Genomic DNA, 432,717 nt, shown 5'->3' with positions numbered 1-432,717 from the left:
TTTGAAGTTGTATCAGTTTAATACGTTTGGCTCCAGATGCCCTCAGAGAAGCTGCATAGAGTCATTATTACTAATATGCTCCTGCAGAAAGACTCTTCCATGCTATCTTGGGATAGGGAACCTGGTTTGATTTAGCTTTGCTTGTCTGGAAGGACACAGGAATTACTGTAGGTCTTGCTTAATTTCTCTGGATATTCTGAAAACACAGTTTAAGAGTATTATTCTTTGGGACATTTCCCTGGAGGGCAAAGCAAAAGTTTCAGCATAACACTTAGATAAGTGCTGGAGAGAAACTGGTTTAAAAGACACACTGTTATATATCTTGTGGTCTTGTCTGAAATTAGCTCGGTACTAGTCTTCGGTTGTCTTCTAAAATAATAGCTGGACACTTCATCCACTTCTTACCACAGAATGATATTTTGGGCCTACCACGATATAGGTAAGATACCTAAGGACAGCAAAACTTTGTCAAGAACTCCTGGGTCTTTCCTTATAAACCCTATTCACAAAGAACAAGCTTAGCATGAACTCCTCTCAGGAGTAAGTTTGAAAGATGTGGTGGATACCAGAATCATATAAATTATTCATTAACAGACTGCATCTATATATAATCTGAGCTGTGGCATCTTATTATAGACATCTTTAAGGAAAATAATTTAGAACAGGTAATTCTTTGTATTAGTGCCTCTGCAATAGTATGCTTATAGGGAAACTGGTAGGCAATATAGAAAGAGATTTCAATCCCTCCCTCTAAATAACAAGAAGAGCAAATCACCGCATTTTGTTTTCAAAACTTCTTACGTAGAATTAAAAAAATCAAATGGGAAGCTGCTGTCATGACAGTCTGATGTAGATTAGGACTCAGAAGCCTATATTCTGACCCCCAACCTGTCTCTCACAGGATAAAAAAAATAGTCACTGATTTCCATGCTAATAAGGTTCATGAATTGTGCATGATTGCATGCGATGGACAGGTGACTTTCAAAATAGTTGTTAGATAAGTCTCTTATGTAAACTGATGTAAACAGTAGTCACCTATTAAGAGAACCAAGAATGTATTTTACTGAAGGATAGCTCAGTGCTTTGAGCATTTGCCTGCTAAACTCAGGGTTGTGAGTTCAGTTCCTGAGGGGGCCACTTAGGGATCTGGGGCAAAATCAGGACTTGGTCCTGTTAGTGAAGGCAGGGGGCTGGACTCGATGACCTTTCCGGATCCCTTCCAGCTCTATGAGATAGGTATATCTCCATATATTTTTTATTTACATTACAATAGCTTTGACAGCTGCTTGTCTTTTTCGTGCTTTCACACAAAAACTACATTGCCTGGCTCCCAAAGTACATGATGGGAGGAAAGTTGTTCATATAGATAAGCCACAGGACTGAGAGTAAGATGATCTCGGTTCTAGTCCTGATTCTGCTACAGATTTCCCGTGTGACCTTAAGCATGTCACTAACATGTACCTCTGTGCCTCAGTTTATCCATCTCTAAAATGGGGATATTATCTCTACAGATGCTCCCCAAGTTACGTAAACCCAACGTACACAAATCCGAATTTACGGAAAAAGTTCCATAAGCTAGAAATAGGAGTTTTTGTTGTTGTTGTTTTGCGTAATGGTTGGAGATATGTTTCCAACTTACGCAAAATTCGAGTTATGCAAGGCGTTCCGGAATGGAATGATTGCGTAAGTCGGGGAGCGTCTGTACTTCACAGGGATATTGTGAGGCTAAATTCATTAATGCTTTGAAATGGTGCCACAGAACTGCTAAGCGTTAGTATCATTGTCAAACTAGGCCTTCTGTTGAGAAGTATCAGTATAATGGCAGGTCCCACTGAGAGAGACTTCAGCACCTGTCATAGACCTGGAGATACAGAAACTGTGATGAACACTGGTTAACTACATACATACCACATAGCATGCTTCTTAACAAGATAATCTTCTTTAGTAAAAATATAACTTTCTGTGCCATTGTAACTGATCAGTGAAGTTGTCCTTCAGAGGACAAAACCTTTCCACCTGAATCTTGGTTGATGTAAATCTGAAATCAATGGGGCAATCCTGATTTTCAGCGGCTGAGAATCCCACTTGTATTATGTTCATGCTTTGTGACTTGATTTTGGCTGTGTACATTTCCATTCTAAATACATTTTTGGTCACTTCTCACTTACCAATCAAAAGAAAAACTCATTTGGGGCTGATACCAGGAATAGAAATTCCAGACCTAAATGATGTTTTCTTGGTTGAGAAAGTGAGAAGTAACTGAGAATGGGTTTAGAATGGAAATTCCATCTCTAGAGCTTTGCTGTAATGCTGTTCTGCAGTGAAGGAACATGACTTTCTGGCCCGAACCTTCTCAGCCACTAGTTTTCAAACCATCTTCATGCGGTAGCCCTGATATGAACAGAGGGGCTCTGTGACTACAGAGAGGGTTCAGGATTGTTGCTAAATGCTCTGCACAGTCTGTGCCATGACCCTCATGGTACGCTAGCTGCATCACAGAATTCCAGCCTGAGTGATCTCACAGGGCTCAGCTGGACCAAGGGAGTTAGTGGAGATACATAGTGAACAAAACTGTCATAGCAAATCTAAGAGGGATGTTTATTCCATGGACCTTTCAGCATTTTGAAGACAAAGAATTTGTATGCCATCCCCTTCTTCCCCCACACGTTTGTGCCAAGACGGGCGTCTCACATCAGGGAGATGAATAGCAGGTCTGTTTCAGCAGCTGTGCTCTCTTACCCAGAGAAAGCATTATAGAGTCCCTGGGACTGCAGAGTCCCAAGCTACTGTGCAGTCTGCAGAAGGCTGAGGAAGAGACCTAAGGGCAAAAGGATGGCATCAGGAGGGGAAATCATCAACCTTCAAGTGAGTCCATCTTGGGGAATTACCAAGAGGGAAGTGGGAGGGTAGAGGGAGGCAGTAACAATTCCTGTCATTTACTCCTCTGTTTTGGTACTGTTTTGAAACTTCTTTGCTGAAATTTTCAGCCCCCTTTGGAGAGAAGCTGATTGCAGGTTCATCTCAACACTCTGCTAATGAAAGGGCTTATTAGCTCCTTATTGTGAAGGAGACAGGATGAGAGAAGAGCTGCAGGATCTTACTAGAAAGAACTATTTTTGTGGCGAGAGTGAAACACCAGAGGCCGTTAGCGTCCAGGTCTGAGAGGGAGGCAGTGCGAATTTTACTAGCTGTAAGAGTTTGAGCTGTTCCCCTCCTCACAAAGCCCTTCTGTGTTTGGCAGAAAGTGCTCCCAGTCTAGAGAAAAGGAAAAGAAATACATATAGCAAATGCTGAGAGAGAGCACAAGCCAGGCTTTCCTATGTGGGGTTGACTGAGAAACAAAACGTACTGGTAAAGCTCCTTCAGTCCTTGTGGGTTTCCTTTTGCAGGTGTTTGTTTTTTAAGGAGGGTGTTTCTTTGGACTCAGTATGTCTTTTAGGAAAGGGCAACTCTCCGAGGGGTTGGAAAGAAGTTATTAGGATTGAAATCAAGCCCCCTGATCAGAAACATTTGCCAAATTTGGGAAAGTTCAGATTCAGATCTGCACCTGGCAGCTGGCCCCTTCTCTAGAACTACTCCAAACATAGTCCTAGACTCAACTCCCAGATTTGGGGAAGTTTGAACCAGTATCCAAACTTTGCAGTTGGCCTCCATTTTTAGAGTGGCCTAAGCCAAATTCTTAGAACTGAACAGAGCAAAACCTTAGGGAAGTTCAGATCTAGGTCAAAATCTCTAGAGACTATAATGCAAAGAATTGGGCCTGTTGTTATGGAAGTCATCAAAGCAGTACTGAAGAGGACTCATTCCCACAATCCCAAAATTTTGTAACAGGGAATGGCAGAACAAAGAGAGTGACTGACTGGGGCAAGGGCCTGATGCAGGCAGATTCATAAGGTCACTTCAGCAGAGGAATGAGATGCAGTGAAAGCTCTTAAAGGGCTGGAATGGGTGTCCTCAGATACAATAGGAGAAAAAAAGAGCAGTATTCAAAGGTAGCTTTGCCAAGTGGTGAAGCTGGAAATTGCTACGGATGCTTCTGTTTGACCAGGAAAGAGAGAGGGCTGAGCTTTCCCAAAACAAGGTAGAAAGGGTGAAGGCAGAGAGCTATACAAACCAGAACAAGTGTAAAGGGAAACAGGTCAAGAAATAGAAACTAAAGACAAGCCAAAACCCCTGCATATGAATCTACCACACTTGGGAAAAATTCAGATTTGTATCTGAGTTTTGTGCATGAACCCAGCCTCCTAACAGGACAAAACAACCCCCTGGATCCAGATACTCCTGACATTCAGAAAAGTTTGGCTCTGCATTCCAATTTGAACCTTGCAGCTTGAGTCCATCTCTAGTGTGACTGAAGAGCTGTTAAGGATCACTTCAGTCAAGGGAGATAGTATGTGAGCAACTGAGAAGAGAGAGATGGTTTGAATTTCAAAACTAAAATTAACGTGTTTGTTTCTGAACCAGGCAAGGGCAGGATATCATCCACGTCTCTGCAAAATCCCACAAGACAGAATGTTTGCCTGAGATTCTCCTAATGGCACCTCATGGGGATTTTGCTAAACCAGACTTTACAAAACTTAGGCAAATATTCATAGGTTCCTGCATACTTGTCACCAGGAAACCTCCTGGATGATACTGGCAAAGGAAAGAGAGCATTATGGATCATGTAGGTGAGGAAGTAGAAGGGTCCTTGGAGGGCCAGTGTGTAAAATAGCCTTTAAGGCAGAGCAAAGGAAGCAGGAGATGAAAGAGAAAAAAAAGAAGAGTGAGGGAAAGATAGTGTATACACTCTTTAATTAAAGGCACTTTTGACAGTACCCTTTGGTTCTTTGTTCTGACTAATGATATGCAGGTGTCCACTCTGAAGTCCATCAGCTACAGCCCTGGAGGCCCCTGCAGGTATAAGGACTGCACACTCTGGGGCAATCCCACAGCTGCTGCATGAATCTTTATCTGAAAGAACTACTGTATGCTATTACAGTGATAGCCAAGAATTCTAACGTACATGTATATTGTTTTCATTTGGTTTTATTTTGTAGGCATTCTGTGCCCAAATGGCTGCTCACTGCCAACTAGAATTTTTATAGTGCATCACATTTAGACGCTTTCCATTTGAGAAAAGAATTCAAAACTTACGATCCTTTAGCCTGCAATGGAGGAGGTATTTAAGATTATGAAGGCTCTAGTGAGAACTGATTAGTCTCCTCTTTTTTTAGCCTGTCCCATAACACGAGAACAAGAGCTCACTAGATGAAGTTAACAGAATAAAAATAAATACTTCTTCTCTCAGCATGTAGTCAGCCTGTGGAATTCACTTAGTCCTGGAGCAGGTCAGAGAGTTAAATATTGTAGCTGGCACTAAATAGGGGATAGGATAATTTTATGACCAATAACAACATTTGGAGTTATGCAAGCTACATGAGGCACTTTCAAATCTCCTACTTCAGCTAATGGTGTATGGGCATCAGGAAGATTAGCCCTTCTGCCTCCAAACAACGCTATATAATTGCTCAGGTACATTGAAAAAGATACCTGCCAACTGTCCCAGTGTAGGACCCACAGCTGCTTTCCTAACAGCAAAGTAGCTAGCATTTCCCACTCTCTCCCTCCCCAAAACTCTCCAAGTCCAGAGCACTTCTATAGAGTTTATTTTTCAACTCCCACTTCTAGGCACACCTACAAAATATCAAACTGCACACAGGTCCTAAAAATAGGACATTGTCAACATGAAAAATGCTCTATATCAAGCTAGAATTAAACCCCTCCCATCCAGCAAAAACCTGAGTAAACAGATAAAACTATAACCCGAATTCAAAGGTGTATCTGTATTTTTCACCCCAAACATCTCTAGTTATGGCTTTCAGATTTTGCCAGCAATGGCAGCTTCATTTTGCTCTATAAAGTATTTGGTATTGGCTGTTGACAGGAAGTCAGACTAGGTGGACCAGTTTTCTGATCTGTTATGGCAAATTCCAAGCTGAGATAACTGGGAGCTGAAACAGCATTTGGGATATCGACATAAACAAAACAAAACCCATCACCAGGCAGCCCATCCTGCCTCAGCGTTGGTGTTTGATACCATGGTGATGAGTCCATTAGAAATTAAGAGATTGGTGAAATGAATTAGATTAGAGTTAAAAGAACAGGAGTACTTGTGGCACCTTAGAAACTAACAAATTTATTAGAGCATAAGCTTTCGTGGGCTACAGCCCACTTCTTTGGATGCATATAGAATGGAACATATATTGAGGAGATATATATACACACATACAGAGAGCATGAACAGGTGGGAGTTGTCTTACCAACTCTGAGAGGCCAATTAAGTAAGAGAAAAAAAACTTTTGAAGTGATAATCAAGCTAGCCCAGTACAGACAGTTTGATAAGAAGTGTGAGAATACTTACAAGGGGAGATAGATTCAATGTTTGTAATTGCTCAGCCATTCCCAGTCCTTATTCAGTCCTAAATTGATTGTATCTAGTTTGCATATCAATTCCAGCTCAGAAGTCTCTCGTTGGAGTCTGTTTTTGAAGTTTTTCTCTTGTAAGATAGCCACCCGCAGGTCTGTCATTGAATGACCAGACAGGTTAAAGTGTTCTCCCACTGGTTTTTGAGTATTATGATTCCTGATGTCAGATTTGTGTCCATTAATTCTTTTGCGTAGAGACTGTCCGGTTTGGCCAATGTACATGGCAGAGGGGCATTGCTGGCACATGATGGCATATATCACATTGGTAGATGTGCAGGTGAATGAGCCCCTGATGGTATGGCTGATGTGATTAGGTCCTATGATGATGTCACTTGAATAGATATGTAGACAGAGTTGGCATCGGGCTTTGTTACAAGGATAGGTTCCTGGGTCAGTGTTTTTGTTCAGTGATGTGTGGTTGCTGGTGAGTATTTGCTTTAGGTTGGGGGGTTGTCTATAAGCGAGGACAGGTCTGTCCCCCAAGATCTGTGAGAGTGAGGGATCATCTTTCAGGATAGGTTGTAGATCTTTGATGATGCACTGGAGAGGTTTTAGCTGGGGGCTGAAGGTGACAGCTAGTGGTGTTCTGTTATTTTCTTTGTTGGGCCTGTCTTGTAGGAGATGACTTCTGGGTACTCGTCTGGCTCTGTCAATCTGTTAGTTGAATACCACAAGATAATATCAGTGAATATATGCTCCAATTCTGATTGGCCATTCAGTGAGATCATAGTTGCCACCTTATTATTTGCTATCCATATATATCTGTGTGAATGGGTTTGGGTTCAAAGGGATGCTCACAGAATGAATGTTGTTCATATTCCTATGTGAACAGTGATATTTGAAGATGAGTGTCCTCTGTTCACTTTTGTCAGTTTTTTAGATCGCTGTTCTTCTTAAAAAGTTCCAGTCATCCAATGCATGGGGCAGAAATGATACCTTGCAATCTAAGTGATGGATCACACAGTATAAATAAGAAAGAACGAACACATGAAGTGAGCAGTTTGAGAACACCCATAGGCTGAAATTTGCTTGCATAAACTGTTTAGTGATTACTTGTGAATATCAAGTACATTTCCAGAAATCAGGATGGATTTATAAACAATTTGTAACCAGGAAAAAAAAGAGTTAAATTAATTACATAATTTACTCCCAACTGGTAGTTTGACCAGATCTAGCTTAAATAGATTTTAGATAGGCAGATTAATAGAATTTGCATGACTTTAATGAGTGGCAGCTGGGACTTTTCTAAAACATTCACAAAATGAATGGAAAGTCCCACATAAATCATAAATTCTCTCTCCCACATCTCACTTTCACATTGTGCCTGATGACGGAATGTAGTGGGTTTGTTCACAACTAGATGAGACTTCTGTTTATTCTTGTTTTTGTGGCTTCAAGTTTTGACCTCAGGCAGCGTCGTGGTTACAAGTTCTCTGTCTGGGTACATAGCTGTCTGCTTCTTCTGCAGGAATAGCCAATTTGTGCTTTCTAGTGCTGCAGAGACTTTTACCCTCATTCAGCAATATCCAAGAAATATGACAATGTGATGTTATAGTCCAAGCAGTGTTCCTGTCCCAGAGGGCTTCAGTAATGTCATTTGGGCACCGGGCAGAATTATAATTCTGTATTTTAATAATAATACTCTGCGTTCATACAGATCCTTTCATGTGAAGATTCCAAGTGCTTTACAAACAGTAAGTAAGCCTCATAATATCCTTGGAAGGTAGGGAAGGATTATCCCTATTTTTCAGATGGAGAAACTCAGCCACATAAGTGACTTACCTAACTGTGTGCGGTAGTGATTCAATGGCAGGGGCAGGAATAGAGCCCAAGAGATCTCCCGTGCCCCCAGCCTCTAACTATTAAATATCATTAACTCAAACTGTGAAATTTAGGAATAAGAACAGATTGTGTATAACGAAAAGTCTAGGGTGGGATGGGAGGAGTGGAGAGGGCTAGGGAGAAAATTCACTGTGAAAACAAAGCTCTTCTAATGTAGTCAGCAAAATAAGAGATGTGAAATCTGATATCAGACTGGGGAAAGAGAAAAGTCTTGTGTCTGTTCCCCAAGTCACGGGGACTGTGATTCTGCACAGCACTATCCAAGCTCTTCTCCAGGCTGCCTGTCACACTAATGCTAGAAGGCTTGGAGATGTGGTGCTAGCACATCACCGTGGAGAATGGAATTTTTTTACAGCAGTACTAATTTGATCTTTGTTCTTGAATAACATTGTGATATTTCTCCTCACTCCTACAAATTCCTCCTGCTCCCCCTCTATTCCTCTCCCTGGGTGTGGACAGCAACTTTACTTAGAATGGGAGGGGCACAATGGAAATTTTTCAAGCACAGTATTTTTTTGGGGGGGAGGAGGGGTCTTGAAGAAATTGGATCAGTGCTAAAGGAGATCTAGAAACTGAGAGCACTGTGGAGTGTGATGTGTTCATACACACACACAGATTAGGGGCCAGATTCATCCCTGGTGTAACTCCACTAAAACTAGAGGCCTTCCACAGGCATTAATTTGGTCCCAGATGCTCCACCTCAGGGAGGTTTGGTGAGAGAAAGGTATCAACATTTTAATGAATGTTATTGAGGAGTCTTATCCATGCTACTCATTCAGAAGCATAGGGCCACAATAGGGTTACAAATGTGAAAATATATATGGGAGTGGAAGATATTAATGAGTATTCTCCGATTATATGCAGAACACACTAAAGAGTGAATTAATCCTGCTGACTGTCTGTAACTCTCCCTGAAACAATGTGCATGAAGAGGGATCACTGGATACCTGATCTTCCCCCAAATGCTACATTCAGACCATGTTCCCCCTCCTTCTAACCAAATGCTCTCCTTCATTCCCCCTGTTAGATGTATTTCACTATACACACTGTGCACATGGGCTCCCTCACTGAGAGGATCGCTGTGCAGCAGAGAATCTGGCCCTCTATGTCCTGACATTGCATGGAAATTGACAGTGCTGCATTACCCCAATACATCTTTTGCTAGGTATCAATGCAGCAACATTCTCTTCTTGTTGTGTCACCTCCCACATGCTAAGTGGAGGTGTTCTGGCATTGTAATGTGATGGGAGATCCTCGAGGAGACTTAACTGCAGAAGGGAGTGGTGTTTAATGTTACAGTAGGTGGGACTTCTGATCATTTGTGTGCATCATAGAATCCATAGCATTCTTTGGAAGATATATTGGGCCAGACCCTCAGCTGGTGTAAATTAGCATAGCCCTACTCAAATCAATGGAGTTTTGTGAATGTACATGACTTGAGGATCTGGCCCTGCTGTTCTGGCCAAAGTGCAACAGGGGTAATTATGTTCTCCTACCTAAACTGCCTCCGCAGTTTCTGCTGGAAACAGACTCTTGACTTCCGGTCCTTAACTGTTGTATAAGGCTACTGTGTGCGGTTAAACAGCCAGTCCACTTAACCCTAGGGATGGATGGAGTGAATCCTGTGTCAAGTTTGAAGATTAGTTTATAAAGTACTTTGTGATGAGAGTGCCACTGTACATGAATACAAGATGTTATGTTTACTCTGTGCTGCCAAGCAACTGCTTGAATAATCCATGGCCTCACTCCTGGGTAAGATTAGCATAATTCCCGCTACTACCAGGACCAGTATTAGAGGAGGAAAAAGTCAATGACTCAACACAAATGGTACAGTGAACTTTCCCTCAGGTACAGTGAACTTTCCTCCAGTGCCTGTAAAAGTCACTTGCCATGCTGTAAATTACTCAAGTGAGAGGAAACAGATCCTGAAGAATCTTAAACTTAAGCCATTCTGGTAATGAATTCTGACCCTTGGCCTGCCTGAGTGGAGGACTGAGGAGGTGTAACTGTTGCATAAGCAGTGCAATGGAAAGGGCTAGTGATGAGCAAGCCTCACAGGGTTTGGATGAAGATCCAAACATTGTATCTATGCAGGTTTCTAAAAGGTAACCTACTTCTCAGAGTGCCTTCAGGTGCCAAATCCGTCCTTAGGGTAACTCTACTGAAGTCAATGGAGTTACTTCAAGGATAAATTTAATCCCTTAAATCTGAAATTCATGCGACAACAGGCTCTCTCGGGAGATTGTGGATGCCTTCTTAGAACACCCTTCTTTATGGTTATTAAATATATATATTGCAGTACTGCCTAGAGACTTCAGCCAGGTCAGGGCCTGATCATGCAAGGCACTGTACAAACATATAATATATGCACCAAAGAGTTTTTGTGAACCCTTTGCACAACGACCGGTGCAAGATCCCTTGTCAACTCTAACCAATATGGAGCACAAGATGACAAACTAGAGCAGAAGTTTAGTCTGTCCCTGTTCTGCAGTATCAGACCCATGAGCCCAATCCTGCTCCCACTATGTTTGTACAGCTCTGAGCACTCAGCCAGAGCTCATTATATAAAAATACTATCATCTGCTTCCATAGAATAGGCTTTTTCACTGCCTCACAAGTCCTCCTACCCCAGCCAGAATCCTGAAGTGAACAAAACCTTTTCTGAACATTACAGAACAACCAAAAAAAAGTTAGTTCAACTCTGGAACTAGAAATAGGCGAAGGTTCTGGGAGTTTATTGTATAATAATCTGGAGTAATTCACCCACCCCTAAAGAGGACAAAGGTGCGGCTGAGTCATCACAATGCCTTGAGCCCGGGGGATTCCAGCAACAGATCATATCCAATGCTCCAACATTCCCCAGGGTGAGCAAAAGCAGTGCTTGCGGATGTTGTGGCATAGGGTGTTGATACTAAAATCAGCCAATAGGATGAATGAGATGGAAGCACATGATTCTTTGTCAGCAGTGCTTCCTGTGGACAGGGGGACCCTGAAATGTTTGGAAGCATGCAGGGTGAGACACAAAGAGTTTGGGGAATGAAAGCATTTTAAGAATAACATATAAGTGTTTTTCTTTGTCTGTTGTTAAAACTCACAAGAGTGGAGGGGGATGAAAAGCTTGGGAGAACCACAAAAACAGCAGGTGCATGGAAAGAGAGATGAGACACTCTGTGGCTGAAGAGGCAAGACAAACCCATGTGGTTCTCGGGGAGAGGAATGGGGATGCCGAGGGCCTTTGCATTGAGTGGTACCATTTTCACACAGAAAGAGGCAGCAAGTCTGCACAGCTGCACCATGACCATGAACGAGGGGCGGCTTAGAAAAACAAGGTCAGCTGACAGGCGGAGTAAATATGCATGGGGACAAAAACATCCCCTCTTCCCTGTGCTCTTCCCTCCAGCCCATCCTGGTTTGTTTGGCAGCTTTTGTAGGTCAGTGGCCTTTGGTATTTTATTGTTTAGTTTTAGAGACTCCGCCTCAGCACACGGTAAGTGGGAGGCAGTCCAAAGCCACCTGGGAGCTCCCTTCCCTCAGAAGGGGCAAAGGAGAACACATGGCCTGTGAACTCCCCCACCTGCTCACAGGAAGGAACATTACAAGGCTGACAGTCCAAATGCCAAACAGCGAATGAGCCCTTGATTTCTGCTTAACATCATGGGGACAGTTGCATGCCTCTGAACTAAGGGCTAGCCTGTGGTAAAGTCCCCTTCAGGGAAGGGGTGCCCAACCTGAGCCTGAGAAGGAGCCAGAATCTACCAATGTACATTGCCACAAAGCCACAGTAATACGTCAGCAGCCCCCCATCAGCTCCCACCCTCCAGCAGCCCCGCCGATCAGTGCCTCTTGCCTGCTGCAATCAACTGTTTTGCACGCGCAGGAGGCTCTTTGGGGGAGGGGGAGGAGTGAGGGCATGGAAGGCTCAGGGGAAGGGGTGGAGGGCAGGGCCTGGGGCAGAGCAGGGGGTTGAGCAGTGAGCACCCCCCAGCACATTGGAAAGTTAGCATCTGTAGCTCCAGCCCCGGAGTCAGCGCCTATGCAAAAAGCCGCATATTAACCTCTGAAGAGCCACATGCAGCTCCGGAGCCACAGGTTGGCCACCCCCGCCTTTAGGGGGTCTCACCCTCAGCACCAGCATGGAGTGTAGCCGTCTCTGTTTTTTTCCAGATGGAAAAGCAGCTCTCCTCAGTCTCCTCCATCCTCAGTGTATCCCTTAAGAGCTCCTCTCCTGCTAGCCCACCACGCAGCCCCTGCCTCCATATACAGAGACCTATGGTGCAACCCCACTGGGCTCCTCATTATTCAGTGCCAGTTGGTATGAGTAGAAGAATAGGTTTTGTTCAGTGTATAATCATAAGCATAAGCATGGCTATGGTGATTTCCTGATCATCCAGCTAAGATGACGAATTGTGATCTCAGAATAAAATAAAACAAATCTTTCCCAGAGTTGATGGTTTTTGCGAGTAAATGTGTCCTTTGTAACTTACAATCCAAAGCAGATTAGCCAGGATGGGTAAGGAATGGTGTCCCTAGCCTCTGTCTGTCAGAGAGTGGAGATGGATGGCAGGAGAGAGATCACTTGATCATTGCCTGTTAGGTCCACTCCCTCTAGGGTACCTGGCATTGGCCACTGTCAGCAGACAGGATACTGGGCTGGATGGACCTTTGGTCTGACCCAGTATGGACATTCTTATGAATGACAGTCCATGTTGGTTTCCATGTCTTTCCCCAATGAGAACTGGACTTTATTGTCTACATCAGTCTGGACCTCTCCTCAGTTTCCACGTTCTCCCAGTTCCTAAGAATTGAGATGCTGTACCCATTCATCTTCTCAACTAAGGATCTATATGCTATGGTAATACAAATAATATATAATAATTATCACCTACCCTGCCATCCCAACAATTTAAACAAGAATTTAACTATCTTCATGTCCTTCTTCTGTGAGCCAAACTCTTATGCCCGAACTGCCCCTGCATAGTCCTTTTACTAGAGCCTGAGTCTCAATTACACCAAGACCCCTTTTATAGTAGGTGTCATTTACATCCACTTTAATATCTCTTTACACTGTTAGAATGGTGTAAAGTCACCTTAGTGCAACTGAGAATCAGGCTAATTTTCGGAGCGAGTCTCTGTGTTAGCTCCTGTCCTCTACCCTTAGTCGGATCTCAGGTGCCTAGACAGTATGCTGATGGGTGCTCTAGAAATACATATTTAGATGGACAGCAAGTCTCTAAGTCCCTTCCCTCAGTACCAGCTTTTGTGCTTCTTGCTTCCTTCCCTGCTGGAGCTCGGCCCATCCAGTTTTCACAGCTTCTGAAAGAGTGGCTAAATCTGCTGCAGTAGCCACTAGATCTAGGGGATGTAAGACAATCTCTCCGAAGATTGGTGACGTCTCTCAGAAGTTGTGGTTTCTATACCTGCCTCTTCAAGAGAGGTGCTGGCTCTCATTCTCCATGACCTAAATGCATACCTGTGCAAAGTGGATGTCATGAGCTATCGCTCTGATTCTGTAGCATTTTATCCCCACTTTGCACAAGTGTTAATGACGGCAGAAAGGGCAAGGCAAGAAAAAACCCAGACCCATTGTGTTAATTTCAGCAAACAATCTGGACCAGAATTTTCAAATTTTGCCCCACAGCAAGGCCCAAAGATTGCTATTTAGGCACCTAAATAAAGGAAGTAGAGGGAGCTGAACACCAAACCTGCAACTCTCATGGTCTCCAGTAAGAGCGAAGAGGGTGCTCAGAAACTCTGAAAAATCAGGCCACTTGTTTGGGTGCTTGATTATGGATGTAGGGGCATAACTTGAAGCCAACATTTTCAAACTTGTCTGCTTAAACTGGTCAAGGCTTGCTTTCCTGTCTGTAAAATGGTGATAACATCACTTACCCGCCTCACAGGGAAGTGAAGAGCCTGAGAGTTCATATTTGTAAAGCATGTTGAGAGCCTTAGCTAAAAAGCACTACCAAAGGGCTAACTATTATTATACAAAGTGCCTGCAAAAATCTGCCTGTGTGTATACCATCACATACAGATGGAGATATGTCCACAAGTGCAGGATTTGTGCTGGTACAAAGGGTGCAGGGGTGTTTTTAGTGGCATATCCATTGGGTCCACATCTGAAAATATGGCTTGTGAGTCAAATGTGTATAAAAACATCTCTGGAAGGATGGGATGTTCCTGAATCATCTGTACCTCATAGCACTCACCAGCACTATCATTTTGGATACCCCCCCCCCCCAGGCTGGGACTATGTAATAAGGAGTGCGGGAACTATGGCTACAGAAATCTGCCACTAGTTTCTTTTTGCCTGGGAGAAGGATACACTCATGGACGCTGCAAGAGATTTGCGTGTTAATGGCTACAGTTATAACTCATTGCAGCTTGTACACTGGGCAAGTCATAATTCCCTGTAATGTTACATAATGAAGTTGTGTGATGTTATAATTATGGTTGTAAAAGCATTTCTATCCTAAGCTCTTATATTCATGCACTTATAAAGTTTCCCCAAAAATAACCCTTTGGGCTGAAATTTCTCATGCTTATTCTCAGCTCAAAGGTAAACTGATTCTGGAAAGTTTTGTGAAAGCCCATCAGCTGTTTTTGAGTGATCATGAAAAGAGTTATTGGTTTTTGATTTCACCATTTAAAGATATTTTCAGGTTTTTTACTTTGCCGCAAATACAGCATTTTTTTTTAAAGAGCCCAAACTCACCACAAACTTTATTCTTCTGAAAGACTAGTTTTTCTTCAATAGAAATGAAAGTGAAAGTACTCACCCTCAGTATACTGTGTCTTTGTGTTGAAAGGATGCCTATTCACAGGCAATAACACAGTGATGCTTTACTGTTCCATAGCACTTTCTATTCCAAGATCTCAAAGCTCTTTGAAAACATCAATGAATTCAGCCTCACAATTCCCTTATGAAGTAGGAAGTCTTTTTATCCCCATTTTATTGATGGATAAACTGAGCACAGATGGATTAAATGACTTGCCCAAGATCACACAGAAAGTCAGTGGCAGAACCAGAAATGGAAGACTGGTCTCCTCTCACCTAGTCATGAGTTTTAAACACCGTATAGTGTGATAGATTTTCTTAAATAAAGCAGTAGCACCAAGTAGGCAATCTGCTTTGAGCTTTGGCACATGGCTCAGATTGATTAATACTTGGTGGTCCTGGTGACACCATCAGTTTTTGAAAAAAATATATATTTTTTTATCCATCACCATGGTATCTGGGCACCTCACAAAACTTAAAGTGAAATATTAATTGAAGATCTCAATGAGAGGCTGAACATAGCACTCTTCTGCTACATGTAGCTTTACCAGTCAGCTCGGAAGCAAACGTAGGGCTTGTCTACAGATAAAGCTCTGCAGCAATGCAGCTGCACCACTGCAACACATCTGGTCGGCATAATAAAAACACCTCCATGAGAGGCAGTAGCTATGTGGCGGGAGAAGCTCTCTCGCCGGCATAAGCACCAGTGTGGACAGCACTATGTCTGTGTAACTTATGTCACTCAGGGGGGCGGTTTATTCACACCTCTGAGCGACATAAGTTATGCCAACATAAGCTGTAGTGTAGACATAGCCTTAGTAAATTGGAAAGGCACAGAGATGTGTCTTGCACCTTTTTTGGGGCCAGATTCATGCTTAACCATGTTTCTGCAGGGAGCAATTCCAAAGCCTTCGTGTAACTGAGAATCAGGCCTCAAGTTGGGAAGGAAGGAAACCTTCCAAAGAATAACCAGTACCCTCCCGTCTTCCCAAGTCTGCAGACAGATGAAATTATAGCTATTTTAAAAGGCGTGGAATGCCCCCATCCATCTCATTACAACATAATGATGATTATTGAATTGACCACATTTATTTCACTGTTGATCATTTTACCATCTGGCTCCCTTGGGATGTTGGGTAGAGGCTCTGTGCTGATTTGGCTGTTTGCTCCAACCTTCCTCCTTTGCCCCCTTCTCTCTCCCTCTCCCTCACAGTCTCTTCACCTCAGCTTCACTCCACACTAGTGACCGGCCCCTCTTGCCCATTCCTCCCCTTCCCTGTCTCTCTCACCCTCCTTCACTTTCTATATAGCTGATCCCCTCCTAGGTAAACACAGCCAAAAAAGATTAATAATCGTGGCACTAACATGACATTTGCCACATTGTTCACTCTGCTTGTGTGTTTTATCCCTTCCTTCACCCTGTGTCTCTCTTGCTGTGATGGGGCAGATAGGCCCCACATGGGCAACAAGGCGGGTAATGAAGCAGCTAGGTTCACTCTGGCAACCAGAGGATTAAGGAGAGTCTGTTGGCCCAACTTTGCTACATCTGTAATACACGTCAGGCATGGAGAGGGGCATTAAAAGGAGGAGACCTAGCTCAGCTCAGGGCTGAACAGGAATAGGGTGACCAGACAGCAAATGTGAAAAATCAGGACGGGGGTGGGGGGTAATAGGAGCCTGTATAAGAAAAAGACCCCAAAATCAGGACTGTCCCTATAAAATCAGGACATCTGGTCACCCTAGAACAGGAAGGAGTGCACAGCTCTGCTTTGTCCTTGATGAAGGAAGCCTGTTTCCAGCCAAGATCCTGAGACACTTTGCTACCTGGACAAGCCTCCCACTGGATGGGACAACTAGGCTCAGGAAGACTGATAAGAAAAGGACTAACTGAGACAAGCTCTGTGCAGAAGGGTGAGGTCTGCCAATGAATCCCAAGACTAGCCTGATTTTGAATTCACTGGTTTTCCTTTCATGTTGGACCCTAATACCCCAGAAGAGGTCTTTAAATCAAGATCTGAGGACTTCAGTCACTCAGCCTGAGATTATGGGCCCATTGCAAGCGTGGGTGGGTGAGGTTCTCTGGCCTGCCATGTACAGGAAGTCAAACTAGATGATCAGGATGGTCCCTTCTGGCCTTAAAATTGATGAGTTTAGATAAGAGATAGGACTCAAGTGTGCCATAGATAGAGGGCTAAAGCACCATAGCAATGGACCTGCGAGGAGCGATACTTAACTGTTGGGGACCTGCAGCTGGGTGAGCTGCCCCATGATGGGCCATGGGAGGATACTGCTTAGGCAGCCTGGTTACACTTGTTTATTTAGATGATATTGCCTAATTGTTTCCTTGTACTCTCCCATCTACGGTCTCTTCCCATATACATTAGACTGTAAACCCTCTGGGGCAGGAACTGTCTGTTCTGTTTGCACTTAGCACAATGGGGTCCTGGTCTGCGACTGGGGCTTGGAGGTGCTATGATAATACAGATTTCAATAAAGTGCCACTTGTGATACATGGAATCTATGGCCCTTCTTAAACAGGAGGCATTTAATAAAGAAAAAGATAGAAATACAGGCACAAAGAAAGGGATTTCCACACATGAACTCCGGATTTTTCTGGTTTGTTGACCAGGGACCACACCCTGTCTGGAACTCTGTACAGCACAGAGAAACACCTAGTGACTGAATAGTGTACTGCAAGTAAACAGAAAACACCACCACCTTTTTTTTTCTCTTAATCAGACTAGCTTTGACCTCTGTCTTGATCTTCATGTGCTAGATTCTTGGCAGCTGGTGCGGGGCTGATTCCTTAGGCAGACCCCAGTTTTGGCCTGTAATCATGAAAAAGTTGCTTGAGGAATATACACCATTTCATTCTCACTGGTGAGCTTTGTCAAAAGGCTCTTGCTTTGACATGGTGGCTCCACATATATTTCTAAGGAATTTGGAGCTCTCACAAACTGTGGTTCTCCCTCTGGTGTTTGCTGTTCAGCTGCTTAGCAGCTTAACCTTTAAAAACCATTGTGAAGAGGATCCTGTGGGCTGGAGCACCCACAGGAAAAGCAGAGTGGGTGCTCAGCACTCACTGGTAGCCCCACTGATTAGCTCCTACCCTTCCCCCCCCCCACCCAAGTGCTTCCCATCCACTGGCAGGTCCCGCCAATCAGTGCCTCCCTCTCCCTCCCAGCGCCTCCTGCCCACCGAGAACCAATCAGCTGTTCAGCAGCGTTCAGGAGGCACTGGGAGGGGAGGAGGAGTGGGAGCAAGAAGAGGCAGTGGAGGGAGCAGAATGCGGCAGGGTGGGAAGAGGCAGGGTGAGGATGGGGATTTGGGGGAAGGAATGGAGTGGGGCCTGGAATGGAGCGGGGGGTCGAGCACCCTCCGGGAACTGCGGAAGTCAGTGCCTCTGAAATGGATTGATTACTTGTGAAAACTGTCAGCCTATTTAAATCCTAGGAATCGTGGACAAAGCCCATCAGAACAACAGAAACCCCCTTCACAAATGAGGGCAGGGCCTCAGAACTTAACTGAATACAGAGACAAAGAATGAAAAACCAGGGCTAGGGTGCAATCTGTCTGTCTTCTGGGAAAGGCGGGTGTGAGCCTACAAGAACAAAAGGCCCACCTCTCTTGGAGGAGGCATGGGCCGCAGGATGAGGAAACTACTAAATATAGGGGGCAACAAATGACAAAACAGGGACATGGAGTGAGGGTCGGGCAGACCTGGAGATTGAAATTCTCTGTCCCACAGAAAAGGGACAGCACAGACTTCCCCATGATACCCTGCCTATCGGCCACTAGCCTGAGCTGGAGGGACTCTATCAAGAGTGGGAGGTTAATTTAATCTGAGTCTGCTGCAACAAAGGGTACAGTTAGCACCAACTGTGCTGTGGATGATGTTACAGAAGTGCTCTATGTCTGTATCTTTACACGGAGCTCCTAATAATCACTAGGGGCTGGACTCATTTCACAAAGGCCACTGAAGAACAGATAGCAACAGCTCTTGGTGACTACCCACTTGAATCCGTTTTCAGCTGGTGATGCAGAGTTAAATGGCTCAGCAACCCATTACCAGCCCGCTGAGCTATCTCTGGCAATGAACCTACAAGCACACTTCAGAGCTGCTGAGCTCAGTCAGCGTTATAAGATTCACTCTCCGGGCAAGTTGAGTGGCAAAACAGTGATTAGCTGGGAACTAGTAGTGGGGGAACAGTTTCAGAACTCTGGGAGTGGGACCACTGTGTTGGTGAGTTCAGGTGTTTACAGCTTGGGTGGGGCAATGTTGATTTTAATGGTTCATTTAAAATCATTTCCTGTTGGCTCATTCCCACAATGTATAAACTGCCACATTATCTCTCCTATGGGAGAAGCTGACTCAGCCACTTGGCTGGCTGCAGAGAAAGGTGTTTGTCTAGCAGACTAATACACCCATGACAACCAATGGCAAAAAGCGGAGAAGAGATGCACCACCACTTGGGCATATATGAGAGAAATCTACCCCTCTTTACTGTTATCTGAGCGTAATTCACTTTCTTGTCTGGTTCACCCCCTCTATTTTCTCCCTGTCTGATGAGAATTGGTTTCTCACTGGACTAAGAGTAAGCAATATCCAGTCTATCTATTACTAATGCGCCCAACATCATTGTACCTGCACCCTAAAGTGGCTTCTGCTTTTGTTTACTATATTAAATGCCACAGACATACTACAAAGGGAAATGCACATGCTCAACTCAGACTGGTTAAAATGGTTTTGGATGTTATCTTGGAGTTAAAACATAAAGTGGGAGCAATGAGCCCTAAGTTCTACTCCATCCTCTGCCATTGATCATGTCGCTTAATTTTTGTGTGTCTCAATTTACTGCGTGCATGTTTGGGTACGTCTACATTATAATCAGAGGACAGATTGCAACTTGGGTAGACATGCTTAAAGATAGCTTGAATAGCTAGCACAAATACCAATAACAGGGGGAAGATGCAGTGGCACAGACATTGGCATGGGCTAGCAACACCAATAGGTACCCTGGATTATGGACAGGTCTGCCACTATTTTCAGAAGTACTAGCTAGATTAAAGCTAGCTCAGGTATGTCTACATGAACTGCAAACCACACCTCCGATTCCAGGGTAGACATACCCTAAGTGCGTGTGCATGTACTTAGAAAGAATTTTGTGATCTTCAAATGAAAGGCACTACACATGTCAAAAGTGTCAGTCTGCTAGAGAAGCACAGTACGCTGTGTTCCACTTCAACTGTTTTCAGACTCTGTTCCCTGCATACGCTTTGCTGGGATAACCAGACTAAGGCCTGGTCCACACTAACCCCCCACTTCGAACTAAGATACGCAACTTCAGCTACGTGAATAACGTAGCTGAAGTCGAAGTACCTTAGTTCGAACTTACCGCGGGTCCAGACGCGGTAGGCAGGCTCCCCCGTCGACTCCGCGTACTCCTCCCACGGAGCAGGAGTACCGGCGTCGTCGGCGAGCACTTCCGGGATCGATCCCAGAAGTTCGATTGCTTACCGCCAGACCCGGAGGTAAGTATAGACGTACCCTTATTAGTTTCTTATTACCTGTCCAATCCTTACACCTTCTAAAGCAGATTCACTGATACTACTTGAGGAAGGATGCCTATGGGAGGGAAGTCCTCCTTAAGACAGGGAAAATACAAAGACTGAAAGGATACTGGGATTTACTGATCACAGCTTTCTTCTGGGAAGATTTGTGTTACTCCTGGAGAGATTCTGCGGGACTCCCTGCAGGAAACACACACACCCCCGCAGATTTCCTGTGTTTCCCTGCAGAAAATGGCAGGGAAGCAAAGGGAAGCCACGCTGGCGGAGGTGGTGACCATGGGGACAGTTTTTTGGGGGGATTGCCCCCTCCAAACAGAGGTGAGGCAAACAGGGTTACATGCCACTGCCCCCCCCCCTCATTCTGCAAGCGCAGACCTGCCCAGCTGAAGCAGGCTGTCTGTGTCTCAGCTCCGCTGACTCTGCAGTTGCATGCTGCCTTCTGGGTCCTAGTGCCAGTCGAGCTCCCCTTCTGTGTGCTGCGAGCCTTCCTCTTTTCTATTCTGTGCAACAGTGAGTGGGGCTGGGTAAGGGGGCGTGAGGAGAAGAGACAGTGAGGAAGAAAGGGCATGGAATGGGGCAGGGGAAGGGGAATGTGGGAGTGAGAGGAGGGGGATGGAGAAGAAAAGGGAATAGGTGACAAGGCCGGTTCTAGGATTTTTGCCACCCTAAGCAAAACCAATTTTGGCCGCTCCCTTTTTTTTTCTTACCCCACCCCCGGCCCCGCCTCAACTCCGCCCCTTCCCCAAATCCCCAGCCCTGCCTCCTCCCCCCAGGCTCTCAAGCTTAGGAAGGAGGGAGGGAAGGAGGGAGGGGGGGGAGAGGAGAAGCAGCGCACGCGCCGCGGCCGCTCGGGATCTCCCCCTCCCTCCCAGGTTTGAGAGCCTGGGAGGGAGGACGAGCAGCGGCGCACGAGCAGCAGCAGCGGAGGTGAGCTAGGGCGGCCGGGGCACATTTTTAGGGGTGGCATGGCCGGCGCCAGAATGCCGCCCCTAGAAATGTGCCGCCCCAAGCACCAGCTTGTTTTGCTGGTGCCTAGAGCTGGCCCTGATAGGGGAATAGCAGGGGGAAGTGGGAGCCCGGCAGGCAGTGTTCCCTCGGCAGCAGCTGGGGCTCCCCTATTAAGCAGGCCCATAGAACCCTCACCCTGACAAACCCTATCCCCCTACACCTGGACCCCTACAGTGAGTCCCTCCCCCACACCCAGACCCCCTCCCCCCCACTGATCCCCAACCCGCTGCACCTGGATCCCCACCCCATCAAGCCCCACTCCCCCAGCACCTGGACCCCCCCAGACCCGCTGCTGAGCCCCATCTCCCCAAACCCATCCCCCTCTCCTGAGCCCCAACCACCGTCACCTGGATCCTCTGCAGCGTCTCCCATTGCTCCTGCACCCGGAACCTCCCAATGAACTTCTACATCCAGATTTCCCCACACAGAAACCGCTCACCCTACACATGTATCCCCCCCACACTAAGTCCCTCCACACTTGGACCCTGCTGGGCTGAGCCTCCATACCCACACCTGGTGCACCTGGGGCAGAGGGGCGGGGCCTCAGGGTGTTTCTGGGGCAGGCCCAGCCCATGCACTGTGTCAGGGTCGGGTGCATCCTCACTGCCGAGTCTCTGTACCGGAGATAGGGGCTTCAGGGTGATCTCCCACCTCAATGCAGCCAGTGGCCTGTGCTCCCCACTGCCATGCTGGAGACACATTTATTTATTGACAAATAACATTTGCAGAATTTTTCAGAATTTTAAAATATTGTGTGCATAATTTTTAATTTTTGGCACATAATTTTTAGGTGCAGAGTTCCTCAGGAGTATAATGTGTATACCATGGGGCCTATTCTCCTCTCAATACACTGGGGAGGGAGAATATACCTTTGTGACTTCTGTAGATAGTCTCTCTGGACAAAAAGCTCTGGGACTATTAGATTAGTTACTGAGCAGCCTCTGGTCTGATTATCACCTGGGGTACCTCTTGCACTTCTAGTCAGCACTAATATACTGTAGTCTGGGAACAGAGAGAGGGCCATGTTAGGTGAATGGGGGCTGCTATTTCTCAGGGGTGAAGGTATTAGGAAGGTTGATACATACTAATTTTGCAAAGCTGTAAATAGGGAGATATATAGGAAGAAGAATGGGGCAAACCTTTTAATAACAGCTAAATACACAGGGTTGGCACAGTTAAGAGCCTCAATAAGGCTTTGGAAGGAATTATTTAGAATTTTTTTTTCAGAATAGGCTTGACTTCTTCAGAAGGATCAACAAATACATTAATATTTGGTGCCAGATTCAAGGACAGAGGAGAACAAGGGTGAAAATTCTACTAAACAAATATCTTCCCAAGCAGGGGTGTCCAGCATCTATGGAAGAATGTAGATTTAGGAAGATGGATTATTGGAAATTATATTCTAATTTATTGAGGGAAGGGAACTTCTTCCCACACCCTCTTCTCTGATGGAGTATCATCCCCACTGCAGAAGTGTTCCTATATTTAGGAATGCCCATAGACAACATGATGGAAGGACGCCTATGGTAACAGCAACAAGAAACAAAACTGCATGCCTTTTTAGCTTGGGAGGGTGACTGGCGGGAGGTGGGGGAGGACAGAAGGGCAGCACAAAGCAGCTTCATGAGACCCTGTGCAACTTATGGGAAGTAAAGCTTATGGGACATGCAACACTGTGAGATGTAGAGAATTACTGCAAAACAGCAAACTGTTGTGGAATTACTGCCACCTTTGCCCCCCCATGCCTTTGTGGCTGTACTTGTGTATCTAACTAGATGTACTACTGAGCAATAGAAGGGCAGGAGTACGGACTTCTTTGAGGATCTCGAGATAGCCCTAAGGCAAAATGTCTGCTCCAGCTTCAGACTTCCTATCGCCTCCCTTCCCACCCACCCACGCACCCAAACCCCTACTCACAAAAAATTCAAGAAGTTGTTTGGATCCAAAGTTTTGTTCAACCCATTCTAATAACTAGCTTTTGCTGCAAAATTTGGGTTCTGGTTCTGAAACTCACGAGAGATCACAGGCATTTGTTTTGCATTGACATGCTCCCCTCCAACTGTCCCCCTTGTACAGACTCAATAGAGGATGGATATCAGATATATTAACAAATGCGTACCGGTTTCTGAGTGTTCCTGTTTGCTTCCTTTGTCCTGCCTTGGTGACTGAAATTTAAGTGCTTTCTAGACTTCAAGGAATTGCATATTATGTAATGCTAATGTTCTAGTTGATAGGCATTCCCTTCGACACCCCACCTCAAAGGAACTTGCTCCCTTAACTCAGACTTTCCCCCTGCCTTGCACTAGGTTCTCATTTGCTATACTCACTCAGGCAGCCAGGGCTGGCCCACAACATTTTGGCACCTGAGGCGGGGAGCTCAAATGATGCCCACATGCCCCCTCGCTTGGGCCAAAACTTTGAAAGGTCTCAATTCTGCCTTCTTCCTGTTCTACACCTCTCATGGTACTGCTCTGCTACCTACCCCAATAAAGGAGAACTAACAACTTAAAATGCCTTGTTCAAAAATGTTAAGTAACACTTAACTTTCAAATGCCTGAACAGCAAATGTAACTTTTCTTGTCTGCATATAGGGTGACCAGACAGCAAGTGTGAAAAATTGGGACGGGGGTGGGGAGTAATAGGAGCCCATATAAGAAAAAGACCCAAAAATCGGGACTGTCCCTATAAAATCAGGACATCTGGTCACCCTATGTGCATAGTAAACACTGGCATTTTTATCTGTTTGAATAATCAAAGTGGTGCTTTCTGTGCCTTCTTGGTTGCAAAGATTGGAACTGCTTCCTGCTGAAGGTCCACAGTCTGGGCCAGCTCATGCTCTATTGAGATGGTTGCAAGGCCGACCAGCCTCTCCTGTGTCATTGTGGAGCGTAGATGTGTTTTTATTAACTTCAGCTTGGAGAAGCTGCGTTCTCCACTGACAACTGTTACAGGAAGTGTTAGAAGTATGCGCAGAGCAGCAAAAGCATTTGGAAAGAGGGTAGTCATGTTATTTGTGCACATATATTCCAAAACAGTCTTTGGAGTTGATCCTGCTGAAATGTATCTTGAAAGGGCTTTCAGTTCATCACCTAAATCACTCGCATCAATATCATGCATGTCATCATGTGTCAAAACTGTCTCTAGTGCCCTGCATTGCTGGTGTAGGTCTTCTTCAGGTATAGTGAGGAGTTTTGGAATATCATACAACATCCCAAATATACTGCTGTGTTACTTGAGCTGCATGAAACGTTCTTCAGCTGACTGTATTGAACAATCTAGCACTGGTTAAAGAATTCAACTTTGAATTGTTGTTTGGGGTCTCTTATGGGATTAACCTGTGCCTTGTAAATCAAAATGTCATCTTCTTTAGTGACTCTTGTATTCTTGAATGGGGGGGGGGGGAAATAGATTCAGTGTGAAGTTCTTCTGCCAACTTCTGTGCACTCTTCAGAACATTTTGAAATCCCTCATCTGACCAGTAAGACTGTAGGTATGACTTTGCTTCGTCCAGTTGTTCCATTGCTCCAGATATATCAAGGTCAACACCTTGGAGTCTCTTGCTTAGAACATTTATTTCAAACAGTATGTCATGCCACAACACTAAGCCACACAGAAATTTGAAGTTATCTATGTTTCTGGTGATTCCATTTCCCGCTGCCACTGTTCTCCCACGAACAATTCCTGTTATAGCATTATCCTTCATAATGGCAACTGTGGCATCATCGATCTTCCCAATTTGGTGTTTGATAGACTTTATCGTCTCCACTCGATTTTCCCATCATGTGGCACTCAGTGGTTTCAGTGTCAGAGAGGATGTTCCCAGATGTTGCTTCAAAATTTGCCATTGATGAGTTGATGCAGAGAAAAATACATAGATGCTTTCAGCAGCCTCATTAGAAGCTGATACTGCATCACTGACCACCAAGTTCAATGAATGAGAACTACATGGGACAAAAAAAAGCTCGAGGGTTTAACTCTCGGATCCGTGTCTGCACTCCTCTGTTCTTTCCTCTCATGTTGGCACCATTATTGTAGCCCTGACCTGTCATGTCAGCTATTGCAATTCCCGTATCTTCCAGCTTTTTAAGAAGCACATTTGTCATACCAGCTCCCGTAGTATCATCAATGTCAATAAATTCTAGAAAATGCTCTCTGACAGTCACCATTGCAGGGACATTTTCACTAGGTTCTGTTGTTCTTACAAAACGCACCTTTAAAGTCATTTGTTCCGTATGGCTGATGTCAGGGGTGCAGTCCAGAATAACAGAGTAATATCTTGCTGACTTCAGATCTGCCACAATCTTCTGATTGACTTTTGTTGCCAGTAACTGTATGATCTCATTTTGAATTGTTTTTCCAAGGTAGTGGTGTGTGTACATTTCTTGGGTGCTGACTCTTCTTAGATGCTCCTGGAGTACAGCATCAAACTCAGCCATCAGCTCAACAATTTTAAGGAAGTTTCCATTGTTTGGCACATACAACTGATCTGAAGTGCCACGCAGTGCTAGGTTTTGGGTAGCAAGCATTCTCACAATGGCAATGAGCCTTTTCAGAACATTTTGCCAGTAAAAAGACTCTGATGCAATCTTCTCTTGATGCTGATCATCTATGGTGGCCTTTTAACCTTAGTCTCATCTCAAGCTCTTTCCACCTATGGAATGGTCTCTGGTGATTTGCTGCCTTCTCATGGCATGCCATATATCTAGCTAGATTTTTCCAGTCCTTTGTTCCTGTAGAACCCAATGTGGCTGGAACATTAGACTGGAAGAGTTTGCAACAAAAACAGTATGCAGCATTCTGGGTTTTTGAGTTCATAAGCCATGGCCTCTCCACTTTGTCACCATTGGGGATTTCATGCCAGTAATGTGTTGGATGGAAACTTCTATTTTCATTGTTTTGGGGGAACATGAAGTTTTTCACTTGCTGGAGTACAAGGAAGTCCCTCAGGCTACTGCTCAAGTTGGTCCACAGTCCTGGATCATTTAGACTTAAGGAATTAAACTCAGCAGCAGCTGTTTCTTGTGTCTCCACCACACTCTCTTCTCTAACTTACGCTTTTCTTCAGGAATGTGCATGGTTACATCCATTTGAGATGGAGATATGGATGCTGCAGTAGCTGCCAGGTCACTTGCACTCTGACTAACTGGAAGATCAGGCATCTCCTCACCACTCACATCCTCATTAGGGCTGGAAGACTCACTGTGAACATTTGTGTCTATGTATCTCAGGAGAGCTCCTTCCTGCTTAGATAAAAAAGCTTCTTTTGCTTGCTTTCTTTTTCTGAATGCTGCCCCAGAGGGGCGTTTTCTTCTTTCATTCTTGACTGCTGTTCTGTGCCAGCTATAGTGGCTCTCAACACTCAGTAGAAGGGGACAAATAAGCCGGCTGGTAGCAGGGCCTGAGGGAAGGAAGATATCAGCGCCTTAAGGGCCTAACTGGCTCCTACTACTTCAGTTGACTGCCTGTTCTCCTCAAGTGGGGTCAGGGAAACAGCAGGAAACAGGAAGCTCCCTGAGAAGCTGGTGTTAATCAGTCCAGGCTCCTGGGTGTGCTAGAGAGGTACCTAAGAGGCTCCTCCTCCTCCTCTCTCTCTCTCTCTCCCTCCCTACAGCTCCTGCTGCTTTCTGTTATTCCCTCTCACCTTTTCTCCTGCCTGACTGTTATGTCTCTTGTGCCCTCCTTCCTCCAGCACAGCACTCCTCCATCTCTGTGCATCTAGAGCAGAGAGAATACATATGCACCAGCAGCAGACACAATTTTCTACACTCTGGGTCCTAGTGGCCCCCCTGCCCCCCCACAGTCTGGCACCTGAGGCAGCCGCTTTAGTTCTCCTCATGGTAAGGCCAGCCCTGCAGGCAGCATGGCCCAAAAGATCCCTGAAAGTTATATCAACAAAAGTGACCTCTGCAAAACAAAGTCCTCACTGAGAGAGCAGGGGGATCTCACTGATTTCCGGGTGTATTGTGCCACAGCTTCCATCACACACCTATCAGCCTCCCAAGGTCAGTTCTTTAGTGTTCAACCTCTCCGCAGCATTTAGAGTTCACTGTAAAATCATGGGCCTGATTCTCCACCAGTTTGCCCTTTCACACTTGTGCAAAATTGGATGTAAAATGCTACCAAATCAGAATTTTCCACTCATTTACATCAGTGTTAGCATTTTAAACCCAGTTGGCACAGGTATTTATTTTAAAAAAAAACCTAGTAGCAAGATAGTGGCGGGGGGAAAACAGGCTAAACTCTAAATGTGGCGCCTGAACTACAAAAGGAAGGGGGCTGACATTGATCTAATTTGAGAGGTCAATTTAAGGACACATGAGAAACCAGTAAATTTATAGAGGATACCTAGCAATAGTTGTTGAAAGATTCAGAGGGTGTTCCTTTTGGCAGGACATCAGGTTCAAACAACAAGCACTGAGCTAACAATAACAATAATACTTTCTACACATAGGTAGTGCCTTTCATTTTACAAACAATAATTAATAACAAGTTCTGGAAGAAAGGGGAATAGAGACTGTTGATAATTTGGTAGATGCCACAGATTCACTGATGTTGAAAGGTGGACTTTTACGTACGCCTGGTGATAGAGGAGACGGGGTCCCCATGTTAGTATTTGTGTGGAGGCCTTGTGAGCATTCTTTGTAGTAGACTTGGGTCAACTTAATAGGCCAATATTTTATTTTTTTAATAACCCAGATGCCTAAGTGGTTACATGCAAAAATGTGTGTGCATGTGTGTAATCAGGTAACCATGCAAGCAAAAGATTAAATTGTCTGTACTAGAGAGGCATTTGGTGCTTGCATGTATTACTACCTGGTTTTGAATGTGCATTTTCATATACTGTGCTTACAGTTGCCTGCATGCAGATTTATGTATGTTTTCTGGGATGAATTCAGTGACTTGTTTTTGAAAAATATCCATATGAACATATAAAAGGAGAGAGAGGCCCAAAGTGAAACCCTATCTCTAAGTACTCCCAGACTTTGAATCCAGACCCAAACTTTTCAGTTTAGGACTATCTCTACTAGAAAGCAGCTCTAGCCTGTGCTACTTGCCTTTTCATAAGAACAAAGAAACAGGGCCATCCTTAACACACCTCCTCTAGGGTTACCATATTTTGTGCCTCCGCCCCCAGCCCCGGGCCCCAACTCCACCCCTTCCCCAAAGTCTCCGCCCCCTCCCCTGCTTCCCGTGAACATTTGATTCGCGGGAAGCCTGAAGCAGGTAAGGGGGAGTGTGGGGGGAGGAGACGCGGCCCAGGCTGGCCCCCCCGGCGTTTGCAGCCTGGGTCGGCTCGGGCCCTGGGGTGCCGGCCCCGGCCGAGCACCCCCGGCCCGCCCAGCACTGCCGGCCCCCGGACCCCCGGCCGGAGCACCCCCGGCCCGCCCAGCACCCCCGGTCCCCGGCCCGCCCAGCACCGCCGGCCCCCGGCCCGCCCAGCACTGCCGGCGCACCCCCCGGCGGCCCGGCGCACCACCCGGCACTGCCGGTCCCCGGCGGCCCGGCGCCCCCCCCGGCCGCCCGGCACTGCCGGCCCGGCGCACCCCCGGCGGCCCAGCACCACCGGCCCCCGGTGGCCCGGCGCACCCCCCGGCACCGCCGGCCCCCGGCAGCTCGGCGCACCCCCCGGCCGCCCAGCACCGGCGGCCCGGCGCACCCCCCGGCCATCCAGCACGGCCGGCCCCGGGCCAGCCCCCGGCCCAGCGGCGCCGGATTTTCCTGGACATGTTCGGCTTTTTGGGATTTCCCTCCGGACGGGGATTTGAGTCCCAAAAAGCCGGACATGTCCGGGAAAATCCTGACGTATGGTAACCCTACCTCCTCTGGCTTCTTGTCCCTTTCAAGATGCAATTCAAAATGTCCTTCTGTTTTTAAAAACTTCCAAGGACTTGCTCCATCCTACCTCAGTCACGTTGGGCCAAATACACATGGGAATCTAAGGCAGTCTATGATAGTGTACAGTTACACCTTCTTTCAGGCCACTAGGCACAAATTACACCATGCGGCTTGTCTACATAGCACTTTATTACAAGCCAGAGTGTGAAGCTACAGTGTACCAGCTTGCCACACAGTAACGTCCCATGCAGACACTGCAATAGCACACTGAATATCCTGAAGTGTGGCTTAAGCCTTTAGACTACCCTCTGATTTTGGCACCTTATCTCTTGCTTTCTCTCCTCATTCACCACGGTCCTTATTTCTGTCTCTTAACATAGTCTCACCATATTTTACAAAGCAAGAGCTGATGATAAAGTGCCAGAGCCGTGTGACTTGTGCCCCTAAATCACTTAGCCACTTTTGAAATCCCCACCCAGAGTCTGCATAAAAGAAGTTGCACAATGTGAGATATTTCTCTGTATTGCATTATGGTAAGATGCTCCCCGTGCTACACAAGACCCGACTTACGCAAATTCACACTTACGGAAAAAGTTCCATAAACCAGAAATAGGATTTTCGAGTTGCAGAAACTTTTGCGTAACGTACGGGTATACGTTTCTGACTTACTCAAAATTCAAGTTATGCAAGGCTTTCTGGAACGGAACAATTGTGTAAGTTGGGAGACATCTGTAACTCTGAAGACTGGCACGGTAATCAGTCTGAGGCACGAGTAATAGAGAATGAAAATCAGAGCTGTGCCGATGTCACAAAACTATTCACTTTGTTTATGGTTTAATTGCTTTTATGTGGATGATTAAACCCTTTTTTCTCTTGGTATTTGGAGTAACAGTCAGGGCTGTTACCAGGCCAAGTGGGGCAGCCACCCAAGGCACAAAAATGTCATGTGTCCCTCCCCCACCCCCAAGATTTCTGCCTGTCTTGTAGCACAGAGATTTTCAAACTGTGGGGCATAGGCCCCACAGTTTGAAAAGCGTCACCTCCTGCCAGGAGCTGGTGGATTGGGAGCTGCCTGGCCCACTCAGGCTCCCGGCTGTATGTGCTATGGGAGCTGGGGTGCTGGCTGGCTGCCCAGCAGTCCTCCCTGCCCTGCTTCCTGAGTCTGGCTGCCTCTGCACGGCCAGGCACTCCCCAGGCAGGGTGGATGGCACAGCTCCGAGCTGCTCCTCAATGTGCTCTTGCCTCTCCCCCAAAGGAGCCTAGCGCTGATCGGCAATGCCGACTGGAACTGGCCCCTGCCTGCCAAACCCGGCTGCCATGAGATGCTCCCTGAGGTACTCGCTTGCTGCTGCCCTGGTGCTCCAGGTTCTGCTGCTGCTCCTCAGCCCAGAGGTGATGCATGGGGCAGTCATGTGGCTTATTCACACCCCTGAGCGACACACGTTATACCGACATACATGGCAGTGTAGACATAGCCAGAGACTGGAAGTGAATTAGCAAATAACTGCTTTAGTGAGAAGCTAAATTCAACTACTAGAGCAGGAGAAAGAAAAGACGGTCACCACTGTCTGTGTCATTCACTAGAGAAGCTTCTGCCGCCTCCTGTCTTAGAATCTTAAGGAAGATTTTATGCTCAGGTATCTATATTTTCTACTATACAGGTGTTCATGGAATCTCATTACTCCAGACATTATAGCTAAGGCCTCTTTATTTGAGTACAAATCCTTTCAGATCTTATCCATCTGTGTGATTCATACTCACTGGGCTTCTCTCTGTCATCGGGCACTCTGTGAGCAATCACAGCTTCTACTTCAACTGGGGAGACACCCCAAGCCAAGATTACAGGTACAGTGTGTGCCCGAAGGTATTGACACCTGTGCAAGTGGCTAAGCCTGCTTATCTGCACCAAATAGCTTTTGCAGTTTGTGACTCCACAGAAAGCACGCAGCATCTCACTTGCAGGATTGGACCCTGATCAACAGCACATTCAGACAATGACATACAGCATTTTGGGGGGTGGGAGGGGGACACTGTCCCATGATTATTTTCCCCATGCTGTATAAAACATCTGCCCAAATGCTTACCAGTTAGATACACACAAAATGAATTTTTCCATGGTGGTTTGCAAAAACCGCTCTGCTCAGTAACACTGGTCAGCACAATATTGATGCTAACTTTATTGTAATTATTTGTATTACCATAGCTCCTCGGAGCCCCAGGTGCAAGCCAGGTCCCTAGTGTAGCAGGTGCTGAATGAACACAGAACAAAGGCAGTACCTGTCCCAAACAATTTACAAACTGAAAAGGGTGAATTCCTTCAGCATCAACTGTGTCCTAAATTATAGTTATTCCCTTTACTCTGAACCTGTAAACTTGTAGTCCACTTAATACCACATCCAAGGAACACAAGTGCAGGTCTTTATTTCTTCCATAATTAGTTATTTAGATAAAAGATGGGCCTGTACCAAGCCTAGTTCCTCAAGCTTCATGCTCTGACCTTCCTTTTTTGGGGAAGACTATCAAGAAAGTTGTGATGAAGCAACTTCAATATCATTTGGAGTCCTCTGATTTTCTTGGCCCCTTTCAGCCTGGGATAGGATTGATAGCTGCCCAGCACCTCTGAGCGATCAACAAGGTCAGGTGTTGAGTTCAGTCCTTTTGGCTGAATCAGCAGGCTTGGATACTATTCACATTGACGTTTTGTTGACTCCCTTGTAGCTCACAATAGCAGAGAAGTATTACTCTTTAGTAATGGTTCTGTTCTTTCCTCCTGCACAGAGCACCCAGTGACCCAGAAGGTAGTTATTAATTATACTGATGTATTATTTACTACAGCACCACAGCTGTATTCATCTCCAAAGCACTCTATGTGCAAGAAGACAAGTCTCCTGCCCCCAAGACTTTACGATTTAAGGGCTCAGTTGTGCAAGGTGATGAACACCCTACATTCTTAATTGCTTCAATGGGAACGAAGGATGCTCAGTACCTTGCAGGACTGATCCCTAAATTAGACAAAGAGAATTGATGTAACAAGTTATTTTAATATGCATTGTTGAAGTTTGGCAGTTATCGTGTAGCTCCACAATTTCTTTCTGAAAATACTGGGTGCTACAAAAATGTGAGCTTTTAGGAGGGATTTGAAGGAGGCACGCAAGGTGGCTTGTAGCAGGGCCACCCGGGGTGGGGGGGGGGGCAAGTGGGGCAATTTGCCCCAAGCCCCACAGGGGCCCCCATGAGAATATAGTATTCTATAGTATTGCAACTTTTTTTTTAATGGAAGGGGCCCCCAAAATTGTTTTGCCTTAGGCCCCCTGAAGCCTCTGGGCAGCCCTGGCTTGTAGTGGATCAGGGAGGCTATTACAGGAATAATGGGCAGCAGGAAACAATTGTGAAGATTGTTGCATTTGCAAAGAGCGAAGCTGCATGGAGGTTAATTTGAACAAATGGAACTTTATTAAGCCCGTAGACTTCTCTGTTCACATGGCTGAGTTGTTTCCAATCTAACTCCCCACATTCCTTATTTCCTGGGTGTCTCCTCAGTAACAGTCCATGGGCTGTCTGACTCCAGTTCTGCTGAACATGACACAGAGATGTGAGTAAGAGGAGAGTAATGGTTTGGTGTGGCCAAAGGCATTGATATAATATAGTGCATGAGCAGGGGTGTAGTATGAGTGAGGGCAAGTGGGTAGGTGGAAATTAGACAAATTAAACAGCTGCCTGAAAAGCCCCATCTATCACCTCTCCTGTTGAACTTCCATGTCAGGACACTGGAGATCAGGTGGTTTGGGCTGAAATGCCTTCAGCATCTGGTGGATACACAGACTGACACCCCCTTATTTTTTAAAATCAGACCTTGATGGTGCAGTCTCTTTTGTTGGTTTTCTCTTATCAAAGCTCCTATTGCCATTCAGTGCTGAAGAAGCAAAACTTTGTGTCAGGGAAAAAAGAAACCTGTTGGTGGTAGGCAGGGAGAAGGATTAGGAGAGGAAGATGGGTGTGGTATCTACTCCTGTTATAAAGGGGCATGTCTATCCTCTTACGAAGAGATCTGCAAGCCAGGGGTATTGTATTACATTGTATTATGATAATGGGAATGTACTGAAGACTTTTGTGTAGTGTCAGCAATATGACGCATGTATAATGGAGAATATGAAGTTGGTTGTGTTATACTATAATATTAGCTTTGTTTATGGTTTCATTCCTTTATATCCAAGTGATCCTGAATTTCCAGGTAGAATTGGTGGCCAGAAATGCCTTTTTTCCATCTGCAATGGGCGAGGTAGTTGCACTCCATTTCTCTCTGATGCAGACCCCAATTCTACAGTGCAGTAATCAAACAGATTAGTGCAACATGCTCTACAAAGGGGTATGTCCTGACAAATTTCTTAGGCGCTTCAGAGAGCACAGAAAGGGACTACTGGCTTACTTACCCATGTCAGCCACAGCATGCATACAAGAGCTACTTTCTAATAGCTTCCCCGGTTTTCCAATTCATTTCTAGATGTAATTTCAAGTGGTTGACTGTGATCTTTAAAGTTCCATATAAATTTATGTCCTCTCTGTAGGAGAGGCTACCTCTCACCCTGTGTATGTAGCCACAATAATTCAGATCAGCTGGGTGAATCTGCTAACATTCCATAGATTGGAATGTCTTGGGGATAGCAGCAGAGCTGTTTTGATAGAGGCCCTTGTTCTGTAATGTGCAACTAGTCCATTGGAGCCCAAATGGTTTAGTATCTCACACTGTGAAAATTAATCACTTGAGCTCTTACCTCAGGGAGTGTTGATTGTTGGGCAGTTATCAAGGTTTTTTTAATATAGGGGAGTCCATTTTGTATATTAACAACCAGTTGTGTGGATTTGGAATTTTTTGTGTATATGTCCCGATGTTGTATGAATGGGTAGAGCCCTGCACAGATACAAAGTTTGTATCCACATCTGATCCACAAACATGGTCTTCAGATCTCCACCTTTGCATCCATAGATACAGATATCCACAGATTTGCAGGGCTCTAGGGATGGATACAGTTGAGGCCCAAAAAACCCAAACAATTTCTCCTCGTGTTTCACACTGCCGCACTACATGTTTTCTATATCACATCACTGAATAGCAGCCTCAGCTTTAAGATACTTCTGTAAAGTTATTTACAGACAACAAATAATTATCCCCCCTATCTTTTTCCATTCAGCTCTCTACATCACTACAAGTCAGCATTATCAGATGCAGTATTACATATTCACACTCTGTGTTCATTTACATAAAGGCCCAGTTGTTTCATTATCTGACCATGTTTTCAAAAACAAAAACAGACATTGTTATAGCAACATGTTTTAGGGTGGCAAAATACTTCTACAAAAGACAATTGTTCACATTTTTAAATGTGTGCTGTTGTCACTACTGCCAGTTTCTGCCTCAACAGTAACAGATGCTTATTTCTTGAGGAGGAGGGTTTTTTCCAGGAGTTTAGAGTGTTGTTGTGAACAAGTTTTTCATGAAAAGTTGAACAAGTCTTGTTACCTGTCACTTGGAGAAAAAGAACAACTGGTGAGTGTGTATTATAGATCTTCCTCTGTGCTCAATCCACAGAAGATGCAAGTCTGTTACTACTTTTTTCAGCTTGAGAGCCTGGTTCTTAAACTCAAGCTGTAGAGACTTATGCTTTCACCTCTGGAGATACCCAGTTGAATCCCCGGAGTCAGCTCAGATGGCAGGTGTCACACAATAGTATCCTATACTAGAGCTGTGCAGGAATTGGAATTTCTGTTCTGGGGAAGTTCAAAGTTTGTTTTGTTCTCACTTGGAAAGAAGACAAATAATTCTGAAATTTCCCATGAAATGAAATTTCAGAAAAAGGTGGTGTGTGTCAATCAAAACATTTCAATAAAATCAAAACTTTGTTTCAGTTTCAATGCTTTAAAAAAATTATATTAGAAGAAGAAATTTTAGAAATGAAAAGTAGTTTTGAAATGAAAAATCAAGATTTCAAAAGTGTCAAAATGGAAAATCTTGGGTTTATTTAAATATTTGTTTTAATTTTTTGCCCCTGAAATAAAATTTTGTTGAGATCTACATGTACACACAGGAAGCTGTTTTTTGTCAAAACCAAAACATTTTCTGATGGAAAAATAAAGCTCTAATCTATCCTCATGGGATTTTCAGTTCCAGAACTGTTAATCACACTGAGAACTTGTTCCACTAGGCCTGTTGTTTCTGGTAAGCACAAACCAAATTCTACTTTGTGTAGCAATATGTACTGAACTAATATTTTTTAGTTAAAATACAATTAAAATGTTTTGATTCAATGACAATAGGAAATTTCAGGTTTTCTGAAAGGGCATTGGGTAGAAAACTGGGATTCTCCCAGTATAAACAGAACATATTTCCCTTTGTCTGCAGTTCTTTTTCCGAGATCTTTTGAAGATGCAAGACTAGCAGAAAGCACTCAACCATCTAGTACTTGCTTGTTGCTATATTATACACACACACACACACACACACACACACACACACACACACACAAACCCTTTGTTAGCATTCCTGGGGTGCTAGGACAGAGAATGAGGTCTTGGTCATGCGGATGCATTTTCCATCTTCTCCCAGCCCCCTTGCCTGACCCAAGGACCAGCCTACCAGCTCCCTCCAATTCACCTACTCAGCTGAGCTTTTTGGGCTTGCTGGCCTTCATAAGGACCAGATGCTCTTCAGGCTATCCCCTGGCCCCAAGCCTCAGCTGGAAGGCAGCTGGTTAGTCTCCCCTTAGAAGGGCCAGTCACCCTGTGACATATCTTGACCCAGGAGCCTTGCCGGGTCCCAGGATAAGTTCTACTCTCGATACTCTCACCCAGAGTTCAGTCTCTACCTTTTAAAGCAGCCAACTCAACTTCCAGGGTCTCCAATGTCTCATCCTTTTCTGCCAGCCTCTGGCTCTGCAGGAGGATTTCAATGCCCAGCTTCATCAGCTCCTCCTCCTGAAGCAAGCATTGGTGCTGCTCACTGTTCTCTTCTTCTACTCCAAGGCAAACCAGCTCCTGCTCTCTTTATGGCTTGCATCCAAACCTTATCCCTGGAGGAGCATGTTTCTTCCAGCTCCTGCAAGCACTCTGCCATCTGAGTCGGTTGGCTGCTAAGTTGTGCAAAGACTTCAGCCCTATTCTTATCAGCCACAGAAACCCTCTTCCCCCGATTTCTCATCTACTTCTAGATTGGTTTGCTCAGTAGCTGTCCGGACTGCTGCCATCACTGTCATGTCTGGAAATATTTTTAAGTCATTTGCCTTCTGTGATGGGATGTTTGCCTCACACCTGCCCTGAAAGGGTTAAGGAAGCTGAGAAAAGGCCACTTAGTGAGATAGACCACACAAGGGGCTTAGGCTGGAGAACAAACCCCTGACTGAAAGATGAAGCTCAGTTGAGCAGATGTGGGCTAGGCAAGTATGAAGCCAGGAAGCTGGAAACATAAGTGGCTGTTGTGAGAGAGTCTGTAGTTACCCTCTGTGCATTGGAGAGGGAAGGAGGGAACCCAGGAAAAGAATAGGACCCTGGCCTGAGGGACAGGCATACCCAGAGAGAGAAGGGTGAATAAAAAGCCTGTGAGAGGTGGGTAGACAACCCAGAGAAAGAGCAGCAAGGTTAGAGACTGAGCAGACCATGGCTGTGTGTTGTAGGGTCCCTGGGCTGGAATCCATAATAATGGGTGGCCCAGGTTCCCCTACCAGCCACTGATGTAGTAACATAGCCTGGACAGCAGATCCACTAAGACTCCACACCCTGGAAAGGGGATGCCACTTAGAGAAGTGGCTGGAAGGCCAAATCATGAAGAGGGAGGGGCCGCGGAGAGAGATCACAAGGAGAGGCGCTGCACCTGGAAAAAAAGATAATCCAGGTGGAGGTACCACCTGCGGTGAGCGAGTACCCTGTGACATCCTGACTAGGGGACCAGATAAGAATAGTTAAGACATTGCTCTTAAGAAGGTTGAGGAGCATTTCATTAAAAAAAGGACACGATACATTAACCGGCATGCTTTTACCAATGAGTGCAGAGGCCCAGGGAAAGCGCGAGAGCCTTTCTGAGGGTCCTGTATCTGCAAGTAGTACATTGTAACTTCGGCTTCAGTGAGAAAGAACCTGTGAGCAATTGCCCAATAGTAGAGGTTTTAAAACCAGGAACTTTAAGGAAAATTACACTTAATGTTGGAGTGCCCTCTGGGTGCCAGTGGCATGGACACCTGAGCTAGTGAAAATGCAAGTCATCCAGTGAGAGAGAGAGAGAGAGAGAGAGTGAGTGAGTGTAGTGGGTGGCAGTATCGTCCAAGAAATAAATTCCCCTTGGGGAAAAGAAGTACCATTAAAAAAAAACCTATGGCTCTTAAAAGGACTAAATTCCATGGGCAGAAATGTAGCAGGGAAGCATACAGAGAAGATACACATGATAAATGTTAGTCACATTGTTCAGTGCCCTAATAGAAGGTGCTCAGATACTATAGGGATAAGCATAGTATAAAAACCTACATAATATTAGAATAGATTGGGCAGACTGCATCTGTCCTGCCAGGTGGACTTGCATGAAGGAAATGTAAGAGAAATAGCCAGGAAGGGCAAGTCTGTCACACAAAGGAATGAGGGAAGATAGGCAACATGGACCCTTGCTCTGATCTATTTCCTGCAACCTGTGTCCAAAAATGGCATTCATGAAACAGGCTTGGACTCTTCATCTCAAGGTTGGCAATACTATCATATTTAAAATTGATCCAGGGGGCGAAGTAACTGATTTATAAAGCGACAAGCCCAACCCCTAACTTGTAGTGCTCAATAGACCAGTGGAACAGATAAGTTGCCTGGGACAGTTCCTAAAGTGAAAAGACAAGGAGTGTGTATTTCACACCTTGGTCACTGCATCACAAGTAACAGCCAAGACTGAACCTCAGCCATTGAGATGGGCCTCTCAAAATGCACATAGGAAGTTGGGACAGCATTAAATGAAAATAGTCTCCTTAAAGAAAAACTAGTACTGTACAGGTTCAACTGAGAGTCGGGTCTGTGTCCTATTGCTCAGCTCATCCCAGAAGATGCTAACTCTGCTGCTTCCAAGGAATAGAGATCATCACTGGGCTGACAGCATTCTGTCCCCCTACAATGACTGTTATGAAAGAAAAACAGACACATCTATATCTGCCTAGAACTAAAGAGGTTCAGTGAAGCAGGAAGGAGGGAAAGGTATGTTCTTCCTGCCATGGAAGATAAGAATTACTGTTGTACCTAGTATGTAGGAGTTTATCACTAGGTGCAGTTAGTGGATTCTGGCAAATTCTGGTCCACCTTGACAGTGCCAAGCTGACAACTTTTCTAAAGCTATTTTGAAGATACAGCTTTTGATGCCTCTCACTGAGCATCAAACACACCAGGACTCTTCCAAAGTAACATGACTGAAATTTTGCAAGACCCCTGGGGAGTTTACATGCATGACACTTTAAACATATGGCAAGTCAGAGGAAGAGTGTAACATAAGGCTAACGCAAGGTCTGAAGGTAACGGAAGTTGCTGGACTAAAATTAAAGAAAAGTTTACACTGCACAATCAAGTATCATTGTTAGAGCATGTGACTGATAAAAAAGGGGGTACAAACAGATCCATGATAAAAGTCAAAGTGATAATTGGAAATCCACCACCTAAAAAATGTTTAGAACTGATGCATAGTTATTTGGTATGACTCAAACCAAATCCATTTTTAACCTGTCTTCAAAAGGCCAAGCTCTTTATGAATTGCTTAGAACAGACTCTGTGTGGACCTGGCATAAAGGCCAGGAGTGTACTGCTAAGGATTTAATCAATCTATTGACCATAACCTCAGTGCTGGCATGTTATGGTGTTTCCAAGTCTACAGATGTGGCAGCAGTGGTTGGACTGATCAAGGTAATCAGTACAGAAAAAAACCAGGAAGCTTTCTGCTGTTTCCAAACCCAGCTGGACTACTGTGTGATGCTAGTAGCAATGGTACTGCACAACCCAGCTGTTGAGAAGGGATGACAATCTGAGAAGAGTTTTGCTAAATCCTATTGAACACGACTCTCCATCTTTTGAAATTTGATAATCTAGGTGAATCAATAAAGCAATCCTCAGTGCCAGAAGATAAACAGATCTGGATGAGCGGTCAAGACAGTGACTCATGAAGATTTATGTTATTAAATATTAAGTGTTGTTAGATTGCTTACACAGGAAAAGTAAAAGGGGTATGCATGCGAGGGAGGGTGTGGCGGAGATCTGAGGATCTTTAACTCAATTGCAGGAGTGGGGATGGGGAAGGTTTGCGGCAGAAGCTCTATCACCACACAGCAGAGAGAGAGAAGCTTTAGGGAGAATACTGTTTCCCTTATACTAATAAAACTCCTTGTTCAGCATAGGAAGAAAAGTGACTTTGTTTCTTCAACCTTGTCACATGACAGTCCTATCTATGAACACATTTGATGCTGTAATCTCTTATTCCTACATCTCTGCCATTAATGTTGAGCTCCCAGATAGTAAAAACAAAACCTGATATACCTACTGGATTAGTTGGTAAGATAAAAAAAAACCACCCTAATAAGCCTACACCATGCCTATAATATTAGATGGATAGCTTTATCCGCCACTGAAATGTGGCATCTTTAGGGTGGAAGACAACACTGTTTTAACAGTGCCCACCTACACCTTTCAAGAGTTTAGAAGAGAAAGTGAAGAGTCATAGATTTTTGTTGTTGTTGTTAAAAAGGCCAGAAGGGATCATTATATCATGTAGTCTGACAATATCTAGTGGGCAATAGAATTCCATCCAGTTACTCCTATATTGAGCCCAATAACTTGGGTTTGGCTAAAGCATATCTTCCAGAAAGCCATCCAGTCTTGATATGAAGACATCAAGAGATGGAAAATCTACCACTTCCCTTGGTAGCTTGTTCCAATGGTTAATCACCCTCACTGTTAACATTTCGCTGAATTTGTCTGGTTTTAAGTTCTAGCCCTTGGGTCCCATTAGGCCTGTCTCCACTAGATTTAAAAGAGCCCTTTAATACCTGATGTTTTCTTCTTGTGATGGTACTTCTATACCATAACAAAATCAGCTCTTGATTATCTTTTTTATAAGCTAAACAGATTGATCTCCTTAAGGCTCTCAATGCGAGGGTCAATTTTTCCCAGTTCTTTAATCATTTTGAGGCTCTTCTCTGCATTCTTTCCAATTGTTCAACATCCTTCTTAAAATGTTGATACTAGAATTATATCCAGTGTCCATCTCACCAATGCCGCATAGAGGTAAAAATTACCTCCATACTTCTATGCACCAGTCCCATGTTTATACAGCTAAAGATCATATTAGCTCTTTATGCTATAGCAGCGGTTCTCAACCAGGGGTACATGTACCCCTTGAGGTACACAGAGATCTTCCAGGCGGTACATCAACTCACTTAGATATTTGTCTAGTTTTACCACAGGCTACATAAGAAGCACTAGTGAAGTCAGTACAAACCAAAATGTCATATGATGACTTGATTATACTGCTCTATATACTATACGCTGAAATGTAAGTACAGTATTTATATTCCAATTGATTTATTTTATAATTATATGGTAAAAATGAGAAAGTAAGCAATTTTTCAGTAATAGTGAGCAGTGACACCTTTGTATTTTTATATCTGATTTTGTAAGCAAGTAGTTTTTAAGTGAGGTGAAATTTGGGGGTACGCAAGACAAATCAGACTCCTGAAAGGGGTCCTGTAGTCCGGAAAGGTTGAGAGCCACTCAGGGCCGCCCAGGGGTGGGGGCAAGTGGGGCAATTTGCCCCAGGCCTCGCAGGGGCCCCACGAGCCCTGGCCGAGAATCCCGTTCCTGGCTAGAGGCGCCTTTTTACTTACCCGGCGGCGGTCCAGGTCTTCGGCGGCTTTTTGGCGGTGGGGGGCCCTTCAGTCGCTCCGGGTCTTCGGCGGCGGGTCCTTCAGTGCTGCCGAAGACACAGAGTGACTGAAGCACCCGCCGCCTTGGAGCGCCGCCCGGTGACTATGTCCGCTCCCCTGCTTTGCCCCAGGCCCCCGAATCCTCTGGGCGGCCCTGGAGCCACTGTGCTATAGCACTGCACTGGGAGCTCATGCTGAGCTATATATCCATTTTGACCCCTAAATTCTTTTCAGAGAGTCACTACTTTCCTGGATACAGTCCCCTATTTTATAGATATGGCCTACATTCTTTGTTCCTAGATGTATGACCTCATATTTTATTTTAATGAGCCCAACTTACTAAGTGATCCAAATTGTACTGTCTGATTGCCCATTCTCGTCATTATTTACCATTGCCAATCTTTGTGCTATCCACAAACTTTATGAGCAGTGATTTTATATCTATTTCCAGCTCATTGATAAAAATATTGAATAGCATTGGGCCTAGAACTGATCCCTGTAGCATCCCACTAAAAACACTCCTATTTGATGCCTATTCCCCTTTGATGGTTAATATCTGAGATCTGTCAGTTAAGCAGTTCTTTATTCGTTTAACATGCTTTATTTATATTGAATTTTTTACTTCATGTATCATGTACTAAGTCAAACACCTTACAAAAGTCTAAGTATGTTGGTCACTGCATAGATGTATAAATCAAATTTATAATCTCATCAAAAAATAAAATCAGGTTTGGTTGACAAGCCCTATTTTCCATAAAACCATGTTGATTAGCATTAATTATATTCCCATCCTTTAATTATTTATTGATTGAATCTCACAACAGATTTCCCCTTATTTTGCCCAGGATTGAGGTCAGGCTAACCCTCTTATAAATGACACAAGTTATTCCATTTGCCTCCCACTCTTCTTTCATATTCAAAGAAAGATGTTATTATGTTATTAAAAATTAACATCAGAGAGCCAAGTCTTTTAGGACTCTTGGGTGCAGGTTATCTGCTAATTAAAGTAGATGCTTTCTAACATCCTTCTTAATTACTAATGGACTAGAATATACTTCATCATCCTGATGGCGTATGAGTCTATTAACCTGCTTCTTTCCAAATACAGAACAGAAATATTTATTTAACACTTCACAATCTTACCATCTTCCTCTTGAAATGGGTCTACAAATTTGTTAGGATTTCTTTTGTTCCTGCTGTACTTAAAAACTCTTCCTTACTGTCCTTAGGGAAAAATCCATGGCTGTTGAGGCTCTCTTTCCTTTTCAGTTTTCCCACCTTTCCCCCCCCCCCCTTTTTTTCCATTCGTTATATATATTTGTTTGGAAGTGTTATTTTTCACTTCCCTGCTTAACCAGGGTGGGGTAGCTACTTTCACAACTGTGGAATTGTAGCTTTTGGGCCATCTTAAAATAACTCCCAGTGTTCATTCACATTTTTCTATCTAGATTTTTTTTATCAAATCAATTTCACTTAATGTGTTTAGTTTTTGGGAAACCAACCCTTTTGAAGCACTAAGAGCATTCTAGTGAAATTTCAGATATAACTGAGGCAGAAAGTAAATAGTATACCTGAGCGAAAACTGGCCAGGGCCCTGTGGTTAACATGCCAACTCTTACAAAAATTGCACTGGAATAATGAGCACAGGAAATTAGGACCTTGCTTTAACTATTCAGCAAAAATACAGCGCTTCTAGCGCTATGCTGGGACATAGGTTCAGTACTGGCTCAAAGGTGTCACAAACTGAATCAATCATTAATACCATTCCCTGGTTGCCTCCCATCCACATATTAATCAAGAGGAACTCTGCTTAGTTATGAGATCATATAAACATTTGTTATTCCCTGTGATACAGTTGCTAGAACAAAGGTGAGGATAGAGAGAAGAGACCCGAAAGGCTCAGAAAAGCATCCAAATTTTCAGTGCTTACCCATCACACCTTCTGGAGGTCTTCCAGTTATTAATGGCAATGACTGACCAGGTGTTGCTTCTCATGAGCTATGGGTGAATTAGAATTTTACCAGAAAAAGTTCTGGCTATGGGTTGATACAGCAAGATCATCTATAATGAAATTTGGAACATCTTGTTCATTGACGCAAGCAGCACAGAACATTAAAAAAAAAAAAAAATGGATGAGGTCACTGTTTTGTTGCTTTGCTACTGAATGCTGGCCCTGATTGAATGCAGTAAGCAGGGGCAAAACCCAGAATTTTTCTAAAGAGAGGACCTAGATTACCTGCACGGCTACCCCAGATTTGAGTGGTGTTGCAATGTTGTGCACAGGGTCACAATGCCACTCAAATTTGGCTCAGCCACCCCTCTGTCATGCCATCAGAGAAGGGATTCCACTGTTTCACCACCCAGCTATGGCCTTGGATGAATGCAGTGAAGCAGCAACTGGGTGTCTTTGGCACGGTGGTAGAAGGCTATTGAATTTCAGCAGGGCGCACAGAGCGGCCAATGACGAAGAGACTAAAGCCCTGATCCTTCAAGATATTTAGGCTCCTAACTTCCAGGATCTGGGCCTAAATGGCTGTTTTGTTTTGTCTAAGCACTGTTGCTCATGAGAAAAATAGCTACACTGGGAAATGGCTGCTGTTCTACCCGTGGAGAAGAGAGTAGGTAGGAAAGCTAAAGATGAGAGAGACTATGTGTGGAACGGTTTGGCTAATAGTGACATGCACAGGTGAGACAGCTGGTCAGAAAGGAAAGAACAATCCTGAGTTTCAACAACTGGCTGATTCATCCCAGAAATATTTTATATTACTACTGCAGGCAGTATAATGACTGTTGGGGTGTGTACTTATGCATAGTATTATAGTGTAGTAATAGCAAAACCATAGTTAGATTTGTCCTCACTGAAAAAAAAAAATTCACATCAAGATAGCTATTTCATCTTTGCTAACTCAATGTAAAATCTCATCCGAGACAAGACACTATAGTTTTTACCCTGACATAGCTAGTTGAAGTCAAGCCTATACCCTTCACTGCAGATTGATCTCAACTAGCTATGTCAGGGTAAAAGAGCTACAGTGCCTTATTCCCACTCAGATTTTACATAGCTATTTCATCTTAGCTAGCAATCTTGATGTGAACCTTTTTTTTTTTTTTTTTTTTTTTTTTTGGCAGTGAAGACAAAGCCTGTAAGATTGTGCCAGATAATAGTGTTTAACATGGGGGGAAACTGATACCTGCTAAATATTTTATTAGAGGAAAAAAGCTGAAATAGACTATAAGAGGGCTTTTATTTTTCTGTGCAGTTGGAATTTGTAGAGAAGTATTTTGGAAATAAGAAAAGATGGCTTTTAATATTGGGTCCTTAGCAGCTCACTTTTTTTGGAAACCTTTTGCAAATTATACACATGAAGACTCCACATTAAACTTCTGGTCTAGTTTGTGTGACCTTTACAGTAGATACCACATTTATATTGTTTCCATTTTAGAATTTGAGAACAATGATTTTTATTTAATAATAGATTTGCACCAATTTGAAATTGCCATATTAACAATAATGTTGCTTCATAGGCCGCACCTGTGCAGATACATAGCAGCAGATTCATCAAATTCCAGTGGCCCTATTTACTTTAGTGTCAACATTAACTTTAGTGTTACCAGTTTGAAAAACACTGCTTTAACTAATGGTGACATTCTTTAGAGTCCATCTCTTTTACACACGACAGCAGATTCAGTTCACATGGCCACATTTCATCTCATGTTGATATTTCTCCATAGTCGAATTTGCACGGCAGCTGCCATGTTCATTCACCACATTGTCGCTTACAAAGAACGACGACAGTTTGCTTTTTATATTCCTTCCCCCGCCCCCATCACCAAGTTACAGTTTCTTTAAAAATTAGGAAAAAAGTCTCAAGAAAAATGTTGTTTAAGGTAAGTTATGGGTGCTCTGGGATACTTCAATAACATTTCCCTCAAACACTGACAAGCTAGGAAATACAGAGTTATGATCAAGAACTACACTTCTGTCTACCTACCCCAATATAAAACTTATCAGTTCTTTCCTATTACTATCCTCCTTCTATAGCACACTTAACACACTCAAGGCTTCATAAACTACCCACGCAGCCTTAACTCAGATATACATGCATGTTGAAAGTAACTTATTTTAAGATACAATTCTCTTTTTGAATTTCTTGCCGGGTGGGGGGCAGGGAGGGAAATACGTGCTTTTCTTTTATGTAGGTTTCTGCTAGGTACAAGTAGTTTCTCCAGTACTGCCACTAAAGGAAGGTTATTGGTTTCCATAATGGGAATGGTTATGTATTTCTTGTTTTGGTCTGCCTCATAACTGGGAAGGTGATGCAGTATGTTGTGTGGTGCTTTTGTTGAGAGCAGTGCGGTGGCTTTGCAAGTGGTGATGTTCATAGAGACGCTAAGTTCTAGTGGGGATGATGAGAACAGTGAAAATGCTGGTTAAAAGGTCGTGTTGGAGGCAGTTGTGGTTGGCACGGATGCTCACTGTGGTATTAAAATATGCATGTTGTTTCTTAGTGAGTGGAGGATCTTTCTTCCAAAAGGCTGTCTGGTGAAACCAGAAGCAATTTTCATCATTCCCCTAGATGGGGAGTGTGCTGCTTTCTACATGTGAAATAATTATGAGCTGAATGTGAAGTGAAGGATCACTTCCTCCTGACCTACTTCTTAGGCAATAAAGCAGAACTCAGTGCCCTCCTGTTTGGAAAGATAAAGTTATCTCCACATTCCTCAGGCTCCACATAATCCTCCATTGTTTGGTGCCAACTGCCCAGCTAATTACTGCACCTGAGATGCAATTTCCTTTAACAATTTCCTTCCATCTCCTGTCACCACATGGGCTGACTAACCAGACTGGTTTTTTAGGCAGCTGTGCCCTGTTTACACCTGTAAATAAATGTCTGTCATTTTAAATGTTTACCTTTACAGAGTCCACATTGAAAATGACAATGCAGGTTTGGCTTGGGAAAGAGGCAGATCAATGTGAAACACTAGTGGACTGTGTGTGTCTGAATTGTGGTGATAGCACACTTGCTAGTAGAGTCTATTGTACTCAAGAGGCTGGGGGATGCGTCTTCTTACTTGATCCCTGATCTATGAACCCAACCATCCTTTCCATTGACTCCTAGGGTGTTAGATTAGGTCCAGAGTCTGAGTGTACAAATGCTGGTACTATTTCTCTGGAGTGAAAATCTCATTGCACAATTATGGAAGTAGAGGCATTGTGTGTCACTTCTACTGCACTAGTGGAGCATGGATCCCACTGCATGCAATAATTTATAGACCTGTCTGCCTCATCAAGATAATGATGGGAATGCCAAATGGGCATTGTTTCATCTCCCCAAGAGCTTGTCCTATGGTCCAATAGCCATAGTGTGGGCTGACATTCTACGCACAGATGAGGGTTTGGGGTTGGTATAAATAAACAGAGAAGTGATGCTATGCAATGCAGTCTACATTCTTACTGGAGGCTGAAGAATTATTCCTGAATTTTTTAGTTACATGGTTTCTTCACAGACGAGTGAATCTGGTGGGACAGTTGGATGCAGAAGAGATTCCCACTAGTGAAATGTAACAAATTATCTGTTTGTTAAACACAAGGCTGATTTCAGATCTCATTTCCAACAATGCAAATCAGGAGTGACTCCATTGAAATCAATGGAGTTACAGTGGCATAAAAGCCATGTGAGAAGAATCAGACCCAGTAACTCTTTTTCTGACTGCTTTGCTTAAGGCAAGGCCCTGAAAACACACCTTTTCCTGAGAGCCTCCTGCAGGATATATCCTAAATGACATCCAGCCTTTCGGATCCAGTGTATCTGAATCACCTGCCAGACCCTGGAGTGTGTGAGTGAGAAGAGTAGAGAGATTGAGGTACAGTTGAATTGCAGCATCTCTAATTAGAGTGGAGACTATACTTAAAATGCAGAAGAACAAACCGGTGAAGATGACATGCCATTCTAACTACTTTTTTTTCCCTCCCACATTTTCCAAGTCTAAAGATTACTTTTCTAACTTCCAGTGCTGCAAACCACCAGGAATCTGAACATCCAGCTAGGTTCTTTTAGCGTCGGTGCTTTCCAATCCATAGTTGCTATGAAAAGCCCACACATTGTAATGAAGAGTTTGGCTAGCAACCATAAATTATAATGTGACCATATTAGAGTCCATATTTGTCTGATCTCAGCCTGTTTCCCTCCAGAGCTGCACAATGCACTGACAAACCTCTTTCCACAGAGAATATATTTCTGCTGTCATAGGACCAGTTATCAGAAATCTCCTTAATGAGATTTAAGTGTTAGAATAATTTTAAAATAATTATGCCAAATCCCAGCTTAGTCTAAGCACATACAACTTTCCTGCCTTCAATGAAGTTGTGTTTTCTTCCATACAAGTGTTGAATTTGTCCTCATTTTCTTAATTTATTCCTCTGACCTAATTAGAATGCCTGGCATTTTAAGACTGGCAAATATCTGGAAAAATAAGGAGAGTTACACAAGAACCAAGAAATTTATACAATGCTATTGATACCCCACATTGTTATATGCTTTTGAAACTTGGCAAACGCTAGTAACCCGCAACAATTAACTTAATGCATCCCATCAGAGATGCTTGTAAAGAATACTTGGTATTTGCTGGTGGGATAAAGTACCCAAGGCTGATGTGTTACAAAGGACTGGACAGCAAACTGTAAAGACAGTGATTGCAGAAAGAAGGCTGAAGTGGTTTGGACATGTTGCATGGATGTCAAAAAATTATATTCCTACCTCTTGATTGGGAAGGTGAAAAGCCCTGGTGGAAAGACAGAAAGGAGGAGGACAACAGGTGACATAAGAAAACCATTGAGAAAGATGCTGCTGTCATGGGAACAGGTTATAACAGAGCAAGAAACATGGCATCAGACTGGTGAAGGTGGAACAACTGGGTTGCCTCATACGTCACAAGGCACAAGAGCATCTAGAAAATTAAAATGTGTATGTTTTGTTAGAAGATGTCTCCATTTATACAAATATGGTCTGATTCACAGAAGCACCAGTATTCACAAATCCCACTGAAGTCACCAGGATATGCAGGGGCTCACCACTACTGTCCATTAAATGCCTGATCCTGTTCCCCCTCTGAAGTCAATGGAACTTTTCCCTAGCTTTCAGTGGGTCAAGCATTGAGTCAGGTCAATGTCCAACAGGATCTTTGATTTAGTGTTGCGGGAACTGACTCATCGTTCAAAACAAATTTGCTTAAATACTGCCTGGGCTAGCCTGACGCAAAGTGTCTCCCTTTGAACTTCAGATACACCGGCAGAGTGAATCTCATCGCACATTTCCAATCTCAGCCTCATTCTAAGGGACTAGGTAATTGAAAGTTGTACACCAGCTCCAGTTTAACCTCTGCTGTATTGCTAAAGAGAACAGTTTGTGGTTCAGAGAGGAACAACAATTCTTCTCTTACAAAATTAAAAATAAGTACTATGGATAAATCAACTAATGTTCCTTGCACCAAGGACTCTACACTGCTAGCTCATTTCTCATGGGTCTCATTTACCACTGTCCCATGAATTTCAGGATGGGTGGCATGACAACAGGGGTGGCTCTCTTACACGCCCTGCTGGAGTGATCAGAGAGAGGCCTCTGCAAAGTCCTGGAACTCCTGCAGTGCCAGCCAGGAAGTCAATATGTACCTTCCTCTCAACACATGCCTGATGTTTGTACAGTGCTGTAATGGACTGGATTTTAGCCATGTGAGTGTCTTCAATAGCCTGCCAATGTCAGTCAGGATGCTGGATTAATTAACTCCTTTCTCTTCAGGTTTCCACAGAGCACCTGCCATACTAAAAATACCAAAACCTAGACAGGCCCCATTTTTCTGAGATTCTAATGAGTCTGTTTGACAGCCTATTCCCTTCCCTTGTTCCCCCCATCCACAAGCTCCAAAAGTATGTTCTGGGTTACTGGCAAATGCTGTGTCTCCCTTCTTCCATTAGACTCTGGTCAGGAGTAGATTTGCCTTTGAATAATTGGATTGGAGTATTCAGGGCAGGATGAATAGCTTCCAAAACTGAGACAGCCGAACAAAATTCTGCCATTGCTTCTACCCTGTTCATCATCATTAAGTTAAGGTCAAGGGTGAGTTGGGTCCTAAGACACTACAAAGAATCTGATAATTAATATTACTCTAATAGAACTGCACTGGTGGGAGAGACTATGCCTGAGGCACAATCCCTCCCCCAGCTCCTAGTGCAGCCTTCTTATCTGGTACACCACTGCGGAGGGGATGGCACAGCCATGACCCCCACATTTCCCCCATTTTGGGGTGATTTGCACTCCTGGGTGCTCCAGGAGGAAGCTGCTATTATGGACCTTTCAGAGGTGGGGGTGAGAAGGGAAAAGGCTCCTGTACACCCAAGCTGTGACTAGGTACAATATAGCCCTAAAACTGACAGGAACTAGGTTTGGAAGCAAGAAGTATAGCCCATGAGGCTTGTCAGGTAGAGATCAGACAAGCCTATGAGACTCAGAGGACTTGACTTGAAGACAGAAGGGGAAGTCTTTACCGGAATAGTGTTTGAAAGGATAGTATAAAAGGCCACAGAGCATTTAGAAAAACCACCACAAATTATGAAACTCTAATTTAACCTACATGATCAAGAGATGTCCCAGCAGGACAATCACTGAGTGACACCTTCATCCAATGAAACAAACTGGAATTTATTACATCATTAGAATGCTTTGGCTTTCCTGGAATTGTTACCAAGGTTTAATATTCTAGTTACAATTTACTCCAGGATTCTAGGTTTCATTTTATTCTCTGCATAATTTTTTCCATAGATCACTGATATCAGGAAAGTTCATGCAGTGTTAGCTCATAGATGTTATATTTTCAACTGTTTTAAACCCTACAGCATCAATTCTGAATCCTAAATAAGGTACATAACATATGTTGAAATAAAAACTAACATTTGCCTTCTGAACTCTTCACCCATAGACTTCACCCCCTAATCATGTAGGCTGCTCAGTGCAGCTTCCAAATTAGACAAGTGCACTTGTGGTTTCTCCCAGAACTAGGATATTATCCAGATAGAATGACTAAAAGGGGTCGTATGTTATCTAAATCCATAATGCACTGAAAAACTGCTGGTACATTAGCCACAGCTCAGGGTAACTGATTATGTTGCAAAATAATCCTTTCAAATGCATTCATGAGTGTATTGTTTAGATTTACTACCCAGCACCACCTGCTGGTTAGCTGGTGTCAAATCTAATTTGGTAACCCCCAACCCCATAAACATTGGGACAAATATTGATTTTTAGGAGTGGGATATTTATCTATATAGGATTGGGCATTTGACCAGTTCAAACTAATTGGTCAATTAACAAGTCAAATATTTTAAAACACTAATTTATTAGAACATTAACAAAAAATGAAAAACCACCACAAGGCTATGGTCTCTAATAGGTTTAACCTTAGATAGATATTTATGCCTAATTATAAGAGACAGGTCACTTAACTGAGTTATTTTAACTCAAATACAAAACAATGAAATTAAGTTATAAAAAAAGTAAAATAAAAAGAATTATAGAAATGTAGGGCTGGAAAGGACCTCAAGAGGTTATCTAATCCATCCCCCTGTGCTGCAGCCTGACAGGTGTTTGTGTAACCTGTTCTTAAAAAAACCTCCAATGATGGAAACCTCCATCCTCCCCTGGAAGCCTTTCCAGAGCTTAACTATCCTTGTAGTCAGAAAGTTTTTCCTAATACCTAACTTAAATCTCCCTTACTGCAGGTTACTTGTCCTACCTGCAGTTGATGTGGAGAATAATTGAAGATTGTTATAAAGGGGATGGTTATCAAATATGTTAAGGGCTGTCCCGAGGTTCCCCTTCAGTCTTTTCTCAAGACTTAAAAAACATACCTAGTGTGTGTTCTGTTTTTAAAAAGCCTTTCTTCATAGGTCAGAGGATAGCAACAAAAATGATAAAAGGTATAGGAAACCTGGACTCACTCTAGTTTGTCCACATTTTGCTTAAAGTGTGGTACCCACAACTGGATACAGTACTCCAGCTGAGGCCTCACCAATGCCAAATTGTGGGACAATTACCTCCCATGTCTGACATATGGCATGTCTGTTAATACACCCCAGAATGATATTAGCTTATTTCACAACCACTCCATGATGCAATCAAAAAAGTAGGCAGCTCCCTACATCAAGGCATTCTTGCTGAATATTTGACCGTGGTCAATAGGTGGCCAACTCACTGGTCAGTAGACATTCTTTGACCCTTCAATTGACCAGCTTGCCAAGTCTAGATCCATAAAGGATCAAATGTTTTAACTGATCCTGCTTGATCTGACAGTGAAGTTTGTACCTGGGACCTACCCAGGAACTTCTATCACTTGAGAAAAAGACTAAGCTGGAAAAAATACACAAACCTCATGTGAGCCAGCCTCTAGACAGGGACAAATACCCATCCTCTTCTAGAAAGTGTTACGATTGTCACCAAATGTTCCTCACAAAATTTTCATTCCACCCTGTTTTAGATACATACACAATAGATGAAGCCCACTAATCAGGAAAAAAATTCAGAAGCTATTCCTTTCTTTTCTAGCTAGTACTTTTAGTTGCTGATTCCCAGCATCACTCAGTGAGTAAGGCACTGGCCTAGTTTGCAGAAATTTTAACTGACTTTCCTTGAAAAACAATTTAGTACCACGTCCTTTAACCATCATTGATTTGAACATAAGTCATATTTAGTACCCACTTCCTCTGTGTTTCAATGATTTGGTTAACTCTTGGCCAGTCTAAATTTAATTTTTTAATCTAATTTTGACTAAAAGAACACAAATGTTGTTTATCAATGTAACATTAGATCATCTGATCCTGAGAACTTACTTGTGCTGGCATTTTGCTCACTATTCTAGCCATTGCACAGTCAATATGGTCAGAACTACATTGATGGGTTACTATTTAAGATGTCTGAATTTAGGTTACGATAGTCAAAGCCAGCCAAGTGATTTAGCCACGCAACTTCCATTATTTCAATAGGAGTTGTGTGGCTAAATCACCTAGCCTGCTTTGCCTGTATCAGTCTTAGTCTTGCATAATTTTTCAGAAATAAGACATTCCTGCTCAGTAGCCATTTCCATTCTGATGCAGACACCGCTTCAGTTCATCATGTATGTAAACTATCCTTGATCATAGTGTTCATTATATAGAGTCTCATATTAGTTCCCTCAGTTTTCTACATTTGGCTTCCACATTGTCATCAGGGCGGGGTGGAGACTGGAAGCAGACGTGCTCTGTGTGCCATATTCTAAACACCAGCTACTCTACAACCCACACAAGAAATCCACCAGCAAAACCAGAGAAGACCAAACTTGACATTTCTAATGTCAAGGAAAAACAAGCAGAACACCCCTACCCCCACCCCCACACCTTAAAAAAAACCCACTTTCCTGGCCTTCACTATTCATCATAAAGAAGTGTACAATCCCAACTTAAAATATAAGTATTCACAGGTGACCATTGAACACTGGAATAAAATATTTCCAACTTAAATGCCTGAAGTTTAAAACCCACATAGAAGAAGCCTGATATTCAGTTGTGCTCAGCTCAAGTTTTCCCCATGGACAAGCAGATGGATAGAAGTTAAGAAACTCCAATGAAATATTCTGTTATTGGTGACAAGCGAAGGGCTCACGGTGTGAACAGGTAAATTGTGTTGCTAGGTTTCTGTGCCCTGCTGCCCTCTTGTGGAACAGTAAGAACCTGCTTGAGTGTAATAATTCTCTGTGGATGGAAGCGTTCACTCTCTGGGAAGGAGAGCTAAGCTAGGGCAGCTGCAGAACTTTGATCCAAGGCCCCTGGGTGCTATTATTTAGGTTCTCTGTCTGGGTGGGAAGGAAAATATTTCAACATGAAAAATCATTTCTCTCCCCATCCTGTTCAACAGGGCTAACCTCCTGATAGATTGTTAGAACCTACAGGGCTGGAACCATGGGGGTTCAGGGCCACCGATGCCTCTGCCTTGCCAAAAGAGGGTTAGGCTAGGCTCCAGTGGGAGCACCCTTTGTAACTGGGTGCTACAGGAAGTACTGCCCAGCAGGATCAGAGTGGCGGCCTCAGACACCTCCCTGATTGGCTGATACCAGTATATATACAGGGAAGCCATAAAGGGGAGCTGTCAGAGTAGCAACACAGACTTCCTGCCTGTGTCTGTTCCAGACCCTGCTCATGGGAGACCCTAAAGTCTGGCTTCTGACTCTGCCTCAGTTTGGCCTACCCTGGACTCCCAGTACCCGACTCCTGCTCTGACCACTAGGGATGACCGTCCACATCCTGGTTATGACAGGTGTCTGCTGCTTGAGCAGTCTAATCTAGGAACCAGCATGAGTGTATCCTGGTAATCCTGCTCCAGCGATCTTGCATTGCAATTCAGGGTGAGAGTTCAGAGAAGGGGGATGGTATTACCTGGATTTTCCAGTTGGTTCAGAAATGTAAGTTCTCTGAACAGCTGAATTCCAGGGCAAACCTCAGCATTTCATCGGGGATCTCTCATCCCTAGTACAATATCTCTGCCCAGAAGACCCTGTGTCATGGAGGATTAAGCATGCAGAGAAAAGGGAAAGCTGGAGAGAAAGGGCTGAAGGAACTGGACTAGGACTCAGGATGATGATTAAAGGAAGTGAGGCAAAGCTGTATGTTTCAGAGAAAGCTGGTTCAGATTCTGTAGAGCTGGGAACTGAATACCATTGACACTTCCCATGTGACCTCGGGCAAGTCTGTGCCTCAGATCCACATCTGAGGATTGAGAATATAATCCTTTCCCCATGTCTTCGTTGGTCTTGTGTATTTAGACTCCGAGCACTTCAAGGCAGGGACTCTCTCTTACAGGGTGTTTGTACAGGGTCTAGCACAGTGGTATTCAACCTGTGGTCTGCAGACCCCAGGGGGCCCACAGAATATGTGTAAGATTTCAAAAGGGGTCCGCACCACCATTTGACTTTTTTTAGGGGTCTGCAATTGGGGGGGGGGGGGGGTTGAAAACCACTGGTCTAGCACAATGGGGTCCCAATCTCAGTGGTTTTCTCTAGGCATTATATGAGTAAAGATAGCAACTACAACCTCAACCCTGCCCAGCCCTGGCCCTCCTTGCCACCTAGCTGTGCCACCTCAGTTCCAACCTCAATCACCCCCTCACAGTTTGTCCAGAATGTGACCAACCTGAGAGCCAATCCTGCACCCACTGACCTCAATTACAAAACTCCCATTGACTTCAGGGGACCAGGATTGCACCCAAGATACCTGTAACTGGATGTAAATCTCACCAAAACCTTGCCCAATGGAATAATATCTTCCCATCCTTGGTTTCAAATACTCTATTTGATACAACCTTGTCGTCAACTGACCTGCTTTGCAGCACCTAAACAATATGCTTCCAAACAATTGCTTGGTCCACTAGCACAAAAAAGAGAAATGGAATTTAAATGAATGACTCTCTATTCAGTGAAAAAGCTTAGGGACAGACCTTAAAGTATCCATGTCCTAAGTGTAGCTGATAAATGTCTGATCTCCTAAATTGTGTATTAGTAGAGCTCAGCTATGTTAATGAAAAAATAAAAATCGTACTTACTTTTCATTGCTGGGGGCCATCTCACATCTTATTGCTGGGCAAGTTGCTTTCTCCAAGGGTGGTAACAGTGCTGATAGCCAAGGACTGGGAGGCAGGAGACTGGGGTTCTACTCCCAGTTGCCATAATCTGTCACCGTACCTCTCTGCTCCTTTGTTTCCTCATCTGCAGAAGAGGGGATAATGGTCACATGGGAAAGGCTTTGAGCTCCTTGGATGATGAGTGCTGAGTGTGGGTAAAGTAGTAATCCTTATTAACAGGAAAGGAAAACTTTTAGAAGCCTATTCCTCCAATCTCATCTGCACCTTATTATCTAAGGCTACAACTGAGACCAGGCCCCTGCTCTGCAAGATGTCTCCTACTTTATGTATGTACAGCATTCCCTGCCCTGAAAAAGCTCTTGATTTAGATGGACAAGATAAACAAAAGTAATATTATCCCCTTTTACAGATGAGGGGCTGAGGTGCAGAGTTGAAGTGACTTGCCCAATGTCGTGCAGGAATTGTATGATAGTTCACAATATATCCCAGATTTCTCCAGTCTCAGTCCAATGCCTTAACCTCAAGGCCAACCTTCCACTCATACAAAAACAAACACACACACACAAACAACCCACTAAAAATGTAATTAATAAATGGGCAGCTTGCCAAAATAAATCCCAGAATAGGTGCAGTACCCTAGCTCAGACAATAAACAGAACGTACCCATAAGTGCAATAAGCTGACCCCACAAAAAGCAACATAAACTCAGCAATGTAAGGACAAAACCAAGCAAAGTCTTGAGCCTTGCTCAGAAGGATGTTTCAGATGTACTCTGGGGTAGCTGGAGGTATTCACGTGGACACACTGGAGAATTGTGCCTCCTGCTAAGCATGGTGTTTCTTGTCCTTTCCAGACTACCTTCTGGAGAGATCAGCAGTTCCAGTCTTGACAAGACAGTTTCAATAACTATTGCTACAGCAGAACATCTAGAAACAGAGACAGCCCCTCAAACAGGCGGGTTTAATGGAAGGCTTTAATACTAACTTAGTTGAAAAGTCATTGCTATGCAGCCCTGTGCATTTTCTCACATAAATGTGGTAGACATTTGCTAGACCACTCCCCTAATGTGTTTAAATCTCTCTTCCCAAAAACAATCCATTCTGTTGTTTAAGCTAATAACATTTCCATTTTTTTCTGCCACTCTGCAGGCACAACTTATTAAATACCACACTGAAAAGAAGCAGACCACTGTGGGCTTCCCTATACTACCACTCATTGATAATTATAATTACCTGCCCATTTAACCAGTTTGCTGTCTTTATTCAATATCTAACAAAAAGCCCAAAACAATCCCACCCCCACACCAGCCATTTGTATATTGTTCAAGGGTTTATTAAAGTCTAGATGGGCAACAGCACCTGTTTTTTGCTTTTAAATGACACAGGGCCAGCTCCTCAGCTGGTGTAAGTTGATATAGCTCCACTGAAGTGAGTAGATCTGGCCTTTTAGATCCAAAGATCCTTTTATCCATAGGACTAAATCAATCACCTGTGTAACTTCCCTGACTTCAATGCACTTAAGTCAGAGATTGTTTGGTCCATTATGTAGTACATGGAAGTAATACTTGGCACTTCTTAGCCATACATTTCACAGGTCTTCACAAAAGGTGAGTCATTCCCATTAACTTCATTTGACAGGTAGGGAAACCGAGGCACAGAGCAGTAAATTGACATGTCCAAGGTCCCACAGCAAGTAAGTGACAGAGACAAGAATAAACTCAGACCTCTTGACTTGAAGCCCAGTACCCTATCCAGCATGTTGTCTCAATATAGCGTAGCAAACTAATGAAGTAGCCACCAGAAGCTCAGTGTTCTCTCAATATCAGAAATTGATCTGACCCCAAGCAGCAGTCACCTTCTTTCAGATTTGGGGAACCAAACTTCAGATAGACAGACAATAGCCAGTGGGTGTAACTAAAATGATGGGCATGAACACACTTTACCTTTGATTCTGTCTTCAATCTATGCAGTCCAGGCCCAGCTTTTCTGAATATTTCAGAACATAAGCTATTCAGGCCTGGGGATTTATTCATCTTTACATTTTGAGCTTCGTAAGCACAATGCAATAGTTACTGTTGTGCCTCCCGGCTGCTCTTCATTGTTGTATAGGCTTATTTTCTCCGCTAACCTACTTTTAAATTTCTCATGCAAAGCTGGATGGCTGGTTTTAGTTTCAACTTGCTTTCTCAAGCACTAGGATCAATCTACCTCGGGTGCTAAACAGGAGTTACTGGAGTGTCTAGCCAGTACATCCTGGCTTTAATAGTTGTTCCAGCTTCTAGCTAATCCTTTTCAGTGCACTCCCAGTGTTCCGCATATTAAAAGGGGTTCCTCCTCCATGCAACTACTTCTGTTCATCAACCAGCCCCCCCTCCCCCATCAGCAAGTGGTGATTGCTGGGGCCATGCTGGTCTTGGATTTCAAGTTCATTAATTCCTCTGAATTATGGAAATAGGCTCCCCCACCAACACCCCCCTCAAAGCATCCTGACAACCTAGGAAGGAACATTATCGTTCTTCTAATAGCAGCTCAATCCCGCTGCCTGCCAGTTGATTCCTGGACATCTTCAATTCAGTATCGTAAATACACTTAACTAGGAGGATGGATATATGGATATTTATTTATTTATTTGATAGGACAGTTATTTAAGTGATACATTATTTATGTTGCTCTGTAGCACAGAAAGCCATAATGGCAGCTGAGATTTGAACGGATCTGAGAACATCCTAACACAGCAGTGCAGAGTGCCATTATGTGTGAGGAAGAAAGAAGGAGCACCTATGGACACAAGGCAGGGGAAAAAAAACGGGGGATGGATCTGCACAAGAGAAAGGCAGAACTCAATGGAAGGAGAGGTGAAAGAGAAAAGGGGGAGTGAGGAAGCAAGCAAAGGAAGGTGATGCTAGATCAAGGAGAGAAAGGGAAGCTGATGGGGCAAGCCAGATACTGAGACAAAAAGACAAGAGGAGTTGGGAGAGAGGCAGAGCACACATTTGATCCAACAAGCAGGTCTCTGCAGGCTGTGAGCACCCAGCCAGACAGCTGGGAAGTGGAATCCTGTTGCAGTGTCAGCCGGAGGGCAAGGGCAAGAGGAGGAGTGTGAGTCTACGTGCAGCTATGTTACTTCATTACTCACCCAGGCCGCTCTTCTGAGTTCCAACTAGTCAGAGGTCCCTTCTGTGAGCCACAGCCAGGAGACAGCCTGGGTTTAAATATTCCTTTCCAGACATTACCCTGAAGATTTTAAAGGCTAAATTCCTTATCTTTGTGTGGTGTTAGGTTTCCATTTTAATCTTCTGTTCCTGGATATCTTCAGTACAGTAAGAGATAATCAGATGAGCTATTGGGCAGACTCTCAGCTGGTATAAATCAAGGAGGCTCCATCGATTTCACCCGGCTGGCACACTGGCTGAGAAGTTGACCCATTTTTAAATATTACAGTAGTACTTAGGAACTCCAATCAAGGAGGAGGGCCTATTGTGCTAGGTGCGGAACAGAGAGGAAGACGGCATTCCCTGTCCCAGAGAGTTTACAGTCTAAGTGCCAGACAGGACATAACAGGTGAATAAGACAAATTTAAGGGGTTTGAGCATGAGACAAACTGAACAGGGTTTAGTAGAAAAATAGGCATCTCAGCTGGCCACTTGCCTGACCTTCCATTCCAGAAGAGGAGCTGGCTCTAACCCCTCAGGCTGCTATCAGCTTGCTGGAAAGTTCCTTTCTGGTTTCAGAATTCTCTTTTGAGCGTCTGATTACTAAGACCACTCCTTCACATTTAGGTGCTGCTCTGACTCCAGGACGGCTGCACCTCTTGTCATCACTGGGATGCATGAACTCTCTGAGAGGGGGTTCGTGATTAAGACCCTCCAAGGGCTTTACATACCAAAAAGGTATCTCTGTTCTGATTCCTGGGCCTGATCCAATGCCCACTGAAGTCAATGGGAGTGTTTCCATTGACGTCAATGGGCTTTGGATCAGACCCCTAGTGAGCAGAACAGGTGGTCATATTACAAAAACCAACCACTACAATTGACCTCCTTGCTGGAAGCCTCAGCAGAGAGGCAAAGGAGGGAATGGGCCCTGAAGACTCAATTCACCTTTTGCTCGTAGCCTGCATTGCAGGGTTTATTATTACTTTTATCTGCTGAACACTGCCAATGTTTGTTTTGTGCCTATCTCTGGGTTTTGTACAATCCCTACCTAAAGGGAATTATAATCTACACATTTTAATCATTGTCCATATTGCTCTGTATGTACATGCCCTTGTATATGCCTAATAATCCAGGACCATGCATGTCACTCTTTCTACATATCGGTCCTTGTCCCAGCACAAGTATGCTGGCATATATTTCTTTGATGAGGGGGCTGTCACAGAGCATGTTCACCTCCAGAGCATCTGTTTGTATCAGGTCATGGCATGGTAGTGGTTACTTTAGCACCACTTTGTCCATGCTCCTGTTCTGCAACAGTGGAGCTTCCATAGCCTAGCCCTCCAGCCCTGTCACCTCACTGTCCCATCCCTTTCTAGTTAACAGGAAAGTCCAAAATAGGAAAACTCAGAGTCTAGAGGCCTGCATGCCAGGTCCTTGGTCCCCAGCTAGGACTCATCATTCTTGGCCTTTGTCTTGTACTTCCTTTTCCTCTTGGTCTGGAGGAGAGGTAGGGGGAACCAGGCCCGACTGCCCGCCCACTCCTCTGGGTTCCAAAGGCAGCCAAGGGCTGATCCTTCAATCCCTCATCACTTCTCTCCACTGCTCCTACCTTTTTCCTGTTTGTCAGTATCTTCGACAGGTCTAGTAACTCCCCTATTCCCAACCTGGTATTTGTGGCTCATCGGCACTTTTCCCCCAACCAGTTACTCAGGAGCTTCCTCAAAGCAGTTCCCAGCAGTGCTGTGTCCTCTCTGGCAACAGCTGGGCAGTATTTCAAACAGTCCTTCTGATATCCCTCATTAAGACAGGAGTCCCCCATCAACTCTCCTCCTGCAGCTGGAGTTGTAATTCAGCCAACCCCTCTGTTTCTCCCTAAGGCAAAAGTCCACCAGCTTTCTTTCCTGGAGCTGAAGTTGTAAATTAAGCCAGCTGTAGGGCCTTACCTAGCTTCTCCTTCAGCTGGCCTCTCTTTTCCAATTAGTCCTCAGGCTCAGAGGGTTTACCAGGCAGACCTCTTTCTGTTACGAGGGAAGAGGCAGCATATATGCAGCGCCCTTTCCCAAGGCTCATCCCAACTGGCTGAGAGAGAAGGGAACCTTGCCCAGCTCACTTCTGCAAGGCTTCTGGTCCCCAGCCCTTAAAGAAACAGTAATGGGATTTCCTTCCAAACACTATTTATTCCCACGACTGCTTCCTCTCTACCAATAACTATTTTTGTCTTTTTCCATTTTTCTGTACCTGAACAAGAGCTCTGTGTAGCTCGAAAGCTTGTCTCATCTGCCAGCAGAAGTTGATCCAATAAAGATATTACCTCTATCTTGTCTATTTGATATCTCCTAGGTCCTTTTATATATCAGACTCCACAAAATCTTAAAGGGCCACACCACAGGACAGGGTGAGCTAACTGCTATGCCCCACTATCCTTAAGGAGACAGACTATCCCATCACAGAGAGGAACATGGTGTAGTGGTTAGAAAATGGATGAGGGGGGAGCATAGTCTACTGGCTAGAGTAGGGGGGGGAATCAGGTGTATCCAGATTTTGTTCCCAATACTATCACAGACCCTGTGCGTATTTAGGCATGTTATTCAGGTCAACATTTTTTAAAGTGGCTTCTTATTTTCAGTAACCAAACTTGACTCACTTTGGAGTCGATATTCACTGAATAGTACACCCCCAACACCAGATGAAATGGTCTGGAGCTGCAGGTGCTAAGCATCTCTGAAAATCAGGTCATAAGTGTCTAAAATAGGGCACCTAAAAATAGAGGGGGTATTTGAAAATGTGGCCTTTAATCCCTGCATCAATTTCTTCATTTTTGTAAAATGGAGATAAGGATACTTTCATATGTTTCAAGGTTATTATTATTTTTTAGCTTGGTCAATAAGTGTTTACAAAATACTTTTAAATTGTCAGCAGCAAAATGCTATGGAAGTGCCAAATATTTGTGTGTGTGGTGTTCTCTATGAATGTTTTCATATGTTTGCTGATATGTGTTCATCTGAATTTAGATGTTTATCTGCCAGGATCTATGAGTGAAATGCATGTCTCTACTCCTTTCCCTGTGTGTGCATTACCTCTCTCTCTCTTTCTCTCTGTGTGGTTTATTTGGCATTCCACAGCAGCTCCTTTGGAACTGATGCTCAATAATATAGTGTCTCCCTAGACACTCTCTCTGCCGGCAAACTCTCGTGAAGATTATCATTCACATCTTTCTTTTTCTGTCTCATGCTGTTCCAGTGTCTCTTTTAGTCTCTCCTCACGCGTGTAATAAAAAACAGACTTGCAATAATAGCTGGTCCGAAAAAAGTGTTCCTTCTCATGGAAATTTTCAACAAAGAAAACTTTTGCTTCTGCTGAAATGTTCTATGTACATTTTCAAGTTTTTGGCTGAAAACCAGGAAGTTTTTGGCCAAAATATTTTGACAAAAAAATTAAGCCTTCATGAAAAGCAGATACTTTTTACAAAAAAAATTTGTTTAATCAAAACCCTCATTTTCCTTTGAAAAACAGTTTCAATAGACATTTTTCTACTAGCCTTTCTTGCAGTGGAGTTGGCCTATGTGACTCAGTACAGTAGTAAGCAGAGGCAGTTTGGTGCACCCTCTTGTGGCCATATTGAGAATATACTGTCACTGCAACTTCATAGTTTGCTACAGTACACACACGCTCAACTAAAAAAATCATAACTTAAACCCACCCACCCCCATTTCCCTACTCTCATTTCTAACACCATCAATAAAAAGACGTTAATCAAACCTACATTTTAAAATGCATTTGTTTTAAAAGAAAGAATGAGGTTTTGTAAAACCTTTTTTTTTACACAAAACCTAAACATTGGACCCAAGCAACCCAAGTCTATCACTTTAATAAATAATATCATTGTATCATATTTACAAGAAAGGGAAAATAAAGGGAATTTGTCCAAGATCACAGCGAGTTTTACACTAAGGATAGTAGTGTCACGGGCAAGAGGTTTGCTTAATATTCAACAAATAGAACTGGGACTCAGGGGACCTGGGTTCTCTCTCCAGCTCAACTTGTTCTATGAGGTTTGGCAAGTCTCTGGTGGCCTGTGATATACAGGAAGTCAGACTACATGATCTGGTGTTCCCCTCTACCATTAAACTCTACAACTTTACTTCTCTGTGGCTCAGTTTCCCTGTCTGTAAAAGAAGGATAATTATACTTGTCCATCTTTGTGATGCATTTTCAGTTAAGGTTTGCCTCAGACTGGTCATTGCTATACATTATTACATACAGCCCAGCTTCAGGACAATGCCTGGTGTCTGATTGCACTATAGTGAATTCTCTTCCCTGACAACATGGAAGGAGAAAAGTGGAGTTCCCTACGCTACAGGAGAGTGAATAATTTCAAGATGGGACAAGGGCTCAGTTCTTTCCAGTCAACATCTAAAATACATCAATGAACCCTCTTGTGTGTTCATCCGCTTTGCTTTATCTCAGGGGGCTGCTGGCTCTGATAAGGCTCATATTGTCAGCAATCCCAGAGTAAAGGGACAACCTTGAAGTCACTCCAGGGCTGTCTTTATCCTGGGAGCAAATGTAACCTTGCTTCCAAATGTTTCTAGGGAAGTTTGGTATTACTGTTGTAATGGGAAGAATCCTCTATAAAGGCCAAAATCTGAATGCACTGAATTTCTGCAACTCAGCTGAAGTCAATGGGAGCTCGAGGTGCTCAGCACCTCTGAACAATCAGGTCATTTATTTAGTTGCCTGAAGATAGCTAACAGTGCCTAACTTTTGGCATGCAAGTGTGAACATTTTGGTTACACTGCAGTGACAAGAGCTAAGCAAGGGCTAAAAGAACCTCAGTAAACAATGCCACAGACCCAGAAGAGGAAGCACTGATTGGACAAGCCAGACTTTTGGCACTGAGTGAGTGTGTGCACCCATCAGAGATGTAGCCCTGTCTTTGGTCCCAGTGAGACAGAAAAAAGTTGCTTGTTTGTATTTTATGCCCATTCCAAACACATACAGCTCATCACCTTTTCATACTGCACCATGTTAATCACATCCATTTAAAAAGGGGGATGAAAGAGGACCCAGGGAACTATAGACCCATCAGCCTAACTTCAATACCTGGAAAGATACTGGAACAAATTATTAAACAATCAATTTGGAAGCACCTAAAAGATAATAGGGTTATAACGAATAGCCAACATGGATGTATCAAGAACATATTTCAAACCAACCTAATTTCCTTCTTTGGTAGAGTTACTGGCCTAGTGGATAGGGGAACAGTAGCCGTTAAATATCTTTATTTTAGAAAGGCTTTTGGCACAGTCCCACATAACAGTCTCATAAGCAAACTAGGGAAATGTGTCTAGATGAAATTACTGGGAGGGTGGAAAATTGGTTGAAAGACCATATTCAAAGAGTAATGGTCCACTGTCAAACTGGACATTATCTAGTGAGGTCCTGTGGGGGTCTGTCCTGGGTCTGGTACCAAGCATTATTTTAATTAACGATTTGGATAATGGAGTGGAGAGTATGCTTATAAAGTTTGTGAATGACACCAAGTTGGGAGGGGTTGCAAGCACTTTGGAAGATAGGATTAGAATTTAAGTGGCATTGTGTGACGTTATCTATAAAATATGACCATGTAGATCATTGTTTCAACCATTGTTATATATTTGCAACAAATCTTGTACAAAGGTTGTAAAGTAAGGTGTCTATGGAAATGGTATGATTTGCTGAATATGATTATGCTATTTGTATGCATGTATCATTTTTGTACTTGAAGCTATGAGTATTGGCTCTATACCTGGATTTCAAATGTTTGTTCCTGCAGTAACACCCACAAGGTAGTTAGTGAACCCATCTTGAAGGGACTATTCAAATTAAGTGGCTCATCAAGGGACACTTAACTCATAATTGACCATGGGAGATGCCCATCTACACTAAATGGACTTTCCTGTGGACGTTCCATCTGAAGTATAGGTTATGGCTTCCTGCTATGACTAAGCAAAATTGTGCATGGACATGTGACTTGCCCATATGACTCCAAACACCATCTTGTCTCCTGTGATTTTTCACTAGCTGTGCTGAGGGCTTTGTTTGAAACAATGGGTTTCCCTCTACATGGCAAAAGCTATAAAGGACATGGAAACACCACCGTTTTGCCTCTTTCCTGCTCAAACCTCTGGACTATCGACTTATACTAATAGGAGCATTCTACCCACGGGATTGAGGACCTTCCAATGATTTGGAAGCAACCAGAGACTTGACTTAAGCCTGCAGTTTATTCCATCACTGCTACAAACCTGATCCAAGAACTTTGCAATTATTGTATGTATTTGATTCCTTTAACCAACTTTAACTCTCACCTTTCTTTTTTCTTTTTATAAATAAACCTTTAGATATTAAAGGATTGGCAACAGTGTGATTTTTGGGTAAGATCTGAGATATATAGTGACCTCGGCGTGTGGCTGGTCCTTTGGGATCAGAAGAACCTTTTGTTTGATGAGACTGGTTTTAAAGAACCACTCATCTTTAAATCCAATGTTTTTGGTGGTGATACAAGGACTGGAATGCCTAAGGAAACTGGTTTTCTGACTTTTTATTAGCCAGTGTGGTGAAATAGAAGTTTACTTTTGTTGCTGGCATGGTATATCTCATGGGTGAATAATCTCCAGTTTTGGGGTGTATCTGCCCTATTTTGTCCTGAATTTGGAATTCTCAGTTGTGAAACCCCAAAGGCACGGTTACACCTTGACAAATTGGAGGACTGGTCTGAAATAAACAAGATGCAATTCAATACAGACAAGTGCAACATGGAACATTTAGGAAGAAAAAAAATCAAATGCACAAATACAAAATGGGGCATAAGTGTCTACACTGTAGTGCTGTTAAAAAGGATCTGGGGGTTATGGTGAATCACAAATTGAATATGAGTCAATAATGCGATGCCATTGCAAAAAAGGTTAAAATCATTCTCGGACGTATTAATAGGAGTGTCGTATGTAAGACCCAGGAAGTAATTGTCTGCTCTACTCGGCACTGGTGGGTCTCAACTGGAGTACTGTGTCCAGTTCTGGATGCCACACTTTAAGAAAGATGTGGACAAACTGGAGAAAGTCTAGAGGAGAGCAACAAAAACAATAAATTTAGAAAACCTGACTTACAAGGAAAAGTTACAAAAACTGGCCATGTTTAGTCTTGGGGAAAAGAGTAAAGAAAAATGTGATAACAGTCTTCAAATATGTTAAGGGCTGTTATAAAGAGGACAGTGATCAATTGTTCTCCTTGTCCATTGAAGGTAGAACAAGAAGTAACTGGCTTAATCTGTAGTCAGGGTGTTTTAGGTAAGATATTAAAAAACTTTCTAACTGTAAGGATAGTTAGGCACTGGAATCCAAGGGAGGTTGTGGAATCCCTGTCATCTGAGATTTTTAAGAACTGGTTAGACAAGAACCTGTCAGGGATGGTCTTCTAGGTTTACTTGGTCATGCGTAAGCACAGGGGGCTGGTCTTGAGGTCCCTTCCAGCCTTACATTTCTATGATTTCTCACTCAAGCTAAAGGGCTCAGCACCAGATTAAAAAAGGAAATGTTTTAATTTGAAGAAAAAAAAATCCCCAACCAATTTGCTTTATTTGTCTCTGGGTAAGTGACTGAGAACAGATGTCTAAGCCTACTTGTGCCAGTCACTTGTTTGACAGAAGCACTGTCTTGTTTGCTTAGCTTCATTGTTCTCACATCCTTCACTCATCATTACACAAAGAAGCTATCAATGCCTAGTGTTATCCCACTGGGATGATGTGCTGCCTCCTTGAGAATGGGGAAAAAAAACACAGGAGAAAACCATATAAATGGAACAAAATACAGTTGCTTTACTCTGGCTCAGTACCCCACTGTATGGCCACCAATTTGTTGTGAGTGGACCCACTCGCTGGGTCCCACATGATTCCAGCTCAACTAGGTACAGGTATCAAGTATCAGAGGGGTAGCCGTGTTAGTCTGGTTCTGTAAAAAGCAACAGAGGGTCCTGTGGCACCTTTAAGACTAACAGATGTACTGGAGCATAAGCTTTCATGGGTGAATGCCCACTTCATCAGATGTGGGCATTCTGACAAAGTGGTTACATGCGTCTGACGAAGTGGGCATTCACCCACAAAAGCTTATGCTCCAATACATCTGTTAGTCTTAAAGGTGCCACAGGACTCTCTGTTGCTAGATACAGGTAGAGTCTAGTCACTCTTTATAGCTCTGGGACTCCAGGGCGTCCCCACCCCTGGCTCCAACCGCTTGTCAGACACCTTTCCTTGGACGTGGGATGCCACTGTCTAGCTGCCTTAGACCTTGAAAGCAGTGTCTCTCCTGAGCTCCCCTTTCACTTACACATGCTCCCACAAAGCTCCCCTAGGCTGTGGGCTCTCTGGGCTTCTAGTGTAACCCCTCTGGAAACAAAGTGGCATGAAATCAAGGAACACAGGCTTAGCAAACGAATTTCTTAACGACAGTCTTTAATCTTAAAGCACTTGAGAGTTACAGAACATTAGACATAATAAGAGTTCTCAGATGCACCCTCCACTAGTCTGAGCTCACCCCTTCTTTTGAGTCCAAGGGTCAGCAGTGTTTCAGCATGCACGGAGTCCCTCCTGCCCAATGTCTCCTGCCAGTACTTCAATATGGCCCCCCCTGCCTGCACAGAGCAGAAGACCCCTGCTCTTAAATAGAGCCTCTGTCTCTGAGCCATGTGGACAGATGGTGTAGATACGGATCCAGCAGTCAGGTCTGTGTCCCCACCCCACGTGGGCTCATGTAGAAAAACCATTGCTTCCTGGGAGTGGGTCAATAATTGAGAGACAAACAAAATCAGTGACCCTAGCTTGCTGTGTGATGGCTCTTAGTATAGTTCTTCAATGAGGTGTTAAACAATTCTCCTGAGCTGGGCCGCTGGCTGGAACACAATACGATAAGTTGCCCTTAGACAAGGTTAGCCTAGCTGTCAACATCTCTACAAAAAGAGCTCATAATTTGATACAGACATATCCTATTGTGTCACAAGAGTACTCTCCTGCCAGGAGAGAGGGATCAACAGCCTACAGCTCAGGGAACTAAATGATCACCTTCAGGCTGCAGCTGGTTCTCTCCCATAGACTTAATGGGCCAGCTAATGGGAGAGCCTACGAGGAAAAGCTCAGATAAGGTGGTAAACTCAAAACGGGGAGTTCAGTAAAGGCCATGTAGTCAGAAAATCATGAGGTGGCTGATTTTCCAGCTTTCTAAAGGCTCTGGTGGATATGGGTGAGAAACAGCCTGTGTTTTCCAGAACTGCAGTCCAGCATGCTACAGATTTCAACTAGTTATCTCTTTCCTTTACTCTGCTATGGTGTTCTGCTGATATATTCCAATCCGTCAAGATCTTGGCTCTTTCCTTCAATTGAGATTTGCTACCATGTCACCATGCTCCCAGTGAATATTTAATTAAAGATCATCATCTTCTTCTCCGCCCCTGCTTGTCTCTCATACTCTCCCGGGCCAATGGCCATTTGAGTCAGGGCAATGAGTCTAAACAAGCTGCAGAACTCAGAATTCAGTCAGGATGGCTGACAAAGGCAAGGGAGAGGAAGGCGCTGATTGGGTGTAGTAGTAGCTGGCTCTTCTCCTTTGTGCTCTTTATTAAGTTGGGGTAGCCAAAGGTGCAATCTGCAGGCCGAATGTGGCCCAGAAAGCCCTAAAATGCATCATCCCACAGCTGCCTTCATGTCCACTACAAAGCTGCAGCTCACAGACCGCAAGTCCCAGTTTCTCTGACAGCTTGGCTAGTATCTGGTATATTTACAAGTGTACCCATCACTCCGTGCCTCTTCTGCTCCCTGCAGAGGCTGACATACATCTACAGACCTTGTGTGTCTGTGTTTTAAAACTGCTGACAGTTCGGATGAGTGGAGTGTAATTGTTTCAAGAGTAGGAACATAGGAATTGCCAGACTGGATCAGACCCATAGTCCATCAAGTCTGGTATCCTGTCTCTGACAGCAGCCAGCACCAGATGCTTCAGAGGAAGGTGTGTAAGAACCCTGCTGTAGGAAGACATGGAGTACCTTGTCCATGGGGGAATATTGTTCCCTAATCCCCCATTAATGTAAGGTTGCTTTGTGCCTTGAAGAATGAGGGTTAAATATCCCTTCTTTCATAACTCCTGGGTTTTGTTAAGCCATATGACTAACACTGGCTATTCTTATTAATCATACAAATGTCCAATTCTTTTTTTAATCTTGCTAAATTTGTGGTCTCCACAATTATCTTGTGGCAATGAGATCCACAGGCCAATTGTGGTGGTGGGGGAGGCTGGAAGAAGGGTTTCCTTTAACAGTTTTAAATTTTCTGCCTTTCAGGTTCATGGAATGTGCCTTCTGAAAGCTTTCTAGATTTACCCCCTTGGTGGGGCTAACACTCAAGCCAGAATGGACTGGCCAGTCTGCTTAGGAATCTTACTCTCACTCTCCCTTCTACCCAGGCGGGGAATCCTGGCTCAAGGAGGGACAATCCAATCAACATCAACCACTATGCAACTAAGAAGAGTGTGGCAGAAAGCATGCTGGATGTGGCGCTGTTCATGGCCAATGTCACACAACTCAAAGCGGTGCTGGAGCAGGAGGTTTCATTCCAGTATTATGCCACCCTGATATCGCTCATCAGCATCTCTCTCTTCTTCCAGGTGGTGATTGGAATTCTTCTTATCATCATTGGTAAGATATCTTCTGAGCTTCTGTTTGCCTCCACTGTCAGCAGCATTCGGGGTCATGAAAGGAGGAATGGGGTGGCTGGTGCAAAGACCCACATTATTTCTCCTTCAAATTAGAGAATCTACCAGCAAATGCATTTCTTCCTTCTCCATCTTAGCCTCGAGCTTTACCACTCCTTCACTCCTCTGCTTTCCCATCACTGCACCCCTGTACTAGGGATGGGGAATTGTTTCTGCCATCTCCCCACACTGCACCCCTTCATGTTGCACTTCCCCAGAGTGACCTGCACCACATCTTTGCACTCTGCCCTCCTCCATACTGTCCCTGGCTTGTGGCCTAACAGAATGATTCAGCCTGCGGTTCTATCCAACCCTCATTTAATTGATCCCAAATCTGTCCTTGTGATGTGTGTACAATAGCTAACTGGGGTCCCTAGTGTTTCAGCTGGTCCTAGACGTGTGCCCAGAGGCCCCTTGCTATTGTGGTTTGTAGTGGTTCTGTGGTCCTCCTCCCTGTCAGACTCAGAGGGAGGCTACCCTGCCTCACAACATCAAACAGCAAGCAGTCAATTAGCAGACTAGGGCTCTGGCCCTCTGGTCAGGGCAGAGTAACAGGGACTCTTTAGTCCAAGAGACAATTTACACAGTCTGTAGATCTGGCCATCTAGGCAGGGCAGAGCAATGAGCAGTCTTTAGCCAAAGCCTCCTGGCTTGGGTAGACAGCAATTAACATAGGGTTACCATATTTCCTCATTAAAAAAAGAGGACACTCCACTGGGCCCTGGGCCCGCCCCTTCTCCGCCCACAACTCCGCCCCTTCCCCAAAGTCCCCGCCCCAACTCCGCCCCCTCCCCTGAGCGCCCGGCATTCCCCCTGCTCCCTCCCAGCCGCAAAACAGCTGTCCGAGCGCTACTGGCTTCACGGTTTGCCAGGCAGCCCCCAGACCTCTAGACCCTGCACCCCCGGCTGGGCACTTCCCCTCCCGGGCTCCGGCTGCGCTGGGGAAGTGCCCGGCAGGGTCTGGAGGTCTGGGGGCTGCCCGGCAAACTATGAAGCCGGTAGTGCTCGGGCAGCTCCACTCTTCAGCTGAACAGCTAAGGTGTCTGGGGGGAGCTGCAGGCGGATTCCCCCGCGGCGGCGGCTGCTGCTGCTCCCTCCAGACACCTCAGCTCTGTGCAGCTGAAGAGCGGAGCTGCCCGAGCGCTACCGGCTTCACGGTTTGCTGGGCAGCCCCAGACCTCCAGACCCTGCCCCCGGCCGGGCGCTTCCCCAGCGCAGCCGGAGCCTGGGAGCCTAACTGGCCCCCTAGGGCCCTATTCCCTACCTGTCCCCTGACTGCCTCCTCCTGAGACCCTCCCCCCATCCTAACTGGCCCCCTAGGATCCTACCCCCTACCTGTCCCCTGACTGCCCCAACCCTTATCCATACCCGCATCCCCAGACAGACACCAGGGACTCCCACGCCCCATCCAACCACTCCCCACCCCCTGACAGTCCCCCCTCCCAGAACTCCTGACCCATCTAAACCCCCACTGCTCCCTGTCCCCTGACTGCTCCCTCCTGGGACCCCTGCTCCTAACTGCCCTCCAGAACCCCACCCCCTACCTAAGCTTCCCGGTTCCTTGTCCCCTAACTGCCCCCTCCTGAGACCCCCCCACCCTAATTGCCCCCCTAGGACCCTACCCTCTACCTGTACCCTGACTGCCCAAAACCTTACACCCCCAACCCCCAGACAGCCCCCCCCGAACTCCCAACCCATCCAACCCTCCCCCTGCTCCCTGTCTCTTGACTGCCCCCTCCAGAACGTCCCTGCTCCTTCTCCGACACCCTGGCCCCGTTACTGTGCTGCTCAAAACGCGCAGCCCAACACACTGCCGCGCTCCCCCACGGAGCGCATAGCCCGGTTCCCGCCCTCACAGAGTGCTGCGGAGCAGCGCGCTGGGCAAGGGGAGGAGCTCCAGACTGCCGGAGGCCCGAATGTCCGGCGATCTGCGAATGCAGTGAGTGAGTGATCTCAGCTGCAGGGGAGAGGAGGGGGAAGCGGAGGAAGGGGCTCTCTCTGGCTGCCGGAGCCCAGTGCAAGTGGCACCATCCGGCTGGCTGCCCTGTCAGCCGCGCACGCTCTACATGAGGGGAAGTCCGGACATTTACAAATTCCCCCCGGACGCTATTTTTAACTGAGAAAAGCTGAACATGTCCGGGGGAATCCGGACGAATGGTAACCCTAATTAACACCTGGGGCTCAGGCTTTAGCTTTAGCTTCAGACTTCAGGCTGGAGCAGACAGCAGTCACAGTCTAGGGCAGAGGTCCCCAAACTGTGGGGCACACTCCCCTAGGTGGGTGCAGAGGAACGTTCGGAGAGCATAGCGGGCCCGGGCCAGCCCCCCTGGGGGGCAGGGAAGGAGCACCACCCAGCCCCTCCCCACCACCAGCTCTGCTCCAACCCTGCCCCAAGCTATGGCCCAACTCCTGTCCCTGTGCCTGGCCCCATCTCCAGCCTCAGCCCCGGCCGCAGCTCCGCACCCGGCCACAGGCCCAGCTGCCAGTCCCCACTGCAGGCTGGCTGTGGCTCTGCTCCTGCCCCTAGCCTTGGCCCCTGGCCACATCCCTGCTCTCAAACCCACCCCCAGTTGCAGCTGCAGCCTTCTTACCCAGTCCATGCCCCACCCCCCAAAGCTGCAGGCCCTGCTCCCAGCCTGGGGGGTTGCGAACAGGGGCAAGAGGGGCTGACTCATTTCCCGGCAACACAACCGGACTAATGTCTGGTTCCCCGTGGCTACTTCCTACCGCCCATCCTTGGCGTAGCTCCATAGTCCATGGGTCCTCAGGCTCCTCAGGGTAAATGGAGGATGGCAATCCCAGCAACTCCTCTCCACAATCAGTCTCCTCCAGGGGCAGGGCACTGCACAGCTCGGTCCCTGGTCCAGAGTTCAGCGGCAAGGTACAGCAACTGAGCTGACGGCCCGTCTTGTCCCGCCCCCTGCTTCCAGCACAGAGGGCAGGGCTGTCTTGACTTTGCTCACCAGGGGCATGGGGCAGTTCCGCCCCCTCAGGCTCAGAGGGAGGCCACTCTGCCTCACTACAGGGTGCCTGCTCTGTCAGCACACCCATCTCCAGGGCCTCCCACACCTGCTCTGGCCCCCTTCTCCACACACCCACTTTGAAGGAGGAGCTCGAGGAGCCAGCTCTCCCTAAGCACCTTTCCCCTCCTACTGCCACCTCATTCAGTGCCCTCACCACTTGTGGAAACCTTTCCTGACCCTCATTGACAAGCACACCAGTGCCTCTATCATGTGTCTAAAAGCCTCCCATTGCCTCCTCCCAGGATGCCAAGAGCCCTTCCTTGCACCGCCGGGCTGGGCCATGTAGAAAGTTAGGTTGACCCAGCTAGGTCACTCAGGGGTGTGAAAAATTTGCAGATTTACCATAGCAACAGGAGACCCCCCCTTCCGTCACTGTAATAAGAGTCTACACTACAGCGCTGCAGCAGCACAGCGGCAGCTATGCCGCTCTAGTGTTTCTAGCGTAGACATGGTCTTACTTGGCAAAAGTCTCCACAGACCCCATCAGGCCTGGAGCCTCCCTTCAGCTGATAAACAAAGGCCTGTCATTCTCAGCACTTGTGTGCGCTCCTGTTTGGCGCTGTGAGGAATGACAATGGAGCATGAGCCTGGACTATAGACAGCAGTAACTCCCTTGTTATTTATGTAGGGCCTGATTGTCAGATTGACATCATTGGGAGCTGTGGGTGTGCTTCAGAAAACTAGGCCCCTCTTGGTTAACTTACACTGTTCTGCTCCCTCACTCCCCACCCCCACTCACAAACCCTGTACTGTAGTATTAATAAAATCATCCTCCCACCTCCAATCCCTGGGACAACTTGATGCCACTACCTCACGTGTGTTCAGCAGTCTGCCCAGGACATGGTTCCTTTAGGCCATGAGGCTTTGAGCCAGTTTTCAATTCTCCCTTTGTTTTGTGCTGTGTCTCAGCTCGGCTGAACCTGAATGATGTGTCAAAGCAGCACCGCCTGAACGTGCTCAATAATGTTGCCACGGCTCTGATCTTCATCACCGTCATCCTCAACATCTTCATCACCGGCTTTGGTGTGCAGAAGACTGGTCTCTAGGCCTGGAGAGCAAGGGAATCAGGTAATGAAGGGATGAGGGTCCACTACCACCCACAACTGCTTCGGCAGTCAAAGGGTCTCAGAAATCATCAATGCTGTAGTGGAAGGGAAGGTGGGGGACAGCCCTACACATACACACATGGCCCCTTTGTGAATAGTGTTGTCCCATGGGAAGCCTGGGCTGTGTGACAGGATCTCTCAGGAAAAGGAATTTCCTTGCTCCGTCTCTAAAGCAAGGATGTCATGAGTCCACATTTATGGGATTCATCAGATATCTGGTAGCAGCAGTTGGTGTCCAGCAGATAGCAAATCCCAACCTGGATCATGATAGGTACTATGGGAGGGGAGTCAGACAGTGGAAAGGAAGGTGTGGCATGTATGTGGGAAAGGACCTGGTTCCCAAGAGCTATTCAGGCAGTGGGAAAGATCAGAAGAGGGACCAATGCTGGCAAGGGTGGTGGAAGGAAAGAGAGGCAGTAGGGAGGGAGCTTTTCAAAATGGCCATTGCTATTTGGTGATGGTGGTGGCCATTTTAAGAATCTGATTTTTGACCCTTATTCCTCTTGCCTTAATGGTTCCCACCAATAGGGTGACCATATTTGCCTATACTGAATATGGGACACCTGGTAAAATTACTTGTATTCAAGCAAGTTCAGTGGCAATCAATTGTACAAACATTCAAATTAACATCAAGTTGCCTGAGCCTCTGTTAAAAAGAAATACTGTTTAGTTGGATTCTTTTTATTTACCGTCTTATCTTTAAGGCTTTAGGGTTCACATGGGGAGGGGTGACACACACACTTCCCTCCCCGTCCCCTTCCCCCCCGCCACACACACACGGGGAGAGGTCTCACACACACACACACACCTCTCTCATACTGTGTGTGTGTGTCTGTGTGTGTGTGTGTGTGTGACCGACCCGACCCAACCCTCCCTGCCTGGCGCTCTCTGCCCTCCATGCCTGGCTGAGCCCCTGGGACAGACCCGCCTCTCCTGGTACCTGGCACTCTGTCTTTCCAAGGCAACACATGGGCAGAGGGCATGTAGGGTCACATACCCTCCCTCCCCAGATTCCTACCAGGGTTCACACCAGAATGTGGCCAGCAGCAGCCTTTCAGCACTGTGCAGGACAGAAGGGACAGGAGCTGCTTCCAGCTGCCAGGGAGGAGGAGGAGGGATGACTTGGTCCGTGTCTTTGCAGAGCTTCTCTTCCCTCCACCCCCACATGTGTGGCTGGAAGCAGCTTGTCCATTCCTGCCTGCACAGTGTTGAAAGGCAGCTAACACCACCAGGCTGGCCACCGTTCTAACCCAGCTGCCTCTGGTCCCCAAACTACAGTGCAGGCAGGAAGGGGTTAAGCCCAAAGGATGCATTGTGCACCAGGGCCTAGGAAACCTGACTGCAGGGGCTTCAGTGAACCAGGCCAGAGAGGTGGCTCAACAGGGGAGGGTGCCTAGGGAATGGAGCAGTCCCACACTCCCTGGAGGCAGGAACCAGGGCTGGGGTGAGGGGTGGGTTTGAAGAGGGTGCTAAGCCCCTTCCCCAGTGGCTGCTGTGGAGCCTGCAGGTTCGGGGTGTAAACAGGCTGAAAATCATTCCCGTGCCGCTCCAGAGTTAGCTGAGGGGTGGAGAGGCTTCCCTGTGCCTGCGCTGTGCATGGCTTTGGCACATGCAGGGCTTGTCTCCTCCTGGCCAGCGCCCCAGGCTCGAGGGTCTTGGGCTTTCCCAGGATGCCAGCCCAGCCAGAGGCAGTTGGGGAAGGAAGGAGCCTGCTTGCCAGGCTGCGTGAGCTGAGTGCTCCGACCTGGGGCTGGTTCTCCACACAGTGCTGGGGGCAGGATGTGCCAGGGGCTGGGATATGGAGGAGCTGCAGGCCTTGGGGGGGAGGTGAAGGGGCAAAGCAGGGAGAGGACAGCGAGAGGGGGAGAACGTAAAGGGCCGATGGGTGGACAGCAGAGGCAACACGTAACCAGCCCTTGCCTGGTGGCTGCCCACACTCACCAGCCACCACAGCTTGCAGCACGCAGACAGTGCCAGCCGGGAATGGGATGGGGGGGTGGCCCTGCTGGCTGAGAGCTGGCACGCAGCAGGGGCTGAGCTGATGGACCAGCGGCAGGGAGAGTGGCCGGTGCCACGCACTGCATCTTCGCTCCGCCACCAGCCTTGCACACCCACCCCCATCATCAGCCACTGGACCCCCCACTCACCGCTGGTGGGTGAGTGGCTGGCGAGCCGGGATCTGGCCAGCAGCAGGATCTGCCAGTACTGATGGGGGAGAGGAGGGCAGGAGAGACAGAAAATATGGGACAATTTGCCCATTTTTAAGAAAAAGTTGGGACACCTGCAGGAGGGCTTAAATATGGGATTGTCCCTTTAAAAATCGGACATCTGGTCACCCAACCCCCAAGGATGCTGGGGCAATGGCCAGCAGGAGAGTCTCACGGAAATTTGGATTGGAGAGGGAGGTGGGATCCTGGATTCAGTGCAGAGGCACAAGGCTTCCATGAAGATGGCACTGGCTTTGGATTTTGCGAGATCTGTGGGATTTAGGGGCTGAATGCCATATTTATTGCGGCGGCAATTACCTTCCCCTTTGAGTGTGATAGAGAGCAACCCCTACAGATTAATACACAGGGAACCATGCAACATTTTTAACTCCCCTCTCTGGGTTTTACTTCCATAGGAATCAGTCAGGACTGGTTCATAGAATGCTTTGAGATTCTTCAGCTTGAAAAGCACGAAATAGCATTGTAAGGCCTCTAAATGCTACCATAAGCCCTGATCCTGCAAACACTTATGCGCATGTTAACTACAAGCACAGAAGTCATCCTACTGGACTAGAATGATGCCGTGCTAGAAGAGATGGGGATAGGGTGATCACCTTTGCTGGCTGGAAATAAGGGAAAACTACATGAAAACTAAGGAACAATGCTTTATTTTAAGGGACATTTTAGGGAAACCGCCATTTCCCTTAGCATAACATGTATTTTCTCTCAAGTGTATGTTTCTACTGCCTTCAAGTTTACAATGTAATTATCATAAGCTTCAATGTTTAAAATGGTCAAGGGACATCCCTTAAAATAAGGGACAGGCAGTCACCCTAGCTTGAGATCCAGTATGAATTAAGGAAACTTGGGGCAAATAGAATGAAAAAATGTTACAATGGTGGCATGTTTTCTTGGAATGGCCCTGTAGATGGGGTGTGTTTTTGTGTGTGAGGAGGGGGGGAATGGATTGCAATAGGTAACACAGGCAGAGGGTAGAGGGAAAGCTCTCCTGGGATCCTGCTTATGAAACTTCTATGAAATACTTGCTGACCTGAGGAACCTAGTGGATTCTTATCTTGCATCTTTTGTTTTTCTTGCAGGTTGTGTGTGTGGCACCAGCTTTAGGGTCCCTTCCTTCAATTTTTTACTGACCTCAGCAGAATCCTACCAGCTGAGTGGAGACACAGAATGCCTGAATTACTCTTTAAAAATTGTTTGTAAAATATTTTATGCAGGTTGTTTGTATAAAGCATGTGTAGCTTTGCAGGAATGAAATTTCCATTGATTTTTCAACGCTAGTGCAAGTTGTGCAGTGATTTCTAGAGAGCTTCACAAAAAGTTGCAAAAAAGCATTTTCCAAACATGCTCCTGTGCATAGGTAACAACAACTTTTCTTTAATTTTAATTCTCTGCTTCTCATATTCAATATTAACTAATTTTCTACAGGGGGTTGAGTTCTAGACTGAGTTATATTTATTTGGTAAGCAAAAGTAACCATACCGTGTCCAGATATTTTGTAACGGCAACATTTAAAGTAACACTATCAAACAGCTTATGTCTCAAATATAGGTTGGTTGGTTGATTGTTTTTGTGGGAGGAAAGGAGCGGGTGTGTGTGTGTTATGACTACTAATAGGAATAAAAATGTTTTCTTCAAGGTTGCTTAAAAAAATCAAATGAGATGCTTTTTTGAAAACCATTAAATATTCCTCTGCAGTGCAGGAAACCTAAACCCCACAGCAAATAGATACTATGCTTAGATACCACCACAAGGACCTTGTTAGAAATCCTCTATGGATAACATGGCGGTACTGTAGGAGAAATAGGAAATGAAGCTCACTAAACACAGAAAGTGAAACAGACCAGTCTAGCTTCACTTGTCTACATTAACTGAGGTGCAAAAAGTAAACAAACAGCATATACATGTTCAAGAGTAAACTGGGTTTAAATCTTTTTTGGTGTTATAATTAAAGGTATTATCAGTAAGAGGTATGCTATTAAATACATGATTTTTATCCTGCTAGTCCTGTGAGAATTCTAATGTGTTGGAAAGTGGTTTTACATTTTTTTTTTAATTACTGCTTTGAGGTTGTGCATCTTCAGATCATTCTGAATTAGCAGATTCTTTCTGGCAGCCTGATTTTTGGATTATTGGTGTCACACTCAAAAATTGGATATTTTTGACTTGTCAGTTATTTGCATACTTGAGTACTATGTTTTCCTCTTTATTAAATGATTTTTCACTCAAAGACAGAGTCAGATTTCAATATGGGTGAAATCCTATGTATCCAATAAACCGATAGAAAATTCCTAAGGTTGACATCGTGTACATTCCCATCACAGTTGGATAGGAAAGGCAAGGCAACGGCAATTGCATGATGATATTCACATATTCTCCTCAGAAGAGCTTCTAAGAGATACTGGATACTGCTAATATGGCTGTTGCTGACATGACTTTGGCTGGTGTCACTGTTTACCTCCCACAAGCTGAGCCGACCTCCTGTGTGTTTGACTTTTCAGATCTCCTTCCAGAAATCTACTCTGTTGCATTTCAATTTAAATCAGAGGTGTTAGCTTCATCCTGGAGACAGGGCCAAATGACATTTCTATAGCATGTTCCACCCACAAATTAGCTGACTGTAGAAATGCAGGGGCATCATTACATTCCTAACTCTCCAGTAATTTGCCTTATAGGATTTTGCCTATTGATCCTTCTGAGTGTTCTTCTATAGGCAAAAGTCTTATGTAGGTATTTCTTAGTAGTAGCCATGATAGACTGTTTAGATTTTCTTGCTTCAGATTATACACACAATAATATTAATGATTACTTTGTTGTCATCCATCTTTGTTTATTTTGCCCGGGGTCACTAAAGCTGCCTCATCTACGTGCTAGAGGCACCATCTCTAAAAGTTAGAGGATTGTTTGCTCTCTGTGCTTATTTCACACCTTGGCCTCTCTATGGAGCCAGCCAAGAAGCTGCTAGCAGCAGTGAGGATTTATGAGGTGGATATTTCCCCACTAGCAGCTAGAGTGAGGCTATTTCACACAGGCCACCAAGGAACTATCAGGTTATGTCTTTCAACCACTACTGACCTGACTGGGTTTAGGCAAAGGTGACAAGCTTTATATCCTTTTCTCAGGTGCCAATCCACCCACTCCCTCATGGCCACAGTCTGCTTCACAAAGTCAGGGGCAGAGCAGTAATGGCTGAATGTCAGACAAATGACTCAGCAGAGGAGGAAGAGGTGAGGGACTCTCCATCATCAAAAGTTAACTTGGATGTCCTTCTCTCTCACAGAGATGCCAAGCCATATAGTGCTGCATGTGAGGCATATTTGTGTGGGGACTGCTTCCCATTACTGAACATGACACCGCAGGAGACCAGCACACAGTGCTGCCCTTTATCACCTCTCGATCATGGAGTCAGGAGCATTGGCACTCCTGGCTGCCTTCTCACTTCTATGTATCAGACCTCAGCTCTGTTCTGACCTGCTTGCACTCCCATAGGCAGCAAGGAGGTTGTTTATTTAAAAAAAACCAACCTTTTAAATAAACAATGTCTAGGAAAGAACTTATCTAATATTTGTCCATTGTCTCTCTCAGAGAATGGGCTAAGCTCTGTGTTCCCTCCTGCACCTTACTCCATGAGATGGCCCCTGCCGGCTGAGGCAGAGATTGGTCTATCATTATAGTGCTCCTTGCTGCTTGAGGTGGAAATCTAGCCTGTATCAATGTTCTGTTCCATTTCCTGTGATGCAGCCCTGATTAATAGGAGAGAAACTCCTCTATGTCCTCCTGTCCCATTCCCTGCAGCCCCCATTGCTTGAGTGGGGGAAAAAACAGATCATGATCTGACCCCTGAATCCCCCCCCCCTTTGTGTTGGTCTCTGCAGCACCCCTGCTGGGGTACAGAGTGATCTATATCCCATGGATTAACATTGTCTTTTGCTGGGTGAGACAAAGAGAGGAACATTTGACCTTTAATCACTGAAGAGTGTTGTTGGCAAATGTCTGAGGAACATACAGACAGAAGTGAGCTTTTGTAGGAAGAAACTGTATTTATAAACCCCTTGCGGTGCCAGCCTACCCCCCCTCCTAACAGAGGGGAGGCCTGGGAATCATCTTAAAGACACAAAGCCACTTTAAGGTGTGGAATTCAGAGGTACAGTACAGAATTAAAACACCAGGCGTCGGTGTCTGGATAACATTTCAGACATTTACAAGCAATGAGAGAAGGCAAGACATTCATATGAGGGAAACATTAAAGACAATGACAAAACAGTCACATCATGTTCACACAACAGATTCTTTCATGATAAAACCCATTCTCTCCCAAGCCCTTTGTTGGATTGCAAAACAATTTCCATCATGGAGTTCACAAGGCAGTGGAAAGGGCCGGATGCCTTCAAATAATGCCAGTGGAAAAGAGATTGAGTTTATGGAGAAGCCCACTTCCCCACTTTGGTAAAGCCAGGCTCCCCGTAGCCCTTTTGTGATGTCTGGGGAGCTGCCATTCCTGAGACATGTCTCCTTTCTGATAGAGGAGAACCCCATGACCCACCCCAATCCCATCATTGCGTAAACCAGAGTGACGTAAGCCAGAATCTATGAGCCTCAGCTTCCACTCTGTTCTTGATTTTGATTGGGGCGGGTGGGGGAGAAGAAGCATCCTTGGGGTTAAACCCTTGACTTTTTCGTATGCATTTCATGCTGGCCTGACAGCCCTGGAGCAGGTACTCCTTTCTTTCCCCACAACCAGTGGCAATCTCAACCTGGACCTCTACTGACTACTTCAAGGGCTGACAGGCAGGTTCAGTCTCCATGGAGAATTCCCTCTGAGGATTCTCTGCTGAGGCTGCCAACTAGTGCCAATTGTGATGGTGGCTTTTGTGGTATGCATAATTGTCCTCTAGGAATAGGACTGAGACTCTACACCTATTTCACATAGACAACCAAAGAGCCCTTAAGGAAGTGAACAGTTTTGATCATTACCAATCTCGCTGAAAGGCACAAAGGAAGGAGCATAGCTGAGTGAGCACCAGAAGACCCCGGGTGAAATCCTAATCCCACTGAAGTCAATGAGAGTTTTGCCATTGATATTAATGGAGCAAGGATTGTATCCCTTCTGATATGCCCAGCTCTATTACTGTGAGCCCTAGGGGCAGTCTCCGACCCTTCATGCTTCACTTTCCCCATTGGTAAAATGATACTCTTCTTCAAAAGTGCTAAGTACTACTTCTAATTCATTGGATCCCACTGCTTATCTTCTAGGCCAGCCAGTCCCCATTCCACATGAATTTCTTTACAGAGCCAGTTCAGACATGCTATGAGACTTGCCGTCCCAAGGAATCCAGAGTTTGGAGAGAGGGTCTGCAAGTACTAGAGATTTGTTATGCCCTGCAAGTATGTGCACAAGCCCCTGAATAAAGCAGCACGATAGGACATGCACTAAAGGTGCGTATCAACTATTCCAGTCAGAAACAATCAACTGCCAAATCATTAAACTTCTAAAAACAGAGTTTTCATCTATCACCTCTTTTCCCCTCCAAAAATTGTTTTTGTGTTATTTCTCAGTCTCTAAATATGAAAAGTACCTTCCCTAGTTACAAAGACTGCTGTGATTTGCAGAGGGTTTGATACTGCATCTTCTTAGATCCCAGATGGCTACAGTCCTACAAATATTTAATGGATTAAAAGACTCAGTAGCCCCTTGTACATTTTTCACCATTGCTCCACTCTGCATAGCATGCCCTGCCCAACCCTGGAGGTTGATGGTTGGTGGAGCACTGACTTAGCCCATACCAGCCAAGCGGTGGATCTCTGCAGTCCTTGAATTATGACTTTGGTGGGGACAAGATTCCACCCTAGGTTTGGGCAGAGTTTGAACAAGGTCCCCTCCATATTCCTTTCACCAAAGCAAGCTCCTTTCATCAGTGCAGTCACCAAACTTCCATGGTCCTGTCACCAGTGCAAGCCCCAGATCCTAAGTCCATCTCACCAAGGCTCATCTGGTCCTTCCATAAGTGCAACATTGTGAACTGCTCCTGTTCTTCCACTATGCAAACAAATAGTTCTTCACACACGTAGAATCTATCATGGAAAACAACTGTGAAATCATAACTTATTAAATTAACCCCCAGATGCTGTGTTATAGACCAGGTCTGAGGAGCAGAAAAGTTCTCCTTCTCACTGACAAAGATACAATATTTCAGACAATTAGATATTCCATTTCCATCTATTATGAGTTCCCAGCTATTGCTGGGACACACCCTTGTCTGACTGGGCTACAGCTGTCGATATGGCTTCCCAGTGCCTACTGAGATGGCCTCACCTGTCCTCTCCAAGTACCCAGCATGAGCCTCAGGCAGGAAACAACTAACCAAAGTGGGTTCTTAACATTAGCCCCAGCCAGCTGCAGGCAAATGGGGTCTCTCATGAGGGAAAAGTGTTTGAGTCTCCAGATACAGCCCATGGTTTGTTGAACAGGAGTGTAGATTTTCCCAGTGATTTAGATGAAAGGGTGGCAAATAGGGCTAAGCACTGGCAGCCTAGAGTGCCTAACAGCTCCTCAGACTTTTCTGGGCTGGGCTGGTACATGGGGATGAGGACACAACACAGTTCAGAGAAGTTCCTTTGGTCCCCTGTCCAAAGACATGGGTGTCAGAGATTTTCAAGTATCAAAAGAAGCAGCAGCTTTATTGTAAATAATCCATTCTGGTTGTAACTGGGATTTGTTCCTTTTCTTAAATTAGCACCATGCAAGACACTCCAGACAGCTTGCCACCACTTCTATCGTACCATCTGTCAGGGGCTCTAGGTGCATCAGTGTCAGGGGTAACCAGTCCTTCGCTTGTCTAAGGCTCCCCCAAATACAGAGCGAGTCACTGATCCCCATGTCCGGGACCCAATGGCTCACGAGTGCCAAAGATAAGTTCCCACTCCTATACACTGATCATCCCTTTTCACAAGCACCTGTAAGTCTGATCTCCTAGGATGACTCTGGAGAGAAGAGGAGTGTGTACTCTCGGCTGCATGCCTAGGCGAGGTGCATGCGCTGATAAAACGGTGGCTGGCTCTGCCGGGCAGCTTTGTGGCCGAACATTACGGTGTCCTCAGCTGATGTCGGTTCCACATGCCCCGCTTGGAGTGAAATCGGTGAAAGAAGTTCCTCAGGGACAGTCGTTCCACTTCCAGGCCAGCCTGCATGATCCTGTGGGGGAAGGAAGAGGAGAAAATTCAAGAGGAGATTAGTTCAATAAGACACTCCAAGGAAGGGTTGGCAGTAAGGGTGGCTAGGGCTGTGTGAAAGTCTCCTCCGTACAGTGTCATATACCAAACCATTGCACTAATAGAATGGCCCAAAAGATTGCTAAGGCCTACAACCAAGGGCTGATGAGGTCTAGGACTTGTCCAGCATTCAAAAGAGCTATCTGGCACGAAGGGGTGAGGAAAAGGGATACCTCATATCACAAACTTTTCAAAAAATGTAACTGCACCCCATGGCCCCGGATGACCTTACTCCAAATAGCTGCCCTGTTGGGCTTTTATTATGTGTGTTATTATAGAGCCTACAGGCCTCAGCTGAGATCAGGGTCCCATAGTACTAAGCACTGCTCAAAGACCAGGAAGGGGTCGAAAATATGCACTGGGAGCATCTGTATGTGTCTGATCTATCCAATGCCTGCCAAGGGTGTGGCAGGAAGGTACCAGGATTCTGGAGATAGCTCTCTCCTATGTCAGTGGCTATGATAAGGCATTTGGTTACAGTAGCCCCCTGAGCTCTGACAACCAATGCGTTGCTTAAGAGGACATGCTCAGGGGGTCGCCCACTGATGGGGAATGCACACTGTGACCTTTGTCACCTTCATTTCTTACTGCTCAACTTCAGCAGGAATCCCAGCTCACTTCTCTCTCTGTCCCTGCCTCCTCAGAATCAAGGGGGACTGTTCTACTGGACCGCAGCATGGGCAGAGCTGGTGGAACGTCTCCACTCACCTGTCCACGAGTTCCCAGTCCTCTCCTCCCCAGCGATCCCGGAACTCTTGGGTATTCATCCCTCCAATCTGATCCAGGTCAGACTTGTATATGCCTAGGAGACCAAATCCATTCACCTCCCAGTAGCCTGCAGACAAAACCAAAAGTCATCAACCATGCTTGCATCCTAAACCACTATTGAATGAAGCAGGAGATTCCCAGCCCTGGTGATTCCACAGAGTCAAACAATCACACTTCCCTGGGACAATAACTGATTCAAAGAAATGGGAGGGACACACAAACTAATCCCAGCACTTCTAGTCACAACAAATCTAACACCCAGCACCAAGGTACAAGGTGTTAACGTTAGGGCACCCCAAGAACCGGTTCTGAAAGTGGCTAGAGAACACATGCTCCTTTTAGCTCTGACAGATGCCCTCACCTCTCACGTAAAAGCAACATCCTTTCTAATTCACCTGTATTATCCCAACATTGAGGGTCTGTCCCTGTCCCCTGGGTATTAATACTGAAACTGGAATTTTGCCCTGATTTTGAATCACAGGAAGTCCCGCACTCCCTTCTTGGATGGCCACCTGTACCTAACAGCAGTGCTGCACTGTGCGCACCTGTACAGCTGTGCTGCCCCCTGACCCATGGCCTGCTGTCTCTCAGCTCTTCTCAGCAGGGATGATCTATGCCCACTGAAAACAGATGAATGAGCTCAAACCAAAGCGAGACGCTCTAAGGCAGTGGCTCTGGTGGCCCTTGCATCAATCCTCTTTGGGTCAGTCGTGGGCCCAGTGGAGATGAGCCTGGGAACAGTTATGGCCACAGCAGAAAGCAAAGAAGAGAGCAGACGAAGGAGCTGGAGTGAGGGGAGAGAAGCTGAGAGAGAGGAGGGATTTTCTTGAGGAAGCCAAGTGTATAAAAAGACCCTAAATGGTGTCCAGCATAATCTTCACGCATCCTGCATCAATACACCACTCAGATGCCTTATATGGCTCTGCTTGCTTAACACTCCGCTACAATGCACAGTAACAATCCCCTTGGCACCTGGCATTGAGATTTCAGCTCAGTTAAACCCAATCCTACATCTAGTCACTCTCTTAGCGGCCCTGGTAATACCCACAAGGTCCAGATTTTGGAGGACCCCGACAATAGTGAAGGAACATATCCTGAGGGTATTTCAGACTACAAGCACCTTCCTCCCAGGTCTGAGCCATAAAGCCCTGGCCTCTTACCCTCAGGCCATTGTGGAGATGCGCCGCACTGCAACCTCATAACCATGGGTGCAAAGGCCATCTTGCCCTCTACGCAGTGCTTCCGAATCGAGTCGATGACCCCAGCCGGGAAGTGGATGTGGAGATCACACAGGAAGATGATGCTGTGTGGATCCTGGAACCAATCACACAGATATCAGTCATAGGGAGATTTCATCCACTGCCACTGACCTGGCACCATAGTTTATCCATGGTTGGTGTGCGGGCACCATCGCGCTGACACTACTATCAGCCACAGTATCCTACACTCACTTTCGACAATCTGGACTATGCAGCTTTTACCTACTGTAAACACTGTTGAACTAGGGCAATTTTCCAACCCAGTCCTGCTGAATGATCCTAGTTATACCCAAAGACTACAATGCCCACCTCTCTCACAGCCCAGGTAGGCAAAAGCCAACCACCAACCAGCAATTGTTGCCCCATAGCTGTCCAAGATCCACAGGGTCTCATCCTCTTTCACAGTAGGGTCCTGTGACAGCGTACCCCATAAGGCTTTATGGGGGGATGTTTATAAATGTATGTATGATATAACTGGCTGTATGCTTGCTTGATTTCTAAGTAAGCTCTGTGAGGCATTTGGTCAGCTTCTTTAGGAAGGAATTCACCAGGTTAAGTACCTGATCAGGAAACACTTGGGGAACAATGCATCTTGGAATGCTCCAATCCACATGAGAAGTCTTCCTGGAGACATGCAAGATGCCATGTGGACAATGGCGTCGGCCTGCAAAGACTGAGTCATGCAGGGGCATGTGACTTGCCCAGGTGACTCCAAAACTCCATCTTGGAGCTGGACTTTGCAGAGGAGGGAGGAGGGGGGTCTCCACCCACAAGAGAGAGTCTATTTAAACCCAGGGGAGACCCCTCCATTTTGTCTTCAGCTAGCTAAAGAAGGAGCCTCTCCACCCCCCCCCAGGATACTTGAAGGAGACTGAAACAAAGGACAGTAACTGCAGGGGGTGTGAGTGATTGCTGGACCCAGGCTAAAAGGAGATTAGCCTGTAAAAGGGAGCACTCTGGAACTGGTGAGGAAATTATCTGTATTCAGTTTGATTAGGCATAGATTTGCGCATTTTATTTTATTTTGCTTGGTGACTTACTTTGTTCTGTCTGTTACTACTTTGAACCACTTAAATCCTACTGTCTGTATTTAATAAAATCACTTTCTATTTAGTAATTCACTCAGAGTATGTATTAATACCTGGGGGAGCAAACAACTGTGCATCTCTCTCTATCAGTGTTATAGAGGGCGAACAATTTATGAGTTTGCCCTGCATAAGCTTTATACAGGGCAAAACGGATTTATCTGGGTTTAGACCCCATTGGGAGTTGGGCATCTGAGTGCTAAAGACAAGCGCACTACTGCGAGCTGTTTTCAGGTAAACTTGCAGCTTTGGGACAGGAGATTCAGACCCTGGATCTGTGTGTGGAGCCAAACAGGAGTGTCTGGCTCAGCAAGACAGGGTGCTGGAGTCCTGAGCTGGCAGGGAAAACAGAAGCAGGGGTAGTCTTTGCACATCGGGTGGCAGCTCCCAAGGGGGTTTCTGTGATCCAACCCGTCACAGTGGCGTAGTCGAGCAGGATCTGTGCATAGTTGATTGCTTTGAGATACTGGTAGTGATTTTAAGTGTGGTGGCTGGAGAACAGACAAAGTGGTTACTGGTTTGTTATTTTCTGTTTGCTTATTTCGGGCAAGGGAAGTAGGGACAGAAAAGGAAACTCTCTATTAACTAAGAATCCCCTGAGCTGAGTGCATCTCAGTTTCAGTGAACTGCAGAGGGGTTGTGGCCCAGCACAAGAAAGCAAGACAATGAGTACCAGTGATCTCAATTCCAGTGAACTGCAGAGTGGTTGTAGCCCAGCACGAGAAAGCAGGACAATGAGTACCAGTGACGCTGCTATTAAACTAAAGCTGACCAGGTTGGAAGCAAAAGAGAGAGAAAGTGAACATAAGAGACGGCTGGAACTAAGACAATTAGAAATTAGTGCCATGGAGGCAGAACATGCAAGGGAAGAGGCTGCCCACAAGAGAGCTATGGAGGTCGAGGCAGCGAGAGTGGAGGCAGAGGCAGCTGCCCACGAGAGGGCTATGGAGGCCCAGAGGGAGGCCCGGAAGCATGAACTGGCTGTTATGGAGTCAAAGAGACGAAACCCTCCCCCTGCTGGCTCCACTTCCCCGAAAATCCATAAATGGGAGCGGCTATGTCCACAGTATGATGAGTCCAGCGATATTGCCGAATATTTCATCACCTTTGAGAGACTGTGCACCCTCCATGCCATCCCTGAAGATCAGAAGATGACCACATTGATAGCAAAATTGACTGGCAGAGCTCTGGACATATTCAATAAGATGCCTATTGATGATGCTTCAAACTATGGTAAATTTAAAGAACTGGTTTTGAAACAGTTTCAGGTTACACCTGAAACCTACAGGGTTAAATTCAGGAGCCTTAAGAGGGGATCTGGATTAAGTAATGTGGCTTATGCCAATGAAATGAGAGATTTGGTAGATAAATGGGTGCGGGGGAGAGGCATTACCAGCTTTGAAGGGATGTGTGATCTGGTTACTCAGGAACACTTCCTGAATATGTGCAGTGATGAGGTTAAACAGTATTTGTGGGACAAAAAGGTAAATGCGGTGGGTGAATTAGCTGAGTATGCTGACTCTTATGAACAGGCCCAAGCCGCGATCAAACATAAACCACTGGCAGAGGGGTATAAGGTTGGGGGAAAGCAGAATCACCGTTTTACTCCGGGGTCTGGGACAAAGGAGCCTGGGCAGTCACCCCCCCATTCTCCTGTTACTCGTCCCAAATTTCCTACACAAGCCGGGGATCCCAGAAGGTGCTTTCACTGCAATTCCCCAGGGCACCTGAGGAGTAGCTGTCCCAAATTGAAGGAGAGTAAGCCTCCCTTGTCCCATGTTAGCTCGGTTGCCTTCAGCCCTGAGGGCCCAGAGGGCACCCCCACCTAGGGTGACCAGACGTCCCGATAAAATCGGGACCGTCCCGATATTTAGGCATTTGTCCCGCGTCCCGATTGATCTTCGGTCGGGACGCTGCACTCCGCTTTTTTTTTTTTTTTTTCTCTGCCGGGCTGCCGGCAGCACTCAGCTGTTCTCGGCTTTTTTTTTTCTTCTCGTCTGACTGCCGGCAGCACTCAGCTGTTTTCTGTTGGTTTCTCTCCCCCCCCCCCCTCCTAAAAACCAGAGGCTGAAGGTATGCATACCTAAGGAAGGGTGCATAATCTCCTTTGACTGCCCGCAGCCCTGGGCTGTTCTCAGCTCCCGCCCCCGACTGCCAGCAGCACTGGGTCACAGTAGGGAATTGGGAGAGGGAGCTGTTTGTGTCCTTACACCAGCACTCGGTTTTTTGGTTTTTTTTGCTCCGCCAGTGACCCCCCCCCTCCCCCCCCCCTTGTGTCCCGATATTTTCTTCCTGTCATCTGGTCACCCTACCCCCACCTCTTATCACACCAGCTTGGTGGACATGGGGCCTGGTGAAGCGGACAGGGAACACATCAAGGTCGTCAAGATTGATGGCATGGAGTGTCTGGGATGGAGGGATACGGGGGCTCAGTTCTCTCTGGTTCGACCGAGTGTGGTCCCAGACGCTAGTGTCCTGACTGGGCAGACGACCCACATTAAGGGGGTGGGGCCACAGAGGTTCCCTGTGCCCCTGGCTAAGGTTCATGTGGAATGGGAAGGTAGGGAAAGGGATTTACTGGTGGGGATGCTCGAGGACATCCCCGCGGACATGTTGCTGGGAAATGATTTTTTCAGCAGAACTAGGACTGTTAGTGTGGTAACTCGCAGCATGAAGAAAGGCTGTGAGGGGGAGGCTGTTCCGGCTGATGACTGTAGGTCTGATGCAGCTGAACAGCCAACCCCTCCTGCCCCAGGGAACATGGTAGTGGGTGACTCAGAGGGAGCCCCCAGGGATGGGGCGGGGACCTTGGAACCCATAGGGGAGTTGGGGGAAGGTCTCAGTGACAGGACAGTGCAGGGGGGCGGGGTACTTCCAAATATGGGAGAGACAGAGCCAGGCCTCTGTCTGGCTGAGGACAACAGGCTCCCAGGGGTGGGGGCAGGGGAGATGCAGTCAGTGCTCAGGGACGGGGACGCTATCTCAAGGGTTGTCTGTCAGGAATTTGCAGCTAGACAAAGGGCGGACCCCTCCCTTGAAAGTATAAGACAGTGTATCTCGGAGGGAACTCCAGGAAGGGAGGGGGGGGAGAAGTTTTTTGAAGAAGACGGGAAACTGTACAGGCAGGCCCCTGTAGGTAAAAACCAGGGTCCCGGTCAACCCTATAAGCAGTTGGTTGTACCCAGCCAACACCGGGGGGAATTAGTGCTGGTAGCGCATGACAGTCCCTTTGCTGGTCACTTGGGGGTACAGAGGACATATGACAGGCTGAGGAGGAATTTCTACTGGCCAGGGATACAGAACGATGTGAGGGATTATTGTAGGACTTGTGCGGTGTGTCAGGAGAGGAAGAAGCCGGGGGGACCCCAGAAGGCTCCGCTGCGTCCCTTGCCCATCATCCAGGAGGCATTCCAAAGAGTGGCAATAGACATAGTGGGTCCTATGCCACGCCCCACTCGGAGAGGGAACAAGTATATCTTGGTGGTAGTAGACTTCGCCACTCGGTACCCTGAGGCAATTGCACTGTCTAACATAGAAGCCGAGACTGTGGCAAGAGCTCTGCTCACCATATTCAGCAGAGTGGGCTTCCCTAAAGAGATTTTGTCTGATCGGGGGGCAAACTTTATGTCGCAGTTGTTCAATGAGCTATGGAAGGTGTGTGGAGTGAAACAGCTTAAGACGGCCCCCTACCACCCCCAGGCCAATGGGCTGGTGGAAAGATTCAATGGGACCCTAAAATCCATGCTGGGGATGTATGCCAAAAAGAGGGGCCAAAGTTGGGATGAACTATTACCGTTCCTGCTGTATGCCTACAGGGAGGTACCCCAAGAGTCCACAGGCTTTTCCCCATTTGACCTTCTGTATGGGAGGAAAGTGAGAGGACCCCTCGATCTCATCAGGGATACCTGGGAAGGATGCAACACGGTAAGGGAGGAACCTGTAACTGAGTATGTCCAGAGGTTCAGGAGGGAGTTGAAAGACATGATGGAGATTGTACAAAACAACCTCCAGAGCAGTCAGGCCAAGCAAAAGGCGTGGTATGATAAAAATACTTGTAAACGCACTTTTGATGTAGGAGATTTGGTCATGGTACTCGGCCCTGCCAAAAAGTTCAAGATGCAAAACTCCTGGAAGGGGCCCTTTGAAGTGGTTGAAGTGGCGAATGAGGACACTTACAAAGTTAAAAAGCCCCTGGATGATGCGGTACCCCAGTTGGTACATGTAAACAGACTCAAGGCCTATCACAGCAGAGTGGCTGAGGTAAACATGATCTGTTGTGTCGAAGGGGAAACTGAGGCACACCCACTCACTGATCTGATGGCTGAATGCCAAGACGGGTCGTCCCTTGAAAGTATAGAAATCTGTAGTGAGCTGACACCACTCGAAAGGAGGGAAGCGTTGTCAACACTGCAGAAGTACAGTGAGGTGTTTTCCAACAAACCAGGGAGGACGCACTTGCTGTCCCATAGGATCCTCACGAAAGGGGCTCAACCTCCTCCTTCCAGGCCTTATAGGGCCACCGGCAAGGTGAAGGAGCAAATTCAGGCTGAGATACAAAGCATGTTGGACTTGGGGGTAATTAAGGATTCCGACAGTGCATGGGCTTCCCCTGTGGTCTTGGTCCCCAAAAGAGATGGCACCGTTAGATTTTGTGTAGACTATAGAAAACTCAATGCTGTCACTGTAACAGATGCATACCCCATGCCAAGAATTGATGACATGCTGGATGTGCTGAGCCAAGCCAAGTACCTTAGTACCTTTGATCTGACCAAAGGTTACTGGCAGATCCCTCTGGAGGGAGAGGCACAACAAAAATCAGCTTTTATCACGGACATAGGGCTCTATGAATTCACAGTGTTACCTTTTGGTCTGGTAAATGCGGGTGCCACCTTCCAGAGATTGGTCAACAGAGTGTTAAATGGCTTACAGCATTATGCTAGGGCGTATATAGATGACATTGCTGTATTCAGCAACACCTGGGGTGACCACAAAGAGCACCTGGAAGTCGTGCTATCAAAGCTCAAAGAGGCTGGGCTAACTGTGAAGCCCTCCAAGTGCAAGATAGGGGCAGCCAAAGTCCCTTATCTGGGGCACTGGGTAGGGGGGGGTAAAATATCCCCCGACCCTCTTAAGGTGGAAGCCATCGTAAAATGGCCTGTACCCCAGACTAAAAGGCAAGTCCAATCCTTCATAGGCTTGGCAAACTATTACAGGAGGTTTGTGGTGGGGTTCAGTGACGTTGTGTCCCCAATCACGGACTTATGTAAAAAGCATCAACCTAATAAGGTCATTTGGTCAGAGGCATGCCAAAAGGGCTTCAACAAGGTGAAAGCACTCCTGTCTGCGAAGCCTGTGCTGGCCAGCCCTGACTTCGAAAAGCCTTTTGAGTTGTGCACTGACGCGTCAGACACAGGGTTGGGTGCTGTGCTGATGCAGACAGGGGAAGACAGTAAGAAGCATCCCATTGCCTTCCTGAGCAAAAAACTGTCCCCGGCCGAACAGAATTACTCTGTCATAGAGAAGGAATGCTATGCCATTGTGTGGGCCGTCAAACAATTGAGACCTTACATTTTTAATAGGAGGTTCAGAATTCTAACTGACCATTCACCTTTGGTATGGCTCCACCGAACTAAGGGCACCAACTCCAAACTGCTACGCTGGAGCCTGGTCCTACAGGAGTTTGACATGGAGATTACTCATATTAAAGGAAAGGAGAACTGGGTAGCAGATGCCCTGTCCAGAAAAGAGGAACTTTAGGTATACTGCCTCCGCCATGGACAGTGTCCAAGTCTCTGGCAGTAAGTTCAGGGGGAGGGTGTGACAGCGTACCCCATAAGGCTTTATGGGGGGATGTTTATAAATGTATGTATGATATAACTGGCTGTATGCTTGCTTGATTTCTAAGTAAGCTCTGTGAGGCATTTGGTCAGCTTCTTTAGGAAGGAATTCACCAGGTTAAGTACCTGATCAGGAAACACTTGGGGAACAATGCATCTTGGAATGCTCCAATCCACATGAGAAGTCTTCCTGGAGACATGCAAGATGCCATGTGGACAATGGCGTCGGCCTGCAAAGACTGAGTCATGCAGGGGCATGTGACTTGCCCAGGTGACTCCAAAACTCCATCTTGGAGCTGGACTTTGCAGAGGAGGGAGGAGGGGGGTCTCCACCCACAAGAGAGAGTCTATTTAAACCCAGGGGAGACCCCTCCATTTTGTCTTCAGCTAGCTAAAGAAGGAGCCTCTCCACCCCCCCCCAGGATACTTGAAGGAGACTGAAACAAAGGACAGTAACTGCAGGGGGTGTGAGTGATTGCTGGACCCAGGCTAAAAGGAGATTAGCCTGTAAAAGGGAGCACTCTGGAACTGGTGAGGAAATTATCTGTATTCAGTTTGATTAGGCATAGATTTGCGCATTTTATTTTATTTTGCTTGGTGACTTACTTTGTTCTGTCTGTTACTACTTTGAACCACTTAAATCCTACTGTCTGTATTTAATAAAATCACTTTCTATTTAGTAATTCACTCAGAGTATGTATTAATACCTGGGGGAGCAAACAACTGTGCATATCTCTCTATCAGTGTTATAGAGGGCGAACAATTTATGAGTTTGCCCTGCATAAGCTTTATACAGGGCAAAACGGATTTATCTGGGTTTAGACCCCATTGGGAGTTGGGCATCTGAGTGCTAAAGACAAGCGCACTACTGCGAGCTGTTTTCAGGTAAACTTGCAGCTTTGGGACAGGAGATTCAGACCCTGGATCTGTGTGTGGAGCCAAACAGGAGTGTCTGGCTCAGCAAGACAGGGTGCTGGAGTCCTGAGCTGGCAGGGAAAACAGGAGCAGGGGTAGTCTTTGCACATCGGGTGGCAGCTCCCAAGGGGGTTTCTGTGATCCAACCCGTCACAGGTCCCTTCACACTGCTCTGACATATAACGTACACCCACTTTAAGGCCCCTCTATACTGGCAGAGCTGTGTAAAGGGGCCCTTGTATAAATAAGAATCAAGCCCCTAGTCTCTGCCCCACCATCACCACCTTGGGCCCAGAGATCCTGCCTAACTTGGGGCCATGGCTCCCATGCCACAAACACCACACCCTCAGCTCACGCAAGGTCCAAAAGCCTCCTCTCAGATCTTAAGACTCTACTGTGGCAGCAAAATCAAACATGCTTCGATGTGATCTGTTCCCGCATCTCACTCAGAGCCTCACTGGGGAGTCTGCCTGGGGGATGGTGCTTCCTCATTTGGAAAATACAGACTGGATTAAAACAGGCCTCTCTAGGGTGACCAAGTGGTGGGGGGTTGGGAATGAATTAAAACAGCCTTTCACCTCTAGGTCACAAATCCAGGTTCAGGTTGGTAAAGTTGTTGCCATACAATGGCTGTTCAGTGACTTGTGTGAAATATGTTGTTGCCACAGTCTAATTCCTTGCAGGCAGTGTTCACATCACAAAAGGAAGTCACTACAATGAGTGTAGTCACAGGGAGGTTAAGAACTGAATGGGCCACAGAAACTGATCTCCTCAATGTGGCCCCTCCAGGTCATGATTGAGGCACACTGTCAAGGCAGCATGAACAGGACACTTGCACTGACCCTGGCCATGCTGGTTTCAGTATGACAGGTGGTGCCTGAGTACACGGTGTCTATGCTGTATAGAGACTACAAATCTTTCTGCAGATCAGGCTCCACAGCAGCCAGCCACTCACCTTCACTAGGTCTATCCCAGCCTGCAGCCCTGCAGAGCGCTCAAAATTCCCCGTCAGCTTCAAGTACTGGTAACTGTTGGCAAGACAGACAGGAATTGGGTTAAGTTCCTTAGCCTCACAACAACTCCTTCTAGTGAGGGATAGTGGGAGAGGAGGAGAAAGGTCCTTGGTTCACTGCTCACTTACAACTCTTGGGAACGTTCAATTTTACGTGTGGATGTTATTGTATTGCACATTCACCCTTACCTTCAATCCCTATGCAGCACAATGAACACCTTCCAGGGCCCAACAGGTGCCTGATATAATCAGGGCCTGGACAACCGAGATGTGTGCTTAACTGAGACCTGCATTCCAGAACAGATGTCTCGGAAGTGCTTTGAGACCCACACACAAGTGCTTTGTCAGCACAAAGCACTATTAGTTGTATGATTTGGCACATATCTGAGATCTCATTCTGTGGAACTGCTCCTAGCTGGTTCCAAAGCAACCAAAGGGCAGCTCCATGACATGGTTACTAAGAAGGGAAAAACACATTTGTAACTTTAATCAAACGCTTTGTTAGTTCGCATCCCAGTCTTGTGTAATGAGGCTATATGGTGCCTTATTTCTTTTTATTTACAGGATAGGGTCTCTTGTGAGGGCAGTCGTCAGTAGCCTGTTCAGCACCATTTGGCATTCCAGAGGCGTGGACTAGATTGCTAATGGGATGTGCTATAGAACAGGGGTTCTCAAACTTTTTTTGCTAGGCCCATCTTTGAAAATATTTCAGGCTGTGATGACTCCCCCTCACCCCCTCCAGGGTTACCATATTTCAAGTTCTCAAATAGAGGACACTGCCAGGAGAAGTTGGAGAGGAAACAGGGGTACAGCCCTCTGGCTGCCCAGCTCTGAAGGCAGAGCTGCCACCAGCAGCAGTGCAGAATAGTGGCATGGTATGGCATTGCCATCCTTACTTCTGTGCTGCTGCTGGCAGTGACACTGCCTTCAGAATTGGGTGCCTGGCCAGCAGCCGCTGCTCTCGCGACCACTCTACAATAGCCTTTTACCCCCTTTTGCGTCGGAACCCCCAGTTTGAGAAAGGCTGCTCTAGAACACAGAGGGAAGGTGTGACACTCTCTACCTCGTGGGAACACCCTACACTCCCATGTTCATCCTTATAAAATGACTGTGTGGTATCCAATACAAAGTTTGTCATGTTGGGTGTCTCTGGAAGACTCATGATGCACTGAGTATTGTTGTTATAGTAATTGTTGTTATAGTAATGTTATAGTTTGTAATTTCATGTATATAGTTATGAGGCTGAAAATGTGTCTTCATGGCTTAAAACAGGCCCAGGCAAAACTCTCCAAGAGCAGAGGGGCAGTTCACACCTCATCAGGGCATGTATAGGACAAACCCAGCCCAACCTCACAGGAACAAAGGACACTGGCCTAGGCAGCAACAAAGGATCTTTTGGACTCTCAAGTGAGTCACCCTCACTTCCTTTGGTCAGTAGGGACCACAATGAGGTAATGGTCACCTGACTCTGAAGGGGGGGGAGGGGGCAAAGCCGAGAGGGAAGAAAGTACATGATAAAAGGGAGAAATGGTTTGCCATGCTCTTCCTCTCTCTTCCACCTCCATCTACAGACATCACCACCAAGCAATTGAAGTGCTGATCAAAGGGGAGAGCCTGGCTGAAGGGCAACCAGCCAGCCTGTGGTGAGAAGCACCTAAGTTTGTAAGGGCACTGAAAGTGTTCAGATCAGCTTAGAATGCATTTAGCTTTTCTTTCATTTGACCAAATCTGACTTATTATGCTTGGACTTATAATCACTTAAAATCTATCTTTGTAGTTAATAAATTTGTTTGGTTTGAAGCGTGTCAGAGATTCCCCTTGGGATAACAAGCCTGGTGCATATCAATTTCTTTGTTAAACTGATGAACTCATATAAGCTTGCAGCATCCAGCGGGCATAACTGGTTCCTAGGGTTGTGTCTGGGACCAGAGATATTGGCTAGTGTCATTCGATTGCACAATTCAAGGAGCAGCTTACATGCCAGAGGCTGTTCGTGAACAGCCCAGGAGTGGAGGTTCTAACAGCAGAGCAGGGTAAGGCTGGCTCCCAGAGTCAAGGATTGGAGTGACCTAGCAGATCACCTATCCAGATAACACCAGGGGAACACCAGGGTCATCTGCAGCACAGAAGGTCCTGATGGTACTGTGCTGCAGATGACCACTTTAGATAATTGCTAAAGTGAGACACACAAGTTGGCTGAACATGCAGCTTTCTAAATTCTCCCCCCTTCTCTCAGTCCCATTTGTCACTGATTTGTCACCTTCTTGGTCTTTCCCCTTTCTCCATCACTAGGAGACTTGCCTTTGACCTTTTACTACAAACCTGAACAGGAGGTACAAAAAGGGAGATGCATCTGGATGGATGGACTGTGCAATAGGCCTATGCGTGAAGTCAGATGGTGACACTGTACGTGGTATACAGGTGCAAGAGTGTGTGTGTGTGGCTTGTGGCTGTAGGGTGCATGTGTTTGGCTTTCTATATGCAGATGGATGAGGATGGCCTGTATGCAGAGATTAATGTGTGTGCCGTGTTTATAGAGGTGTGCCTGTATGTAGTTCATGTGAATAGGTGGTATTCTCACCTGCGCAAGCTGGACCTTTTCAGAGCCTTCTCTACATCCATGTCATCACTGCTGTAGTCTGTGATGATGACATTGAAGTATGGGTCCTTGGTGACTCTAGACAATTCCTCCATGTCAGAAATGAACTGCAGTACCCAGCGTGCCTGGTTTTTCACTAATCATGGTGGGGACAGGGTAGGGAAGGAACAAAATCAAAGCAAAATTGATTTCATGCCTTGAAATGATTGCAGACCGCCAAGATTTTCAGCCTCCTGCCAGATCCAACTGAGACAGACAGGGGTGTCTGGGAGCAATCTAGGCACAGGCCCAAACTAAGCTTTGGGGCCATCTGGATCCAGATCTTAACACTGCAGGGCGAACCCATTCCTAGTGTATTTTGGGAGTCAGATTTCAGAGAGTTCAAACCACTCGGGGGGTTGGGCCAGTTATATTTCTGATGCAGTTTCATTTGCAGGGAAAAGGAAGTTGAGAGTGACATGAGCAAGGTGGTGGAGACTGGCACAGACATGGTGTTCAGAGCTGTCTCAGAACCAATCCCTAGCAGCTTCTCACTCAGAGGCTGGCTCAGGACCAGGCCCCACAACCTCCCCACTCATATTTTATTTTGGAAGTGCCTGGATTTCCTGCCCCATTACAAGGCCCTTACCTGGCACTATGAAGTGGACAACAGCACGATGGTTCCAGGAGAAGCCCAGTGGCCAGCACAGGTCTGGCTCCTTTGCAACTTCCATCAGTTGGCGCCGGCGGCCCCACGCCAGGTTCTTCATGTTCATCTCCTCCTGCTCGTCGCCGCTGATGCCCTGCCAGCCCCGCGCAAAGACATACTCTGAAAAGCGCACGAGCTGCCCTCCCCTCTCCAGCAGCTCCAGCTCCAGCAGGTAGCGGCTCCCGCGCAGGCGGTCTTGGCGCTTCTCCACATTCACTACGCGCTGCAGGTGGAATCTCCTGCAGGGACGCAACAGGGTTATATATGTTCCCCACACCAGCGCCCGGTAGCCACTCCTCCCCAGTTCATCTCAGCGAGTCCCTCATCCAGGAATGTGATTAACCCTTTCACTCCCAGTCCACAGCTTTACTGCACCACCCCAGAACCCATGTCAGAGGGTTTAGATTTTTGATTATCACCTGGCCTCAGGACTATTCACTTGGGATTAGATCTGGAATCCCAACAAAGATAAAATAGCGGATGAAGGAAGGGAAACAAAGATCATGCCAAAAATAACTGTTTAAAAGTGAATTTAAGTTATGTTGGTGCTAGTGAGAGGTGCTGTATGCACAGCCCTGGAGACTACAGGCTTCTTAGGCACAGCATGGGTGACAGTAGCCTCCTTATACCCTTTCAGTGTATCTGAACCCTCAACTGGCAGGGAGAAGTTAGCTCAGTTCCTACGTCCATTCAATGCTTGGCAGTTCTGAGGAGACAGCCAACAGAGGGGCTAATGATGATGCTGATTTACACATTCTGGGAACATGCTTACTGGGAACTGGACTGAAACCTCCACTCATTTCCCACCAGCCACCACCCAGCTGTCAAAGACCTTTCAGCCACTACTGACCTGGGTTACTGACCTCTCAGTGAGCTACAGTGAAGGTGTTTTCTCCCATTCTCATTCCACTCACGTGTTTAGTGCCCCTTCCACCTTCACAGTTCATTTCCTAGGGCTGTATTTTCCACCTTTGGAGTTTGCTCCCTAACTTCTACTGGTTCCTTACACTGTCCTGTTGTTCCTATGCAGCGTGGTATGGAGACCATAGGAGAGGACCACGGGCTGCGAGAGACAGTTTGCCTTACCCTTTGTTTCTCTGGTTGAGTTTCTTCAGGAAGACGCGTGTGACCTCCAGGGCTTCCCTCTCTTTCAACAGCAGGTTCCCCGATGTGTTGCACTTCAGGTCGATCCAGTCTGTCCGCAGCGTGTGGAAGTCCAAGTTGCTTGCGCTGAAGGTCTGGTCCCAGTTCACTACCTGGTCAAATGGCATGTACTCAAATCCCTCCTTCTCCCACTCTGCTTCCCCTTCCGCCTCTTCGTCCTCCTCTTCCACTGCCGGCTCAGCAGGCTCAAGCTGAGATTCCACCTGCCCCCTTTCCACATCTACCTCAATGCCGTCAGCTGCCTTCTGCTCGGCAATGTACGACTCCACCTGGTTTAGCCACTGTGCCTGGTAAAGGGTCTGCTTGCTGAGGCTGGCAGCACTCACAGCTCTGCTACTTATTTTGCCAGAGACTGGACTTTGGGTCCTTGCTTGCATGTTGCCTGCTGGCTGGTCCTTGGTGCTGGTTGCATTGAGGTCTGTCTGAAGAGGCCCCACCTCCCTTGGAATCCTGTCAGAGGAGTTCCTGGAATTGCTGGGTATATGTTCCCAGGGCTCGTGAGGTCTTGTGCTAGAAGGAGGGTCCTGGCCTCCCACTCCCCGTTTGGGCAGTGACTTCCTATGGATGCCCCTAACATGACGAGGAGGGTTTCTGGAACTGTCCTTGACCTTGATTTTTAGATGGGGCTTCCTCACTGGCAGGTTTCTTTCTAGACCAGTTTGATTGATGCTCTGGTTGGCTGAAGTCTTGTGAGCTGGCTTGATGAGGAGCCTTTTTTCCCCTTTCTTCTGCAGCACCTCTCCCACCTTACCATCTAAGAGTGAGAGGAGCTTCCGATGCCCCGGGAGGGAATAGTCATTGTAAATGTCATCATAGCCTGCTATCATGGTGGGGTGTGCCTCGACTCCCACCGGCTCTGCTCCCCACTTGCTGGGATTCCTTGGGGGATTGGTGCTTTCTGCATCCTGGTCTGCGTACTGAAACTCATCAGGATTCCCATCCTCAGAGCCTGCAACGTCGATCCTAGTTACATCTCTCATACCCGCTCCACTGCCCCCACCGTCTTGACCCACACCCAGAAGAAGAAGGGAGTTAACCCATCTGCTCATCCCCCTTTATGCATCCACCACTGAGGGAGCTGCCTTTCTTGTTCTCATTCACTGTCGTAGTGTGGATCGTGAATATTCCCTCTTCCAATGCCCTGGGGGTGCTCTGGGGAGGGGAAGTGGCGCTAATTCTTGTACTAGTCTCCTTGGCATGTGTGGGCCAGTCTCACCAATGGCCATGGGTCTCTGGCATATGTAAACTTGCCCCTCCCACCCAGCTATGGCCCTCTTTCACATGTGGACCAGGATGGCCAAATGTGCACATTCGGCACTCCTCTCATGCCAGCCTGCAGCTCAAGTGGAATCTTATGTATGAAATTTTGAGCAGGAAACGCAGTTCCTACTGAGGCCATTAGAGCCCACTGTGGTGCCTGACAGGTGCCCATCCAGCATGGAGCCTGCCCTGAGGAAGAGGCAGGGTGACAGCAGGGATCAAGGGGAACAGTGAATGAAGGGCACTAAGATTGTGGAGGGGATTGAATGTTGAAACTGGGTGGGTTCTAAGGTGGGGGAGGGGACTGAGGTTTAGGGAGCAGATGGGGGAGAGAATAGGGCAGGGTCTGAAAAGGGCATGGGGAGGCTGCCCCAGCCTGAGCTCTCCATGATACCTTTAACCAGCAATAAATCCACATTTTTTTTAAGATGACGTTTAAGGCTTTATGCAAAATTATTAGTAAATAGGCAAGTCATATAATTAAATAATTTGCATGATGTGTCACATGTGCAGCCTCACAAAACTTAGCAGGTCTGGTGGCCCTGCCCCCTCCTCCTGGCCACGGCTCTCTGGCATACGAGGGCCATGCTTTTCACTGCACGTGAAGTCAGCTGCATCTTCCATCCATTCCAGGGAAAGGGAGACAGAAAAAAAATTTTTTTTGACAGACGGGAGAATCCTCCTGTCTCTCACATTAGGGTCTCTACCTGGCTGCTTGGTTTTCTCCCCAGACTCCAGATTTCTCCTCTCTGGATGGTCGATTTTCATATACTTATAGAATCCAAACCTTCAGGAGTAAGGAGGCAATGTAAGCACAGCTGTATGTTACAGAGGAGTGTTTCTCTGCTGTATCACACCATGATAAATGCCATCTTACCATCCCTTAAATCCAAAATACGGCTGCAAAGACCATGTCTCATCACTCTGACTTTCCCGACCCCATTCTTGGAATCCCCTGATCCCCTCTTTTCCTCTGCATCAAACACAAACAACTTGTCTTCATGCTTATACTCATCTCTAACAGTTTTGAGTTATCAACCCCTCCTTTATTGTCCATCATTTCAATGTCCCCTCAAACACCTTCCTTCCTTCTCCCATGCTGCCCCATATGAATGGGAAGAGCTCTCATTCATATGGAGCAGCAAGTGCTGGGTGGTTACCTCTCTGCACCTCAAAGATAAACCCTGTAGGGGGAAGAGAAGCCTTCATAGATTCCATTTGCAAGGTCCAAAGGGACCATTGTGATCATCTAGTACAGTGGTTCTCAACTTATTTACCATTGTGGGCCACATATGCAGCTGTCTGTGTTTTATGTGGATTGCATCCACACAATACATCTCTACCTCGATATAACACTGTCCCCGGGAGCCAAAAAATCTTACTGCGTTATAGGTGAAACCGCGTTATATCGAACTGGCTTTGATCCACCGGAGTGCGCAGCCCCGCCCCCCGGAGCGCTGCTTTATCGCGTTATATCCGAATTCGTGTTATATCGGGTCGCGTTATATCGGGGTAGAGGTGTATATATGTTACCTGTATGGCCTTGAGGATATCTCATGGGCCACAGCTGTGTGCTGATTGGGCCGCAAGCGGCCTTGCGGGTTGAGAACCACTGAAGACTGACCTCCTGTTTAGCACAAGCCATAGAACTTCCCCAAAAGGATTCCTAGAGCTGATCTTTTAGAAAAACATCGAATCTTGATTTAAAAATCGTGAGTGATGGAGAATCCACCATGACACTTGCTAAATTGTTCCAATGGTTAATTATTCTCACTGTTAACAATGTAAGCCTTATTTCCTAGCTTCAACTTCCAGACATTGTGATTGTGTTATACCGTTCTCTGCTAGACTGAAGAGCCCATCATTAAATATTTATTCCCCATGTACACACTTAACATACTGTAATTAAGTCATCCCTTAGCTTAACAAAGGGAAGGTAAAATAGATTGAGCTCTTTGAGTCTATCAGTATGAAAGGCATGTTTTCTAATCCTTTAATCATTCTCATGTCTTTTCTCTTACAGAAAGTCTGTATGTCAATACTATTACCTTTATCAATCAAATTTGCAATCTCATCAAAATGAGGTATCAGTTAGTTTGACAGCATGTATTTTCCATAAACCCATGTTGATTTCCATTCATTACATTACCCTCTGGGGGGCAGTTTTCTTTTAGGAGTTAAAAACATTTTCATTTAAAAAAAAGTACATTGGCTATCTGCAGGATTTAAGCTCCAAGCTCCCATGCTCAATTCCCATTAACTTCAGTGGAGACTCTGGGTGTTTAATAAGAGAATTCTACAAAATTGCACGTAAAGTTCTATCCCAGTCCAAACCCTCGTACTTCTCTGCTCCCCCTCCAGTGGTTAAATCCTAGAGCAGGGGTCGGCAACCTTTCAGAAGCGATGTGCCGAGTCTTCATTTATTCACTCTAATTTAAGGTTTTGTGTGCCAGTAATATATTTTAATGTTTTTAAAAGGTCTCTTTCTATAAGTCTATAATATATAACTAAACTATTGTTGTATGTAAAGTAAATAAGGTTTTTAAAATGTTTAAGAAGCTTCATTTAAAATTAAATTAAAATGCAGAGCCCTCTGGACTAGTGGCCAGGACCCGGGCAGTCTGAGCGCCACTGAAAATCAGCTCACGTGTGCCATAGGTTGCCTACCCCTGTCCTAGAGCCTCAGCTACATGCCAAGGCAGTTGTCTCACCAACCAGTCCTGGACTGTGATTCGGGAGGATTGTTTTACCTCTCCAAGTAATAGTGGCTCTCCTGGTAGAAACATTTGTTGTCTGTCTCCATGTGGCTCAAGCGGCTGTAATCATTTGGGTAAACAAAGGACAAATGAACCTGGGAAAGAGGGAAAAAAATTCATGCACAAAAAAATATTGTATAGATGGGCATGAGCATCAGTGTTCAAATCCAGACGTGAGCTGTCAGAGCATGCAGATCTGGGGTTGGCCCATTACAGAAATCCAATCTGTCCTAGGGATGTTTGGATCTAGAGTTTTGATTTGGGCCATGTATGAAGACAGGGGTAAGCTGCACAGTTCAGAAATTCATCCAGAGTTTTGCAGTGTTTGGCACTGTCTGGACTTTGGGTTTGAGCCTAGTTCTGTTTATTGTACAGCTTCAGAACTGATATTGGGGGATATGTTCTTCAAACCCCCTATTTGCATCTTGCTGTGTGTATCCAGCTGAGTAACAGCTCCCGTTGAATAAGGAAATAGGGAAGCTGACGTTGGATTGTTCTACAGACAACGGAAGCAACACCCAAACCTCAGCAGGTATCAACTCTTGGGCTGCTCCACACATTATGAAAAGAACACCCTCCCTGCAAGCAGGCATTGGTCCCAGCTACGTTCCATTTTTCTACAGGACGTACACTTTTTCCCACCGCAGTGATGAGCAGGGCAAACATCTCTGTTTAAGGAATGAGACTTACGAACTGGAGTCCCTGATAGCGCTGCAGTGGGAATCCATTCACTAAGTAACTGGGCTTGTAAGGGCAGTCTGGTAGGGTCCTGCGCAGACGTGACTTACTAATCAAAGGTACTGAGAGGTAGAGACACACACACAAAAAAAGAACAGTTACATGGGCAATGCACCAAACCAAATCTACCCTAAACAGACACAACAGGACAGCTATCACCATGGCCATTCCCTATTAACATGTACCAATTTGTCACCACAGTGATGTCAGCTGCGTTAAACACGCGATCCCACTGGGGTCATCCCACTACACTAACCTCTTACATTTATAATTTATCCTTCATATGCTACAGCTCTCTTGGGTGTCCTGAAATGACAGGCCAGAGTGTGTAGCAGCTATTTCCTTATCCCAGTTTGGGGGAAACAGCTTATGAAAAACCACTTTACTCAGTTGCCCCAGTTCATGTGATGTGATAAGCTGCAACTGTCTGTCTGATGGTGTCTTACCTTTATAAATAGTGTCTCGAGGGTCGGGCTTCAGCATGTCAGCTGGGTGTACCATGTTGCCCAGATTGGCTATAGGTGGGCTTGCATGGGTGGCCAATGTCTGTGGGATATGACCAACCTCATCCATCTTGAAGAAAGTCTCATCTAGAAACCAGAGACAGAATGAGAGAGGGAGGAAGGAACAATCCATCATTTCATCCATGCTAGTATTGTTCCACTCTTTGTGGGCTCACTCTCCAAACTTTAGTCCTTCTAAAATTTGGCATCTCATCCCCAGAAATGGTTAAATTATTATTTATATTATGGCAATGTCCAAAAGCCCCCAGACAGGGTCAGGTCCTCATTGTGCCAAGGACTGTACAGACACTTCCCTGGAAAGCTCAACATCTAGAAGACACCAGAACAGATGAAGGGTGGGGATGGGGAGATCACACTCAAGCAATGAATGTAGTGACAACTGACACCACTCTGATAATTTCCTGATTTGTTATTTGAAAAGGGGGCAGTGGCAGGGTGAAGGGGAATGGGGGAATTAGTAAGAAGCAGGGAGCAAGGAAAGGAAGGGGTCTGTCACAACTCATCATCTGCCTAGTTATGGTCACCTGGCAGGTTCTGAAGATATCACAGCAGAGGTGGTTTTCAAAGAGCGATTTGAAGAAAGAAAAGGTAGTGGTTGTACGGATTATATCAGGGAGTCTCCCCTATGCATAAAGCGTGGCCTGGGAGAAAGACCAGGCGTGTTTGAGAGTGAAGCTGACAGTGATGTAAAGGCTGGGAACACTGGCAGAATGAAGGTGGGGTTGATACTAGAGACACTAGGTAGGGCCAGGCTAAACTGTGAAGGGCCATAAATGTAAAGACAAAAAACTTGTATTTGATGTTATGGAGAAAGGAGAGCCAGTGGAGGGACTTAAAGGGAGAGGGTGACAGGGTCAGAGGAACAAGCCAGGAAGATCTCAGCAGCAGCATTTTGAATGGATTTGAGGGGGTCAAAGCTGTAGTTGCATCCTCAGATATCTTCGGTGGCTTCCCTTTCATTCAGTATCCAGCTCGAGAACTTCCCTCTAGCTTTAAAAAATCCTTCACAGATCCATCCCCCTCATCTCGCTGTCCTCATTCCTGTCCATCTGCCAGCACATTCCCTTGGCTCTCATATTCCAGGCTCCATTCTGCTCCCCCGGGTTCCTGCACAACAGGCAATAGATCTTTCTCCTGTATTACCAACACCATCTGGAACAGTTTCTCTGTTCCTTGCAGACTCCCTCACGCTCTTCAGATCCCATCTCTTCCCCCTTGTAATGGACTCCAAATCTCTCTACACAACATTGAGATCCCACTCCATGAACCTCCCAATTTCCCCATGCTTAATAATGTGCCCCAAAACTTGTCCAGAGCACATCTTCTGACCCAGACCCTGTTAAACCTCCAGCTGCTCCGTGTAACATGTTGCATACACTGCACATTATTTCCATGTGCCTGGATAGGCTGCAATCAGCTGTGAAGCATCTGTGATGCTTTGGCATGAACAATGAGATACATAGACAAATCTGTGAGGCATCAGGCCTGTGGAGGAGACACTTACTAGCGAAAAGGGAGAGGAACTGGGAATCTATGACTGTGAACTTAGTTTCTGGGTCACTCAGTCTCCACTGGAATAGAAAAAGAGATTAGTATGAAGTGTTTATTGAATTATTTCATCCAGCAGGAAAGGAAGAGAGCACATCTGTCCATAACCATATGGGACCTCTGAGAAGCCGCCTTCCCCAAATCAGTACAGAACATCTACCAGGGAAGGGAAGGGAATGGGAGCAAGTCTAAAATTCCCCAGGACTCAGTCTAATGGCAGGAAAGGGAAAGGATGGAGAGTGGGGGAAAGACGGAAGAGGTCAGGGACTAAGTGGGGCTGTCCCAGGCAGAATGAGATAAGGGGCCAGGATGGAAATAGGGCTGTCCCTCACTGAACAATGTAAAGGCTCAGGATGGGATGTCCCAAGCAAAGCAGGGAATTGGGAGGGGAGCGAAGTTGTCACCTAATCTCACTCTCAAACTCCATCAGTGCACATGTGGAACCTGGCTGCACAGGTGCACTTACTGCCACTTCCACATGGTCTGTTCCTCTGTCATCCTGTTTGTGAAGCACTTCAAAGTAGTACCTGCCTGAAGCCGACAATCTGTGAAAGAGAGAAACTCAGGTCTACCATTGGAAACATTCAGTGGCATTTGCTTGCTTCATTGCTCTCACACAGGGACCATGGAGCAACCATACCACACACACCTTGGCTTGCAACCTACCCTGCTCTCAAACTAAGCAAGGTTGGGCCTGGTCAGTTGTGGGATGTGAGACCTCCAGAGGAAGCCCAGATGCTGCAGGCAGGGCGTGCTAATGATTCTGCATGTGGCACTCTTCCCTGGAAGGCCATACTCAACCAGTGCTCCCAGCCAGTCCTCTCCATGCCCTCAAAGGCTGCAAGGTTAGCCTCTACTTCCAGCTAATGATTCTGAATACCGGAATTTTAGTCCCCCTGTTGGGTTTCTTGGCCTTTAGGAAACCTGGCCAGTTGCTAGGTGGAACACTCTGGGCAATGTTGAATACAATCTCTCTTTTTTTTTTCCTAGAGGAGATTGTTGGATTCTTTTATTTTACTTTGTGTTTGTTTCTTCTTCTCTCCTCAACATCACAGTTCCCCACGGAATTCTGGTAGGCAACCACCAGGGGGAACACTATCACCATTTTAATGTACTCTGGATGCATCTGACAGGGATTCAAGCAGTTTTATAATCTAGCAGTTTCCCCACTTTTAGGTCTCTTTCCCAATTTTGCCATCCTAAAACATTAAAAAATCATGACATTAAAAATATATACTCTTTTTATTTCCCTTCTGGTTTCTGAGCCCTTAGGATAGATGGATTCACTCAAATCACATTTTCAAGCTTTTCTCCACAGTAATCAAGGCTAGAAACTTACTTTTTATTTAAGGAAAGTTAGGAGTCTCATGTGGTCACTTAGCTCCAGAAGCTGAGGTTATCAGTAAAATATCAAATACCACAGAACTTGCAATAACATTGCAAGAACTGACAACACTGTTTTCTCGCATGGTGGATTCTATGCAATTTGTCATCTGCCGGTGTCATGGATGCCCACAGCGAAGAGATCTTGGGGCACATCAGGGTTTACCAGACCTGGAATTATTGGCCTTGGCCTTTTGGTAGGCCATCATAAGCCCCTTGGTCTCTCAGCGCTGTGGCCCAGTGTGGTGGATACCCATCTCAGCCAGTGTAGAGCTTTGCATTTCAATTCTTGCTTTCAAAGCAGGGAGTCTTGCATCAAAATTCCACGAATGCCTCAGAGATAGCCTCTGGCCAGCTAGTGGCACACTCAGGGCATGTCTACACTTACCTCCAGAGCGATGGATCCAGTGGGGGTCGATTTATCGCGTCTAGTGAAAACGCGATAAATCGACTGCCAAGTGCTCTCCCGTTGACTCTGGTACGCCACCGGAGCGAGAAGCATAGGTGGAGTCTTTGGGGGAGCGTTAGCAGTCAACCTACCGTGGTGAAGACACCGTGGTAAGTAGCTCTAAGTACGTCGACGTCAGCTACGCTATTTTCATAGCTGAAGTTGCGTAACTTAGACCGACTTAACTCCCGCCCCAGTGTAGACCAGGCCTCAGACAATGCACTCAGTGGGCATTGTAGAAGCTCTATACCAGAGATGATTGAAGTTGCTTGCGTTGGAAGTCACACGTGACTAGGAACCAGGACACTGAGCAGTCTTATATACAGTGGTCAATGACTTCTAGCCAGAGAACAGAGAATAAATAGATGGCAGGATAGGCCACTGAATGTGGAACCTGGGGGATTGTCGAAAGGCCTGGGAGGACCACCAGCCATCGGCTACTGTGTCATGGCACTAACTTGAATTCACACTAGAGAAAGGGAGGGAAGGAGGCTCATTCAAAGTCTGCCTTATACCCAACCATGTCACCTACCCTGAGTAATGTCACCAGCAACACATGACTGGGGGGTTGTGTTTGGATAGGAAACAAGTTAAAGGGAGCAGTCAAGCAATAACTTCAATTCAATTGCTAGTGAAGACAAGCCCTTACAGATAAGAATGAATCACACCACTGGATCCCAGCCCTATGGTAGTAGGGAATTAAAGAAAGAAAAAAGGCCCATTTTGAAAATAAAATTTTCAGTTTTGACCCCCCCCCCCATGTGATTAAGCTGACCAATCAGAACGGGGGGCGGGAGGGGACGACAAACAGAAAACAGTAAATGAAAACCAAAACCGGTAAATGAAAAACTGAAAATGGTAAATGAAAATCTTTGTAATTAGAGACACCAATAAAGCCAAACCGTAGGAAGTGGGTAAGTTTGGGACTAAATCCAACATGTGTAGATAGTGCTCTGAGCACTGGGGGAATTGCAGCAACCCTTCCCGATCACTTACCTCACAGGTTTTGATTGCTGGCTCCGGAATTTCCCAAATTCCCCTGGTGCTGTCCACTCCTTGCCAGTCTGAGAAAGACAGAAAATTCCCAGGTTACAATGCACTTCTTCACCCAGGTTCCCTGGTTACTGTCCAGGTGTGGGGATTGCGCCCATCCTCCTGGGAAATCTGACCATGAGCTCCAGTAGCTGGAAACAGAGCCAGGTCTATTGATTACAGCCCAGGACTCCAGCAGCTCGGGAATAAGCCAAGCTGCCCCAGATATGCCATGTGGTGTAAGTCCTCCATTTGCGGGGGCCTTTCACAGTTTGATCAGGAGGATAGCTTGGCTATTCCAGCCACCCTTTCTTCCTCCTGAAATACAATGTAAACCGTCCCTGCCCAGACATATTAGAACCTTGACTAAAACAGCCATGCAGCATGCACTGTACCTTGCCTACACTGGCCAGCAGCTGGAGACCAGAGGTCTTTTCATCTGGACTCAACCAGAACTCAGCATTGTCATCTGCAGCAATAGCAAACTCAAAGTCCCCTGCCAAGAGATTTCTGGGATTAAGTGGTGCTCTCCATTAACAGGATCTATACATAGACAGAAAAAGAGCTTCCACTCCTAGAGAGGGGTAGCCTGATCCCCTCTGACACAGCACTTTCCCTGTGCCCAGCTACCCCTTCCCCTCTCTCTTTCAGAATTGTAAAACACTGCCGATGCTTTTAAATCTCATCTTCCTGTTGCAACAAAATGCAGCTTGTCTTCTTGCGCTCTAGTTAGTGCAACTGGTTAATTCCCCGTGCTGTGCAGTTTGGCTGAAATCTAACGGAGAGGGAAGCTGAGAAGTCCACACAGATTCTCCTCAGCTCCTCCTTTGCTTACTGAGTGTGTGTCTGGGAATGTGCCCACGGAAGCATAAAGGCAGGCACAGATGTGTGGGCTTAGGTGTGCATGAGGCTTTGGAGTGCTGACCAGGATGTATGGGTGGAGGAGTTCATAGGGGCTCAAGGGTGGTGTGTGCAGGTGCACATGGGTGGGGGTGGGTGCTTGCAAGGAGGCTGTGCATAGACAGAAGCATGTGGATGGGTGGATAGGGATGGGGTGGCTGGAAGGGGCATGGGTTGCGTGGATGCAGATAGAGACAGTGTGTGTGTGTGTGTGTGCGCGCGCCTGTGAGGGTAAATGTGTCTGCACATGCAGGAGAATGTGGGCATGCATACATGTGTGTGCAAATGCTGGTATGTTGTGTGCATATGCATGTGTGGACAGCTATGTGCTCATGGGGAGCGTGCCTGAGTGTGCGTTTGTGTATGTGAACAGATGTTGTTTATGCAGGAGTATCTGGTTTGCTTGCTCAGAAATTACATATCTTTTTTCTTCTGTGTTCTCCCAGCCCACCCCCCAGTGAAGAGCATGCACATATTATCCATGCCAACCAGACTCTGTTGGAGTCAGAGCCGGACAGTATCCCTGACTCCTGGCCGGAGAGCCATCAAGCTAGGATTGCCTGCATGAGAGCGTTTCTGTTTGGTCTCAAGCAGGGGAAGGGAGGGCTGGGGCAGCATGACAACCCTGATCTGCCATGGACCTCCTCACCATCAGTGAAAGGATGCAGATAACCGAAGAGACGGAGCCCATAGTTTGTCCATTTTGGTGACGCTGCCAGTTTCTTCAATGTGGTTCGTGTCTAAAGGTGGAAGAAAGAAAGAACAGAAGTAATGAAATGGGATGGGATTGGGAGGTATCAGTATTGGAGGGGAGAGGACTGACAAAAGGAGAGAAGGTGAGGAGGGGCCGATGAAGGGAATAGGATGGAGGGAGGGGCAGGTGGAACTGGATGGGATGGATGGGAACAGCAGGAGAGGGTGCAGTATGGGCAAGGGAGAAGCAAAAGGGAATGAAGGGCCCGGGAGCGATGTCAGGAAGATGGGAAGGGGAGGAAGAGTGAAAGGTAGGCTGCGAAAGGGAGAGGAAAGGGAAGGAGGAGGGGCAGTGAGGGTACAGTTAAGGGAAAGAAGAGGAAAGGAGTGGCAGTCTGGAGTAAAGATGCTGAGTTGTGCAGGGAAGGAGATAGGGAATTGGCGTACACTCACATGGGGGTACAGTGGGAAGTGGAGGTTTCTTCTGAACTGATCGATGGAGCTGCCACACCAGTCCTCAAACACATGGAGATTGACTTGACCCTGGAACTGCAGGAACATAGAAGCACAAGGAGAGATTCCCATTAATGGCTGCATCCCTCCTGGCTCCCCATAACTCTGCAGCAGAGCATGTCATTTGAGGACCCTGTACCTATAATGGGAGAGGGTGGGTGACACTTGACATTACTCTGGGAGTCTGTCTTACGGCAGCTGGGCACTTAAAGGGTGATGGGTTCAGCTCCTCCCCTGTGACCAACCAGCTGTCTCCCAGCTGAGTCTGTGGGGCCAGACGACAGGGGATAGTCTGAAGAGCACTTGGTCCTTCTGGAGGCCAGCAATTGCTCAAGTGAATAGGTGACCCGGGAACAGCTGTCCATGTTGGACTGAGGAACCACTTCAGATATTTTGCCCAAGTTTTTATTTAACCAATACATTGCATCCTGAGGCAAGGGCCTGAATCAGAGTCCAGTGTGGCATCAATCTTTCCTGGGCTGGTGTGAGAGCGCATCAGCTTACACTCGTTGAAGAAAGAAGGCATGTGGATTGGCCCCTAGAGTTGAGACAAAACTGAGGCAGTTACAGAAAAGACGGGGAAAAAAAAAAAAGATATAGTTGGTGAGGTTTCTCTGGTGGACCCTGCTTCCTTCACCTTTCTTTGAAAGCAGCAGGAGGCAAAAATACTAGCAACAGGAGCGACTTCTGAAACAACTAGAGAAATAGGTTCCTGGAAGTCTTGCTGGTCCTGGCGAAGGTAGCACAGGCAGGCCGGGCCGTGGGTGAGTGATGTTGGGGTCAGAAGATAAATGGGAATGGGAAGCCAGAGCTGCCAGCTGGGAGGAGTCAACTTGGGTGGCCAGAGTGGTACCATTTCTGAAGGGAGAGACTAGGCAGTGTGCCGAACCTTGAGCAATGAGCAGTCTGGCTCTTATCCTTAGGTAAAAGCTGCCATTTTAGACAAATTGGGACCGACTCCATAGGCATATCGTCACCAGTTCCACGTTGAACTGTTTCCACTGGGACCACACCTGAATGTAGCGGCACAACAGTTGCAGGACCTCCCTACCTGTTGGTTGTGTCCAGAGATGAGTTCCATTGACAGAATCGGGAACCTGGCGTGCTTGCAACAATTTTGGCAGGTCCTGTGCGACCGGGCTTCTGAGTCAGGAGCTGACTCAACAGCCTGTCACGCAAATCCCCACCAGTATAGGTTAACTGGGATCTAAGTGGAAGACCAATTAACAAGTACGGCCACAGCTAAAGGGCTAATGAAAGGGAGAAGCAATCCCTGCAGCTGGGAGCTGATCAATAAAGAGGAAAGAAGCCCTGGGAAGGGGTGGTGCAGAGCCTGAAGGAAGGCAGAGCTGGTTGCTGCTAGTGCTGCTCCCTGTTCCCCTAGAAGAGAGGAGATGACTGGGACTTGTATATATGTAAATAGTACTACAGGCAGTGGCCTGACAGAACACTATAATAAACAGTGTGGTGATGAAAGTGGCCTGAGCATGGTTTGTATCTAAGGCAAGAGAGATTCCCAGGGGACCACCCTGTAACATCCTGCCTGTGGGAAACTCAAAGTTGGGCAAGGTGTTTCTGACCATCATTCATGGGTGAGGCAGTGGACAGAGGGTGGAGATGAAGGGAGCTGAGCAGCATGCCAGACCTGGAGTGTCCCACTTGGGAAGGCAAGAAGAGGTGATGCCTTGACCTGGGGAGACCTCTGAAGGGGAGAATGTCCTAGTTAACTCTAGCCATAGAGTTCTGGATGAGCAACCGGCCTCCAATCATTCGCAAAACCTGGGATAGCAGGGAAACCAGTAGTATATTTTTCATGAGGGAAAGCAGGGCACATAAAAAAAGAGTGCTCACTAATGGGGTGCTATTTCACCCAAGTGGGTAGGCTGGGATCCCCTATCAACAGCTTGTCCCCTAGGCTGTAAGCAAGGTGTATCGAGTCACAAAAGTGGAAGGGTCACCCCAAGATCTACTTTGGATGTGTGAAGATATGACATGTAGTGAAGGCATTGCCTTTTGAAGACTGGGACCTCAGAAGTGGGTGATGGCCCTGAGAAAAACAGGGTCTGTGAACCAAGAGAAACAGTCCTCAGGCCTGAGAGTAAAAAGGGGAGAACCGTGCAGGTTTTTAACTGAACCATGACAACCCCAGGCACTTGAAGTGAAGCAGGAGGAGACAGGGATCCTATCCCAGACTGGGGATGTAGAGGACTGCATCTATAGGCCAGCACAAAGTTGGAGGTGGTGTGTGGGGCAGACATGACAGTGATGGCAGCGGTCCGGGCAGCTACTGAGCAAACCAATATAGGAGTAGATAAGAAATCAGGGGAAGAGGGTTTCTGTGGCTGATAAGAATAGGGCTGAAGTCTTTGCACAACTTAGCAGCCAACCGACTCAGATGGCAGCTCCTCCAGGGATAAGGTTTGGATGCAAGGCATAAAGAGAGCAGGAGCTGGTTTGCCTTGGAGTAAAAGAAGAGAACAGTGAGCAGCACCAATGCTTGCTTCAGGAAGAGGAGCTGATGAAGCTGGGCACTGAAATCCTCCTGCAGAGCCAGAGGCTGGCAGAAAAGGATGAGACATTAGAGACCCTGGAAGCTGAGTTGGCTGCTTTAAAAGGTAGAGACTGAACTCTGGGTGAGAGTATCGAGAGTAGAACTTATCCTGGGACCCGGCAAGGCTCCTGGGTCAAGATATGTCACAGGGTGACTGGCCCTTCTAAGGGGAGACTAACCAGCTGCCTTCCAGCTGAGGCTTGGGGCCAGGGGATAGCCTGAAGAGCCTCTGGTCCTTATGAAGGCCAGCAAAAGCTCAGCTGAGTAGGTGAATTGGAGGGAGCTGGTAGGGTGGTCCTTGGGTCAGGCAAGGGGGCTGGGAGAAGTGTGGGAAAAGCCCCTGGGAGCTGTAGCCCATATTGGGCGGAGGCACTACTTTATTTTGATGTTTTGCCCAAGTTTCTGTTTAACCAATAAAATTGTACCCTGTGGCAATGGCCTGAAACGGACTGGCTTGGCATCAATCGTTCCTGAGCTGGTGAGAAAGCCCACCAGCTTACAGTTAGTGCTCCCACTACCACTCCTTGTGAACTGTGGTCTTGCACATAAAAATAATCTCTACGCACAAGAATACACACACTTTATTCACATCCGCTGCTCCTCCTACCTGGTTTCTCATCAGCGCTCCATCCTCTCTAGCTGAGCAAGAAATGCTCCTGTGATGAGCACTCCACTTAGGGTTACCAGACAGCAAATGTGAAAAAATCGGGACGGGGGTGGAGGGTAATAGGAGTCTATATAAGAAAAAGACCCAAAAATCAGGACTGTCCCTATAAAATTGGGACATCTGGTCACCCTAGCTTCACTAGCTCTGCCTGGGTTCAGGGTTTGCTTTAGAACCAGTTGTACTTCAGCCATGAGCCCATTGTCTCCTCCTTTCCTCCTCTGCTGCCTTCCCACAATGAACTCAGTACTGCCGATCAGAGGCAAGGCTACAGAAAGAAGTTTAATTCTCTAAGGTGATGCTAACTGAGCTGTTCAGAATTACAGAGAGGAACAATAAAGAGGGTCCAGGGCAATGAGTTTCCTCTGGTGAAGGATTCAAAATCCTTGGAAGGATCTCACTGTTGGGTACTTAGGAATAAGCAGAGCACTAGAACAGAAAGAATCTACTATAAGGTAGCAAAGATGGAATAGATCTCTGGCTGAGGCGATCAGACAATGATACCGTGCAGTTATACACAGATTTGGGCCCAACGAAGCTCTTTCTCAAGGCAGGTAAGTATTGTTATCCCATTTTACAGACAAGGAAGCTGAGGCCCAGAGAGTTTAAGTGACTTGCCCATGGTCCCACAGCAAGTCAGTGGCAGAGTCTGGAATAGAACTCCGGTCTTCTGACAACGGGTGCCACTTTAATTACTAAGTAACGTTGTCTTCTCCTTTACTCGCTGGGGAGGGAATCACACACATATCTCTGCACTGTGTGCAGCAAGCACACTGCAGTATAAAATGCCTCTTGCAGAAGAGCACCCAGAGGCTGTGGAGAGACTGGGCTGTTCCTTTACTGCTCCACAGACCCGTACTTCATGGGTAATAACGCAGCTCTGTAGGCTCTTCTCTGGATCCAAGACCTCAAAGGGGCCATAACTGTGGCAGCTGAGACACCAGAGCAGGACTTAAGTATGGAGAGCTCACAAGACAGTGACTAGACTTGTTCAGGTTATTGTAGATGAGACACAAAGCAGGCCAGTCATGGTACAATTCACTTCTGAAGGAAGTCAGATACTGGATTTAAAGAGGCTGAAGGACCAATAGCCCCATTTTAACTACCTTCTAAGTTAAGGGCACTCAGATTTCATGCTCCAGGACATAACTGATCACTGCTGGAATTGCCTCACCCCCACCTACACCACTGAACAATTAAGTGCATCTTTCAGGGTGAGGTTGACCTTTACCTTCCTTCAAAGCATCAGACATCAGCCACTTCCAGAGAGACACCATAGCTGAATCAACAGTCTGTTCCATTGCAGCATTGTCATTATTAGGACTGTAGCAATGCCTAGAGACACCAGTCAAGGATCAGAACCCCTGTACACACAGTAAGACAGTCTCTGCCCTAAATCTAGGTTATTTTAAGAAGCAACAGGTGGAGGAGAAGGACAGATGGGGGTGGAGGAGAAGAGGTCACAATAAAGTAAGTGAGTTAATCAGGATATCTGATTAGACAGAGCAGTTGTTTGATCAGGACTGCAGGAGGGAGCATGAGAGACTAAGACCAGTGGCCTGATACGGCACAGCAAATACTATAGGACATATTCTTAGTAACACTGGGACCCCTTCATACCACTTTGGCAGTGTAAAGGGCCCTTAATATAAATGAGAATCTGGCCCTAAGTCACTATGATCAAAGGCAGCAGAGCAGGGCTTTACAAGGTGACCTGAGGGCAGCCTCTGGTAGGCCCAGCTGTCAGGAGCTGATGGGCTGGCCTCCCTTTGCTGGGCTCCTGGCCACGAGAAGACATGATGGTAAATAATAGTAATTCCTAGCACAGCAGTGCACAGGTTCAAAGTGGCATTTCCAAAGCAGCCGAGTTCAGTGGTACCAGAACTGGAGCAATCCGGTTTTACCTATGGGGAACAACAGGAGCTGCACAGACCATGTTCCTCCTAGATGGGGAGCAGAGGAACGTTATCAAATAGACAAGTGCCGGCTGCTGAAGGCGCTGCTGCAGGAGGGAAATCTGGAATTGGGCTTTAATTTTAGGTCCCTAAGAATCATCAGCACAGCAGCTGCAGACGGACACCCTATAGCCCTTGTTTTCTCTCTGCCTCTCCAGCTCAGGTCACCACTCCCTCTAGGAAGTGGGTGAGAAATTACTTTGGCTGCCATTGCGGACAGTAGAATAAAGGAATCATCGTTGGCGCTTGTCACTGCATATCACAAAGGCAGGCAAGTATCACAGTCATTCCCGTTTTACATATGGGGACACTGAGGCAGAGAGAGGCCGACAGGCATATTTTAAGACGTGGCTTCTGATTTTGGGTTCTGAGTTGAGGCATCTCAGGCCTGGTTGTCAGCGATGCTGAGCAGCCTCCATTTCCACTGACTCCAGTGAGGCTGTGGGTAACTCAGTGCTTCGGAGAATCAGGCCGTAGGTGTAACTTGTTGAGAACCCAAAAAAGTGGAAGCTCTCACCATCAGTGGCAACTTTGAAAATGGCAAAATTTGCCATCAGTGGCAAAATTTGAAAAAGTGATTTCCTAAAGGCCACACAGCAAGTCATTGACAGAGCTAGGCGTAGGACCCAGGAGTCCTGACTTCCAGTCCCGTTCCCCAGCCACTGGACCATGCCCCTGCCCAGATGTACTACCAGCCTGTTCTCACCTTTAGAAAATCCCCATACTGCTGAGGATTATTTCCCACATACCCCTGAGTCTCCTACCCAGTAGAGGACCCCCTCTTGATGTGAAGGGTGGAAACACTCCCTGAAGCTGCATCTTCTCTGGGCCACAATGAGGAGAGGTTGTCATACCAAGATCTTCTGTGATTCCCAGTTAAGAGAGGCTCCATTTGTCTCACAGGATCTCTCCCCACCACCTTCCTGTCTCACTGCCTCTACCCTTCCTCCTTTTTACCACATCCTATGGAGGTGCTTACTCTAAACATCCCCCCCCACCCCTGAATCAAAATGGCTGTAGGGGGTATGGACGGATCATTTTCACAGTGCACAGGAGGGCGGGCGCAGCAGTTGCCTGCAATAGTACTAGCAGAATTGGCACCAGGGGTAAAAGGGAATTGTTCAGCGAGGATGGTTTATCGCAGGCCAGTACCACCCTAAACTAGATGTCAGGCTGAAAGCAAGGGGCTCTAACTATGGAGGAGAGAGGATCCAGGCAATATATGATCACTATAAAGTAGCATTTGCAGGGAAGGTGGGGAGCAGACACTCCCAGTTTCACGTGTTGAAATAGCGCTGGCACGTTTGAATCCCTGGTTTTATATTAATAGGCTTAAGTATTTCCACTTATTCCAGCAAGGCATTTCAGGTTATCAGCATCCAGCCCCACCTGAAAAAACTACCTCAAGGAAGAGGCGAGTTCAGACACAGCAACAATTCCTCTGTTCTGAAAGCACTACCTGTCTTCCTCTGTTCTGAAAGCACCTCTGTGACGTTATGAATATAATATAATATTTCATTGGAAGGTGACAGGGCCAGAAAGAGTTAATTAACTCAGACTGACCTGACTCATGGGTGAACCTTAAAGACTGGTAAGGAAGATATGTAAATGAATAGAGCTTTGAAATGCAAGGCTGCATTGTTAGAGATCTCAAGGGCAGATGTTTGCTCAGGTCTTGTGATGTAAGCAAACACGTCTTGTCTATTGCTATAACTTTAATTTGAAGATCAAAAAGGAATATTAACATTTATGATGATACTTGAGTGAAATAGTATTATTGTCTATATGTCTCTTTGAAGGTTGTGGTAACCTTGGGGTGTTTAACAGTATCTGAACTGTTTAATGGATAAATTATCCTATGCTAATTGCCAGGATGTTTGGAAGGAGCATTAAGCCTATTGTTTTCTCAGGCCGAAAGGCTGCTGGAAATGTAGAAGAACCCTGGGACACGATCCTGCTGCATCTCAGATCTGCTTTGGCTTTCAAGAGGGGATTTCAAGCCACAAGGATTGAGATCCCCAGTCACTGACTGGAGTCACTCTGAATATGGACATTGGACTATAACCTATGGACTATTTCTAAAAGGACTTTTGGCAACTACAAGCTCACCTCTGCTATGTATCTGAACCTCAAGAATTTAATTCAAGTCTGTATGTATATTGATCTTTTAACCAACATACTCTCTCTTTTCTTTTTTAATAAATTTTAGTTTAGTTAATAAGAATTGGCTATAAGCGTGTATTTTGGGTAAGATCTAAGTTATAATTGTTTGGATGTTTGGAAGGAGCATTAAGCCTATTGTTTTCTCAGGCCGAAAGGCTGCTGGAAATGTAGAAGAACCCTGGGACACGATCCTGCTGCATCTCAGATCTGCTTTGGCTTTCAAGAGGGGATTTCAAGCCACAAGGATTGAGATCCCCAGTTACTGACTGGAGTCACTCTGAATATGGACATTGGACTATAACCTATGGACTATTTCTAAAAGGACTTTTGGCAACTACAAGCTCACCTCTGCTATGTATCTGAACCTCAAAAATTTAATTCAAGTCTGTATGTATATTGATCTTTTAACCAACATACTCTCTCTCTTCTTTTTTAATAAATTTTAGTTTAGTTAATAAGAATTGGCTATAAGCGTGTATTTTGGGTAAGATCTAAGTTATAATTGAACCTGGGTATGTGGCTGATCCTTTGGGATTGGAAGAATCTTTTCTTTTATATGAGGAGATAAGATTTTCAGTAATCATCATCATATCTGACAGGTGTGTCTGGACGGAGGCCCAAGGCTGGGTACTTTAGGGGAACTGCGTTGTTTGGACTTCTGAGTAACCAGTGAGGTACTATAGAAGCTGTTTTGTGCTGGCTTGGTAAATCTAAGTATTGGAATAACCACCAGCATTTGGGGTTTGTCTGCCCGGTTTTGTTTGCAGTTCACCCTAACTGAGTGACCTCAGCTGGCTCCCACGGGCAGCACCGTCACAACCACACTAGGGGCTCACCACAAAATAACACTTCCGTCTAGAGTGACAATGCCTGGAGAAGAAAGGCTAAAAGGGAGCAGAGATGAGAGACCCACATAAAGCACTGCTACATACACACACACACACACACACACAAGCAATGTGAAGGGACACAGAGGCAGGGTTACAACCCTGGAGAGGTGACTCCCTAGATTGTAACTGGAGCAGGAGGGAAGGAAAGGCCTTGCCTAATTTAATCTTCGATGGCTTGGTGTTTCAGGGGCAAATCAGCTGCTTACAATCCAAAGAATGCACAGCCCTGGGGAAGATAAACTGGACAAAAAGAGGGTCTGAGCCAGGGAAGAATGGAGACATTGTGCTGCCAATTAGAAATTCTGTAAGACGAGTTTATAAGACTCTTCTGTCTCCTCACAGCAACCCTGGCCCCTCCCCTCGCCTCCATGAGCTCCCTTGACTGGGTGACATTCAGGAGCGAGCAGCTGGATATTGCTGCAGTGTCTTCTGAAATGCAAGGGGGGGGGGAATCCCTCCCCCTCTGCACTGCACTGCTGCAAAGTCACTCAAACCCCTTTAATTATTCAAGTTTGTCAGCAATATACATCACCTGTTCAAACAAAGCCTGGCTTCATGACCTGTAGGAACTGTCCCTTCCTCCCCCGCAGTACAGGAATCAGGCTGCAATTATGTTCTTATAGATGTCGTAGAGGGGACACAATAGGATCATAGATCCCATGTAATTAATTTGTGCAGAGTTAAGCCTCTAAAACTGTCAACAGGTGATTAACAGGAAAGCAAGCAGCTCTCTAGTCCTATCTGTTCCCTCAGTGGCTGTGTTATACCAGGCACAGAGTAAACAGTAACACTGGACTGACTCAGATGACTTCAGTGACACATTTACACAGGTGTAACGAGTAGCTAGATTTGACCCTTTGAGTACAGGGACTGTGCCATGACCAACACGGGGGCAGAAAATATAGACAAGGACTGGGAATTGGTGAAAGAGGCAGAAGCTTCACGGGGGGCTGGGGTGGGAGCAGAACAGGAGGAACCTTATGGGTGTGGGGGAGGAAAATTGAACTGCCCAACCTCCAATTTGATTATTGTATCCACCAGTTTTCTCTTGTCAGATACCTAGAGACTGAAAGCCCTTTGGGACAGGGACTGTCTTTGATAGGTGCATGTACAGTGCCTACACTATGGATTGGGCCCTCTAGGAACTACTACAATAATATTAATATTAAGAACAATAATCCTGTCCCTCCCTAACCAAACCTTGCTCTTCCTCTACAGCTCTATCAGAGAAGCCTTGCTACACAGCAGAGCATGGTGTTTACAGAGATCCGTACAGAGAATGACACAGGATGTCCTGGTTCCAGGCCCTCACCAGCCATTGGTGAGATGCTGCCCTTAATCCAGGCTGAGGCTCTCTCCCTTTGCTTTGCATGGTGCAGCATCACTTGGGGATCTCTACTTGTTTCCTATTTGGCAGCGCTGCAGGAGGAGAAGATTTATGCCCTTGCTCTGTGCTTTGCCTGGCACAGCACTGCACAGGGGCGTGAAACTGTCTCATGTCTGGCATGGTGAGGGTTGGCACTTGCCCTGCTTGTGGTGTCCTGCCTCTCCAGAGTACAAAGCCCATGCCACAGTCACACTTCTGTTACTGCAAACATGCCGAGCAATGGGTCTTCCTAAGACAAATCACATGGGCACCAAAGCTGTCACCAGAGACAAGCATGCTTCACATTGTTCTAAGCGATCGCTGGGAATTAGAGTCAACGAGCAAAGTCCTATGCAGGCCAGGGAGGCACAAATGCCCGTCACTAACACTGTGGGAGAGGAGAGAAGTTAGACATACCATGCGCATAGCAGCAATACCAACTGTGACATCCTGATGCTCTTCTGACAGTAGCTGCTCATCAGAGACGCAGCCCTGAGGCAGGGCAAAGTGCCAGGCACACAGCCTGCCACTGGGACAACGCCATGCAGGGGAAGGACTACATCAGACTCAAGCTGTTACCATAGCAGTTGCCACAGCAGAACACAGTAATGATCCATCTTCTAGACTGGTTTTCTGTACCAGACAGTGGCCACTACTGGATGCTTCAAGGAAAGCTTTAACTCCCTCATCATGCCCCAAGCTGTCCAATGCTATAGCCAGTGGGGAAATTCCTTCTTGCCTCCAGCTGGTGATCAGCTTATGTCTTGAAGCATCAGGCCTGTAGTTTGTTTCCTAGCTAGAGCAATTGCAGAGGCCATTCTAATCTGTGTGTGTGTGTCCAGTCAGCTTTTGGAACTTACTAAGTTAGCAAAACACCCAGTGGTTGGTGCTTCTCTCATTATCAACATGCTGCATTGCTCCATTATCTGAGGAGAAGTAGTACGATAAGGGGACACTGGAGGGAAGAGTAAATGAGGCATAAAGAAAACAAAGGAAATATTTACTCAGGTTCTCAAGGGTCACCTGAGAAGGTCTCTGCTCACCAGAAGTGTCAGTGAAGTGACGAGACCTCTATGCACAAGATACAGGGATTGGATAACAGGCAAATACCAGAACAATAGCACAGTGTGAGGCACTTACATGCCACAGTCATGTATTTGCCTGTTGAATTCTTTGTACTATTTCTCAGCTCTGAATAAACATCACCTTTATGGGGGAAGCAATTTGGCTACTTTCCAGAGGCTGAAGGTGGATTCCTGGTGCATTGGTGGCTGGGTCAGAAGCCAAATCTCCAGGAATCTGGGGATTCCTGTCTTTCCAGATTTTTTCTTTGGTCTGCAGAACTAAAGCTTTCATTAAACAGGGATGGGGGTGGGAGACACTGGACTCCCAGAGAAGCAGAGGCCTCTAGTTACAATCCTGTAATAGGAAATGGTTCCAGAAAACACCAACCTCCGGGATCCAAGGGACGGAGATTTCCCCGGCTGGATAAACAGACCTATTCCTTGCACCTCTTTGCTGCTCTTGGTTCTAAGAGACATGGAGATAAAAGAAAAATAAATAATCTTATAAGTGACTGATCACATACACACAAGGCTGAAAAGCTTTCACAAGTCCATGTGAGCATGTGTACTGGAACTGGGGGGCCAGGAGGTGCTGACACATGCTCTGGCTTGAGTGGTTTCTATCATGTACAGGGTTTACAGTTTGGTTCAATGGCTCTCAGCACCCCCACTATACAAATTGTTCCAGGACCCCTGCATGTGAGCAGACAGCAAGTACTCAGCAGCTTCTAAAAGCCCACAAGTAGTACAGGGTGGGAAAACCCAGCCCAGGAAATTTTTTGAGACTCTGATAATTTTTCCAATCCTGAATCAGGATGAAAAGTCGAAATTGCAAATGTGCACAAACCAACAACCATGGGGAGGGGAAGGGTATATTGGTGTGGGTCAGTTGAACTTTTCATTTTGATTTTGACCTTTTAAACTTTGTTTCAGTTTGTTTTTACTATAATTAGCTTAAATTTCTAAAGTCATTTTGAAACACACACACACACACACACACACACACACACCCTGCCAAAAAAGGGAATTTCTCATTTAGACAATGTTGAAATGAGATTTTTTTTTTTTTACAATATTGCATTTTTTCCTCCCAAAATTTGTCAAAAGTGAGAAATCCATCAAAACTGATCTTTCCCCCATGAAACAGTTTTGGTTTTGACAAATCAGCATTTTCCCAATGGAAAAAACATTGTTAAAAAATTCCTGACCGGTCACAGGTGTAGCGAAACATAAGCACTCTGCCTTTGGGACTGATGACTAAGGTTTTGTCTACACTACAGAGTTTTGTCAGCAAAAGTTTTGTTGATGATCAAAAAGCGCTATAAGAAAATCGGTACTGCATGTTCACACTTCACTCCCTCTGTCTGCAGCATGTGCCCACACTTGGGGCACTAACATCGACATTGAGAGCTGTGCACTATCGATAGCTATCCCACAAGTTCAGCTTGACACCTTCTACTGCTAGGTCTTGTGGAAAGGTGAAGTGGATTGCAGCACATCATGGGTCCGGGCTCAACGTTCCATGATGCATTGCTTTCCTTCCAAGAATTCCATGTGCTTCTGTCTTTGGTTCGTGGCATTTTTCAATGGCCCTTATTTGCTGTTCGTCCCACCATCTCTGTGTGAACGGATGGATCCTGCACTGCTCTCCAATGCTCTTCTGTCATTAACACATCACGGATGGAAGTACAGTTTATTGTGAAGTTCCTAACTCAACAGGATTCACAGTTGAGTTGCCGGACGTGCTGTTTGACATGGATAGGAGCAACATTAGATTACTTTTGGCATTCACCAAACAGTTGCACATGGTGGACTGTCGCTTTTGGACTGAGTGGTGGGATCGCATCGTCATGCAGATCTGGGATGACAAGCAGTGGGTACCCTCCTGGAACCGTGTGCAGAGCTCACCCCAGCTCTGCAGCGCAAGGACACCAAAATGAGAGCTGCCCTCTCAGTGGAGAAGCACGTGGCGATCACATGTGGAAGCTGGTGACTCCAGACTGCTACCAGTTGGTCACAAATCGGTTTGGAGTCGAGAAGTCGATCATTGGGGATGAGTTGAAGCAAGTGTGCAGGTCTATTAATCGCATCCTGCTACGAAGGACTGTGACTCTTGGCAATGTGTGTGAAATAGTGGATGGCTTTTCAGAAATGGGTTTCCCTAACTACGGAGGGGCGACAGATGGAACACATATTCCAATTTTGGCACCGGACCACTTTGCAACGGAGTACATCAATAGGAAGGGGTACTTCTCCATGGTGTTGCAGGCACTTGTGGATCACCACAGGCGTTTCACTGACATCAAGGGTGGTGTGGGTCCGGAAAGGTGCATGATGCACATATCTTCAGGAACACTGGTCTGTACAGAAAGCTGCAAGCAGGGACTTTCTTTCCAGACCAGAAGATTAAAGTGGGGGATGCTGAAATGCTAATAGTGATCCTGGAAGACCCGGCACACCTATTAATGCCATGGCTCATGAAACCTTACATGGGAAACCTAGATAGCAGTAAGGAGCGATTCACCAATAGGCTGAGTAGGTGCAGGATGACCATGGAATGTGCATTTGGCAGATTAAAGACGGACTGGTGATGCCTTTATGGCAGGTTCGATCTCAGTAAGGATAATATTCCCATGTGTCATAGCCATGTGCTGTATGTTGCACAATATTTGTGAAGGTAAGGGTGAAAAGTTTTCTCGGGGTGAACTGCTGAGGCAGACTGCCTGGCTGCTGAATTTGAGCAGCCACATACCAGGGCTATTAGAGGGGCACAAGGGGGGACAATTTGAATCAGGGAGGCTTTGAGGCAACACTCTGAAAATGAGAACCAGTAATGTATATTATTATGCTCGGGACTGCAATGCTTAATGAAATTGAGTTTTCCTAGGAAGTACTTGTGATTTTTGTGGCCTAGGATTCCAGTAAGCAAATGATTAAACTGCTTGGGTATGTCTTGCTGCTGCCTGCTATCACATTTTTCAGGAAACAAATAAAGATTACTTATCATTCAATAACTTTGCTTTTATTGCACAGAAAACACCACCACCACACACATGTTTGTTGGGAAAGGAGCTACCAAAGAAGGGCTGACTTTCAGAGCTGTGCATAAGTCCAGCTATCATTTGAAAAGGTGTCCATGGGGTGGAATGAATGGGAAAGCGAGAAGTCCAGAAAAGCAGAAAGGAATGCTCAGGTGGAGTTTGGGGAGGGCATGGGAAGGAGTTCTAAATCATAGAATATCAGGGTTGGAAGGGACTTCAGGAGGTCATCTAGTCCAACCCCCTGCTCAAAGCAGGACCAATTCCCAACTAAATCATCCCAGCCAGGGCTTTGTCAAGCCTGACCTTAAAAACCTCTCCACTTCTAAGGAAGGAGATTCTACCACCTCCCTAGGTAACCCATTGCAGTGCTTCACCACCCTCCTAGTGAAAAAGTTTTTCCTAATATCCAACCTAAACCTCCTGCACTGCAACTTGAGACCATTACTCCTTGTTCTGTCATCAGGTACCACTGAGAACAGTCTAGATCCATCCTCTTTGGAACCCCCTTTCAGGTAGTTGAAAGCAGCTATCAAAATCCCCCCTCATTCTTCTCTTCTGCAGACTAAACAACCCCAGTTCCCTCAGCCTTTCCTCATAAGTCATTTGCTCCAGCCCCCTAATCATTTTTGTTGCCCTCCGCTGGACTCTTTCCAATTTTTCCTTCTTGTAGTGTGGGGCCCAAAACTGGACACAGTACTCCAGATGCGGCCTCACCAATGTCGAATAGAGGGGAATGATCACGTCCCTCGATCTGCTGGCAATGCCCCTACTTATTCAGCCCAAAATGCCGTTAGCCTTGTTGGCAATAAGGGCACACTGTTGATTCATATCCAGCTTCTCGTCCACTGTAACCCGTAGGTCCTTTTCTGCAGAACTGCTTCCTAGCCATTCGGTCCCTAGTCTGTAACAGTGAATGGGATTCTTCCGTCCTAAGTGCAGGACTCTGCACTTGTCCTTGTTGAACCTCATCAGGTTTCTTTCGGCCCAATCCTCTAATTTGTCTAGGTCCCTCTGTATCCTATCCCGACCCCCAGAGTATCTATCACTCCTCCCAGTTTAGTGTCATCTGCAAACTTGCTGAGAGTGCAGTCCACGCCATCCTCCAGATCATTAATGAAGATATTGAACAAAACCAGCCCCAGGACCGACCCTTGGGGCACTCCGCTTGAAACTGGCTGCCAACTAGACATGGAGCCATTGATCACTACCCATTGAGCCCGACGATCTAGCCAGCTTTCTATCCACCTTATAGTCCATTCATCCAGCCCATACTTCTTTAACATGCTCGCAAGAATACTGTGGGAGACCGTATCAAAAGCTTTGCTAAAGTCAAGGAATAACACATCTACTGCTTTCCCCTCATCCACAGAGCCAGTTATCTCCTCACAGAAGGCAATTAGGTTAGTCAGGCATGACTTGCCCTTGGTGAATCCATGCTGACTGTTCCTGATCACTTTCCTCTCCTCTAAGTGCTTCAGAATTGATTCCTTGAGGACCTGCTCCATGATTTTTCCAGGGACTGAGGTGAGGCTGACTGGCCTGTAGTTCCCCGGATCCTCCTTCTTCCCTTTTTTAAAGATGGACACTACATTAGCCTTTTTCCAGTCATCCGGGACCTCCCCCGATCGCCATGAGTTTTCAAAGATAATGGCCAATGGCTCTGCAATTACATCCGCCAACTCCTTTAGCACCCTCGGATGCAGTGCATCCGGCCCCATGGACTTATGCTCGTCCAGTTTTTCTAAATAGTCCCGAACCACTTCTTTCTCCACAGAGGGCTGGTCACCTTCTCCCCATACTGTGCTGCCCAGTGCAGCAGTCTGGGAGCTGACCTTGTTCGTGAAGACAGAGGCAAAAAAATCATTGAGTACATTAGCTTTTTCCACATCCTCTGTCACTAGGTTGCCTCCCTCATTCAGTAAGGGGCCCACACTTTCCTTGACTTTCTTCTTGTTGCTAACGTACCTGAAGAAACCCTTCTTGTTACTCTTAACATCTCTTGCTAGCTGCAACTCCAAGTGTGATTTGGCCTTCCTGATTTCACTCCTGCATGTCTGAGCAATAATTTTATACTCCTCCCTGGTCATTTGTCCAATCTTCCACTTCTTGTAAGCTTCTTTTTTGCGTTTAAGATCAGCAAGGATTTCACTGTTAAGCCAAGCTGGTCGCCTGCCATATTTACTTTTCTTTCTACACATCGGGATGGTTTGTTCCTGCAACTTCAATAAGAATTCTTTAAAATACAGCCAGCTCTCCTGGACTCCTTTCCCCCTCATGTTATTCTCCCAGGGGATCCTGCCCATCAGTTCCCTAAGGGAGTCAAAGTCTGCTTTTCTGAAGTCTAGGGTCCGTATTCTGCTGCTCTCCTTTCTTCTTTGTGTCAGGATCCTGAACTTGACCATCTCATGGTCACTGCCTCCCAGGTTCCCATCCACTTTTGCTTCCCCTACTAATTCTTCACGGTTTGTGAGCAGCAAGTCTAGAAGAGCTCTGCCCCTAGTTGATTCCTCCAGCACTTGCACCAGGAAATTGTCCCCTCCACTTTCCCAAAACTTCCTGGATTGTCTGTGCACCGCTGTATTGCTCTCCCAGCAGATATCAGGGTGATTAAAATCTCCCACGAGAACCAGGGCCTGCGATCTAGTAACTTCTGCTAGTTGCCGGAAGAAAGCCTCGTCCATCTCATGCGCTGAAGGGGAGGGTAGGCATGCATCTGCTCAATCTATAGTGTTATGAGGGACTTCAGCATCTTAGTTTGCTCCTCCATAACTTTAATCATCCTCTTAGTAGTGTCCTTAACAAGGCCTAATTTTCTTTTCTGTCCTGCCTTTTGATTTCCCTCCACTCCATGTGTTCCCTCTTTTCTGCATCTGAGTATTGCAGCAGCTCCCAGAACATGTCCTCCTTGCTCCATCTTGGGCATTTACTTATCTGGTGGAGGCGCTCTGCTGGTGTGTAGGGGATGCCTCTGAAGGCCACATCTGCAGAAGCACAAGGAACAATACACAGAAGCATGATGGTTAAGTACATGCACAGCATGGAAACAGTACAGTAAAATACACCTCTAATAACATACCAATCACTTTCTCACTGACCCTTGACACACACATGTCAGCGAACACCCCAAGCTTGGTGAGTTTACCCTGGGACAGAGGGCATTCTACATGGGGAGAAAAGCAGTATGAAAGGGTTGATGGGCAGGTGCCTAGGGACAATATTCTAAATTTTCCCACCCTTTTCCACAGGCAGGGGTCATTGTACCAGATATCTCACTCCTGAGGGTATGCAAGGAAGCAAGGGTGCATCTAGTGCACAGTTGTGGCTGCTGACCCAGTCCCTATTCTGCTCATCTGTGCGCCGCCTTGGTCCCTGTGCAAGTGATTGCAGAATGGCACGGCAAAGTTTCCTTCAATGGGGGAAGGAACAAAGCAGCTCTGCCAAGGAACCATTGGCAGAGGATTGCCGGGTACCTCCAGGAAACTTTCCTAGAGATCTCTCTGGAGGATTCCCGTGAAATCTCGGTGTGCATCAACACCCTGTTCCGCTGTACTTCTTAGCTGCTCAAGGAAATGTCCAGCACACAGAAAAACAGCCAGCCTTGTACATGTCTATGCCCTCAACCCACCTCCGCACTTCACAAAGCAAAGCCACTTACCAGGTGTCTCCTCTCCTGCTTCTTGCTCACTGGAGTGTGACTGCCGAGACTGGATAGACACCTCCAGAGTGGAGAACAGCTCCTGACTGGACACACCACCAGGCAAGCCTGCAGTGGGCTCATCATTTTCTAATTCCGCCTCTTCTTCAATGACTTCATCCTTTGGGTTAGGTCCACTTTCTGCCAGTTCCAAGATCGGTGAAGTATCCACGGGGCTCTTGGCACTGGAGGTGGGGGGCCACCGAGGATAGCACCCAGCTCCTTATAGAAACGGCAGGTCTTTGACGCAGCACTGGAGTGACAGTTTGCCTCCCTTGCCTTCTGGGGCCTGCCTCAGCTCCTTGGTCTTTGCTCTGCACTGCACCTTGTCATGATCATAGACTTTTTCGCACAGCCCTTGAGAAATCTGCCCGTAAGTATTGAAATTCCTATGGCTGGAATGCAGCTGGGACTGCACCGCCTCCTCTCCCCATATACTGATCAGATCCAGCAGCTCCGCAGTGGTCCAAGCGGGAGTGTGCCTGCTGTGTGGAGCCGTCATGGTCAGCTGGGAAGGTGCGATGTGAGCTCTCCACATCGAGCAAACAAAGCAAAATTCCCGGGGCTTTGAAGGGCAAGGGGCAGATGGTTGTTTACTTGGCTGCAGGGCAGTGGAATTGGAACTGCTGACCAGAGTGGCCAAGATGGGCATTGTGGGACACCTTCTGGAGGCCAATTAAAGCAATAAAATCACTGGCACTTTGTCAACAAAACTTTTGCACAAAAAGTCTTATGTCCCTCGTTGAGGTGGTTTTATTTTGTTGCCAAAACTAAAGAATTTTGTTGTCAAAAGTGGCATTGCAGTGTGTTCACCTTCACTGTTTTGCCACCAAAAGCTGCCTTTTGCCAACAAAACTGTGTAGTGTAGACAAGGCATAAGCTAATTAAATCCATTTATTCATGTCTCAATATCAGTGACATCATAACAGATTTTGAAAAGCCTTCACGATCCATCACTAACTTCGAGCACTCAGCAGCTGATCTTACAGTGATCTGCTGCACATCATCCATCTCCTTGCTGATCATGCCGTACTACGATGACCCTCCACCATTCCTTCCATAATAACTTTCTCAAGGTTATTTCCATCTCTATGCCTAATGTGACCAAAACATAGAAGTTTGACTTTGTTGATTTCCAACATCATGGTTTGTTGTTTCTCTCCAATAATATTTCTACCTAACTAGCCTGCACTAATCTAGTCTCTACTCTCATTCATGTCAGCTGAAGGACCCAAGTCACCCTAATAACTCCTTTATCTCCGTCACAAACTTTGTAGTGAGGTGGTCCCCCGCTCCTGCCCAGAAGGGCTTAAACCAGCCCTGGCAGAGGGCTGGGGCAGGAGAAAAGCTGGGCTGATTGGGGAAGTGGCCGCAGCTGGGCCACGCCCCAATCAGGCCACAGCTGGCCTGAATAAAAAGGCTGTGGGCCGGAGACCCAAGAGAAGTCTCTCTCTTCCTCCTGGCTGGGAGAGAGCGGGACCTGGCTGCTTGCAGGAAGGATACTGGGAGTGAGGCATGGCTGGGGAGAACCAGCAGAGCCGGGGAGCTCCAGGCTGGCAACTCCCCAGGCTGCAGGGCCTGGTTCAAGGCCCATAGAGGTACTGGGAGGCAGAGGAAGGCAGCAGATCCGAACCCCCTTGCCTATGATGAGTGGCTTTTACACTGCAGTCTGCCCCAGGGAGTGGGGGCTTAGTGATGACTGGCAGTAGCCCAGACTGAGGCAAGGTGGGGATTAGAGGGTTGGGGTTTCCCAGAGAGGGGAGACCCATAGAGACTGGTGGAGGTGTTGCCAGGGGGCAGCCCCCTGGTAAAGGGGCATCGGGGTCCGGGAGGGACACGGGACCAGCGACAAGCGGGACACCGGCCTGCAGAGGGTGCTCCGGGGGCTGAAAGAGCTAATTCCCTGAGACGACCAGCAGAAGGCGCTGCAGCAGTGAGTCCCGCACCTCTACAGAGCTATACATTAATTGTTAACATCTGTTCATTCTCCAGTGCTTTGACCAATCTCTAACTCTTCCTTTGGAAGATTATTCCTTAGTGCAAGGGTCGGCAACGTTTGGCACGCGGCTCGCCAGGGTAAGCACCCTGGCAGGCTGGGCCAGTTTTATTTATCTGCTGACGTGGCAGGTTCGGCCGATCGCGGCCCCCACTGGCCGCGGTTTGCCGTCCCGGGCCAATGGGGGCAGCGAGAAGCCGCGGCCAGCACATCGCTCGCCCGCGCTGCTTACCCTGGCGAGCCGCGTGCCAAACGTTGCCAACCCCTGCCTTAGTGTGATACATCTCACCATTCATTAAGAGCTTTTCTCTAGCAGTGATGGGGTGTACCAACTCTGCAGTGCCTGACCAATCACTGTGGGCACAGGAGACCACACCCTATCGCCCCTGTTGTGCATGCTCCAGGTGGAAGGGACAGATAAACGGAGGCAGGCCAGCTCAGTCTGGGCTGGCTGAGGAGGAGGAAGGACGTGTGCTGCAGGCTCCTGTGACTTTCCAAGCGGTAGGAACCATGGACCCGGACTATGCTGAGGATGACCAGCGGACCGCAGAGACTGACTGGGATGCTGAGCCACTGCCAACCGTGGAGATGCCCGAAATGCACCTTGCGGAGGAAGTGACCCAGGGAATGTAATAGAACCTGATGCTTAAACCCTTAACGGGGAATTTCCCAACTTCATAGGGCCCTGGGTCAGAACCCGGTGGAGTAGGGTAGGCCAAGGTTCCCTTACCTCCCACTCACAAACCTGCCACTAGGCATGGTTAGTGTTTGCTGGCTCTGCCCCACCCAGGGGCTGCAGACTGATTGTTTATTCTGCCCTGCCCAAGGGTCAGAACCACAACTGCTATTGCCTGCCCCAGCCAGGAGGCCCAGGGGCCACAGACTCTTTGCTTTGCTCTGCCCATCCCAGGGGCTGCGGACTGATTGTTTGCTCAGCCCCACCAGGGGTCCTGAGCCCTCCCTACTGGAATTGCCTGATCTCACAGGGAGACCTGACACTTGTGTGATGGGGTGTACCAACCCGGCACTGGGCCAATGGGGGAGGCCCCGTTCAACACGCAGGACCCCACGTGACACTAGCTTTTAGCCTAAGTTCTCCTTTTCTTAATTTCATTTCATCATTCTTAGTTATCCCTCCATTGTACTGATGTAAATCCAACATAACTCCATTGACTGCAGTGGAGTTGTTCTGTATTTACATTGGTGTAACTGAGATCAGAATTTGGTCCATGGCCTGCTCTCATTCTGTGCATGAAGGGAGAGATGACTATAGGCGCTGGGATCTGCCATGCAGATCTAGAAAGAGAATTTTCCCCTGAATGTTTTAAGAAGACCCCTGAGCCTCCTTACCTGGTGTACTGGCTTCTGAGGATAGTAAAACTGAAGGTTTGGGTCCACAGCAGGGATGTTCCTGTTTGCCAGGGCTTTAGCCAGTTCCCTCCAGCTCCCATATCCTGCAAAGAGGAGGGGAAAAGAGATGTCAAAACCCACCTCAAAGAAAAAGAAGAAACAACAGTGATAACTTCAGGTTGCACCCTCTCCTTCTGGGGTTTTACAGTAATGGGAGCCTAAGCCTCCCTCTTCCCCCAGAAATATTCAGCTTGGCCAGTCAGTGACACAACTCCTGCTTTGTTATTGTCCAGCACCTTTCATTCAAGGTGCTCAAAGTGCTGCACAAAAAGTTAACAAATCAAGTCTATCAGGACCCTGCTATTGAAGCCAGGCCTTCCAGCTCCTTGGTGGCTTCCTTAGCCGCTGAACCATCGTGATACATTGAACCGGTGCCCCTAACCAGCAGCCTTAGTGCTCAAGGCTTACAGGTCCACAGCAGCCATTCCATAGGCCCCTGATTGGATGGTCAGGCTGCACTCTCAGTAGATACCTCGGCTATATAAAGGCCCCAACAGCAAGAGGAAGCTGTCTGAGCAACAGACCATTGCCTGCTGGTTGTTCCCTAGACCCCCTTGCCCTGCTGCGTCACCTGACCCTACCTTGCTGCCTTGCCTGACCTCGCCTCCCCAATCCAATGTACCGGCCCCTTGGATTGGATCTTCCGGTGAAAACTCTGACCATTGCCCCAGATTGCTTCTGATATGAATTGACCTGCTGGCTACCTGACCATTGGCACATACTTGAGTACTGCTCCAGACTGCTGCCAATCCTGCCTCAGCCACCAGGCATTACAGTTTGCTCAGACCACTTCCGTTTCCTCCTAGACTCATCTTACCTGAAAGGGGTATGGAAACTCACAGGTATGGCCAGGGGTGCTGGAACAATGTGTATAGTGCGGGTGCTGAGAGCCATTGAACCAAACTGTAAACCTTCTATATGATGGAAACCACTTCAAGCCAGGGGGTGCAGCAGCAATCCACCATCTCTAGTTCCAGCATCTATGGGTATTGTGCAACAGAGGCCATTGAACCTCCAGGAGCAGACTGCTCACCTAGAGGTGGAAAACCAAGCCTTACACGTCGCAATGGACCAGCTTCAGGCAGGAAAATGCACCCTGCAAGAACAGATCATAGGGCCACAGGTGGGAACATCTCCTGCAGCCCCATGGTGCGGTCAGGACCTGAACCCACAGTACTGTTACCAGAGCTCTACAATGGGACCCGTAGCAAATTTGGGGGCTCCATTTCCTGCCATGGCCCAATGCCTACCAGATGGACCAGGCAAAAGTGGGACTAGTCATGATTTTCTAACAGGTGAGGGTCTGGACAGGGTAACTGCTCTGCTAGAGCACCTATGCCTACCCCTACCCCTCTGCTAGAGGCCTACACCTTCCTGAGGGCCATTATGACAATCTTCAATGACCCACACCAAGCTCGCACTGCAGAGGCAGCCCTACAGAGACTCCATCAGGCCTTGGGGTCAGCTGCAACATATGCTGCTTGCTTCTGATTCCTGGCGATGGATAGGGCTTGGAATAAGGTGGCCCAGCTACACCAATTCTGTCTTGCTCTCAGCGAAGAAATAAAAGATGAGCTTGCCTGCGTGGAGCCTCCCGCTAATCTAGATTCATTTATTAAGCTGGGCCTCCAAATCGACACCAGACTTAGGAAATGGCATCTCGAAAGAAAAGGCCCCCCACCCAAGCCCACATAGGTGGACATGGCATGGACCTGGCTGGACCAATGGTGAGAGTACTTGTGTTTTTACTGTCATGGCAATGGCCCCCTGGTGTCTGTCTGTCTTGCTATGTCCCTGAACCATGTGGTTCCAGGAAACAACCATGCCCAGCCTTGGTAAGGGGGTCAAGTCTGAGCAACATTGAGAAAACTCCTCTAAGCTCCCTCCAGCAATCCATTCTGGCTGCCTGGCCCAACATATTGAAAATGTACCTGCACCTACAACTCCAGTTACGACTCTGGCTTTGGGACTCCGGACAGATACTTCGGCCCCAGTGTCAGTCAGGGCCGTCTGAGGGGTGATAACTTAATGGACACTACCTTGGCTCAAGTACTCAGCCTATCCAAACAACCTAAGATAGCCCCTGATTTAGTTGAGACAGTTGATGGATCCTCACCTCCAGCCTCATCAGTCAGAAAACTATAGTTTTGGAGGTGATGGTTGGGAAGCACTATGAGCTTCTCCAATTTAGCCTGATCTGGTCCCCACGGTTCCCTTTGATATTCAGAATCCCCTAACTAGAGAAATGTGACCCGTACATCTCCTGGTGTCAGCAAACCATTACATTTAATTCTAAGTTTTTTGCCAGGACATCTGCCTCCTGATTTCCAAGCTCGAGACTCCAGAACCTCAAACTGGATGCCTTGCCTGAGCTTCAGCAACACGGAGAGATGTTCGGGCAACACAGCAGGCCGACTTGCTATTAGGGTCAACCATCACTCGCCGCAAAATACCAAGTTTTCAGACATATTCGAAAAACAAAATGGAGACACTACTTTCTCACAGGGAATACATCTGCCTGATTTATTTAGAGCCTGGAGCCAATATTCTGTTCAGTTGAATGCATTCCATGTTGGAGCACGAATTAGCTGCCCTTAAGGATTACAGAATCTGAGAATCTGGAGAAAAGTTTCCTCGAGCAGTCCACATCCCAGGCTGGGGCCCCTGTCCTCTTTATGAAAAGGAATCCTAGAATCATAGACTTTAAGGTTAGAAGGGACCATTATGATCATCTAGTCTGACCTCCTGTACAACACAGGCCACAGAATCTCACCCACTCCTGTATCAAACCCCTAACCTATGTCTGAGCTACTGAAATCCTCAAATCGTGGTTTAAAGACTTCAAGGTGCAGAGAATCCTCCAGCAAGTGACCCATGCCCCATGCTGCAGAGGAAGGCGAAAAACCCCCAGGGCCTCTGCCAATCTGCCCTGGAGGAAAATTCCTTCCTGGCCCCAAATATGGCAATCAGCAAAACCCTGAGCATGTGGGCAAGACTCACCAGCCAGACACCCAGGAAAGAATTCTCTGTAGTAACTCAGATCCCACCCCATCTAACATCCCATCACAGGCCATTGGGCATATTTACTGCTAATAGTCAAAGATCAATTATTTGCCAAAATTAGGCTATCCCATCATTCCATCCCTTCATAAACTTAGCAAGCTTAGTCTTGAAGCAAGATGTGTCTTTTGCCCCCACTGCTCCCCTTGGAAGGCTATTCCAGAACTTCACTCCTCTGATGGTTAGAAACCTTCGTCTAATTTCAAGTCTAAACTTCCTGATGGCCAATTTATATCCATTTGTTCTTGTGTCCATATTGGTACTGAGTTTAAATAATTCCTCTCCCTCCCTGGTATTTATTCCTCTAATATATTTATAGAGAGCAATCATATCTCCCCTCAGCCTTCTTTTGGTTAGGCTAAACAAGTCAAGCTCTTTGAGTCTCCTTTCATAAGACAGGTTTTCCATTCCTCGGATCATCCTAGTAGCCCTTCTCTGTATCTGTTCCAGTTTGAATTCATCCTTCTTAAACATGGGAGACCAGAACTAGACATTAGATGAGGTCTCACCAGTGCTTTGTATAACGGTACTAACACCTCCTTATCTCTACTGGAAATACCTCGCCTGATGCATCCCAAGACCGCATTAGCTTTTTTTCACGGCCATATCACATTGGCGGCTCAGGGTCATCCTGTGATCAACCAATACACCAAGGTCCTTCTCCTCCTCTGTTATTTCCAATTGATGCGTCCCCAGTTTATAACCAAAATTCTTGTTATTAATCCCTAAATGCATGACCTTGCACTTTTCACTATTAAATTTCATCCTCTTACTATCACTCCAGTTTACAAGGTCATCCAGATCTTCCTGTAGGATATCCCAGTCCTTCTCTGTATTGGTAATACCTCCCAGCTTTGTGTCATCCGCAAACTTTATTAGCACATTCCCACTTTTTGTGCCAAGGTCAGTAATAAAAAGATTAAATAAGATTGGTCCCAAAACCGATCACTGAGGAACTCCACTAGTAACCTCCCTCCAGCCTGACAGTTCACCTTTCAGTACGACTGGTTGTCATCTCCCCTTTAACCAGTTCCTTATCCACCTTTCAATTTTCATATTGATCCCCATCTTTTCCAATTTAGCTAATAATTCCCCAGGTGGAACTGTATCAAATACCTTACTGAAATCAAGGTAAATTAGATCCACTGTGTTTCCTTTGTCTAAAAAATCTGTTACCTTCTCAAAGAAGATCAGGCTGGTTTGGCACGATCTACCTTTTGTAAAACCATGTTGTATTTTGTCCCAATTACCATTGACCTCACTGTCCTTAACTACTTTCTCCTTCAAAAATGTTTCCAAGACCTTGCATACTACAGATGTCAAACTAACAGGCCTGTAGTTACCCGGATCACTTTTTTCCCCCTTTCTTAAAAACAGGAACTACGTTAGTAATTCTCCAGTCATACGGTACAACCCCTGAGTTTACAGATTCATTAAAGATTCTTGCTATTGGGCTTGCAATTTCATGTGCCAGTTCCTTTAATATTCTTGGATGAAGATTATCTGGGCCCCCCGATTTAGTCCCATTAAACTGTTCGAGTTTGGCTTCTACCTCGGATGTGGTAATATCTACCTCCATATCCTCATTCCCATTTGTCATCCTACCATTATCCCTAAGCTCCTCATTAAAGACTGAGGCAAAGTATTTGTTTAGATATTGGGCCATGCCTAGATTATCCTTAACCTCCACTCCATCCTCAGTGTTTAGCGGTCCCACTTCTTTCTTTGTTTTCTTCTTATTTATATGACTATAGAACCTTTTACTATTGGTTTTAATTCCCTTTGCAAGGTCCAACTCTACATGGCTTTTGGCCTTTCTCACTTTATCCCTACATGTTCTGACCTCAATAACATAGCTTTCCTTGCTGATCCCTTCCATCTTCCACTCCTTGTAAGCTTTCTGCTTTTTCTTAATCACCTCTCTGAGATGCTGGCTCAACCAGCTTGGCCTACAATTCCTGCCTATGAATTTTTTCCCCTTTTTTGGGATGCAGGCTTCTGATAGATTTTACAACTTTGACTTGAAGTAATTCTAGGCCTCCTCCGCCTTTAGAGCCACAAGTTCTTCAGTCCAATGCACTTCCCTAACTAATTTCCTTAACTTTTTAAAAGTTAGCCCTTTTGAAATCAAAAACCCTAGTCACAGATCTATTTTTGTCTATCCTTCCATTTAGTTTAAACTGAATTAGCTCATGATCGCTCGAACTAAGGTTGTCCCCTACAACCATTTCTTCTATGAGGTCCTCACTACTCACCAAAATCAAATCTAAAATGCCATCCCCTCTTGTTGGTTCAGCAAGTACTTGGTGAAGGAATCCATCAGCTACTGCATCCAGAAAATCTGAGCCCTACTATTATTATTACTAGCACTTGTCCTCCAGTCTATATCTGGGAAGCTAAAGTCTCCCATGATCACACAATTCCCAGCTCCTTAAGACTCCTTGTTGATTACTATACTCTAAATAAAATTGCAGCGCAGAATTGATACCTACTACCCAGAGCTCCCGGACTGGGTAAGAGCAGCCCAGGTATTCACCAAGTTAGACCTCAGAGGAACATACAACCTAGTCAGAATCCAGTCAGGGGATGAATGGAAAACCATTTTTCACACTCAGTATGGCCACTTTGAATATCTGGTGGTGCCTTTTGGACTTACTAACCTTTCAGCATCTAATTAATGATGTCTTATGAGAGATTCTGAACTGCTATGTGGTCACCTACTTAGATGACATCCTAATTTACTCTGATGATCAGCCTATGCCCAACCAGCATGAGTGCAAGGTCCTGGAAAGATTCTGCCAACATGGGCTCTGTGCTAAGCTGAAGAAATGTCTTCAATCAGTTTACCATGGAATTCTTAAACTACATTCTGTCTGCTGAGAGAGGCCGCATGGATCCCCAGAAAGTGGAAGTGGTTTGCGACTGGGCAAGACCACGAAGCAGTCAAGAAATTCAGCACTTCACTGGGTTTGTGAATTTCTATAGATGCTTTACATGGGACTGCTCCCGAATCCTGGCCCTTGTAACATCTCTGCTGCAAAAACCCACCAAGTTCGCTTGGATGCCAGAAGCCCAAGAGGGCTTCAATCATCTGAAGCTGGCGTTCACCTTCATGCCCATCCTCACACATCCTGACCCAAATCAGCCATTCACACTGGAAACTGATGCTGCCATTGTGGCTGTGCTGTCTCAGAAACAGGGCCTTGACAAAGAAGTTCATCCCTGTACATATTATTCCTGCCAGCTCACTCCTGCCCAACACAATTATGAAATTTTAGACAAGGATATACTTGCTATCAAAGAGGCTTTCAAAACTCAGAGGCATTATCTAGAAGACACCAGACACCCAATTCAGATGTTCACTGATCACATAAATCTAGAATACCTGTGCATGGCTAAAGCCCTAACTCAGTGACACCTACGCTGGGCTCTTTTTTTTTTTTTCTAGGTCTGATTTTACTATCACCTACTATCCTGGCTTCTGCAATGGTAAAGCAGATGCTCTGTCCTGCAAAGAAGAATATTCTAAGGAACCCGAAGGAGAGCCTCCTGCATCCTGAAATCACATCACTTCCTTGGCAGAGAATCATTATCCAATTTGTTCATGACCATATGTTCCTCCCTACCAAATGAGCTCTTTACCCAGACTCTCCAAACTTCCAAACTGAATCACAGGGTAAATTCACACAGAAGGATGGACTTTTCCTAGTTCACAGGTGAACCTATGTCCCTGAGGGACAACCCCATTTGAAGGCCTTATGCATTTGCCCTGATATCCCTTGGCTGGCCAGTTCGGCCAAGCAAAGACCACTTGCATGGCATGTTTGTCAGTCTGGTGGCCAAACGTGTAGTCCAATCCTCAGGCCTTCATCAGGCCTTGTGACACCTGCGGCCATACCAAAGTTCCCCAAACTAAACCCTTTGGGATGTCAGTACCTTCTGAGACCTCTTCAAGGCCTTGGGCTAACTTTACAGTGCACTTCATTGTTGAATTACCAGAATCTGAAGGATGCCGTACCATACCGACAGTAGTGGATCAACTGACAAAGATGGCGCACTTCATTCCCTGAGCACATCTTCCCACCGCTGAGGCTACTGCTCATCTCCTCATCACACATGTTGTCCGCCTCCATGGCCTCCCAGATCACATCACCTCAGACTGGGGTTCACAGTTCATGTCTCAGTTTTAGCGGGAGGTGTTCTGTCTCCCAGAGGTGTGTCTCCATGCATTGACTGCCTACCATCCACAAACCAATAGCCAGTCAGAAAGAGTGAACTAGGTATGCTTCACCAACTACCACCAAAATGACTGGGCCTTACTGTTTACATAGGCAGACTTTGCCTACAGCAACGCAGGCCACACCTCAACCAAGATGAGCACTCCCCCCTCCTTTTTTACAAATTATGGCTTCTATCTCCATTTTCACTACATACTACCCATAGTTCACACAAACTCAGGCCTGGTTTGTCAAATCCATCAGACACAGGAAAGGTTGAAACAAAACCTAGATGCAGCCAAGAAGGCATACAAACCCCATGCTGAACATCATCGGCAGGAGGCTCCTATATTTGCAGTAGGACCAAAGGTATGGCTAACGGCAAAGCATCTCAAGACAGGCAGATGTGTATGTAAACTAGACCACCAAGTACGTAGGACCCTACCAGATCTTCAGGCAAATCAACCCAGTAACCTTTGAACTTCAACCTCCCCGTTCCTTCAAGGCGCACCCTCTATTCCATGACTCCCTCCTTAAACCCTTCTCTGACAATCCCTTTCCTGAAAAAAAAACAACCTCCCACTCCGCCAGTCCAAGGCCAAGAAGAGTACCTTGTCCATGAGATCCTAGATTCCAAGATATGAAGAGGGAATACATGATACCTCATCAACTGGGAAGGGTCTGAGCCATGTGAGGGTCCTGGGAACCAGCCCATTTTGTGCACGCTCCCAAAGAAGCAGGGGCGGCTCTAGGCACCACCAAAGCAAGCACGTACTTGGGGCAGCCCATTTGCAGGGGCAGCAGCCGGGGGATCCAGCCTGGGAGCTGAGAACCAACAGGGGGCCCTGGGAGCTGTAGTTCCTTGGTTAGCTCCCTGCCTATAGAGCCAGCCCTGGAGCAGGGAAAGAACTACATTTCCCAGCATTCCCTTGGCCACTACCAACAGGAAAGAGGGGGAGGGAGTGAGGAAGCTGAGACCTCATGCTGCAGCTTGCTTTGAATGGAGAGCTGCACTGTGAGTAGGGATCCCATATTTTAACATTCAAAAAATAGGACACTCCACAGGGAGGGAGGGTAGCCCCACCCTGCCACCATCCACCCCCTCCGACTGCCCCCCACAGAAACCCCAACCCATCTAACCCCTCCTGCTCCCTGTCCCCTGATCACCCCCTCCTGGGACCTCTGCCCCAACTGCCCCCCAGGATCCCACCCCTATCTAAGCCTCCCTTCTCCTTGTCCTCAACTGCCCGCTCCTGAGACCCCCCCCCCAAGACTCCCACCCCCTACCTGTCCCCTGACAAACTCCCGGGACTCCCATGCCTATCCAACTGCTGTCTGTCCCCTGACTGCCCCCCAGAACCCCATACCCATCCAACCCCCCCTGCTCCATGTCCCTTGACTGCCCCCCCCGGAACCCCTACCCCTTCTCCAACCCCCCAGCCCCCTTACCGTGCCACTCAGACCAGTGTGTCTGGCTTCGTGCAGCGCCAGACACGCTGCTGCATACATGCTGCTGTGCGACCCTGCGGAGCCACAGTTCCCCCTGCCCCTCCTCCCCAGCACCTGCCTTCCAGATTTGAACACCGCAAAATTCAGGAATACTCAAGCTCAGTTTGGGCAGCTGTTACTTCATTTCTCCCAAATCAAATATACTGATCCACTGTAACTTGCTGTAGAAAAAGTAGGATAAAATTGAGCAAGAAATGCTTCCCAGTGGTTATTAGGACTGGAATTGCTATTTTCAACAGCCATTGCCTTTTTGTTTGTTTGTTTAAAAGGAAGACAGTGATATTGCATTGGCAAATTCCCCATAGAAAGAAAGAGAGGAACAAAAGAATAATAAAGGCACCTCAACTTTTCCTCATTTATGTAGGGCAGTCTTATAATATGCATCCAGATATCCTCCAATCACACAAGCTGAAAATTGTTCCACTTTACTGCAGTTCTGTAACCATATGGGAACCAATCCTGTCTGTGTTCTGTGCACATCTGAAATTCCTGCTGAATGACCGGCCCTGGGAGCGAGTTACCAGTGACCCAGGGCTGCGGCGGAAGGAGGGTGCAGGTGGGGGGGGGGAGGGAGAGCCCAGGGCTGGGGCGGCAGGAGGTGTGTGTGTGGGACAATGGGGGGGGAGGGGTGGAGGGAGCCCAGAGCTGGGGCGGCAGGGTGTGTTTGGGGGGGGGGGAGGGGAGAGCCCAGGGCTGGGGCAGCAGGGGGTGCGGCAAGGAGCCCAGGGCTGGAACGGGGGGCAGACAAAATTGTTTTTGCTTGGGGCGGCAAAAAACCTAGAGCCGGCCCTGCAAAGAAGTCAGAGCCTTCCACAGAGCCCATCCCGACAAGCCCAGTCCTTTGGTGCCCCAAGGTTGTCCCAAGGAAGGGGGATGATGTCAGGATCCCAGTACTGAACCCAGGCCTGCCAGGTCCTTCGGTGCTCTCCTTAGTGGCTGTACCACAGTGGTTAACAAAACTGCTGACCCTGACAACAGCCTTAGTGCTAAAGGTCCACATGCCCATAGCAGCCATGCCCCAGGCCTGACAGGATGGACAGGCAGCACTCATTGTGTACCTGGACTATATAAAGGTCCAAACAGCAAGAGGAAGCTATCTGAGCAACAGACCACTGCCTGCTGGTTGCTCTTGAATAGGGTGACCAGACAGCAAGTGTGAAAAATCGGGACAGGGGGTGGGGGGCAATAGGAGTCTATATAAAAAAAAAAAAGACCCCAAAATTGGAACTGTCCCTATAAAATCGGGACATCTGGTCACCCTACTCTTGAAACTGCCTTGTCCTGCCGCCTTGCCTGACCTCGCCTCCCCAACTCACTGACTGAGCCCCTTGGATCTTCTGGCTACTGATACCTGAGAGAACTCTGACCATTGCCCCAGACTGCCTCTGATATGGATTGACCGGCCAGCTATCAGATCACTGGAGCACACTTGACTACTACTCTGGGTTGCCCCCAATCCCACCACAGCCAGCAGGCATTACAGTCTCACAAGTCCCTCCTAAATTGGGTAGTGCTATCTGCATTTTGTAGGTGGGGAAAGTGAGGCATGGAGAGATTATATCACACAGCAAGTCAGAGGCAAAACTGGGAATAAAACTCTTGGGCCTTATTCCTCTGCCTCAGGATCTGAGCAACTTCCATAGAAACCAACAGGGCTCCAGTTATCTTGACTCCCAGATGAGGCCCGAGGGTTGCCACTGTGACCCTTGGTGTTACAAAGTCTATTTCTCTTTCTCAACAATTCTTTGGGGTGCCAGTCTGGAAAATACCACTGTTCGCAAAACACAAGGAGTGACCTTCAAAATCAAAAACTATTAGGCCAAAGATGCCGCTATTTGCAAATTAATAACTCAGTCTTTTTCCTGTGGGAAGTCCTAAATGACTGTGATGACAGTCCCTGATGGGGACGTTCAGCTGTAATGACTGAATTATTAGCAGTGAAATGGTTAACAATGTCAGGATTTAAGTGGCCAATTTTCAGTTTCAAATTTAACTGCATTAGATTCAGGGAAGAGACCCACCCCTGTCATCCCACACACACCAGTTATCCTGCCACGAGCCTCAGTGAAACCTCAGGCCCAGATCTGATCTGCACCACTACAACCTCCTAATGTCATTGGGATAACCCCTGATCTACACTGGGTTAAATGAGAGCAGATCCAGGCCCTCTGCGTAACCAATCTGAGCACACTATTCAGCACAACCCACACCTCCTTTCCAGAAACCTGCCTATGCTCAGCTATTCGTATTCCAGGATGCCAGCTCTGAAGTCCATTTGAGCCAGTCACCAGCTTTGTTAGCAGTGCCAAAACCAGCATGTGAACTGGTGCCCCTCAGAAATAATTGTTCTGATGAGGATGCTGTGGAAGAGCACTATTTCATGGTCTTGGGTAACATGCTCATACTAGGTGGTTTTCAGGTCTGATAAATGCCTTGTCCTTGCTTTAGAGAGACAAGGTGGGTGAGGCAGCGGCGGCTCCAGGCACCAGCATTCCAAGCGCGTGCCTGGGGCGGCATGCCATGGGGGGCGGCATGCCGGTTGCTGTGGGGGCGGCACTCAGGCTGCCTGAGGCAACCTGCCTGCGGGAGGTCCACCAGTCCTGTGGATTTGGCGGCAATTCGGCGGTGGGTACGCCGAAGCCGCGGGACCGGCGGACCTCCCGCAGGCATGCCGCCAAATCCGTGGGACCAGGGACCTCCCGCAGGCATGCCGCTGAAGGCAGCCTGCCTGCCGTGCTTGGGGTGGCAAAAAAGATAGAGCCGCTCCTGGGGTGAGGGAATATCTTTGACTGGGCCAACTTCTGTTGGTGAGAAAGACAAGGCTTTTGAGTTTCACAGAGCTCTTCTTCAGGTCTGGGGAAGATGGTTGTCTTTGCTTTGGCAGTTAACTGGCCTGGCAGGAACTTAAAGCCTTGTGTACTGTTTGAAACAACACATTATAGCTTAATTAAAATGAAGGGAGAAAGCTCAAACACCTCTTGCTGCAGCTGTTTCAGTCTGTCTGTCTGCAGCCCAACGAAGTATCTGGGTTCAGGTTAACTTATCAGGGCTTTTTGTGCCAGAGGCCCCTTTTTCTTTAAGAGAGAGTTTAGGTGGTAGAGAATACACCAAATCTGTAGGAAGACTTTACATTCTCTGAGCTCACCCACGCCCCTGGATTTCTGTTGCCCCAATATGAAATGAGAAAACAAACCCACTAAGGCAGATGAGAGAGCCAGATGAGAGAGTTGTCTTTATATAGGTACCACGTTCTCTCAGGATTCAGACAAGTTACACAACATCCGAAGAAGTGGGCTGTAGTCCACGAAAGCTTATGCTCTAATAAATTTGTTAGTCTCTAAGGTGCCACAAGTACTCCTGTTCTTTTTACAACTGGTATGGGCTCGGCTCTGGCTCTTATGTATAGCTCTTACAGCGCAAAGTGAACTAAAAAATGCCCTAAGTGGATAGCAGAGGATTCCCTTGACAATGAGGAATCATGTACTGGCATAGCCATCTCTATGCCACCATCCTCCCCTGACCCTGCTGCATATGCTCCAGCAGTTCCCATGGGGGGTCATGACAAGATAGCATTCTCTTGAGCACTCCCTGAAGCTTCTTTCAACTGCTGAGGACAGTGCCAGTTGAAAACTAGCCCCAGGAATTGGATGCCACAAATGGCTCCCTTTCAGCAGCCCTTTCAGCTGTGCCCAGCCCTTTATCCATGGATTAGATCTACAGACAAGATTAGGGAGCTCTGTCAACACTTGCTCCTGAATCTGAATACTGTGGCTCAGGACCACTGGCTTGCATATGAGCAGACTTCAAAGCGAGGATGATTTAGCCTGGAATGAAGGCAGAGGGAGGAGGGGCCTGATTGAGGTGTTATAATTGCAGAGGATATAGAGAAGTCTCCTCGCTTCCTCTTCTTTACCCTGCCCCCTAACCTGTGAGAACAAGAGGGTCACTCAGCAAAATTAAAAGGCAGGAAATTATGAATAAGAGGAAGGAAATAATCAGAGAAACCCAAGAAACCAAAATTCAGATTCAGTTTGGGATTTCACACTCTGCAAAGTTTAGGGGCGACTGGATCTGAAGTCCAAGTTCAATTCAATAGAATTCAGCTATAAAATTGAAATCCAGGTTTGGACTCCAAATCTTATCCTACACCCCCCAAAATTCTGATCTGAAGTTTTGGTCCATGCTTAGAAATAATACTTCACACTGTGTATTGTTAACCTGTGGAACTCGCTATTGCAGGAGGTCATCAAGTTGGCTAATCTAATGACAGTGAAAAACCTTTCCAAATATGCAGCCTAATATCTAATAAAATGTCATGCTTCAAGGCACTAACTGACTACTACAGAAGTCAGGAAGGAATTATCTGCTCCCCACATAAAGCAATGCACAATTGGCTAGTTTCATCATTATGGGTATTTTCACTTTACTCTGAAGGACTAGTCATTGGCTACTCATTCTGAAATATCTCTAGATGAACCAATGGTCTGGTCTGTAATTGTGGCTTGAATGAGTGTTATGGCTCACAGTATGAATACAGTGCTGATTAGCTTCATGATTTGTTTTACCAATTTGGCTGCATCTTCCATAGGAGAGAGTGAAAAGAACGGAACTGTTAAGATTAGAGAGGAGACAGATAAGATGCAGGTATATAAAATGATGAATGGTATTGAGATGGTAAACTGGGCACTCCTAATTCACCCTTCCTGATAATAAAAGAACAAGGGGACATTTGATTAAGGTGAAGTGTCATTTATCACTGATAAAAGGGAAGCATATTTTTACACACCTCAGAATTAAACTTAAAGGTTTAACGAGTCTTGAAAAGTGCTCAGATGCCATGGTGATGAAGTGTCTGGAATCAGCCCTTACTGGAAACAGAATACAGGACTTGGTGAACCACTGGTCTGATCCAGTATGGCAATTAAAAAAAAGAAAAAGTTCCTGAGCACAATTGGCATCAAACCCATTCCTGTAACAAATACAGACGCCTGGCTTGAAATGAATGCCAGCTGCCAATATCTTGCTGGCATCAGCAGATAGCCTCAGAGATGACGAAGGAAGAGGTGGGGCCAATTCTTAGCACTGTACAAATATTTGCCTAACACACCAGTCACACTAGGAAACAGACACAAAGGAATTATAAGTTACTTGAGTCAGCAGTTTCCTTGCTATGTAATTTGTATTTCTATGGCTCACTAAGACCCCAGGCAGTGGGAAATGCCTGGGAAGTGACTGAGAAAATAATGAGATCAAAATCCCTACCCTCTCCTCCCTTGGAGAAAGCTCTAGGTCTTCCCTTGGATTTCCCAGTTTCACCTAAAAAGGGCCAGCCTTTCCCTTGGGATTTCACACCTTAGAGAAGAAACTGACTTTTCCCCTGGAGTTCTTGTTGCCTCTTGGAGAAATGGGAAGCATGGAGGGTGAGATTGGAAGGTGTAAAACAGATGGGCGAAGGGGAAAGACCGGGCAGACAGAGTGGTACATTGATTGTAACCCCCAACCAGATTTGCAAAGTCCAGCTGATGGCATAGAATATCTACCCTATTCTCATGGGTGGTGCATGAACCCCCCATTCAAGGAGGCTAGCCCCCCTGCCCCACCCCTTCCACCTGCTGGGGCCAGAGGAGCCCTGAGCCCCACACTGTGGCCGGAGCCACCCCAAGCCCCAGCTGCCTGGAGGAGTTCTGAGCCAAAGAGGAAGCAATTCAGGGCTCTGCTCTCCCACTGGATCATTTGAGTATCACCCACTGATGGGTGGAAGCTCCATGCCCACTGTGCTTGAAGGACCAAGCCCTCAGTGTTTCAAATTGCTTCTGGCTCATGCAGGAAGATGCACTGGGTGGACACTTAAGGGAAGTAACTGAGCCATTGGCACTATTGTTAGTGCAGGCCTCAGCTGGAAACAAGTATTCCAATGTCAGACCAGCCATCTAAATAACAGCGGTACCTGCGGCTTCCAGCATTTGAGTCCCTTCATCCTCCATACTGAGGTGTGACATGGTGCAGGACCAATGATGCAACATGAGGATGCAGCAAAGAGAAGGCAAAGGGAGGTGAGGAAGGGCGAAACGGACACACACAGGAGAAAGCAAGTGAGGAGAAGATGGTCACTTGTGTTCTGGAGTATTTAGCAGTAGGGCAGGTACTTCTGTTGGACATGCCAGTGTAGGTGCACATGTGGGCAAACCAGTATTGCAGGGCCAGCTTTATGATTAGTGAAGACCCCAGAAAGAACCCAGGGGCGGAACTGGGCCTTGTGCATCACCGCTTCTCCAGTCTGGCTGCTGGAGGATGACTGTGTGGTGAGTGAATACCTCTGTCATTGGTGTGACGGGGGAGCTGAAACATGAATTGCTGATGTTACTTGAGTCTGTGTGCTTAAGACCAGCTCTGGACTAGTAACAACTAATTGCACCTAGTGAGACCCCACTTCCAAGCCAGTAGCCACTATTCACAAACTGATCTGCATCCCTACTCTGCACCCGTAGACACAGGGGCCAAATAAAGCAGGGGGTGCAAATAGTAGGTTTAGACATTGGATGTGAGGCCATCAGAAAATGGACGTAGCCTACAAACCAAGGGACTAGAAAGAGAGGTAAGGAATATAAAGAACACCCTGCTGTTAGTTATGGTAAGAGAAAGAAGGATGCCCCTCTCCTTATACTAGGTCTGGTTAGGGCCCAGGCTCTCTCCCTCTGAACGATGGCTGTTATTGCAGTCCCGATAAGCCAGTCTCTCGGAAGTGGTAAGGTCAGCAAACACAAGACAGACAAAGAGAGAGAGAAAGAGAAGGTCTCTCATGTCTCATTCAACAGCAGGTGCGCCAGCTGAACAATTCAGCTTAAGCCCTCCTACAGAGCTAACAGTCCAAGAGCCAGAAATAATGACATACTAGAAGCTATCAGGCTTCAGGTTAGGAACATGATAGGAGCTGCCATATCTATTCAAACATTAGGTCCATCAAGTCCATTGTCCTGCCTGTGGCCCCAGGCAGCACTGATGTTTCAATTAGCCACGTAATGCACCTGGCCAATTGTGCAGGGGACAATCCTAGAGCCTGTCCCCGACTCCCTCAGATGATCAGTTTACACTCAAAAGGATGAGAATTGACTCCCCTTGTGTCATTACTGTCGCTTGCTTAGCCACAAATGCTATTAATGCCAATAAATTATCCAGTCCTCATGATTAAGGCTGCGAGTTTGTCACGGATTCCGGGACCTCCGTGACTTCTGCAGAGGCTGGTGCAGCTGGCCTGGGGGCTGCCTGAGAAGCTCAGGCGGCCCCCCAAGCCAGCCACACCGGCCTCTGCTGGGATAGTATCGGGCCACGGCACTCCCCTTTCTCCCCCTGCAGCAGCAGGAGTTTGGGTGTGGGATGGGGCTCAGGCGCGAGAGAGGGTGAGGGCTCTGGGCGGCGCTTAACTTGGAGGGGCTCCCCGGAAGCAGTGACATCCCTCAGCTCCTAAATGGAGGTGTGGCCAGGCAGCTCTGTGCACTGCCTCCACTTGCAGGCACCGTCCCCGCAACTCCCATTGGCTGTGGTTCCCAGCCAATGGGAGCTGCGGAGCCGGCGCTCGGGGCGGAGGCATCACACACAGCTGCCTGGCCATGCCTCTGCCTAGGAGCTGTGGGAGGGGGATGTCGCCGCTTCCAGGCAGGCGCAGAGCCAGGTAGGGAGCCTGCCAGCCCTGCCAACTGCCTCCCCAGCACCAGCGAGGGTCACGGGCTGAGCACTGCCCCCCGCCCTCCCCAACACCAGCGGGGGGTCCCAGGCCGCCCCTCCCAGCACCGATGGTGCCCCCTAGGCACCCCTCCTTTCCGCCAAGATTTAGTTAGAAGTATATAGTACAAGTCATGGACAGGTCACGGGCCGTGAATTTTTGTTTACTGACCATGACCTGTCCATGACTTTTACTAAAAATACCCATGCCCAAAACGTAGCCTTAATCATGATAAATTATTTGATTTAACAGCTTCCTGCGGCAGTGAAGTCCATAGGCTGGTTTCACAGGAGGTATACAATCATAGAAGTGAAGTGCTAGATCGGACCTTGAGAGATCATCTAGTTCATCGCCCTGCTCTGAGGCAGGATTAAGCATACGTAGGCCATCCTTAGACCATGTGGAAGCATTTCCTTTTGATTTTAGTGTCCCACACTGTTCTCATGTTATAGGGACCAGGTTAGAAAAAAAAAAAAAAAGAAGGGCAGACAAGGCTGATGAAAGGAGAAGACTACTGCACCAGCAGTTTTATCCTCAGACAGTCTGCAAGCGAGGGCCAAAGCTTGCAGGCACTTAACACATATTGAATGCTTTCGCTGGAAGGACTGCTTAGTTCTAGGGTAAAAGGGGGCTTCTGTCTTCAGAACCATCCACTGAACATGGGCTTCCCAACATTGCTGCACCAAGGACTTTAACTCTGTCCTTGATGGACTTACCCCATAACGATTCTGACCTTCTCCACGCTGGTCCAGCAATAAGACACTAAACACACCTCCCAATGAGTGTCATACAGAATGAGGAAAGGTATCAAGAAGAGAATATACCGGGGCCTTGTGTACATTGCAGTTACAAACATATTAGGCTCTGTCCTAATCTTGTTACAACAAGGCTGGGTTTCTATGTGTTGACCTGAACAAACTGTGTTATAGCCAAGTTAACCTTGAGGGTTATAGCACAGTGCCCTTCATATAGCTATAACATGATGTGATCTGACCTACACAGACAAAAATCAAAGCAAAACTGGTGTAACTAGGTTCCCAAACCTGGTTGTAATCGTAGCATAGACAAGGCCAGAGAGGGAAAGAATACAAGGAGCATGAGATATGGATGGAGAAGGATTACAGAGAGAATGTGTTCCAGCTTGTCACTCTTGCCGGGTGCTTAGCCCTTGCAGGTATCTATGATGGATCCTTGTGGTCCTCACTTGTTGCAGTGTCTATCACACACCCTGAGGCACAGGTCCCATTTAGCTTTGCATCAAGTACGTAAACTCTAAATGAAGGGCTCCCATACTGAATACCCTCCTGCCATTAAAAAAACATCTACACCAATGCTGAAACCTGCTAAATGTTGTGATTCAATTGCATTCCACTTCTAACAACACTCCTGTCTGAGCAGCCAAGCCAGTACCATATACTTTCCAAGTATCATTAAAGGGTGCACGAGAGAAATAGGCCTGAGAAGCCTGCATGGTTGTTTGGAACAGTGCTGGGCAGAACGTGACATAGGTGCTCAGTTCACTGGAGGAAGGAACTATTTTCAGTGTTTCACATACACACACCACGCCTTGATTGGTTACAGATGTTAACTGAAAAACATTCCCCTAGCAAATGTACTGACCCAACCTCACATCACACCACGCATGCAGTGGGCAGGAGAACATGCACTAACTTACTTCTACAGCACTCACCGACTAATCCAGACTGACCTATGTCATTACACAAAAGGAACGCAGATCTTAAATTACAGTAATCTTCCTAAAGACACACAGATGTGGTGGAATGATCAGGAAAAATGAAATGGCATTCAGTGATTTCTGGCTATACACCACGGGTGAAGTTTAAGTTAGGTGACGGAGAAGAGGGAGGAGTTGTTTTATACATAAATGAGACCATAGATACTGTGATAAATGGGGCGTGGGGGGAGTTCCCTTTTATGGACACCCAGCCAGCCAGTAGCTATAAAATCCCTCTTAGTAGCTGTTCTCCAATTGCTCTAACCGTAAAGGGTTAAAAAGTCTCACTGCTATGCATAGGTAAAAGGAAGTGAGTGGACACCTGGCCAAAAGAGCCAATGGGAAGGCTAGAACTTTAAAATGGCGAAAAGAGTCTCCTTTTGTCTGTCTCTGTTTGTTCTCCCGGGGAGAGGCAGACAGGGCAACAGCTATGCTATAAGAAGCTTGGGCGAGGCATGAAAAATCATCGGTATCATACCTAGAAACTACTCATTTAAAACCCCAGATATGTAAGTAGATCAGGAAATGTCTAGGAAGATGCAATTAGGTTTATCCCTTTTATTTCTTTATGGCTTGTGGATTCCTCTGTGCTAACCCCGGGTGCTTTTGTTTTGCTTGTAACCTTTAAACTGGACCTCAAGAAAGCTATTCTTGGTGCTTAATCCTTGTAGTTGCTCTTTTAAAATCTAGCAGTAACCTGAGTTCCCACATGTATTTTCTTTCCTTTTTTTGTTTAATAAAATTTACCTTTAAGAACAAAATTGGATTTTTGTGTCGTAAGAGGTTTGTGCATGTTGTTTAATTAGCTGGTGGCAACAGCTGATTTCCTCCCCCCCCTTTCTCAGCTCTTCCCTGAAGGGGGGGTGAACGGGTTTGAGGGTACCCTACAGGAAGGAATTCCCAAAGGCGTCTTCCTGGGCTCTCAAAGGGGTTCTACACTTGGGTGGTGGCAGCATATACCAATCCAAGGTCAGAGAAAAGTTGTAACCTTGGAAATAATACAAGCCTAGAGTGGCAAGTATTAATTTTTAAGAGTCCTTGCGGGCCCTCACCTTCTGCACTCTAAGGCCTTGTCTACACTACGAGAGTAGTTCGATTTTACTTGCATCGAATTTTTGTAATCGATATTGCAAAGTCGAACGTGTGTGTCCACGCTAAGGACAGTAATTCGACTTTGTGCGTCCACACTAACGGTGAAAGCGTCGACATTCGAAGCGGTGCACTGTGGTCAGCTATCCCACAGTTCCCGCAGTCCCCTCTGCCCATTGGAATTCTGGGTGTAGCCGGCAATGCCTTCTGGGTAACAAAATGAGTCGAGGGTGCTTTTGGGAAACTGTCGTCATCCGTCCATCACTCCCGCCCTCCCTCCCTGAAAGCGCCGGCGGGAAATCAGTTCGCGCGCTTTTCCAGTCATTGACAGCGCGGACGCCACTGTACTCCGAGCATGGAGCCCGCTGCGACCATCGCTGCAGTTGTGGCCGCTCTCAACGCCTCGCAGCTTATCATAAAGGTTTCCCTGAGGCAGATGCAGAAAAGTCAGGCGAGGAGGCTACGGCACCGCGGTGATGTCCTGAAGTCTGAGAGTAGCACAGACCTGTCAGAAAGCAGGGGACCCAGCGCCGAGGACATCACAGTGGCAATGGGTCATGTTGATGCCGTGGAACGGCGATTCTGGGCACGGGAAACAAGCACTGAGTGGTGGGACCGCATAGTGCTGCAGGTCTGGGATGAATCCCAGTGGCTGCGAAACTTTCGCATGCGGAAGGGAACTTTCCTGGAACTTTGTGAGTTGCTGTCCCCTGCCCTGAAGCGCAGTGACACCCGGTTGCGAGCTGCACTGAGTGTACAGAAGCGAGTGGCCATAGCCCTCTGGAAGCTTGCAACGCCAGACAGCTACCGGTCAGTCGCAAACCAGTTTGGGGTGGGCAAATCTACCGTGGGGGTTGTTGTGATGCAAGTAGCGAAGGCAATCGTTGATGTACTGCTGCCAAAGGTAGTGACCCTGGGAAACGTGGAGGCGATCATAGATGGCTTCGCAGCGATGGGATTCCCAAACTGCGGTGGGGCCATAGATGGAACTCACATCCCTATCCTGGCACCGGACCACCAGGCCACCCAGTACATTAACCGAAAGGGCTACTTTTCCATGGTGCTGCAAGCACTGGTGGACCACAGGGGACGTTTTACCAACATCTACGTGGGATGGCCGGGCAAGGTTCATGACGCTCGTGTTTTCAGGAACTCTGGTCTGTTTAGACGGCTGCAGCAAGGTATTTACTTCCCGGACCACAAAATAACTGTTGGGGATGTGGAGATGCCTATAGTCATCCTCGGGGACCCAGCCTACCCGCTAATGCCCTGGCTCATGAAGCCCTATACTGGCGCCCTGGACGCTGAAAAAGAACTCTTCAACTACCGGCTGAGCAAGTGCAGAATGGTGGTGGAGTGTGCTTTTGGCCGTCTCAAGGGGAGATGGAGAAGCTTACTGACTCGCTGTGATCTCAGCGAAACCAATATCCCCATTGTTATAGCAGCTTGCTGTGTGCTCCACAATCTCTGAGAGAGCAAGGGGGAGACCTTTATGGCGGGGTGGGAGGTTGAGGAAAATAGCCTGGCTGCTGATTACGCACAGCCAGACAGCCGGGCGATTAGAAGAGACCAGCGGGAAGCGCTGTGCATCCGGGAGGCTTTGAAAGCAAAGTTCCTGAGTGAGCAGGGTAACCTGTGACTTTATAGTTTGTGTACTGAGAAGCTAAACCTGCCCCCGTTTCTTTACCCAGTTAATGTTGACTATCCTATCCAGTTACATACCCCCTTCACCCCCCCTCCAACACACGTGTCGAAATAAAAATAGTTCTACTTTGTTAAAGCACACCGTTTTCTTTAATACTGTTTTCGCGGGAATTTTTTAAAACTGGGATGCAGACTGTGGTGTGGAGCGGGTGTAGTGTTGTGACGCAAATGCAGCTTCTAAACTCAAGGATTGACAGGCTCCGCTGCGGTGGGATGCTTGTTTCAACGGAGCCTGTCACCCCTCCTGATCGGGACTGTGTGTATGGGGGGTCTATGTGACTTTGTGGCAGGGGGAGGACGGTTACAGATCCCATGCTGTGTGGCTCTGTGATCCTGCCTAAGGACCGGCGCTTAAGATCTGTAACTGCCCTCCCCCGCCACAAAGTCACAGAGCAACCCACCCCCCCCCCAACATTACATCAAAACAACCTCCCAGACTAACCGGGGTAACTAGTCACTGCATCACTGCACTGTGTATGTGCCCTGCTGCTGTGCCTGCCCCCGACTATGTACCCTGCCAAAGGAGACTGTCCTGTCCAATTACCAACCCCCTTTCCCCTCCTCCTCCAAAAGAACATGATTGAAACAGTAGTTAACAGAAACGAATTTTTTATTATCAACTACACATGGCATTGGGAGGTCAAACTTGGACGTGGGCTTGTGTCAGGCGGGAAGGAAAGAACTTTTCAAATTTTGGGAAATGAGAGCCTTCTGCTACTAGAGCTCTCTGCAGGGGTGGAGTGAGACTTAGCAGGGACTCTGCCGCCTCTCCTTCTTTGCACTTTGGGTGAGGTGGGTATGGGACTTGGTGGCGGGGGAGGGCGGTTAGAGATGGACTGCAGCGGGGCTCTGTCCTCCTGCAGAACATCCACAAGGCGCCGGAGCGTGTCCGTTTGCTCCCTCAGTAGTCCAAGCAGCGTTTGAGTCGCCTGCTGGTCTTCCTGCCGCCACCTCTCCTCCCGATCCATGTTGGCTTGGTGCATTCGGGTCAAGTTCTCCCGCCACTGGGTCTGCTGTGCTGCCTGGGCTTGGGAACAGGCCATAAGCTCAGAGAACATGTCCTCCCGTGTCCTCTTCTTCCTACGCCTAATCCGCGCTAGCCTCTGGGAGTGTGATTCCAGGCTAGGTTGTGAGACCGTCGCAGATGTGGCTGTGGGAATGGGAAAAAGGGAGTGAATTCCTCAGAAAGATAAATGTAGTTGTGAACAAAGAACATAGTCTTTCTCTGTGAACAAGACCATGCACAGCACCTTTCACATGCGCACTCAGCACAAGGTCGAATTCTCGGCCTTCGCATTCAGTGCCTGGGGTCTTGAACAGCACATTTGAGAAGCGAGGCAGCACAACGGAATTTCTGTTGCAGGCAGACATGGTAAGCCGTACACTTGTGGCAGTTTAAAACTTTTATATTACCACTGGCCTCATTTCACATTTAAAGCAATGTCAGTCCCTGCTGCCAGCAATCCGGCAAGCGGGAACTCTGCCCCTGTCCCACCCCCTCGCGGCTGTCCCCGGGAACGATCCCTTTCGGCTGCCCCTCTCCCGCCTCCACCGCGTGGCTGCAAACCAGCGGTTACAGTTCTGTAAAGGAACGGGAAAGCAGTACCAACACTAACATTCCCCTACCTAATTAACAGCAGGTCACCATGGCCGACATCACCCTGATGAGGATCTCCGAGAGCGACAAAGAGAGAATGCTCCGGGAAAGCCTCCAAAGACCAGGGCCGTATGCCGCCCTGCTGTGCAGAGCAATGATCCCCGAGTACTTGATAATCTCGTGGCGCGGCAACGTGTCGTACTTCGGAGGACCCAATAAGGCCGCTCTCCCCAAGAACCTCATGCAACGGCTTTCAAATTACCTCCAGGAGAGCTTCATCGAGATGTCCCAGGAGGATTACTGCTCTATCCCCGGACATATAGACCGCATTTTACTGTAGCTGCAGTAGCAGGGAATAAACAGTAGAGCGGCTTGTGCAGGACAATCACTGAAAACCGGACATTGCTAGATTTCTTTTCAAAACTTGCACTGCCCATTAGTAAACCGTTAAGCGCCTAGGGCACACTAATCATGAACAACCCATTCTTTTAATTGTTAATATTCCTGTTTTGTTAAAAATAAATGTTTAGATGTTTACAACACTTACTGGCTGATCCTTCACCAGATTCTGTGTCCGGGGTAACGGCTGGGGACGCTTCGTAGGGGATCTCTGTAAGGGTGATGAAGAGATCCTGGCTGTCGGGGAAATCAGCGTTGTGAGAGCTGCCGACTGCCTCGCCCTCCTCATCTCCTTCCTCATCTTCCCCGTCCCCTAACATGTCTGAGGAACCGGCCGTGGACAGTATCCCATCCTCAGAGTCCACGGTCACTGGTGGGGTAGTGGTGGCGGCCGCACCGAGGATGGAATGCAGTGCCTCGTAGAAACGGGATGTCTGGGGATGGGATCCGGAGCGTCCGTTTGCCTCTTTGGTCTTCTGGTAGCCTTGTCTCAGCTCCTTGATTTTCACGCGGCACTGCGTTGCATCCCGGCTGTATCCTCTCTCTGCCATGTCTTTAGAGATCTTCTCGTAGATCTTTGCATTCCTTCTTTTGGATCGCAGCTCGGAAAGCACGGACTCATCGCCCCACACAGCGATGAGATCCAAGACTTCACGATCAGTCCATGCTGGGGCTCTCTTTCTATTCACAGACTGCACGGCCATCACTGCTGGAGAGCTCTGCATCGTTGCCAGTGCTGCTGTGCTCGCCACGATGTCCAGACAGGAAATGAGATTCAAACTGGCCAGACAGGAAAAGGAATTCAAATTCAAATTTTCCCGGGGCTTTTCCTGTGTGGCTGGTCAGAGCATCCGAGCTCGCACTGCTGTCCAGAGCGTCAACAGAGTGGTGCACTGTGGGATAGCTCCCGGAGCTATTAGCATCGATTTCCATCCACACCTAGCCTAATTCGACATGGCCATGTCGAATTTAGCGCTACTCCCCTCGTCGGGGAGGAGTACAGAAGTCGAATTAAAGAGACCTCTATGTCAAACTAAATAGCATCGCAGTGTGGACGGGTGCAGGGTTAATTCGATGTAACGGCGCTAACTTCGACATAAACGCCTAGTGTAGACTAAGCCTAAGTGCCAGAGTGGGGAATTAGCCTTAACAGATACGATCAAAAAATCACTCCAGGGTGGAGATGGCTGTGATATGGATTCTATGTGATTACAAATTCCAGTTAATAAAATCTACAGGCACAAAGGAGTGAACCCATGCCCCCAGATCAGAATCAGAGTGACAGTCATGTTTACAGAGATTCAAGAAGTTGCAAAATCTGCTTAGACTACAAGGAAATCAGCGAAAACCCTCCCATTTCTGCTGTGCACAGGATTCTGCAAACCCCCTTGTTGGTCTTGCTCATGCAAAGATCGCAAGTTGTAAACAGTTTGCGTTTGTGCAAACACAAATCTCTCCATTCGACTAAGCTCAAACACCTGCATTCATGGGTCTGGTTTATTTCTTGCAAGTTTGCAGGATCCCCATGCCTGTGAATTTGAGAGAGTCTGTAGGATACTTCCATTGTTAATGCATAACCAAACTATTACTAAAAGCAGACTAGGGTACTGCATGTAGGAATAAAGGTGATTAAAAAAAAAACGAGCTTTAAACAAACAATATACACAGGCAGCATCAGTTCCAGAGTTACACTCCAGTCTACTCCCCAGGTGGGAGCTCACTGTTGTTATTATGTAGCAATAGAGAACACATAAGTGTAGAAAAGAGACCAAAGATGGCCCAGTGGGTAGAGCCCTAGTTTGGGCTGTAGAAAACCTAGATTCAATTCCTGAGCTATCAAAAAAATTCCTTAGTGTTTGTGTGTGTCAGTTCTCAAGCTATAAAATGGGGATAACAGCATCTACCATATAGGGGTACTGTGAGGTTAAAGATTCTGAGACATGAGGATGATGGAGTCTGACCTCAATGTATGAGGATTCAGGAAATGTTATAGCAAACATATATTTGCAAGGTCAGACCAATGCAAGAACTGCACACACAGTTACACATGGGACAGACAAGATTGTCCATGACCATCACAGGCTGTTGGGTTCTTACTTCGTGCTGTTCACCTTTTTCACATAAGGTGTTAATGTGCCTTGCTTCAAAACAGTTAATAGCAATGTGACAAACCTACTCTGTCATGGGCTGTTGCTTCCTAATTGCTGGGGTCAACCTGATATGCTTTCAGGTTTGACTTCAGTGTGCCTTTATATCGTTTGTACTGGCTACCAGGAGACCTGGTGCCCACCTGACCAAAAACATGACCTTGGGTATCCTCAAATCAGCCATATGAACGAGATGCTCAGACCAATGTAGCTGAGCTTTTACGAGCATGCTTTGAATGCCAGACATCTGACAATGATTAAGGATTATGATATTGGGAATCCTGCCCCCACTGTGTAACCCTGCAAACAGACCAAAGCCAGCACATATGGAACTGATCAAGTTTCTTAATGTGGTGCCACACGAGGCACTCAGGTACTACGGTGATGGGGGGCTTTACAAGATAGAGACAGAGCATCCAAGCTGAGCACTGCTGTCAATCACAGCTCCACTGGGTTACAGTGATCATTGCATAGGAAGGATAATAGCATTCCTATTAGGGGCCTCTCCAGCAAGAGGGAACTATACAAGTTCATGGAGGATAGGTCCATCAGTGGCTATTAGCCAAGATGGGCAGGGATGATGTCCCTAGCCTCTGTTTGCCAGCAGCTGGGAATGGGCAATGGGATGGTTCAGTTGATGATTACCTGTTCTGTTCATTGCCTCTGGGGCACCTGGCATCAGCCACTGTCGGAAGACAGGATACTGGGCTAGATGGACCTTTGGTTTGACCCAGTATGGCCATTCTTATGTAACGTTAGGGGTGAAATTCATCCCTATTCAAAAGGACTTCTGAACCAGTTAAGTCTCCAAACCAGCAGCGCCTCTGCACATGGGTGAATTTCACATTGAAGGAGTAGAATCCAAAACTAGGAAGAAATACTCAATGGGAGATTGAAGGGCGAAGTAGAGTCTATAAATGTAAAACCCACTGAACATTTAAGAACCTCACACTATTTTCATTATTATTGGCATTCAATTTGAATTAGAAGTGCAAATGGTTTAAGTAGCTCTGAGCACAAACAAACAAACAAAAACATACCACACCAAAAAGAGGAAGTAAAATCTGCCTGGAGAAATATAGGAATTTGTTTGTTTTTGTATAGAAATTCATAAAAAAGTGGAAATCCTGTCAAACACCATGAACATAATTGAAACCCAGATTGTGTAAAATCAGGATGGAAATGAAATGTAAAAAGAGAAAAGGTGACAAATTAAGAAATAACCCAAGATATTTAGGCTGGCATTTTAAAAAGGTGTTAGGCAGCTAACTCATGGTATAAGAACTTCTAAAGAACAGAATAATCCTTTAAGACTGCAATAAACTGACCTTTTCCCCAGTTCACAGAGGACTCACTGCCACACCCTGAGTCTTTTTCCAGGTGGTTTAAATGTCACAACATAGACATAATTAACAAAACCAGTTCCACAGCTTATCATGGGCTACAGCTGTCAGGGGATTTTCCCCTTTACCTCTCATCCTTCTTGCTTCAGAGTTTCCTGCAGGAATCTTCCATGCTTTGTTCACTGAGAACTACCACCTAGGGCTTTCTCCATGGAAGCCTTTTTTCCCTTGCAGGTTCCCACTGCCTCCCATCCTTGGGGACTCTGGCAGCCTCTCCCAGGGAACTTCCACCTATTGCTATTCTTGTAGCTCTCTATGGGTATGTCTACACTATGAAATTAGATCAATTTTATAGAAGTAGATTTTTAGAAATCGATTTTATACAGTCGATTGTGTATGTCCACACTAAGTGCATTAAGTCGGCGGAGTGTGTCCTCACTACCATGGCTAGCATCGACTTATGAAGTGGTGCACTGTGGGTAGCTATCCCACAGTTCCCACAGTCTCCACCACCCATTGGAATTCTGGGTTAAGCTCCCAATGCCTGATGGGACAAAAACATTGTTACGGGTGGTTTCGGGTACATGTCGTCATTTGCCCCTCCCTCCGTGAAAGCAACGTCAATCGTTTCGCGCCTTTTTTCCGTGCAGACACCATACCATGGCAAGCGTGCAGCCTGCTCAGCTCAGCTCACCGACACCGCCGCTGTTGTGTTCTGGGTGCTGCTGTCAGCAGATGGTGCAGTAGGACTGCTAACCATCATCATACACTGCTTCCGCTGCAACTCTGCTTTGCTGCTCTTGTCTCAATAGAGAATTTCTCCATGTTGTCTGTCACGTACTCCTGGGTACATGTGTTCTTCCTCGGGAAATGTGTGTGGTGCTAACCGTCGTCCTCCACCACTTCTGCTGCAACTCTGCTCTCCTGATGCCATGACTCCACCTCGCAGGTCCTCTCGTCCTGTATAAATATCTATTCTCGTGGCATCCGTCATCATCCACCGCTTCCGCTGCAACTCTGCTCTCCTGCAGGCGCCATACCACGACAAGCATGGAACCCGCTCAGATCACCGTCACCACTGCTGTTGTGAGCATTGTAAACACCTCACATATTATCCTGCAGTATGTGCAGAACCTGCAAAAGCAGGCGAGGAGGTGACGACAGTGCGATCACGATAGTGAGGAGGACACGGGCACAGACTTATCTCAAAGCACGGGCCCTGGTAATTTGGACATCATGGTGGTAATGGGGCAGGTTCCTGCCGTGGAACACCAATTCTGGACCTGGGAAACAAGCACAGACTGGTGGGACTGCACAGTGTTGCAGGTCTGGGATGATTCCCAGTGCTATGAAACTTTCGCATGTGTAAGGGCACTTTCATGGAACATTGTGACTTGCTTTCCCCTGCCCTGAAGCGCAAGAATACCAAGATGAGAGCAGCCCTCACCGTTGAGAAGTGAGTGGCGATAGCCCTCTGGAAGCTTGTAACGCCAGACAGCTACCGATCAGTCGGGAATCAATTTGGAGTGGGTAAATCTACCATGGGGGCTGCTGTGATCCAAGTAGCCAAAGCAATCACTGAGCTGCTGCTATCAAGGGTAGTGACTGTGGGAAATGTGCAGGTCATAGTGGAGGCTTTGCTGCAATGGAGTTCCCTAAATGTAGTGGGGCAATAGATGGAACGCATATCCCTATCTTGGGACCGGACCACCTTGGCAGCCAGTACATAAACCAGGGGTCGGCAACGTTCAGCATGCGGCTCGCCAGGGTAAGCACCCTGGCGGGCCGGGCCAGTTTTATTTACCCGCTGACGCGGCAGGTTCGGCCGATCGCGGCCCCCACTGGCCGCGGTTCGCCGTCCCGGGCCAATGGGGGCGGCGAGAAGCTGCAGCCAGCACATCGCTCGCCTGCGCCGCTTCTCGCCGCCCCCATTGGCCCAGGACGGCGAACCGCGGACAGTGGGGGCCACGATCGGCTGAACCTGCTAAGTCAGCAGGTAAATAAAACTGGCCCGGCCCGCCAGGGTGCTTACCCTGGCGATCTGCGTGCCGAACGTTGCTGACCCCTGACAAACTATAAGGGGTACTTTTCAATGGTGCTGCAAGCATTGGTGGATCACAAGGGACGTTTCACCGACATCAACGTGGGATGGCCGGGAAAGGTGCATGACGCTCGCATCTTCAGGAACTCTGGTCTGTTTGAACAGCTGCAGGAAGGAACTTACTTCTCAGACCAGAAAATTACCGTTGGGGATGTTGAAATGCCTATAGTTATCCTTGGGGACCCAACCTACCCCTTAATGCCATGGCTCATGAAGCCATACACAGGCACCCTGGACAGTAGTAAGGAACAGTTCAACTACAGGCTGAGCAAGTGCAGAATGGTGGTAGAATGTGCATTTGGATGTTTAAAAGCTCGCTGGCGCAGTTTACCGACTCGGTTAGAGCTCAGCAAAACCAATATTCCCATTGTTATTGCTGCTTGCTGTGTGTGCTACAATATCTGTGAGAGTAAGGGGGAGACGTTATGGTGGGGTGGGAGGTTGAGGCAAACTGCCTGGCGGCCGATTACTCACAGCCAGACACCAGGGTGATTAGAAGAGCACAGCAGGGCACCCTGCGCATCAGAGAAGCTTTGAAAACCAGTTTCATGACTGGCCAGGCTACAGTGTGACAGTTCTCTTTGTTTCTCCTTGATGAAAACCCACCACCTTGGTTGACTCTACTTCCCTGTAAGCCAACCGACGTCCCCACTTCAATCACCGCTTTCAGAGGCAATAAAGTCATTACTGTTTCAAAATCATGCATTCTTTATTAATTCATCACACAAATAGGGCAAAAAGCCCAGGAGCGGTGGGTGAGGAGGGGAGCACCGGGTAGGGTGCTGGATGAAGGGAGGAGGGAAGGACAAGGCCACACTACAGTTCAAAACTTATTGAATGCCAGCCTTCTGTTGCTTGGGCAATCCTCTGCGGTGGAGTGGCTGGGTGCCGTAGCCTTCCTCCCCCCCCTCCCCCCCGAGCGTTCTTGGACGTCTTGGTGAGGAGGATATGGAACTTGGGGAGGAGGGCAGGTGGTTATACAGGGGCTGCAGCAGCAGTCTGTGCTCCTGCTGCCTTTCCTGCAGCTCCACCAGATGCCTGAGCATGTCAGTTTGCTCCCCCATTAGCCTCAGCATTGCACCTTGCCTCCTCTCATCGTGTTCCTCCCTCCTCTCATTGCGTTCATTTAACGCTTTCCTGGACTCTGCCATTGTTTCCCTCCACACATTCTGCTGAGTCCTTTCAGTGCGGAAAGACTGCATGAGCTCTGAGAACATGTCGTCGCAAGTGCATTTTTTTCACCTTCTAATCTGCGCTACCCTCTGGGACGGAGAGGATAGGAGGAGCATAGAAACATTTGTAGCTGCGGGAGGGAAAAAAAGGGAGAGTAGTATTTAAAAAGATACATTTTAGAGAACAAATGGAAGACTATTTCACACTGAATCAAGGGATTCACATTACATAGCACATGTGCTTTTGGTACAAGTTCACATTTTGCTTTTTATATTGAGTGCCTGCCGGTTTGGTGTGAGATATCACACATGCTTGGCTGGGCAACAGAATTCGGCTTGCAGGCATCCATGGTAAGGCAAAAGGTTTCGGCTTCTTCAACCTTCATAACATGTGGGAATGGTTTCAAACAGCAGCACCCTTCTTTCCCATACCAAGCAAAGCCCCTTGGGTTGGCCATTTAAAAGGAGGGGCTGCGGTTTTAGGGTGAATGTGCAGCACAACCAAACCCCCTGCCCCCAATTCTCTGGGATGATCGCTTCATCTCCCCGCCCCCGCTACCACACTGCTAGTATCAGGGAAGATCCCTGTCAGCCAAACGCGAACAGCTCAGCATGAACGGGCCTCCCCTCACCGCGTGGCTAACAGTGGGGATGATTTATTTTCAGCCAAAGACCAACAGCCCAGGAGGAACGGGCACCTCTGAATGTCCCCTTAAACAAATTTTCCGTATTTCAACTAGGTGACCATGAATGATATCACTCTCCTGAGGCTAACACAGAGAGATAAAGAACGGATGTTGCTTGAACGCCACCAAAGCCTGGGCCCATTCGCTGCAACACTTTGTTCTGCAATGATTCCAGACTACTTGCTACTGGCTTGGCGTGGTAAACTGTCCTACCATGAAGGATGGAATAAGGGAGCCCTCCCCAGAAACCTTCTGCAAAGGCTTTTAGAGTAGCTCCAGGAGAGCTTCATGGAGATGTCCCTGGAGGATTTCAGCTCCATTCCCAGACACATTAACAGACTTTTCCAGTAGCTATACTGTCCGCAAATTCATCCTAAGTCTTCAGGGCAAATTAATCATTAAACACGCTTACTTTTAAACCCTGCATTATATTTACAAAGGTACACTCACCAGAAGTGCTTCTCCGGCTTCATAGTCCGGGAGCCTGCCTTGGGAGGGTATTGGCTCCAGGGTGATGAACAGTTCCTGGCTGCCGAGGAGAAGGGATTCTCCTCTTGCCTGCTGTGCGCTATCCTCAACCTCCTCATCTTCCTCATCCATAAAATCCTCATCCCTGTTGCGTGAGACTCCCCCCTTGCAGGTGTCCACGGATAGTGGTGGGGTAGTGGTAGGGGCCACCCCTAGAATTGCATGCAACTCATCATAGAAGTGACATGTATTGGGCTCTGACCCGGAGCAACCGTTTGCCTCCTTTGTTTTTTCGATAGGCCTGACCTCCTTAATTTTCACACGGCACTGCTGTGTGTCCCTTTTGTAGCCTCTGTCCATCATGCCCTTGGAGATTTTGGCAAATATATTGGCATTTCGTCTTTTGGAACGGAGTTCTGCCTGCACGGATTCTTCTCCCCATACAACGATCAGATCTAGTACCTCCCGTTCGGTCCATGCTGGAGCTCTTTTGCGATTCTGGGACTGCATGGTCACCCTGCTGATTAGCTCTGCATGGTCACCCGTGCTGATTAGATCACCACGCTGGCCAAACAGGAAATGAAATTCAAAAGTTCCCGGGGGTTTTCCTGTCTACCTGGCCAGTGCATCTGTGTTGAGAATGCTGTCAGTGTCCAGAGCGGTCACAATGGAGCACTCTGGGATAGCTCCCGGAGGCCAATACCATCAAATTGCATCCACACTACCCCAAATTCGACCCAGCGAATTTTAGCGCTAAACCCCTCGCCGTGGAGGAGTACAGAAATCGATTTTAAGAGCCCTTTACATCAACAAAACAGGCTTGGTCATGTGGACAGGTGCAGGGTTAAATCAACCTAACGCTGTTAAATTCGACCTAAACTCGTAGTGTAGACCAGGGCTAACTCACCACATCTCCATCTCACTAGATTTCTCCCCCTCTAGCCCCTGGTGCCCTTTTTTAAACCTGAGGTCAGCTGACCCATCACAGGTGCGCTAGCCCTGCTCCATCTTGAAGGAGTCAGTCACCCAGCCTAAAAGAATTAAAGAATCATAGAAATGTAGGGCTGAAAGGAAACTTGAGAAGTCATCAAGTCCAGTCCCTTGTGCTGAGACAGGACCAAATAAACGTAGACCATCCCTGACAGGGGTTTGTCCAACCGGTTATTAAAAACCTCTAATGATTGGAGGTTCCACAACCTCCCTTGGAAGCTTATTCCAGAGCTTTAACTATCCTTATAGTTAGAAAGTTTTTCCTAATATGTAACCTACATCTCCCTTGGAGATTTATCCCATTACTTCTTGTCCTACTTTCAGTGGACATGAAAAACAATTTATCACAGTACTCTTTATAACAGCCCTTAGCATATTTGAAGACTGTAGTCAGGTCCCCCCTCAGCCTTTTCCCCCCTCAAGACTAAACATGTCCAGTTGTTGTTTTTTAACCTTCCTTTGTAGGTCAGATTTTTCCAACCTTTTTCATTTGTGTTGCTCTCCACTTTGTCCACATCTTTCCTAAGACGGGGTGCCCAGAATTGGACACTGTACACACCAGTTCAAGAGAAACACATCTAGGATGATCTGTGTATCAGTAAAGGGCAAGGAGAGAGCAGTCACTAGTGTGGGCTTTTCTGTGACACTGACAAGATCAAGATCTGAGAACAGGGACACATACCTGGAACACATGATCACTCTGAATAGGTGAGAAGGCTCTATGTGGCGTGGCATGGCTTTATGAGGCTGAGGGGCAAAGAGGGAAATTAATGAGGGTAAGGAGTTTGTTAGGGGTTAAATACATTATTTTTAGGCTTTCCACAATTATGGCACAATTAGATTTTTACTTTTTTTATAATTTTGATAGATAATATCAGTTTATTTTAAGCATTTTTCAATTTTTATCTATTTAAAATTTCACAGTTGAGGGAAATTGGGGGGGGGGGCAGAGAGTGCTTATTTAATGACAGTAGAAGTTGAAATTCAAAAATTTAAAGCTTTATAAATGTAAAGCTTTGTTAAAACACAAATTCTAACATCATATGTCAAAATATATGAAGTAAATATCCTTAAATCAAACTCTAATAACTTCTCAAACAACATTTTTCTTGCTTTGCCTATCAGTAAACTTTGATTATCATCAATGGAAATATTGTTTCATGGGTTTGTATGTGTATGGTGTAATGGATGTTTACCGACCTTTACAGATTAAAAATCTATTCCTTTCAAGCCTAAATTATTTTCCTCATTCAATATTATTTGAGACGATGGAGAAACTCCTCTTCTGAGGACACTTCGTATGGGAAACCAAGAATGCTACCCTGACATAGACTGAAGTCTTGAAGAAGGAAGTTAAGAAGAAACTTGAGACTCTCAAGATGTAGGACCAGATGATTCTTATCTGAGAGTTCTCAGGGAGATCAAATGTGAAATAGCAGTGATACCAAGGAGGAAATGCAATATTAAGCAGTAACTGTTCCCAAAGGCAGGAAAGACAAATGAGTATAACCCTCAGAGAAGTAGAACCTGATAGAGTAAAAGCAGAACAGCTTATGTGGGGAGAAATTGTGCCTCTCTAACCTGTGGTGATGCTTTGGAAAAGTTAGTAGAGAATGCTGACCCAGTGGACACAGTTTACTCGGATTTGCACAAAGCTTTTAATAAAGACCCTCATATAAGCCTGTTATTAAAGAAAATAAATATCCAAGGATACAATGGGAAATATTGTCAGAGGTTAAAAACTGGCTAAATCACATGCAAAAAAACCTTTGTTAACATGGAGTTAAGGTTGTTGGCACCCAGCAGTGCCCTGTGCTCCTCATTCCCTTCCAGAATGAGAATGTTTGATTCCCAAAACTCAAACACTGACAAACATTGTCAGGAAATGTGGAGTTAAGATCCCCTTGCAAGACAATTACTGGTACAAGAAAAAACAAAACATCAAAATACCAGGAAGGGTGGGGTTAAGGTAACTATTCACACACTACACTGCATGGTGACACCCCATTACAGAAATCAGATGATTTCAAAGAACAGTAGCTTCTCACAGTGGGGAGAAGTTAATAGTGGGGTATAGGGTTGCCAACTTTTTAATTGCAGAAAACCGAATGCCCTTGCCCTGCCCCCACCACACCCCTTCCTCGAGGCCCCACGCTGCATGCCCTTTTTCTGAGGCCCTCCCTCCATTGCTCACTCCATTCCCCCCTCCCTCCATTGCTCACTCTCTCCCACCCTCGCTCACTTACTTATTTTCACTGGGCTGGGGCAGGGGCTTGGGATGCAGGGGGGTGAGGGCTCCGGCTGGGGGTGTGGGCTCTGGGGTGGGGTCAGGGATGAGGGGTTTGGGGTGCAGGAGGGAGCTCTGGGCTGGGGCCAAGGGATTTGGAATGTGGGAGGGGGATCAGGACTGGGGGATGGGGCACAGGAGGGGATTCAGGATGCTGGCTCTGGGTGGTGTTGACCTCAGGCGGCCCCAGTATTTCCCGGGGATGGAGGAAGTCTGTGCAGCTCCTGGGAAGCAGTGGCATGTCCTTCCAGCTCCTAGGTGGAGGGGTGGCCAGGGGGATCTGCATGCTGCCCCTGCCCACAGGCGCTGGCCCCGCAGCTCCAACTGGCCGTAGTTCCCAGCCAATGGGAGCTGCAGAGCCGGTGCTCGGAGTGGATCCTGTAGGTGGGGGCAGTGCGCGGAGTCCCCCGGCCACCCCTCTGCCTAGGAGCTGTAGGGACATGCCGGCCACTTCCCAGAAGCAGTACAGAGCCTGCTGGCCCCACTGCAGCCAACCAGACTTTTAGCGGCCCAGTCAGCTGTGCTGACCGGAGCCACCAGGGTCCCTTTTCAAATGGGTATTCCAGTCGAAAACTGTGCACCTGGCAATTCTAGGGGGTATCCTGGTGCACTGTTTCAGTTTCAGTATTATTTTATGTGTGTATTAATTAGAGATGGATTAACAGGTTGGATTCAAAGTCCATTGAAGCCAATGAGAATCTTTCCATTAATTTTAGATGGCTTTGGATCAGGCTCTAAAACTGATACCTCCCTTGAATTCAAACTCCTGGATCCAAACTCACCTCTATGGTTTAGGTTCCAAATTCAAATCAGAAGAAGACTGTTTTCTGGTTTCGGTTTGAATGTGGCCAAACTCTCCCAGAATATTTTAGCATAAAAGAGGGAATCTTATGTCGTCAGTTGTGAGTGCCTGAAGTTGTATCGAAATACCTCCTGAGATTTTGACCCCACCAATTGTGAACCGAAAGTGCCAACCTAAATCTAATCTGGATCCACCTATAAACTCCACCTCTTTAGAAGGAATTATTATCCCAGTCATCAGCATGTAAAACATTGCCTCAAATAGCACCTAGCTATTTGTGCATTTTCATCTCCCTATGAAGCATAAGGTATTAGCCACTGGCAGAGGCAGGTAACCATGCAAGCTGGTTCAGTGGTTTGATCTGCTATAGGAAATCCTATGTTCCTTTGCACTAGCCCTCTTAAAAACATAATAGACCTCTCACACAGCAAGGGAGTCAAGAGCTCTTCCAAACTCATAGACAGATGGCACAGAATCAGAATTCTCACACACAAATTAGGCCGCTCACCCTCCCCATTCCAACACCCTGCCTCAGAGGGAACATACATTCCATAATGGAAAGGACCACACCGTAGACATTGAGTTCTGGGATCCCTTTACCAGGTTTATTTATATAGCCCTGCGTTGCCATGGAGGAGAACATTATTATGTAAAGGAAACTCTCTTCGTAAAGCTCTTACTCAATGGCAACAGAATGCCAAAACATGAACTTTTTTCATATTGTTATTCCTCCTCCTGCTGTGCTAACTTCCACCTAGCATCCTGCTCGAGGGCTCAAGCCTGCCTGTAAGACACTTACGGCAAAGTTCTTCCTAGGGATGAAACTAATTAGATTCCACAGAAATTACCCTAAAACCTATAGCATTCACTAGATAACTGTCTCCTTTTGATAGGTGTTTTATCCATTCCATAGAAGTGATATAATTCTCTATTAAACTCCATAGGGTGGTTCAAAAAAACCATAATAAAGTTATCACTTTCAATTAAATTCTATGGAATTTTCCATCTGAAGAGGAAGAGGGTCTCTTATTGTGTGATTCCAGGCCAGTAGGTGCCTAACAGATTCACAGGGCCAGAAGAGACCATTATGATCATCTTCCTATTGACTGTATATCACAGGCCAGAGAATGTCACACACTGCCTCCTACATCAACCCAGTACAAAGAGTATTAGGATTAAAACCTTGCAGTGGCACTGCCAGCCTCACTTACTGGCTCTGACAGAGGACATTTACAGCCTCACCTGAGACTTCATCCAAAAGCTGCTTCTGACCTTTATGGAAAAGTCCAATAGATTTTACCAAGAGCATGATCAACTGTCTATAGCAGTGGTTCCCAAACCTGTTCCGCTGCTTATGCAGGGAAAGCCCCTGGCAGGCCGGGCCAGTTTGTTTACCTGCCGCGTCTGCAGGTTCGGCCGATCACAGCTCCCAGTGGCTGCAGTTCGCTGCTCCAGGCCAATGGGAGCTGCTGGAAGTGGCGCGGGCTGAGGGACGTACTGGAGGCTGCTTCCAGCAGCTCCCATTACCCTGGAGCAGTGAACCACGGCCACTGGGAGCCACAATCGGCCGAACCTGCAGACGCGGCAGGTAAACAAACCGGCCCGGCCTGCCAGGGGCTTTCCCTGCACAAGCAGCGGAACAAGTTTGGGAACCATTGGTCTATACAATTCTAGAGCAGAGACATAATTCCCTAAAACATTCTACAGGTCGGTTCTAGAAAGTCTATAGAAAGGAGTCATTCTCTTTTAAATTCTATGGGTTCTTAGAGTAATTTCTAATGAACCCTTTTGATTCTATCCCTGTTCAATTCCACATGACTTTTCCATAAGGGGAAGTTTATAAACCCTTATACAAATTAACCACCCTGTCAATATATCAATTTGTAATTACTTCTGCACAGGCTGAATGAGCAAGAAGGCAGCTAGCCTGTTTACTATCTTTTTCATGTGAACCTCATGGGACAAGTTGTTAACCATCTTTCCCCAAGTGCCAATCAGGTACGCACTCATGAAGCTCCAGGTACATTTAACTGGAAACGACAGAGCTTCAGACCTCAGTGCTGACTGCCCATAAATGCATGATGTAACTGACATGTTACATATTGTTATATAAAGCAATGAATTCTTATGCTACAACTCTTTCTAGGATGAAGGGTGACTTCATAACTTTCTAATATCCACAAATAGTCCATTGCAGTTTACACAATGATTGCTTGCTAAATCCATGCATGTTCAGCGCACTGACACTCCTAAGTTACTTTGCAGATCCATTCACCACTGAAGGACAAACAGCATTTGTGGGAGTAAACTGTCTCACTCATGTCAATGGGTTGGTAACTCTGAAACCCAACATTTACAATTAAAGAGTGGAAAACTGCCTAAGTGACTTAGGAGCACAAATCCCATTGGAAAGCACTGGGACTTGTGCTCTGAAGTCCCACAGGAGCTTTTGAAAAATCCCACCCTAAAATGGCAACATTGTGCTGATTGGTTTACCAGAAGCATCCAGCTACAGTAGCTCTCCCAAAATCCTAAACTACCTGCCAGATCTTTTCAGGTTCCAGGTATCTCAATTGCTCCCTGCCCAGCTGTCAAAATATCCAGCTTCACCCCTGACAACTTTCAGACAGTTATCAGTACAAGAATCTGCAGCATATTAAACACTGAAAATGTGGGGACAGTGTTAAATAAATTTCATTTACTATCAAAATTAATTTCACAAGGGTTACTGGGCTAAGTGTATTATTCTTGTTCTTAATTTATTCATGAAAACCTTTTATTTTTCATTTAATAGAATATGAGGGCTGGAAGAGACCTCAGGAGGTCATCTAGTCTAACCCCCTGCTCAAAGCAGGACCAATCCCCAGACAGATTTTTGCCCCAGACCCCTAAATGGCCCCCTCAAGGATTAAACTCACAGCCATGGGTTTAGCAGGCCAATGCTCAAACCCCTGAGGCTAGTTCTACACTACCCGCCTGAATCGGCGGGTAGAAATCGACTTCTCGGGGATCGATCCCCGAATCGGCGCTCTTACTCCACCAGCGGAGGTGGGAGTAAGCGCCGCCGACAGAAAGCCGCAGAAGTCGATTTTGCCGCCGTCCTCACAGCGGGGTAAGTCGGCTGCGATACGTTGAATTCAGCTACGCTATTCACGTAGCTGAATTTGCGTATCTTAAATCGACTCCCCCCTGTAGTGTAGATGTACCCTGAGCTATCTCTCCCCCTTCTGCTGCCACAGAATTTTCAGAGTGCCAAGGGACCCAGGAATCTTGTTGTAGAATTTGGGGCCAGCTGGCTGTGGAGTACACAGGGTCTTGCCTATTATATTGTGCAATATATACAGACTACATTACTAAAGCCTACATACAATACCCAAAATGGTAAAATTATACTATCCCATTACCTGTGAACTTACCCACTCAAAAAAAGTTCAAAATGTGGGTGCAATCCACTACTGTGTGCTAGAAAGTTAAGACAAAATTGTCTGCTTATGTCAGCCCAGATGCATTGCTGGTGTAAACTGGTGTAAGCTCCTTGACTTCAATGGAACTATGCCAATTTAAACCAGCTCAAGATCTGGCCCATATTATGAAATGCATTCGCCACTGCTTCAAGGATTATTCAATGAGTCTCCCTTAGAAATAGATGGTAATTAGAGGTGTACACTACACATCTTATTTCCTGATTTCCCAGATCAGATGTGCTGGTTGATAGAGCTGTATCAGATATTTTCTAAAAATCAGTTTATTTCACAATTGTGACATAAGCCATTATTGATTTCAACAGTATCTCCATTTTGGTGATGAATGGTGCTCCCAGCGCTGCACTATGTGAAAAAAGGTCTGTATAAAATAACCTAATATTCAGACAGCCTAAATGCAGCACAGGTCACGCGCACTACATACATCATGGGCTAAATTCAGAGCTGGTGCGAACTGGTGCTACTCTGTAGAGAGCAGTGGAGATGCACTGGTTCACCACTCCATTAGTTTAGCTGGTGACATTTAGCATATTGATTTTCCAATAGCACACAAATTGTTGCTTCAATGAAGATGTTGAGTCTGAACTTCTGATGAGCTTAAACTTAACCCAGACTTGATGTCTCTGTCTGAACTTTTAATCAAAGCTCTGACCTGCGAACTACTCATGACACCCCCCTCCCCTTAAGTAGCCATCTCCCCTTTTCTCTTTCTGAATTTACATTTTAACCTGTTTTATCCTGTAGAATCTTGATTGATTATACATGACCATTATGATCTGTTAATCACTTTGTTTACTTCTGTGTATAAATATTGATGCTCACCCCTAATAAACTTGCCACACTTACTCTGAAGCCTTTCAAGCTAAGGATAGTGTGAGCCCGTTGATCAACGAATTGGTGTCTGGTCTCTGACAGATTGTGAGCCCCATACCAACTCCGCACGAACTCGGGTGCTGGAGAAGTGCCCCTAATATTCTAAGGCAACTCCCCCTAGCTGCAGCATAGATATAATTTGTAGATTGTATTAGCACACCCATGCTAGCATTCATCTAGCTAGCACAGCTAAATATAACTGTGGGAATGCGGTTGTGCAGGAGTCAGTGTGGGCTGCACACCTGGCCTCCCAGGTATGCATTCGCATTGTTAGCTGTGCTGAAGCCTGAACCCCATTGCTATTTTTAGTGTGCTAGCTAGGTTAAAGCTAGCATGCGTAGGGCTGCACGAGCTGCAAATTACCTCTGGTTTTAATGTAGCTATAGCCCAAGTTTGATACAAAAGGATACTGGTTTGATGATACTGCTTTCACAGCAGTGAATGCAGTGTCAGTCACTTCAAAGCCAAAGAGATGGGCCTGGTATAAAAATCCATATAGAATAGAAAAGAAATAGAAACTCATTGTGGAATTTAAAAGGTGCTCTGTATCCAGCCATCTAATATACATTCATATACCGGATCTCCTGCACTGGTCAAAATGAAGTGACAAAGTGCGCACAACAGTATCATGTTGCTAGATAGAGGTGTACTACAGAGGTCTGAGCACAGGTGTAAGAGCCAGGTAGTTTCAAGTTCCAATCCTAGCTCTGATACAGACTCCCACTTTGCCCCCTTCTACATACAGTTTCCCTTGTGTTAGGAATCTAGTTTTGAATGCAGGTTTTAGAAACATTTTCGGCAATGTGATTATGCTGAAGAGGTGCATAATATTTCAAAACTGATCAGTACCTAGTCCTGAATGCTTTATAAAAGGTTTCGCCTTTACAAAAAAACAAACAAACAAAAAGCTTTGTCTTGTTCACACCTGCCAACATAACAGCATTTGCAGAAAAAACAGATTCCTAGTTAGGACCTTAACCTCCTTGCCTCTTTCACCATTTACACAATGGTGAGAGTAAAATTTAATTACCTCCCTCCCTTCCAGGAGTGTTGAGGCTTAATTAACTCATGTTTGTAAAACACTAAAGATGAAAAGCACTAAGGCCTTGGCTACACTTGCAGCTGTACAGCGCTGTGAGGTAAACCTGTCTTCGTGCAGCCGAGTAGGGAAAAGCGCTGCAGTCTGTCCACACTGACAGCTGCCAGCGCAGTGGTGTGGCCACACTTGTAACATTTGCAGCTGTGTTGGGAGCGGTGCAGCTATCCCAGCATTCATGTGGCTGCAACGTGCTTTTCAAAACGGGGGGTGGGAGGGGAAGGTGGATTGTGACAGGGAGTGTGGGGGGAGAGAGTGCTTTTTGGAGCATGTCACCTCTCTATTTTGCAAGTTCCGAACTCCCGGCCCCCTGCTCATTCATTCACTCACTCAAAGCAAGCTGCAATCTGTTTGCTTTTCTCTGTGGTACGAGCTTTGAAACTGGCACTTCCGCATTCCTGCAGCTGGTCACAACAATGGAGAGGATTGGCCACTTGACAAGGTGATTAGTACCACGCTGCAAGCCCACTCCGCTGCAGCTGTTATTCCTCTCCCAGATGTGGAGTACCTGCAGCGGTGTACCCAGGGAGATACAGCACTGTAAGTGCCCTGCCAGTGTGGACGGGGAGTGAGTTACAGCGCTGGGGAGGCTTTACAGCGCTGTAACTTGCAAGTGTAGCCAAGGCCTAAGAGCCTGATTTACAGTAGGTGCTGAGCATTCAAGGTTTCCACTGACTTTATTTGCAATTGTAAGTGGTCATCACTTTTGAAAAATCGGGCCCCAGGTTTTGTGATTCTCATTAATAAAAAGAATCAGAGCTTTTCAATGAAATAAACGATGAACTGCAACAAAAATCGTGAACAGAAACTGGACAAAAAAAGAGTTTTCTCATCCTGGGACGTTTGCATTTCCTATCCATTGCAAGCACTAAAACTTGTAAATGAATCCGCACTGAATGTTATTTCAGTCTTTAACACTGCAGCATGGTCAGAGATGGCAGCTTTCCAGGTCTATGAATCTCAGCACAGCATCAAGGAAATGATGGTCACAGAGCTTTGGTGTGAAGTTAATGTACAGGGTCTGATCATATAGCTACTGTACAATGACCTTATAGAAAGATCCTATACAATTTAATACATATTAATAACTTTTTTATTGTCTTTTTGGACCATCCTATAGAATTTCATAGAGAATTATATCCCCATTATAGAAATGTTAAAGGATAGTTTTAAAAGGCTGTAGCAAGGATCTAATTCTCTATTATATTCTATAGATTTTCAGAGTAATTTCTATAGAACCCTTTTACATTTCTATAGAGCTCAACTGATTCTTTATTAAATTATATAGGACTTTTTTTAAGGGCAGGGTCTGTGATAATGATGCAGAAGGAGAAGTTTCTAAGTACAGATAAGTGCTCACTAACCAATGCCACAGAATGAAAGGAGAGACTCTCTAGGTACCACATAATCACAAAGTTATTAGCAAACTATATGGAGATCATAGAAGTGCAAAAAAATATGTGGGTTTTCTCCTGTCTTCAGCACAGTACACTGGCTGGCTAGCCTCTCCCATCCCCTCCAGCACCCTCTCTCTGCTGGCTTCTCTTTATAGTTCTCTTTAACCTCCCTTCTTTCCCCAGTTATTCCACAGCATTCTCTGACTTTTGCATTCTCCCCAGTTCTCAGTAGCCCCATTTGCCTGCCCGGCTCCCTGTGACCTCTCCTCTCTATTCCCAGCTCTGTGACTCCCACCGTGACTGCAAGGTCTCTGTAAAGCCCCCTCCCTCTCTGAGTCTCTCCTTAAGCATCGCTATGAGCTCAGTCTCCTTTTTCTCCATCTCGCCATAAGTTCTGCGCGAGTCTTCCAGAGACAAAAAGAAACTCAACACTACAGTATTAATAAGTGATAGCCAGTCCCCTTGTTTCCCTTTCCTCTGCTCTTCTCAGGTAAGCAAGTGATCTGCCTCTGGCAGGGATAACAACAGAAAGCCAGGCCTCCAAACCCAGCCATTACACTTTCACTCACCCCCAGCAGACCATTCTGCTATGCACGGCCACGCCAAAACCTGGGGCATACTGCAGACTGAAAAACAGTCTTCCAGACAAGTTAGCACCTGAACAGGTGGATAAGTGTACTAGGACTCATTGGCTGCTTCACAGCTCACACCAGCATCTCAGCTGACCAAAAACTGACAACAGGGGTCTGTTTTGTGGTCTAGATACTACATTATCTCCTCTTAATGGCTGTGACTTGCCGGGAAAACACAATCAGTCTTTTTTGCCCCAACCCTGGCAAGAACACAGGGCATCCTGGACTACCTGTTGTAAAGTGCATCCCTAACATGTGGGGAAGGAAGTGGGACTAGAGGTGCAGCTAGGGTTAAATAGAGCCCTCAGGACCCTACAGGTACTTGTACTCCCCTGTCTTTCTGCATCCATCTGTTGTCTCTTGTCTTGTACTTAGATTGTAAGCCTCTTGGGACAGGGACCATCTTTGTGTTCTGTGGTTGTACAGCACCTAATGCAAGGGGGCCTGGCCCATGAATAAGGGGTGCTACAGCTATAGACAGACAGACAGATTACTTGTGGCAGGGGCTCTGGTGAACTTGGAGGTTAGTTGTAGTTACCCTCCCCAATGGACAGCTCCCCCTTCAACCAATATTGTGCAAACCCCAGGACTCCTCTCCCCCCAGCAGAGCATCCAGCCTGCTCACCCACCTCTGACCAAGTGCCTGTTCAATGCCACCACCCATAAGTGCCTCGTCGGTGCCCTTACTCAAAGCACCCTCATCCAACTGAGCACCCAAACCCTAACCCAAAAGAAGGGTCTCACTCAAATAGTGCCGGGCCAGCATCCTCACTAAAAGGAGTGCCTACATAGCACTCTCACCCAACGAAGCCACCCAACTCACTGCCAGCTCAATTTAACCATGGCAGTTCCATGGAAACGATGAGCCAACTGGTCTACTTTTCAAAGCCCCTCAGAGAGCTCAGCAGATGCTCCCTTGTCCCTTCCCTCTCTGTGCCCAGCTCTCTTGCTTATTAAACCAATTAGACTAAATGATGCATATTGCACCCTTGGGCAAGAAGCTGAGAAAACAGCTAATGAAAGGACAGAGCGAAGGGTGAATGAGTTTCGTGTAAGTGCGATTTATAACCTCCCCCCTTTCCCTGGTCTCCCAGGCCTTTCCCGTCCAAAAATAAAAAGCAACAATTAAACCTCTCTGTAAGATTCTGAAAGCTGTTGCTATGGCTGAATGTGACGGCAATTTAAAGGCTGCACTGATTCCTTATTGATACCTTGGAAAAACCCTCTCAAAGTCAATACTAATATGATGTGGGTTATTTATAATCTGGGATTTGACTTACTAGGGACAAAGAAGTCCTCCTCCCCCCATCTGACAAGAGGTGACATTAAGGTCTGATCAACCAGTCAGAGCAGTGCTCAGTAAGATATGGGCTCTGCAGACCTCAGTTTGACTCCCCGAAGACATCCATGCAGCATCAACACTGATGAACAGATGAGGAGCTGCAGTTGAGAACATCCGGCCAGGAGGCCAATATGTTCACTTTAATCATGCCCTGAGAGACATTAAAATGCACACATAAAATTGACACTACAAAAACATCAAGACTAACCCAGTTAGTCTCTCTCAACTGCTTCTTCATCCATTTTGCTCAGTTTCAAAGTCAAAAGAGGTTGTTTTTTTTAATTGCCAATGTCACAAACTGCAACCTGGAATCTGAAAATCAAGCCAGGTGCCTCTGGCACCCGTGGTCAATTACCTTACAAACTGCACAGCTGCCTACTTATATTTAACCAGTTGTACAGCTATTAGTGCTCACTGAATACTTCAAAAATAATCACAAATATTAATTCAAATTTGAAAATGAATTTGCTTGGGTCCTGTCGATGCTCCTGTTGTGTTTGCTTGCCAAAAGTGTTTGTGATTGACTTATACTAACACAAACAACTGAAAAGAGTATAGTTTAAGGCAGAGGTTCTCAAACAACCCCCTTCGGGCAACAAAAATTACTACAAAAAGAACAGGAGTACTTGTGGCACCTTAGAGACTAACAAATTTATTAGAGCATAAGCTTTCGTGGACTACAGCCCACTTCTTTGGATGCATATACCGAAGTGGGCTGTAGTCCACGAAAGCTTATGCTCTAATAAATTTGTTAGTCTCTAAGGTGCCACAAGTACTCCTGTTCTTTTTGCGGATACAGACTAACACGGCTGCTACTCTGAAACCAAAAATTACTACATGACCCCAGGACAGGGGACTGAAGCCTGAGCCCACCTGAGCCCCTCCACCCCGGGTGGGTGGGGTCCAAAGCCCAAGGGTTTCAGCCCCAGGAAGGGGGCCTGTAACCTGATCCCCACTCCCCAGGGCTGAAGCCATCAGGCTTCTGCTTTGGTCCTGGGCAGTGGAGCTGGGGCTTCGGCCATGGGCCCCAGCAAACCTAAGTCAGCCCTGGTGACCCCATTAAAATGGGGTCGTGACTCACTTTGGGGTCCTGACCCACAGATTGAGAGCCACTAGTTTAAGGTCAGATTTTTGATTTCTCGAAGAAAACAAAATTTCAATTCACTTTCTACAGGCATTTATATCAGAAACTTGATTCTTATTCAGTCAGGAGACAGAAACAATATCATGTACCAATCACAACTAAACAACACAGATACTATTTGGTCAAACATTAAATGCATTTGAGAAGATTGTGCTCTGGTCATAAATGTTCCCGAAGCAAAACCCAGGTGAAATGTATTAAATAAATTATTTTTTGAAAATTATGTACTCAGCACTATTAGTTCAACAGTTGTTGAACTAAACACAACTCACAAAGATCTGTCTGGGGCTATCAGCTTGCAGATGCTGTTCAAGCTCACCCAAGTTTTGCTCATTTCAATTAGAGATCAATATTGGCACTTTAACTCCATGTAACGAAGAGTTCTCTCTGAACAGGCATTGCCCACTCTACACCCTATGCCCATACATAATCATAGAATATCAGGGTTGGAAAGGACCTCAGGAGGTCATCTAGTCCAAGCCCCTGCTCAAAGCAGAGCTAATCCCCAGACAGATTTTTGCCCCAGATCCCAGAACTCTCAATCCTGGGTTTAGCAGGCCAATGCTCAAACCACTGAGCTAGCAATGCAAACCCCATGCAGGAATCTAGTGTTTATTATCCTGGCTCAGACCATTGGTCCAGCCCATCAGATATCCTGGCTTTGGCAGTGGCCAGTTCCAGATGCTTTGGAGGCAGGACAAAAGAACCCTCAAGCACCTGCAGTAGTATTGCTTTACCTGAAGGAAAAATGTCCTCCTGACCTCACACAGGCAATCAGTTTATGCCCTTAAGCACAAGAGCTAATTAGCTCTTATCTTAGTATGCATAGTAAATGTTATTAGTCATAAAATTATCCAGCCTTCTAAAAAATTCAGCCACAGTATTTGTCTCATTGACCTCCTGTGGCACTGAATTAATGATGTTGACAATAGCCTACCCACTGCAGCATTGATTTGATTGTAAATTTACGGCTCTTTAAATGGAGTGACTCCTTGTTCTTGTGTGATGGGTCAGGGTAAAATGGAGGAAACGGATCAATTTTCAGTGTAGCCTGCATAATTTAAATACCACTTGCAGGCCTGCTCTTAACTCTTCTCATTTCTTGGCTAAATATTCTTGTGAATATCTTCAGCCCTTAACTATCTTTGTTGGCCTTCTCTGGTCCTTTTCAAACTTCATTCTGTCTTTCTGAATGTTGAAGTGTCCAGAATTAGTCATGGTGCTCCAAAGGGCGACGTATCCTTGCCCAACTAGAATGTCAGAGTGCAATGAAATCAACAGGGATCCTTCCACTCATTTCAGCTGGCTTTGGATCAGGCCCTAAGCCTCCATCCTACTTGTTTTTTTAATCTGCTACTGTAAACTGAACTGATTCCCAACATTCTGTTCGCTTTTTTGACTGCCGCTGCACATTGAGTGGATGTTTTCAGAGAATTATTCACAACTCCAAGACCTCTCTCTTGAGTGGTAACAGCTAATTTAGACCCCATCATTTTATATGGATAGTTGGGATGATGTTTTCCAATGTGCATTACTTTGCATTTATCAACATTGAATTTCATCTGCCATTTTGTTGCCCAGTCACCCAGTTTTGTGAGATCCTTTTGTAGCTCTTCGCAGTCTGCTTGGGACTTGTATTTGTATCATCTGCAAATTTTGGCGCCTCACTGTTTACCCCTTTTTCGAGATCATTTATGAATATGTTGAGTAGGACTGATCTCAGTACAGACCTCTGGGGACCTCTATATATCACTCTCCATTCTGAAAACTGACCATTTATTCCTACCCTTTGTTTCCTATCTTTTAACCAGTTACCAATCCATGAGAGCACCTTCCCACTTATCCCATGATGGCTTACTTTGCTTAAGGACCTTTGGTGAGGGATCTTGTCAAAGGCTTTCTGAAAATCTAAGTATACTATATCCACTGGATCCCCCTTGTCCACCTGCTTGCTGACCCCCTCAAAGAATTCTAGTAGGTTGTTAAGGCATGATTTCCCTTTACAAAAACCATGTTGACTCTTCCTCCACAAATTAAGTTCATCTATGGGTCTGACAATTTTGTTCTTTACTATAGTTTCAACCAGTTTGCCCGGTACTGAAGTCAGGTTCACCGGCCTGTAATTGCCAGGATCACCTCTGGAGTCCTTTTAAAAAATTGACGTCACATTAGCTATCCTTCAGTCATTTGGTACAGAAGCTGATTTAATTGATAGGTTACAAACTACCGTTAGTAGTTCTACAATTTCACATTTGAATTCCTTCAGAACTCTTGGGTGAATACCATCTGGTCCTGGTGACTTATAGGGCCGGTGCAAGGATATTTTGCGCCCTAGGTGAAACTTCCACCTTGCGCCCCCCTGTAACATCGGTTCATTGAGGGGCAAATCCCAACGAGCCTTTATAGACCCTAGGGGCCAGCCGTGCCCAGGGGCTGCTCCCCAGACCAGGTACCCCACTCCCTGCCCCCTGAACTCCCCTGGAGGGTGCACAGTCCCCCCGCGAGCCCTCCCCTCCCCACCCCACCCCGGCGGCGGCCCCTGCCCAAGTCCACTCACTGGCTTTGCCGGGCTTGGGCAGCTGCAGCAGCTTAGTAAGGAGGAGCCGCCTTCTGGGGGCTCCTGCAGCAGATGCATGCAGGCAGCGACCCCCGTGCACCCCCCCGGCTCCCCCCGCTTGGGCTCTGTGGCTCCCAGGAGTGTGAGCCGCCACTGCCCCTCCTGGAGCAGGCTCAGGGCCCCGCGCCCCAGCAGCGGCTCACATGCCCAGGAGCCACAGAGCCCGAGTGTGGCAAGGGGGGAGCACTGGGGCCTCTGCCTGCATGCATCTGCTGCAGCCTGCAGGAGCCCCGCGGGGGGCGCCAGCCCGCAGCTTGGGCAGGAGGGGTGGGGGGCGTGGTTGTTCCCCGCTAGAGGCTCCTGCCCCCCTGCACTACACCGGCTCCTCCATGACTAGGGCTCGCCACCGCTGCAAGCAGGATGCTCTGGCTCTCCGGCGCCTCCGGAAGGCAGCTCCTCCCTGCCGAGCCAGGGCACCGCTTTTTGGTGCCCCCAGGGCTGTCCTTAGGATTTATGGGGCCCTATACAGTATTATTAAACTGGTGCCCATATGCCCAATGGCAGCCTGAGCTTGCAGCCCGGCAGGGGCGGAGGGACCAAGCAGAAAGAATAACAAGATGCCTGGCCCGCCTCACAGTGGCGGAGAGTCACAGTTCCCCGCAGAGACCCCTGTACACTCTTCCTCATGCAGAATGGACATGCAGAAGGTACCTAATTAAAAGCACTAAACTTGGGAATAAAAAATGTCAGTCACAGGTTTTTTGATATGCGCTGAAGTTTGTCAGACATTTATTTGCAAAAACTTTGTAGTAAGGGTGAGTCAGCTGTCTTGCTGAATACAACATTAAATATTATGGAATACATGATGCAGCTCTTCTCTGTTTTACGTTTTCTTAATCAGTATTTCAAAGCTGATTTTATATTTTAAATGTACTCTTAAGTCTTCATAAAGTAATCATTCCAGATTACTACATATTTAACTCACTGAAACAGACATTATTTTAAATTAATCAGTCACAGAGGTTTAGTGTGTTCATAACAATGTTCATTGCTTTTAGAAAAAGGGAACACTCATTTACTGTGTGTATCTCCATAACAATACACATTTATGAAATTTCACCAACTTTAAAAAATACGTTTCCAAAGATTTTAGGCATAACAAAGGATTTTATATCTTACTAAGGTACTGATTTTGCTTAAAACTAGTTCATCTGATAGTCAGAAGTAAAGAAAGGGAAACTCTTTGTCCAGCTATCTGGAAGCAAAGGGCTGTTGCTTCCTTTAATGGGGGAGGGGGGGACGGAGGGGAGAGGAGGTGAAGGGAGAAATGGATGGACGAAAGGACAGGAAGACTTTGGAAGTAAGTTTTTTTTACTATAGTGATTAAAATGTGTATTTTAGATAAGGGTGTTCTTTTGAAGAATGTATTTAAAAAACCATATGTCTGAAGATCCACGCATTTAAGGCTAAAGATGATTGTGCATCTAAAAATCTATGCAAGGATTTTTTAGAGATGTGATTTTATAATCTTCACCAACTCACTAATGAAATACTTTTAAAGCAAATTTTAAACTAAGGTCCTGTAGACTGACATGTCCTGAGTAAACTTAGATAATTTTTTCACATCTTATCTTATTGCGCTGAGGAGCAGTGCACAACTGTTTTTGTCAGTACATTCAGAAACTGACAGTAGATACCTGGGGTTTGGCAAATGCCTGTTAAATGTCTTCATTACCCCTTGAATGGCTCTTTAACAGTTTCAGTGTTGTGCTAATAGGTCGGGCAGGGTGGAGACTTTTTTTCTTTTAACTACTAGATCCCCTTCCCAGGAAGACTCGGAGCCTGCAGGAAGGGTCAGAACAGGGATAGAAAAGTTAGAGGGTGGACACTAAGACCCAGTGGTGCCCCAAATTTTCAGGTGCCCTACCCAGCTGCCTATGGCTGAGGACGGCCCTGGGTGTCCCCAACCACTTCCCGCCGTAAGTGACTGCCTAGTTTGCCTAGTGGTTGCACCGGCCCTGCTTATTACTGTTTAGTTTATCAATTTGTTCCAAAATCTAGACACCTCAATCTGCAATAATTCCTCAGATTTGTCACCTAAAAAGAATGGCTCAAGTTTGGGAATCACCCTCACATTCTCAGCGGTGAAGAACAATGCAAAGAATTCATTTAGTTTCTCTGCAATGGCCTTATAGTCCTTGAGTGCTCCTTTAGCATCTCGATAGTCCAGTGGCCCCACTGGTTGTTTAGCAGGCTTCCTGCTTCTGATGTACTTAAAAAAAAATTTGCTATTATTTTTTGAGTCTTTGACTAACAGTACTTCAAATTCTTTGTTGGCCTTCCTGATTATATTTTTACACTTCATTTACCAGAGTTTATGCTCCTTTCTATTTTCCTCACTTGGATTTAACTTCCACCTTTTAAAGGATGCTTTTTTGCCTCTCACTGCTTCTTTTACTTTGTTGTTTAGCCACGGTGGCACTTTTTTGGTTCTCTTATTATGTTTTTTAATTTGGGGTCAACATTTAAGTTGAGCCTCTATTATGGTGTCTTTAAAAAGTTTCCATGCAGCTTATAAGGATTTCACTTTTAGCACTGTACATTTTAATTTCTGTTTAACTAACTTCCTCATTTCTGTGTAGTCTCCCTTTCTGAAATTAAATACTACCATGTTGGGCTGCTGTGGTGTTTTCCCCACGACAGTGATGTTAAATTTAATTATATTATAGTCATTATTATGAAGCTATATTCACCTCTTGGACCAGATCCTGTGCTGCACTTAGGACTAAATCAAGAATTGCCTCTCTTCTTGTGGGTTCCAGGACTAGCTGCTCCAAGCAGTGTTTTAAGGTGTTCTGCATCCCGTCCTGAGGTGACATGTAGCCACTCAATATGAGGATAGTTGAAATCCCCCATTGTTATTATTGAGTTTTTTATTTTTATAGCCTCTCTAATCTCCCTGAACATTTCAGAGTCACTATCACCCTCCTGGTCAGGTGGTTGGTAATATATCCCCGCAGCCCAAGCCCTGCAATCTTGAGTCAGCTGATCCAGCCATGGATCTTTTACTGCTGTTTAGGCGTACCTTTGGAGTCCAGACACAGGGCTCTACAGCAGGGATCCTGGAAGCCATCAGAGCCCCAGCTTGTGCTAGGTTTCTCAGGGCCATAAGGCTCCCTAACATGGAGCTGGGAGCTTGGAACCCTTTGCTCTACCCAGGGCTTGGCTCCTAAGTCCACAGCAGGGAGCCTAGAAGCCGAGCTCCAAATGGGGCTCTCAGGTGTTCCAGGCTCCCTGCCAGAAGAATGAACACACACACACACGTGCACACACACACACCCCTACCTTATGTCTACAATGAATTGCTCACAATTAGGCTTCTTGGCTGAGGTCAAGAGTGGACATGATTGGATAGGAAGGGAGTTACTAGCAGGAAGAGACACTCTCCATAGCATCATCTCCTTGGAAACCTATATGGACTTTCCCAAGTTCATGCTGACCTGCCAGCAGTAATTTACATTAACTCCCACTACTAGATGCCTTCAAATCTACCCCCCCCCCCGGCCCCCCGATGGAAAGCTTTTGAGCCAGGCACTGTTGGATAGGTCATGACAGCAGGTGACAGAGCACTCAATGAGTAGTATCACAGAGGTCTGAGATGCCATGTAGACACTCTGACTCTCTGCATGATCTCCCTATAGATCTGCGATATCCATAGGTAAGGAGGGCCGTACCCCTGCTAACTTTGTGGATGGCAGTATAGGCGCAGAATTTCTAATGTGCCAGGGGGTGCTCTGCCCCAGGCCCCACCCTATTCCACTCCTTCTCCCAAGGACCCAGCCCCACCCTGCCTCTTCCCTGCCCCCTCTCCCAAGTGTGGCCAGCCCTCGCTCCTTCCCCCCAGCGCCTCCTGCACACCACGGAACAGCTGATTGCGGCAAGTGGGAGGCACTGGGAGAGAGTGGGAGGCACTGATGGGAGGCTGCCAGTGGGTGCTGAGAACCCACCCTTTTTTCCCCCATGGGCACTCCAGGCCTGGAGCACTCACAGAGCCGGTTCCTATGGGCCTTCTGGTAGCCTAGATTGTGAGCGCTCTGGGACATGTACTGCCTTTGTGCTATTTGTTTGTACAGTGTCTTGCACCATGGAGCAGTATGGTGCTCCTGCGACAGAACAAGTAACCAGTAATAATGTGTGTTATGTTGGCTACGTGCAGGATGTGAGGATAGGGATGAGGCTGTTTTCAAAGTGTCAAAACTTAATTATGGCTTCTCAGACTTGTAGTCACTTGTTTTTTTAACTACAACATTCTTTTGATGCTTAAGTGACTTATAGTAACAACCTTAGCTCTGTTAGCAAAGACTTCACCTAGAACTGTGAAGGTGCCCAAAAGCCTGCCAGCATCTGAAAGGTACAGACTGAGACATTTGGGATGACAGACAGGCAGACAACTTGTAACTTCAGCGAAAAAGATTAGACAGAAGGCATGTTTACACTGAAGTTAGAAGTAAATTGCAGCATGTGTATACATACCCCAGGCAGCTTTAATCTAGCTAGTTCGGGTGCAAATAGCTGGGAAGCTGTGGCAGCACGGGCTCGCCACCTGAATAAGTGCCCATGCTTCCGGATGGGCTTGTACAGCCCATGCGACTGCATCTTAACTGCTATTGGTATCAGAGCTTGCCAGATTAATGCTAGCTTGGGTATATCTACGTGTGCTGCAAACACAACTTCAGCTGCAGTGTTGACATACCCTAAGAGACTCTTTGAGAGGGTAGACTGGGGAAATGAGGAACATTATGCTAAAAATAGTGGGGATGGTCTCCCCTAAATTGGGATTCTGGGAATGGATGGCAATAGGCATCAACAAAACATCATCATTATGGTTACAGCCCTGTGCCTGGGGAGGTATGAACGTTTCATTCAATTATATCATTATCTGGAGCCCCACTTACACTCTTGAATAAGGAGAGGCCCAGAGTTGGGATAGCAAAGGCCGTGGCTGGTCAGGGCTGAGGTGCATTTGGAGGGCTATGTGGGAGCTCAGATCTGACTTATCAGAGTGCTGAAGAACAGGAGTGAGACTTGCTGGCAGAGCAGTGGGAGGGCCAAGACTACAGCGCTGTAAATTGGGGCCCTATCTCGATGCACCACCAGGATGCATTTTTCAATCCCATGAGCTCAATCAAGTTAGCCTAACATGATTGAAAAGCCCCACTCAGATGCAGCCTAACATATCTGAAGCCATGTTAGCAGGCTGAGTTGTAGTCGTGGGGAGGGGGGGAGGCGGGTGCTTGCGTATGAGGGAAAGGGGCAGGGCAGGACTGAAATAACGTGGGGTGCTGCAGGTCAGGAGTGAGGTGCTTTGGCAGAGCTCTGAAGAGTCCCAGGGCTGGAATCGCTGGAGGTGACAGCAATTCAGGATTGAAGTGCACTGGGAAAGCTGTGTGAGAAGCCAGGGAGGGTGGGTGCTGGAGGTATGCACTGAGGTGCACAGTCAGAAATACGTAAGGGAAATTTGCAAATTCCATACTCACATCTTAATTTAGCTAATGTCCTTCATTTCCATTAGCATTACTCACCCTCCAAAGAAACCAGGAAGGGAAAAATATTGTAACAGAAAATGAGTTGTATAACGTGCATTACCTGGCAGAACTGAGCAGTGTCTGTCATGTGCATGTCTTTCAGGGGCAGGGGCAAGGGCAAGGGCATGTGCAGGGGAGCAGCATGCATGTGTGGGAATTTGTGGATCCAGTAATGTGTAGGTAGGTACATGCATGTATGAGGAGGGGTATGCATGTGGTGCCTGTCTGAGTGAATGGCAGGAAATGTATAGGGAGATAGTGTAGTAGGGAGCGTATCTGTGTTCTGGGAAAGAATGTGGAGGAGTACGTGGCAGTATGTAGGTAGAAATATGGTATGTATTCAATAGTAAAGGCAGGAATGTAGTGTGCAGAAGGGAGGAGGGGCAGTCTGTATGTGGGAGAGGTGGAATTGCTCTGTGTATTGGCATTGGGTGTGTTTCTGTATGTGTTAATGTGAATGTTTATAGGGGCTTATGGGTGGGTGATTGTGGTTGTATATGGGAAGGGGTGCACTGTGTGGGCAGTGTGTGTATACCACAGAGTGTGGGGATAGCGTGTGTGTGGTGCATGGATGTGAGTACAGGAATGTGTAGGGAAACAGTAGCAGACACATCGATAGTGTGTGCACACACAATTCCCTAGGACCCCATGGCTGGGCCACAGCAGCACCAGCAGGGACTCTTACAAGCCACTTCTTGTTTTGAATTAACTCTTTCACCTCTGATGCCCTCACTGATCAGTAGCTCCCACAACAGGATCTCTTGGCACCACAACTATGGTAGGGAGGGGAAGAGGCAGCAAGTGAGGTCCTATTATAAACACTCTTTAGTGTTGGTTTTTCCTCTCTTATCCCAATGACAGAACCATGATGAAAACCAGTCCCTCCCCCAACAGGAGAATGCAGCCTCCTTCCCTCGCTCCTAGTGATGTAATACAGTTTCTAAGTCTGCTATCAAAAAATCATAGGCTGTGATTTAATATTAACCCTGGGAAGTCTTGCGGCGTATAATTACAGGACACGGTGCACAGCCGCTCCACAGAGAAAACATCATTGACTACAGGCACATTAGGGAGGAGTGACATCCAGTCAAGCACACAGGTAACACTTGGCCCCTGACTCTGGCACAATGCACCAGACAGTGCTAGGAGGTGGCTTACACATAACAGTGCCTCTGACAAACTGCCAGATCCCTCACCCCCACTCCACACCAAGGGGATTCTGTCCTCAGTGGAGTGAAGGAAGATCATGCTGATCTAAACAAGATGTTCATTGCTAGCCATCTCCAAAGACCTTCTGTGCATAGGCCCGGCCTGTGTAACACCTTTCCTCCTCCCTCAGTGATGTGCTACATGAGGAAACGCAGACCAAAACTGTGACGTCACAGCCACTGGGAAAGATAATAGTGGCCTGTAAGGTGTGTGTTCCACAGCTCCTCCACTGGGAATGCCGGGTGCTTGGGCTTACTTTCAGACAGGCATTGGTTACAATTGCTTTGGAAGCGTTACGAACGTGGGCATATTGGAACAGAAGACCGGTACAAAGATCATGTAGATAGGACCCTCTTCGTCCCCCCGAACACAATGCAAAGCTGTGGTGCAGCATTTTCCTTTTAAGGTTTCTTTATTTTATTTTTGAGATATTCACCAGCTGCTTCTTGGTGTCATTTCTGGTCTGAACAGCCATACACACACACCTGAATGCTCACACAGACATGACACACAAGTGCAGAGACACCAACACAAAGTCATCCACAGGGAAACAGCTACAGAACAATATGTGCACACATGTTTATTCACAATCATGCAAACACACAGACAGACATGCGCACATATGGAAAAAAACATGTATCTAACTTCCTTGCTAACCTCTTCCTGATTTCATTCCCCCCCCTCCTCTTTTCTTGTTCAAACACATCCAGCCTGACGCTCTCCACGAAGCACTGCCAAGTTCAAAGACAACTCTGGTAATACTCATGTCTGCTATCCTCACCAGCAGGCTTCATAGCTAGAGTGATGCAAGCAGCCCCATGCACCCTTTGCACAAGAGAGTCCCCTATTACCTCTTAACCAGTACCAAAGACTCTGTAAGCTACTTTTGCACTGATCTATGTCACTCAACAATAAACAAACACATGTGGACCCAATCCTAGCGATAGCTACAGGTTCTAGGAAGTGGCAGCTCTGGGTCAACCTGATAATGAAATGCTCTGAGAAAGCTGCGGCACGTTAGCAGGTTTAAACCACACCTCGCCTGTCTGGGTTGATCTGAGGATAGTGAGCAATCTTAACATCTACAGATCCAAAGGAAGAGATCTCAGTGGAAAATTCAGGAGCTTGGCCTAGAGGGTGGGATCACCTTTGAGAATTCAAATGCCTGGCTGGAGAGAGAGGGAAGCAGGATACTGTTACAGTGGGATTTAACAGACTGGTTTAATGCATTAGTTCAGTTGTGTCCAAGCTTATTACACAGGAAGGCCACATAAAGCTCAGCACAACCTTGTGTGGGCCAAACAGATTCTACATATTTTAGTAAGATATAAAGTCACCTATATGGATTTATATTTTAAGTTCAGATTGTTTCAGATGTATTTAGATAGGCTGTTTCTATGTAGGGTATTGTGTATTTACACACTTATGTAAACTAAAATGATGTAAGCATGGTGACAAAACACTAATGAATCAGCCATTAGTATATTGTGATGAAACAGGCTGCGGGCCTTATAAAATTCTCCAGCAGGCTGTACACAGCCCATGGGCTGTAGGTTGGGCATCCCTACCTTAGTTGATAGGGTCCAGCTAAATGTATTTGTCCAGCAGGCCCTGCTAGTCTTGATTTTCTTCCAAGTGAAGCCTCGGGGCAGTTCAGTCCCAGCCTGAGGGTACCAGCATATCTGAGTGCAGCAGGTAACCTGAGTTTCCAGCTCATGATAGTTACCTATCAAACTTTGCCATCCAGCTCTTTAAACTTCCCATCAATTCTGACAACAGGAATGCAAATGAAATCTCAAGCATCAGCTAATGGACTGCAGAGTGAGGAAGTGATTCCCAACAGCCCCCAACCATCTACCTACAGCCTTCTTCACTTGGCCAAATTCATTATCAGGATTTGGGGGGGGGGGGGGGGGGGGAGCTTCCTCTGAAACATCAGGCACTGGTCACTGTCAAGTGGCAGGACACCGACTTCATAGAACTATGCTCTCCTCCACTGTGGCTGATCCTAATGCATGTTCCCATGTACTGTGGTTTGGACCCATTCCTAATAAAAAAGCAAGGCTAATGGATCTACACTGGGGTGGTGTTGCTTTGATCAGGGTCCCTTCCCCCAGCGGCTGAGCACAAATAGTCTCTCTTTTTTCATGTTAAAAATACCCTGATGGCCCCAAAGCAGCCACTTCTTCTTTGGCCTCTGGCAAAGAAAAGGAAAGGGAAGCCAGAGACCCACTTGAAAGTTTGATTTTCTTATTTAACTGGAATGAAAATTACAGAGCGGCGCTGCTGGGAGGGAGGTGTCCTTGTTCAGAGCAGTTGTGCACATAGTTGACATGACAGCAAGGGGGGGGAAGCTGTCGCTCCCTTAGTTCCTTCTTCTCTTGGAACCCTCTCTCCCCACAGAAAATGGTCAGCTTTAGTCCCCAGCTCATTTTATTGTAACATCTAATGAAAAGGAGACCAAACAAGGGGCTCCCGAGGGTGACCAGATAGCAAGTATGGAAAATCGGGACAAGGGGTGGGGGGGTAATAGGGGCCTTTATAAAACAAAGCCTTGAAAATCGAGACATCTGGTCACCCTAGGGCTCCCACACATCTGTGTATGTTCTACCAGGGGGATTAAGGTGGCTATATCACAGCTAGGAGGCCAGATGCCCAGACCCTCCAACTTCATCCATCCCATCTGCCCTGGTTTCTCAGTTGATAATAGGGAAAGTGGGATTTTGCCTCCATTTCAGTGCAAGTTGTTGTCTGGCAACCACTCCCAGGCTTGAGATCAGGCCTTTCTTTGTTTTTACTGCCCTTCTGATTGTAGTCCTTCCCTTTCTGGGGCTCAGATTCCTTCATGCTGGGCCTTTGTGCCCTGCCTGTTGGCATCCCTGTTAAACTATCTGTATCCAAAGGAGTATGGACATTCTATATCTGTTAGCTACCGTAGCCTATGGCCTCAACTCTCTGCTGCTGAACGGCCTCACTACCTCCTCCCCATAACATGGTTCCACCTCCCTACTCTCCCTAGTTTATGAAGCCCCAGCTCTCACACCCTGACACCCGTTGGACTCAGCTCCACACCACTCCAACCTCTTGCTGAATATCTTAACTTTGGCCTTTAATACATTATTTTGGACTTCGTTAAAACACAGGATTGCCAAACTGGATCAGACCCAGTGTCCATCAAGTCCAGCATCCTGTCTCCGACAGTGGCCAGCACCAGGTGCCTCAGGTGCATGAAACCCTGCTGAAGGCAGTTGGGGGCTAATCTTCCCCCCATTAGATCTCATCCTGATCTCTAATAGCTAGAGAGTGGCTTAAGCCGTAAAAGTAGGAGATCTTAATATCCTTTCAAAAATGTGTTAGACTTATTTATAACAACTCTGCATCATCCTGTTAACCATAGATTCATAGATTATAGGACTGGAAGGGACCTCGAGAGGTCATCAAGTCCAGTCCCCTGCCCTCATGGCAGGACCAAATACTGGCTAAATGTAAATGTGCCACCCCTTTTTGAATCTAACTAAGTTCTTGGTCACATCATCATCTTGTGGCAAAGAGCTCTACACTTAATTACACATTGTTGTGAAAAAGTATTTCCTTTTATCCGTTGTGTACTTGCCATTTTTTAATTTCATTGACCGTCCCCTTGTTGTGGTGTTATGCAACAGACGTTCTCCATCTACCTTCTCTGTACCATTCATTGTTTGATACACTTTTATCACATTACCTCGGAAAGGAGTCAAATAAGAGGGTAACTATCCCAGTCTTTTCAATCTCTCTTCATCTGAGTGTTTTCAGGCCCTTCAACATTACTGTTGCCCCTCTCTGAGCCACCTCTAATTCTGCAATATCCTCTTTGAGATGGGGTGACCAGTGCTGTACACGGCATTCCAAGAGATTGCATCACTGATTTCTACAAAGGCATTATATTATTCTCTGTATTGATCTCCATCCAACCTATAGGCATCCTAACATCTGGTTTGCTTTTTTGATCACAGCTGAATGTTGAACCAAGGTCTTCATTGAGCCATCCTGAATGACACCCACATCCTCCTTTCCGAGGTAAACTATCCCAGTCTTTTCAATCTCTCTTCATCTGAGTGTTTTCAGGCCCTTCAACATTACTGTTGCCCCTCTCTGAGCCACCTCTAATTCTGCAATATCCTCTTTGAGATGGGGTGACCAGTGCTGTACACGGCATTCCAAGAGATTGCATCACTGATTTCTACAAAGGCATTATATTATTCTCTGTATTGATCTCCATCCAACCTATAGGCATCCTAACATCTGGTTTGCTTTTTTGATCACAGCTGAATGTTGAACCAAGGTCTTCATTGAGCCATCCTGAATGACACCCACATCCTTTTCCTGAGCTCATATAGTTAATTTAGACCATTCTAAGGTGTAGGAGTAGTTTAATTTTTCTCTGCAATGTGCACTACTGTGCATTTATCGACAACAAACTTCATTTGCCATCAGGCTGCCCATTCCCCTGGCTTGACTGGGTCCCTCAGAAGTTCACAGTCCATTCCAAAACTGTACAGATAGAGGACAAAGATGAGACACTGATCAGCTCTTTACAGGGTTGAATTCCTCTCCTCCACCCTCTCTTCTCATCTGGAGGCTACAATCCAGGCAAGTTTCATGAGTGGGACGCTATGAGACATTCGAGTGTGACCCGCGGCTGCCTCATTGGGTTTTGTTGTAGTAATGCACACATCAACAGAGCAGGTTGCGTAATAAAGGCAGAACAGGTGAGTGCCTAGACTAGCAGTGGCATGAAGGCAGGGTCTAGCATAAAAGACAGCAACAATACAGCCTGCTCCAAAACTCCTACTGAAGCCCATATAAGGCTTCACATCTATACATATTAAAGCACTTCCCAAGGATGAGTAAAGCAGCAGCAGCAATTTTACAAACTCGGTTAACTAAGGCACAGACAGAACAAGTGACCATTTAGGCAGCTAAATATTAGCGGCAGTAAAATCTTTGGTAGCTGGTTATCACAGGCCTGGGAGGGGGCGTGGATAGATGCCCATTTTCCTAAGGCAAAAAAACCCCAGCTCTGCCCATCAGTGAACCTCTCCTTAAATATGGGGAGATGCCTGCTCCAAAGAGCGATACCGAGACTGAAGGAAGAGTAGGTCTGAGAAGCAGGGTTTCCTAAGAAGCCCTACGACTGCACCTGCACTGCCCCATCCTAGCTGGGACTCCCAAGGTTTTCCTCTGAGGCACCTCATATCCCTGAGTGTCACACTTCTGCTTCTCATCTCAATGGGATTTTTGAAAAGCAAGGGACGCTGGGCTCTCTGCAGGGAGATTTAATACCATTCTCCTCTCTGACCCAGCCAAGCCTGGAAAGACAGACACAGCTCTTGGCGAGAAACATCCTATCTAAATTTAGCCTCCAGCTCTCCACCCGGCAGCTCAAATGCTTTGGAAGGCTGGGCAATGGTGAGGTAATGACCGGGAGATTCTTTCTTTAGGCATCCCACATGGCCACATACTGCCAGCTAAATATAAACCTTGTGAACAGAAGAACTTGTGTTGGTTCTGGATGAAGCAGCTCCCATTGAGCGTCTCACAAGGAGGGAGAAAGACCAATTTCAGCTTCCAGGGAACCTAGGGTGTCCAGATGTCCCGATTTTATTGGGACAGTCCCGATATTTGAGGCTTTGTTTCCTATGGGTGCCTATTACTCCCTACTCCCTGTCCTGATTTTTCACACTTGCTCTCTGGTCACCCGAAGGGAACCAGGGTTTTGGACGCAGGGAGACATCACTAGTAATACTCAGTCCCCATCAGAACACAGGTCTGCTTTGGACTTTCAGGCCTCTTTCACGAGCATATGTGGTCTAAATCTTTATAGAAAGATCAAGGCCCAGCACACAATTCAAAGCAAATTTAGTCACTGGAACATCACATAGCTCATAAGGCATGAGTGAGAACTGGCCTCATTCCCCATCCCTTTCCACAGTGCTACATCTGGTGGGAAAGGCACAGCTGATGAAAAGCTAAAGCATACAGCATTCTACCAGGATGCAGCTTTTCTTGCACCACTCCTGCCTCACAACTGCCTGAGTTTGCACATGCAACATAGTAGGATACTAATGCTACTGGTTTCAGAGTGGTAGCTGTGTTAGTCTTGTGGCAAAGTACCTTCTTCTCCTCAGCAGGCTCAATCCTTTTTGCCTTGGAGACACAGGCTTGGGCAAGGCAGGTCCTTACCGGTAGCACAGGGTCCAGCTATTCCTTTCCCCAGTCAGTCCCTTGTGCTAGTTTTCCTTCCTTTCTGAGGACGGAGCACAGCCTTCCTTCCGGGAAGGGTTCGGTGTCTTGCTGCACCTAGTCTACTAGCAGCTTCCCTCATCCACTCCACCCCCTCCTCCCTTCCATGCAGGGGAGGATTTAAAAAGGTCTCAAGCAGTTGGAGCCAGCTGAACCTAATTAGTTCCCTAGTAACCTCTTTTCCAGCTGAAACTTGTTTCCCCGTGGTTATCTCCCCTCAGTGGATTAGGTGAGGCCTTTTAACCCCCTGGGACTAATTACTACCCCGCCCCCCTTGTAGCTGTTTGTCCTGGGTTTACCACAGTCTGTATCAGCAAAAAGAATGAGGAGTACTTGTGGCACCTTAGAGACTAACACATTTATTTGGGCATAAGTTTTCGTGGGCTAAAACCCACTTCATCGGATGCATGCAGTGGAAAATACAGTAGGAAGATATATATACACAGAGAACATGAAAAAAATGGGTGTTGCCATACCAACTGTAACAAGACTAATCAATTAAGGTGGGATATTATCAGCAGGAGAAAAAAAAACTTTTGTAGTGATAATCAGGATGGCCCATTTCCAACAGTTGACAAGAAGGTGTGAGTAACAGTAGGGGGAAAAATTAGCATGGGGAAATAGTTTTACTTTGTGTAATGACCCATCTACTCCCAGTCTTTATTCAAGCCTAATTTAATGGTGCCCAGTTTGCAAATTAATTCCAATTCAGCAGTTTCTTGTTGGAGTCTGTTTTTGAAGACAGGCCAGTCCTCGCTTACAGACAGCCACCCAACCTGAAGCAAATACTCACTAGCAACCACACAACAAAAACACTAACCCAGGAACCCTAATTTGCTACTGTTACATGTGGTTCAATGCAAACTCCATGCCCAGATAAACTCTCAAAAGACATTAGCATTCACCTGACACAGAAAGAAGGAATCAGGCTGCTGCAGCACCAGGGCACAGGTGCAATGTGCCACTGAGTAATCACAGCCCAACCTGACTCACCAAGGCAGGAGGAAGTGGCCTGGGAACATGTACTGTGCAGAAGTCTTGGCATTTCTGCACATGCCAGTCATACACGTCATGGGTAAACAAATGGGGCTTTACAATAGTCCCTTTGTAATAATCCTATATAAAATTTGTACTGCACCTTCACCCCAGAGGGATTCCCAAACCCTTTACAAATTATGGGCCTCAACCCAAGAATGCTAAGCTCTTGCACCTCACATTGACTGCAGTGGGAGGCACAGACTCTCAGGATCAGACCCTGTATATACACAGGAATCACATCACAACTGAAGTGAAGTGCAAGGGAAACAGCCAGGCAAACATATAACTTGCAGCATCCCACAGAGCAGTGGTGAGGAGGTATTTTGGCCACGACAGATAATCATAGGCAGTGTTAGTCCAACATCCCCCACATGGCCCTGCCAACATGCCTCATGACTGACCTGAAGGGATCATCTGCAGGAACAAGAGAGAAGATCACTCTTGGTGGCCTTAGCTTCTCTGCTGTATGAGTATGCCAATAAAGAAACCAATTATAATGGTGGTTCTTGTGATGGGGACAGACGTCCATTAGGGTCTGGACTGAGATTCCATCAACACCACCCAGGCCATTAAGCCACCGACAGATGGTAATGACTTCTGCTCATTCCCATCCTCACCTGGAGTTAAATGGATGATGTAGAAGAGGAAGTCTCCATATCCCATTAGCAATATCCAGCGGCATCTAGTGCCTCCTTCCTCCTCCCTTTAGTTTATTAGATGGCAATCCATCCTGTGTTCTAGGGAACTAGAATCCTGGAAAAGTGTGTGATTGAGGCTATGTGGAAGAACATCTCCTAGGGCCTTCAAAAGCATAGGAACATCACAGGCAGACCTGGAAGTGAGGGCATTTTTCTGCTGCTAGCACCTTCCAGGAGGCAATCATTTTGAAGGTGTTACCTTTTAGTTTGCTGTCTTTTCCCTTTGGCTTATAGTTTATACTCAATGCGTACAAGAAAAGTATGTGCAGCCACAAACCAGCGAGTCTCTGCCCATGAGCATTGCATCACCCTGGATGCAAATAATCATGCACAATACTGCAAATGTATGTGTAATGTGTGTGCCCATGAACCTCTGTATGTAAATCTACTCGGAAAGATCCCTCTGTGTTTCTGAACACACTTGTTTCTTGGTGTGCTTGGGCACAGCAGCTAGAGAGAGAGGATGACACACTTGAACAAACCGGGGTTGGTTTCAAGGAAGTAGCTTGCTGCTTCCCTTGTACACAAATGCACACACACCTGCCACTACTACATCCAGATTCTGAGCAATTCACAGTGCTACATCATACCCTGGAGGCAGAAGAGCCCACCCCCAGGAAAAAGAAAAGGGCCTGCTCTGGGGAGGCATGGAGGGAAGGGAGCCAGGAGTTGCATGCTGGGAGAAGGAAAGAAGGTCCTGCCAAAAGAGGCCCAGGGCCCTTTAAAAGGGGTATTATTAGCTCATTTGTCTGGTTTCTTCTGAGCCCTCCTCATTTTCCACCTCAGACACTAGGACTATGCACTGTTGTGTTAGGAGAGCTGCTGCACTAGACTCTGGAAACCAGACAGAACCATTTGTTGCTCAGTCCGTCACAAAAAGACAGAAAGACAGTACACTCCCAGCATCATTTATACATAACGGCCTGGTCTACACTACGAGTTTAGGTCGAATATAGCAGCATTAAATCGAATTAAGCCTGGACACGTCCACACGACGAAGCCCTTTTTTTCGACTTAAAGGTCCCATTAAACCGGTTTCTTTACTCCACCTCCGACGAGGGGATTAGCGCTGAAATCAGCCTTTCCGAGTCAGATTTGGGGTAGTGTGGACGGAATTCGACGGTATTGGCCTCCGGGAGCTATCCCAGAGTGCTTCATTGTGACAGCTCTGGACAGCACTCTCAACTCAGATGCACTGACCAGGTAGACAGGAAAAGCCCTGCAAACTTTTGAATTTCATTTCCTGTTTGCCCAGTCTGGAGAGCACAGGTGACCACGCAGAGCTCATCAGCACAGGTAACCATGATGGAGTCCCAGGATCGCAAAAGAGCTCCAGCATGGACCGAACGGGAGGTACGGGATCTGCTCACCATATGAGGAGACGAATCAGTGCTAGCTGAACTCCATTGCAGTAAACGAAATGGCAAAATATTAGAAAAAGTCTCAAAGGCCATAGGCCATAACAGGGACGCACAGCAGTGCCGCGTGAAAATTAAGGAGCTAAGGCAAGCCTACCACAAAGCCAGAGAGGCAAACGGAAGGTCCAGGGCAGAGCTGCAGACATGCCGCTTCTACACGGAGCTGCATGCCATGCTAGGGGGTACAGCCACCACTACCCCAACTGTGTGCTATGACTCCAACAATGGAGAAGCACGCAACAGGGAAGCGGGTTTGGGGTACGAGGAAGATGATGATGAAGACAATGAAGCTCACAGCAGCAAGGAAGCAGAGAAACTGGTTTCCCCAACAGCCAGGATCTGTTTATCACCCTGGACCTGGAACCAGTAACCCCCGAACTCACCCAAGGCGTGCTCCCAGACCCTGAGGGCGCACAAGGGACCTCTGGTGAGTGTACCTTTGTAAATATTACACATGGTTTAAAAGCAAGCGTCTTTAATGATTAATTTGCCCTGGCAATCGCGCCCAGTACAGCTACTGGAAAAGTCTGTTAACGTGCATGGGGATGGAGCGGAAATCCTCCAGGGATATCTCCAGAAAGCTCTCCTTCATGTACTCCCAAAGCTTTTGCAAAAGGTTTCTGGGGAGGGCTGCCTTATTCCGTCCGCCATGGTAGGACACTTTACCACGCCAGGCCAGTAGCACGTAGTCTGGAATCATTGCATAACAAAGCATGGCAGCGTATGGTCCCGGTGTTTGCTGGCATGCAGACAACATCCATTCCTTATCTCTCTTTGTTATCCTCAGGAGAGTGATATCATTCACGGTCACCTGGTTGAAATGGGGTAATATTATTAAGGGGACATTCAGAGATGCCCGTTCCTGCTCGGCTGAACAGAAATATTCCCCGCTGTTAGCCACGCGGTGAGGGGGAGGGGTGAAGTGATCATCCCAGAGAATTGGGTGTGGGGACAGGGAGGGGGGTTAGTTGGGTTTGTGCTGCATGTTAACCCGGAAACCGCAGCCCCTCCTTTTACATTGCAAACCCATTTTAAATGGCCAACCCAACGGGTGCTTGGTATGGGAAATGAGGGCGCTGCTGTTTGAAACCATTCCCACATGTTATGAAGATTAAAAAAGCCAAAAGACTGTGGCTTACCATGGCTGCCTGCAAGCCGAATTCTGTTGCCTGGCACTGCGTGAGTGATCTCTCACACCAAACCGGCAGGCCCTCAATATAAGAGGAAAAATGCGACCTTGTAACGAAAGCACATGTGCTGTGTAATGTGAACAGCAAAATTTAACGTGAAAGAGTGTACCCATTGTTCTCTAAAATGTGTCTTTTTTAACCACCTCTCCCTTCTCCTCCACCAGCTGCAAATGTTTCTCCTTCACAGAGGCTAGTGAAGATTAGAAGGAGAAAACGGCGGACTCGGGATGATATGTTCTCAGAGCTCCAGATGTCCTCCCACGCTGACAGAGCACAGCAGAATGCGTGGAAGCAGTCAACGTCAGAGTGCAAAAAAGCACAATATGAACGAGAGGAGAGGTGGCGGGCTGAATCACGGGCTGAAGAGAGCAAGTGGTGGGCCGAAGAGGATAGGTGGCGTCAGATTGCTGACAAAAGGCAAAAGTCGATGCTCCAGCTGCTGGAGCATCAAACTGATATGCTCCAGCGTATGGCTGAGCTGCAGGAAAGGCAGCAGGAGGAAAGGCAGCAGGAGCAGAGACCGCCGCTACAGCCCCAGTATAACCAACAGCCCTCCTCCCCAAGTTCCATAGCCTCCTCACTCAGACGCCCAAGAATGCGGTGGGTGGGCCTCCGGCCACCCAGCCACTCCACCCCAGATGATTGCCCAAGCATCAGAAGGCTGGCCTTCAATAAGAGTTAAAGTTTTAAAGCTTTAAACTGCAGTGTGTCCTTGTACTTCCCTCCTTTCCCCCACCACCCGGCGCTTCCCTCCTCCCCACCCCTCCCGGGCTACCTTGGCAGTTATCCCCCTATTTGTGTGATGAATTAATAAAGAATGCATGAATGTGAAGTAACAATGACTTTATTGCCTCTGCAAGCAGTACTTCAAGGCGGGAGGGGAGGGTGGTTAGCTTACAGGGAAGTAGAGTGAACCGGGGTGGGGGTCGGGGTGTTCATCAAGGAGATGTTTCACACCGTAGCCTGGCCAGTCACAAAACTGGTTTTCAAAGCTTCGCTGATGCGCACCATGCCCTGCTGTACTCTTCTAACCGCCCTGATCTCTGGCTGCGCGTAAACAGCGGCCAGGCGATTTGCCTCAACCTCCCACCCCGCCATAAATGTCTCCCCCTTACTCTCACAGATATTGTGGAGCGCACGGCAAGCAGCAATAACAATTGGAATATTGGTTTCGCTGAGGTCTATCCGAGTCAGTAAACTGTGCCAGCGCGCTTTTAAACGTCCAAATGCACATTCTACCACCATTCCGCACTTGCTCAGCCTATATAGGCTATATAGTTGAACAGGTCCTGACTACTGTCCAGGCTGCCTGTGTACGGCTTCATGAGCCATGGCATTAAGGGGTAGGCTGGGTCCCCAAGGATAACGATAGGCATTTCAACATTCGCAACGGTTATTTTCTGGTCCAGGAAGAAAGTCCCTTCCTCCAGCTTTTGAAACAGACTAGAGTTCCTGAAGACGCAAGCATCATGTACCTTTCCCGGCCATCCCACGTTGATGTTAGTGAAATGTCCCTTGTGATCCACCAGGGATTGCAGCAGCATTGAAAAGTACCCTTTTCGGTTTATGTACTCGGTGGCTTGATGCTCCGGTGACAAGATAGGGATATGGGTTCTGTCTATCGCCCCACCACAGTTAGGGAATCCCATTGCAGCAAAGCCATCCGCTATGACCTGCACGTTTCCCAGAGTCACTACCCTTGATATCACCAGGTCTTTGATTGCGTTGGCTACTTGGATCACAGCAGCCCCCACAGTAGATTTGCCCACTCCAAATTGATTTCCGACTGACCGGTAGCTGTCTGGCGTTGCAAGATTCCACAGGGCTATCGTCACTCGCTTCTCAACAGTGAGGGCTGCTCTCATCCTGGTATTCTGGTGCTTCAGGGCAGGGGAAAGCAAGTCACAAAGTTCCATGAAAGTGCCCTTACTCATGCGAAAGTTTCGCAGCCACTGGGAATTGTCCCACACCTGCAATACGATGCGGTCCCACCAGTCTGTGCTTGTTTCCCGGGCCCAGAATTGGCGTTCCACGTCATGAACCTGCCCCAGTAACACCATGATTTGCACATTGCTGGGGCCCGTACTTAGTGAGAGGTCTATGTCCATGTCAATTTCTTCATCACTCTCGTCGCTGCGCTGCAATTGCCTCCTTGCCTGGTTTTGTTTTGGCATGTTCTGGCTCTGCATATACTCCAGGACAATGCGCGTGTCCATAGTGCTCATAATTGCCGCGGTGATCTGAGCGGGCTCCATGATCCCAGTGCTATGGTGTCTGGGCTGAAAAAAGGCGTGAAACTATTGTTTGACGGAGGGAGGAAGGGAGGGGTGAGTGACAACATGGCTTACAGGGAATTAAAATCAACAAAGGTGGCTGTGCATCAGGGAGAAACACAAACAACTGTCACACAGAATGGCCCCCCCCAAAGATTGAACTCAAAACCCTGGGTTTAGCAGGCCGTTGATTTCACGGAGGGAGGGGGAAGCAAATGAATACAGAACAAATCTGGTCCATTTACTGTTTGGATCCACTCCATCTATCTTTTACATCTTAGGCTGGCAGCAGACGGTGCAGCATGACTGATAGCCATCGGCATCTTCTGGGTGCTTGGCAGAAGATGCTGCATTACGATTGCTAGCCATCATCGTCAAGACGGTTCAATAGGACTGCCGGCAGGACTGAGTCTCCAAGAGACAAAACATGTCTGCCCAGGCACCTCTGACCGAACTCACTGAGGAGTACGACGACGACGGATACCAGTCGTAATACAGCATCTGCTGCCAAAAGGCAAGGAGCTGCTGCTGTATAGCAATGCAGTCCCACGTCTGCCAGCACCCAGATAGCCGATGATGGCTACCAGTCATATTGCACCGTCTACTGCCAAAAGGCAATTAGCTGCTGTTGTGTAGCAATGCAGTACCACGTCTGCCGGCACCCAGATGACATATGGTGACGGTGAGCTGAGCGGGCTCCATGCTTGCCATGGTATGTCGTCTGCACAGGTAACCCAGGAAAAAAGGCGCGAAACGATTGTCTGCCGTTGCTTTCACTGGGGGAGGGGGGGCGGAGGGAGCTGACGACATGTACCCAGAATCCCTAGCAGCACTGTTTTTGCCCCATCAGGCATTGGGATCTCAACCCAGAATTCCAATGGGCGGCGGAGACTGCGGGAACTGTGGGATAGCTACCCACAGTGCAACGCTCCGGAAGTCGACGCTAGCCTCGGTACTGTGGACGCAGTCCGCCGACTTAATGCACTTAGAGCATATAAAAACGATTTCTAAACAACCGACTTCTACAAATTCGACCTAATTTCGTAGTGTAGACATACCCAAAGACAGGGCCGGCTCCAGGCACCAGCGCAACAAGCAGGTGCTTGGGGCGACCAACGGAAAGGGGCAGCACGTCCGTCTCTTTGGCGGCAATTCGGCGGTGGGTCCCTCAGTCCCTCTTGGAGGGAAGGACCTGCCGCCGAATTGCCGCCGAAGAATGAAGCAGCGGGGTAGAGCTGCCGCCGAAGTGCCACTGATCGCGGCTTTTTCCCCCCCCCGCCGCTTGAGGCAGCAAAACACTGGAGCCGGCCCTGCATAAAGAAATGAGGAGGAACAGAGAAGGGTGGGAGGGACAGGTTTAGGAATGGCCTCTGGTTACCTTGTTCCAACCAGTGACACCCTCCAAGCAATCTAATCCAATCCTTCACACAGAGGTCTTGATTACTCAATGTGTCATTCACACCTGCAAGAAGGAAATTCAATGCTTATTGGGACTGTTTGTACTTTTTATAGCTTCATGAGACACCTCTGCCTCTGCTGCAGAATGTAGCACAGTCTATGCAAGAACAGCTGATATTTTCAAAATCCCTAACCTCTGAATTTCATGGGGTTCAAAGATTGCTTTTCACTTTGTTCACTATCTCTTAGGTGTTAACGTAAGGGACAGCACCGGGTAGCGCAGCTCTCATTCCTCTTCTAAAAGCAGAGGAAAAGCTCCCCTGATGCTTCTGGCTTGGACTCTGCTCCCTTGACATTTCCCCTCCACCTTAGATGGTGACATGAAGATTCGCCAGGCAAGGGAATGTGAAATGAAAGCAGCAGGAGCTGGTGTCTGACTGGGCAGTTCCTACAGTTTCCAGGCTTTCCACCAGGGGATGGTACAGAAACAGCATCTGATGGGACAAGATGTGGTGGCCCAGCCAGAAGCCCTCTATCCACCTCTGTGCTATGAAGTCAGTGGTGTTGTGTGTGAGCATAATTCAGAGCAGATAATTTGGCTTCCAGTGTTCTATTGAGGGAGGGCTTCAATTTCCAGAACAGTCAGTTCAGCACCTTTCCTGAACAATACATTCCATTTAGTAAAAACAAAGCTACTCCATCTCCAGCACTCAAGCTGGAGGAGGCACCTGACTGCAAAGCTTTTCCACTAACAGCCCCACACCAAAGAGTTTAGCTCCTGTCAACGGTGGGGGTAAACAAACTGTCTATGACTCCTCAGATTACGTCCCAGAGGGTCAATTTACTGCCTGCGGCAGCTTGTTTCAAATGATGACAGACGTACCCTGGGTGAGAAGAGCTGCCCATCACTGACCCACTGCTTTGCTTTCCCTATGTTGTTTGCAGCTCATGCCAGTTTCCTTGTTTTTCCTCACTTGATTGTCAACATGTTCATTTAACAATCCTAAAAATCCCAATCAGACAAACAAGTTATTTTACTACTGCCAATGAGATGTCACATTCCTATCAGTCAGACTTGCAGGCAATAAGCAATAGCTTGGAAAATGAAATGTGATCAGAAACTAACATCTTAATTGAACTGAAATCTGGGGGGTGTGTGTGTGCAGTGATTGCTGATTTGAGCATCTCTCTCAAAGCAGTGGACTCAGTCCTTCAAGGATGATGGTCCATGCTCTAATTTGCTACTTTGCTGCATTCCCTTCTGTAGCAGGGTGGCCACCCTGCTCCTGTAAAACAGCCCTGGAGAGGGCTACAGCTGGGAAAAGAAAGGCTGATTGGGGGAAGCAGCCACAGCTGGGGTCACGTCCCAGTCAGGCCAAGGCTGGCCCTATAAGAGGGCTGAGGGCCAGAGACTGGGACAGCCCTACACCTTCATTGAGAGAGAAGGAGCTGGCTGCCTGGGAAGCTGAGAAGGGTCTCTAGGGTGGTGCAGTGCTGGGGAGCTCCTGCCTAGCAAAGCTGCAGGCCAAGCTAAGGGCCCACAAAAGGGTACTAGGGCTGCAGAGGGGCAGCCCAGATATAGGCAGAGGCAGCTGGTCCACCCCCGCTTGCCAATGATGAGTGGTTTATACAATGCCCCAGCGAGCGGGTGCTAGATGATGACTGGCAGTAGCCACTGAAGCAAGGGGAGAATAGAGGGTTGGGGGCTCCCTTGGGTGGGGAGACCCAGAGACTGTGGGGGTACTGCAGAGGGCAGAACCCTGAGAGAAAGGGCACCAGGGTCGGGGAGGGACATGGGGGCAGTGATACCAGACACCTCTGTATTCTTGGGAAATCAGGGTGCAGTATCCAGCCTGACTCATGAAAGACACATCCCCTCCCCCGCCAGCCTCTGCTTAAACCAAAACCCATCAGAGGAAAAAACTTGCAGAGAGCAGGGAAGGGTGACACACCTAGACCGCTACTGACAAGGGTGACAAGATTAAGACATATCCATTAGCATACAGAATGGAGAGCAGAGACAACTCCCCTAGCCTCATCTGCATGAAAGATGGGACAGGAAGACATCTCAATTTACATACAGAATGGAGAAAAGAGAACCACACTGAACTCTGGGACCAGAAAAAGCAGGGAAGCACTGCATCATGGGAATCTCTGCTCCAGATGCTAATGAACCTATGTCTGCACACACCCAGCTCAGCAATTATCAGACCAATTCTAGTAATGAATCCTTAATTGATATCCAAATACTGAAGCAGCCTAGTTGCATTGTGAGCTCCCTGGAAGAAAACACCACCCATAGCCAAGAGTGATCAGTTCCTATTGGCTAGCCTAAAGAAAACCCTTGAGTCATCAGCTTACCTATAAACAAATCTAGTGTTCTCCCTTGAACAATTGTAATTTCTCTACAAAAATCCCTACTCACCCTCCAGTCAGGGTTCTGATGCTTAGATCCAAACTATGCATCAGTTCCACTGGAACTCCATCTTCTCCTGACTGATCGTGCTGGGGGCTCTGCCTGTCTCCGGCATTCAGGACCCTCAGCTACCACCATCATCTGGGAACCCTGACCAGTTCAAGCCTCATGGAGTGGGTGAGATCCCCCTCTTTCTCTCTCTCTGTTTTCCTTTCTACCTTAGGTATTAACCTTTAATAATGTATGTTATGTTGGTTTAGCTCTCCTTGTGTAATTATCACTATTATTCAATAAATAACTTTTATGGTTAACTTGGTCGCTTCTCTTTCTCTTGCTGAACTTTACTCTTTTGTGTTTTTAGCTTCCCCCATTCACTCTACAGCAACACTTTTACCTAAGGTAAAGATCCCTGCAGTGCCCAAAATACTGTGGGGTTTGCTCATCAAGTAGGTTACTGCCAGTACAATTGTGATGTGAGAGTGGGGATAGGGACGTGCTGAATCTGGGACGCATAAGGGTAACAGCTTGAAAGTGCTGCTTGACCCAGTCCATGGAGCCCAGGGGCATATAAGGAAAGGCAGCTTGAAAGTGCTGCTTCATCCAGCCCAGTGAGTCCAGAGACATATCAAGGGTCAGCTTGACAGTGCTGATTGACCCGGTCTGCTCAGACTTGCTCTGTTAATGTATATGTGGGTGTGTGTTCATCCAGTTCTGGGGCTGGAGTAACCCAGCCCTAGGGAACCTAGGTCCTGCAGGATAGCTCCATTGGGAGGGGACTTGCAGAAGGGAGAAGTAGAGCTCGATATGAAAACACAGGTGACACAAGCAGTACATTGATAGGATTACAGAATCCCCTTCCCCAGAAGGGTAACCCAAATAAATGAGCATACCCCAAAGTAATGGGCACATCTGGTAACAGCAGCGGCAGGCGAGCTACTGGCCTGCAGAGGGTGCTCTGGGCTGGAAAGAGCTAATTCCCAGGACCACCAGCAGGAGGCGCTGTGCCAGTTAGTCATCACCCACCACATCTTCATTCACAGAAAGTCTCCCCACTTCACTAGAAAATAGCCCAAACCAACCACCTCAGTCCAAACATCTGATCCAGACTGCGTGTTCTGAATTGAAACTCTGTGACTCAAGCTCATCTCTCAGGGCATGTCTACATTACATGCTGGATTGACGGGCAGCGATCGATCCCGTGGGGATCGATTTATCATGTCTAGTCTAGACGTGATAAATCGACCACCGATTGCTCTCCTGTCGACTCCGGTACTCCACCAGGGTGAGAGACGCAGGCGGAGTCAACAGGGGAGCATCAGCCTTTGACTTACCGCAGTGAAGACACTGTGGTAAGTCGATCTAAGTACGTTATTCATGTAGCTGAAGTTGCGTAACTTAGATCAATTTCTCCCTCCCCCTGCCCGCAGTGTAGACCAGGCCCTAGTCTCCAACCCTTCTCTCTAAGTTTACACTCAAATGGACATTTGGAACCTGATCCTCAGCAGGTGTAAACCAATGTAGATCCATTGAAGTCAATGGACACTGATTTACACCAGCTGAGGATTGACCTTTTCAGTGTATATTTTTAGGACCTAATTCTCATCTCACTAAGACTCATTTACACTTGTTTAAGTCCATTGAGTTTGGCGGAGTTACTTATGTGAGAGGAGGATCAGGCCTTAGTTTCTATACTTCTACTTGTAGGGCCCATACCATTGTGAGGCCATTTGACAACTTCTCCCCTCACACTACAAAAATGTTGTGGGGAAACAAAGCTTGGAAGGAACTGGGATGACTTCAGCCTCGCTCTGCAAAATGGATTCTGATGGCTGGAGCAGCAGTGCAGCACTACAGCATGCTCATAACTTGAGCTCTGCTCTGTGAGTAGTGGAAATGGGGGATGGGAGTGTTTCTGGTGACTCCAGATTGGCCTGGGGGGTGAGCTCACTTCTTTGGAAAGTATTCCATGGTCATAAAGGAAGTATCAGCTGGGCTTCAACACATAGGCTATTCCATAAGCACCATCTAGAGACAGTTGAGAGAACTCAGTCACAAACCTAGGAATGGAAATGCTGATCTACAGTAGGCCCCCTTCCAACCCTAACAGTTCTAGGATTCTCTGCCACTGAAGGAGAGAGTCTAAGCTCTCTTGCCTGGAAAATTACTGAAAATGAATTGCCCGTGGGTTTTAAAACAAACACGGAGGCTGTTGCATCAGAAAAGTTGCTAATATAAATGCTGACTGCTAATATAAATTGCCCGTGGGTTTTAAAACAAACGTGGAGCCTGTTGCATCAGAAAAGTTGCTAATATAAATGCTGACTGGTATCCTGTTGTGCCTTGCAGCAGGTCTTTCCACCTGGGAGACTGGGAAGGAAGGGGATCCAAAAACAAAAAAGAAGACTGAATAGCTCTGAAAACCTCCATTCTCCTTCAGCTCTCAGGGGTCTCAGAAAAGACCACCACAATGGAGTCAAAACCAAAGCTGCCTCTGCCCCAACAGGTGGAATGTTTACTGAGCTGTACTAGCCCAAGGGAAACAAACGCTATTTGTTTTTCATTCCTACCTTTGATTTCTTTTCAAACAAAACAGGTCTTTGTAGGTAATGAGGTAGGAGGGAGAGTCACAGATGAACTTCTGTTACTGTTGGCAGTTAGCATGGTCCTCCCCACCATGCCAGGAAAATAGGACTCTAGATTACTAAGGTGTTGAGGGAGACTGAGCTCTCCGAGCACTCCTTGTATATGCACATTTGCTCTGCCCCGCTGCACTGCAGCCTAGTGCCATCTATCTGTGTATTCATTCTAGCGTTTTAAAAGTAGTATCTGATCACCGGTCCACATAAAACCAAGAGCAAGGTCCCTAGCAGGCTTCATGGAGTCTACAGCGGGTCTCTCTTTTTAGGGACAAAACGCTGTTTGAAGTAACCTGTTTTGTGTTTTTTAGAGATGTTATTAGATTTCCTTATTTGGGGGGGGGGAGGCTGGTAGGGGTGACAGTGTTGTGAGTGCCTTTCTTCATATGAAAAGGCTTTCACCCAGCACAAGGACTTTTCCCATGTGCTAGTGCAATTCATACCTCCAGGAGCAGAGGAGGAAACAACACAAATCACAATAAGGTTTACTTGCTCATTGTCCTTGTCTCTTTACTTTCTTGCTCTTGCCGCTTGTGCCTTCCCACCATCTCCTCACTGTTAGTATGAAAGTTTTTCTTTGGTGGCTCATGACATCTGAAACAACCTCTGCCTTATGACTCTCTTTTGAAATACCTCAAAATATCCCATTTTGAACTCTTTGTCCAGGTCTCATCATTCCACCATTCCTCTGTCATTTAGAAGTTTGCATTCAAGGGATACAGTTTTAGACACTTGATGGATAGATTGTATAGAAGATATTATACAAAGTAAAATTGTATTGCACTCTATTTCCATTTTCTGCAGCAAACCCCAATGAATGCCCCTAGTTGTAAAAGCTGTCCATAGCTGAAGGTCAGTTTAAATCAACAGGATTGATTATGGAGCTATCATAGCTAGGAGGATTAAACCTCTATCATTGTTAAAAGCAGCAGTTCAACAAAAAAAAAAATATTATTTTACCCAAGAGAACAGAGTTGACATACAACAGGTGGGCCCAGTGTAAAGCCCAACTCCTGCAATGAACTCTGTGAAGGTGGACACCTGTGCCGTCATGGAGCTCATTGTTGGCTCAGGTTTTGATTTTCAGAATTTAGGCCCCAATCCCCTTGTCTCTTAAAACTAAGAATCAAACGATTTAAGACGTGTGGGAAATGGGATGCTTAAAAGCATTAATAGTTAAATGGGCCAAAGTGGGGTTTGAAGAGGGACAGCTCAGATTTGTCCCAAAATGTAGATTTGTGTAAAACCCGAACAAACAGGCCATCAAAATGTTCCTATAATTAAAAAAAAATCCACTCATGGAAATAGTTGTTTTCAAATAAACACCTGCAATAACAGCATTTCCCAAACTTTTGAAAGCTCAGTCCTCTTCAGACAAGTGAAACCAATTGTACCTGCTTACAACCCAGCTGGGTTGTTAAGGGCCTCCCCAAAACGAGCAATGACTCAGATGTAAATCTTCGAAATATACTTCATCTCCATTTTAACAGGCTTTGATGAACAGTGACATAGCTAACATGACTGACATTTAAAGTACCATGGCATCTGAGTTAGCACCCACCAAAATGAAGGAACAGGACAACTCACACCACAGAGTTATTGTTCCAGGCTCTTTGCAAACTCAGGTAAACATCGCTGCATGGGTTACACTTTGAAAGTTTTGTTTGCATCAGAACAGCTAGAGGCTTACAGTTTTTAAAAACGAAAGCTAAGACTCTGGAGACCATTGCAAAGCTTGTCTGCAACCAAGGCTAAACCTTTATGCATATGCCCCACTGTGGGAAACACCATTGGATTAGGAGCCAATGCTTTTGCAGACTGGAGAACCTGAAAATAAAATAGACTAAAAACAAATGGGAAACCAACTTCTTTGATTTTCGTGGCCAAATGGGGAAGAAATGCAAATACGAAAGAAATAAGGATCAGAAAACAGTGACTGTAAAAGGGATCGTTACCATCCTCCAGTGTTCTAATCTGTGTTACCAATACAGTGAAGGGGATGTGTTTGTTTAGAAGACAGATTAGTCTGATAGTGTCCCGCGTTTATGATAAGTGGGTGGGTCCTCGCTCTGTTTGCAGGTGTTCTCCAGAGGGCAGCAATACCGGGCGGAGGGAAGGAAGGCCCAGGTGGCAGGAAACACATAGGATTCCCCATCCACGTCAAAAAGCAGACAAAAATGCTGCACCCCGTCACCTTTCCCTCTCCCTCCCCAGACAGCACGCGTTTCCCCCACCCATCCATCCCCCCCGCCCCAGCCCCAGCCTCCGGCGGGCAGAGTCCGAGCTAGACAGGGAAGAGCGATTCCTGCTTTCTGTGGGCAGCGATACCACTCGCCGACGCTGGGAGGTAGCAGCCCGCCGTGCCCCCGTCCCGATGAGCGCAGGGCTCTGCCCCGCAGCTGGCGGCCGCGGCGCGGGGACCGCAGCTCCGCCCTCGTCCCATTCCACTGGACGAAGCTGTGCAGCGAGCTGCGGTGGGGCCACATGGCAGAGAGGGAGGAGGGGCAGGATCAGGGCTCCCCTCCTGGGCCGGGAAGGCTCCGCACCCCGGCAAGTCCCGCGGTCCCAGCCCTGCCCGCCTCGCCCCTGGGGAGACTCACTGTGGTTCAGGGGGTGCCCGCTGGTCTCCGCCGACGCCACCAGCTCCAGGTAGGCGGCCCAGAGCCCCACGGTCAGCACCCCGACGGCCAGCAGCAGCCAGAACCGCCTCCGCAGCACCTTCCCCAGCGGGCGGCTCCTCATCCCGCTGCTCAGGTCGCCCAGTGCCAGCCTCCCGAGGGGCTCCGGGACATGCTGTGCCCCGGGGGGGGGGGATCCCCGCCTCAGCCTTCACCTGCTCACCCCACAATCTCTAGGCTCGGGCTCCCCCTCCCGGCTCTGCTCGCCCCCTGGCTCTTTCCTGCCCCTTTCCCTCTCAGGCGCTGGTGCCCGACTCCCACCCTGTCCTTCTCTGCAAGCGCGGCCGCTGAGCCCGGCTTCCCAGTCTCCTCGAGCTCTGCAGCCCCAGGCACACCCCTCTCCAGGGGCGGGATCTCGAAGGGACTCCAGCCTCCTTCTCTTGTTACAGCGGCTCTTCTCCCCTGTCTCTCTCGCGCCGCGCTTGGCCCTGCTGGTGGCTCAGGCGGGGGAGTCCTGGGCTGGGCGTCAGCTGCCCCGCGCGAACCACATTCGCCCTCCTCCTGCCAGCCACCCCCGGCGGGCTTTCCCTGGGGCCTGGCAACCTGAGTGCGGAGGGAGAGGATCCCGCTATGTGTCTTGCGCTGCACGGGGGGGGAAGGACAAGGGGCCTGCCCCAGTCACCGGAGAAGGCTATAAAAGCCTGGGGCTGGGGGATCCTCTCCCCGAGAAGGTTTTGGCTAATCCTTGCCCTTAGTGCAATCTGGTGCTTTCTCCGAGAGGGGGGAGGGAGAAGATGTTCTTGGGGACAGCCAAGCCACAGAGGGGAATGTGCTCCCACAAGGCATTCTCTACTCCCCCTCAGATCAGCAATGGAGGTTCCTTAGTGCATGCAGGGGGGCATCTCCCACTCTTTGGAGTCCTATGTGGCCTGATTTTTCAGAGGTCCTAACCACCCACACAGCTCCTGTTATTGAATTCAGGGAGCTACAGGTGCCCAGCACCTATACAATTTTGCAAATCAGGCCCGTGCAGACTGCTCTTTACCCAGTGTTGTTGATTGGCAGCAGTGGCACATTTAAGCTTCAGTTTTGCCTAGGGTGACCAGACAGCAAATATGAAAAATCGGGACGGGGGTAGGGGGTAATAGGAGCCTATATAAGAAAAAAAACCCAAAATTGGGATTGTCCCTATAAAATTGGGACATCTGGTCACCCTAGTTTTGCCTACCCAATTTCAAATGTGACTTTTGGCCACTCTGTTCAAAAGGAAGAGTCTAGCTAAGATCCCAGGGTCCTGGCAGTTTATTTCATGGCTGGAATCCCCAGCACCAGCCACTTACCCATAAGGTGCTGTGGACAGTCCCATGTGGTCAGTGAAGCTTATTGAGGTGTGAGGATCTCTGAGAGAGCTGCTTTTGTCAACTATGGGAAACTTGTGACAGTCTGTACCTTGGGGGAACACCCTGCACCCCCATGTTCATCCTTATAATATGATTGTGTGGTATCCAATGCAAAGTTTGTCACGGTGGGTGTCCTCGGAAGGCTTCTGATGCACTGAGCATTGTGGTTTTAGTAATGTTATTGGTTGTAATTTCTTGTATATAGTTATGAGGCTGAAAAATATATCCTCATGGCTTAAAACAAGGAACAAAGGACGCTGATTGGCCTAGGTAGCAACAGAGGATCTGTTGGACTCTCGAGTGAGTCACCTCCCTTCCCTTGGTTAGATTGGGACTACCTTGAGGTAATGCTCACCGCACTTTGAAGTGTGGGGGAGGGGAGGGGGAAGGGACAAAACATGATAAAAGGGAGAGAGATTTGCCATGCTTGTTCTCTCTTCCACCTCTATGTACAGACACCACCACTAAGTGACTGATGTGCTGATCAAAGGGGAGAGCCTGGCTGAAGGGCAACAAGCCAGCCTGTGGTGAGAAGCATCTAAGTTTGTAAGGGCATCGAAAGTGTTAAGAGCAGCTTAGAATGCATTTTGCTTTTATTTCATTTGACCAAATCTGACTTCTTGTGCTTTGACTTATAATCACTTAAAATCTCTTTTGTAGTTAATAAATCTCTTTGTTTGTTCTGCCTGAAGCAGTGCATTTGGTGTGAAGAGTGTCAGAGACTCCCCTTGGGATAACAAGCCTGGTACATATCAATTTTTGTTAAATTGATGAACTCCTAAGCTTGCAGCATCCAATGGGAATAACTGGACACTGCGAGATGGAGGTTCCTAGGGTTGTGTCTGGGACCGGAGATATTGGCTAGTGTCATTCGCTTGCACAATCCAAGCAGCGGCTGGCCAAGAGTGCTCACTAACGTAGCTGGGAGCAGCTTACATTCTAGAGGCTGTGCATGAACAGCCCAGGAGTGGGGGTTCTCACAGCAGAGCAGGGTAAGGCTGGCTCCCAGAATCAAGGATTGGAGTGACCTAGCGGCTCACCAGTCCAAATAACACCCCATCATCACAAACCCTTATAATTATTTTTAGAACCAGTAGAAAAATGTTTGTAGATTTCCCTGGTGTAGACATGGGCTGAGTGTGAAGAATCAAGCTGGCTACACAACAGTCATATTAGCTGAATCCATTTTTATAGTGGTTTCAGTCTAACGTGGGTTTAAGATGCTCTTCAGGAGGGATGAGGCTATTGGCATGTAACCATGTTTCAAATGCTGTTATCTAAAATGGACTGCACCTCATTTTACCTGGCCCATGCCAATCAGAGAAGTGTCCTTTGTATTGCATTCACGCCTACAGACCCCAGCCAGGGATTGGAGCCCCAACCGGACAGTCTCTCCGCAAAAGAATTAATGGACACAAATCTGACATCAGGAATCATAATACTCAGAAACCAGTCGGAGAACACTTTAACCTGTCTGGTCATTCAATGACAGACCTACAGGTGGCTATATTACAACAGAAAAACTTCAAAAACAGACTCCAATGAGAGACTGCTGAGCTGGAATTGATATGCAACCTAGACACAATCAACTCAGGATTGAATAAGGACTGGGAATGGCTGAGCCATTACAAACATTGAATCTATCTCCCCTTGTAAGTATTCTCACATTTCTTATCAAACTGTCTGTACTGGGCTTTCTTTCTCTTACTTAATTGGTCTCTCAGACTTGGTAAGACACCTCCCACCTGTTTATGCTCTCTGTATGTATGTATATATATATCTCCTCAATATTTATTCCACTCTGTATGCATCCGAAGAAGTGGGCTGTAGTCCACGAAAGCTTATGCTCTAATAAATTTGTTAGTCTCTAAGGTGCCACAAGTCCTCCTGTTCTTTTTGTGGATACAGACTAACACGGCTGCTACTCTGAAATCTCTCTTTGTTCTAGGCACAGTACATACATAATGAACCTGTGTTAGATTGAAACTCATTTTAAAAATGGGCTCAGCTAATGTGGACATTGGAGGGCACAGGAGGCCTCTAACTTTTGTGTTGTGTTCTGCCTGAGTGGGAGGACAGGAGAGATGAAACTTGCTTTATGTTTAGCTACAAGAAAAGTGCTTTGGCCCTGCAGGGAGCATGATGGGGCATGCAAATTAAATGGCTAAAAGTCACATTGAAAAAAGAAATGTCCTTTTTAAAAATCATTGTAGTGCCCCAAAGCCATTCCTTTACAGCAGCTTAGTGAAACAAGAGGTGGCTTCACACCCTAGCGTTGCTTGCTGCTACGGCAGAAAGAATAAGAGGGGGGAAGGATTATCTGATCAGATTATTTTGAGATTGATTTGCCCTAAATTATGATTGCATTTAAGTAATAATATGATGCTGGAGGCCCTCTGTCTATTATTAGTTATTTAGCACAGATGATGTACTTGGTGCAGGACAGTACACAAAAATAAAGACAGCTGCTGCCCCCAAAGAGCTCGGAATTTAAAAGGCAGACATAGAAGACAGGATGCACTGGAAAATCGAGACGGGGCTGGGGGAAGGAAGATTAATTTAATTATAAACCCACTTCTTATGAACAACAGGTCTGAGAGTTTCTCATGACGTTGTAAAAGAAGTTTCTCTCTCTCTGTCCTTATCCAGAGGGCTTTTATTGTGGGAAATTTACAACAAGCAGAGAGATTTATATTTTGTTCTGGAGGTGGAGAGAATTGAGGTAGTTCGGATCTCATTTGGAAGGGAATTCTACGGGCTGACAAAATAGCTTTGTCACCCGTGCCTCCAAATCTCACCCTTGGGGATGGCTCTTCCAATCTTCCTATGGAATGTGGCTGTCATGGGAAGTCACTGCTGCAAATGCAAAGTGACTGCTCATGCAATGTGGGGTCAATTCAATGGAGGTCTGTCATAGGTTTCACCCCCACTCTGGACTTTCACCTGCATGTGAACCTCTAAACTGAATTGCCAACTTAGATCTGGTTTTGCTGCCACCACTCCCAAGTTCTAACTTCTTTCCCTGGGTAGCCTTGAGAGACTTTCACCAATTTCCTGGTGAACACCGATCCAAACCCTTGGATCTTAACACAAGGAGAATTTAACCATCCCCCCTCCTTTCCCCCACCAATTCCTGGTGAGCCCAGATCCAACCACCTTGGATCTTAAAACAAGGAAAAAACAAAACAAAAACAAAAAAACCCAATCAGGTCCTTAAAAAGAAGGCTTTTAAGGAAAGAAAAGAAAGGTAAAAGAAAACCCTCCGGGAGAGATTAGCATACCAGCTACTCTCACAGACAACATATTTAAAACACAGAAGATGTTCCCCTGGGCAAAAACTTAGTTACACAAAAAATACCCAATTTGATTATTCCCTAATGCCCAAGACAAGTTACAAAGAAGATAAACATAAACCTATTTATTTCCTTTACTAATACTCACTACTTGATAAGAGGCTGAATTCTGGAGCTTTCCCACTCTGGTCAAATCTTAAACTGAAACTAAACAAAGGGAACTTCCCTCCTTCCTTTTGAGCCAACTTGTCCCCCCATTGGTTCCTCTGGTCAGGTGTCAGGTGAACTTCTTAACCCTTTACAGGTAAGAGAGGCATTAACCCTTAACTATCTTTTTATGACAAGGTCTTTGAACAAAAGGACTGACTCTTTAAACAATATCACCCATGATTTACTGGTGAGCTAATGTAGTGAGCGAAGTACAGGGTGATGTGCTCTAGGTGGCCTGTGTTACTAAGCCAGCAGGCTGCTGCATTCTCAACTACCTGAAAATGGTTCACCCTGAAAAGCTTCATTCCTAGGTACAAGTATCAGGGGGTAGCCGTGTTAGTCTGTATCTACAAAAAAACAAGGAGTCTGGTGGCACCTTAAAGACTAACAGATTTATTTGGGCATAAGCTTTCGTGAGTAAAAACCTCACTTCTTCGGATGCATAGAGTGAAAGTTACAGATGCAGGCATTATATACTGACACATGGAGAGCAGGGAGTTACTTCGCAAGTGGAGAACCAGTGTTGACAGGGCCAATTCAATCAGGGTGGATGTAGTCCACTCCCAATAATAGATGAGGAGGTGTCAATTCCAGGAGAGGAAAAGCTGCTTCTGTAGTGAGCCAGCCACTCCCAGTCCCTATTCAAGCCCAGATTAATGGTGTTGAATTTGCAAATGAATTTTAGTTCTGCTGTTTCTCTTTGAAGTCTGTTTCTGAAGTTTTTTTGTTCAATGATCGTGACTTTTAAATCTGTAATAGAATGACCAGGGAGATTGAAGTGTTCACTTACTGGCTTATGTATGTACCTATTCCTAGGTACAATAGCTATATTGGAAGTCACAAATGTGAAGTCACAACGATCAAAGTCTGAATCTGCCACTGTGGGGTGCAGCCTCCTAGTCAGCTGTTGGTGGAATTTTAGCAGACCTGGCTGTCTGGATATCCAGTAGCCATGAGTAGACCTAAGAAAACTTGAGCCTGTGAGCCATCTTGACGATCTGAAAGGTGGACACCGGGGATGATATAGTGGTGATGGTGAGTTCTTTGTAGTATTTCCCTCTCTCCATTAGCATTAACTCCATCTTGTTTGGATTTATCTTCAGCCAGGTGCTCCTCATTCAGGCACTGATCTCTCTCAGGAGAGGCTTTTGTCCACCAGCACCAACAGTAATAATTCTGTGTGGTGGTATGAATCCCATGTGGGAAAAAAGCCTTTTATGAGCAGTGGATAGGTGAAGTTGAAATAGGCTCTTTGCTAGGTTCTCTATTAGCTTGTTCAGAAAGGGGAGGTTAGACACTGGGGCTGGTGTTGGCATAGTTGATTTCCTTGAGCAATGGTTTCTTCAGTACTACTCAAAAATACTGTATGTTTTAGCGGGGTGGGAGGCATAGTTCCCTCTTCAAAGGAAGTGTTAATAATCTGTCAGTTGAACCAGCTAGAATTTTTTGGTTAATTTCTTGATCATAAATGCAGCCTTTGAATTGAGGGCCTACTCTGTAGCTATACTATACAGGCATTATGATGGGTTGGATCACAGAAACCCCCTTGGGACTGCCAACTGATGTGCTGAGACTACTTCTAACCTGTTTTCCCTGCCAGCTTGGGACTCCAGAACCTTGCCTTTTTGAGCCAGACACGCTAGCCTGCTACAAACCCAGACCCAGGTCTAAACATCCTGCAAAAGCTGCAGGTTTAACTGAAAACAGCTTAAGAAGTGTTCCTGTCTCCATCACCCAGATGCCCAGTTCCCAATGGGGCCAAACCCCAAATAAACCCGTTTTACCCCATATAAAGCTTATATATAAGCTTTATACAGGGTAAACTCATAAATTGTTCACCCTCTATAACACTGATAGAGAGATATGCGCAGCTGTTTGCCCCCCCAGGTATTAATACATATTCTGGGTTAATTAATAAGTAAAAAATGATTTTATTAAATACAAAAAGTAGGATTTAAGTGGCTCCAAATAGTAACAGACAGAACAAAGTGAATTACCAAGCAAAATAAAATACGCAAGTCTAAACCTAATACAGTAAGAAAACTGATTACAAATAAAATCTCACCCTCAGATGTTTCAATAAGTTTCTATCACAGACTGGACGCCTTCCTAGTCTGGGCACAATCCTTTCCCCTGGTACAGCCCTTGTTTCAGCTCAGGTGGTAGCTAGGGAATTTCTCATTATTGCAGCCCCCTTTGTTCTGTTCCACCCCCTTATATAGCTTTGGCACAAGGTGGGAATCTTGCCTTTATGGGTCACCACCCCTCCTTCTAAATGGAAAAGGACCAGGCTTAAGATGGATTTTAGTACTAGGTGACATGCTCACATGTCCTGTGAGACCCCAAGCCTTCATTCCTCCCAGCCTGACTTACAGGAAGGCCTGCAAGCAAACAGAGCCATACACAGTCAATTGTCGTGGTTGTTGGGAGCCATCAAGATTCCAAACCACCATTAATGGCCCACACTTTGCATAATTACAATAGGTCCTCAGAATTATATTTCATATTTCTAGTTTCAGATACAAGAATGATACCTACATAAAAATAGGATGACCACACTCAGTAGATTATAAGCTTTGTAATGATACCTTACAAGAGACCTTTTGCATGAAGCATATTCCAGTTACATTATATTCACACTCATTAGCATATTTTCATAAAATCATATAGAGTGCAACATCACAGGCATCTTTGCTTCCCTTTCATCATGGTTTTGCTTCTAGTTACCAAATCACTGTTTCTACAAATGGCTTTTAGCTCTGTGCCAAGACCCCTCCTCTGCGGAGTTGCAAAAGTTTCAATTCTCTGCCTTTTTTCCTTTCTGTGTACCGCTCCCATTTCCGTCATATTTTCACTAATTACCAGCTATATACTGATGATACCCAACTATACATAACTTTCAGCAGCTCTACTGACTCTTTTTTGCCCCTCCATTCTGTATGATGGTCTCAATCACATTATGTCTCAACCACATAAACTTGGGGCTTCATCTCAGCTTCCTTAATCAAAATGCCTCAAAGGCAGAAGTGTTTCTCTTAGGCAAAAGCAGCATCTTAAAACACAACTCCTTACCTCCCTTCTTGACTCAGACTTCCTATTTGTTTCCACCATCTATACCACAGTTCACCTGCTCCTTATACAACTCCTGTATCTGTAATATCCGTTCATTGCCACTGTAGTAGTCTCGGCCGAGGTTCGGCCCTCAGCGGGGCTGTGGGGTATCCCACCGCCTCGCTCTGGTCTGCTGTCAGTCCTGGTCCAGCAGTAGTGTGGGACAGCAAACACACAGTTAGGGGCTCAGGCCCTTAAGCAGGGGCTGAGCCAATAGGTCAGCAAAAGCCCCAGGCCCTCAATCCGGGCGGTGCAGCAACCATGCAATCTGGAACCCAGGCCCTCAAGCAGGGACTTAGTCACTGTTTGTAGCAAAAGGCCCCAGCTTCTCTAGGCCAGGAGTAAGGGGGAGTCTGCCACCCAAGGAGTGGGTGGCAGGGGGGACGCAGGCCCTCCCACTCCACTGCGTCCCAGCCCGGGACCCTAGCAGTGGCAGAAACTCACTGCTGTCACTGGGAATCCTGGCCGCAACACACTGACATAGGCTCTGGCAGTGCTGCAGCCAGACTGGGATCGGCTGCCCCCGGGCTACTTCCACACTCCCCCTCATATGGTACCTGGGCCGTAGTAGTGTCCTCGGTGCTCTCCACCAGCATCGGTTCCTCCGGGTAGGTAGCGAGGGGTAGGTTCGGCTCCTCCTCGGGGTAGCTGGTGAGTCAGTAGGCCAGTCGCGGCCTGCTGCTGTCTCCCAAGCGGGAGCTCGGCCACAGACGTCTGCTCTCTCCACCAGCTTGTTCTCCAGTGAGCCTGGCAGGCGGGCTTTTATACTTCCGGGTCTGCGCCGTGACCTCTGAGGGGCGGGTGCTGGACCCGGTGGCTCCGCCCACGTTGGTATTAGGGGACGTTTGGCCCTCAGCGGGGCTGTGGGGTATCCCACCGCCTCACTACAGCCACCTATTACCTCCTAGGCTTGTGTATACTTGAAAGTTACATCAGCATAACTACATCTGTCAGGGGTGTGAAAAAACACACCTTGTTCTGACATAGCTGTGCCGACATTACCCCCAGTGTAGATGCAGCTGTGTTGACAAAAGAATGCTTCTGTCGATGTAGCTGATGTTGTTCGGGGTGTCATAACTATAAAGGGAAGAGTAACAGCCCTCCTGTGTACAATACTATAAAATCCCTCCTGACCAGAGACTCCAAAATCCTTTTACCTGTAAAGGGTTAAGAAGCTCAGGTAACCTGGCTGACATCTGACCCAAAGGACCAATAAGGGGACAAGATACTTTCAAATCTTGGTGGGGGAAAGGCTTTTGTTTGTGCTCTTTGTTTTGGGGGTTGTTCGCTCTTGGGACTAAGAGGGACCAGACATCAATCCATGCTCTCCAAATCTTCTGAACAAGTCTCTCATATGTCAAACTTGTAAGTAACAGCCAGGCAAGGCGGGTTAGGTTTATCTTTGTTTTCTCAACTTGTAAATGTACCTTTTGCTAGAGGGTTTACCTCTGTTTGCTGTAACTTTGAACCTAAGGCTAGAGGGGGTTCCTCTGGGCTCTTTGAATTTGATTACCCTGTAAAGTTATTTTCCATCCTGATTTTACAGAGATGATTTTTTCCTTTCTTTCTTTAATTAAAAGCCTTCTTTTTAAGAACCTGATTGATTTTTCCTTGTTTTAAGATCCAAGGGGATTTGATCTGGACTCATCAGGAATTGGTGGGAGGAAAGGAAGTGGGGGAATGATTAATTCCTCCTTGTTTTAAGAGCCAAGGGGTTTTGGATCAGTGTTCACCCGGGAATTGGTGGAGGAGTCTCTCAAGGCTACCCAGGGAAGGGAGTTAGCACTTGGGAGCGGTGGCAGCAAAACCAGATCTAAGCTGGTAGTTAAGCTTAGAAGTTTTCATGCAGGTCCCCACATCTGTACCCTAAAGTTCAGAGTGGGGAAGGAACCTTGACAGGGGAGGTGGTGTTCCATTACTGGCAGAAAAACCCCTTTTGTCAGTGTAGACTATGTCTATGCTATTGGGCTACGCTGGCATAGCTATGTTGGTATAGTCTCCGTAGTATAGGCATACTCCTTCACACCACTGCGTCAGCACTCCCCACTCCCTGCCCCATTTGCTGAAAGCTTCATTCATGCTTTTATCTCCTCAGGCCTTGACTATGGAACTCCCCACATCCCAGCTGTAGAGACTCCAGAATTAGTGTTGCCAGGTTTTCGACCAGAACGCCCTGTCGAAAAGGGACCCCGATGGCTCCGGTCAGCACTGCTGACCGGGCTGTTAAAAGTCTGGTCGGCAGTGCTAAGGCAGGCTAGTCCCTACCTGTCCTGTCACCGTGCTGCGCCCTGGAAGTGGCCAGCTGGTCCAGCTCCTAGGCGGGGAGCCGAGGCTCCGCGCGCTGTCTCCGCCCCAAGCACTGGCTCCACACTCCCATTGTCTGGGAACCACAGCCAATGGGATCTGGGGGGGCAGTGCCTGTGGGGGAGAGCAGTGTGTGGAGCTTCCTAGCCCCCCCGCCTTGGAGCCGGACCTGCTGGCTGCTTCTGGGGCGCAGCACGGAGCCAGGACAAGCAGGGAAACTGCCTTAGCCCCACTGCACCGCTGACCGGGAGCCGCCAGAGATAAGCTTACACCGCAAGCCCCTGCCGCAGCCCTAAGCCCTCCCCCCAAACCCGGAGCCCCCTCCTGCACTCAAAACCCCTCATCCTCAGGCCCACCCCAGAGCACGCACCCCTAGCCAGAGCCCTCACCCCCCCTGCACTCCAACCCCCTGCCCTAGCCAAGAGCCCCCTCTCACACTCTGAACCCCTCAGCTCTGACCCCACCCCAGAGCTCATACCCCCTCCTGCACCCAACCCCCTGCCTCAACCCGCAGACCCATCCCACACTTCAAGTCCCTCAGCCCCACCTCCAAGCCTGGAGCCCCCACCTGCACCCCAAACCCCTCATCCCCAGCTCCACCCCAGAGCCCCCATCCCCAGCCCAGAGCCTGTATCCCCCCCACCACCGCAACCCCCTGCCTCAACCCGCAGCCCCTTCCCATATTCCAAATCCCTTGGCCCCACCCCCCAGCCTGAAGGCCCCTCCTGCACCCCAAATCCGTCATCCCCAGCCCCACCCCAGAGCCCACACCCCCAACCAGAGCAGCAGGGCCGGCTCCAGGCACCAGCCGACCAAGCACGTGCTTGGGACGGCACCTTGGAAGGGGCGGCCAATCTTGGGGTGGGGTGGGGGGGGCGCTTGGGTTTTTTTGTTTTTCTGGGTTTTTTTGGTTTGGTGGGGCGGCGCTCGAGGTTTTTTGTTTGTTTGTTTTTGTATGAGCGGCACACGGCACTGGGGGGGGCGGGGGCTTTGGCGGCGCGGCGCTGGGGGTGGCGGCGGTATGGGCGGCCCGGTGCGGTGATTGGGAGGCGGGGCAGGGGTTTGGGCGGCACGGCACTCGGGCGGGGGCGGGGGTTTCGGCAGCGTGGCGCTGGGGGGGCAGGGGTTTTGGCGGCGTGGCGCTTGGGGGGGCAGGGGAGTCGGCGGCGCAGTGCTCAGGGGGGGTGTTACGGTGGGGCGGCGCTCTTTTTTTTTTGCATGGGCAGCAAAAAAGTTAGAGCTGGCCCTGCAGAGCCCTCACCGCCTCACATCTCACCCCCTGCCCCAGCCAGTGAAAGTGAGGGAGGGAGGGGGAATGTAGTGAGCAGGGGGTGGAGCCACAGGGAAGGGGCAGGGCTAGGGTGTCTGGTTTTGTGCGATTAGAACAGGGGTTCTCAAACTTCATTGCACTGCAACCCCCTTCTGACAACAAAAATTACTACATGAGACCAGGAGGGGGGAAATGAAGCCTTAGCCTACCCAAGCCCCCAATTAGGGCGGTGGGGGGCCAAAGCCAAAGGACTTCAGACCTTGGCGGGGGGGCCTGTACCGTGAGCCCTGCCGTCCAGGAATGAAGACGAAGCCTGAGCCCCACAGGTTTCAGCTTTGGCCCTGGGCAGTGGGGCTCAGGCTGTGGCTCCGGGCAATGGGGCTCAGGCTTTGGCCCCAGGTGGTGGGGCCTGGACTTTGGCTTCAGCCCCAGGCCCCAGCAAACCTAATGCCAGCCCTGGCAACCCCATGATAGGGTGATCAGATGATCCGATTTTATAGGGATAGTACTGATTTTTGGGTCTTTTTCTTATATAGGCTCCTATTACCCCCCACCCCCGTCCCGATTTTTCACATTTGCTGTCTGGTCACCCTACCCCATGAAAATAGGGTCGTGACCCACTTTGGGTTCCCGACCCACAGTTTGAGAACCGCTGGATTAGAAAGTTGGCAACCCTATCCAGAATGTGTGGCATGAAGCTCCGTACCCTTTTTAGATGTACTGACAATAGTTTTAATATCAGCGCCTTCTCCAAACATCTCCACTGGCTCATTCATTTCAAGATCCAGGTGAAAACTACCATCCTGGACTGCAAGGCACTTTATGCTCTTTTTCTATTCAGGACCTCAAAATTGCCTCTCTTTGCATATCTAGAGCCTATCTTCTCTTCATCTCTTCCCACAGTTTGCATTTTCAGTTCCTGCATCTCTCCACCTCATGGATTCTCCAGCTGAGATTTTTCAAAGCAGTCTAGGGGCTTTATAAACACTTTTCATTAATTGTAATGGAAGGCATATGTCTGAATCCCCTGAAAATCTCAACTTCCCTCTCTTTTTTTTTTTGTGTGTGTGGAAATCTCATATTTAGTTCCTTGCATACATTTCCTCCTTTCTCTCTTTCTTATTTGCCTTATAACTAAATGCTTTACATTTTAAATTACAAAATGTGTTCACATGCAATATGTTTTCTGTAACTTATATACTATCCAGTTTAATTCTGTAAAGCATGTTGCAGTCATGGGCGGCAGGTATCAGAGGCAAGGGGAGGCTTTGCCTCCCCAAACAGCCTAGCGTGGCCCCGCCCCCAGGCCAGAGTGCCTCCTGCAGCGACTCGGGGCCGCCAGGGCAGCTGGTGCTGGGCTGCCTGAGCACCGCGACTGGGGGCGCGGCGACCACATTGGCCCGCCGCCCAGAGCTGCAGGTGCTGTGGCCACACTGCCCAGAGGTAGTGGGCGCTGAGGCTGTGGCACACCAGGGCTGGGGCCTCGCGCCCCCCTCCCCCGCCCCCAGCTGTCCGGCGCTGCGGCCACAGTGGGGGTGCTTTGGGCTCCTGCGGGGGAGGGGGAGGCAGAAGGGAAAGGAGGGCCAGGGCACAAGGGGAGGGCCCGGGGGTTAGCCTTCCAAGGAGGCTGATCACCAGCCACCCATGGTTGCAGTAGTTTTCATGAAAGATGGTACACAAAATAAAACTCTGTAGTATTGTCTCTGTGAATATGCTGAGCAAGTTGCAACTTGCATATCTACAACTTAAAAATGATGATGTACTGGACAGCATGTCAGAACCTTGGTACTGTGTGTTATAACCACATCCTAAGATAGATGTTTACAGTAAAAGCAACAGCATCAGATCTCTAAATCAATATAGCGGAGTTCAGAGAGTCCTGGATAAGTAGAGTTGGTGAAATCCAAGCTTGTTCTTTATAACACACTCATTTCAATCAATGCAGCCCTTGTTGTCTGTGTAGTGAGACACCCACTTGCATTGGTATTGAAGCTCTGTTGTGTAACACAGCACCCACTTGGATTTCCTTAGTAAAACAATAAACTATTATTATTAATAACTTGTAATGTGTTCCCTGCACCCAACGCAATAGAGTTTACAGGACATGGTGTTTACTCAGTTTAAGTGGACATCCAATCCCTGTCTAGAGGCCCTGAGTATGCAGTCTGACTGCTAGTATGGGGGGTTCAAAGCATGCAGTTGTACAACTGGGGCAGCTGTTCAGACACTTCAGCAAAGAGGTCCTTTCTTCAGATAGTTCACTAGTCACTGGAGGGATTAACAAAAAGCAACAACAACAAAATTTTTTTTAAATAATCTGCCTAATACTCCTTTGCCCTCTCACTTGCTCAGCATTTAGTCACTTGTGATGGCACAGTTTCACTAGTTCTTCATTCATCAAGGAGCCTTCCAGAGCAGAGAAGGCCTGCACTAATGGGAAACACAAATAGGGAAAAATCACCTTTCCTTTTTTGGCTCAGGCCTTACACTAAAAAAGGGGCACAAGTGAAAGCCTCACTTGTTTTTATTTTGCAGGTCACTATCATCTCCAACCCCATGTCCCTGCCACCCTTGCTGTAAACTAAATATGCGGTGCAGAATCCCAGCTCGTAGGACATCTTAAAGCTGTGTACCGTGGCAACTTGCCCCACATGCTTGGGAATGGCTGTTTAGGCTGTGCCATTTTCCAAGGGGAAAACAGGGGTAGAATTACAATTCAGAGTGATTTATGAATATTAGTACAAAATAGTGTCAAACTTTTCGAAGCCATCTTTCAGACAATTTTTCATGTTAAAAAAAAAAAGGCCCTTTGTCAATTAAAAATAAATCAACTGAAAAATTTCAACTAACTCTAGTGATTGTGCAGTTTTGAATGTGGGAGAACCTGACCTGCGTACTGGCCAGGATCCTGATTGAGCAGATCTACTTTGCTGTAACAGACAGTATTAAATGCATCTGTTTGTTATAATAAGAAATTATCTGAACCTACTACACTGTTTCATAATATGCAAAAATCTAACTGTACAGGAAAGTGAGACGTTCAGGAGGCGATCTTGGTCCCAGTCAATTAACGGCTTTAAAAGTTAAAACTGAGCTCAGTCTCATATCCTGTTGAAGTGCCTGCCTGCATTATCATAGAGTTGTTTAGGATTACTGGGTTGGTACATTCCAGCTCCTGAATGCTGGACTGCATGCACAAGGTCCATCTACACTAGCAACATTTGTAAGTGCTTTTCCAAAGCAGTGTTACTAATGGTGTAAGCAGTTGTATAGACTGGACACAAGTGTTTTTACCTCCGAGTTGTGTAAACTTGCTCTGAGCAGGTTAGCTGAGGTAATGGCTCTATAGTATGTTGTTGATAGAGGTGCAACTGCATGATTGCTGAAAAAAATCTTACACTTATAGAAAATTCACAGTTTAAAGCCAGATGAGACCATTAGATCATCTAGTCTGACCTCCTGTGTATCACAGGCCATTACATTCCACCTACTTACCCCTGTATGGAGACCAATAACTTGTTTGCCTAAAGCATATCTTCCAGAAAGGCATCCAATCTTGATATGAAGATATCAAGAGCGAGAGAGAATCCCCCATTTCCCTTGATAGTTTGTTTCAATGGTTAATCACTCTCTCTGATCAAGATTTGCATCTTATTTAAATTTGTCTGGTTTCAGTTTTCAGGCACTGGTTTCTGTTATACCTTTATCTGCTAAAGAGCCTTTTAGTATTTGGTATTGTCTCCCTATTAAGGTACTTACACACTGTCATCAAGTCACTTCTCAATCTTCTTTTGAGAAGCTAAACAGATGAAGATCTTTAGGTCTGTCTGCAAGGCATTTGCTTGACTATAGCCATAAAAATTAGTCATTCTCCAATGTTTTAACATCCCTTTTAAAATATGGATACCAAAATTGTATGCAGTATTCTGGGATCGGTCTCACCACTGCTGTATACTTCTCTACTTCTATTAACTACTCCCTTCAATATACATTCAAGGATCACATTAGCTACAGTTACCATACGTCCGGTTTTTCCCGGACATGTCTGGCTTTTCGGCAATCAAACCCCCGTCCGGGCACTTCCCCTCCCGCGACTGCTCTGCTCCTCCCCTGACTCTTCGGCTCTAAGAGCCGAGCTGCCCGAGCGCTATGGGCTTCAGGCAGCCCCCTTGCCTCCGGACCCCAGCCGCCGGCCAGGCACTTCCCCTCCCAGGCTCCGGCGGCGCAGGGTCCGGAGGCACGGGGGCTGCCCGAAGCCGGTAGCGCTGGGGCAGCGAAGAGTCAGGGGAGGAGCAGAGCTTCCGGCCGCGGCGGCTCTGCTCCTCCCCGACTCTGTTTAAGAGCCGAGCGCTACAGCTTTGGGCAGCCCCCATACCTCCGGACCCTGCGCCGCCGGAGCCCGGGAGGGGTAGTGCCCGGCCGGGGGCTGCCCGAAGCATAAGCGCTACTGGCTTCACGGTTTGCCGGGCAACCGCCAGACCTTGCGCCCCCGGCTGGGCGCTTCCCCTCCCGGGCTCCAGCTGTGCTGGGGAAGCGCCGGCCGGGGGCGCAGGGTCTGGGGGCTGCCCGGCAAACCGTGACGCCGGTAGCGCTCGGGCAGCCCTTTCCGCGTGGCCGGGAGTGGGAGGGAGCGGAGTTAGGGCAGGGTTGGGGCAGAGCTGGGGCTGGGAAATGGGCGGGGCCAGGACCCCGTGGAGGGTCCTCTTATTTTTATTTGTTAAGTATGGTAACCCTACATTAGCTCTTTTTGCCACAGGATTGCACTGGGAGCTCATGTTGAGTTCCTTGTGCTTATCTATTATGACCCCTAAATCCTTTTCAAAGTCCCTGCTCTCCAGGATACAATTCCCCTATTCTGTAGGTATGGCCTGCATTCCTTGTTCCTAGACGTATGTTAATACAGCCAAATGCAAACTTATACATTTTACTCGAATGGGTCTATATGACGGCCTTCTTCTTATTATGTACCACTCCACCAGTCTTTGTGGCATCTGCAAATTTTACCAGCAGTGATTTTATATTTGCTTTCAGACCATTGATTAATACGTTGAATAGCATTGGGCCTAGTACCTTTCCCCATGGAACCCCACCAGAAACACCCCCATTTGATAATGATTCCCCATTAGCTATTACTTTTTGAGATCTGTCAGTGGCACAGTGATCGGTTATTTAGAGTCACCTTTGGGCCCCTGGCATTGGTTTGTTTTGGAAACGGACATTGGAAGCAATGCTTTTAAATATACATCACATGGATTTATCAGACATAAGAAAAACAAAAGTAACACTGTGCCTTCTGACCTTGGAGGTGACCTATGACAAGTTTCCAAAATAAAGAAAGGGATTTACAGAGTCAACAGTAGTATAATTTTTGCAGTGGGGAGGGGTTCACGTCCTAGGGACACACTGAAAATAAAACGGCTTGGGCAGCACTTGGGTTTTGCTGGATAGATGCCTTGACAGGCACAACAGGAGTACCGTGATGTTTGCTTTGCAATAAGCACAGGGCCATTGCCATGCTGCTGGGTTTTGCCTTTCACATGACACTCAGTACTGGAAATAGGGAGCTGTGAAGAGAGAAACATTTATTTAAATAACCCGGGATTAAACAACCTGCACCTACTGGCTGTCATGTAAGGAAATGCAAATATCTAACTCAATGAGCAATTCCTTAGCTCGGAGGAGCTGAAAAATTGACAGAGTTCAGGAAGCCAAGTGGTGGCTTCTTATGAGCAAAAACTTAAGGTAGGTGGAAGCTGCAGCACAAGCAGCTAATATTTCAATACATAATGTGATTCAGTAAGGCCATCAGGAGCCAGATTTTTATATCCTAACTCACAGTGAGAGCATATGAGAACTCCCATTGACTTAAGGGAGCTCTTGTGTAGTAAAGTGAGACTATTGGGACCTCTGTTCACATATACCCCCATCCACCTGGCTAATTTGCAGGGATTGTCAGAGACAGCAAGTCTGTTACAAAGAGAATGCACTAGTGCAAGAGGACCCTTTGCCTCACTTTTCTCTCACACACAGTATGAGCCAGGATCCACTTTGGCTACCACCCACCAGCCTGACTGAGGTTGGCTATACTTATCCCTCTTGTGGGACTTTCAGCAAGAAGCGCTAGCAGTAGATCTGATTGGAACGGGGAGCGGGCACCTGTGTTAGCCACACCCTTCAAAGAGAGAAGAAAGGGAACCACTTGACAAGGAAACTTCCAACTTCATTTTTAATTTTAAAAGTCTGGATTACAAACATTAAAAAAAAAATTAAAAATAATTAAAAAAAAAAATCACAAAAATTGATTCTTTGTCCAGTAAAAAAATAAAATTAATTAAAAAAAATCAGGAGCCCTGGTGGAATATGCCAGAGATCCCAGAAAGGGATCAGCTTTCTGACATCACATTTGGCAAGAATGGTATAGGGTTACAGCAAGAAACTCCATCAAGGCACTGAGACATCTTTATAAACACGGTAAGTCTTCTTCCCATAGTTTGTGCGTAGGAGGTAAGGTGGGGAGTTCAAGTTGCAATATGCTGCATTACAAGTAAAGTACTATTTACCCTGCAAATACAACTAGGCTTTAGACTAGTTACAAACCACTGCCAAGGTCTAGCCTATCCTCCAAACTGAAATCATCTTGTTACCTGGTTTGGGGGCAAGGGTAATGCAACCAGGGTTGTATTTATAGTATAGACAAGCTCTTTGGCCTCATCTGCTCTAGCCTTTATGCTCCTTCAAAAGTTTTCCACCATTGTTACTGCCCATTTATATCCAGCAGCAGTCAGAGGTGCCAGTGGCTGCTAGTAGTTTAACTATCGTGTTGTTCAGAGCTGTAGGGTTAGACAACATTGGCAGTTAAAAAGGCAATGGCTGGTCTATATCAGGACTTCCGCCACTGGTGGAGATGAACTGATGGTGCCTTCAGTGGGACCTTTTAGTGAAAAAAGTGTTAGAGGGAACACAGCTTTGGAGTGAGGGGTAAGAGAAGGTTGTGGAGGTTTGAGATGAAAATCTCACAAAAGAAGGAGCTTTATAATGTGACTGTTTCCCTTTTTGGCCTGTCCAGGGTGACAGAGAATCATGCGAACAGAAGCAATTTGAAAATACGCTTATGCTGTCCAGGATATATAGGATTTCAGAGTGTTTAGGCAGAATTAAATAGACACTTTCTAGATGAAGTAGGGATCTAATTTAGAAAATGCAAATTATGTCCTGGGTGCATTAAACATTATGATGTTTAGTCTTTGTTTAAAAACAGCTTCTCTTAATACAGTTCTCATGACTGTAGAACAGGGCCTTATACAGTCCCTCGCTTCTTGAACAGCATCAGGAGAGAATATTTGAGTCCTGGAGGATTAGTTCCTCTCCATGATTATCAGTTACACATGTAGCTTTTGTTGTGTTCGGCTGCATTCTGGACAGCAATACATTTTGCCCTGTGCTAACAGTAGGTGAAGGTGCCTAGAGGCTGTAAACATGTCCTATGGAAACACTATAGAAGTTACAATATGACTTCAATATAGTCTACAAATGATCTCATCTACTAGGAAAGAGCAGTAGAGCAAGGCATGCTAAGATGAAAGGAAGTTCCCCCCCCACACACACACAACCTAGCATTAATTTCCACAAACTATCCAAGCCCCACAGCACACTGATATACCCTTGATTCACAGCAGGTTACGTGTTCTTAAGTTTCTGTCACAGGATGCCGGAAAGCAGATTTATGAAAGTTTTTCTTGAAAATGTGACCTTCCTAGCCTAGCACTGGTCATGTTCCGTGCACCATTGTGCTGGGTGATGCATCTGTGTCAGCAAATCCGTAGCTCGTTTTCCAAGCCGTAGATTTTTGCCTTCAGGTTTCTTAGCTCCCCTTGAATTTTCCGGGTTCGTCTGTTCCCTTGACGGACCTCATGCAGAATTGCGAGGTCCTGGTCTGGTCCAATGTTCATGGTCACCTAGAGAGAGAGAGAGAGAGAGAGAGAGAGAGAGAAATAAAACCAGAAAGACTTGGCCTATGGTGTATGATCTGGAGAAAGTTATGAAGAGAGCCATCCTGTCCAAGGAGATTCATTGTGCCTAGCAAGGGGAAACTACAACCACATGAGCTGCCCTGACATCATACATGGAAAGGAGCCCCAGGATGGAGTGTAGCTAATGTAGGTGTCTTGTTAGTATCATGTGGGTGTCCTGCAAGTGCAATGGAAGAGGGATTTCTAAAGTGTAATTGGAAATGTATCAGTAAATGGTCAGTTGTTTAACAAATCATTTCCAGTATGATTTAAAAGGACTCATTAAAATGTGACAAATTATATATTTCTTATTACCCAGCTTTTTTGTACTTAAGTTTCAACTGTAGTCCCAGGAGACATCCTCTACAGGTGGTACTGAGAAGCATATCTTGCCTTGGCAGAAGACTGCATTTGGTTATCGAATAGTTCTTTTTGATCTAAAATAACCAGAATGATTTAGGATCATGGTTGTTATGTCTAGCTTGTATGTTGTATTTTACTCATGCACCCCCTTGTGGTCAAGTATGTAATAAGAACAGGACAATACAATTAGGCTGAAATAATTGACATGGATTTGATTAACCATTTCCTTTTCTTTTCTTAATTTCTGCAAGTTAACCATTCCTTGTGGTATCATGTGAATAACCCTTCCTATGCAGGATATTCCAGAAGTCATTATATTCTATACACGACCACCTGAACTTACTTCTGCACTTTGAGCCCTAATTCTTTGCGCCAAGTACTCAGGTCTGCTCACACTGAAGTTGATAACAAAGCTCTCATTGACTTCACTGAGAGCAGAATCAATATCTAGAACCTTCAGGAGAAAAGCCAAACAGGTCTGCAACACTCCATACAGAATATACTTCTGCAGTTAATACTTGCTTCACAGTGGCGTTGGGAGAATTAGGTTAAAAGCATTAAAGAAGTAGCATAACTCAGTGCCCTAACTACATCCACTGTATAATCACACCAATCCCTAGTAATTTGGATGCCTATTCAATTAACAGCTATGAATATTTCTCTCTTCACAATATACATATAACCTGTAACTTTCCATAACACTGAAAGGTATCATATGTTACAAGTATCTAAAAGCCCAAGTGAGGAAACACAGGAATTTCCAATAACATAGGCTCCAAGGATCCAAAAATTCAACCCTCCCCTCACCCGCCCACAGGCCAATTCCATCTCAGCCCTTCCCCCAAAGATGATCAATTATTACCTTGAAGAGCTGTTTCTCTATGTCCTTCAACCTCTGCCGAAGTTGCTTGATGTCATTCTTGAAGCCCTCCACCTCCATGCTACGCCGTTTCTCCAGGGCCTCATATCGTTGGGTCATTAGCTGCAAACGCTTCCCCATCTTTTCTGAGCGCTCCTGGGGATAGGAAAGCACAATAGAATTTGTAGGGAAGGGCACCATCGACAACACAAATATGGAGAAGGGGAAATCAGACAACTCCAAGAGGCTGCAAACCCATCCTGCAGCAGCAGACAGAGGATTTACCTTGAAAAGCTCTTGGCCAACATCTCCTTCTTCACGAATTCTAGCCAACTCACCCTCCAGAGCAACACACTGTTCTCGGTACATATCTGCCAATCGGTGCGCCTGTGTTAGCTGCTCCTGTAAGGACTGGAGCCCAAGAGAAAGAATTAGGATTAATAGATGCTGGAGGTAGGTAGCCAGTACACACAGCATCTCCCTCCCTAAAGAGCAAAGGTGGGACGCAGGGCAACTGTCACAACTCTGTGAGTGCTCTTTGGTGGAGATATCATGACAGAAAATAACCAAATGAGTAGGCCTAGAAATTGGAGTTGGCGCAGGTAGCCAGACAAGAAAGATTAGAGATCTAAGAATGCAAAAACTCCTTCAAATTACAAGACCAACTCTGTTCAGATGAGACATTAGAATACAAAACAAGCCTGGTTCTATCCACCATGTAGTCATTAGAACCCACAACACTTTTTTTTTTTTTTTTAAATAGCAAGAGTTGGTCCCACTGTCCTCAGTCAAAAATTCCTCATCTCACATTCCTCTCTCCATCTCAGGGATGGCTGCATTTCAATGGTGGATAAAGCAATTCCTTTAGGTATATACTGTGGTTAATAAACTGTTATGGGTACATGTAATATGAAGGCAGTACAAGTTCCCATGGTTCTCCCTGCAAGTACATTAATTTGCTGAAGAAAAAAAAACATGCTGCTGGATGGGAGCAGCAGAACTGTGAGCGACGTTATTCCCAAAAAAGCAGTGTTTTCACAAGACCAGGCAAAACACAGAGTGTGTTCTCCCTACCCGTAGTCAACAGAATTTATTCCAAAGGATGGTTGCCCATTTCATGCTTGGAAATACCTAGTCCTAATAAAGAGCCTGAGAGCTGTGCAACGATAGGTCACTTGGCAGGTGGAACAAGCTGAGGAGCTACATGCTTGTTTTGGATGTGGAAGGAGTGGGGGATATTAGTCTTGTGAGACAAAACCCCGTGGAGCGCTATTATAAACTAATAAGAGTTCTAGCTACATAGCATTTTATCTTTAAAGTCAATAAGCAACAACATCCCCTGTAAAGTGAATCTTTCTATGCCTCAGACAGCATAACAAATGTATCCCGGTATGGAGAATTCCCGCTCTAAAACAGGGAACACCAGTTTCTCAGTAAAGCACCATGGTGAGATCCAATCCTAGACTCTCTCAAACCTCCATCCATAAACAGGTGGATTTCTTTTTAAAGGGAACAGCAATTACCTTGAGTTCTCCACTCTGTGCTTTCCAAATTTCACTTTCTGCTTGAGAAATTGGCTTGATGTCTCTCTCCTTCTTCTTCTCTCTCTCTGGCTCCCTGCTGATAAGCTGATCCCTGCTTACATCAAGCTTCCTCAGCAGACAGTCCTTCTCTGCCATCCATGATTTCTCATTGGCTCGTGCATCGAACTTCAGCTGAAGGAAGTCACGCGTACTCTCATACAGCAGGTTTTGAGTCTGATGGAGCCTGAAGACAGGGGTTGCACTAGAGTAATAATATCACTGCCTTCCCCAATTCCCTTCATCTTTCACCTATATTCTCACTGGGAGTTTGGGTGGGCATGGGATGAGAGGGGCCAGGAGCTTCCCTCACATATTTTCAAGGGCCAAGCTCTCCTGGGATGAAAAAGGATTTTTAATTAGTAATTTATTCAATCAATCAATCTCCAATTACATCCCAAGCAACTGACCAAATACTCTGCTTTTCTGCCTATTAGGTTGTAAACCTGTAGGTGATTTTTATATTCTGGGTTTCCTGCCATGATTAACCAGAACCATTCTCTTGCACTCACTTATCTGTTAGGGTTTTGATCCTGTCCTGGTCCCTCTGATGCTGGACCTGCACTTCCTCTATGTGAATCCGCCTGTCCTCTAGCAGTGCATCAAGCTGCTCTTTGGATAACCGGGTCTGCTCTTCCATCTGAGCCTGCAGGGCCTCCACCTGGATTGGCACACAGGGAAGGCATAGAGTGAGATCCTGCACCAGGCATGCTGCCTTGCTTGAGAGCAGGGCCGGCTTTAGGGCGATTCAGCCAATTTCCCGGAATTGGGCCCCGCGCCCCTAAGAGGGCCCCGCAATGTCCCAAAGGAGCTGCCGCCGAAGTCCCGCCACTGTCTTCGGCGGCAGCTCAATCGTTGCCGCTGTCTTCGGTGGCATTTCGGCGGAGGGTCCTTCCTTCGCAACAGCGATTGAGCTGCCGCCGAAGACAGCGGTGGGACTTCGGCAGCAGTTCCTTCGAATTGAGCCCCGCAGTGCCTAAAGCCGGCCCTGCTTGAGAGTCCTGTTTAAATTCCAGGTTAGGCACAGACAGTGAGAAAACACCCCCTGCCCTATAATGCTTTATTATATACGTCTAATTTCTCTGCAGGCCTTGAAGTTAGGAGCAATCTGCTTTGGCGCTCTAGAAGTTTCCTGTAACAGATTTCCCTACCTGGTGTGAGAGAGACACTTTACAAAAGGTGGGTCAGATTCTTCATTCATTTCCTGCATTGGGCACAGGAAGGAAAGTGGAAGGGCAAAGGTGAATTTAAGTCCCTTTTGTGCATCACTAATTCTGGCCACTGTTGCAATTTAGAGCAGCCCTAGGGCTCTCATCATCCAAATGCTTTTCTTGTTTCATGCCAACCTTACCCCCCTTGTAAGTCCACCGCAGAGAGAGCTAAATAAATTGGGAGTAAGTGGGAGGCACTGCCAGGATAGCATAGAGTAGAGATGGGCAAGCCCAATGTAGGGATAGAGGGGATAGGCAAGCAGCATGTTTGGCTGTCATATAAACCCGTGTGACACTGTATGGAATATGTGGAACACCATATGTGGGCACCAATATTATAAAATTGCAAGGAATCTGATCAGATATGTTGTGTGAGGTATCTGCAAAAATGTTACAATTTGCCAAGTATGATAATCTGGTTTATGTTTGTATCACCTTTGTATTAGGAGTTATAGATATGTACGGTATATCTGTATTTCAAACTGGTGCTATGCATCTGGGTGACACCCCCAGACAGATTGGCATCAGCACCACCTAGCCTACTTGATGGCCCACCAAGGGACATCAGCTGTACAATAAACCAATTAAAAGATCAGGGACCACACCTGATGAGTCAGCAAGTCACGTATGGGCATGCCTATGGACAGAGAACTCTAAGGTTTTTCCCATGTGCTGTGAAGCTTGTGTTTGGAATACAGGAAGTGTAAGCCTTATGGCAAAATAATATAAAAGGCAGCTGCATCCTCTCCATTTTGCCTTCAATCCTGCTTCCTACCTCTAGAATAACTTTTCTATAACTGACGCTCTGAACAAAGGACTGAATGACCCATCCAAGCTGTGGATGTGTTCCAGAGTGATTTTCAAGCCAGCCAACTCACCAACACTGCTAAGAACCTGATACATCAGACTACAAAGTCCATGTTGTATGTACCAAAATTGCTTTACCATTTAACAACTCATTTTGTTCTTTTTATAATAAATCTTTAGTTTTAGACACTAAAGGATTTGCTGGCAGTAATACTGACCTAGTAAGGTGACAGGTTTCAGTGGTAGCCGTGTTAGTCTGTATCAGCAAAAAACAAACAAAAAACAAACAAACAAACAAAAAAAAAAAACACACCACCAAGGAGTCCTTGTGGTGTCTCTAACGTGCCACAAGGATGCCTCGTGGTTTTTTTTGACCTAGTAAGGTGGCTGTCTCTTTGGGTCAGAAGAACATTTTGTATATGTGAGCAGAGTTTTGAAATAACTCCTCATTGTACTGGACCGAGGTGCTGATTGGGAGCCAGAGAACTGGAATGCAGTAAGAGGGCTGTGTGATTCCTTCCTCCCCCCCCACCCCTCCCCCGATAACTAATGTGGGGGATCAATCAGAAGCACAGTTTGTGACGGATTGGTGAGTGGTATCCACCAGTCTTTGGGAGAATCTGCTCTCCCTTTTGCAGCGTGCCCTGACCTTGCCATTTCCAGTGAAGGCACCCCTATGTCACCACAGGTCACACCATGCACAGGCAGAAGTTGCATCTGTTGATCAGTAAATGCTCTTTTACCTGCAGTAAGAGTGTTTGATTGTCTCTGTGATATCTCTCAGGACTTTCTGGTTTCTCTCCTTTTGCTGCTGGCTTTGATGTGCTTCTTTTAGTGCCGGCTGCAGAGAACAAGATTAATTGAGATAACTACTCTACTCCTTTCTCCTAGCCTACGTGTGAGACTTTGCCCAGCAGGGAATATTGTAGGTGTGCTGGCTGGCCTGAAGGAAAAGGAAAGGAAGAGCTTGCAGCTACTGCACCACAGCATCTTCCAGCAGGAGTCACTGCAGAAAACATTCTAGCACTGGCTTTGGGGAGCTCATGGTGACTGCACCCTTTTTACACATCCAGCACTATCATGATATTTAGCCACCCTCCAGGTACTTGTCTTCTTGGCTGGTATGGAAAGTCACTTTTGGGGTACCTGTTCTGGAAGTGTAAGTATCGCTCCGTTCATGTGGATCCCTGGATTTGACTGGTTTTTGAGGAACGGTGACCTAGAGGAGCAAAAACAGATCTGTTACCTGAACGTCCTGCATTTGGTTCTCTGAGCCCAGTCATCAAGAATGAACGCTAGAGTGTGTGGAAAAAGACTTAAAAGAGCAGCATGCCCATCGGTGCAGCAGGAGCAAGGTAAAGACATTTGCAAAAGAAATACCAGCATTGAGAGCAGATGTCCGCTACGATGGGGCTGCTTGAACGTTACATTTTCCACCTCTTACACCATTGTATAGTTCTCAATGATTGGGAATTGGTGACTTCAATGGGAACAGGATTAGGCCTTTAGCATAAGACCGAGCATTCAGATGTGTGAGGGAAAGGAGAAGCAACAGTGTGCTTTCTTCTCCACTTACCCTCTTGCCAGCTGGCGCACTGAGAAACATATGTACAACAAATCTACATATACCCATCCACTTAAACCCAGGAAAAAAATCAAAGGCAAGAACTAACTGCTTGGTACAGCTATGGATCCTGATCTAACTTGTGTGCGGAGATCCACTCAATGCAAGAAAAAGCAGCCATTAGGGAGCTGACACAGTTCCCTCATTCTCATGGCACTTCTGCAATGGCTCCAGCTTCAGTGTTTACACCAGCTGGCCACAATCCCCAAGACACAGTATGCCAGTAAGGAATTAGCTCTGGACATGTCCTTTCCCCACTCCCTCTGCCAGGGAGTTCAACTATCCGAACCAACCGAGAGCTCCCGCACACCAAAGAAAATTCAGGGCTGCTTTCAAGGGCTTTTGCACAACCTGAGCAGGGCAGATGGCAGCAAGCAACCTTTAAAAGCTTTTTTTTGTTTGTTTTTTTTAAAGCAGATTACGCAACTGGGAGCCAATCACGCTCTCCGGCGGAAAAACAAAACAAAAAACAAACAAACAAAAAAAAGCAGAAGCCCAGCCCCCATGGGCAAGCCCCAAAACAAGCAACACAACACACTACTTAAAGAAATGAATAGGCAATTACATACACAAAAGAAGCCTATATAGGCTTGATGGGCACCACTTGGCAGCCTGCAGGAGGGACTAGACAACAGCAGAGAATGTGGCCCATTATTTCAAGTCTCACTCTGCACCCTCACATCACAGGATGCCCTGGTTTTGCCCCCCCTTCATGCCCTGAATCACAGTCGTGACCTTTCTGGTCAAACAGGACTTGTGTATGGGACTTCAGATCCATATATGACAGGTTTCAGAGTAGCAGCCGTGTTAGTCTGTATCCGCAAAAAGAAGAACAGGAGTACTTGTGGCACCTTAGAGACTAACAAATTTATTAGAGCATAAGCTTTCGTGGACTACAGCCCACTTCTTCGGATGCATAAATTTGTTAGTCTCTAAGGTGCCACAAGTACTCCTGTTCTTCTTTTTGCAGATCCATATACACACTGCTGCAGAGAGTCACCACTCTTGAAACCTGTCACACTTACTCTCCTGGAGGACAACATACTTCCTTTGCAGCTCTCCTGTGCAGCAAATGAAACCCGAATTTCTCAGCAGTAACTACCAAGACAGAGGGAAGGCCTCACTCTTTGTCTTGACTCCCAGCACTAGTTTATTACAGCACATATCAGACCAACACAGAGCCAGCTGAATTTCAAACATCCACGTTTTCTGGCAACACTCTCCATAGTTCTGTTTTGTCTCTTTGGCTCCTCAGTGGCAACTCACTGTGTGGAGCTTCTAGGGGCTGAACCCAAAGCAAAATCTGCCAGAGAAGTGGCAAACAGGCTATTCCCAATGAATGGTCTTACCTTGTGTGGAGGCTCCTTATGAAAATAGGTAATTTCTCCTGTGTCTGTTCCCACCAAAGCCAAGAGATGCTGAATCTTTTTTCTGTCTTCTAGCTCCCTGGAATTCATGGAGAAGCATCAGCACATTTCTATTCCAAAATGCATCAAGCCTGTACTCTCTCTAGAGGTTGTTACTGTAGTTAAAGGAGCAGCTCTAACCTGTTTTTCAGATTGTCACAGCCCATGAAACAATGTTGTCCTTAAGCCAGACTGCTAGAGACCCAGTTAACACTGAAGATGCATGGGAGGAGTTTCCAGTTCTGCTGGTGCAGTGAGGAATTCCCCTTTTAGTACAGCCTGATAGTGGTACATGGGCTTATATAGGGATGGCAGATGCTGAAAGGACAGGGTCTGTGAATTTATTAATAAAAAGCTCATAGTCCAGGGGGAATATGACCTAGTTAGGAAGATTCAGAAGACTGAGAACCTCCTTTGCCTTAGAAGCCCATGTATTCCACCACAATCTGGAACTTGATGGATATACAAGATTTTAGGCACCCCTTTGAGGGTGCACAAGAACACTACCCACCACACATAAAAGGAGACCCCATCAAGCCAACAAAAAACTGCGGAGATTAATTCCCAGCCAGAGTTCAGAAGCATTTTAGGGAGGCATGTGCTTCTGAGAGCTAATTTGGTGCAGTTGAATCTATTCAGGCTCATTACCTTAAGAAAGACAAACAGGGGGTGTCGACCAGAAGATAAAACAGGTAGCTCTAGGGAAAACAGAGGTCTGTGTTTTCTATGCGTTTCCTGCTTCTAAAACTGCAGAGAGGAAATGCAGCTAAAGAATTATGCCAAGCTCATGTTAAGTTGAGTTAAACCAGAACCTCCAAGCTGAAGTAGGTAATTTGTGATCGAACCTGACCCTTTGGTAAACTTTTGCTCTTTGTTATACCCCAGCCCTGTTTTGTGGGCCTATATTCTGCAGCAAGATCCTTGGATCCTCGGTTTCTCTGGTACAGCAGACTAGGAGTCCTGCAGCAGAGTCATTTCACTTTTTTTAAAAAAGGAAGTTTGTAATAATTGGATAATAGTCAGTACAGTAGATCCCCATAGAAGGGAGAAGCAACAGCAGCATTTCTTTTGTCCAGTTCAGCATTTGGGAAGATTTTATAGGGCCTGATCCTCAGAAGTGTGGCACACCTGCAATTTCCACTGACTTTAGACCCATAGTGATAGACCCATAATAACAACTTGTATTATAGTGCCTAGGCGCTCCAGTTACAGAGCAGGACACTGGAATGTGCTGTACAGACACAGAACAAAAAGCTTTCAAGATGGCTCTACTAATTCATGTGGCTTCCAGAAACACTACCTGCCCATGAGAAACAGCTAAGAAAACTCTTCCCCCCACCATCTCCATCCCTATCCCCTCCCAGCTCCGCACCTGATTTTCAGCCGGTCATTCTCAGCATAGAGGCGCAGCACATGTTCCCTCTCCTGGAAGAGGTAAACTTGCATGTCACTCAAAGCCTTCTGTAACTCTGCAATCTCCTGTTCCCGTTGACGCATTTCCCACTGTAGTTTGTGCTATGGAGAGAAAACAGGGCATGTGAAATGATACTAAGCATCTGACAACAGAGACAAAGAGCAGCTTTTGCCTCAGATGACACTAGCCTGCATCTAAAACTAGCAGCTGTTTGTGTCAAATGACTAGGATTGGCAGAATTTGCTGTTTTTGTTTTTTATAATTGATTAATACCCCTGAATTTTATTTTTATCAATTTAAGTTTTCACGGTTGAGCAAAATTATGTTTTAAAGCATTTTTTTCAATTTTTATCACTTACATTTTCACAGTTGCGGGAGCTTATGGGGATGGGGCAGGTCAGACAATAATTTGAGGACAGTAGACATTGAGATTCAAAACATTCAAGCTTTATAACCATTAAAACATCAATGATCATCATATGTCAAAACATACAAAGTAAACAGCCTTAAATCAAACTAACAAGTTCTCAAGTGGCATTTTTCTTACTTTGCCTATCTGTAAATTTTGATCATTGATGGAAATATTTTTTTCATCGGTTTGCGTGTGTACCCTGAAATAGATTTATCAATATTTACTGATAAAACCCCAATTCTTCCAAGTTCACAAATGCCTGACTTAAATTGGACCACCAAACTTTAACCAGCAGAGGGCAGTATTGGCAGCTTGTCTGGAGAAGACTTTTCAACAGTGAGCAACTCCCATCATGCAATGCTCTGCCTTGATGCTTGATGGAGCAACCTATCCTAGATGTTATTCTCAAAAACCTCCCCTGGGTTAAGGTTGGGGTACTGCAGGGTTTAATAATAAGCATTCTGACCAATTACAAAATTGGTTCAGCGATCATGGTTTTCATGGGGGAGAAGTAACTAACTCATCAGAAGAGCATTCCTGTAGGAGAGGGACCTGGGAGACCTGCAATGTTTGGCGCCTTTCCCCGCTTTGACCCAGATGTGCAGCTGAGATATTTCCTACATCTCCTGAGGGTTCTCAGTCTGTTTCAGAGATGGCTGATTCACGAGCAGCTCAGTGTATAATGTTTTAAAAGGTGGTCACTCCTCTCCCAGCTACCTCCTCAGTAGAAAAAGTGCCAATTTTACAGGACACAGCAACACAACCACCCTGTGACTGATGTAATGAAGCATTAGGAGATCATCCTGCTTGTTAGAAGAGGCTCCATTTTGTAGTATAGTTTTTACTTATAAGCTCTTTCGGCCAGGAACCACTTTTATTTTGTTTTTACAGCACCTAGCACAATGAGGTCATGGTCCATGACTGGGGCTTCCAGGTGCTACTGCAATATAAATAAAGTCTGTCCCAATAAAATGCTCATTAATTTTGGCCAAATGACCATTCACTCTTCACAGGTCCACTGTGGAGTGCAGGGCAAAGGAAAAGGGTAGTGCAACAGACCAGGTGAACATCTAACCCAGTGTTCAAAGGTTAAGAAAACTCCAAACAGCATAAAGGCTTCCCAAAAGTAGAGCCCAATAAACTAAAACAAAAGGACTTCTCTCAATAAGCATTTCTCCTCCACTGGCTCTTAAATTGGGAAACCAGATGGCAAGAATTCACCCACTTCTAGTGGTTCAAGACATAGTGATTCCCCTTCAGCTCAGTCCTGCCACATTCCCCAGCAATTCCCTTCATGAATTATGTCAGCGATGTTAAAGCTTCAACTAAAGGAGAGTATTAACCCTTTCTCTGCCAACCAACGGTGTATATTTATAGTCCATCACCAGTAAGCTATTTACCTGCTCATCATATGTTCCTTTGTATCTCTCTAGCCTTCTCAAAAGGTCCTCATGTTCTTCATCAAACTCAGCGATCTTCTTGCGATAGTATTCCAGCAGCTCCCGGGAGGGACGGAGGAAGGCCAGGCGCTCACTGATGGAAGGGAGAGGAGTAGAATCCCCCTGACTTGGAGTTGGAGAATTGGTATATCTGGATGAGACACGGGGGGCTGCCAATCTGGACAGAATGGTGGAACACACACACACACACACACAAAAATAGGTTTCAGAGTGGTAGCAGTATTAGACTTTATCAGCAAAAACAACAAGGAGTCCTTGTGGCACCTTAGAGACTAGGGTTTTAGCCCACGAAAGCTTATGCCCGAATACATTTGTTAGTCTCTAAGGTGCCACAAGGACACACAAAAATGTTGCTAAAATAATGAAGATGAAGGAACCAATGGCCATTCATTCATACAAGCTCACAGTACCTTACAATGGTGACTGTTCTTGCGGCAGAACTACTTTCTCAGACAAAGTTTGAGCTCCACACAATAACTGCACTAGAATAATGTTAAAAATTTGATTTCAAGGAAATAAACTTTTTTTTTTTTTAAAAAAGGAAACAAAACTGTATTTAGCTTTAGTACTACAATACATTTAGTTCACATCTTCTCTGCCTCCAACGGTCTGAGCTCAACATTACTAAAACAGGATGTGTGGCATTTTGGAGATATAAAAGCTTATGCCCAAATAAATCTGTTAGTCTTTAAGATGCCACCAGACTCCTTGTTGATTTTGTGAATTCAGACTAACATGGCTACCCCCGATACTTAATGTGGAACTATGCAGTGTTGTTGTAGCAGTGTTGGATATTAGAGACAAAGGTGTGTGAGGTAATATTTTTTATTGGACCAATTTCTGTTGGTGAGAGAGACATGCTTTCGAGCTCCATAGAACTCTTCCTCAGGTGGGGGAAAGGTACTCAGGATTTATGGTTTATTACAATAATCTGTAAACCACTAACCCCCCTTTCTGTGTTATGGCTACAGGGATGTTAACAGGCTGCTTCACCTTGAATGGTCCCTTAGAATATGTGCTAACTTCTTATGCTAAATTATCAGTTTGATCTTGTATTTAGTTGTGAAGCTCTTAGTACCTTTCCCAGACATGAAAAAAAGAGCTCGGTGTAGCTCAAAAGCTTGTCTCTCTCACCAACAGAAGTTGGTCCAAAAAAAGATATTACCTCACCTACCTTGTCTCTTTAGTGTGGAACTGTTTGCCCACCCAAGTGTGGTGGGAAGGGTGGTGCCTATTGGAGGAAAAGGGTGGGTGGTGTTTTTTTGTGAGAGAAGGGTCAAGGGGAATGGGACAAGGTTGCTGGGGAGGGGTATCTGAGAAAAAGCAGGGGCAGAGAAAGAATAAGGGTTACCGGGGGTAGTAAACAAGTCTGCTTCTAGACAGAAACACAAAAAAACAGACACTGGATAGAGAATAAACACACAGAGGAAAAAGATGTGAGGTTCCAGTAAGCCATGTCAGTCTGTAGGGAAAGATGTCAGAGGTGACAGTATCAGAGCACTGAAGTGAAGGAGGAGGGAGAGAAGAAAACTCCATTCAATCAGAAAAGATGTCTGACTGCTGAGTCTAATGTACATTCTCAGGGTCCTACTAGATTATCACTGCTCCTTGACACAACAGCAGCTAGAAATGGCTTTACAAGTTCCGGTTCAACAGGACTCATAGACTTTAAGGTCAGAAGGGATCATTATGATCATCTGGTCTGACCTCCCGCAAGACTGCATCCTTTCTTTTAAGCTGCACAGAAATAAAACTCTCACACACTGACAGCGTGGGAAAGAGAGAAAGTTTTAAATGTGTGTATTTGGCACCTAAATAGGATATTTAGGGATACACTAACATCACACACATATGTCAGCATGCAAAATCCACCTGCAATTGTGATTCTAAATTTTGGCACAAAAAAACTGAGCTTTGTGAATCATTAATTTGTAAATTTGGAATGTGTTTGAGCAAGTGCAAGTGTAGATGTGCATCTATACACAAACCTCAGGCTTCGCTCTGAAAACTTGGCCCTTAGTAGCCATGTTGAGTAGACTGCCTTGGTTTTCAGATGTCAACTTAAAAGGACTAAGAATAAGAAAGCAGCTTAACTAAGTAATTATTTGCTAAACAAATCCATTGCCAGAACCTGGCTGGATGCTTAGACCTCAAGAGCCAGCCAGATGCATCATGAATGCATGAGACCAAAGTGATGGTGACACTAATGGGAACATCTAGAGACCTGTTATCACTACTGCTGCTCACAACAGATTTTTGATATATTAGAAACCTGAGGAATTCAAGACCTTTAATCGCCAGACATCGTAGGTGAGTGCTGAAGATACATTAATACAACCATTTTGTATAGCAGCTTTCACACCAACTGTATATGAAATTGCTTTAGAGTTAAATAATAGTTATAGACAAACAATAGCAAAGGGAGAAAATAAATATAATTATGGGTAAAAAAAATGGTTTTAAATTATTTGAATTAGAGTACTGTTGAGGAGTTGCAGAGGAGAAGACTCTCATAGCAACAGTGATAACACTATGGGATAGCAGAGATTGGACGCTGGCCTTAGACCAGTGTAACGAGTGGAAAAGGAAGATTGGAGCTATGCAATACGACGGAGGTTAGAGCTAGTCCCAGGAGAGCAATTTAGAAGCTAAATGAAGGGGAGGCAGTGGAGCTGTTTGAGAATAGCAGCAGTCATACTCACCTTTTGGAGGTGGGGGACATTCCTGGAGAGGAATCCATGGTGCTCACTCCACCACCTACAGAAGTGACAACAATGTACATTTTAGGAGCAGAGAGCATATGGCCAGCTAGGCCGGAAAAACATATCAACACCTCTCTAGTGACCTGTATGGAATCGGGGTCCCTGGTAGAACAATGACTAAGACTGTGCCAAACATGCCCATTGATGTTTAAAAACCACTGACTGGGCAGGATTTTTGCAGTTCCTTCTCAATTGCATGAAACTGGTCCCTAGATTCCTGGGGGGGAGGGAGAAACCCAAACACCTGTGAAACATTTAGGATTTGCACTCAAAAAAAAAAAATCCCTATAGCTATTGAGAGCAAACACCTTGCACTTTCTAGAGTTCTGAATTTTCCTATATTTCAAATTGCCCTGTCCTGCCCTGCCAGCTGGTCCCTACCCCGCACGCCCAGCAAGCCAGTCTGTGCCCCGCATCCCCAGCAGCGCCCTGCCAGCTGGTCCCTACCCCGCGCCCCCAATAGCGCCCTGACAGCTGGTCCCTACCCCGCTCGCCCAGCAAGCCAGTCGGTGCCCCGCGCCCCCAGCGGCGCCCTGCCAGCCGGTCCCTGCCCCACCCCGCACGCCCAGCCAGGCAGTCCCTACTCCGCGCCCCCAGCAGCGCCCTGCCAGCCAGTCTGTGCCCCGCGCCCCCAACAGCGTCCCCCACAGCTCCACCAGCCGGGACGGGTCTACAGGAACCAGACCCCCGCTCCCCCCACCCACGATCCCAGAGCGGCGCCCTCGCCCACCGAAGCGCGAACCCAAGCGCCAGCTGCTGCTCAACGGAAAAGAGCCCAACCAAACAGCGCGGCAGCGGCAGCGCCAGCCAACCACAAGCTGCTGCCGCGTTTGGGTCCGCTCCGGCCCGCTCGCCGCGTGGCGGGGCCAGCTCTGCGCAAGGCTCTCTGGGAAGCGTAGTTCTCAGAGCACTCCCTGGGTGCGTGTGGGAGACCGGTCCTCACAAGGCAGAACTGGGCGCTGTGTGTGTACTTAGGAATCGTATGTTAGGGCTGCGTGCGGACCTTATCTCTAGTTGCTACTTGAATGCGTTGGAACAGACAGGAAACGGTGGAAATGAAAAAACACTGAAGGTGAACAGAAAAAGAAAACTGGAATTTCTGTTCCCATTAGTGTGTAGAAATTTTGAACTTTTCCAAATTTCCTGATCAGCTCTAATTTATGTTAAAATGTTACCATGTACTGGTCTATGCAAGCTGCGGTGTGATGATGATCTCTCTTGCCTTTGCATGCACTCACTTTATTTCTTGACCAGGGATAGTTCCAGTTTTAGAACTAGTTACTAGCCAGCCTTGCACAACATACATCCTAACTTTAATATATATTGATTCAGTGTCATCTACACTATACTCTTAAGTACATTATTATTAATACCATATGTGAGTAGTGTTGTCTCTATAAATATTAGGGATTAGGATAAGACCTTCATGAAGAATAGATTATCCCACCTCTACATATTGGGGGCTTTTTAAAAATACTTTTCTCTTTCCTTTTATACTTTCAGGGGTCTGATCCAGTATGGCAATTCCTAGGTTCCTAACAAAGCCATCAGTTAAATAATAGAAAATATTACTTGTGTACATGAGTAGGATAAATCAGTGTACACTTACTGTAGCATAATGTATCTCACCTACTATTTCTTTCAAAGTGACCAGATGTTAATTATTAAGGCTGCAGAATTGGATTATTGCTGTCTCTTGACAGAAAAAGCTGAGCAGTTGCATGGGCCCTAGAACAATTTGTATAGTGAGGATGCTAGAAGCCCATGTACCAAACTGTAATCCCTGCATATGATGGAAACCTTTTCAAGCCAGGAGGTGCAGCAGCACTCCTAGTTCCAGCACCTGTGGTCAGTTGGTAAAAGAGAAAAGAAGATTGTAATATCCTGGCAACATTTGTCTAAATGATGCATCTCTGTATGCACTAGCAAAACCCAATGTATTTTAAACTTTGTGTATTAGAGGCCCCAGCCGCTGGAGATTTTGGAAGCTTCTTCTGAAAGCCCCCCAAATATTCTACATGTAGTTTTCTTTAAAAAAAAAGAAAACACACACCAATCTTGTTGTCAGTTGGAGGCCCTGGTCCATTTTGCTAGGAGGGAATCCAAGGTGCTGGATGCTCCTATGATGGAGTAGGAACTTAGGATAGAGACTGACAGGGGAAGAGTTAACTTCGCCTTCTGGGTAGAGGCAGGACCAGTGGACTGTCATGAGCAAAGGGTTTTACATGGTAGCAAAGCTCAGCCTTGTGAGGGGAATTAATGAATACAAGAACCCTGATGGAAAATCCTCACCTAATCACTAGCAAACAAATTATATGGTTTAAATTCAACTCAAAGAGGAAAGGCTCATGCTTTAATGGTCAGAGATCCCAAGTTCAAATGTCATAGTTTATGGATTGTTTAGGTCATTAGTTCTCAACTTTTGTACTGGTGATCCTTTTCACATAGGAAGGCTCTGAGTGCAATCCTCCTTAAATATATAAAAAAGGGTTTTTAATTTATTACCTCCAGCATTTATAATGGTGTTAAGTGGGGTTTGGGGTGGAGACTGACAGCTTGTGACACCCCATATAATACCCTCACAACACCCTGAGGGGTCCTGACCCCCAGTTTGAGAACTCCTGATTGAGGTGTTACTTTTGCACCCCTCAACCAGTGCTTTGTTATTTTCACAGTCTGAGGCTCACTTCTCATAAAATATTTAACCTTCTAATGTAAGTATGCATGAAAAATTGCAAGTTTCCAAACCAGCTTTGTTTCTTAACCCCTTTCTTAAATATTACAATAAAAACTTTCTTAATGTACTTACAAAACTGAGTTTTGTCAGATCACTCTCCCTCCCCCCCACAAAACCCAGACTGACAAACAAAACGACAGGAAAGTGGAAGAGGAAGAAAGAACAGATGCTTTTTTTAAACGGTTGACTATTAGCTGGCTAGTGATCCTTGCCAGCTGCAGGCTGGAGTTGTGGCTGTCTCTCTGATATGCAGAGTTCTCTAGGTCATCTGAGGTCAGGTCGGAAAGGCTAGATCAGAGATGAAATCCTACAGCCTGACAGTTTCCTCTTCTCTCCCAGGGGAAGGAGACAATGCAGGTAGCCTCACATGAGCAAAAAAAAAACAAAACCCACAAACAAGTCCACAAATGTATCACTGGCTTGTGTGCATTGATATTTGATCAACACCATGGCCTAAGGTTCAATAAGTTAAACACTAAATTGGAGGAGAAAGTTAGGGGAAGCAAAATTAAAAGAGAGAGACAAGGCAAACTGCCCTTTCCAAGTTATTCTGGGGTTCATATATCTCAGTCCATCAATTTAGAACTGCTATGCTGCTCACAGTAGTCTTTTCCAGAGAGCTCCACTAGTCTTTTAACCCAAACATTTTAAATCAAAACCAAAACAACCTTGAGCAGTCTCAAAACATATCCACTAACAACCAGCTCTCAAAACAAGATAATCACACATATTGGGTCCTATCTAGCATGATTTTTAGTTCAGTGATTTTAGACTTTTCCCAAGTGTCCAAGGGCCTTTCATCTATTATATTCTCTCTGTGAGGTCAGCTATGTTGGTTGGTCCGTTGACACAACAGACTCCGGGGGGAGTAGAGAATGATTCATCTATACACCCACCTCCCAAGAAAGCATCTAGTATAGCTCCTGAGGAACAGCTAAGAAGCTCAACAGAAGCACCTGCACCCCCCTCCCCATGGAACGGTTTACTGGGGTGGGATGGGGTTGTTTCTCTCTTGAGAGAGACACAGCTGATGGTGGGTATCATATACACAGCCAAACTCATCAGAAATTGGGGCAGCCTTGTGAATGGGGTGGAGGGAGAGAGGGGGGAAAAACAACCCTCTGCAAAATTATAGGTAGGTAGCAATGCCAGTAGTTAAGATTGCCTAACATTTTCTATTATAAGATCTTTATCAAGTTTAACTGTTTGGACTTAAATTTTCTGTCAGGTGTCTGCTTCAGGCTGAAAGTTTAGGGAAAGTTTCAGTATAAAGGATTAAATGGTTCAGACTAGGAGAAAAATATATTGTTTTGCCCATTTTAAATTTTCTTACAACTGTTGTTGAGAAGTACTAGTGTCTCCATACACTGGAATTGAAATTGGCAGGGGTGACCTTTGTGTCAGGAATGTGTTTTTTGCTGTCCCTGTGAAAACACACCTATACCACAATATAATACAACCCGATATAACATGAATTCGGATATAACACAGTAAAGCAGTGTTCAGGGGTGTGGGGCGGTGTGTGCTGCGGACTGGTGGATCAAAGTAATTTTGATATAACGTGGTTTCACCTATAATGTGGTAAGATTTTTTGGCTCCCGAGGACAGTGTTGTATCGGGTTAGAGATGTATAGGTGTTTTTTCCACAGGGATAGCAAAAAAAAAAAAAAAAAAAAAAAAAAAAACACACAAACACACACTCCTGGTATAAGCCTTTCAAGGTATAAGCCTTTAAAAAAAAAAAGTCTCCATATGGACATATTCAGTAGAGACCTGTTAGAATTTAGCTGCCAAATTCTGTGAAGATTCCATCTCAGAATTCCATCTGTACTGAGCATGCTCCAGCCCAGGATGTAGGAGGCTGAGTAGGACTATGTCTTAAATTGCTGTTCCTGGCTGCAAGGTGACTGGGACCCAGTGTGGGGAGACAGATTGGATGAGGAGTTGGAATAGTCTTGTGGGGGAGACTGGGACTGGCTAGGTGAGGATCCCTGTCTTATTCAGTGCATAGGATGGATGGTACTCCGGGTAGGCATCAGGACTGTGTAGTGAAGAAAGTTGTCTATAGGACCCTGCCTCCTGTGTTGCAGAAGTTGGTAAGTATATAGTCAGGGTTGGCTTTAGGCTGATTCGCCCGATATCCCAGAATTGGGCCCCCACGCCTTAGGTGCCTTTTAAATTTAATTTATTTTTTAAACTCACCCCAGTGGCGGTCCGCTCTGGAGTCTTCGGTGGCCCCACTCCCCTGGCCAGAGCGCCGGCCGAAGCGCGGCAAGCCCTGTGGCCCTGCTCTCCCAGCTGGAGCTCCGGCCAGAGCGCAGCAGCCCTGTGGCCCCGCGACCCTGCCTGAAGCACGGCTGTCCCACGGCCCCGGCTGAAACGCTGCAAACCCTGCGGCTCTGCTCTCCCGGCTGGAGCGCGGCGGCTCCACAACCCCGGCCGGAGCTCAGCAAGCCCGGTGACCACCCCCCCCTCCCCCAGCTGGCAATCTGAAGTGCTGCTGAAGACTGGGAGCGCTGCCCGGTGAGTACAAGCCCCAGGAATCAGGCCCTGCACTTGCTAAAGCAGTCTTTGTATATAGTGGGTCTGGGGCAATATGTTGAAGTACGAGAATAAAATACTGAACTGCTCATTCAATGGGCACTCTCAGTCCTGTGCTCTAAATGAAGCAGGGAACTGACTGGTGGAAAAAAATAGTATGTGATCATGCAATTAAAAGACTTTATCCTGCATATGCATAAGGGAGCCAAATTAAAGTTGCAAAGGCAATCTTAATTCTGGCACATCCTAGCTTTTGAACAATTGATAGAATCCCATGAAATTTGTTATTTTAAAACTATTCAGTCATTTATTTTTGAATTTCATATTATTTTGTTTTACCCTGCCCATAGGGGGCCAGGTGGTAGGGTGACCAGATAGCAAGTGTGAAAAATCAGCAGATGGCGTGGGGATAACAGGTACCTAATACAAGTGCCAGCAAGTTAAAGAGTATGGATTGGATGAATGGACTATAAGGTGGATAGAAAGTTGGCTAGATTGTCAGGCTCAACGGATAGTGATCAACAGCTCGATGTCTAGTTGGCAGCTAGTATCAAGCAGAGTGTCCCAGGGGTCAGTCCTGGGGCTGGTTTTGTTCAACATCTTTATTAATGATCTGGATGGTGGGATTATTTGCACCCTCAGCAAGTTTTCAGATGACACTAAGCTGGGAGGAGAGGTAGATACAATGGAGGGTACGGATAGGGTCCAGAGTGACCTAGACAAATTGGAGGACTGGGCCAAAAGAAATCTGATGAAGTTCAGCAAGAACAAGTGCAGAGTTCTGCACTTAGGAAGAATCCCATGCACTGCTACAGGCTGGGGACCGACTGGCTAAACAGCAGTTCTGCAGAAAAGGACTTGAGGATTACAGTGGACGAGAAGCTGCATATGAGTCAGCAGTGTGCCCTTGTTGCAAAAAAGGCTAATGGCATAGTGGGCTGTATTAGTAGGAGCATTGCCAGCTGATCGAGGGAAGTGATTATTCCCCTCTATTCAGCACTGGTGAGGGCACACCTGGAGTATTGCATCCAGTTTTGGTCCCACTACAGAAGGGATGTGAACCAGTTGGAGAGAGTCCAGCAGAGGGCAACAAAAATGGTTAGACAGCTGGGACGCATAACTTATGAAGCGAGGCTGAGGGAACTGGGGTTATTTAGTCTGCAGAAGTGAAGAGTGAGGGGGGATTCGATAGCCTTCAATTACATGATGGGGGGTTCCAAAGAGGATGAAGCTAGGCTGTTCTCAGTGGTGCAGATGACAGAAAAGAAGCAATATCTCAAGTTGCAGTGGGGGAGGTCTAGGTTGGATTTTAGGAAACACTACTTCACTAGGAGGGTGGTGAAGCATGGGAATGGGTTACTTGGGGAGGTGGTGGAATCTCCATCCTTAAAGGTTTTTAAGGCCCAGCCTAACAAAGCCCTGGCTGGGATGATTTAGTTGGTGTTGGTCCTTGTGACAGGGTTGGGACTCACCACCATGGCACCTCCTGCTGGTCATCTTCAGGAATTAGCTCAGTCCAGTGGAGCACCCCTTGCTGGTGGTGTCCTATCCAACATCTGTTCTTCGCTGGTATTTGGACCTGTGTTGCTCCCCACTCAGTAGCATCCTCTTCAGGCCACTGCCCTCTGGCAGTGCCCCCTATAGTCCAGCCTCACCCCCTTCTTGGGCAGGGGGGGGTGTTTGTTCAGCAGTCCTTGCACTGGCCTCAGTGGCCAACCACAACCTCCAAAGTCTAGCCCCTTGTCTCAAGGGCTGGTTGCAGTTTGTCTCAGCCACCCTACTGCATGGCCAGGTGCAGTACGGGGGGGGGGGGGGGGGGGAGAAGGGAGAGAAGAGAAGAGACCCAGGCCCACCAACTACTCTGGGTCCCAACCCAGGGACCCTCTAGTGGCAGCCTCCCTGCCCTCCTTTTCTCCGCTTGTCCAGCTGTCCCTAGGCCACTTCCCCTCTGGCCCCTTACACCCTCTAGGCCCTTTCTCTCCAGGCCCACAGTCTGGCAGGTTTTGGGCCAGAGCCCTACTATGTTCCCCCTTAGCCTGCCTAACACTGCTCCGTCCAAAGTGCTAATCTCCTGCTCTGGAGACAGACCTTCCCCCATGAAGGTCTGGGACAGACTACCTACTGCTTGTCTGGGCAGCCTTTATATAGGGCCTAGCCTAGCCCTGATTGGCTGGCTCTAAGTTCGGCCCTGATTGGCTCTCAGTAAGCCCTTTCCAGATTGGCTGCCAGCCTGCGCAGCCACTCTGGCCTACTCTAGCCCCCTCTCACATGGGGTTGGGGCACTTGCCCTGCCACAGTCCTCCTGAGGTCTCTTCCAACCCTAATATTCTATGATTCTAAAACAAAGCCCCGAATATTGGGACTGTTCCTATACAACTGGGACATCTGGTCACCCTAGTGGGAGGCCTGGGAGCCCTGTGGGACAGGAGCGGTAGGAGCCACAATTGTACGATGAGTTTTTCATTTTATGAGTTCTCTTTCATTTTATGTCACGTTTGCAAAAAACATGATGCACTAGTGATTGATTTAGCAACCTTACCATTCTCTAATGTAGCTTTTTGTGTTTAATGGGATAGAGGACAAGGGACTATGTGTGACATGCTGCAGGTGAGCTCAGATGGTTAGTCATCTACTAGAACTCTTGAGGTCTCTACTTGCTTGTTGGATTGAGAGCTACTAGCAGTCCTACTTTGCTCCCCACTTGGCATCCTTTGATCTACACTGAAGGGAAGGAGAGAGGAGATGGGGCCTATGAGTGTCCCCTTATCCGCCAGGACCTCTCTCTCTTCTAGGCTGATCTTACTCTGGGAGAGGACTTGGGGGTGGGAATACTCAAAGGATTTGTCCCTTCTACTCTTAAGATCAAAGGGCAACCAGAAGGGGAGTGCAGCGGGGCTGTGGTGGCTCAGGCCTGGTCCCCACTAAGTCCCCACTTCGGACTAAGGTACGCAAATTCAGCTACGTTAATAACGTAGCTGAATTCGAAGTACCTTAGTCCGAACTTACCGCGGGTCCAGACGCGGCAGGAAGGCTCCCCCGTCGATACCGCGTACTCCTCTCGGTGAGCTGGAGTACCGGCGTCGACGGCGAGCACTTCCGGGATCGATCCCAGAACATCGATTGCCTGCCGCCGGACCCTCGGGTAAGTGAAGACGTAGCCTCAGACAGGAAGTAGTGGGAAGGGCAGGGAGCTCAGCATTCAAGGCCAAGGTTGGTATAGCTGCCAATGGACCTGGCATATTGACTGAAACATCAGTTACCTGATACAGGTTTTAAAAATCCAAGACTATGCTGGCCAAAGCAGGGCAGTTGGCAGCTATGGACACAGACAACCGCTGTTCTTTGGCATCAGAAAGATCCTCTGGGTATTGCAAATGTGGAATAATTGTCCATTGGGATGTGCAGGCAGTGGGCATAGCCTAGAGGAATAAGTTGGAGTTGCAGACCCAGTCTATGTCTACACTACCACTTATGTCAGTATAAGTTATATCGCTCAGGGGTGTGAATAAGCCACCTCCCTGAGCAACGTAAGTTACACCGACCTAAGTGCTGGTGTGAACAATGCTATGTTGGGGGTGGATTAATGAAATCAAGGGGAGAGCTCTCTCCCATCGGCTTAGAGCAGCTGCATGAGAGAGTTTACAGCAGCGCAGCTGCATCAGTTCATCTGTGATGCTGTAAGCTCTCTATTGTAGCCATAGCCCCAGGAAATCCTGATTCTATTCCTTGCTCTGCTATGAACTTGTGTGGCCTTGGCAAGTCATTTAACATCTCTGCGCCTTTGTTTCCTCATCTGTATAATGGGAGTAATTTTTCCTTATCTCGCAGTACTGCTGTGACATTTAGTAAATATTTGTACAGCACTTTGAATATATAAAACACAAGTTCCTTAATATGGATGCATGTACTTGGGACTGGTGGCCTGGGTTGGGTAGGCAGTGGCACCTGATGGCTGATGTCCTGAATTCCAGACAGAAAAGAGTGAGGCTATGGTTACACTAGAGAGTTTACAGCGGTGCTGCTGCACCAATGCAGCTATGCTGCAGATAGCTCTCTAATGTAGCCGCTCTAAGACAACAGGAGAGAGCTCCCCATTGGCTTAACTACTCCAGGCCACGTGAGCGAAGCGCTGCCCACACCAATGCTTATGTCGGTGTAACTTATGTAGCTGAGGGGGGTGGTTTATTCACACCCCTGAGCAACATAAGTCACGCCAACATAAGCTGTAGTGTACATATGCACTTAATAGCCTATAAGCACCCTTACAACCTAGCGAATATCTTAGAAGAGGCGCAGGAAGTATAAAACAGGAAAATAGATTAAGAATATGTAGAGAAGAGAAGGAATACTAGTTGTTATAAAGGCCTAGGCATACTGTTGCTGGTGTAGTATTTGGGGATAGAGTGAAAATTAGAAACAGGTGTGTTTATACATATTTTAAAGAGATGCACAGAGTTTCAGATCAGTTTTTGTCACTTGCGAGGACTGCAGAGTTAGTGTTAGTTGATAATAATCTCTTCACCAGTTTTTGAATTTTCTGAGTTGCACACATTTACGTTTTCAGCTTTAAAAATAACGTAAGGCTTGTCTGTGCATGGCAAACTCGAATACCTGAACTTTAAAAACTGAAACTTTCTCTGTGGTTACTCACTGCTGAAGACTAGTTTCCTGACATTTTTAATGGAAATATGGACTAAATTAAAAAAAAATTATAAACTACTGAAAAATTTCTTCTGCTGTGTGCAGTATAGAACTTCTAATTTAAGGGATATTTTATTATTTAAATAACTGACATACTGTAATAGAATACTGGCCTTTTAAGGCCAGAGGAGATAGTTATCCTGTTCCATGTGTCCAGGGAGGCCTTGAAGTCATCATCTGGAGAGAGGAAGTTGGTTCTGGGGAAGTCACTTTCTGAGAGAGGGAAGGTATAGGAAAAAAGTCCAGATTACCGTTCCTTTAACAGTCTTTGGACCAGGAGTCTTGTAGAGTGGGCAAGACAAGGCTTCTCTTTCTTCCAATTGGCACAGGTGTTTGGGGTAACCTGGGAAGGGTCAAGGAGTGGTCAGGTGATTGGGGATGCAGGTGACTCAAAAAAGAGCGTCCAAGCCCAGTCAGGGAAAGAGCCATTGAAGCTAGTTGCTAAGGAAAAAGCTCAGCCTTAGTGCCCAGCCTGAAGGAGAACTGCAGAAGGGAAGGCTAGGGTTGAAAGCAAAACACCCAGCACCAGGAAGAGGGGGAGGCTGTGAAAGCCCCTGAACTTAAGGGGACGAGTTGGAAGCTAGGGAGGCCAGGACTTAAAGGACACAGTCCCTTGAGGGAGGGCTGTGAAATCCTGGACTTTGACAGGGGCGAAAAGCGGCTCTTTAGAGAAGTGGATGGTGCTTTTTGCTGGAAACTGGGAATTAGCAACAGGAATGGATCCCTTGATGATTATCTGTTCTGTTCATTCCCTCTGGGGCACCTGGCATTAGCCACGGCCAGAAGACAGGATACTGACCCAGTATGGCCATTCCTATGTTCTTCTTAATACATTAGACCCTGGGATAATGGGCATATTACCCTAAATACTTCTTGCTACGAGTAAATTATTTCTGGGGACCACAGAGGGAAACTGAGGCAGTGGCTCTGCAACACCACCCCAGGCCACGAATGGGCACCTGGGAATGACACCCATTTATATATACAACCACTACAATAGGATTGTTGGATAATGACATATATGCAGTTGTTGATGTTTTACTGCCTAATTTAATAGCTGCATGTGCTTAATGTACTTTTTGAAAGCATATGAGAAATCAGTAGAGAGAGAGAAGTAATTGTTGCCTTTTGTTTTTCTTAAGTATCTACAAACTTAGGTAACTAAAGTCACTAAAAGGTTATGAAATGAAAAAGTTCTTCTAGGAATTTAAGCTTGTTCAGATTACACTTATACGGCCAAATTGCAGCTTGGTGCAGGCAGATGTAGCTCCTATTGTCTTCAGTGGGAGATGCCGCTGCTGATGGTGGTGCTGAATGGTCAGTTGCTTGTTTCCAGTTAGTCTGTTAATTACATCTTGCTGTTTATAAAGGTTTCTAACTTTTGTTTTTCTTTGACTACTAGCTACCTTTGCAACTTTACTTTTTTTGTTGAATTGGTTTATACCCATTTTATAGCTGGGTACACTGAGCTACAGGGAGGGTGACCTGCTACTAGCTCCCTGTCACCCTGGGCTAAACTGGAACTAGAATCCAGCATTCATGACTCCCCTCCCCCTAGCGAATACTCTTTAATTTATAGCTAAGAATGAAGTATGAGTGGGAGCTACTTGGATACCTTTGGTAAGAGGCACAGTATAAGACACTCTAGAGTCAAGCAGCACCAAGTGGACCTCACTCCCCACCTTGCAAAACTAAAGGGTGCCTAGAACACCACTAAAAGAAGAACAGGAGTACTTGTGGTACCTTAGAGACTAACAAATTTATTAGAGCATAAGCTTTCGTGGACTACAGCCCACTTCTTCGGATGCATAGAACACCACTGAGACTTCAGGCCCCATTTTGGATCAGTATAATCATTATGGGATAATCCCAAGGAGCAAGAGGAGGTAAAAATCTGAGCAGAGAAATTACTCTCGGGGGCAGGAGACAACTACAGTTGCCAATTTTGGTTGGACGTTTTCCTGAAGATTCCATCACATGATATACTCTTTAATTAATAAGTATTCTTTAATTCCTGGAAACTCCAGGACAATCCTGGAGCGTTGGCAACCCTGGAGGCAACTCTGTTTTCAACCAGCCTGGATGACGCTGGCCCCCTCTCAGCCCTACCAGTCACACTCTGCCGGGAGCGAGGAGAAGGGGATCTGGTCGGGTGGGAGGGTTGGGTCGAATTTGGGGCGGGGCTGCGCGCGGTACTAGAGGGGAGGGGCTCTATGGGGGAGGGGAGAGGTCATTCGCTCCCTTGCATTCGTCCAGACAAAGGGGGAAATGGAATGTCGCCACCGGAAGTGAACCCTTCCAGCCTCTTCACACATTCCTCCGCGCCGGAAGTGGATGCGGCTGCCGCCGTGGCCGGTCTCAAGGGCAGGGAGCAGACTCTAGAGCGGATTTGTCCGTATCTCTGCGCCCCGGAAAGGGTGTGAGGTGTAAGGTTCCGAGCGTCCTGCTGGGGTCAGGGACTCTTTTCCGGGTTGGAGGCGGAGGGGTACCGTGTCCTTCGCTTCCGGCGGAGGGATTTTCTCGGTACACGTAACTTCCGGCCGAGCCAGAGTCAGAGAGGAGGAGGGGAAAAAAAAACCCGAAGGGGAAACAAAAACAAACGGGAGGAGCCGCCGCGGCGGGCACCTGAGACCCGGTCTGGCCAGCGAGACCGGCCCCCTGCCCAGCTTCCTGCCCGGCTGCAGCCGGGGCCCGTAGGATGCGCCTCAGCCCCCGGCCCGGCCGGCCCTGGCTGTGACCCGTCCCCGGTGGCGGAGGAGAAGGAGCCCGTAGCCCCGTCCCCGGCTGTTCCTGCGGAGCCGGTGCCCACCGCCCCCCCCCCCGCGCCGCCATGTCGGGGGGCGGCGGGTCGCGCTACGCGGCGGAGTTCGTGCCCCCGCCCGAGTGCCCCGTGTTCGAGCCCAGCTGGGAGGAGTTCAGCGACCCGCTCGGCTTCATCGGCCGGATCCGCGGCCTGGCCGAGAAAACCGGCATCTGCAAGATCCGGCCCCCCAAGGTACCGTGCGGAGGGGGGACTGGTCACGCCCACGAGCAGAAGGGGCTTGAGGTGACTCAGGGGGGAGCCGGGCGCCCAGGGGTCCCGTTTCCTATGATCTCCCCCAGTGGGTGTGATAGGCCCCGAGAGCACTTCCCCGTCGCCGCGGGGCTTTGCTCAGCCTCTGGAGGCGGCTCCCGGTTCTCCGGCTTCGTGAGGCCGGGAGCAGCCACGGACACTCCGGCATTTACACTGCGGCCGGGGCGAAGCTGGCCTTTGGGTGCCTGACAACCCCGCAGGTGATACTTGGGAGAGCCTTTCGCCGCTGTGTGCGATGTAAAATGCAGTTGAAGTAATATGCCTGATAATGATGGGAAACTGTTTCCCCCCCTCCCCCCCGGAAAAAAACATGGCTGGGATTTAAAGCCCTTCCGCTTGTGTTGCCTTTCGGGTAACAGATCAGTAAACCATGGTGTCTGTGTCAGGGACACGCAGTTTCTATGGTTTTTTTGAGCCTCAGAAACAGGGTTGTGATAAGCCCGTGGACGCATTAATACTGGTGAATAATTGTACTCACTGCTGATGTCTGATACTTCATTGATCTGTTACTCTTCAAAACATAATTTGTTTGGCTCTTAAACTTGTGAAGGTGGCTCACATGAAAACTATAGTTTATTCTTTAGGGGGAAGAAGGTTTTTCCATTCTAACATACTACTGTGTGTAAACATATTTCTGTAATTATCATGAGAACTGTCAGTGATCTGTTTTCAAACAGGAAAATTGGTATTTGTGAATTGTAGTTTAAAATAAAAGCCTAAAAACTAGGTCAGAGTAGCCAGATTATGTCTGCAGCATTATTTTATGACCACTTGCTCTGCAGAGGCTTCTGGTAAATGCAGCCGCTTCTCAGTAGAATGCACTTGGAACAATTTCACATTACAACACAATTCCTAGGTGCAGAAAGAATAAATCAACTTTAAAATAGAGTAGCAAAAATAAAAAGATTAAAATGGTTGAGGGAGGAAGGAGAGGAGAACCCACAGAGCTGGTGTAGCGGTGAAGGTAATAGTGGCAGAAGCTATTGCTTACATTTTGTGTTCCTCGGGTTTTTTCCTTCTGTTCTCTCTGATTTGCTCGAATCTGCTTAGTTGGCTTTGTGACATGGTGAAAGCTAGACTTCCAAGGAGTTACCCTTTCTAAACTAAGCAGAATCCTTTGGCTTGATTATGGAATCCAGGAGATCTGAAGAAACCATTCAAGATTCTGTCCAGTAAAACAGCCTGTGATTTTTTTATTTATTTATTTTTTTTTGGTAGCTGAACTCTTGGTTTTGGCTTTGTATGATTGATTAGCAGGTTCCATTGCAGTGATCTTCAAGTTGAACAGTTAGGTTCGGTTTAAAATCTGCAGTAATGATTAGATGAAACACTTTACACTAATCTTACTTATTCATTATTCCTCTCTGTTATTTGAAGTTGCACATATTTTATAGCCCTGATCAGGGCCTTTAAGTGCTACTGTACTACAAATAATGAACAATTTTTAGTTTGTCAGCTGGAATATCTTATTCTCATTTTATTGTAGATATGCTGTATAATTTCTTAAATGTTTCTTAAAGTACTAGAAAACATATTTTGTTTCCTTGGAAGTTAACACCAAATTTGAGTAACAAAGTTGGGCTGTATTGATTTTTTTTTTTTCTGCCTGTTTGACTTTTTTGGCCTGTGATGCTCTAAGATCCCATTTATGAGGGTTAAAATTCTCATCTTTATTACGTGTCTAGCTCCCTTCATGTCCATATGTGCCAACATCCCTGCCTCAAGCGCTGTAGTTTATTTGAAGTTAGTTGCTTTTATTAGTTAGACTTTAAAATATCCAGGGTTTACAGACCTTTTTTAAAAGTCCTACAAAGTGGTAGCCCTACCATATGGTTCTGTCCTTGAAAGCCTCCCTTATGTTCTAACTCAGTCTAAGGCAGTGGTTCCCAAACTGGGGTTTGTGAGCCCCTGGGGGTTCACGAAATGTTACAGGGGTTTCTTGGGGGGGAAAAAATCCGTAATGGTGGATAGAGCTGTCTCTAGGAACCCCAGGCAGCATGGGGCCAGCAGCCCGGAGCCCCTGGACTTCCAAGAGCTAAGAAGATCAAAGCAAGCATATCTATCACACTGAGGAGATTTAAACTTCAAGACTCCTTATAAGAATTGGAAAGGGAGGTGGATATTTTTTGCTGTTTTTAAAATTAAATAGGCAGCTAATAGTGTTTTTAAAATTGTTTTGAAGAACAAGTTTAAGCTTTTGTTGTAATGTGTGTTGTTTGCCTGAACTGCTCAAGACCTGAATGTTTGTGTAGGAGGAACTCTTTGAGTTGGCTTCTTAAATACCTTCATGCTGTTTCACATTTGATACTCCTTGATGAAACATAGGATCCTTGTCTTATAACAGGCTTATTCAAAGTGATACAAGCTACAAAAGTGAGATCTTGGAAGAGTGTTGCCGTTTTCATAATGTAATAAAAATACTGTAATGATAAATAATAAGTAGTGTGTAATAAGCATGTCATAAAAACAAATTTTATATTTCCAAGATCACTGCTTTTATAATTTACACTTGGGTAAAGAAGAAGAATATCTGGAAATATTCATTTTTAGGAGGGGGTTCGTGAGACTTGACATTTTAGTGAAAGGGGTTCACGCGCTGTTAAAGTTTGGAAACCACTGGTCTAAGGTAATATCAATCTAAATATTTAAGCTATGATATAGTTTATATTTCTACTTTCGTGGGTTCCGTATTGAGGCAACTCAATAACTTTTCCTTACTCCTAACTCAAATATTGGGAGAAGCTCATTAATTATGAAGTTGTTGTGCTTTTCTAAAATGGAAAATTCTCAGACAGATTAGAATACTAAAAAATCCTTGATTTGCTCTTTCTGTGATCAGCTGCTGATTTGCATTGTTTTGAAATTCTCAGGAGACTTTTTTGCATTTGTGGGAGAAGTTATGGCACAGTCCTTATATCTTTGAAGCAGTAAAATCTGTTTGTCTCTCTCTGTTTAGGACTGGCAGCCTCCATTTGCATGTGAAGTACAAAGTTTTCGTTTTACCCCACGAGTCCAGCGCTTGAATGAACTGGAGGTGAGCTTTTGCACCATTGACATAATTCTGTATTCACACACAAAGCAATAGGTCTCCTTGCTTGAGTTTTGCATCTTGACTGGTTTCTGGATTGGTAGACTTTAATATCCCACAGACCACATGAGTGCTTACAATTGGCACTAGCAGAGTTTGGATAAAGTAACTCTCAAAGACTTTGAGAAGTCTGGTTTTTATTTTATTATTCAAAATAACCACAAGAAGTGTTTTATCCTCAGCTGGAAACGTCTAAAATGAATGCTAAGGACTATGTTGTGTAGTAAGAGTAGCTAGTGTTCAGAACTCCCCACTGTTTTTTCATAAGGTATTTACTGCTGTTCTTAATCCCCAAATTGCCTAATATTTAACCACTTTGATAATACCTCTTAAATCTTTAGAAACAAACAACAAAAACACCACCACTAATAGTTCCTTTTATAGGTCTAGCCAGGTTAATTTTTAGGACTAAAAATTAACAGAAGTCTTTAAAAAAATTAGTACAAGTCCCTTTCTGTCCAGATTTTTCCAAAGGTATCTCTCCTTTCCCCACACTAGTTTTTAAATCCCTGTCCTATTCAGATACCAAACCATCATGAGCTAGGTTCACAAAAGGACATAGGGGCCTTATTGCCACTCTAGTCGCCTGAGTTCCAGAGTCAGGCCCCACTGGCATTCACAAAATCCCTGCTCAGCTACCGCCAAACCTTATAGGTTCATAAACTGGTTTGGTGCCTATGTTTTTGCAGTAAATGTTCCCTAGATGCCTATGTTTTTGCCTCTTTGTATGTGCACTGCAGCCTCACTCTAGGCGTCTGGATGCCTAAGCCCCAGAGTGATACATGAATCGGGGGAAGATAGGCATTCCTCTGCCTAACATGCTTGCAGGGCCATATCAAGGTAGAAGAGGACCTCCCTCATAATTTTGAGCCTGATGGATAGGGTACTCACTTGGGATGTGGGATACCCCCAGTTCAAGTCCTCCCACCACTTGAGTGGGAGAAGGGATTTGAACAGGGATTGGCCACCTCTCAGATATGTGCCCTAACCACTGGCCTACAGGATATTCTGATGTGGGGCTCCCTCAGTATCTGGGCTAAAAGTTAAGGGAGGTCCTGACTCCCTCCCGCCCTCCTCTTTCAAGCCCCCCTTTTCCCCTCCCCCCCCCGCTTCTTGCAAAAAAAGTACCAACCAACCAAAAAGCAATGTAGGTGCCTACTGCCAAAAGAGGGTTTGCAGCTGAGAATCCCAAACAAATTGGGGTGCCTCCCTGTAACTGGAGGTGCTGAACTCCTGAAGAGTGGCAGGGCTGAGGACACATCTCCCGTTGGCTAACTTGGACAAGGAGCCACTCAGAGTGTTCGCTTTTGTGAATCCTGTTCTGACGTGCCTATCTCCCTCCATATTTAAAACTCTCACTGCCATATGCTGGGACTGCTTGACAGGGGATGGATCACTTGATAATTGCCCTGTTCTGTTCATTCCCTTTGAAGCATCTGGCGTTGGCCATTATTGGAAGATGGTACTGGGGTAAGTGGACCACTGGTCTGACCCAGGATGGCATTCTTATGTACTTCTTTGTTGTATGGGAAGTCTGAGTACCTAACCCAGGCTTTGTGAATCCCAGTGATTTTCTAGACACCTAAAAGTTAGGCAAGGTGGTGTTGAGCATCACCTTGCTTAAGTTCTTTTGTGAATCAAGCCTCATTTGTCTCTTGGCTTGTGAGTGAGTCTCCTTGTGCAACAAAGGACACGGAGTGCTCCAGAAACGCTCCAGGGGACCTTCTGGCACAGCCCAAGGCATGTAGTAGGTCTGCTGTTCCTCAATTTTTTTTTAAATATTAACAAGTACTTTAATAGATGATCTTACATTCCTGCCTAGAATGTTTGTTTGTTTTTTCACGAGTTTACATCTTGGCTTTAAAAAGAAAAATTGTTCTGGGTAGGAAATTGTCTCCTAAGATACCAACAAGAGTGCAAAGTTTAAAACAAAAGTTTATGAAGATTTGCTCCATTATTGACATTTCTGCCTCCAGTTGTTTTACAGGGCAAATGAATAGTAAATTGTCACATTCATAGTTGTATTATGAACATGTAAATACTGTTGTCCTTTGAGTCCTTTCTGTCTAGATTCTAGGCATTTCTTTCATGTCTGACTAGGGTCAGACCAATCTGTATTCTTGTTGTGATTATAGGCAATGACCAGAGTGAAACTGGACTTCTTGGATCAGTTAGCAAAATTTTGGGAACTTCAAGGTTCCACTTTAAAAATTCCTGTGGTGGAGAGAAAAATCTTGGATCTGTATTCTCTGAGCAAGGTGAGTAAGATTCTTCGGGATTTGGGGAAGCAGGGGACTACCTGGGGTGATGGTAGCAGTTTTTTTGCAGATTGTGTGCTGGATATACTGTGAAAACAAGGTGATACTTAAAATATTTGTAACCAGAATGATCATAAGGAAATGGCGACAATTACAAGTACAGATAACAATTACATTTGTGTTGGTGGCTCAATGTGAAAGTCCTGCAAAATTAACCAGTAGCTTTATTGGCCAGTTCTTCTCTTAGTTGCTCTCTACACATTGTAGGGCAGAGCTGTAGGAGTGTAGAGCTCTTTGCAAGATTAAGGGCATGTCTATACTTGGAAATTTACCAAAATAGCTACTCTGGAATAATTATTTCATCAGGGGCAATGTGTGCCAGCATAATAGGTGCCAGCCCTGAATCGGAAGGAGAGCCTAGAACAGCTATGTTGGTATAAGTTGGAATAAGAGTGCCTTTTTCCAATTTAGCTGTTAAAAGCAGTATTTTGCCAATATAAACTGCATCTACACAAGAAAGGTTTTGCCTATATAGCTGTAGCAACAAACCTTTTTTAGTGTAGATTAGGCCTACGAATGTGTGGTGGTACTAGCACTGCTAGATCAAAGATCCAGTTTCCACTTACTCATCAAAATGTACTTGTCTCAGGTGAGTGGAAATTTGTAGGGTGTGCAGTAGGGTAAGTGGCGTTGAACAATTTGTAGAGTGAGGGTGCTGAAAGCCATTGAATAAAACTTGTAAACCCTGTATATGATGGAAACTACTTCAAGCTGTGGGTGCTGCTGCATTCCTCGTTCTGGCACCCTTGGGTAGGGTACATTGCTTTAGAAGATTATGCTTTAGAAGAATTTGTTTTTCATAGACAGCCTTATGGGCAATGTGTATGTTTAACTTTGCTTAGCTGTCTTTGGAAAGCATTGAAGGTTTATTTCCATGTCTGCCATGGTTTGTTAGGAAATGTTACAATAGTATTTGCATAATGCCAGTGGGAATGATATTTGGGACACTGGCATGAGTTAGAGCAGGGACCTCAGTTCTGTATGAGTTAAAACTTTAGTTGTCTAACTAGTTGATGGCACAAATTACTTGCTTTGTTTAGTGGAAACTCACTGTCCTATGATTGCAAAGATTGTTTTTATTTTGTTAGTGTCTAGGTAATTGGCCATTATTGTTCAGAATGAGTGGGTATAAATTTTGGTTGCTTTCACTGTGTTGCTCATCTTATAGAGTGAGTCACAGCTGCATTAACTCATTATGGGCACTCCATAAAGCTTGGTTATTCTAAGCTAAGGTGTAATCATAGCTTTACAAAATGGATTCTCTAATTATTTTTAAAAACTGAACTGGAGAATACTTTGTAATGTGAAAAAAACAAAGGAAATAGAGGAAAGTGTGATTTTAATTTTTACTTGTGTTAAACGATTATAAAAACTGATTATTTAAAAGCTAAATTACTTTTCACTTAGGCTGTTACACTTTTGTACTTACTCAGTTTAGAAGCTAAATTGATAAGGTTTTCACTTTTTAGTTCCACTGCATTAATAATGCTTTGGTGTCTGCATTTCCATCAGTCCCTGCAGTGTTAGGCATATAACTTGGGCTCTTTGAGGAGGGAAAAAGTTTACCACCAAACTTAAGATGTGTAGAAATGTTTAGAATCTTTACAAAATTTAAATGAAACCAGGATTGGTCTATTTTGGTTTTAAACTGTTTCTCAGTGACCCTTAAAAGGGGGGGAGAGGGTAGAAATGTGGTCAGTGTTCAGAAGAAGCATTCCTTGTGCCACTATGACCTTCATTTGGAGACAAATGGACTGTTTTTCAGGTTAAATAAATTAGTCATATGTAGCCAAAGAGGACTTTGTATGTGAACTGATAGACTCAATGGCTATTGAAATAGTGTTGCTGCAGCAGTATTGATCTAGTTGGAAGGTGAAGTCAGTGTCTCCACTTTTGACAGTAGTTTGTTTCATCCAGGGTTCTCTGAGAATTTTGTAATTCTGGAGTCCTGAGCTTCAACACTTCCTTCTGTATTGAGTCTGTTAGAATTGACTCTGCTTCTGCCAGACTCTTGCGTTTTTCATCAGACTGCACATCTGATGAGTGACTTTTTATTTTGTTCTGACAGTGGGTTTGTATTCTTTCCAACCTGTCTGAGAAGTGCTGCTTGTTTATACTCTGCCACGCAGAAAGAGACACACTTTTTATTCGTTTCTGTGCAGCGGAGCTCTAATAAATGCATCAGGTGACAGAGACAGAGTTGCGTTCGTTAAAGTACTGCCCTGGCAGGAAAAATCCCCATATCATAATTATGGGTCTCTGAGTTTCACAGAACCTTTTGAAGGTTTGGTCTGTATAGTCATGTATGGTTCATACACAATGGTTAAAGGAACGAAATCTTCCTAAAAAAAGTTTAAAAAATAAATAAATGTGTTTTGTTTCAGATTGTTGCCAGCAAAGGAGGCTTTGAGGTGGTCACTAAAGAGAAGAAATGGTCCAAAGTAGCTAGTCGGCTAGGCTACCTGCCAGGAAAAGGCACTGGATCACTGCTGAAGTCTCACTATGAACGGATACTGTACCCCTATGAACTCTTCCAGTCTGGGGTTAGCCTTATGGTGAGAGACTTGTTCCCTTTCATGATAGAAAGATTCAAACTGCGTCCGTTTATTGCTATATACTAAACTGTCACATGTGGTTCTGTGCTCCTGAAAACAGCAACTACTTTCATCAAAGCAGCACCTCTTCACATTTGGAAGAATAGAATTAGAAGTTGCATTGTGATTTGGAGTAGTGATTGTACTTTTAGGTTTCTTTTATAGGTGTGAGATCAGTTTTGTCGGGAATGGGAAACAGGGCAAAGAGTGATGTACCTGTTTGGGAAGGTGTCTTTATTACCCTTTGTTAGACAGCTGTCAAGATTCAATCTTCTTATTTCAGACTGCATGCAGTGATTTCTGTCTTGTCCAAATGGCATGTGTACTGCAGTATGACTTCACTGGTAGCCCTATTCCTCAACAAACAGGATGATTCACAGACCATAGAGAGTCTGATCCCCTGATCAATCAACCCAGTGTCCTTCTGTGCTCTGATCCTTTAGGGCATCCAAAAGCCAAACTTGGACCTTAAGGAAAAAGTGGAGGCAGAGGACCTCGGCTCTGATGCCCAGGCTTCCCCAAAGCAGGGCACAAGAATGAACGTTGTGCTGAAGAGAACCAGACGCATCAAATCCCAGGTACCCACATTACTTGGCCACTATAGACAGAGTGCATTTATTTTTTGCACCAGTGCAACAGCACTGAGAGTGCAACAGCCTTTGTCTGGCCATGGGAGCCCACTCAAACGTGCCACGAGGAAGCAGTCCTTTTGTTAAACTCCAGAGACATGTATCTCTTAGGCCTGATCTATAGCTCATACAGATCTATACAGATATAGTTAAACTATTTTCATATTTTCAACTGGCTTATATTGTGTTGGTTTGCATCAGTGAATGCACCAATGCAAGCGAAACGGATAAGCTAGGTGTAAATTGATATAAAAGTGGTTCGACATGGGGCTTGCATCCATTTAACTAAATTTTGATTTTAGACACACCTTTAGCTAAACAGATGTAAGCATGTGTGCAGCTAAGGCTTTGCAGTCAGTTGGAAACTGTGGAAATGGGACCAATTATCACAAGATTGACGGACAGTTTTTTGTGAAGAGCTTGCAGCTGGGAGGGAAAATGCAGAGTGATGGCTGGGAAATCTGTTCCAGTTCCACAGCTTTTCTCCTGAAAATAAGCAGTCTCTTTTGTGTGGGTTAAGGCTATTATTGCTACAGCAACATCTAATATTTTACTAGGCAATATTGAAATTCCACAAAGACGGCCAGTAACTTTCCCTTCAAACTGAAACAGCATCACTTCACATGTCAGTACATCAAAAAAGACCTTGCAGTCTTGGCCTGATTTTCCTACTCTTTGTTTCTTTCCCTGCAGTCTTGTTTAAGCAGGCCATCTCTGTTTCTTATAAAATTACATGCTCATTGTGAAAAGAGAATCTCTGAAAATTTTTGGATGGGTCCACGTGGCACGTTCTAGTGGCTTCTTGCTGGCCAGTCAGTGGGACGTGGCTGAAAGCTGGGTTTTAATTTAATCTTTTTTACTATTTGCGCCATGCCATTCTGGACATATTTTAAGCACAATGAAATTTCTTTTCCATATCTAATGCTATCAAAAATATGTCTGTCTTTTTCTAAAGTGCACATCTCATGCCATCGGGTTTCTCCTCGCTTTTGCTGAGTATCCCTCTGCTTTAGTAAATAGTGTGTTTTGTTTCTCTTAGGTTATGGTTCATTTAGACAGGGTTGTCTTTTATCTGATCTCCTCGCTTTCTGGCAGACTTACTACATTTATTTGTATAATGTAACCATATTCAAAAACATCACAGCAATAGTCCTAGGCTGTGATCATGTGACATCTCTCAAACTGTGTTGTCTTGGGTGTGATCAGTACATGGATGGGAGATACCTACCCAAGAAAAATCCAGCATGTTACAGAAACTGCTGCTCCTCACTAAGTATGTGGAACTCTTCTGAGTTGGTATTGAGCCATTGTCTAGGGGGCACTATGCTATTGTGTCTTTTTCAGATGAGGTATAAAAGAGACACTACATCATTAAGATCTCATCGCTCTTTTTACAAGACTGCTTTCAGTAGTTTCAGTAAAACAATGGTATTCCTCACTCTCCCTTCTAAAAACTGTTCGTAGTGTTCCTGGCACAGAACAGCTGCTGCATTTCATTGGTGGGTGAGTTATCTTTACACATATAGTCTGCAAAGCTCTTTATTGTTGACTTATACAAAAATGATTTATAAAATCTAAGCATGCTTTCAATTATTTTAGCACTTAATAAAAGAAATGAAAGAAGTGAATTCTCCAACCTATGAGAAACTCAGCTCACTCACTTCACTTAATTAGGAAAAGCCCAAATATTTTTATGATGCATTCAGAAGGTCTAATAAACTTGTTGGACTAACTGGGGAACTGAATTCAAAGCAGAGACCTGTCCCTTATTCTCCTGTTGAGAACGCCCTGCTGCCACCTGCAGATAGCATGACTGCAAATCTACGGACTGTTTGCAAAATGTTCCAGGTTTTAGTTGTAGGGCAGGTGCTTATGGGGAGAAGCAGTCTCTACTGTAGGCAGGAATCCAAACCACCTAGCCCTTTGTAGATTAAAGTGAACACTTTGATTTGTATCTAAACCAGCTGGGGAGCCTCCAGAACCCTCATGTTTAATATGCCTCAGATGTGAATATCCATCAGATCAGGGGCAGGCAACCTATGGCACGTGTGCCAAAGGTGGCACGCGAGCTGATTTTCAGTGGCACTCACACTGCAGGGGTCTTGGCCACCGGTCCGGGGGGCTCTGCATTTTAATTTAATTTTAAATGCAGCTTCTTAAACATTTTAAAAACCTTATTTACTTTACATACAATAATTTAGTTATATATTATAGACTTATAGAAAGAGAAGTTCTAAAAACATTAAAATGTATTACCAGCGCACAAAACCTTAAATTAGAGTGAATAAATGAAGACTCGGCACACCACTTCTGAAAGGTTGCCAACCCCTGCATCAGATAAACATGCTCCTGTATTCTGCATCAGATGAAGATGACCTATGTAGAGTAGAGTATGTTGCCAGTAATCCAACTGCAGGTAACAGTTATGGTTAACTGATGATCTCTTTATCTGAGAAGAGTTTCTAAGTGAGAGGCAATATTACATTCTAAAAAGCAGAGAAAGCATTGTGGACCTATTACTTACAGATCAATTAGCTAAGAATGAGAATAGCAACAGTTTGGAACTAGCGACTGCAAGTTACTTGAATTAAGTATGGTACTGCTGCATTTGTGAAACAAAGGTACTAGATTTCAGATTTTAAGAAATTTAATAGAGATGTGAGAGAAGGATATTTTAAAATTCTCCATTGTAAAAGAAGGCTGGGAATCTTTAGATACTATAATTAAACCAAAACTGGCTAAAACCCTCTGGAAAAATAACTGAAGGAACAAGTAGAGGAAGATTGGTTTTGCAAAGACTTCTCAAAGATCTATTTTAACCAGTCCTATTCTTTTTCCCATTATCCCAAAATAAAACTCTTGTAAATGGGAATGGTGGGGAAGGCAAGCAATAATTTAGTAAAGGCGTGCAAGGAAAGGAAGAGAAGTAAAAAAGATTAACACTAGAAAATAAGGATGGCTTTACAAATGTTGGAAAGCAGGTCACTTATTAGATGAGGAGTGATATTAATAACGAAAAATGGCTTAGATGCATTTTTCTTTTACTACTTAATTTAACAAAGTTTTAAGGGAAATCCTGTTTAAAAACAAAAAGCAGATTGGGAATACTGGAAATAATAGAGTAAAGACAAATAAGCCATAAGGATGCATTCTGGGCTGTTAAGGGATTTGATTAATGAGCTCACTGAACCGCTGATAATTTATTTCTAAAAAAAATCATTGAACTGGAAGGAAAGAAAAGCCAATGTTGCTCTAATCTTTTAAAAGGTGATACTATTAAAGTGACACGAACAGCTTCAAATCTAGAGAAGTTTTTAGAAGAGTTAAGTTGCAGGCAACACTTTTGCCCCGAGTTCCTGTACCAATTTTTGTGGTTTGACAATCACACTTTAATATTTTGAAAACATTTCTGTGTTAGCGTGGGAGATAATTGCAGTGGAAACTGTTCAAAAAAACAATTTAACGTACTATATAAAAAGTGCTGGGAAATGCACAAAGTAATAAAAAAAAGTTACGTTATCAATTATAATAATCTTAGGTGCTACTTGTAATAATAGAAGTTTAAAAATACACCTCCATCCTGATATAATGTGACCCGATATAACACGAATTCGGATATAACGTGGTAAAGCAGTGCTCCGGGGGGAGGGGCGGGGCTGCGCACTCCGGCAGATCAAAGCAAGTTTGATATTACGCATTTTCACCTATAATGCGGTAAGATTTTTTGGCTCCTGAGGACAGCGTTATATAAGGGTAGAGGTGTATCTCATAGAAGTGACTTTTCAAGTTGATGGTGTCCCTTGAAAGGATGAAGTACTTAAACCCATAATTGGATCCTGTTAGTGTTTTCTGATATGAAAGAAAAAATACTTGATTTTTCAGTTTAGCAATTGTCGGATGATGGAGTAAATAGAGAAATCTGTTAAAATAGTATAGGAAAAAGATGGTGATGACAAGTCTACTTCATTGCATGCTCAGTCTCAAACCCTAGTTAGGAATAATAACATTGTGCACTTATTAAATCACAACGTTAAGGCAGAATAACATCATTACAAACTTGTATTGTGTGACTGTTGATAGAAGTGTGTCTGAGGTTGTTGGTTTTTTTTTTTTTTTTTTTTTTTTGGCTAGAGTGCAAGTTTGAAGTTGAGATAGATAGATATATATATATGGCTTTTCGGTATCTGTTGGAAAGTTGGAGTGCGTTCCGCTGTAAAAGTGGCATGAGACTTTTCCTGTCCTATCCCTTTAATTCCATGCTTTCACAATTTTGAGTTTGGAAGTGTCTTGATGCAATCTTAAGCGTCACTAAATGAAGTGTGGGTTTTAATCATCTTGAGAGTTTTTGATATTCATAGATTTGTCTGTTTGTAAACAAGTGCTATTTGTTCTATAGGCATTTATTAGATTTTTTTTTTTTAAAGTATGCTTCCTTCTGGTCACATAACTTGTACTTTTGATATATGTGGTGTTCCCTTTACCTGATGAGAAGAATTAGTGGTTATAGATGAACTCATCATTACCTTTTAAAATTGTGTTCACTTAGAAGTATAATGGAATTAGAAGGAATAAGAATTGAGAAACATCGTTTATATTAAAAAAAAAAAAAAAAAGAAACTAGGCAGATAAGCTTGATTTAATTTTATAATTTTATCAAAAAGCAATATGAGAAGAGAACTTGATGTAATTTCTGGATTTTAGTAAAGAATGATATTCAAATTAATTTTTCAAATGAAAGTAAGGATTGGGATTACGACAAGCAAATGGACTAAAAATTGCCTGAAAATCTGTAAATAAAGAGTGAAGATTTAATGAGAACATTGTGTTGTTTGGGGGAAGGAGGTAATCTGATACCACTGGGATCTCTCATAAATCCCATTTTATCTGTTTTCATTAATCATATGGAGTAGTGGGAAAACAGTGTTCCCATAAAATTAAAGGGACGCCAACTTGAAAAATCACATTTGTCTGAATGGTGTACCTGTATACTAAAATATTTGATTGCTATCTTTTGGTTTATGTGCTTTGTATATTCTCATGGACATCAAGATCAGTTACGCCATTGTCCAATGTCAATCAGTTTTTCACTTGCTAGAAAGATTTCTATAAAAATAAAGAGGTGAACAGAAAAACCCTTTAAAACATAAGGAATTAAAAAAACCCCCAGGACGTATTACTTAGAGTGCTGTATCAAACTGGATTTTAAAGTCAATTTTTAAAAATTCAGGTTTATAGTCTCCCTTTAAATTATAACGCATTACCATTACTAGTGGGAACAGAGGCATAACGCAGATGATCTACAGATATTTGAACATGAATAGAAAATAACTGATATTCAGAATGGAAAGTTACAAGTTAATATACTGAGTGACAAAACAAGCTCAAACACAGAATCCAGTCGGAGGGAAATATCTGGATAGCAGTAGTGCTTAAAACAAACAAACAAAAAAACCCATGGTGATTAGCAAATGAGACTTGCATTTCAGTCCATTTTGGCATCCAACTAAAAGAACAAACATGAAAAGTTGACATGAATACATGGAAATTATATTATCTGTTTATAGCAATATTGTCACTGCAGATGGAGTTTCTCATTCAGTTTTGAGCACCGCTTACCAGAAAGCTTATTTTTGTTGTTGTTGTTGACATCACTGAGGATTGTGATAGGTGCCTGGCAGTACCAGCAGAGACCTGATTCATACCCCCAAGGAGCTAACAAACTTATCTTATAGTACAATAGGGGAGCAAGAGAAGGAAGTGCAGGATAACATCAGTAAGATACTGCAGTTTCTCAGTGAGCATTAGTGGGCAGCGTGATGGATTAAAAATGTTTTAGTTGACTGGCTTGAAGGCTTTGTAGGAGCAGCAGGTTTTTAGGAGAGACTTGAATGAAGAAAAGGTAGTTTCCTTCCTGAGTTGGTACACCAGGCCATTCCAAGAGTAGGAGGTAGCATAAAAGAAAGTACGTGGACCAAGTGAGAGAGTTTTTGAGAAGTAAGTGGACAAAAGATGTATTGAGGTTCCCATCTCTGGTGGAGTGGCGGCAATGATGGAATAAAACAAGGTTGGATAAGCCTATAGTACCTAGTACAATGGAATCTGGGTTCACGACTAGGACTCCTAGGCACTATGGTAATACAAAAATGAGAGGCTCGGAGTTATGTAGGACTGTAAATGAATGGACAGGAAGGGACAAAACATTAAAATAGAACAACCCTGCATTGTCAGGGGGATGGCCTGGATGACCTAATAAGTATTTTTCATTGCTTAATTCACATGAATTGAAGCACACCATGTGTAGGTAGGGGCTGTGGGGAATAGTAATTCTGCCATTGCATCTGAAAATCCAAGCCCAGTCAAGGATTCAAGAAGACCTGTGAACATCATTAATAGTTTGTGGATATAGCCACCCACTCAAGGGAGCAGATGAAAGGTGCCAGATAAATAATGTATTTATTAATATCAAACTTTTCCTGATCCATAGTAACTTGGAAAGTGTTGCATCGGTGATTAATTGTTTTTGCCAGAAGTCAAACCTAGTTCTCTGTGATCACTTGTTGTATAGATCAACCTTTGTAACAAAACTCTTTAATGCTAAATGTGGAGACATCTGTTTGGAGAATTGGAAGAGAAGTTCTAGTCTGTTTCATTGCATTCCCGTTCTTGCATCTGGATATTGGGTTTGGGGATGAAAAATCAGGCCTTGCATCTTCTAATGGGTAAAACGGATGTTGTGATTGTGAATGGGGCAATGAGAGGAAGAGAGTAGAGATACATGTGTACAGTGAGTAGTGGAGACCTGGAAGGTAAATGCTGATGGTTGTGTTGATATGGTCTTGTTTTCAGGCAGAGGCAGGAGAGATGAGTAGAAATACTGAGCTGAAGAAGCTGCAGATCTTCGGAGCTGGACCCAAGATGGTGGGACTGGCATTGGGAGCAAAGGATAAAGAAGGTAAATAAGACTCTGGCTTATCCTGTAGGTAGGGGTGGGAAGGACACAGTAGCCTGTCTCTAGACTCTTAAAACAGTCTTTTGAACCAAACCTCGCTGCTCTTTCTGGAGACAAGTGGGAAGAGGTAAAAATGAGCCACTATGATGTGAAAAAGTTAAACATTTTGGGATTTAATTCATGGGGTGTTGACAGAACTCATGGTGGCTAACCACATTGGCTGGACTCTCTTAATTTGATAGTCATATTTCTTTATTATTTAGGAAACCTACTGTACCAGTTGAGAATTACTGGACTTGAAAAAAGGGTTGATAAATGTTGACACCAATCATGCTAGATAAGCACCCAAATTATGAGGGTAATCCACTTCGCTTCATGATGTTCCTGGATCTCCTGTGACGATCAGCAAGGGGGGGGTTTACTCTTTCCCCAGTCATATACAGCTTGATACAACTGGCAGTTTACTTCTGGGGAAATTCTGTGCCAAAAATTAAAAATTATGCGCACATTATTTTAAAATTCTGCATATTTTATTTGTCAAAATAACACAATATAATCACTCCAGTTTCAATTATTTATTTCAAATTTATTTCACAATACCTGTCAACAAGTATGTGGTCAATACAGACAACAGCAAAAAAGATTCTCCCATGAGTAAAGAGTTATAGAAACCCCTACAGCAGCCCAGTTCCAGTTGGGAGGTGCTGGAGGGGGGCTGTGTGGGGCCTCCAGAGCCTAGACACCTGCACTCCCATTGGCTCAGAGCCCAGCTGCGGGGCACCCCCTGGCCCAGACACCCACACCCTCTTCCTCCCAGAGCTCAGCCACAGGGCACCCCCCCCCCCGGCATCCCACCTCCCCCACAGAGCCCAGCCACAGGGCACCCTCTGGCCCAGAAACCTATATACCCCTCCCCACGGAGCCCAACCACGGGCCATCCTCCGGCCCAGACACCTGTTCCCTCCCCAGCCCCCCCGAGAGCTCAGCCTTGAGGCAGCCCCCAACTCTCACACCAGCACCCCCTTTATTCCCCCCAACTTCTTTACTGTCCCGCCAGGGGACATGGTGTGGTGCAGCTCTGCCCTTCCTCACCCTTTGCCGGAGCTGGCTGGGTCTCCCAGGCCTCTCCCTGTCTCAGGAGAATGAGGATCCAAGAGCATGCAGCCTCAAGCCCTTCCAGGCTGGGCACTCCACTCACTGCGAGCTGGGCTTTGCAGAGTCCAGTGACCCCCTAGTGGCAGCCAGAAATTCTCTGGGGGAAACAGGGAATTCTGTGAAATTCTGCATTCTGCAGTGGCACAGAATTCCCCCCAGGAGTAAACTGGTCAGGTACACCAAAGAGTTCTGGCTTTCTCTACAGCATTAAGTAGTAGTTGCTGCCAAAGGCAGGGTAGCAGGCTGGTCTCTACATGGTCCTTGTATGTGGGATCTTTCTTTATGCTATATTAATGAAATGTATGTAACTTTATTTTACTTCAAGACGAGGTCTCTCGAAGACGCAAAGGCACCAAGTCAGAAGCATTTGGCATGCAGATGAGGCAGCGCAAAGGGACAATTTCTGTCAACTTTGTAAGTGTGATTTCTTTGCTCTGGAGCACATGAGCATAGGAAATGAAGCTGTCAGCTTGGGTTACTTTTTGATGTATTTGTGCCATTGGGAAAATAGGGCACTGTAACAGATATTACATTATAAGGTCAGAATTTGAATTAATCACAGTAAAAATGTTCCATTCGAGGTTGCAGTTCCCCCTTAGTTTATCAGAAAATGCTGATAAAGCCTGAAGAGACTGGCCTGAGACTCAAGAGATCTAGGTTCTGCTCTGCCACACATGTTCTGTATGCTCTTGGGCAAATTGCTTAGTCTCTGTGTGCTTCAGTTCTCCATCAGTAAAATGGAAATAGCAGTACTTTCCTTCCTTAGTGGTATTATATGGAAAAATACATTAGATTATGAGTGCTCATATACTACAGTAATGGAGGCCATATAAGTATCTAAGATAGTCTAAACTTTTTGATACAAGGGACTGGCTTGCTGCCACCCTAAGCTGTGTCAGGGAAATCTCTGGAACCAGTGCCAGTCTATGGACTGTTCGTTGAGAAATACTGGTTTAAACTACAGAAAACCAGACTAATTTTGTCTCAAACTCTGTCTTGAGTTGAAACATCTAATTTTTATTAGTCTACCAGGGAGAAAAATAAAGGAAAGAAATAAAATCTATGTAGCTGTTTGATACTTGAGCATGGACAAACAGGGTATAGTTTCTTTTATTTTATTGGATAACTCAAATGGCTTTATTTAAACTGTCATACTTGGCACATGTACAGAGTCCTGAATAAGGATTAGTACTTCTAACACGTTTGAAGAAATTAAGTTCTGTGCACTTCAAAAACAGCATACTGAGCATGCAGAATGCATTATTTTCCCTTAGCTTCTGAAAGTCTTCCCAAAACTTGTGCTGGTTATTAGAAATGTTAGTTATTCCCAGTTCCAGGAGGGGCCATGGGACTTGAACAAAAACTCAAATGAGATCTTTTAGATGAAGAAATGGCGTCTGAGTTAAATTATGGGGGTCATAAACTGCAATTTAAAGCAGCAGCAGCTAGGTGCTTGGAAGCAGATGGTGTTACCAGTGTGAATAGGCCCAAGCTTGTCTCATTTTCAAAACTAAAAGCATTGGATCCCTTTAGTACTTTGATGAGTTACTTGTTGAGAGTACATGGTATTTCTAGGCTTGATGTTTTTCCATGACAGGAATGGCTGCTATTAGTGATTTTCATTTTTTAAATAAGATTTTATTGGAAAAATTTTCTTACCTAGTCAGTTGTCACTCATCAGGACACCCGAGTTTGATTCCTGTTTGTGTTGTCTCTCACTTGTGACAAGGGTTCAAATAAGGTAGCAATAAAACCAGAAGCTTGCAGCTATATTGCCTTGGCTGTGGTCTTGTAGAACCTCTATAAATGAATGCTCGTTGAGCATGGATAGTACTTGAATGAGACACCTTCAAGGAAATGAGTCTTTGAAACATACACATCTTGTACATCAGTCTACAGTTGTCATCTGAAGAACATACTACTGTAGTTCTGGTTGTCCTTCTTCCCCACCCATTTATTATTTTACCTTTGTGTAAAATGGTAATTCTGTGCAAAAAATGCACAAATGCAAAAACGTTGAGGATTTAATTGCAAAAAAGTCACAAGATTTGAGATTCCCACAGCAACCATAAATCTGCTTTTGTATGTTTGCTTTACAGTATGGCTTTGATATTTAATCACATGTTAACTGTGCTGTAATATACAATGTTGCATGTGTTTATGGAAAAAGGGCAGTACCTTAGGATCATAGTGATTGCTTGGTGACAGTTGCTATAGTAAATGTGGTAAACAATTGTAATCCCCTATTTCTGAAAGTAACCTGTCTGGGTGATGCCTTCCATCTAGAGCCTCTGCCATATCCATTTTCTTGAGTTTGTTTGAGATGGGGGTGTATTTTTCCTCCCCCCGCCCCTTCTCTGTGTTTATAAAATAAATAAAACCCCCAAACAAAATCCCACCACACTTTTAGACGTTGTTAGAACACAAATAGCTTAAGTTTCAAACTTGGCCTGGATGTGATCTTCCATGAGGACGACTAGTGTTTTCACTAAATCTGGAAAATGGTGGACTTTTGCAGAATTTTGATGATTTGAAAATTTCCTGTCAAGCATGTGTAATTGAAAATGGTGAGATTTTTAAGGAGCATTGCATGTTTGCACACCTAGGGTGTGCATACTCTCCTAAACAGGGTGAAATAACAGTAGGGCTTTGCCTTACGTGATGCATTCCTATTGTGTTTCAGTCACTTAAAAGACTTAATATTGTAGTGACAGGCTGACTTAGTTAAAACTAGTGTCATCCTGTCTTGCTTTTTGGGCTACATAATAAAAAGATACAATCTGGGTTCTCTCTCATCTGATGGGAATAATGGGGGAATTTGGATCAAGTAATGTATTAAATTTGAGTGCTTCCAATAAATGATTAAACATAAAATCATTCTTCAGATACAGTAAGTGAGTAACGGACTAACGTATTTAGATTGCATCACAGCTCGGTAGTTTTCTAAAACAAACGTTTTAGGGGCTTGAGTATATTTTAGGGAGAAAAATAGCTGATCTTTACTGATACTGGAGCTATACTTCTGTGGGCTCTAGCATAGGGGTGGGCAAACTTTTTGGCCCGAGGGCCCCGTCTGGGTATGAAAATTGTATGGCAGGCCATGAATGCTCATGAAATTGGGGATTGGGGTGCGGGAGGGGCTGAGGGCTCTGGCTGGGGAGGGGGTGTTTAGGATGGGGCTGGGGATGAGGGGTGGGGGTGCAGGAGGTTGCTGCGGGCTGAGACCAAGGGGTTTGGAGGGTGGCAGGGGGATCAGGGCAGGGTTAAGTGGTTCGGGCATGGGAGGGCGTCGGGGTGCAGCTACAGACGGCACTTACCTCAAGCAGCTTCCGGAAGCAGCAGCATGTCCCTCCTCCAGCTCCTGCGCGGAGGCGCAGCCAGGCGGCTCGGCGTGCTGTCCCATCTGCAGGCGCCGCCCCTGCAGCTCCCATTGGCCCTGGTTCCTGGCCAGTGGGAGCTGCGGAGCCCCTTGGCTGACCCTATGCATAGGAGCCGGAGGGTGGACATGCTGCTGCTTCCGGGATCCGTGCAGAGCCATAGCACGCGCAGAGCGGGGCAAGGCCCTGGCTGGAGTGCCAGAGCAGGACAAGCCCTGGACCCTGCTCCTTGGCAGGAGCTTGAGGACTGGATTAAAACGTTTGAAGGCCCGGATGTGGCCTCTGGGCTGTAGTTTGCCAACCCCTTGCTCTAGCAGGAGGGAATTTGTGACCTTGATTGTGCAGTAATCTCCTTGGTTTTTGAGACAGTTCTTCAAGTCAGTGCTTTTCTGGTTGGGCAGACAGTAAATGAGGAAGTGATGTGCTGGCGCATGAATTCTTACACTTTGCTACTTGGAATCTTACCTTCGTGTAATCAAAGAAGAGTAAAGATCAAGGGGAAGGACTGTTAGCACTGGTGCATGTAGCTTTTGCCTTTGGATTCTCAGCTTGTAATTTGCAATGTTTCTCTGTTCCTGGCCTGGTCTGTTTTTTGTCCCTGCATTTGAGAACAGCTTCAGATATAATTACATTTGTATCACGGATACTGATGCAGTGCCTATTTTTGATCTAGCCATGGGGGCTCTTGCAGAGTGCACTGTGCAGAGATCTAATTTGAATTAACCTTCATCATTGGGGTTCAGAGAGTGGAGAAAGCATTCATACTGAGGATATAACAAGGATGGAGCCTCATCTTCTCAAATTAAATTTAATGTAAATTAGTTCTAGTTAAAGTAAATGTAAATGAGTTCTTCAAGTTATCTATCTGGAAGATACTTGATCATGTCCTTCCTCCCCCTATAGCTCAGCTGGATGGCTATTCCCTAGCTCCCTACCATCTTGTGTTCTTTCAGATTCTCAGATGTGTGGCTGCCTTGGGAAGCAGGAGCTCAGTGGAGGTTTATCAGTGCTTCTCTTGTTGGGTAAGCGGGTGGGAGGGAGAGGATTATCTAATGTCAAAGTATCTGATTTCAGCACTGTGTTATATAGTTAGTAAGACTCTAGCAAGGGAGGTTATGGAAGGCAGCACCTGGGTAATGGAGACTGATCATAACATTACACTGACTTTATTTTTTTTCTCTCCACAGGTTGATCTGTATGTTTGCTTGTTTTGTGGCCGGGGAAACAATGAGGACAAACTGCTACTGTGTGATGGATGTGATGATAGCTACCACACTTTTTGCTTGATTCCCCCTTTGCCTGATGTTCCCAAGGGTGACTGGAGATGCCCAAAATGTGTTGCTGAGGTACAGGACTACTCAACTCTCTATATCTATTCATGTTATTAGGAAGAGCCATTTACAATGGTAGCTCAGCCCTTTGAGCTCTGTCCTCTTCCTCTTGTCGTTGGAGCAGAATGGGTAGTTTTATATTTAGTTTGGGATATTGTCAAGATGTGACCTGTGACTGAGTCTCCAGAAGCCCTTTGTTGAGCAAACAAAGCTGTTGGGCAGCATAAGAAGGAAAAGTGTCTGCCAGAGGAAGCCTAAAACTCTCTGGGCAGCTGAACTCTGCATATTAAGAGCTGGGATTGAATTTGAGTTATTAGAGGGTGTTAATAAAAAAAAAGTAACTAGCCATCAGCTGTCTGGCATGTTTGCATGTTCAGATATACCTCTGTATACATAAATACTGTCAGAGGGCTCTATTGGTGTTGAAAGGGGCATTGCGGAAATAGGCAAGGTGGAATAGCCTGTGATGTGACTGAGGCTGCTATTTGCCCCCTCTCTGTGGATAAGACAGTGAAAGAAACTCCTCTGAATCTGTGCATGTCAGATGACTGAAGTTACTAACCAATTAGCATAAAACTATTATACCAAAACAGTTATCCGAATAAACCCTCTTACCCTTCCCTCCCTCTCTCCACATAAGCTTATCTTCTCCACAGCTAAACCAGCTACTGACTTACTAAGACACGGTGGGTGAGGTAATATCTTTTGTTGGACGAGCTTCTGTTGGTTACCTCTCCCAACTTGTCTCTCTAATATCCTGGGACTGACATAGCTACAATTACTCTGCATTACTAAGACTAAGGCAGTTGTAAGTTTTGCTCTAGTGCAGTTCTGCTACAGCTGCTTGTTTTAGTGCCCAAATCTCACATAATCCCCTTTTAGCTTAAGGCTGTCTCAGTATCTTTGCTGTCCCTTGTCGTTCTGAACTACTTCAGCAAGTGCTGAGATGGTGCCTTTGGTAGTGCAGGTGAAGCTGCATGCCAGTCGGCTTGAACACGTTGGTTTGGCTGCCCAACTGGTAGTTGTGTGGTAGGAGCTGCCCCATCTGGAGAAAGCAGTTGAAACCAGTATTTTGCGTTTGCATTAGCCAAGGAAACTGACTTAGGCACTGACTTCCTCCAGTAAGAGCCTGGCTGCTTGTCATCAGCTGCAGGAGTAATATTTGTATTGCCTCTCCTAGGAATGTAACAAACCGCGTGAGGCCTTTGGATTTGAGCAGGCTGTCAGGGAGTACACCCTCCAGAGCTTTGGAGAGATGGCAGATAACTTCAAATCTGATTATTTCAACATGCCAGTCCACGTAAGTATCCCTATTTGTCAGGATTTGTTACTGGGGAAGGCACTGAAGTTTTAGCTGACACACACAGTTTTTGATGGGCATCTCATGATTGACAATATCAGTTTGAAATATGTAAACAAATGGTTTAGCTCTCTGGCATCTGGTCACGTCTCGTTCAGTTTCCCATCTTTCTGCTTGTGGTCTGCTGTTTCCTTCTGATGGATGGGTGACTTAGGCCTATACCCCAGCAAAGTATTTTGGTCAAACTATCAAATTCCTTCCTTTTTCAGGGTTCAGCAAACCAGACAGTCCAAATAATGTATTTATTCTTCCTTGTTGGCACAGGGTTCTTCCTCCAGCCTTTCACCTTGTATAATCCTTTTGACTCAGGCATGGTTCAAGTCTTTTGACCCCTGTTACAAAAGTGGCTGAGTGTCCTCCTCACCCCCTCCATGGACGGTCACCAGACTGCTGTATTGGAACCAATATTTGAATTGCACATGCTTCCATATCCATTGTGTTTGAGCAGCATCCAGACACACATTCTAGTTCTTGCTTCTTTGGCACGCTCCTGGGGTGCAGACTCCGTGTCTGGCACCCTCCCCCTTAGGATGTGGGATCCTGCAGTCCAGCTGCCTTGGGCTCAAAGTCAAGTGTTGAGCCCTCCCCTCCCCCAGTCCTCCCACTTAAGTCTCCTCACCAGCTAATGCACATTTTTCCCTAGCTATCAGCTCTCATGGACATTCTGGTATTCAGTTCAGCTCTTTGGGGATGCATGGCAGATAAAGTAAGGTACACCAGTTTTGTAAAGGAACTTTTTAACCAGACACAGACCCCTTTACTCTTAGACGGTACAGAGAATATACATCTCTATGTGTAAACAACAAAGAGCTGAATGCATTTCTCTCCTTTGGTCCTCTACTTCTGAGACCCCTTTAGGGTTTAGTCTGCCTCCTTCAGGGGAACCAGGTCCCTCTGACCCTCCACTCCTTCTGCTCAGTCTTCTGGGTCTGGTGAAGGACTTCCCTCCTCTTGTCAGAGTGTGTGTGTCCCTTTTAAAAGCAAGGTCTGACGCTCCTTCCTGCTTCTTTTGTCATACTGGGATTTTCCCTTCTCCCAGCTTTCAGGTAGGGTTGCTTAGAGAGGGTCAATAAAATCAATGCCACAGACTGTTGCCCCCATGGTACCATCTGGGAACGGCTCTTCAGTTGTTGATGGTCCTGTTTCAGATTCTCAGACCTGGTCTATCTTCTACCATAAAATGGATCAGATTAGTCCTAAATAGAGTTCATAAAATCAAATGGAATTCACATCTTTTTTGAGTTCAGTCAGTGGTCTTCACTAGGATTAACCAGCTGATGCAGGTTGTCCCTCGCTGGAAGCCCCCAAGCAAAACCAATCCCACCAGGTCTTGAGCTCCCACTAGTGATGTGCTGCCTCAAGCCTTTCCTCCTTATTTCACCCCATCCTGAGACCATTCTGTGAACTCTGTTCTTGTTTACAGCCCACTTTCTGGACTTGGTGTTCTCTTGATGGAGAGCCCTTCAGTTTTCACTTCCTGGTCTCTGCAGTCACCTTCTGCTCCTTACAGATATTTGGACTCTGGATAGCCTTCCTCCAAGTCCTACCCTCCCTCTTCTTAACTGAGCCATAGGCTTCTTGTATAGTTCAGTCATTTGACTCCCCACCCTCTGATCACATGAGCCTCTGGGACTACATTGCTCATCAATCCCTCCTGGGGACTATCTCCCAGCATGTTCTTCTTTAAAGGGCTGAGCTCTATAAGATTTGTATTAGTGGCACTTGCTCTTAAAGGACCCAGTATACTCTGTTACCCTAGCCAGTTTAAAAAGTTGCAGATACCTCTGCCCTCAGCTCCTTACCAAGTTTTATTTTTAAAAACTACTTTTTCTTGTTTATAAAAATGTCTCCGATGTTGTGTGTGAGAACCATACAAACTGGAGAAACAGACTATGGTCTGATTATACAGAAAGATCTGTCAAATGTGTAATGCATAATATATAAGCCTTCAAATGAGAGAGAAGTTTCCCCAGTTGTCTTTTTTGCTGTAATAATCTAGGGATGGAGTTGTGATTCAGTCACAGGATTGAAATGGAAGCTCTAGGTTCTGTTACTGGTTCTGCTGTAGGTTTCCCGTAGCATGACACTTTTTGAACAAGACACACAATCTCTCTGCTTTGTTTCTTCCATCTGTAAAAAGGAGATAGTACTTCCTTAGCTGATAGGTTATGTGCAGCTAAATTAATGTTTGTGAAATACTGTGGTGATAAGCACTGTAGAAAAGCCAATATAAGAAATAACTTCAGTGTTACTTTCAGCAATGATAGATTTAAAAAAGTTTCAGACAAATGTGATTAAGTTTATGGTGTCCCATTAACACTCCAGAATTAGTGAATAGTTTCCTTTTTGGAAAGGAGCACCCTTGCTGAAGTAGAAACAAAGAATCTTTCTGCCTCTTGTAATTCTTATAAATCTGTGGGTGGCTGAGAATTTAGGGGTTGGTGGAAGAGGACATTGGTCTGCTTGACCCAAATGGGCAGCTGTTATCCAATTTGTTGTGATAGATGCACAGTTTGGTTCTTTGTTCAGTGAGTATCAGTCTGTTCTGAAGATCCGATTGAATTATTGGATATGTCATGGTTGCTGTGTTCCTTTCTGATGGGTATGTGCATAATTTGGCCTGGTGGTAAAATTACATAAGAACAGCCGTACTGGGTCAGACCAACGGTCCATCTAGCCCAGGATCCTGTCTTCCAACAGTGGCCAGTGCCAGGTGCCCCAGAGGGACTGAACAGAACAGGTAACCATCAAGTGATCCATCCCTTGTCGCCCACTCCCAGCTTCTGGCAAAACAGAGGCTAAGGACACCATCCCTGTCCATCCTGGCTAATAGCCATTGTTGGACCTATCCTCCATGAACTTACCTAGTTCTTTTTTTAAACCCTGTTATAGTCTTGGCCTTCAGAACATCCTCTGGCAAGGAGTTCCACAGGTTTACTGTGTGTTGTGTAAAAAATTATCCCATAGCATGATGTAGTAGTCCTTAATGGACACATTTGGAGTTCAGGGCATTTGCTCACTTTTTTTATTCTTACAGAATTATGAGGCTATTTGTTTTTATTAGTTTTTCTAACTAGAACTATATCTGGGCACTTTGCCTCTAATCATCCTAGCTTTCTTTTCCACCTACTCCTTCCCACACAACAGGCTTCTAAAGCCTGGTTTACACTACAGAGGTCAATGTAAGGCTCCTTACCTTGTCCTAACTCTGTAAGCATCTACATTACAATGTTGCTCCTGCTGATATAAGTTGCACACTACACCGACCTAACAATTCCACCTCAGCAAGAGGAATAGTGCTTAGGTAGATGTAGTTAGGGTGAAGCAGTGTCCGTGTAGACACTGCATTACTTACATTACCTGTTGATTATCAGTCTCCAGGGCTGACAGCTGGAGCTCTCCTGGCCTGGGGGTGACAACTGTCAGCCCCGCCACACTATCCCACTTAAGTCAGTGCAGGCACGCACCACCTGCAGGAGGAGGCTAGTGTGGACATGAAAAAATCCAGTAATTACTGTGGTGTCTGTATGTCGACCTAAATTAGGTCGATTTAATTTTATGTAGAAAGGTGTAAAGAATGGCAAAAAAAAAAAAAAAAGAATCATATGATTTCCATGGAATTTGATTCTTGTGTGTGGTGTGGGGGGAGACTGGATTTAATGTCTGATCTGTGAGGTGTTGGGGAAGGTACATCATCAGTTTTGGGTGTGGGTTTTTTTTTTTTTTTTTACCCTGGGATAATGCTGTATGCCCTGGAATGCCTTTGTCTTTACAGATGGTTCCCACTGAGCTGGTGGAGAAGGAGTTCTGGCGACTGGTGAGCAGCATTGAGGAGGATGTCATTGTGGAATACGGGGCTGATATCTCATCCAAGGACTTTGGAAGTGGTTTCCCTGTGAAGGATGGCCGTCGAAAGATGATGCCAGAAGAGGAGGTGTGAATGGGGAAATGTTAACTGACCCAAACTTTGCAGAACAGGAAGTTGCACTTCATTTAGGACTGAAATTGATGTGGATTTTTGCAGTTTTGTGAAGAAAAATGGTGATAGCTTTTACAGTGCCAACATTTCTTTAAGGCAAACGTGATCTGGAGGCTAAAGCAGGGGGATTAGAGTCAAGACACCTAGGTTTCATTCCTGGCACAGTCACTGATTTACTATGACTGACAAATTATTTTTCCTTGCTGCATGGCTGTTCCAAGGGTTAATCTTTGTAAAGTGCTTAGATCTTCAGGTGAAGGTTGTGATAGAAATGCAAGGTATTAAGGCAGTACTCAGCATGCATTTCTGAACCGTTCTCAGCATAAGGAGACTGATAAGATTTTTTCCTGAACTCTTCAACCTTCTGTTAACTATCAGAACATCAGCTTTCTCATCCAGATGTCCTATATTTAGAATCTACTGCAGATAAGTTAAATGGATTGGTTTTCAGTTGTTCTCCTTACCTGTATCTTCTCATACTCACAACATACAGTATATGCCATGCTATCATAAGAAGTAGAAAGGGAAAAGAGCCACTAAATCTTGTCCATCTTTCCCAGACATGCTTAAAATAACTTGAGTCCTAGTAATAGTTATCTTAGTACCCTTTCATGGCTTCTGCTCTGTTTAAATTAATTTAGCCAATATGAGTTGCTGAGGCCTGCAATACATCTGCCATCCTGGAATGTGGTCTGGTGTGAAGGAACTATGATGAGCATTTGAGGCATGTTATATATGAACACAGTTCTTAACTTTGTCTTTCTGGTGGAGGCATGTTGAGGTGTCTGTAGTTAGAGGTGAATTTGGGATCATCTGAGTGGTGACTTGCTATTATTCTTTTGCCTCTATACTTTTTTACCATTGCAAGTGTTGTTTACTCTATTCCATAATACAAAAACTAGGGCCACCTGATAAAATTAATAGGCAACAGGCTTAATTCAAACCACAGGAAATTTTCCACACAATGTACAGTTAACCTGTGGAACTCATTGCCATGGGGTGTTGTGATGGCCAAAAGTATAACTGGGTTCAAAAAGGAACTAGATAAGTTCATGGAGGATAGGACCATCAATGACTGTTAGCCAAGATGGTCAGGGATGCAACTCCAAGCTCGGGGTTACTAAACTGCTGGCTGTCAGAAGCTGGAAGGGAATGATGGTTGGATCACTCCAACTGCCCTATTCTGTACACTCCCTCTGTAGCTCTGGCATTGGCCAATGTCGGAGACAGGATACTGGGCTAGATGGACCATTGGTCTGACCGGGTATGGCAGTTTTTATGATCTTAGCAAGGACAGTGAGGGAGTTCTCCTGTTTTTAAGTATGTAACCGTAAAGCAGTTTTTGTAAAGAAGGTTAAGATCAGTCATTCTGCAATAAAATGGGCCTTTGAGTAACTGATTTCCCAGAACATGGTTCATAAAGATGTAGTAAGGCTTGGGTTTCATGATTTCTTTGAAGTGCGTTCCAGGCTTGAATTTTGCCTTCAGGATATCATGTTGATGTCATTTGCCACCCATTTTGTAGGGACCAGTGCTTTACTTGGAGCAAAAGAACAGGGAAAAGTGAAAGTCTCTTAAGCATGTTTAGGTTTCTATCCAAACCAATATCTAGAACTGCATTGACGTAATTCTCTCACTACAGGATTGGCTGCTAGATTAAGGTCTAAGGAGTAGTTGGAAGACTTGATTAAGTGCTTGATATAAAAAAATACTTCCCACTTCTGAAGCTTCAGCATGGCAGAATACCAATCAAAGGCTAATATGTAAATTAATAGGCTGCTCTATTTATCCTGAGGGCTACCTTCTCCTTAGGCTTGTTAGAGTATTTGAATGGTCTTCTGACTTCACAGCTTTCTCCCTTTCTTTGGCAGGAGTATGCACTTTCTGGTTGGAACCTGAATAACATGCCAGTGTTGGAACAGTCAGTCCTCGCTCATATCAATGCAGATATCTCTGGCATGAAGGTGCCCTGGCTGTATGTAGGGATGTGCTTCTCCTCTTTCTGCTGGCACATTGAGGACCACTGGAGCTATTCCATCAATTACCTGCACTGGTATGGTTTCTCTTCCTGTCACCCTCTTCTCTTGCACTGCCCTGATTGCTCTTAACTGATGCAGTTCTTCATTTAATACCTGTACCTAGTGATGTCCATTCTTCTTATTGTTTGGCTGAGACCAAAGGCCCATAAGAGAGATAAGCAGTTCATTTCCTTAGAATGAGACTGACACTAATAGGAGAGATGGATGCAGATATCACTGTATAAGGCACCTCAGTGTTAACCCTTTGGTTAAATGTAGATGTTTAAACACCATCACCAGTAACAATGGAAAATTCTGTTCTACAGACATCCTTTCTTAGCAAGTCTTGGTGCACTCATCTAATCAAGCAATCCTATTGGCTGAATGATAAGCTACTTTATAATGCAGTTTAGAAGTTAGTACTCGTTCATAAGCCGAATATTTTTGGTAAAAAAGTGACGCATCAAAGAGCAGGGGCCGGCTTATAAATGGGTGTACACCAAAATGTTATGATTTTAAACTCTATGGAATCATTGAATTGAATTGCTAATACTTTGTCGTTTTGTTTACCTGGAGTGTCTGCAGGCATGGAGCCCCTCAACTCCCAGAGTTTGCGGTTTGCTATTCCCAGCCAATGGGAGCTGTGGGAAGTGGTTGGGAACAGCAAACCGCAGACACTGGGAGCTGAGGGGCTCCGTGCCTGTGAATGCTCCAGGTAAACAAAACGTCCAGCCCCACTAGCGGCTTACCCTAACGGGCCAGGAGCCAAAGTTTGTCAACCCCTGAATTATAGGGTCAGCTTATGAAAGGGTCATACAGTTTTTGCTATTTTTACCTAACCATCTTGGGGAGTCGGCTTCTAAACAAACAGGCTAATGAACGAGTATATACGGTATATTACATGATAGCAAATAGCTGAACAGTTCTATATTGATGTAGTGGTGCTTACACTACTTCCAGTTAGGAATCTCTCAGTGACGTTAACTTGATGTTAGGCTCTCCCAAAATGTTTTGGTGGTTGGGTTTTTATTTAAAAAACAACCACCACCAAATTCACTGCAAACAGACCACTCATACTGCAATTTTTCCATGTCCAGGCTCAGTAATAATGGAGCAGTTTTGGGGGGTAAGCTGTGGGAAGCACCCCTATTCAAAATGAAAAGTGTGTGCTTGTGTGTACATCTTGTAACAGTCAACTTGCCTTTGAACTGTGATTGTAGTTTTCTGGAGAAGTATGTTTGCTAGTAACTAAGAGCTTAGAGTATGTTTTGTTTTTAGAGTTTGGTTATTGACTTCAGCATGCCATGAGCCAGATCATTGTGCTGGGCTTTGGTGCCAGCTGGTCAGTTTCAAGAGCCCAGACAGATGTAAGGGAAAGGTTTGCTTAGTGGGATTGGACTGGTTGTGTCCTACTAGCAGGTGTCACTGAAGACTTCAGGAATCAGATGAGGTGTTGGTGTGAACAAAATTAGACTCTTGAGTGCAATATTATTTTTCTTAGCTTTTTGGCTGGCTTCTGAATAATTTTGCAATGTATTTAGACAGTGAATGCTAGACAGACATTGAGGTATTTAGACAGAGTTGCTTACTTCTGTATTCGTAGATAATTTGAGTAGCAGAAAACTGTTGACAAATTCTTGGGCTCATAGGCCAGTACAGAGCATTGTGGTGCTAAGACTTAATTGGAAAGACTGGAGTAATTTGTTTGGCAGTTACTCGTTCTTATCAGTGTATTTCACTCTTGTTTGTCCCAATCCCCATTCATATTTAACATATTAGGCACATTACCTGTCACTAGGTGTATAAATCTCGCCACAGGTATCCCAGTCAGCTGTCTTTCTCTTGTGGTTCAGAACAGTGGTTTCCAGTAATTGGTTATGTGTAGCAAAGTGGTGGCTGCATCTCCTTGCTGGAATGCTGAGTTTGTGTGCTGTTGTCATCACTTCTGATGCAGTTGTGCACTCTTCTGCTGGTGTCAGAGTTTGGACTGTTCCACACCCATCCTAAACTCCGTTCTGGGTAAGTGCGTGGTGTTAGGAAGTGGCTTTGCAGTTAAGATCTTAGTCTGCTAAAACCCGGTCAGTTGTCTGGAGAAAAAATAGGAACCCTTTCCTTGGAGAACATGGTATTTGGCATCTGTCTTCTCACTTAGGCCTCTCGTGGCAAAGTGCCTGCTGGTACTCTGTCAGATAATGGTAGAAAATGCAGCTATGGATTGTGTTCTGGAGGTAATTCACTTAATTGTCAAGTTAGAACACTATGTTCATTTTAGCCCAAGAAGAAAGTGAGTTTGAGAATGTTGTTTCTTGCCATGTGAAAAGTGTCTCAGGGAGAGTGGTGGGAGGCTCTGTGAAATCACTGGATTATACCTTGTGTGACACTGACAGTATCCTAACTGGACTTTATTGAATTAGGTTTAATACCTTTTGGGGTCCCTTGTATTAAAAATGCAATTGTGTGTGTTATGGAATTGTATGTATATAACTTCTCTAGGAGACTGACTAATGAAATCTCTGGAAGGTATTAGGAACTTCAGAAGGCTTTTTGGAACAATCCCTGTGAAGTGGATTTCCTAGGAAGTACCTGGGGGAAGGGGGATGCAAATGTGATCCACTTGAATCCATCCTTTTGAAGCTATGCTCTGGGGAAGAAAACCCATTGTCTTCTAATTACCTGCTCCTGGAAACTCCAGATCTGAGACCCCCTGAGATGTATAAAGGGTGGACTAAACATTATGAATGTGCTTGCTCTGAGCTGAAGCTCTGATGAACTTGTGAACACAAAAGAAACCCCTTGAGTGGAGTTTGGAAGACTGCTCCAGCCAGAGCCCATGTTAGGGTTGGGGTGATCTCTGGTAAGCTTATTAGCATGTGTATAGGCTCTTTTATTGTTTTTAATGTGTTCTCTGTGGGGCTTCCACCTTTAGAATAAAATAGGTTTGCATAGAAAGAACTGTGTGGTAACTTATAAGTGTTGCCAATCACTGTGATAAATCTCTGAAGAGAAAGTGAGCAGGTGTGCTTAAATAGCCTGCTTTGGCTTGGAATAACACAGGAAAGTGCGGCAGGGAACTGTGCTACTTGAAAATACCTTGATCAGAACGGAGTGGAACGCACATCTACACCCAAGAAAGGCAACGTCTGGGGAGTTGGAAGCCTGAGAGTGGGTGCCATTGCTATGGGGAAATACAGGTGCAGTTGTCCTTAACTGACACACCTTGCATTAGGATGACATCCTCACTTTCCTTTAGGTAATGTGTATTGTGGGCTATGTTTTCTGCCAGGGGAGAGCCGAAGACCTGGTACGGAGTGCCCTCTCATGCAGCAGAACAACTGGAGGAGGTGATGAGAGAGTTGGCTCCTGAACTGTTTGAGTCACAGCCTGATCTCCTGCATCAGCTTGTCACCATCATGAACCCCAATGTGCTGATGGAACATGGTGTGCCTGTGAGTAGTACATGAGAATTTCTTCTATATCTCTGTAACGCACTGCTTTTTTATATACCTTTCGCTTTGTGACAGATTTTCCTTACGATGTGTTGGAATAGCATTTAAGAACTCTTATGGTGATCCCTCGGATCCAGTTAATCAATTAAGGGGTAGTCTTTCATCTAATTCTCTAGCATGCTGCAGTAGAAGGAGGTAATGTTCTGCTGAAGGACTTCAGTGTGAAATTGAAGTCAGTGTAGATGTAGCAGAATTCAGTTAGTGAGAACCCACTAGGGGCAACCTATTAAATGATCTTAAGTGGCTCACCTGATCAAGAGAGAAACCTCTTGCAAAAAGACCCCAAAAAGCTGTAAATAAAATAAAATACAATATAGAACAAATATATTCACTGCATATCATAATTATTTGATTTTTGTTCCTGTGTTTATCAGCTGTTAAAGAACCAGATATCTGAATTCAATATGTTAATTAAATAGTAATTAACCACTGGGCTTTGGTTAAATATCACCATTAACATAGTCCAGTATTTGAGGGTGGCCAGCAACAGATGCTTCAAAGGAAAGTGTAAAAAAACCCTGTTATAGGCAGATGTAAGGTAACCGGCACCCACATTAGGTCTCATCATGATCTCTAACAGTTTGAGATTGATTTAAGTCTTGAAGCATGAGGTCAAGTGTAGGTAGTCTCTTGGTCTATCCAAGGCCATGATCAAGTGTATTGATGTTTTTGGTCTTTTGGCCTCGAGAAGAAAACCTTGTCTGTGTTTCTGGGACCTTGAAGTGAAAAAAATTCTCTAAATTATATCCCTTTGAAAATTTTTGTTAGCGTGAATTATAACTGTGGCTATTCTTGATAGCAATATATATGTCCATTCCCTTTTTAATCTGGAATTAAGAAAATACCGTACTGCGAACCAAATTAATGGAACATTGTCAATTTAAAATGTTGTGTAAACAGATTTCGTTTCCTTTGTTACTATTGATATTGTAGCTTATTAAAACTAAAATCTTTAAAATGTCATGTACACGGCTTTTGCTGTTTGCTTTTTAGTTAGCTTGGCCAATGAAAATCAGTGAAGTCAGATTCATAGATTCACTTTTGTTTTAAATATTTTCATTTTCAGGTTCTCTACAATGCAAAATTGTAGCAATGGCTACAAGGTAGTTAAATTCCTTTGGAATTTAAAAATATAATGAAAACATTTCTATTTTTCAGGTTTAGTAAAATCTACATTTTTGTAAAATATGAATTGTGTCCCTTTAAGTCACGACCAATCACTTTCAGTAGGCTAAATTGCATCTCTGGCAGATGTCCAAACAAAGCAAAATATACTCTTTCCCAGAGGCTTTTAAACTTTGTGGTGTGAAGGGGTAAGTGACGATCCACTAACTGATAGTAGAGAAACTTCCTACCTGAATCCCAAAAGGGACAAGCCCTGTGATGGGCCTTAACTGCTGATTTATTTATTTAACCTGTTTTAGTAAGGTTGTCAAAGAGGATTTAATTTTCAAAAGGTTAAACACCCTCCTAATGTATCCTGGCCTAGGTAAATTCCCTATTGTTTCCTACAGGTGAAGGGAGATGGTTTCACAGTGTCCTTTTTTTATGAATTATTTTAACTTTCTGTCTGCTGCCAATCTCAGTTTTCTCCTTCCTTTCCCCCACCCTGATTTGTATTTAGGTGTACAGGACCAATCAGTGCGCTGGTGAGTTTGTTGTGACTTTTCCTCGTGCTTATCACTCCGGATTTAACCAGGGCTACAACTTTGCTGAGGCCGTGAACTTCTGCACTGCAGACTGGGTGCGTTCTGTTGCACATGTGTGTCCATGTCTCTGCTAGCTGGCCTTTATTAAGAGAATGTTAGTAACTTGTTTATCTGGATAGTAATCTCCTATGTTACAGCAGTACCTGGCACTGCTATAGTTAAGTCATTCGAGTTTCCCTCACAAATGCATTTTGAAGGTCTTACAAATCAAATCTAAATAGCTTCTAGTTGACAACTATGAATATTGGCTTTCTTTTAAGCATGTGTCTGAACTAATCCTGACAATTCACCCTTCAGTTAACTGCTAGGGCTGCCGAGGTGCTCTCTCATGCAGTTGTCCTTTCTGCACTTCTATAGAATACATAACCCACTGTGCTAAACCCCAAAGAGAAATGCTTTCAGCTGTGTTCTCCCTTTCCCTTGCTGTGCCCAGTTACTGCAGTTCTTAGTGGTATAAGCATTGGCTCAAGACCCCTATTGTACCATGACACTGCATAGCTAGAAACAGATGCAGGGCTCACTTTGGTAACTAGCTATGTAAGATTCCTTTTGCTTAGCCTAAAATATGAACCCATTGGGTTCCAGTAATCCATATACCTACCTCCACTAGCTTTTTGTATATTTAAAAAAGATGCAAAACATGGCTCTCATTCTGTAGGTTCTGGAGACCTTGTCTTTGATAACTGATGTAATTTGTCCATTATAATTGGTTACCTCCATAAAGACACTGTTCTTTAGTTGATGTATTTCTAAGTCTGCCTTTTCCCAACTCTTGTTGAGGGAGGCAAAATGGGGAGATGTGGGACAGCCCCTTGGAACATACCCCCAAATAATGACTTTGTTGTTGCTTGGCATTTCCTAGCTTCCCATTGGACGTCAGTGTGTGAATCATTACCGACGGCTAAGGCGTCATTGCGTCTTCTCTCATGAGGAGCTGATCTTCAAGATGGCTGCAGATCCAGAGTGTTTGGATGTGGGGCTTGCTGCCATGGTCTGCAAGGAAATGACTCTCATGACAGAGGAGGAAACACGTTTAAGGGAATCAGTTGTGCAGATGGTGAGTACCGTGAGTGCAGCTCCTGCTTTTCATGCTGTTGGTGCGGTGCAGGGTTAATACAAGACTTCTTGAAAGGAAGTGTACTGTTTCTCTGGCTCATGTCCTTATCAAGTGTCAAATTTTTGTCAGGGAGTGCTGATGTCAGAAGAGGAGGTGTTTGAACTGGTTCCAGATGATGAGCGTCAGTGTGCAGCCTGCAGGACCACGTGCTTCTTGTCTGCTCTTACTTGCTCTTGTAATCCTGAGCGGCTCGTATGCCTGTATCATCCAACTGACTTGTGTTCCTGTCCCATGCAGAAAAAGTGTCTCAGGTACACAAGTTTCCCTATCTCTCCTTTCCCATGTGCAGTCTGTCCTGTTACCCAGAAACTTATGGTGAAATATAGCAGTTGTTTTCACCTACCTCTTTCTAACCAGCAGGGATAGCCTCCTCATTTCCCATGAGGCCAAGGAATCTTGGTGTAATACAGAGCTTCTTAACCCTCATCTGTTGATCTCTATGCATGGAAATGGATGTCCTATGTATTACAGGAGGTTTAATGCTTTTGCTCTTTCCCCCTGTTTATCCACAGGTACCGGTATCCATTAGAGGACCTCCCTTCTCTTCTGTATGGAGTGAAAGTTAGAGCACAGTCCTATGACACTTGGGTCAGTAGAGTTACAGAGGCACTGGCTGCCAACCTCAATCACAAGAAAGGTCAGACTTCCATTGTTGCACACTGTAGCAGTTTGTTTGGGGGAATCCCCCCTTTGTTCAGCTCATTTTTCCAGTGATTCCGGCTATGTGAAAGGAGGGATGTTCTTAGTGGAAGTGGAGAGATGGATCTAAATTGAAAGTGACACAAATACTAGATAGATGCTTTTCATTGCTGCTGTGCATTTCAGATCTAGGTAGCATGTTGGGAACTTGTTTGGGGACTAGTGAAACAGATTAAGATGGCGTTAATTTTTGCGCACAGACTACTTATATCCTATTATTGCAGATGTGATAGAGTTGAGAGTGATGTTGGAGGATGCTGAAGACAGGAAGTATCCGGAGAATGATCTCTTCCGCAGGCTCAGAGATGCTGTGAAAGAGGCAGAGACCTGTGCTTCGGTGGCACAGCTGCTTCTGAGCAAAAAGCAAAAACACAGGTAAGGCCAGGAGCTTTTCAATCTTTTCTATGTATGTCATTTTATACCCTCCTTCTGTCACTCGGATGCTGAAGTGGAAGGCCTCGGAGGCTTCCAGCATGGCTGGGTAGAAGCCCACCATCTTCTTTCTCCAGTGGTGGGGTGGCAGGGTAGTGGCAGGAATACTGCGGTAGGGGACCGTACTTTCACAGATCTGAGATGTTTTCTGCATCTTGTGTGTCAGCAGAACTTTGTACTGAACTATGGAAGCATGAGGGAGGGAGACGGGGTGTGTGGGTGCGGGTGCTGATTAGGGATTCAATGACCATGGATAAGGCTACATTTTAGTCACAGGTATTTTTAGTAAAAGTCATGGACAGGTAACGGGCAATAACAGTCGTGAGCTGTCCATGATTTTTACTAAAAATACCTGTGACTAAATCTTACCTGCTGGGAGGGGGCGTTCCTGAAGACTGCAGCTGGGGGACAGCCCGGGGCCCCACTGCAGCTGGGGGCAGCCCAGGGCCCCCTGCCACTGCGGGGGAGGGGAAGACAGCGACCTGTGTTCCCAACGCTGATCTGGGCAGGGGGGTAGCAAGGGCCCCCCTGCCGCCACTGGTCCAGGCCGGGGGCGGCCTGCGGCCCCACTGCCGCTGGAACCAGACCATTGCTCCAGGGCAGCGCTGGGGACCAGCTGCCTGGGGCTGCCAGAGCAGGGGACCAGCTGCCTGGGGCTGCCAGAGCAGCAGCCAGTGCGCCTGGCCCCTGGGCTTCCCCAGCTGCTGGGGTGGTCCTGGGGTCAGCCGCACTAGCACTTCAAAATTCACGGAGGTCACGCCCTCTGTGAATGATTCGCAGCCTTAACCATGGAAGGGGTTGCAGGGAAAGACAGATCAACAAAAATGTAAAAGTTATGAAAATTTAGGGTTAAACAACATAAAAGTGTAAGTGCAAATTAGTGTGGGTCAAGTACACCATTGGAAATGGGAAACAGCCCTCTGCTGATTTGCAGCATCAGAGATACTGTATTTTGCCCTATCCTGCCCCCCACAAACCTACCTCTTCCGGCAGTACCTAGGTGTTCCCTGTATGTTCCGACCTTGCTAGTGCTGTGATGGTGATATCAGCCTGAGTTATTAATTTGGCAGGCCATTGAATTTTTCTGAGGAATGCAAGGGAGGGAAGGGAAATGTTAACTTTCAGCAGTTTATGTCTTAGCCAAAGCTGAAAGGAGTTTCAAGGAAAAAGAAAAGGGCTTCTGTAGCTTGAGGACTGATGTCCTCAATATCAGAGGTTTCCTGCAAACAATTCAGGTGTGAGAGAGACTCAAGAATCCTTTCTAATGGCAACCTAAACATAGTGGTCACTACCAGTTCTTCCTTTAGTATACACACACACACATATTTTAAAGTAGTTTAAAAAAGTAAGAGACAGAGATAAAAATAGCTAAAGCAGAGCAAATCTGCTATTTTAATACTTTCAAGGAAAATGTGGCAGTCAGGCACCAGGTTTTTTTTCTATTCACTAATTATTAATTTTTAAAAGTATGTACAGAAAAAGCAAACATAGCTATAGATAAACGTCTCCTAATCTATTAACCATTTCTTACATAACCTTAGTTTGAACCATTTAATTATATATAATGTGAATGGTTAAAATATAAATCAGTTACACCTCTACCCCAATATAATGTGACCTGATATAACATGAATTCGAATATAACGCAGTAAAGCAGTGCTCTGGAGGGGCGGGGCTGTGCACTCCGGCAGATCAAAGTAAGTTCGATATAATGCGGTTTCACCTATAACGTGGTAAGATTTTTTTTTTTGGCTCCCGAGGACAGCGTTATATTGGGGAAGAGGTGTAGTTGTATTACCCAATTTACAATCAAACAAAATTTGTTTATAAAAATCCAACTAGTTAAAGAAAAACTATTAAGTTTGGTTCTACTCTTTATTTTAATTTCAGAGGATGGTGATAAAGTGGGGAAGGGAACGAAGTGGGTAGAGAGAAGGGAGAAGCGAGGGACAGAGCATGGATCATTCAGATACTTCCAGGAAAGGATCCCATAGCTCTGAGAATTTTTCTTGGATATTTCTGTTACGGTATACAATTCTTCGTCTTCTTTGAAGAGTGCTCCTATGCGTGATCCACTGTAGGTGTATCTGCACAGGCAGTGTCCGTTCAGCCTGCACGTCCGCTCTCCCTCCCTTGTGCTCTGATTTGAAGCTAACTAGCTCCTTCTTGTGCCCCAGATGACGCAGTGATGCCCCCTCCACCGTGCATGGTGGACGGTTTTAAGCTATTTCTGGATCTAACAAAAAGGTTGCCAGACATACTTCAAATTCCGCTCGAGGAGGAGGTGAAAGATACCCACCATAAGCTACTAGGCGTATTGCATACCTCCTCTTCCTCCTTGAGAATCACATTCCCAGTCAACAAAGTGCTTTTAGTTCTTGTTGAGTTCATTTGGCACATGCCAGCCTCTATTGCACCAACACGCAAAAGGGCCGATAAAAAGTACTACGTGCCCTCCAAGGATGTGGAGTTCCTTTTTTCTCACCCTCAATCCAACTCCGTTGTGGATGTGGTAAATTCCTGTGGCCAACATCACAATCAGTCCATCTCTCATGACAGAGACTGGAAAATACTTGATTTATTTGGTAGGAATGCATATTCCTCAGTGACTTTTGCAATTCAGAATTGCAAATTACCAAGCCTTAATGGTGAAGTATGACCACATGAGTTTTGCTAAACTGAATGCATTTATTGACCACCTGCCGAAGCACAGCGGGACTAGTTTCAGGCCATCAAAAATGAGGGGCAGTTGGTACTGAGAATGGCACTCCAGACTGTGCTAGATGCTGTGAATACAGCAGCCCACTCAGTGTCGACAACGGTCATGATGATACAAGTGTTGTGGTTACACCTCTCAGGACTGCTGAAGGAGGTATAGACAACTTTTTGTGGATAAGACTGATTTATCACTCCATACTCTTAACGGACTCCAGAGCCACCCTATGCTGACTAGGGATCTACACACTGGGACAGAAGAGGAAATTCAGTTCCCAGCCATCCTAACCGCTCCAGTGCCCAACACCAGAATGTGGCTATGAGCCACAGAGAAAGAGGCCTTAGGATTCAGAAGTGTAAACTGTCAGCTCCTCAATCCTCAACATCTCAGCCTTCAACCTCAAAACACTAGTTTTGACGCCTTGGTCAAGGCCTTCGGAGACCACTTGCCACAACATAGCTGTGACCTACAGACCTCCCACGTTCCTCTGGATGTCGCCTTACTCTTTTCCTCTGAAACTGGGAAGACTTAACTTGTGAAAGATGGGTCTTGGAGATAATTTCCAATGGGTACTCTATCCACTTTGCCTCCCTCCCTGTTCTCCTTCAGGGACTCTTCTCACAAGAGACTGCTAAGACAGGAAATACAGTAGAACCTCAGAGTTACGAACTGACCGGTCAACCACACACCACATCTGGAATCAGAAGTACACAATCAAACAGCGGCAGAGAGTGAAGCAAGTACAGTACTGTGTTAAAAGTAAACTGCTAAAAAAACCACAAATGGAAAGTTTAAAAAACAGTTTGACAAAGTAAGGAAACTGTTTCTGTGCTTGTTTCATTTAAATTTAAGGTGGTCATAAGCAGCATTTGTCTTCTGCATAGTAAAGTTTCAAAGCTGTATTAAGTCAATGTTCAGTTGTAAACTAAAGCGTTTTGTTCAGAGTTAAACATTTTAGAGTTACAAAACAACCTCCATTCCCGAGGTGTTCGTAACTCTGAGGTTCTACTGTAGATCACCTGCTCTGCCTAGGAGCCATAGAACCAGTTCCGATGCACCTCAGGGGCAAATGTTTTTATTCCCAATATTTTCTGATTTCCAAGAAAAATGAAGATTGGTGACCCATACTAGATCTAAGAGCACTAAACGAATACGTGAAGGCACAAAGATTCAAGATGGTTGCACCAGCAGTGATTATACCAGTGGTTCTCAAACTTTTATACTGGTGACCCCTTACACGTAGCAAGCCTCTGAGTGTGACCCCCCTTATAAATTAAAAACACTTTTGAATATATTTAACACCATTATAAATGCTGGATGCAAAGCGGGGCTTGGGGTGAAGGCTGACAGCTCGTGACCCCCCCATGTAATAACCTCATGACCCCCTGAGGGGTTGCAACCCCCAGTTTGAGAACCCTTGGATTATACCGTCTCTGGAACAGGGAGATTTGGTTCTCGGCCATCAGCCTACAGGATGTCTACTTCCGTATATCAATCCAACCATCCCACAGATGATTCCTCAGGTTTATGTTCCATCTGGATCATTACCAATACTGGGTGCTTCACCTCAGCCTCTTATTCGCACCCAAAGTATTCTCCAAGGCCCTCTCCGTAGTAGCGGCCCATCTGTGCACCTTGGGGATTGTGATTTATCCATATTTGAATGACTGTCTCCTCAGAGCCTGCTCCTTCAGCGATGCCCTATAGGCCACCCACAGGATGATAAACATATTCACACAACTGGGCTTACAAATCAACATTCAGAAATTGACCTTGAGTCCAGTACAGTGCTTGAAGTTTATAGGGGTCTATCTTGATGGAGCGAGAGCATTCCTCCTGTTGCACAGATTTCACACTCTGCCCACTCTAATAGAGACTGTTAAAGCCAGCCCACAAATGACAGCCTGATATTGCCTCCAGCTTCTCGGACACATGGCAGCATGCACATTTTGATCTCTCATGCCAGACTGCACATGACATGTCTGCAGGCATGGCTCAGGTCTGTCTACATACCAATCAAGGATAGGCTAGACAAACCAGTGTCAATACCCTCCAGGGTCAAGCACTCCCTGGAATGGTGGAAAGACTCAATGAACAGCTGTGCAGAGGTCCCATTCACACAACCTCCAACATTTCTTCTAAAAATAGATGCATTCCTAATAGATTGGGGAGCCCACCTGAACAACCGCAAGATTGAGGGCAAATGGTCCCCCCCAAAATGGACTCTCCGTATCAACTGCTTAGAACTAAGAGCGGTTAGAAATACTTGCACACACTTTTTTCCACTAATCAAAGACACCACACACAAATCACGACAGACAACATAACATGCATGTTCTATATAAATTGACAATGGGGCACCAGATCATTCTCCCTGTGCATGGAAGCACTATAACTATGGAATTGGTGCATTTGCCATAATGTTGTCATATCAGCTGCTTACCTGCCAGGAAGGTAACAGCCGGCAGTCTCAGCTGCAAGTTCTTACAGGACCATGAATGGGAAACGAACCCAATTGTGCTCTATTGCATATTCTCTCACTGGGGAGCTCCAGCAATTGACTGGTTTGCCATTTACCTGAACAGGAAATGCCCACTCTATTGCTCCAGAGCCAGTTTCTGGAAATGCTCCTTAGGAGATGCTCTCCTTCTCCCATGGGATAAAGTCCTTCTATCTATATACCTTTCCTCCATTCCTTCTGCTGACAAAGGTCCTGATAAAAATGAAGAGAGAAAAAGCAAAAGTTATACTGACTGCTCCCAACTGGTGGAGACAAACGTGGTACCTGTATCTGGCACAGCTAGTAATGTATCTACTAATCCCTCTCCAACTCACTCCTCTTCCTCTCCCAGAACAATGGGCAAACCCTCTATCCCAACCTACGGATCTTCTGGCTCAAGGCCTGGCTTCTTCATGGTTCCAACATGTAGAGCTGCTTCTCTGAGGAGGTGAAAAGTATTATTACACGGTAGAAAATTGGCTACTCATCGCACTTACCTGCAAAAATGGAGAAGATTTCAGGTCTGGTGTAATTCCAAACATAGCCCCGATAGCTTCCTCCCTCCCCTTTGAGATGTGTCCCCCTATGGGTGCTCCGCAACCCACCCTTCTCCCCTCTACTCTGGATGCTCAATAGGGGCTCTGCAGTGGAGAAGAAACTGAACGTGGTTCACCCATGCAACGCTAGGTAGCCTCGAGGTAGAGCACAAGGGAGGGAGAGTGCTTGTGTGAGCCACTGCTATCTAAAATCTCCAATCAGAATTGCAGGCACACAGATACACCTATAATGGAGGACCCATAGGGGGACACATCTCAAAGAACCAGCTTTACTGCACAAGGAGAGTAACTTCCTCTGTCCCATGGTGGCCAGGCTTACAAAATCAGTGCGCCCATTTTCAATTGTTGGTTGCTTTTTGGATTTCTGTTTTTGTAGTTCTAATCTTTTAGTAATTAGTGCTCTGCTTAGCCAAAGTCTTCAGATTTATTCAGCTTCCAGTTAACATCCATTAGATTTTAAAATTGCATGTTACCTTGTAGCACAATTTTATTTTATAAGAAAAAATAACTCTGCAATTAAGTTCTGCTCAAAGCGTACAGGTTTAGGAGCATTCCCAGAGCACATGGAATCACAGTGCCAAAATTTGTCTGTCTTAATGGTATCTGTTTGAACAGATGGAGAGGAATCAGGTTATTTAAAAACAAATGAACTACTAACCAGATGTGTGCCCATTGCTCTGTTCATTTTTTTGTAAGGTGTCTTTTTTTAAATAAAAGACATAAGTTCTTAAGGCAGGGACTGTCTTATGTGTTTGTGTAGCATCTGACATAGTGGCAGCCCAATCTTTTCTGGGACCATTGGGCAGTGAGAGGCTGGAACTAACATAAAGTAGAGTCCTTCAAGCATTTATCTACACAGATCCTGCTTTAGGCGCATGCACGCAAGCCCAAACTCTTTTAGTCGGCAGTGTCCATTGAGGCTGCATGTGCTCCCTGTCCACCCTCGCGCCCCCTAAAGAGAGGGTATAAAAGGCAGAGCAGTACCAACCGCCACTCTGTTCCTTCTTGCCACACATGGCAGCGAGTCAGCAGGGTGAACAAAATTCATGATTTGGCTGGCCCTCCGTATACTGTGATTCATAAGGGCAGAGTCACTCAGGCTATGTCCACAATTTTTACCAGAAGTAGTTTGACTTTATTTTAAACCAATTTAATGGCTTACAGTAGTTTTACCTAAGCTTCATAATTCTCCTGCAGAAACTAAGCTCCACACACTGGACAGTCTCAGGACTATGATCTTTTAACTTTCCAGAACAAAGCATTTTTTAAAATCTGCTAGACTTCTTGTACCTTTTGGTAATAAGTATAAGGGGCAGGCTGTATCCTCTGACTTTCTAAATGGGATGCAGACTGCATGAAAATTCACTAGTTGAGTAAACTACCTGTTCCCTCACAAGTTAGGGTATGCTCTTCAAAGTTGACATCTATGCCTTGTTTCAGAGGGGGTCTTTATTTCTAAAATTGTAGAGCAGCTACTTGGAGTTCAGTTAATACATTTATCAATCACTTCTCCACTGTGATAGCTTGTAGACCACATGTGCAGCTTGGCAGGGCAGTTCTACAGTCATTATTTAGATAGGATTCCAGTCACCTACCTTGTAAAGAAAAGCGGTTATTTACCTTACAATTACTGAAGTTCTTCAAGATGCTTTCGTCCACACGCATCTAGGACCCACCCTCCTTCACCACTGATAAGGAGCCCTTATGGGGATTTCTGTATTTGTGAAGGAATTGAGTGCTGTTTGTGGCAGCTTCCTCTTAACCTCTCACTGTGGGGGCACGAGGGTGCACAAGAGACACACGCAACCCCAAAGGACACACTTCTGGCTAAAAGTTGCTAGGCTTGCACACGCATACAGTGGGATCTGTGTGAACAAAACTATCTCAAAGAGCTCCAATTTCTGTAAGGTAAGTAACTTCTGTTTGCCACATCCACTACTCCTAACCTATTGCCAGTTGTGGCTCCTAGGTATGTTCCTGATGTAATGGTACATTGTGTTCACTTCAATAGAAACTGTTTGCCATTGAATTACAGTGCGCCTGTTGGGGAGATGATGGAGATTTTACTGGCTCCTTGTTAATAACACTTGGGAACTCTCTGGTGCCTGTGAATAGAATTGACTGGAGATTCAATGTATGGTCCCATGAACACTGAAGTGATGAGACTTTTAAACTTCTTGATAGTTGCGAAACTCTCTACTGGTGGGAGCTCACTCAAGTGAGTGTTGCCCACTGTTCCATCTAATCTTGTTTGTAACGTTGCATCTCTTTGCTCATACAGCAGGCTGAGCCCAGATAGCGGGAGGACTCGGACCAAGCTGACGGTGGAGGAGCTGAAAGCATTTGTCCAACAGCTATTCAGCCTTCCATGTGTCATTAGCCAGGCCCGACAAGTAAAGGTAGGTTTTGCATCCATTGTTTGGTGTATTGGGTTTTGTGACACCTGGTGAAGTTTCCCAGTATAGAGTGCAGGGTAATTTTGCCTCTCCTGTAGTTTTGTCCTTTCTGATTTTTCTTTGCTGTCCCTTTTCCCCCCCACTTCTGTCCCAGAAGTATACTATTCTCTAGGCTTCTTCTTTCTTAGCTGATAAGAAGGTTTTCTGACTTCCATCAATCTGCTTTGGTGCAATTGAGCAGAGTATGGGCATTGTTACTGTGCTTTGGCTGACTGGGTGACAAAGGTCATGAAAAATGACCTTAACTCAGATAGTAAAAACTTTTTCTTTCATTCTGCATTTTTTTCCATCTCCTGGTTTATCACTTGGAATGTGATATCACCCCATTTAATCCCAAGGGGATGGGAAGCTGTCTGGCACTTTTATATGTATGCATCACCTGGTATGGGGTACAAATAGAGTTACAGTACTTGCCTGTACTGTTTTCAGTTCCAGGCACCACATTACCAGGAAAACTCTGACTAAGTGGAAGAGGTTGAGAAAGAGAAAAATGTAAAGGGCTAGAGAGCATTGATTTGAGGAAATGTTGAAACTGCCAAGTGTGCCGAGCTTTGTTAAGAGAGAGAACAAAAATCTACAAATCTACAAATATTTGAAGGGTGTAAACCCCAAGAAAAGGAGGGGAACTATTTAGAATGGTTTGAGGGGACCTAGCTAAGAGTAAAGAGAAGATATTAAAGGGAAACTTAAATTGAACTTCAGGGAAAACTTACTCCGAGAAGGCTGTGGAATAGTCTCTCAACAGAAATTATGGAAATCTCATCATCTGGGATGATTTAAAACTAGATTTAGATTTAAAACAGTGAAGTGCATTAACAGTTCTTCAGTGGCAGGGTAATGGACTGAATGGAATTTTTCATCGTTTAATTTCTAATTTAAGACAAGTAGATATTTGCCATGACGCTCCTGGGCCTGAGGAGTAGACTCAAAAGTGCTGACTCAAACTTGGGATTCTTCTTCAAGTGCTTTCACATGTCCATTCCAGTATAGGGTGCACAGCTGCTGAAAATTTTTTCCCTCAGTGGCATCTGTTGGGTCAACTCTGATATGCTCTGGAGTTGCATGCTCAGAGCACCTGTATGAAGCCCCCTGCCGACCCACGCCCTCTCAATTCCTTCTTACTGCCCATGATGATAGCTGGAACTACTGTTCTTGCTTTACAAGTACTTTTCTCAGTGGACTTTTCTGTCTATTATTGTATATAGTTAAGTTTCTGTTAGTAATTAGTTAGCATTTCTCCATTTTATTCTCCACCCCAGGGCATGCCTCGGTCACTGGGCTTCAAGACTTGTGCCTCTTGTAACAAGGCTATGCCTTTGCGCAACCCCTCATTCCAGTCGCCTTTAGTGCCTGGGAGAAGCTCACGTGCGGGAGTGCTGTAAGATCTGTAAGAACTTTAAGCCCTCCACGAAAAAAGATTGAGACGTTAGGCTGAAGTCCATCTTAATGGAGGCAGCGCCAAGACCTGCTTTGGTGCTGAGACATTGAGACTCTGCACCAAGTACCTCGACATCAGTGAGCTCATGGCTTCAATCTTTGGGCTTGCCTCATGAGGTCCAACAGACTCTGCAGGACCTTCCCTTTGAGGGCACTTCACTCTGTCAGTTTGGAGTCTTTGCAACATGGCCTAAATGACTCCAGGGCTAACTTGAAGTTCCTAGGTCTTTATACCCAGACACCCATGAAGAAGCATTATAAACCTCATCCAGCCTCTCAAATCTTTCTGCCAGCTGTCTGACTGGACTCTCACAGGAAGAGGAGCAGGGACTTTAGATGAAGGCCTCCCCAATCTTTGTCTAGTCTATCCTCCTCCTCCCCCCGACACTCTGGGGGTTCCAAGCAGGCCTTTTGATGGGACGCTCGGGGATGACGTACCAGCACAGAACTTGGATCCAAGCTCCCCTTTATTTGCGGACCGTTTATCCCATTTCTATTGGGCTTGGGCCCGTATCAAGACAGACCTCTGGGTGCTAAGCAAGATAGAAATGGAATATACCCTTCAGTTCAGTTCTTCCCTGTCCCTATTCAGGCACTATTCTCATGAGCAACTTCTAGCCCAAGAGGTGCAGTGGCTCCTTAGGGTGGGAGTCGTGGAAGATGTTCCTCTGGAATTAAGGGGCTCCAAGGGTCTACAACCGCTATTTCCTAATCCCAAGAGCCAATGGTGATCTCAGATTAATTCTGGACCTTCAAAAGCTCAGCAGATACATGAATAAGCTAAAGTTGCGCATGGTCTCCTTGGCTTCCATCATCCCCTCCCTGGATCCAGGGGACTGGTATGCCACCCTTGATTTGAAGGACGCTTACTTCCCACATTTCAATTTTTTTTTTTTTTTTCCGGGACACAAAGTTCCTCAAGTTTGTCATGAATCATGTGCACTACCAATTCGCAGTTTTCCCATTTGGCCTGTTGGTGGCCTTGCAAGTGTTTACCAAGTGCGTTGGACCAAGGTCCAGGTGGAGTCCAATATAAAGTTAATCCATTCAACATTTCAGGACTTAGGTCTGCTGATAAATATGCAGAAATATACCCTCTTCCCTGGCTCAGAGGATAGAGTTTATCAGGGCTATACTCGATTCTGTTCAAGACAGAGGCTTCCTCCAAGAAGGGCAGTTCCAGGTAATAGTAATGCTTATAGAGCGCCTCAGAGTTCACCCCATCATAACAGCAAGCAATTGCTTGACGCGTGTGGGCTACATGTCCTCATGCACCTATGTGGTGCAGCATGAAAGACTTTGACTCGGACCTCTCCAAGCGTGGCTGGTGTTCGTATACTCACCAAGCAGACACTATTTGGACACAGTCATCGCAGCTCCCCTGTCAGTGATAGTCTCCCTCAGCTGGTGGCTAGACCTACTGACTGTACACTTGGGAGTCCCGTTCTCAAGATCCCAACCATCTATATCTGTTGTTACAGATGCTTCAGTGATGGGCTGGGGTGCTCACTTGGGTTCCCTCAGAACTCCGGGCTTCTGGTCTCTGGAAGAGCGCTCTCTACACATCGTCAGGGAGCTCAGGCAGTTCTCTTGGCTTGCCAGATGTTCCAGCAAGAAAGTGTCAGTTCTCACAGACAACACGATGGTGGTGTTTTAAGTGCCTGTAAGTGACCCCCACAGCAGCTGCCTCAAGTGCCTGGGGGAATCACATGTGAAGGACCAGGACAGCCACCTTAACGCCAGTCCAGCGAATAGAGTTCATTGGGGCAGTTCTCGACTCCGCCAGAGCCTTTCTTCCAGAAGCATGTTTTCAGGCTGTGTTGGACGTGATTTCCCATGTCAAGAATCATCAGCTCACCACGGCTCACACCTGCCTGCTGTTGTTGGGCCACATGGCCGCGTGTACTTACGTGGTCAGTAATGCTTGGCTCCATCTCCGGTCCCTACAATCATGGCTGGCATCGGTCTATAGCCCCAACAGGCATGACCTAGACCAGGTAGTGAGAATGCCGGATCACATTAGGTTGTCCCTGGATTGCTGGTTGAACCCCAGGTCGGTGTTGGAAGGAGTTCTCTGTGTCCCCGTTGTTGACCCTGGTCTCCAATGCTTTGGATCAGGGCTGGGGAGCCCACCTGAGTGAGATAAGCACTCAGGGCCGCTGGTTGTGGGATGATCTGGCCCTCCATATCAACATCAGGGAGCTCAGAGCAGTTTGCCTGGCCTGCCTGGCTTTCTTTTCCCGCCTGAAGGTCAAGGTGGCGCAGATCCTGATGGACAATACCACCACAGCGTAATACATCAACAGGCTGGGTGAAGTGAGGTCATCGGTCCTTTGACAAGAAGCGCTCTGCCTTTGGGATATTGTGTGTGACATGCCATTCATCTGGTAGTCGCGCGCCTGCCTGGAACCAGGAACGTTTTAGCAGATCACCTCAGCAGGACCTTCTCGTCTCAGCACAAGTGATTGCTCCATCCGGAGGTGGTCAGCAATAATCTTCCAGAGGTGGGGAACTCCCGAGGTGGAGCTGTTTGCATCCAGGCAGAACAGGAAATGCCACGTGTTCTGTTCAGTCTGAGGGATGGACAGGGGCATCCTATCAGATGCTTTTCTCAATCTGTGGTCGGGGGCACTGATGTATGCCTTTGCGCCAGTGCCGTTGATTCACAAGATCCTTGTGAAGATCAAGTAGGACAGGGCAAAGATTATCCTAATAGCATCCGCGTGGCCTTGCCAGCACGAGTTCGGCACATTGTCAAACTTTTCGGTAGCCGCCCCACTGCAGCAACCCCTCTGGCCGGATTTACTGTCCTAGAACTACAGCAGCCTTTTGCACCTGAACCTGGCGGTGCTGTACTTGATGGCTTGGCTGCTGCATGTCTAAGTGCGGATGAACGAGCCTGCTCGGCCCATGTTCAGCAGGTCTTGCTGGGTAGCAGGAAAGCCTCCACCAGAGCGACTTACCTGGCCAAATGGAAAAGGTTTACATGCTGGGCTTCGGAGCGGCATGTACAAGCCAAGCAGGCCCCACTGCAGGAGATCCCAGATTATCTGCTGCACCTCAAACTCCCAAGGCTTGTTCCTGTTGTCAATCAAGGTCCACCTGGCCACTATCTCTGCTTTCCCATCCTTTGTTCCAAGGGAGGCTGATTTTTCACTCACGACATGACGGCCTGGTTTTTGAAAGGACTGGAGCATCTCTACCACATGTCTGGGATCCCATTCCTCCCTGGGACATGAATCTTGTGCTGTCGAGACTCATGGGGGGGACCCCCCTTTGAGCCTTTGGCTTTCTGCTCTCTCCTGCTTCTCTCGTGGAAGGTTGCATTCCTGGTTGTCGGCCCGCAGGGTGTCTGAAATCAGGGTGCTCGCTTCAGAACCACCCTATACGGTCCTCTACAAGGATAAGGTCCAGTTACAACCACACCCAGCATTGCGGCCCAAGGTAGTTTCATACTGGCCAGGACATATACTTACCCTTCTTCTTTCCGAAACCTCATACGTCAGATGAACGCAGGCTACACACCTGGGACGTCAGGAGGGTGCTGGCTTTCTACATAGATAGAATGAAGCCGTTCCATAAGTCTATGCAGCTGTTAGTTGCGGTGGCAGGCAGAACGTAAGGTCGCCCAGTGTCTGCTCAGAGGATTTCGTCCTGGATTAAGGCCTGCATTCACCAGTGTGATGAGCTGCGAAAGGTGCCTCTGCCGGCAATCGTGATGGCACACGAATAGGGCACAAGCGTCGTCAGCGTCTTTCCTGGCACAGGCACCAATCCAAGAGATCTGTAGAACTGCTACCTGGCCGTCTATCCACACGTTTGACTCTCATTAGGCACTTACCTAGCAAGCTCGGGATGACGCTGGCTGTGGCAGAGCAGTGCTGCAAGACTGTGAACTCCGAGCCCACCTTCATGGACACTGCTTGTGGCCATCTAGAATGGAATCAACATAAGCAAGCACATGAAGAAAAAACGATTACCTACCTTTTTGTAATGGTGGTTCTTTGAGATGTGTTGCTCATGTCCATTCCATTATCCGCCTTCCTGCCCCTCTGTCGGAATTGTGAGCAAGAAGGGACAGCGGCGCCTGATATACCAACGCATGAGTATGGCACTCATGAGCGCCACAGCTGGCCCTACAGATACTGCTAAGGTAAAAAAATTTGACCGTGCACAAGGGCATGTGCACACCTAGAATGGAATGGGCATGAGCAACACCTCTCGAAGAACAAGAGTTACAAAAAGATAGTAACCATTTTTCCACACTTTACCAGGTAATCTGCATTGTTTTAAATGTAGTTTTGCCTGACAGACACACTAGAAACTGTACCTCAAATGAACAGTCTGCTAATATGTGTCCTGCTTATTTGCAAGTGCATCTGAAAATACTAAGGCCTTGTCTACATACACAACTTGTACCACTTTAAAAAGGGTAATTTTTAAATGTTTGAAATATTGAAAAGGGTAAGCGGGATGATCTGGATAATTATAGGCATGTCAGTCTGACACTGATCCAGGGCAAGATAATGAAGCAGCTAATATGGGACTCTACATTACTCTCCTTTAATTCTTTTATTAATAATTAGTGCCAATCAACATGGGTTTATAGAAAATAGATACTTTCAGACTAACTTGATACTTTTTTTGATAAGATTACAAGTTTGATAAAAATAAGTGTTGCTGTAATAGGTTTATATTTCTGTAAGACATTGGACTTGGTATCACATGATGTTTTGATTAAAAAAAAAAAAAAGGCAGCAACCCCAGAACTATATGAAATTAACACACATGAAATAGATTAAAAGATAGCTAACTGATAAATCTCAAAAAGTAATTGTAAAGGGGAATCATTGACTGGGTGTTTTTAGTGAGGTCCCTTAGGAATCTGTTCTTGGCCCTAGGCTAATTAACATTTTTATTAATTATCTGGAAGAAAACATAAAATCATTACGGATAAAGTTTACAGATGACCCAAAATTGGGGGAGTGGTAAATAATGACGATTACAGGTCACTGATAGAGCAATCTGGATGGCTTGGTAGATAGGACAGAAGCTCACTGTGTTTTTTAATATGGTTAAACGTAAATGTGTACATTTAGCAGCAAAGAATGTAGGCCATATGTACAGGAGTAGGGACTCTATCCTGGGAAGCAGTGACTCTGATTTTGTCCGGGAGCTCCCAGTATGAGGTGGGCAAAAGGGCTAATGTGATCCTGGGATGCAAAAATTGGGGAATCTTGAGTAGGAGTAGAGGGACTATTTTATCTCTCTATCTGGCACTGGTGCAACCGCTGCTGGAATAGTGTGTCCAGTTCTGGTATTGACAATTGAAGAAAAATTGAAAAAAGGGAGCAGGTTCAAAGGATAGACACAAAAATGACTAAAGGATTAGAAAACTTGCCTTACAGTGATTAGACTCAAGGAGCTCAATCTGTTATAGCTTAACAAAGAGAACGTTAAGAATTCCTGTGGAATGGAAGTCTGGCATTAGTTGAGTGCTCTGAGCATTCTTTATCTGAATGTATCAAGAAACGCAGTCCAGATTTCTTTGAATTCATATAATCATTTTCTACGTTGATAAGCTATTTCTTTTGCTGCTAATTCAGACAGGTTCAAATACCACTCCTCTATTCTGGGCAGAAGTCTACTCCTCTGTTTTTGTAAAATCATTCGCTTGGTAATAATTGTGGCCCTCGAGTCAATGTCTGTGTGGTGGAGTTAAACCCGGCATAGTAGGTACAATTACCTAGGATATAATTTTCAGCTGAGGCTAGGTTGCTGAAGCAGAGCCCTATTTTCACTCTTGTGTCCCCCTCTTTCTGCAGCTGCCTGATTGTTGGACAGTGTCACAACACATGCGTGAGAGTTCCTTTTTCTTTATTAAAGCACCAACAAATATCCGAGGACAAGGCCCCCATCTTGCACAACCTCAGTGGCACCCAGTAGATTTGGAATAGAATCAGTCATAGCCTGAAATCCACAGAAGCATTTTTAATAAGCCGTAACATGCTCGGCCATTGGGGTTCTTTTAATGGCTTGATAACTTCCCTTCCAATGCTTTCACAAAACTCCAAACCAATGCAGTTCCTGTTGGTTAGTAAAGCATGCATTGTGGATGTTGGCCTGGGAGTTTATGAAACTGTTCCCGGTAGCTCTGGGGCCTATGGCAGTCTTAGGACATCCAGACCAAATTGATACATTAGTAAGGGTTTTAGCTGTAAGTACTGCCACTCCGCTGAAGTTGGCAAATGATATAGTTGTTTTAGTGTTAGAAAAGAGAGACTGCCCTCATCCGTGAGGAATTGGGAAATCCATGTAATTCCCTTGCTCAGCTAGTTCTTCCAAATTATATTTTTTCCCCCCAAATTTGCAAGACTGGGTTACCCCAGATATATGCTGTTGTATGAGGGTGAGGATGAAACTGGTACTTCTTAGTTAGGATAGCCCAGACTCTTCTCATGGTTGCAACTGTAGGCACCTTGTTTTTCTCCATCAGATAAAAAGAGGAACCCAGCAGACCTGCAAGGGGATTTGGATGCATCAGTACCCACCCATGTTGGTATAAGAGTGTCTGCATTTTGGAATCCGTTTACACCAGTAACACGATAAAAGCATAGTAATACTTTGGGGTGTCTGGGAACCCAATCCCCCCATCCCCTTAGCTATAGGGAGTTGGAATTTAAGTGTTAGTAGTGGGCCTTGACCAGGATCCCGCAGAAAGGCTCTAATAATGTTCTTGTTAACGTCTCTAAAATAAGATGGAGGGGTATATACAAGTGGGCCACTTAGAATACAGGGGAGCCTTGGCAGAATATTATTTTTTTATTGTATTTACCCTTCTTCAGAGGCTCAGGGAAAGAGGATGCCACCAATTTGTATCATTAGTTACTTGAGAGAGTACAGGATTTAAATTTACCTTTACTAGTTCTTAATATTTCTTGGTACTTTTATATCTAGGTATTTGATTGCATCTGTGACAGTTCCATTGAAAAAAAGCCTTGCCAGATGACAACCAGGAGATTGCCTTAAATTTTTAACAGTGAGGGTAATTAACCATTGGAACAATTAACCAAGTGTGGTGGATTCTCCCATTACTGGCAAATTTTAAAGCATTGGATGTTTTTCTAAAAGATGAATGCTCTAGGAAATGTTTTTGGGAAATACCATGGCCTGTGTTATACAGGAGGTCAGACTAGATGATCACAGTGGTCCTTCTGGCTTTGGACTTCATGAATCTATAAACCTCCTTAGAATAGATGCAGTTATACCAGTATAAATGTGCTTGACTGGTAGAGCTTCCTCATGTAAGAGTAGAGGAGTATGCTATACCAAAATAAGCACATTTATACTGGCATAACTATGTCCACCTTCAGGGTTGTACCAATATAGCTATCTCAGTTAGAGGGTTAATTTTTCATCAAAATAGTTGTAACAGTACAAAAACTGTTATAGGCCAGGCCTAAGTGTCCAATTCAATAAAGCTCATGATATAAAGTCATTAACTTGCAAATTTGGGGTGTCACATAGCAGAAGCTTGTTGGCTCTCTGAAGATTAGAGGGCTCTGAAACAATGAGATTATTTGCAACTGCAGGTGTTCCCCTTAAGTAGGTGGTGGACATTGGCATTAATGTTACTCATTGTTAGGTATTGGATGGAAGGGACAGTGATCACCCATCCACGCAATCCCACCATCAATGGATTTGCAAAATAAGCAAAACTATTCCCCTCCCCGCCCCGTATTTTCCACTAGATTCATAGTTTAAAGCTGGAAGAGACCATTAGATCATCAAGTCAGACCTCCTGTGTATCACCAGCCCTTACATTTCACCCAGTCACTCCTGTGCTGAAGCCAATAACTTGTGCTAGTGTTTGGCTAAAGTATATCTTCCTTAAAGGCATCCAGTCTTAATATGAAGAGCCCAAGAGATAGAGAATCCACCTTTTCCCTTGCTATTTTGTTACAATGGTAAATCACTCTTTGTTAAAAATATGTGCCTGATTTCTAACTTTCTAATTTGACTCTGTCTGGCTTCAGCTTCCAGCTATTGGTTCTTTTTCCACCATCCTGAGTTGGTTAGCAAACACTGGTACGTGTTTAGTTCAGATCATCTGTTACCTGCAGCTATGAGTGTTGATGGTTTAATAGTCCAGATGGCATATAGTGGAATAGCTCTGAACCTTTATGTGGCTGGTCATTTTAAGTTGAAATAGCTGGTTGACTAGCTCTTGCTTTGATTCTACTGTGCATATTTGTAGCTGAATGGCTGCCTATGCTTGCTGTACATCTGTTTCAGAATCTTTTGGATGATGTGGAGGAGTTTCACGAGCGTGCTCAAGAAGCTATGATGGATGAGATCCCAGACTCTTCCAAGCTGCAAATGTTGATAGACATGGGCTCTGGCCTCTATGTGGAACTTCCGGAACTGCCCCGGCTGAAGCAAGAGCTGCAGCAGGCACGTTGGCTGGATGAGGTGAGGTTGACTCTCTCGGACCCTCAGAGGGTCACTCTGGATGTGATGAAGAAGCTGATTGACTCAGGTGTGGGGCTGGCACCACATCATGCTGTAGAAAAGGCCATGGCTGAGCTGCAGGAGCTGCTTACAGTATCCGAGAGATGGGAAGAGAAGGCCAAGGTCTGCCTGCAGGCAAGGTGAGCATGCTGTGCTATGTCATAGAAGTCCTCTTTAGTTCGAAGGAGAATGTCCCCTTAAGTAAATATCCTGTCTGTCTTAGGAACGTAGTGATGAGCGGGGCTGTGAAAATCTAGCCAGTTTCTTCACTGTTCGATGCTGTCTGTCTCACTGTTTTTAAACTGCGAGTAGTGAACTGTTGTCGTAGAGATTATGCCCTGTTGGGGTTGGCAGTGGCCCGGGGAGGAGACCTAAGCATTCCCAGAATGACTTTCCTTTTGTTTCTTTACTCTCATGAGATTGTCACCACCACCAGCTTCCTGTCAAGGTCATAAGATTGAATTTGAGGTCAGTTGCTGATGCAGTGTCCTCTGACCTTGGTGGTGAATAGGCCATCAACTTCCTCATCTCTGCTGGCATCTAGTAGTGAACAGCCCCCTCCAAGACCAGCGCTGTGGTATCTTGCACTGCAGTGCAGTGATACAACTGCCCTGCCACCTGACTTCACTTCACTGGCACTTTGTTGAGATAAGACTGGAATCAGGTTTTTCTCACGCTAGACCACGACAAAGTATGATGGCCCTGGAAAGCGTTGTGAATGAAGCAAAGAACATCCCAGCTTACCTGCCCAATGTATTGGCACTGAGAGAAGCCCTGCAACGAGCTAGAGACTGGACAGCCAAAGTGGAGGCCATTCAGGTAGGGCTAATAGCAGGCAGTGAAATCTGTTGGCATGTGTTCCTTCCTCTTAACAGCTCTGCCCTTGAAGGAGGTCAGAGGGGAAGGGAAGCTTATTTGAACTTTTAAACTTGCTTACCTTGTTCTTTCCCTGTTTTAACTCTTAGCTCTTCCTTCTGGGCTGCCATCTGTTTCCTCATGGGAAACCTATTCCTTTCTTTTTCCCTTTCCTATGGGCATCCCACCATGAACCACAAAAGCCATCAATTTTCTCCATTGCCCCAAATGCAACTCTGTAAAGGCCCTTATTTGGTCTTAATACTGTTTGGTCTACAAATTGCCACTGGAGATGCGTAGCTGTGATGCAAGACTCAGTACATCCAGGTGTCCAAGTCATTGAGCTGACTGTGCAAAGGATTTTTTTAAATTTTTGATTATTCCACATGTATTTAGTGCTTTCATTAGGTGCCAGATTTGACAGCCCTGGAGACAGAAGTCTTCTATCTACAGAATAGGTACAACATGAGCAACAGTAGTCCAAGTGTCCCCTTGGCACTACCCTACTGATGTACCTCAGCCTTGGCTAAGAGGGTCACCTTTAGGGAAAAGAGGGGAGTTGTCTCCATGGTCCATGCAGTTCTTGACATTTGGGCTGAGTCTGCCATTGGTGGTGGTGCTGTGTTTTTGATGCAGTCACGTTTACTGGGAGGTAGACTGAGAACTATCAACTCATTTCACATGGGCTCCTGAGCAACCATCAGCTAGTAACTTTGGGTTACTCTGAACCTGGTTGGATTTGAACAAGCAACCGAGGTGAAATGCTATCTGATTACTAGTTCCCTGAGTCAGCCAGTTCCATCAGAGATTGTCCATTAAATGGTAAGTTTATATTACACAGTAATAGCTATCAAAATATCAGTCAGATGGAGGGTGGGTTTCAGGGCAAAGTTTGGTCAATGATTAAGTTCAGTGCTGGAGTTCCGTGGTTCAGAGTATTGTGTTCTACCCCAGAACTGTAGCAACTACGCCTATCTGGAGCAGCTGGAGAGCTTGTCTGCAAAAGGCCGTCCGATACCAGTACGTCTTGATGCCCTGCCACAGGTGGAGTCACAGGTTGCAGCAGCCCGTGCCTGGAGGGAGCGCACGGCAAGGACTTTCTTGAAGAAGAACTCAAGCTACACACTGTTACAGGTGAGCAGCAGTCAGTTATGTATCAGAGCCAGGAAATTGGCCTTGGTGTCCCTCTGCAACCTTGGAAGTGGGCATATGAGTTATAGGTTATCCCTCCATATGATGGTAGGGTCAAACATAAATTTCAATTCCGTGTCAAGGAGGGACATGGTCATGTACAGTCTCCTTTGGGTGAGTTTGTGTACTGAGGGTTTCTGCTATTACTGCTAAGGAGGTGGAGTAGAACTTGTGATTTGTGGGGAAAAAGGAAAAAATTTCTACTATGATGTATAATCATTCCATAATATATTGTTCTCATCTGTGCTTCAGTGCCTTGTATCGGTTCATCTGACTAGTGTCCTTGGGTTTTACATTGTTGCCTTTGTGTTTAAAGGTTCTGAGCCCCCGGAATGATATTGGGATTTATGGAAGCAGCAAGAATAGACGGAAGAGGGTGAAGGAGTTAATGGAGAAGGACAAAGACCTTGATCTGGAATCCCTGAGTGAACTGGAGGATGGTCTGGAGGAAGCCAGGGACACTGCATCTGTGGTGAGGAGCTATGTAGAAGGGCTGATGTCTTCTGCGGCTTGGGGGCTTTTGAGAGATCCTGTCTGTTTTAACCACTAATAGCTCACTTGCATTTACAGTCCAGCCTGCTAAGTATCCTTGTCCTTGTGGAAATCGTGAGGACCATTAAATGAATCCCACTAAAATGAATATCTCAGTAATAGGCCTGATAAAAGCAGTTCAGGTGTTTTTAGGGATGTTTTAAAAACATTTGGATGGTGGGAGGAAAGGGAAGTACAATTCAGAAAGAAAATGCATTGGGGTAGAATGGGAGTTTGCTGAGGAAAGCTTTAATTGAACAAGGGTTAATAAATGTGCACTCTTCCATTCACCATTTCTGTACATAAACTGAAACCCTTTCGAAATACCTGAAAAGAATGAGCTGCCACCACCCACAAAAAGCAATGTGAAAAAGATGTGATTAGATTTCACCCTGCCATGCGCCAAACTGAACTAAGTTCTACCCAAACAATGTAGCCTTCAGAAATTTACAGTTAAAGAAACAGACCTGTTTAAAGCAAAGTGTTGGTGCAAGCAGATGAAGTATTTGAGAACCCCCCCCCCCTTTTTGGTAGGGGTGTGCAAAATTTTCCCTACTAAGGGCTGTGTAGCCACTTACCAGTAGATGAGGTCATCACATTATTGATATTCGGAGACGGTTACGGTTTCTCCCAGAGCTTTAATGCAGATAGCAGCTGTTATGTTCTAAAAACCCTCTTACATATGTATGAAGCTATTCCATCCCCCTCCCACACAAACTGCAAAAATAGGGTTGAATCACTTGTTGCCTGGTACTAGTCTTTTCTTGGAGGGGGGAAAGTTGGTGGGGTGTTTTTGTTTGTTTGTTTTAATCGCGAAAAATGTTACATAAGACTACTCCATAGTGACTGGATGATACCAGAAATTAAAGTAAGGGCCCAATAGACATCATCTAGATTTCCTTCCTAAAGGAGTGAGGAAAATTGGCACAGACTGAGAGCCTGCAGTTATGCCACTTTGTGTGTGATCATTAAGGCTAAGATTTAATCATGGGTAATTTTAGTGAAAGTCATTGACTGGTCACGGCCATGTCACCTGTCCATGACTTGTACTATATTCCCTTGACTACATCTTGAATGTTCTGTGGGGCTCCGGGGGTGCAGCTACTGCTCTGGGGGGGGGGGGGGGGGGACTCTGGGGTGCCCACTGGTGCTATGGGGGGTGGGGCAGCCCAGGACTGCCACTGCTGGTGGGGGGGCCAGTGCAGCTTGCCCCGGGCCGCCCGAGCTGCTCTGGCAGCCCTCGGATCAGTCGCACCTGCTAGCTGCAGAAGTCACGGTGGTCACGGAATCAGTGTCCTCCATGACAGACGGCAGCCTTAGTGATGATCCATCAAATCTCAAGTTCAGCATGGTTAGACCATGTCTTTACTTTGATGAGAGACACTAAGGAATACCCAGGTGCTACAGGGAAGGATGGTGGTGATTCAATAGGTGATGCTCTGCTTTCTGAATTGGTATTAAACCTATGCCTAATTATATTGCATAGGGAGGGTGAGGTGGGGCACTGTACTGTTGGTGACTTGTCTTAGATCCAAGCTCCTGTCTCCTTGTGGTCATTAAAGAGCCCATTGTCTTTCACGTGGGATACTCCTGGGGGAATTCTGCACCCCAAAATTAAGTTCTGCACACACTATTTGAAAATTCTGCATATTTTATTTGTCAAAATAACACAATATAATCATGCCAGTTACAATTATTTTGGTAACTTATTTCAAAATATCTGTCAGCAAGTATGTCTGTAACAATACAGACCAAAAAAGATTCTGGTAATTTTTTTTGACAAATAGATTCCTTAAGAGGCATATTAATACAGAACTTTGTGTAATTCATTTAAATTACAATACAGAGCTGTTTCTTGCACCTGTCAGAAGCAGTGCAAAGGCTTCGGGGAGTCAACAGTAACGGAGGAGCTGAGGGAGAGGGAAGGAGCCTGGAGTGAACCTGGAGGGTGTTAGGCGTAGGTGGGGGTTTTTCCTTGGGTTGGGGGAGAGGCCAGGGAGTGTGAGATTGTTAGGGAGCTTCCCCCATGCAGACCCTGGCTGACCCCAAGCCTCTCCCATTCAGTCAGGCACGTCTGCCCCTGTCACTGCACCCCTCATCCCCATGGGTCTCTGCAGGCTGCCCTCTCCCCCCCCCGCCCCTCCCCTGGTCAACGCTGTCACCTCACTAGCGCTTGAGACCATGCTCCAGTCTGTGTCCCCCCCCTCCCCCCCCCAGCCATTCTGAACCCCAGTCTGTGACCTCCCCACCCAGCAGCCCTGTGTGCCCCACTCTGTCCTAACCTCGGTTTGCAGGCAAGGTGCTGTGATGAACTCTACTCCTGGGGGAATTCTGCAGCACTGGGCATAGAATTTTGTATTTTCCCGCATAAAATGCATTTTGCCTATGTGCTGCAGGTCCGATTTTTGCACACAAGAGGCCACTGTGGCACTAGAACAGCGGCATGAATGCAGCTGGCTGTTCTGGAGCCACAGCGGCCTGTGGTGGGCAAAAGGCAGAACTGCAGTACTTCTTAGGCAAAATGTTTTTTATGAGGGGAAATACAAAATTATGTGAGACAGATGAATTCTGTGTGTCTGCAGATGCGCAGAATTCCCCAGGAGTAATGGGAGTAGGGGGCATTAGTATGGGTTTCTGATCCAAACTTCAATTTGAGTAAGTACATTTTGCCCTCTAATTTCCCCCTGCAATTTAAATTGGAAAACGTGGCATTGCAGTAACTTTTAAACCAATGCTTCACTTGAGAGGTGGCTGAATTTCAGTGGAAAGTGTTTCCTGGTACAGCTTGGGTCTCTGTTTAAGTTTGCAGAATGCTTTGTAAGCTTTTGGGAAGACCGGTACTGTATAAATATTAGGTGCTGATCATATGTCAGAAAGTCAGGGAATAGCAGGGTTCTGGGGAGGAAATTGTAACTAGAATTGCATTTTCTTCTGGTTTTTGAGTCACTGTGCTTAGGAGATTCTTGATATGTCCTTGCCTTTCAGTGTTGTTTACTCTGGTAGCAAAACCTTGTGTCCATTTGCTGTGAAGGGTTATCGGCTATCACTCTCTGTGCTGTGCAGGTGGCTGTATTCAAGGACCGGGAGCAGAAGGAGATCGAAGCCATGCACGCCCTCAGGGCAGCTAACCTGGCTAAGATGACCATGGTGGACCATATAGAGGAAGTCAAGTTCTGCATCTGTCGCAAAACGGCTAGTGGGTTCATGCTACAGTGTGAGCTCTGCAAAGACTGGTTTCATAGCAGCTGTGTGCCCCTCCCCAAAACCAGTTCCCAGAAGAAGGGCTCCAGTTGGCAGGCCAAAGAAGTCAAATTCCTGTGTCCACTCTGCATGCGTTCTCGAAGGCCCCGACTTGAAACCATCTTGTCTCTGCTGGTATCCCTGCAGAAGCTACCTGTCCGGCTGCCTGAGGGGGAGGCATTGCAGTGCCTGACTGAACGTGCCATGAGCTGGCAGGACCGAGCACGGCAGGCTCTGGCCACTGATGAACTGTCCTCTGCTTTGGCTAAGCTTTCTGTTCTCAGCCAGCGCATGGTGGAGCAGGCAGCTAGGGAGAAAACAGAGAAGATAATCAGTGCAGAACTACAGAAAGCAGCAGCTAACCCTGACCTACAGGTAGGGCGTGTGGGGGTATCTTACTCTTTACCTCTTCACTATGATTCGCCAGTCTTCTATGGGCACTTTGGGAAGGAAGCAGTTATGTGTTGAGCATTAGGTGTCAGTCATTTAGGTCATTGATTTGATTGTAGCTCCCAGGTAATGACAAGAAGTCATCAGTAGGCTTAGGTATTTATAAGACACTTGAGGCATCTAAATGCCAGTACTAGCTGGCAAGTTGAGTGGCCTGTATGAAATGTTGGCCTTAGTACTGTTCCCAGTAGATAATTGTCCGGAAAGTAGTTGATGCCTTTCAGGGAGAACTGCAAGTGTTCTACTACAACTGCTAAAGATGTTTCCTCCATATCAAGATTGGGGCTTACTGAGATGATGTGATGAGGAAGAAGCTTGTGTTACCACTGACCATGCTTTGACAGCTCTGGATAAAATGAGGAGTCAGTAGGGCTGTCAGCCAGTATTTCTCAAAAGGATTGGAGAAGATAAAAAATTAATCCCATGTGGCTTATTTCTTAGACATCATCCCAGGTTTTTGCCCAGACCTTAAAATATGGTGACAGTTTTGCCTGGGTTCTGCTATGCATGTACAGACTATTTTTGAAGCCAAAGGAGGGCAACTAGCCTTCGTATAATCATTCTTTCCAGCAGTGATTTTTGCTGCAGCTTCTTACTGTATCCATTTGTTTATTGCTTCATTCATATTTTCCTTTTGTCACTTAGGGTCACCTGACCAGTTTCCAGCAATCAGCTTTTAACCGTGTGATAGGGAGTGTGTCATCATCCCCACGGCAGACCATGGACTATGATGATGAAGAAACAGATTCTGATGAGGACATTAGGGAGACATATGGCTATGATATAAAGGTAATAACCTAGCATGGGTACTAAGGGCTTGTCTGTACATGGATTTATTTCCACATGTGAACATTGCCCTTCTGGAATAAGAGTACCTTTTCCCAAATTAGCTTAATCCCCTTTGGAAGTGGATTAAGCTAAGCCAGGAAAAAGCATTCTTATTCCAAAACAATTGTCCATACATGCAGTTTACCCAGAGCTGCTGTTTCATTTAAAAATCAGACCCTACCTTATTCCAGAATAATTTCTATTTGTAGACAAGACATAAGATACATAATGTGGCCTTGTGCCTGTCATGAGAGGTTTTTGATGGGTTTCATCTGTACATAATAGATTTGGAGTGCTGAACATTTTTGGTCATAGCATTCTTACTTAAAACTCTGTAACATATCATGTGACTAGATTTAAAACAACACTTCTCTAGTACTAAATTCTAGATACTTGCACTTTTCAGGGATTTGGAGCCACAAGTAGATGAGGAATTGTATTTTATGCTATGTAGATCAGGGTGGGGGCCATGTTCTGATTTTATACTTTTTCACAGACTTTATATATTTGTCACAGATTAAATTAGTGCCTAAAACAGGAGCTTTTCACCAAGCTATAGTGTAGCAGAAAGTGGGATCTGAAAACTCCATGTTCCATAAGAAGTTTGCTGGTGCTCCATCTCCTTCGGCATTTTGCTATCCATCTGTTCCCTGCCCCACTTGTGCATGCGGAGGAAGTCAGGACTACAGCTCTGGATCTATATGTAAACTAAGCTCCTGGAACTGACTCAGAAACTAAAACTGCTCTTATCCTTAGGCTTCAGAAATAGTTTTGCTGCAGAAGAATTTTCATGAGAAAACTGCAGAGATTAGTCATAGCACCTTAGGTAGTTGTGTGTTTTTCAGTGAGACTATATTGAAATGAAAAGTAAATCTGTTCTCCGAGATGCTGCTCACTGTTTTCAATGAAGAATGTGAGACAGTGTTCTCCTAGTGCAGTGGTCACCTTAGTGATGCAGCATTGTATTTCCTTCATGAGGCATAACGCTGAGAAAATTTGAGGTTCCATTAGATTACTTTAAAAGGCAAAGAAATCTTTGCAGAATCATAAAATTAGACATAGAAAGGCCTGTTAGATAACCTGGTACTTCCCCTTGTTAATGCAGGATTATTGCCATCAAAATACTTCACTTGTATTGTAACTAGTCTTGTTCTACATGCCCCGGGCAATGGGACAGAGACTATTTCACAGCTAGATAAGCAGACCAATTCTCCAATTTATTACGGTCATTTTGAGTTTTAATCCTGTTCTCCAAACCCCTGCCATCTTGGGGTCATCATTAATTTTATAATTGAAATGTTGAATGGTACTGGACCCAGCACAGACTCTTACAGCACCCCTCCAAATACTTCCTCCCAGTTTGACAGCAAATATTGATAACTTCTCTTTGATTACAGTCTTCCAGCCAATTGTGGTTCACCCCATCACATCTAGTTTTACACTTTCCACTGCATCTTTGGTTGTTAACTCCATAAATATTTGATTACTGTATTCATAAGAGGCCCTTAATTATTCTTTTCTGGACTTCCTGCAAGCTTGATAATTTGGTGTCCAGGACAGGACACAGTATTCCCGTGGCGGTTTCACCAGATTTGTAGATGGAGGTGGACTCTTGCCTTCAGCTTTGGGCCCAAAATTGCTTTGATTTGTTTGTCCTGTAATGTAAACTCGTATTTGACTTAATCTCTACTTTCACCTCTTTGAGCATTAGTTTTCCAGTTTTCTCTCTCCCATTGAATGTTTCAGAGTTTTTACCCAGACATATTAATGTTGTCCCCAAGCTGAAGATCACTACTTCTTCCCATGTTTCTCATTTTTCTGGGCTATTTGTATTTTTCTTCTGATGTTCCTGCTTCTCAACTCTAGAGTTTTCTGCAGGTTGCATTAATGTGTAGTTTACTGCCTCTTAAATGCTTATGTGGAATGAAAACCTCAGTTTTAAGACTAAATATGTGAGCTCTTGATCCCATCTTTTTTTTTTTTCCCCCCAGTCACTATGGGCAACACAATTCTTTGTCACTCAGCACTATAATCTGTGTCATCTTCAGTGCTGTCCTTTCTAGACTCTCACAACCAACCCATATCTAAATCTTGCCACTTACTCCTGCATAATGTCTCTCTAAGATCTAGCCTTTCCTGTGTCCATGCTGCTAACCTTCAGTATATCTGTTTATTTTGTCTCCAGCTTTCTCCTCTTTGGTCTTAATAAATGCCATCCTGCCACCTTAAAATCTGTTGTTAAAGCTACTGCAAATATCTTAAATTATTGCTTAGACCATGTCGCCCCCTCCTCCTGTTTACATCCTCCTGCCAGTCCTTCCCCTTTTTCACTGCAGCAAGCACAAACCTATTTTTTCTTCGTTTCTAAATTCCTTCATGACTTCTCTGTGCAGTACCTTTTATCCATTCTCTCATATAGAACTGTATACCTCTGCTCTGCCAAAGATGCCAGCTTTTGTTGTTCACTAGTCGTATTTTCCCACAAGCATCTCCTTGCATAAAGGATGGCATGGGATTTACTCCCTGTTAAAAATCTGCAGTCACTACATTATTCTCCAAATATCTCCTTAAAATTCACTTATGCCATGATTCTAATAAAATGCTTTGATATTAGCCAGGCAGCTGGTGTTTTGTGACTCCTGCTTATTGCACTGATCATAATTGTCTCATAGTTACCTTACACTCCCCACATCTTTGTATCCATTTGTTTCTCATCCTCTTCATAAACTGTAAGCAGTTTGGGGCTGGGACCATGGATTTTTGTTTGTGTGTATAGTGCCTAGTAGACTGAAGCCCTTAGATGCTACTGCACAAACTACCTGTGTCTAAGTAGGCATATAGTAGCTGATTCTCTGTCACCTGTTTCATGTTGGTTTCTTCACACATGATGTGGAGTCATGAATATATTGTTCATGAATGCCTAATGAGACCGAATTAAAAGCATGAACAAAACAGTCCACTAATTTTGTCATTTAATCTGGAGTCTGACTTTGTATAGAAGATGTCAACTGCGAATAGAAGTCATTGGTTCCACACTAATAGGTGTAATGGCCCTAATTTAGCCACTGAATGTTTTTTCAAAATCCCGGGCCAGATGACAAGAAATTCATGGCATTTCTGATTTAAAATTTGCCTTAGGATCCTATTCCCTAATGAATTTCTATCTATCAATAGACAGATGCCAAATTTGACAGCCCTTGCCAGGGACACAACCTGACCTGAAATTCTTCCAGAAGTGCGAAGAGTACATGTGTATATGTCTATAAGCCCCTAGTTCCTAGACCTCAAAAGCAGGGACCTCCATGGTATATCATTCTGTTGACAATGGAGTTCACACCTGGGGACTAATCTGTGGGGAAAGCTGGGAAATCACTCATTCTTCCACTGCACTCAATTAGTGTATATGGAACACAATCTCTCTCTAGTGCTGCTGCCATCTCATTACTTAAATAGTTAAGTTAATTGCACAATATGCTGGTACTATCAATTTCTGTGGCAGGGTAGCTCTGAGCAGGTTCTAGAAGCATTGGGCTTTTGAGGATTCTGATAGGATCTGCTCCGAAGTAGATAAATTCCAGCTGTAACAGCCTGTGTGTGTTTTTCTCGCTATGTGACTTCTTCAGGATAATGCCAGTGTGAAATCTTCAAGCAGCCTGGAACCCAACCTGTTCTGTGATGAGGAGATCCCCATCAAATCAGAGGAAGTGGTGACACACATGTGGACAGCTCCCTCATTCTGTGCTGAACATGCATATTCATCTGCTTCCAAAAGCTGTCCTCAAGGTATTGCCTTTTCTATGCATTAGCCATTGAGAGGGGTCTGAGCTGGTGGTTGAGAACCCCAGCCAGTGAATGATAATGCTGATCACCTCAGGTAAGCTCAGAGGGCATCATGTCTATATGTGGGAAAGGCAACTAGGGGTCAGGGAATATGCAGTAGAAATATACCAAAATTCTTATTTGCTCATGCTCAGTGGCTGTGCCAATGCCCAAAGTTTCTGTTTGAGCCTTCTCCACCCTCAAACTGTTACTGAAAAATAATGCACTATTGTCTTGTTTCTGACCACCTTCCTGTCTGACCTATGTGATTTGCCTTCTGTTTGAAAGGTCCTAGCACCCCAAGGAAGCAGCCCCGGAAAAGTCCCTTGGTGCCTCGCAGTTTGGAACCTCCAGTGCTAGAGCTGTCACCTGGTGCCAAATCTCAACTAGAAGATCTAATGATGATAGGAGATCTACTGGAGGTATCTTTGGATGAGACCCAACATATTTGGCGGATTTTACAGGCCACGCATCCACCCTGTGAAGACAGATTCCTTCACATCATGGAGGTATAGATGTGAAGAAAGATTGTAGCATAGAATGAAATTGTGTCAATGTTGTAGGTGGTTGTTGTTGTTGTTGTTTTTTAATGGAATTTCAGATCATTTTTCAGTTGATTTTCCCCTGGATCTTGCATCTTTTTGCAAAGAAATAGCCTCAGATCCAAAAAACCTCAGACCTCACTCACCACAATGTTTAACTTTGTCTAAATAAATAATTAGCTCTTGTAAGTTCTTCCATTGTTCTTTTCAGCTCAGCATTCCTTTGAGGGGGACATCTGAGAGCAGGTCTTTTCAGAGACACCTTGTCATCTTCCATATTCTATAGCAAGAACTCCTGCCTCATTGATTGTGCTTACTGTACAGTAAAAAAATTCCACTGCTGTCCAGAAGTTAGTGGAATTGCTTTTATTAAAAAACTAGGAAATTCCATGCACCGAATCATAAAGTTAAAATTGCAGAGCAAAGCATTCAGAAGTAATGAATGAATGGTTCAGAATCTGAACCAGTTGGAAAGGACAGTGGGAAGACACTTATATTGAAATAATTAACACTTTACTCCTACTGTCTAGCTTTGTATCCAGTTATTGGTTGGACAGGAAATTGTGTATATACACATGCTTGTCCATATTTTAATACATTTTTGGGGGGGAAATGAGAAAAAAAAACCATGCAACTTAAACTCCTGCTCCCATTTGCATATGTATTACAGAACCAGTTGTTACTTAAGGTGAGAAATACAAAACAGCAAGTGGTGAACTCTAAAAACAGGTTTTTTTCAAGAAGATGCCTTGGTACTCAAAGCGAGGGTAGAGAGAAATACAGGATGCATATCTAGAATTGATTCTAAATTGAAATACATTCTAAGTGCCACAGGTGGCACCAGTGTCTCTTTAGAACAATGTAAAAGTCTGATTCAGATCAGAGATAAGGGTTGGTGGGGGAAAAAACAGGCAACCATTGCCACTACAGTTAATATACCTAGCATCAAGCCCTATGTTTACATCCAAAGGGTTCACAAAATAAACCATCTCCTTTGCATGAGGAGCACAGGAGCCTTGCATCTGCAGTCAAACCATGTGCTAAAACCCTAGTTACATTGACAGAGACTAACTACATGCCTCAAATCATTTATAAAGCAAGATTCCCTTTATTTATTATCAAACTTCTAATGCAGTTATTCAGCCTAAAACAAATTCACTACAAATTTCCATTTTAAACCCCCCCCCAACTAGAACCTATGCAAACTAAACAAGCATATAAAGATTTTCCATTTAAAATTAGTTGTTTTGGCCAAAACAAGCTTTCCCAAAGGTTAATCTAAAACTCACCTGCTTTGTAGACAGCTGTAGTCTGTGTCTGCCGAACAAATTATTTTGCTTGGAGGTGCAATGACAGCCATTTGCTGGCACCCAGGCCATTTTTTCAAAATCATTCCACATTAAAACAATATTAAAGGAATATTAAGGTTACAGAGCAAAGCACTCAAGTCAGAAAATGATTAAGGAAGCTCTTTAGGGGCACAGACTCTTTTTTCTGTTTGTACAGCACCTAGCTCAATGGGGACTTCATCCATGAGAGATTCCTGGGTGCTATGACAATACAAATGGTAATAAATTTATGGCTGCACACACAACCTTAACTGTGCCCTTTTGTGTGCAGGCATTATACTACAGTCTTATTAGATGACATGCTATGTTTTCCTGCAAGAACCATACCTTACTCAGCATACAAGATAGATGTGCTCAGGGAATGAGGCAGTTATTCAATATTTCTTTCTAGCCTCATTGTTCAGTATGTAACCCCATTCCTTATTTACTGCATACCATTGAAAACTTGAAGTGAATAAGGAATTCTCTATGCTATAAACTTGTCCGTGGAGCTCATCAATGTGCCTTAAATAATTTTATCCTCCATATCTACATGAAGTCAGAAATCATCAGTATCCCCATTTTACAGATGCATAGAAGAGGCAGAAAGATTAAGTCATCTGCCTGAGGTCCCTTAGAAAGTCTATAGATATCCTGAGTTCCAGTTCAGTTTAACCACAAGTGCTTGCTTTCTCTCCCAGAAGATGCATAACTTATTCATGCACACTATGCAATTTCTGGAATGAATGAGGCAAGGGGTTCTGGAGTGGATCTCAGACCAGTTCACACAACCCTGACTCATTCTCTGTCCAACATGTGAAATGAATGAGGCTGGCGTTGTAAGGGAAAAAACCAGTATGTGATTATTTAATAAGAGTTTTGGTGAAAATAATTATCACAAGCAAGATCAACCTAGGATTGGGAATAACAAGAACAGACCAATGCGTAAGGAACAAATGATTAGTCTTCCTACAAATATCTTTTACATAAGTCAACAAAAAAGTATAGAAACTGCTTATTCAGAATCCTTTCTCTTAGATTGTTTTGCTTTTCCATAGGCCATCATTGATTCTTAACCCTTTCTCTTCTTACACAGTTGAATCTGATTTCATTCATCACTTTACTCTGGCAAGCTGAAAGCTAGGAAAGAGTCCCCTTTGTTCAGACTCTGCCATCCTGCCTGGTGGTCAGGCAGGGTCCTTTCTGCACCCAAAACATGGGGAATGGGAGGTGAAGGTGGGAGGATGTCTCCAACAGACCATAGGAATGTAGCATGTGGAATTCTCTTGAGATATATATATATATATAGTTTTAATCTTCTCCTTTTTACGAAGGATGACAGCCTGGATGAGAAACCATTGAAAATGAGAGCGAGAGATTCTTCTGAGCGGAAACGGAAGCGGAAACTGGAGAGGGTAGAGCAGTTCTTTGGAGAAGTGAAGCAGAAGTCTAAAGAGCTGAAGAAACTAGAGAAACCCAAAAAGAAAAAGTTGAAACTAACCTTGGACAAGACAAAGGAGTTGAATAAGTTGGCCAAGAAGCTGGCCAAAGAAGAGGAGCGGAAGAAAAAGCGAGAGAAGGCAGCTGCAGCAAAAGTGGAGCTGGCAAAGGAGAGCACAGAGAAAAAGAGAGAGAAAAAGGTGCTGGATATCCCATCTAAGTATGATTGGTCAGGAGCTGAGGAGTCTGATGATGAGAATGCTGTGTGTGCTGCACAGAACTGCCAAAGGCCCTGCAAGGATAAGGTGAGTCCTAGCTTAGTTTTGTCTTAAGCAGCTGGGGGAGGGTAATGAAAACCCCTTTAAGAATTATTTAAGGTTAACAAACTTTGAGCAGCAGTGAGGGATGTAGTTAATATGCTACACATAATGAAGGCTGGTAGGCAGGTGTGACTTCTAGAATACTGAGCAGTCAGGCCAAAGAAGCTCATAGAATGCGGACTTGCCAAGCCTGAGGAATTGAATTCTGCGCATCAGCATGCTGCATAGAGACTATGAACTAAACCCAACATTCTCTGTTGCCTCAAGCTGTTTGAGTAGGGTGAGTGGGGAGGTAGAATCTGGGAGTAATTCTTCCATCTGAATGGAAAAGTTATGCCACCCACAAGCCACCTTCTGTATCAGTGCCGCAGGTTGCCCACTACTGTTCTATATCCTTTGTTGCTGATAACGTGGAAGACATGCTGACTTGACTCCCAGGGGTTAATTCTGTGTTTTAGCTAGAACTGTTTCCTGGCCCTGGTCTGTTTCTGAATGAAAGTCTAAAATGGACATGCAGTCCCATAAATGAAAATTAATCTTCCAAAGCTCTTAAATAAAGCCTGTGAGCCATGAGGCTGTGGGTTGAATGAAACCACAAGCTGTACTGCCCCACTTTTCTTGTCCGAGGTAAATCTGCAGTGGTTCGGGAATTGATCGGATTATAGCAAAAGAAATCTTATCCGCCTTCCAAGGTCGTTCCCAGTTGTGGTCCTGGCTCTCCTAAGCAGCGGCTTTTAGCTCAGAGTAACTGATGGAGGTGATCAAACTTCATTCAAAATAATTTTTTTAGATAAAATGAATTTTTCCACAGGAAAACCCTAATAGAAGCTATGAAATTGTTGTTGTGGAATTCAGTGAGGGGTACAGGACTACATGAATATGATTTTGAGGCAGGGGTTGTGGAGTTAGTGTCCTGATTGAAGTGGTAAAGGGTAATTACTTGGAACTTTTAAAAAAACTATAAACTGAGCAAAACGCTAGAAAATATACTGTAGAGGAAAATCCTCCACTGATGGGATCTAGTTCTTTCCCATCTATCTTATAAATGATATTGCAGAATTAGTACATTTTGACTGGAAGTGAGGTTCCTAGTAGAAGAGAAGTGTCTGAGTTTACGTTCTGATAAAGTACGTATTAATTTAAATAGATCAACTTGATATAAGCTATACTAACAAGCAAATTCTTAGCATTATGTTTAGCATTCTAAAACTAGTCAGAACATTCCTTAGAATTGTTATTTTCTGTAGGATAGACAGACATGTTTTTGTATATGTATGTATACAAAATAGAGCTTAAAAAAATGTGCTAGCCCTGTGAATAGAAGATGACCAACACTGGAATATAATTCCTTACTCTTGGGGGAATTCAGTGTCACTGCATGTGCGCAGAATTCATGTTCTCTGCAGATTTCTTTGCTTTCCTGCAGAAAAATTACTTCTGACGGGGGAGCAAAGGGAAGCCACAAGAGCAGTCACGCGCCCCTCCCCAGCAGCACAGACAGGTCGGTTCAGGTGCCCAGAGTAGCCAATAGATATGTAAATCACCACCAGGGGTGTGTGAAGGGGTAGACAGTCGTGTGTGTATGAGAGAGAAACACTCTGTCCCTCTAGCTCACTATTGCAGCATGGTCGGCCTGGAAGGGCAGGGCTTCAGGGTGTGTCTGAGGAGGTAGGTGTGGTGCAGGCTGTCTCCTCAGGAAGAGCAGAATGTAGCAGCCTGCCCACTTAATGAATTGTTCCCATTGTCTTTGTAAATTCCCCCAAGAGTATAAAACAGGTGTAAAAGTGTTAAGGCTCCTTTACATTGCCAGAGTGGTGTAAAGGACAGTATGGCCTTATAAATGGTTTTGGTGCTTTAGTGATTAGAACTGGTCTATATTTTTGGACTGAAAAATTTTCTTAAAATGTGCTCCATGAACTGTTTGCTACTGACCTTTCTGGATATGGTCAGTAGCCAATATAAATTGAGTTTGATTCCCCCGCCCTCATTTGCTCTCCAGTTGCCTATGATGTAACACTGAGCTTGTGGCTGCATATATTTGTTGACTAATAACTAGAAATAAAGAGTCAAACCTAGCTACATTACTATTAGGCAAGGGGGTTTGGGGATTTCCTCCAATGCTCCCCCCTCCTATTCTCCATCTATTGTATTGTAGTTTAAATAAATTACCTAAATAATTGAAGCCAGATTGATTATATTGCATTATTTTGACCTATAAAATATACAGAATTTTTAATTTTTTGGCGCAAAATTCCCCTGGGAGTAAATTCCTGGAACTGCAGGCATTAATGTCTATTATCAGTCACTTTTTCAACTGATACAGATATAGTTTGATTATAAACTAAAGTAAAACCTTCAGTTAATTTTGATCATTAATTGTTGCTTTGCTTCAAAAATGTTACAATTTCAGTTATTTTCCAGTATATCTTGAGTTCAGTTTCATGTGGTCCTATAAGCAGAGTTCCAGCAGTTAATGGCTTTGATAAATGTACCAGTAAGTTGTTTTTTATTAATATGGCAGTTCCTTAATCTTCTGATTCCAGTTTCTTCTTATCACATTCAAATTAAAATATGCTTTTACTCAGAAAATGGTTGACCTTCTGGTGCCTTTGGGCTTTTAAAAGAGTTTTAATTTACTTTTGTTTCTCTTGAACAGATTTGTTTGTTTTGTTCTACAGCAAATTCATCTAAAAGTTTAGGGTATTTTTCCCTGAAATGTTCGGCAACATCAGAGTTGTAAGTAAGTCAGGTAACTTTGTCAGCCACTGGCTACCAGCTCAATAGTTTTGGACTCTTACATGGTCTAAGGTTATTGGAGGCAGTAGTGCAACTAAGTTCATATGGGCCTGTCTTGCCCAAATGCGATAATTAGATTCCTTTGTTTTCTGCAGCAGAAGAATTTCAGAATCCACATAGCTACAGAATTTGGCCACAGAATCTAAACTTTCATTTAAGTCTTTAGTCTTTATGGTTGCAAAAATCACCTTCCAAATGTAAATCTCTGCAATGTTGTATTATTCATTTTTGTATTTAATTGAATTAAAATGTCTATTTTGGCATTTACATGAAGCTGCTGCAAAAAATTCAGTGTGCTGCAGAAATTGAGGGCTTTGTTGTAGAATTTAAGTTCAGTGTGCTGAAAGACTCCATGAGGCCGTGAAAGTATATATCCACTTCTAACAGCCTCCTTCATGTGCTATTGCAGTTTTCTACATGCATTAGGTGTTGAGGGAGGAAGAACATAAGATAAAGAATAAAGGAAGGATTTAAGGCAAAATTAAAGAAGTGACTTGGTAGCTGAGGGGAGGCAGGGAAGAATTTCAGCTAAATAGGATAACTCCAGTGAATGAGCTCCCTAATTGTGGACAGAAATTGAGGGAGGTCAGAAAGTCCAGAGTGAGAAAGTAGCCAAATAAATAGATCTGAGCTCAGTTAGGGTAGACCAACTCCATGAAGTGTTTGGAATAGTAAAGAGCAGTTCAAAATGGATCCTGATATGCAGAGCAAGTTGGTGGAATCAGGAAGATGGGAGTAATGTTGTTCTGTTTCCTGGAGCGAGACTAGCCTAACAGCCACATTCTAGACCCCTGCCCTCCTGGGTCTAAGAATAAAAATTTATGAAAACGGTAGGGAGAAGATGGCAATTGGCAGTGAGTAAGGATGTCATCTGAGGCAGGGTCAAAGGAAGGGGGGATGAATTCTTGCATGGTTCCTCAGATTGCAAGTCTGCCTATTACTGCCTGTGCAATGTGAGAACAAAGAAAACTTAGGTCAAGTCAAAGATGATTGGTTGTCCAACTTGGGCCTGGAAGCGAAGGTAGGGCTATGTTAGGGGGAATGATAGAAGATAGTCATGGGACAAAGGTTTTCCCCCTAGAAAAGGGCTTCATTATTTGGAGTTAAGCTTTAATGTCAAACTTAACTGGTAGATGGTACACGTGGCTTGATCAACTGGATCAAAATATTAATCAAAAAAATTGAATCCAGCAATGAAAAGTCTAGGAGGGAGAAAAGAAATACTTTGAGATAAGCTCTAGCGAAAGGGTGAGGGAACAGCAAAGCCGTTAGTTTCTTCTTGTACCAAGCGAAGATCATTGGCTCCTTGCTGAAGGTCCTCAGGGAAGAGTGACTGATGGTTCTGAAATTTTACATATGCCAGGAGACAAACTGAACAGTTTTAGTACTTGGAAAATCAAAAGGAGGATGGTCTAGGTAAAGTGGTAAGTGAAACCCTCTTATTCCAGAATATTGCTGAGGCTAGGGAGCATGGTCACGAGTGAGGGAGGATCAGGTAAAGCAAGGAGGTGCTTTTGTTCAGAAAAGTTGAGGTAAATAGTGGCTTTTACGAATGATGTTTGAGCTGGTGTTATGTTGAAGATTCATGAGTGAAGACAGAAGTGGGGCTTAATTGCCATTTTTCAAAATAAAAATCAGAAAACACCTCATAGTGTAAAGTGATTAGGGAGTCTGGAATGGCGCTGTGAGTATCCTGACCTAGGACAGGAGAAGAACTGGGTCTTTATAGTAGACAGGGGTTTGGTAGATAAGAAGTTATGATTTATGCATTTCTCAGGAGGCACATTGAGTCCCAGTTGGTACCATCCTCTCCGTCTAATTAGGTGAAGGCAACTGGACTGAAATTCATGGAGGTGACCTGGATGGGAGAAAGGGGGATGGGATTGAAGAAGGGGAGAGTAGAGAAATGGGTAAATTAGTTGGGGTTAATTAGTATGTTTTAAATGAGAAACTGTCAGTAAGCTGTGTTGGACTCTGCTGGGAGGGGGGGATACTTACAGCAAAATAATGAAAATAAATACAGTATTTTTGTCTGAAAATAGGCACTGTAGTTGCTCTTTCCCAAGGGCTGGTCATGTCCTTGCCCTCTGGTAACATGTATTCTAGGTTTCAGAGTAGCAGCCGTGTTAGTCTGTATCCGCAAAAAGAAGAACAGGTGGGCTGTAGTCCACGAAAGCTTATGCTTTAATAAATTTGTTAGTCTCTAAGGTGCCACAAGTACTCCTGTTCTTCTTTTTATGTATTCTAGGCTTTCCTGGATTTTAAAAGGCATTTTCACCCTAACATTTCCATTGTAATTGATCCTTAGGAATCAGGATATTGCTAATTAATTCCCTTGGTGTGTATTAATAGTGCTCTTTGTTTTCCCTGTGCAACTGACTAAACTTGTGTATTTCTGCTTTCTTGGGTACTTGAGGAGATAGTGACATAAATACAACAGATTATCTTGGAGGAACATTCCTGAATATTTAGGCTGGGTATTGTGCAGGTAGCTTTGGGCAAGTTGGACTTATAAAATTCCCCACATCTGATTGAGAAGAGTCATCACATTATAGGATGTCATCCTTTATCAGGGTCTATTGATACTACTCAACTGTACTGAAATCATACCTAAACTGTAGGCCACACTGAAACTATGCAGCTTCTGCAGCTTCAGGACAATACAGGTTGTGTGTGAAGCGATGCAGCTGTAGAAGGCGATGCCAAGTTTGTCTAACCATCTTCCTTGGTTTGGTCCTAGCAATGAACTGTAATGACTTTAGCTGCCATTGACTGTTTACCCAAGCAGAGTCCCAGGCTTATTTTCTGACACTGGTCTGGAGAGTTGAATCTGACATCTTTCTCCCTTGTAGTAGTGTTCATGTGTTGTTGATCTTGTCTCTTGCAGGTAGATTGGGTGCAGTGTGATGGTGGCTGTGACGAGTGGTTTCATCAAGTTTGTGTTGGCGTCTCTCCAGAAATGGCAGAGAATGAGGATTACATCTGTATGAACTGCGCAAAGAAACCGATGCAGGGCCCAAGTAGTCCAGCTCATGCACCACCTCCCCCGTTCTTACTGAGCTACAAGCTACCAATGGAAGATCTCAAGGAGACAAGTTAGCAGCTACTCAGTCTCTCTGGGACTTGGGGAAAATGGACCACCGAGACCCTACTGAAAGAGGGTGTTTGAAGCTAATGTAGCCACTCAGCCTCACTACCAAGGATGTACAGCCCTGCAGCAGAGATGGTCCCTTATTGCTGGCTTCCTCTGTACAACGGGGATGTCAGAGGCACAGTGGTTCCAACCCATCAATGCAGACATCACCTTTGTGGGAGTTCCAGCCAATATTTTAAATGAAAGTGTTCCCAGCTGAGTGTGGGTGCTGCCTTCAGAGACTGAGCAGACATGGGGCTGTTAGATTAGACACTTGGGTGTGTTAGAAGTGCATCTGTGAAACGGGAAGTGGGGTTGGCCTGGAATTGGTGGCCATTGGCTGGAGCTCTCAGCCCTACCTGGTTGCCCCATGGAGTCATATTGTCCATGCAGAGATTTGGAAGTTACCTTCAGCCCAGTGGTCTCTCCATACCAACTCAGCCAACAGGGAAGTGTATGGGAATAATGAACCTGCCTCAATGGCCAGGCAGCTCACACTACATTATAGGGATGGAAGGGGGTGGCTGAATAGCTCTTAGTGTCTATTTTGTAGTTAGAGGGCAAAGGAGCTCAAGGCCTCAGAAATCAGCACTGGTTCTATTTACCAAAAAGACACCCAGCCCCGCCCCACCATGTATATTTCCCTGACGGGGAAAGTCAATCTCCCGTCCTGAGGAGGGCCACAAAGCATCAGTTAAGATGTCAGTCTATGCCAGAGCTTGGAAAGCAAAGAGCACTTTCCCTCTCTACAGGGGTCATCTCTCCTGTTCTAGGCATTGTTAGTGTTCCCTGCTCCTGTATATTACAGTTGTTTGACACAGGCTGGAGCTGGTGGAGAGATACAGCAGCGTGATCTGTGCCCAGGGATGGGGAGGAACGAGGACAGCCCACTTACCTCACGGGTTACCCTGACATGTGCTTCTGTGAAAACTTCCATTCACAAGTATTTCCAATATCACGAGGCTACAGGCATGGCCTTGAGCGATACCAGCAAGCAGTCTGCAGATACTGATCACAGCGCAGATTCCCTCCCTGCTGGCTTTGCCTACAATCAGCAGCAGATCCTGTTGGAAGTTGCCCCCGGCTTTGCCGGTGGACAGAGGGCGTGGGGTAATCCTGGGTGACAGTTGTTTTAGTAAATCCATTTTTTAAAAAGGACTTGTTTTTACTTTTTTCTAAATGTCTCAGACTACTGACTTGTTCTATAAATAGATTATTTTTCTTTGATTTTTTTATACTTACCACTGTTACCAGCAGCACAGAAACAGAGGTTCACAAAGCAAAAAACCTGCCCACGGGCTTGGTTTTTTTTACTTCATTCCTTCCTTGTAGTACAAGGAATTAGCAGTTATCTTCCCCATCCTAGCCTAACCAGCTGCCTGTGTTTAAATAGGTAAATACATTTCACGTGCTACCTTCGTGTTTGGGATTGTTCCTGTTAGCGGGGCACCTGGGCCTTGCTGACTCCAGTCTTTGCTGGCTTTATGTATGTGAGTGTCTGAAGCTGGCCACTGTGCTGTCTTGCCCCCCTTTCCCTGTTTTGTTTCCATTCTTCTACAGTTCTAGGAGTGTTGTAAGTAGTGTCCAGTCTTAGTAGAAGCTGGGCTGGGATTTAAAAAAAAATTGACAAAAACAAGTGTTCTGTCTTGACTGTTCTGTGTCCCTTTTTTTTTTTTTTTTTTTTTTTTTTTTTGGTACTTCAGTTTTTGGAGGGTTTTTTAGCTGGCTGAGATACCAGCCAACGTTTTCCAGGAAAAAAGTAACTAGAAATTCAGCTCAGTCCGCTTCATCTAGATTAACTTCACCCAACTGCTTGTCTGTTCCTGATACCTGGGAAGTGGTGGTGGTGGTGGTGGCAGCGACTGATTTAAAGGGGGAGGCCTGGGCCTTTGGCAGAAGAAATAATGAGTTTAGACACCGGGGGATAGGGCAGACATTTTAGGGCATTGAGTGCCTTGGGGTGAGAAATTGATGTGGTCATAGCCAAAGATCCATCTAGCCCAGTATCCTGTCTTCCAACAGTGGCCAATCCCAGGTGCCCCAGATGGAATGAACAGAACAGGTAATCATCAAGTGATCTATCCCATTGCCATTCCCACCTTCTGGCAAACAGAGGCTAGGGACACCATCCCTGCCCATCCTGGCTAATAGCCATTGATGGACCTATCCTCCATGAATTTTATCTAGTTCGTTTTTGAACCGTGTTATAGTCTTGGCCTTCACAACATCCTCTGGCAAAGAGTGCCACAGGTTGACTGCGTGGTGTGAAGAAATACTTCCTTTTGTTTGATTTTAAACTTGCCTCTTTCATTTAGTGACCCCCTAGTTCTTGTGTTACGAGAAGGAGTAAATAACACGTCCTATTTACTTTCTCCACACCAGTCATGATTTTATAGACTGCTATCATATCTCCCCTTAGTCTTCTCTTTTCCAAGCTGAAAAGTCCCAGTTTTATTAATCTCTTCTCATAATGGAAGCTGTTCCATACCCCTAATCATTTTTGTTGCCCTTTTCTGATCCTTTTCCAATTCCAATATAACTTTTTTGAGATGGGACGATCAGATTCCTCCAGGGTAGATTGGCAGAGGCCCTGGAGGTTTTTCGCCTTCCTCCGCAGCATGGGGCAGGGATCGCTTGCTGGAGGATTCTCAGCGATTTGAAGTCTTTAAATCATGATTTGGGGACTTCAACAGCTGAGTCAAGGGAGAGAAATCTTCCAGGAGTGGGTGGGTCAGCTTTTGTGGCCCGCATCATGCGGGAGGTCAAACTAGATGATCATAATGGTCCCTTCTGACCTTAGAGTCTATGAGTCTGAGATTTGCATGCAGTATTCAAGATATGGGCATACCATGGATTTATATAGAGGCAATATGATATTTTCTGTCTTATTGTCTATCCCTTTCTTAATGATTCCCAATGTTCTGTTTGCTTTTTTGACTGCCGCTGCACATTGAGTGGATGTTTTCAAAGAACTACCCACAATGACTCCATGATCTGTCTCTTGAGTGGTAACAGCTATTTTAGACCCCATCATTTTATATGGATAGTTGAGATTGTTTTCCAAAGTGCATTATTTTGCATTTATCAACATTGGGTAACAAAATGGCAGATGAAATTCAGTCACCCAGTTTTGTAAGACCCTTTGTAGCTCTTCGCAGTCTGCATTGGACTTAACTATCATGAATAGTTTTGTATTGCAAATTTTGCCACATCACTGTTTACCCCTTTTTCCAGATCATTTATGAATATGTTAAATAGTACTGGTCCTAGTATAGAGCCTTGTGGGACACCACTATTTACCTCTTTCCATTTGGGAAAACTGACCATTTTTACTAATCTTTGTTTCCTATCGATGTGTCTGACAATTCTGTTCTTTATTATCGTTTCAACCAGTTTGCCCGGTACTGAAGTCAGTCTTACCAGTCTGTAATTGCCGGGATCACCTCTGGAGCCCTTTTTTAAAATTGGCATCACATTAGCTGTCCTCCAGTCATTTGGTACAGAAACTGATATAAATGATAAACCACAGTTAGTAGTTCTGCTGTTTCACATTTGAGTTGCTTCAGAACTCATGGGTGAATACTATCTGGTCCTGGTGACTTATTACTATTTGGTTTATAAATTGGTTCCAAAACCACCTCTAATGACGTCTCAATCTGGGACAGTTTCTCAGATTTGTCACCTAAAAAGAATGGCTCAGGTTTCGGAATCTCCATGAAGACCGAAGCAAAGAATTAATTTAGTTTCTCCACGTCTCTTATTGTTCTTATCGTTGAGTACTCAAAAAATTTTTTGCTATTACTTTTTGGGTCTTTGGCAAGCTGTTCTTCAAAATTCTTTTGGCCTTCCTAATCATATTTTTACACTTCACTTGCCAGAGTTTATGCTCCTTTCTATTTTCCTCACTAGGATTTAACTTCCACTTTTTAAAGGATGCCTTTTTGCCTCTCACTGCTTCTTGTATTTTGTTGTTTAGCCATGGTGGTACTTTTTTGGTTCACTTACTGTGTTTTTTAATTTGGGGTCAACATTTAAGTTGAGCCTCTCTTACGGTGTCTTTAAAATGTTTCCATGCAGCTTGCAGGGATTTCACTTTTGGCGCTGTACCTTTTAGTTTAACTAACTTCTTCATTTTTGTGCAGTTCCCGTTTCTGAAATTAAATGCTACCATGTTGGGCTGCTGTGGTGTTTTCCCTGCCACAGGAATGTTAAATTTAATTATATTATGGTCACTATTACCAAGCAGTCCAGCTGTATTCACCTCTTGGACCACTTCCTGTGCTCCACGTAGGCCTAAATCAGGAATCGCCTCTCCTCTCATGGGTTCCAGGACTAGCTGCTCCAAGAAGCAGTCATGTAAGGTGTCAAGAAACTTTTTCTGCATCCTGTCCTGAAGTGACATGTACCCACTCAACAGGGGGATAGTTGCAATCCCACATTATTATTGAGTTTTTTTATTTTTATAGCCTCTCTAATCTCCCTGAGCATTTCAGTCTCTATCACCATCTTGGTCAGGTGGTCGGTCATATATCCCTACTGCTATATTCTTATTATTAGTGCATGAAATTACTATCCATAGAGATTCTATAGTAGCTTGGTTCATTTAAGATTTTTACTTCATTTGATTCTACGCTTTCTTTCACATATAGTGCCACTCCCCCACCAGCATGACGTGTTCTGTCCTTCCAATATATTTTGTACCCTGGTGTTACTGTGTCCCATTGATTATTCTCATTCCACCAAGTTTCTGTGATGCCTATTATATCGATAGTGTCATTTAATACGAGGCACTCTAGTTCACCCATCTTATTATTTAGACTTTTAGCATTTGTATATAAGCACTTTAAGAACTTGTCACTTTTTAGCTGTCTGCCGTTACATGATGTAATTGAATGGGACTCTTTTTTTCATTTGACTGTTTCTCAGCAAATCCTACCCATACTTTATCATCTTCCATCCTCTCTTCCTTACTAGGGCATAGAGAATCTCCATTAATAGATCTTCCCGTACAGGATGTGTCTGTCTGAACCACGTGCTCCTCTGCACCTGTTGGCTTTCCCCAAGCCCTCAGTTTAAAAACTGCTCTATGGCCTTTTTAAGTGCCAGCAATCTGGTTCCATTTTGGTTTAGGTGGAGCCCATCCTTCCTGTACAAGTTCCCTGTTTTCCAAAGGGTTCCCCAGTTCCTAATAAATCTAAACCCCTCCTCCCTACACCATCATCTGATCCATGCATTGAGGCACTGCAGTTCTGCCTAACTGGCCCTGCGCATGGAACTGGAAGCATTTCAGACGATGCTACCATGGTAGTACAGTAACTGCATCAGCTAAGAAATTTGTGGCATAGGAGTGGTGAATGATGCCATAGCAACTGAACAGGAACTCCCATTCCTATTTACATCCTTTGCATCCCATCATAACCTCTTGTTAACCCACTATTTTGGTAAATCAGCTAAGGCAAGTCTCACTTTACATTCTAAAAAGGTTGGTACTTTGCCTTCTTTTAATCAGGACTGAATTAGTGTCTCCATTTAGAAGGACCTGTCACCAATGAGTGAACACTTCAGTAAGTAGAATTATTCAGTTTAAGAAATCTTACGGAAAAAAAAAATCCAAGATCTCTTAGATTTTCATAACTCCTAAAATCCATGATAGTGGGGAAAATATGGTTAGCATCTCCTTTAGACCAATGATTTGAACATACTTTGTCTTGGTGGAGGCAATACTGTATGTGATTATACTGCAGAGAACCCTGAAGAGTTTCCCTTAGCAAACAGGGTGAATGTTCATGTTCCTCTGAGCCAGGATATGGAGAATCTTCATCCTGGTGCCTTTCAAAGAACAAGTGAGCCAACCGGGGGAAGAATCACCACCCAGAGGATGGAGTGTTCAGTTGCTCTGCCCGTTCCTTGCAGGCTTAGAGAACTGTAAACAAAAAGCCAATGGGTAACTCCTGGAATTGGACACACTGTTGGTTGCTGCTTTTTCAGGTTAACATCCCTTTGAAATGCTAGATGTACTTACTTTTTCAGGAATGAGGGAGTGTGCCTAATCTATTTGATGCACTTTCAAGTTTTCAGAACCAAGACAAAAGTCCACAGCTACCCTACATTGTAGGTGTAACTTTGTTTTTTTTTTTTTTTTTTTTTTAAAAAGGCAAAATGGCTTTCAAAGGGTAAGCGATAGTATAACTACCCTGATCAAATAACTCTCTTGGAAAGTTTATTAAAAAAAACTAGTAGTGGTAGAAGATAATTTTATGGTTCTGAATAGTGCTATGTTTAGCATTACATTCACAAATCCCTCATTGTTTAGTAATTTGGATTTTGTGTTTTGTGAGACCAAAAAAAACCAACAACAAAACCCCCACATAATCTAAAGCTAACCTGTGGAAAACACTTCCTTAAATGTCTACATTTTTTTCAGACATAGTAAACAACCTCACTTGCAGTAGCCAGAACTAAAATACATACTAAAATCGTGTGTTCTGGTGCATACAGATGACACCATAATAGTTAACTGTTACTGAGGGAGTTTCTCTTAATGAGGATAATTTTTTCATTGAACCTGAGAGGGGAACATCCATTGCACGATTACCGTGTGGAACATACTGCCACAATCCTGAGACCAAGGGTTTAGCAGGATTTAAAGAAGGATTAGGCATTTATGTGGTTAATGAGAACACCCACAGTTAAGTTAAATGGGATGTGTGATGTGATTGATATATATCAGTATGTGTGTGTATGTATATATAATTATTTGATTTGGAAAATGTAAGCCCTTTATGCTTCAGGGTGCAGATTACGTAACTGACATATTAGGAAGAAGTTCTCTCTGCAGGTTATTCCAGAATTGTTCATTAGAGATTCTTACCCTTTCCTCTATACTAACTACTGATTTGCAGAAGACAGGGATTGCTTTGTCCATCGCTGAAATGTAGCCACATATGGGCTCAAATAAAACAGCTGCTTAACAGTGCATGGCAACCCTATGCAGCTATTCAGCTCAGAAAGTGAAGAATAGGTTATCCTATTGAAACTGTAGCATGTATTTACCTATCTAGAATGCAGTCAGCCAGACAGGAATTTCGTTAGGGCAGTAGGGCTTAATATTTTATGAAAATTGCCTTGGAATCTTTAGAAATCAAAAATGGGCAGGGCTTTGGTTGTAGCTCTCATCCAAAGACTGTATCTCCAGCACTGTGTAGCCCTCTAACACTAGGCATTGGTTCTGCACTAATAGAGAGAAAAAGCCATCTGTTGAACTACAAGTACAGTATCTTGCAGCAGTTAAGTCGTCTTAAGAAGTCTCACGTAGATGTTGACAGCCCGAATCTGCTTAGTTATGAGAGCCTAGCCTGAGTTGACATGGCTCTCAACAGTTTTCTGAGATGGTTGTCTATTACACCCATTATTATAGATAGGTGCACTGATGCAGAGTGGAGTTAAGTTGACTTGACTATGGTCTCAGTGACTGGGAATAGAAATGAGGACTCTGATCTCCCATTCTCCTGTCTAACCACAAGATTACAATGAAGACTGCATAGGTGTTTCTAGCATTCACAGAAGAGCTTGGGACATTAGGCCAACAGGAAAATGTTGGACCCTAAGGGGTTAATAGAAATACTGCAAAAAGCTATTTCCTGGCCTGCATTCCCCATTATGGTACACTGAGGCAGATAAGATAAAATGGCTCCTAGAATGCAGCTAGGAGTATAGGAAACTCCAGATGGCAGATTCAAGGTCCGAAAGATGCGGCTGCACCTTCAGCTAATGTGGACTAGTAAACACGAACACTTGACCCAGCTGATAAGACATACTGCATGTACCAACTTGCTCTAGCTGGTGCAGCCTTAATGGTGGGTAATCCTTGCATACACAGCTGTTTACACAGAGAAGTTGTTACAAATTAACCTGGACGGAGTCATCTAGTCAGCTCTTGCCCTATGTTTTTTCCCTGCTCTAAGTGAACTAGAAAATGTCCAACCCTTTTGTCCACTGACACAAGTAGTTTCTGCCCTAGAGTAATGGTCTGCTTTGCCCTGTGCAATAGGTGATTGCCAATTGTGGCTATGGTAGAACCATCTCTTGTCACCAGGTAAGTTAATAAAACAAAGGTTGCTAAAAAATGAACACAGTAGGAAGACCAAAGAAACCTAAGAGTCGCTGTTTACAAGAGTTGCTGGTTTCTCCTTCCACGTGTGTAGTGATTTGGGTGTTCCGGTCTTCAGCTCTTGCAGACAAGTTCACTCATCTTCCATGTTCTACTTGAGAAAATGAAGCAATTTTTAAAATCATCAGTTTTATAACTTGTTTTGGGGAAAATGGTATAAAGGCTGAGAAGCTTTGGCTGTTTTATTATAAAGAGTTGAGGCTCCTTTATTTAGAAAAGCAAATGAAAATGGGAAGGATTGCAAGCTCCCTCAATACCTACTTTCCTACAATCACAGGAACATACTCAAACTACCCACCCCTACCCCAACCCAAACATGATCCCTGCTTGGTGCAAGCACAGTCAACGTGGAGAGAGAATAAATTTAACCCTTATCAAACTCTAATCATGCCAGAGCAGGAGGATAACAAATGCACTATGGCAGCTGGAAATTGCACAATGACTTGAGAGATTCAGAACAGCGAGTCTCATGCAGAGAGATGAGTTTCAGTACAAATAAATGTAAAGTCACATGCCAAAAGCAAAGAAATGAACAGCGGAGATACAAATGAGGAAACAGCTATCTGAATATCTAATGAGACGTATAAAAAGATGTCTCTTACTCTGGGTGCCTTTGAAATGAGGGCTAGTTCAGTGAGAGCCACCAGCAATCCCCAATAAAAATTCAACCCCAATACTAAAACGTTCCTTCCCTCTCTTAAAGGCCTGGGTAAAAAGGCAGGCCTTGCAGCATGCCCTGAAAATCAACACTCGGTTGTTTCAGTGCAAGGTGGAGAAATGGTTCCGAAGCTGAAGGACTCTCAATGAATGTTGCACCATAGGTTGGTGGGAACGACAAGTTGAGTGCCTCTGCTGGACTGCAGCTGTGGCAGTATTTCCTGGGGACGCGGAGGCCATTTCTGAAGAGGATAGGACCCCACCTCCCAGGCCTTTTAGAACTTCATAGAGCAAAGCAATACTTGTCTCCTCAAGATTGGATTAGTGCAATGCCCTGTACATGGGGCTGCACTTTAACTCAACTTGGAAACTAAAACTGATGTAGAAGGTAGTGGCCTGCCTGGTAAGTGGTGTGTCTTGATAGGACATCAATGGTCAGCCATCTGCACTGGAGAAAGGCACAGATCACAGTAAATAGATTGCAGTGTCCTGTTTCCAGACACATGAACAAAGTATTATGAGGCACAGCTGTTCTATGGTCAATTGACGATAGCTGGAGCTCCAACGCTAGTCCCAGAACGTGAATGAGAGTGACTGGTGGTAGACACATCCTCCAAGTGGGGTGTGATAAATCAATGTCACATCTACTCACTACTTCGCTTCAGCCATATCCAGATTGAGCTTTAAACAGCTTGCCTCTCTTCCAAGTACCAATCTCCAAATGTGACCAGGTGCTCAACAGCACTGGCAGAGTCAGGCATGGCAGAGAACAAGAGCTGGGTGTTGTCAGCATACTGATCATTCTGCATCCCATACTTCCTCGCTAACCCTCTTAAAGGCCATATATACATGTTGAACAGGAGTGGAGTGGGGATGGGATGGAACCCTGCAAAACTCCAAATAACGGCACTCTAAGGGGGACAGAACATTGATTCAGGACAAGTGGCTCATGCCAACTTGTGGGAACGCTTAGTCAGGGAGGAATGGAGCTGCCCAAGAGCAGCCCTATCTATTGCTGGTGCTATTCACAGGTGATTCAATGATACCTCATGGTCATTGGTATCATGGCAGCTGATAGCTCTAACATCAGGATGGACACATGATCTTCATCCATTGCCAGGAGGTGATCATCAACCAATGGCACCTGTGTAATTGCTGTCCTATATCCAGACTGACAAGGGTTAAGGAGATCTGAGGCACTTAAGGTGCTCTGGGAGTTGTCTTAGCACAGCCTTCTCAATAACTTTTAACCAGGAATGTAAGATTGGATACTGGACAAGAGTTAGCCAAATAGTATCGTGTTAGTTTCATGAGCGAAGACCATGCAGCAGCTTCCTTAAGTGAAACTAGCATCTTGCCCTTTGTAAGAAAGGAACTGATAGATACAGGTGCGGTGTCTGGGTTGTCAGCAGAGTCCCTGCTGCAGCAGCATGTTCTGGGATGTCGAGGTGTGTTGTTTGCTCTTTTGCGCTTCATCAAAGACATTGTTACTGCAGGGGTCCCAGGTAAATAACAGAATCAAAAAGAACAGGAGTACTTGTGGCACCTTAGAGACTAACAAATTTATTAGAGCATAAGCTTTCGTGGGCTACAGCCCACTTCTTCGGATGCATATAGAGTGGAACATATATTGAGGATATATATATATACACACACACATACAGAGAGCATGAACAGGTGGAAGTTGTCTTACCAACTCTCTGAGAGGCCAATTAAGTAAGAGAAGAAAACTTTTGAAGTGATAATCAAGATAGCATATGTTCCACTCTATATGCATCCGAAGAAGTGGGCTATAGCCCACGAAAGCTTATGCTCTAATAAATTTGTTAGTCTGTCAGGTGCCACAAGTACTCCTGTTCTTTTTGCGGATACAGACTAACACGGCTGCTACTCTGAAACAGAATCAAAGTCTTTCCTGTTTCCCTTGATCCCAGTTAGGGTGAATGCCAATATTCAAAGGCTTGGCTGGCTCAGTGTTTTTTTTACTCCTCCATCCTTTACCTCATTGTGCCTGAGTACGATAATGGATGCATGATTGCAGTTTGCTATGTGGCTGAGGAAAGTAAGCAGCAGTATCTTCCACAGCTGCTGTGCAAATTGCACCTCCTGTCCGTGGCAGACTGAGTCAAGCTACACCTCCAGCAGTCTCTAGAGACTGACACTGTCATTTGACTCAGAGCTCCAGCCCCCGCTTGCCAGAAATTCAAAGACCGAGTCTCCTCCACAGTAATGTTTAGTGGCATCGCGGCACCATCTGACGGAAGGCAAGTATTTTAATGTATAATTGAAATGTCGGTGTCTCTCCAACCACACGTGCTTTGCTGCACATGGTTTTCTGATGACAGTTCTGTCTATTGCACACGATAGTCCCAGAATTTCACTGCCATCTCCCCTGTAATTTGGAGTGGATTATTTTGTCTTCCTTATGACACCATCCTGATCCCTGCTGAGGCTCCTCTCTCTCAGGCCCTGTACTTATCACTTTCTGAATGATATACAAGTAGGAGGAAGAGAGAGAACTTCCTGAAATTATCAGGAACCATAAAAGACTTTTCACCTAAAAGTGTTGAGGAAACACCTCCTAACCCTGGGAGAAAAAAAGAGAGTACAACAATATGTAGCAAGCTATCCCTGGCTCAGGAATGGATTGGAATTACAAATGGGTGTGGCATCAAACCCAAGACATAGTGCGCCACCTGGTCCTGGACAGATCCATCCTACCTCTGATGATCCCTTAGGAATCTGTGTTTCTGTCGAGCTTTGGCAACTCTTGTGTCTTATCAAATATCGAATCAGTACAGAGTGTTCAGCATTGGCAGCACACACTTTGCATGTGAGGGGAGTTCTTACTTTCTGTACCTATTGCAGTATTCCCATGCACAAGAGACCAGACAGACTGAGGAGATGTACCCGGCTCCCCTTTTATTCCCTCCTCCCATCTCTGTGCCTTGAGCTGGAATCAAATGTCAGATCAAAATAGCAGAGACAAAATGTTCCTGACAAGAAGCAGCTGGAAGTTGATGTTTGCAGGGGTTGCACTGAAGCTCTGATGAACCTGACAGGGATGGATGTGACAAGACCAAGCTCAGTAACTCCCCTTTGAAATCTCTGCTGACACTTCATCAAGCATGGATCACTGCGCTCCTACCTGTGTTCCGCTGGCAGCCCCAGGATCCTGTTGTCATCTTCTCAGTGCCAGATTGGTCAAAGTTTTTTGTTTTATTTTTACTTACAATTTTGCACAACTAATTAGTGGGGTTTGTCAAAATTAAAATTTTTTTACAGGAAAATGTTTTGATAAAAATAATTTTTTGAGGAGATATTGCAAACATTTTACTTTCTAATTCAAATTTTGAAATGCCAATTTTTTTTTCATTTTGACATTTCCACACTGTTGGAATGTTTCTTTCCATGAAAACTTTTCATATTTTGACTTTTTATTTAGTTTCAGCAAGAAAACAAATGTCAAAATATTGGATTTTCTGGTGGGATGGGAATTCTGTGTTTTAAACAGCTGTAGTTGGGGCAGTTTTCTGTTCATTCAGTAAATCCTCTGACTTAACAATGAACATTTTTCAAGCATCTGTAAATGAGTCTGAACAAACATTTTAAAATAATTCACTACTTCCTGCCCTGTTTGTGCATCTTTGTTAGTCTTTTGGGACTAGATTGCAGGCTTTGTGTGGAAGAAGCAGGAGAAGAGGTGGAAACCCAACTGTTTAAGATACGGTCATCCTAGAACTCTTCAGTTCCCTTTCACAGGTGGGAAGGTGAACACCCAGTTGATGGTTGTGCTCTAGTTCTTACTGTAAACAGCCCAGTTCTCATTTGTAGTCTTTGCCTTTGTTTAATCCTGATGTCTAGAAGAGTAGATGAACAGAACATGAGGAGAAAGGAGGAGTGTCCCTATTGCAATAGATGGTCACATTTCTTACCTTTAAAAAAAAAAAAAAAATTATCAGGTGATTTTTGCATATGCCCAGTTCTTAACCAGCACTGGGACCACCTTTACACTGTAGTGCTACCACCACTTACCCCAAACAGTGACCTCCTTCCATGGCACACAATCCCCACATTTGGTGTGAGGCATACTCTCTGGTTCACCATCAATAGTTAACTATTAATTATTGGAGTTAATTGTCTTTTATGGAAAATGTACAAACATTGCCCTGTCCATGTTCATGCGGTAAGGTGTCTGACCGCAGGAGGACTGGGAGGCTTACACTGCTTACACATCTTGCCATGGAGCCTTGTTAATTCAGGTTACCAGTTTGTGTAGAAGTGGACTAGCAAGGACTCCAGGGGTTATCTGGCTGATGGAGGGAGAAGGCAGGTGTAGGGAGGAGCTGGTGAAAGTGCTGGTGTGAGGATGAGGCTGGTATTCTAGTGGGGGATCGACACAATACTAAGTGGAAATCAAAGCAAAGATAGAATATAGAGTATTACAATTGTGTGTGTGCACTCTGTTTACTTCCTGCCCACATGCAAGCTCTGGTGAGTCCTCTTCTCACACATGTACGCTATCATGAACTGCTTCTCCCATGTACAATACACACTTGTGCACTCTTCTTAAACCCAGTTGTGATGCTGCACTCACATGAGCATGTACACACAGATCACTGTGTTCTTGGTCTGGTTCCCAAATGGGATAGAGCAGCTATTCTCAGCAGTTGACTCTGGTTCTGTGCCCACACTGGCTACAACATGAACTTTGATTTCAAGTTCACACTACTCACATAGAGAATATTCTCACCAGTGGGCTGTAATCTTGGGCTCAGACTGGAGACAATGGGGATATATTCACCTAGCTCAGAACACACAGAAATCACCTGATCCCTCAGGAATATTCTCAGCAGCAGGCTGTCTGGTTCTGTACTCACCATGGATAGAATAGGCCATTTCCCTGCGATGCATTCTGGTCTGTGTTCATATTGGCCAGTGAGCTCTGGCTATCACTGTTTGTTTCCTGTACACACAGCATGGTCTCCAGACCAAAAGTATAGCGCAAGGCCCCTGGTTTTTGCAGCACGCCAGTGTGGAAATTCTGTTTCTCCTTGGCTCAGAATTCTGGTAGTTCACATAATTATAAAGACAAATGCCCACAAGGAAGGCGGCTCCTTCCATTTGATCCATGCTTTTACACCAGTAACTCATACAGAATTAACTGCCTCTACATGGTCTGTATGCTCTTGAGCAATTAAGCCTCTGCCATGGTAAACTCAAATTTGGCTAGCAATAAGGACGCCTTTCTGTACATTTAGTCCTGGTTCAAGCAGGAATCACTCACATATGCTTGTTATGGCTGCTTCCTCCATCAGTTGGGCTCAAGTCTGACATAGAATCATAGAAATTTAGGATTGGAAGGGATCTCCAGAGATCATCTAGTCCAACCCCCTGAGCTGAGACAGGACCAAGTACACCTAGACCATCTCTGACAAGTGTCTTTGTCTAGCCCATTCTTAAAATCTCCCGATGATGGGGATTCCACAAACTCCTTTGGAAGCCTGTTCCAGTACTTTACCCTTCTAGTTAGAAAGTTTTTCCTAATAATTAATCTAAATCTCCCTTGCTGCAGCTTAAACCCACTATTTCCTGTTCTACCTTCATTAGACACACAGAACAATTGATGACTGTCCTCTCTTTAACAGCCCTTACCATATTTGAAGACTGTTATCAGGTTTCTCTTCAGTCTTCTCAAGACTAAACATGCCCAGTTTTTTTAACCTTTTTGTATAGGTCAGGGTTTCTAAACTTTTTATCATTTTTGTTGCTCTCCGCTGGGCTCTCTCCAATTTGTCTGCATCTTTCTTAAAGTCAGGTACCCAAAATTGGACATAATATTCCATCTGAGACCTCACCAGTGCCAACTAGAGTTGGGACAATTACCTCCTGTATCTTAGATATGACATTACTGTTAATATAGCCCAGATGGAGATTTGCCTTTGTCGCAACTGCATCATGTTGTTGACTCATAGTCAGTTTGTGGTCCACTATAACCCCCCAGATCGTTTTCAGTGGTAGACTGCCTAGCCAGTTATTCCCCATTTTCTATTTGTGCATTTGATTTGTCCTTCCTAAGTGGAATACTTTGCACTTGACTTTATTGAATTTCATTTTATTGATTTCAGATCAACTCATCAAAGACGCATTGAATTCTACTCCTGTTCTCAAAAGTGCTTGCAGTCCCTCCCAGCTTGCAGTTGTCTGCTAATTTTATAAGAATATTCTCCTCTCCATTATCCAAATAATTTAATGAAAATATTGAATAGTACTGGACTCAGGACAGAGACCCCTGAGACCCCAACAGATATGACCTCCCAGTTTGACGGTGAACCAAGGATAACTACTCTGAGTACTGTTTTTAACCAGTTGTGCATCCATAGAATCATAGACTAGCAGGATTGGAAGGGACCTCAGGAGGTCATCTTGTCCAACTCCCAATCTAGTCCAACCCCCATCTTTATAGCTACTTCATGTAGATCACATCTTCCATAGTTTGCTTATGAGAATGTCATGTAGGACTGTCAAAAATCTTACTAAAATACATCATGTCTACTTCTTTCCCTCCATTCACTAGGCCAGTAACCCTGTCAAAGGAGGAAATTAGGTTGGTTTGGCATGCTTTGTTCTTGACAGATCCATTACTTATCACTCAGTTATCCTCTAGGTGCTCACAAATTGATTGTTTAATAATTTGTTCCAGTATCTTTCCAGTTAAAGATAGGCTGATTGGTCTATAATTCCCTGGGTCCTCTTTGTTCTCCTTTTTAAAAAGTTAGGTATTGTGTTTGCTCTTCTCTTTTCCTCTGGGACCTGGCATATTCTCCTTGAGTTCTTGAAGATAATTGCGTATGGTTCTGAGATTGCTTTAGCTAGTTCCTTAAGTACCACAGGGTAAATTTTGTGAGGCCCTGATGACTTGAATACATCTATCTTATATAAATATTCTGTAGCTTGTTCTTTTCTTTTTCTGGCTTGTGTTCCTTCCCTCTTGTTAATATTAATTGTGTTAAGCATCTGGTCACAATTAACCTTTTTAGTGAAGACTAAAGCAAAATAGGCATTAAATATCTCTCGTCTTGATGTTGTCCGTTATTGGCTCTCCTTCCCTGCTTAAGTAGAGGACCTACACTTTCCTTCATCTTTCGCTTGTGCCTAATGTATTTATAGAACTACTTCTTTTTGCCTTTTATGTCCTTGTCTAGGTATAATTCATTTTGTCTTAGCCTTTCTGATTTTAAGCAAGTTCCTATAACCTGGCAGGATATTGGTCAGTATGTTATCGCCCATCTGTACATATAGGCAACATTTCTACTACTTCTTTCTACAAACACATTCAGTTAAGGCCTAGCAGAGTTTGAAAAACTGAAATGACCAGTATTCTGTTGGTTATCAGGTAAGTGGAAATGGATAACACTTACTCTGGCTTTCAGTTCCCAAATAGTTTTAATGGCAAATTTTGGTCCTGGCATCTGGGAAGTCACCTGCAGCAACTGCAAGAATATATAATTCTGAAACACATGAAAAACGCTGATAACTAGTGGGACAGAACTGCAGAGGAGAGGTGGGAATGGGAGAGTAGCAACCCTCCTTGTCCAAATATTATAGATTGGAATTAGGACAGAGCAAGTGCAAAATACAGCGAACAATTTCTTTATTCCAGGAATTTCTAACCCACAACAGATTGTGTGTCAACCACTTTTCAGGCAACACAGGTTAAACTTTTCAAAAGTGTCTGAGTGATAAAGGAGCATTAGAGCTGCTGAAAGTAGCTGAGACTTGTGTTCCTGAGGCACTTTTGAAAAATCCCACTCTCCTACACACAGGATGCACCTACTTCATCTAGCAGATGCTGAGGGGAACTCATGTTGCTATGCCTTGCCCAGAAACCAACTCTAAGGTTTCTTTTCCTTTTGCAGTTTCATTTGAGTAACTGGCTTTGATTCACCCATACTTAAATTTTATACAGCACCTTAGATGCCTGGAGATGGATGGGTCCTTTAGAAAACAAATGAATAAACTATTTCCTTTTTCTGACATTAGGCCAGACCTAACCGTGATTCCTGTGACACCGTGCTAGAGACTTCCCTGAAACTAGTTATGATGTCTGTCTGTCTTTGTTTGCACACAATTAGCAAGCCGGGTGCCCTGTGCTCATGTATGCTTGTCCTATAGACTTCACTTTGAGTGGTGGGTGCCCAGCCCTTCTGCAAACCCAGCCCTTAGTGTTTATGAAGCACTTTGACTCCCCCCACTCTGAAACTTACTATAGATGTGCAAGCTATTGTTCGTTGTTATGCTGACAGTTACCACACAATCAATGTAACTTCAATTGCTAATGGAATAATGGAACAGATTTAAGAGAAAATCTTTGTAAACACCTTCAGGTAAATGGAATGAGGAGTAATAAAACCAACCGAAGTTTATAAAGAGGAGACAATAGTCTTGGGCCTAAAGCAGGTGAATGGCAGACAGGTATCTAGGCTCTACTCTTGGATCAGACTTGATCTGTGACTGTAGAGAAGAATAAAAAAACCCACATCTTTTTGCCCCCAAAACAACCCCCCTGTTGAACTAAAATTCTCTGCTGTGCACACAATTCTCCCCCTGGGGAGAGGATGAGAGCGAATGAACCACATGTGATAGGTATTAGTCATGTCACTTAATGCACCTCTGGAAGTTGCTCAGATACTATGGTATAAATACCTGTATAGAATAGAAGCCACTGAATAATTAAGCTTCACAATAGTCCTGTAAGGTAGTCAGTTTCACTCACCATTGAAATGAGCTACTTCTGAGATGAAATGGGGTAGCTGTTTAAAAGCACACAACAATTCTGCATGACAGGAAGCAGAGGATACTGTGTCCACTTGAAATGACAGGAGGAATTTAAAAAGAATAATGATTTGAGACCGAATTTGCTCAGACATCAGGGCAAACACCCTTACTCCTACAGAGAGTACTATGGGATATTTATATGTGGTCAGACTTTGATAGGCAATATCACAAGTAACACAGTCCCCCTAATACCGTGATGGGGGATTGGTTTAATAGTTATTCAGATGGGAGAGCACTGCCCACTGAATTGTCACTACAGCACCTATGTGCCCATTGGACATCAGTCTACTATAATCTATATATAATAACCTGGTTCAACCAAGATTATCTTGGGAGATACCACAATGAGAGGTGGTATGTCAAAGCTACAGGATCCCTTCTCTTTCCTTTCTTTGTGGATTGGTACCGCATTTGCTTTTTCCTGGTCCTCTGGTATCTCCCCACTTTTCCTTTATTTTAAAATGTATCAGTATCTTGGTAAATTTGATAACTAAATAAGTCTCTTAAGCTGGGACGCATATTGTCCAAACGCACTTATTCTATGTTTGTATTTTCCAGTATTCCTTTACCTGCTTTTTATGATGTTATTTCAGTCATATTTCTGATGGTTTGAACCTCTTTTATTCATTCTTCTTATTGAAGACATTTTTAAACGTTCTGTATCTCAGCCATTTTGAGTTCATCTCTTTCCTCTTTTTTTCCTTATAGACCTTTTTTATCCCAACATATTGGTTCAAAGCCCTTCTCATTCCCATTAACTTCTTTGGCTGGTATAACTCATTTAAATATGTTATTGAACTCACCTTTTCCCCATAAGCCTTAACTGATTCTATATGTATTTATTTGTTCTTTCCTTCTATTTCCAACAATGAGCTTATTTTTTTAATCCTCAGATCTATTGAGTTAGTACCTGAACTATACTGACTGCTTCTTGTTCTTTTCCCAGCAGAACTCTGTGGTGTACCTTAATTATGTTATGTTTTAGTCTTCTCCAGCCTTCTTCCATGCTTGTGGATTTTAATACCTCTTGCCCTTGCATTGTGCTCATTCAATACTTTAATTCCTGAAAATTTGCTTTCCTTTATTCTGCTGCATTCTGTGCATTCTTACCTGACTTGGCTCAAGTCGAATATTTGTTATGACTGGCAATGGACTTCCCAATTGTCCTCTATTGTTCCTCCCAATTGGCTTCTCTTCTGCCTGGACCTCTGCTTTCTAGATCATAAAGTTGTTGTCTTTGTAACTTGGGAACATCTTTGCATATTTACGCTGATTATCCAATACATGTCTGGGTAGCTAAGTCCCTTGTGAGTACAATATACAGTGGTTTCAAGAACCTCCAGGAAATTTTCCATAATCCATCTTTTTTTTGTCCTGGGTGGGTCTGTAGCAGATGCAACCTATAATTTTGCCCCCTTTTAATCCACTGTATCATTGTCCCAATTACTTAACTATTACACTCTTCATTGTTAGCTTGTATTTCTCACTGGGATATTTCCTAATGTCTCACCCATTAAGAGTGAGATCTGTGGCAGTTCACTAGTTCTGTAGCTATGCCTTGCTCTCTCTCTTGCAAGACACCAATGACACACGTCTTCTGTTAGTGGAAGACATACCTAAGTAAGAGCTCATTGGCCTGAGAAAGGAGTGGGGCAGAGTTAGTGGAATGTACTCCCACCATTGGAGCCTGCCTCTTTTTCCTGCCATCTTAATATCCTGCTTGTGAAATAATTACAGTGTAGTAATCCATAATGGAGATTTAAAAATTTGCCCCACACTTTCCCCCATCATTGGGAGGTAAATCCATGCAGAGAGGTCACTGGGGTTTGCCCATGTGTTGTGCTCAATCACTAGCATTCCAAGGGAAGGCTTAAATCTGTGTTAGAGAGGCTGCAGTGAAAATTCACTGTAAGTTAGGTTCTGGTCTTACCTGTTTCTGATGCAGCCTGGAACATGAACTTGCCTCTGGTATGGACTTGACAGGCATGTGTGAATTTTTCATTTATTGTCCCTTGAACTGGGGGAAGAGAGAGACAGAATGAGTAACAGAGGGAAAGAGGAAGAGAAGTAGATAGAGAGGGGGAGAAACAACCAATGGGAGACAGAGGGACAGAAGTAGACAGGGTGAGAGACTGACCGACAAAGCAAGGTAGAGGTACACATGGAGCCAGTTTCCCTCAAACCCCCCCCCCCCAATCAGGAGAAAGTAAGACACTCACATGGACTGGGGAGAGAGCCCCTTTTGCAATGGCCATGAAATCAGTCATGTGTAGGTTGTTGTCCAGCCCTGGGGGAGTGGGGGAAGGAATGTGGGTTGGGCAAAGTGTAGAATTGCACCACTGCAGAATTTTTCTTCCACACTTTAAATAGCCAGTACCTTTCACGACTGCTTTCACATTTCCCTCCAACCAGACCCTTGACAGCTCCTTCCTTAAGGTAACTGGCTCACTGTTTTCTTCTGCTTTCCTTCCCCAAACTCCTTTAGTTACCTTGTGGTTGGCTGTTTGTTTAATAATTTTCTAGTGTGTAAAATTTGTTTTTCTTATTCTTCTGAGGAATTGCTGTCAGATGCTTGGGAGTGTTCATTACTGCTCTGTGTGTGTGTGTGTACATACATGTATGTACACAAGCACACCTTCTGGAGTATGCTGGGGTAGAACCCCCACTCTTATGGCTATTTTTGGGGAACACCATTTGTTGCCATTGTTTTTCTGCTCTTTGTGAGAAATGGCTGTACAGGAGAATTAGACGGGGCTTTGACAAGTCGCCTCAGTGAGACACAGGAGAGATCAATGGCAGATGCTGTGTGCAGGAATGTGCTTCCATTGCTCAAATAGTTCTCAGCAATCCTTGCTTATGCACAGTACCTAAGTACCTGCAGCCATCCTCCTCCTCCTCTGCTGATACGTCCTGCTGAGTTTTGCTGCCATTAGTACTCCTTGTAGGGAATGAATAGGCATAAATATCCCATGAATTGCTGCAGCAAAATCATGGTACAATCTGCACCCCAATTCAATATGTCCCTGCAGTATTCTGAAAACACTGTAGGAATTTGCACTTAATTCAGTCCCAGTCTTTCTCAGTAAAAGACTTCTCTAGGGAACTTTGCAGGACAGTGAGCAAATAGGATTAAAGCAGCTGTGAGCTTTCCTACCTGCAGAAGCACTTTATTAAATAGTGTATGAGCACCAGCTCTGCAGGAATCCACAGCTACTGCAGTCCCAGCCTCTGCTAGCCGGAGTCACTGTAGGGAGTAGCATAGAAGCATTGCCTTTGGGCTGCTCACAGCTATTCGTTTCTAGCCTCACCTAGCAGACATTGTAAGGCAATGGCTTTAGGGAATGGAGCAGGGGCACTGGCCGGGGAGGAATTCACAGCTGTCGCCCCTCCTATGTTACACATAATTTCATAACTGCTCTGCCTTTTCCTCCCCTGTAAGCTGGACCTTTAAATCCCTGAGAACTCTGCTCTCTGCAGAGAGAGGCAGCTATTTTGAGAGGCAGAGCTGTCGCAGAGGAAACTCACACTGTGCCCTCATCGAAGCTGTACTTTACTGATCGTTCTTGTTCTCCGAAAGGGACGCTGTCAGCGTGGAAAAAAATCACATTTCTGTCTGAAAAACTTGTATCTTCTCTTCTTACAAGTAACAGTGGTAAGATCGCTTCACCTGACAGTAAAAAAAAAAAAAAAAAAAAAAATCACTTTTCCCTCTGTCAGTTTGTTTACTTTGTGCATATGATGGTGGTTGGTGCATGTGACATAACTGGATATAGTTAATTTCATTACTTCTCTGTGGACTTAGTTAATCAGCTTCCTCACTGGAAAAAACCCTTATAAACTACAACAGGGGAGTATAAAAATCTTGATAAAATATCTTCGACATTTAAAAAAATTAGTTAAGGCTTGTCTCCTACGTTTGTACAACTCCTGGGACAGTGTGGCCTCAGTCCAGATTGGGGCCTTTGGGTGCTAGATTAATATACATAACCAATAATATTAGTAATATACATAGCAAATAATATTAGTAATTAATATATGTAGCGAATAATAATTAGTAATATTTAAAGGATGCGCTTTCAGAACTGGAGTGTTTTGAAATGAGTCAGTTTTAAATGATAATAAAGAAGGTAGCACCCCTTAACTTCAATTTCATGGATTTATTTTGGATTAACGTAGGTGCTTTTAGTATATTGGAAAAAAACATAATATACCCTATCAGGAATTGTAAGGAATGATACAAGAGTAACTAGTGTGGGGGGGGGTGTCTGTCTATGTCCCTCAGCTGCTCTAGCCTGAGAGAGAGGTAAATAGCGAGGTCCCCCAAGGATCTGTACTGGGACCAGTTCTGTTCAACACATTCATAAATGATCAGGAAAAAGGGTAAATGATGAGGTAGGAAAGTTTGCAGACGATACAGAATTACTCAAGATAGTTAGGTCCAAAGCTGACTGCGAAGAGTCACAAAACCAACAAAATGGCAGATGAAATTCAATGTAGGTAAGTGCAGAGAAAACCATCCCAACTATACATACAAAATGATGAGCTCTTGGAGCCATTGTGAAACAGCTGTTCAATGTGTAACGGCAGTCAGAAAAGATAACAATGTTAGGAACCATTAGGAAAGGGATAGATAATAAGCCAGAAAATATCACAATGTCACTATATAAATCCATGGTACGCTCGCACCATGAATACTGCATGCATTCTGGTTGCCCCATCTCAAAAAACATATTAGAATGGGAAAAGGCACAGAGAGTGGCAACAAAAATGATTAGGGGTATGGAACAGCTTGCATAGAAGGAGAGATTAAAAAGACTAGGACTGCTCATCTTAGACAAGAGATGACTAAGGCGGGGGGGGGATAAGATGAGAGGTTTATAAAATTAAGAATGGTACTGAGCAGGTGACTAAGGAAATTTTATTTAAGCCTTGACATAACACAAGAACTAGGAGTCACTTGATGAAATTAATAAGCAGCAGGTTTAAAACAAACATAAGGAAGTACTTCTCCACACAACACAGAGTTAACCCATGGAACTCATTGCCAGGGGATGCTGTGAAGGTCAAAAGTATAACTAGGTTCAAATAAGGACTAGATAAGTTCCTGGAGGATAGGTCCATCAGTGGCTATTAGCCAAGATGGTCAGGGATGCAACCCCATGCTCTGGGTGTCCCTAAGTCTCTGATGGCCAGAAGCTAACCCTGGATGATGGGAGATGGATCACTTGATAATTGCCCTGTTCCGTTCATTATCTCTGAAGCATCTGGCATTGGCCACTGTTGGAAGACAGGATACTTGGTTAAATGAACCACTGGTTTGACCCAGTATGTTCTTATAAATTTCTGACTTGTTGAATGACTTGTAAACATAATGCTGAAAAATGGTACCAATCCTTTGAAGGTGGGATGGATTACAGAGTCCCTGGGGCAGTTAGCAATGGAGAGACGATACCTGCTCATCCAGGCATGGAAAAGCAGAAGGAAGAAGAGAAGAATCAAACACTGGAACGAGGCCATTGGAACAACAAGCTGGAATATGTGCTATCCGTGGCTGGGGAGATTATTGGCCTTGGTAACGTCTGGAGGTTCCCTTACCTCTGTTACAAGAATGGTGGAGGTAAGTACAGCCCTAGCTCTAACCACTTATATCAGCTACCCTATCTAGCCACTGATTTCCCTCCGTTGTTCTCCACTGGCCTTAAAGCTTCATGGTCACTTGCATTTTGAATTGCTCTGTCTCTATCTGCACTTGAGAACTTTGTTTCCAAGAGGTGGTCAGTGAACTTGTTTGCACCTCAGGGGTATACACCTGTGTGTGCAGCAGGCCTGATTCCTAGAGGTGCTATGCTTCCCAAGAAATGCATGTCCTTGGGGGGCAGAGACAGCCATATTCGCTTGGCACCATACATCTTGCAGTTTTTCAGAGTGTCAGTCTGTGCCAAATTTCCCACAAGTGCTCAGTGTGTTTGTCCACTGCTAGGAAGCTTGTTTCCTAGAGGTTTCCAGAGTCCACATCTGTGTCCCAGGGACCCATTTGCTGAAATGCCTGGGGTCTGGCTGTCTGTGCTCCAGAGGCCAATTTCCCAGCAGTGACCAAGCTGGAGTTCTTCGCATGCAGGCCTGGCATATCTGCATATTTCCTGGAAACTCCCAATGAGTTAAGGACTCCTGGTGTAGTACAGGGGTTCTCAACCTTTTTCTTTCTGAGCCCCCCCCCCTATATGCTGAAAAAACTCCGTGGCCCACCAGTGCCACAACAACTTTTTCTGCATATGAAACTAGAGCCGGTGTCAAGTATTGGGGGTAGCCGTGTTAGTCTGTATCTACAAAAACAACAAGGAGTCTGGTGGCACCTTAAAGACTAACAGATTTATTTGGGCATAAGCTTTCATGAGTAAAAACCTCACTTGTATCCAAAGAAGTGAGGTTTTTACTCACGAAAGCTTATGCCCAAATAAATCTGTTAGTCTTTAAGGTGCCACCGGACTCCTTGTTGTTTTTGTAGAGCCGGTGCTGGGGGTAGCAAGCAGGGCAATTGCCCAGGGCCCTATATCACAGGGGGCCCCACAAAGCTACATTGCTCAGGCTTCAGCCCCACATGGCAGGGCTCGGGGCCCTGGGCTGCGGTCCTGTGTGGTGGGGCTTTGGCTTTTTGCCCTGGGCCCTAGCAAGTCTAATGCTGGTCATGCTTGGTGGACACCCTGAAACCTGCTTGCGGCCCCTCAGGGGGCCCAGACCCCTGCTTGAGAACCACTGGTGTAGTAAACACATCCTGGCGGGTACCCAGCATGTCCGTCTGGCCCTGCAGGGATGCCTGTCATGTACTCATTGTGTGTGTGGCAGGGATGGGATCCTGTAACATGTATGTATTAAATCATTGTACGTGAAGGACCTGTCTGCCATGAAGGTGAACATTTAATAACTACATCTCTACCCTGATATAACACTGTCCTCGGGAGCCAAAAAATCTTACTGCATTATAGGTGAAACTGCATTATATCGAATTTGCTTTGATCCGCTGGAGTGCGCAGCCCCGCCCCCCAGAGCGCTGCTTTACCGTGTTATATCCGAAGTCGTGTTATATCGGGTCGCATTATATTGGGTTAGAGGTGTAAATGCCAGTGCACCCCAAGGGCACCAGTTTTCCAGAGGTGCCAGGCATGCAGCATTACTGAGGAGATTCAGGCCTAGTTTCTCTGTCCTATCATCTGCTTCTCTTCTGGTATGTATTGCTAGTCAATGGGTGCTAACACGAGTGGTACACCGTCTCCAGGCGAGACATTGGGGTGAGTGCAAACACAGAGACAGCAGTTTCTGTGAGACGTGCTTTATGGGGAAAAGAGCTGAGGTAATATTCAGAGTCGCCTCTGGCGTCTGTGAAGAACCCCAGCGTTGCTTCCTTTCCCTGCAGAATCATCTTGTCTGACTGCGATGGTGTGTACGTGAGATGTGTGCACACTTATGTACGTGTGTAACGTGTCTGACAGTGTGATTTAGGTGGGAGATGGAGTGTGCATCTTTGTGTGTGCGAGACACCTGCTTTCCAAGCACCCTGGGGCTATGCAGGTAATAATTAGTAATCTATACATGAGCCTGTGGGGGGTATTTCCATGCATCTTCTCTATGGGGAATTCCCCAGTGCAGCAAATTCACTTTGTGGGTGGATTGTTGGTTTTAGGTTTTACTCTTAGACTTTTTTCTTAAAGAAAAATTTAAATTCTCTCCCCTTCCCCCAAGTCCTGCTAGAGGTCAGAGATATTTCTGTGTTTTCTGTGGAGAACTTCTCCAACGTGTGGAGCAGGAATTACCCCCCATTTGTGTTTGGTGATTTGCTAATCAGACTCTCTGGATGTTCTCAGTTGGCAAAGTGAGTGGCATGGGGATCTTGCACTGAAATCTTCTGGATTTCACTTGGAAAAGTCTCCTGGGTCTAACTAAACCACTTTCTCATGCCATTGGCATGAAGAGGATTAGCCAGTTAGCTACTTTCACATTGGCTTTCACTTGGTATTTGCTGCTTTTCATCTGGTGCTTGAGAAAGTTGTTTTATTTTTGAGGGGGGATTAGAAGGGAGGATTTTTCTTGTTTTTCATTTTTAATCTTGAACGTATCTAGGTCACTAGCTGCATGGTTTCTGCTTTCATTCACTGTACTGTTCCCATGGGCTCCCTGCACAGCCCCTGGAAGTACTTAAGGATAATGTGAAGACTGGTCACTGCTGGAATGGGAAAAGCAGCTCACAGAGCCACCTTCCTGCCCCTGTTGCTGGTGTTTGTTAGTGAATCGAGATGTGGTAATGGTTATCAAGTGTTAGGGTCCTGAGAGGAAAGGGACGGCTTTGGGTGGTGTAGAACCTTTGTGAAGCTGTCTTATCAGAGAGAACCCAGTTTGGTCAGATAGTTCAGGATATAGAGAGATGGACTTCCCAAATTTCATCAGCGCTAGAGGTGAGCCAGACCCAGAACTATGGATCCAACACTCACAGGCTGTGGTGGAGTTGAAATCTGTAACAGAATCTGGCATCTGGGGACAGAAGCTATGTGAAATTATTTGTGCAATATTTTTCAACAGAAAATGCAGATTGTTCGACCAAAACAATTTGTGAATTCAGGTTGATTTTCATAAATTGTTTCAATCAGGGGGAAAAAACCCTGGAAATGTCAAAATGGTTTGTTTCAGCATTTCCAAAACAAAATGTTTCATTTTGGAAGGACATTTTGTTTCACAGCATCCCTCAATTATATTTTAAAAAATGGAACGTTTAAAAACATCAAAATCAAAATGAAACTTTTTTGACGTTTTGGTTCACTAAACATGTTTGAAATATTTTTCTTTTGCATCAACCAGAAATTAATATCTTATTTTTCAAAAAAAATTTTTGGACCTGCACTTGAACTGGATATTTTGCACTTGGGACCTTTAGCTGCCTTCCCCCAAGGTTAGAAAAAGAATGATTCATACGGTGACTCTTTTTTGTAAAGTGAGGAGGTGGTTGCCAAACAGCCTTTATTGGGGAAGAGGAAAGTGAAATGGGGGGTAGCTGAGAAATTATCTATTTGAATTACGTGAAACAGGGCAGCTTGTTACTTTTTGGCTCATTTCCACTTTGCAAACGAAGAATAATCTTTTGAATATTTAGAGTTCAGTATCCAATACCCAAGTCCAACATGAAAAAATAACTGCTCCTTCTTTTTCACTCTGACTGGGCTTAGGTTGTGCCCCCCTGGAAGGGGTTAAACCCTCGCTACGGACGTTGGCCTCTCTGATGGAGAAATATTGGGGAAGCTTGTCTGTGTGGGTGTGCATGGGTGTGCTTCTCTCCCTTCTCCCTGTGTGTCACCCCCACGTACACACCACCTCTGGTCTTGTGCTTGGTTGGAATCTTATTTGTGAGAACAAAGCAATAATACAAAGGAACAGAGGGAGGCTAGAATTACAAAGCCAGACCTCAGAGTCCTTTGTCGGGGTCAAACCCCCCTGGCTTCACTAGATTAAAAACTCTGTAAGGGCTTCAGGATTTGACCTAGCCTGTGCCTGGGGCAGGATAAAATGAGACTCAAACTGGGAAAATTGAACTAAGACTTGAGCCTGTTTTGGAGATGCAATTAAGAGGCCTCTCTTGACGTACAAAACGGAAACCTGTAACAGATTGACTCTGTTGTAACTGCTCCCTCTGACTGTTGTCATGTCCCTAGGGCCTTAGGCCTGAGCAGTTGTGAAATGTCCTTGCTCCACTACATTATACCACTCTTCGACTGTCTGTGTAGCAGCAATCCTAACCCCCTCCCCCACTGCTGTAACTACATCAGAGGTCCCTGTGTTTTACATCTGATATGTAACCAGTCTCAATCATAGTTCCTTATCATGGTTGTGACATGTATTTTCCAGTCTGTGCAGGCAAAAAAAAATGGTCATGTAATGGTGGTGGTGTGTGTGTGTGTGTGTGTGTGTGTGTTATGCCCACTGTTGGCTGGGGCACAAGGAGGATAAGAGACTGCCAGACCTAACAAAGCATCCTCCTTTACAACTAGATGTCTGGGAGCCTATGACAGGGCCTATAGGGCTTCATTTTCAGACTCCTTGCATGTCTTTCCTGTGAGCTTGTGGTACAAATAGCGTGCTACCAGATATCTGAAAGGGTTCAGTGTACTGCACTTTCACCATAACCCCCTGCAAGGCACAAGTTACACATGGAGGTTCCAAGAGAAAAGAATGGCGAAGGGTGTTTGGCAAGTCAAGTGTGAAAATGCCACAGGAAATCAGTGTGGGAAGGTGCTAAGGGTGGGACTAGACTTTGCTTGGAAGTGAGACAGGGAAGTGATAGAAGAGGTGTCCCAGGTATGTGTGTGAGACCCTTGCATCCTCATGCCTGAGGTGTGCAATGGAGTGGTGGCTCAAGCATAGGTGCTGGAACTAGGCGTGCTCAGGGTGCTGCCGCACCCCCTGGCTTGAAGTGGTTTCCATCATATTCAGGGTTTACAGTTTTGTTCAATGGCTCTCAAAACCCCCACTATACAAATTGTTCCAGCACTCCTAGTCTCAAAGCAGGAAGCCCTGTAATTGACTGGCATTGAAGGCTAAATTGCAACAGCCCCTATGCCTCACACAAAGACAAAGCAAAGATGTGTCAGCTGGAGGTCAGGCAGAGGCGAGTCTGCCCTAGCTTTGGGTCGTACGCTTTAGGAAATAGCCACTTGGCATTCACACATGTGCAGACTTGATTGTGAGTCATTTTATGATCCATGCGGTAGAAGGGGAGTCTGAGGTAGGATTACAAAATGAGCAAACCTTTAGGTTTATTGGAACCCATCTTGCTAATGGACAAACTAGAGAAGCGTTTCTCAAACTGTGAGTCGGGACATCAAAGTGGGTTGCAACCCCGTTTTAATGGGGTTGTCAGGGATGGCATTAGATTTTCTGAGCCCAGGGCCAAAGCCTGAGTCCCACTGCCTGGGGCCGAAGCTGTAGCCTGAGTCCCACCACCCAGGGCTGAGGGCTTCAGCCCTGGGTGGCAGGGCTCAGTTTACAGACCCCCCACCTGAGGCTGCAGCCCTTGGGTTTCGGCTTTGCCCCCCTGCTCCCCCACATCCAGGGTGGTGGTGCTTCGGCTTTGGTCCCCCAGCCAGGGGCGGCGGGACTCACGCTGGCTCAGGCTTTGGTTCCCCTCCGGGGGTCATGAAGTAATTTTTGTTATCAAAAAGGGGTCATGGTGCAATAAGGTTTGAGAACCCCTGAACTAGAGCTAGCCAGAGATCCTGAGGAAGAGGGAGGGCCAGAGCTCAGGGTCCAAGTGGATGAAGCCCAGGTAAGACAACTATTGTTGCTAGGTAGGGGAAGTCATTTGGTAGCCTGTGTGAAATAAGTGAGGGAGGCTGCAATACTTTTCCTACTGGACAGAGGTCCCCCTCAGAAGGACATACCCCTCCACGTGGCACCAACAGCCTTGAGGGCATTCTCAAGAGAGGTCAAGGACTGTGAATAGGCCATGAAGACTGGTCTCCCCTCTTGTTCCTGGAGGTGGCCTCTCTGCCTCAGGGCTGAACCTTCCTAGGGATGGGGACAGTGTGGGGAGGCTGGTGTTGCTGTCCGTGGGTGAGCCTGTTCTGTGAGTGAGGAGAGGACATTTGCCCCCAGAGCTGTCAAGCCAGCCCCTTTTACTAACATTACATTCATGTGGCTTATTTTTCAAAGTTTGTGTGGGAAGATAGCAACCCAACCGGAGAGGCCAGCTTTAGCTCAGCACTGAATTTTAAAAAACGAGAGAAAGCAATTCTGAAGCAACAGCATCTGACTAGCTGAAAGGCTCAACTCCTTTCTGTTGAAGGAGGTTAAAGCATCACCTATGGGCTCCCATTCAGTCAATAAAGCAGTGCCTTTCTGTGTCATAGCCCAGTGCCTCTATAGAAGGACCAGTCTACTTCTGCACTAGCCTGGGCAGACTTCAATCGCAATGGCAGAGTGCCAGGACCAAGTAGAAAGCAGACGCAGCAGCTTTGCTAATTCAGGGCTGAATGAAGTTCACTATAATTTGCAATTTCTCACAGTTACAATATTGGCCTGGCCTGGGGATGGAGGAAGGAGTTTAATAACAGCAGCAATTAGTGCACAGGAATGGTGTTAAGCCTTGAAAGAACCCGTTAAAATAGGAGAACCTGGCAGAGAAACAGCTCTTGAGTTTTCCTGAACAAGTTCACCCATTTCATTCAGCATAAATTACTTCTTTAGGTAAAATGGATGTCAGCCAAATCCATTCTCAAGCCAATGCTGATGTGATGTAAACTGGAGCACCTTCTGTGTGTGCCATGGGATCACTCCAGAACCCTACTGGGATACACACTGCAGAACTGTGATGTTCCTGCAGCTCACCCAAAGATGTCTTTAGAAAACTTTTCTGGCCAAAAAATTAATTTCCCTAAAACTGTTCCCACTCTTGTGTCAGCAGGATGCCAGCTGGCTTGCAGGTGGGGTATGTGGTGGTGTGGGAGTAACTACTGGAGTAGCAACAGATTTGAAAAACAAGAGATTTTGTTAAGAAGCTTAATTAAACTATATGGGTAGGAGAGAGAAGGAAAGCTTCTAGGCTTGTTCCAGAACTCCACCCACCCGGACAATTCCCCCAACAGGACACTGAGTGATGACCGCCTGAACCAATAAAACCCAAGATAGCAGTATTGCATCTTCAGAACTTTTGGTGGATCAACTTGCTGTGAGTGGGGAGGATGCTGTTACCTAGCAACTCCAGGAAGACGATTAAGGCCTGGTCTACACACAGGTGGCTAGGGGTGTGATTTTTTTTTTGTACCAATCTGGTTATACAAGTACAAGCCTAGTGTGGATGCAGTTGTATCAGCACAAATGAGGTGCCCTATAGACTATTCCTATGAGACAAGGGGAATAAACTATACAGGAATGAACTATATCAATATAAGCACCTTTATACTGGTATAACTCTGTCCACACTAGGCAGATGTATTGGTACAGGCAAGTCTCATCTTACGCGGGGGTTCCGTTCCGTGGTTAGCGCGTAAAGGGAAAACGGCGTATAGTGAAACACTCATTGAGTTCATTGGCGGGCACAATCGCTCGCACTACAGATGCAGTTTTTATATTGTTGTTGTTCTTTTTTTTCCCCGTTTTTGCCGACGGCACAAAGCTGAATTCGCACATGTTAAATGTGCCTAAGATGCGACTTGCCTGTATAACTATACCAGTGTAGTTAAAGTGATACAACTTTTGCGTCTAGGCAAAAAGTAACTCTCTCATCCCCCATACTCCTCCCCAGCATTCTGGCACTGCAAGTTGCACTAACAAGTGAAAAGCTGTTAAAATAAAATAAAACCATGCAAGATTAGAGCTGATTGACAAATAACAACAAATTACATACACTAATTGTAACTGGTTTCATTTTTTTTGTGACATTTTAATTGAAAATGTGAATCAAGTTTTGTTATTTCCCATGTTTTCAATTTTTGGAATATTTTTCAAAAAGGTTTTTGGTCAGCTTAGACACAAGACGTGTGTGTTTTAAATCAAAATACAGTACACCTCTACCCCGATATAATGCTGTCCTCGGGAGCAAAAAAATCTTACCGCGTTATAGGTGAAACTGCGTTATATTGAACTTGCTTTGATCTGCCGGAGCGCGCAGCCCCGCCCCCCAGGAGCACTGTTTTACCGCATTATATCTGAATTCATGTTATATCGGGTCGCGTTATCTCGGGGTAGAAATGTATTTAAATAACAATTTATTTGAAAATGGAAAACAATAACTGATTAATGACAATTTTCGATTTAAAATATTCCATTAAAATTTTCAATATTGGGCATTTTTGGACAAGATTTCATTAGAAAACTTTGGACCAGCTCTGCATAATACCCTCCCTCCCCGCCCCGACTTAGGCTCTAATCCTGTGAAGACTTATGCATATGCCTAACTTTACTTATGTGAATAGTCCCAGGGACTTCAATAGGGACTATTCACATAAGTAAAGTTACACATGTAGGTAAATCTTTGCAGGATCAGGGCCTTACTTGCACTCTGATGTCTGGCTGACCCATTAGTTCTAATCTCTGCAGACCCTGGGCCTGGTCCAGTCATAGTTTTGCTCATAGTGGGATTTTCATTCCTTTTGTTGGAAAAGTGTGGAATTTCTCAACCGTACAGTGTCACTTTGGACTCTGCAGACCTCTCAGAGTCTGCCAGGTGACTTGCTAGCATCTGATCCACATGAGTCTACTCATCGCCCATTTATTTCTGCTACATATATTAAACTCTAGACTGGCCTACAAGCATGTACTATAATGGGCCATGGTTCAAAAACGTCTCAAGAAGAGGGAAAGGAGGCAAAAGGAAGGAGGCATTTCTGGATTCACTGTTAAATGTGTCCATGAAATAGACAAGATATGCAGTGTGGCTAAGTTTATTGATGCAGGCATCTTAAAGTTTATATTTCCCATTATTTTTGTAATATTAATTGAGCAACCTTGATGATGCATTAATAAAGCAGGGAAGATAGACTAGCTCTGGGACCTTTCCCTTCAGTTGTATAGCGGAAGAATCAACTGCAAGTATTACCCCAGCATGGAGTAATCCTAGACCTGATTCATTTCTTACTCTTCTGATGTTCCCTGGGCCTCTCACTCCCACTGTAGTTAATGGGAAATTTGCCATGGACTTCAGTAGCAGCAGGACCGGGCTCCCAATGTGAGTGAAATGCCTTTCTGTACTACTTTCCTTTCAGTTGTGCTTCTGCCTCTTAATAACTGCTAGGGAATAAGATGAACAAAAACTCAAATTGGGTGGAATGGTGGGAGCAGGCTGAGTTTATCCAATACTTGTATGTTAGCATCCTGAATATTACCAACTCCAAGCATTCAAAAATCATAAATCAGCTTCCAAAAAATGCTGAGATTTCTTAAAAAGTGTAAGTGTGTGTGTGTGTGTGTGTGTCTGGAGTTCCTTTGTATTTGCCTTCTGGGTTTTGAGCCTTTAGGGTTTGTGTTTCAGCTTTTCTCCCCACCCTAGGAGCTAGAAACGTTTATAAAAAGATGAATCTGAGATTCTCATGGAATTACATGACTCCAGGAGCTGAGGCTTTAAGAAACTATCATGAGACTCGTGCCAAAATTTGCAAGAACATAGACCACGCAGGCCTGTGCAAATACATGTAAAGACAGTGACCCTGCCCAGGAGATCTTACAACTGAAGTAATAACAAGACTTGTGTAATGCGATCTGGTCTCTCCGCCACAGATGCAGATTTTAATTTTCCGAGGCAACTGGCAGGTTTGTCTTTATACCCCATCAGGTTTTAATGCCTCATTCACACTATGGTTGAAACTATGCAAGCAGTAATTGTGTTTGAACTGGGTTATTGCTAGCACCATTTCCTTGATAAATTGATAGGGATTTTTTTCTTTGCTGTTTCTCCCAGGCCCCTTGCATCCAGGCCCTTCCCTTCTCTGATCTCTACAGCCAATATTGCCATCTGTGTCTCCTTTCTCAGGGACCCTTCTTAGAGCATTCTTTGTCCTGGGGGAATTTTTCAGTCTAGGCCTAAGTTGGTCAATGGTCTAACATGTTTTCTTTTCCATGTACAATGCTTAAATCTGCCAGGTGCTTTCTTTATCCCCTACCTCATCTTCCTCTTCACCTGTGGGATCCCAGTGTTCTTCCTGGAGACAGCGCTAGGGCAGTATACCAGCCAGGGAGGGATCACTGCCTGGCGGAAGCTCTGCCCTCTCTTTGAAGGTGAGTAGACCTCAGAGCGCAACCCTTTTTTGGAGGGGGGATGAGGGGAAATGTAGTGCAAGGGTCAGGAACTACAGCTGGAACGTCTATCCCTTTTAAGAGACCCTCCCACTATACCCATGCTGTTCTCTGAAAGTGGCTGTGGTGTTACCATGAAGAATTGTGTTTACCCTCTCAGATCAGTTCACGATGTAACTCATCTGGTATTCTGCTGCCTCTCTCACCATCAATATGTGATGATGCTTTAGAGGAAGGTGAGAGCCTGCCATAAAAGTCTCCTTGACTTTCCCCTCACTCCCCTGTTGTTCATCCAAAATGGTGCTGAAAAAAAACTCTTGCCTTTCCCATCACTCTGGTCATGTTCGCTCTCCTGGTCAAGTCACATCACTGGCTCTCTTCACCTCCTGCACTGAGGTGTGAGCTCTGGCTATGGAATTTGCCCACAGGCAGAATTGTGCTCCTGGATCTAAACTTTATTTAAATAATTCAAACTGCTGTAACCCTTATAATTGCAAAGAAAACCTAAAATATATGAACTCATATTTAAACTGTTGCTGTGTCATCTTCCTGAGTTTGCAGACAGCCTGAAACAATAGCTCTTAGAGGTGTCTTCTTAATGTGGTGTTGATTCTCAAACCCAACTACGACATCATTTTAGCATAATCATCCAATGGGGTGTTTATCCCTGAATCCCAAACACTTCCAATGCTTTCTTAGTTACCAAAAGTCTCAACTGTCTCCTATCCATCTGCCAAAACCCTCCAGCTTCTCCCCTGACGACTTCTACAGACCTGGTAGTTTGCTGCTCAAATAAAAACTTTAGCACATTGAAAACTAAAAATGTGAGGTTGAGCAAAATCAAAACTGAGTGTAATATTGAACTGAATGACAGGAGAGACATTTCTCACTTCCATATTTAATTACATAAAAAAACCTTCCAACTTCCCTGAAACGGCTGCAAGGTGTTCTGTCCATAACACCAGGTGGTGTGGAAAGCCAGGGAGATAGCTACAGAATGAATTGAGGGTTGCCAGAGTACATGAGGCCACATGGCTAGATGGACCAGTGGGGTAAATGTCTGTTTCTTTACGTTAGTAGGTGGCTGCTCACCCTGCTGTGCAAATAGAATCCACATACTGTGCAAAGTTCAAACTTCCATCCCTTCCTGGGGCGTGGCTTTATTAACAAACAAATATGTAAGTGAAAACACAAAGAGCAGCTCACATCTCCTCAGGCATGGCTGCTCCTAGAGTGCCTCCCTGAGGACTGTTCAATCCACTCATAGGTCCTCAAGCACCTGGAAACCTCCCATTCTTCATTACCTACAGATGAAGTAATGAGTTACCTGCAAAGCCTGCTTAACCCTTTCCTAGAGGAATCATCCCTTACTAACAGGGTGCAGTATTTCAGGAAAACACTGCAGAGGCTGGAACTGCTATAGCTTGGAGTACCCTATACAGCTACAACTCTGCAGCCATTCTCCTATTGTGAGCTCCTTACAGAGATGCCTGCTGGCAGATGTTGCTCAGGGTACCTGTAAGCAACACGTGTCCCCCTCCCCATCCCCCAGTCTGCAAACGCTCCTGCATCATTCCCTAAAGTGAGTCCTGAGTGGAGTAGCTCATAATGGACTGTGGTTTACTTGAACCATGGACATCCCAGCAGCTGTGTCTGAATTGAAGATGTAGGAGACTCTGGCCTATAGACCCCAATGTGTGCAGTGCTTTGCCTTTGGAGGTTGTTGACATCCAGGACAGTTTTAAACATTATTCCATAGCTTTGACCTTTTTTCTTTTCTCTGCTGGTAAAAGTTTGGTTCCAGTGACTATTAAAGTGTAATTCTGACCCTTCTGTACTCATTAGTCTCTACAGACTATCTAGCTAGGATTCTCCTGCCACTTAGCAACGTGGGTAGGGCAGTGGTCATGAGGAAACCATGACACCGGTTGGCAAATTCCCTGAAAGTTGCAGCCCCCAGATCACAAACGCTTTCCTTACGTGGAAGTCCGTCTCCAAGGGAAGCTTCCACTGGCTGCCATGACAGTGTGAGGCAGCGGAAGGTAGTCTGGATATCACTGGGAAGACGGTGATGGGTGGATAGTTGCCAGGCCAATATTCACATTGCAGCATGGGAACCCCAAGATAAGAGTCGAGGAGGTGGGCAAAAGGGGGAGAGAACTGGAGCAGTGGGCAGTACAAACAGAGGTGGGTTTGGAGTGCTGGGAGAAGCAGGGTGCTGTGGCAGGCTCTGGTCCTGAGACTTTTCCAGCTCATGTTTCTTTCCTTGTTTATCAACACTGAGGCCCTTCTCTCTGCAGGAATTGGTTATGCTTCCCAGGTGGTCGTCGTACTCCTGAATTTCTATTACATTATCGTCCTGGCCTGGGCCTTGTTTTACCTCTTCAGTTCGTTCACCATAGACCTTCCCTGGGGCAGCTGTGACCACGAATGGAACACGGGTAACCCTGAATTCCCCTCTATCTCATCTCCTCCTCCAACTCCCCATCAGTTTGCTGGGAAAAATCTGCCACCAGCAAATACCATCTAACCTGAAAAAGCAACATCCAGCCTGCTGTGGGGGAGGGACCAAGGCCAGTGCGAGTGGCGAAGAGGCCTGGTTTATTGCCATATTACCTGACACAACATCAGTCCTGCTGATGGTAGAGGAGAAGAGGCTCAATTTCATTTGATAAGCTGGATCTCTTCTAGAAAATGTCCTAAAGTGCCAGCCGCCCACAGCTCCCATTGACTTTAGCCTTTCACTATACCTGATCAGAGCAGTAAACCAGTTGGTGTGTTATGCAGGCTCCCCCATGCTGCTCCAACAACAGATCTCAGTCCTGGAGGGGGCTCCCCTCTCCCGGCAGCTGTGCGGACGGAAGGGAAATTCAGTCTATATTCAGCCCTCTGCTTCTTTTGCTCTGCTTCAATAACAGGAGCCCATTCCTACTCGGGAGGCCCACCCCTCCCCGTGGAGGGAAAAGGGGAATTTAACCTTTATGATCATACAGTCCTTGGTTTCTCCCCAGCACTGCTTTGCCAATGGGACCCCAACCCTGCCCTGGAAGGACCTCTTGTTCTGAGCAAGAATAGGGATTTTAGAATATTTTTTTCCCTTTGAACGTTATGCTGCTGGATGGAAAGGGGATCTGCAGCATTTCCAGAGGTGAAAGTGGGCCGGTATGGCATACCGGTAAGAAAGTGGACGCCGGCACACAGCCGACGTTAAAGTTCTGCTGCAGCACTTTAAGCACTGTACCCGCAGGGCCACTGATGGGGGGACGGGGGGGAGAGGGGGACGCAAAAGGGGCAGCTGCCCCAGGGCCTGGCGATTTAAAAGGGCCCGGGGCTCCTGGCAGCGGCCGGAGCCCTGGGCCCTTTAAATCGCTGCCAGAGCCCTGGGTGGCGCAGGCTGTGCAGTGCTGAAGGGCTGGCTGGAGGAGTCTGGCCCCAGCCCCGCCCCTTCTGCCCAAGGCCCTGCCACTTCCAGGGGTCCAGAGCTGCCCTCCCCCACCTTGCCCAGGAGCCCGGCCACCCTGCGTACCAGTAAGTCCTTTAAGTTACTTTCATCCCTGAGCGTTTCCCAGAGGCTCTGCTATTCCAGTTGTATCTGTTTATGTTCTTTCTCCCTGGGCCTGTCCTGCAGAGAACTGCGTGGAATTCCAGAAGGCAAACGCCTCTCTAAATGTGACGACCGAAAACGCCACCTCCCCTGTCATCGAGTTCTGGGAGTAAGTGAAAGGCTTGTGTTTCTCTGACTCCTCTGGGAGTTACAATCCCCCAACCATGACTCTCAGCCCTTCCAGGCACTTCCTAGTTTACACACCTCAGGGTTTTCACAACACTTTAAACTGGACAGCACCCAGGAGAACAACATGGGTCAAATTCTGCTCTTGATTACTGTTCTGTTAATTTACAGTAACTTCACTGAGGTCAGTGGAGTTCCTTTGGATTCACACAGGTGTGCCTGAGAGGATACGCTGGCATCCTGTCTTATTTAGATCCTCCCTGTCTTTCCTGCAGTCTGACCCAAATGTTGTCCCCACACCTATGCAGTCTCACTGACTTCAGTGAGGGGTTCCACAGGGGTAAATGAGGTTAGAATTGGCTCTCTGCCAACAGACCTCGTCTTCACTGCTCTTTCTCCTGCCCTCGGTCCTCCTCATTCTCTGATCATTCTCTTCTCACATCCTCTACCTGTTTCTGTTCTGTTCTTCTCTCTCTCTCTCTCTCTCTCTCTCTCTCCTTTTGGCTACAACACAACTGCTCTTTTCTCCCATATCCTCTTTCTCTTCAACCTGCTCATGGTCATTCTTTATACGATCGTATCCCTTCTCAGCGTAGCCCAACGGGTTCGCAGATTTTCAGTCTAAATCTGTTCTTGACACATCGGGTCAAGTTCATCCTGGGTATAAACTCCACTGACACAGTGGAGTTAAAGTAGGATATCAATGGAGTTGCACCAGGGATGAACTTGGCCCTTGTTTCTTCTCCAGAGAGAAGCTGAACTGGTCTCGGAGTTACTCTATGGGTTATCTTTGTAATTTCATCCTGGGTTAGTATAATGTGGAAAACACTGGCAGTACATGGCTCTGTGGATGAGGGGAAAGCAGTGGACTTGCTATTTCTTAACTTTAGCAAAGCTTTTGATACGGTCTCCCACAGTATTCTTGCCAACAAGTTAGAGGTATGGGCTGGATGAATGGACTATAAGGTGGATAGAAAGCTGGCTAGTTTGTCGGGCTCAACGGGTAGTGATCAATGGCTCCATGTCTAATTGGCAGCCGGTATCAAGCAGAGTGCCCCAAAGGTCGGTCCTGTGGCTGGTTTTGTTCAATATCTTTATTAATGATATGGAGGATGGTGTGGACTGCCCTCTCAGCAAGTTTGCAGATGACGCTAAACTGGGAGGAGTGGTAGGTGCGCTGGAGGCTAGGGATAGGATACAGAGGGACCTAGACAAATTAGAGGATTGGGCCAATAGAAATCTGATGAGGTTCAACAAGGACAAGTGCAGAGTCCTGCACTTAGGATGGAAAAATCTAATGCACTGCTAAAGACTAGGGACCAAGTGGCTAGGCAGCAGTTCTGCAGAAAAGGACCTAGGGTTTACAGTGGACAAGAAGCTGGATATGAATCAAGAGTGTGCCCTTATTGCCAAGAAAGCTAATAGCATTTTGGGCTGTATAAGTAGGAGAATTGCCATCAGATCGAGGGACATGATCATTCCCCTCTATTTGGCATTGGTGAGGCCTCATCTGGAGTATTGTCCAGTTTTGGGCCCCACACTACAAGAAGGATGTGGAAAAATTGGAAAGAGTCCAGCGGAGGGCAACAAAAATGATTAGGGGGCTGGAGCACATGACTTATGAGGAGAGACTGAGGGAACTGGGATTATTTAGTCTGCAGAAGAGAAGAATGAGGGGGGATTTGATAGCTGCTTTCAACTACCTGAAAGGGGGTTCCAAAGAGGATGGATCTAGACTGTTCTCAGTGGTGGCAGATGACAGAACAAGGAGTAATGGTCTCAAGTTGCGGTGGGGGAGGTTTAGGTTGGATGTTAGGAAAAACTTTTTCACTAGGAGGGTGGTGAAGCACTAGAATGGGTTACCTAGGGAGGTGGTGGAATCTCCTTCCTTAGAGGTTTTTAAGGTCAGGCTTGATAAAGCCCTGGCTGGGATAATTTAGTTGGGGATTAGGTCCTGCTTTGAGCAGGGGGTTGGACTAGATGACCTCCTAAGGTCCCTTCCAACCCTATGATTTTATGTTTCTACAGCTGGGAATGGGGTGAGACCGGTGGACATCCATAGAGTAGCAGCCACACCTCTCGTATCTTGCAAGGTTGGGCCTTCTCAGTATGTGAATTTGGGGGGCCCCTCAAGAAACACTAGTGCTGCAGGACTCAGTGCTGGTGACTCAGCAGGTGGGACTCTCCCTTGGCAGCAGTACTCAGCCCAGCATGTTGACCATGGGCTGGAGGATGGGGACGTTTGTATAAGATGTAAAAACAACGGCTTGTGATCACTGAAGATTCCACAGCCCCTGGTGGGAGGAGGGGCATTGCTAAGCACAGTGTCTCGGCTTCATTTCAGTCGGAGTAAACTCCCTTCGGCGACCCTAAATCCCCCTTGAAGATGTAAACAGCTGCAGTGTTCCTCCCTGCGTGTGCCAAACTGTTGTGCAGAGCTGCTGTGCCCTGTTGAGCAGCAACCTGTGGCAGCTTCAGTTGAGCACAGGGATGTGATTCTGACCACTATAATCCACATTGGAACGCGGGGGGTTCCTTCCGGGAGGGAAGGAGCTGGGTCAATGTGTTGTTAATAAGCAAACAGTTAGTTCTGGCCGTAGTCAGCTTCTCTCCTCTCTCATGCTGCCTTTCACTAACTCTCCTTGTTTATCCCCCCTCTTCTGTCTCCCCTGGCTTCTCTCGGACTGTCACGTGTACAGCGTGAGCTGCAGGGCTGGCATTTCTTGGCCTGCTCTGCCCGTGGCTGGCAGCTAAGAGACTGAGGTTAAAATCAATGTTTTGAACAGTTCTGTAGTATTGGGACAACAGCACATGGGAGTGGAAATTTCCATGGTTCCAGCTTCTCGGTCACAGCCTCTGATACAGGGGAGAAGCAGGCTCTGCTCTCAGTCGCTGGGAAATGGAGGGTAGGGGCCGGGGAAGAGGGTAGATGTTTGCTTGAAAGATGCAAATCTGCATTGTATTGTGTACCCTTCTGGGTCTCCCTTGAGCTGCACTTGGTGCCCCCTTCGTCTATAGTCCCATGCTCTGTTACCATTACGCTCTTGTACCCTGCCAGGGTCCTTTCATGCTGTATGCCCTTGTGCCGTTCACTGCTGCATGCATGCAGGAGGCCTCCATTTAGCTGGCACTAGGAAAATAAGTGAGATGGGGAAATGCCAGAAAGCGAAGGGGGATTTCCCTTGGGCTCTGAGAGATCCTGCCTTTGTGCGGGACTGTTGATGGGGAGAGCAGGCATTTTCTTGGTCCCTGGCTGACGGGGCTGTGGAGCAGGAAAGGGTGCAAGTGCATCACCCATCTTGGATTGTTGGCATTCCAGGAGGTGCATCTTTTAGTTTTTGGATGATGCAGCAGGAGAGGGCACATGTGCAGCTCAAGGGAGCTGCAACTCCCTCTAGCACTGCCTCTAATTGCTGATGCTCTAGGGTGTTACTTGGCCGAACCTTTGTGGGCTGGGACTGCAGAACAGATGAGGAGTTTGTCTTCTGATCTCTGGGTGTGCAGACGACATTGTGGGAGAGGCCAGCAACTTCCATTCTCCAGCAGCTGGGGCAGCACAGCTGGGAAAGAGTAGCAGAAGCTGCAGCGTGGGAAGCTGCTATGTAGTTAGCGTCCTCAGTGATCTCCATTATTCTCTTGCGTTGTCATGTGGTCTTCTACAGTCCTGGGCATGGCACGTGCTGCCTTGCAGTTTTGGCTCCTAAAGGGGAATGTCTTTATACTGTGTGATCCCAATCCTTTGTCATCCTACCTAACGGAGTTGGAAGGAATTAGGTGAGGGTGGTCCTCATGTAGGATTCCTTGTGATCTATGTCAGAACACCAGCTGGTTTAAAGCACTTCAGAGGGGTAGGGAAATCTTATTATTTGTAATGCAGTATGCAGCAGCTGTGATCAGAGGCCATGTTGTGTTAGGTGCTGTACATTCATGTAGTAAGAGATTTCCTGACCCAAAGACCCTGCAATCTAAATAGACAAGACAAAGGGAGGGAGAGGGAACGGAGGTGAAGTGTCCTGCCCAAGCAGGTCAGTGACAGAGCTGGGAATGGAGCCCAGGTCTCCTGCCCCCTAGGCTGGGACCCTGCCCACCGGGCCTTTTATTTCTGAGAGGGAAACAGTTGAGGAATGTCCTTTGCGCTTTCCTGAGGTGTACAGTTCAGGGTTAGGCTTGATCTCCCTAAACTGCAAAGCATCACCAGGGGCCCTTGAGGACTGGCTGGTCATTGAGGATCTAACGGCTGAACTTAGCAAGACTCAGTCTGTTTGCCTTCCCAGGAGGAGAGTGTTGAAGATTTCCGCTGGCATACAGCACTTGGGGAGCCTGCGCTGGGAGCTGGCTCTTTGCCTCCTGCTCGCCTGGGTCATCTGCTACTTCTGCATCTGGAAAGGAGTCAAGTCCACAGGCAAGGTGAGTGCCTGTTCAGGTCTGGCCTCCGCCTTCATTGCAGTCCAAGGTGCTGCAGCTCCTGAGCTGAAACCCAGCTCTCCCAGACCCAATGAGAACTTGCAACTCCCTCTAGCACTGGGCAAGCCCAGCAGGGTTCAGCTCCCAAAGGGGTTTGTGAACTGGAATCTGCAGGGGATGGGAGCAGATGGGTTTCTATGAATTTGAACCTCCAAGAAGAACACTTGTCTTTGGACCCCTCCCCCAAAAAGGACTCCCTTTACCACCTCATCACTCCAGAAAACACTGGGACCCATTCTTATAATAAATGTCTGCAGGGGAGGCCCAGTGCTCTCCTGCCACGTTCCCACTCCTTCAGGCCAGGTCCTCAAGGAGCTGCCACCTTCCCTCCATTGGGGTCTTCAGGAGAGGCTACCTGGCATGGGCTGGTGATTCTCCCACGTCCTTAAAGGATCTTTTTTATTTGGGGGCGTGTGTGATGTGCCAGCCACCCATCCCCCACTTATACAGAAAGATTAGGGAGAACATTCCCTCTCCAGCTGGCAGCTGGGGTTCAGAGTAGCCTCCAAATCTTTCAGGTGATAGCTAAGGAAACCCTGAAGGACCAAAGGGCCCCCTCTGCCTCAGGACCAAAGGAATTTTCCATCTCCTGCCCTTGGCCCCAAAGAGAACCGTATCCTAGCACAAATTATAGAACTGGGGGATTGCCAGTGAATTTACTCCTGGGGTAACACAGCCCCAGCTTATTCCTTTCCATTCCTGCTTGCTCACCCACGTCCTGACTGAATTATTTGTGTGTTGTTTGCCAATCTGAGACATCTAAGAATGTCCAAGGTGTTTGACTTTTTGCATGACATTTTGATTACAAAAAACCTAGAACGATATAAAATTAACATGCAGTGTAGTTGTAGCCGTGTCAGTCCCAGGATATTAGAGAGACAAGGTGAATGAGGTAATATCTTTTATTGGACCAACTTCTGTTAGTGAGAGAGACAAATTTTCAGGCCATACAGAGTAGTTCTTCTTTTTCTTCTCCTCCTCGCTCGGTCTGGCTATAAGCTTGTCTCGCTCAACAACAGAGGTTGGTTCAATAAAAGATATTACCTCACCCATCTTGTTTATATAAAATTAACATGGCACAAATTCAGTGGATTAAAAGCTGGCTAGCTGATGAGTCTCAAAATGTAATTGTAAATGGGAAATCATCGTTGAGTGGGTGTGTTTCTAGTGGTGTCCTGCAGGAGTCAGTTCTGAGCCCTCTGTTATTTAACGTATATATCAGTGAACTGGAAAAAAACATAAAATTACGACTGATGAAGTTTGCAGATGACACATGGCATGGTAAATGAAGAGGATAGGTCATGGATACAGAATCATCTGGATTGCTTGGTAAACTAGGCACAAGCAAACAATGCGATTTAATATGTCTAAATTTAAATGTATATAATGGAACACGGACTGTAGGCTGTATTTCCAGGCTGGGAACTCTATCCTGGGAAGCAGAGACTCTGAAAAAGATTTGGGGTTGTGGTGGGTAATCAGCTGAACGTGAGCTACCAGTGCAATGCTGTGGCCAAAAGGGCTAATGCGATCCTTGGATGTATAACAGGGGAATCATGAGTAGGGGCAGAAAGGTTATTTTACCTCTGTATTTGGCACTGGTGCGGCCATTGTTGTAATACTGTATCCAGCTCTGGTGTCCACAATTCAATAAAGATGTTAATAAATTGGAGAGGATACAGAGAAGAGCCACAAGACTAATTAGAGGATTAGAAAACATGCCTTATAGTGATAGACTCAAAGAACTCAGTCTATTTAGCTTAACAAAGAGAAGATTAAGGGTTATCTTGATTAGTCTATCTAAATACGTACATATCTGGGGAACAGAAATTTAATAATGGGCCCCACAGTTTAGCAGAGAAGGACATAATATGATGTAATGGTTGGAAGCTGAAACTAGACTAAATTTAGACTGGAATTAAGGGGTCAATATTTAATAAGGAGGGTAATCCGTCATTGGAACAATTTACAGGGTCGTGATGGAGTCTCTAGCACCGATAATTTTAAAATCAAGGCTGGATGTTTTTGTAAAAGATCTGCTCTAGGGATTATTTTGGGGCAGTTCTATGACCAGTGTTACATGTGAGGTCAGACTAGTTGATCACAGTGGTCCCTTCTGGCCTTGGACTCTATGAACCTAAGTGTTGTATCTCAGTGCTTTGAAGTGTGGAGTGCCCTGGTCTGCAGTGCCTGCAAATAACTGGTTTGGGAAGTGGACAGGCAGATGAACTAACATGACCAGGGCCCAGCAAAGAGGCAGCCATACCCCAGGGTCCTTTAACAAAGGTTGGGGGTGAGGAGGGAGAGGGAGGAGGCAGGTGTTGCAAGGAGATGTTGCCTACCTGACAGGAGATGGGGCTTAATTCACTCATGTTTGTAAAGCGACTTATCTTTAAATAAAAGGCACAGTAGAAGTGCAAATTCTAATAAATGCAATAATGGGCAGTGGATGGAGGGAGACTGGTATTAACAGGGAAAGAGAGAATAACTCCTCTGCTCCATGATAAGCACCCCGACCTAATCTGCTCAGCTACCAAGCCCTCCCTCACTCTTGGTGACAAGACCAATACTCTCCTGCATGCACCCCTTTCCCCCCATGACAATAAAGGTGTCTCGGTTAATCGTCCTGCTCACCTTAGCTGTACTTCCTTGGTTGCTTGCATTCTCTCGTACTCATTCTCTTCTGGAACAGAGCTGTGTAACTCTGGCCTGACTCCATCCCATCCCTGCTTCCTTGATCTTTGTTAATGCAAATGACAGTAGCATGTTCTGTAAGATCATTAGTTAGTTTCTGCTCCCCCTCTTGAACCATTCCCAGTTGGCTTTATGCTTGGAGTCAGCAAGCGCAGAGGGACATAAAAATGTTTTAATAACAAAGGGTGTCCTCTTCATGCACTTTAAACAAAGCAGAACCATGACGTGGTGGTAGACCTGACCGAATCCACTTGCCATGAGCGATAGCATGGATGTCAGAGGCTTTCCTGAGTTCACTATGGCCTCAGAAGCTGGCAAACTTCTTAAGAATTTGTAGGAGTAGGAGGGGTGGAGTAAGGGAAATCAGCTTGTGAAGACGATCCTCTCTGGTTCCTATGGAGCAAAATATGAAGAAGAAAAAGGCAGTTACTGCTGTGGCCTGGTGAAAGAAGGCAGAGGCGTCTATAACACATGACTCCCAGCAGGCATGATGGTAAGGCACTGCAAACTAATTTACAAAGCATATGCTATGCAAAAAGCAAACCCAGTTGATGCTAGATACATATTCCATGCAAAAACACCAAAGGATCTTAACAAAAAAGAATGGTGAGAGTAATTTCTTTGGCACAGACCCCATGGTCAGAGAGAGACTTCTCAATGAAGGAGCTCAGCTTTCCCTAGAAACAGACATAGATGCAGCTAGGGTGATCAATGTACAGAAACCCAGCATGAAACAATGGCTGCTGGAATGCAAGCCTATCTGAGGGGAAAGGTTTTGCCAGTATTGGGGAGTTACCTGTTGCCAAAAGAAAGGGACAAAGAGTGACCTGAAATCACCTCCCTACCACTAACAGCAGCAGGAGTGACCTCATGCATCCCAAGGCACAGAAAACTGTGCATGGATATCCAGGAAGACACATGAGTATGTGCATTTTCCTGGAGAAGATTGTCACAGATGGAATCACTTTGCAGAGGCACGTGGCTCTGACTCAACATGACCATGTATGTTATTGACCAGCGTGTGACAGAGCAATGTTTCTGATCCCAGCAAGGTTTCTAGCGATATGGTTAGTGCTAACAATGCTCAAGAAATAAAAAGATCGTGCCTGAGCCAAGCATCGAGTAATACCTCATTAGACCCAGATGTTCACATTGCTGGATACATTCTTAAACCGGAGAAAACATTCTCCAAATTGAGACTGCCAGTTTCACAGCAGTCACTCGCAAGCATCAAATGAAAAGCTTAAAAGAGCGAGCCCATGCCAGCTACAAAGCAGATATACAGCTACCACAATGAAGCTTAAATCATCTGTTGTGGGCACTTGGGCAGCACCAATTTATGGGCCTGGAATCATGTTTGGATCTTGAACTTATAAAACTGGTGCAATCTCTAGATCCAAATGGGAATGCAAAGCCTGATATTCCCACAGAAAGCTTCAAAGCAGATGGGCTATTACCATCAAACATTTCCTTTTATCTTACCCCAATTCTCAGCCCACTCATCTGTGGGCCAGGAAAGACCTGACCTGCATACTCTGATCACCTGAATCAGGTAGTAGATCACATAGTAAATATAGGGATAATCATTAAAATGACAACCTGCAGACTGGACTTACTTGCTAGCTATTGTACAGAAGCCCTCAACAGGCAAATTTGGAGCCTGCGTCAATCCTTGAGACCTTAAATGAGTGGCAAAACCTTTGCCAATATTTGAAGACATTACCTCTAAGCTTCCTCAGTGTCCTGGATGCAAGGTCAGAGTGTCAGTCAAGTAAACGCCTTGAACAGTCAATCCAAAAGACCACAAATTTTGTGGATGTGGATTCTGTCACCTACCTTTTTGGCACAATCTGAGCCAGAGATAAAATACAGTGCAAGGCTGATGAGATATGTGAAGGATTCATTGGAGTTGTAGCCATCATCAATGACATTCTAGTATTTCCTTATTCAAAGGGAGGACATCATGCAAACCTTTCTCCCCTTCCCTACTTCAGAGCTGACCAAAGGTGCTGGAACAGTTTTTATAGTGAGATGCTGATGACCGAAACCATGTATTTGGGTTGTTGTTACTACTTCAAGCCAGGGGGTGCAGCAGCTGCAGCACCCATAGTTCCAGCACCACTGGAGGTGACCGAGAAAAAGATGTGCACCTGACCTAGGAAAAAGCATGATTTGCATTCCAGCAGAAGCTGGGTTGGAGATTGCTTTATGGCAGGCAGAATGAATCCAGATCCAGCAAACATCACTGTGGTAGAGGACATGGAACTACCACCTAATCCGGCAGAAGAGGGGGCAATTCTTGTATAAGAAATATGGCAGAATATAAAGAACATAGTTCTATTGTGCGCTATTTGGGGCAGGGAATCCTCTTCATTTTGTGTGTGTAGAATGCCTAGGATGATGGGGACCCAGTCCCTGATGGGAGCCTCTAAGCACCACTGCAATACCAATGATTGATGATCCTAATAAAAGAAATGGATGCAGTGGGTTTCCTACTTTGATCATAACAAAACTATCAGCAAACAGGTCTAGGAAGGGAATTGGTGCAGCACTGCTCTAAGAAGGCTAGCAACTATGTTGTATATCAAAGTCCTTCATGCCACCAGAAGAACAGCATGCACAAATGGGAAAATGTATATACATGCATGCATATATGTAGTTGTTTTTGAGTACAATCCCTTTTGTCAGCATATGTAAGCATATGTTACAGTTGAATCTGACCATTAACTGCTTGGATCAGTCCAGAAGAAACCATTCATCACATTACCACCCAGTCAGGGACAGTCAGGGTCTTCAGTTGCAGAGGGATAATAGCCAAATTGTGTATTCCCCAGGAAAATACACCCCCGCCCCCCCTGGTACTTGGATCAAGTACTTGGGTCACTGGTACTTGGGTCAAGACAAATGTTGGAGTTACTATGCAGGTGCATAGAATCTTCCAGCATACAGGCGAAGATTAGAGGTAACCAATGGAAGGATGAACAAATGAAACAAGTAATATTGGATGGATGGGGAGAAATTAGAAAGAAAATGATTTCACATCATCATGCAATACAGGCACCATATAGATGAACTTTCACTCTCGTGTGGCATAACCTTTTAAAGGTGAAAAAACAGTTATCCTATTGCATTCAGACTAAATATTCGGAGATAAACCTCACTAGGCACATGGCCATGGAAAAATCCAAACAGAGACTTTGACGTATTCTTTTGGCCTAGTACGTGTTAATTATCTTGTCTTAAGATGTCTGATATGCCTTAAAAAGTATATAGTAAATGCAAGCGCATCAGTGATTCTGCATGAAATGCCAACAAAACCATGTCAACCCACGAGCACTGATTTGTTTATGTTGAACAATGAAGACTACAGTATGTCATTGTTGTGGATTATTATAGCAATTAGTCTGAACAATCCCCAAAGTACCACAATAACCCAAGTTATATTTGCAAGACGTAGAATCCCAGAAAGGATTAGCACGGACATTGGACTTCGGTATTCCTCAAAGGAATGCAACTACTTTGCCAAAGTAAGGGCTTTCAAACATATCTAAGTCCATCTTATTCATAAGGCAAGTAGGCTAAGTAGTAGAACACATGATGCATAAAGACCCCTATTTTGGACTACCTGAGTATTAGAACACTCCTTGCAACAGCTCTAAGTCACTCGGTCCTGATGTTGATGGGATGTCTGTGTTCAGCATTGCTCTTTATGTAGGAACAGCTGAAACATGAAGCAGTGAGTCTCAGCCAAGTGCCAGCTGCTAGTCCCAGTGCTCAATGCTGATGCTGCAGTACAAGGGAGACAGGATGGTGGCCACTGGAAACCCCTTGCTCTGAAACTGGCAAATATTGAAAAACCGTATGTTTCCATCAGTATGGAACTCAGCAGTCCAGAAACTGATATAGACACACCCATCATTTCCACATACTGTTTCTCCACCTGTAATCACAACTTGTGAACTACTGTAAGTACTGGCAGGAACAATAGCACCCTTTGGAATGGCACAAGTGCCCCTACCTATGAACCCATTTGTTACCAGGTCTGTCTGACCGGCAGAGCTGAGGGAAAGTTTAGACTCGCAAGGTTTTTGATGTGACATCACAGTTTAAATGGGCTTCTGTCTTACAACACCCAGGCACCCAGTGCATGTCTGTATTACTTCAATAAAGAGTTGAAATGGCTATTTGCTGCTAGGTTACATTCACCTCAAACAATAAGACTAATTCTTATTACTACTGACGATTCCTTGATGATATCCCAAGGACTGTCTCATCATGAAGGGAGATGTACCAGGACAAGCTGCTGTTATTTGCATCCATCTTGTTAGTTTTAGATTATGCTCTCTTGGCCTACTCCATACCAAGAGACTTGCTTGGTATGACTCCTTCCTTCGCTTTCCTGTCAGAATGAGCAGATGGAAATAAGGGCCCAGATTCTCAGCTGGTGTAGATCGATGGAACTACATTGAATTCAATGGAGCTACCCTGACTTACGCCAGCTAAGACCAAGCCTGGTGCTTAGATCACTACCAAGATCGGCGGGCAGCGATCCATCCAGCGTGGTGAAGACACCACAGTAAGTCGATCTAAGGACGTCAACTTCAGCTACATTATTCACGTAGCTGAAGTTGCGTAACTTGGATCGATTTCTCTCCCCCCCCCCCCCCGGGGGGGAGACCAGGGCCAAGACTAAAGAGGGATTATCTAGTTGTAGATATAATGGCCACATTGTGACTTTTCTAACCACTCAGTAAAAGTGAATTGCTTTCTACTCTGCTTTAAAGACTACCTGAAACATAGTAATCCTGCCTCTTCCCTGCCTCCATCTTGCTGATCCTGTCTCATCCTGGCCTTTCTAACTTGCTCTTGCACTGCACTTGCTCCCTTTGTGGCAAGATTTCATTGGTGTCGTAGGTTTCTGGCCATTTCCCCAGGCTGCCCTCTCACATTTGCTTTGTTGTGTTCTCCTGCCAGGTGGTGTATTTCACTGCCACGTTCCCGTACCTCATGCTGGTAGTTCTGCTGATCAGGGGAATCTCTCTGCCGGGGGCGATGCAGGGCATCCTTTTCTACCTTTACCCAGACCTCACTCGTCTCATGGACCCTCAGGTAAGATGGAAGGAGGACTGATTGGCTGAGCTCTGCTTGGGTGTGTGCATGTGTTTGTAATTCTCTCTCTTTCTCTTCCATCCAATTCTCTTCTTTGCCCCCATTCCCCCTTTTAATTTTCCCCCTGTTCTTTCTCCTTCTCTCTCCCCACTCCATCTCTTACTCTTTGCCTTTTCCTTTTCATTCACTCTTCTTCTGTCTCCTTCTCCTCTTCCACCCTGTGAACATAATGCACATTGACATTCACAAGCATTCAGCTGACGCCATCAAGGTCCCCCAACTAAGCTAGCTTCACTGTTCAGTTTTCACCAGCAGAGTTCCTAAAATCCCAAAGCCCTTTCTCTCCATGATGTTTCTTGGCTGATGCTATTGGTAAATGATGTAGGCTTCAGACACTACTGATGGGGCCACTAAACTTCTTAGCTGCTTGGTGACACCAGTCAATCAACTCTGTCTTCTGGAGACACTCATTGTAAAACTCCTCTCCTCTCCTGAGCCAGATCGAGGGGGAATGGAGGCCCCAGAGCCACAAAGATTTAGGAACCTTTATTTTTTGATGGAATGCTGTGATATTTAATATAATTGGAGGCAAAGCGGAGGCCATCAGCCCTTCCTACCCCATCTTAGAGTATGGGAGGAAGGTACTTCTGAATGCTGCTGTAGTGTCAATCCACTAAACACCTTGCTCCCCATCTCCCTTGTTTTCCTCTCTCCCCTTTCCCTTGATTAGAAATTCCTGCCAGTTTGACTGAAGGTTCAGTGCCCGACTGCCGTTTTTAATCTCTTCAGGACAAGTTCCTCCACGTTAAATCCTGGCTCCAGCTGAGCTGCTGTACCAGCCTTTGTGCGAAGGTGTCTCCAAAGGAGATTAAAGGGTGCCTGCCTGGAAAATAGGTCAGCGAAACCCTTCGTAACCCCTTTAACTCTTTCCGCTCCAGGCCAAGCATTTTTTATTTTGAGTACAGATGCGTGAATGCACAGTATGCGGTGAGGGGGATGACTGAGGGAGGCCATGCTGTAGCAAGCCCCTGATGCACCACTCTATGCATGGAGAATGGGTTTCTTTGGATGTGAGGCGGCATTCTCTAGTGCTTCCAGTTGGGGAGTCAGAGTCAGGACCTCCTGGGTTCTGTGCTTGGTTCTGCCATTGATTCTCTATGACCTTGAGCAGGTCATTTAGGCCAACGTTTTCAAATCTGGGTGCATAAATGTGGAATCACAGAGTTAAGTAAAAGCTGGCCTGATTTTCTGAGTCAGCGGACACACTTAAATCCTGCGCAAATCAGTGACAGCCAGAGCTCTGCACCTCTGAACATCAGGCCACTTTTAACTATGGGCCTAAACAATGATTTAGAAGCCTAATGTCAGGCACCCATGTGTGAAAATGGAGGCCTTTCGCTCTCTGTTTATGCATCAGTTAAATGGAGGTGACAGTGACCTCCCTTGTGGTAAGGATGTTACAAGGCTCTTTTGAACTCCCTCCCCCAAGTGACTTAGGCCAGGTCCACACTAGAAACTTGTGCCAGCATAGTAATGTCAGCTAGGGGGGTGACTTTTTTTGACACTTTTACCCTGGCAAAAGCCAGAGTGTAGGCCCAGTTACCCTGGCAGAAAAGTTCTTTTGCTTAGGGAACTGGTATAAGCTATACCAGGAAATGCTGGTTTTTTGGCTGGAATAAGCTGCATCTACATTATAGCTATACTGGCCAACCCTTTCTGGTGTGTACTAGAAGCACAACTGCCAGTGAAAGTCAGTGACTCCCAACTCATTTACATACATTTATTAATTGCACTGTTAATATTAATAAAGCACTTTGATGTTCCCTGCTGGAAAGTACTATGGAAACCCATGTATGGGAAAGTCCCGTAGAACTTACTAGGGATGAAATTCAGCAGGTGGAGAGGTTGTTTCCATCCATATGTCGGATTTGGGAAGCTCCTCATTTCATGCCTGATGCTTCTCCTATATGAAAAATGTCCTATAGAATTCAACAGAAAATGATCACCTTTCTATAGTGGTTTTAATCATCCTGTAGGATTTAACAGCAAGGCTGTAAGTTTCAATTAACTTCTATAAGACTTTCACATGAGCGCTCTACTCTGCTCTGGTTAGGCCTCAGCTGGAGTATTGTGTCCAGTTCTGGGCACCGCATTTCAAGAAAGATGTGGAGAAATTGGAGAGGGTCCAGAGAAGAGCAACAAGAATGATTAAAGGTCTTGAGAACATGACCTATGAAGGAAGGCTGAAAGAATTGGGTTTGTTTAGTTTGGAAAAGAGAAGACTGAGAGGGGACATGATAGCAGTTTTCAGGTATCTAAAAGGGTGTCATGAGGAGGAAGGAGAAAACTTGTTCATCTTAGCCTCTAAGGATAGAACAAGAAGCAATGGCTTAAACTGCAGCAAGGGAGGTTTAGGTTGGACATTAGGAAAAAGTTCCTAACTGTCAGGGTGGTTAAACACTGGAATAAACTGCCTAGGGAGGTTGTGGAATCTCCATCTCTGGAGATATTTAAGAGTAGGTTAGATAAATGTCTATCAGGGATGGTCTAGACAGTATTTGGTCCTGCCATGAGGGCAGAGGACTGGACTCGATGACCTCTTGAGGTCCCTTCCAGTCCTAGAATCTATGAATCTATAAGGAATGGTCAGCACCCCAATCTCTGCTGTGTGTCATAGTAAAGCCTCCATTTTGCAAGGACAGTGTGACTCCTGCTAGCCATTCTGATGCCCAGTCAGGTCGAGCAGGCTCTAATTGGCTCTAGAAGGCACTCCTGCAAGCTGTAACTATTTTTGACCTGCAGTCTGTTGGTGGCAAATCATTATAGAAAATAAAACACATCCGTTCCAATCTGATTCTCACAACCAGACGCATCACTGATGGGCAAACGATACATCAGAAGAGGGGAAGATGATAACCACTTACAAATATTTGAAAGGTGTCATTGCCGAGGAGGAAGGGGAATTATTTTGGGTGATACCAAGGAGGATGTACAGTTGAGGCAAGGTACAGTGGCCAGGGCATCGGATTGATATTTAGAAGACCTTGGGTCTGTGACTGACTCTACTGGGTAATCTTGGGCAAGGTTTTGAAATTCTCCAGCCTGTATTATATAGGAGGCCAGACTCAATCATCTGATGGTCCTCCTGGTCTCACATGTTAGGGATCTATGAAAGTCCCTGAAACCTTTCTGTACCTCAGTTCTCCCTCTGTAAAATGCTTACATTTAAAACACCAAATATAACAGACTCCTTGTGGGCAAGCCAGAGACCAAGAACTAGTCACTGAAATAATTCCACAAAGAATTTTGAGTAATAAAGAATTCTGAGAAAATCTTGATCTGCCCCTGGACAATATGCAAACAGGACGAGGTAAAATTCACCAAACAAACGATTCATTTGGAATGATTTGACTAGCTCTAATGACAATTTTCTTTTTAAAAAAAAGGAGTTGAGTATCCCAGCCATTTTTGGGGCAGTATTAATCTAACCCCCCCTCCTCATTTATTACTGATCCTATGTTCTCTCTAACCCTGAAGGTCTCATTCTTTCACAGCAGGTGGCCCATTTCAATAGAAAGAGTGCCTCAAGGACACATACTGATCACATAATTTCCCACGTAACTCCGTGGGAAATTAATACTGGGAAATTCCTGATGTAATCTATTAGCCAAAGGTATAATGAAATCCAGTGCTTTGAGCTGAAACTAGAAAATTCAGACTATGTTAAGCAGGAGGACAGTCTAGATCAGTGGTTCTTAACCAGGGGCCATGGGCCCACTGGAGGGCTGCGAGCTGGTTTCAGGGGGTCCGCCCAGCAGGGGCAGCATTAGACTTGCTGGGACCCTGGGCAGAAAGACGAAGCCCCACTGTATGGGACTGAAGCCGGGGGGCCAAGCCCCACCATCCGGGGCTGACGCCAAAGCCTGAGCAACTAAGCTTTGTGGGGTCCCCTATGGTGGGGGACCGTGGGAAATTGCCCTGATTGCTACCCCCTAATGCTGGTCCTGGCTTTTATATGCAGAAAATCAGTTGTTGTGGCACAGGTGGACCGTGGAGTTTTTGTAGCATGTTAGGGGGGCCTCAATGAAAAAGGTTGAGAACCCCCGGTCTAGAATATGATAGTTGACCCTTCTAGCCTCAATGCCCATGAATCGATTCTCTACCTGTAAATGATTTAGCAGGTGAAAATAGGAAGGAGGAGCAGTTAGCTCTCTGGACCAACAGCAAGGGTTCCAGAGACTGCAGTTTGAGAACCTGTGGTCTAGTGTTGGTTTCCTACTGACCTTTCCAAAAGCCCTCCCTATTCTCTCTGTCCCTCTGGCTAGCAGGAACTCATTCTGCTTATATAAGAACTAATTAATTATGTTCAGTAGTGCTGAAAAGCCTCCGTTGGTGGTTGGGGCCCCTCTCTGCTAGGCATTGTACAGACACGTAGGAGGACATTGTGTAGGAAGAGCTTGCAGTCTGTGCCCCCGATTCTGCAGTGAGACCCACATAGGGGAACACTTACAGCTGCCCAGAGTCCCAGTGAAGTTGATGAGATACGACATGGTTAAAATGTCTGCCCCCAAGGATCCAAGCAGGACAGGGGCTTAACTTGAGACAAGACTCAACAAGAAAGTGTAAGAAACAGGAAGGCGGGTGAACATAACAGTAATAAGCTCCCATGGTTATAGAGGCTAACAATGAGCTCAAGCCCGGAAGGGGCTGAGCACTCCGGCCCTGACCCAGGAAGCTCTTAGCTCCATGAGGCGTTCCACTGACTTCAGAGCTACTGCTTGGGCATTAGGTTAAATATGTGTCAGTGCTTTCTCTGATCCAGAGAGCTCCACCCCTGGCAGGTTTGGGCCCTATATGCCCAACTTGCTGGCTCTGAAGCATTTGTCTTTTTTAAACCTCTGTCTATTTCAATTCTTTTTTAATAACCTCTGCCTAGTCTATTTTATTTTGTCAGACAGCTGCCTCTTTCTCTCCTTTTTTTTTTTTTAAAAAGAACTTGTCTATGCGTATGTTCCCCCTCTCTCTTTATATTATTTAATAACGCTGCCTGTTTCAGTTTCCTTCTGTTAACTTTTGCCTGTTTCTGGGTTGTTAGAAATAGCATTGATCTTTAATACAAAAATCTTAGCTTAAGCTGCTCTCTTACCCTAGGTCCCATGATGCACCATCCTCTCTCCAAACAGTGAGGTCGGCCTCTTTCCTTGCAGCCTGCCCACACCCCTCTCTGCCAGCTGCAGTGCACAGATCAGGGGAGAGATTCCAGAGGAGGTTACGGCAAAGGTGGCCTGGGGGAGAGGGGTTAGGGTGCCCTGGGGAAGCATCATCTGGTGGATGGAGGGAGGTCAGAGAGGGTGGCCAATCAGGAGGGAGTGGGAATCTGCAGGGTTTGTTTCAGAACATGCCTTGTTCTGACATCACTGCTAGGGACAAAGGGCTGTGAAGAAATTTGCTGTCTGACCTACATGGCTGAGGGAGGAGGGAAGCATGGGGCTTTGTACCCATGGTGAGGGAGGGATTTGAATCCCCTTGCTTCAATCTGGATTTAGGAGAAGCCCCAGCTGGGCCTCTCACCACCACTCTGCTGCTGCTGTCACTGCTTGGGGAGCCTCAATGCTTCACAGCCAGGGGGGGAGCGTGGTTGGATCCAGCTAAATATTATTTGTTCCCCTTATTTATTTTTCCCGGCAAGCCTTTAACTGACTCTGTACATTCTTGTTTGGTTGTCGCCTCCCCTGCCCCCTTTCCATTTCTGAGAAAGAGAGAGAATATTGGTGGGTGTGTTTGTTTTTTGCCTCCTGCCTCACCCATGGAGGGCAGAGTGCCTGTGTGTGTGTGTGTGTGTGTGTGTGTGTAGATGATGTTTGTTTACATGATGTTCTGCTCTCTTCTGTGGATGCCTATGTCTAATAGTATCTCCAGGCATGTGTCTGCGTGGCCTCCTGAACTCTGCTCCCAGGCGCATTGGTAGGGGCATGCGGGACGGCATATATCTATCTGTATCCAGTGAAATGAGCCTGGCTTGTGGCTGCACTGGAGCGGTATGCGCATTGCTACCGGATTGCACTGAGCCTCTGCTTGCTCTCTTGCTTTGCATCCCCAGGTTCTTCCCTGTCACCTGACAGGGGTGCGCCGGTAGGGTAACGTTGCAAAGCGATGCTACTTGCTCCTCTTCCCTGGCTTTTGCGCCCTGCAGTCTCGATGGCTCTGGGCTGGGTTTCCTCTTCCAAGGGCCAGTTCCACAGCTCCCCATCTCTTCTTGTTTTTGGACCTCCGTGCGCTGTCCTAGTGGAATGATGTACAGCTGTGTTTATCTTGCTGCCCCCTCCCCACCGTCTCTCTTGAACCCCTCCAGTTTGTGGAACTGGGAATTAGTTCTGCTGGCCAGATCACTCAGCCTGTGGCTGCACCCCCATGCTGAGTTTGTCCACGGTGCTGACATCCAAGGAACAATTAGTCGTTTTTAATTCATCAAACAGCGGGAGGGGGCTGAGCAAAAACAGGCTCTAGAACTCTGCCGCCTGGGCTGTGTAAACAAGGGGCAGGGAGTGGATTCCCTCCTCCTGTCTACAAGCAGTTGTGCTTTGCAGTTTCAAACAAAAGCATATTTGCTTTCTTGTGAGGTTTAAAGGGTAGGTAAAGGAAAACGGCCCCTCTTTTGCTCAGCCCAGTGGTTGGAAAGTTCACAGAGGCAAAGAGCCCTTATTGCTCTGCATACACTGTGAAATGTGTATCTTACAGAATGCAGTGCTTTTATACCTGTGTTGGTCCCACGATATTAGAGAGACAAGGTGGGTGAGGTAATATCTATTATTGGACTGACTTCTTGGTCCAATATCATACAGAAGGCGAGTGACTGTGTTAGGCCTTTCTGAGAGGCAGCACAGGCTAGAGCGGAGGATGGAGCATGGGACTGGGAGGCAGGAGCTTCCAAGCTCTGGTCCCATCTTTGATTTGCCTTAGGTTTTGGGGTATAATTTAAGACACCTACGACCTGGTTTTCAGAGAAGGAGGGGCAGGGAGTATGGTGCTCTGGCTATGCCCTCTGCCACTGTCTGGCCAGGTTAAGGGTATGTCTGAGCAGCAAAGGAAAACCCTCAGCTGGCCCATGCCAGCTCTGGGCAGGGCCGGCCCACAACAATTTGGCACCTTAGGCGGGGAGCTCAAATGATGCCCCCATGCCTCCTCGCTTGGGCCAAAACTTTGAAAGGTCTCAATTCTGCCTTCTTCCTGTTCTACTCCTCTCATGGTACTGCTCTGCTACCTACCCCAATAAAGGAGAACTAACAACTTAAAATGCCTTGTTCAAAAATTTTAAGTAATACTTAACTTTCAAATGCCTGAACAGCAAATGTAACTTTTCTTGTCTGCATAGTAAACACTGGCATTTTTATCCGTTTGAATAATCAAAGTGGTGCTTTCTGTGCCTTCTTGGTTGCAAAGATTGGAACTGCTTCCTGCTGAAGGTCCGCAGCCTGGACCAGCTCATGCTCTATTGAGATGGTTCCAAGGCCAGCCAGCCTCTCCTGTGTCATTGTGGAGTGTAGATGTGTTTTTATTAACTTCAGCTTGGAGAAGCTGCGTTCTCCACTGGCAACTGTTACAGAAAGTGTTAGAAGTATGCGCAGAGCAACAAAAGCATTTGGAAAGAGGGTGGTCATCTTATTTGTGCACATATATTCCAGAACAGTCTTTGGAGTTGATCCTGCTGAAATGTATCTTGAAAGGGCTTTCAGTTCATCACCTAAATCACTTGCATCAATATCGCGCATGTCATCCTGTGTCAACACTGTCTCTAGTGCCCTGCATTGCTGGTGTAGGTCGTCTTCAGGTATAGTGAGGAGTTTTAGAATATCATACAACATCCCAAATATACTGCTGTTACTTGAGCTCCATGAAACGTTCTTCAACTGATTGTATTGCACAATCTAGCACCTGGTTAAAGAATTCAACTTTGAATTGTTGTTTGGGGACAGAAGTTGGCAGAGGAACTTCACACTGAAGCTATTTTCCCACCCATTCAAGAATACAAGAGTCACCAAAGAAGACAACATTTTCATTACAGGGCACGGGATAATCCCATAAGATTATATATATATAATCTTATTTTATGGGATTATCCCGTGCCCCGTAATGAAAATGTTGTCTTCTTTGGTGACTCTTGTATTCTTGAATGGGTGGGAAAATAGCTTCAGTGTGAAGTTCCTCTGCCAACTTCTGTGCACACTTCAAAACATTTTGAAATCCCTCATCTGTCCGGTAAGACTGTAGGTATGACTTTGCTTTGTCCAGTTGTTCCATTGCTCCAGATATATCAAGGTCAACACATTGGAGTCTCTTGCTTAGAACATTTATTTCAAACAGTATGTCATGCCACAACACTAAGCCACACAGAAATTTGAAGTTATATATGTTTCTGGTGATTCCATTTCCCTCTGCCACTGTTCTCCCACAAACAATTCCTGTTATAGCATTATCCTCCATAATGGCAACTATGGCATGATCTATCTTCCCAATTTGGTGTCTGATAGGCTTTATTGCCTCCGCTCGACTTTCCCATCATGTGGCACTCAGTGGTTTCAGTGTCAGAGAGGATGTTCCCAGATGTTGCTTCAAAATTTGCCATCAATGAGTTGATGCAGAGAAAAATACATAGATGCTTTGAATTACATTAAAAAATTCAGCAGCCTTATTAGAAGCTGATGCTGCATCACTGACCACCAAGTTCAATGAATGAGAACTGCATGGGACAAAAAAAGCTCGAGGGTTTAACTCTCGGATCCATGTCTGCATTCCTCTGTTCTTTCCTCTCATGTTGGCACCATTATTGTAGCCCTGACCTGTCATGTCAGCTATCACAATTCCCGTATCTTCCAGCTTTTTAAGAAGCACATTTGTCATACCAGCTCCTGTAGTATCATCAATGTCAATAAATTCTAGAAAATGCTCTTTGACAGTCTCCATTGCAGGGACATTTTCACTAGGTTTTGTTGTTGTTGTTACAAAATGCACCTTTAAAGTCATTTGTTCCATATGGCTGATGGCAGGTGTGCAGTTCAGAATAACAGGGTAATATCTTGCTGACTTCAGATCTGCCACAATTTTCTGTTTGACTTTTGTTGCCAGTAACTGTATGATCTCATTTTGAATTGTTTTTCCAATGTAGTGGTGTGTGTACATTTCTTGGGTGGTGACTCTTAGATGCTCCTGGAGTACAGCATCAAACTCAGCCATCAGCTCAACAATTTTAAGGCAGTTTCCATTGTTTGGCACATACAGCTGATGTGAAGTGCCACGCAGTGCTAGGTTTTGGGTAGCAAGCAGTCTCACAATGGCAATGAGCCTTTTCAGAACATTTTGCCAGTAAAGACTCTGATGCAATCTTCTCTTGATGCTTATCATCTATGGTGGCCTTTTAACCTTAGTCTCATCTCAAGCTCTTTCAACCTATGGAATGCTCTCTGGTGATTTGCTGCTTTCTCATGGCATGCCAGATTTCTAGCCAGATTTTTCCAGTCCTTTGTTCCTGTAGAACCCAATGTGGCTGAAACATTAGACTGGAAGAGTTTGCAACAAAAACAGTATGCAGCATTCTGTGTTTTTGAATACATAAGCCATGGCCTCTCCACTTTGTCACCATTGGGGATTTCACGCCAGTAATGTGTTGGATGGAAACTTCTATTTTCATTGTCTTTGGGGAACATGACGTTTTTCACTTGCTGTGGCCCATGGAGTACAAGGAAGTCCCTCAGGCTACTGCTCAAGGGAGTCCATAGTCCTGGATCATCTAGACTTAAGGAACTAAACTCAGCAGCAGCTGTTTCTTGAACCTCCACCACACTCTTCTCAGATCTATACTTTTCTTCAGGAATGTGTATGGTTACATCCATTTGAGATGGAGTCACCTGCACTCTGACTCACTGGAAGATCAGGCATCTCCTCACCACTCACATCCTCACTGGGACCGGAAGGCTCACCGTGAACATTTGTCTATGTATCTCAGGAGAGCTCCTCCCTTCTTATATAGAAAAGCTTCCTTTGCTTTCTTTCTTTTTCTGAATGCTGCCCCAGAGGGGCGTTTTCTTCTTTCACTCATGACTGCTGTTCTGTGCCAGCTATAGTGGCTCTCAACACTCAATTGAAGGGGACAAATAAGCAGGCTGGTAGCAGGGCCTGAGTGAAGGAAGATATCAGCACCTTAAGGGCCTAACTGGCTCCTACTACTTCAGTTGACTGCCTGTTCTCCTCAAGTGGGTTCAGGGAAACAGCAGGAAACAGGAAGCTCCCTGAGAAGCTGGTGTTAATCAGTCCAGGCTCCTAGAGAGGTACACAAGGGGGTGCTAGAGAGGTACACAAGAGGCTCCTCCTCCTCCTCTCTCTCCCTGCAGCTCCTGCTGCTTTCTGTTATTCCCTCTCACCTTTTCTCCTGCCTGCCTGTTATGTCTCTTGTGCCCTCCTTCCTCCAGCACAGCACTCCACCATCTCTGTGCCTCTAAAGCAGAGAGAATACATATGCTCCAGCAGCAGACACCATTTTCTACACTCTGGGTCCTAGTGGTGGCCCCCCCACAATTTGGCACCTGAGGCGGCCGCCTCAGTTCGCCTTATAGTAAGGCCAGCCCTGGCTCTGGTACCCTCCCATCTCACAGGGTCCTAGACCCCGGGTTCCAGGCCAGGTTAAGGGTATGTCTACACAGAAGTGAAACAGCCCCACAGCCTGAGCCCCGTGAGCCCAAGTAAGCAGGCATGGACCAGCTGTGGGTGTCTAGTTCCTGTGTAAACATACCCTTAACCTGGTCAGGCATGATGGGAAAAGTAAAGGGGAGGACCCTTTGAGAAGCTGCAGTAACTTATTCTGTGCCTTCCTCCCTCACCTTGGAGTGAGAGGGCAGCAGGGGAGGAATTGTGTGATTTCCCCCTCAGTTCTACTCCTGGGTGTTGCGTTGCACACCACCCTTTGCTAAAGGCTGTGCCCAAAAGGTGCACTGTAGACCTTAGGCTGTACACTCTTTGGGGCAGGGGCCGTGTCTTCCTATGTTTGTACAGTTGGCAGCACAACGGGGCCCTGAGCCTGAGTAGGGCTTTTGAGCGCTGTGCTTAGTATAAACAGTGTAAATATTAATTAACTCAGCACCTCTGGAAATCAGGCCCTAGGTGTCTCAAACACAGGTCCCAAAAATCAGAGGCCCTGCTTGTAAATGTGGACCCAAGAGACTTGTTCAGTGTCTCTCACTGAATCAGTGGTGGTCAGGAATAGAATCCAGGCTCAACTTCCATCCACCAGGCCATGCTGCAAAGCAGTGTTCACAGCCAGGTGCTCTAGTTCCTGTGGGCTGATCTCTCTGCCCATCCCAATGGCCTTTGCTCTGCACAATCACTGGGGCAAGCAGGTTTTTGTTCCCACAAGGTGGGGCAGGTGAAAATCTGATTGTGAATGAAGAACAGAGATTCGTGGGGGGAAATGATGCTATTTACTCTTCTGTTTTTATAAAGTTTGTCAGCCAATCGGGACAGATGTGTCACACTGCCAGTTAGTCTTGTGGCATGGTGGCAGCCAAATAGACTCTGTACAGTCTTTCTAGCCCTCGGCACTTGAGCTGTCTGAGCATGCATACGAGCCACTACCATGTACAGAACAAGCTGAGGCCAGGTGGCAGCTGATGGTGTTCATCTCACTCTCCTGCTCCTGCTGTGGAGCCTTGGCTAGCCGCATTGCCAGCATCACAGGACATGGGTAGCCTCTGGATCAGGGCCGGCTCTGGCTTTTTTGCCGCCGCAGGCAAAAAAGCCTCCCGCCGCCCCCACCCCCCAGCGCGGCAGGGGAGGGCACCGAGCCCGGTCGCAGGCCACTCTCCCCGACCAGCCAGAGCGCTGGGAAGAGGGCGGCGAGCCCGCCACGGCTCCGCTCTCCCCGGCGGCCAGAGCGCCGGAGGGAGGGCGGCGAGCCCGCCGCGGCTCCGCTCTCCCGGTGGCCAGAGCGCCGGAGGGAGGGCGGAGTGGCGGCCAGAGTGCCGGAGGGAGGGCAGTGAGCCCGCCGCGGCTCCGCTCTCCCCGGTGGCCAGAGCGCCGGAGGGAGGGCGGTGAGCCCGCCGCGGCTCCGCTCTCCCCGGCGGCCAGAGCGCAGGAAGGAGGGCGGAGTGGTGGCCAGAGCACCGGGTGGAGGGCGGCGAGCCCGCTGCGGCTCCGCTCTCCCCGGCGGCCAGAGCGCCAGGGGGAGGGCGGAGTGCCAGCCGGGGCTCAGCTCTACCCGGCGACCAGAGTGCCGGGGGGAGGCCAGAGAGCCCAGCCGGGGCTCCGCTCTCCCCGGCGGCCGGAGCTGGAGCACCGCGCCACCCCCCTCCAGGTGCCGCCCAAAGCACAAGCTTGGTGGGCTGATGCTTGGAGCCGGCACTGCTCTGGATGTTAGTAGCTCTCTGCAACAGAAAGAGCATCAAGGGAGAAGAGGCGAGAGGAAATTTATGGGAGGAGAGTTCAGTAGAACAGATGAGCAAAGCAATTCTGCAGAGCAAGCTGAGCCGGGGTAGGGCCAGGGGACAGAGAGAAACGATAGTTGTATGGGAGGGGTAATGATGGTTAGTGTATCACCACATCTCTCATTTTGGTGGTCTAAACCCTGCATTGTAGCCCTGGGAGAGTTGGAGGTCGCTCTTGCACAAGGCATTTAAGGAGACTAGGCAGAGGGGTGCAGGCACTGTTCCTACTCTGGAATCCATGAGCTGGGCAGGTGCCGAAGATCTCTGCAGACATTTTCAAGGTGGCAACTTGGGAGGTAGGATGCTCCCAGCTTGCCCCTTCATTAAAAGCTTTACATCCTGCTATCACGGCTGATTAAGATGACCCATTGCCCCCAGGAGAACTTCTTTGATTGCCCCATATCTCCAGCTATGTCAATAAAGCAAGTTCACTAATTCAAAAGAAATGTTGGCAGCTCAGGCAACCAGTGAAAGTGGTTTTGGATTGTGTTCTCGGGCCCCTCCCCAGAATGACTGGGTGCAGGGTTACTGGGCTTTCCCCTCGGTCACCACTGCCTCCTATTTTTCGCCTCTGACTAGGTCTTCTGTGGCCTAGTCCTCCAGCCGTCACTTAGAAGTTCAATCTCTTTGTGGAGTATCCAAGTCCAGCTGTAGCTGGTCAGACCCCAAGCTGGTATCACCGAAGTCCCTTTACCAGCAGCAAAGTCTTTCCAAAGAATCACACTCTTCTTTAGCAGAGTAGCAGGTCCCAGGGCTTCTCTCTGGGCCTCTCACTATAACAAACAAAATTAAACCCTATCAAAACATCTTTCAACCCTCTCAGGGCTTGAGCCTCTCCTCTCTCTTGGGCTCCTCTTCAGCTCCTTATTTCTTGTGTGGATCACTGGCCCTGGAGCCCGGCCCCTTGTTCCAGGGGCACGTTAGAGCAGTTAGTTCCACTCCTGTGTCTCTGCGCTCCAGCCACAACCCAGCTCAACTGTTCCCCTCGGCAGCCAGCCCCAAGGTCCCTGCCAATCTGACTTGGGGGAAAATTCCTTTCCGACTCCACATATGGCTTTCAGTTATAGACCCTGAGATAGAGGATGGTGTCTCCTGGAGTCACAGGCAGGGTCCCAACGCCTGTGATGGCTTTACCAATCTCTTGAATCCAGTAACCTCTGGGTCCCCCACATGATCAAGCCCTTAATATGGTACACAACCTATTGTGCTGTATTTATAAAGCTTGATCTCAAAAGTTAGATTTTTCCCCGATTCTTTTTTTATATAGAAAAGCATCTTTTAGCGCAAAGTTTCTGATAGCGGTTCATGGATTCAGTATATTTATTTTGTATTTAAATATTTTAAGAGATTGTAATATGTTTAGGCCTTACCATCTTTTATACTAAATTCAGATTTCATTTTAAACAGGTTTATTTTTACAAAGAACAATTTCTTATAATTTAAATAAAAAAATCCAATTTAAATTTTAAAAAATCGGATTAAAATTAATTTTTGTTATCTGGTGAAAGGTCATGACCAACTATCATAAAATTAATAAATGACAAGGAATTTTTGTCAGACATGCAGAAGGAATTTTTTGTTTGAAAAAAATGTATTTCTCCCAAGACCTTGTGGGAGAGAGAACTCAGCAGTGCAGGAGAGAGGTTTGTTTTTTTTTTATTTTGTTTTTAAAGTAACTCCTGATCTGTGTAATCCAACAAGAAATATTGTTCCCAGGATAGCTCTGGATCAGGTGTAGAGAGGCACCTTTCATGATGAACTAGAGGTGGTTTTACCTGTGCAGGAGATCTGGAGAACTTGGGACTACCACAAATGGAGGGAAGTCAGAGGGGACCTCATCATAGAAGCATACACACCCTAAGCAGCCTGCTTGAGCAACATAAGGAAGCTTCAGTGAGGCCGAGAAGACCTGTTTTCAAACCACAAATGGAATGTCCCCTGGCTCAAGAAACACATTTATAATTTTACAATGAGAATAAAGATAGCTATAATCTGAGTTGGTGCTCACTCTGATTAGGTTGATTTACAGTAGATCCATATGTTTATAGATGATTATAGAATAGAGTAATATTAATACTTATTTGTTTTGTGGACTACCGTATGGCCCTGAGGATGTCAAATGGGCCATAGCTCTGTGCAGATTGGGCCGCAGGTTGAGGACCACTGGGTTAGGGCCTTGGGGGAATAGATGTATCCCCTGCTTATAGGCCAAGCTTAAGTTTTGTTTGCATTAGTTTCAAGACAAAGTGTTTTGGTTAAAGCATTAACTCTTGCTAGGGCAAGTACTTCTTTCTCTAAGCACTTGCCCGAAGTGGCAGAGCTGCTCTCTCCACCCTTTGCACTTTGTAGGTGAAATGAAGCCCCTTGCTCAAGTGCTCAGTGATTGCTCCAGCTTTGTGAGGCTCTGTCTTGGGTGGGCACAGGCAGGGCCGGCTCTGGCTTTCTGGCTGCCCCAAGCAAAAAAAAACAAACAAAAAAAACCACAAACAAACCTGCGGCGTGGCCGGAGCCAGGGTGCAGGGGGACTCCCTGCCCTGCAGATGTGCCCCGGCTAGCGGGAGGAGGGGGAGGGAGTATGGGAGAGAGAGAAGGGGGGTGGCCAGGGCTTCAGCGGGGGGCTGCCACGCGGCCCCTCCTGCCGGGAGGGCTCCGCGCCACTCCGATCGGCTGGGAGGGAAGGACGCGGGCTGCCCTGCCGGGCTTGCTGCAGGGCACTCCCGTCCTCCACGCCGCTGCCCCCGACAGGGCGGCCGGAGTGGAACAACAACAACAAAAGCGGCCGTGCCGCCCTAGGATTGGGCAGAATGCCGCCTCCTACAAGCTGCTGCCCCAAGCACCAGCTTGCTCGGCTGGTGCCTGGAGCCGGCCCTCGGCACAGGTGAATGGATAGTGCAATATGTAGGTGGCCCTCTGATCTCTAGTATGCAATCAACAGTTTTGTTGGCTGGCTGGATTTTTAAAAAATACAACCAATATGGTGAGTTGGTGGGGTTCAAACTGAGCTCTGATGATAACCAAAGCTCTAACACTGGCCATCCAAAATAAAATGCTATAGGCTTGCCTACGTGGAGGCACTCAGGAAAATTAATCCAAATGAAATGAAGTTGTGAATTTAAAGTGAATTAGTTACACCACGTTAAAACCCATTAATTCAATTTATCTTAATTCACAAACTAAATCGAATTAAGGGCACTTTAATTCTGAATTTGGATGAACTTTCTTGATTTTCCCCATGTAGACAAGCCTTGACCTGATTAAACTGGGATCTGTTCACCTTAAATTGCCAAAAGACAATAGCCTACACAATAGCAAGAGTGATTCATTTTTAACCCTCTGCATGCCTGCTATCTCCAGGCAAACTTCATTCTCTGTTCCCTCTGACCTCACGGATCATAGACCTCTAACATAACACCTAATGAAATCACTGGGAGTCTTTCCACTGAATTTGATGGAGGATGGATTGAGAATTTTGGCTGGATCCCTTACAGAAGGGAAACAGTCTATGGAAGAAATCAAAAGAAAGTTTAACATAAGAGCTCTGCCTTTTCTACCATCCTTACAGATTTTGCTACTTTATGGTGATTGCGGGAAAAACATTTAATGCAGCTGCCTACTGAGCTAGAACAGATTTTCCTCTAGAAAACAACAGGGAAAGGGATCGCAGCATCCTGTTACAATGCACATTGACATTGAAATAAGAATAAAAAAAGACAAAACCAAACCACCAATGACAATTGACTCAAATCAACACTGACACACACAATAGCCTGGGAGAAAGAAATACAAACAGATGAACCAGAAGAGTTCTGGGAAAGAAACAATTCAACCACACCTTCGATCTGAATACCTACCCTGATATTCTACATTGGGCTTGCTTGCTGTTCATCGGAGAACTTGTACAAAAGAGAGAGAACAAAGTTATCCCTTTTGTGGGAGCACCTACAGAGAGAGGTGATTTGGGGCATAAGTGTTGTGAGAGATGGTTCAGCTGTGCCCCCAGAAGATGCAGGAGGGGACCATCTTTCTTGTTGCCTGAGAGAGAAGGGTCTAATTCAAAGCCCATTGAAGTCAATGGGAGTCTTTCCAGTTATTTTAATAGGCTTTGGATCAGGCCCTAAAACCAAAGCCCTGATTGCTTGTAGTTTATAGCACTTCTTGCAAGAGATAGGAGGGGTGTTGACCTTCGTGTCTTGGCTACACTGTAATTTGGCTAATTACATTCTTCCTATTGAACTAGTCCTTATTGCCTCTCTTTTTGTAAATAACCCAGTGAACTCTCGTGCAGTGTTGTTAGCTAAGACTGACTTCCTTCTTTTTCCTACCCTGTTTTTCACTGCCTCCCTGAGTGCTAAAGGCGAAAGGTGGTATGAAATGGGTGGTGTTATCATTAATAATCATTATTATTTCCTTCCTCATTAACTTCTCCTTTAGCTTGTCTCTACATCAAGCTATAATGAAGCCTTTTGAATGAATGTGAATGGTATCGGTGATTGCATAGAGCTAGGCTTTTAGATTAAAGGTGGCATTGACAGACATATGATGTGACTTCCTTAGAACACTCAGACATGTCCTTGACAGTGATTGCAATGTAGTTCAAATGGACTTCATGATCTCTGACAGGGACTAAAATCTCTCTCCTGTTTCCTCTTTTAGTAACTCTTTATTGTAACAGTTTCAAGTACGTTTTTTCATGAATTTGTTTTTAAGGGTTTGAATCTTAATATTAAGCCTCAGAGCCCAGAGCCAAGTAATACTATAATACATTGCCAGTCTGTATGTTTAGCATTGCCCTCTAGTGGTTGGAATCAGAACTGCCACACTGTGTCATAGCTTCTAAACTGCTAACAGCAAATGGAGAGCTTCCTTTAGCTCCAGTAGTTGGAGTCTCCTCTGTGGCATCTGATCTCCTGTCGCTGTTTGGAGAGCTCTTATAGCCACAAAGTCTTGTAGGTTGCTCTAAGGGAAAAATCAGAATCCTTACAAGGTCCTTGGAATTCCCACACATGTGACTCTAAACACCAGTGGGTGCTTTGACCATCCTCTAGAATTTAGGAGACCCTGTACACGGCAGCTCTAGAACCCAGCTGTATCTAGACATTCTGTCCTAGAGCATGCTTATCTGCATACCCCATGTTTAATTTTTCTCACTGTCACTGTTCATGCTGGTTAGGTCAGCCTTTTGGCCTCTGGAACCCAGCTCTCTCTCCTCACTTTCTGGAATCTGTGTAGCTGCCTGACATGTTGACCTTTTCGCCTCCTCAGCTGTGTTTGTCTCTTCCTTGCAGGTGTGGATGGACGCAGGCACGCAGATCTTCTTCTCTTACGCCATTTGCCTGGGGTGCCTGACAGCCTTGGGTAGCTACAACAAGTACCACAACAACTGTTACAGGTAATCGGGATGAGATTCTATTGTTCAGGGACCCCCCCCCCATCTCCACTGTATCCATGTTTCTCCCTGAATGCCATTGAGCCCTTGCAGATAGCAGACGGCTCTGCCAAAGGAGACAGCTGACCAGGTTAAGTTTGAGGAAGTGCCTCATGCCCTCTTTCCTCTTGAGGCAGAAGAGCGCTCTTGCCAGTTGCTGCTTTACTTGAAAACCAATTTCTCCTGCCATGTTTCTGAAACCGAATCCTCCATGATCTGTCCTCAGGAGGAACTTCAGTAGTTTCCCAGTGCTTCACAGGTGAGAGGTCCTCCTTTCCCTCACCCCTGAGCTTGCCACTTGCTCACATTGTAACCCTTTAAAAGCTCTGAGGCGGAATTCTGCTTATGGTGCCATTAAGCAGAAGCATTCTCCCCTTTACAAAGGCTTGAGTGGATTTTTCACTAGGAGGGTGGTGAAGCACTGGAATGGGTTACCTAGGGAGGTGGTGGAATCTCCATCCTTAGAGGTTTTTAAGGCTCGGCTTGACAAAGCCCTGGTTGGTTTTGGTCCTGCTTTGAGCAGGGGGTTGGACTAGATGACCTCCTGAGAGCTCTTCTAACCCTAATAGTCTATGATTCTATGATTTAGAAAACACACATATGATTGAGTCTTTCCCCCTGAAGCTCTGCCATTCCAGTCAATCCTCACTGTGCAATTCTCCTTGCTATTGCAGTCCTGGTCCCTCACACAACTCTCACTAAACCTCACTCTTGTCCTACAGCAACCACGGGCATTCCAGTCCTGGAAACCACATTCAGTCTTGCCAATGCATCTGACTCCTAACATGCAGCCTTCCCCTTGCTGTTCTAGTTAGTGCTGGGCTATCCTTGAACAGAAACTGTCAATCCTATTAAATTGTACCAAGTTGTCTGGTACTCTTGTGAAGTGCGCAGGTGGGAAAGAATGTGAGAGCCAAGTCATTATCACATTAGATGCTTCCAGCATTTGGAACCGTGTCTCCAGCGGTGAAAGGCTCGTGCAGCCCCAGAAAGCTGCCCACTCACCAATCAGAACACCTTTTATCTTGATGCAACGTTTATCTGTCAGCACGGTATCCAGATGAATTGTACAAAGTGGGAAGAACTGGGGCGTTGCGTTTATATCCAGACAAGTCCCTCCTACTCTGTCAGTTAAACTACTTTTTAAACTGGGCTTCCTTGTCTTTAAATATATTAGAATTTGTTTATTGTTACTGTGGCCCCTGTAGGTTTGCATGGTGATTCTCTAAAAGCTAAAGACATGGGCTGTGCTGTGTCCTGAGGAGCTTACACTCCGGTGCCGCAGTCTCTTCTCCCCTTAAGATTAGGTTCATTGCCAGTTGTGGTGGCATGGACACCTGTACAGTGAGAACTGGACTGAGATGCCCCCCATCTCATTTGAGGGGAAGAAGGATGGCAGAGGAAGGAACAAAGGATTTGTGTTTGAGGCATGGCACAGGAAGACCTGGGTTATTTTCCTGGCTCTGCTGCTGACCTACTGTGTGACCTTGGTAACACAGGCAATCTATCTGTGTGTCCATTTCCCTACCTGCAAAATGGAGATAATGACAATTACCTACCTCACAGCAAGGTTGTAAAGAACTTTGATAGCCTCAGATGGAAGGTGCCTTTGAAGTAGAAAGTGATAGTGGTGTTCCATACAAGCCATTTAACCATCTAGCCATCAAATAGTAACAACATTCCTTTACTGCTGAGCTGTGCTAGATGAATAGCTCTTTATTTTGGTGCCAGTCCTTCATACCATCCTCTTCCCTAGGTAGTTCTATTTCTCATGGGTCTGTCCTACATTCTGCAAGCCTGGGGCTTATGTAGGAACAAACAGTCAATTTCACTGCTCTACAGCCAAAATGCTTCTGAAATAAATGTAGTCAAACTTTACTAATTCTGGGTCACTGAGAACAAAAATGATGCTTAAAATTGTTGACTGGCTCTAGTTTTCAAGATATGCTCTTGGGTCAGTATATACGACCCTTGACTTGGGAATGGCGCAGGATAAGTGAGTTATAAAGGGAAGGGATCTCAATTTAAACCAGAAATGACTAAAATACATCTTTGACTGGATCTATGAATAAATCTATGACTGGGTTTGGACAGTACTTGCGTTTTAGGCAAAACAATGAATGATGCAATCTGAAACTGGTATTGCGTCATACGTGATATGAATTGCATCGTGTTATTCCTAGAAGTCATGGATGATGCAATCATAACGAAGCTTACATCACTCTGCTGAACAAATTGCCCTATATCAGCTCTAGAAATTATACAGTGTCGTGCTCTCTTATTTGTCAGTGTTTGATTTTGCAAAGGGACACATTTCTGTTTAGCCAAAGTGAGCAGAGATGCCTCGTACTTGTGTGAACAGTGCAGATAACTTCTGCTATGTTTGTGGTGAAGTGACTTTTGCATCACAAAAGCGCAGTATAACCACTATGGTTAAGAAAGCCTATCACCTTTATTTTGGCTGCAAAATTGGAGATCAGGACAAGAGGTGGGCCTCACACATATGCTGCAACACTTGTGCAACAAATCTTCGCCAGTGGTTGAACAGGAAAAGGAAACCTATGCCTTTTGCAGTGCCAATGATTTGGTGAGAGCCAAGAGATCATACCAGCAATTGTTACTTCTGCATGGTGCCTCCAGTTGGGAAAGGTGTGTCAAAGAAGAAAAAGTGGACTGTGCATTATCCAAACATTCCATCAGCTATACGCCCAGTATCCCACGGAGAAGGACTGCCGGTTCCCGATGCACCAGAAGCATTCTCACTTGAGTCAGACGAGGAAGAGGATGAAACTTCTGGTCCTGAACCATCAATGTCATAGGACCCACATTTTCTCCCATCCTCCTCCTCTGAACCACACCTCATAACACAAATTGAACTGAATGACCTTGTCAGGGATTTGGAACTACCCAAGAGTAAGGCAGAGCTGTTGGGCTCCAGACTACAACAGTGGAATCTCCTGGCAGGTGATGTGAGGGTTTCCATGTTCCGTGACCGTCAAAAGGATCTTGTCCCATTCTTCTTCATGGAAGGTGATCTTGTAGCCTGCAACAACATCGATGGTGTGATGGCAGCCCTCAACGTCGTTCACCATCCAGATGAGTGGAGACTGTTCATTGATTCATCGAAGACGAGTCTTAAAGCTGTTTTACTGCATAATGGCAATGTTTTGCCATCAATTCCAGTTGGTTATGCAGTCCATATGAAGGAAACCTATGACAACATGAAACAACTTTTGAGGTGCATAAACTATGACCAACATCAGTGGCAGCTTTGTGGCGATTTGAAGGTTGTTGCTTTCTTGCTTGATCTGCAGTCTGGATACACAAAGTACTGCTATTTTCTCTGCGACTGGGATAGTCGTGCAAGAGATTCCCACTACATCAAGAAAGATTGGCCACTCCGACAGTCATTGGAGCCTAGGAGGAAAAGTGTTCAGCATCCGCCACTTGTTGAATCAAGGAAGATTTTGTTACCACCCTTACGCATCAAGCTGGGTCTGATGAAGAACTTTGTCAAGGCCATTGACAAAACACAAGCAGCTTTCAAGTACCTCCGTGGAAAATGTCCAAGGTTAAGTGAAGCTAAGATAAAGGAAGGTGTCTTTGTTGGTTCTCAGATTCATGAACTTCTTCGAGATGATGCATTTGACCATGCACTGCGTGGCAAGGAAAAGATGGCATGGAAAGCCTTCCAGTTAGTGGCAATAAATTTTCTCTGAAACAACAAGGCAGATAACTACAGGTTGTTGGTGGAAAACCTCCTCAAGGCATACAAAAGCCTTGGTTGCAACATGTCACTAAAGATACATTTTTTGCACTCTCATCTAGATTTTTTTCCACCAAACTGCGGAGCAGTGAGTGACGAGCACGGCGAGCGATTTCACCAGGACATTGCAACAATGGAGAAACGCTATCAGGGCAAATGGAGCCCATCAATGCTTGCAGACTATTGCTGGACAGTCACAAGAGATCCTCCATTTAATGAATACAAGAGACAAGCCAAGAAGTGCCGAGTAGACACTGAATAGGACTAAACTATGTACACAATAGTCTTTTGCCTTTTGTTTCATAATAAATTTTATTTATATAACCCTTTTGCTGATTTTTAAAGTGTTACATAAACAGGACAGGTGAAATATTATCATGTAAAGCAACCATAAACACATGAAAAGACCTAGGTTTACAATTTATGATTAAAACTCTCTCTACACAATATACATAGACATAAAATGTAAAAACTTAAATATCTTAGAAACAGTAGCCAATCAGTTGTTTTAATTATCATATTTGAATTCAGCACATCAAAATACATAATAAATAGCACATTTTATCTCTGAAGCAGACGACTTCTCAAAAATTGTAGACCAGTGTTTTCAATGTGGCAAAAAAATAACATCAGGGTGCCCCATAGATTACCAGGACCAGTGTTGTTCCCTATAGTCACTAACGATTTGGAAAATGGGGTGGACAGTGAGACAGCAAGATGATTTAGGTCAGTCAAAACTAGAGAAGATGGTGAGGAATATCAGATGGACCTAACCAAGTTAGGTGATTGGCCAACGTAATGGCAGATGCAGTTCAATGTTGACATATGCAAAGTAATTTATGTAGAAATGAATAATTTGCACTGCTCTCACCTTGTGTGTCCTAAATTAATGGTAACTTTTCTGGAAAAACAGCTGGGTGTTATTGTGGGTGGATCAATGAAGAGAACTACTCATTGTGCAGGGGGTCTGAAAAGCAAATGCAACATTAGCTTTATAGCCTTATTGATGGATGGATTCTTTAATATTATTTTTTAATCTGTTAGAGCATAGTGGTCAATATAGGTTCAGTCTCCAAAGGGCTACAGCATCTCCAGAGGGCTATTATTATCAGTCCCATTAGAATCCGAGACCCTAGAAGCACACGAGAAACAATTGCAATTTATCACAAGTCCCTTTATTAACAAATCCACTCAGCAGATAAACCAATCCCACAAACAATGAAATACAATAGCAGATAGAGAGTGCAAAGTGTTTAGCCCTTTGACTGGCATGACATCTCCTGCTTGCAGAGCCTGGAGTGTCAGTCATCGTCTTCATCACCATCATAGTCACCTGGTGTTGTCATCCTAGTGTCTTCCCATGCGTACCCCCTCACTCCCCCCAGCACACAGGCCAGTCAACACCCATTTATCCTGAGTTATGCTTTCGTTGTGACAAAGTTCCTCCTCTATCTTGGTGGGTCCTGTGCTTATTGGCAGATTTTCTTGCCTCAGAGATTCACCATGTGGGTTGGGGAACAGCCCAGAGACCTTCCCCTCTGGGAGAACCCACAGTCCAGGTCAATTGGGAGGTTTGGGAGGAACCCGGGCCCGCCCTCTACTCCGGTTTCCAGCCCAGAGCCCTGTGGACTGCAGCTGTCTATAGTGCCTCCTGTAACAGCTGCATGACAGCTACAACTCCCTGGGCTACTTCCCCATGGCCTCCTCCAAACACCTTCCTTATTCTCACCACAGGACCTTCCTCCTGGTGTCTGATAACGCTTGTGCTCCTCAGTCCTCCAGCAGCACACCCTCTCACTCTCAGCTCCTTGCGCCTCTTGCTCCCAGCTCCTCACACTCCCACCACAAAGCTCCTTTTTAAAACCCAGGTGCCCTGATTAGCCTGCCTTAATTGATTCTAGAAGCTTCTTCTTAATTGGCTCCAGGTGTCCTAATTAGCCTTCCTGCCTTAACTGGTTCTAGCAGGTTCCTGATTACTCTAGTGCAGCCCCTTCTCTGGTCACTCAGGGAACAGAAAACTACTCATCCAATGACCAGTATATTTGCCCTCTACCAGACTCCTGTACCCTACTGGTCTGGGTCTGTCACATATCCCTCCCCCCTGCTCAATGCCAAGGGGTTGGGCAGCTTGGGATGCCAGACAGTGCACACGTGACCAGCAATTGGCGTTGCCATGACTGCTCCCTGCACTGTGTTGCACATGGAACTGGAAAGGTTGGAGGGATAAGAACCATCCGGTCACCCTTGTGTTCTCCTTGTTCCGCTGCATCCATTGAAGAGGGGCATGGTCAGTCACGAGGCCAAATCTGCGCCCGAGCAGGTAGTAGCGCAATGTTTCCATGGCCCATTTTACAGCGAGGCATTCTCTCTCCACCACTGCATATTTTTGTTCCCTTGGAAGGAGTTTCCGACTGAGGTATAGAATTGGGTGTTTCTCCTCCCCGACCATCTGTGATAGAACGGCCCCCAACCCTACCTCTGATGCATCCGTCTGCAGGATAAACTCCTTGGTGAAATCAGGGGCTATCAGTACGGGGTTATTGCAGAGGGCAGTCCGTAGGTCTGTGAATGCTTCCTCTGCTGCGTCAGACCATCTTACCAGATCAGGTCCATGGGCTTTCACTAGATCTGTCAGGGGGCTTGCCCTTGTGGCAAAGTGGGGGATAAATCGTCGGTAATACCCCACCACACCTAGGAACGCCCGGACTTGTTTCTTGCGACTTGGTTGGGGCCAATTTTGAATGGCCTCTAACTTGTTCACTTGGGGTTTTACAAACCTTTTCCCACAATGTAGCCAAGATATTTGGCCTCTATAAACCCTACACTTGGCAGGGTTTGCTATAAGGCCAGCTCGCCTGAAGGTATTGAGGACTGCCTCCACCTTCTCCAGGTGGGTTTCCCAGTCTGGGGTATGAATGACCACATCGTCCAAGTAGGCAGCAGCATAACTGTTATGCGGGCGTAATAGCTTGTCCATGAGGCGCTGGAAGGTAGCTGGGGCCCCATGTAGTCCAAAAGGGAGGACAGTATATTGAAAAAGACCCTCTGGTGTAGAGAATGCAGTCTTTTCCTTTGCGTCTTCTGCAAGGGGAATCTGCCAGTAACCCTTTGTCAAGTCTAGGGTAGTCAAGTACCGGGCATTACCCAGACGGTCCACTAGCTCATCTATGCGAGGTATGGGGTACGCGTCGAACTGGGATACTTCGTTTAGTCACTGGAAGTCACTGCAAAATCTTGTGGTGCCATCAGGTTTGGGCACCAGCACGATTGGGCTGGACCACTGACTCTGGGATTCTTCGATGATCCCCAACTCCAGCATTTTTTTTACTTCTGCTTTTATTTCCTCCCTTTTTGCCGCTGGCACCCGATAGGGCCTCATTGTTACTCTGGCCCCAGGGTTCGTGACGATGTGGTGATATGTCTCGGTTGTTCGACCCGGTTTTGTTGAGAACATATCTTGGTTCCAGAAGATCATCTCAGACACCTCATTCTTCTGGTCTGGTGTTAAATCGGGAGACACTCTCACCTGTTTGGAAGGCTTGTTTTCCTGGGTTAGGTCTTTTTGGACCATTGTGCATGCCTCTGGTGCATGCCAGGGTTTCAGAAGGTTAACGTGATAAATCTGTTCTTGTTTTCTGCGTCCTGGCTGCCGCACCTTGTAGGTTACTTCCCCCATGGGTTCAACCATCTCATAGGGCCCCTGCCATTGGGCCAGAAGCTTGCTTTCTGCCGTGGGTACCAACACCATAACCCGATCCCCTGGTTGGAACTGTCGCACTTTTGCCTGGTGATTGTAATGGGTTCGCTGGGCCTTCTCCAAATGTTCCCGTACAATAAGGGTAACCCGGGCTATCCGGTCTCGCATCTGCATTACATGGTCTATTATATTTCTCCCCTCATTGGGTTCCTCTTCCCAGATCTCTTTGGCGATATCTAGTATGCCACGGGGATGACGCCCGTATAATAACTCGAAGGGGGAAAACCCAGTTGAGGCCTGTGGTACCTCCCGGATAGCGAACATAAGGTAGGGTAGTAGGGTGTCCCAATCCTTCCCATCCCGACTTACCACCTTCCTTATCATAGCCTTGAGGGTTCGGTTAAACCTTTCTACCAACCCATCAGTCTGTGGATGGTAGACCGAAGTTTTCAGGGTATGTATATGGAGCAGCGTACAGAGGTCCATCATTAGCTTCGACATAAATGGGGTTCCTTGGTTGGTTAATATCTCCTTCAGTAGCCCCATTTGGGCAAAGATCCCCACCAGCTCTTTGGCTATAGTTTTAGAGGCCATGTTCCGCAGGGGGACGGCTTCTGAGTAGCGAGTAGCATAGTCCAAAACAACAAGTATATATTGGTGGCCCCAAGCCGTCTTCTCCAGGGGTTCCACTAGGTCCATGGCTATTCGCTCGAAGGGGACCTCTATGATGGGAAGGGGTACTAAAGGTGCCCTCAAGTGGGGACGGGGACTGTGCAGCTGACACTCTGGGCAGGAGGCACAGTACCTCCGCACTTCTTCATGTACTCTGGGCCAGAAAAACCGTCATAGGACTCATGCCAGGGTCTTCTCTACCCCCAAATGCCCCCCAAAAAGATGACTATGAGCAAGACTTAATACAGCGTTCTAGTGTTTTTGAAGTACTAGGATCTGCTGTACCTTCTGCCCCTGTACTGGTGCAACCCGGTATAAGAGATCCTTCTTCATTATGAAGTAGGGTCCTGGTCCCTGGGTTTTCCCTTCCATGGGGACCCCATCTATTTCAGTCACCTCCTTCCTAATGTTGTCATACCTTGGGTCTTTTGCCTGGTCCCGTCCAAAATTTCCTCTCCCAGGGCTAATCTGCCCAAGATCTAGGGGCCCAGTCTCTGTTGCCTCTACTGGTTCAGAAGCATTAGGGTGGGGGTCAGACTCAGGTGCTTCTCCCTCCTGCGTGGCCTCCTTTTCAGCTGTGCGGGTCCACCTACCTACAAGAACGACCCTCTGGCTTTGGGTCAGTATTCGGGTTCCCAAGGCCTTAGCTGCCCTTCTTTCCCTTTTTGTCTTTCTACCCTGTCTGGGAGTGGAGAACAAATCTGGGGATATTTCAGAGAAGATTGGGGGTTGACAGTCTGCTGTGGATGCCTCATCAATTTAAGGGTCCCCATCTTTCTCCAATCCCCCTACTGGGAGTAAGTTTCCAAACCCTGGGAAGTCCCTCCCTATGAGCACCGGGTATGGGAATTTAGGGACTACATCTGCTGCTACCTCAGTAGTGTTCCCTTGGATCTTGATTTTTACTGGGATGGTGGGGTAGTAACTAACTGTCCCATGGACACATGTTATCCCCATACGTTTAGCTTGCAGCAGCTGACTACGCTTCATGAGCTTCCCTGAGATAAGCGTGATAGCACTTCCCGAATCAACCAGTGCCGTGGTCCCTACCCCATTTAGTTTCACTGGTCTGGTATACATATGTGGAGTTAGTGAGACCCCCACAAGGTGGATTAGGGAGCATGGATCTGCCCAGTTCCCCAAGTTACACTGCATAGACTCCTCAGCATTGGGACACTGTGCAGCTATGTGTCCCCACTCCCCGCAGGCATAACATCTGTATGGAGCCCTAGGCGTTCCCCGGTCTCTTGGTTTGGGCAGTCTAACGTCACGATCCTCTTCTCCCTCAGTGCTCTGACTCTTTGTGGCCTCTGATGGGCCTTCAGCCTCTCTCTTTTTCCACCTGGGCCCTCCTGGTGGCCCAGTTACCCGAACTTTAGGGCTTGGTGCTGCTAGTTTAACCCGGGTGCCTCTTCCTTAACTGGTCGGGTCAGCTCCCTCGCTGTCCTTCGCCTCTCTACCAGGGTGACAACCTCATCATAGGTGGAGGGTTCGTTCTGGCTTACCCAGGCACGAAGGTCTGGTGGTAGTCCCCTCATGTATCGGTCAACGACCAGAACCGCTAGTATGTCTTCCGGACTCCGGGAATCTGTTTGCAACCACTTTCATGTGAGATGGATGAGGTCATACAATTGGGACCGTGGGGTTTTGTCTTCCTGGTACCTCCAACCGTGATACTGCTGGGCCCGCACTGCTGTCGTTACCCCAGATCTGGCTAGGATCTCTGCTTTCAGCTGGCGGTAGTCTGCCGCAGCTTCTTCAGGCAGATCATGTGTAGGCCTTCTGGGCCTCCCCACACAGGAATGGGGCAAGGATGCCAGACCACTGATCTTGAGGCCAGGCCTCCCGTAGGGCTGTCCTCTCAAAGGCCAGAAGGTATGCCTCTACATCATCCTCCCGTGTCATTTTCTGCAGCCAATGGCTGGCCCGTATGAGCCGTGTCCCATCATGGCTGCGATTCAGCTTTGTAAGGGACTTTACCTGGTTTACCAGTTCCCGCAACATAGCTCGGTCTTGAGCAGCCTGGTCCATCAGCAGGCGATTAGTCTCTTGCTGCAGCCGCACTGCCTCCTGTTGGGCAGCTGCCTGGAGACGGGTAGCCTCCTGCTGGGCCGCCGTAGTTTGTATCAGTGCCCGCACTACGTCATCCATTGTGGTGAAAAAAAATAAACCCTCTCCCCTTTTTTTTTGTTTTTTGTTTAAATCACCCTCCTTCTTCCGCCGCGCTGTGCACCCCAAGATCCCACTCCTTACACCAGTGTGACAAAGTTCCTCCTCTATCTTGGTGGGTCCTGCGCTTATTGGCGGATTTTCTTGCCTCAGAGATTCACCATGTGGGTTGGGGAACAGCCCAGAGACCTTCCCCTCTGGGAGAACCCACAGTCCAGGTCAATTGGGAGGTTTGGGGGGAACCTGGGCCCGCACTCTACTCCGGGTTCCTGCCCAGGGTCCTGTGGACTGCAGCTGTCTATAGTGCCTCCCGTAACAGCTGCATGACAGCTACAACTCCCTGGGCTACTTCCCCATGGCCTCCTCCAAACACCTTCCTTATTCTCACCACAGGACCTTCCTCCTGGTGTCTGATAACGCTTGTGCTCCTCAGTCCTCCAGCAATTCAATCCCTTTTTCATATTTCCACATCCCACTAATTTAGTGGGATGTGGAAATATGCCCAATTTTCTATAGGCTATTTCCTTAGTTCCCTTTATTCTCATTAACATCTATGTTAATGAGTTACTATAGCAACTTAAGGTTATTAGAGAATCCTGCAAAATGTCACTGTTCGGCATCTTGCAGTGTTAACTGGCTCATTGCAACCTATTTTTCAATCTATTGATGCATAGTTTCCAGACCATCAGCACTTAACACATTTTTTACTGTAATCATACACTTTGCTGATACACTTTTATCTTTCAGTCAACGAGTTATGCCAACCTGTTTTAGGACTAAGGCCTTGTGTCACTAAACTGAATATCTTACACGCCTGTAGGCCCTGTGTTACAACGTTAACTAGTACTTACATTTCACCTCTATATCCTAAATATACTTAATGTCTTGAATTCTTGGCTACAAATTATATAAAGAAAGGATATAGATAATAATACTGAATATATTAAATGCCATAAATTAATAGAAATCAATGGTATGGCCTTTCCTGGAATGTAGTGTTCATTTCTGATCTCTTCATCTCTAAAAGACAGAACAGAAACATAGCGGTTCAGAGACAGTGAGAATGACTAGAGGCATGGGGAGACTTGAGTATGACGAGGGACTGAAAAGATTGGGATTGTTTAGTTTAAAGATTTGGTGAATAAAAGAAGACATGATAGAGGTATACAAAATGAATAGTTTAGAGAAAGTGAATTGGGTGCTTCTGTTTATCATGTTTCATAACTAGGGGACAGCCAGTGGCACTGAAAGGCAATGAATTTAAAATTGATACAACAAAATTGCAAAAACCCTAATGTGAGTAACATGTGGAACTCACTGCTGCAAGATATTCTTGGGGACAGAAGTTGACTAGGGTTCAAAAAAGAATCAGGCATTTATATAAGCAATGAGACTATCCACAGGTACATTAGATACGCTGAAACATAAGAGTTTGTATCCTATCAGACAACCACTAATTGATCAGGTTGTGGTGGGAAGAAACTTCCCTTTTGGGCAGGTCATCCTATAATTACACTCTCTGCAGTTTTTTGCACCTTCTGGCACATCCAGTACTGGCCACGGTCATAGCGAAGATACTGGATTAGATGGGTCACAGGTCTGATTCTGTATGGCAATTGCTATAAGAAGTAGGATGGCCTGGTGGTTAGGGTTCTAGTTTGGGACCTGGGAGACCTGGTCCCAAAAATGGACAGAATACCCACCTCATAAGGGTGTTGAGGATAAATAAAGATCGTTAGGGACACCGACACCGTGGTAATGGAGGGCCAACTGTACCTGATCTAGAGAGAGACAGGTTGATGTTAATAAATAAAGAGTTCTGAATTTATTTTAGGCTTTGTGACATTATGAGGCTGTCAGTATGTGGGATGAAGAAGCAGCATCAGTGTTATTATGTGAAGATGCACATGTCCTATATTTATCCCCAGATGAATCCACAGCTGCACACTGTCAAGACATCTGCTCAAACATCTGCATAGAAATGATTAATATAGACATATGTGCGTGTCTCTATGTGGGCGCTTTCATCTCATTGGCTGCTGTGCCTTGCTGATGCTTCTTTTTGATTGGCTTCTCCCCTTCCAGCCCATGCTGATGTTCTTTTCTGCTTGGCTGGCTGGTTCCCCCATGCTGATGCTTGTCTTTTCTCCTTCCAGGGACTGCATTGCGCTGTGTTTTTTGAACAGTGGTACAAGTTTTGTGGCTGGCTTTGCAATCTTTTCCATCTTGGGCTTTATGGCGCAGGAACAAGGCGTGCCTATATCTGAGGTAGCTGAGTCAGGTGAGTAGGCTCGGTGTGCAGGAAGAGCAGTGTGCAGGGTAGGGTGGGCCATTGCTAATGTGGGACAATCTCTGGTCACCTGACATTGACCCTGGACTCCTTTTCTGCATTGTCTCGGACAAAAGAGCTCCTGTAAAGAGAGCAGAGCAGAGAACAGTGACTGAGGGGTGTCCCAAAGCTGCTGACCCCCTAAGAGGCACAATGAATCACAATGAAACGAGATTAATTGCAACCCCAGGTTCAAATCCCAGAAGGGTCAACTCAGCTCTTCTGAGATAAATAAACTGAGTCCCAAAGTGGTTATGGCGTGTGGATCTTTGGCATGAAACATTAAGATCTGAGTTCCTGTTTGCCCTGCATGGACATTAGGAGTCCACCAGCTCCCAGCCCCAGCCATGGAGGTGGAGCCCACAGCCTGCTGTGGCTCGTCTGCCCTCACTCCTGGCAGTAGAGCCGTAGCCTGCTCTGGTTCCTCTGATCTTCCTCACCCAGCAATGGAGGCACTGTTTCTTGAATGGTGCTTCCTAGTGCCAGGAGTGAATTCATTGGGTAAGGTGGGGTGTGTTTTGCAGGTGGGTGGGTGCCATAGACCAGTTCTGAGCTGCTAATCTCCCTGATTCTGCTTTGGTGACCTCTTCCTCACTGCCTGGCAAGGCGATGGTGCAGCTGATGGCTTCTAGATTTGGTCTCTACCATCTACTATAAATGACCCTCTTCTCACAGGGCCTGGCCTGGCATTTATCGCATACCCTCGAGCTGTCGTCATGCTGCCTTTCTCCCCACTCTGGGCCTGCTGCTTCTTCCTGATGGTTGTTCTGCTGGGACTGGACAGCCAGGTACAGATGCACAGACAGGACACGAGTGCTTCCTTCTTGTCTGGCCAGCTTCCCTTCAAACTGACAGCCAACACATTCCACTTGATAAATGGCCAGGTGGTGAGGGAAAGACCTGGCTACAAGTTCTGAGGTAGCAAAGCACATTCCCCTGTCCAGACAGAGTAGAGCGCCCCCGTTAGCTCTCACTTAATCTAGTATGGTCTCAGACACACGGACGGGCCCAGTGGACAGGGCACTTGACGGGGATTCAGGCGACCTGGGTTCTATTCCCAGCTCTGCTACTGACCTGCTGTGTGACCTTGGGCCAGTAACTTCACCTCAATTGCCTGTTCGCTCTATCTAAAGCATAAACTCTCTGGCGCAGAAGCTGTCCCACTATGTGTTTGTCTAGTGCTTGGTACAATGGGGCCCCAATCTCAGTTGGAGCGTCTGTGCGCTATGATAATAATAATGTCATGCTCACTGCGAGCCTCCTCTTTCCATGCAGCATAGGGAAGAGCTGCAGCCCATTCTGTGGTGTTGTGTGGGAAGGGGGCTGAGCAGATGTCCTGTGAAACCATGATGCTGGTTTCCAGCAATACCTTCTGGAGTCAGGGCTGTGGTTTCAGTAGCACCCCCTAGTGGGAATGCTCAGCATGGCACTGGTATGGATTTTAGAGCCTGGCTGTTGGATGATGGAAGGAAGGCTGTGAGCTGATTTCAGCAGCCCGCCTAGTGGGGGATTGGGAAATGGCCTGGCACTGGTTTCCAGCAGCATGCCCTTAGTAAGTGATTGAGGCATGGATGCGAATGGAAGTTCCTAGGACAGCCATGGCATGGCTGGGGCTAGCTCCCGATGTTGAATGTGTGCGGTCTCTCCTGGCTGAGGGAAACCTGTCCTGAGAGCAAGAGGCCGTGGAGTAATGAAGCCCAGCCAGCTGGCATAGTAGGAGCATGCTGACAGGTGTGTGAATTCTCTTCTTCCTAGTTCGTCTGTGTGGAGAGCCTGGTGACAGCTGTTATGGACATGTACCCCACCATCTTCCGGAAGCAAAACCGCCGTGAGATCCTCATCTTGCTTGTCTCCATCTTCTCCTACCTTGTAGGACTGGTCATGCTCACAGAGGTAGACTCAGAGATAGGAATCCCTCCCTCCATCCCTCCTGTAGCTCACAGTCTATGGGGTGCTCTGGTCACGTCTGACTGAAATCCCTCTGGGCAGAAAGAGGACTTTAGACCCTGTGGCTGGATTAGGAGCCCAGCTGCAGCAATTCCACCTGGGACTGTAGTCTATGTGCTCTCCTAAGATAAGCAGTGTTGGGTCAGTGCTCAGATGGGAGACCTCTAAGGCACACCCCGGGTGCTGCAAACAGTGGTGTTACTGATTCACTAGGTGGTGCTCTGCCCTCTTATTTCAGTACTGAATCTCAGCACGGGACTAGTGGGCACTGTGCTGCTGGAGTTGGCAGCTTTGGGGCGGGGTTTAAAGGGGAGTCCTGACCCGAGTGGTCAGTAAGGATTCTGGGGTGTATTTTACAAGAGCTGCTCTGCAGTGATGTGGCCCAATTCCAGTGCAGGGTTTTACATTCTGCCTCGCTAAAAATTCTTTCAACTGGATAGTGCAGCTTTCATTGCCTGTCCTAAACTCTCGTGGACCATTCCTCTGTGCTGGCCTCTGAGAGAGTGTTTTGAAGGTCAGAGCTTTTCAGAGTTTCATGCAAACCAAGCCCTATTCCTGTCTCATCTGAAGGCTATTGGAGCATCTTTATCACTTTCTTCCTTACTTGATGGGACCTTCATGAGCACTATGTGTACAGGAAGCTGCTGGGCCTGGTTCTGACCTCACATCTATTTGTGTAAACTGGGATTAGCCCCATGGAAGTGAATAGAATTCTGTTGGCATAAAAAGTGGTGTGAGATCAGAATTGGGCCCAGGTTCCCTTTCGGCAGTGGTGGGAGTGGGTGATACCTGTGTGTGGGTTTCTCTCTCTCTCTGGCTCCTTCTGTCTCTCTTTGGGCTTGATTTTTTGAAAAGCTGCCCCTGATTTTGCACCTGCAATTTTGTGCCTGGAATTAATTGCAGGCCTGTGTTGTAGCAGCGCCTGTAGAATTAGGCAACTAAGCCAGCTAAAATTTGGGCCCCCAATGATTTGTGCCTGCAAAATTGCACTCCATTATATCTGGGTGCAAATTTGGAGTCTGGGTTGATTTTTGAACATTAGAGATGTGGGTCTCTTTTCCCATTTCCCACTACCAAGCTTATTTTTTTTCAGACTGTCCTAAAAATAACTCCAAACTCCTGAACAGTGACTTATCCTCTCCTGGAAATGAGAGGCTGCAGACAGAGCCGGGATGGGATCTGGGGAAAACAGGATTTCCACAGAGGTCCCCAGTGCAGATCAGGTCTTGGCCAGGTTGGGCTTATAAGGGGAAAGCTTGTCATCAGACTCTATCAGGAGAGGGTGGGGCAGGAAGGTGCCAAAGACTTGAGTTGGTTCTTTCTCCAGCTGAGCGGCTTGACCTGTCCCTTAGTTAGATTTCTTCTCACTCTCTTCTCCCTGCTTGCCCCCTCCCAGGGTGGGATGTACATCTTCCAGCTCTTTGATTACTACGCTGCCAGCGGCATGTGCCTGCTCTTCGTTGCCATCTTTGAGACGCTTTGTATCGGCTGGGTGTATGGTGAGTACGGGCCTGGTGGCCAGCAGCTTTCACTGACTCCGAATCCCTGAGTGGACTCTCGTCCCCTCACTGGGGCTGGTCTCTCTGTTATCCCCGAGAGCACCAGGCCACAGATCCCCTTTGTAAACCTGGTACATTGGAACCCTTTACAGAGAGTAGCACAACGTGTCCTCACTTCCGTGCCCAGGGACTTAGATGCTGGGAGCTTCCTGACAGCAGAGCCCAGGGGGAGCTGGCTGGAGAAGCTGCCTCATGCCAGCAAGGAAGTCCGTGACCCTAACAAATTTCCCTTGTTTGTGCTTATCTGTATTACCCATAATGCCCCATTTCTGAGCTCACTCCTGTCCACATGGGTCTTCCTGTCAGTTAGTATCCTCTCTGGGCCATGACCATTACTCTTGTTCCCTTTTGTTAACAGGGTCTCCCTCCCTGTCTTTCTCAGGTGCTGATCGTTTCTATGATAACATTGAAGACATGATTGGTTACAGGCCATGGCCTATTATCAAATACTGCTGGCTCTTCATCACGCCAGCTGTCTGCATGGTGAGAGCTTGGAGGCCATTGGTCTGGGGGCCTGAGAGAGGAGTGGGGCTGGTTTAGGTTGTTTTGGGAGTGGGGGAAATGGATCGCTCTGGGACCCCTGTGTTGGGGACATATTGAGTAGGTAGTAAGCACTTTCCCATGGAGCGGGCCAGGTTGTAATGGCTCACTGGCTCAATGTGGCCATCATGTTGTCCTCCAGCAGCATATCCATAGAAGGTAAGAACCCTACTGCTACTGACAGCTACGGTACGTCTACATGTAGGGCTGGCTCCAGGCACCAGCTTAACAAGCAGGTGCTTGGGGCAGCCAAGGGAGAGGGCGGCACCTGCGGCAATTCGGGGGTGGCAGGTCCCTCACTCTCTCTAGGAGTGAAGGACCTGCCGCTGAACTGCCACCGCTGATCGCGGCTTTTTTTTTTTTTTCCAAATTGCCGCCGCTGATCGCAATCGTGGCTTTTTTTTTTTTGCTTGGGGCGGCAGAAATGCTGGAGCCGGCCCTGTCTACATGGCCAGCAGAAACCCATGGCACCACGTCTCAGGGCCGGGGTCTGCAGATTCAGGCTCATGCTATGCCACTAAAAAAAGCTGTGTAGACATTTGGGGTGGAGCTCAGGCTCTGCTTCAGAACCTGAGCTCCAGTCCGATCCTGAATGTCTGCACAACTATTTCTAGTGCTTTAGAATGGGCCTGAATCTGTAGATCCAGGCTGTGAGACTCGCTGCAGCAGGTTTCTGCTGGCTGTGTAGACATACCCCAGTGAGCAGACTCCCACTTTAGCTCAAGTGGCCTGTGGTTTGGAAGCCAAAGGTTCTAATCTTGCTGCTGCTGTGTGGTCTATCTGATCACCATGGACATCCGTGAGTGGGGATGGAATAACTGGGGGAGGGAACAGATCTCCAGGGACTGCTGTTAGGATGAGCTCTTGGCTGAGATAACAAACACTAATTGAAGGGGCAGCAGCACCCAAGTGTTGTTGCCCCTCGGGGGCTGTCTGTCCCAAGGAAGTCCTGCTGCGGATGTGAAGTCAGAAGGGAGATCATGTTGGCTAATGGCATTGCTTCCCCCCTTCCTCTCTTCTTGGCTTCTTCCACCTCCCCAGGCGACCTTCCTGTTTTCTCTGATTAAATATACCCCTCTGACCTACAACAAGAAGTACGTGTACCCCTGGTGGGGAGACACCCTGGGCTGGCTGCTGGCCCTCTCATCTATGGTCTGCATCCCTCTCTGGATTGTCTATAAACTTTCCATGATCAAGGGCTCTCTGAGAGAGGTGAGGCTGCTGCGTTGGGAGTGGGGTATGGTCCACAGAGGGGGTGATGGGGGCCTTACAGGTCACTGGCATATTGAAGTGACAGCCTCTTGAGGTGTGATTGGTGTGTTGTGGGTTAATAAACAGGAACATAGAATTAAGTTACTGAAGCTCAGTCTATTACTGTAAAGAATTAGTGGCTTTATTGAATTCAAGCTGGCTGGAGGGCTACACAGAAATAGCTGCCTTCCTGTGCGTCGCAGTTATTGGCTCTCCATCACTTGTCAAATGCCGTAGGAAAACAGCTTCGTGGGAAGTGCTGATAGACCAAGTGTAGGCCCCAGGCCAAACGCAGTCCACTGGGGTCTACAGATAGCCTGTGGGCTGCCCTCATCTCAGTGTGGAGGTCTGACCTGTGGGGACTATGGATCCCAGTGTATGATGCAGGCAAGGCTGCATGCTGGGACCTCTAGATTCCCTGCTGAGTCCCCCCCCATCTCATTGTTGGAATGGAGAATTGTGGGGGAATCAATGGAGGCTTGAAGCCACCTTTACACTGCCTGTGTTGTGAGGCAGCCAGATGCCTACAAAGCAGTTGGTGTAAGTTAGAGCAGCCTCAGGGCCGCTCTAACTTGCACTGTTTTTCTCCTGGGCCAGAACACAGCATGCTGTGACCATGCACCTCCCTCCAGAACGTCCTCTACCTGCCACGAGGCTCCTGTAAGCTGGCTTTAGAGACCTTCTGCACTTTGGGATCCCTGAGCTTTCTCCACCAACTTTTGCCCCCTAGAGCAGTGCATGGTGATGGACTGTAAGGAAGAACTGGGTCCAAAACCTCTGTTGTCTCCCTGTCTGTGGAGAAAAGGCTCTGCTTTTTGCTGACATTTCCATCGGCAGAGCACCTGTTGATGTCCACAGGGGCTGGGTTAGTGCCGTTCTGCACACCCTAGGAGTGGCCTTTGGATGTGTACTGCCCTGACTATGAGGAAGCATTGTGGGGTTGGTCTGCATTTGAAACGTGCTGGATGGCTCAGGTGTAAAAGCTGGGGTCGATACGTGGGAGGCTGACTTTGTTTTGACAGCGCCACAGCCCCGGTCAGGGACATGGAAGGGAATTTTCCCTGGTTCCACACAAGCCCTGGGGATTCCCAGCTGCTGTTCAAACAGTCAAGGTGGTTTTCAACAGTTGTTTAAATTGTCATATCTGGATGTGGGAACTGGGGCTATTCGAGGACATCCCTGGACTTAAGGGGCTGGCGTCCCAGCATGGGGAGGGCCTACGTGTCATGAACTGGGAATCATTCAGCCAGAGATCCAGATGTGATTACCAAATTCCAACCTGCCTCGCCCCTCCGTGCAGCCCTTGCTGGAAGGCTACTTAGAAAGGGGCTGTTTGGTGGGGGTGCAGTTGGGCGGAGGAGGCTGTGGGTGAGCCGGATCTGTCCCTACACCCTTGTTCAACATCCGACTTTGTCTTTCAGAGATTCCGCCAGTTGGTCTGCCCAGATGAGGACTTACCTTTCAGCCTGGGTGTGGGGCAGCCCCTTCCTTCCACCAGACCTGGCCTCCTGATGCTGACAGAGCTAGAGTCCCATTGTTAGGGCCACTGTGGCCCCCTGGATTGGTTGATGCACTCCTTCTAGCTGTCAGATGACTCAAGGGTTCTCCACTTTCTGAGGGGAGCAGGACTTGTGAGCTGATCTCTCTTCCGCTGGAGGATTTGATGGGCTCAGCAGGGGCTGCCATAGAAGGGTCTCCAGGGACAGTGGAGTCAGCGATGCACCTTAATCGTCTCCTGGGGAGCACACACAGGAGCTGATTCAAACAGCTGAGAGTCCCCAATGCTCCAGTGGGTGGGACAGGAGAGACTCAGCCCCGGAGTGGAGACTGTCAAAGGGTCACAGAGGCTCTTCTCCGACATGGACTTTGAGGACCTCTCCATTCATTCCATTAAATCCTGTATCTTATCACATCTGAGTGGCTCTGCCTCAGTTTTGTCTCTTGTGCTTTCTTTGTAAGGGAACTCTCCCCTCCACTCCAGGAGTCATTGCTCCTAGAGGTGCTGCTTGTTTCCAGAACTACACGGAGTCCAGTCTGCCAGGACCACCTCTCTGGGCAGGGGTGATGGGTATTTTGGTGGCCCAAGAAGCCAAGTCCAAGGTGGTGATGGAGTGTGTGTGGCTAGTCTAAAGGGGAAAGTCCACACCAAATTAGATATGACTTCCCCTCACTCACCTCCCAGAATTACAGAAAAATTATAGACTGTTACTCCTTTTTGACCCAAGTGGTTATTAGGAGAAACTGATGATGGAGTCAAGCATTCCTGTTTATTTACAAGGAATGTACAAAGTCCCGTTTCTCTGACCACAGTAGGAATTAAATAAGAGATTGTGTCTTTACTCACAGTTCCAAGCCTCTAGTCAGCACTTAGCCCAAAACTCTCTCTCAGCTTTTGTTCAGGGCCACATTCCCAATGCTTATCCTGACTCTGTCCTTGCTGTGATTCTCCCTGCTTCTCTGCCTTTTGGCCTCTCTTCCTCAGACACACAAACCTTCTCAAAACAATATCCAGCAAAACCTCTCCACCCACAAATGCCTTGTGCCTGTGTTGTGGATGGAGGCCTCTGTTGTTTCAGCTACCTGCTACCAGCTTCCAGCTACCAGCATAGGAGCTTAAATGTTTTTTACAATTATCTTAAATGAAGGGCGGCACTGACATCCAACCTATAAGAACCATCCCAAGAAGGGCCACACGGATGCCTCTTCCTTCGTCAGGCCCTGAACAGAGCTGATAAACCCAAAGGAAGGTAGGAGCTCAGATCCGTGACTCTGAAACCCAAGAGTAGAGGCTGCTACAAGGCAGGAGTGAGGTGTGCTGGCCAGGCTGTGTGGGGATGCTGGACTGAAACGGCAGGAGATACAGCAAGAGCAGGAGTAGAGTAATGCACTGGCAGAGGGTTTGTGTTTTCTCCAGGGGAGAGGCTTGATTTTAGGACTAAGGAAGTCTTTGCAGGCCAGGACTATGGTGTTAGGGCAGGTCTGGAGGTTTCTGCAGTTCAGGTGCTTTGCAGGGTGGATGGGAGGGAGAACTGGAGTAGCAGGGGATGCTGGAGGCCAGCATGGAGGTGCATTAGCAGATCTGCATTGGGCCCCTAGGACAGGAATTGCAACTAGTGACTGGTGTATTGGGAGGTCAGGCAGAGCTGTGCAGCCCAATGTAAATGTAATACTTATTTGTGAATATTGTTTAGATGGCATCTTTAAGCAGTAAATTCCCATGTAAATATTCAGGGTGGGTGGAGACCATAATGTCTCCCTGGCTCCAGAGGTCAGGTGCTCTTTTTTTCTCTCCTCGCCTAATGTGTTCCAAAGCAGGAGCACACAAGACATTGAGCCAAGTCTCCCAGCAATTTCTGGATTGCAGCTGAATCCTTGTATATGTTACTGCAGGATTTCAGTCCCCTGAGCCCTTACTGTGAGCCTCTGACTAGGACTGCTCAGGATATCCCAAATGGGTGTTTGATCAAAAACAAAACAGAAAAGGTGCAATTGCTGCTGGTAGGCACAAGGTGGCCTCGCTACTTTAGATCATGCTAATATATTAGCAACCATTGCAAAAATAGTCATTCGGGTGAATTTACAGCTAAGCCGGCCAGAGGCTTGGGAAGCTCCCAATTTGTGAAGGCAGCCAGATTCACATCCCGGAAATCACATTCCTGGTGCAAGGAGGAGCTACAGTCCAGCACAGCTAGTGTTCAGCTTCTCATTCCCAGCCTCCCTGGGCAGCAGGATCCTGATCCCATGGGGGGACTTAGACGTTAACTTGGGTCTGTTGTGGTCAGAGCAGGTGCCATAAGAAGTGGGCAGAATAGTAATTAAAATCCCTTTCTCCTGGAATACTGTCAGCTGTGACTTTATGCAAGGTGCTATATATGGTCACCTACAGGGGACAAGAAGGGTTTTTACACAATTGAGGCATCAGCGACTGGTCACAGCTGGAGACAGGACACCAGACAGGGTGGACCAGTGCGTTGAGGTGGTGCACAGCAGCCTCCTTCGTTGGATATGTCTGCCGTGCAGTCAGAGGTGTGATTGCTGCTCGGGCAGACATAACTGCACGAGCTGTAATCTACCTAGCACAGCTAAAAATAGCAGTGAGGGCCACAGTGGAATGGGTTGTTCCAAATGTTCCTAGCCCGCACTGGAGCCCGTGCCGCCATGGCTTCATGGCTAGTTTTAGCTGTGCCAGGTAGACTACAGCTAGCATGGGTATGTCTGTCCAAGCTGCAATATCATCTCCACCTGCAGTGTAGAGATCTACTTAGGTGCATGGCTGGTTCTTGCTCACATAGGGTCACTGTGATCACCAGAATTGGGGTTGGGAAGGAATTTTCCCCCAGGTCAGACTGGCAGGGACCCTCGAGGGGTTTTGCCCTCCTCTGCAACAAGGGGCATGGATCACCTAGTAGCATCATCAGGCCATGTCTTCTCCTCTAATCAATTCCCTGCCCTCACAGGGGCCTCAGGAATTGGTAGCATCTCTGTATCAGCTGTTCTCTGCCTGTGAAACTAAACTGGGATGAGTGGTAGATACGCTAGAGGGTAGGGACAGGATACAGAGGGACCTAGACAAATTAGAGGATTGGGCCAAAAGAAACCTGATGAGGTTCAACAAGGACAAGTGCAGAGTCCTGCACTTAGGACGGAAGAATCCCATGCACTGCTACAGACTAGGGACCGAATGGCTAGGAAGCAGTTCTGCAGAAAAGGACCTAAGGGTTACAGTGGACGAGAAGCTGGATATGAGTCAACAGTATGCCCTTGTTGCCAAGAAGGCTAATGACATTTTGGGCTGTATAAGTAGGGGCATTGCCAGCAGATCGAGGGGCGTGATCATTCCCCTCTATTCGACATTGGTGAGGCCTCATCTGGAGTACTGTGTCCAGTTTTGGGCCACACACTACAAGAAAGATGTGGAAAAATTGGAAAGAGTCCAGCGGAGGGCAACAAAATGATTAGGGGGCTGGAGCACATGACTTATGAGGAGAGGCTGAGGGAACTGGGATTGTTTAGTCTGCAGAAGAGAAGAAAGAGGGGGGATTTGATAGCTGCTTTCCACTACCTGAAAGGGGGTTCCAAAGAGGATGGATCTAGACTGTTCTCAGTGGTTCCTGATGACAGAACAAGGAGTAATGGTCTCAAGTTGCAGTTGGGGAAGTTTAGGATGGATATTAGGAAAAACTTTTTCACTAGGAGGGTGGTGAAGCACTGGAATGGGTTACCTAGGGAGGTGGTGGAATCTCCTTCCTTAGAGGTTTTTAAGGTCAGGCTTGACAAAGCCCTGGCTGGGATGATTTAGTTGGGAATTGGTCCTGCTTTGAGCAGGGGGTTGGATTAGATGACCTCTTGAGGTCCCTTCCAACCCTGATATTCTATGAACAGTGTGCTCTCCTGAGACTGAAATGCTTTGGTTGAACTAAAGTCATTGGGCTCAACATAGGGGAATCTGAGTGAACTATAGTGGCCTGTGATATACGGGAGATCAGACTGGGTGACTTGGGGTTCCTTTCTCGTCTGAAACTCTGATAAGTTCCAAAGGACTGAGCAAATCTTTTCTTCAGAAGGATTCTTATGAAGTCGTCAGTATGAGAGCACTTTAACAACAGGGACAGGGCCCTCTGACTGCAGTCCCTGGGGTGGATCATGTGCAAGGAAAAGGCCCATAACTTATCAGCACATGTGGCAGCATTCACCCCCTTTCAGGGTAGCAGGTTGCAAGAGGTGGGCCTGGGAAGCCTGATTTCTGGCATCCAGAGCAAAAGCACCAATTTTCCGTTTCCCAGAATTGCTCATGGGACCATGGAGCATTTTGATTCATTTATAGGATTTTATTTGCATGTGGGACTTGTGGCCAGACTCTGTTGTCATCCCTGGCACAGTGCCATTTAAAGCCCCAACTGATGACTTGGATTTCTGAAAAGACTCTGTTACTGTTCCTGTATATGGGCGAAAGGCTGGTCTGGTTGTTGAAGCACAGGACTGGGAGGTAGATGATCTGTTTTCAGTTCCTGGCTTTGGCACAGGTTTTGTGTGGCCTTGAGCAAGTCTTGTAACCTTACTGCCTCAGTTTCCCCCATTTGTGATAGAGTAATACTTCCCTACATTGCAGTGGTGGTATGAGAGTCAATATTTGAAAGTACTTTGAAATCTATGAAAAGGCCCTTATGGAAAAGTCCCATAGAATTTAATAGCGATGTTACCCATAGGATTCCATATGAAATTAGTACAGACCTATAAAAATGATACTGAAAACCAATGGGATTTAATAGGGATTGAATTTGAACTGATTATATTTGAAATTCTCTCTCCAGACGTCCAGTTCCAAAAGTCTTTGCATGGCTCTTCTCTAAGGCAAATTAAGAGTCTCCCAGCCGAGCAGGGTAGGAATATGCACCAGAATTTAGCGTGTGCAATTTTCAAGCACTCATGTTGGCCCATCTCTGCTGCCATTGACATCAACAGGAACTTTACCATTACTCCTGCCTGCTCCACTTGGGGAGACTTGTATGTTACATTAGCTTAGAGGCATGCGAAGACTTTGAATACCCCACTCGTGAAGTCCCAAATCGGCCACCTAGCCTGAAAAGTGAATCTAATAGTTTGGGAAGATGGGGTGAATATAGAGAGCCGTGTCTTCTCTGTTACGCGTTCTTTAAAATTAGAGGTTTGCATTCAAAATTAAGAGGCTAATGAGATTGTGAATTGCCTCAGCAATCCCTGGAAAGAGGTCAGACCCTTCTTTTCCGTCTGATCTTAAAAAGAAGTCTATCCTCTTTTTCTCCTCCCTCTCCCTCCCCAGCACTTGCATCAGTGACGCCTGGGGAAGAATCTGGAGTTCCTTTAACCGGAAGAAGATGCGGTGATGGTGCTACAATATGGAAAATAAGCGAGACCACCACCCCCACCCTCATCCAGTGCTTCCCCATTTGGTTTTTTTGAATGGAGTTCTGCTATTTGTGCTAGATCTGCTTCTGGGCCCGAGGAGGGAGATTTTTCCAAAACTGACCGCTCTTTTGGCTACTCTAAACATGATGCAATTTCCTCAACGGTTTCCTAGGTTGCAGAAAGGATCACATGACATCTCTGTGGCTTCAGATTGTGAGAAAGGTGAATGCTGGGTGGGGGGGTGGTGCCCCCCAGCCAGCGTTAGGTGGGGCACCTTCTTTGGCGGCACTAAGAAGAAATTTTAAAAATGCAGAGTCCTGAGTAGGAGGGTAAGGATGAACTGCTTGGCAACATTGCAGGATCTTGCCAGACAGAGATCCGCTGCAATGTTGTTAAGACTCTCTCCTAGATGCTTGTGTGAATGAGCATTTCAGTGGAGAAAATGATGGGTGTTTGACAACCAAGACAATGTGTCATTGACCTGCAATCCAGGGTGTCTCTATAGCAGCCTCCTTTTGGAGCACCAGGCACAGCAGTGGTAGGGGGAAGTATCTGGGGGAGTTATGGTATAACTACTTGTGAAGGGGCTGTACCAGGTGATTCAGAGTCTCCACCTTAGCTGTTCACAATCCCACCACTTTGCGAGCAGGTACCACAACCAACCCCAATTTGCCTGTCCTCCCAGATCCACATTGCTCCACATCCTCACAGCCTGTGTAGTCCAGATATCTGCTGGTCTCCTGAACCTATGTCTTCCAATAGGTTCATTTCCTGTCCAGTCAGCCACCCAGGCATGGAGAGAACACATGCCCAAGGCTTCGCCGTACTTTCTTCTGGGGCCCTCTCTGCCAATGTCCCTAGCAGAGCAAATGTCTCTCTTACAGAATCACACAGGCTGACTGTCAGCAGATGTCTCCATTATCTACATGCCCCTGCATACAGACACCTCTTCTACTGCTACCACTGAGATCTTTGATGAGGCCCCTTCTGCCTTCTCTCCATCTTAGTCTGTGTCCCTACTTTTTGGTGCAGCGCAATTGATGATTCACCTCATCACATCCATCCTGAAGAGGAGAGACCTTGACAGCCCCTCTCCACCCAAATTAGTGCAAAAGGGTGGGAATGATGTGCTCCCATAGGAGAAAGCACTGGCATGGAATCCCAGCTTGTGAATCTTTTGTGGACTTTGTGACATCTCCTGGCCAGTATTCAGGATGACTGTTGATGGATGCATGGAAGATGTGAGCCAGTCACTCAGCTAGCTTCTGGGATATGGTGAGCAACAGATGGGCAAAACCCCCCCCACAAACAAACAAAAAAAACTCAAAGCCTCGTAGGAGGGATGGAGAGTTTAGGATAAGAAATGTGGCTCTACCACAAATTTATGTCACTTCAACAAGGCGTGGCCAGTACATCCAATTATAGTTTTCACTGTGTAAGGAAAGACTAGGGTTACCATATTTCCACAAACAAAAAAGAGGACACTGGGGGGGGGGGGGAAGCCCCGCCCTAGCCCCGCCCCATCCACTCCCTCCCACTTCCCACCCCCTGACTGCTCCCCTCAGAACCCCAACCCCCCCTGCTTCTTGTCCCCTGACTGCCCCCTGCTGAGAACCCCTTACCCTAACTGCCCCCCGCAGGACCCTACCTGTCCCCTGACTGTCCTGACCCTTATCCACTCGCATGGGTGGCAGGGTTGTAGAAATTTTGGTGGTGCCCAGAACCCCCCACCCCACCTGCCTAAGGCTCTGGGAGGGGGGTTGGGTGGGGGGAGGAGGTCTGGGGTGCAGGTCCTGGGCTGGGGATTAGGGTGCAGGAGGGGTGCAGGTTCTGGGATAGAGTTTGGGTGCTGGGTGCAGGCTTCGGGCTGGGGCAGGGGGTGGGTGTGCAGGAGGGGGTGAGGGGTGCAGGCTCTGGGATGGAGTTTGGGGATGAGAGGCGGTGCAAAGGGAGGGGGTGCAGGCTTTGGGAGGAAGTTTGAGGGCAGGAGGGGGTGTGTGGGAAGAGGGAGGGGGATTGGGAGGGAGTTTGGGGATAGGAGGGGATGCAGGGGTGAGGGCTGTGGGTCTGGGGATGAGGGGTTCATGATGCAGGAGGGGGCTCAGGGATGGAGCAGAGGATTAGGGTGTGTGGGGATGAGGGCTGGGGCTGGGGGGTTTGGGGTGTTGGAGAGGCTCAGGGCTAGGGTGGAAGGGCAGGGTAAGGGCAGCCTGTCTTCCCATTAGTGGATGGGGGACGCTAGGACCCGGGGGCAGCAGACAGCAGTTGCTGCTGGCTCTGGCAGTACACCCAGACAAGCGAGAGGCAGACAGGGACGGGGGGACCCACGGAGGGGGGGACGTGCGGGGGGGGGGGTGGCAGGTGGAGGCTGGGGACCCATCCAACACTCCCCCGCTCCCTGACTGCCCCCCCCCACTCCTCTTACCATTCTGGCTCCACGTGGGTCGGTTTGTGTGTTACACAGGACTACAGAGAGAGGGAGGGGGGAGCAGGGGGGGGCTCTGGCTGCTGGAGGCCAATGGGAGTGGGTCAATCGGCCTAGCCGCCCAATCAGCAGCCACACTCTGCATGGAAGGGAGGGAGGGAGAAAACCTCCCCGGACATTTTAACCATGTTACCAATTCCTCCCGGACGGCTATTTAGAGATGCAAAATCCGGACATGTCCGGGGAAATACGGACGGATGGTAACCCTAGGAAAGACAAAGTCTGTTTTCAGTTCAATGGAAGCCCAAGTAGCAACATTGTGGACTGAGTTACAATTTTGGTAGGAACTGAGGTTGGAAGGACATAGACCAAAAAATCCTAGCCAAAAATCTTGGCAAACTTAATTAGTACATTGGGGTGATAGATAATGTCATTAGTCTCCTTGCCCTGCTTAAGAATTCAGGGCAGATGTGGTGTTTCAGGAAGACAGGAGCCCCCAGGGAGGTGAGATCAGACAGAATTCATTCTCATCTAATGGGACGTTGGACATCATGGGGAAAGGAACCGAAAGAACTGCACTGAGCTGTGTGGAATTGTTGGGGGTATATCTGTGTGACTTGTACTGCGCTGCTGAACTTCTAAGGCATCAGTCTATCTCTGTGCACAGCTGCCATTTTGTGAAGTAGAGTAGATGTAGCATGTTCTAGGGAAGACGTGCACTGTGCTCTCTCACTGAGATTTCAGTACTTGTTGCTTCCTTTGATTCAGACTGGAAAGAAATACCAGGAACACTCAACTCTAGAGCCGTCATGGCTTTGGAAGCCGTGTGTGTGTGTGTGTGTGTGTGTGTGTGTGTGTGTATGCGCGCGCATTACCACTTGATCTCAAAATCTAGAAGGTTTCTATTAAGGGTGTGAGTCTGGGGGGAGGGGAAGAAAATGCAGCATATTCAAAAATAAGCTTCTGTGCTTTGTGGCACTGTCAGAATTGCTAGCAGATAAGATATTATGGGAAAAAAGCAAATTCCTGGGAAATATCATGAATGACCCCAATATTTTTTGCCTTGTGGATCAAAGCAATTGGGCAACCAGCTGTGTTGTTCCACAAGGGGAACCATTATTTCCCCAGCTTTATTAGCAAAAGCATGAATGCAGGCCTCTTGCTAATCGATTGCAATGTCAGCTTTTCTTGAAGGAGGGACCTGTGGTAGGGGACATGTGTGGGGTGCATTGGCTTCAGGGGTGCAGATCTTGGGCAGGGAAAAAAATACAGCTGTGTACAAGGGTTAGCCGGGGCTCGACCCTCTCCGAGGCAGCGGGGAGCCACACCGGCTCACTACACACAGTTGATGTTCGGGAGAATTAGTCCGTCCGCGGGGGTCTCCCTCAGCAGCTCTTGCAGCAACTGGAATAAGCACCGTAAGCCCAGGCCCTGGGTCAGGGCGGGGCAACAATGAGTCTGGTGCTCAGGCGCTCGGGCAGGGGCTGAGCAGCAGCGGTACAACAGAAATAGGCCCAGGCCCTGGGTCAGGGCGGGGCAGCAATGAATCAGACACTCAGGCCCCTCCGGCAGGAGCTGAGCAGGGGCAGTATAAACAGTAGCAATAAGCCCAGGCCCTGGGTCAGGGTGGGGCAACAATGAGTCAGGAGCTCCGGCAGAGCTGAGCAATGACAGGAGGCCCAAGCCTCCAAAAGGCCTGGGAGAGGGGGAGACTGCCACCCACGAGTTGGGTGGCAGGGGGGACGCAGGCCCTCCCACTCCACTGCGTCCCAGCCCGGGGCCCTAGCAGTGGCAGAAGACCCGCTGCTGTGTCAGTGGGGATCCTGGCTGCAACACATTGACATAGGCTCTGGCAGTGCTGCAGCCAGACTAGGGTCGGCTGCCCCCCGGGCCATTTCCTACCTCCCCCTCGGGTAGTACCTGTGTCAGGGTGTTGTACCTCTGGGGGGTCCAACACCATGGGTTCTTCGGGGCAGTGGGCAAGCAGCAGGCCCGGCAACTCCTCCTGGTAGCGAGCACAGGGCAAGTCAGGCCAGTCCTGGCCTGCACCTTGGGCCACGGGGGTTTCCCAGTCATGGGCTAGGCTGGAGACATCTGGCCTCCCCAGCTGCTGGGCCTCTAGTGAGCTCTGAGGGTGAGCATTTATACTTCCGGGTCGCTGCCTTACCCTCTGAGGGGCAGGCTTAGAGCTCCCTAGCTCCGCCCACTCCAGCCTGCGGATGGGCTCGTCCCGCTCCGGGGCGGCGGTGAGCCACACCGCCTCACTACAAGCTGCATTTTGGTTCTAGCAGGTGACTGTTTAGCTGGGGAATGTCTGTTTGTCAAGCAGTGTTCTGTGAAACAGGCCTCTCCTTGGATGGTGAACATTTGGCTCTGATTCTCCCCATTAGGGTTCCCAGTGCCCCAGAACAGCCTCCTGTGCTCCCCACTGGTGACCATCAGCTGCCAGCAGCATCCGGCTGGTTTTGACTGCGGCTTCACTCCCAAGAGAACTGCCCCCTTCCTTCTGGAAAGGAGGCTGAATTGTTCCCAGCTTTTGCTTAAAGGCACCATAATGCACATAACAAAGGGTTGCAACACAACTGTGTGGAGCGGTCACAATTTCAGGCATCTCTTGCTCAGCTATGGACTTTATTTTGGTGTAGTGTAAGCATTTGCTGATTATTGACCTATCTCCTCGCTGCACGGTAGAAAATCAGAATGCCCCTCTTAATCCCCAGGTTCTGCTGCATCTGTATACAAGTGTGCTGGTGTGTGTTTGCATAGGTCTTTGTATGACTTCCTGTGTGTGAACATGCATGTCTGTGTGCATGTGGCTATGGGCATGCATGCTTGCATATGTAGTTCCACACAGGTGCATGAGTGCGCCTCACTCATGGAGCACTTTCCCAGAGGTTGGCTGAAGTCTCGGTGCAGGTGAGGCAGGAAGCTTAGACCACCATCAGAGGAGCTTGTGAGCTGTGCCCAGCCATCCAGTGGTGCAAAGATTTCAGGGGTGGGGCGGGAGGGGAGACATTAAAGTTGTCCCTTGATAGCCCCACTTGATTGTGGAGAAGGAAGCACATGTGATAAAGAACACTTGGGAGAAATATACCCTTATGTCAGCACTGGCTGTTTGAATGCAGTAACTTCCTAGATTGCATCAATCGTATTTGAGCGCCACTGTTTGCGTCCCCAGTGTTGCTCTGCTGGTGGATCAAGAGCGACACTAACTATGGGGTAAGGGGTGCTGTCTGAAATTGACCTTATTTCCAGGACCTCTGCAGGTACTCTACTACCTCTGGAGGCAGCTTGGCTGATGGGGAGAGAGCTGTGCCCGCCAGACCAGGAGAGAGGCTCCTAGGAATTGCTGTCATTGCTAGGGCGGTGCTGCAGGGTGTCTGTGGGCACGCCTGGATGTACTGCTCTGTGTGTGTGTGTGTGTGTGTTTTCCTTGAGGCCCACGGTGGCTATAAGCCCTAACGCTAGCACGGTTACCAGAGTTGTCTTTACCTCAGGTTAGGGTATGCCTGCAAATGGAGCTGGAAGTGTAAATCCAGCTCGAGGGCACATACCCCGAGCTAGCTCTGAGTGAACTAGCATGCTAAATATAGCAGAGTAGCCACAGCAGTGCAAGCCATAGAAAAGGCTAGCCGGGTCAGTACGTGATCATCCAAGACACTAGGCCTGTATTCGGGGCGGCTAGCACCCCACCGTGTGCCACTGTGGCTACACTCCATATTTAGCGTGATAGCTCGATGGGAGCTGGTTTGGGTATGTCTCCTCAAGCTGGAATTTATACCTCCTGCGTGAAGTGTAGACATATCCTTAGAGGGGTCTTTGCAGCAGAAGGATCTGGGTTCTATCCCTGCTAATGATTGTGAACTCCACGTGGTCCCAGTGAGAGGAATAGCCATGGTCCGTGCATTATTAGTATGCCACCCTTCAGAAATCATGAGCCGGGCCCCCAAAATCATGACACTTTAAAAGTAACTAAGTCGGGGTTCTTTTTCTTTGCCTTCTGGTTTCTGAACATTTCGCGTGCACTCAGGTCACATTGCCAAGTTTTTCTCTGCAACCCATGGAACTACAAACTTTTTAAATGAATGCTCTGAGTCTCCCCTAATCCCATGATCCTAATCCACTCCTGGGGGAATTCTGCGCCACTGCACAATGCAGAATTTTGCAGAAATTAACACTGTATGCGCAGAATTTCCTTCCTCACCTTCCCAGAAATAGGCTGCAAAGCTACTAGCCACCATTAGGGGCTGCTGGACCTGGCAGAGCTCAGTTTGCACATAGAAGACGCAGCTGGGGGGAAGGGGGAGGGAGCTAGAGGGTTCCCAGCATGCCCTGAGGGAAGGAGAGGACAGTGCACAGAAAACTCTGTGCAAGCCTGGGACTGAGCATCAGGCTATTTCTCCCTCTGGATCACTGGGTTCTGGGGGAGAAATGAGGGCGGGTATCTGGACTGTGGGGTGCCATGGCTGAGCTCTAGGGAGGAAGGGGTTTGGGTGTATTGGCTGGGGTGTGTGTGGTTGGGCTCTGCGGGGGAGGAGTTGTGGGTGTCAGGCCCCCCTGGCTGGGGAGTAAGGGGGCAAAGAAACAGTAACTGGGTTGACATACAGGTTTCTTTAACTCTCTATTCCTGGGGGATTTATTGTGTGTCGGTATTGTTCCAGACATACTTGCTGATAGGTATTTTGAAATAAATGACCAAAATAATTGAAACTGGTGCGATTATGTAGTGTTATTTTGAGAAATAAAATTAGCAGAATTTTTAATTTGGGGGCACAGAATTTTTAATTTTTTGGGCAGAATTCCCCCAGGAGTAATAATAGGAGCTGGGGGGTTCCAGAAAAATGTGACAATGAGACTTGTGATAAAATCACAAGAGATGGCAACGCTGTAACTATGCAGCCATGAAAATGTTGGCACCCGCTGAGGTGTCAACAGGAGCTTGAGCGTTGGGATGGGCTGCAGCATCTCTGTGGGCATGTTGGGATGGCTCTACTTTTCCACGAACGAGGACCCTGGGAACTGTTGTTGTCCCTGGGACAGGTTTGCATGCCTCCTGTAGGCAGCCCCTCCCTTCCTCACCCACAGTGTGTCTCTGGTGTGCCAGGAAGGGAGTTCCCAGGCCCCGAGCTGATTGTTTAGAAGACATGTCATGACTAAACAGAGAGATGAAAGGGTGAAAAATAGACCCAAAGAGTTTGACTAAAACCTGCACCTGCTTGAAGAAAGGGGCAGGGAGAATTGGAGGCAGAGGAGCCCTGCCAGCTGGCAAGAGGTGAATAGAGAGCGGGGATGAGAAGAATACTGCTGAGATACAACTTGTTCCCATCGTCAGCCAATGGAAAATAACAAAGGCCTCCAGAGGGTGAAGGGGCAGAGTAAATACTAGTCTGTCAAGCTCAGCATCAGTCCCTTAGGAGTGTTGGAGTTCATGGCCCATGTCTGGCAGGCACATTGTGTGCCTGGCAAGCTGAGAATGGACTCCAAATAGATGAGTGATCCTCCAGAGGACAGCCTCAGTGCGAAAGGCACTGTGTGGCACCCTTGGAAACTGAGGTCCCTCTCCATAGAATAGGTGGAGTATGGGCAACAGTGCTTTGGGCTTCTCAACCTGCTTTCTTTCCATTTGCTTCATGCTGGACCAGGAGGGACCACTTCTAATGTGGCCCAGTCTGTTCTCGGCCTCTTTGTTGAGATAGCCTACAAGGGGACATGGTGCTTCCTGACATCAATGGTGCAGGAAAATCCTTCCCCAAGGATGGGCTCCTTCCATCTAAAGCAACTTGTAAGTTATCACTGGAAACACCACTATGAATGGCAAAGGCGGCCAAACCTTTAGATAATGGGCAGAGTGGGATCAAACCATGGACCCTGATGAGGTGACTAGAACTGAATTTAATGTTCTACATGTGGTTGTACCAGAGCCATCTGAAGAAGGACTATTCCTCCCCAGTCCAGGACATAATACTTTTGTGTACACAGCTCAAAAGTGCATTGGGTTTATTTTGCTACCAAGTCTCTTTGCAAACTCATGTCTGATTTACTTTCCATTATAGCTGCTAGGTGCTTTCAGCTAGGGCTCGGAAACAGCCAGTATGCCCATATACACCCTACTGGAATCTCTAAACTCGAAAATGAGAATTGAGTGTTACCAATATACAAATCATTCTGCAACAGAGCCTGGAACGACAGCTCTGAGAGGTGTGAATTTCCTCATTCATGACAGAGAGGTGATAATGTAAGATGCCCACTGATGAGAATTTAAATGTCAACATCCTTAACTATTTAATTACTCATGTAGGAAAGGAGAGGGATGATCACAGATCTGCACAATTCCCTGCAAATGATGTCTCATTTTGATGTCACAAATGGGTGGCATTTGGGAGATACCACTAGCATTCCCCCCTGCAATCATAGAGGAGGGAAGCCCAGTGATGTAGTAGAGCAGTGGTTCTCAAACTTTTGTATTGGTGACCCCTTTCACACAGCAAGCCTGAGTGTGACCCTCCTCCTAAATTAAAACAATGTATTTTTTATATTTAACACTATTATAACTGCTGGAGGTGAAGTGGGGCTTGGGGTGGAGGCTGACTACTCACAACCCCCCCGCCACATAATAACCTCACGACCCCCTGAGAGGTCACGACTCCCAGTTTGGGAACCCCTGTAGTAGAGCCTATGGGCATACTGAAGTCGTACTGAGGGGGATGTGAGGTCAGGGAACCCAGTGGAGTGAAGTGATGCACATGATCATATATTGAATATCTGTAGTCTACTGTGAGTAGCACCTCATTTTGGTGACTCAAGTGGGTGGAGTTTATTTTGTGGGTGAAGCTTGTAAAATGCCACCTCCTACCCTTTGAACCCCCAACCTGAGTCCCGCTTTCAGAATTACTGCTTTCTAGGTTTCTCCCTGTGCATAGCTGTGCTTCAAGATATCTCAGAGGCTTGGATTTATTTTCCAGCTTGAATCTCATTTTGTCGTTTCCTGCCCATGTTTCTCACCTCTATGCTGGTAGGTCCCTTTTTATTATTTCTCTTCCCTCCCCATTTTAGTAGCTGCTGTGAACTTCATGTACATGCTGTTTATTCCCTAGAGTTGCCTTTGCATTTTAGGAACTCCAGAAAAGAAATCCTGAAACGCAGAGATCAGTTTGCTGTCATGCACTTATCGTTCGCAGGTATGCTAGTTAGGAGTCTGCATATGGTGTGCCTCAAAATGCCTCTGGTTATCAACACAAGTTATGCATCCATGCGCTATCTGATCTGGGACTGTCTCCCTCATCCCCAAGGAGCTGCTAGAGAGCAGTGAGTGTATTACAGCTTTGATAGGCCTTTCTCAGGCCAAGTCTATGCACAGAGTTTGTACCACAATAGCTATTTTGGGGAGTGGGAGGGAGTGGAGGGCGAGAGATTATTTTTTTTAAACCAAAATAGTTATACCTGCATCACTCCAAGAGTGGAGGCAGTTATAGCAATTCAAAGGTGCCTCATATTGGTATAGCTAGGCAAAAAAAATTGAAATTCCCATCCCTTGGGAAATTCTGAGATGTGGAGTTTTCATTTTCTCCTGGATCGGGATGAAAAGTAGAAATCTTGGAATTTTTTGCAAAACTAAATATTCCAAAATATTTAGCTTGGCCCTTATTTATCTGTTTTGGTTTTACAGTACATAAAAGTTTTAAACATGCTGATCATTTCCATTTTAAAAATGTAGTGAAATCAATACGTTTCCTCAAAGTGTTTCGGCATTTTCTAATCGGCATTTTCTACCAGCTCCACAAATGTCGGTATATTCCCTTTCCCATCTAGAAATAAGTGATGCCAATATGAGCCATTTTATCCCACTATAACTGCACCCACACTAGTGTGGATTGTACCACTTGAACTTTATGGCTATGGTTTAAAGCAGTACATCTTTAAGACAAGCCCTTGATGTTCAGACTTATCCCTGTTAGATCTTAAATCTAGCCCCACTAGAGACTTCTAGAGCTGGACTTTCCTGTCATTAGTGAGACAAGAAAAGGCCTATTTCTGTGCCCAGGTGGGGGGACCTTACTGCTGCCTCAGCCCATCTCTTGATTAAAGCCAAGTGCTTTGACCGTGGCTAGCATGCTCATGTTTAATACTGGAACGAGGCCTCTGATCCTTCGATCTGGCCATGCTTTGTTTGGCCAGAGGGCCGCCTTCATGCTAGGTTTTCACCCGAACAGTCTGGATTTCGGCTTGTGTGTCTGGGTGCCATTTGACGAGCCCTGATGTCCATTCTTTTTTAATCTGTGGCAACCCTAAGCAGAGGGACGGAGGCAGCGCAGCAGCAGCAGCTGCCTCCGGGGCCAGGCTCCTTGTGCAACTGGCAGGGTGCAGAGGTGGAACCTTGTGGGGAAGAGGCAGGGCAGGGGGCGGGGCCTCAGTGGTCCGGTTACTATCCATTAGAAAGGTGGCAACTCTACTTCATGCTCCCCCAAGTCCCAAGGGTGCTGTAGGCCAGTTTGGTTCCCAGTGTAACTTCTTTAACTTATACTGGCTGTAATAGCTCCAAGGGATTGTTCTACCAGCCAGAGATCAAGAGAACACAGCAGCCCCCTGACACTAGCCTGGAACTGTCCCCTACACTGGGAGCACTGGGGCTGGGAAGGGGCAGCACGCAGCTTTTCCCCCAAGCTGGAGGAATTCCCAGCAGCCCGATTAGAGCAGCTTTGAAGTTTCTTTATGTGGCACTGGCAGCCTAAAGGACTGGTAGAGTGGATCAGGCTCTGGCCCTACTGTTTGCACTCCAAAATAGAACATAGACTCTTTCCCCCTGTTTCATAAAACACAATTCTGAGTGGCTGTATTATGGCTTATGCTGATGGAACTACCATTCACAGGTGACCATCTAAACACTGCCCAGACTTCTGTGGGCTCCTTGCCTCCATCAGGAGTCATTGAGTATTTTTAGATACGACCTCGCCAGCTCCTTTTAGAGTCTAAGTTGGATTTTCTTGGTAAATGATATAAAAGAACCTATAGAGTCCCTCAGAAGGCTCAGCACAGCCAGGGGCTGGGTGCTTCCTGCTGCTCCCCAAGTGCCCTCAACTTCCACCTGATGGGCTACTGCTGATGGCAATTGAGGGTGCTCAGCACCCAGTAGTGTCCAACCCAGATACATGGATCAGGAAATGTGCTTAATCCCTGTGTGAATGTATAGGCCCCGATCCTGCAAACACTTAGCTTTAGCACATGAATCTGTGTCTGCAGGATGGGAGCCAAAGAGAGGGGAAGATACTGAATGCTAATGAGAAAACTGGAGGCACTGGTACCCCAGGTCCTGCTACTGATCATGTGAGTGTCTCTGCTGAAATCACTACAGAGAGAGATACAAATATAGATACAGAGAAGTTGCTCTAAAGAGGAAATCGGAGCATTTATAAAACACACACGGGGAATGTTCCTTTAAATAAGATATGGCATCACGTGAAAACAGCCGAGTGGGCATGTGTCAAAATAAAGGCTTAGGGCATGCTGATCCTGGCCAACAACAATAGTGTTACACAAACCGTGAACTCAGACTGGCTGTACGTGTGTGTGCATGGTAGAAACGCAAACATTTCAATATGTTGCCCTGAGTGCAGTAGAATAAATATATATCCCCCTTGCACAGCTCCCAGTTCCTCCATTGCATTTTGCAGGTTGACAGCTGGATTCTTCATTCTTGTTATTCTGTCCTGAGCTCCAGCACTGAAACAGGTTTAGCATAATCATTCCTGGTGGCGTTTGAGACAATTCATTCCATGTCCCAGGGCGCTGTAAGAGGATTCCACAGTTTAAAGAGCTGGGAGTGTGAGGCAGTCTGGTTAG

General features: G+C 46.0%; 5 protein-coding genes and 3 long non-coding RNA genes across 19 annotated transcripts; 4 read left to right on the top strand and 4 right to left on the bottom strand.

Annotated features, from left to right (window-relative positions):
• The first annotated feature begins 2,508 nt into the window (after nt 1-2,508).
• Nucleotides 2,509-77,592, top strand: NINJ2 (ninjurin 2). Its single transcript, XM_005287968.5, has 4 exons — nt 2,509-2,865; nt 68,721-68,952; nt 72,941-73,099; nt 76,445-77,592. The coding sequence occupies exons 1-3, from the start codon at nt 2,833-2,835 to the stop codon at nt 73,075-73,077; spliced, it is 402 nt and encodes a 133-aa protein (XP_005288025.2). The 5' UTR covers nt 2,509-2,832; the 3' UTR covers nt 73,078-73,099; nt 76,445-77,592.
• LOC135981054 (uncharacterized) lies at nt 32,828-60,154 on the bottom strand. The gene is made up of 3 exons (XR_010598043.1): nt 59,843-60,154; nt 55,044-55,206; nt 32,828-35,027 (listed from the first exon to the last, which is right to left on the bottom strand). It is a non-coding gene; the product is annotated as an uncharacterized LOC135981054 (long non-coding RNA).
• Nucleotides 77,593-79,382: 1,790 nt separating the features above from the next.
• On the bottom strand, nt 79,383-207,485 carry B4GALNT3 (beta-1,4-N-acetyl-galactosaminyltransferase 3). Of its 3 annotated transcripts, none has more exons than XM_024101968.3 (20): nt 206,840-207,485; nt 130,488-130,591; nt 120,795-120,872; nt 109,694-109,789; nt 109,197-109,287; nt 108,043-108,143; nt 107,612-107,679; nt 105,251-105,329; nt 104,741-104,807; nt 103,159-103,302; nt 102,665-102,774; nt 101,969-102,069; nt 99,926-100,005; nt 97,881-98,907; nt 96,735-97,033; nt 96,089-96,242; nt 93,451-93,523; nt 84,560-84,713; nt 83,340-83,466; nt 79,383-82,554 (listed from the first exon to the last, which is right to left on the bottom strand). In XM_024101968.3, the coding sequence occupies exons 1-20, from the start codon at nt 206,979-206,981 to the stop codon at nt 82,446-82,448; spliced, it is 3,204 nt and encodes a 1,067-aa protein (XP_023957736.2). In that variant the 5' UTR covers nt 206,982-207,485; the 3' UTR covers nt 79,383-82,445. The 3 variants fall into 3 exon arrangements, with proteins under 3 accessions (XP_023957736.2, XP_065438303.1, XP_065438314.1); XM_065582231.1 differs by lacking the exon at nt 206,840-207,485 and adding an exon at nt 138,436-138,799; XM_065582242.1 differs by lacking the exons at nt 108,043-108,143; nt 120,795-120,872; nt 130,488-130,591; nt 206,840-207,485.
• LOC112059019 (uncharacterized) lies at nt 206,591-238,119 on the top strand. The gene is made up of 5 exons (XR_002888224.3): nt 206,591-206,888; nt 230,345-230,435; nt 231,249-231,390; nt 232,166-232,629; nt 237,564-238,119. It is a non-coding gene; the product is annotated as an uncharacterized LOC112059019 (long non-coding RNA).
• On the bottom strand, nt 224,654-247,751 carry CCDC77 (coiled-coil domain containing 77). 4 transcript variants are annotated; one of them, XM_065582258.1, is made up of 13 exons: nt 247,103-247,751; nt 240,293-240,347; nt 237,531-237,747; nt 235,677-235,819; nt 234,248-234,344; nt 232,421-232,493; nt 232,018-232,115; nt 229,769-229,917; nt 229,200-229,443; nt 227,962-228,087; nt 227,680-227,832; nt 226,770-226,891; nt 224,654-226,400 (listed from the first exon to the last, which is right to left on the bottom strand). In XM_065582258.1, exons 1-13 carry the CDS (start codon nt 247,125-247,127, stop codon nt 226,397-226,399), a joined length of 1,506 nt encoding a protein of 501 aa, XP_065438330.1. In that variant the 5' UTR covers nt 247,128-247,751; the 3' UTR covers nt 224,654-226,396. The 4 variants fall into 4 exon arrangements, with proteins under 4 accessions (XP_065438330.1, XP_023957738.2, XP_065438322.1 ...); XM_024101970.3 differs by lacking the exon at nt 247,103-247,751 and adding an exon at nt 241,083-241,272; XM_065582250.1 differs by lacking the exon at nt 226,770-226,891 and having other exon boundaries at nt 247,103-247,749.
• Nucleotides 247,752-252,892: 5,141 nt separating this feature from the next.
• Nucleotides 252,893-329,948, top strand: KDM5A (lysine demethylase 5A). 2 transcript variants are annotated; one of them, XM_008164215.4, is made up of 28 exons: nt 252,893-253,326; nt 256,361-256,438; nt 258,628-258,750; nt 261,195-261,365; nt 261,848-261,982; nt 268,880-268,985; nt 270,463-270,551; nt 274,702-274,860; nt 276,026-276,145; nt 279,981-280,139; nt 282,056-282,237; nt 285,486-285,648; nt 287,333-287,452; nt 288,280-288,474; nt 288,604-288,785; nt 289,047-289,171; nt 289,458-289,608; nt 297,720-297,837; nt 307,627-307,982; nt 308,523-308,661; nt 309,652-309,831; nt 310,205-310,360; nt 313,483-314,034; nt 314,755-314,898; nt 318,561-318,720; nt 319,045-319,265; nt 321,961-322,371; nt 328,070-329,948. In XM_008164215.4, the coding sequence occupies exons 1-28, from the start codon at nt 253,162-253,164 to the stop codon at nt 328,280-328,282; spliced, it is 5,073 nt and encodes a 1,690-aa protein (XP_008162437.1). In that variant the 5' UTR covers nt 252,893-253,161; the 3' UTR covers nt 328,283-329,948. The 2 variants fall into 2 exon arrangements, with proteins under 2 accessions (XP_008162437.1, XP_008162436.1); XM_008164214.4 differs by lacking the exon at nt 261,848-261,982 and having other exon boundaries at nt 253,028-253,326.
• A 10,990-nt stretch (nt 329,949-340,938) lies between these two features.
• Nucleotides 340,939-348,305, bottom strand: LOC135981051 (uncharacterized). The gene is made up of 3 exons (XR_010598030.1): nt 348,200-348,305; nt 347,911-347,997; nt 340,939-341,077 (listed from the first exon to the last, which is right to left on the bottom strand). It is a non-coding gene; the product is annotated as an uncharacterized LOC135981051 (long non-coding RNA).
• A 13-nt stretch (nt 348,306-348,318) lies between these two features.
• On the top strand, nt 348,319-415,482 carry LOC101948101 (sodium- and chloride-dependent GABA transporter 2). 6 transcript variants are annotated; one of them, XM_065582187.1, is made up of 16 exons: nt 348,338-348,416; nt 349,420-349,632; nt 351,382-351,597; nt 361,596-361,730; nt 364,049-364,189; nt 365,377-365,461; nt 369,753-369,885; nt 377,611-377,745; nt 395,501-395,604; nt 408,101-408,225; nt 408,949-409,061; nt 410,029-410,166; nt 411,617-411,719; nt 412,162-412,262; nt 413,361-413,531; nt 414,992-415,482. In XM_065582187.1, exons 3-16 carry the CDS (start codon nt 351,387-351,389, stop codon nt 415,109-415,111), a joined length of 1,815 nt encoding a protein of 604 aa, XP_065438259.1. In that variant the 5' UTR covers nt 348,338-348,416; nt 349,420-349,632; nt 351,382-351,386; the 3' UTR covers nt 415,112-415,482. The 6 variants fall into 6 exon arrangements, with proteins under 6 accessions (XP_065438265.1, XP_065438259.1, XP_065438275.1 ...); XM_065582177.1 differs by having other exon boundaries at nt 348,376-348,416; nt 349,558-349,632; XM_065582210.1 differs by lacking the exon at nt 348,338-348,416 and having other exon boundaries at nt 349,502-349,632; nt 351,382-351,514; nt 351,547-351,597.
• The last annotated feature ends 17,235 nt before the right edge of the window (nt 415,483-432,717 follow it).

This window comes from Chrysemys picta, chromosome 1 (genome assembly GCF_011386835.1).
Source record: "Chrysemys picta bellii isolate R12L10 chromosome 1, ASM1138683v2, whole genome shotgun sequence".
NCBI lineage: Eukaryota > Metazoa > Chordata > Testudines > Emydidae > Chrysemys > Chrysemys picta.
This window is presented reverse-complemented; position numbering and strand designations above follow the sequence as displayed.

What these genes read in the sequence shown, in the direction of transcription:
- NINJ2 (XM_005287968.5), top strand. Translation starts at nt 2,833, where the DNA reads ATGGCATCAGGAGGGGAAATCATCAACCTTCAA. An exon ending in GGGAAATCATCAACCTTCAA is followed by an intron (nt 2,866 to 68,720) that starts GTGAGTCCATCT and finishes CCTTCTACCCAG; the next exon opens with GCGGGGAATCCTGGCTCAAG. An exon ending in AATTCTTCTTATCATCATTG is followed by an intron (nt 68,953 to 72,940) that starts GTAAGATATCTT and finishes GCTGTGTCTCAG; the next exon opens with CTCGGCTGAACCTGAATGAT.
- B4GALNT3 (XM_024101968.3), bottom strand. Translation starts at nt 206,981, where the DNA reads ATGAGGAGCCGCCCGCTGGGGAAGGTGCTGCGGAGGCGGTTCTGGCTG. An exon ending in CAGACCATGTGGAAGTGGCA is followed by an intron (nt 104,808 to 105,250) that starts GTAAGTGCACCT and finishes TTTCTATTCCAG; the next exon opens with TGGAGACTGAGTGACCCAGA. An exon ending in CTGGGATAGACCTAGTGAAG is followed by an intron (nt 84,714 to 93,450) that starts GTGAGTGGCTGG and finishes GATTGGTTCCAG; the next exon opens with GATCCACACAGCATCATCTT.
- CCDC77 (XM_065582250.1), bottom strand. Translation starts at nt 247,127, where the DNA reads ATGACCAGCAGGAGGTGCCATGGTG. An exon ending in TACTTACACTTCCAGAACAG is followed by an intron (nt 232,116 to 232,420) that starts GTACCCCAAAAG and finishes TGTTCTCTGCAG; the next exon opens with CCGGCACTAAAAGAAGCACA. An exon ending in TAGAGAAACAGCTCTTCAAG is followed by an intron (nt 226,401 to 227,679) that starts GTAATAATTGAT and finishes CTCTCTCTCTAG; the next exon opens with GTGACCATGAACATTGGACC.
- KDM5A (XM_008164215.4), top strand. Translation starts at nt 253,162, where the DNA reads ATGTCGGGGGGCGGCGGGTCGCGCTACGCGGCGGAGTTCGTGCCCCCG. An exon ending in TCCATCAATTACCTGCACTG is followed by an intron (nt 282,238 to 285,485) that starts GTATGGTTTCTC and finishes GTTTTCTGCCAG; the next exon opens with GGGAGAGCCGAAGACCTGGT. An exon ending in AAGGTCTGCCTGCAGGCAAG is followed by an intron (nt 307,983 to 308,522) that starts GTGAGCATGCTG and finishes TTCTCACGCTAG; the next exon opens with ACCACGACAAAGTATGATGG.
- LOC101948101 (XM_065582193.1), top strand. Translation starts at nt 351,387, where the DNA reads ATGGATTACAGAGTCCCTGGGGCAGTTAGCAATGGAGAGACGATACCT. An exon ending in CCTGTCATCGAGTTCTGGGA is followed by an intron (nt 365,462 to 369,752) that starts GTAAGTGAAAGG and finishes TTGCCTTCCCAG; the next exon opens with GAGGAGAGTGTTGAAGATTT. An exon ending in ATCTGAGGTAGCTGAGTCAG is followed by an intron (nt 408,226 to 408,948) that starts GTGAGTAGGCTC and finishes CTCTTCTCACAG; the next exon opens with GGCCTGGCCTGGCATTTATC.